Here is a 458,009-nt window from a genome sequence, read left to right as displayed (position 1 = left end):
AGCCATTGCTGTTGGGGAGAATTCCCAAGAAGTCATCTTCCAGAGAGGGGAAGATCAGGGATTTCTTTTTGCTCCTGGCTGTGATAAAGAAAATGTAACATCTCTATTAATGGTCTGCAGTAACTTAGCAGTTCCTTCCCAGCATTATTCTGTGAAGTGGGTTCAGAGAATGCTTTTTGGGAGTTAGGTGTATCCATTTGGATGACATTGGGAAATGCTGATTTTCATGGAGAGGGTAAGGGCCTGGGGCAGCATCCAGAGTCTGTAGCAAATATTTCTGCTCTCTCCATGAATGTCCATGTAGTGCTCAGCTAAAGTTGATGATGATTTCTGATTCTTCCCATTTGGGGGAGGCTGGGAGTGGAGGAATCTGTCAGTTTTGTGGGGAATTTGCACCCAGTGAGAGGCAGCCAGTAAGGAAGGAAAGAGGGAGAGGTTTATGAGGTTTCTCAGGAAAGTGACGTGGTGACATCTGAAAAGAATAGAAACCTTTGAGAGCATTATGGATAACTGTAGAATTCAAATTGGGACTGTTCTGTGCATTTTTCATATCCCTACCAGGAGGAGCATAGCAGTTCTAATGTTTAATGCATGTAGAGTAATAGAAGGCTGAACTGAACTCCACAGGCCTGTTTGTTCCATCACTGTCCAGAAGGAAATAAATTAGATTCTATTAAATTCTAAATTCTATTCTATGCTATTTGGACCCAAATGGTGCAGAGGGAGAGATAAGAAGAAGGAAAGTTGGGTTTTTGAGGGTTGATATTTGGGTGGCATCAACATAACACTCCCAAAGTAGAGCTTAGTTAAAACCAACACCAGTGAGTGCTCTCTCCTTTGGGAGTGTGCACAGCACCCTTAGGCTGAGCTCAGAATCTAAAGGTCCTCAAGAGGAGCCATTTTATTTATAAGAGGATTTTACATTTGGTTGGACTGACGTGCTTGGTGCCCAGCATGCTCCAAGTCCCAGAACTGAAATTATGGGAACATTTTGGAGACAAATGATTGTGCTGCTCAGTCTTTAGAGAGGTTGGTGGAACAAACCTGGGTTTTCTTGTTGGGTGTTGTGACTGAGACTTGAGAAGAGTTTGCAGAGGTGTCTGTGGAGTTCTGATCTCAGAATGGGCATCAACTTGCACAGAAAGACCAGAGGAGATTCTGGACAGCTTGGGGTATTTTAAAGCATCAGCTTCTATGCCAGACTCTGTCCAGACAGAGGATCTTCTCCAAGACAAGGAAATCACCCTTTATACACGCTTGTCTGCCCCATTTTAATCTTTCTTTCCCAGTTATGTAAATAGCACCAGACTAATATTCCCTGTGTACCACTGGTAAGCTGATTCGCTCGCTCCACTTTATCAGACACAAAAGCACTGCAGGGCTGGTTTGTAAATTGAGTTGGATTTTTTTTTTTTTACATCTGTGTTATTCCAAGCTCTTATGTAAATACTTGGAAAGCAATTTCTATATATACTCGGTTTGTTATGCAACTACTCTGTGCAGTGATGCCAAAAGGATTTAATTTTCTTATCGGTGGTTTTTAGAAGAAGTGATCAAGCATTCTTTCTGTGCAAGGCTCAGGGAATCACAAAGTGAAAACCAATAATAAGTGGCAGAAAACAAGGGCAACTACAAAATTAAAAAGAGGGAAAAAAAATAAAATGTTCCTGAGTTACAGAACTCTTTGGGGAGGGCTTTCACTGAAAGCCTGATTATTGCTCCAGTGTGAGTTGCCTTTGTTCTTTATGGAAATTATTGAATGATCCAATCCATACATCTGCGTGCCAGCCCTGTGTGTGTGCTATTGATGAAACATCTTAGAGCAGTTGTTGCTGGGCTGGCCACTGCTGGCCACTGGTCTCCCAAAAACCTCTTGGAAACCCGAAAACTCCTTGGCATGAAAATCAATTTTTAACTGAAATCGATTTGATTTTGCCATCAATTAATGCGCTACGTGCCGAAAAGAGAACACTGAAGGAGAAACAAAGGCTGAAGATCTGAGGCTGCTGTAGCAAAGCTCCTGGTGCCCCAGAGGGCTTTTCTACCCATCTTATCTCACAGCCACCCCTAGAAAGCCACTGGAGAAACCCAGTCCTGATCCCAGCAGGCTCCTGTGACAGCGAGCTCCCTCCCTGCATCCCGAGCCTGCAGGATGCAGCTGGGTTGGGACATCCATGCCAGGTATCCCAGAACCTGGCTGCTGCTGAGCTGGGCTGCTCCTGGAGCAGGCTCCAGGCTCCCCATGAACTTCAGGCTCAGTTTTAGGGCATTACTATTATCCAGGAGACGATGAGGAGATGCTTCCACCAGGAGCCGAGCTTTGGCCACCAGCTGATTTAGTTCAGCATCCTCAGTTGGGTTTGCACAGCTCTTTTGGGGAGCCCAAAGTCCAACACATTGTGACAGATGAGTAATGCAATGATTGATTCTCATAATTAATGGACAAATAGCATGTATATAGGTTTTAAAAAGTTTTATAGGTTTATAGTTATGTTGTACCCCATCGTGTGGTTATCAAGGGACATCTAGGGTTGGGACATCTGGGGTTGGGACATCAGGATTTGAGGAAGAGATCTCCACCCCTGGGACAGTGAAGAAGGGGTTGATGGACAGAACTTTGGGAGGGATTAAAGGGCTTAAAAGAGAAAACCTCCATCGTGAGGAGGTTGAGCACATGGAGGGGAAAATCTTTTGCTCCCAGCACTGTAACCTTTCTTCTTTATTCAGTCTTCTGTTGTATTTTTGATAAGGTTTAATAAAACTTCCTAAACTATGAAAAGTGAGTAGCTATTTCTCGCAACATCATTTGCTTAATCCTTTGGAAGTCAAAGCAAACACATACTAAGTGGATTTTAGAAATAAATGTCCATAGGTTTATATATTTCTCTTTTCAAAGTAACCATGCAAGTTGGAGGTTAAAGTGCAGCAAAACCTGTGTGTCTTTTGCCCCCAGAAGGTGTGAAAAACACCAATCACTTGTTTTTTAAATTTTAAAAGTTTAATAGTAATAAAATGGTTATAAAAATAGTAATACTATTAGAGTAATAATAATTTGGACAATTTGAATTAGGACAATGTGAGACAATAAATACAAAGAGTTACGGATGTCTGGGTACCTTTTTCTGGGCAAAAGAAGCCTGAAAAAGGACCCACGTTAACAGAGGATTAACCCTTAAAAGCAGCAGCCTGTTGCATATTCATACACCTCATCCACGATGCATAAATTCCATTCAAACACAGGATTCTGTCTGGTCAGCATCAATTTCTCCCTCTTAATCCTGACAGCGCCTTCAAGCCAGAGTGAAGCGGGAAGAAGTTCATTTCTTCTGATAATGGAGCAATAAATTCTCTTTCTCTGAAAGATTCAGGTGTCCTGTGGCTGCTGTCTCAGTGTGAGTCCTTCCTTTAGAAAAAAATATCTTACATAGTATAGTTTATATTTTAACATTCTATTATAATCTAAAACTATATTTAACACACTACTTAAGGGAATTAATACAGCATAACTTTCTAACACAACACATATAATATCCATTTTAATAGTTGCAAAAAGACAATAAAATATGCATTTTTCACAAAATGGGATGGGAAGAGGACAGAACTGCATCCCTTGTGCTCTGGAGTGGTCCTGCTGATGTGGCTGCTGTGTCCTGTAGGAGCAGCAGAGCTGGATGCAGGGGCTCTGGGGCATCAGTCAGGGAGATTATCCGGCAGCTGCTCCATCTGCCCGCGTCTCCGCTGGGAATGACGCCGCAACTCCACGTCATCCACCCAGGCTGCTTCCCTCCCTTCATCAGGGATGTGCCTCATCCAAACGCCATCATATAAACCTGGGGGGTGCCCGTGGGGTTGGTTTATGGTTGCCTAGAACCCAACTGGCTTTTTTCCTGGTTTACATAATGTTTAGAGTCCCAGGACAATCTCTGCAAACTCAGATGTGTCTAAGTCGCCACAGGCTGTGGGCAGGAAATAAAATTGCCTGTTCCTTCTTGAGGCTGATGTGAATTTCATTTAAAGGGGAGATAAAATGATATATTTTTAACTTGATTGCTGAGTTAACAATTGGACTCTATGGTCTTAGATGTCTTTTCCAATTTAAGTGGTTTCCTAACTATAATTTTCTGTATTTGAAAAAGGAATACATTGCCCTTTTACGACTTATAAACACTGCTCCTTCTGCATTTTGCTCTGTTTCGGTAATATAAATAATGGCATTAACTTAATTTTGTATTAATTTTCTCATGCATGTAATGAAATCCAGTTCCCTTGTTAATCCAGTAATCTAAGAAACAGAGTATAGGACCATTACAGGAGAACACCTAATCCCCCCTCTTGTTTCTCTCTAATGTGCTTTTGACGTTTTTAAGGGTGAAATGAGAGTGTTTCTGTGCAGACAAGGCTAGGTGTTACCCTTCCACCTTTACTACCCAATTTAAGTTGTTAATGTTGCTGATGCACATCCAGCAGGTGTTGGTGGTTTCTGTCTGTGCAATTTCTGTGTCTGTTGTGTGCAATTGAATTTTGTCAGGTTAAAATTTGGCAGAGGAGCTGTGAGCCCAGTGGCAATCCTGGCCTTTCCCAAGGTGGCTGCTGCTCCGTGTTTAAATAAGAACCAAATACAGAAACCTTGGGGTTGGGCTGAGCTGAAGCAGAATTGAGGCTCTTCATCGAAGTGTCACAATATTTTCTGAAAAATCTTCTTTGCCCAGGATTTTTCTCCTGAGAAGCTGAGAAGCCTCAGAAAAGAAATGTAAACAATAATTATCTGATTGCTTTGGAATGTGGTCTGGAGGTTGATTACCAACAGGTGCATCTTTGATTGGTTCCATGTGAATTGTTTTAAATTAATAACCAATCCCAGCCCAGCTGTGTCGGGACTCTGGAAGCTGTCACGGGTTTTTATTATTCATTATTGTTTAGCCTTCTGATGTATCCTTTCTCTTTCTTTAGTATAGTTTTAGTATACCATTTCTAGAATAGAATAGGATAAAATAGAATAGAATATATAAAATATACCATCATATAATATATATTATATAATATATAATATAATGTAATATTTAATATAATATATAATATATCATATCATATATCATATAGTATATAGAATGGAATAGAATAGAATAGAGTAGAATATAATATTTAATATAATATATATTATAATTATATATATAATTATATATATTATATAATTATATATAATTATATATTATATATTATATATTATATAATATATAATATATATTATATATTACATATTATATATAATATATTATCAGCCTTCTGAGAACATGGAGTCAAATTCTCATCTCTCTCCTCATCCTGGGGATCTCACAACATCACATAGAAGATCTTACCCACTTGATGGTCCCTTCTGTAGCTCTGAAACTCCAAAATCCACAACCTTCATTACCTCTGCAATTTGATTCCATGGGGGTGCCCCCCTGAATATGTCTGCTGGCCCTGAAATGATTAATGGCTGCGCTGGATTTGAGGTGCCTGTGGTGGAAGCAGCTGAGGGATGCAGTAGATCACAGAGTCTGGCCAGGCTGGTGAAGTGTCCCAGCACAGCATCCACAATCACTTTAGGAGCTGTTGATCTGTGGCGTCCCCAAGCCTGTTGCACCCTGCTCCTGTGAGAAATGGGGGAGAGGGGAGAGACAGAACTATCCCCACCTGTCGCAGATACCTTTTATGGAAATCCTTTCCTTAGGATTTTTCCTCCTGAGAAGCTGAGAGGCCTCAGGAACAAAATGTAAACATTGATTATCTGCTGCTGTGGAATGCAACAGGTGCATCTGGGATTAGTCCATCTCAGATGTTTGTAATTAATGGCCAATCACAGCCCAGCTGGCTCAGACTCTGTCCGACACACAAGCCTTTGTAATCATTCTTTCTTATTCTATTCTTAGCTGGCCTTCTGATGAAACCTTTCTTCTATTCTTTTAGTAGAGTTTTAATGTAATATATATAATGGAGTCAGATCCTTGTCTCTTCCCTCAACCTGTACATTCAGCACGTGTCAGGCTGTCTTCTCAGGCTCATAAATAATGAATTGTGTGGATCCGAGGCTTTCTCTTGAATCAGAATACCTAAACCTGCGCACTCAAAATGTAATTTAAACTTCAAATTTGAAGATCATCCATGCTCCCATCTAATTTTAGATGTTAAACTTGTTCTCACCTGCTGTTTAAAAAACAGTGGAGATGCCTGAGTGGGCTTCTCCTCTGCTGACTCCAGAGCAAGCCTCAGGGTGGGCTGCTTCTGACACCCCTGGAAGAAGGTGCCATGATCTTGGGAAGTAAAGGAGAGCTGTGAATTTCAATCTCTTTAAAATTCTGTCAGCTCCCCAAAGTGCATAAAAGCAGACCATCTCCCTTTTTCCTTGTTTTTTGCTGATGATGCCTGTGTATTTTCACTTACTGGTTCCCTCATTTGGCTTCAGTTCTGCCAGATGACTCATGCCAAAAGCTCAGAAAGCCTGCAGTAAACAGCCTACTGTTCATCAGAGCAATTTGGGAGCTCCTTCTGGGAATATTGCTCATGTTCCAGCCCCAGGGGTGCTACAGTACTGCTGCTTTCAAAATCATTGGAAATCCTTGTGTGCTCTATATTTTATTTCCTCAGATGTCCAAGTTTGATGTTTGGAAATTAATAACTACACCCCTTTCCTTTTGGCAGCAGTTCCTGCCCCCTGAGTATGATGTCCTTTGGACTTGAACTGCTCCTCATTATTGGAGGCGTCCATGGAATGGTGACATGGTTTGGGTTGAAAGAGACCCCAAAGTCTACCTGGCTCCAACTCCCTGTGCTTTCAGCACTTATGTCTGGGCAGGTGACTTGTCCAGCTCTCTGTCCAGCTCTCTGTCCTTCCTGAGTGAAAGGAATAGCAGATTTGTCTTTACAAACAAGCTGTGGGTCTGCTGGTAAATAAAAGTAGCACTGGAAGGTGAAAGAAACAATGGGAAGGATTCCACTGATTGATGGAATGGGAAAAGATATTTGCTTTTACAAATAAACTTTAGGTTTGCTGATAAATGAAATTGGACATTGAGAGATGAAAGAAACAATGGGGAAGAAAAACCCCTAAATTCCATAAGAATTAAAAATTAAAAGGGAGGGTTATACATTAGAGGGAAATCTTTGGGATCAGGTGTTCTGGGAAGTCTGTACCTCTCAAGTACCTCAGCCAATGGGGAAAGAGAGAAGGGAAATGTGGCCAGGAAATTGGGATAAAAAGGGAGGCTGTGTCCTCCAAAAATCTGAGAGATCCCAGGGGAATGCCCCGTGGCCTCTCCCTTTATTCAAATAAAGTAAAGGGACTCCTCTGTCTCCTTTTTGGACATAAACCTCTGGTGTTTGTGGATTAATTTTCCTAACATGAGAAACCAAACTGGGAACCCTTGTGAGGGTTGCAGGGGCAGCACTTCCTGCACTGTTCCTGATGCCTCCTGGCTGCTTGTGGATGCTCCTGGACCCTTCCAGCCCCTTGCTCGAACAGCCCTGATTCCAGACTGTCAAACATGCATGGAAATGGTGCCAGGCACTGAGGGATCAGTGCTGCTCTCATCTGGGTAATTAAACCCTCAGCTGGCTGCACAGTTGTATCTGAGCTGCTCATCAAACCCTTCCTTCCTATTCCCACACGTGCAGCTCAGCCTGGGCTGTGATTTACACAGCCCAACATCAAACACTGCTCACAAAGCTGCTGGGAATTTTATTCTTTATTCCTTTTTAAATCCTCCCTGGCAGTCAGAGATGGAGGGAGGGGGATGCCTGTTTTTACACAGGGTCATCTCCTCTGTGTGGCATCAATTTGAATGAATTCACACAAGGTGTTGAGCAGACTTCTGGGAAGGTGAGAACTTGTTCGGGATGGAGCTTCAGAAGGAATCAGGACAACTTCCAAGCCACTGCTCCTGTTTTCCCTGGGCTCAGGGAGCAGCCCTGGCCACATGGGAAGGGCTGTTCACTCCCTGGGCTGGCTGTGACACTGCAGTTGTGTAACACAGCAGCTGCATCAGATGGGCTCCTGCTCCTCTGGGCTTTGTGCTCCGAAGCCAGCAGGCTCATCCGTGCCCCTCTCCAGGCCAGGGCCCTGCTGGGAAGGAGAAAGTAACCTCAGAAAACAAAGGGGAAAAGGCACCACTGATCAGCAGCTGCTGGGGCTTCCCCTGCTGTTCCTGGATGTCTGCTGGGAACAGAGCACTGCCATCAGTCTCTTCTTCTCAGCAGCATTTAAATACACGGGAGCTGGGATGCTTTAGCAATGTTAAGTAACAGTTCAGCACTGGTTTTCATGCCATGGCAATAAGATGCTTTTTTTTTTTTGCAGCTGAAAGAATCCCATTTTCCCCTCTTTCTGTTTGATTCTCTGCAGCTCTTCCTCATGCAAAATCTCCAAAGGACCCTTGAAGGGGTGGCAGGAGTCCTGGCCACTGCTCCCCTCAGGGCACTTTGGAAGGGGATAGAAAATGAGGAAGGAGCAGCAGAACCTGAGGCTTTCTCAGGGTGCTGGAACGTTCCAAACCAAGTGCTGAGCTTGTGATAGATGAGTAATGCAATGATTAACTCTCACAGTTAATGTATAAATATCATGTATATATAGGTTAAGAAAAGTTTATAGATTTATAGTGATGTTGTACCCCCTCATGTGGTTATCAAGGGACAGCTGGGGTTGGGACATCTCGGGGGGCTGGCTTGTCACTGTGGTGACATGTGAGCTCCAATCAGGATTTGAGGAAGAGATCTCCACCCCTGGACAGCGAAGAAGGGGTGGATGGACAGAATTTTGGGAGAGGTTAAAGGGTTAAAAGGAAAAAACCTCCATTGTGTGGGTGAGCACATGGAGGGGAAAATTTTTTTGCTCCCAACAGCGTAACCTTTCTTCTTTATTCAGTCTTCTGTTGTGTTTTAGATAAGGTTTAATAAACCTTCCTAAACTATGAAAAGTGAGCAGCTATTTCTCACAGGCTCGTGGTTGAGAGCAGGAGGAAGATGTCTGTAGGCAGCTGCTACTGGGAGAAGGGCTCCTCCTGCTTCTGACATAAATCCCAGTTTTTCCTTAAACTCCAATCCCAAGCATGTTCCATGCCGAGTCTCACTCTGCAGTGCCATGTCCCGCTCATCCCTGTGGCCACCTCTGGATGCAGAGGGTTATCACTGGGCTGTGCCAATCACATTCTCTGAAAAATTCCCTTCTCCCAGGATTTTTCTCCTGGGAAGCCTCAGAGAAAAGGAAAACAATTCTTATCTCATTTGCTTCTCCTGTGTTGTGCTCACATGTGGAATGTGTTTGGAGATTGTTTACCCACAGGTGATTGTTTCATTGGATTCTGCTGTGAGTTGTTTTCACTCATTGGCCAATCAGGGCCAAGCTGTGTTGAGACTCTGGAAAGAGTAACTAGATGTTATTATTATTTTTATAACCATTTTATTGCTATTAAACTTTTAAAATTTTAAAAACAAGTGATTGGCATTTTTCACATTCTGAAAACTCCAGCCAGGGCCTCTTGGTGGGGTGTCTGTGAGCTCCCGTGGTGCCCACGTGTGCCAGTTTTTCCTGGCAGTTTTCCTGTTGGAAATGCCCACCAGTTACCAACACAATGCCAGTCTGAATACAAACCTTTTTTTAGGACTTCTGTTAAGTGCTGACAAAGCACAGAGTGGCTGCAAATTACTGCTATTGAAATTCACATTCGCATTCCTGCTTGAGCAATTTACTGTAGTTTTCTTTAAAAACTGTTTTTATTTTCTCAATAGAAAGTTCCCCAAGGAAATCTCCATGGTAACCAGAGATTATGTTAGGGGTCCTATGAAAATGTGCTGCAGGTTTTCATGGACTCTTGGAAGAGAAAATAATCTTGCCAGTAAAAAATCCTGATCGGTTGGTATCTCCCAAATGCTTTGATCCAGGTGCTGAATTGAAAGGCCATTTCACTCCAAAAAGCAGGATTTTAAGGATGGAACAGCATGAAGAAATGATGCTGCTCTGACAGGCCAAAAGTACTGGTAAAAAGGATTGGAGGGGTTTAATTTGATGCGTAAATTAATTTGAGGACTAAAAGGGAAATAACTTCTGGCTCTCAGTCAATAAGACCAATCTCCAAGTGCCATGATTAAGGTGGAATGGATGAGTTTGCAGGTTCCAATCCTGAAGACAGTGTGAGCAAGGAAATAAAAAATGGTCTGATTTACACAGGGTGGGAAATAATTAGCATAGACTCCATAGTTCACAGAAAGCTGACCAATCTCTCTTTATAATATTATTGTTATTGTTAAGAAACCCGTTGCTTTTATAAACATTACGATACAGGTAGACCTAATTGGTCCTCCAGTCCAAACACCATCACCACTGGCTAATTAAGAAACCAGCCTTTGGTAAACAAATCTCCATAACACTTTCCACATGTTCACAGCAACAGGTGCAGCAGGTTAAGATAAGAATTGTTTCTCATTCTTTTCTCTGATCTTCTCACAGACTTTCTGAGAGCTGCTGCCACAGGCGTAGCTCATGTTTGATCTCAGTTGGGAGCATCATCTGCCCCTCTCCATCCCACACCAGTGGCTATGTGACAAACAGGTTTCGGTCTCACCTTCATTTGTGGCACTGCCCTAAAATCCATCTCCAGGTGTTCCCCTAAACCAGGGCAGCTGTTAGTCTGTCTGGAAGTGTGTTGTAATTTCCTGCTGAAATGAAGTGTTCCCAGGGTGCAAGGCAGCGCAGAGAGAAACTCTGGCTGCTTTAGGGCAACTGGAATGGGAATGGAAATGGGAAAGAGGAACCGGTGCCCCAGGGCAGGGTTGACACCACCACCTTGTCTCAGGTCTCCATGAGCTCCTTTCTTCTACTCCTTCCTTTAGAACTGTCCTCCTGTTCTCTTTAGAACTGCCCTCCTGCTCTCCTGCTTGTCCAGAGAGGTTCTTGGGGCTCTTTAACCTCTTCTCTGCTGAGAATAGGAATATATTCAAACATGGTCGTGAGAAGGAAGGCTGGCATACTGGTGAGGCAGAGCTCAATGAAAGCAGCCCTGGACAGCAATCCACTGCCCTGGATCCCAGGGATTTCTGCATCAATGGGCAGTGCTGGAGCCGTGACTCACTGGACCACCACTACTGTTGTCTAAAAATACCTCAGGAGAACGTTTCAGTTTCAGATGGATTTTGCAAGTGAGTCACTCTTCCCAAGAAAAGGGCTTCAGGAGAAGTATGTGTGCTGATGAAAATGACTCTCATCTCCAGGGCAGAGGTTTTCAGTGAGCACACACAGGCCTTGGGCATCCCACTGCATCCATCCCAGCTGCTCCAGGCCCTGGAGCCTCTGTCCTAGAAGAATGAGAACCTAATTAACATCAAAGGTGAAGGGATCAATAACCAACAGGAAACCAAACAGTAAGAACTGTGTGACTTGGGACCAATGAACATTGAACCAATTTCTCTGAGTTTAGACTGTGTAAGTATGGGGAAAATCTAGTAAAAATTCTGTGTGATGGAATGATTTTCTCTGCACAACCCAGGCAATGTGTGGATGAAATTATTTGTGTTGCACATCCTGGCCAGTACAACATCCTGGCCAGAATAAAGTAATGTCTTCATTCTTTAACACTAAAAATTGTTGTTGGAGAGTTTTTGGTTTTAGTCACAGTTTCAGTGACATCCTTGGAGCAAGGCCACTGTCTTGGTGTGGAAAGACAGGTGTCTGCTAAGGAAGGCAGGAGCCTCTTCTGAAATGGAAAATGTAAAGCCCCTCCCTCTGAATTGTTATAAATTTGAAATTAAGGGGCTCTCAGGCAAAAATATGGGAGCAGGAATAACAGTTCTTTATTAAAATAAAAAGATAAAATAAACAATGCAGTGAACTAAAACAACACTGACAGAGTCAGAACCCAACCTGACACCCTGTGGGGTGTTGGTAGCAGTCCAATTGAAATGTGGCTGCAGCCCTCCTGGAGTGTCAGGGGTGGTTCTGCCAGAGCAGGGATCCTGTAGAAAAGGTGGATTCTTCCTCTGAAGATCCAGTGGAGAAGCTGTGCTGGTGTTCCAGAATCTCCAGACTATATCCAGGTAGGAATGTTTGGCTCCTCCCTCTGGGCTCACATCTCCCAATGGGATGCTGTAGTTCTTATCAGTCATGCAGTGACATTCAATAGCCTGTTATCAGCAGATGTCTCTTCAGAGGTGGAAGAGGTAAGGACAACTGCCCATTTAACAGTTAAACAGAAGACAACTGCCACACAGATGGTAAATAGAATACAATTTGCTTGGCAATCCAGGACAGCCACCAACAAACCTGGACCAGCAGAGGAATGTTCCTTGCAGTCCCAGCCTCTCCCACGAGCCTTTTTCCTGAGGGGTTTCCAGCACAGCTGATGCCTCTCAGAGTGGGCAGCTTGGAGATCCTGCTGCTCTCCAAGCAGGGAAGCTCCTGGGACAGACAGTCCTGGATTTTGAGCTCTAGGAGCTCATAGTGCTGCCCAGCCTCGTGGCCACTTCCATGGGCAAACAGGGGTTTAAAGTGGAGGCTTAAACCCTGTTTGTACTGATAAAAACCCAGAGTGTGTCCAAGGGAGACTCCTTCACAGTGCCAGAGAGGCTGTGGGTAAGTTATTCAGTTTCCTAAAGACAGAGGAGCAGCTTTGGAGGCAGGCAGGGAAATGCCAGCTGAATTCAGGCAGCCCCATTTCCTCCTCTTGCACTGGTGCCTCCCATCCAGGATCCTGAAAATCTGCACTTGGAGTGCTAAAATCTGATCTTGGAGTGCTAAAATCTGCTCTTGGAATGTCAAAATCTGCTCTTGGAGTGCTAAAATCTGCTCTTGGAATGTTAAAATCCGCTCTTGGAGTGTTAGCCACAGCTTTAAAAAGTTTTCCTGTGCCACTGCTCACAGGGGCTTGCTGGAGCCCAGTGCTCAGCCTGGACAGTTCTGGAGCTCCAAGTGCAATTTATGGTGTTGTTTGGTCACTTTCTGACATTACTGTGCTCCTTGGAGATTACATTCCTCTACAAAATAGCTCCCAAATGAAACACTGCTGTTTTCTATGAGTTTTTATTGTGGGTAGGAAAAGAATGGGATGGGCTGGGATCTCGCCTGAGGCAGTTTGTCAAGCACAAGGAGAAGGCTTATAAACAAAAGGACATTGAGGGGCTGGAATGAGTCTTGGGGCAGATTTAAGAGCAAATTTCGTAATTTTTTCCAAACATTAAGAGATCTTTTCCATCTCTCCAGCTACTTGAAAGGAGGCTGTGAGCACAGGTGGGGCTCAGCCTCTTCTCCTGATTAACAAGTGGCAGGAAAAGAGGAAATGGCCTCAAGTTATGTCCAGCCCTCAGACACTGCCTGGAGAGGGGTAAAATGAGGGGCCAGCACACACAAATATGACATCTGTGCAGAAGCCCCCTTATTTAACTGGCTGGCCACATAAGGGACAGAGCTAGCACATGGATGCCTTTACTTATTTGGGCTGCTCCCTGTGCTCCCAAGCAGTGGAAATGTCCTTTGTTCCTTGTGGCAGGGTACAAACATTCACCCTCTCCTTCCTGACCCCATCACTTTGATCCCTGTGCTTTTCCAGCCATGCCTAGTGGCCATGGAAAAACACATCAGCCTGAGCTGATCTGTTTTTCCTTTACAAATCAAGTGAATTTAGTGCTGGGACGCGGGGCAGGGAAGGGAGATCATGGAGGGGCAAAGCCGCACATCCCTGACGAGGCTTCAGGCATGTTGGTTATTGCAGGCAGCAGAGATTTTGGGTCATGGCACCTCTGCTTCTTAGAAAGATTTGCTGTTTCTTCTTCGGTGCCAAACAGGAAGATGTTTGTTCCTCCTTTTGCCATAAGGAAAACAAACCCTAAGGTGTGTAATGACTCTGCCCTCTCTGAAGGCTCTTTTGCTTCAGCAGAGAAGATAAGGAAAAGAGAAATTTAGGAAATTGTATCAGCATAATTCCTGAGGCCAGCCTGGGAGTGAGCAGGGATCAGGTGCTCCTTTTCTGGATCCATTCTGTTGCTTTTGAGTGCTTATCCCCATCCCTTCCCTCCCTCTAAAGCTTGTGGAACACGAAGAATGAGCCCTGCTTTGTGAATCTCACAGTCCTGAAGGGAGCCCCAGGATTTGGGGGGCTTGACACATAATTTCTGCATAGCTGGGGCTGGCAGCTCAGCATTTAATAGCTGTGTGCCTGGAGGAGTGACTATAAAAAGTCATGTTTAGATTTCTGCAGCATTCATCATTTATTTGAGAAAATACAGCAGCAAGCTTGTAGGCAGCCCCAAATATGGTAATTGCTCTGCCATCTCTGTCCCAGACAAAGGAATAATCTGGGTTCCAACGCCTTCTCCTCATCCCAGCCCACACCTGACACTAGCCATGCATCTCTTAAGGCTGTTCAGCAGCCACCATTAACCACTGAACTCATGGAAAAGCAGGCCCAGCAATTAGCAGTTTAATGCTTAGAGCTTGGAAATATTTTCTTGTTTTGTTTCTGGTTTGTTTTTGTTTTGTTTTTCTTGTCTATGTAAGTGGATTGCTTAAACTGAATTTAACATACACGGGGTCAGTCCTCTCTGATTGAAAGCTGTGTTAATATTATTTAAGTTTGGAAATGACTGGAGGTAAATCAAATTTAGGTCATTTTGCTTCTGAATAAGAACTTGCATTGAGGGATTGAATGCATTTTAACTAATCCACTTAAAGTCAAGCAGTGACTTAATTTAGATTATTTTTCCTGAGCAAGTCTGCCTAGGTAAGACCTTGCACTGCTTTCCAAGCCATCCTGCTTCACTCTGTAGGAGCTGTGTGCCACCAGCAGAATGAAATCCACATACACAAATCAAAAAGTGTGAAATTAAATGCAAAATATATATCTGGGAGCATGAAGTCATGGTCTGGATGAGGTTTTATTTCTCTCCTTTCTAAACAGACAGTAGAAATACAGCACATGCCTATTTGGGGAAAAATACAGTGCATAGGAGAAGAATTTGAAGCAAGTCCAGAGACTGTCTTTGCTGTCCCCGAGGCAGCACACGGGGCAGCAGCTGGGTAAGGGTCTCAAGTGATTTCATGGTCTCACCTGCCTTCAAAACACTTCTTGACCTGTTTTTTACAAAATAAAGTGTCCTGATGAGTGTCAGCTTCTCCTATGTGGTGTTTGCATGGCAGGCTGTTCCAGGTCCCCCAGAACGACTGGGGCTAATTTGTCGCTGAAACAAATGAGAGCACAAGTGGGTGATGTGGCTGCCTTTCTTCTTGGTGGGGTGGGAGATGGTGAAAGTGTTGTCCTTCAGGTGAGCAGAAGTTTTGTTTAGTAGTGCAAACAAATGGGATTCTGAATGCTTAGTTAGGAGCTCATTTCACCACAAATTAACCCTCTTTGAAGCAGGGATGGATTGTACTGCTTTTCCAGCACAGCTTCTTTACACAGAACAACTTAGGTAGAAAAGCCCTCTAAGACCATTGAGTCCAACCATTCCCCCAGCCATGTCCCCAAGTGGCACATCCATATGGCTTTTAAATCCCTCCAGGGATGGGGACTCTGACACTGCCCAGGGCAGCCTGTCCCAAGGCTGGACAGCCCTTTCCATGAAGATATTTTTCCTATTACCCACCCTAAACCTCCCCTGGCAGAACTTGAGGCTGTGTTGTCACATCAGGGTCTCCCTGGGCAGTGCCAGCCCTGGGCAGTTCAGTGCCACAGCTCTGGGAGGAACAGCCCAGCTTGAGAGAGGTGTTACATGAAAAGAGATTTGAGGAATAAGCCCAGGGCTCACAGACTTCCCTGGCTGGCAGCAGAGCTCGTTGTTTGGGCTGGATGTGCTGGCTGGATCCTGCTGGCCCTGATAGCGTGTTGGGAATTGGGAATGGCAGTGTTGGGAGCCAGCCTGGGATTATCAGCTCCTCACAGGGCTGCTGCCCTCTTTCCTGTGGCTAAAAGTGCCAGAGGGACTGCATGTGCTGCATGCTGAAAACGTGCTGGTAACAGGAACTCTTGAAAACAGAGCAGAACTTTTGCACTTGGATATTCATTTCTGAGAGACTTTGGAAATAAAATTTAATTTTACGAAAAAGATTTGAAATAAATTTGGCAAAATTGCAGATACATTTCTGCCTGAGAACTGGTGTCAATCTAGTTAAAAAAACAGTAATGTATGTCAGAGTGTAGCTGTTTTATGTAGGTCAGTTCATGCCACTTGGGAAAGTGACAAAGTGTTGCTCCAAACTGTCACCTCCTGACATCTGAAGCACATTTGTGTCAGAACCTGGGCCAATACTTTGGCTAAATTAGGTGTCATTGAGGAGACAGCAAGGAGCTCTTTTCTTTTCTTTTCTTTTCTTTTCTTTTCTTTTCTTTTCTTTTCTTTTCTTTTCTTTTCTTTTCTTTTCTTTTCTTTTCTTTTCTTTTCTCTTCTCTTCTCTTCTCTTCTCTTCTCTTCTCTTCTCTTCTCTTCTCTTCTCTTCTCTTCTCTTCTCTTCTCTTCTCTTTCTTCCTTTCCCTTTCCATTTCCATTCTTCCTTTCCATTCTTCCTTTCCTTCTTCCTTTCTTTCCTCCATGACAAATGCCAAACAGTGGCTGTGACACCCTGGTATATTTTGTTTCTGGAGTGCTGAAGGGCTCAGTGACCAGAAGTGATGGAGCTGCTCCCCCAGCACTGTCCCAGACCTCTCCCACAGCAGCTCTCCCTTCCCACAGGGACGTTTTTGGGTGCCTGCGCTGGTTTGCATTACGCTGATGCCTCACTAGATGTCTCCAGGAGCAACCTGAGATTCATTGCCTGATAAATCCGGGGCTGGAACTGAGTCCAAGCAGGAGCTGGCCTGTCTGCATGCTGACACTGCCTCTCCTGGAAATGAGAACCCACCTCTGCAGCATGCTTTGTTGCTGAGAACTGTGACAAATTCTGTCATGTAACACATTTATAGGCAGAGAAGTCAGGGTTAGGGTTAGGGTGGGGGGAAACACCCCAATGAACTCTGTCTTGGTCTTCTGTCTACCCAGAGAGGTTTCACTCATAGTTTAGGATGCCAACAAAGCTTCCTACATAAACTACCCCTCCATCTCCTCCTCTGTCTGGAAATGAGGAAAACGAATGGTGAGCAATAAACCATATCTCTGCTCACAGGAAGGATGATCACAGCTTCCTCCCAGTGACTTTAATTAAGCCACTGTGGCTGGGCCAGTAAGTTCAGCTGCCTCAGCCAAGCAGCAGCACTTCTGCTCCTTGTAATTGTGAATTATCTCAGGAGCTGCAGCCCTGCACTCCGATTGCATCAGCTCATGTGTGAAGTGCTGATGAGCTGGTTTCAGATAGGGACCCAGGACAGTCCCAGGGATCTCAGGGAGCTCTGTACAGGAACTTCCAGTGCTAAGGGAACAAACAGCCCCCGAGGCTGGAGGCTCTTGCACCTCTCCTGCAGACCGTGTTCTCCTCTCCTGCTGGCAGTGGCCCTGTACAGCCTTCCCTAAATCCAGGCATGCTGCTGGGAGGGTGGAGGGGAAGGAGGAGAGGAACACTGATCAGCTGTCTGAAGGGAACTCAAATCACCCCAGGGCAGCCACCTCTGCAGAGCAGAGGCCATGGAGACCTGGAGGGGTCACAGGCTCACAGGCTGGAGCTGCTCAGTGCTTATGAGAGACCTGGGGATGGTCAGAGCAAGCCCAAGCTGGGGAAGTGACCAGAGCTCAGCAAGGAGGCAGAGCTGCCATTGAGGGCATGAGGAGAACAGTGGGCTGTCAGGAGCAAAGTGATGGTCTGCTGGATGTGTCCCTTTTGCGGTGGGCAAAGCCTCTCCCTGTGCTTGCCATGGCATCCTTCATGGTGTTTTTTGGAGGGACAGCACCCCTCCCATCCCTCCTCTGGGGAGGAGACCAGCAATAAAGGGAGGCAGAAGTATTGGTGATTATCCAAGATTTATATTAGATTTCTTTTTTGTTTTCTCAGACTTTTACAAGCTGTAAACTGTGAGCTCTGGATATACCACAATGTTAGGATTCATTCTGACACTGCTATTTTCAATATTTACACAGCTACCCATCCTTCTTCTGCATTTCTGGATTTCTTTTTTGGCTTCAGTAACATCTTCCTGTGGCAAAGGGTCCTCCAGGGCAATTTCACTGCGTGTAATAGGGTGTCATTTGCATTTGTTTTGAATTGTCTGCCCTTTAATTTTATTAAGTGTTGCCTTTTTTTTTCCAGTGCCATCAGGCAGGTAGAAGAGCAGAGCTTTCCTCTGGAGCAGTTGTTATTCCCTGGGCTTTCCCAAGGTGGGATGTGCACACACACACCCACCCACACACACACCACCAGCCCACAGAAGGGGAGGACAACCCACAAGGGGACACAGAATCACTCTATTTGTAAACCTGACCATTGATTGGAGAGCAAACAGGCTGCTGCTAAAAGAAAAAAAAAAGAAAAAGTGTCATCCTGAGGCATTCAGCAATGAGCTATGCAAGGCACAGCCTCAAACCACAGGAAGCCCTGACATCCCATGAAGTAATAAATATTTTTCTATAAATACCAGCGTTTTTATTGCCTCTTTCATCCAGAAAGAACCCTAGTTGGCTTTTATGCACTGCATACTCAATTTGGTAATTGCTTCTCGCCACTGAAGCACAAGATATTCCCAAAGATTCAGCAGTAGCAGAGGGATAATTGCTGGGACAAGCAGCTCCAGCAGGGGAGGGCTGTCCTGCTCCATCCTGCCTCTCTGGCCTTGGTAAGAGAAAACAGCACCCAAAAAGAGGGCTGCAGGAGAAAATACCTCCAAGCCTCAAAAAGGGACAAATAAACATACAAATGCAGGGTATACAGTTTTATTTAGTCTGTTTGCTTGTGTGTGTGTTTAGTTGTGAATCAAGAAGAGAGGACGTGGAAAGCTTTAGAAAAATGTGCACCCTAAGGAAAGGGTACAGACCAGAAAAGGAGTGAGGAAACTGGATGCTGCTGCTTTCCTTTGGCTGCCAAAGACCCCAAAACCCTCTGGCAGAAGGAGAGCCAGAAACCAGCTCTGTCACAGCCCGGTTTGTTTTCCTAGAGAGCTGAAACACGGTGAGTGTGTCCCCTCTGCTCCCTCCTGTACCACAGGCCTCCCTGAAACCCTGAGCTCACCACAAAACCTTTAAGTACAAACACTTTTCTTCAAGCTTTTCAGGGAGAGGAGAGAGCTGCCAGCCCTCAGGAGGAGGACACACAGCTTTATCCAAGGCTGTGACCTTAAGCTGTTTTATCTGAGCAGATGCAAACTTATTTAAATAAGTTCCTAAATAAAACGGGAACAGGCGTAACCTAAACTCCTGTAAACTATTTTTACATTAAAATCCCATCAGCTGGGCAGCCTTTTGAACCAGCCTGAACCTGGAGCACGGGTGTGTGTGACTGGCAGGAGGAGGTTTGTCCTCACTGCAATGACATCCTGGTGCTCCCTGGGCTCCCTCAGGGCACGGCTGGCTGGATGTGCTGAAACCAGCTCATTCACACGGGCAGCTCTGTTGTAAAAGAGTTGATAATTGTTAAGCACGTACTGTTAGTTTGGTTATGGTAAAAGGGGTTAAAAGGGTAGTTATAAGAAATAGCTACTCAATGTATCACACACAAGTAAAGCGCATCACTGGAGAGAACTGTGATGGACCAATCAAGTGCCTAAAACCTTCATGCAAATGAAGGATCCAAAAAGAAACCAATCCAAAGGGACAAAAAACAGGATAAAAAGACCCAGGGAAGCAGTGCAGCTCCCCCTGGAACCTCGGGGACATGGCTGCAGAAGAAGCCCCAGCACCGGGGCTGCAGCATCCTTGACAGGAACACTCAGCCTGCAAGCCCCCATACTTTAGACTTTGATTTTTATTATAATAAATGCTGAAATCACTGTAGTTCTGGAGTGTGTTCCCGTTTTCAACAGCTCTACCTGGGAGCAGGGCACTTGGGCAGGGTTTCAGCTCGCTGAGCAGGCAGGATGTAGAGAGCAGGGGCAATCAGCAGTGTGTTTAATTGCATCCTCCCTGTGGCTTGCAGAGGACGCATGTGTGTCTAAGGTTTGTGGCTTGAACAGCTGGCTTAAGCCAGCCCCTCTCACCTCACAGGAGAGGCAACCATGCCAAGCCACCTCTCTGCTGCTTTTAACCTGGAACTGAAGCTCAGTCACAGCCCTGGCACTGAACTGCTCAGGGAGGAGGAACAAGCAAATATCACACCCAGCAGCACACACCTGAGGTGAGGCCACAGCTTTTCATGTAGGCAGACACTGGCAAGGGAGGGAACAGGAGCTGTGATGCAAAGGCAAGGCCTAGGACTGGAATTCAGGACAGGGAACCCTCCTGCTGTCCTCTGAGACCCAGCTGGAGTGCCTCTGCAGCAGTTCCCTTCGTGTGGAATGCAGCAGCAGTGAGACTTGGTGATTCTGCCATGCAGGTGCTCTCAGCCCCAGCCACATGGTCCCCCTGTCCATGTTTGTCCAAGGCTCCAGGGCCACTTCAACCCTTCAAAGTGGCTTGGGGTGCTGCCCGCCAGCTGGGGATCACCCTCACTGGCAGCTGGATTCTGCCCGGCCAATGCACATCGATTGTGCTCTGCTTGAATCCCAAATATTTTTCTCCAGGGTTGAAAGCTCTTTGTGAGCATAATCTGCAAGTCCAAACAGAAGAAAAATCTCTGTTTGGTCTGAAGCTCAGAACTTGGCGTGGCTTGCAGGGGAAGATGCCAAGTACGCGAGGGCTGTTTGCTCTCCTTGCAACAGTCACGGCTGCTCCTCGGCTCTGCTAAGGCACATCTGGCTGTCATCTCTGCACATCTGTATCCTGTGATTTACACAGTTTTCTCCCAGTGCTTTATGTGGTTTTATGTGCACTGTGGAAGGAACAAAAGCACATCTTCCTGCCCCTCTGAGAGCCAGCTCTGTGGGAACCTTCCAGGGGCCTCTCTCCAGAGCATCCGTGGCCCTCCATGGAGAAAGCTCTGCGTGGCACCAAGCGTGGCAGAAGTGCCACAAAGCAAACCCTGTAACCCTCATCAGCATGCTAGGCATGCCTCGTCTTTAGCAGGTTTTTTTTTGTGTGCAGAAGACTCCTGTAGAAGGTAAATATAGAGTGTTTCTTTCAGAAGAGTAACATCCACCACGGTTCCCTTCCTTTGGTTTCTTCCAGCAGACAGAGCTTCTCAAAGCCCGCTCCACCCACACACCAGTGGGAGAGAAGAGGGAATTCTCCTGTCCTCTGCTCCCCAGAAATGCATATGCTTCAGGAGCTAGTACTCACTACACTAGTAAGGCATTCTTGTGATTCTGAGTGGGAGATTTGCTCCTGAGCTTCTCAAGACAGTGAGCTCTCACCTGGTATTTACAAGCAGCCCTGCAATGGGACCAGAGGAGGCTTGTGATGGAGGTATGAGTAATGATTTTGCAGTGACTCTCAGGGTCACATTTTCAAGAAGTTATAGACTTCAAAGGGACATTTAAATTTAAAGGGAGTACTTTGGGAGCACTGTCACGGTGCACTGTGGTGTCAGCAATGGGAACTTTCACTCCCAAGCCTCTCTCACCCATGACTGCTTTCCCATGGCATCAGTTGGTGACAGTCAGGATCTCTTTCCTCATCTGGAGTGACTTGCTGTAGTGTTTGACAGTGCTGCAGGTTTCAGAGCTGTTTACTATGGGATAAAACCTGCCCTGCCAGGGGGAAGGGAGTGTATCCTACCCGGAAAAAACACAAACCAAAACAAAACCCTTCTTCCATAGTTACATCCTAGGCCAGTTCTCAACTCCCTTTATTGTCTGGGTGGGAGCTGGCTCTGCCTACACTGGGCCAACTGAGACACCTGTGTTGTTAAAGTTGTGTGTAGGAGCATAAGCAGTGAATGTGTAAGAGTTGGAAACTGACATCCTGGTCAAGTTCAGAACTGGCAGAAACCCTTCCAGGAGAGGGTGGGTGAATGTAATTTGTTGCTGCCACAGAATGAGACTGTCTTCATTGAGAAAGGTTGGTAACTGACCAGAGCTACTGACAGTGATGTTTACTTTCATTTCACTCTGTGTACAGCATGCCATGGCATTTCTTGGGGAACAGACAGATCTTGGTAACAGATGTATTTGTTCTGTTGTCCTATTCATCTCAGATGAAGGTGGCATTCCAGCCAAAAAGGTCGATTGCTTGCGAAACTCCAGGGCCCTGGATAATGGTGTGTCTCCACAAGTGTGGGCCCTGCAGGGGCAGCTGTTCCCTGGTGTGTGCACAGAGCCCAGGGCTCAGCACAGCCTCTAGGCGTTTGTGTCAATGTTCCAGCAGAATTACGACATTCCAAGAAAGAGGGGAAGAAAGGTTCTGGCCGGCCCAGGTTTCTCGAGCACGGCAGCCCCAGCAGAGGAGGGCTGGGGTGGCTGTGCGTGGGCTGTCCGGACGGCACAGCTCTCCAGAAGTGTGCGAGCCGGGGTGCCAGGGTGCCCAGTAGAATGATGAGAGGCAAGAGGGCTCACACAGGACCGGGATGAAGGGCAGGTGGCTGCTCACCCGGCAGAAAGTTGAGGGCAGAGTGTGAGAAACGGGAAAAAATCCCCAGCCAGCCGCAATGAGAAACCTCTGAAAGGCGCAGGGGTGGCAGCGAGGGCTGCCTCCCGCCGTGCCCGGGATCACAGGTGAGGGGTCAGCGATGCGCTGGGGCTTTTCTCTGTCCCACACAGCACAGGCCGTAGCCCAGGCGGCGATGCCGCGCGGTCCCGAGCGGTGGCGGGAGGTGCGATGGAACGACGCCGAGCGCAGGCGATGCCCAGCCAGCCCCCTCCCAAGCAGGCAGGCAGCCGGCAGCGGGCACCACGCCGCTGTCGTGCCCGCTCCGAGCGCTGCCCGAGGAGGGGCCGAGCGCCGCCGGCCCCGCCGCCGCCGTGCGGCCCCCGCCCCGTCCCGCCCGCGGTGGGCGGGCGGAGGCGGCGCTGCGGCGCCCGGCGGGGCTCGGCGCGGCGCGGGGAGCGGTCGGAGCGCAGCGGAGCGGCCGCGATGGGCGCCCCGGGCACGGTGGCGGAGCGGCGGCGGCGGCGGCTGCTGCGGGGGCAGCGCTGCGCGCTCTGCTCGCTGGCCCTGCTGGCCCTGCTGCCCCTGCTGCTGGCCGGCTGCGCGGCCGGGCGCGGCGGTGAGTGCGGGGCCGCGGCGGGGGGCGGCGGCCGGGCCAGCCCAGCCCGGCTGCGGGGCGGAGGGCGGCGCCGCGGGGGCCGGGGCTCCCTCCCTCACGGGGTCCGCGCTGGCCGGGGCACCCTCATGGGGTCCGCGCTGGCCGGGGCTCCCTCACGGGGTCCGCGCCGGGGCCCTCCCGAGCCGCGGTGTTGCGCGCCGGGGGCGGCCGCGGGAGCAGCGTGAAACTTGGCGGAGCTCGGCGTGTGGAGCGGGGCCCGCCTGCCCCGGGGGTCCCGGCGGGCACCGAGTGCCCGGAGCTCTCCTGCGGAGCCCCGGGGTTCGGGGTTCCAGGGGTGCCCTGCCCGCCGCGCTTGGGCTGCGCGGGGGGCGGTGGGAAGCGGTTCGCGTTGTTGCTCTGCGGAGCCGCGAATGTAAGCAGAAATTAGGCAAGGCTTATTTGCCTTTAAGGAAAGAAGAGCGTACGCCTCCGTGACTCGAATTTGCTTTTTGAATAAACAGACGTGTCTGAAGGGTTTCACGGTGTCCAGCATGGTGTAAGGAATGCTCTGATGTTCAGGGAAGAGCACAAACACCAGCTACGGCTTGAACGCAGTGTTTCTTGTGGAGTGTTACGATGTTGGGATGTGTTTTTAAGATTCGGGACTTTTATGCCTTCAATTTAATCGAATTGTCTTTTTTTTTCCACATGTCTTCTAAAACTTACGCTTTTTCTTACAAACGTGGTGGTTGCTTCCAAGAAGTAAGGCCAGGAAAAACATGAGCGTCGTTGTAAGTAAACAGGAGTTTATGTATGTACTGAGGTGTATTCAGGTCTGCCAGCATGGAAGATGCAGATGTGTGACACAAATATCCATCCTTCCTTTACCTAAACTTCAAAGGCTGCTGGTGAGAATGGCTGTGGTGCTGGGGCCACACCTGTGCTCTCTTCAGCGGGAAGATGGAGATGCACTCCTCTCTCTTAAGTGCAGTGCTTCTTCCCATCCTGTGATTTGGGGTCCCTGCCTGTGCAGAAGGTGCTGATGCCACAGGTGCCTTTGTGCTCTGCCTGAACTGCCAGAGTGTTCCCCAGCTGGTGCAGCAGACTTGTGTCAGGGCTCTGGCTGCTTTGCTTCTGGCTGTTGTGATCAGTTTGCTCAAAGTTAATCTGAGAGGTGAGGAATGGCATTTGTCACGCAGAGCCAGGAGTGACAGGGAGAAGAATCATGTCACCGGGGGAAATTTACCACAGCATCCACTGCATCCGCTGGCGCTGCATGGGACCAAAGTGAGTGGGCTCTTGGGGAGCCTCAGATACAGCCTGATGCTCTCCAGCATTTGTGTTGTGCTCAGGAGGTGGAAAGGTGTGTTTCTGTGTAGTTGTTTCAGTATTTTTCCCACATAAAACCAGCATTTAGAATCCACAGTAGAAACTTTTGACTAGACTGTGGTGCTTTTCTGTCGACTGGCATCTCTTTCTCTGCTGCCCTGGCAGCAGGCTCTGGGGTGGTTTTCACTGTGTGCTGTTCGGAGTGCGTGTGGCATAAGCAGCTCCCAACATCCCTGGTGCCAGAGGGACCGATGGCAGTGTGAGGTTGGGCACAGGCTTGCCCGGGGTGCTGCAGTGACTGCTGCTCCTGGAGAGCCTTGGTGTCGAGGTCTGATCCAGCTCAGAAACCTAGGCTTGAATCACCTCTGTGCATGATGCACGCTCGTTTTTAGTGCTGCAGCTTTTCTTTGTCAGTCCCCTTCCCCTCAGGCACCATTTCAGCCGTGGCCTGGATGTGGAGGAGCCAGGCTTTTGGAATCACTGCAGACCTGTGTGTGTGTGTGCGGAGGGTGTTGGGTGCCAGAGCCTCCTTGTGAGGTGTGTGTGCTGGCACGTCTCCACAGGAAACAGGCAAGAGGCAGGTAACCACAGCAGTCTAGTTTATCAAGCATCTGGAGCAGGCAACTCTAGGGGACAGGGCATGAGCTCTGGGATTCTGCTCTGGTAGCTCCCCCTGCTTTTCTGAGGGTCTTAATCAAAGCTCTCCATGTCTTGTTTGGCTGGGTCTCGAAAATAAGGCTACTTTGTGAAGTGAGTTTGAGATCTCCTGTTGCTAAATGATGTGTAATAACAAAGTGTTAAAACGTTATAGCGTTCTGTGAGGCTCATTCCAATGATCTCTCTATCCCACAAGGGACAAGCTTTTGGAAATAGATCTGGTGCTAAGAAGAAATCCAAGTTCACAGTTTGTCTGGGCAGTGATCATGCAGCTGGGGTGCCCCTTTCTCACTTGCTGGCAGTGTAAGTCTGTGGTTGTGCTCTGGCATTAAGGAGGTCACACTGGTTACTGAGAGGTGTAACTGAGACCAAACACAGCCCTGCAGACCCCAGATCCAGCTGTCAACCTCTGGCTGCCCGACTGCCACCCGTGCAGAAAGGGTTGAACAAAGTGTGAAGTTTGGTTTATATTTTTTCCCTCTTTATCCCCCCCATCAATGTGACTCGAGTTCTCTGTTCTAAAGGGAGGGAGGAGTGGAGACTTCATTATATGAGCCTGCCTTCTAAATTGTAATGATTCAGGTTTTTCAAGGGAGGCTTCTGAGTCAGGCCTCTTACCAGTTTGCAGTCACGGACAGCAGAAATAGCAGGGGCATCAGTCAGTGGGATTTTTCTCCTCTCCTTTGTGTCTGTGTCTTTGGCAGGATGGTGAGGAAAAGCTGGGTCTGATTCTGCAGCCCTTACTCATGGGGATGGGCACGTCCAAGCACTTGGAGTGGCCTGTGTGATTCAAGTGTGGAAGATTCAGGTTTCTTTTAAGTCTTGTTTTAACTTGATGGGAGTGAAGTGTTCAGCATGGTGGAGCAGGGCCCGCCAGATGCGTTTTGACTGGCTCTGAGACTTACCCTAAAAACGAAGCTCAGGCTGTTTATCACAGGGCTGGTATTTGCCCGCTCCTTGTGGGCTGTGGTGTGTTGAAAGCATCCATGTCATGAGAGCACACTCTTAGAAAGCCTCTGAGCAATCCTGGGTGGTGTGATGAGAGATGGGGAGCAAAGATCCCGGGGCACATCCGCCTTCCACCCCTGTGCTGGTTGGAGGAGCTGCAATGAGCCACGTAGTCTGCTTGCTCCTGACCGCTTTGTCACGGGCCCTGCCTCAAAGGGCTTTTCCTTACAGATCTCCTTCCTGCCAAAATAACTCTGAAGAACCTTTGTGGGACAGATCCCGCTCCTCTAGCTGAGAGCTCAAGTGAAAACTCCCAGATCGGAGTGTTTTGGTTTGTGCGAACCGAGAAACCCAAACCGAACTTTGGAGGTCACGCAATGAAAGCACACAAGCAGTTGTTTTCCTCACTTCTTCAGCGGAGCGTAATCCTAGCTTCAGCCTGAGTAATCCTAGCCCAGATGTATTGCTGTAATTGTTGGACCCCTGGATATGGGAATTTACCCTCACAAACTCAGGAGAGGCATCAGGCCAGAGCGTGGTATGTGACCTCTTTGGCAGGGAGCGTGTTTGGCCTTGCAGGAAATGACTTGTTCATTTATTTAGTACTTGTTCAAGGTCCTGCACCCACAGCTGGCTGAGACTGAGCCCTTGTGTCGAGCAGCAGGGATGGGACATGTGGTGCTGCTTGCAGGGTTGAGGGGACCTCACCAGAACCAGCTTGAGGTGTTGGCAGAGCAGGGCTTGCACACCTGGCTGTGGCTGAAGGACTGCCTTCACAACTCCCATATTTCAGAGTCTGTGTGCAGCCCACTTCATTGAAGTGCTGAGGGAGTGCCAGGCTGCATGCCAGGGCTGAGGTGGACCCTGGCACAGCACCTGGAACTGCAGGGTCAGGGTGCTCAGGATGCTCAGGAGCTCTGGCAGCAGGGTGTGAGGGCAGAGGGCTGCTGGCTGCCCCAGCTGCTCAACAGCAAGGAGAACAGCAGGCTGGCAGAGGGTGAGTTGCAGAAGGACTCAGGAGCTGATGTTCCTTTGGCTTGTGCTGCACACCTGCCTGTGCTGATGGAGCTGTGTGGGCTCAGTCCTGCCCTGTCCATGGCTTTTGGCTGCTCCTTGCCCTTATTGGTGCCTGCTGCCTGGACTCTGGCATGGTGGTGGCCCTTAGCTGAGCCTTTCCAGCAGGCTAACCCAGCCGAAAACTAGCCCAGGATAAATAAAGGAGGTTTATTGCCAAACCAGCACGCTGAGATGACTTGGTGTGGGGCATTAACAGAGAGCCCTTGGGTGGTGGCTGTGCTCAGAACAGCAGAGCTCATGAGGAGGGCTGGGCATGGTTGGTTGGTTCTGTCCCAGCCCTTTCCCAGTATTTCCTTCCTGCTGCTAATCTTCAGTAGTCCATAATTAGAAAAGGCAGGCTGGTCACACTGCCCATTTTTGGTCAGAGATGCTCAAAAGACTCAGCTGAACCTGTCATATATTCATGTGGCAGGTGTTTGTGCCTGCATCCTCTTGGGAGGATACAGACATTAAAAAAAGTCTGTGCTGGGACTGGGTCATTTAGGACATCAGCATCCAGCCCTGCAGTTGGAAAACTCCCCTCACCCTGGACCTGACCTGCTTCTAGGTGTTAGCCTGTCTGTTTTGTCTCTGTTCTTTAAATTGATGGCAACTCTCTGGTAGTTACGAAGATCATTGGATTTTTTTCTGGTTTCTGTTCCTTTGGAGTGGTTTAAGTTACCCCTTCTGGACTTCCTGTTGACGAGCATAGAAAATTTAGTAAAGCCTTAATTTCATAAAGCCTTCTCTAATACTAAAAGCTGAAGAAAACAGCCAGGTTTTGTGAAACCTGAGCCTGAAAATGTCAGAATTTTGTGGTTTGGAATGGAAACCACATGAAGTTGACAGGAGTGCAGGGTCTGAGGGGTGCATCTTGGTGATGGGAGCTGTGCTGTGCTCTCTCTCCCAACTCCTTTCACAGCCCCCAGTTGAGCTACAGCAGCTCATTTTTAAAAACAAAAAGTTTAAAGCTTTTACTCTTTTTCTAGCCATGCCTTCCTCGCCCTTCTCTAGAGCAGTCTTTAGGCTTTGGAGAGCACTGGGGATGTTGAAAAGCTTTGTTCTGCTCTGTGTTTTATCAGCAGGAGCCAAGTCAGACCCATGCCAAAAGCCACTGGTAACCTCATCCTAATTTTTTTTCCACTGCTGTGGCTTCCTGGGCAGGAGTGGTCAGGCATGCCCAGGTGTGGGCAGCGTGTTCCAGGCCCTTCCATGCTAATCATCCCTTCCTGCAGACATGCTCTCAGGAGAGCAGGGCTGCATGGTGAGTAAATCCTTGTGGCTGCTCGGCATTACTCACAGCATCAAAGGGAAAGCCTGTGGAAGCAAGGTGGTAAATGAGTGTAATTTGCAGCTCGTGAATGGGTTCTTGGCTGACCCTACAGGGATGCAGGTGTTCTGCCTCTCCTCCCTGTGGGATCCTTGGACTGGCAGACTCCTGCTGCCCTGGGCAGCCTGTCCTTGTTACTTACTGCCAATGGCATCTGGATGGGGAATTTGCAGTGAGCTGATCCCTTGGGGTTGGATCCCTCTGTCTTGTCCCATGGCAAGGTTCACATTCCCTTTCCTTGCATCATCTTCTGCAGGAGGTCAGGTCTCCACAGCAGTCAGCAAAGGAATGTTCAGGTGAGAATGAGCCCTGATTTTGTCACCTTGGGGTCCATAGCAGTGCAGCTGCTGGGACAGCAAGGTGGCCAAGGGATGAGCCTGCTGTGCCCAGGAATTTGGGAGGGTGTTGAGGCCTCCATCACTTTTGGGAGGATGTTGAGGCCTCCATCACTGATTTAGGAGACAGCTGAATGAGAGGACCAGCTGTACCTGTGTGAGACAGGTGAAATCCCTGTGTCCGTACTGTTGCAAGGCTGGATTTCAGCTTCACGCTCAGATTTTAAAATAAAGTGGGCACAATCTCTTGATGCTGAGCTTTTCTTTAGAAGCAGGCTGAGAAGACTTTGGAAATAACAGGATTTCTCTGTGTGCTTGATTGTTGGAGGCAAAAGAAGGGAAGGGAGTGGGACAGGATGTTGCATCCAGCAGAAAGGACTGGACTCCAGGCCAGAATTAAGACTGAAGCTTGAGGTGAACTGGAGATGTTTAAGCTGGGTTTTTCTTGCTGTCTTTCTTTTTTAGTTTGTTTGTTTGTGGGTTTTTGTTTTGTTTTCCTTTTTAGGTTTGATTTTTTTTTTTTTGTGGGGTGGGGTTGGTTTTTTTTTTGTATTCCTGGGACTAGGAGCATTGTGCCAAGGACTCCAGGGAAAGGTCCTGGGCCTTGTTCTTCTGGAAGAAGGGAAGCATTGAAGAGGAGTCCAGATGTGGTGTCCAGGGAGAAAGCTGTGTGAGACAGGACTTGCTGGGACTTTATTTGCCTTTTATGGACTTTTTTGGCTAAGATGGAATGTCATTTGCCTATAAGCTTTGCCTGTGGGAAGCAGATGGTCCCCAGGTCCTGGCTGGAACCTGGGAATGGCCTGGAGGAGAGGAGGGGAGCAGGGTGTGTTTCCAGCTGTGTTTTGTGCCCCACATTCTCCTCTTGCTCAGCTCTACAAGGCCAGGGCACAGGTCCTGTGTTGGTGGATGTGATTGTGTGTTGGGAAGGGGAAATATCTTCTTTTAGTAGGGGAAAAGCCCTCTGGGGCACACAGGAGTGTCAGGTGGGGTTTGGAGGTATGGGTTTGGTTGTTTTGGGACATTCCTGTGCCAAGCTGTGTAAAGTGCTGGGATGCACAGCCTGGCCTGAGCTCGCTGCTCCTCCACTGGTGTGCACAGAGCTCAGCTCAGGGCTGGGTTTGTGTCCACAGGCAGTCAGGATCAGGGCTTGCCTTGCAGTGTGTCCAGTTCAGGTGGTTACCCCAGCCCTTCCTCACTTTGGCCATTCCTCAGCCCCCAGTCCTGCCGGGGGAAATGGGAGCAAGCATGACAACAGACTGTGAGGGAGGGAAACTGAGGCACGAGAGAATTTGTGGGGTTCTCCAGGCTCAGGAGTGACAGGTACCCAGGTGGAGCTCTGGTCCCCAAGTGTTCTGCCCTGTCCCTGTGGATTAGCCCTGGGAAGTGTGCCTGTCCCCGTGGTGGCTGAGGGATTGCAGAGCACAGCAGCAGGCATCACCTATCCAGGGAGAACTGCAAACAGATTTTAATGGTTTGATTGGGAAACAGCTTGCTGAAGTCCAGGAGAAGAATCTTTTTGATATGCAAGCCAAAAACATGCTAACTGAGCTACAAACAACTGAAGGGTCTGCTATTAAAATCATCCTTATTCAGAGATAGACTCAACTGCTTTTTTTCCCCTAAGATGGCCAGGACATCCTGTAACATAAAGCAGGAGGAGAAACGAGCCTTACATGGACATTCCTTTTTCCTCTGACAAGAACCTACCCTCCAATTCTCAGTGCACATACACAGGGTGGTTGATTTGTGTGTTGTTGAGAGGATGGGGCAGAAAGGATCTCTTGTAAATGATTGCAGCAGTTCACTTCAGGGAAACCTGGTCCCAGCCATGCACAGCTTGTTGTCCAGCAGGTTCCATCCATCAGCTGTGCTCACCCCAAGGTGCTGCTGGCCCTGCGCTCCAGCTGGGACAGCAGTGGCATGGCAGGAGAGGCAGGCAGCACTTACAAACACCCTCAAGTTAGTTAACTTTGCTGCTGGCTGTTGACAGAGTAAAACAAATTGAGTTTCGTGTTCTTTGGATTTGTTCTTGCGCTAAATCGGAGGAGGCAGCAAATGAAGCTTGTTCAGAAGTGGAGGAGTTGTCCAAGAAAGTAACTGAGTAATGAGTAATGTAAAAGCCTCTTGAATGAAGAAATGATCCAAAGGGAGATTGCAGGGTGCCTGTCTCCATAGCAGAAGCATCTTTGTGGCGTTGCTCCCACAGGTCCATCCATCCTCCTGGTGTCCGTGGAGCTGAGTTCCAGGTGGGGCCTCACACAGCAATATTTCTAAAGCTTTGATCATAAGGCTATTTTAAAAAATCCCCAAAAACCAAACCAGGCTTTTTGTTTCATTTTATGAAAACCATGTAGTGTCCAAGGGAAGCATGAGTTCTCTTCTTGCCCTCACTTGGTGCCCCTGAGGCGTGGGGGTGGCAGAGCTGCTCAGGAGAGGAAGGCTGAGGACCCAGGGCTCTGGGGCTGGCATCTCAAATTGTTTAAATTGCCTCTGGTGGCACAGTGCCAGCTGACACCAGCTGAGAATCTGGACAGAACAACTTGTCCAAGGTCACCTCACGGGCTAAGAGTAGAGCAGTGAATTAAACCTGGGTCTGCAGTGTCTCACTTCAGGGTAAATAAAGAATAAAGAGCTTCTTGGAGGGTCTGCCTGGCTTAGAGCCTTATAAAGAAAGGACAGCCTCAAACACTTGATTCTGGTATGATGTGGAGCACTATCCTTTTGTTCCAGGACCTCTGGTTAAAAACAATTTTTTTTTTCCCTCTCTGTAGTGTTATTTATTTCCTTAACACACTTTGTAGCATTCCAGGCTGGCTTCATTTCTCAGAGGAGGGCAGGGTGCTGCTGGGGACTGGTACCTGCTGCCTTTGTGCCTGTCTTTTCCAGCAGGCAGGGAACATTCCCAGGTGGAAGAAGTAAGAGTGCAGGTGCCAGTTTGGGTAGGGATTGCATCCGTGTTATCTGCTTTTAGGGACATTTCAGGGATCTGCTAAGGAGCCTCTACAAGCTTCAGCCAAGCCTTAGACAGATCTCCCTTGGAAGCCTTCAGCAGCTTTGTGCTCCTGAGCCACCCTGATAAGGACCAGTGCAAAATCTGCTGGGGCCAGGGATAGTTTTTGATAATTCTCTATATTGATCTGTGGTGATTTATGAGGAGCTTCCTGGATGTGTCCAGAGAGGCTTTCCCTTTTTCCCGGTCCCTTTTCCATGGTCCCTTTTTCCCGGTCCCTTTTTCCCGGTCCCTCTTCCCCGGTCCCTTTTTCCCTGGTCCTTTTTCCCTGGTCCCTTTTTCCCTGGTCCCCTTTTCCCTGGTCCCCTTTTCCCTCGTCCCTTTCCCTCATCCCTTTCCCTCATCCCTTTCCTTTCTTCCCTGACTACCAGATTTATTTCTAGATGTGTTTACTTACTCCTAATAAATATAAGAAAGAGATGTCCTGAGGCTTATAGATATATTTGTCTGTAATTAAGGTAGGATTAATTGCTTAAAATTGTGTAGAAGGGCCTGTTATGAGATCAGCAGATAGGAGCAAGGGATAAAATGCATCATGAATACCATTATGTTATAAATAATGGACACAGCCAGTGTACTGGCATCCCCGAAAGGTAATAGCTCTTTCAATATTTAATGGAGTGGCTACCTGAGGGAAAACACTCTCTGTCACTAAGGTGATTTTCAGCTTGGCTTGGGGACACACAGGTGGCTCTGAAGGAGGGCAGTGCTTTTTTTTTGTGGGGGGCACTGTTTGTGGTGACAGAGGGGTGTGGAGCCAGGCCTTCCATGAGGATGCTTGGTGGGATGAGTGCTCCCTCCTGCTCTGAGAGCCACCAGATCCATTGCTGGCCAGTGGCAGGGAACAGGACCACAGGCAAAACCTGCACCTTGCTCTCCCATGTTAATTCCAGCTGTCAATTCCTGGGAACCAAGCTGCTGCATTGGTGTCAGGAACTCGGTTCTCCTGGGGAGGAAGGCACAGCATCAGTTACAGGCTGCCCTTCAGCATGTTGTCAGCACTGACAAGGATCATCTCAGGGGTTTTCTGAGCAGAGGCAGGAAAAGGGGAATTTCCAGTGCTCCCTCCCTCTGCCGGGCCCTGTTCACACCTCTGTCCCCAGCTGCTCATTTCACAATTCCCAGCTCCTCCACACTCCTGTCCCGCTGTATTTTATCCCTGTCCTTTCACTCTGTCCCTGCAGCCCTGCACTGCCTGGGAGGGCTGGCTGTCAGTGAATTTTCCCCATGTTAGGAGTGCTTTTGGGCAGCAAATCCAGACTTGGTCCCAAACAGTGGGGTTAAATACCAGAGCCAGTGTCTTGTCTGGGGCTGAGGCTTGTCTCTGTTCCCCAAGTGCCTTTCCAGCACCGTGGAAGCAGTAAATAACAGCAATTAAACAAATACCAGTTACAGATTCATGTGGTGGTGGTGCAGGGAAACACAAGGGCAAAGGAGATGTAGGGCAAAAGGACAGGAGAAATAGTCTTTTCATCCCTCATGCTTGTTTACTTTTATGCAAGATCCAGTTTTTTCATCATCTCTTGTGGAGAAAAGCATGAAAAAAAGATAAATCTCTCTTTTGTGATGTTTCCCCTATCATCAGAGATACCAGAGTGGGAGCCAGGGATTATGTCAGCCTTTTTTTTTTCTTTTCCTTTCTTTCCTGGGAGTAGTGGCTTGTTTTTAGTGCCCCTTCCACTAAACCATGTTGCTCCAAGCCTTGTCCACCGACAGAAATTGTTCAGGCAAATCACTTTTCAATTTAACTGGGATAAAGTCATGGTTTCCCCCTTTTTTTTGTTTTGGTTTTTTTTTAGTGTTTTTTTTTTTTTGTGGAAGAGTTGCTATGTTTCTTTTCCCAGCACATTTTTATGGTATTTTCAGACTAAATTTAATTCTGCGGAGTTCTATTTAGCTAGAAGTGTAAAAGAGAGCAAACCAAAATGAAATATTTTATTCCACTAAAACATTTCATCTGACCCAAAACCGTCTTTCCTCCCACTGTGTCAGCTCAAAATTAGGAGAGAAATTCAAAAATGTGGGGGGAAGGAGCAGTGACTGCTCAGCTCCTGAGCACAAACCCCAGGTATTCACCCCTGTCACAGGGGCTTGAAATGCAGTTTGTTTTTTCTCTGCTTTTAAAAGTGAAAAACCGGGTGTTTTTTTTTCACTGCTTTTAAAAAGATAAATGCCTTCTCCAGAGAGTTAGCTCTTTCTGTAACACGTTACCCAATCCTTCCGAGAAGCAAGGGTCTGTCTGGTAACAGTGAGCCTCTCAAGTGCTGCCTTTCCAGCCTTGTAAGGTCATGATTGCCAGGTTCAGGCAGCCACAGGATCTTGGAATGGTACAAAAAGTAGCTCTGTTAGTGATGGAAAGTCAGCTGGAGATTAATTCATTGCTGCTCTTTTTTTTTTTTTTTCTCCTCTCTGTCTACCTTGAAGAAGGGAAATGGTGATGGATGGTTTTGATAGGGATGACCCAGATGTGCAGCCACCTGTAGCACAGCCTTGCTGCTGTGGCTGCTGCCTTCTGTGAGCAGGGTTTTCCAGTGGAATGAGCAGGGTTTGTTAGTGGAATGTGGGAAAGGGACAGAGCAGGGGGTCTGGATGTGCTTTAGGATTCCCTGGCATCCCTCACAGGGAGCAGGGATGAGGGCGAGATGCATGAGAAGGAGTTTGGTCAGGGAGAAGAGCTGCCTCAGGGATGTGTTGGAAAGGGGAATTTGCTCTCCATCTCCCTTTTCTGCCTCTGAAAATTTCCTTTCTGTTTGTTTGGGGCAGGGGGGAAAGCACTGGTGCCTGCAGCAGGGTAATGTGAAGGATGCTGCTTCACCTACTCCTGCAGTTTTCCTTTGTGACAGCCACAGGAGCAGGAGGAGGCAAAAGCAAAAGCACTTTCTGGCTTTCTGGTGTTAGGAGACTGTCCCATGCTTGGGACAGAAGGCAGAAGGAAACAGCAGTAACTCTATCAGGGGAAACATGCTGTATTGTGTTTGTGAGGTCCCCAGGACAAAGTGAGAGATGAGGAATCTGCCTCCGTGTTCTCAGAAGGCTGATTTATTATTTTATTATATTATATTAAAGGATGCTATACTAAAACTATACTAAAGAAAGAGAAGGATACAGACAGAAGGCTTAATAAGAATGAATAATAAAAACTCTTGACTGATTCCTCAGAGTCTGACACTGCTGATGGTGTTTGGTCATTAAGTAAAAATAATTCACATGAACCAATCAAACATGCACCTGTTGGATAAACAATCTCCAGACCACATTCCAAAGCTGCAAACACAGAAGAGAAAAAATGAGACAATATTGGTTTTCCTTTTTCTCTGAAGCTTCTCAGCTTTCCAGGAGAAGAAATCCTGGTGAAGGGATTTTTCAGGAAATGTGACAGTGGCAGTGCTGTGCCAGCGAGCTCTGGAAATCACGGCGGGCAGTGCAGGGCTGTGAAGCACAGAGATGGTGCCAGCAGTGCCCAGACTCTGCACTGTGCCAGGTGAAATGCTAATGGGATCAGAGTGGCAGCAGGGAGTGAGATATCCCTGAGAAACCAGAGCAGGGAATCACAGCAGCCAGTGCTGCTGTACAGACCAGTGGGAAGCTGCTGCCTTGAGAATTATCTGAGTTTGGGCAGGGTCACAGAGGGATGTCCCTGGTAAAACTATGGAATAGTTTTATAGAAATAGAAGCATGAAAACATTGTCAGGAGAAGTAAAACCCTGTTTACTTTAGAGAGGAGTCAAGTCACACGAGGCTGTGATAGGGAGAAGTAAAATGTGGTATTTTTTACCAGATGCAGAACTGTTCCTTTTGCACTTAGATGTAGATCAAGGAGAACAGAATGGTCGATTTCATGGTCAAGCTGATACAAATATTAAAGAAAACATATGTTTCTGCATAAACTGGTAATGAACAATCATGGAAGCTTGGAATAATCACATATCCAGTAATAGTTTTTGGCACAACACAGAAGGTCATGATTGACAGAATTTTATCTTCACTTAACTAAGCTTAATCCAGCGCTCTTTGGGATGCAGGAACCAAGGAGTTCTTGGGGAGCCTGTTCATCTCTTGCAGGGATACTTTTCCATCCCCTGGGCTTTGCTGTGTGAGGTGGTCCAGGCACTTTACCGGGAGTTTGATGAGCCATGGGTGCATTTCTGCTGAGCTCTGCCTGTCCTTGAAGTTGCTTTGCTCTCAGGGTGGAGCAGAGGCAGGCCCCAGCAGCATGCGTGTGGAAATTTCACTTCCAGAGGTTGGGCAGCTTTTCAGAGTTAAAATAAACCAAAAGTCACATTTTGCTGTTGCCATGAGAACTGTGGAGCTGTTGTTGGACCTTCGGAGTGTGCTCTGCCCTCCCGACTCCAGCTGGGCTTTGTTGAGAGCAGTGCTGGGCTGGGAGGGGCAGGAGCTTTGTGGGACCCTCAGCAGGCTCTGTGCTCCTTAGGAGGGAGCTAGGGAGCCTCCCTGGATGTTTTGTGGGGGCTGTGGGGTTTTTTTTCTACTGGTGGTCACATAGAAAATATGTGAGAGGGTGTGTGGTGAGGGGCTGTTGGTGCAGGGACCCTGCCCTGCTTGGGTGCTGCCTGCAGCTTGGCTCTGGTTCTGTGCCTCACTCCTGTGGTACAGATATTATCAGCAGTGTGCTTTCCCTGCCCTTCTGCGCCTTTCCGTGTAGGTCAGGATCCATGGAAATACAGCTTTGAAATCCATGGAAATACAGCTTTGAAATCAGATGTAAGGAGCAGGCTGCTTGTCAAAGCCTGGTGTAGGATTTCTGGGGCTTTTGTTGTTTGGGATTTTTTTTTCCCCTGAGGATGCTACGTTTATGGTCCTAGCTGCTGATGATTTTGGAAGAAAAGCATCTCACAAATCAGCCTAGGCAAAGGGCCGATCCATTTATGAGGTGTTGATGCAATCACAAGCTCAGATCCTGTGGTGGCTGTCTGCAGTGGGTCTGGTGGTGCAGGGGCTCACTGGACATGTCCCTGAAGGTCTGGGGACACAGGGACGGGGCTGTGGGAGGGCAGATGTGGAACAGGGCTGCAGCTCCTTCAGCTGTGTGCTGATCTTTCACCAGGGTTCATCATTTTGTCCTCAGGCCACCACACCACTGCTCTCCACCTCTGTGTTGGCTTATGCAGAAGCTCATGCTTGTTCCAGCTTTTTTTCTTCCCCCGAAACATTTCCCTGTTGTAATAACTGCAGGAACGATTCAGGGAGACAGAGATAATTCAGCTGGTTGTGAAACCAACCCTCCCGAACCCAAAGCTGCCACCATGAGAACAATAGATAAAAGGGACAGACGAGAGAGGAGGAAGGGCAAGCATATTTCGGAAAAGCTGTGCTGTTTTTGGCTCTGGCCAGCAGTTTGCATAGAAAGTAGTTTATTGTCAGTGGGAGCTGTGGATACCTGCCAGCTCTCCTGTGCAGCAGTGCTGTGTGCCAGAGAAAGGCCCTGCCTGTCAGGTCTTCCCTGCTCCAGCCCCCTGCCCATCAGCTCTTCCATGCTCCAGCTGCTCACAAGCACTTTTACATCTTTGTTGCTTTTATTCACCTCAGCATTGTTGAGCCAAGTCCTCCACTGCAGTAGATGAGTTTTTTTCTTCTCTTCCAGCTCTGGGGTTGGGTGTTCTTGTCTTCTTTGGCTGCCTGGAGCTCCATGTCCCTTGGGACCCCCATCTCCACGCCAGTCTGCTTTGTACCCTGTAGGAGCTGGTTATCTGCTCTGAGGTCTTGGTTCCTGTGCCTTGCTTGCTGCTGAAAATAAATGTGCCTGTGAGATCAGAGTGCAATGGGGAACGTGGGGATGTTGTTGAGCATTGTAAGGTGGTGTTCTTCGTGCTGGGAAGTGCAGCCAGGATGAGTTTGGCTGTGTTTCTGCAGCACTGAAAGCTGTAAACCCCAGCCAGAGCCATCTGGAATAGCGTAAGGAGCTCCTGAGTTCCCACGTGGAGATCTGGGTCACACACAGAGCCTTTCCAGGAGTTCTGAGCTGCCTGATCCGTCCTTTTTTCCACTCCACCTCACTTCCATGCTGGAACAGGTGAGCAGTGCTGCTGGAGAGGCTGAGCCTGGCAGGGACAGAACTCCCAACAAGCACACACTCGTGCACTCCCTGCCTTATGGAAAGAGGCTGCTCGAAATGCACCGTCTGCATTGTCTTAGCTCTGTTATGAAATGCAGGGCAGGCACAAAGACAGGGAAAAATGACTCATGTGCTTATTGTCCATGGGAATATCTCGGGGAGGAAGTGCAAGTAAAGCTCTCCAGAACCTGGGTTCTGAGTGTGTAATGTAAAACTGGTGCTGGGGAATTGTGGAGTTGTGGAAAATACCTTGTTGCGGTGTTCAGTGCTTGGAAAAGTAATTCTTTCTCTTTGAAATGTGCTATGGTACAGAACTTTGGAAAAACTCTTCATTGTACCAGGGCTTTAGAGGGTGTCACAGTGCTGCTTTAGTATAAAGCCAGCAGCTTTATACATTACTTTATGTATAGAACATTAATAAGAACAGCATTCCATCTTGCTTGCCCAAAATGGCGCTGCAGGTGAGGCAGTTTAGCAGTCTTTACCTCTGGTGTATGAAGAAAATGAAGACAACTCTTTGTTGTGTTTCCCATTAAAAATAATTCAGTCCTGAATAACTACAGTTGAGAAAGAAAACTGTTAGCTTCCTTTTTTGTAAGTTTTCCTGCTTTTCCTTGGGAGGAAGAGTTTGGCCATGGTGGTGGTGTCCTGGCAGCCCTGCTGTGGAATTCTGTGGCTGAGGTGATGCCCCTGGTGCTTGTGCCTTGTGCCAGCACCTAAAGCAGGGCAGGCCTTGAGCTGCCTCCACCCCAGCACAAGGAGACTGGTGCCAGCACATGGGGAAACCACAGGGACCCTCTTGTGTGTCACTGAGTGTCCTTGTTAGCAAGGTTAAAAATCTCCACGTGTCCCTGTTTTCACAGGGAAATCCTTGGGAGGCCAAAGCTCTGAAAAAGGTTCATCTCTAACTTCTATTTTCTATTGCTCTGTTGAGTGAAATGTGTTTGACAATGGAGATGCCCTAGGCAGGATTTTGGGGATGATGGGCTGCAGATTCTGGTGTGGGACAGACAGCTGGCCCTGCTCCAACCTGGAGGTGCCAGAGGAGAGCTTTTCCTGGTCTCAGTCACTGCATCGAGCTCAGCCGTGGACCAGATCCACTGCTATTTACTCTGATTTTTGTCAGTGCTGGATGTAGCCTTTATAAACACTCCTGTTGCCAAATTAAGCTTTTCCCCTTCCAAAGTCACCTTAAATGACATTGTTCTTCTTTACCCCTCGCTTGGAAGAGTTTCCCACCCAAGAGAGGCAGAGGTTCTGCAGGAGGTTGGGGGCCATCCCTGTGTCCTCCCTCCCTCCCTCATGCCATTGCTCCATGCAGTGACACAGAGAAGCCTCTCTGGCTTGGAAAGGAGTTCCTCTGCTTTGAAAGCAGCTTGTATGTGGAACTGAAACTGCTTTGCTCAGGCTAGCAGAGTGTTTGTTGTTAGGGGAGATCCCTGATGCTGCATTACCACTTGTGCTCCTTCTTGGAAATGCAGCCCGCTTCCATCAGCTTCATCTTACTGGTGCTCACAGGCTAAACTGACAGAAAATTCCATTTTCTAACATTTGTAAAGCATTGAAAGGACAAAGTGCTTGAAGCTTCAAATGATGGCATTTGGTTTACCAAGGTAAATGAGGTTCTGTTGCTTAGAAAACAGGGCTGCTTCAGGCTGCCCATGCTGCTGTGGCTCTTGCCCCAGACATGCCCCCAGATGATTCCTGTGTATCCTGAGAGAATTGGTCCCAGTTACTGCTGGTGGCCTGGGTTGCAGATTCCCAGGCATCCCTCTCCCAAACATTCCCTCCTAGTGTGGCATGGAGGGGCCTGAGCAGAGCATGATCTGGGCACGGCAGACAAGTCTCAGGTTGGGCAGCCCTCTCACCTGGATGTGCCAGGGAACCAAACACAAGGGTTGGTACCTGCAGAGAACCTTTTCCTTTGTCCTTAATCACCCTCTGAGGCCCAAGATCTGAATTTCTATCCCACTGCTTTTTTGCCTGTGATCTGTTTGCAAAGTAATGGACAAAACCGGGAATAATTCAGGAATCCTTGTGAGAGAGCCCATGTTCTGCTTGTTGGGAAGGGGATGAATGGCTGGGAGGAAATCCCTCTCAGATGCTGTTTGTTCCTGGAGGCCTGCAAGGTCTCCACTGCAAGAGGGCTGATTTGGTGTGTGGATATCTTATGGTTTAAAAAAAAAATAGTTGTTTCTTCCTCCCTTGAATCTGAACCAGCATAGGAGGCATGGAACTGACACACGAGCACATTTGTCCAGCTGATTAGGCAGACATGGCATGTCCAGGGCTGACCAGCCTTGTGCCAGAAATATTGTAGAAACCAGCCAGCTGTATTGTTGACATTGCTAAAACAGAGCTTCACTTAGCAGCAGCTCCAAGGAAAAACTGAAGGGGAAGCAGAGCAAGGTTTGAGTCAAAGGTAGTGAGACAAGCACTGCCCCTCGTGTTCATGGATATTTCTTGTTACTGGAGGTGTGGAAACGAGTCAGAGGCATGCTCTGGCTTCAGTCAGATGGTGCTGGGTGGGAAATCAGAGGTGCTCTCCTAGGATGAACTTCAGGAGCTGTGGAGGAATGCACTTGGCTCCCGTGGGATGGGAAGCTGCTGCAGTGTCCCATTCCAGTGGGCTTAGAACCACTGCCCTTTCAAACCCAAGGGGCCGTGGGACTTTCAAAATGAAAATATTCTGGCTGCTTCAGGATGATCAGGAGTTGTCTTTCCTCATGTATCCACTGCTCTTTTCCTTCAGGTTATGATGCCCTGAGCTATTCTGTGGGAGATGGTGACAAGTGGAGCGGGCGGCAGCTCCTGCAGGCGCGTGAGCAGAACGTGAGTGACGCTCCAGAGGATGGGGGACAGCAGCTCTACATCAGAAACTGCACTGAGCCAGGTAGGAATGAAAGCTGCCTCCAGCTCCTCGGTCCTGCTGGGGGCTTCCTCACATCTGTGCTGCCAAGGCTTGCTTATTTTTAAATCCACACATGCATTTCCTCAAGTTTTGGGGAGAGGAGGGGAAGGGTTTTTTTCTCTGTTCTTCAGGACTAATGTAGGTTACGTGCCCCAGGAGAAATTCTAACAAATCCAGTTCTGGCTGCACTTCTCTGCCTATAATTTTTCCTCTGCCATAATCCTTAATAACATTTCTGGACAGATGGATGATTATGGTGTTTTTTAGACAGCAAAAACTTGTACAAAAATTCTTCTTCCTCAATTTTTGCTTGTTTGCATAACTCTGGCACTGTGCAGACCCAGTGTTGCAGCCTCATATCAGCACTGGCAGTAATATTTTCCCCCACTGTGCTCAGCACCTTCTGTCTCACCACTGCAGCAGTTCCTGCTGCCCTCACCAAACAGAGTGGTCTGTAGGAAGCATGGGAGATTTTATTTGTGGTGAGTTTATTTGTGGGAGATGTTATTTCTCCTGGGTTTTCCCCTCCCTTTTTTTTCAGAAAGTAGAACAATAACTACTGAGCACCCTGTGTTTTCTCAGGAGAGAGAAAGCAGAAATACCTAGATATGTGAAATTACTGTTTCCTCTTGAAATTGTCATGGTGTGACATCCAGTAGTAGAAACTGCTGCAAATTACTACAGAAAGGAAGTGAAAGTAACAGAGTTAAGGTCCTGCCTGTGGTTTTGTCGATTTTGTTTGGGTTTGTCACAGTGCAAATGCAAATAACATTAAGTAGTGTTAAGTGCTGTTGGTGTCAGGCCAGGTGGCAGTCAGAAGCATTTGGGAGTGTTCCACTCCCAAAATTCAGTGTCTGTGGGAGTTACCTGTTGAGCTCAGCGGGATGAGGATGACCTGCAGGATGCACCAGTTGTGCTGCTCAGCAAACAAGTGAGTAAGAGCTGGCAGGAGGGCATGGGTACATCAGTGACAGTGGTGTCAGCTGTGCTTTCATGTCTGAAAGTGTGACCAGCAGTAGGGTGGCTCAAATCCTGGCTCAGCCCTGACAGCAGAAGCTGTGCTTGTCAGGCAGAGCTGCTGGGAAGCTCCATCCCAGGGCAGCACAGTCCTTCCCTTTGGATCAGGTCCCAAATGGTGGCACAGCACTTGGGGGTTCAGCAGGCATGGCTGCTTTGCCTTCTCCAAGGGCTGCTCAGGGAAACTGGGGCACTTTGTGGTGCTGCTGAGCATAATGCATCAGTGCTGTGTAACCAAAGCCTGGGGGCCCCTGTGACCTGGGAATCTGCAGAGCTCAAACCTCCCTCCAGTGTTGGCCTGCAGGTGCTTCTCCTTCCCTTGAGCAGGTGTCAGGAGGGAAAGGCTGCCTGAAAAGGGGATTTTTTTCCTGCTTACTTCCCAAGTCAACCTGTATAAACACCTTGCAGCTTGGCAGAAGTGGGTTGTTTAAGAAAGCAGTTTTACCTCACCTGCTGGTGGAGGGGAGTGGAATGCCTCCTGTTAAAATGTGCTGTGTTTTTTTACAGTGCTTGGCTTCTGTTGGCAATAAACACACCTTGACCTGCTAAAGGGAGGATCTGTGTTCTTTAGCTGCTGGGTGATTACAGGCTCATTTGAATGCCTGCCATGACATTTGCCAACTGCTGCTTTCATTTCCTAATGGTTTATCCAGTGACCTATCTAGTATCATTTCATCATCAGAGCTGCTCCAGATAGTGGGGGTTTTGCTCCCTTTGCCTTTGCAACAAAAACTGTAGAAATATTAGAGTGCTGAAATGGGCTGATTCCAGCCTAAAGACCATTTTTAGGATTTTTTTTTTTGACGTTTTTCTGAGAAATGCCCATCATGGGCTCTGGCCTGGTCCTGTGGCTGATTGTGGTTGTTTTGAGTGGAAGCAGAACCACAGAGCAGCCTGCTGTCTTTTCTAAGGAGTCCTCTGAGTGTCCAGCCCTGCAGTCAGAGCTGCTTGTCCCCTCCCTCTTGGATCTTGGTGGCTTCTTATGACATTTTCTGCTGTCTCCTACCCATCCCCTTGTCCTTGTGGTATCCACATGAAGGTGTGTGGAACTAGAGATGGACAAAAACAAATTGGACAGTTTATTCACTGGAGTTAGTGATACTGTTTAAATGAAACACTTGTGATTCTGGGCCATGTTTGACAGCTTCAACTCATGCAAAAGATGACGAGGAAGAGTGAGAATGACTTGTGTCAGTTCAGGCAAAGTATCATTTACTCACCCAGTCCTGTTCAGAAATGTGAGGCCTACTGGAGGCCAAGAAAAAGGATTAAGCTGGTTTAATGTTGGGTCAGTCCCTGTGCTGCCTGATTCAGGACTCAAATTGCACTGGAGGAGCTCCAAAGCTTGCTCTTCTTTCTTTTATTGGCTGCCAGAAGGTGACAGGCTCTGGGGCTGTGTCAGGGTGGCATGTCCCATGTCTGGAGGTTCAGGTGGGACAAGGTGGCCAGGTCCCTGTGCCAGCTCCTCATACACTTCCTCTGATGAGCCGTCATCACCTTCTTTCCTCCCCCTCTTTAGCACTTACACCTCAGAAAGGCTGAAAATAAAGTAACAGCCCTGCTTAAATGTGCTGCTTTAAAGTCATTATCAGTAATGGCAGGAAATACTTGATTGCTGCAGGAACAAAAAGATCTCCCTGTATTCATTTAGACCATCAGGCATAAAAGTGCTTAAATTAAACAGCCTGAGAAGTTTTTTGTGCAATTATTTTTTTTTTACATTTCCTCATGTTCTTTCAAAAGCAACTTTATCAATATTTCTCCAGTGAGTCACAGCTCGTGGTAGTGTAATTTGTAGTGCTTGGCTGTGGAGCAGGTAACCCTTGCTGAATACTTGTGGCTGTGTTTTTGGAGCCCCTTTGGCACTGAACCACACACCCAGACCCCCAAGGGTGGAGCTGAGCATTCTGATCTCTTTCCTCATTTTTGTTTATGCATGTGGTGTGAGTTCTGCTGGGCTGTCATGTCCAGAGAACTGCAGAGTTTAGAAAGGCCTTCTTCCCAAGCAAATACAGCACCCTATTCACTCTTCACATGAGTGATTTAATGTTTTGTTTTCCTTTTTTTTCCTGTTCCTCCTTGAGCCTCAATCCAATTGAAAGTTGCCTTCCTTCAAGCAAAATTAATTTTATCCTAGCAAAAATGAAAAGTAAAAATTTGTTCCTGCCTTGCAAGTTGCCAAACCTTGCTTTCACTTGGGGGAACGTTAGCAAAATAAATTGCTGTAAGTTTAGTAACAAAATATCCTTGAGGAATAGCAAAAACGATGTTCTCCTCTCACTGAGCTATAAGTTTGGTGAATTTGACAGGAATTTGCTCGAACTTCTGCTTCCACGCTTTGCTTCTGTTTGTCAACTTCAGACCTAAAGCGTCAGAAAAACCAGAATGTTGGGGTTGAAACCTCAGGAATAGAAACAAAAACATGCTTGTTTCTTCTGGGTTCTTGTGCTGGCAGGGAGCTGGGTTGTCCCTTGGTGCAGCCAGGAAGGAGAGATGTTCTTGTGGTGGGGACCAGGGGCTGAGCTTTGGTGCTGGGGCTCAGGGAGGTGGGTTCTGTTCCCCAAGTTGTGTCCAAACACTGGATTTGGCTGTGTCCCAAAGCTGCACTTCTGAGTGAGTGAGGGCTTTGGAGCTCTCCTTGCAGAGCTTTCTTTGCTAGAAACCACGGTGGGTGTTTTCATTTTCTGTGCTGTGCTCTGGGCTTGGAGCTTGGGCTTTGCCTTCTGGGCTGGGCTCTTTGTGGGATTGCTGGATTGTAGGGTCTCCTAGCAATGAGAGGTGGTCCCGAGTATTTTCTGTAGGATTTTCCAGCCATCCAAAGTGTGGCTGAGTGCAGGGCAGCAGGTGGCTGAGCACCATTGCTCTGAGGCAGGACCTGGTGTGTTCTACAGCAGGACCTGGACAGTGTGCCAAAGGGGGAGCTCAGAACAACTGCTTTTGGCTGGGTACTTGAAAACTCTGAATTGATCACCACAACCATGCAGTTCCCTGTAAAACAGGCCCCTCTGGGCATACAGGAGGCCAGTGGTGTTCTTTTTGCTAAAATTTTGCCAGTGTTCCCATGTGATTATGTGTGCAACTCTTAGAGCCAGAGCTTCAGAGAGGAAAATAACACAAAGCCGGTGAGATTAAAATCCAGAGGTGGCAGTGCTATTACCCAGTTCATCCTTGGTGTGTTCTGTTGCATCAGTGAAACAAAAGGAGGAGAAAGCAAACTCCAGATTCCAAAGCCAGCTTTGTCCCTGCAGACTGAGGAGAGGTGCTGAGCTCCAGAGTGCCTTCCCCAAAAAGCTGCTGTCCGTTTTTCCAGCTGTATCAAACAGCTTTCGGCCCTGAAACTTGAGTTAATGCTTGAGGCCCCTGCTTACACATTCATGTTTGATCTGGGAAATACTATATTCACACCAACATTTAAAGCATGTGCTGATAACTACTTGCTCTGATTTCCTTCATTATCAAGCTTACTCCCTCTACCCTTCTAGCATCATAGAGAAACTTTCAAACAGCTTAAGAAAGACACTGTCCTTTATGAGATCTGCTCAGGAACCTCATACTCTGTCCCAGCAAAACAACTCACACATTTTACATGGCCTGGGGTCAACAGGCACTGAGGCAAATTCCTTCATTCCCAAATTTCTTGGTGTACTGCAAGTCTAAAATTTTCAACAACCAAAAATTTTACAGCAGCACAGTAATTAAACTGCATGTTCTGAGGAAAAGAACCTTGGCTCAGCCTTCAGTTCAGCCAGGATGTGCACCTGTAGTGTGGGCAGATCTCTCAGGCTGGGACTTGTTTGCTCCATTGGTGATGCTTGTGCTGAGCCTGTTTTAATTGTTTAAGTGTTTTAATTCCTGTTTTAATTGCTGTTCCTGGTGGGAAATGCTGCGTTGTCATGGGCTGGCTGTGCAGGGAGGGCCCACAGAGCTCTGGGGGAAGATCAGTGTGGCGCCCTGCACGGGGAGTGAGGAGCACCAAAGGTTAATTGCCTGTTGCTGCCCAAGAATCATGTTTATAATCTTGAGAAATGATGGCAAGGAGGGAGGAAGAAAGGAATAATCCTTGTAGGTGAAAAAGAACAGAAACTGTACACTTGCTGCTGCCCAAGGCACAGGAGGAGGGGATTTGAGAGTCTGTCAGAAGTGCAGCCCCATCTGCATGGTAGCTCTCCAATGGTGGAGTAGGGAAGCCCTGTGTCCTTTTTTATGATTATGTTTCCCCCTCTGGAATAACTTTAAAACACCCAGAAATTTTCTTGGTTTTTGGATTTATTTTGGCTTTTTTTCCTCCATTACTTTTTTATTTGTTCTTTGTATCTGGAGGAATGAGGCTTGCTTCCTTGACCTTTCAGCAAGCTTGGGTTACTGTGTTGTGGAAAAGGCAGCAGAGAGGCTTGAAATACTGAAAGGGGACCCTTGCTTCCAAATCTTTAAATGCCTTTGCATTTAAAAGGTGTTAAGCAACAAAGCATGACTTCAAATGTGAATAAATATCACATTGTGCCTCCCTGAATTGGGTTTTACTTCTCTGACACTTGAGGATGCCAGGCTGCTGCTGTGCATCACTCTGGTAATCTGAGAAGTCTTCCATGAAGCCTGTGACCTGAATTTCTAAGGAGGCAGTGAAAAAAAAGAAAAAAAATTGTCAAGTCAGACTTGCTCCTTTCTCTGGGAGGAAAATGCAGCACTTGGATTTTCACATGCTGAGCATGGAAAGCAGCACCAGTGGAGGGTTTGGGGCTGGCAACTGGGAAGAGCCAATGTGGTCCCCTTGTTTGGTGGCTCTGGCTGCCTCAGGACATTGCTGAGGTGCAGATGGCTGCTCACAGCTGCAATAACATTGCAGTGATTGTGTACCAGATGTAGATGTTCTAGACTGGCCAGGCCAGATACCAAAATGGTTTATTTTTTTTTTTCCCCCACACCTGAATCATTTGCCTGGCGTGATAAATGCAAATTGTCCACTTAGCATTGAAAAGTACATTGCTGCATTTTTGTAAAATGTCCCAATTCTCCCCAGGAAAATCTGTGCTGCTCCAAATTTTTGGTTGTTAAAAATTTTAGACTTGCAGTACCAAGAAATTGAGGAATGAAGGAATTTGCCTTGGTGCCTGTTGATCCCAGGCCATGTAAAATGTGTGAGTTGCTTTTGTTGGGACAGTGCCTTTCCCAAGCTATTTGAAAGTTTCTCTGTGGTGCTAAAAGGGTAGAGGGAGCAAGCTTGATAATGAAGGAAATCAGAGCAAGTAGTTACCAGCACATGCTTTAAATATTGGTGTGCCTGTAGTATTTCACAGATCAAACATGAATGTGTAAGCAGGGGCCTCAAGAATTAACTTAAGTTTCAGGGCTGAAAGCTGATGTAGCTCTAAGATCCAGGACAAGCCTTTCTTAGAGTTCTGTTTTAAATTTGGTATTTTTGAGCTATTACTGCGAAGGAAGAAAAATAACATCTGGCCCCATGTTGCAAACTGGATTTTTGTTGCTTGTTTTTTTGGTTCTTGCCAGTAGTTAGTAGTTAAAAACCAAAGGTCCAGATTTTCCACCAGTGTAAATTATTATTGGCTTCATTGACTTCATTACATTTACACTAGATTTAAATGACCAAGAATCTAACAAACCATCCCAAGTCAGGTTTTAATACAGTCAGGGTGGAGTTTTTATCATCTGCAATCTGCATTTTAAGCAGTGCTTAATTGTGTAGTTTTTATATACAGACACGTGCGTAAATTCACTTATGCATGCACAGAATAATGGCTTCATGTATTAATGCTGAAGCAGTCTGATTTAATGTGCAGCAGTGGGTAAAATAAAAATATTTAATTAAAATGCCCTTTTTTTGTGGACTGCATTAAAAAGAGCTCCCAGATTAGATACTGGCTGCCCATATGTGCAGGTCCTTTGTCATTTCCCTGCTGCTCCTGTTAGAAAATGGAGAGGTGAGTGGTTTTTCTTTAACAAAGATCCCAAGATGCCAGGTGCTGGCAGAGGGATGAAGAACTCCTGCTTCAGTCCAGGCTCTTCAGGGGCTCTCCTGTTGGGATATAAATCTTCTGTGCTGGGTGTGATGAAACCACACGGAAAGGGAGATCACCCCTGCAATCCAGAACTGTCCATGCCAGCTCCAGGCACATGGGGGGAAGTAACAGAACAAGGTGCCAGCTGCTTGGAGTGTTCAAACCAGGCACACACCAGCATGGAGAGCTGCTCAGCACTCTGTGGATGCTCATCCAGGGATACTGGGTGGTTTTCAGATTTGGTTTCATTTCCATCCTGAATGTCAGGATTTTAGGATATGGTCGGATACCCAAAAATTTCAGGATAGGGTCAAATATCTTTTAAAAGGGTTTTGCTGGAGCTTTGGGGAAAAAAGTGCTGATTGTGGGGCAGCAGCTACCCCAGTGCTTCATGAGCTCTCTGGTAGCTTCTCTCTTGGGGGAATTGCTGCCCCCCAGCTCAATGAGTGCCTTTGCCAGTGACCCAAAGTAGTGTCCAGGCAGTGCCACAGCTTTCTGTCCTCACCATTGGTTTTGGCACTGTCCCTTGTAGGCATGAGCTTGGATGAGGATCTGCCAGAAACTCTCAAGGTTGTTTGCACAGTTGTGGTTGTGCCTCTCTGCCGGAGGGGGAAATGCTCTGGAATAAACCCTTTCCTTGGTTTTATATGTATGTGCATAGAAAAAAGAGAGGTGTGGGATAAAGGGAAGTGAGCAGTCCTGAGCAGAGTGAGTGTAACCAAAGCCAGTCCTGGTGAACACAAACAGCCCAGGCACCTGGTGATGGATGGATGGGCAGCTGCTGACAGCCTGAATGGCCACTTCTAATTAGCACTCATTAAGAAGAAAGCAACTGGAGGATCAGCTCCTGCCCCCATGAGTGTGTGTCCCCTGTGAGCCAGGCACTGTGTGGCCCGGGAGAGCATCCCAGTGATTCCCCAGCACTGCAGCTCCACTCCCAAAGGGCTCTGAGGAACCATGAGCCAGAGGTGTGCTGCCTTCCCATCTCTTAATGGGCAGCAGAAGAGGAGGAAAGGAGAAAGTGATCATTATTTTATGTTAAAACAGAGATAATTACTGCTCTAGAATTTCACCAGAAAACAAAGCGGCGATTAATTATTGATGGTCAGAACTCCAGCACAGCTCAGCAGAGTGGGGGTTCACGTGTCCTGGGGGCTGGGGCACGGGGAGCCCTGTGCCTTGTCGCTCTGCAGGGATGGCTCCCTCAGGGGGAGGCTGCTTTGGAGTCTCTTGGGGCTGCTGCCCACGGGAGCTCAGCCTGTGGCTCCGTAAAACCTGGCTGCAAGCTGGGTGCCTGATGGCATCCCTGCCTGTGCTCGTGGTAGAGATGTCAGTGTACCACAGCATGCCTGGAGAAGGGCCCTGCAGTGGCAGAGGTGGCTGATCAGGCTGGAGGGCTGTGTCTGACACTGCCTTCTGGCTCCCTGTACGCCCAGGGAAAAAGAGCAAGCAGAGTGTGAGATGTGTTTGCCCCTGGGATGCGGCCAGTGGCCTGAGTGACACTTTCCTGGTGCACTCTTGCATCTCCCAGTAAGTCTGGTATCTCTGTATGAAATAGCTCCTTGTGTTTCCTTTTCCCTGGGAATTTGAGTGTTTCCTGTACCCTTTGTGCTCTGCAGTAAGAGTTGCTGAGCTTTGTGCTGCCTCTTGAGAGGAGGCCAGTGTGCTGAGGAAAAGGGAAGGAGGGGGCCTGGATTTCCATGAGAGGACATCAGAGCCACTCTTGAAGCAAGCAGGATCTCAAGGATGTCCTCCAGGGCAATTGGTTGCTGCAAGGACCCTCAGTGAGGCAGGATGCTTCATGCAGGGATGCAGTGACTTTCCTGTAGCCATAGCAACAGCTGGAGATGTGGTGGTGGCTGCCAGCATCCCTGGACTGATGGGCCTGTGAGAGAGGTGTGGCTGCAGGGCCAGGCAGGGGAGGCACCCACAGCCATGCAGGTGAGCAGGGCAGGTGTGCTGAGAGTGTCCAGCTGTGCTGCCAGATCCCTTCTGGTCACTGCACTGTGCCCCCAGCCCAAAAGCTGAGGGGTGGGCAAGGGACCAGACAGGAGAGCTCAAAGAGCAGTGGACAGGGCAGTGCAGGTGGATCCCATCCCATGAACTATGTCCTGGAGTGAGGTTGTTGGATCCCTGTGGAGCCAGGCTCCTGTGGGTAATGCTGAACCTCACCCTCTCCCCCATCCCAGGTACCAGGATTACAGATTTAATCAGGATGCAGGAGCTGACAAATACCTGGACTGGGAGATGGAAAGTTCCACTGAGCCACCACTGCTGTGCTTGGGGGGAAGCTGGCAGTGGGGGAATGGAGCTGTTCATGCTGCCTTGGCTTGAATTAATTTTATATTCTTCTTGCACTTGGGTTCCTCCTTTGGAACCCAAAGGTCTGTCTTTCCAAACTCACTTTTTCTTAGAAAAAACCCATAAATTCCAAGTGAAACTTCTGCTGAAAGCCAGTACATCCTCTGCCCTACCTCCACTGCCTCTGTGCTGAATGGTTTGGATTGAATCTCTGTCTCCTGGGAAGGACTCACGGGGATATTTAACCTGCCTCAGAACAGAATCAAAGAGTAGGTGAGCACACAGGGAGGCAGGAGGACCCAGCAGCCCACAGAGCTATGTGATACATCCTTATGCATAACCTGCCTGGCCAGGCTTCTCTGGAGCTCCTGGTGGTGTTTGGTGGCTGCTGGAGGAGCCCTTGGTGTGCAGGCACCCGTGTTGGGGCACACATGTGAGAGCCTGGGTCTTGTTTGCTCTGTAGAGCACTTGGAGTGCTCTGCCCAGCCAGGGACAGCAGAGCTGAGGACAGGATTGATGTCTAGCCTGGCAGATTGTTCCATGTAGGAAATTCCCTGCTGCTTCAGGCCTATAAATCAGCATCAGATGGCCTTTTAAGGGTGTATGCTGTCAGTCAGTTTCCCATCCTATCTTGATTTTGCAGATCCATGGCTCGTTCCCAGTGGAGGTGCAGACTTGCCTGCAGCCAGTGGAACTAGAGAAAGTCCTGTTGCTCTGATTCCTTCTCCCAGCCCCATGGATTTTTGGTCCCACAGTGATTCTGCTTCTGCAGATGGAGCTGGGGTGTCACTCTGGGGGACAGGGCTGGTGCCATCCCCTTCTCCCACAAATGGGGTGCTGCCAGTCCTGCTGGAGCTTGGGAAGCACAGGGCTGGTGGGGTTAAAGCAGAGCCTGTTGCCCAATTTCACAGGGAGGAGGTTTGCAAGCAGACCAGGTTTAATTTACTGCCTTGTAATTAATTGTTGCATTGTTGTTGTGGGTCCTGGGATGAGGTGAGAGATGAGAATTGACTCCCAAGTTTTTAGAAGGCTGATTTATTATTCTATTCTATTCTATTCTATTCTATTCTATTCTATTCTATTCTATTCTATTCTATTCTATTCTATTCTATTCTATTCTTCTAAGGATATACTAAAACTACACTAAAGAAAGAGAAAGGAGACATCAGAAGGCTAGAAAAGAATGATAATAAAAAACCTGTGACTGACCAGAGTTCCAACACAGCTGGAATGGGATTGGTTATTAATTTAAAACAATTCACATGGAACCAATCAAAGATGCACCTGTTGGTGAGCAACCTCCAAACCACATTCCAAAGCAATCAGATAATTATTGTTTACATTTCTTTTCTGAGGCTTCTCAGCTTCTCAGGAGAAAAATCCTAGCAAAGGGATTTTCATTAAATATAACAGTAACACTGCCTTATTTTTCTACTCCCACAAGACCAGTAGAGGAAACATTTACTTTGTAGTTTGTTTATCTGTGTAACTCAAAGAGCTAAGTGAACTGCTCAAAGGATGCTGCCGTGAGTGTGTGGAGAACTGAAACAACCTGGAGGCTTGTGCTGGGGAGGTGTCAGGCTGTGTGCCATGCCAGGTTTGTGCTGGAAATTGCAGAGGAGGGAGGTTCTGTGCTGTGTGGGAAGCTCAGGAATGGTTTGGGGTGGTGTTGCCCATCTGACAAGTTTCATGGCACAGCAGCAGGGCTGGGGCACTCAGGGCTGTGACAATGAGGTCATCTGATTTTTGGGGTAAACAGAAACTGCTGGGGAGGTTCTGTGTGGAGCCTCAGGTGTGGCTGTCAGGGCAAATCCATCCTTATTTCTTGACATGCTTAGCAGCAGGCACAGTGGGATGGCCTCAGAGTGCTGGCACAGGCAAACACACACTCTGGAGTGGCTGTGCAGTGTTTGTATGGAGGTGAAAATACTTACAGGAAAGTCAGAATAAATACTTCCCTCTGTTGCCTTAATTGTTCTCTTTTTTAAAAACATTTTTTAATTTTTTTTGGATCTTCTGTGTAATACTGTTTTGTTCACTCAAAATTTAAACAGAATAGCTTCATCTGATTTTTAATTTTTGGGTGAAAATACTAGAGACCCTCATCTTCGCATTTCAGCATGATGGTGCCACAGGTGATGCATTCTCTTCCCAGCCCAGGAGGTTGGGAGCAAGCTCCAGGATCCTGTGGAAGGCTGGAACAGCTGAGGAGAAACCTGCGCTGTTCCAGCTCTCCTCAGGCAGTGTGTCCTGAAGTGGGAGATGGAGCTGCAGTTTTTGGATTGAAACTCTTTGTTTCTAACATTGGCTGCAGCAAACAAGTCTGGAGAAGCATTAAATCCTGAAGCAATTAAATGTATCTGCAAAGATTTATTTTTTTTCCCTTTTGTGAGATATTTGCCAGCTGTTGTTTATGGAAAAAAATCTCAATCTTTTTTATGAGAACTGTTTTTAGGTTTCTTTGTGTTTGGGGCTGATTTATACATTATGCATTAGCTCGGGAAGGCAAAACATTTATTTACCAGCCTGAATATTTAGTGGAAGAATAAGTGGGAGTCAGTGAAAAGCCTGTATGGATAGCTTAGCCAGAGATTCAGAAGAGCTTTCCTGGTGTTAGAAATGGCACAATTAGCTTGTAAGGGAAGAGCCAGACAATAAATGGACTTTCCTGTGCCTACGTGGGGGTGACCCCTGTGGTGGTGTTCTCAGGGGTCCCAGGATGAGGGAAGAGATGAGAGAGAATCTTGACTCCATGTTTCATAAGGCTGGTTTATTATTTTATGATATATATTATATTAAAAGTAAATTATAAATTAAAACTAAAAGAATAGAAGAAAGGATTTCATCAGAAGGCTTGAAAGGAATAGAAAGGAATGATAATAAACTCTTGTGACTGATCAGAGAGTCCAGGACAGCTGACTGTGATTGGCCATTAATTAAAAACAACCAGATGAGACCAATCACAGATGCACCTGTTGCATTCCACAGCAGCAGATAATCAATGTTTACATTTAGTTTCTGAGGTCTTTCAGCTTCTCAGGAGAAAAAATCCCAACAAAAGGATTTTTCATAAAATATGTCTGTGACAGACCCCTCTGCCTGCAAGGCCTTGTGCTCCATGGCTGATGCACAGAGATTACAGAGAGAGGGATTTTGGGGACTGCTGGATTTTGGGGACTGATAGCAGCTGGGATTTCTCTGTTGCTGGAGGTGTTGGCTTCATGGAGGCCAGGGAAAGAGGGGACACGTGGAATGGTTCCTGACTGGGCTGGCTGTGTTTGGGAGGAACTGAGGAGGAGTGGGGTTTTCTTTGTTCAGGTTTGCTAGATGGTGTTTTTGAGGGAGTTCATTTCTGAGGCACTGTGCTGAGAAATGCACAGTTCTTTATGCTGTTCCCTTTTCTTTTTGCCTGTGAATGAAAGGATGTTGATTAGAGCTGGGGCCAAGCAGCATGCCCTTGTCTGGGATCAGGCATGCCATAGGGATCCTGCTGCTACAGAACGAGGCTCTGAGGTGATTTTATTGCTTGCTGACTGCAAAAACTTGCCACCAAATGATAGTTTATGAGAGCTGGGCTGTCTTGGGAACAAATGGAGTAAGTGGGTTGGAGCTGTGAAGAAAACAAACAATACGGGGGATAATACATCCTTGTAGTTCAGAACATCAGTTTCAGAACAGGGAAGTGACTTCCCTGGGAGCAGGTCTTTGGCTGCCTCAGGAGCTGGCAGGGAATTGTGACGTGAATTTGAACAAAATGCACCAAACCAACAAGCAAACTGGGCTGTGGGACCTGTGAGCTTTGCTTCAGCATGATGGCATTAAACAGAGGAGCCGCAAACCTTCCTGAGCGTCGCTCTGGGAACGAGGACTGAGCTGTGGCAGTCACGGAGCAACACTGTGAGCTGTTCCCTGGAAATGCTGCAGGAACACACAGCAAGCAACCAGGAATAAGGGCTCAGAGAGGGATTTGGTGTGGTCAGGGAGGGGACCATGTGTGGTCAAGGCAAACTCCCATGGGCCCCCCAAAATCTCCCATTGTGTTTGCCACTGGTGCTTGGCCATTTCATTGCTTTTCCAGGCAGGCTGTGTGAGGCTGCTGTGGCTTCACTCATCCTCTGCTTGCACTGAATAATGATAAAAGTATTATTATTAGGTGCACTGAGCCTGGCAGAGAACATAGGGGAGAAAGCAAAGCAAAACCCCACCCTGGGCTTTGTGTCTGAGGGTGTTGTTCATTTCTTTGAGGGGGATGCAAGTAAACCATGCCTGGTTGGCAAGAAGCACATGGTCCAAAGCAGCCAGCCCCCAATCCAGAAGGGTTCATTTATTTGCCCCACAGCATGTCCTGAAATAGTAATGTTTGGATAATGTTTTGGGGGTAACTAAGCTGGAACATGTGTATAACTGTTCAAGTTGTGAATGCCAAAAAAGGGAATCCATGTTAAGCTCAAAAATCTGGACTCGTCATGTAATTATGAAAAATGTTACAATTGTAGTTGGGTTTTGTTGAATTATGCTATAGGCTTTTTGGCAGGGATTTCATGGGAGATGAGGAAACAACAGCTTGATGCTTCCCTCAAGCTTTTTTGAGGCTATTCTCTTTTTTGCCAAAGTGTACGTGATGCATTCTTAAAAAATCCATCTTGAGTTCCTCAACCTCTGCTGGAAACCACTCTGGAGGGTAAATGTGGGACAAAGCAGGTCTTGGATGCCCCTGCTCCCTGCCAGGGCTTTGTCTTTGAAAACCAGGGTGAGGTAAGGAAGGGTCTGGCCCTTCTGCTCAGCTGAACTGGTGTTGGGGGAGGCAGGAGAGGTTCTGGCCGTCTGTGCTCCATTGGGGAGCGTAATTTGTGTGGTCTGCAGTAAAATCATAGATATGTGGGGTGGTCTTCAGTGTTGGGGCTGAGCTGAGCTCTCCCAGGGGTTTCTGACCCAGGCAGAGGCACTGAATGTCTCTGAGCACATGGAATGGGTTTATGACCCTTACACATGGAATGGGTTTGTAACCCTTACATAAGGGCATGCCCTGCATGGAGAGGATGATTAAACATGCAGAACCCTTCAACAGGGGGAGTTTCTCAATTTCTTTGAGGAAAAATAAAGTCGTAAGGGCCGTCCCTTTGCTTGCATCTTCAATTATCCCAGAGTTTAATTTGTTGCATTTGTTTTAGTTTTGTCAGCTGAGCTCCGGCAGAGATACGTCAGAAATTTGTGCTTTACTCCTTAGAAAAAACCACAAAGCCTTACAGCTGCAGGAATAGCAAGGCTGGTGAAAAGGAGTGAGGGGGGAAAAGCAGATTTTTAAAGCCAGTAGATTTCTTCTTTTAGTTGAGAAACCTGAAAAACCTGAGGTTTTTAAGCTCTTTTCTGCAAACACGGGGATTCAGGAGCGCTTTTTGACGTTCGCTTGATTTTCCTGGTTTTGCTCTTTAACTTGCTTGTGATGAAAGTGGGTTTGACCCTCTGGCAGTGCGAGGTGGCACTGAGTGAGTGCTGCCAGGCTGTCCTGCAGGGCAGCTGGCATGTGGGATGGGAGCTGGGAATGGGGACAGGGATGTGCCTCAGAGGGAGCCAGGACGGAGTGTCCCCTTTTCACAAGCATTGCCTGCTCCTCTAAGGAGTTCTGATGGGGAAATCTCTTGGGCACTGATGGTTTTTATGCTGGCATGGCTGGCTGGGGAGCAGGGCGGGCTGGGGTGCACCTGGCAGGCTGCAGGAATTGCCTCCCAGCTCTCCCCAGCTGTGGTGGTGCTGGCTGGGGGCATTGTGCAGAGGCCGCTGGGCACTGGGAGCCACAGGCATATGGCAGCGGTAGGAGGGGTTTCCATGGAAACCTTTCAGCTGCATGACATCACCAGCGCTGTCACATTTAAGCTTTTCAAGGCTTTTTGGATTTTAGGGATTACATAACATTGGAGGGGTTAGGCTGGGGCTTAGATCTAATCAGTATTCAGGGACTTAGTTGAATTAAATTTTTAGAAAATCCAAACACCCCAATCCAAAAGTGGCCAGCAGCAGCAGCAGTGGTTTTTTAGTTGTCTTGGGCACGTTCTGTGTGAACAATGCCAATCACTTGTTTTTAAAATTTTAAAAGTTTAATCGTAATAAAATGGTTTTAAAAATAGTAATACTATTAGAGTAATAATAATTTGGACAATTTGAATTAGGACAATATGAGACAATAGAGACAAAGAGTTACGGACATCTGGGTATCTTTTTCTGGGCAGCACCAGCCCAAAAAAGGACCCACGTTAACAAAGGATTAACCCTTAAAAGCAGCAGCCTGTTGCATATTCATACACCTCATCCATGATGCATAAATTCCATTCAAACACAGGATTCTGTCTGGTCAGTGTCAGCTTCTTCCTCTGAATCCTGACAGCGCCTTCGAGGTGGGAAGAAGTTTGTTTCTTCTGATAATGGAGCAATAAATTCTTTTTCTCTGAAAGATTGAGGTGTCTTGTGGCTGCTATCTCACTACCAGTCCTTTCTTTAAAAAAAGTATCCTACATAACATAGTTTCTATTTTAACATTTTTTATAACCTAAAATTATATTTAACACATCACTTAAGAGAATTAACACAGCATTACTTTCCAACAAAACACATATAATATTCATTTTAATATTTGTGAAAAGCCAATCATAAAATACATGCATTTTTCACACTTTGCAAACCCTGGAGCCTCAGGGGCTGGGGCAGCAGGAGCTGCTAGGCTGGCCACTCACACTCACACCCACCTTTGTGTAGCTGAGTCAAGGTTTTTTTTGCTTGGAACAAAAGAAGAATCTTCATTTTGCTTCTTGGTGTCTGTAATAATTTCCTAGTAGCTGTTTGTGTTCATCTTTCTGCCCAGTAACTTGTCTGATATGTGAACTTGAGGAAAATACTCTGTGGTTTTCTGTGAAATGTAACTTGGTGTTTTTGTGAGGCATTCAAGACTGAAGAGCCTTGTGGGAAATTTGGAAATAATGCAATAACATCTAGTGAGGCAGCAAAGCCTGCAGATAACACAGGGAAAGTCTTGAAAGATGATGGATTTGTTTTTAACCACAGCACAACTGCTCCAGACTTGGGGATCCTGACTCAGCATTCCTGATGGGAACAATTTCCAGCAGTGAAAGGCAAGTTAGCTCTAGGATTCCCTGGAACAAAAAGATTTACTGGGCTGGAAAGGAATGGCTTCCCTTGCTGAGAGGAGGTGCAGCATGAAATGGAGGGGAAGGACTGAAATCCACAGTGAATGCTATGAAGACCCTTCCTGGTGTCTTTATTCCAGCTGAAGGGCCCAAAGCTCTTCTGCTTTCCAGGTCTCAGGGCCAGATGTGCCCCTGAGCCACAGCAGCAAGTGCCAGGCAGGGTTTAGGACAGAATTCCTGATTGCTTTGGGTGGGAAGGGACCTTGAAACTCATCTCATTGCCCTGCCACAGGCAGGGACTGCTTCCACTGTCCCAGGTTCCCCCAGGCCCCGTCCAGCCTGGCCTTGGACCCTTCCCAGGATCCAGGGGCAGCCACAGCTTCTCTGTGCCAGGGCCTCAGCATCCTCATTGTAAAAGTAATTTTAAAATATCTGATGTAAACTCACCCTCCTTCAGCTTAAAACAATCACTCCTTGGCCCTGATTGAGGAATGCAGGGCTCTGTGGCAGCTTTGGGGGTTTATGGAGTCTTACCTGAGGGAAGGCAGCTTTTAAGCAATATTTCTATTTATTTATTCATTTATTTAGTTATTTATTTTAGCAAAACACATTTGTGTATGTCGAAAGATGTATCATCTGCCATAAGAGTGTCATACCTGGAATATTATTCATGAACCAGATGGCATTTGTCTGCCTCTGGAGAGTTAATCTCCTGATCTGTTTGTCTTTTACCTGCAATTGTGTATTGCAGATGGTTATTTTAAGGGAAAATGATCAAACCCCCTCTTTTTACTTAACTAATACCACTAGAGTGCACATAGAAAATTTTGGTTTGCCAGCAAGATTCCTGGGACTGCCCCCAGTGAGAGAATTATCTGTGCAGGTAGCAGAATCTTTTCTGCAAAAGATTATGGTTAGGAGAGATCAGGCTGCTTTTCTTAAGGAGTCAAAAATGTTGCAATTCAGTAATTGCAGCTAGAAATAATTGCATCTACCTTGTTGAACAAGAGAATAGTTATGTTCAGTAAAACAGGGGTCAGTTGTAACCTTTCCAAGCCAGCCTTTTAGGGGATTTACTTTACTTTTGTTACCATGTGCCTGCTCTCACCTGCTGTCCTCCTGTGTTTGTGTGCTCTGTCCCCTCTCCCTTGCTGCCGTCAGAAGCAGCTCTTCGCTCCTGACAGGAACACAAGGAGTACCTTGGTGAGGAGCCAGGTGGGTTTTATTGCAGCCTGGGCATCCTCAGGAATGTTCTCTCGTCCCTGCTGTTTGGAATGAAACACAGCATGGCGTTGGTCATGTATCAGAGAGGGGACAGCTCTGTGAGGTGTGGCCTGAGCCACTTCTCCACGTCTGAGTCACTTCTTCTGTGGATGGCCGGAAGGAATGCCCCCTCCATGCTGGCCATGGGCCTGTGTTACAAGGTCTTGTAAACCTAAACCATCCAATTAAGAGCTGACACCTGGATTATTTCCCTTTTAACCCAATAACTGATCCCAAGGAGCCCACAATGTGGAGTTTTCTGCCCAATCACAAAATGCCACCCAAGCCCATGAAGAAGCATGAAGAAGAAACCCAGATTGACACCCTGTGCTCTCCATCTTGCTTCCATCCGCCACATACTAAAAATCCCAAAACCTGAATTTCCCACCCAAGTGTCATACCTACACTGCTCTCTATAATCTATTTCACACTTTTGTGGATTCCAGTCTATTCTGGAGTCTAGGAAACTTTCTCCATGAGTGAGGGTCAAAGTCAGTGCTGCCCTGGGGGTCAGGGCCCCCCAGAGCAGACAGGGAAATATTCCCAGTGCCCTGGGCTTCCACATCTTTCCACAGCACAGGGAGAGAGTCACTGTGAAGTGGAACTTGTTGGATAAAATGCACTCTGAGCTCTTATGGACGTGTGAAGTAGGGAGAGGATGCACAGGGTGAGTCCATGCCTTTTCCAAACTTGCTGGGGACCACTGGGGGAGTAAATCAATCCCTCAGGCAGGATCTGCACTGCCCAACTGAAGTTTAAGATATTGCAGAAGCAGGCAGTTTGGAAACAATTTAATAGATGAGTTAATCCAGATTTGGGTCGTGGGATTGGTTGTTTTCCATGTATGTGGTGGTGGTTTGTGTACAGAGGTTGGAAGGCGGCAGCTCTGAGCTGGGATGGAGCAGACCCAGGTTGCCATGAGGATGAGCACAGCAGCCACAGCTGTGAGAGGAGCTCCCAGCACAGCCCCTGCACAGAGGGCAGCCAGTGCCTGAGCTCTGGCACATGACGCATTTCCAGCAGGGATCAGAAAATGTTCACAGCCCACAGCTCTACCGGGAGCTTGTTAGGACTGCTCGCTGCAGCAGTGTCAGCACACTGAGGAAGGAGCTCAGCCTGGAGCAGGTAAATGGAAAATACTGGGATAATCAGGGGACTGTGGAGGCTCGGAACAAGAAAACAACACCTTGGCCTTATTTGGTGCAATAATTAAAAAAAAAAAATCAAGCGCTATCTGTGCATACCCAAGGAGGAGCACTAAACTTGTGGGCAGGATTGGCACAACAGCGAGGGATAGGAATGGGCAATGGATAAACACAGGCTGGAAACAAGAAATTTTAGCCACAAGATAGGCAGTGGGGAAGATCTTCCCTAGAAAGGGTTGAGAGGGAAAACCAGCCCAGCCCCAAAGTGGGACCAGTGAGGTCCCAGGTCAGATCCAGTGTTGTGCAGAAAGGCTTTACAAGAGTACAGGGAGGTGTTCATGGTTCATGGAGGTGCCAGACTGGAGCAGCTTCCTTGGGTGGAGGAATCCCTGCCTTGGGAGCTGAGGGCTCTCAGGGACCCTGTGGATGCTCTGCCCCAGGCATTCCTGGAGCACCAGGAGAGAGCTCTGGCGGCTCAGTATTCAGGTGGGAAGGTGCTTCTCTTCTTTTTAATGAACTGCCATGAGACAAAAAGGGGAGCACAGCTTCAGGTAACTCCATCACTCCGTGGGCTGGTACCTTGGTGTGCTGAGAGTGCTTCATCTCCTAGAAAAAAACCTGCCTTTTGCTTGCAGCCCAGGGTCCCATGTGCTCACCCACGTGTTGAGAAACAGCTTGCAGATCATTATCTGATTGGCACCCAGCCACTAAACTTCCAGTGACCTGCCTGCTGATATTATTTTGTGTGCTGCGTTCTCCTGACATAGCCTTGTTGAGCACGTTGTGTTGTTTTTGGAATAAATATGAGGGTAAACAGTAAAAGCTGCAAACAGCTGCCAAGGATGGAGGTGAAACATAAACTTTGTGGCTGGTGTTGGAAATAGGATCTTTGGTCTGGCTGCCCTCTCTGGAAAGGGGCAGGCTTGCTTGAGCAGTGCCAAAACAAAGCACACTTGACCTTTGCCACTGCTGGATGCCAGCTCAGAAGGCATTGTATGCACAATCTGGCTATTTTTGGATCTTGCCCCACAGGGAAAGTGCTGCAGGTGTGTGGCTTGGTGTATTTAGGAGGTATAGAGAGTTTGTGCAGTGGTCTAGGCCAGAGGTTGGTTTTCTATCCCAGCTCCAGCAGAACTAGTTGCTCTTTACCAGTTGTGTCCAAACTGAGGAGTCTGAGAGGCACTGACAGGACCAGTCTCCCACGAGTTAGTCTAATGTGCTTTTTAAATTAATCTAAACTTTTTGGTTTAAAAAAAATCTAAACCTTTTGGTCTCTGCAGTGCACTGAAATGCAGCACCAACACAATGAGTGTCGGCCATCTCTAAAATCACAGGGAGCTGGGGCAGCCTTTTGTGCCACACAGGGCTCATCAGATGTAGGACTGGCAGCCAAAATAAATCAGCAGAGCAGGAATTTTGAAGCTTTATCATTCCAGATCTGCCACCAGCCGGCTTGGTGACACTGGGAGAACCCTTTTGCACGTGTATTTTGTTGAGTTATAAAAGGTGCAAAGTTGGTCCTTCTCTCCATGCCGGGCCCAGCAGAGCGTGGTTGGTGCTGAGGTGAAGTCTCCTGACTCTTTGCTGAGCAATGAGGATGTTAACCATGGGTTTTTTGTGTCCTCATGTCCTGTTCTGGGTGGGGAAAGGTCTAACCAGGAATATGCAGCGAGCAGGAGTGGCTGATTAGCAAATCCCTGTCGTGTCTGTGATGTGACAGCAAAAGGCAGATTGCTGTTGCTGACTGCACTCCTGTGGCATTGAGGGTGGCCAGGCAATAAAAGTAAAACTGTAAATTGCACAGTAGGCAGCAAAGGACAAGAAAGAGGTGTGATTTGGGAGTGCTTTGTATTCCTGGTGTTTCTCCGGTGTTTATGAGCTGTTGATTTTCTTGTTTTGAGTGATGGGACCCTAGCAAAGAGTCTGGGGATTCCCTCCATGGCCTGGTGCCAGGGAGATCATGGAAGGTCAGCTCAGGTAAAGCCTCGCTGGGGAGCTTGACAAGCACTGAAATACTGCTGAAATGGAAATTTCAGTGTTAGAGAGTTTGGGTGGTTCTTTCTTCTGTTTGAAATATTGCTGTTGTTAGAGACGTTTCAGCCAGACCTGCTTGCCCTTGTCCCTGATATGGGAACAGCTAAAGCTTCACAGATCCCTTGCAAACCTTTCCACTTCCAGTTTAAATGAACTCATTATGTTTCAGCTTGGCAGCAATAAGAGGAACAACAGGGAAGAGGGGAAAAAATCTCAGAGTTAAAAGAGATTTCAAAAACACCTTAGGAAATGTTCCCAGCCAACCACAAACCCTCCCTGGGGATCCTATCCACATACTAGACCTCCAGCTGTGTATATCATACAGCTGAAAAAGGAAAACTTGGCCTCTGCAGTGCTTGGATGGAGAGCAGGCTGCTGTGGTGGAGTGCCAGAGAGCCTTGTCCTGTACAGCAAAACCTTCCCTGCTCAGGGCTAGGAAGCCTTTCAGGAAACTCATCAGAAAATGCACGAGGTGGGGATGGTAATGCCTTCCCCAGGCATCATCCAAGGGCATGCTGCTTTGCAGATTAATTCCTTCCCCGTGGCTGGGGCAAAAATATTCTGCTTTGCTGATCAATGGAGCCTTGCTGTGGGAAGAGCACAAAGTGTGTCCTGTTTTCATGGCAGTGGCACAGTGTCAGCAGTGTGTGCCTTGGGAAGAGTGTGTGCTCTGGCATCCAGGGCTCTGTCCCAGGCACCTGCACAGTGGGCCAGGGAAAAGTCAGGTGTGGGAAGGGAAGAGGGAAAATGTGCTTCCCTGCCTTGCACCAGGGTGTTCCTGCTCTGGTTTGGGCAGGGAACTTCCTTCCATCCAGTCACTCTGTACAAATGGAGATGCCTTTGGGTAGTTCTGGGGGGTCACATGCTGCTCTCAGTCTCAGCACTAAATTATGGCATTGACAGCAAGCTGAAGTGTGCATCCCAGATTTCCACCAGAATAACCCAGCACTGGGGTGGTCAGATCCTCTGTCCCTCAATGCCTGAGCTGTATTCCACATCCATGTCCCCTCCAAGGGGTCCAGACCTCTGAAGCTGTCCTATTCCCAGCTTGCACTGTTGCCCTAAAAATCAGCCAGCCCTATATGTTTAGGGCTTCAGGTGGATTAAAACAGTCAGCAGAAAAACTTCCCTTGGTTTTGGTTTGCTCTGGCTGAGCCAAATTTCGACAGGGAAATTCTCTGCAGAGAGCTGAATAAAATCAGGGCTTTTGGAGGCAGGAGGGAAGCATTTAATGAAAATAATTTAGTTTTCCATAAAAGCTTTGTGGTTTGAGTCTCATAGCATCAAGCTTGAAGGGTTTTTATTGGGGTTTGGAAGGGGTGGGGCTGTTTCTGGTGATGATGCTGAGCCTGGGGGAAAGGAGAGAAAGCATTTCAATCTGTGAGTGTGCAAGGCAGTGCCTTGGTTTCGTGCTGCTTTGCCATCTCATGAGTCACTTCACCCCCCTGCACCTCTGTGCTGCTCAGTGGAGTGACAGGGGTGATGCCTGTGCCTCGAGAGGATTGTCAGCTCTTTGCAGCAGTTTGGGAAATCTCATGGAAAGGAGCCTTAGAAGTGGAACAGATGGGTATCTGTGATCCAAATACTTGGTTGCTTCTTGCTCAGTTCCAAATTTGCAGCTGCCAGCAACTGCTGTGTGCCATCCATCATTTTGGAGCTGGTTTTGTGCAGGAATGCAGGGATGCACTGATCCTGGCCAGCAGCAGGCTGTTACCCTCCTGGTTTGGTGACCCCAACTCCTTGCTGGGCTCTGTGTCACCAGGGAAGTGCTGGGTCACTCTGGTCACTGCTGTCACAGGGCAGGTTTCTGTTGGTTGTGTTAATTATCACAGAATCATGACATTGTTTGGTTGGAGGAGAGCTTCTTGGCTTTTAAAGCCTCTAAAAACTCAGGCTGTTTTGGAGAACAGAGCAGGAGATTGCCAAGCACCGTGGTGTTGTCATCTTGTTTTCTCTGAGACACCCGTGCATCTCACCTGGGTGACAGTGAAGTCTGCTGCTGCCCCCTGTGCTTTAGGAAATCCAGTTTAGCCACAGAGATGCCAGATAGAATAAAAAAAGATAAATGCAGATAAGTGTAGATAAATGTAGATAAGTGTAGATAAAATGTTGTAGAGCTTTTCCTTCCCTCACCAACAAAACCTGAGTCAGGAGCTGTTCACTGCTCTGTTCCTGTGTAGATCTCATGGCTGTGCTCGCTGTGCTTTGCCCTCCACTTCCCTTGGTGGGGCTGAGAGGGGTTTGCAGCCCAAGGAAGAGCCTTGGGTGTGGAACTGGGAGTAGAAAGGTGCTGCTGTGCAGAGTCCCCTGCTGTGTGTGTGTCAGGGCACGAAGATCTGTTTGCTGCTGTGCCTGTGGTGCTTCTCCTCTGAGAGTGCTGGGGCTCTCTGGTGTCATTCCAGCCATGGAGGGCCCTGCCATGCAGCAGGTTGTTAGCATGCACAGCCATGCCCTGCCTGGCTCTCAGCAATCCCCTTTTCCCACTCCACTGCAGCCCCAGGATTCACTGTTTCGTGCCCAAGGTTTGTACACCAGCAAAACCCCGTGCCCCGAAGCTTGGCAGTGCATGGGGGTGTGCTGTGCCCTCAGTCTCTGCAAACAGCCAGAGTTTTCCCTGCTGAAAGGGCTTCCAGCTGCTCTGCACACACATTTCTGCATCTCCACTGCATCCTCACCTTGGATCTGACAGAAACCAGGCAGAGAGAGGTGCTGTGCTTTGGGCTCCTGCATGGCTGGAATGGCACCTGGGAATAACACCCTCAGAAACTGCATTGGGGTGCACAGGGTCTCTTAGCAGGTGTGCCCCTGAAATGGCTCATGCAAGGGAGATGAGAGGCCTTTTTGAGGCTGTTTGCAGATTATTGATGGCAGGGAAGTGTAACAGTTATGCAAAGGTTATGCCACCAAGGGAAACGTGGTATTTAGCTGTGTGATTGCCACTGAAATCCATTGCCCTTCTGGCTAAAGCTCCCCAAAGCTCTTTGAAAGTGTCTGGCATGTGTTCCCCGAGTGTGACACAGCAGTGTATAGGTCAGCAGAGGAAATTAGCCTGGATCATTGTGTGTGGCTGAGGGATGCCTCCTCCTGACAGGATGAATCACTGGGAGCAGCTCACAGCCTGGTTCTGGAGTGTCCCCTCTGTGTCCCTGCTCACATCCCAAGCTGGTTTGTGTCCCTCACTGGGCTGTCTGTGCCTTTAGCACCTCTCTGGCTGTGCATCTTGAGTGGTACAGTTGCTTTTCTGTAGCCTGCTGAAATGCAAGGAGATGCTTGCCATCCTCCCTAGCTTTGCTTTAAGCATCTTCTCTCTCCTTGCAGCCATTAAAACTAAAAGCCACGTGTTGTGCAAGTGGATTTTCTCTATATTAATGCTTTCAGGGACTCTGGGCCACTTCTTAGTGCAGCATGTGTGTGCATTGTTAGGAAGTGGAGTTGGGCTGTGAATTTACAATATGAAATGGCTGAGGTTTAAGCATTTGCATTTTCCCTGTGGCTCAGGAAGGTCCCAGTCCTAGCTGAGGAGCAAGTTTCTATAGCAGATTGTAGGAACCAGCACTGTCCTGCCCAGGTGTTTGTGCAGCAGGCAGAAGGGGTGGTTTTAATGAGCTGCTCTTATGAGCTGTGTGTTGGAATGGGGTGGGATTGATGGATTTTGTGTAAGGCAACAGCACACAGTCAATATTTGGGCCCAGCAGGTCAGTGCCCTGTGTGGGAGCCTGTCCTAGACCCAGTGAGTGCACCGGGGTCCCTCATCCCAGGAGTGCATCCAGAGCTGCCAGAGAAAGAAGGATGTGAGCTCGTGGCCCTGGTCTTTGGGAATCTCTGGAGTTTGCTCAGTGAGAAGCAACATGCAATGAGGGATTCTTGTGCATGATGTGACCCTTTTGCCATTCCAGCCTGTGCAGAGTGTGTGTCATGTCTGGCTTCCTTCACACAAAGGAAGGAATTCCTTTCCTTGAGGATAGGAATGCTGCCTTCTTGTTTTTCCATCTTGGAAGGCAAGGCAAGGTGGCAGGAGGGGGAACAGGGTGATGAGGTGGATGATATTTGGTGTAAAATGGAAGGTATCAGGTAAGGCATTGATGGGAGAGCATCTCTGGGGTGCTCTTTGTCTGTCTCCAGCTGTAGCTGCAGCATCAGCAGTGCCAGCACCACCCTGACAAGCTGGCCTTTCCGTGACACAGGATTTTGCTGTGCAAAACAGACCTAGGAGGCTTTTAAACTATTTCTCCTCCTTGCAAGAGGAGAAATAGCTTAAAAGCCCCCACAGATTGCTGTGTCATGGTTCCCTTCCTGCTGGCCGGTGGCCAGTGGTCCTCTGAAACCAGGACCACACTCTCCCTTCTCCTCCTTCAGCAGGTCTGGAGCTCTGGAGGAGCACCAGAGGGAGGTTCTGGGCTGCTCATCAAAGGAGGAGCTGGAGGCACTTCCCCTGAATGCTTCTCATTTTTTTGCCTGGTAAATGTAGGCTCTTCCAGAATAAATGAAGTTGTAAGTGTATCCTCAGGAACTGATTGAAAGACTGGCTCACCGTTTTAAGGTATTTAAAGACTTTAAAGACTCTCTCATTTGAAAACATAATCTTATTTTAAGACTCTGGATATTAGCAATGCAGTGCTTCCATTTAGGGAGGAAGGGGAGGAAAGGATATAATTGGGATAAAACAGAAAATTAAAAAAGAGCCCAGTAGTACCTTAGTAAAACAGATGGTCCTTTCTTCAGCCACACATAAAAGAGTTCTGCCTGTGTGGGGATTTAGATGTAATTACAGCTGCCCTTGGAGCTCCCTCTGATTGTTTGGAAGAACAAATTCTTGGAGGTCCACTGAAATCAAACCTTTTTTGTGTCCAGCTTTGTCTTGTCATGTGAGGGAGGTGAGGGGGTTCCTCCTTCCTCTCTGCTTCTCCTTTCTTCCAGCAGACAGCAATGAATGCTTTTTCAATGTCAACGCAGAAAGTGTATAAATGTTTGCATGTATAAAAGACATGAGAAACTTAAACCATCACAGAGAAGAACTATTCTTTCCCTTCTTCATTCTGATTGATCCTTTAAGGTCCAATTATTTTGGTGGGAGGGTGTGGAAGGAGCTGCCATTGATGATGGCCCAGTCAGCATTGTCACCTGCCATGGGACACATGTCACTGCAATGAGCAGGGGGTGTTGCCTGTGTCCAGTGGCCACTGCCACCAAGGAGCTGGGATTCTGCTGAGGGCACCCAGGGGCCTGGAGGGAGGAGGGATCACTGTAGGAGTGATCTGGGGTACAGCTCCTGGAGAGGAGTCCCACCTTTGGGACAGAGCTTCCCAGCAGCCTGGTGTGGTCAAGCTCCAGGGAGCTGGCTTCGTGCACATCATCATTTGGGAGCTAACAAGCATGAGGCATCCAGATGGCAGGAGTGTTGTGTGTATTGTAGCAGAGCTAATGCTGAGGCCCAGTGGTATAGCAATGTTCCTTGGGTATCAGTAGCGATGTTCTCTTCTAAAATGGTAATAAAGGGCACATTTGCTTATTAGTAATGAATGTCAAGCCATTCACTATCATGAAAATATCCTATTCCCATGACTTTGATAAATAGCTGCTGAAGCTCATGAATTTTTAACAGTAGTCCTATATTTAGGGGCTTTCAGTTTCTGGGTGAGATGAAAGGCGCTTCGGAGATGGAGTTCTGGAAACTCGTCTTCTGCAACCACTGGTACCTATTTAAAGCCAGTATTGTCTTTCTGATGTATGAACAGTATGTTGACATTGATTGATGTGATTTTTATGCTGGAGATTGGGCTCTAAGCCTGCCTGTCACCATAAAGCAAAATGCATAACTGCAGAGGGACCTGCTATGTACTTTGCTTCATCTGCATGAGCTGCGTGTTCACTTTTCCCCACAGTCACAGAATAAGCTGAACCACTTCTTCTTCCCTGTAGGAACCAGCTAGGAGGAAAAGAGGAAAGCAAAACTGAAATCTGTCAGTGGGACCCCAGAGGAAAGGGCAGGACCCAGCTCTGCCATGTGACACAGAGTAAAGCCTGGGTGTGGGTTTTCCAAAGATCTGGACCCTGATGGTGCTCGCTCTCTGGCTTGGTCCCCTCAGCAGCACTGAGCTCCCCCATCAGGGATGCTCTTCTGGACAAAATGAGAGTAAGAAGGAAGAATGGCACTATATAGATAATTACAAAGGAGACAAAAAATCTCTCGAGCTTCCTGTGCAGTTCAGAGGTGAGGTGTGGGGAACAGAAAGTGTGTGCTCTGTCAGGCTGTGCTGGAGAGCCAGAACCCCCAGTTTCACTGACCTCAGCCCTCTGAGGGCGCTGATTCCAAAGGGTGTTGTGACAGCCTTGCTGTGGGAGTCACATTGGTCCTTAGTCAGTGCTAATTGCTGGAAAGCAATTAGTTTGTTCAGACAAGGCTGTGGTGGTTCCCATCCATTGAAGATCTTGCTTGCTGCGTCCTCTCCTTTCCACAGCCATCCCCAGTTCCCATCTGACTCTGCTCAGCAGAATGGTGTGCAGTTGCCCAGACTCTTTTTAGAAATATTGTATTTCATCCCATTTCTTGGGACAGCACGTGTCTCAGTCTTCTCTGAGATGGTCATTGCCAGGTGCATGATGAATGCATGTAACACTGAGAAAATTGTTGAAATCTCAGCCTGGAGTAAGGGAATCGCTGGTGGCAGGATAATAAGGGGGCTGAGAAACCTCCCAGTTGAACCTGGACATTTTCAGCTACTGTATCAAAGTGCAGTAAAACTGGAAAAATTGGATTAAATAATGGCCAGACCATGAGCAGGTAACTCTGGGGAACCTGTCAGGTGTGAGCTGAGAGTCTGAGCTACGCTTGGAGGAGCAGAGGGGTGTTCAGAAATACCAGTGAACTGCAAAAGGAGCTGGAGATGTGATGAGGGCACAAGTAAGACCCCTGTGCTGTGGGTTTCAGCCAGGCAGAGAGCTGACTGCAGCTCTGTTCCAGAAGAGCTGGGCTTGTGGCTGATCCAAGACAAGCTGAAGCCAGCGATGTTGGATGCTTTGGAAAAGGTTAGCTGTCATCCTGAAAGCTTTGTCACCTAAAAATCCCTCCCATGCTAATGTTTACACCCCCAAGAATTCCCTTCTAATGTACTTTTATTGTTCTATCAAAGTAAAGAATTGCTCTAATTTCCTTTTATAGAAGCTTTAGGTAGGTGTAGCATTTTAACCTTGCAATCTTGGAATGGAAATTTTCCCTGCCAGTTTTACATGCAAAGAGCTAAATGATGGATGTCTGAAGTATGGAACTGTCTCTGATTTGCTAAACATAATTTCCATAAGATTTAAGTGCCTGAGCACTTTAAGCACCTTGTGTTGGAAATGGGAAAGGAAAATTGCTTCTGTTGTGGCTGAGAGGGAAAGGAACCAGATCCTCTGGGTGTCATTTAAGCTTAAATGGAAAATCCTAACACGTTTTGGGTCCTGTCCTGTGCTCCCCAGGGTGTCAGGGGCTCTCTGTCATAGCAGGGCTGCCCTGCCTTTTCAACCAACTCTGGGCCTCTAGAGGAGACAGGCCATGTGTCCTCATTATCCAGAACCAATCTCCAAATAATGGTAAACACTGATTACATCAAAGTAAGAAAATAGTTAATGGGATGCCTAATGTAAAATAGCAGAGATTGTAATAGCTTTAAGCATTTATACATTCAGTAGAGCTTAAAGCATATTAGAGCTGCTCCACAGATGAACCTGGACAGTTCAAATGTTGAAATTCATTTGCAGGCAGTAAATCCCTGCCCTGATGGCTTTGGGGGAGGCCTGGAGCAGAGGCTGCTTTGGCAGGAGGGCAGTGCTGGCTTGGGGGCTGCACTCTGTGACCTGTGAGGGCTTTTCCAGCCCAAAGGGTTCTGTGACTCCAGGGTCTCTGTCCCACTCACATCCTCCTCTGGCCCAAGGTGCTGTCCCTGTGCCACATTCCAGGTGCTCACAGTGGCATTGCCCTGCTGCTTGCCAAAGCCAGCCCGTGTTGAAGCTGCCTCTATTCCTTGACCATGTGTTTAAGCCACAACTTTAAACATGTTTCTGGCAAAATCCAAAAGTTTGGTTCTTTGCAGGAGGTTGTTTTGGGATTTTTTTTTAATATGCTCCAATCCAGGTTCCCACCCACCCCTGTATTCCCAGGGGAATTTGCTCCCCTCCTTTGAGCTCATGGCATCCCTGCATCGAGTACTTGGGATGCTGAGAGGTTAAAAAGTCCCTCCCTTTCCCACCCCCTCAGAAAAGCAGAGAGGTGACAGCAGCATCTCTTCCTTTCCAGGTGGCTTTATAGAAGTGCTTCTGTAAAGTTGCCTTTTTTGGTTAGCCTGCCCATGGATAGGAGCACAATATAAATATTTGTTACCCAAAATAAAGCTAATGAAAGAGGGACTGTATTCCATTCCAAATCAGAAGAAGTCTGGGAACTCCAGAATAGCTGTAATTAAGCCAGTAAATTATTAGGAATTTCTGGCAGTTCGTTTGAGGACAGGAACCAGCCAGGGATTTGTTCTTTTCTTGCTTGGTTTTTGTTCTTCTTGTTTGATTTTGTTAAGAGCCTTCCTTGTACCAGCTATTTCTGCCCAGAGTGCGTGGCTGATAATGGATCGCTTTGCAGGAGCATTGCATTTGTCAAGGGTAACATCTTGATCCAGCACCAGCTGTGGGGCTTTCACTCAGGTCTGTAAAAGTTGTACCACTGGCACTTGTGCTGATAGCTCCCTGTGCTGCCTCTCACAGGGAGCAATTGCTGCTCAGGATGGGGCACAGAGCAGAGCAAAATCTGCTGCAGAATCCCAGAAAGGTTGGAAGGGACATGAAAACCTGTACAAATGGCACGCCCTGATATGGACAGGGACACTATCCCAGGGTGCTCCAAGCTGCATTTAACCCGGCCTTGGGCACTTGCAGGGATCCAGGGGCAGCCCCAGCTTCTCTGGGCAGCCTGGTCTTTTTCTTCTCACAGGGAAGAATTTCTTACCCCTGCCCTCTGTCAGCTTAAGCATACATTATATATATACATATATATATATATTTAAAATATTTTTTGTATCTATAAAAATTATATAAAAAATATAAGCAGCTTATATAGATACATTATATATATTATATAAAATATAGATAATATATATAGTATTACATATATATATTTTATATATTATGGTCTATATAATATATAGAAGATATATTTTATATTAGATATATATTATATATTATATATTATATAATATATATTGTAATAGAGCATATATTTATATATATTCATATATAAATATAAAATATATATATATAAACGTATACTTACATATAAATATAAATTTATATCTAGTATGTATTATATATATAAAATACTATATATACTATATATACTATATATATATATATGTATATATATGTATATGTATAAGCAGCCTAACTATAGCATGGTCAAGTGAAACACGGGAAGATAAAAGCTCAAAGATCCTGGGAAACAATTGCCAGATTCTTGCTGTGACAGAAATTAGTTCCTGTACTGAACAAAGGAAAGTATAACCTTCTCTTTAAAGGTCACTTTCTGCTGTTATTTGACTTAAACTCTCTCTGACCCATATGCTGTAGCATATTATTTATTATTTCTGATTTCTCCCCCATTTTTGCTAAGATATATGTGCTTGTTGTCCTTGGATCTCGATGCACCTCTGACCTTGCAAGCAACTCATTTGCACTGCAGCCAAGGCAGAACCTTTTTGACTTCACAAGGGCTCTGCTTGTGTTTAGGGGTTTGTTCCTTCAAGGCTGTGCTTCCTGCAGTGGAGGAAAGCACCAGGAGAGTGTGTGTGCAGCTGGCATAGGGAAAGAGCCCCATGATGGAGCAGGACTTGATTCTGAGGAGTGAGGAGTGTGCAGGGCTGGGCTTTTCACGTGCTTCTTTCAAAGGAGATGCATTTTGCACTTTCTGCACAGTTCTGAACATGTGAAATTCTGGAAAATTGTCAGCCAGAGGTGTAAGGAATGACAAGCTGCTCAGATTTTGGGGACACCCACAGAACCATGCATGCTGTGGCTGTGTGCATGTTTACACCCAGGTAAAACAGCCCTCCAGCCTGGCCAGAGCCGCCCTCCCTGGAACTGGTGCTGAGAGGCAGCAGTGGGGCTGCTCCGTGGGTGCAGGGCCCTGGGAGCTGCTCTGGCAGCTGCTTTCAGGCTGGGATTTCTCTCCACAGTAGCAGGGAGTAATGTTTGTTCTCACTTCCCATGCAAATGAGCTGCCAGCTCTGAATTCCCCGTGGTGCACAGGGTTCACCATCTCATATTCCTCCATCTCCTCCCTCCTTTCTTCCCCCAGCCCATGCGTAAGTTACTCAGTAGAAACACAGACCTCTCCCATTCTGTTCACACCACACCTGCTCTGTCTGGAACAGGTACCTGGCCAGCCTCAGTGGCTCCAGCAGGGATGCTCCCACCCCTCTGCCTCTTGCTGCCACCTCTGTTGGGTGACTGTCCCCCAGGGGCCAGGCACAGAGCCTGGAAAAGCCCCTGCAAGGTGTGGGATGGTGTCTCTGGGCATGCTGCGTGATTTACTGTGGGCTCTGTGCCCCGTGCTGCTTCAGCTGCTGCTTTGCAGCAAGGTGGAGGCAGGAGTGAAACATTAGCAAAATGTTTTATTATTGATGTATCACCATTGTTTGGCTCTCTTTGCATTTTGGCTTATGCCACTGCAATGTAAGCACCATTTTCACTTAGTAGAGAGTAAAACATTATTTTTATATATATATATATATATGTGTGTGTGTGTGTGTGTGTGTGTATGTATTTATATATTTATATATTTGTATATTTATATATAATTTTATATTTTATATTTTTATATCAAATATATTATATATATTTACATATATATTATATTTTTATATATTACATATAATATATTATATGTAATATATATTTTATTTTAATATATTTATATATATATTATATGTATTATTTATATATTATATATTTAAATTTATTCTATATTTATATATAGAATATATATGTTATATTATATATATTTATATAAGTAATATGTATATTAAATATATATTAAATATATATATTATATATTTAAAGGTACATATATATGTGTGTGTGTGTGTGTATATATATATATATATATATATATATATATATATATATATATGTCATAGGTGACAACAGCAGAATTCATAGAGAAGGAATTGTGAGGACAGCATGAGAAAACGAACCAAGGCTGTAAATTTGTGAGTTTTCTGTGCTGGTAACTCACTGACCAGGCTGAACATCTTTCATTTCTTAAAGCTGTGGGAGATTTCCCAAGGGTTTTCTTGTCCCCAGAGTAGAAACACTGGCTAGCAATATAAAGACTTCCTAAAAAGATAAGTGGATGTCGCAGCATTTGGAACTATTGCTCCAGTACAGTGCTGGATTTTTGGAAAAGTAATCCTTTTGGAGAGGTGGGAACATTAAATGAGAGAGGGAAAGGAGGAGCTTGGAAGAGGGTTGTGAAAAGTGCCACCCCCAAGGAAAGGTACAGCAGCACCTTCCCTGCACACCTGGCCTGGGCAGAGACAGGTTTGTGTTGTGTCAGCCAGTGCAGAACCTTCTGTGAGTCACCTCTGGCCTGGGCTGAACAGGGTTCCAATTTTGCACATTAATTGAGAATAACAGGACAAGAATTAATTCCAGCTCATTGTGTTATGACTAAAATAACTTTCTCTTGGCAGGTGCAGATCCAGACTCTGAATCTGGCTATACCCTTTTGATGGTATCCCCAAAAGGTGTGGGGTCCGTGTGCTGCACAGCAGCCTGTCAGAACACCTGGGGTCAAGTGCAAAACAGCACAGCTTCTCACACCTAATGCTCATCTGTTCCTGCAATATTTAGCTCCTTTTTCAAGGCCAATCCATACCTTGCTAATGGCCATCTAATTCCAGTTATGTGAATAATCCTTATATTCATTCACAGTTCTACAAGTTGCCCCAGTGCAAGGTAGAACTGCTCCCTTGAAAGAGTGTTGTTCAACACTCTTGGTTTCCAGGGAATGTGACCCTCAGGAACTGAAAACTGAGACTGAGTTGTGTATGTCCAAGGGCTGGAACCCCCTGGGAAATGCACCAGGAATTGTGCCTGATGCCCACAATGCAGGAGCGAACTGGGGAGGTGCTAAATAAGCTCTGTGAAGATCCTGCCCTTCCCCTGCTCCAATCTGATACCTGCCAAGTCTGCAGGACCAGAGTGGATTATCAGGCAGAAGTCTTTTATTCTTTGAGTTTAGGTTCGTTGGCAGGGTGGTTGGGGTTTTTTCTGTGCAATCAAAATAAACCTGGCAAAATCTGCACCTATTTTCTGACAAAGGCTGGGGACGCTTTTAGTGAAATAACAAACTGTCTGGGCTTTTATAATCCACTAAATAGGGCAGCTGTTGTTGGAGTGGTGTTCCAGCAGCACCCTTTATTTCTTCTTAGAAAGGAGCTCCTGTGTTTTGCAAAGCTCTCCTCTTATCTGTACTCATCTGCACCTGATGCAGCTAATAAAAATGCAGCAGATTTCAGATTTGCATACATTAGTTTATAATTGCATGTTTCCCAATGTAACCCACTGAATGTGTTTGTGTTGGGGATGATGTTGTGGAGGATGTGCTGATGGACATTTTGGATTTTCTCTGAATAGCAGGTGCATTTCCTGCCTGAGGGAGCACTGGGCATTTCTGCTGTGCGCAGGAAGGAGGGCCAGGATTCCCAGCCACTACCCGAAAGACACCTTATGCTATTTTTGTACTGTTTCTTCCCCATGTGCCTTTACCTTAGGTGCACTTCAGGCTCCTTGAACCTCCCAGAGACTCTTGATAAAGGGATTGTATTTTTATCATCTGTCTGTAATGAATGTAAAGTCTCAGAAGCAGCTGCAGGAGGAAGGGAAGCACACACACGTGTATTGGCAAACAATTCTGCATATTGCTGCAGGCACACCTCCCTTGTGTTTTCTGTGGTCAGGAGTTTTTCTTAAAGCTTTGAGGGAAACACTGGATTTTGACATAATGATGTTTTGCTGAGGAAGGATGAATCCTTTCCACCTCATTTACCTTTGCTGTCTCTCAGCTTCCACAGTGTTTTGTGTTGCTTGTTGGGGTTTTCCTCACTCCTGTCCTTGTGCTGGTACCTCCCTGACTACTTCCTTAGGCTGCACACCTAACACAGGGGTTTCTGGCAACCTTTGGCAGTTCTAACACAGCAAATGTGCTGGGGTGGGAAGGGAAGGCAGCCTGGCAGGACTTGTTCTGCCTTGGAAGGAAGGAGTCACAGCTCCTGGAAGTGGTCACAGCTCCTGGTGGGTGAGTCCTGACTGGTGATGAAAAGTCACAGGCATTGCTGGTTCTCATAAAGGAGAGGGTATTGCTGTGTTCCTCTGTTGTGGATATTTTAAAGATGCTTCTGCTAATTTGTTAGGACTCCTTATAGAATTTTCCAATCCATAGGAATACAATTAACAGTAATAAGCTGAGCCTTTGGGTAAAAGATTGTATGTAAAAAAGAATGGTTTCCTCCTCTGGTGCAGTGCCTGGGTAGAGCTGTTGCTTGCATGAGGAGCAAAATTAAAATGCAGCTGCCTTTTGCTCAGTTATTGCTTCAGAGGCAGCAAAACCAGGAGAGTGAGCTGGATTGTTTTTCCATTTAATCTTCTGTGCAATTGCTAATTAAGTCCCTATTGCTGGAGCTTTATTAATGCTAAAGATGTGAAAGGCAGAAGGAGCCTGCTAAAGATGTGAAAGGCAGTTTGATTTTTTCCAGCTGATGGCTGAATGTGAAGAACTGACCATTAGAAGAAAGCTGTTGTTTCAAAATCTGGAATTACTGAGAAGCGCTTGAATGCTAGACCATCATCTTCACACTGGCTTTTTGATTTATAACCCAAAGCCATTCCTGCAGCCTAATTGCCAGGCTGTTCTTAAGAGCTTTATAATCCAGTTAACATCCAGAGCAGTAATAAGGCATTTGAGCAAATGGAGGGAATTTGTCTTTTGGTGACTTGCAACAGTGCATTTGCAGCAAAGGCTGTGAAATGCTTGCTGTGCTCCTCTCCATGGTTCTCTGGATTGCTGGGCAGTGGGAACAGAGCTGCCAACCCCTGCAGGAGATGTTGCACCTGCTCTGAGTGCTTCCCTCGAGGAAGGAGCCGTGCTGTGCTCCAGGGGGGCATCTGTGGGTCACAGGGTGGTGCTGGCCGCAGCAGGAAATGGCACAGTAAAATTTGGGGAAGGAGGTGCCTGAGTTCAAGGTAAGCTGAGCCCCAGGGAGGTGAGGCAGAGCCTGTGGCAGCGGCTGCAGGGCTGGGTTGGGCGCCTCTTGCTGTGTTACTGAGCAGCTCGTGGGGTGGGTGTGAGGAGCTGATTAAACATCTGAGCTTTCTTTCCCCCCTCCCTGCTTTTTGCAGCTCTCCATGAGTTCCCCAATGACATCTTCACCAACGAGGACAGGAGACACGGAGCTGTTGTCCTGCACGTCCTCTGTGTAAGTGTTGTGACTTTGCCTTTCTTCTCCTGCTGGCATGGACAGGGCCTTGTGTGCTCACGAGCTCTGAAGTTATTTTCTCTTCAGTGCATTTTCATCTCCTGGATGGACTGTGAAGTCAGGGATGTGATGTTTTTTGTTCTTGGGATCTTCTGATATAAAGGAGTCTATAATGGAAGGATGGTTTAAACTTGCTTCCCATTTTTATTTTTTCTGTAGACACCATCAGAATGTCAGGCCACAGTAAAAAGAAAGTTGTTTCTGAAAATGGGACAGTTTAACATCTTTAAGATGAAAACAAAATGCCAGAGAGCTAAAAGATACAGGAGTTCTGCAAGAAGTAACTCTGGGACTCTGAAGTTTATGGGATGGAATAATTGACATAGAAATATCCATGGCATTACATGGATTGGAAAGTTTGCTTTATCAGCTCTTTGAGTTACATCAGAGGCATTCTTAAGCAGCCAAGAAAATACCTGCTCCTAATGCACGTTTAGAAGCTTTCAACAATTTTTAGTCAAATACTTTTAACAATTTTTAGTCAGCTTAAATGAGCAGTCACCATTAGCTGTGAGAAGTGATTCATGATTTCTTTTTGAGCATAAATTAGATTGCATTGTGTATTTTAATGTGAGCCCTCTGTGTAAGGATTTTATTTTGGCTAAATAGCTGCAGAAATTTGTTGAGTAACGTTGCTATTGACCGTGCCTGGCAAGTTCAAGAATCTCAAGTTTCCATGGGAACATGGAGCTTTGAAATGTTTTGGAAACTGAGCACTGGACCCGAGCTGGATTTTATATCACCAACAAGAATACTCCTAAAAATTCATATATAAATTCAGTTGTGAATATGCCCTTAACATGTACCAAAATGGAGTCTGGAGGACTGAACTGTCTAGTTCAGAATAAAGAGAAAAATCTGTTTTTAATGAGAAGTAGAAAAGCATCCACTGTCCCAGCAGAAATGTACTCAGTTTCTTCCCTGCTAGCAAACAGCAAGGCAGCTCCCTCCATCCATTGTTCCATGGGTGCTCCATTGTTCTCTGCAGCAGTTTGGTGGACTTAGGAAAATTTACTGACCACTCTTTGTCTTGTGGTCCTTGAGGTGCAGGACCTGGCTGGATTCAGCCTCTCCAGTACTGAGATAGCTGGAGAAAACCTCTTATCAAAGTAAAAAATTATACTCAGATAAAACAGAAAATGTTAGCATTTAACAGCCTGCCTCTAGTCTGGGTTGGAAGGGGTGCTCTGAACCTCCAGTTCTGTTTTTTACCTCCCAGAAATAGTTACCAAATGTATGATGAAATCAGAGCAGAAGCAGAAATGCACTTTTTAGGGGAAGGAGGATACAGACACAGAGTTTTTTTGCCTCTACTGAGGTTTCTTCGTGGGTTTGAGGAAACTGGACTGTAAAAGGAGCTCTGTAATGGTGGGGAGGACAATGCAGTGGTGATTAGAGGTCATCACCATGCTTCTCATGTTAGTGACCTCCCCTTAAATAGTTTCTGTTCATTGCAGTAAAAATGTTGTTCTCTGCTCCTTTGCCTGTGCTTTCATGTTTAATTCTGAAGGACATCAAGGCAAAGCTGGTTTTCCAGAACCCAGAGGAATGGGACAAAAGCTATCACAGAGACCTTGGGAAGAGCAGGAGGCTTCCCAGGGCATCCTCTCCCTATTGTTTAATAAAAAGGAAAAAAAGACCCCAGCAAATCTTCACAGTGGGGCTGTGTGAATTACTAAACATGATCTGATACTTCACAAAAATGAAAGTTAATCCCTAAGCACTTGAAAAATGTGGGAAAAATGGGCAGGTCAGCAATAGCTTTAGGCCTGAACTGAAAATACTTTGGTTTGAAGAAGAAGTGGGCCACTGAGGCCATAATTCAGGTTAGAGTTATGGTGTTTAATTTCTTCTGGATACTTTTTCAGAGCTCAGCAGCTGACTGCTTCACTGCCATTCATCATTTCCATGAGCTGCTGAGTAACTCCCCACTAAGTCACTGGTTTGGGATGTTCACTTTGGAGGGGCCAGGGTCTAGATTTTAAGTCTGGTGCTGTTCCTACAGCCTGGGAGCTCCCCAGCACCCAGGGGCTTCTTTTTGCAATCTTAACATCACTGTTTGTAGAATCATAGAGTAGGTTGGATTGGAGGGAAGCTTACACATTATCCAGTTCCAGCTCCCCTGCTATGGCTTGGGACAACTTCCACTATCCCAGGTTACTCCAAGCTTTGTGCAGCCTGGCCTTGGACACTTGCAGGGACCCAGGGGCAGCCACAGCTTCTCTGGGCACCCTGTGCCAGAGACTCAGCACCCTCACAGGGAAGAATTCCTTCCCAACACCCAATCCACCCTGCCTCCTGTCAACATGAAGCCATTCCCCCTTGTCCTGTCACTCCAAGCCCATGTCAAAGTTCCTCTCCAGCTCTCCTGCAGTCCCTTTGGGTGCTGGAAGGCTGTGTAGGTGCTCTCTTAGCCTTTTACTGGGTTTCATTTTGTTCCTGATGTCCCCCTGCAGATCCTCAGCCCTGCCATGCTCAGGGGCACTGGCACCAGTTACCCTCTCCAGACAGGAGGGAAATGGCTTTGCTGAGAAATTCCCAAGGGGAATTTGAGAGAGAATGGGGGGGTTTGGGTCTCTGCGTTACCCTGGTGTTTTGACAGCACAGTGTTGCTTCCTCCTCTCCCAGCCTCCTCCAGCAGGTCTGGAGTGCAGAGTCAGGATATTTTGTCTTGCCAGCGTGCGGAGCCTGTGCATGGTCAGAGCTGAGCCTGTTCCTGGGCAGAGCAGGGTGGAGGAGCAGTGTGTGTGCTCAGCCATCCATCCCTCCTGCTCCTGCCTTGCCACTGCCTCCTGTAGCCATGGGAACAGGCTCTGACAGCCCCTGCCTCCCTCCTGCCAGGAGCTGGGGAATGTAGGTCGCCCTGGACGGGTCCTGTCTCTGTTTCTGCATCGGGTCAGTAGCCAGACACATCTCATTCCTGCAGCACAGGGCTGTCTCCTTAGGGGCTTCATTTCTCCAGTGCCCTGGCTGTCTGTGGGAGCACTGCTGGGCACATCGTGGTACACCAACTGCTGGGCACATCGTGGTACACCAACTGCTGGGCACATCGTGGTACACCAACTGCTGGGCACATCATGGTACACAAACTGCTGGGCACATTGTGGTACACAAACCGCTGGGCACATCGTGGTACACAAACTGCTGGGCACATCATGGTACACCCACCGCTGGGCACATCGTGGTACACAAACCGCTGGGCACATCGTGGTACACCCACCGCTGGGCACATCGTGGTACACAAACCGCTGGGCACATCGTGGTACACAAACTGCTGGGCACATCATGGTACACCAACCGCTGGGCACATCGTGGTACACCAACTGCAGGGCACATTGTGGTACACCCACCGCTGGGCACATCGTGGTACACAAACCGCTGGGCACATCGTGGTACACAAACTGCTGGGCACATCGTGGTACACAAACTGCTGGGCACATCGTGGTACACCAACTGCAGGGCACATTGTGGTACACCAACTGCAGGGCACATCATAGTACACAAACTGCTGGGCACATCGTGGTACACCAACCACTGGGCACATCGTGGTACACAAACTGCTGGACAGAGTCAACCCAGGCTCTGTGGCTTCCTGCTTTGGTTGGGGTTTTTAATTTCTCTCCAGCAATGGAGTTTTAGGTGGGTTTGTCTCGGAATCTCTGCTGCTCAGAGTGACCCCAAGATGTCTTAGAAAGTCTATTTTCCCAGCCCAGTGCTTGAAGAAGGAGTCAGAACTCTTCTGTTCTCATTCTCAAGGTTGTTAATAGTTTCTTATCTATAAAATTCTTTCTCCTGGCATGCCAAGGTCAACTCAGCAGGACAGACAGAGACCCTCTGGCCACCCCTGAGGCGGTGTTACCTTTTAATACTAAAAACTACATGTGCATTATTTACAATAACTTCCCAATACCTATCACCTGTGTTAGACAGTGAGCTTCTACTCTAAACCAATCTAAAAATGCCAACATCACCCAGAAGATGGAGGCTAGGAAGAAGAAAAAAGAAGGAAAGGGCACACCCAAATTCCTCCATTTTTGGGACCCTGAGCCCCCATTCTAAAAACCCCAAAAAATTTCTATTTTTCACCTGGTGACAAACTAACTATTATTCTAATTAAACCCTTTTAACTTGTAATTCTTCCTATAAGGGTTGGTAATTGTTTTTTCCAAGGGCTGAATCAAAGGCACAGAGGTCTTGGGCTCTGTGTGAAGGTGTCCGAGCCCCCCAGAGCCGCCAGAGGAATTTCCTGGGTTCCCACAGGTTTATGATGCAGTCAGAGTTGAGAAAAGCCCTGTGCTTGGCTAAGGTGGTTTCAGGGGTGGCCCCTTGCTAGTCCTGCCCCCCCAGGGCAGGGTCTGTGGGGCAGCAGCAGACACCCCACCCCTGCTTTGCTGCCAGCAGCAACCTCAGCCTTTCACAGCCCCCTGGGAAGGAGGCAGGGCTGCAGGGATTGCTGCTTCCACGGCATTCTGCTCTCTTGTGAAAAGCTTCCTTCACTCAGTGAAGCGAGGTTGAGTGTCAAGACTGTCATGGGAAGCTCAAAGGACTGCTGGACAAACATGAAGAATGACCATTTCTGTGCTGTGCAGTGGAACAAGTATTTTGAGTAAGAAACTTAATCACCTTTGATGCAGAGATTGCATCTCTGTTTGTTAGAATCGTCATTTTAACATCAGTCCTAATGTGGTACTTAATCTGGCATTTATAATCCTTTTATGCAGAGCCATTGCATTTTCCTAATTTTTTAATGTCCCTTTTGATGGGGAGGAGGAGTGAGTGTGTTTTTTAAAGTGTATTGCCTGGCTAAAGACTCCCATATCATCACTTAGAACTGAATGAAACTGGGGCTGAGCCTTATTTAGTGTGTTGAGTCCTCCGTGTTGTACTCTGCTGCCATTGCACAGGCCATATTCTGTGTCCCCCAACCAATTCCTTAATTCCCAGTGGCACTTCCAGGTGGAACACCCTTCAGTCTGTGCTGCCCTGCTCCTTTCCAGAGCTGCTGCTCCTGTGGTGCCCATGAAGACAGGGGGCCATGTGCTGAAGGAAAAATCCATGTGATTCCTTGGTGAAATCTCAGGATGACTTACTTGAAATCTCAAGATGTGCTGTTGGCCCTCTCCTCACAGGACATGCCATGCAGACTGGCCTCCTTGATGCTCCTGCCTCTCCTCCCTCTTGCATAGAAAAGCCCCCTCCTGCTTGTGTTCCTGCTGGCCCAAACTCTTAATATTGCTTTGTTGTGTTTGTTTAAGAAGCAAACAAACAAGCCCCACCAAAAAGCCCGAAGAACTTCCAAGGAAGTCACAGTTGCTCTCCTCATGTGTTCACTGACTGTGGGCAGCTTCCAGTGATTTAGGCTGTGAACAAGGCTGGGGTTTAGCCAGATACTCCTTCAATTCTGACACTTTGCACTTTATTGCACCCACTTGAATGAACTTAGGGAAGGCTCAGAGCCAAAGCCAGCAGTGAGGTCATTAAAGGGAATGCTGGAGTGTGCAGGTGCCGTGGGCTCAGCCTGGTCAGTGCACTCTGTCCTAAGGAGTGCAGTGGGTTTGCTTTAGTGCTTCCAGCTCCTGCAGCAGGGATACAGTCCCCACTCCTGGGGGGAATGAGCAAGAGCCTGGAGGGGCAGTTCCTTCACATTTATTTTTCTGTTCCTTACTCATTTCAGTGCCCTTTTTGCCTTTTGTCTTGTACCTGATCCTACTAATGAGAAAGCATGGGCAGACAAAAGCAAATTCCCTTGTCACCCTTGAAGGTGGTTGCTGTGCCCTGTCAAAACCTGGACACCATGAGACTCCACTTTGATGCTGGGATGCTTTGGCAGTCTTGAGTGCCCTGGAAGCGACACAGTCCCTCCCCTGGCATCATTTGAATGTGCATCTAAAATTCCAGAGTAGGAATTGTCTAAACTGAAGAACTGGTGGCCCTGGTGCCTCTGTGAGCCCTGTGGAGCGTGGCATCATCTGTGGACACCTACAGTGCAATGCCGTGCATGTGTGGGGGCATCTGGGGTGAGCTGCCTGGGCTCTGGGGCATGGGATGCTGTGGTGGTTGCCTCCCCTTCGCCCCCATTCCCTTGCCTGCCTCAGGGAGGTGCAGGAAGCCCAGCAGCCATGTGGAGCCCTGTGCTCCGTGGGTGTGGATCGTGTCAAATGGAGAGGACATGCTCACTTTACAGGAATGATGCTGCTGCACAGATTAGCCTTCTTGAGAGGCATTACTGTGTGTTGGGGCAGGGCACTGAGGGCATGACTCACTGCAGATTATTATGATTAGCAGATCAAAAATCTAAGCTGAAGTTAGGCACCCTTTATCTGTTATGTTTCAATGGAATTTGGCCACATCACTCTCTGGAGCCCTTTCTGATCCTTGTTCCTGTCTTCCTTTATCTCTGTTGATACAGTTGGTATTGTGTCAGCAGCTGGTGCTCCCTTTGCAGGATCAGGTTCTTTGCTGCACCCAACAGAGTTGGAGACCTGGAATTTTGCTTACTCTTGTGGTCCCTGGGGCTGTTTTGCAGTGTAAGATTTTCTAAAAGCCTAAGTTACACTTACTCATGTTTATGGCAAGTGACAAAGGAGCACAGAAACTATCCAAGTGACATTCCAGCACCTCTTGTGTCAAGATTGTGTCAAAATCATTTGTTATAATTAAATTCCCATCTCTAATCCTGAAAAAAATACACTTGAATTATTTTTGAGCTTGAAAAGTTTTCATGGCTGAGATGTACAGTAATTATTGATTTTTTTTTGCAGCAAACTTGTAACTCTGGCAAAGTAGAATCTGTGTTTTTGATGGGGCTGGGGGATTTAAACCTGTTCCTGGAAAATCAAAACAAGAACAAAAAAACTGGAGGCCATTTTTATTTCTGCTTTCCCTCCAGAGAAAAGTACTCTGGTCTCCTCACATTGCCTGAGCTTCTGCAGGACTTCATCAACAAGCAAAGCTAGAGGATCTGTGGGTGATGTGCTTGGAACTGTGGTTCCCTAGGATTAATACACTGTTTTTCTACAAATATTGGCCACTTCTCTCAGCTGTAGTCAGTCACTGGAGCTGCACTGCTTGTGGAAGTAACTCTGGAGTGAGCTCCTTCCCTGTGGGCAGGATGGGCCAGGTTGCCCTCCAGGGCTTTGCTGTGTGCATGTGAGCCACACTGTTTGCCTCTTGGGGCAGAGATCAGGCCCCAGCACATTCTGTTTAATAGTACAGAAACCCAGATTAAGTGTTTCTTGCATGAAATTAAAGAACTGATTGGCCCAGTGTCTTTTTGAGTCCTGTGTTCCCCCTTGGTTATATTTTTTCCTATGTGAAGTTCAGCAAGATTTACTGCTGGGACCTAGGTGACATGGCAGGGCACTTCAGTCCAGAAAAAAAAGCTTCTTTTCCAGAACACTAGATTTCAAAAATTACTCCTCCAGGGTTTAGATTTTTACAGAACACAGTGATAGAAAAGCCTTGCACTGCCCAACAGGGAGAAAAAGGAAGGCGAAAGTACTTCAGTGTGGCTTAGTAATGTCCAGAGTAAAAAAGAAGGAAAGCAAAAATATTTCAATGTGGATTAGCAATGTCCAGAGAATTTTAAAAAAGGCAAAAAAAAGAGCAGCCTTTATGGTGAAGATAAAATGTTGGCAGCTTTTGATAGTTTATAAGAACTTTCGGGTAAATACTCCACGATCTTTCAGTTACATCCCGGACAGCTCTATGAATTCTTCTTGCAAGAGCATTTTATTTTCTTGCAAAGTCTGTACCAAATGAAACCTGGGATGGGTTGGGCTGCTGCCATTCAGTTGTGTGTGACAGTCTCCAGACTCAGCCCTCTCTCTCCTCCCTTGCAGGCTGTGTACATGTTCTACGCCTTGGCAATCGTCTGCGATGACTTCTTCGTCCCTTCGCTGGAGAAGATCTGTGAAGTGAGTGTTAGATGTTCCTTCCTCTTGTGCTGCTTTCACAGCACTTCTGGAGAGCCTTGGGCTGTGGTGATGGTGTATTTATTTGCTGTTGTCCTGCAGTGCTGCCTGTGCTGCTTGTCTTGTTGCTCAACATGACGTGTGTGTGCGTTGACTCAGCTCTGTGTTCTTCCTCGCAGGACAGGCTCTCCAGGTGCTCCAGGCATTCCCACTGGGGTGGTTCTGCTGCCTCATGTTTTTGTGTCTTTGCAGATGTCTCTGCAGAAATACCAGGCCCTAGCCTTAGCTGACAGAAATTAAAACCTCTGGTGATTTATCCTGGTAGAAACCGTGGATCTCGTACCCTGCCCTCACAGTCATGATTGTCAGACCTTGTGTTGTGTGGGTGTGAGTTGTAAAGCAGCAGGGACAGCTAGGTCAGCTGTAAAGAAGCTTGTGAATGCTTCCAGCAATTACAAGGGACTCTGTTTCTCTTTGGTAAGGTCAGGATGCCTACATTTTAGAAGACAAGGAGAACATTTTTGCCTAAATCAGCTCGGACAGCCACAGAGCGAGCACAGACCATGTGCCCAAAATTACTGCGAGCCATATCTGCTGTCAGTTCCAGCAGTGAAATCTCTGTGAGGGGAGAATATGGCTGGTTTTGGCAGTGAGAGATCTGTGCCATTTGTAGAAGACACCTGTCCATGTGCCTGGGAACAAGTGTCACCCGTCAGGGCGTGGGCTGTGCTGGCCCTGGGAGAGGTGTGGGAGCTGACAGGGCAAATAATTTGTGCTGACAGCACTGATGGAGGCTGTCTCCAAATTAATCTGATAGTTAAAGTTCAGCACTCTGCTGTGTGGGCCTTTTTTGCATCATCAAAGAAAAAAGCCCCCAGGAAATTCCACTTTTGATGCTTAAGTATAGAGGTAACTGAAAGGTAACAACATAAGGCAGGAGCTTCTGTCCTGCAGAGTTGCTGCACCCTCTGGGCCTGAATCTGGGGAACCCCATTGCAAGGTTCAGGAGAGGGAACACTGGTGTGGGAATGGGGATAGGAGATGCTGGGGGATGTGGACACACTGAGTTCTTTGACTTCCCCTCTCCCAGGCAAGTGAACCTGACTGGTAACTGTGGCTCTAGAAGCTGGCTCAGGTGTCTGTGGGTGAACAAAACCTGAGCTGAGTGAGCACTGTCCAGGAGAGGCTTGTATTTTGGGGTGCTGTCAGTATGCCCAAGGGCAAACCACCCTGCCATGATGTCAGCACAGCTGTCTGGTGGATGTGCCCCCTTGGCTGGTGGCTTTGCTCTCAAGAGGCACCACCATGAGTTCCAGCAGCTATTGTAGGATGGATGTCTCCATAGTTTCACAGAGCATCCTGCAGAAGAACCTGGCCTTTGAGGATCTGCCTCTGGTCCTGTGAACTTCTTTCATGATAGTTTTAATCCTGTTTTAAATCGTTTTCCATAAATCTGTACCTTATCAGGTTCCACAAGCTTTATAGCACTCCAGCAGTGCTGTGGTCTTCTGCTTCAAGGGCGCTCCTGGTGAGGGCACATCCTGTCCTTTTCCCTTGTCCCCATAATTTATGTACAAATGTTACCTCTGTGTGGGCAGTGGACAGAGTTACCCTCCCTTAGGGGTGAGGAATACCCATTGTGGAATCTTCAGAAAAGGCTGCTGTGATGATTTCTGTTCTTGTCTCTGTGCAAAGGTACTCAGGCGAGGAGGAAACAGCAGAGGAGCCCTGCAGTGTGCAGGGGAATGGGGACAGAGGGAGGTTTGCTGTGTCCTGCCAGGCTGGGGGGCAAGCCAGCTCTGCCAGGGACACTTCCCACCACCCTGAGCTGCCTTCCTCATGCTCCTGGCTGCCTTTCCTGTGCTCCCACAGTGGCAGCTGCTGCCTTGGTGTAGTAACAGCTCAGGGTGGTTGTTGCTCCTCTTCAGTGCCTTGTGGCATCTGCTGAGCAGATGCAGATGGGTGTTGGCTCAGTGGGAGCCGGTGCAGATGGAACAGTGGGAGTGCAAACACAGAGGGTGTAATTAACCAAGGAAATCTTTGGAAGCAGCATATGCTGATGAAGTTTTTGTAGAACAGTGGGTCCTTTCCCTTCCAGAAGCCCCAGGTTTTAGACAGTCCCTGAGTACTGCTGAGGAACAGGTACAGGAGGTCAGTGATGTAGTCCAGGAGAAAGGGGGTAAGGAGAGGATAAAGCAAGGCATAACTTGTGCCAGAGAAGGTGGCTGGAGGTGAATGAAGCCTGAGCCCTGTCCCTGCCCTTTACAGGGGAAAGTGGGAAAGATGAGGTGTGTGGTGCTGGAGTTGTGGAGCACACAAACCCATGAGTGGTGAACCTGCCTTCCCTGTTGGCTGCAATGGTGACCTTTCCCTCCTCTCTAAAAGTGTCTCTGGCATAACCTGCCCTCTCTGCCAGGTGATGCTCACTTCAGTAGCCAGTGCCTGTGGTGGCTTTTCCCCTATACTTAACCTTTGTGTACACAAAACTTTACAGGTACCCACTTTCAGCAGGCAGGTTAACGTTGGGACTGGAATTCCTTCAGCTGCTCAGTGTGGGATTCCTCAGCTAATCAGTGACTGTGTTTCTCTGCAGCGCTTGCATCTCAGTGAAGATGTGGCTGGGGCAACTTTCATGGCAGCAGGAAGCTCTGCTCCTGAGCTCTTCACATCTGTCATAGGTAAGGAGCCTGCTGCTGCTTCCCTAAACCTTCCAGTTTCCCTGGCTGTTTTCAGGGCTGAAATGGCATTGCTGTGTGCCTGCAAGGTTTGTTGTAACACTGGGCACACATGGCACTGACTGTGGGGAGTCCTTGCCACAGTCAAGGTGAACTGACTCTGGGGGTACTGTTGTCTTGACCCTGCCAAGCCAGGACAAGTGGGCATTTTACCATAGCTGCCCATTAGCCAGGTTTCACCTACATTATCCTCTCCTGTCCACTTTCCTGCCTTGTCTGCCACCCTGCTCCAGGGCCCTGTGGGAAAGGATTTCCCCCAGATTTCCCTCTCTGGTACCCTGGCACACTGTTCATGTCCTCAGTGGCAGGTTCTCTGCCATCACCTCCCCTCTGGTTAGTCTTCCAACACTGCTTTTCCCTGGAAAAGCCAGAGTGGGGAGGAGAAGAGGATTTGAAATTATTTCTTACAGCAACAGCTTGTCAGAGCATCACATTTCCAAAGCAGCTCTCTGCTTATGGGAAGTGTGATGAAGGGATTCAACCATCCTTAAGTTGCAAAACCTGGGAAACTCTCAGAGAGGGACTGCAGGCAGTGCTACAGAGTGATGTTCTACCCAACCACATCAAGAGGGTGAAGTGTTCCTGCTGTAAAGCTATGTGCTCTGCAGAGGTCTGATTGCACAAGCAAAGCCTTATCATTTGGGAACTTAAATTGCACCAAATTGGGATTGTCCTTTGGTTAAGGGTAGTGCAGCACCAGGGTGAAAATAGTACCAGATTCCTTCAGGTGACTTAGAGAAGCCCTGATGGTCACCAGGATCATTTTCCTGCTGTGGTGTAACCTGCCAGGTGCCCTGTGCCACTTGGCAGGTGAGGGCTTCTGTGTTTCTGAGAAAAGGATGAAGCTGGAGAAAATATGTGAACTGGTGTTGGAACCTTAAAAGCAAGAGGTGAATTTAAACAGACTGACAGCTAGCAGGAGATGGAGTGTTATTTTTAGGCTGTCTTCCTAAGGAAAGGATTTTGTGCAGCACGGTGATGCATGTGTCTGTCAGTTCATCTCCCTCACCATTAACCTCATTGGCCAATTTTAACCAAATTTGACAGAAGAGCTCTGAAAAAAGCTTGTGGTATAGCCCCATAACTCATCCTGAGAGGCATCACTTGGCTTGTGAGTAGCTGTGGCCAGACAGCTCTGAATCATCTCCAGCTTCTACTGAAGCTTCATCCCACTGAAGCCAGTTGGGATGGGGATATGGGAAGGAGCAGAGTACTGCTCAGGGAATATCTTAGGGGAGACAGCTTCCTGTGGATTTGTGTCCCACCAGCTGCTACCATGAGCTTGCAGTGTTTGTGGTGTGTATTGCCATAATGTTGGGTCACAATAGCAGGAAGTTCATAACTTGGATGTACTTGGTTTCCATCACACAATCCATTCAAGTCCCCTCAGAAAGCAACTCTCTGCAGTTTGCCTTTAGAGTCATTAATAGGGTATGAGGTCTGCAATTTTATGTGAAGAAAAGTCAGCTCTTTCCCATTTACACAGCTTCTCTTGCACTTGTTTTTCAGGTGTTTTCATCACAAAAGGAGACGTGGGCGTTGGAACCATCGTGGGCTCGGCTGTGTTCAACATCCTCTGTATTATTGGTGTGTGTGGGCTTTTTGCAGGACAGGTAAGAGCATTTAATGATTCCTTACAGTTCTTGCTTCACCCTGTGCCTTGGCTGTACTGCAAAATCAGATGCCAGGTTCACCACCTTGCCACAAATTTCTCTGGTTTTGCTGTTTTTAATCGCACCCTGTGCTGTTCCTCCTGCATTTTGGAAATGAAAAACAGCGGCAGCAAAGGTCAGCTCAGGCATTTTGAGCTGCCCAAGGTGTGTGGGTGGGCAGAGGAATAAATGTTGGTTGTTTGCTCCTCGTGTAGTTTGTGACTGCTCTCCAGCATGTCAAACCACTGCTGACAACACAAGCTATTCATCTGAAATTAAAGCAATTAAGCTGTGAGATCTGAGCTGCTGTCTGAATTGCAGACATGATTGACTGTATAATTAAATACCTGAATCTGCATTTACCTTCACACTTGCCAACATGCCAAGTGTTTTTGCAATCTCATAAATGTTCTCTGGCGTGTTACTGTGCAGACGTATTTGTAAAGAGGAGAAGCAGAGTCATGTTACCAGCACAGGGCAATGGAAGAAGAAGTGAGAAGACCTTGGTCAGTGTGGGAAAGCATGCAGAGAGATGGGGTTTTCCTTATGATCCAGTTCTGTTTTCCTTATGATTCAGTTCTGTTTTCATTAGCAGGGAAGTTCTGCAGGCTGAAGGTGAACATTTTCAGTGTGAGGAGGCCTCAGGATAAGGTCACAGCAGTACTTTTTAAGCACCCACGTGCCCTGATTTGCATGCAGCATGCAGCTGGCAGCTACAGATGCTCGGTGTGTCAGTGGTTCTGCTGTAACTCTTACTGTGAAAACCCAGTTAATTGAGGTAAATTTTTAATGACCAAAGCCTTCCCAGGGCATGAGGCTCTGCTCCCCAGAGGTTTTCTCCTGTCATCAACAGGACTTCCTTCTCAGGCTGCTTTTTTCATGCAAATGAAGGTGATTAACTGTCTAGCAGTTAATGATGGCAGAGGAGCCAATTCTGATTTTTATTCTCCACAATATTGATTGCATGCCTCAAACCTGCTAAAAATTGGCTACAAATCACAGCTTTGGAAAAGACCTGCTGGAGTTTGGGGCTTGACAGAGAATGTCAGAATGTCAGAGGCCTTTTGCAGATGGGAGATTGTTGTTTCAGAAAGATAAATCACAGCCAAAATGCTGTTGTAAAACATCTTCAGCCGTGGTAGCTTTCAGAAGTTCAAGTCATCCTAAGCATAGTCTGTGAGTTTCTTTCAAGCCAAGCGTTGAGATTTTGACTGCTTTGCCCCATCTTTGTTTTCCTTGGGACTCTGCTGATGATTTGTGTGTGGTTTTGTCAAGTCACATAACCTCCCTTTGCTGCAGTCCAACCCTCAGAGGGTGGGTGAGCACTGGAATGATTGACGTCACCGTGTGGAACTGTGATTTTAGTGAGCAAATAAGAAATGTCAGTGTCAATAATTGCAATGTTTTAGATAAAACTCTGGATCAGTTCATGCTTTTCATTGTTTCCCAGCCTTTCACCAAAAAGTCATTCCCTCTTAGTGGTGTGATTCATGATTTGCTTTGTGTTAGTGTGAGTAGGAGTTTGGTTTTATTGTCAACAAGGTCTGTACAGAGGCACTAACATAGGTGGTAAATGTGGTTGTTGGTGAGATTTCTGTTCTGCTGGGGACCTGGATCTCAGTAGTGAATTGCCAGGTGAGTCTGGGGTTGGTCAAAGCTGCTTGCTGTGCTCCAGGATTTTTTTTTCTTTGAGCTCAGACCTGTGGATTGAGCAGCTGGAGCCCTCGGAATTTCAGATGTATTGCCCCTGGACTGGGAATCCCAGAGGTCAGACCTGCAGGGGCCTTCTGCTGCATTTCTGTTTTTTATTTTATTTTTGACTAGTAAACAGTTGAATTGTAAAATACTGTCCAGCCCTCTCCAGGATATGTTTTATTTTTAAATTAGGTTGCAGTTTGTATGTGCTGTGTTGGATGTATTCTTCTTCGGCCTAAGAAAAGACTGGACTTGGTTATGTGCACCATGTTTAGAAAAAGAAACAAATGCACAGCCCCAAAAAACTGGCATGCATTTGCTTGAGCCCCAGCCCTAATTGTTTATTCTTCCAAGCCTTTACTGGCTGTATGCACACACTTTTCAGGATAAATCAGAATAAGCATCCCACTGCTGGAACGGGAGAAGGGAAGCGTGCCCACGCCTCTGCACACCTAAAAAAGGCATTGAAAGAGCATTGTGAAGGCTGAAAGTCAAACACTGCAAAGTTGGAAAATAGCAGTGTGAGGGTTCCCTGTGCACCCTTAATTTGCCCCCCCAGTGTGTGTGCATTATTATCCAGGCTTTAATTACGGAGTCTCTTGCTGGGATCTCCACGGGCTCCCTGCCTCCCTCTGCACACAGAACGGACTTTGCTCACTTAATGAGCAGATATTCAGGATTTTGTTTTCTCTTATTGTTCACTCTGTGCCCTTCTGCCTTATTTACCAGGCTCTATTCAAGCCCTGTTCCAGAGGCAGAATTATTAATTTCCTCTTGAACTTCTGCCGATCTCGGCGCTATTGTATCTGGGCAGTTGATGAGCAGTTAATTAATCTTCCCCAAACCTCTGTGAGATGAAGGGATGCTTTAAAGATGGGGAAACAAAGCACAGAAAGATTAAATAAAAAAGAATAACTTGTCTTTTTAGGGGCCAATTAGAGCTGGCACAGGCCTGCTCTTTCCCGTGGTGCATAGGATTCTGTGGCATGCTCGTGGGTCCTGGTGCTGCTCCTGCTGCTCCACGGGGCTTTCCTTGCTGGAAAACCATGGTTTGAGTGGCCATGTCAGTCTGCACACAGCCCAGCTCTCCTTGGGAGCACTCAGCTCCTTGAGCCATATGAGCCCCTCTTCTTCTACTCATTCCCACTTCCTTCCACAGAGCACACACAGAATGCCTCTGTCCTGGGCCCTCATCCCCAGGGCTGTTCTTGTCTGGAACTAAGCAATGACTTAACTACATCTCCTAACATTTAGTGGTTGCTTTTGCAAGTGTGATGGTGATGGTGTTCCTTCTCCCTCCAGCTCTTGAGCCTGAGAGTAAAGCTTTCACCAGATTCCTGCCTTGGGTCAGGCATCCCCCTGTAGCAGCTTTCTTCCAGTGGTTTTGATCCCTTCTGCTCTCCCCACTCCTCTGCTCTATGTCTCCTTCTCCTGGCTGATGTTAGCCATGCCAGGCAGGCACCTCTTGAGATGCAGGAGTCTGCTCTGCAGCCAGGGAAATTGTATTTTCCACTGTTTTCATCTCCTCCTGAGATTTTGGATCGGAGGAATTAAAAAAGTGACAGTGGTTGCAGGCTGCCCATGCGTTTGATGGCCAGACAAGCGCCATCCCTAAAGGCTGGGTTTTCTAAACTAGCATCCACACTCTGAAAATCAGAGCTTGCAAATATAGCTTAATCTGGGCCTCTCCAGAAGCAGAACTTCATGTCTGGTGTGTGTTGAGATGTTTGATCAAGGCATGTTTGGAGAGAGAGCTCAAGTTTTCCCTGTGGATAGTGAATGCTGCCCATGTGCCTGTGGCAGTGAGCCTTAGAAGCTCCTCCTGCTTTCTTCTTGCAGCCTGTTGAAATACTCTGCATAGCACTCACACCCAGAGGAGGATTTCTCTTATTTCATCCAGGCAGTAGATGCAACTTCTAAGCTGTAGATGATTTCAGGGTATGGAAATAAGTTAGGAGCTGTTCTCATTCCCCACTTGTGCAGTGCAGGCTGGATGTGTCTGCAGCTGTTTCCTCCTATGTCCCCACACCTTGGACACCAGCACTTCTCCTTGCAGGTAGACAACTGCTAAGGCACATAACCCAGCTGTTGTTTTCTAGCTGCTGTGTGTGCTTTGCTTCCTTCTGGCAAAGGGGGAACGAGGAGGTCAGGGAACACGGAGGGAGAGTGAAATGGCAGCAGATGCAGCCCTTCAGTCAGTAGTCCAGCAGCATTCACGGGGACACAGGCTGGATAGCAGCGAGGAGGCTGCTGTCTGCCTTGTGATGGATTGCATCGGGCTTTTTCCATGCTTGCAAGCCAGCTGTGTATGGGGAGCTTGACCTTAGCCTGGGGTCCCCTCCAGGCCTTGGTTGAGCTGTGCTGTCTTCTCTCACGCTCGTGTTTGTGCTTCCCAAGCCCTCCCCTCCTTCCCCTGCCCTCTCGCCGTCCTTGGCGGCAAGGACGCGGCATTCTCGGAAGCCGTCCTTGCTTCATTCAGCTCTCATTCAGGCCAGCACAAGCAGAGCTTGTTCCCTTTTGGACATTCCCCCATCCAGATTTGTCTTGTTTTCACAGCTCTGCTGCTCTCTCCTCGCCATGCTGTCCTCCCAGCGCTGACCCACAGCGTTTTGCAGTGCTGCAGAGGAGGCTGAGAAGTGCTTGTGTGCTTAACCATGAGTTGCAAGTCACTCCAGCATTACCATGTCATTTTGAATGTGCATGGCTTGATTTGTTAATTAGTGTTTAATTGCTCTGATTTTCAGTTGAGTCAAAGTTTCTCAATTTCACCTTTCCCCAGAAATAGACAGGCTTCTCTAGGTGGAGCAGGGGACCAGGAATGCTGGCTTGTGCCACAGATCCTCTTCCAGTTATTGGTTCTGTCATGGGGCATCATTCCTCAACATACTGGAGCAGAAAAGGATGACAGTGACTGTCTGACCTGCCTCCTTCTTTTCCAGTGGGATTCTTTTACTTCAAGAATTAAACTAATTTCAGCAGGCTCTCCTTTGTCCAGGTCACAGAATGCTTGTGCCAGCCGAGGTGCCTCTAGGAATTATCAGCTGCCATGGGTTATGTCAGTGGAAAATATGCCTGTGTTGACCAGGACACTAAACAGAGTTTAATAACCTGGTGGAATGTTTTTTAACGAAGCAACTGGGACTTCTGTAATCTGTTTTATCCCACTTCTGCCATTCAGCCAGCTTGCATGCCTCTTAATCTTTTAAGCTTTAATTTCACTCACAACTCAGATTGCAGCCATTACTGACTTTGGGCTTTGATTGCATTCATGAGCTTTTTTATTTTCTTCTTCTTGACTGTGGAGAAGTTTTAAAAGGTGAGAGTTGAAATCCTGTTGCTTTTTCTTCATTGGTTTGTGAACGTTGGTAGAAAACATGTAAAACTCTGGGGAAGTAGTTTAAGGAGAGCTTAATGCCAGCTGTTGGGACTGTTCATTGCTCTCGGAGCCCAGGGCACATTGGAGTTTGGTGCTGGCAGTGTTTTATAGTGACCATGAGCCTGGTTTTTCACTGACAGGCTGTGTTGCAGACATGGGACACACTAACAGGTCAGACTGAAGTAGTCCAGAAGCCAAGGCTGTGGTCCTTGGGTACCTAAAGCTGCTGGCATGGCACACACAGAGGTGTGTGAAAGCCCAGGTACAGGGAAAGCAGGGGGGACTGATGGATGATGGCAGGATGCTGTGGAACATCAGGCAGTCTGTAAGGCGCCGAGAGTGCAGCCAGGACAGAGAGGCGGGGATGGAGTTTCTGGATAGAGAGATACCATTAATTCAGAGGTGCTGCCCAAGGCAATCAGAAGAGTGGCAAATGGATTCCTATCAGCATCAAACCAAGGCTACTTCCTAATTGTCACAAAAACCATCACCATTTTCGGTTAAGTTTTCTCTGTCAGAATTGACACACAGATCAATACCATGGATGTACCATTTGTAGGATATTTCCTCAAATCATTTATAGTGTAAATAAGGGAGATAATAAATTCTGTTTTTTACTTCTGGCAAGAACTGGTCAGTCTGAAGAGACTGGGAGATGTTTACTCTGTGCACGCCTCTGTCTGCAGCAATCCTTGAATTCTGCTGTGGATCTTGTGGCCCAGCAGAGGCCTTGGGGTCCTGCTGCCTCAGCACTGTGGGAATCTGAACTAAAGAGACATGCTGGTCCAAATAACTCATGGATGATTATAACCACCAGTTGAGCAGGGAAATATTTCTGGCTTTGTCCTGAGGTTTGGAGAGTGTCCACTGTTTCCATTCTGAGAATGTCACATAGACAGATTGCTGCAGCAGTGATGAAAATATCAAGAGAGGCCTAAAAAAGCAAATATTCTTGGGGAAGTAATGAGAATAGATGGAGTTGGTGCACAGTGTGCAGACTGGGAGCCAGAGTGACAACTGAGCTCTGCAGAGAATGGCAAAGCAGAGGTGAAATTAGGGGGCTGGTAATTGGGAGGAGGCTTTCCTCACAGCAGGTCCCTTAGATCATGGCTGCTTTAACTGCCTGAGAGAGAAGGATTAGGCCTGACCTGTGCTCATATTTGGTGCTTTGCTGAAGCTGGGAGTTGTACTGGTCAAAGCTTCAAGGAAGCCCAAATGCTGCATCATGAGACCCTGAGGCCAAAATTATGATCTGGAGACTGAGCTGGATGCTTGTAGTGTCCTGGGATATTCAGGCACGGCCATGGGGTATAGAGGGAGTGTCACTTAGTGCAGGACATCCTGCTGTGCAGTCTGTCCCAGCACAGGGCCCTCTGGCTGATGCTCACTGCCTGCTGGAAAGCCTGCCTGGCTTTCCTGGGGCTCTGTACAGGAGAGCAATGGCTTTCCATGCAGGACTCTGTCTAAAAAGTCTGCAGTGGCGGAGTGGTTCAGTGTGCCAGGAGGGGATGTGGGGTCAGGACTCCTGCTGCGCTGGGAGATGGCACCTCTGGGATCCTGTTGGACCTGCTTGCCTGATTTATGGACGTGCCAAAAGTGCCATCAGGAACCCACCACCCTCCAAACCATACCAAGTCCTGCTCGTGTCTCCCAGGAAAGGTGCAGAGGCTCCACAATGGCTTGTTGCTGACAGCCCCAGGTGGATCTACAGCCTTATTTAATGTAAAGATGAGTACAAGTAAGGCACTGTCACTCTCTCCCGTTAATCTGTGAGATGCTTCACTGATACCTCGACCAGTGAGAATGAGCAGGCAGGTGGCAAGGTCCTTGGAATTACCTGAGCCGAGCAAAATAGTCTGCTGCAAAGTTTAAAGGCAGAGCTCATACTCTGATACCTGACATAGAGCCCTTTTTATTTTTGTATAATTCTGAATGCATAAGACATGGATTAACTGCAAACTGTGGCCAGCCTGATTCCTTGAAAATCTGTTCCAGACCTCCACCTGAGCTCACTGCTTCCTGTAACAGTGGCCAGCAGTTGGTCATTTCTCTTGCTTTGGCATGAGATCCTGCTGTTTTACCGTGGGGCTGATTTGAAACCACATTGAGGGTTTGCAGAACAGTGGTGTGAGCACCACAGCCCTTTCTGGAGGGGACCCCAACAGGCTGAAGAAGGCTCCTCCTCAGCTCTGAGGGCAGCTCCTGCAAGCCAGGAGCAGCGTGTGAGGAGATTCCACAGCACAGCTGGCTGCAGCTCACCCAGGGGGCTGACACAGCACTTGGGGGCTTGTGAGGGATCACAGCGAGCAGCAGCTCTTCAGGCAGCAGAGAAAGCCAGATCCCTACATCTGCTAGGCTGGTCTAAGAGCTTCCCTAATCACCTCTGTGCAGTCCACATCAAAGAGGGGCAGCATGAGGAATGACCCAGATTCTGTGCTCCTGGATGCCTTTTGATGGTGGTGGATTCACTGCTGGCACATCTCTGCTGACCTCCACAGACTCTCACGGCTAATCGCTTGCAGGGATTGTCTTTAATCTTTTGACACCCTAGTCCAAGCATTCCTGCCTCTCCACATCAGCAAATTAGGTTATTAGCTCTTAATACCTCGAAATCTAGACCTTCTGTGCCAGAGGGTAACAGAGAAACAAGATTAGGGAGATTGTTTCCAAAGCCTGGCATTTCCCAGCAGGGTTAGTAGCTGATCAACGCTTGAGAATGTCAGGCGAAGAACCAGCCATGAGATGAGGAAAACCCTCAAAACAATTCAGAGTGAAGAAGATCCCTGAAGAACATGGATGGGATTGCATGCTTCCCCTGGAATTTTAGCAGCCAGAATACTCAGAAGTGCACATGCCTCTGGACATCCTTGCCAAGGAGGGAGCAGCAGCCCTGTTCTGCCACATCTGCTTTGTCTTGGGCCCATTGTTGCTGTGGGCAGAGCAGGCTGGAAAACAGCCACCAACAGGGTGGCCTCTGGTGATGGATATCTCCTGGGTGGAGATAGAGCTTCCATGCTCCGAAGAGCAGAGAAACAATTTGGATGAGCAGAAGAGAGAAGGGTCATTTTTACAGAGGATAAGAGGTGAAGTCCTAGGATGAGGCGTGGGACATATTGCCACTGAGGTCCTGGTTGCCCTGAGCCAACTTCAGTGCTACAGGAAGCAGACCCCAGTGTCTGATTTTAGGGAAATTTTCCCTCTGGTAGCTGATCTCTACATTGTGCTAAGTGGAGAAGGTGGTGTGTGCTGCACAGGGCCACAGCTTTGGGAGTTACAAACCTCAAAAATCAAGCTAGAACTGAGAAAATCTTGATTTTTCTGCTCCCCGGCCCATCAAAAAGGGAAGTAAGCATTCTGAGTAGTGAATTTTATATGTGGGATTTTGCAGGGTGAAAGTTTACCTGTGAGAGACCAGGTAGCTATTATGGGTATGTTTACCCTTAGGAGTGATGCTGTAGCATGCAGGGGAGCAGGCTCAGTGTGTCTTGTGTGGAGCATCAGGGGACGCTCTCGTTCAAGCCTTGACTTCAGAGCTTTTCTTTTCAGCTCAGGTGAACTGGGTTCAGTCCCCACTAAGTGGTCAAGGGATAACTAAGAGGTATTTGTCTGGTGTTTAGATTTCAGGTACTCACTTCAAAAGGAGGAAACATCACTGCACTGACAATCAGTGGCTCTACAGATGCCTCCTTATGCTCAGCTCCCACAGGACCAGCTCACTGCTGGGTTACAATATGACAGTATTGCTGATTTAAAACTCAAATTTGATCATGTTTTTACCCAAGCTGGTTGCTTCCCTCATTTCTTTTCTGCCTTGCTGATCTGCAATTTCAGTAGTTTCCAGCATGTTAAGGTTTATGTGGAGTCCTCGGTACATGGTTGCCTTATATGCATGGCTTCCCTGTATCACATGGATCAAATGGTTGAGAAACTTCAGATAGGTGACTCGGGCCCCAAAGATGTCTGAGATTTAGCTGCCCCACAGTTATTGCATCAGGGAGACCTACTCTAATGTCTGTGAAATGAGGGCAGCCTGTGCAGGTGCCAGGCATGAGCACGTTCCCCTACAATCCAATCTGGAATCAGCACAAGGCTCCTTGTGATTCCCACAGGATCTTGGTCTGTCAGTTCTGTGCTGTAGGTCCCTGCTAGAAAGCTGCATTTAAGCATCTGGATCTTACTGTGCTCAGGAAAATGCCTTGGGAAAATATTATCCTTCAAGATCATTGTAGAATACCAAAGAACAGGAGGAAGACTACTTTTGACTCCTTATAGCCAGGCACCTTGCTTTCACAGGTGTGCTGTGCTGCCTGGTGACACCTTTAAGGCCAGGGACACAGGTTATGAGACAGAGCCTCTTCCTGTGGGGGCTGTCCTTGGCTTCAGAAAAGTGAAATTTGCAGAGTTGCACTTCTTCTGAAGTTTGAAGTTGCACTTCTGTGTGCAGAGCTGAAGTTACAGTTGTAAAATCCCCACCAGCATGCATCCATGCTGAGGCAAGTGCAGAGGACCTTCAGCAGCATCCTAAAGCTGAGTGGAATAGTTTCCTATAATTCTATAAACTTTCTCTCAAAATTTGCTCAATCAGAATGGATATGCTGATGTAAAATGTGAGATTTAATTGAGGATCTCTGAATAGAATTATGAATCCAGCTCCATGTTCCTACATTTGGAAATTTCCATCAGAAACCATCTCCATTTATCTATGTCTGTGTGCCTTGGAATGTATTGTCAGCTGGTAGAAATCTGGTTTGACCCAAGGGCTTTAAAAGCCTGCATTTTTTGCTTCATGTAGGAGTTTCTCACATGTAAATGGTTGCATAAAGAGACTTTGCACTGGGCATAAATGACATCAATTTTTTAGAAAACGATGCTACTAAGAGACTGTAGAGATTTTTCAGGTATAATGGTCAGTATCTTTTTACAGCATTTGTTTCATTAGCAGTTTTGGAAAGTTCCAATATTGGAGAAATTTGGGAAACTATTTTTGCTGACACTGAAATAGAACTGAAAATGATGTTACTGTTCATGTGACTGAATTGATGCACAAGTATGACTGGAGGGTACAGTCAGAAAATTAATGTATATGTTCAGATCCAAATCAGTGAAAATGAACCATCTCCCATCTTTCTCCTTCAGCTATGCACCTTTGAAGGATTTGATCCAGAGTGTTTGAAATGCACTCCAGGACTGGGAAATACAGATTTGAGGAGAAGCTTATACTGAGGGGACTTCATAGAGCTGCAAAAAATAGAATCATATTGAAGATGTTACCTCCACATGAATGCTTTTAATCTGTCCTTTTGAATACTATTAATGAAATTAAAGATTAACTCACTATTCAGTGGTATTTTCTTCTGAGTTGCAGGCTCGTGCAGCCTGCAGTGAGAATTCTTCCTCATTTCTTTGGCTTTGGAAGGTCACAAGTGACATGAACTGCACAGTGATCCCTTTTTATTCTCTGTTGCATCCAAATTCCTGGGTTTTGTTTGTTACACTTTGCTGGAGTGTTGACTTGAGTGTTTGTCCCAAAACCTGTGTAGGTGCACACAGAGCTGTAGTGATGCTCATCAGTGTGGTTGTGCTGGTAAAACCTGAGCTTTACCTTCCTGTAAAGCAGCAGCCCTCACAGATTTTGTGGGGACACACAGCCTGACATGAGGGACAGCTGAGTCCACAGGTTCTTGCTATGTGGCAGTTCCTGTCTCCCTTGCAGCTGTCCCCCCAGCAGCCACAGAAACTGTTTCCTGTCTTAAGCCTCTTCCACAAGTTCCCAGCATGTGTGGGGACATCTCCCCACAAAGGTGGCACTGGGCACACTCTGCTGGTGTGGCAGTCGTGCTGCAGAGCCTGGCTGACACCTTGTCTTTGCCTCTTTCCCCAGGTTGTTGCGCTGTCATCGTGGAGTCTCTTGAGAGATTCGATCTACTACACGCTGTCTGTTGTTGCACTCATCGTGGTAAGTTTCTGAAGGTTTTGGGTGCCCATGTCTGCTGTTTGTGAAGGTTTTTCATCTGTGGGAGCCCATGTTTGCTGCCACCTCTAAAGGTGGCATAACAGTCATGTAGCTGACATCCCAGCTCGAGCACTCATGGGGATTCCTGCTTGTGGAAAGCTGCTCTTGGTTTCCCTGGTTCTGCTGGGAAGCTTGGCCTGAGAGCAGGAGGTGGAGGAGTGTCATGGTGGCCCTGTGCAGACATGGGGACAGAGCTAAACCCACGTTCTGAGCCCCCAGGCAGGCCTGCAGTGGTGGGTCAGTGCTCTCCTGGCCCTCATGACTTCCTGAAATGCATGTCACTAACCTGTACGGAGGCAGCACTTGTGCCCAGAGGAGAGGGATCCTGAGCAGCTACTAGAAAACCTTCAGGTTAGTTTTCCCACACATAATAGGGGCAGGTTCAGTGCATGCTGACAGCAAGTCCTCAAACAAAATCTACACTTTCAACAGTTCTTAGTGCCTACCACGATTTTCATCAAGCTCAGAAAATGCTCCAAATCTCTTCAGAATTGGGCTATTCTTTGAAAAAAATTTGGCACAAGAGTTAAATAAAGACACTGCTATCATTTTAGCATTACCTTTGCAACCAGTACCAAGCAGTGCCAGGAAATGTAAAAATTGAGTTTTCATGTAGCAGTTGCATGTCTTTTTTTCCTCCCACCCTAACCTAGTACCCTAGATTCCCTAAGGCAGGAAGAGTGATTTTGGGAGGTTAACTTCTATATGTCAGCAAGAAGGAGACTTTAGAATCAGAAGAGGGTTGCTTGAAGTCTGGGTTACTTTGGTTGGTGTGTTTCAACAGGGGGTTTTGGTTTGTTTCCTGCTTCTCAAGCCCCGTGTTTCCAGATATACTCTGTAGCTCCAAAGGTCTCCATTTGCCTTGTCCCAAACAGGGGATCTTTCTCTACCTGTTTGTACTTTTATTCCCCATAGTGCAAGGCCAGCCATTTTTTACCTGGTGAAAAATAACTTTTCTACATAATTGCTAGCAGTGAGGTGCAAAACAAAAAGCTTTTTTTTTTTGGTTTTGTTTTGACCCCTTGACAGGAACCTCTTAGAAGACACTTCAGCGCTTTGCATGCAGGGACAATTTTTCCATATGAGGGCATTGAGACTTCTCTGCAGCTGGAATAGAGTAATCAATCTTAAAGAATTATATTGTTTGTAGGAGTTTGTTCTCATGGTGTTTTAAACAACAGCCTGTGGTGCTGTGTTAAAAGTTGCACTCCACTGGTATCTTTAGTAATCATAAATACACCTGAGGGGCAATAAATATATTCCTTCCAATGCTGAGATACAGCAACTTTAAAAAGCTTGATACTGTGCTGGAAAAATCAATATGACTTTGTCTCTATTTGCACTAGAAAAGGAAGTATTTCTTACAATGCTCTTGTAAGAAATAGAGCAGTATAGACTCACCTGTTTGCTGCTCCAAGCCATTTAGTGAACCCTGAACCACAGAGGTTAGAAGTGGATATAAACCACATTTACTGTACTTAATTCATCTTGATTCAGCCCTATGATTTTTTTTAACTTTATAATAGTATTATTTGTCTTCTAGTAGAGTTTGGCAAAACTTGCTCCTTGTTCTCTTGAAAGGAAAAAGATGCATGTGCATCTTAACTTGAAGGGACATGGTCAGAGTCATTAGAGGCAAAATTGAGATGGGTGTTATTTTTAGTCACAGAAGTCAGTGCACACACTTTCACCTCCCATCACACCAAAACATTGTAACCTAAAACAGGCCCTGTCAGATTAGATCACAGTGACTGGGAACTGTAATTTACAACGCTTTGTGGTCATGTTTTCTTCCAGTAACCAGTGTAACTCTTGCCTCGTGCCGGCTGTCACACAGGAATTGCTATTTATGGCTGTATGGCCAAGGGGAAGTGTTCGCTGTGCTTTCAGGGCCTCGTTCCTTTTCCCTCCTCTTTACCTGGGGCACAGCCATGGATCTGTAATCCCTGGTGTGGTCACACATTTCCCTGCTGGTGCTTTGGAAGGGCCAAATGGACCACAGCCTATCATGGGGCCATGAGGGCTGCATGTGATTCCGGCTTCAGCCTCCTGTGGAGGCACCGGCACCATGGGGCCCTCTGCAGCCATCCCGCTGTGCTGGGAGCAGGACTGGAGGCACGGGGAATGGCAGGGTACGACAAGGGGAAGGGCCTGGACATGGAGCATGGCAGCCACTGTCCCTGTGAGCCTTCAGGCATTGCCAATGTGGGCCTTCAGCCACTGCCAGTGTGGGCCCTTCCCTCACCCCTTGCCATGGTGCTGCTGCTTCCTTCACAACTCTCACCATGGCGTTGGTTCTCCCTTGACACCTCTCACCTAGGTGCTGTTCCTTCCCTCATGCCCCTTCACCATGGCGCGTGTCCTTCCTTCACACCCCTTCCCTCACACCCCTCAGCATGGCGCCTGTCCTTTCCTCGTGCCCCTTCCCTCACCCCCCTCAGCATGGCGCTGGTTCTTCCTTCATGCACCTTCCCTCACACCCCTCAGGATGGCGCTGGTCCATCCCTCACACCCCTCAGCATGGCACTGGTCCTTCCCTCACACCCCTCAGCATGGCACTGGTTCTTCCTTCATGCACCTTCCCTCACACCCCTCAGCATGGCACTGGTCCTTCCCTCACACCCTTCAGCATGGCGCTGGTCCTTTCCTCACACCCTTCAGCATGGCACTTGTCCTCCCCTCACACCCCTTCCCTCACACCCCTCACCATGGCATTTGTTCTTCCCTTACACCCCTTCCCTCATGACCCTTCGCCATGGCTCTGGTCCTTCTCTCACGCCCCTTCCCTCACAACCCTCAGGATGGCGCTGGTCCTTCCCTCACACCCCTTCCTTCATGACCCTTCGCCATTGCTCTGGTCCTTCTTTCACACCCCTCAGCATGGTGCTTGTCCTTCCCTCACCCTTCCCTCACACCCCTCAGCATGGCGCTGGTCTTTCCCTCAGGGAGGAGGTGCATCCCCAGCACTGTTGGGGAAGCCACAGTGCCTGTCCATCGGCAGGTTGCCAAAGGGGCTGTCAGTAGCTGCAGTCAGCTGGGATGATGGTCACCCTGAGCTGATGGGAACAACACCCTGGACCCAGCAGGGCATGGCAGCAGCTGCAGAGCTTGCTGTGGATCTGCTGGTGGGTCACTTGGCATCCAGCTGGGAGCTGGCAGGGAAGAGGCCATGTCCAGTGAGAGAGCCAGGTGGGTAGGTGGGTCAGAGGGGTGCAGCCCTGTCTCTAGCTCACCACTGCTTTCCCTCTAACTGCTGCACAAGGACCCAGTGCCATTTGGGAAAGGGGAACCTGCCAGCCTTGACTAGCTGAGACAAACTATGGGTTAAGAAGTTCAAAGGCTTGGCAGGAGGGCAGTGCCAAAATACACCCGAGCTTGATGCCATTGCCATTGCCACGAGCCCTGGCTTGCTTTACTCTGGTCCCTGCCTCAGGTGATGAGCTGTTTTCAACTGTTGTTTTGTGTATAACATGCTATTTTTAAATCTTTTCTCCACAGTTTATTTATGATGAAAGAGTTTCCTGGTAAGTGAATCTCTTTTCATTTTTTCTGGTTATACCACAAAAGCTGTCATAATTAGTGTTTATGAGGAGGAGAAAGCTAAAAAGTTCTGCAGGGCAACTATTTGCTGCTGTATGAGAAACATCAGCACAAGATGGGCCAGAGTAACTAATTTTTTGAGCTAGAGAAGAAAGCCCAGGAGAATCAGACTGTTCCTGGTACAGTGGCAGGAGTCAGTGCCCTCTGCATGCCCTGCAGCAGTCTGGGGATGACAGTGTGCTCAGCAGAGCTATGGGTGTGCAAGAAGGAGCCACCCAAGCAGTCATAAATAAGTGTATAGTTGGATTTTTCATAATTTAGTGAATGGCCAGTTAAAAGAAGTAATAAAAAAAAATCCCTATTAATGTGTTAAAGAGCAGTGCAGTAGGTATGATAGTCTAGGAGGGCTGCAGATACTTTTCAGTTGCTTTGGTCTCATGGTTTTGTTTCTGACACATCGCAGAGGTGATGTGGTGACATCTGGAGGTGACAGTGGAGGTGACAGCTTTGGCTTTGGTGTCACTCCCAGCTGGTGTCATTTGGATTACAAGCACTAGGGAGCGTCAGGCTGCTTGGGTTGGTGTTTTCCCTCACTGGCTCTTGCCCATTTCAGAGGCAGGTTTCAAACACCCGTTCTTGGCAATGGCCTGGTTTCCTTTGTTGATTTTTTGTGTGTTTCTTTTTAACTGAAATTCTCTCGAAGACCAGTTGTATTTAACTGTGGTCTAAAAAAAACCCAAAACACACAACACAGAAGCTGAGTGTTGAATCTTAAGAAGCAGGGAATGAGACATGGATATAGTTAGTGCAATATCTCAAAATCCTTATGGAGAAAATGCTCCATGAGTTTAGCATACAGTAGTTTGATAATGATGATTTCCACAAAGACTAGCAGTTTGCCATGGGGAACTAAGCAGAATGCAGTATTTTGGACAGTGAAAAAGATCACCTAGAAACAAGCTCTAAAAGCCATATTGTAATTTGTTTTCATACAAATTTCATTATTCCATTAGTCTGACATGGAAACAGCAGAGGGAAAAAGCTTGTCTGTATGCTGTATGTAATCAGCAGTTTGAACTGCTGCCTGCTGCATTCTCAGCACTCATGCAGCAGCAGTAGCAGCAGAGCAGCTGCCCCTTGCTCAGGTTGTCTCAGCACAATTGGTTTTAAAAAGCCCAGCATCCTGCTCAGGTTGTCCCAGCACAATTGGTTTTAAAAAGCCCAGCATCCTGCTCAGGTTGTCCCAGCACAATTGGCTTTCCAAAGCCCAGCATCCTGCTCAGGTTGTCCCAGCACAATTGGCTTTCCAAAGCCCAGCATCCTGCTCTACACGCCTGCAGGCAGAGCAGGGTGGCTGCTCCCCTCCCTGGCCACATCCCATGGTCATTGTCCTTATGGAAGTGTTGGTGGGCCTTGGGTGTGTAGTTTGCTCACTGAACTCCTGGGTTTTGTCACTTGTTCTTAGCTGACAGGTCAGTTTGGCCAAGTAAAGTCACAGAAGTCAAGAAAACAAAGAAGGATGCGTGAGCTGTTTCTTTGTGCATCCCTTTTTTACAGAGGAATGTTAAGACAGCCTAGGAGGCTTGAGCCTTTCTGCACACTTGTGGCATGTCAGAAACATGGGGGAATGGCTGAACTGGGGCTGCTGATGCCATGCCCTGCTCTGATGTGTTTGTGTTGCTCTTGTTTCCAGGTGGGAGTCCTTAGTCTTAGTGCTGATGTATGTCATCTACATCTTTATAATGAAGTAAGTCAAATGTGCCCTCAGTTTATCTAATTTCTAAGGCTCCTTGCTCCCCTTGCCTCACCTAGGCCTAGAAGAAACAGCCTCCAGTTCTATTAGGGAAACTTTCTGGCTATTAGGGAAAAATTTCTGCACCAAAAGGGTTGTCAGGTGCAGGAACAGGCTGCCCAGGCCAGTGGTGGAATCACTATCCCTGAAGGGGTTTAAAAGATGTGCAAATATGGTGCTTAGGGACATGGCTTAGTGGTGAGCTTGGCAGTGCTGAATTAACATTGGACTGGATGATTGTGGAGGTTTTTTCCAACCTAAACTACCCTGTGAATCTGTGCTATATGGATCTCATCCTGTGTGAACTGACCAAGGCTAACAGCAAACCTGTGGCAGAGCAGAGACCTGGATCCATCCTCAAGTCCCACCAAAACAGTCTCTTCTGACTTCACTTGAGCATCCCTACTCAGAAATAAGCAGGAGTGAGATTCCAGTCTGCTTTTCATGGGTGCAAAGCTCTGCAGCAGTTCTTGCTTGCCTGGAGATCTGTGATAAAACTACAGCGCAGTCAGCAGTGATTTTCTGAGCACATTCGCACATCTGGCCTGTGTGACTTCTTCCACACAACTTCTTGCTAGTAAAACTGGTCTGTTCTGCTGTTTTGTTCACCTCCTCCTGTCTTGTTTTCAAAAGACAGTGGAAAGGAAACCCAGATTCAAACTGGAACATTCAACAAAACCTTCCAGCTGCCAAGCACACCAGTGGTCTTGTCTCCACAAGTAAGACTGGAGATTTGTTTTGAAATCATGAATAGAGTAATATTGTGAGAGTAATTCTCAGTGAGAACAGCAAAACACTCAGGCTGGCTGAAGGAACACAAGTCAGAATTCATCTATTAATTAGAAATTTTGACATGGAGGGTAGCTTTTTACTCTTGGAACAATTAACTGACCAGCAAGACAGTTGTAATGTGTACTTTTTTTTTTTTCTAAAAACAACATTGTAATGTGAACAGGCTTTTCAGACCTGTTTGGATATAGCTTGAAAGGTTGTCAGCCTAGTTAGGGACCTCTGCCAGGTGTTTATAGGGGTCTGCCCTTGCCTCTGAGTGTCATGGGGAGAGCCTTGACTCTTATTTGTGTCAGCTCCCAGATGCTCCAAGAAGCAAGGATTATTCCCCACCCATGCCAAAGCTGAAATGAATTTAGCATAAGGTGTTGTGTTTCTGGGTTGAGTCCTCCCAGTAAAATAATGCTGATACTCAGGTGTGATAAAAATATATACTTGGATGATGACAAGCAAAGATTCACACCTAAGACATAAACATGCATGTCATTCAAGATCTATGGCTTCTGTCTTTCATAGTCTTCTGGGTATAGAGAGATTGTTTAATGTGCAATTTAGCTGGAGCTCTGGGATCCTCCTTAAATCCAGAGGAGTTTACTTCCCTCCCTTAGCTGTATTGCACAGGATACAAGGCTAGGAAAAGAAGACTTTCCTAGAATTCCTTTTCAAGAATTAAAGGTACATCCTGAGTTTGTTTCCTTTGTGCAGGTACAACTCAACCATACATCACTTCTTTGAGAGGAAGACAAAAAACACTGCAAATATGGTGAATGGTTTAGCAAGTAACACAGAGATGGATGACAACAGCAACTGTGATGCCACAGTGGTGTTACTAAAGAAAGGTAACTGTTCCAGTAAGTCACCCTGTCACTTGCATCATTCTGGGTGTTCTCTCCCTGCTCACACAGTGGGAACTGCTACTCTCTTGTAAGCCATGAAATAGGGGGTGGCAGGTGGTCCTGTTGGAACCCCTCTCCCATATGTGGGACACAGTGTGGTGATCCCAGCCACCACAGCCTGTACCACTGGAGGTGGCTGAGGCCTCTTGTGGCTGATTCTTGCTGCTGGACAAGGTGCTTTGCTGCAAGGACTCCTTCAAGCCCAGGGGCTGCTTATCTGGCCTGTTACAGCCATTTTAATTCCTCCTGTGGGTGCTGTTACTCTGCACTGAAGTAACATGTCCAGTTAAATTTAACTCCACTCCAAAGGGACATCAACTGAGCAAGAAAAAAGGCCCTACTTAGACCAGTGTACACATATCCCCACTGAAGGAAGGGCAGGGACTCTCTGTGGGTCTGAGTGTTGTGCTTTTACTGCATATGCTGGCTTTACCATGCACAACTTTTCCATGTGAGTGATCTTTAAGGGTATTTCACTTTTGCTGAAATCTGTTCCAGTTTGACTTTAGTCATGATCATGTATAAAAGTGGTTGTATTTCTTCAGCTTAAAAAAAATTCCCCCATCCCATAGCTCAGCAGTTGTTCAGTGTCTGCATTTGCAAGGATGTCCTAAACTGTATTCCCAGTGACTTTATTTTGTCTTTAAAACAGTCAACAAGCATGTGCAGTATCTGCTTGGGATGTATGTGTACCTGTTCTCAGGAATAACACCTCCCATTTTCCTGAGGCCCTGACTTAGCCTGAGAAGAAGCTCTGTCTTGTCCAAATCAGTCCTGGTCTCTGAGCACAGACGGGTTGCCTCTTTTGTTTAGCTAGTCTTTCAAAAAACCCCAAGCAACCACTCAAAAATAGGTCTCTTTTCCTGCAAGTGGAGCTTGAGAGGCTTAGTCTGTATACAGCAAGCAGTTAAGCATGAAATGTAGTGGGGTTCATTTGCAGCAGCCAGCTCTCAGTTTCAGGCCTGTTGCAGAGGGAAGGCTTTCACCAGTGCTGTACACTCTGATTTGGGGAAGCTGCTTTTTTGGGGACAGCTCTCTGTTGCCTGGAGCTCTCCACAGCAGACCTATGCTGGCAATTCTGTACCAGGAAATCTGGATTGGGAAACCTCAGTGAGCACAAACTCAGGCCTTGCACATCCAACTTGACCCAGTAGGATTTGCTTTAAATACTCCCACAATGGGTTTTTTGCCTACTCTGCTGATAACTTTTTGATTTGGACACTTGTGGTTACTCACACTGGCCCAGGAAGGAAGACAAGAAGGTTGCTTCATCTTCTTGCAGATTGTTTCTGTATTTCCTGGGGACTGGGCCACAGGAGGCCTGGAGAGGAAAGTGGTGCTGCTTTGTGTCCCAGCCAGGGGCACAGGGCCACCAACAGCACCTGTTACAATGGCGTGCCTGGGGATTTCAGACTTCTGAAGCCTTTTCTGAAACCTTTTCGGAACAGAGGATCAGAAAGTCTGAAACAGAAAGATTCCTGTGTTTGGCAGTTTTTCCAGGTGCCATTCAACAAGCGCCAGTGTGGAAAAAACTCACAAGGAAAAGCTCTGTGGTTGGTTTTGGTTGTTGGTTTGCATTTTTATTTTTTTAATATGGAGGAGCTCACATATTTACTCCATGTAAGCCTCAGTAGGCAAAAAAAAGCAACATAAAGGCTGAGGAGATAGTCAGACTAACAGTGATGGTTAAAAATGGTGATGCCACAAAACATCTGCCAGTGTTTAACACTGGTTTTAATAAACCTGTGCAGAAGTGTGTTGGGGAAGGCCTCAGGTGTCACTGCTGCCAAGTCCCAGACCTGGCACAGAATTCAGAGCCCAAGGTGTCATCCAGCTGAAGGAAGGATGATCCCCAGAGGCAGCAGTGGGCATTGGTGCTGTGCTCCAGGTGGAGCACGATCCAGGGACTGGGCTCTGTCTCCCTGTCCCTTTGCTCCCACACTGTGGATTGCTCTTGCACATGCAGTTGCTGCTGGATTTGGTGGCTGTTCTTAGCCATGAGCTGCAAGCCCAAGGTGCAGGAATGTTCTTTTCATTTGTATTTGTACCTTGCAGGAACACAGCAGTGGATGAGGACAATATCCTCACAGAAGTGCAGGTTGCAACTGGGAGTAGCTGCCTGGGTGGGATAGCTGCTGTTGAAGCAGTGGTGTGCCTAACACAGGCCTGTGATGAAGTGTGCAGAGCAGATTTAGTTCTCTGTAAGGAGCATGAGTGGTCATACTATGTTGACATTTTATTTAAAACCAGGAATATAAGGTGTGTAGAAGGCAGAAATTAAGGACAGATGAGGCCTGTTTTGAATGGTGTAGCTGAAGGAATGGTTCTTACAGAGAACTTTGGAACTCATGGGTTCATTCTTCTAAGAGCAACATAGAACAGAAGGAGAGACTGCTGAAAGAAGGCCTCAATTTGTTTTTGTTCCTTGGCTGCAGGAAATTTCCACCGAAAAGCCTCAGTGATCATGGTTGATGAGCTGCTCTCTGCCTACCCACACCAGCTTTCATTTTCCGAGGCTGGGCTCCGGATCATGATAACCAGCCATTTCCCTCCCAAAACACGGCTCTCCATGGCCAGCCGCATGCTAATCAATGAGGTGTGTCTCTTATCTCCCCCTCTACCTGCCCTGCTCCTCCTGAATTTGCATTTTCCTGTGGCAGTCTCTATCTTGAAATGAAACTCTGGTGTTTCTTCTGGATCCTTGATAGCGCTCTCCCAGATTTTATCCTTCTGGCACTGACTTCACTGAATGTCCCTTGCTTTCTGTGCTCTTGGAGGTTTTAGCAGAGGTTGTTATATAGCTGTTACGTGTAGCTGTTGCTCACAGGAGGTGCCCTCTGCTTAGATCTGTTTGATGATATGGTACTACCCCAAGACTGCACTTAGTGTGTCACTTAGTGGTCTTGGAGTACTCCTGGAGTCAATTCCGCTGGAATTGACCTTGTAAAAGTTGGCCACTGGACCTTCTCTTGTAAAAGTTGTATATGTAAGATTTTTCTAGTGGTCTGCAAGCAAGTATCATGTTGTACCCGCTGAAAATCATTCTTTTTGCTTTCAAAGATAAATTTGTAAAGACTTCTACACACCTCTTTCTCTGTTCCCCCCTTTTGCTTAAAAAACCCGCAAATTTAAAAAAGTCTTATTTTTCATCAAGTCTGCCTTTATTTATAGAGACAGAGGCTGATCAACAGCAGGACTTACACCAACGGGGAGTCAGAGGTAGCCATCAAAATCCCCATCAAGCACGTGGTGGAGAACGGAACGGGCCCCAGCAACTCTGCCGAGCGCGGCGTGAACGGCACGCGGCGCGACGAGGACGCGGCCGAGGCCAGGAACGAGAACGAGAACGAGGACAACGAGAACAATGAGAACGACGAGGAGGAGGAGGATGATGATGATGATGATGACGACGACCATGAAGGGCCCTACACGCCTTTTGACCTCCCCAGTAAGAAGCTCTCCTGCGTTTGTGCGGTGTTTGTTTGGATATGGTGGAAAGCATTGCGGGTGGATGTAGAGGTGGAAGTGTCTCTGAGGGCTGCCATCAGCTTTCACTTGGCAGTGAGGGTATTACTGCGCCTGAGTGGGTCGCAGCTGGTGAGAGAGAGACAGTGAATCTTGTATCTTGATCAGAAGGCTGATTTATTAAGATATTATATATAATACATTATGACTATACTAAATAGAATATAGAGAGAGGTTTGCAGAGCAGCTAGGCTAGCTAAGAATAGACAGAAAAGAATCTAAAACAAAGTTGTGTTCAAGGACTCAGTCCCCTAGCTTGCACTGGTGATTGGCCCTTAATTATAAACATAGGAAATGAGCCAATCAAGGTGTCCCTGTTGCATTCCACAGCAGCTGATAATAATTGTTTACCTTGTCTTCTGGAGCCTCTGGCCTCCTGAAGACACAGAAATCCGAAAGAAAGGATTTCTGTGGAGAAATGTCTGCGACAGTGAGGGTCCTGGCCACATGTAAAAGAGATGGGGGACTGGGAAGCAGCAGGAACCTCTCAGGATTCCTTTGAGTCACAGTTGCCATAGCTGGAAAGATTTGCTGTGTTGATGTCCAGATGAGCTGGAATACTGTAAGGAGTGGTCCTGCCCTTTGCAGTCTAGATACAATTTTGGAAACTCCTGTTCAGGTCTCACTCAAACAGCATTTCTGGAGTTTGAGTGAGGAAAAGACCTGAGCCTTAAAGAGAGTAGTTTAGATGTCCTGTGGACTTCCATAGTACGTGAAAGGCTGGACTTGTGAAGATCTCTGGTTCCAACCCCTGCTCAGAGCAGATCATCCTCCAAGTCTGTGTCCAGTTGAGTTTTATTATCTATAAGGATGGACATCCCACAGATTTTGGGTACCTGTTCCAATGTTTGACCACCCCAGTAAGAAAAAAAGAGAAAATGCCCAACTTGGTGTACTATCTGTTCTGAATTTCCCTTTTTGGAAGTTGAGTCCATTGGCTTTTGTAATTCCCTTGTGCAAGGAATTTTGTAATTCCCTTGTGAAGGGCCTGCTTCCATCTTTTCTGTACCCTCCCTCAATTAGATGATTGAAGATGAATCAGATCTCTTTCTTGGACTTGCATTTTATGTGGTTTTGTAAGAACTTGACTAGGGAGCACATGTGGTTTGACCTGTTACTTAAACTCTCAGGGAGGCCCTTCATACTCCTGTGCCTGTCTCTGCCCTCCTGTCTGCCATCACATTATTATCCTCTAAACAAGGAATGACATTTTAGCATAACAGACTGAGGTGTCCCTGGCATCTTGTTTGCACATGCTGACAAAATAATAACATTCTGAAATGTGATTGTTTCCCTTTGTTTTGTTGTTTGGCAGCTGGCAAGATAGAAATGTTGAAGTGGGTCTTCACATGGCCCTTGAGTTTTGTCCTGTACTTCACAGTGCCCAACTGCAACAAACCCCACTTGGAAAAATGGTTCATGGTCACCTTTGCTTCTTCTACCCTGTGGATTGCAGCTTTTTCTTACATGATGGTGTGGATGGTACGTACCAGCTAATCCAGAAACCACTGGGAGAAGCAGCAGGAGGGGGTTTGTCAGTCTAGAGAAATGCATAGGAAGTTCTACACACCTGAATTTTCAGGTGAGAGACCCTAGGTTTGCTTCTATTTCTTTTGGACCTGTCCACACTCAGAGAAGAAAATTAGGGACCAGTAGGCATGGCCTTTGAGCTTGATTTAGGGCTGGCATTTCATCCAGATTCTTTATCTTGGGCAACAACTACAGCTGCAGCAGTGGAACATCTCCTAGTCCTGCAGGGCAGTGTGAGGGGTGCTGAGGGACAATCTGGCCCCAACAACTTTTCATTCTCTTGGAGCAGGCAAGCTCAAGAGACATGGAGTTGTGAATGATCACACTTTGAACTTAGCATGAACAATAGCATGACATTCAGTCAAATTCCTGCAGAACTAGAGCCATAGGGTGGATTTGTGTCTGCTTAGCTGGTATTTGTAAATAACAATGTTTACAAACCTCATCCAAGCTATTTAAAGGAAGTGTGAGTTTGCACTGAGAGATACCCTCTGTCTCACAGGATCTTGCAGATTTGGGCCAAGTTGGTGTCAGGTCTTAATTGTTGTAAACAGCTTGAGAGTTTATTCCATGTTCTCTTTAGGTGACAATCATTGGGTACACCCTGGGAATTCCAGATGTGATCATGGGCATCACTTTCCTGGCAGCAGGAACCAGCGTGCCAGACTGCATGGCCAGCCTGATTGTGGCCAGGCAAGGTGGGTCACTGCAGGGATGGCTTCCTGCTGTGGGGCTGTGTCCTGACATTCTGCTCCTCCTCAGGCAGCACAGATGTTCCCTCAGCAGAGCTCTTTCCACAAGCCTGGAATTTAAAACAAGAGCAAAGAAGGAAATACATTGTGCTGCTATTGCAAAGCAGTTAACAGGTTCTCAGCAGAAGTTCTGGCAGTATTGTCAGCTTCAAGCCTTCCTCAATAATCAGAGTAATTTTCTTAATTTGAATATCAGTGGTATAGAACTGTTTAATGGCATAAGAATCTTTCAGGTCACCTTCCAGCTTTTCTTCACAGTCACAAGGACTGGAAGATACTGCTGGTTTTAAGGAAAGCAGCTCCTCAGTATTTGTGGCACTTGAAACAGGTGTGTAAAGAGGAAAACCCAGAAGCCAGTACTGCTTTGGGGAGCAAAGCCAGTGGCTTGTCACTGAAATAAGCAGCTGCTGAAGAGATGATTCAAAGACCTTTTGCAATTAATCCAGTGCAGAAACTCATGTCATGGTCACAGTAAAGGGTCAGAAGTCCTCCTGAGCGTGGCACCAGAGGCCTGGCAGGTCACAGCCAGTACAGCAGGTCCCCTCAGCAGCAGAGGATTAGTGGAGGGGAATTCTCAGATGATCCTGGAAGGTGGATTAAGCCCCTTTAAGCCTGCTGGCCTTCTATGATGGGGGGCAAAGGGAAGGGAGGGAGTGAGGGGCATCCTCCACAAATCTTGGCCTTAATCAGGGGAAACTGCCTGGATGACTGCAGATTAAAGCTGCAGGACTTTTCTGAGACATGTCTGAGTGTTTGTGGTTTCCATTCCTGCAGGTATGGGGGATATGGCCGTGTCCAACTCCATTGGAAGCAATGTTTTTGATATTTTAATTGGCCTAGGCCTTCCATGGGCTTTGCAGACTCTAGCAGTGAATTATGGATCATACGTAAGTCCTGCATTTGTTCACATCATTGTTACTTATTTGTTACTTATTTATTTCTTTTTAATAAGCCAGATCTATCTAGGGAAAAAAAAGTCCAAAATTCTATGGATTTTATTTGAAAAAACAAGTAATTTTCTCTGTTATACGGGAGAAGTAGAAATTAATTGTCACTGGACGTTTCCCATCCTTTTGAGGACAAGTACTTCCATTTCTTCCTTGAAGACAGAAGTCTGTGCTGAAGTAAGCTAGCTTTACTAGAGTGCACTGGATTTTCATACTCTTGAATGTATTCTAAGTAAGAATGACCTTGTTTTTAATAAGGCAGAGGGGATAAACACAGAGGTGAAATATAAAATGTAGATGAGATCTGTAGACCTTTTGCTAAGAAAAATTCTGGCATTACTAAACTGTTAACACACTGCAAAGTGAAGGAAACTGTTAAATATTAGGTGGTTCAGAGCGTGACCATCAGCAGAAAACTCTGCAGAGCTTTCCTGTTTAAGACAAAAGTACCAAACACCAATGAAGTTATCCTGTACTTCCCAAGTGATAGAAGAGCCAGCCTCTGCCCCAGAGCTGCTGCAAGGCTCCCTCTGAGAAGTAAAAGCAGGAGATGCCACAGAATTCTAGAGGGAGGTCTCTGTGGCTGTTGCTGTTACCTGGACCCCAGTCAGACAGCAGGGTAGGGCAGAGAGAAGAGTGTTGATTACAGTCCCTGAGTGAATGCAAAATTAAAAGGCAGGAGAATGACAGAAGTGCTGAGCTTGATCAGTACCTCTGGAGATTGTCCAGTCCCCAACCCTCTGCTCAAAGCTGGGTCAGCTAGAGCAGACTTTGTCCTGTTGGATCTTGAGTACCTCCGAGGAGTCTGTACTGCCACTCTCAGCACTTTGCTTTGGTTTTAACCGCTCTCAACAGTCAAAAGCATTCTTACATTATAATGGGATTTCTGTATTTAAAATTGTGTGGTTCCTCTTGTCCTTTCAATGGATATCACACAGAAGAATCTGGCTGCACCTTCTCTGTGTTCTCCCATCAGGTATTTGTGCACATGGCTCAGATCTCCCCGAAGCTTCTCTTCTGTAGGCTGAACAGTCACAGCTCTTTGAGCCTCTGTATGCCAGATGCTGCCATCCCTTGAATCTTCCCTGTGGTCCTTCACTGGACTTGCTCCAAGAACTCCATATTTTCCTTGTATTGAGGAGCCCAGAACCAGACCAATGTGAGCAGAGCAGGATCATCTTCCTCTCCCTACTGGCAGCACTTCTCCTGATGTAGCCCAGGATGCTGTTGATGCTCCATGTCACAGGAGTGCATTGTTGACTTCAGCTTGGTATCCACCAGGATCAACAGGTCTTTCTTGGCCAGTCTGCTTTCCAGCTGATCTGTGGAGTTATTCCTTCCCAAGTGCAGGGCTTTTCATTTATTTCCCTTTGTGGATATTAATGAGTTTGCTGCCTGCACATTTTTCCAGCCTGTCCAGCTCCCTCTGTATGGCAGCACAGTTCCCCAGAGCACGAGCCACCTTCCTTGGTTTCGTATGGGCTGTGAACTTGCTGAGCCTGCTCTTTCCCCACCATCCAGTTCATTAAATAAGGCACCAAAATCTCTCTCCCCATCATCCAGTTCATTAAAAAAGGCACCAAGCAGTCCTGACCCCTGGGGTGAGGCCCTAGTGACTGCCCCCAGCTGGGCTTGGAGCACAGTGCTTTGGCTGCTTATCAGGCCACTCCACTGGCCACTTTTCCAGGCTGTTCTTCCTCTGTTTGTCTCTGAGGATGTTTGGGAGAATGCCAGAAGCCCTGCTAAAGTCAACATAAACAATGTCTGTTGCTCTCCCCTCACCCAGCAAACCCCCCTCATCCTACAGGGCTGTCAGGCAGGGTCAGAGGGATTTCCCCTCCATAAATTAAAACATGTCTGTCCTTTGTGTATTTAGAAGTGGTTCCCATGATCATGTGCTCTGTCTTCTTCCCAGGGATCAAGGTCAGGCTGACAAGCCTTTAGTTCCTCACATCTTCCCTCTTCTTAGATATAGGAGTGCCACAAGGAAGCAGTGCTGCAGGAATAAAATCCCTTTCTTTAATGAGCAGTTTATCTGTAGCTCATCTATATTTTTGTGAAAAAGGATGAAAAGAAGTGGCTGAACAGAAGCAGCCAGCTTTCAGGGAGGCATAACAGTGTCACTACTGTTTTGCATACCCAAAATGTCCTTTGTACAGTGTGATCACATGGTTAGAAAAGGCAGTCTTGGAAACTGCCCCACAATTAGCAAAAGAGAGTTTCCTCAGTTTTTACTTGCTGTTCCTGGATTTCTCTCCAAATTCTTGGGTAATTGGACTTTAAAACAAAGCAAGCCCCCTTTCCTCACCCCATTATTAGCAATTAATTTTTAAAGTATTACTCCCTTGCTAGCAAAGGCTGGCATTAGCTGGCTCAGGTGTACCTTGGTGACAGTGCCTAGAGCTCCAAGATGCTGGTTGTCATTCCAGGAGCGTGGCATCATCCCTGGCACTCAGGTCAGAGGGGGCAGCACACGTAGAGCTCCAGCTCCTGAGGTCTGTCAGGCAGGAAATTCCCTTTGGGCTGCATGAGCAGACCCTGCTAACTGCCCTGGGGCTCGTGGGCTCAGACCAGCCTGGTTGTCCACTGAATAACTCTGAGAGTCAGAAGTACTGGGTTATTTCTGAGCTTATACAGGATTTAGTACTGCTCTTTTGGTGTTTGACAGGACCCAAATGTGTCTCTCTAGTATCTCCTCTTTGTAAGTGGCTTCATGTGGAATCAGGACTTCTTGTTTATTCAAGCTTACTCCATGGGATGGTGTCTGAGTGGGGAAAAGGCAGCTTTGTGATCTAGCAGAATGAGTCAGGAAAAGAGCAGGAGGGGGACCTGTCAGAGAGACAAATGGGCTTGCTGGAGTCACAGTAGGTGAATGCCAGCACTGGAAATAAGCTGTAATTCCCTGGGGACATGTCCTGTGTCTAAATCTCACTTTGATTGAGTGCCTCTCTTCTGACTGCTGCTTCCCCAGCCCCATTGTCAGTTTATGCTTCAGTTTAGTATTTATTTTATTCTGCCTTCCTTATTACAAGAAGGGAGAGGAAAACCATCTTATGATTCTCAGGCTGCATCTTGGAGGCATCTGTCAGGAGGTTTTCCTTCTGTGTTCCTGCTTTAAATGAAACATCTTCCCCTAGGATGTGGTTACACTGAAAGTGCCTCATCCTTTGCCTTCAGCTCAAGTGTTAGTTCCAGAATTCCTGGCTTGTACCAAGCCACCAACCCTTTTTCCATGAAAAGGCAGATCTATTCAGGATTAAACTTTCCACATCAGATCCCTTCTGTTTTCACAATGCCAAGTCTTTAACCCAACCATATGTTTATTATTTCAAGGGCCCTTGTTTCTGAGCACTCAATAATGTCCAGGTACTAACTCTGCCTTCCTCTGCTTCCCACTGGAGCTTCCACCTCCACTGCTCACTTGGCCACCCTCTTGCAGCAGCTCTCCCCTTCTGTTGTGTACACAGCTAATCTGGCAGGCTTTTGGAGGAAAAGCAGCATCCTCTGGACCTTGAGAGTCCTTTGACATTTTCACTCTCTCCTCTCTTCCAGCACTGAGTCCTGGACACATTGCTGACTCTGTAATCCAGCAAGCATCCTTCTCTAGTGCACCTGGTATATGCAGAGGGGAAGGATTTTTCCTCCTTATTTTCTATCCAGTTGCTTTCCTCTGGAATATTTTTTTTTTGCATGTAAACCAGATATCATCTAGCAGTATTTCAGAGAACAGGAATTTTAGCTTAAGGATAAAGAGCCAGGTTGATTTGATCACATCAGTTTCAGCAAAATTTGACAGTACATTAGAAGTCTGAGAGACCTGATATTCCTTCTACCCAAACAAGCAGCCTGAGACAGCAGAAATAATCCCAGTGCAATCATATTTAGGCATCAGAGGATGCAGAGGGAAGCAAATGCTTGCAAAGCACAGATGGAGATGGGAAGTCTCACTGCTCTGCTCCTCACTGACCAGTTGATTTGCACTGGTTAAATTCCAAGGCACTGTTTGTTAGGACAAAGCTGGCTCCCTGGCTTTGTGGCAGAGAGATTTTTGGGATGATTCTGCTGTAGTGGAGCAAAATTGTCCCTGCCAATCCTCCTATCACTACAGGAGTTCTCTCCAGTTACAGCTCCTGCATCTCCTGCATGATATTCTGAGTGGCCATGTGCAGCACTCCAGGTGTGTACCCTGTGCAAAATGAATTTTGTGATATGGAGCAAAACAGGGACACTTTCTTAAGAGTCTAAAACAGGTTTAAGAAGGAAATTCCATTTAAACATGCAGCAATGCATCAATGTTTGAAGTTCCAGTTTGCTTAGACCACTGTCTCATGGCAAGACCTCAGGAATGCTGGATTTAGACTGAATTTGCACTGCCAGGGAGAGACACTGAAGCAAAAGGATACCCAGACATGCAGAAGACCTGCAGCTTTTTCAGCTGAGGGACTGGAAACAAAGCATAGCCCTTCTGAAATTCCTTACTGGCGTAATTTCTGTCATATTAAGGCCCTGAAGCAAAACCAGTGTGGGTTTTGGCAATGGCTCCTTGTTTTCCCTTAAGCAGCTGCCAGAAAAAAAACTTAAGAATAGAATAACTTTTATATCCATTGTTTTTCCTCTGCTGTTTGGCTTCAGCCTTGGTTACCACAGCAGCATGGGAATGGCTGGAGCTGGTGGCAGCCTCCTTGCATTTGCTGCAGGAGCAGCAGGGAGGTGGCCCCCCTCAATCTCTGACAGAGGAGGCTGTGAATGTGCAAACCTCCTGTGCATGATCAGCCAGTGCAGCATTTTCTGCCTTGCTTCAGCCCCTACACACAAGCCAGTCCTCAGAGGGGAGTTTGGGAATACTGATTTTTCCTCCTTGCAGCATGAGGGAGTGCTTCTTCTGCAGCCCCTTTTCTCTTGAGGAAGAGGCATTTCCTCCTCTTAAATGAACAGGGGACTGGGCTTTTCCTTATGCAATTAAAAGGACTCCAGCTGAGACTCATTTTCCAGTCTTTGCCAAAACCTGAAATTATCTCCTCCCTTACTGTGAGTTTTGAATGTTTTGCTGCCCTTGTTTTCCCTGAACTTGCACATTTTCACATATCCCAAGGAAATGTATTCTGTTGCCTCTTGCAGGAAATGCCACTTGTCTCATGAGAGGGCTGCTTGACTATTTCTACCCTAATTTGACAGATCAAGGACACACTTTTCTTAAGCTTCTGTTTCAAATTTCAGCATCTTCTGGGCTTCTGTGCTCATAATTAAAAGTCATGATAAGAAATGGGGTAGGCTGGTGATCACCACAGGAGTGGAATCAGTTAAATCTGCATTTCCAGAGCTGTAGACTCATGGGAAATCTGTGAAACAGCAGAGGGTAGTCCAGAGTCAAATTCAGGAAAAGAAAGGGTTTGTCAGGAAGCTCATTTGGCTGAACTAGATACACATTACAGCTGGAATTTCTGGAAGAAAAAGTGCAACTGTTTGAGTAAAAAAAAAAAATTCCTGGTGAGTTCAAACTACTGGAGAAGGTGTGAAGGATTCCAGATGCTTCTGCTGAGGCTCAGGAGGTATGCATGGCACCTCCCTGCCATGGAGCAGATAGAAAAGGGATAGAAAAGGACAGAAACCACATGTGAAAAGGGCTATAAAATAATTGAGAAGCAAATAAGAAATAACAGAAGAACAGCTGGAACAAGTGGTGCTCACACTGCCACATTTGCTTGGCCCACATAGGAACAGCATGACGTGTGTGGCTCTTACTGCTGTAAATAATTAGCATACATTTTCTGCTTTTGAATTATCCCTAATGGCATCTTTTATTCCCCTAAATGACCCCCAAGGAAGATCCTTGCAGATAGTCTGAAGAAAGCAGCACCAAACTTCTCTTTTTTGAAGCAGTGTCCTCAGCAAATTAGACACAGAGGCCTTTGGAATGCTCTGCTGGTTTTATGGAGCATGAAGTTGTAACTGAGAAGCAGCATTAAGGTTAAATTTTTGCACTTTAGGTTAACTTCAGACATTTTCCATGGTAAAATAGTTCCATCTCCTTAATTTGCTTCTTTTTCCTGTAGATGCCTTTCCAATTGGTACATTTTATACTGACAGTTTTTAAAAATATTCGCACTAGTCATACAAAATTCCTGACCAAAATCCAGACAGGAATTTATTGTAAAATATTATCCCTTTCCTAGCCAGCTGCTGTTCATTTGAGATATAGCAGGGAAGGCAGCTTTAAGTGTGTATTTCAGTTTCAGTACACAGAGTCAGTGTAGGGCTTTTTTGAGCTTCATAATAATGGAAATGCAGGTTGACTGTTACATGTGGGCCATTTGAACTTTATAATAATGGAAATGCAGGTTGACTGTTACATGTGGGCCATTCTGATGGGTGGAAGCAAGAGAGGAGGAGTGGATGCACAGGAATGACTGAAGCCAAGCAGGCTGGTCCATCTCTGAAGTTTACATTAGCAGTGGGATCATGACATTTTTCATCTTCTGTTAGGCAGACAGTCCCAAAATCAGTGTTCATGCCCTAAAACAATCCAAATCCTCATTTCTTTGAGCAGTCTGATGAGAATATTGTATTTAAGATGTAATGACCATAGGAATGGAATGGTCCTGCTGTCCATCCATACCCTTACAGCACAGTCATCCTAAAGAAATCCTCAAGCACCCTTCAGAAAAAAATTATCATCATGGTTGTAGCCTTTTTTATGGTGTCAGCAATCAGTAGGGAACTCAGGACGTGTAAAGGGAACAGCAATGCTCAGTCAGCATGGATTGGCTTAGAAGAACCCAAATCATTACTCTGGATTTAGGAGCAACAGTGGGGTGAAAATGATTTCTTGGCTGTGGTACAAAATGATACAAGTGTATCTGTATTCCTGCAATCTTAAAATTGTAGTGCTGCTTGACATGTTAGCAATCCCCACTTCACTTGCAATTGGGATTCTTTATAATCTGACTAGAAGGATGGGAGCACTGAGAAGCCAACCTTTCTTAGAAAAATGTCCCTTCCACACAGTAGCTCCTGGAGAAGTGGCTTGAGAGACTCCACTGAGTGCTGCCCTGATGATGCTGCTCTGATGATGCTGTCTGAGGTCATATAACAATGCCTAAAAGGATAATGATTAAGTTCCACAAGAGAGGGATGGGAAACCAAGGAGAAGTGTGATCCTAGCTGAGGAGCAGGATTGGAGAGATGGCTTTACTCCCTGTAGCCTTCCTTTGTAACATTAGGTTTATGTCTCACAAAAATCACATTTTAAGAAGTATTTGGACCTTAAAGATGCAGGTGAGCTCCTTAGGTTAGGCTCAAAGCCTCTAAAAGTGGCAGTTTAATGGCTTCCCAGCTTTGTGGACCTGCATCTCAGTTCTCTTGGGCAGTGACTGTAACTGGGGCTCTGCCTGAAGACAGCTTGCACCAGAGCCTGTGATGTGCCTGTACACAGCCCTGCAGGCAGTAAATTGTTTCCTTGTCTGATCTGCCTCAGTGCTAAATCATGTCCAGCCTATGTTAGTGTGCCATGATGCACTGATAGACAACTTTTCAGCACCTGAGGTTTTGAGATCACTGACTTGTTCCCTTCACCAAGAGGAGTAAGATAAGGGAAGAAATAAGATGAGAGTGGGGAAGAAATCAGGCACTTGTGTGTGTTCTTGTTTATTTCCCCCACTGTGAAGCATTAATTGGTGACTGAATGCAAAATTTCCTTTCCCCTGTTGGTTCTTACAGGGCTCATATAGCAGTTAGAAAATGTCATTATATAATAGTACAAGGGATGGCAAAGCTCACATGGAACACTGTGAAATGTTGTCAGGTCCAAAGGACTTTCCTCTAATAACACTCCTTCTTTGGCAAAATAGGGAGTAGGCAAATTTATCTGCCATGTAATGGCCTGACTTGGCATTTACAGCTTGCAAGCCACTGTTGAGCAGCTCAGCAGTTTAGGATTGTGGAAATATAAGCAGAGAGGAATATTGTGTGAAATTCTGAGATGGTTTGATGAACTTCCTTCTTTTACAGATTCGGTTAAACAGCAGAGGACTTATATATTCTGTTGGTCTCCTGCTGGCATCAGTTTTTGTCACAGTATGTATATAGACTTTTGTTCTTCTTTTCCAAAAGAGGGATTTTTATAGATATTTTCTTCACCTGCTCCTTTCTCACCTCCAGCTGAAATAGTGGTTGCAAAGTCTGTTGTTATGGGATAGGGTTGCTCCCTGCTTGAAAAGCTTCCCAAGGCCTTGATTTGGCTCTTTGCAGGAGCTGTCACTTCCATGGGATGACACTCCTGCCTGTGTTTTCCATGGGAGGAGCCTGGGAGAGCCATCAGGAATTTCTGTGCTAGAGCTGAAGCAGGTCCCTTGATGCCTGATGAGATCCATTCTCCTGTGAGACAATCAGCCAAAATGCTGAGCAGGTTGCTTGGCCCTCTCTAGGATCCTTCTGAAATACAGCACAGGCCACAGAAAAACAGTGCTGACAGTGTTTCTGTTGAAATCAGTACTTGGTGTTCCCTGACCTTACCCAGAAATGATAGAAGAGGAATGATGTGACATCTTCCAAATCTTGAGGTGGGAGGGGCGTCCTGTGCAATGCACACCAACACAATTCCCACATACACAAGATGTTAATCTTTGCTGGGAGCAAACTATGCAAAGTCAAGCAGTCTTAGACTGTGTGGCTCTAGATTGAGATGCAGAGGAGCACATGAAGCATTTTCAGTTTAAAAAAATAAGGGAACCTGGTCTTTAAATCCATTTCTGATTGAATTAAGTGGGATTGTTCTTGCCAAAATGAAATTTCCTGCAGAAACCTAAGGTGAGGTGATGCAAGTCAGGGTGGCTTTTGTGACTGCTGCTCTGATTCACTTGAGCTGTGGTTTTCAGCTCACTTGGTGCAGTTTGTGATTGCTTCCAACTAATCATCATCAGTAAGGGGACAGCCCTCTTTTGGCTCCTGTAGCTGAGGAGGGGATTTACCACTTGATTCAAAATGTTCCTGCTGTGGTGTCTTACTCTGTGTTTATTGTAGGTTTTTGGTGTCCACATGAACAAATGGAAACTGGATAAGAAGCTAGGGTGTGTGTGCCTTTCCCTTTATGGCATCTTCCTGTGTTTCTCCATCATGACAGAATTCAATGTTTTCACTTTTGTGAACTTGCCAATGTGCAGAGATCACTAACCCAGGTGGCAGACTGTCGGGAGGAGCTTCCTTTTTTCCTGTGCAATACAAGCCACGGCTGGATTTCCTGGATGCAGTGCACCTCCAAGTCGTGACCTATATCCTGTTCACTGTTCATAGGACCCGTGGCCCCGTCTAGGTTTGCCCTCTCCCTGGCCCCCACAGCCTGGAACAGTCCTTCATCCATGTGAAGAGCTTTTTTCTCAACATCCATGTGATTTCCTTGCTCAGTTTTTGAACAGTGTGACTGAGACTCAAGATGAACTGGCTGCTAACTGGCGTTAAGCCAGTCAAAACTGGTCTGCTACAATTCCTTCTTTTTTTAAGTTATTTGATGGAAGACTAATTAATTTATGACTTAAGACTATTGCTACAATGCAGGAGAGGGTACGTCGTATGGAGGCTGACTTTCAAGGAGAATAATTGTTTTTTTTTGGTTGTGGGGAGTGTTTTTTGTTTGTTTTTAGCTTTTAGTTTTGGGTTTGCAGGGTTTTTTTGTTTGTTTGGGGGTGGGGGTGTTGCTTTTTTTCTTTTTTTTTTTTTTACTTGCCAGAGATCAACGTCCTCTCTTGCATCTTCTCCTCCTGAGTGCTGGGTCTCCTGTAACAATCCAAAGGCCACAGGGCAGTGTAAAATGGAAATGCAATTCAAGGTACTCAGCATAAGAATGGATAAAAGAAGATTGTCAAGGAACAAAACTGATGACTTTTTACTACAAATAATTAACCTTGTACAGGTTTGTTAAAGAATGCAAGCTAAATGTGGATTCAAAGGGTAAACACTGCTACCATTTTACTATGAATGTTGGAGTTTTATTACTAGGGTGTTTGTTATTTCCAAGCAATAGTTTGATCTCCAGCCCAGAAGGGCTACCAAGGAGGTGGCCTGGTTTTTAATGGTCTGTACATGGAAATGGAAGGTCAGAACTTTCTCTGCTTCATCAGATTTCTTGTTTTGGGGGGGGATTCAATAGTTCATGTCTTACTTGTTCTGAGAAGGACATAAGTACATGTGAAAACTTTTCTAAATGAGTTACAGACACTGGTTTCTTTAAGAGGAAAGAGGCATATTTTGCACAGACATAGTTACTGAAGTCATAATTTGCCATTCTTTAAAGAATACACTGGACCTGGCCAGATATTTTTCGTCTTAAGCAGCTGAACTTATCTGATAACAGATCATGTGGATTCATCACCTCTCCCTTTTGGGAGGGAGGAAGACACAGACAGAGATGGCACATTTTAAAATGTGGAATATCTTCATTGCAGACTCGCTCACAGATCTTAAGTTATTGTGAAAGTTTAGCTATTCATTGTTCCAATATCCCTGCTAGATTTTGTATAATTCTGTATTAATATGCAGGCAGATTCCACCCCTAAGAAACACCATCACTGCTTCATTTGTATGTATTGATACTGTGCGTTCCTGCCACTTGTATTTACTTTGAGCACTGATCACTTCTGATCCTCTTGTATATGTTCTGCTATGAAATGTATTAAGAGACTACCAGCTAGGTGAATGTTTTTGTCTATGGTACAAACAGTGGCAAATAATAGTAAAGGTACAGCAAACCCTACAGAACAGAAAGAAAGGAAAAAACCTGAAACACCAAACCCTAAACTATAGCAGGAAAAGAAAGCGCTCCAGTTTAAAAGAAAAAAGAAGAGAGCCACGTTGTGTTCACAGATGAAAAGCCAATTTTTTTTTTTCATTTGCACTTTTGGAATTGATTTTTTCCGATCTGATTTTCTTTGGGCAAAATGTTGTAAATGAAAATATTTACACCCTGTGGTTTCCCTTCAGCTGAGCAGCTGGTTTTCTTTGTTTGTTACACCAAACACGGGGAGGCACTGGCAGCTCTTGCACTGTGTGTGGCAGCGAAGTCCTGTGGAAAAAACCATGTCCCACTGGGAGCAGCATGTGCTGGTGGATCCCTGGCAAGAAGAAGAAGAAAGGGTCCAGGGACAGACAGCAGAGAGAGTGAATGACATGCCTGCTTTGCCAGTTTCCATCCTGGAAAGCAATTGTGTTGCTGCTTGTTGAGCTCTGCAGCTGAGGTTTGAGCAGCCTTCTCATACCTGTGCCCACGGGACATCCCCTTGTGTTAGCAAGCCCACTGTACCTTCCTGTTGTTGGGTTTTTGTTTCTTTTGTTGTTGTTGTTAATGAGATGAATAATAATAATAGCAACCACTAAAATGCCTAAAATACTTCTGTAAATCAAATGATGTTTGCAACAATGTGGCACACGTGTCACTAAAGCCACCCCACAAACACGCAGCTTCACTTCATAGTGAGTTGCTCCTAAGCAGAGTGTGTCCTTGCTGATAAGGGGAAGGAATAAAAGAAGTTTCATATCAGGGCCTATTATTTCTTCTATTTTGAATATTTGTACTGCTGCTCCAATGGAGCCAGTTGGATCTATTTCTGCGAAATAGCCATTACCTATCCCATGGCACAAAAACTACACGTGTATTTCTTAGGAACTTTTCCTACTGGTGTGCGTTAAATACTGTAGCAATTGTAGTTTTGTGTTGTGTGTAAAACCTGAAATACCTTGCTTTGATACTTGTGTGTGTTGCCAGAATGTTCTGCAAGCAGCTTGTTCTAAGCAGGAGCAAAAGGTACTTTGAACTGCTGTTACCTGTGCCGTAGATGGCTCGATAAGCACGTCCTAAAGCGATGCTTTCTGATAGATGTGCTGATGATTTGCATCAAAGTCATCAGGTCCAGGCCTGCTTTGGAACAGAGCAGACCAACTGAGTGTGCCAGGAGAGAGAACACCTCTCATTCTTGTTAGCTCAGTCACAGCCTGTGACTAGAAGAGCATAAAACTGGCAATTTTTGGCATCCTTCCTGTACGCTGCCTCCAAAAGTGGCATGGACAGTTCTCTTCCAATGCAGGGCATACTCAGAGCTTTACTGGGCCTTGCAGAGGACTGAGTCTCCCAGGAGTTCTCTCCTCCCAGGGGGTTCTCTCTGCCCTCCCGAGGTCAGGCTCTGGAGGACAGCCAGTGCCTGGCTGAGTGTCCCCGTGGGAGGCTCTGCTTTGCCCATGGCCGCGAGCCGTCAGCGCATGCAGGGCTCAGGAGCCAGCCAGGCTGGCACAGCCACTGGGGCTGCAAAGAGGGAGCTGAGGGGCTCTGAGGCTCAGGGTTGGGGGCTGCAGGGAGCCACCAGGGAAGCTGGGTTGTGTTGGGTATTTTGAGCATGACTGTGATTCATTTGCAGTTTTCATCTTCTGAAAGCAAGGGTCACCTTCACGTCCGAGGCTGCTCTGGTTCTTGGACCAGGCAACTGTTTTTGTTTCCATTCCTAGCAATTTCAGATGATCTTCAGTGAGTATTTCAAAGGGAGATTAAAGAGCCTTTTTCTCCGTGGAGAGGCTTCACTGCAGTTCTTACTTTGACTTAAATATGTGACCCTTGGCTGGCTTCAGATCTGCTTGACATGGATGGCCTTCCTTTGACAGTGGTTCAAAGGCAGAATGACAGGAGAGGGTATGATAAGAGATGGTCTTAAGACATGCTGGGAAAACTGCTTTTGTCCCTACCAAAGGTGAACTTTTTACTTGCCTTTTTTCTCCTCCCCTCTTTTTGTTTTTAAATTTTAATTTGCATGTGCTACGCTTTTTAATAGACTTTTTCTGTGATAGGAACACCAATATGAAATGTGTGCATGGGAGATTTTAATTTGCATAATTTTTTGGTTTTGCTGTGATGCCACTTGCATGCTTAGTTTCCAGATTTCTGTCCTCAGCTGTGCCACTGAAATCAGTTGATTAACTTTGGATTTGTGATGGTTGTGCTTGTGGAGAACAAGGTGCAGGACTGGCTTTTTTCCTTGACAAAACAAATCAGGTAGAACGGCAGTCATGCTTAGGAAAAACAACATTCGAGGCAGGTGGAGTAACCTGAAGGTAACTTTTAATACCCCTCTGTCAGAACAGGGATTTTTATGTCTTTTCCAATTGATACTTGTGAGATAAAATGTACATTTAGTATTGTTGAATAACTTTTTAGAAAACCATAGCTTTCTGCTGACTGACAAGTATTTCTTATATTAAGATTTTTGGAAACCCTAATCCTTTCAATTAAAGTTCACAGAGATGCAACAGTGTGAGGTTTGTCACTTTCAAAGTTACACCACTGGAGCTTTAAACTTGTTTAAAAATATATTTTAAAAATCAATCTCAGTGGACCATGCTTACCTGAATTTAATTCTGCCTTGTGCTTTCAAAGTTTTGCTTGATCAGCAGCCACTGCAAGTTAGTCTAAAAGAGACTTAAATCCTGGCAAAAATGTCCCTTTTAGACTGGTACAACTTCAACTGAATCAGTTTAAAGCCATGGTTTTAAGGAAAGTAGTGGAAGTTTGAATATTTGAAAGACCTCAGCCACTTCAGATTTAAGGAGCTGCAGAGTCTGGGTGTGCTGAATGGATGTTCCCAGCAGAATGCAGGGCTTAGGTTCAGGAAGGGATTGTTCAGTATTCAGGGACTTGAGTGAAATCTGACCTTTGTGAAATCAGGGGCAGAACCCCTGTGACTGTTGTAGGGTCAGTGCTGTGTTTGTAGCAGAGTCCTGGAAGGGATGAGGACACTGCATATTTTTGGGTGAGTGGCCTTTTTATTTTCTTACCTGAATAGATAAATGACTATTAATTAATAAGACCAAGCACCTTTAAGGGAATTTACATAAATACTCTGTTACCACTTAGTGGCCTCAAATCTGAAGCACAGTTCCAAAAAGCATCAACTTCTGCCCAAACTGCTTGCACTTGTCTGGCTGAATCTGCAGAATCAAGCTCTGGTGAGGATTTGATCCCTGCCTTTTGGAGAAGTTCACTTTATTCTGGTAAAGAAATAGGGTAAGGAATTGAAGTCTGTTTAGTTGTGCCCTGGGGATGTAAATTGGCAATGAAATGGATTATTTGCTGGCCTGAAACAGTCTGACATCTAGGCCAAGCTGTCCAAGTTTGGGTAGAAGCACCTAATTTCAGGAAGACCTCCAAAAAAAGCAGATTGTTTTAAGCAACACATTTTAAAATGTATTTATGTAGCAGAAATTATTTTATTGTGGTACTTTTTAGATAGGCTTCTGTTTTTCTAATAGACTTGCAGAACAAGTTTGAAACCCCCCACACCAGAAGAACCTGACAGAAATCTTGTCAGTGTAATCTGTCTCTGCCAGGTAGGATTTGAATGGTGCTAAAAGGCAACATGATAATTTTACAGCAGCAATTCAGCACAACATTTTTACTGCCAGCTGAGGAAAACCACACCACTGTATGCCTGCCCCTGCGAGGATGTTTGTAGCTGGTTACAGATCCTCTCCAGTGCTGAGCATTTGTAACTGAGATTTTCCATTGGTGTGCCCAAAATCTCTCCCAGGGGCAGATAAATCCCTGTACACCCAGCAGCCACCCACTTTGCTTCCTTATTTTATCTTGCTCCTTGTGTTGCCAGGATTCAGAATTTTGCTTTGACTTTCTCTGTATCCCTCTGGCCCACGTGCTGCTTTCTGTAACACAGAATTAATGCACTGGGCCAGCACAAATAGTGTGCAGGTTTTGATCCAGTAAGCTGGTGGGAGAAAATGCAAGGAGATCCTTGCTTGGCACACCAGCCTTTGAGCACCTGGCTCCAAACAGCACAAACTGCCTGCCTGGAAAGTGCCTGGAAAGTTCCACTGGGATAATCAGGCACTGCACAGGACATGGGAACACTTCTCACGTGTTTTCAGCGACCCCCTCAGGGGAATTCTGCACCCTGTGCAAAGACATGCGTTATACAATAAATATAATTGATCTAATTAAGGGATTTTAGATCTGACCTGGGCCTTTTACACTTTATGAAACCAGATTATACTATGGGAGTTTTACTGAGGGACTTGGTCACAAGTTTATATAATTCATTGTCAGGTTTTTAGTGGTTTTTTAAAAAATATATGGACATAGATTTGTATTCAAGCAAAATAAAATATTTATACATATATATGTATACACTTTATCTAGTAAAGTATTTGTGTGAACTGTTGTTAAATTGAAGCCCTGTGGTAACCAGCTATTTCTGCATAGGAATAAATTCTTACCATGGTAAGTGCTAAGATACTATAGGTGTATGAGTATTTAAGACAGTCTTACACATGCCTATTTATAAACTCAAGCAAAGTTTTGTATTTGTTTTAGCAAGGTATTGTGAGTGGTGCATGGCAGTTGCCATGCATCTGTGTAATACATCTGTGTACATTGAGTAATATTTCTAATTATTGTTAGTCATTTGAAATTCCAGTTCTATTGCTGAATATAAAGTCAGCTTTGAGGGAGAAAAAGAGCATGTGTGAGACATTGAGGAGGTCAGAAAGTTCTGTGCTGCAGTATTTGTGCATTTTATTTATTTATTTATCAAACACAGAGTGCTGAGCCCCTGGTTCAAGAAAACATTTCCACGTGCTGGCAGAAGATTTAGGAACCTAATTTTGGTCCCTTCCTAAAGCCAATGCCAGGTTTCCCTGGATCAGGGGCCAAGCAGACTGAGCTATTTAAAGCATCATTCTGTCCTTTTAAGTGGCCACAAAAAGGGGTGAGACCTTCTCAAATGGTTCTTGTAACTTTTATTAGTAGAGAAGCTGAGAAATGCTGAGAGATCCAAAGATGCTTCTGCAGGTGATGTAGAAATATGTAAATAGTAAATACTCCTTGCACTTTTAATACTTGTAATATCGCTGTCACGAGGTACCATTTGCAATAACCAAAATCCATATTTCATAATGTCTACCCGCAAGAAGACTTTTTTATTATTATATTTAGAGGTGGGGTTTTTTTGTTCCCCCTTTCTCATTAAGGAATTAATCTTCCTTTGACTTGTTTTCCCCAATTCTTTTCAACAGTAAGTGATTGGCTCTGGTTAAATGTGAAGATCCCCCTAGACCAGGTGTCATGTGCCAGCTAATGCTTGGGGGAAGCTGGCATTTATTGTCCCAGCTTTATGGCAGGGCTGTTCCCATTTACAGCAGGCAAGGACCTCCCACCTTGAAATCCTGCAGTAAAAATTGTCCCACCACCCACAAACACAGCTCTCCCCTGTTTCCACCACACTGGTTTGGTTTCAGGGGGTCAGCAGATCTCCAGTGTAGAGAATCTGTCACATCATCACTATCAGGGGGGATACAGTAGGGTTTCCTGGGGGAACACACATCAGCAACAATGGAATCCTTTTACAGATGTAAAAGGACTTTACAATGTATTCAAGGGGACTTTATTTTGCCATCTTTTAAAGACATGGGGCAATTTTAGATCAGGAAAGAAAAAAAATGGAAGATAAAGCCTGATTGTACAAAGTACAGCCTCAGTCTTTCATGAAGGTTTGTGATAATGTTTTTAATAATGTTTATGCAAGTTTTGCATAGAGTGAGCTCCTATATTCTGTCAAGCACAGAGCTCAGCTGAGTTTTTCATCCTTGGTTCTCAGAAACAACCTTTTCCTCTTGTGTTTCTCACTGCAGTCAGGACCTCTGAGCATAACATGCATTTCTGTATCATGGAACTGCCTTGTAAAATTGCTTATAGGTGAAGTGAGCAAGCACAGAGATTGAACCACAACAGGTTTTTGAAAGAAGCCAAAGCAAGCGTGTTTGTTTAGTAATTTCGTTCTGATTTTGTTTAATGGATGCCAGGAGCAAAGGACACACTGGGAATCTGTAATCATGCAGCACCAGTGGAGAGAAAGTGCAGGCGAAAATAGTATGGCACCACAAAAATTTGTCTGTAATTCAGTTTCACAGGGGTCACATTTACCTGAAGATTTTCCTGGATGCTACTTGATCTTTGTAACCCTTGGTCTTTGGTCAGGAAAGATGAGAAGTACTCTGTCCCTTTTGAGGGAGAAGGTAGAGAGATGCCTTACCCAATATCTCCAACTCTTCCCCTGGCTGCATGGATGGGCCAATCACAGTCTGTGCACCTGAGAGTTCTCTGGTGTGCAGTGAAGATTTAGGGGTGAATTTTAGTTAGCATTCCCTTGAGGAGCAGTGTGATTGACTTCATTGTCCCCCCTGGTAAAGCTGGGAGTTCCCTACTGTGCAGGCAGTGTTGTGTGAGGTTACTGATGGAATGTTGCCTTCATCCTTGCATCCAATCTTTGCTTTCAGGACAGATACGCTACTCAGAAGATGTTTGTAACAGTTTGGGGGATTTGTTTGGGTATTTTTTTAATTCTTTTGCTGTCTGTCAAAGTCCTGTGCAATATGAAGCCTCCTGGCAAGGTCTGGCCATGGCTTGGGTGTTCCTCTTGCTGGTGCATTCATCAGAGCCCCAGCCATTGGGACATGTGGGAGGGTGGGAGTGCCACTTCTGGGTGTGTGACAAGTGGAAGGGGCACTTCTGCCGAGCACTCAGCACAGGCCTGGCACTGGGAGTTGAGACTCAGGTAAATCAGGATTCCAGAGAACACAAAGGTGAGCAGACAGACCTGTTAACCCTCTAGTATGCTGTGCAACTTTTAGCCCCTTCCAGTGTTTTTTCCAAGCCAAACCCAAGCTGATGTGTGTACACGGGTGCCAAGCCAAAGGCAGCCAAGCTCAGCAGCCACAGTGAGCCTGGCATCACCAAGGCATGTGGGGACAGCCCCAGGGCCAGCACTGCATCCTGGGCAGGGGGGAGGATGATGTTTAAATCCTTTCAGGGCCCAGCAGTCATCTGTTCAAGATCTGATAATTTCACAGCGCTATAATTGAAAATTTGGGTTTATTCTGAAGTTTGTTGCTGAAGTCTTAGGCTGCTGAACGTGATCCCTGCTGTGGCTTGTTCTAAACCAGAGGGCTGAGAGTATCTCTGAATTGTGGGCATGGAGAGGTCTCTGCTTTGTGATACAGTCACAGCATCCAAGCTGCAGGGAGCACAGCAATAAAAGTGACTGATAGGAGCACTTTCTGTTTGACTGGGGATCAAATGACACTGTCTGGGTCCCTTACCTCTGGGCAATTCTGTGATGCTTCTAATCATAAGGAAGAAAATGTAGGTGGAACTCAGTGCAAATGTACATATATAATGTATGTTCATTTACAACCAGCAGAAAGCAAAACAAGCAGTGGTTTCTAGTAATATAATTCTACTCAAAATAGCTTTCTATTAAGTCAGCTTGAAAGTGTTAAAATGGTGGAGCCACAGACAAAACATTTGTTACCTTTTGAAATTAGTTGCAATGGTTTTGTCATACTTGTACAAGTGTTATAAGGTCAGCCTTTCTGTATGTTTTACAACTTAATCTAGAGTAGTCTTCTATGCATAGCTGTTCCACTTGCCTGTGTAAGTTACAAATCTAACAGAAATGAAAGCATGCATTTTTCTCTGTTTGCTGGTAACCTATGAAATTAGAAACTTGTATTTCTGTGTTTTTAATGTGTTATACTATAAACAAAATTCACAGCACTATTGTCTATGGAATATCAAAAAGTTTTATCAGAATGAATTACTTTAAATGTTTTGTCAATTGATTTAATAATGTGTCAGACATCTACACTAAGACAATATAACGTTTATCAATAAAAATATCCTCTCTTTGTACTAACTTAACATTTCAGGGTGTGCTTGGACATAGGACTAGAGCACCCCTTTGGGTTCCGATCCCAATGATTTGTTAATTTTTGGCTTAATTTTGAGAGTACTTCATACCCCTTTTTGACCTGAGCACTGGATTAGGGAGTGAAGGAAGAAGAAAAGAGAGTTTTTATTCTTTGGATTACCTGTGGCACTGAATGTGTGTTTGCTGTAAAGGTGTGTGCCCCACAGCAGCTCCTTTAGAAGTCATCCAGTACGTGCTTCAGCTAAATTCAGTTTCATCATTTCCTGAGGAATCCAGAGTAACCTGAAGGAAAGGTTTGAGATCCTGCCATGTAGCTGGGTCTGGCTGCCTCACCTGAACCACCTTTACTTGAGTCTGTGTAACATCTGCTGACAAAAGGATCTGATCCTTCTGAAGTACACTCCATGTCTCCAAGAAGCAGTGCTGTGTCTCAGGCAGGTTATTTGCACATCCACAGCTCATTGCAGGTGCAGAAGAGTCCTGCAGTGCAGGAAAGGCACATGTGCTGATCCTACACTCCACGAGTGCAGGGGTGAGGTGCAGCTTTTGATGTTAATGCAGAAAATGGCTTTGATGAGTGCCAGCCCAGCGGTTGTCTTGAAAATATTTTCCACTGGTGTGATTGTTTGATTTCCATCTCTGTGTGCTTGCAACCCAAAGCATATGTTGGAATCCATACAGATGCTCCATCTCTCTAGGTATTTCCCCATTACTGGTTTTCTGGTTCAAGGATAATCTTGTTTCTTGTCACAATTTGGTGCAGCTCCAGTTGGCTGTTGGTCTCTGAAGATGCTCTCACTCCCTGCCCCATGCCATGGTGATATGACAAATGTGCATCTTGCTGGTTCTGCCTTGCATGCTTCACTTCAGAAAATTTTTATGTAGCTTACAGCCTGGAAAGTTAGAAATTGGTTTTCAGAGATCAGGCAAGTATATGAATTTCTAACCGCTTCCATTAAAATTAGGAAAATTAGAGTGTGAAGGCAAGCCATCATTGCTTTCAATGGAGTAGATATGGATAAACATGTATTCATATTTATGTATTCACTTCTGCTTCTTTAGAAGCTGTTCCTGTGTTGCCTTTACAGTTATTCTTCAACCATCCCAAACCCTGACTAAGCAAAGATGTGAATTCTTAGTGCAGAACAACAAAAAAACAAAAAAAAAGAAGCATCAGAGCAAAAGTACAAACTGGTTAAAAGAAAACTAACACTCCTCTCCCACATGACTACCTTAAATATGCAAAACTAGAGCACAAATCTGGGGGGTTTTCCCCTTTGGAGCTCACTCCTAGCTTGCTTTACAGAGGCTTGACTTGTGTCTTTGCCACCCCAGCAGTTATTTGCTTTGAAATAATACTTGCAGAGGTAAGAGGTCTGTTCTCTGTAAATTGCAGATAAAAATCTCCCTCCAGGCTCTGCCCACTTGATTTTCACCTGTTTATTCCAACAGAAAGAGTGCGTGCCTGCTGGGCAGGTCGTGGGGCTGCTTGGCACCCCAAAGCAATGGGGTTTTACACTGCAGGAGGGCTGGGGCATATCCATGCAGCCCTGTGCACACCTCCCAGCTCCAGGTGAGACTTCCTACCTGCCTGAGGCTTCTCCCCACCTTTGCACAGGCATGCCAGGACATGGACATCCTAGACATGCTAACCACACCCTGGAAAACAAGGGCTTTAGCTGTTAGAGCTTTTAGTGCCAAAATCAGATTGTTCTGCTGCCTAAAGCTGGGCAGCCTGTGGGTTGCTGCTGGCTGCACAGCTCCTGGAAGTGCAGCTGGAAGTGCAGCTCTCAGTCCCTGGTGCTGGAGATGGATGCACAGGGGTGCTCCCAGCACACTGTGCTGGCTGGGAAGCTGAAGCAGAGGAAACATGTGGCCATGCCTTGGGGAGAGCAGTGTGGGGACACTGGGACTTGGAGTGAGCTGCAGGTATGTTGGGTTTGTGTGGTTTCCCTCCCTGCTCATCCCTCTGGGCACAGCTGAGCTCCTGCCCACTTCCCGTCCAGCTGCCTCCAGCAGGCTGCAGCATTCAGAGAGGAGGAGGAGGAGGGTGATCTTCAGCCTCAGACTGTGGGGAACAAACAGCACTCTCTTTACAGTGCCAAGCAAGTCGCTAGAGAAGAGTAGCACAGAATAAACAAAAACAATTGAATGCCACAGCCTGGAGAGAGCAGGTGCAGTGAAACTACTTCAAACTGTGCACACTGGAAGATTTTACAAGTGAGCATTTTAAAAACAACCAGGGAAAAGAAAAAGTGGAATAATTAATATATCAGCTGCAGTGCAAATGTCTCAAACAAGTAACATTTTAAAAAGAGAACTCTGCTTTGTGTGTGAACTCAAATCAACACTTGTACTGCCTGAAATCCTTTTGTGCTGACTGCAGGGAGAGATTGGATTTTAGGAGTGTATTTTCTAATGTTGCAGAGCAATGCCATCTAGGGCATAGAGCCTTGAAGTAGCCAACAGGAATGCTATCCATCCCTAGTGACAGAGCTTCCTGGATTGAATATTTAGAACTGGTTCATCACATCTGCATTTGGCCTGTTGAAATGTGCTCATTTTCAATATCTGTTTCCAGTTTTCTGGACTATGCTCAGTTGTCAGATATTAGTGGATTGTCTTGTCTCAACTGGAACATAATGAATTTCTGGATATACCTTATTTCCTCCTTAAATCCTCTTGTTAGCTTTCATCTGTGCAGCTCAGCAGGGATTACTGATGGTCTCTAATCTTCAGCTACTCGAGGAATCCACCATGGCTGTGATTAGAGCCACAGTACACTTGGGCAGCAGATTAAAATATTAAACCTAACAGGCCAGATCTTGTCAAACTTACTCAAAGCTGTTTACTGTGTTGCTGAGGCTGTACTGTTCAAACCAAGCTGCCTCTAGAGTGCTGAACACAGCCCAAGAACCTGGCCTGTCCTCACTCCTGGCTGATGCAGCTCTCTCCAGGCTGAAGGTGAAGTGCCAAATACCAGGTAACAATCTGCTGGGTTTTGTCAACTAATGATTAATGAACTTGGACTCATGGGTAGTACATTTTAGGTACCATCTCTTCTTCTTGCTTCCTGCCATTTGAATTCATGCTGCTTGGCCTTTCTAGGGAATGGTAGCAATATTTAGTGGCACTTTAGACAAGTACTGTTTGTCTCTGCAATGGGTTTTGTTCTGTATACACAAATTTGCTCCCCATAAGAGACAAGCAAGTGCTTTAGCTCACAAACCAGTCTCAGGACATTCTTCAAACTCCCAAGGCTGCACAGCAGGTTCTAGACCAGCCAGCTCCTGCCTGCATCTGTGGGAGTTACATTTGCAGCTGATGATCCTCAAGTTACTGGTTGGGTATGACTTTGTTGTTTTTACAAGCAGCTCCAAACCAAAGGCAAAATACTTGGCTTCAATTTGAAAGCATACTGGGAAATGTTAGTATTTTCACCAATAAACACAAGAGCTTTCAATGCAGCTGCAGGAATTCTTTCCCCTCCCCTGGAATAGTGGCATTCCTGTTGCCATCTGAGCATAGAGGAGGCCTGATTCTCCTCCAGGTTTGTAGTGGTCTGGTTTGGCTGCCAAGAGATAATAAAGCAAAAGCCTGCTGCTGCCTTGGAGTGCCCACAGACAATGCTGTTCTAAGTCTGGGGAAGGATTAGATATTAACAGTATTAATTAAGAAGCATAAAGTACACTAGTAATTAAATTTTTGTAGGGTCTAGTTAAACAGTGCACTGTCAAAACATGATGCTGAAGGGAGAGATAATTGGTTCATCACAGTTCCCCCTAATGATCTGTTGTCCCATAAATTGTATGGTGTATGGCACTCCTCACTGTAACTGGAGATCTAGAGCACAGATGAGTTTATTTAGAAAACAATTCTAAAGCCAGGCTAAAACCACTGTCTTTTTCCCTCTTCAGTGTAAAGATAAAAGCATGAATCACAACCATTACTTTCCTGCAAGTTAAGACAGCTGTGAGAGAAATACTGGAAGTGTCAGCCTGGTTTTTTTGAAGGTGATGAGAGCATGCTGGTTTTTGCCAGGACTCCATCCACCACACTGAAGGCAGAGGCTGGTTACTCAGTAGCTGGTACTTCCAAATCAGCTCAAGGTGCTGTGCTTCAGTGGTGGGTCAGAGATAGAATCAGGGATGCTGAACTGGGGTGCACTGAGGAAGTCCTGACCCAAACACAGGTCTACCACTGCTTCTCTCCTACCCACACCATAAAAAAAAGATACATGTTCATCAGTGGGATCAAAACATGGCTCAGATCATTCCCAAGTCCCTGAGGATTATTCACAGCTAGTGTCTGGCAGTCATCATCTCCCTTGACAGAGGGCTCATCACTGCTGCCATGTTACTTTGGTTTGGATTATAGAGAAAGGAATGGCTTTTGGCAGATACACAGCTGCAATGAGCTTTCACTGGCAGCTGGAGGCTCATTATTGCACCTCCCTTCTTGCTCCCTGAGCTGGTGAGGTTGCTGGTGAGGACATGGATCAGATGCCATGGCCCTCACCTCTTCCTTTCACAGTGCTCAGAGATGTGTGTGGTGTTTCTGTGCTGCTCTGACTCTGCAGGGGCTTTCTGAGAAACTTGGGCTTCTCCTGCACACCTTCTCTGGGAACTGAGATGTCCAAGTGTTTGCACATCCCTGTATTATAAGTATACATCGTGTTTGAATACTGTTGTCAAAAAAATCTTGAAATTAAAAGGGAGGGAAAGTAAAAAAGTAAGTGCTGCTGAGCTGGAAATACAGTTATGCAGCTTTTCCACTTTTTCATTTCTTGGCTGGTCAGGAAGTGTAGCTGTGGTCATCTCTCTCATCAGAACCCCACCATGGAGATCTGTATTGATGTGAGGGAGTGTTGGAAAGCTGTTGGCCAGATCTACCTTCATGGGACAAGGCTGAGAGAAGGGGAAGAGGTGGAACAAGGAGAGATTCTGCCTCGCTGTACATTGTGGGGCAACAGAACAGAGCACAGAACAACTCAAGGTCCCAATACTAGCCTAGCTACAAAATCTAGGCTTGCAGAAAAACTAGTTGGCTCAGTTCTGTGGGGTTTTGTTCACTTGTTGGTTAGTGGGGTTTTTTGGTGGCTTTTTTTCTTTGTATGTGTGTAATTATGTTCCCTTTGATATGTTCACAGCGTATGACAAAGTAATCAGGAAAACTAAACAGAACATCTCAGTCTGTTTTGCTCCTAAGCAGTTTTTGCTGTGCCTTCTTCATGCAGTTTGATTCCCATCTCCCTCCTCTGTTGCTATAAGAACAGCTGAGAGCAAATCAGAACAAGAAATCCAGCTTGAAGCCGAAAGTATAATACACATAATGCTGCCAAGGGCCAGATTTGGAATGCACTGAAGTAATGACTATCACATGCTGTGAAATGAAACACACATCATGTTTTCAGGTGAGAAAAGGTCACTCTGAAGTCATTGGTGGACATGACCTAGTTGTGGAGGCTGGGGTGGATGCGCCTCCATGGCTGGGGGATGGCACAGCTGTTCCTGTGGTGTTCAGCTCACAGGACAGAGATCCCAGCGACTGCTCTGTCTTTTCCTGGGCTGTGGTTTCTCTTCTCACTCCCACAGAGCTCACAGCAGTGTGACAGGCATCTAGGGCAGGAGCCAGAGCAAGAGGAAAGTGTCTGATGCAGGAATCTTGGCTGCCATGAGAGAAGCTAGCCAAAGGAATTAACAGTTTCTGCTCCTTGTTGCAGCTGCCACTGTGTGACAATAGATAAGCAAGTCTGTGTTCCGTCCCTGTGGCATCTTCTCAGGACACTGGAGATCCATCCTGGTAACACACTTTTCCTTTGAATTTGGGACATGATTTTTACAGCTGAAGTACATACTGCCCTGTCCCAGTCAACCCCAAATTCCATAGGAAAGCTTCCCTCACCTCTCCATGGTTTATGACACAGCAGAGCAGCAGCTTGGGGAAGGCTGGATGCCAGTCTTGTCCGGGCTAGTCAGGTGCTCAGGGCCATCCCACCTTAAATCCTTCTACCTACAAATTGGTCTCTGACCCACTCCTGTATGATGGGAAATACAGCCCAGCTGTTCAGGGCTTGGAAAAAAAAAAAAAAAAAAAAAAAACAACAAAAAAACAAACCCTGCTGTCCTGCAGGCTTTCTGTATGCACAGGAAACCATGCCAAGCCCATCTCACAACTGGATTGAGGGGAAGGGTCTCAGAGATAAATAAGAAACACAAGCCATGAAACTTCACACTAAATCTCAGATTCATCAAAGGCAGAGGCTTTTCCAGTGAATTTTTTTCCAGGCCTTAGAGCTCAGTTCTGCTCCAGTTTGGCGAGGCTGGCTATGTCCTAACCTGCTTCTTGTTTACTGCATTTTCTGCTCTCGTTTTCCTCTGTGGCTGGCAGTTCACCTCAAATGGTTGGTGGGGAGAGGGGAGCAGCAGTGTCTCCCCTTCTCTCTGTAAAAGTGTAGCCAAGGGCTCTGATGGCTCTACCAAACCAGATACTACAAAGCTGGACTTCAGTGTTCTAGGCTCCTGAATAAACACCAGCAGCTCCCTATTGAACTGAAAAGCCAGTCACAATATAGTTAGTAATAAGTGCATTTTAATGTCCCAGTTCTGTGTGGTGTTCATGCAGGTGGAGCCATTGCCAGTGACCTTGCAGAAGTCACCCCTGCTGCCCCAACTGCTCCAGCTCATGCCAGAGTTCACGTCTCTCTCAAAACTCAGCTGTAAATTGCATGGAGGCTGCAGCAACAGGAGCTGCTCAGCGGGGCCAACCACAGCCTGAAGATAAATGGGAGCTTTCATGGAAGTCATGGATTAATATAAAAATCACCCTCTTGGACATGAGACAGCATTCCTTTGTCCTGCCTCCTCAAAACTAGGTAAGCATCTACCTTTCATTTTAATGGTCTCGATTTTGGAATTGTTTATGCCCCCTTTAAGCAGATTTTGCCACTGTGGTGTGTCTATGATTGTGTATGAACATGTTTGTAACCAGGCTTAACACGGCAGCTGCTCCTCACTGTGGTCACTGCATTCTTAATGGGCACTGCTGGCAGCTGCCAGAATGGAAGGGAAATGTTGCTCTCATTGTTTTGTTATTGAGATAACTTGCACTGAAAGGCAGCCTGGAACGAGCTGTGGAAAATACACAGCCTAATAGCATCGAAGCTGCGAATAATCTTAACCAGTTTCTTCGGTCCAAATCAGAGAACTGCGCCCATCGCACGGGTCCTGGTGACTTGGAGACATCTGAGGCCATCCTGCCCCACGAGCTCCGTGCCCAGGCTGTCCCCGGTGCCCTGAGGGGCTGTGCCTGGAGCATCCCAGGTGCCCTGAGGGGGCTCTGCCCTGCCCGGCTTTGTGCCTGGACTGTTCCCGGTGCCCTGAGGGGCTCTGCCCTGCCCGGCTCCGTGCCCGGGCTGTCCCCGGTGCCCTGAGGGGCTCTGCCCTGCCCGGCTCCGTGCCCGGGCTGTCCCCGGTACCCTGAGGGGGCTCTGCCCGGCCCGGCTCCGTGCCCGGGCTGTCCCCGGTGCCCTGAGGGGCTCTGCCCGGCCCGGCTCCGTGCCCGGGCTGTCCCCGGTACGCTGAGGGGGCTCTGCCCGGCCCGGCGGGGCGGAGCGCGTTGCGGGAGCGGCGCATGCGCAGGAGCCGGGCCCGGGGCGGCGGAGCGGCGGCGCAGAGCCGGCCCATCCCCGCGCCTCCGCCCGGCCCGGCCGGCCGGGGCGGCTCCGACTGCGCTGGCCGGCGCTGCCGCCGACGCGCGGGAGGCGAGGTGAGGCGAACCGAGGTAAGGAAAGGGCGCCGGGACGTGCGGGGGTCGCGGCCGTCCGTGCTGTTGGCGGAGCCCGATCGAAACCGCCCCCGCGAAAGCGCCGCGAAAGCGGGAGGGCCGGGCCCAGCCGAGCGCCGGCAGCCGCGGGTGCCGCGGGGCAGCGTTGTCCTCGCCTTGCTCTCACCAGGCTCTGCCCCTTTCCTAGCCAAGGGTGGCCGGGTCGGGCCGGTCCCGGGGCTGGGCACCTTGCTTGTGTCCGTCCCGCCGCCTCCCTGTCCCCGCGGGTGTCCCGGGCTCGGTGCGGTGCGGTCCCGCGATGCGATCCCGCGGTGCGGTCCCGGCCCTGGCAGCGCCCGCCGTGGGCAGGAGTCCGGCCCCTGCTCCACGAGGAGTCCTCAGTGCGGGCATCTGAAACGTGCGCTCCTGAAACGCAGGAATGCGGCGTGTGTCTGGCTGCGTCCTCTTCTGAAGTGTTTCCTTGTAAATATTGCGTCAAAAGTTTGTTTTAGATCGCGCAGGTGTGGTTTGGTAGATGCAGAAAAGCAGACGGTGTGTTATCCTCTGTGAGCTCTTCTCCCCATCTTTTCAGGCTGCTCTCTTCTCATTTGTTTTATTTGCTGATTTCCCGAAGTGTAACTCTTCGTGGTATTTAATGAATGATTCCTATTAAATAAGGAAGGTCTTTATGTGCCTTTGCCAGCCCAGCTGAGTTGATGAGGAGCGAGCAGAGCAGAATTTCCACCAGGTATTTCCATGACGGCAGATGCCCCCGGGGATGAGCAGGACAGTGCTGGCCGGAGCCCTTTCTCTCTCCCTTTCTCAGAGGATAGCTTGGGGTTACAGGTGAGGAACTGGTTGGGTGAGTGGAGTTGTGGTACCTGAAGAGGTGTGTGCTTGCTGGGTGAGGGCTGGAGGGCTCATGGGGCAGTGCTTGGAGAGGCAAGGGTTCCACAGCCATGACTCTGCTGCTCCACAGCAGCTCTGTGTTCAATTCAGCCGTGTCTGCACCGGTTCCATGAGTAATTCTGTGTTTTGTTGTGGTAAAAGTATGCCAGTATAGCCATGCAACCAAGCCCTTGGCTTTCCTCGGGCTAGATCTATATTAAGGTTCATTAGCTTCAGATCTGTTTAGCTCCAAAAATACCAGTTTATTCCTTGGGGCTTGACTAATTGGATCAGCAAGAGGAAGTGGAATGAGGCTGTGCTGGCCAGGGGTCTGTTGGCTGCCCTTGCTGCTGGCACAGCTGGATGCAGTGGCTTGGGGGGGTTCTTGTGAGTGAGCTGTGGTGGATCACTCTGTCACTCCCAGTGTCTCTCACTGCACCTCTAGGAAGGTAGTTCTGGTGTCTGTCTGTGTGAAGCTCTGCTCCAGTGTCCCCTCCTCCTCCCAGCCTTGCTGAGGCATTTGGTGAGTGGGCAGCTGGACAGGACCAGGAGGGGTGGCTCCTGTTGCTCTTGCTGTAGAAGAGGATTGGCTCTTCTACTTAACCATTGGGGCATTTTTGAGGTGTTTTTAAAGTTAGTTCAAGCACTGGCTACTGAGAGACTGAATGATCAGTAGGGTGACTGAATTTTTTTCAGAAGGGAACCTGTTGCCTTGAAAAGAAAAGAACAGCACTGTTACTATAGCAGTTAAAGAGCTGCTGTTATTTATGAGAATAACGTGGGGTAATTCATCTCCCATCAGTAGGGGATTGATGGAGTACTGTATCAAGTAGATATGGACTCAGGTCTTAACATCTCACTAAATCACAGCCACAGATTGTTTCTAGGATCACTAAGAGACTGTATCAGGAGGAGAAAGGAGATAAACAGCAAAATCGTGCTCTTACCTTGCAGACATGGTGACTTCAAACATCGGTGGAGCAGCTCCCAGGAAACTGTTCTGTGGTCAAATGTATTGCAGGCTCTGTGGTTGTGTAGCTCCTGCCTGTGGCTGTAATAAATATTTGGCATACCATACAGATCTCAAGAGTAAGAGGTTTAAGAGTAAGGGAGTAAGAGGCTTTACCTACCTCTAATGTGCAACTGGAGATTTCTCAAGATGTGTATCAAAAAAACCCTCTAACATTCCTCAGTGAGGAGTTGCTGTGGAGACAATGCTAGGAAGGGTCAAGCATGCCAGTTACCTTTTTTTTGTTTGAGTCGCCATCCAGTCAGTAATGCCTGTCAGGAGAGGGGTTGGAAGTGTGGCTGAATATTCAGTACCCTGTGTTACACTGAATCCCTGTGTAGCCAAACACAGAGCTGTTTTAGTATGAATTGGATGGATATGAGGCTCTAGTTTTTTAATACTTCAGAACACTGTAAATAAATTCCTCCTGACACATTAAATGCTACATCAGTGCACTTAATGCAATGCAGTTATCCTGTGTCTTCTCATGGAGCAGCTTCAAAGGAGATCACGGATGCTTCTTGCCATTTATGGTGCTTGTGATGCAGAGAAGGACTACAGTGGACATTACTGGTACTGATACTCTACCACCTGCAGCCAGCCAGTGCTGAGGTGCTCTGGTTCACCTTACCATAAGTTTTCAGGAGTCCTGAGCACTTGCAGGTGGAGCAGGACAAGGAGGAAGAGCTGTCAGGGACATGGAATTTTCTTTGTCCCAGCTGCTGTGAGCCATGACATGGTTTGTTTGTGGAAGGGCAGCTGCTGCTGCTGCTCTGCATTCTTGGCTGTGGAGTCTGAAGTGTGTGCATGGTCTGATCCTGCTTTTGGTCTGAGCCCTGTGTGATCCTTACCTGGCAGGTGCTGTAACCCAGCCTGTGTTAATTTGGCTTCAGGGACCTTTTTGTAGGTATACCAAGGCAAAGACATACAGAAGATTTTCTGCCTCCTTGTTCTAGAAGGCTGCTGCAGAAATGGAAGGTGGTGAAGGACCTGTAGGCACACCACAGCTGTCCATGGCTGCCTCCACACTGGGCATTCTGCCCCAAAAAGCATCCCCTGATGATGTGACTGGTGAGACAGAGGCAGAGGTTTGTGGGGTGCAGCAGCGCAGGTCCTTTTGTCATTTGCGTGTTGTGCTGCTGGGAGAAGTGTGGGTAAAGTGCACTCTGTGCTCTGTGCCCAAGAGTCTCTGCATGGAAGTGTTGGTAGCTGCCTCTTTCAGCTGCCTAAAGTTTTCAGGCAAAACAAAAAGCATGATAGTGTAGCATAGCATTCCCAGGTTCTCTCAGGCTTGTGAAGTCCATTCTTTATGAGGATCATTCTTTAGTTAAAGGAGGGTTCTCCTCTGCTGACTGTGTGTTTTATCCTTTATTGACTTCAGGGGGGTTGCTTCTGAATTTGTGCTGTTGTGAATGCTGAATGAACCCCAAGAGCTTGGCTTTATCCATGTAACTTTTACTTGCCTTATGTAGATTTTATAAGACTCCATACATAGAACACATCGTTTACTTTTTAAAGTAAAATTGAAAAATTTGCTGGATGTCTAAAGCCATGTTTCTGCCTTGAGATGAGCAGAGAGAAGCTACACATAACAGAACAGAAATTGTGGAGCTGCAGTCTTGTTCTGTCATTAGGTTCATTCTGGTTTTTTGGAAGTTTTGATCTAAACAATTAGCTCAGTTGAAAATTGTTGTGTGTTAATGCTGTACTGTTTCCTTTGGAGCTGGTGAGGATTCTGCCATCAGCATAAATATGGGAGAGGAGTGTGAAGATCTCACCATGATAGAGTGAAAATAACAAAAGGAAGTTCCTGGAGTCCTACCAGTCCTCTGGCAGGAATAACAGTATTTTGTGGTATGTAATTGTCATTATACTGTTTGGAATCAGTGCAGCCATTTGTGTTGGGTGTTGTGTGAGAGTACAGGTAATGATGCTGCACCAGGGAGGGTTCTGGTCTGTGAACACTGTGTATAATGTGAGGGTAGGGTGAGAAAATGACATTTTTCCTCCTGATCTTGGAACAGGGTTTTCAATACAGCCTTGTAAATGAATATTCTTGGAAGATGTCTTATCTATAACTTGTCTTTGAAGAGTAAAAGCCCTGCTTTGCACATAAGCAGGTGTTGAGTCTTGAAGAGTCTGAAAGCACTGGATCGTTTTGTATGGTATTCAGAAACAAAAGAGCAAATCTTTTGCTGCAAATTGCTGTTGCTCCTTTACAACTGGCAGAGCACTGCAGACTGACTCTGGTGAGAGATGTTAAGTCACTTCCCCAAGCTCAGGTATACATACTTAGATGCACACACAACTCTTTTCTGAGGGACTTTTCTCAAAAAAACTCCCCCAAAATTATTCTTTTTCCTCACTCCACCAGCTCCAGAATGTGAATGTCATCTGGCCAGATGCCCAGAACTAAATACAGTGCTCTAAACAAGGTCTCACAAGTGGTTTGCACAGGAAAAGAAAGAGACCACAATAGCCAGATACTTTTTTGACTTTTAAATGATTCTTTTGCCCTTTTTTTTTTTAATCAAAAATGATGGTTTTGGCTTCTATTTTGTATTTGCTAAATAGAAATCTGTGCTTTCCAGGAATTAACTCCAGAGCTCCTCAGTGCTGACTTTGTTGAAACATTCATGTTTGCAACATGAAAATAACCCAGAACCTTACTGGTTTTGCTTTCATGCTTGGTGTGTGTTGCGTATGCTGACATTCCCTTCTTAACTTGACTGTGGATGTGTAGCCTTGTCTTCCTCTAAATCTAAATCTTTTGTTTAGTATTTTCTCCTAAAGGATGATGATTTTTGAGCACATACCAAAAATCATGGCATTTGAGTCTTTAGATGCATTTGAGAGTGAATGTGGCAAGGTGCTGTTGTGTACTCCAGCTTTGTGAGCCTTGTTTTAATTTTAACTCAGGAATTTAAAAAGGCCTGGGGATGCCTGCTGCCAGTTTTGGATCTGGCTTATGTGGGAATCTGCTCACTGTCTTTTGGAAAGAAGTTAAGTTTTTTAACTGATTTTTTTTTTTTAAATGCAGCCACAAACCAAAACCATAACCTTCAGAAAGATAAACATGCATCCTCGTGCCAGCTGGGGCCTTGGCAGGCTTTATGCTGCATAACTTGCTGAGACTGTAATTTTTTTTCAAAAAGCAGTTAGATATTGGCAGCTATGAAATGTCAGCCCCCAGTAAATGTTGTAATAAGCTATTTTAGCTACAGCTGGAGATTTAAAAAAAGAATGATTTACTCACAGCATTCTTGGTAGTTAATGCAAGAATAAAAATCAGACTTTGGACACACTGAATAGCTTAGGAGAAGGAAGTAAGGTTTTTGTGGTGTGTTTGCTAAGGGCCACAACTGTCTGGATGCATGACTAGGAACCTTTAGGGTGCTCTAGGTTATTTAACCTGTGCCACAGCATATCCCTAATTTTTTGCTTTGGTTTTACTAGATTTATGTAGATACAGCTGTTAAAATGATGGTTGTTTTGGAAGTTCATGAGAATTCAGTTTTGGGAGGTGGAAGTAGCAAATCTGCTGGGGACTTGAACTTGATTGACAAATAGTAGGTGCAGTAAAACTCATCCTGAAGTGTTTCTCTGAATGTGTGTTAAAGCTGGGAATTTCTGGTGAAGTCTTTGTAAGCTGCTTTTAAGTAACTGGAACTTTAAGAAATTATATTTGAGGAGTTAGGTAGAAAGGCTCAGTTCTAACTTGTGTTGGTGCTTTTCATTTATGTGGTATATCCTCTACAAACTGTAGTGCTTGGAATTTTTAGCAGAGGGAAAAATGAGTTCACCATCAAGCCAGCAGCTGTCTTTCCTTTGGATAGTTCAAAGTTTCTGTTTAGTGGTTCCATAAAAATTCTTGGTTCATGTTTCTTACACTGATGGATGCATAGCTCCTCCACTTTGGCAGGAAGCCCTGCACAGATATTTTCAGCATCTGTTTTGCAGTATGTCTCTTTAAATGTTCACCTTTATTGCAATTTTTTCCCTAGAATATAATAATGATCTGCCAAGGTAAATATTTGGTTTGTTATAGTGCAGGTTCATTTTTTGATGTTTATATGGGAAATATTTTTTCATCCTTAGGTATTTCATGAATGCTTGGGCATATGTTAGCTATCACTTATGGTGATACACTATGAAGGCTGTGGTGTGTTTCCATGTGGTTTACAACAGCTCTGGAAGCCAGAGAAATGTTTTAGCTGGATCCTGTGGGATTTGATCCTTGCTGGAGTGGTGTACTCTCTGGGCAGACACACTGGGCACCTTCCTGGGCTGCTGGTGGCCTTCTGTGTGCCATGTCTCAGAGAGCCATGGCTTCCACCACTCCACAGTGAGCCAGAGGAGGCAGCTGCTTTTTTACGCCTTTTTAGTGTGGCACCCTGAGAGCTAAATTCAACCTTTTCATTAAGGTTTACTCAGGGCAAGGAGTGCCTAATAGTGTGGCAGTTCCACTGATGCTCTGTGTGTTGCTTTTCATTGTTTTATGTTCTAAGAACACACAGAGTTGTTTTTCAGTAGTTACTGTCAATATTCTGATGTGACTAGAAGAATGTTAGCTCATATAATCTCAATAATGTTCCTCCTGCATCACGGGAGTACAGAATGTAAACTCAGAAAGTCTTGGGGTTAGCTGGGTAGTGTGTTTAACTGAGGATTGCTGGATTGAGACCATAACTTGGAAGCAGTGAATTGAAGAAAGTAGTCTCAATATCAAGGTTGTTTCATTCCACCTTTTCCTTCACAAAGGCCTGTGTTCATCAGTTTGGTTAAAACTGCTGCTAGGAGGCAATGCACCAGTCATGACGAGAAGACTCTTGGGGTTTTTGTTTCTGGGCCTTCCAGTTCTCACATTCAGGTTGGTGTTGTGTCCTTGCACAGTTCTGTCCATGGGGATATTTCCTTTGCTGCATGGGATCAGATTGCAATGATACTCACAGGCACTTGCCCTGTATCAAATCAGGGCATGTCCTTGGGCCCTGCAGAATGGCAAGACAGCCTTTATTTTGCTAGTGGAAACCTTCCTTTGGAACATTTTGCTGAAACTTGGTGCATTAGAAGGAAAAGAAATTTAAGGAGGGTAGATTGTAGGTTCAGCTCATTTGCCAGTAAGCTTTCAGCTCATTTGCCAGCAAAGTGTTTACACACTATATATCTAATTTTAGCTATGATGGTCCATCCATTTTTCTCTGTTCATGCTTTTCCTGGTTGATGCATTTTCTTAAAGTAGCACTAATTCAGGCCAACAGACTATGTTTAACTCTGAAAACTAGGGAGAGGTCTAGACAAAGATAAAACATCAGAATTTGTCACTCACAAGTTGGATACATGGTCTCTGACATTTTTATCTCTGACATCATGGTCTCTGACATAGTACACACTTTTTTAGTCTGAGGTTACAAACTCTGAAGAAGAGTAGCTCATCTAAAGTTTTGGCAAAGTTGATTGTGTATGACTCCTGCAGGGTGACTCTTCCAGCATTTTATGGAATCTTTCCCTTCTATTCATCCACTGTCTGGTGGCCAGCACAGACACCTGGTTGTCAGTGGAAAGGCTTTTGTCTCAAGCTGGCCAGCTTTTAACTGAAGGCAACATGGTTGTTTGCTTGGCCATTTAAACCAATTTCCAGTGTTTTCCCTGCCTTTTAAATAGTCATTCACCACAGCAAGGCTTAGGTCTTCCTCTTACAGATCCATTTCAGCAAAGCACCTGCCCCATTGAGTCTCTGAGCTTGTGGTGTGTAAGTGTAGGCTAACTCCAAACTGCACATAGGATGGTCATCACTTAAAGGTCAGATCTTCCAGGGCTGCCTGTAAATGTCTGGGGCAGTTGGCAAAATGATAATTTCTTAGGGACAGTTTCTTACATTACAGCCTTGGTGGTTGGAGAATGGTAAATGGAACTGTTACTTTTCCAGGCCTCAGTGTGATAGTGTAATTTGTGTGTAGGTGTGAAATGTGTTTGTGCAATGTTTCTGTGGGATTCACTGTGTGCTTTAGGACATTGGAGAGAGATGCTTTTGTGTGGCAAGGTGCCAAGAGACAGGACAGTTGTTTGAAGGTGCTGCTAGGCTTGGAATCTATTTCTGATCAAGAGATTGTCAAGCAGAAACTGCCAGAAGTTGATTGAACATGCAAGTTTCAAACAAGTAGCTCCTGCTGCAGAATTCTGCAGTGCTGCTAGCACGGGGCAGCCAGTGTTTGCTGTGCACAGAAACAGTGGTGGGAAGCTTAGGCTGAGGCATCATTGGCAGGATGGACAGAGCAGAGGGGGAAGCTGCTGCCAGCTCCTTGCTGGGCATTGTTCGTGTTCACCTTCTCCTGTAGGCAGGAACAGAACTTTGCAAGCAGGAAGAGATGCAGGGCAGCAGTCCTGGCCACTTGAGGTCATGGTCCACAAACTTGTTTTCTCCTTGATTTGCCCTTTGGTGCTGTGGTTTTGGAACAAAGGCAGACTGACTGGGAATAAAAAGATTAATTTTAGGGCTGCGTTGAGTTCCCCTAGCTCAGTCACAGCAGGTCAAGTGACTCAAGAGATTTGTGACTCCCCAGGGACATGGGTTCGCGTTTGTGCAGGGAATATGTCATAGCTGAGGTATAGAGGACAGAAATGGACTTGTTGGTGTTTATTTTTAGAGTGGTTGATAGACCTGGAAGTTGTTGAATTTATACAAAGAAGCTCCATAAAAATAACTGGCACCAGATGTAGAAGCAATAAAGAAATGGCGTGTTAAGTCTTGAAACTGTGCTATGTAACCCAAGAAGTATTTTCACCTATTGGCAGCTTCCTCTTTATTATCTGCAGAAGGAGAGTGATGGAATTTACTAGCTGTTAAACAATTTAATTCTTCATTTTTAAAAGGGCTCATTAAATGTGTATCTCACTACACTTAGCCTGAGCTGGTTGCCAATGTTTGTTGCTGGCAGTCATGGGAATCTTTTGGTACCAGTGTGTCAGCAAGAATTAAACCCTAGGAAGCAGCCTGTCACCTGACTGCTGCCTTACTTTCTGGGTTTGATTGCATTTGGTTCAGATCTGAAATGAAAAAAGTGACACCAACAGGCTGTCTGATCTATGTGCATAACATAACCCCCCTGTACAGTGAATATGGGAATCACCAATGTGTTTGGAATGCTCTGCTTTTGGCAGTACTTGGACCCAGTTTCATCATTTCAGCAAATGAGGTTTATTGCCTTCTAAAAAGCCTATTTCAAAACACAGTGTCCCAGGAGAGAAAAAACAAATTGTTTACACAAGCAAACTAAGAGAGAAGAGCTAAACACCCACGCTTCTTTCTTCAGGAGTTCCCCTGCTAAGAGTTTCTATGAACTCATTAATCCAGTGGGGAAGGAGAAACTTTTTATTTCTAATCAATTGGGTCTTGATGTGACTGCTGATGCTGCTGAGGAAGGAAAGTTTGGTTTTGATGATATCCACCATTCAAAAAGAAGGGGAATCAAAAAGAGGAGGGAAAAGTGCTCATCCCAAAACCTAGGGAGGACTTTAATTCCTGCTAGTCTGGAAGGGGACAGCCTGGGGGAGGCTTTAGGCTGCTCTTCTCGCTGTTAGAGCCAGCTGGTGCTGTGGCATCAATTCCTCCCTCTCTGTCTGTGGGCTGTATGTGTCCTGGCCTTTCAAGGGACTGGAGGAAAGAAGCAGATGGGGAATTACTAGGGTATGATGATCTTGGTCCACCTTTTAAAAACAAAAGTGATGGAAGAAGGGGAAGGGATGAGAAGGCTCCTCAGACCTGCACAAATGCAGGTGTTGTGGAACTTGCATGGTGTCCACCTTATAGTGGGAGGTGTCCCTGCCCATGGCTTGGGGGTGGAACTCTAGATGTCCTTTAGGACCCCTCCCAACCTAGACTGTTCTGTGATTCTATCAATATGAAATCCTGCCTGTCTGGCATCCTTATGCAAGTGGCTTGGAAGAAACAGGTAGAAAAGGAGATGATCTTTAGTAGGAAGTAGAAAACAGTGAAAACTGAGAAGCAGGAGGATTGGATTGGTGGATGGAGACCTTACAGGTTCAGGGAAGGAAGCTGGCAGAGCCATGAGGCTTCATCCCCAGGGGTTCAGCTGAAGAGTGAAGGCAAGCTGGGTGTAGGGGCTGTGGCAGGAGAGTCTGGGGCTGCTCAGGACCAGCAGAATAAGAGGATGCTGCTGGAGATGGGAAAGGGGAAGAGGGTTGGGAAAGCAGCAGTAACCTTTGCACTGCTGATGAATTTACAAGTCAGCTGTTGACAGAAGGTGATGGGGTTATCAGGGGGAAGAGTTGCAGGGAGAAGTCTGAGGGAACAATGGTCCTTGGGAGGAGGATCAAGAGGAGCCCCACGAGGACAGGAAGGGTGACCTGTGCCTACGTGACTTGGGAGTTACACAGGTTGGGAGCCGAGCCAGGAAGTTTGGTTCAGGCTGACATTGCCATCCCATGGTGCACGCAAAGAAAACAGGAAGAGGAGTGGAATTAACTTGAGACAGATATTTCAACAGCCATCAGTTTCGAATTTCCTGGGTTTCATTGCTGTGTGTCATAACCTTGTTTTTGCTATTTAAGATTTTTTTTTCCATAAAGAAATAGGATGGAAGGAGAAACATTTAAGACTGTTTATCAGAGTCGTATGTTATGATTGACTTTTTTCTTTGGTGAACATACATTTGGAAATGTAGTTCTAAATTCTAAAAATATTTGAATATTTGGAACTCCCTTGTCCCTCAAAAAGAAAACATCTCCAAGGTGAGTCCCTCCACCTCTCCAGTCCTGCAAATAAACAGAAGTTCAATAGTTGTATGAAAAAAAAAAGAAAACTTAGTATTTCAGAGCATAGTTGGTCAAAGTTGTGCATGTATTTTATAGATCAATCACTCTTTATAACCAGTCTTATAGACCTGGTTGTTATGATGAATATAGAAGTGTCTGAAATGATTTTGAGAATTTCAAATGACCTCCTGATTTTTCCAGATAGCACAATGCATGGTATTGCTTCTACCTGACATATCTGCAGACTTGGTTCTGAAGAACTGGTATATTTCCCTATTCATACCCCTCCCCTGACCCAACTAGATCCTCTAACAGGCAAGAAATAGACTGTGCAAATAGAATTTTTCTCTCCAGGATTTGATTTGTGGGTTTGTTTTGGTTTTTAACCTCCTAGTAACACAAAATAAGTGCAGGCATTTTGTGCAGGCATTCCATCTCCTCTGGTGTGTGTATGCACAGCTGACAGGAGAGTGACAACGTGTGCTTTGGGTGTATCCTGCTTGCTGTGTTGGCACACCCGTGCAGCAGTGAGCTGGCACACATTCGTGGCTCAGTCTGCTTTTTCCAGTCTCTTATAGGAACAAATGACACATTCTGAGCCTGGTGGTGGCTTTCCCTCTGTGTAGCACAGGTTAGCAGTGCTGGGCTGTGGTGCTGCAGAAGGTGTCAAGTCACCAGTGGGGCTAACCCAGTTCCCAAGCCTGTATCCATGCAAATTTTCTACAGTGAGCAGTTTATCTGCTCATTGTCAGTGGATCTGAGCTAGGTTAGGACAGTGCAGACTCTGCTGTAGGCAGAAGTGTTGTTACATGGACCATCCTTGTGGGGAGAGCAGATGACCTTGGTTTAACTAATGCAAGATTTTCTTGGAGTCTCTTCCGTGCATAAACCAAAACAAACAAGTCAAGACATAAGCACTGTTCTTTTGAAGTTTTTCTAGTGAAAATATTTTCTTTTGTTCATTGAGAAGTAAATCTTCTCCTTGGTACTCAGGCTCATGGTTTGCTGTGTTTGTGCCCCCTCGAGGGTGTGGAACCACATTAAAAGTGTGCTACAAAAAGTGCTTCTTAAATCTGCAGCATTCTTCAAAAATTAGTAGTGAGTGCTTAGTGAAAAAAGAAGCAAACTGTCCATCATGTCTGATGTCCAGCTGTTTAAAATAAACAGTGCAACCACAAAAACTCACATGTGATCTTCCTCATGCAGTCTGCTGGATTGCATTAACCTCTTGGTCGGAAAGCACTAGTGCAAATATAACTAACGACAAGCAAACAAAATTGTTATTGAACAGAAAGCAAATCCACCCCTGCAGCTGGAGTGCCCTCAGGTTAGTCGCTTGGTGTTGTTCAGGATGTGGGATGCTTTGCATTCCTAAACAGGCAGCTTGAAAATGGATCCTTGCAAGAATTTCACTGCCTTCACACCAGCTGACCTACAACACTTAGTATACTTCCTTTAGGAAGGAAAAAATCAGGATCCATCACTGCAATTTTTCCTCATTTGTTTAAACTTGGATAAATATTTGCATATCTCTTACTAGGTGAGCTGCCCAGGGTATTTTTAAACATTTTCCCAGTGGTAGATAAATAATAGTTGTGGTTTGTTTAGATTGTCCATGTAAAAAAACATACATCCAAATTTTTATCCTTCCTATTGATATGTAGTTCCAACAGTACATTAATTTGTTTGCTCCAAGTTCAGTTGGTTTTTTCCCACAGTTTTTTGTGCTTGGGGCTGTGTCATTTGCTAATAAATACAAAGTTAAAAGTCTGAGTTATTAATTAATTAAGCTGATATTATGCTTTTTGACTTAAAGCTTCCTTTTGGGTTATGCAAATTTAGCAATTCCCTTGTGATGAAATGTAAAAATGGATTTTGGAGCAGTGGAAGTCTCCCCCCCGTGTGAAACGGAGTAAGAATAATTTATGCTTTTCCTCTGATATTTTGGTATTGCAAAAGAAGCAAACAAAACAAACCAAAACCCCACCAAAAATAATACCCACCCTCCCCAGCACACACTTCCCCATTCCTTCCCCTTCCCACTCTGTGACGTCTTTGCAAAAACCAGAGGTCAGAAGGGGCTTGCAGAATTCAGCTGGTCCAGCCCTCCCTGCAGGCTGATCAGGGGATGAGACCTTGTCCCACTCCTCTGGTCCCACCTTTCTTTCCTGTGCACGTGTCCTGGTGGCACTGAGGGGTTCCTGTAAGTCACCCCTGTTTCCAGTGTCTGGAATTGTCACTTCTGCGTGGTTCACTCAATGAGAAAACCCTCTGACGTAGGGCAGTGCTGTTCTCAGTTTTCATGGGGAACAAAAACTAATTACACATCAAAGTTCTCACCAAATGTGAGGAACGTTTCTTAAATCACAAGAGTGCATAAACTCTGGTACTTCTGGTCTGTGCATAGACCAGAGAGGGCACATATGCTTCCTGGAATCCCAAAACATCTTTCTGTTTTAAATACAATGCTACACTGTTTAGGTTTGTCTCCTTGGTGCTTGTGAACTTAGTGTTTGGTATAAAACCTGAGTTTCTGTGGTCCACAAAATTTACTATTTCATGTAATGTGCTGAAAGTGTGAATAAAGAAGAAAGGGTGAAATTATTCCTAACTTATGCTAAGGGCTAAACTGAGGAGTGTCCCAGATGATTACATCTTAACAGTTTTGATTAAGGATTTCAAAAATGAGCCTTTACCATGGACTCAGCTGAAATAAAGCAGTCTGTATTTAACTTAGTGTACTCAGCTCAGAGGAAGAGCAGCCTGTGTACTGGAAATGAGCAGTTTCTGTCACTGGGAGCTATCCAAAAAACAAGGTGCCAAGTGTGGTGCATTTCTGATGATCTGATTCCTTAGTTAATAGCTAAACCATTAGATTAGTGGTTTTGAATGTGTCACACAAAGATGAGCATAAGGTCAACACCAGAATAAAGAGAGGGGTGTTGGTTCCCTGGTTAATCATTGCCCTGTGCTGAACTGAGGTGCACAGCACAAGCTTTTAAATGGAGCTTGGAATTACAGCCTAAGGGGCTCCTGATCTTACAGATTCTTCTTGCACACCATGTAATGCACTGTGCTAACTCATTCCAGTAATTATGGCCATCCATGGAAATATTTCTGTTGATTCTATGAAATGCAGGATGTAGTTTCTTTGGCATTGGCTGCCTCCTGAGCAGCAGTTTACTTTGCAAAACATTTCATAGGGAATAATGAAACCATTGCTTGCTATTATAAGGAGTTATTTTCTTACAAAGAGATACCTGTTAAGCATATTGGTGATGCAACAAACACAACTAGAAAATGCTATTGCATTAGAATTAAAAGAAGATATATTTGTCATTGTTTGTGGTATACAAACTACTTCACATTTTTTTTAGTAATAAAGAGCCTAAAAGATATTTAGGGCTTTAAAAATCACAGGTTTTGCAGTTCCTTTAAGATCACTTTTCTGTCTTGCAGTCCATGTCTCATATTTACTTTTTAGGTCAAACAACTTCTAGATCTGTCTGCCATTGTTTCCCATTTGTGCATTGCTTTGGGTGAACAAATGCAATCCTTTTCAATGAATTATGTGAAGAAGAGTTTATCAAAAGAATTTGTGTTCCCCTAGCCCTGAATAGAGAATTGCTCTTACTGGAAATCAGCTGAAGCTTTTCTGGAAGCGTTGAGCAAAATGAGCACAAGCTTTGATGTACATGAGACTCTGCCACAAGGAAGAAATGTTTTAAGGTGGGACAAGGGGGAGTGACTTCAAAGCGACATGTCCATCTAGATGTAGGTGCTGAACCCCGTGTCCCTTTGCATTAAAGTGTCACTAGGAATTCTGGAGTTCCTCTAGACTGTGGAACAATTCAAGCAATTACTTTTTCTTGCTTCTCCCAGGAAGTGCAGCTCTACGTTAAACTTTTTAAAGATGTTTGAAAACACTTGTGAATGTTATTCTTTTTATTATTCAGTGGTTTTGGCAGGAATAGTAAGTGGATATTACAGAAATACTGCAAGAAACATTAGTTTTTGTGAGGTATGTAGGCCAGGGAATTTGGGAAGAATAAAAACCTTCTGAAAGGTTATCCAAATCAAAGTCAATCTCTTCCTATATTTATTTCCCTGACATTTCCAGAGGCAAAACAAGACATGAATGTATCAACAAACAATCATTCTCTTATGAGAGGCTTGGTAGTATCCTCCATGACTGAATGCTGTGCCAGAGGAAATGACTTGGGGTTTTATTCCCTTTCAGTAATGTGGAAACTATGCCATGGGAGCAAGCAGGAAGAGGTTGTTTAGTGGAGGAGAGGAAGAAGAAACTTGGGAAGGGGTGCAGAGGGACAGCGCTAGCAGCAAACAGAGCTCTCCTGGTGGGGTGCTGTGCTTTTGCAACATGCCCTGCTCCTACAAAGCTCTTGTAGGAGGCTTTTTTTGAGGATTGGCTTTTCTGAGGCAGTCAGTGTTTGCATAACTGTGTGCTTCTGCTGGAAAGAGTGATGCCATGTCTGCTCATGTTGATGGGAGCAGAGCCAGGATGAATCTTGTGCCCTTCAGATGGGATTTTCAGATGCTTTCATTTCTGAATTTATGGCTTTGTAGATAAAAGAGGTGGGTAGACAGCTGGGAGTGAGACAGTGGGTCTGCCCAAAATCTGATGGGACTTAAAGCCTCTCCTGAGAGTGCTGTACTAAAACAAGTTCAAAGTAATAACTCCTCTTTATCCTTTAGTCTCATAAAAGGCTGCCAGCACATAGGATCTGGAACCAAGGGGAAAATATAAGCCTGCTGGCAAAAGATTGGTTGAGGCAGGAGTGATGACAGGCTGAAAGCAGATGTAGAAAGACCAGTGGATAAATCTGGCAGTGATGTTCCCACTTTATGCCATGACTGATGCATAGACTGGATCACAGCCCCTGGAATTCGGTCTGTCCAGGTGGGTTTCTTGTCACAGCCCCTGGAGATCAGTCTGTGCTGGTGACAGCTTCTTAAACACTGGCTGGTACTTCATGGTGATGTGGAGTGTCCTTGGAGAGCTGGCTGTGATTTAGCATCATTGTTATGCTAAGCCAGATGAGCAGCACTGATACAATTTACCTGTGACGCCCCTCACTGCCTTTGGAAAGTTGCAAATTTCTGTTTCCTTTGCAGTTTATGAAGACAGCATTGTTTCCTGAAAAGGATTGCTAAGAGTTGCTCATGGCCCTTCTGCCTACATGTAGGGAATGTCTTTGTAAAATCATCTTTACACCCAGGGCAGAAATACTGACTGAAGTACTCACTGACCTCATACTGGTGGCTTTCTTGGAGGAGCAGCTCACACAAACACATTATTATGTTTAGGTAACAAAAAACAGTATAAAGAGTGCTTGAAGGAAAAGGAGAGTGAGGGAATTTTTGTTATTTGCAAGATTTTAAAACTCTTTAAATAAAATGGCAAAATACAAACATTTTGTAAAACTCTTTGTGTATAAAGAGTGACTTTCCATTTTTGCTGTATGTCTTACTTGTTTTCTACAAGTAATGTGCCCTTGCTTTACTTGAATTAAAAAAAAAAAAAAAAAAGAAAAAAGACTGTAAACCCTTTCTGCAGCCGGAAGAATGATGGAAATTAGGATTTCTTTTTACATAATCCCCTCACATTTTGCTTGTGGATACAGCTGTGTTAACACAATGCAACATTTGAGTTGAGAGATCTGCCAGATCCTGGCACCAGCGATAGTTTGCAGACTGAAGGTCTTATTTGATAGATTTTCAAAGTGATACTGTGCTCAGTTGTATCTGTGTTCCTGGAAGGAGGCTTGCAGTCAGCTTCTCAGAGGAAATACTTTCAAAAGGAAAAGTTTAATTTTGCCAAGATTCAGATAAGGTCAGAGTAATTGGACAAACCAGGGCTTTGTAGGTTAGAGATGAACACAGCCTGCTCCCTGGGACTGGCAAATGCACTGGGAGAACAGGGAAATGAACTGCATGAAGATGATTACATTTGCTGAAAATCTGAAGTACTGTGTATATCTCTTGGCACATTGTCAAGTGTAGAGTTGCATTTGAGCAGGGTGGTTTGTTTTTACTTTTTTTTATTATGTAAAATGTATTTATCCTTCCCATTTCTGGTTTCTACTTTAACCCACCAGAAAATGGGTTCACCAAATTATTTTAGTTATTTTAATACTGTGTATTTATAAATTACTGTAAAAATTGATTGTAATGTGATGCTAGTAGGTTTTACAAGTACATCTGTAGTAGCTTATCTCTGTCTTCCATGCTTTACTGTTATGAGGCAGTAGGGATTTTATTCCAGCTGTATCCCATGCTGGCCAAGGGAATGCTCTGACAGGTAGCAGCCAGCATTAGTTCTGACATCAGTGACCTTTGCCAGCTTGTACTTCAGGTCTGGAGTGATATTTTCTCCTGTGTTTTCTTGGCTGCAGAACAGTAAAACCATTTCTTCATTTGCCTGAGGTAGTTTCTGTGAGTCTGTGCTCAGTGATTGCACAGCCTTTACAGGCAGAGAATGAAAGAGGGCAGACTGAGTTTCTTTAGTGGGGTAAATCACATTTAAAATGCAGGAAAAATAAAAAGGTGATAATTCTGTGAGTCAGCCAGCAAAAGGAAAGCTGCAGAGCTCTTCCTTCAGTGGTGGCATACATGGAGTTTCTTCCTGCTATCTTTTTGTCCTGTTAGGTTGGCCAAAACATCAAAAATACTAGTTAGGAACTAAGGAACAGGAAGCTAGTGCAGTTTGACAGCCTTGATTCCTTAGGAAAGAGAAGAGTTGGGATTGTGGGAGGATTGTGGGCAGGGAGTTTGTACAGATTGCTGTGGCTGAGCTTGGGGGAGGCAGAGACAGACTGTTTTGTCTTTGGGCTAAAGAAAATGAGATGTTTTGCTTTGCAAAAGCAGGATTGGAATGAGAGGATTAAAGGGAAGGATCCTGAAAAGTCCAGTGAGGTGATCTTGTCACAGACATCTTTTTATGAAAAATCCTTTTTTTCGGATTTTTCCTCCTGAGAAGCTGAGAGGCCTCAGGAGCAAAATGTAAACATTGATTATCTGCTGCTGTGGAATGCAACAGGTAAATCTTTGATTGGCCCATCTTGGATGTTTCTAATTAATGGCAAATCACGAGCCACAAACCTTTGTTATCATTCTTTCTTTTTCTATTCTTAGCTGGCCTTCTGATGAAATCTTTTCTTCTATTCTTTTAGTATAGTTTTAATGTAATATATATCATAAAATAATAAATCAAGCCTTCTGAAACATAAAGTCAAATCCTCATCTTGTCCCTCATCCTAAGACCCCTGTGAACACGGTCACAGTGGTCTAATATAGTTAAGTATAAGAGCATACCAAAAAATCCAAATAAAATTGCAGTAGAGGGAGTAAAGCAGGAGCTGTTTTGATGAAGAGTCAGAAATCAGATTGCATACAAGCAAGTGGAAGGTGCTCTGGCATTCCTGTGTGAGTGAAAACCAGCAGGAGAAGGGAATGGAAGACAGATAAAAAGCACCTGTTTTTTGAAATATACAGTTTGCATGAGCATCATGCAGTAGCATTGGACTTGAGGGAGGTTTTCCAAGCAGACAGGTCATGCCTTGTCCCTGCCCTGTCCTGTTGGTCACACACAGGAGCTGCAGGAAGGCAGTGCTGTGGGTAGGGAGTGTCTGGGAGAGCTGGGACAAAGCCCTGGGACACAGAGGAGGCTTTTCCCTCCAGATGGCCAGGCAAAAGGAATGAATTACACAGTGAGCTGGCCCCTGCAGCCTGGTGACATTTCCAGGTGGGTTTCTGGGCAGGCAGCACCTGGGCAGTGTCTGGGTGAATCTGTCTGAGTGAATCTGTCTTGGTGCCTGGAGCACAGGAGGAGGAGAAGAGGCTTCTCTGCAGTAGGTGCAGGAGATGACAAGCTTTGCTGACTTGCTCCACCCAGCTTCTCAGTCAGAGGATGGAGATTTTTTGTTTCTGACAGCCTCATGCCGTCCAAATTCAACAAGGACAGCTTCAAAGCAGTGGTTTCCCAGCCTGCCTTGGATCTGAGTGAGATCAGATGTGCACAGCTATGGAGAGAAATGGAGCCTCCTGACAGCAGTTTTTCTTTTCTGCTGTTTTTTCTGCATGATATGGAAATAACTCTCAGCTCCAAGGTAGGAGCCTGCCCCCAGGTTTTGGGGTGTTGCAACCAGCCTGGCTGTCAATTTTACCAGCAAGCCCTAATATCTTGTGTTATTGAAAAAGAAGTATCTGCACCAAAAGAACCCTTCCCAACAAACACAAAGAAGCCCAGCAGTGTTTCCCATTGTGCTGATTTTAGTCAGGAATACTAAAACCCACTCAGACATTAAATATTATTTAGGTTACCCTAAGTTAGTTTTAAATTACTTATAACCATGAAAAGTGGTGGGGATTGAGGCTGTGTGGAGCTGAGAAGAGCCCAGCTGAGGCTTTGAGTTAAGGTCCTACAGATAGCAGTAATGTTGCATAAATAGTGACAGTAATAGAAGTTTAGAGCTCCAGAACCTCTTACAAGTGAAATAAGCAGTGATTTTGTTTGAGGCTTTCTTCTGACTGGAGTCATACCACTCTTTGAAGTACACAAACTGTGTGTGTGTTTTCCTTCCTCCGTACATTTGAGTGGAGAATGTAAAAATACCAGCATGGTTTTGTTTTGGTAATAGGATTGCATGCAGACATCCTTGTGGTTAAATTGAAAAAAAATAAAAAATTAAAACCCATGAGATTTGTTGTGAAGGAGTTGTTGTTTGCAAATTGAGTGACTAATGACTGAGAATGGAGATGTACAGACAACAGCAGGATCTTGCTCATAACCATCTAATGTAACTCCTTAACACTCTCAGGTGAAAATTTTCTTTCCAGAATTGATCTAAATAAGATTTTTTAAAAATATATAGTTTCTTATGCTCCCCAGAGGGGACCAGCTGTTCTGTCCCCTTGTGTATGTGGCAAATGAGGAGACAGAGCTCAACTCATTTAATAGCACCTGAAAAACCACCCACTGCACATCATCTCTTATGGAATTGGTGCAGTCAAGTTATTTAAGCACACTTCTAGGTAAAGAAACACAGTTCACAATTCTTTAGAGCTTCACCGGGAGTGTATCCTTTAAAGAAACTGATTTATTAAGAAAGTTGGAAATTTTTATTTTTAAATTTTTTTCTCAGCACTATTTTTTTGTCTTCTCTTGCTCATTCCCCAGTGTTTGGTTTTCACAACAGTGCAGAATTCAAGATTTTACTTTCAGCATTCAAAGTCTGCAAACCCTGCCTGGAAAACTGGCATGTTTCTGAGCTTCCTGCCATGGCTGCTTTTGGAAAAATGTAACCAATTCTAGTGCTCTTGTGGTAGGACCTCTGGAAACAAGATGAACTATTTAAAGCCTCTTGCTACATATTAAAACTAAAATGTTTCTTTGCTCCTGCTTGTACCTCTCTGTTTCCTCAAGTACTTTTGTTTGACAGTGCTTTTCCTTTAACCCTTCTGCCTTGGTCTTCCTCACTCCTGTCAATTCTTTCTCATAAGGCATTAGAGGGAAGCAGAAGCATGCATGTATTTGGTGTGGGGTGTCTGTCAAATTTGGGGTTTTACCAGTCAGCATTCTCTGTCCCAGCTGCTTTGTTCTGCTCCATCTCCCTCTGCAGCCACACCACTAAACTTGGTGTTCACTGCTGCTGAAGCCTTTTATTTTTAATTTCTGCTTGTATCAAATCAAAAACTGTGTCTCTGTCTCTGCTCTGTAATGTTTTGCACTTGTATTATTTGCCCCTTTTTGGTTGCTGAAACTTCCAACAAAACTCCCTGATATGTGGTTGGAAAATGTGTGTGCAAGGAGAAGAGTTGGGCTGTTTAAATACGGTCTCAGCTTACCTGTAAAAATCCTAAGATGACTTTTTCGCCATGGAAATGAATCCTGCTTGGTTCAGAAACTGGTTACAAATTACTGGTGTGAATTGGTTGTGGCTTTAGAGGAACTCTGCTGCTCTACTTCAGATGGAGATCCCCCTCTTGATTTTCCTCACTGTATTGTCCTGGGTGTTGAACTGTTCCTTCAGTTTACCTGACAGCAGAAAATGCTGTTTCTTCCTAAATTCATCTTCAGTTCCTGACTTGAATATGACTCAGTTGCATTTTAGAAATCTGAAGCAGCATTTTTGAGGGGTGTTTGGGCTTTTTGTTGTTGTTTGCTGGTTTTTACTTTAATGGTAGACTGTTTTCTCCCTTGTGGGTGATTTTAAACTGCTTTTTTTCTCTCCTGATAAGTCCTGCTAATACTGTAATATTTGAGACTGGATTGTAATGACATCTAACATTTTGTTCTGTTTGTACTGCAGACTGAGGTCAAGTAAACAAAGAAAGCAATCATTATGTTTTAGCATTCTTTTTTAATGAGCACATTAAAATCTAGTCACAGCTACAGGATCAGCTGTGAAAAGAAGGGAGAGATACAGAGCTCTGAGTAACACTGTATTTTTGAAGCAGTTTATGGAAAAATAATGGACTGAAGGGATATGGAAGGACTCTGGTAGGAAATAAATGGCATGATGTTGTTGACAGGAAGGGTTTGGCAGAAGGCTTGTTGTGACTGTTTCTGTGGCTTAGAATTGCAGAGGAATTTCCTACAGACTGGACTAACCATGACAAAAATGTGTCTGCTTTTAGGAGATCAAGGCATACAGTGGAGTCTTCTCAGGGAAGATGTCGTCTTTGACCATGAGAAGCCGTTGTGTGGACAAAAGAGGAAGTTTCTTTAAGGTAAATGGGATACTTAAACAGAACATAAAATACTTGGGTTTATGTGAAATGAGCACAGCAGAATGTGCAGTGCTCTCTGTGATACATAGTGAGCCTTTTCTGTAAAAAGAGAAGTACTTATTGAGCATTTCTTTTTACAGGCAGATTTGTGGCTAAGATCACCCCCCAGTTATTTCACATGTATATTTTTTCTGTACATGGAGTAGAATATTTGGTGTAAAATAGGTCATGGCTTTTTTTGCTGCTAATGCTGAGAACATAAGCTTTATTATGCACAGGCATAAAATTATTGGAGCCTTCATAAACTAGATTTGTGTCACTTAAAGCTGTGGTACAGATTCATGATTTCCATTACTGGATTGAAAATTGGTTTCATTTCCTTGTCTATTTTGAGAACAACTGGCATCCCAAAAAGCCAGGCTGCAGTAGGAGTTACCACTGCAGTTTTCAAAATATGATGTGCCAGGGTCACAGTGGCTGCCTTGCTGGGCAGGGTTTTGCTTTAGGGAGCCATCAAAATTTACAAAATTTACATCCCTTAGACTATTCATCACTTACTGTAGCTTCTTCCAGTGAAAGATACTGATGCTGCCACCTTGGGGTGTTGCTATTTCCATTCCTTCTCTTCCTCTGAGGCAGAAGTTTCCCTTGGGGAAATCTTTAGGAAATGAACAATCGTGTTTTCCTTTTGCCTTGCCCAGCAGTTACCAGGGTCGTCCAGTGACAGGAACCACCTCTCAGTTCTGCAGCACACTTCAGCTACTTTAATAACTTAGGAGTACAAACATCAGCCTTGTTGACAGCCAAACAGGGAGAACAGCCCTATTTTCTAATCACAGCAAGGAACTGTGTCAGTTCCTAAAAATATCTCTAGGTTGTCTCTTGCATGTATGCTGAAGGACTCCTGGTGTCAGATGGGACTGTAGGCAAGCACCCAGTTATTTTCTGCATCAGTTTCTGCAGAACTTTGGGATCTCCTTATGTAATTCTTATGTAGAAAATGGATGCTGGAACAGCTGTTTTGTTCATGATGATGATGGGGTTGCAGTTACTCTAAATGATTAGAAATGCAGTCTGCAGTCTGCCTGGGCAATTTCAAGGAACATTGTCAGCTGGAAAACTGGTCCTGCATTTTCTTAAAGACATCTGGCAGGGAATAAGATGCCTCCAAGCTCCTTTTCCAGCCCTTGGAAGTTGCACTGTTGGACCATGGTTCTGAGCACAGAGTGTGGGATTGGAAGCTGCACCCAGCCTGTGTGCAGTGCACCTGGTAGCTTGTGTGTGTATAGTGAAATTATCTTTTATTTCTTCCCTCTGCCATGTGAGCAGAATTGTGACAACAGCTACATTTGTTTGCTACAGCTGAGCTGGTGAGCAAGCAAAATACTTGGCACATCAGATTTTTTGAGTTTGCATTATTTTAATTTGCTTTGTCTGTCTGTGTTTAGGAGACCTAGTAATCATGATATGGCCTTTTATCCCTGCTGATCTGTTCTTCAGGATGCTCTCCCACAGGGGCAGACTGTCCCCTGTCCTTGCACATGGCTCTCACATTGTGCTTGTTAAGAAACTTTTACCATGTTGGTGTGCAGATTCTCAGGGCACTTAAATCTTCTTGAGGGAGTACCTTACCATTCTCAGCAACATTTGCCAGAAAAATTGCTGACAAATACCAGTGGGGAAATTCCAACTTTATCTTTTCTTTTCTGGTTCTTAAGTAGTTCTCATTGCTACAGCTTCTAACCATGTCTTAGTTTTTTTTCACAGCCATTGTTTTCACTGTTTTATCCCCATTTTAGACAGAGAAGAAGTCTGTAGTTTTAGAGGCTAAATCCTGTGGACTCTACACCTTGTGATTGGTGAATGCTCAGAGCCAGCAAGTAATAAGAGTGAGGCAATGATGGGGTTTGTCTTGGATAATTCTGGGACTGAATAACTTGCCAGTGGTTACAGAGAGAGTCTCTGGGAAGGCAAGGGGCTGAGTATATGTCTCTGACAAATGTCCTCTTTACTGAATTATCCTCCTGCTCATCAAAATGTTCCAGTGTTTACTGAACTGGCATCAGAGGTTTTACACCAGCAAAGCTTTTCTGTTTTACACCAGCAAAGCTTTTCTGTTCCAAAACCAAGCATCAGGTAAAACTTTGTTTCTGATGAATAAGATACTGAGCAAGGTCAGCAGCCCTGAGAATTCACAGCTCACCAGAATCTGCAGACGTGTATCAAAATATTGGATTGCATTCAGAGCCTTGCACAAGTTGAGCAGCAGCATTCTCAGATGGGCTCATCTCTGGCACTCGGCCACCTCCTCACACAGGGCTCTCTGTGAGGGTTGCTGCGTTCTGCTTATCAAAACAGGAAGGAAAAGATGGGATGCCAAAGAGGATGCAGGTCTCCAGAAAGAATGAAAAATGAGATGCTGGCAGGAAGGGGGAGTGGTAAGTGCTGAGGCTCATTTGTCTAGTCTGATTCTAATCTTGCTGTCTTCAACCCATGTCCCCTTGCCTGATTAGAAACACCCATCTTATCTTTTCCTCTTGAGTTCTTGTAAATCTCAATGCTTGGAAACATTCTGCACTGGTCATCTTGGCTCTTTTAGTGTCTTCTCAGAATGATGGCAATTTTGTTAATTCTCTGTACGAGCTTATTTACATTTCAGCACAAAGAGCAGGAATTCAGTTGTCACACAGTTTTTTTTGTAAAAATGTCTGGGAGCAGACATTAAATCAAAGCCACCTGTCTTTGGGAACAAGAAACTCTTCTAGTCCAGTGAGTAATAAGAGCTGTAGTTATGCTGGGTTTCTGGGAGAGGCACTGTCAATATCTGGTCCTGGGCATGTGCTTTCTTTCCCTGATGCATGGCAGTGATGTGAGTGTCAGTAGAGCAGCTTCACAAATGTGACTGGAACCCTTGGGAGTGACTTGCTTCTGGTGAACACACATTTTTGCTGCTTGTAAAACATCCTGGATGCTGCAAAGCAAAAAATGGTGCAAAGCAAAAAATGGTGCAAAGCAAAAAATGTTGTGTTATGGTAAGAGAATGCTGAGGCGCCATGTTTGTGGGCTGTGTGTAGGAGTTTCAGTGTCACCCTTGCCAGCTCCCAAAAGCTGAGCTCAGTCTTGCTGAGCTCTGAATCAATTGACAATAAGCAGAGTGTGGTGCTTTATGAAAGGAAATGCTGTGGTTTAAGATGTTTGCATTTCATCGTTTCGTTCATGGATGTTAGGAATGTAAACAGTTAGTACATGGATGTTTGGCAATCTGATGTTTAGGATAGATTTGGTTAGGCAGTACTGTACTGGGCTGCTGTGTGAATTCATGTTGCCTGAGTCATAATTATTATTTGGGTTTACAGTGGTTATACTGTAGTGTCTTTTGAATTTACAGAACAGTGCTTTATCAGAAATAAATGCCAAAGGAAAAATCATTGCACACAAAAATAGCTGTTTTATAATGTTATAGAAGATCTCATTTTAATTTTGTTTTTTATGAAATACTGATTAATTAACCACCTGAGAAGATGTCATATTTCCAAGTGCATTTTTCAGGTAAACCTCTTCTTTCTATAGTATAACAGGGTAATATCTATTTCACAAACCTAAACAGTCCCCAACAGATTTCTTCTGATTACTATTTAAGTCATTGGTCTCATGTATGCTGTTTTACACTAGCAGGGGCCTCTGACAAATGTATACATCCACTTCTCTTGCATTTTCCTTTGGAAGTTGCCTCTTACTGTGTTGATTTCAAGTCTGTTGAAACAAAGGGATGAGTTTTCCCATTATTTCCAGCCAAAGAAGTATCATACTTGTTGCAAATAGAGCAGTCTCTTTGAAGAATTCTGATATTCTTAGCGTTGCAGTAAAAAGTCAGAGCCTTCTGCTGCTGCTTGTTTGCTTAGGGCTGGAGCTAATAATAGTACATAGGCAGGATCCTTCCTGTGTTTTGTAGAAACAGGTTATTACTAACAGCTCACCTTGTGTGATGCTGGTCACCTGTGCATCACGTGTGCTGTGTAATCACCAGAAGCTTCATTGGCCCTAAATACTGGGAAATACTGTCATAAAATCATGACTACACCTTACATTTTTTGTAGAAAAATGCTGTTGTAACAGGATGGGTCAGATAATTGCAAGGATACACAAATGATGTGACTCCATAAGATTTTCATGAATCAAGGGAAGAGCAACTTTCTTGTCATTAAGGAAAATTAGTTGAAATTGCAGAAATATTTGTGGTTTATTCTAGAAAAAAATGAGGAGTTTCTTCCTAGAGGTCAGTGTTTTAGTTCAAGTGGAGTTACAGGGTGGTAGGTGATTGGTCTTGGTTGGGTTGTGGTGTGTTCCATCCTGGAGAACTTCACAGGTCAGTCTGGGGTTTGATGCCACACTTTGACCTGGTTTCCTTGCCCAGAGTGTATTGACTTTTCAGAAACTCATTTGTCATGGAGGCTGTGTAGCACACCCAAGAAATATAGCCTATAGAATAGAATGTGAGCATAAGGCTGCTTGAAATGTGCCATTTTGTGCAAGTCCTCTTTAGAAAGAGAAATAAAATTGCTAAAGATGGTAGAATTCCTCTCAGGAATAATTTCTGCAGAGTTCTCTTCAAGGCAGGCATACAAATTCAAAAGCATTAAGATTACTTGGCTGTTAGCACAGTTTGGATGAGAGTTCTTTGCTGAAGTTTTGTTTTCAGGGAGGGAGATGGGTTTTGTCACAGCTCAGGTCAAAGCCTGCTAACAGAGTTAACTCAGTTGTATTTGGTTTCCTCTGGGTTATTGGTTTGTCTTTAATGTTGATTAGTTTCTCATTCTTCATTCTCTTATCTATCTCTTCCCAGACCAGGAGTCTTGGACCATGCCAGGGGTGATGTTTGGAGTTGACATTAATTAATGGTTGTTATCTTTTGCATGTCTTCTTTTTTGTGTGCTGCTCCCAGTCTGACGAGATGTTAAGCTCATCAGACCTTGTGGTGGAACAGTCCTTTGAAGAGAAACTTCAATTCCTTTCTCCCTGACTAAAGTTATATTAAAAAATGCTAAACTTCATATAATTTCCAACACTTTGAACTCTGACTTGGACAGAAGAAAACCCTTAGGGTGTGGGTAATGGTAATTCATTCTTACATAAGGTTCAGTTATTTGAGTTGACCAGTTGTAAACTGAGACTAAAACTTCTTTTGAATTGATTAGAATAATGGTGCTCAGCAAAGGAGAGTGTGAATTCCTGAGGTGGAGGAAAAATTCCAGTGTAACAATTTAGGAAAATGATGCCTGCAATTCTTTGAAAATGCTGCTGTACTGAGTTGCCTGCCCTGAGTGGGACTCAGGCTCACACCTTCAGGGCAGCTGTGAAGACTGTTCTGACTTGGACCCAAAGCTGGTTTTGCTTCATATTCCAGGGTTTTTGTTTGTTCTGATGTGCAGGGGTGATGGTAGAGATTGCTACATCGCTGCACACCTTTTATTGGATTCCCTCCTGGCAGGAGAGAGGGAAATCTGCTAGGCTTTATAGGCTCTCATGGTATGGCATGACATGCAAAATTGATGCATTGGCTACAAAGAAGTGTTCAAGAGAGCAGGCTTTGCAAATTTCATGGTTGCTTTCTGCTCAACAAAGTGTTTCCCTAAAGTCTGGCTAGCAAATTCTGCATTTCTCAGAATACAACCTCAGTGCTAATCTTGCCTACCTTAAAATGAGTTTTTGCCCTCATACCCAGAATTAGGTTGGTGTTCTACCTGAGCTGAAGGGTTGCAAGGCAATTCTTTTTTAATTGAATTGTTGTGTTCAAGTGGAGTCCGAAACCTAATGTGAAAAGCAGCCACCCACTCCCTTCTTGCTTCATTGCTTTTCATCCTCCACAATATTGTAATTCTGGATTAGTGTCCCTTTTGAAATAAAACTCTTACATTGGAATTCTTCTATTTTTTTTTTTTTTTTGAGAAGGTAAATGGTACAAACAGCTAAATAATTTAGTTCTTGTAAGATGCTGTATAATGCACAACTGCAAATTCAGTTGTGTAGGCTGCAAATTCAATTCATTTAAATTAAAAGTCTAACCAAACTGGAAGGTTTTGTTCTGGCACAGAACAGGAATTACTCTTCCTCTCTGAGAACCTTTAAACGTGGCCCCAACCCTTACTGGTTCCTTTGCAAGGGGAAGTCCAAATAGGATACGATTTTACAAAAAAAGAAAAAGTTTGTAATCTCTGGTGACTAAACTTGCCCTGGCTTCTTTTCCACGCCTCTTCCACTCACTTGATGTCATACTATTTTTGTCCCTTTCTAGCTCATTGACACAATTGCCTCAGAAATCGGAGAACTGAAACAGGAGATGGTACAGACAGATCCCCCAGTGGAAGATGAATCTACTGATTGGCAAAGGTGATTAAAATGTTTATTTTCATGGTTCTGGAGAGTCTACCACAACAGGAATGTTTTCACTGTGCTTTCTTCTTGGGTGGCTTATGTCCTAGCACTTTTCTCCCTGGCAGCATAGGAGGTGTAGATAATTGTGCTCTTGATCCAAGGAATTTGCCTTTGTGCAGGAGATTCAGTTGTTTGGTGTACTTGCACTAATACCTTCTAATTGCAACTGTGCTTCACTTCCTTGTTAAAAACCTTGGATACTGATGAATGTGTGAAGCAGGAAACTACTGCTATTATTACCATTGCCTGTGGCACAGCTTTGCTTCATGCTGTAAAGACAAAATGTGCATTGCTTCAAGTGGCTTTTTGAAGATTCAAGATACAATAACATGAATTATTTATGCCCTCAGGTTAGGAAGTAAAATATTGACTGCTATGAGCTGATGCATGTGTGGGTTATGTGTTTAAGTTAATTTATATATGAGTAACTTGCACATAAAAAAAATTAAATTTAAGTGGGCAGAATGGGACCCCAGCATTTTGGCTTTTCTTGAACAGTTACACCTGCTAAACATCTGGAGAATTAACAAGAGAACATTTTTGTACTTACCTGAAATATTTGCTGCAAGAGGAAAGCAACCAGTGGTAGGTGTTGTGTTTTATCTGACTGCATGGTCCAGACCAGCCCTGGAGCTCTCGTGGGCTTTGTTCTTCTAGCAGTGAGTTAATGAAGTGGAAAATTGTTTTTAGAATTACATCCAAGATTTTTAGCTCTTTTTCTTCCTGTGAATTCTGTTGAAATCTGCTAGAACTTACAACAAAGCATGTGTAGATTATTTTCAAAAACATTAAGCAGCAGCTTTGTTGGCCAAGTAGTAAAGAATGTCAGACAGTTGAACTAATTAAAGTTCTTGGCTATGGCCCTGGTTGAACATTACTCAAGTTTCAGAGCTTTTGAGAGTTCTTTTAGAGGGACAGAAAGGATACTTTCTTCACTTTTGTCAATTCAGCTAATTAACTTCAGAGATCATCAGCTACTTTTCAGTTAAGAAAAGGCTTCTTGTATCTTTGAATACATCATATGCATGAAAGGCTAAGGTCTACTGATTCTAAAGTCTTGGTGGAAGCACTTAGCTGGAAACAGTCAACTCAACCTCCCCATTTTACAGATCATGAGTTTTCTTTTTATTGATTTTTTAATGGATTTTTAATCTTAATTCGTTAATCTTGACTGCAAAACATATTTTGGTTTAAGATAAAGTAAACCTAATGTAAAAAAAGAATAATGCAATTTCCATGAAAAATAATAATAGCCATCAAAAAAAATATTTTCAAGATGATAATGTGAAATATGAAGGCTGAATAAATGAGCTAAAGTCAAACCTACTGTGATTAAAAAATTCTGAACTGCCTGCTTCTATGTGAGGAAGAAGGTGTGTCAAAGTTGGTAAGTTAAGTAACTTAGTTGTGCACTGACACCTTTTTTTTAATAGTGCTACAGAGCAAGATTTTAGTAATTTCAACAAGAGTTTTCCAGAGTTGTTGTTTAAACATCTGTCTGATGTTAGACATCTCACAAGGCTGTATTTACTGTCATAACTTTATTTCTTTGGGGTTAATTTATAACCTGGCAGTTAATGGAGTTTTCTTATTGCTTTCTGCTGTTCAGCAGTTGGTGTCTAGAAATGACCTTTGGATTTGCATCTAGGGATATTTGAGCTCAGTGGAATGTCCATTTTCCTCACCCTTTTTCCACCTTAGCAGGTACCACAGCCATCCAGAGCAGTTCTGGAAAGGCATTGCAGAGCTCTCAGCTGAATTCAGAAAGATAAGGACATGAAATTATGTGTCTGCAGCCTTAGTAGTGTGGTTTGGGCTTTTTTGTGGTTATGTGGTGACTTTCAGATTTGTACTGCTCATCTTAAATGCTCCTTTATTTTGGGCTCATTTCTCCTTTTCATACAGTATGATTCCATACATACAAGACTGTGACAAGACTAGGACTCCATTTCATACAAGAATAATTCAGGGGCTCACTTTGGCTTCTAAATATGTAAAAGCCAGGCAAAAAAACAGGCTTGCAAAAAAGCATTTTAAGAGGGACTGTTTCAGTATCCCACTGTTTTGATGCCTCACTTTTTTCCTCTGTTGAGACATTTGTCTCAGTAATTCAAATGAGCGGAGTTGTCAGAAAGGGGAATCAGTGGTACAGGTTTCTGTCCTGCCATTCCAGTGACCTTTGAAGGAGTAACAAGATAGCTCCTGTGTGCAGTGGCAGCCCAGGAGCATGTGGGATGGGTCTGGTGGCACCTGGACGATCTTTTAGATCTTTTAGGTGACCCCAAGCCCTCTGCACATCTCTGTGAATCTCCATGAGGGGCCAGATTTTCCTGCTGTCCTGGAGGGAAGGCTGTAAAGCTCCAGAGCACTTCCCAGGGCACTGTGGAATAGATCAGGGATGCTTTGCTGCTGGTGGCAGCTGCAGCAGCTCGTTCCCTTCCTGTTCTGTTCCTGTGGAAGGAGCAGGGCAGAGCTTTGCTCCCTGCCTTGTGTCCTGCCCTGCAGAGCCCTCACACTGCTCTTTTCCACTTCAGCAGAGCCATCTTCTGTCCAGCACAGAGAATAATTTCTGCTATTGCTGACAGGCTGGCAAGCATCCCGAAACCTCCTTCCCAGCTGCCTTGTCTTGTCCTTTTGGCTGCAATGGGATGCAGGAGGAAGTTAGGGGTGGCTCTCTGCCCCTCCCAGCTGATGCTCAGTATCACTGTATAGACTGGGCTGGGTGATAAAGAGCTGTTGGATTTACAGAAATCCAGGAAAATAGTCAAACTGTGAGGTGGTTAACTGTTGTGGGACTGGAGCAAGGTTCACATCATGACCAAGGGATCATCCTGGTTAAAAGCTTGAGCCTGCTCCTTGTAATTTTTACTGTGGGCTGAGTCTAATCAGGATGCAGCACGGTATTGTTTATCTTGGCAGTGACCTCTCTGTACTTCCCACGTGTTTATGGGTTTTGTCAAATCTAAGGAAACTTGCATGAGTCATGTGTTTTCTTTAGTTCATTGTGAGCAGTGTTGAAGCCTACCTTTCCCACTGAAGAGGAACTGTGTAGCAGCCCTGAATTAAAGCACACCATTCATTAAGGCTGATTTGTGTTTTGATTTTGAGTTTGCTGTGACCTGATCAGATTGTCTTTTATCAGGAATCTTTTTTTTCTTTTTCAAACTCCCAAACAAACAACACAAACCAACCAACCAAGCATCCTCCAACCTGAAAGTAAAACCAGGAGAGGAATTTAGTTGTTGCATAATATACATAATTTGTGAGCATATTTTCCTAGCATTTAGGTTACAGGAACTTCTTATTCTTGTTCAGTACATGAGTTAATCTGTTGCTCATAAATTCAAATGGTTATTCTTTCCATGCAATTGTTTCCAGAGTAGTTCCACACACATCCCAGTCCCAAATAATTTTAGTCTAACTATTTAACACGTAACGAGTTTTGAGAACTTCCATGTGTCAGGGTTTGACTGTATGTCTAATGCCCAGATCATTAATTAAAATTATTTTAAGAACAAAAAAGTAAACTGGAAATATGATGCTCAGTAGTGCTAGACCACTGCAAATAGGCTGTCAAAACAGAGCAGTGGGGGTTTTTTACTGCATTTGCCCTCAGGCCTTGGGAAGTGACTTCTTGTAGATTAAATGTCATTTGCCAGATGTGTTTTATCCAAGGTGTGCTTTTACCAGGTTAGATGTTTCTCTCTGCCTCCTTCTTTATCATTTGGGAAAAGAAAATAATTTTTAAAAAGTGTTTCATATTCCTGTTTACCTCACCACAGATTGCAATAACATTCTAGTGCTGATTTATCCGAGTTGCATTGGTGCTGTTTGAACTGTTAGTGTTTAGGAGTGGCAGAAATTCTGATCACAATCAGATACTCATAATCTTGGGTTTATTTCTGGAGGGAGCAGAAGCAGCCGCCCCAAGGAGGTGCCTGTGTATGTAAGTCAGAGACTTTCCTCCTTGGATATCAACATGTGTGAAAGATTGTGCATGTAAGTACCTGGAGGTTCAGAAAACCTGAAAGTTCCTTTTGTATTTGCAGGAAGGAATGATGAATCTTACTCCCTGCTCTCCGAAGGCTAATTTATTATTTTGTGATAATGTATGATATTAAAGAATACTAAACTATAATATATTAAAGAATACAGAAAGGATACTTACAGAATGCTCAAAGATAATAATGAAAACTCGTGACTCTTTCCAGAGTCTCAACACAGCTTGGCCTTGATTGGCCAAAGAGTGAAAACAACTCACACCAGAAATCAATGAAACAATCTCCAAACACATTCCAAAGGAGCACAACACAGGAGAAGCAAATGACACAATTATTGTTTTCCTTTTTCTCTGAGGCTTCTCAGCTTCCCAGGAGAAAGATCCTGGGCGAAGGGGTTTTTCAGAAAACGTGAATGCCACAGCTCCCCATTCAAGTTTATGGTGGTCTAGGGGGTGTGGGACAGCACAAAACCAGTCATAGCAAAGAGGAACATTGTGACCCTAAGACCCCTAAGTGCAAACTCTTGACAGCTTTGGGTTGTTTTGTGGTATCAAGCAATGCCAGCATTCTAGCTCATCCCAGTCACACACCTTTTGAATGTGAGGTAGCTGTCTTTAGCAGGAAAAGCACTTTCCCTCTTGGATATATTCCCCCTTGCAGCATATTTGGTTTTCACCTCCTGACCAAGGGGAGTGGAAATGATTTGTATCTGTCTGAGCTTGCAGCCAGCACTGGTGTATAACCTGTACTTTGCCACAGCTCCCTGTGGTTTGTAATGCAGCTCACTGGCACTGAGGGTGAGTGGGGAATTTCTGAGCAGTAGTTACTGGAGCTACAGCTCAGGAAAACACTTTTGTGGTTCATTATTTGATTTCTTGGAGATTCCTTCATTGCAACACTAGGCTCTGCTGGGACTGGTTGAAAAGGGAAGCCAGTATTCCTACTGAGGCAGTTTCAGACCCACTCATGACTGATGTAAAAAGCACTTCCCTCCTGCACCCAGTGTGTTTCTGTGTGTTTTGTATCTCTTCAAGGCATACTGGCTGTTAGTAAAAGCTTCTGATGTTTGTGGGCAGGGGAGGAAATCATCTGCATTTGAGATGCCTTGGAAATCTGAAAAGTATCACATCATAAATAAGCAAACAGAAAGAGGAAAAAATAAATAGGCAAACACTGCTAGTGGTAATTGATCCAGGTAATGAAATGTCAGATGATTTTGCCTGCTCTTATCAGATCATACAGTGAAAGTTCTCTTCCCCATTTACTTTCCTTGCTTGCCCTCTGCAGAGATTCTGCAAGTTACTGAACAAAGCTAGAAGAAAGCAGTTTGGTGTTTGGGTTTTTTTCTGTTGTTTGGTTGGTGGGTTTTAATTTGGTTCAGCTTATTTTCTTTGGTGTGATGCTTTTTGCAGCGGGGCAGAGAAGCTTTTTGTTTGTTTTGAAAAGTATTCAGTGCTCCTGGGCATGTGAACTCTGTCCCTGCTTGCTGAGGGAACAGGAGCTGGCATAATGAGGGTGGTAAATGCTGTTAGTGATGCTTAGAGCCTGTCCAAAGCAGGGAATTCAGGAGACCTGCACAGTGTGCAGTGGGGAGGTGGAGCTGTGTTGTCCTCTCCTGCTGCAGAAAAGGTCTGCAAGGGGAACACATCCTCTGCAGCGTGCTTCTTGTCTGTTCCTGCATTTTATCATCAGGAAGCTGTTACCAGAATAACTGCTTCATAGTGATTTCTAGCATGGGGAGAACCACAGGATGTACTTCTAGCTCAAAAATGAGGAATTTGAGCCAGCAACACGTGCACTTGTACTGGGTGTTCTGTGCTATATGGGTGGTGGTGAAGCTCTGCATAACAAAATGAGTTCTCCAAGTATTCTGTTTATTTGGATTTTTAATAACAAGAATCTGCAGCCTCCAAGAACTCTACTTCATTACTGAATGTAGCAGTAAGTTTAGATGCCCTGCTCCAAATAAATTTCAACCTTACATTATCTTGCCACATTCACACTTAGCTCAGCCTTTATTTTTATTGACGTAGCAGTCAATCCACAGCCAAAGGAATTTGGAACATAACTATACAATTCCTTACTTGTTTCTGATCCTGGAAAGAGTAGTATTAAAATGTGAGGTAAGGACCTTTCATGGCAAAAATGAAAAAAAAGTAAATATTTACAGAACTTAGCAGGAGTGGGATAAGAAGTGACTGCCACTTATGACATATTTTTTATGCTGTGCCTTAGGGAGGATTATTTGGGGGTTTAACTTTTTTTCTTGTTTCTTTCTCATCTCTTTCTCACCTTCTCCCACTGTGACCTCTTAGCAGAGGGGAGCAAAGATGGATATGCAGCTGTGAAGGCAACAGAGCAGTTGTCTGGGCATAAGGTGAAGTGATGCTGGTTTGTGGACTTGTGTTGTGACAATAATCCCTCCAAACAGACAAAGTTCTTGTGTCTGCAGTGGTCACCAATAGGTAGTTCCATTGTCAGAGTATTGAACAGGTTTTTCTGGCAGGCATCAGATAGCAAGATTTCTGTGGGTTGCAGCATTAGCAAACAATCTTCCAATAAAAGTGTCTGAATTGCATAAATATCCTTGAAGAGAAGTTTTTCCATATATTAGCACAGCAAAGAAGGCAAGTGAAATGTTCTCTCAATCACATCTGCACATACAAGTGTACCTGAAGTGATGGCTGAATTTCTCCAACCTCACAGAAGAATGCTAAGGGTTATCTTCAAGCTGGCTTTGAACTGAGAACCTTTAAATAGAATTTTTGTGTATGATAAATATAAGAATTCTTACTAGGAGAAGTACCAGCCCAGAGTGCCAGCAGCACATGAGCTTTGTGGTAATTCTGTTCACTGACCCAAGTGATTGTTCATAAGAGGTTAACATGTCTAATTGTTTTTTCTAAATTTTCCACAGTCTAATCAAGGATATGGATAATATCTCTCCTGAAAAAAATGATGTCAAAAGCTGCCCCCGGGACTCTGGATACGACAGCCTATCCAACAAGCTGAGCATATTGGACAAGCTCCTCCATACCCACTCTGTGTGGCTGCAGCTTGGTCTGAACGATGCTGAAGCCTTGGAAATTTTGCAGACACAGCCTCCTGGGGTAAGAAGAATCTCAATTTCTTTAAGGACATGCTTTTCCCAAATGTTGTGCTGCCATTTTATGTGACGGTGTTCACAGGGGCTCTTAGGATGAGGGAAGAGACAAAGATCTGACTCCATGTTTCAGAAGGCTTGATTTATTATTTTATGATATATATTACATTAAAACTATACTAAAAGAATAGAAGAAAGGATTTCATCAGAAGGCTAGCTAAGAATAGAAAAAGAAAGAATGATAACAAAGGTTTGTGGCTCAGCTCTCTGTCTGAGCCAGCTGTGATTGGCCATTAATTACAAACATCTAAGATGGACTAATCACAGATCCACCTGTTGCATTCCACAGCAGCAGATAATCAATGTTTACATTTTGTTCCTGAGGCTTCCAGCTTCTCAGGAGGAAAAATCCTAAGGAAAGGATTTTTCATAAAAGATGTCTGTGACAATTTTATACCCAGGTGTTGGACCCAATACAGTAATGACCAAGTAAAATTACAGCATGTTTTAGAGCAGACATCATGGGATTGTTGTGGTTCCTTTTTGTGTATGATCTGTATTTATTCTGCCATCTGTGATGAAGCTAATACCATGTCCTTCTGCCTTCTCCACAACAGATATTTCTGGTTAGGAAGTCTGCAAGGCTGCAGAGGAAAGTCATCTCTCTGCGTGTGTCCAGTGACTGTGGGTCCTGCCTGAAAGAATTTGCCATAAAGGAAAGTACATACAGTAAGTTGTGAGTTAAACACTTTTCAGCTGTTCCTCAGGTACTTTTTCCCTATAGGATGCAGGAGCATTTGCACTGCTGAAACCCACAGTAGAGGATACCCAAAGTCATGCAAATAATGTCATGGGCTGCTCTCTGAGGTGGGCTCTGGGAGTGGGTCAAACTGCTTCAACTGGAATGTTTCCACTGTGTACCTTGATGAATCCAGTATTCATTTATTTTTATGGGTAGTTATCTTCTTAGAAACTTCTAGTCTTTTGTAGAAACATGGTCTGTAATCCTGTCTGCTTTCAATGAAATGTTCTTGAATGCAACTTTGTCATGAGCTCTCTGAACTGAGGTGTGGGATGGGTTGTTGGGTTTGTTTTTGTTGTTGGGTTTTTTTTTGGTTGTTTGATTTTTATGTGTGTGATAGCTAAATGGATTTTAACCTGTTAGAACTGTTTCTGTTGCAATAGATCAATGATTTCTCTCTTTAATTCAAACTATATCTGTTCTTTCTTTTTTTAGTAGAAATGAGCAAATGTTAACACTCCAAATTGTTTTGAACCAATAATGCCCTCATATCTTTAGAAGGGAAAGTGTGAAAAATAAGTTTGAGATTTAGGAATGAAAAAAAGGAAGCTGCAGCTGGTGAGTGTATGTGGTGCTGAAATTGCAAGCGGAGCAAATATTTCATTTTAACAAGAACGAGAAAACTGAAGAAAATTAGCAAAAGTTGCAGTTAATCATTCCTGAAACAGAGAGTCTGTAGTTAACTTTTATTTCTATTTGTAACCTGACATAATTTTAGTTGAGTTTTTCCTTTTTTTATCTCTCCCCACCCTGCACCCAGGAACAAAAAGTTAATTCTATGTGGTTTTAGTTCCAGTTACAAGTAAGGCAAGGCAAAGAGAAAGTTGTCAGTAATAGCTGATGTAAGTGTGGTCTAAGGCTGTGTTTATAGGCTTGAAATTACCATCTAGAAAAGAATTATGTACTGTCTTTTATGAACAAAATTCTTCCACGAGGGGGAGATATTTACTGACGGTTTTAGGCATTTGTCACAGCTGAGGTTTTGCACCAGAGGTAAAAGATCTGGATGGTTTCAGTCTAGGAGCTTCTTCTGCTTGATCTGTGAGCTTAGAGAGAGGCTGAGGTAATCTCATTATTACTGAGAACAAGTATTTGTAACAATAAGAAACAATGCTATCAAGTGGGGAAAAATGAAAGGCACTGCTCCAGTCTTCCTCTTCCCTTTTGCAAGGCAGTGGCATGCAACAGCTGTCAGAGTTTTTAAGCATTTTCAGGTTAAAAGTGAATGAAAATTTATCTCCCTTTATGTTCTACCCTCCTAGGGTGAAGACAAGTGATAGAATAGAATTCAAGAGGAGGAAATAAGGCATTTAAAATTAGGTATATTAGTACACTGGGCAAACAAAGCATCAGTTATTGATTTGTTGTCTGTTAGCAAAACATTGTGGAGGCCTCATCACACTTAATCTGTTTTACAGGAATTAGACTATATCCTTGGAATACAAAAGCAGACCAGCCACCAAGATTATCAGTATATTCTTGAAAATGCCTTCAGCAGGAATATGTACTTCTCCACAGAGTTGTTTTCTCTTAATCAAATAGTAGCTAGTTTTATGGTTAAAACTTATTAACTTCATGCTATAATCTAAGATATATTTTATTAAATTGTTTTGAGAAACAATGTATTAATGTGTGATTGTTTCTTGTAACTTTCTTTGCAGCATTTTCCTTGGAGGGGTCTGCAATAAGTTTTGCTGATTTGTTCAGACTCATTGCTTTCTACTGTATTAGCAGGTAAGATGGTGCTGTGTTCCAAGCCACATCTGCTAGAAAGAAAATAATTAAAAAAAAAAAAAGTTTTGAGAAGTTGTTTCAGCTGTTGATGCTATTTATGTTGCCAATCTGTGAATACTCCTGGATAGCCTTAGAAGGTAGTGGTAGAAATCAGAGATGAGTCTTGGAAGCAAGTGTCTCTGTCTTACTTCATATTGATTATTGGGAGGCTGATGTGATTTTACTCACCCAGCTGTGAGGTGCTGCCAAGCTGAACTTTACTTTAGCTGATATCTTGTGATGCTTTCTTAAGTGCTCTGTAGCTCATTTAAAAGCAATCATAAACTGGCTTGCAAAGTCCATTTCTTGGAATTGCTGGTGAGAAGAATTTTTGGGGCATAATGGAAAAATGCCAGATATATAGAATATGGAGAACTGGGAGATGTCAGTTTAAATGGTGAATGACAAAAACAGCCTTGTCAGCTTTGCAGTTTATGGTTACCAAACTTGTTTTCCAGGTATGCAGAAAAAAAGTAGCTGGTGTTTTTATCCTTTATTTTCAATTTGACTTCAGTTTACTGGTGAAAATTTCCAGACTGATGCTGGAGCCTTTTATATACACAGACAAGACACAACCGAACTGCCCCAGTGCACATTTTCTGAAGGAAAGAGGCAGCTGTGATAGTCTCTGTCCTTTTACTGCATCAAGGCTGGCAGTTCATGCTGACCATGTGATGATTTCTGGTGTGGGATGCTCTTGGGTGCTGTGCTTGCTGGTTTTGTTTGTGGAGGAGAAGCATCTTAGACCTCTTTCCTACAGCCTTTGTTTAGCTGAGCTGTATGTGCATGTAATAAAAGCAGCATTGATACCACATGGGTAATTGGTCAGAACTCAGAAGAGAAATGAGCTGAAAATGTGTTTAAATGTAGTTTAATTAGGAGATATTCTTATCTTGTCACCCTTTCAGTCCTGCCCACTTGAGAGGCTCTGGTAAATCCTCTAAGTATGTACAGGATCATTCAGCAAACAGAGATTTCATGCATTAGTCTATCCATTTTCTTTCACTGAAGGTTCAATATTGCTTTGTATAGACTAAAGGAGGCAGATAGGTAGCTATTGTGAGAAAGAGACAGTACCATTTGGTACATCACAGAAAATCCAGGAGGATTTTCTAAAACCAGATGGAATTTCTTGCAGGAGGTAGCCAAGCAGTTTTTATGAGGGTTTACCTATTTTTGAATTGCAGCCATGGTGATGATCTGGACTCTGGATTTTCTGTGGTACCATGTAAAGTGCCTTTTAAATACTTTTTATCTAGTGTATCACTCTTGTGGCATATGCTTGGCTTGAGTGTGAGTGGAATTCTGAGATCCTGTTTTTTCAAGAAGCTAACCTGCAACATAGAGAATATTTATGTGATAAAGACCCACTATCTATCTGTGCTATAGCAGATGGTTGGCTTGTTCACAACCTTAAAACCAAAATTCATGTTGTGTAGGATTCTCATTTAGTCTTAATTCTATGGGTACTTCTACTACAGATGTTGTTTAGCAGCATTTAGTTAGAATAAAATTCTTATTCTGAAAACTGGAATAACAGTCAACAGTTTACTCAGAAAGTGAGAAGCTTTTTTGAAGTGTTAAGGGCATGTAACAAGTTTGCATCTCACTGATCTGCTTGTAGAAGACCAGGTGTAAAAGCTTCTGTTGGAAAGGCAGAAAATTCTGGATGGCTCTGTGGAAATAATCCTAGGGAAAGTCCTGGGTACTTGGCTGTCATTTGCCCTTCACACCCCTCTGCAATGTAAAGGAGCTTTGGGGTTGGTAATGTAATGTTTAACTGTGCTGTGTGTTTAAGAATCTTGCTACCTGACACAGCTCAAAAATAAGATAATCAGAAATCAGACACTGCCAGTGTTTAAAAAAAAGCTTTTCAAACTATGGATGATGCTGAAAACCATATTTTTTCTCTTTGGAAACAGGGATGTCCTTCCATTCACACTGAAGTTGCCTCATGCAATTTCTGCAGCAAAGACAGAAGCTGAACTTGAAGAGATTGCTCAGCTTGGACTGAGTAAGTAATTCCCTTCACAGATGTCTTTCCCTGTAGCACACCTGTAACATTGAAGAAATAATCTGTATCAGTAAATAGTTCATATTGGTTAGTGATGATACAAATTTTGTTTAGAAAAGCAGTTTCTCTTATTTGGGAAGGCCAGACCTTCTTCTGGCCAAGGAGTGGTGCTCTTCCTTCCTTCTGTGCCTTCTGTGATATTTTGGTTAGTGCTGTTTCTTTCTTCCTTCTTCTCTTCCCTCTCTGGGCAGCCCTTGGGCAAAGCAAGTCACACATTCCCCACACAGAGATTGATGTGGCTTCTGCTCCAAGACCCAACATTGTCGCATGCTCACAAAGCACTGGCTGTGTGAGGCTATGTAAAGCACTGGCTTTATAATTTATTGTGAGGAGAGTGTAGGAACTGAGGTCCCCTGTTGATAAAACTTCTGTTCATATTGACATGAAAACTTAAAATGGTGAATTTGGAGAGCAGAGTCTCAGTGAAGTGGCATATTTAGAAAATGAGGAGTGTATATATGATGGTGTAGAATGTATCCATGGGCAGAGGTTTGGTGAAATTTTTAAAATACCGGAAGACAATGCAAGAGTCTCCTTGCATCACTTGGTTGCTTCAGCCAAACACAGGCTCATTGTAAAGCATACCTTGAGCTCAGGGGAGATGGATGCAAAGGTAAAGCATGCCTTGAGCTCAGAGGAGATGGATGCAGAGCCTCCTGGGATTTGAAACTTGGGCACCACCCAGATGAATCATAAAACAGCTCTGCCTTGAGCAAAGTGCTGAGTGGCTTCATTTCCTTCTCCAGGAAGGGAAGGTTGACTGTCAGCAACCTTTTTTGCAGTAGATTTTTAAATAATCTTTGATTTTGAAAAGGATCCTCTCTAAATCAGTGAGCTGAGGATCTCTTGAAGTGTCTGGTGGGACTTTGCAGTACAGCCATACACAGGGATGTATTGCAGTGCTTTGCATTTTGGTTTGCTGCAGTAGCAATGCAATTAAAGGGTTTGTTTTAGACAGGAGAGAAATTACTTCTGCACTGCTCATCTGTAAGTTTAGGTAATCAGGTGAAACTTTGGGTTATCATGGGAATGGAAGCAAATATGGTACTATTGAGGGTCAATGTTTAGATGGGAAAAAGAAAGTAAAAGGTCTGACTGGGATACAGTGTAATGAAAACAGTCTCCCAGTGACACATGGAAGCCTTAAAGTAGCATGAGGTGAGTCTCTGCAGAGGGGATGATAATGGTAATGTTGATCAAGCTCTCCAGGCTAACCACACTTTGTCACCAGTACCCCAGCGCTCTGTGGCCTGCTTGCTGCAGAATTAGTCTTGCTCTTGAGCAGTCTCTGCATTTTTTCTGTAGCTACTAGATTTGAAAGCTGATGGATCAGTGTCTGTGTGGTTGCTGTATTTGGGATCAATTACCTGATACACACCAGATCAGTTTCCATGAGTTAAAACCAGGCTAGAAAGTGGAGATTTTGATGGAGTTTTAGGTGTCCATGTGCAGAAGAGCACACCAGAAAAGTCAACCTTTTGATGCTGTGGACTCAAGAGAGGCCTAAATACTCCCAACAGCCCTTCCTGCTAAGTGTGAGTTTTCTTTGAGGCGCACCTAAGCACAAAACCCCGTGATGTGTGAACACAGGGCTGTATCCCCTGTCAGAGCTCTCTTGTGCAGTAGGCTCAGAGGGAGAGCTGCACAACACAAGTCAGTAGCCCAGCAAACCACATCAGGAGGAACCTCTGGTAAAGATTTCAAGGCTGTTGCCAACCTGCAAGGTTTCATGTGCTGGACATATGATTCTCTCTCAGTCTCCCTCGTGTTTCACCTGCAGCAGTGCTTACATCACGTGTGTTTGCAGCAGCCACGTGCCAGGCACAGGCACTGAGAGATCCACAGGCAGGATGTGAAGTCATGAAGCTGAGAACACCAGCAACATGGCATAACTATGCAGAGAAGCATGCCTGTGCCTGTAGACATTCTCTGGCTGTGGCCTGTCACCAGGGGCTGTTTTCTGTCCTCTGCCCCACAGGCAGGACATGGCTCTTGGGCATGGACCTGTTCTGGATGCTTGGCATTTGTGCCCTTGGGCTCAGATATTATTGCTCTGTTGCTTCCAGTGAGCCATCTTGACACACTATGGGAAAAGGACAGTGTCAAGATTGGCAAATTTTAGCTAAATCTCCCTCCTCTGGTACTCTGCCCATATTTCAGCATGATTTCTGCCTTCCAGGGCACATCTGGTTTCAATCTTCATACCTTCAGGCAGCGGTGCTCGTTAGCAGTGCCTTGGTTGCACAAACATGCTGACACTTGTCTGGGATAAGTGCAGAGGCTGCAGCTGCAATTTGCTGGTGTAGCATAGGTTTTCCATGCCACTGGTGTGGAACTGCACGTGGGTCTCTTTATGTGTCACTGCAGTCTGTTTTCTCAGGCAAACTGACCCCACAGCAAAGGCAGGGCAGCAGGCCAGGACCTTTATTAGACACTGGAACGCTTGGTCTGCCTTGCTGAAGGTGATGTGTGCATCCACCACAGCAAAATGGGAGCTGCCTTTTCACGTGTAGTTTCTGTGTTCACTGTGAAAAGAAACTGAAGCAAGGTACTTGTAGAGTTTCTGGAAGTGGCCTTTATCTGGTGTAAATCACCTTAATTATTGTCTTTAATGAAGTGAGCTTATTAATACTAGCTGAGAATCTTGCTTTATTTCTCCGGAGTGAGATGCTGGTGAGAAGTTTGTGTTCATTTCAGTCTCAAGCCAGTAAAAAGTATTCTGTTACAGTCTCCATTCCTTTCTTTGATTCTCAGTTTAATTTTAAGCTTAGTGGGCTGTTTGGGAGCTATGCATTGGTCATGGTATTTATAAATGAGTAAGAGCAGCCCCAGTAATGTAGCATACAGTTATGTCTGGTGGTACTTTAAGAAGTTCACTTGAATATTTTTCCCCTTTTAATTAATAAATCTTGCCTAAATTTCTCGATATTTTAAACTGGTGTTGTTGAGTTGAATGTTCTGAAATCCATCTGCATGGTGTTTAGCATTCTTACGTTAATGCAATGATGATTTTCAGACTTTTGGAGCTCCCTGGCTAACAGCAAACCCCCGGATCCTTCACCTCCCTGTAGGCCTGTGCCTTTGGACAGTGCTCGCAAAGACTCGCGCCAGCTCTGCCTTATAAATGGAGTGCATTCTATACGAACCAGAACGCCCTCGGAGCTGGAGTGCAGCCAGACCAACGGAGCGCTGTGTTTCATTAATCCCCTCTTCTTAAAAGTGCACAGCCAGGATGTCAGTGGAAGTCTGAAAAGGCAGAGCCCCAGAACTCCAGACGTGAATGGCACAGCAAGGGCTCGCTCCCCCCCGCCCCGGCCGCCACCTCCTGCTATTAATAGCACCCTGACGAGCCCACAGATTTCCAGGACTATAAAGCAGGCGAGCATGCCAGAAACACTCAGCCACAAGAAGGAGAGGGGCTCGGATTTGCTGCAGAACAAGCCCACCCCGATTCCGCCTCCTCGGCTGAAGAAGCAGGCGCTGTGCTCCGAGGCAGACGGTGCCTCCAGGAGCGCGGCCGCGCTCCGGCCCCGCTCCTCCGCGTGCGTGCCCGAGGCGGCCCCGGCTGCTCCTCCGCGTGAATCCCCGCCAGCCCTGCCCCAGCCGGCTCCAGCGGCTCCCAAAAAGACTCCGGCTGCCATCTCTGAGTCACACATCCCGTGGAATGGAGGCCGGCAGAGACTGAGCGACATGAGCATTTCCACCTCCTCGTCCGACTCGCTGGACTTCGATCGGAGCATGCCGCTCTTCGGCTACGAGGGGGACACCAACAGCAGCCTGGAGGACTTTGAGGGGGAGAGTGACCAGGAGAGCATGGCACCCCCTCTGAAGCCCAAGAAGAAAAGAAGCAGTTCGTTCGTTCTCCCCAAGATTGTGAAATCTCAGCTACGGAAAGTCAGTGGAGTTTTCAGTTCCTTCATGACCCCCGAGAAGAGGATGATTAAGAAAATTGCAGAGTTGTCCCGGGACAAACGTACCTATTTTGGATGCTTAGTGCAGGACTATGTCAGCTTTCTGCAAGAAAACAAGGAGTGCCATGTTTCCAGCACTGACATGCTGCAAACAATTCGTCAGTTCATGACCCAAGTCAAGAACTACTTGTCCCAAAGCTCCGAACTCGATCCCCCAATCGAATCACTGATTCCTGAAGACCAAATAGGTAAGAAACACTGTCCTGTGTTTTGGGGGGAAGGTGAAAATGTGGAATCTGTGTTTATAATAAGTGATAGTCTTTGTCCAGTTCAGAAAGGTGGGGCTAACTTGGCTAGTAGAGCTTGAACCACTGAGTATTTGAGTCTTAAAACAACCTTTCCCTCCATTCCCCACCCCAAATCACTCTGTCGGCTTGGAATGATTGCACTATGAAGTTGTTCATAAGAAGTTATCCTTAAAATAGGTACAATGTGGACTTTTTTATCTGTGATTATTACTTTTTTTACCTGCTTTACTGTTGACAATAGAGAACCCTTTATTTGCTGGCACACATGTGTTTTTCTCTGAATTGGATTGACAGTTCTCAATGTTTGGTCTAAAACTGCCAAATCTGACCATATGGACTGTAGCTGTAGAACTAAAATTTATTCAAAACCAATGACATTTTATGACAACTTAGTTTTGAAATAAATCTGATTCCTCCAGACATTCTTAGTCACTTTTAACAAAGCTGTACTATCCCTGCACTTGAAACTAAATAAAAAGATATGTAAGAGTTTTAGAAAACAAACATGTGAAGGAGACAGAAGGGGCTGTTGTTTTCTGTAGTTTTCTGTACTTCTCTGTTAGATGTGTTTGTGAGTGGTTATGGATGAGCTATATGTTTTGAAAGGAGAGAGAGATTTGTGTATCCAAAAAAGTGAAATGGTTGTTGCTGCATAAATCTCGCTGCCTCTCTTGCAGAGTCTGAGCAGTATTTGTAAAAGAGCCTGTAAGCCACATTTAAGAGGTAAACACGCCTCAGGGCAGAATACTTTCCTTGTGAGCTCACTTCAGTCCTAATTTGTTTGTTTTTCTCCCTACCCCAGTGTCCCAACAGTTGGCTCAGTGCAAAATTGGCAGACACTTCCTTCCCTGGGACTTGAGGGTAATTTTATATTGACATTCTGTCTGTCCTTGACCAAGATGAAGTATTCTCATGTAACCTCAGCTTCATTTACACAAAGTCAAGCAAAAGTCACAAGGGCTGCTAAGGCAAATAGAGAAATGTGAAAAGTACCCCCAGTATTCAGACTCAAAGACATGTAATATTCTCACTGTAATAATATAGACTGTTAGGTGGGTGTTTCATGGAAGAAAAAGCACCAAATTAAGCAGGGGATGGAGGTGCATTTTTGCCTGCATTTCTGTAGAGTGCTGGATGTTTGACAAAGCAATACAGATGGAGTTTGGTTGTAATTTTGTGAAAGCCTAGTTTGTTATGTAGTTTTCAATTCACAAGGGTGTGGTTTAATGGGACTGTGGGTCTCCCAAGACTGGAAAAAATGTTGTCTGCTATTAACTGTTTCAGACTTCCGAGCAGCATAAGGTGTCAGGTATAACAACTAAAACTGCCCTGGTTTTCTTCAGCGACAGAAAGTCTGGTTTTGATCATGTGACTAAACACAATTAATTTATAAAGTGGGCTGGTTTAAACAAAAAAAGAACTTGCTTTTGAATCATCTACTGCCTTTGGCTTGAGCCAGCAAACAACTGCAGTGGATCAGGAGCATCAGATGTTGCTGATCTAAGGAGATAACTATGTGACAGCAAAATTCAGTCATCCCTATGGAGAGCTTTTTATGAAGTAGAGTCCTGCCTGTTGTCCACAGTTTTCCTTGACTATTTCAGTATGTAATTGCAGCCCAAATTGTAACTTTGTGAGTGGTTGTTAATCCTCTCTCATCTGTTCTCACCTCCATGGTGCAGTTTTTTCCTCCAGCATGTCAGCCTGGTGCTGGATGTGTGCTTCTGGGATAATGCTCCTCCTTTCTGACTCATTCAGCCCTTGCTTTAATCCTCTTTTGTCTTCTGAACTTCAGTAGGTGCTGCAACAGCTCCCACAGGTTTGGTGAAACCCTCAGTGTTTGGAACTTCATTCAGTGTCTCCATAATGATCTTTTTGACCACGTGGCTTTTCTTTTAGAACTGCATCATGAACTCTAGCAAGCAAAAGACTTCTGCAGCAGATCTTTTAAGCTTCCCAGATAGGGAAAATTGTTAAGCTTCTGCAAAATCACTGGGAGAATATCCTTCAGGGTTTTTAGTCCTGACAGGTGCCTCCCAACCTTAGCACTGTAGGCTCTTAGCCCTCCCTGAAGCAATGGGACTCCCAGTGTTGGCACAGAATCAAGAGTAAGGCACATGGTTCTTTATTGTTTAAGAATTAATGTAATTAATTTTTTTAAAAGGCATCCACACCTCAGTTTGTATCCACAGAATAAAGACTGGTCTGAGGAGACCCTGACAGTCCAGAGCTGCTTGATCAGCAAATGTTTGAGAGTTTTTGTCTTTTCATCTTTTCCTGGCTTTGAACAGAATGGAGTCAAGTTGAATGCTGTCACTTTGCCAAGTGGGATCTAACATCTGACATCTAAACAACTTCAGTCTCAGTGCCCAAATCTGGCCCTGAACCAAGAAATTACTGGTTTAAACCACTTGTTAGTAAGGTACTAACTGATCACGTGGGAATGTCCCTAAACACATCCTTCTATTACTTGTTTTGGTATTTCTAATATGTAAGGGATATTTAAATGCTGAGTGTTAAAGAAGCTTGGGGAGAATGTGCTGGTCCCTTACTGGCAGTCCATGCCTTATTTAAGGTCCTTGGGTCTGTACAGAGGAGTTTCAGGCAGACTGAGCTGGGCATACAAATTAACTGGAGCCCAGGACAGACTCCCATGGTACCCCTTCTCCAATGTCTGTCTTGTTTGACACTCAGCCATGGATACTTGGGCTCTCAGTGCAGTGTTCTGTGCACCTGTTAGTGCATGCTGCTTATGGTTATTACAGCAAGACAGTATTTCCCTGGTTTGTTTATATGGAAGGTGCACAGAATTAAACCTAAATTAGGTCTTAAAAAGGTTAAGCAGCAGCCCACCCCAGATCCCCTCTTCTTTACTAATCCAGTTACCTCCTAAAGGAGCTGGAATGGTATGTCACTATGTCTGCTTGAGAAACTCATGCCAGCTGTTTTTTTCACTGTGTTACTTTTTTAGGTGCTTGTACATTTGTCCTGGTGTCCTGTCCTTCGTTGTTGCATCTTTTCATGTTGTGCTCAGTCTCACAAACACGTCCCTCAGTGCCCCTCCTTTCACCACAGCAGTGACAGGACAGGGAAAGCAGGAAGCAGTGGTGAAAGCACTGAGCAGAGGCAGGGACCAGGTTCTGTTTCTGACCATCCCTTGGATTTCCTTTGTGACTTTTCCCCTGCTTCTTTTCTTTCCTGCTACTTCAGGAGAAGACATGTGCTTACCACACAGCTACAACATGAGTTTTAAGTAACTCAGAGCTCCTTAAAGCAGAGCACACCTAGCACAGATAACAATGTGATTTTTTGTGTGTTTTTTCTGTAGTTCAGATGAGGGGAGGATTACCTTTCATCCCTAGTTGCTGGGTCTCTGCCACCACTGCCTGTAGATCAGCCACTTCTGTTTTCAGGGTTGTGTGATTATCAAAGAATATAATGTGAGTTGTGTGAGGTCTTGCTGTCAAGTCCTGGTCCTGTGGAGGAGATTGCCATGTCTGCACCCACCAAGAAATGGATGCTTGGCCATCTCTCTGTTGTATTCCAAAGGAACTTTGTGCTTTCAGCTCCCAGGCAGTGTGACCTGTGCAGGACTGTGCCTTTTTGTGGTGGCTCTCAGGCTCACTCAGTCTGCTGCTGACTCTGATTGCCCTGGTCAATGGTTTGGCCATGGTGAACAGGGCTTGAGTGTAAATTGGGGGACTGGAATGTGACAGTCATGTCAGCAATAGTTGGTAGGTAGGAGGAAAACAGAAAAGGTGAGAGCGTGCCTAGAGTTTGAGGAAGTGAGGGCTGTAAGGAGGCTGTGTAAGGACACTGGCAGTGACTAATCTGTTGTCTTGTCTAGATGCAGACTTTGTGTGGTTGGCAGCAAAACAAAAATAGCATGTCAGCACAGGATACAGATGTGTTTCCACAAGTTACAACGAAACTAGCTGGCTGGCCTTTACAATTCATTTATCAAAGCACTTCCAGTTCCCATTTTGAGGCTACAGGCTAATTATAAGCATTTCAGGAACGATACACAGTGTTCAGCTGATATTATATTCAGTTAAAAACAAATTATCTGTTTTGGTTTTGGAGTTGTAAGCATCCTGGGAGGATATTTGAAAACATGCATCTGAAATAAACAAGTTTTTTTGCTGATTTGGATCTTAAAAATATACAGAGATGTTAAGGTAAAAAATAAGTCCTCAATTCACAACTTAGAAAATTATTTGCTTGGGAAACCTTCATATACTTTTTTGTGGCCATTAGAAGTTAAAGAATGAAAATTGTTGCTGGCTGAAAATTGGTTTGTGGGATCTAACCCCAAAACACCTTTCTGTGAAAGCGGCCAGAAGCAACAGTGCTGAAGAAAAGGAATGGATGGTGGCTGGTTGGTCTGGCCCCAAAAGTGCTCAGAGGTGCCATGACACTGAATATTGTTCTAATATTCAAATCACAAGAAGTGCTGTCCTACCAGACTTTAATAATAATATAATTTTTTTGCAAGCTTTGTATTTGTTAGGATACATATGGGTATTATTGTTGACCGTTAAAAAAACAGCCCTTCTCAATCTTGTTGCTGTTAGCCTCACCAGCTTGTTTGATTTTGCCACTTTTTCATTTGAGGGCAGAACTCAGTGGTTCTCACATGTGTGCCAAGAATTTATAAAGGAGAAGAAAAGGTTGGGTGTTGTTTTGAGGGGTTTTTGTGTGTGGTTTGAAGGATTTTTGTTTGTTATGGCTTTTTCTTTGTTTTGTTGTGCCTGTGTGGAGCTTTGAGCACAGCCGTGAGTTACATGATCCCTTCCTCTGTGCTGCTTCAGAATTATTTCAAGTTTCCATGGAAGCTGTGGAAATGTGATGGAGTAAATTTCAAAGCAATTTCCAGGCACTGGAAATTGGATTACAGATTTTGGATCTTGTGACAAAATAGCAAATGTGAAAGAAACCTCCTTGCCATCTTGCACAGCTGTAAAAATCTGCATGGTTCATCTGTGGAAGTGGCACTGCCTTTGGAAGGGTTGAGGGCAGAAACCCTGAGCATCCGAGGAGCACAGCCAAGGACTGCAGCTCTGGGGAGGAATTTTGTCTCCCAGCAGCATCCAGTTCCTGTGGGATCTGGGCAAGCCCTGCTTCTGCCTCCTGTTCCTGTACAGCATCAGTCACATCCAGAAACACACTGAGTTTCCAGAGGCTCCTGTGAACAGATGTTGTGATGACCCCTCTTTATTGAGATGAAGGATGGTTTGTGCTCAATATTCACCACTCTTCCAGTGGAAGAGTTCAGCTTTCATGGGGACAGAGCTCTCTCACTTTGCATGATGTTTAGCAGCACCAAGTGCTTTAATAAACAATCCCAGGTGCTTGGAATGCACAGTGCAGAGGTGTTCCTCTTACAAGCAAAGCAGTTGTTTTTCCTATTTGAAAAAAATCAGGTTGTAGAAATAGAGTAAGCTGAGTTGCCAAAAAAATAGTCATCAGTGAAGATAGCAAGGAATTATTAGTATACCCTAGAATAGAAATTTAGCTAGCCAATGTACCTGTGGGTGAGACTCATGGGTTTTTCTTGGTGGAAAATTGTTTCTGCAATTGTTTGTGCCCCGTGAGCCCTGAGGATTGTTTTGATGGCAGGGAGAGGCAGTTTCTGTCTCTGTGCAGAAGAATGATGCTTCTGTTTACCTGGCTGGTTTGGTGCTGATTGTGTGGCTCTACCAAGTACAATAGGTAAGGATCAGTCATTTGAAGTGTTGCCACTTGCTAAGGTTGCTAATTGATGGCTCTGGTCTGCTGGGAAGCTGGATCCAACCCTGGCTGCTGTGTGAGAAGCCACCAAGAACCTGTCTCAGACTGATCATGCTTTTTCTATTGCTTTTACTGACAAACACAGAAAAAATGCCACATATGAAGTCAGGGCACCATAGGATGAGAAATGTGTGTGTGAAGAGTGTTTATATGGGAAAGAGAGGGATGGAGACCCAAAAGGAAAAAGGGCTGGACAGAAGAATATGATAAATGAAAGAAAAAAGCAAGAAAGCAGAATAATGCTTGTTGGAGAGCGTGTGTGTGTCTGTGTAAACACCAAGCCTTAGAAATAGTGCGTGATTAAAAAAACAACAAAACAAAAGGGAGGGAGAGTAGGGAGAAAAGAAAGAGACTGTAGTCTAAAAAAACCCACAGAAGTACAGGGCAAAGAACCTGGGATGGGCATGAGGTTTAATGAAGCTGTAATGAGTCACTGTTACTCACAAGAATGTGCACTGCTAATTTGTGACCTGGCAGTGACACAGCCTCTCCTCTGTGTGCTCTCTGTCCTTGTGCTCCTCTGGTCCATCTGCCTGCTCCAGGCTCTGGAACTGCCCCACTCTGATGGCACAGGAACATTCCCCACCATGGCACAAATAATGGATGTAACTTAAGAACTAATGTTAGCTGTCTTGCCATAAGGATGCTGAGAAAGAAAATTAGCTTTTAAAGTAGAAGTGTTGAGCAAAGAGCTTTCTCTGTTGGCACAGTCCATACTATGAAAATGGAGAATGAGGGTTACAGAAAAACTGGAGTAGAACAAGAATTAAAAATAAGTCCTGAAGTTAGCAGTTACTGTGCTATGTGCATACAATTGCCAAAGAACTTCAAACTTGATGACAAAGCTGTATATAAGCTTGTGTGATGAAATCTGAAGCTGGAAAAACACAGCTTGGTTTTCATTTATAGTTTAAAGCCTGTAATCTGCCCAGCTTCATAAAGATCCTGACAAAGTTATGCCAAGTTTTAGGAAATCTTTGTTGAGTTATAGTTTCCAATGGAAACTATGCACAAAGAACAGGCTTTAATGCCAAAAGAGACAAAAATTATGATTTTGACTGTGTTTCACGTTAAGTTTGGGAGTTAAAGTCTAAACTTAAAGTAAAATAAAACTTGCAGACTTCCAAGCCACAAAAGAAAAACTTTAATAGACCACAGCTTGTTTTTGTTTTTGACTATCTGTATTCTGTCTGTGTGGGTGTGGGTTTTTTTATTTACCACATTGCCAGAAATGACAATTCAATACAGATTCTGCTCTGCCTCCTGTTTTCATGTTAACAAACATCTGGAAACTCAGCTTGTGTAATAAATGGGCCTTAGAAAGTAAGTTTTGCTCGACAGGGTCTCTTCAGGGAATGGTTGTGTTAATGCTGGCTCTGCTTTAGAGGGGGAAGTCAGCTGGATTTGTGTTTTCCTGTTGCAGATGTTGTGCTGGAGAAGGCCATGCATAAGTGCATTCTGAAGCCTCTGAAGGGTCACATTGAAGCGATGTTGAAAGAGTTTCATACCACAGATGGTTCCTGGAAACAACTGAAGGAAAACCTGCAGCTGGTGAGGCAGAGGAATCCTCAGGAACTGGGTGTGTTTGTCCCAACACCAGACTTTGTGGACGTTGAAAAGATTAAAGTCAAGTTCATGACTATGCAGAAGATGTATTCACCTGAGAAGAAAGTCATGCTGCTGCTGAGAGTTTGCAAATTGATTTACACTGTTATGGAGAATAACTCAGGTATGGTGCTTCTGGTGGCTCAGGTTCACTGATATCTCATACCTGATGTTGTCTTTCAGAGGAATCAGCCCAGCTCATTCTGCAGACAGCTCTGCTGCTGAAGCTCTTGCAGCTTCTCCTTGCCCTTTTGAGAGGAATTCTTGCTCTTTGCTTCTGACCTGCTGTCTCTGGACTATCTTCTGCAGATCTTAAAAACTCAGTCTGAAGCAGAGTTGTTGTCATGGGTGGAGTGTGAGCTTCAGGCAAAGCTGATTAGAGAAGCCCTTCCATGGTGCAGGAGGGACCGTCATGATTTCTGAACTCCTCAGAGAGGAGCCTGGGTGCAGCTGGATTCAGTCCTAGCCCAGACTTTGTCCATGGTTTAAAATCCAAGGAATTACAGAGGTGGGATTGAACCTTTGTACAACTTGGTCCTAACAAGATTAAGGATGACAAACCACATATAGTCATATAAAAATGAATTCTTTGTTATGATAAATTATTAGAACAAAAATATCTTCATCTAAATTATTTACTACACAGTGTAGAAGTAAAAACTACACTGTTTTGATATAGTGCATTATACTATACTAGATTATACTAGAGTAGTATAATCTAGTATAGTATAATGCACTATATCAAAACAATTAGAATAAAGAAATTATATTAAAGCTACCAAAAAGACCCAAAACAATTACTGAGTAGAGATTGATGTTTCTTAACCAGGGGGGCCAAATCTCTTTTGCTCCTCCAGGAGTGGCTGTCAGGGGTGTTCCCACCCAAGGGAGGAGTGTCCACACACACTCCCAGAAGGGAAATATTAGAAGATCCTGCTGTTTGAAAGCAGGACTGGACTTTCAGAGTACAAACTGATTGACTGTCAGCCAGATATCTCCATGGCAGCTGTGTCAGCCTGTGTTTTTAGATGAGGATACCTTACTCTATCTGCCACATCACTGTCAGGCTGTTTAACTTTGGGGTTGATGAGTCAGACTGGGTTTAGCATAATTCAACACCAAAAGCAGCAGGACACCACTTCTTAGTTCACCACTGATAACTTTGCAAAACAGGGCTTTGTTTTACCTCATTCCAGGCAGAGAGCCCTACAGATCCTACACATCCTATAGATGTGAAACAATTGAAAAAGAGCAGCTTTCCTTAAGTGTAGGCTTTTGAAGTTGCCTGGCAGAAAGGCTGTCCTGTGAGCCTTGAATTTAACATTGATTCTAAATGAGTATTTTTCTGCATATTTAGCTATTGTAATTCAATAGCATGTCTGCAATATGACAACTACAATGGTTTTATCTTAATGGGTGGAGAAAAGCAGCCTCTAATCCAGTATTTTTGGCTTGCTGTGCCACTGACTGTTCTCATTTGGACACTTTCTGTCATGCTTTTGGAACAGAAATGACATCTATTTCTGCACTGTAGTAAGAACCCAAAAGCTCCTTTGAAACCTAAATACTGAAATGGCACTACAGTCCAGTCAAGACCTGCTGAGCAGTCAGTGCTCCAAGATGCTGTGCTGGATGGCATGAATTTATGGGTGCAACTGTGACATTCTCTCTTGCACACTGCTATGACAGGTCATGAGCTAAGGTGTAGCAAAGCAGTTTTCTTTCTAAGGAAGCACTGCATGTGCAGCTGGGTCTGGTGCAGATCAAGACACTTACTTTCTTTGGAGATTGGAGATTAATGATGAAAGCTCATGGCTGTTAAAGCCCCCCAGATGCTTTTACAAGATTTAGGACTGAGCTCCGGCCCAGTTTATTACTGCATTTCAAAATTCTGCATTTTAAAATTGGATATAGGGATCTTGGCCTGAAGTTCTGTGAACTCATCTCTCCATACTGTGATGTGATTGCATTGAGTAAAGTATTTCCAACATGCACAAGGAAAATACTGAGAGGCTGCTGCTGGTCAAGTGCTGCACTGGGAGACTTGGGCTGAGGTGTGGCAAGTGCTCATTGGGCTGTCTTATTTTGTCATGTGAAGTTTGTTAAACATGGCATTGAGCCAGCAGCTGTTTGGGTGTCTGTCCTTCCAGCCAGGTAAGTGTGGTAGCTGGAGCATGTGCCTCAGCTGGTGTCACTTGAGTTTCACCAGAGCTGTGAGCTGGCTCCTGCTCTGGGCAGTTCTGAGTGACCCTCACATCCATCCTGCAGTGAGCACCATTCTGCCTGACCCAGAGATTTGGCCACACTGGGATTTCTGAACAGAAAGTCAGAATGCAGGGAAAGTGCCAGGAGCACAGACAGGCTTAGGTACAGCACAGTCTGTGGATTATTGTCATTCCAGGCCCTTCAGTCCCTCCCCATCTTTCCTGTAGGCTCCCTTCAGGTGCAGCACCTGGTGTTTGTAGAACACCTCTCTGGTGTTTTTTACAATGGTCTGTCAAGGAAACAAGTTGAGTTTTCTTGTGAAATCTATAGGCTTTTATATTCAGGCTTCTCTGCTGTAGGATTCATACTCAAAGACTGGTGTTTGTGTCTGGATGCTTCCAGAAAGTGGATGCAATCCCTGGATGTATAAAGAAAATGCCTATTCATCACCTCTTAGGCAATGGTAGTAGGGCAGGTGAAGGTCAGGCCAGACTGGCATGGCAGCCTGTTCAGCACTTCACCAGCTGAGCTGCTGCCAGGGTGAGCCCAGTCTCTAAATCTCCCTTGCATGCCTCAAGGTGTGCATCATGAGCTTTGTGCTTGTTTGAAGGACAGGATTGAGCTTGTCTCCTGTTCAGTGAGTGCCAGGTGATGTTCTCTTTGCTGCACATTGGTGACTTTAGGAGGTTCTGGAGTAATACAGGTATGCTGGGTAGAGAAGGCACAAAAGAGTGTTTTCCTTTCAGACATGGGAACTGGTAAAAAAATGTGGTTTGTCTCTCACTGCCTGTGTTCCCTTCCACCCAGGGAGGCTGTATGGAGCTGATGACTTCTTGCCTGTGTTGACATATGTGCTAGCCCAGTGTGATATGCTGGAGCTGGATACCGAAATCGAGTACATGATGGAGCTGTTGGATCCATCCTTGCTGCATGGAGAAGGTAATTATTTATTTTTACTAGAACTGCCTAAGGACTAGTGAGGGAGTGTTCTGTTTGAGTAGGAATCCTATTAAAGGGAGGCCTAATGATAGTGATGTTGATAGTGTAACCAGAGAATGTCATCATTTCCTCTGCTGGGCAGCTTGCAGAGCACAAGCCCCAGTGGCTGGAAAATCTGCTGCTGTGTGATGCTTTGTGAGCAAATACATTGTTTCCAATCAGTTTTGACTCAGCAGGCAAACACGTGTGCAGGTGCCCAAAGGCCTGAGCCTTTTGTGCCTGAAAATTTCCTGAGGGGATTTATGGGGCAGCAGCACTCAGCAAATTGTGAGGCACATAATAAGACTTGGATTATGTGCTTTGTGATGACCTCTGGGGGACTTCCTTGCACCTTTGCAGAAGTGCTTTTGAGGATATTGCCCCTTTTTAATGAACTTTGCTTCTTCCCAGCATTTGCTTCTCACAAAGTATTTTTATGAGCTCTAGCAGTATGTTTCCTGAGGCATTTCTTGAATGAGGGCTAAAGTCTGCTGGAGGCAAGGAAATCTGCCTCTGCTCCATGGCAGATTTCCTCTCTCCATGGCAGTATTTTTAATAAAGAAGTTTTCTGCAAGACCCTGGTAGGCCCCAGAATCTAAAAGGTTTATGAGGAGGTTTGAAGGCTCTTGCAGCCAATCTTAACTGCGTGTTTGGGTATATATGTGTGTTTTCTGTTCCTGCTGTATCCTGGCTGTCTGAAATTGCTTTTCATGTACCCTCTTGCATGCTGTTATGCCTGGGAGAATTCATGCCATAATTCCTTCAATTTGGCACTAGTCTGTTTCTTGCTTGGTGCACAGAGCATCCTTGAGTGGATTGTTAGGAGTCTTAGCATGGAAAATACTTGAGATGTGAAGCTGGAGATCATTATCATGCTTGAAAAGCAGAAAGGTTTATTGGAATATTAAGTCTTGTTTTGAATGCAGCAAAGGAAGTATCTCTGTTGGTTGGGCCTGTCATTGGCACTAGCTCAGCTCTGCTGTGCAGAGAAAATTGTGTAGGGCTTTGGGGTTGGGCATTTCTACTGTATTGTCCAGTTTGTCTAATGGGTCTTGCATGAATTTTATGTGTTCATCTTGTTGCAAAGCTAAAGGCTGAGAGGGAATGCTGTCAGTAATACAGAAAATACTACTGTGGGCATCCAATGCATCTCTGAATGCCTCTGAATAGACTGAGCACTCCCACCCAAATAGTTGACTTTAGAAAGAAAAGACAGCTTGTCTTTTGTTTCTCCTGGTTGCTGCAGACTGTTGCCTCCTGTTGAGACTCTTTTACTTTGTGATCCACAGCTTCTTTTGTGCATTGGCAACTCCGTTGTGGCTTTAATTTGTTCTCTACTCATGTAATAAATGGGGAGTGTGCAGGACTGTACACACCATCTCCTGAATTAGCTGGACATTCTGGGGAATGCTAGGAAGTTGTTGTTTTAAAAATAAAGGCAACTCTTTGGGATGATTCCAGAGTACAAGTCTCACACTCAGTTGTTGCTTTATTGCCACTCAGAGTGGTTGCTTTGAAGTTGATGAACAGGGTTAGATTGTTTTTTACTTTGTTTCAACAGCCATGTTTATTTCATCCCCCTCTGAAGCCTGGGAAGAAACCAAAACACTGTTAGAAAATTGTTTAGAATAAAGCTGGTGTTCCAAGGTTGGAGGAGTAAATATTCAGGCGTAAAGGAGTTACAAGAGTTGTTGGTTTTCCTGGCTTTTACAGAGATGGGGCAACTGAGAAGAGTTTTAAAAGATTTTATTATCTTATCAGTCATGTAAGGAAATGGTTTTTCAGCAGGAGTGGACCCAAGGTTCCACTGTGCAATATGGAGCACATGCAACCCCTGCATGTCTCTGAGCAGCTGAGAACACACCCTCCCGCGCTGTGCAGGCCAGGGAGGGTTTTCCTTTTGTGTGTAAACATAGTGGCAACTTTCATATCTACGTGTGTGGGTGGGTGCCTCTCTGTGTGTATGAATATATACCTCAAAGAAATATATATATATCTCAAAGAAAACTGCCTGCACTTGTGACTGTGACCACTCTGAGAAGTTCTTCCCTTGCTGTCCTTCACAGGGGGCTATTACTTGACCAGTGCTTATGGAGCACTTTCACTGATCAAGAACTTCCAGGAGGAACAAGCTGCCCAGCTGCTCAGCTCAGAGGCCAGGGACACGCTCCGGCAGTGGCACAAGAGGAGGACAACAAACAGGACAATACCTTCAGTTGATGATTTTCAGGTAGAGCTTCGGGCTGAAATAGAAAATGGGATGATTGTGTTGCTGGAAATACCCATTTGAGAGGTATCATTTGTAGCAAATTTCCTTGGTGCCACAAGTGGAGTGAAACAGTGCTGAGATTACAGATGGCAAATTTGCCTCTTTGAAGTCTTGGCACTCACTTTTTATCAAATTGTTTCATTATGATGGTCTGAAGAAAACACTAAATAATAGAGCTTTCTTACCTTCCTTTTTAAGTCATGTGAAGCAAGGACAAACTGCATTGTATCTTAGATTCAGCTTTTTTGCACACTTTATTGTTCAGAAGATCAAATCCAGATTTCCAGGGGTATAAATCAGCCCAGCTGCCCAGCAGCCAGTGGTGGCTAAAGCAGGTAGCAGAGAGGAGAGGTGGTAGAAATGTTCCCCAGGAGTTTTGAAGTTTAAGCAGGCAGTAGAGTTCTGTGCTATGGATGTCCTCACATTTTTTCTTTTTTGTCTTTTTTTTTTTTTTTTGTCCCCTGTATTTTGTACTGCTCTTCCAGAGCAGGGCAGTACCTTCACCTGGAGAATAACAAAGCAGTGGTTATCACTCCATCCTCTGAGCCCAGGCCTGCATCTCTTCCATCTGCTTTGGACTGACTGTTAAGGTGCAGCAGTTTGTGAGCTGAAGGAGGGGAGGGAGTTGGAATTGGGAAGAGAGGATTTGCTCCTGGGAGTTCAGCTGTCTGCAGTTAGGAAGAGGAGAAGCCATTACAAGCAATTCCAGTGCCCAGAGCCTGTCCATCTCCCTGGGATCCACGTTCTGTTCTCCTCACCTGTACTTAGGTGTCAGATTCCAGCAGCTGGAGTCTTTGTTCTTTCTGCCAAAACTCTGCACTTTCCATAGGAACATCCAGCACCTTTATTTCTGCTTGGTGAGGAAATGACAGAAGATTCTTTCTGCAGGATTTTGTAGGAAGTTCCATCTTCTCTTTCTCTGCAGATGAACTTGGTGCAGGCTCAGTGTTCACTTGGATGCAGGAGGATGCAGTGGGCAGGGAGGAGCTGGCTCTTAGTGTGTCCAGTGCTTCTCCTGCTGTTGTCTCTTTCAAAAGAGAGCCTGGAATTAGAAGAGCCTGGATCCCACCACCCTCAGGGTGTGCTTGGCACAAATGCAAGTGTTTTGCTGTCTGCTCAGAATGGCAATTTTCTCTCTTCTCTCTCTGAGTCTTGCAGTCCTGAAATGGAGCACCTGGCCAACAACCAGCATGGAACATATCTGCAGCTCCAGTCATCTTCCTCCTGGGGAATCAGGGTGTGGTCATGGCATTTCTGTGCTGCAGTCTCACAGCCTTGCTGGCTCTTGGGCTCTGGAGGCTGTTTTTCCACCTTCCCTAAATGGAAAGAAAAGCAAAAATCCCAGTGCTTTGATGATGATGAAATACAGCTTTCTGGGCATCTCTAAAAAAAACTTCAGCCTTTCCTTTTCTTTCCAGCAATCCTGTCCATCTAAAAACTTGTGCTTTTCAAAGCATGTGTGGTAGCTTAATTAAAAATTAAATCTGGTGTGTTTTGCCATATTTAGGGCTGGGTTTTTTCTACAAGTTCTTCAGGTAAAAAAAATGACATAGTTCTGTTCAGTCAGGTTCAGTCCCAGTTTTTAAAATCTATTGCAGAGCTTTAGTGTCCAGTCTTTGTGGCATCAAGAAATACTTGATTAGACAAGAGTGCTCTTTGGAACTTAAGTCATTGGAAGATTCTTTTCAGTTTTACCTTTCAACAGCTTATTTCTGTGAGAGGTAAACCTCTACCAATGGGATTTTGCACACTTAATTTATTCAGCATACAAACCATGGGCGCCAGCCCAGTCAATAAACAACTCTTTCTCCCTTTAATTTTTTCCACCTCCTTCAATCTTACTGCATTTTAGTCTTTAATTCCAGCTAATTTTTTTTTTTTTTCTTTTAAAACTGTCTCTGGTTTAGAGATAATTATAGGAGAAAACACTCTGGAATTAACATTTTCTCTAAAGAAAATGGGTTTCAGCACTCCCTTGCCGTCAATAGGAAAGGAATTTCTTGGATGAAAATGACAAAACCCATTTATTTCACAAACAAAGTTCCCACAGGGCAGGCAGGGAGAAAATTAGTAACTGTCAGGTATTGAAGCTCCTCGCTGGGGGTGGATTTAGAGCTCCTTCTTTAGCTGGCCTGGCCTTCCCCAAGGTCCAGAGTGGGGATGCAGCATCCAGCTCTCACCAGTGGTCTGGTTATCGGACCAAAGCTGAGCCAAGCAGTTCCAGAGGAAGCCACAGAAGTCACTGGAGGATTGCTGTTGCAGTCCCAGGAAAACCTCTTGCCTCAGCTAATAAAACCAAGGTAGCCCAAAGCAGAAATGTGACTCCCTCCACACCACAAAGCCAAGCACATGGGGAGCGAGTGCCTGAACACCCGTGCCAGAGCTCCCCCAGCTCACAGCCCTCCCCTGGCCCCAGCCTGAAGCTCCAGGACTCATTTCTGGGCATAAAGCAGACCATGGGGGAATACAGTATTACCATAAAATCACCCCAAGACGCAAACAAACAGGAAGCAGATGAAACTGCATTTCCCTGTGGGGCCTATTTAGAATGTATCTGTGGGCATGTGTCAGTTTGTACAGGAGGACATCCAGCTTTTGCCTCAAGATCAGGTGCATTTACTTGAATGGTGCAGAGTAAATTTTCTTTCTGAATCCCTGTAAAGCTGTTCTGTGAAGCAGGGTTAGGCCAGGCTTGGACACCAGGCTGCAGCTCACGGGATGGCCATAAGGAATCACCAGAGTGTGTTTCATAGCTGGAGCAGGGAGAGGCTTGCTTTTTGTTGCTGACTTTTCATTTTTCAGAGGCCAAGGACTTTTTTGACTTCTTGATGTCTGCTTTCTTGTTCACAGAACTACCTTCGTGTTGCATTCCAGGAGGTTACCAGCGGCTGTACAGGAAAGACTTTGCTAGTAAGGCCTTACATCACTACCGAAGATGTCTGTCAGCTTTGTGCTGAGAAGTTTAAAGTGGCAAATCCAGAAGAATACAGGCTGTTTCTTTTTATTGATGACACCTGGCAACAACTGACAGAAGATACCTACCCTCAGAAAATCAAGGCAGAGTTGCACAGCCGTCCTCTGCCCCAGGTTTTTCACTTTGTCTACAAGCGCCTTAACAGCGACCCATATGGGGCCATTCTTCAGAACAGCCACGACTCGGCTGCTTAGAACCAGCAACCTGCCATTTTTATATCTGTTCCTTGGTAATTGTTACAAACATCTTTGTTGGCTGCCTTCCTTAGGAGCTAAAACATGCCTTAAACCTAAAGTGCCTGGTGAAACACGTGCTGACAGTTGTGATGTCGCTTACAGGACCCAGGGGCACTGTGCACGTGGCCAGCTATGCAGAATATTCCACCAGCATGTCTTGAGGAGACAGCCCATGAGCCTGCATTTCCTGTACCATGGGCTCTTTTGCAGCATATTCTACTGTGGCCTTTCACAGGTCTTGGCTGTAGTGTGCAAAATATGATTTTCTTCCACTCCTTGTTTCCCCAGCTGTCACTTGCATTTGAATCCGAGTGCGTCCGTGGGCTGGGGTGAGCTCAGTTCTGCCAGCAGGAGTTTGACAAGACTGTCCGATGCAGGGCATCAGTTCACTCAGCATTACCTGGATGGTTGCATCCTTGTCTAATTTTTTTGATTACAGAAAATTTTCATGTTTATATATATATATATATATAAAATAGATATTTTATAGCAGTTGCAGGTAAACTGTCAGGGTTGGTTTTTGAAATATTTTTTTAACTAAAATATTCTATAATTATGCATGTGATTTTTAACATTTAATACACAAGAATAAATCTCTTGCTGGTTTTAGAGTCTTGCATTGATAGTCTGTGTGGTTTCTCTTCTTCACCTGTTCCAGGAGAATTCTTAGGAAACCTCTGTACCCTTGAGGCAGTTTTGCTGTCTGTTCTCAGTTGTCTTCTGAAAATCAGACCATTTTATTCATTGTGCTGTGCAAAACATGTCTGAACCTCTCATCACATTCATTCTGAGCACACTGTGTGTTTGACCCTCTGTCCTTCTCCATGCCTCACTCGTGTTCCTCTTTTATTCTGTGTGGTGCTTTCCATGCCATTCTTTCCACTGGATACTTGTGAGCCATTCCCTGTCCCTGTTCTTTTTTAATCCCTCGCTGTAATGCTGCCCATCCCAGTCTGGTGTTCTTTGGATAGTTGTTTTTTTATTTTGAGGGTTTTTTGGGGGGGTGTTCTTGATTTGGGTTTTGTTTCTTTGGGTTTTTTTTTTTTTTTGGTTGGTTTGTTTTTTTGGTTTTTTGGGTTTTTTTCTTTTGTTTTTGTTTTTGTTTTTTGGTTTTTTTTTTATGCCTTACTTGTATTCCTTTTTTATTCTTGGTGGCTCTGTGGTGCTCCCATGTGCCATTATTTCTCTACTGGATCCTCGTATTCTGTTCCCTGTCCCTGTTCTTTTTTAATCCCTTTCTGTTATGCTGCTCATCCCAGGTTTTGTTGTTGTTATTTTGGTTGTTTTTTTCAATTTCATTCTGCACCTCATTCTTACTTTTCTTCCTGTGTTGTCTCTGCTTCCCCTCCCTCTTTCTGCCTCTCCTGTGACTGCAGGGCTGGGAGGAACTTCTGGGGATTCCCCCCATTCTTGTTGCAGCAGAATCCCTTTGGGGGAGATGTACTCATGGAAAGACCTTGAATAAAGCACCACACTGCTGTTCAGGGCAGTTTGACTCATTCTGTGTCTTCTTTGGGGGTGAGGAAGGAAGGTTGAGGGGGAGGAGGTGGAGACTGGGGGGCTCTGATGTCATTTGGGGCACCCCAATGTCCCTAGGAGGGACAGCCAGGCTGCAGCCGTGATATTTTCTGAAAAATCCTTTCCTTAGGATTTTTTTCTCCTGAGAAGCTGAGAGGCCTCAGGAACAAAATGTAAACAATGGTTATCTGCTGCTGTGGAATGCAACGGGTGCATCTGTGATTGGTCTCATGTGGTTGTTTCTAATTAATGGCCAATCACAGTCAGCTGGCTCAGACTCTGTCCGAGACACAAGCCTTTGTTATTATTCCTTTTCTATTCTTAGTTAGCCTTCTGATGAAATCCTTTCTTCTATTCTTTTAATATAGTTTTAATGTAATATATATGATAAAGTAATAAATCAGCCTTCTGAAACATGGAGTCAGATCCTCATCTCTTCCCTCATCCTCAGACCCCTGTGAACACCGTCACACCAGGCTGTGATGGAGGAGCAGGTGAATGGGGAATGAGGGGGATCATACTGGCCAGAAAATTCACAGGGAGGGCTGGGTGTAGAATACCAAAACCTGTCAAGTTTTTTGTTCTTATAGGCATTGGCAAAGAATTGGAATTTATCTCTAAAACCATTTGGAAAGAATGGTTTGGAAAGAATCTATCCATTCTATTGTATACAGGAATGTAGGAGAACTGACTAGAGACAGGTAGTAATTTTGAAACCAATGTTATAATGTTTTTACCTAGGAACGAACCAATCAAGTGCCCTGTGAAAAACACCAATCATTTGTTTTTAAAATTTTAAAAGTCTTATAGTAATAAAATGTTATAAAAATAGTAATACAATTAGAGTATAAATGTTATAATAATAACTTGGACAATTTGAATTAGGACAATATAAGACAATAGAGACAAAGTTACAGATGTCCGGGTACCTTTTCTGGGCAGCACGAGCCCGAAATAGGACCCACAGAGGATTAACAGAGGATTAACCCTTAAAAGCAACAGCCTATTGTATATTCATACACCTCATACATGATGCATAAATTCCATTCAAACACAGGATTCTGGTCAGTGTCAACTTCTTCCTCTGAATCCTAACAGCGCCTTCGAGGCGGGAAGAAGTTCATTTCTTCTGATAATGGAGCAATAAATTCTTTTTCTCTGAAAGATTTAGGTGTCCTATGGCTGCTATCTCAATGTGAGTCCTTTCTTTAAAAAACTATCCTACTTAGCATAGTTTCTATTTTAACATTTTTTATAACCTAAAACTCTATTTAACAGAGTACTCAAGAGAGTTAATACAGCATTACTTTCTAACACAACACATATAATATTCATTTTAATATTTGCGAAAAGCCAATCATAAAATACATGCATTTTTCACACCCTTAATCCGCAGGAACAGCTGCGGGGGCTGAAGGGAATCGAAAAGGAAACTTCGGCCTCCGTTCCCTGCCTGCCGCAAGGGCGCCCGGCGCGGCCCGGGGGCGGTGCTGCCGCCTTGTGGGCAGAGCGCGGCACTGCGGGCAGAGGGGAGCGGTGAGGCGGAGTCAGGAGTACAAAGGGGCGCGGCCGGGCTTGAGCGGCCGCCCTGCGAGGCGGTGGCCGGGAACAGTGACAGCGGCGGGGCCCGCGGAGGGGACAGAGCTGCCATTTAAAGATGGCGAAGCGCCCGCGTACCAGGACCCTGCATGAGCCGGGTCGGGCTCCAGCCACACTCAAGATGGCGGTCCCGGCAAGACCCCCGGCAAAAGCGTCGCCGCCGCTCCCTGCCGCGGCTTGCGGGGCTCCGGTGGCGCTGACCCCGCCAAACATTTTGTCCCGTTGGGAAAGGCGGCGGAAAATCGCGCTGAGAGCCCGGCATCGGTGTCGAGGCCGGGTTGAGACAAACGACCCGAACTGGACAAACGCCTGTGTGAGGAGTGCGGGATGCTTAAGGCACCACAACAAAGATGGCGGCTCGGCCGGGAGTGACTTCTGCCAGTACCAAAGGGGAAATCCGGCAGAAATGGCTGCTGACTCCTGGCGTCCTGGGCTTGCCAGGCAGGTTTTGTGCTTGATTGCAAGGCAGTTTTTCTGCCTCTGCAGGGGGTGGAAACTGGAAAGGGGAGAGGAAAAAAGTCACTTTTACGCCACACCCAGTTGGTGTGAGCATGCGCAATCGGCGTAGCTCTGCGCAATCGGCGTAGCCCTGCTCAGTCGGTGTGAGTATGCGCAGTCGCCGTAGCCGTGCGCAATCGGCGTATCTCTGCGCATTTGGTGTGAGATACGTGAAATTAGTAAAAAACCGGAAAAACCCTTAAAGAAACGTAAATAAATTTTAAAAGTAAAGTAAATAAATGAAAAAAAATTTAAAGAAAACCAAAACAGCAGCAAGGACATGTGAGCCACCCAGCAACCTCAGCTGTCCCTCCCTCCCCAGGGCCTGAGGGAAGGAGCAGCAAGGAGCCCACACAGCAGGAGTGGGGCAGGGAGAGCAGCACAGCCAAAGCTCGCAGTGCTGATGGGGGCAGCTGAGCCAATTGTCACTTTTTTGGACACTTTATTGTTACTTTGGACACCAATTGTTACTTTTTTGGACACCTTTTCTGCCTACTCTGCCCAGGACATGGCCCAGCAATAGGCAAGCTGGCATCAACCCTGCTTGCTCTGGAGCTGAACCCATCTGAGTCATTCCCTGAGCTGCCCCAGGGAAGCCAAAGCCAAACCTTACCTGTGCTGTCATCTCATTGCAGGGGTTCCACACTGCTGTCTCCTCATCACAAGAGTTTCAAACCTTCCTGGTGCTTCTTGTGGGCAGCTCCTCCAAGCACTGACTTTCTTCTTCACTAAGCAGCCACCCCACTCTTTTAGAAGAAGAGAAGCCCTCTTCTTCTCACTGGTCACAGCTGGGGCCTGGTAAAGTTAGGCCTGTTCCTAATCTTTGATAATTGGCCCAGCTGCAACTCCTTAGGAGTGAGATTACTTTCTACACTATCTTTATTTTCTTATATTCTATCCCCCTACATATCTAGAGTCAGGGTTTAGGGTTTTTTCCTTCCTGAAAATTCTGAGATTTTTCCTGTGGGTGGTCACTGAACCTTGGCCATGCCCAACCCGCCCTTCCCAGCCTGCCCATGGACAGAGGAGCTGGCAGCACACAGCTCCCCTCAGCCCCTGGGGATCTTCAGAAACACCTTTGTGCTGCCCATGCCCAGGGGCTGAGCCCTGCCTGGGGCTCACCCAGGGACCTCTCTCTGCAGAGACTTCCTGCCCTGCAGCAGATCAACACTCGCACACAGCTTGGCATGTCTGTGAACTGCCTGAGGTGCCCTTGATCCTCCCCTGCACATCATTGACAAAGATGGGAATCACAGCTGAGCCCTGGGGAACACCACTTGTGCCCAGGTGCCAGCTGGATTTAATTCCACTGAATTCCACAACTCCCTGGGCCCAGCCATTCTGACAGGTTTTACCCAGAGAAGAGTGCGTTCAGTTCTTCAGTCTTTTCCTCAACCTTTGTTCTGTGTCTGCCCCCATGTCCAGGAGAAGACAGAGGTTCACCTTAGCCCTCCATTTGTTACTGATGTATTTACAGAAATATTTTTACTCTCTTTGCAATTTTCCAGGAAGAAATTCTTTACTGTGAGGCTGGTGAGGCACTGGGAACAGGTTACCCAGGTGAGCCAGATCTGAGTGAGTTTGCAAAGGAGCAAAGCTTTGCCACTTGGGCACACTCCTCTTGGTTTCTTTGCTCAGGCCTTCGCTGAGCACAGAACTCATCTAGGTAGAAAACTTTTGACTAGACAGGATCTTTTGGATCCATTGTACCCCAAACATGTCAATGTGTGGCGCCATTGTAATGATAAACTAAAAACAGCAGCACAAATGACACAAAGAAAACATGGCAAAAGTGGATGAGGAGCAGCCCAGTGAGGAAAGGACGTGGTGAGACACTGGCACATTGAGTGAGCTGCACTCCCAAAATCTTTAGGCTAGCAAGTCCTGCTCTCACATTCTCCTTTTGGTTTATTTAAATTAAATTTATTTATTTAAGTTTATAAAATCATCAAAATAAAATATATACAATTAAAAATATGTTCTCAACCTCTAAAGATACAATCAAAACACACGTATTCAAATTACATCTAAATATCAGAACATACAGAACATATAGAATATCTGTTGACTATGAAACCTAACACATAAATCTTATTTTTTAAATACTCTTTGGACAGGTGGCAGCTTCTTCCTGAGATCAGAGGAAAGAGAGCTCTTGGGGATGGGAGGCAAGTACTTGGGGTAAGATAAGGGTAAGGGAACATAGGAGGTGTCCAGGGAAAACTTCTTGGAAAAAGGGTAGCCAGTCAGGCCTGCAAAGTGAAGACACAAAATGGATCAGAGCCTGCAATGCAAACCTAAAGCATCTGAAGCTCCGTATTTCATGGGACAGATTCCTTGGAAACTTGTAAACAGCTGCACAGGAGGGAAACATGCTCCTGCTCCTTGCAGGGGGCACACGCAGGGCACAAATGATCCCTGGCAATGGGCACAGCCTCTCTGGGCTGCCACAAGAGCCTTCCTCCCACCCCAGCTCCCCCTCACCTCTGTGTGAGGCTGAGCCATGCTCAGCCTGCCCCTCCCTGCCAAGAGCTGGATGGTTTGCCTTGGGGATAGGGGGGATTACAGGCAGTCCCAGCGACCATTTCTTCATAACCCCAGCACTGGGACACACAGGCATCAAGGAAACCTGGAAAGAGCACAGCACTCTGCTCAGCTCAAGCATCCAGCCTCGCCCCATTTGATGCCTCAGGAAATTCAGCCATGCTCTTAGCTGGGGCTTGGGCAGGAAAAGAAGAGTCAGACTGATGAAGCAGCTTGGCCTAGGATACGGAATAGAAAGAGAAATGGTGAGGGATAGACCGAGATACACTTGGCCAGGTTGGACAACTTGAGGTGCTCTGACTCCTTGTTGGTGCTTTCTCAGGCATGAGACAGAGGAGGAACCACCACAGAGCCCAGAAACCATTCAAAGACCTCTCCTGTTATTGTTACCTGCTGAGGACTGCACTACACACCCATTCTGCCCTACACACCCATTGCAAAGACAGCCTGAAGCACAGTGTCCAGCTGAGCTCTTCCTTGGCCCAGCTGCTCCCCTGGGCTCACAGCACAGGAAAACGGCTCAGAGCTCCCTACAGAACATAAACTGAAAATCTACCACACAGGATTTTGCTTTCTTTCCTGACCTTACATCCTTTTCCTGCTGAAATCAGCTCCTTATTCCGACAGCTGTCATCAGAGACTGTGAGATTTTCCCTACATTCCTTCGTCTTCTTCTTCTTCTTCTTGCACATCTTACTGGGCTCAGAAGAAAGAGAACTCTTCTTCTTCTTCTTGCACATCTTACTGGGCTCAGAAGAAAGAGAACTCTTCTGGATGGGAGGCAAGAGCTTGGCCCGTAAGGGCACATAGGGAATGTCCAGGAAAAATTTTTTGGGATCACCACGCTCAGTCAGGTCTGCAGAGTGAAGACACAAAATATAACAGAGGCCACAATGCAAACCTAAAGCATCTGAAGCTCCTTATTTCATGGGACAGATTCCTTGGAAACTTGTAAACAGCTGCATAGGAGGGAAACATGCTCCTGCTCCTTGCAGGGGGCACGCACAGGGCACAAATGATCCCTGGCAATGGGCACAGCCTCTCTGGGCTGCCACAAGAGCCTTCCTCCCACCCCAGCTCCCCCTCACCTCTGTGTGAGGCTGAGCCATGCTCAGCCTTCACCTTGTACTCACTGCCAAGGGCTGGACTGCCTGCCTTGCCTATAGGGGGGATCAAAGGTGGCAGCAGTGACCTCTTCTTCACAACCCCAACACTGGGACATATGGGCGTCAGGAGAACCTGGAAACAGCAGAACAGAGTGCTCAGATAAAGGATCCAGCCTCGCCCCCTTTGGTGCCTCAGGAAGTTTATCCATGCTCTTAACTGGGACCTGACAGGAAAAGTCAAACTGATGCAGCAGCTTGGCTCAGGATGGGAATGGAAAGGGAACTTGTGACAGTGTTCACAGGGGTTTTTGGATGAGGGAAGAGACAGAGGTCTGGCTCCATGTTTCAGAAGGCTGATTTATTATTTTATGATATATATTACATTAAAACTATACTAAAAGAATAGAAGAAAAGGTTTCATCAGAAGGCTAGCTAAGCTAAGAATAGAAAGGAATGATAACAAAGGTTTGTGGCTCAGACAGAGAGCCTGGGCCAGCTGGGCTGTGATTGGCCATTAATTATAAACAACTCTATGAGACCAATCACAGATGCCCCTGTTGCATTCCACAGCAGCAGATAATCAATGTTTACATTTTGTTCCTGAGGCCTCTCAGCTTCTCAGGAGGAAAAATCTGAAAGAAAGGATTTTTCATAAAAGATCTCTGTGACAGGAACTGGTGAGGGAGAGACCACATCCCACATTTCTCAGCTCACTCATGGTGCTCACTAATCTGCAAGTGTGGCTGCATTCCCAGCTGGCATTGGCATCAAGGTGTTCTGGGGTGCCACAGCCTCCACTGGCCTTTAGGATGGCATGGAGTGGGTTTAGATCCCTGTTCTCTCCCTGCCCCTGAGGTGCCTCACAGCCAGTGCTGATCTCCATCTCTGAAGTCCCCACAAAGCCATCCTGCAGGATGTCCCTGGGCTCACAGCACAGGAAAAGGTCTCAGAGCTCTTCCTACTGCACATAAACTGAAAATTTACCACACTGGACTTAGCTTGCTCTCCTTACCTTATGTCCTTTTCTCTCTGAACTCTGCTCCTGGGTTTTCCTACTGTCCTCATAATAACTGGTGACATTTTTGCCAATCTCCAGCTCTCTGCTCAATATCTTGCTTGGCTTGGTTGAAAGGGAGCTCTTCCGGATGGGAGGCAATGGCTTGGAGGGAAGGAGCATGGAGGGACTGGCCAGGAAAAACCTCTTGGCAAGAGGGGAGCCAGTCAGGCCTGCAAAGTGGAGACACAAAATGGATCAGAGCCTGCAATGCAAACCTTAAGCATCTGAAGCCCTGTATTTCATGGGACAGATTCCTTGGAAACCTTTAAACATCTGCACAGGGAAACATCTCCTGCTCCTTGCAGGGCTCAGCTGTTCCCTGGCAATGGGCACAGCCTCTCTGGGCTGGCACAAGACCCTTCCTCCCAACAGAGAATGGCCCAGATCCAACCTCACCTCTGTGTGAGGCTCAGCCACGCTCACAAGGCAAGAATTGAGTAAGGGGAACTCCCACCTTTTCATCAACACATCCAATGGCTGAGACACTGAAGGGTTTTTTAAATTTTTGAGACAATTTCTTTGGTTTTATTTTTCCTGGAACTAGGCTGTGTTTAATTCCTCTGAGCTGTATTGAGTTAGCAAGTCTGAAGGGAAAGATGGAAGGCTCCAATGGTAAGAGAGGAAAAAAGATTCCTTCTTGAGGCTGGCTTTGTGTGAATCTACAGGAAATACCCACACAGCTGTGACTGCTAGCTCTGAAAACCACAGAGACCTCTCAGGCACCAGGCAGGCCTTATTGGTGTTTCTATAGCACCCTAATACCATCCTCAATGTTGGACCCCATCAGCAAGCAGAGGAAGAACAGGAAATTTATCTGTAGTGAGACTCAGCATTGAAGGCAGAGAAAGCAACGGGGTTTGCATCTCATGACCATGTCCAGTTTGGGGTCAGCTGTGGCCACAGTGCCTGTCCTGGCTGACAGAAGGAGTCATTGGCCACTGTCACAAAGGAGAAAGCAGCAAAAACTAATGAGACAGTGTTGTAATGCCATAGGTGTCCTTGCAGGATCATATGTAGCTGCCAGGCACCTGCTCTGACACAGAGCCACCACTGACCAACATGAACCAGTTTTCCCTGAAGTCTGGGGGGAATTTTTTCCATTTGGCTCCAGCATTTCCGCTCCTTTCTATGTTCACCTTTTCCTTCCATGGCCTTTCCTTCTCTGGTGAAATTCATGTTTGAACCCGTGCTCCTGCCAGGCAGAAGTGCCAGGGTGTGGATCTGGGCTGGCTCTCGGGGTTGGCAGCGCTGGGAGCTCGGTCCCAGCCTCAGAACAAGGCCGGGGGACTCCAATCGCCGCGCTCGGCACACAGAGGCAGAGCCAGACACATCTGCTGCCACTGGGGCCGTGTCCAGCACAGCCTGCACCAGCCCAGCCTGGGGCTGCCCCTTTGTGACACGCTCACCATGCTCCTCTCCTTTCCATGGCTGCAAAACCCCACCCCAGCTCCATCCCCTTCCATTCCCTTCCCAAGGGCAGCCAGCCCTAAGCCCAGCCAGGCCAGGCCTGAGGCTTTCACTCTGTCTGGGATGTAGATCCTTTCCAAATCTACTTTACAAGTCCTATGTTTCTGTTATTCCCACTCAGTTCTGGGTTGCAGCTTGTTGTGTGGGATTTTGTTTCATTCTCTTCACATCAAACAAAGTGCTGGGACACAAACAATGGCACCAGGAGTGGAAGTAAAAGCAGCTTTGCACTCCCCAGAATTCAGTTGGCCAAGAGCTGTAGGAAACAAATTCACCATCCAAATGTTCCTCTTTTGCTGTATCTTATTGTTCCAGGGGTTTATTTCCTGCTTTCTTTATTGCAGAGACACCCAAACTCAACATAAGCATGATCAGTGTTCAGTGGGCCGATATGATCAGTGTATCTGTAAGGTGTAAATTTGCCATGCAAGGTTCTCCTTTGTTTTGCAAGGGGTTTGTTCCTGCTTTCTTTCCTGCAGACACACCCAAACCCAACATTACAACACCTGCCTCAAAACAATTCTCATTTTGACTGTCCCTGAGAATTCAAAACTATACACAGAGCATTTCCCTGTCCCCAGGGACAGGCTCCAAGGCTGGGCTCTCACCTGCACAGAATGAAGAAGAGCTGCTGCACTTGCCAGTGGCTCTGGGCGATCAGAATCTCATGATCAGGGCTTGGAATGCAGCTTTTGTACACACTCTGCCTCTCTGAGCCCAGCAGCACTCCTGGGCATCAACTACCAGCACCTCATGCTATGGAAATGGCACCACTCAGCCTGCCAGTGTGGGAGGGCTGGAGGGTGTTGGGTGCTCATTTGCTGTAAAAAATAGTTTCGTTGTTGTCATTATCATCATTGGAGCATTTCTTTCATCCTTTCATCCCTGGGCAGCAGGGGAGGCATGGCAGGGGGACCTTTTCTCTGTGCTCTGCTTGAGTTCAGGCAAAAGGCCCAGCAGCTGTAAATGAAGTTTGCAGCACTGATCCCTTAGGAACATCCACATTCCTGAACATCCACCTTCCAGCTCACCCCAGAATCTTTGGGCCTCTATTCCATGACCCCATCTAACTATGCTGTGAGGCTGTCATTCCTGGGAATGCAGAAGACCAAGGCAGTGAAAAGTAAAATCACATCCCCAAAATTCAATCAGTATAAAAAGAAATATGAGTCTTCTGCATGCCAGGCACAGGACAAACACTAAAAAGCACTGGGTTCTACTCTCCCAACCTCATCATACCGAAAATTCAAAGTAAGCTGTCAGCTCAGACATGAGGAGTCAAGGCAGATACACAAAAGCTACAGAGAAACAGAAGCAAGAGTAAGAATGATCTGCAACAGCAGATTTTATTGCCACTGTTTGTAGGCTGGTAATTTTTGCACAGCCATGATAGTTTCCACTGCAAAAGGTGGTTATGTCCCCAAATCCTTCTATCCCAGACAAAACAGGGCTGGGGTCACTGCCATGACAAACATGCTTCACCTCTAGAGTGAGCCACAAGGCAATTCCCTGTCCAGAACTGTCTGTTTTCAAGGTGGAAAAGGATCATCTGTTCCTGAGTAATTGAAAAACAGAAACCTGTTGCTGAAATCAATTTCTGTGGCCTTAATTGGTCACAGAGGCAGCCCTTGAACATAATTGTGTTAGACCAGAAAACAGTCTCCACTTTTACCAGTAAATTATCAGTAAATAGATCAGAGCAGCTGTAGCATTGAGAGACAAAGTGAGGAGACGGACACCTGCTTTTCTGTGTCCTTCTGTGACTTGCCAGAGGGCCACAAGTGGCACTGGAACCTTTCCAAAAGCAGCTGCTGGAGATGGAAGGCTGATGGTGTTCATCCCCTCATTGCACCTATTGTTTTATCCAGGGGGCAGGCAGAGGGTGCAACTCAGTCTTTCTCACTCCTTAAGGGACAGGACACCCTGCAGAGGATGTGTTTTGTGTCGCTGACAAATGATCCAAGGCACCTGGGAAGAAATCCCTTCTCACCTGCTTGTCTCTGGAACAGCAATACACTTTGTACACAATGCTGTCTCTCACATTGCCCACACACACCCTGCTCTCACTCCTTCTGTTGTGCAAGGTGTGCACAAAGCAAGGAACAGAACTATCCATATCAACTAATGGTAATTAAATATTCCCACTCCTTATTCTCTGTTTGCTTCACACAGGAGAACGTGTAAAGCAGCGGGATCTCAGGATTTATAGCAGACATGCAGCTTATTGACATCCAAACGTTCTTCAACTTTGCTCTTTTTTGCAGTGGCACTTTTCTGACATTAACTCATTTCCTCTGAGCTACTGCTTAGGGAAAAGGAGCAAAGCAAAACAGCAATTTGGATCACAATTCATTCTGATCTCAAACTCCTTTTGCCTTCCTTTGAAAGTTCAGAGAACTGAAAAGTCCCAGACCCTTGACAGGACAGGTCTGACACCTCCAATGGAAAGTCAGCCCATCACACCTATTTCCTTTACTGAAAATATGAAATCAGAGATCAATGAAGACATTGGTTTTGGTAAAGGACAAGAAATGTGTTTAAAGCATGATTACAAGTAAACAAAATCCAATTAAAGGCTTAACATTAGACTGTACAAAACTTACTTCTAGACAGATGGAGCTTTCCCTTTATAGAATTGGAAAAATCATGGTCTGTATCTCCACCTGGGGGCAAAAGCACCATGACCAGGTCTTGGCAAAGTGAGTGGGGAAACAAAAAGCATACTGGCCCTTTGCAAGAAATGGCAACAGGTAAAATTGACTTTGGATCTCTTTTAATGAAGATACAAAGGCAGTCTGACAAAAAAATGTACATCACTCATGAACACAAAAAGGTTTAGAAAAATTCAACAACTCTGCTTTTCTAAATGAAGCAATTGCCCCCAAGTTTGTCCCGTGATCCCACTGATATCTGACCGTGATTGGGGAAGATCAGCTTGTCTTAAGAGCCTTGCAGGCCTGGGGTACTTCAGAAACCTCCTCCTTCCTGGCATTTCAGGCACTGAGGAAACCAGCACCAGTTCTGTGGGCCAATCCCTCCCTGAGGCACAAGCTGCTGCCCATGAAGTGGAAAGCACTGTCACCACACACCAGGGCTGCTGCTGATGGAAATGCAAACTCAGCTCAAGCTTGCAGGGAAGAGGCAACTGCTGCAGCTGGCAGACACAGTGGGTAGAAAGAAGAAATGGGGATTGCTCTGGATGGAAACTTTAAACTCTGGAAGGAAAATGTAAAATTTTGATTTCAATTTAAAGCTTTCTATGAGTAGCCTGCTCAGTAAGGCACAGCATCCTTCTTTCCATAAGAAGTGCCCTTTCCAAGCCCTGCCTGGCTGTGTTTTTAGCAGACTTGGGGTGCCACAGCATGGGCTGGGCACAGCTGTCAGCTCCAAGAGCCAGGGCTGGGACACTGCAGGAGCTGCAGTTTCACCCAGAGACCGAGGCTGCCCAGCACCAGCTGTGTGTGTCCCCTGCAGGACACCATGAGGGCAGCACAGCAGCACCTCCTGCTCTCTTGGAGCACCCCAAGTGTTCTGAGCACCCCAAGCACCTCAGCTCAGTTGTGGAAATGAGCTTTGTATGGAAAGGACCTCAAGGACCATCTAGTTAAACCCCTTCATCTACTTAAACCCCCCTGCCATGGGCAGGGACAAATTCCACTAGACCAGGCTGCTCACAGCCCCATCCAAGCTGGCCTTCAACATTTTCAGGGATGTGGCAGCCACAGCTTTCCATCTGCAGCACAGCTGTGCCAGCTGTGAATTCCTTGTGCTTCTGCAGCTTCCTGACCAGCCTGGACCCTCCCTGGCAGCCATGGTCCCTAAGCCCTTGCAAGCTGAGACAAAAGGGATGCAGGGGAGGGAGTGCACCCATCTCTCATTTTCCCTGAGTGCACCCACCTCTCATTTTCCTGAGCAGAGGAATTGGATGACAAATGTCCCAAGGCACCAAAGCACATTGCTCCTCACACAGACAGTGCTTGTGAAAGTTCAGATGGATTAAACCATGGGTCTGTGACCACTGGGACAACACACAGGGAAATTTCAGGTCAACAAGACAAGGAAATTCTATGTCCATAATATAAGAAATGCTTTCTTGATTAAAGGAAAAGTGTATAATCTTGTTCAAAAGTAATTTTTCTTCCTCCACATTGCTATTTCAGACTGTGTGGAGACAACTTGTTTAAACAAGTGAGAGCACTTTTTCTGTCAAAAACATTAACTCTTGTCTGCTTCCCACTTGAAAATTACTTAAGGAAGCAGGTTGGGTCTTTTCTTTTTTCCATTGCAATGGCAATAAATTACTGTCTATCTCCTAAAATATTAACATCCTGTCAAACCTTCAAACCTTCTGATCTTCAACTTCCCAGCAAGTCCACAGGGTGTCTACTTACCTTATGTAAATGCATGTCAGTCAGAAGGATGGGATATTTAACCAAGCATGGTATTCTTTACTGTATTATTCAGTCCCTAGAGACATTTAAAATAATTTTTTTAAAAAAAGCAAATGCAGCTGGTGGAACTCTGAGATCTAAGGCACCACACCTGTCTTTGAGAACATATCATACCTGCTTCCCCTTGTGGTACCAGAATCTTTGCTGGCCAAAAAACTCCCCACACCTTTCCCAGTCCTACAGATCACCTCCCCATTTCCCTCCTGCCTTCCCTGCCTCCAGCTGGGTGCACAAATTGTCCTTCTGGTACACAATTCCCCTGGAAAAAGCAGTGTTGCTCCAATTAAATTCAGGAATAAATAACCCTACTAGCAAATTCCTCTGTACAGCCCAAATGTAAGGAGCACTTCAACTGGAATGTGGTCATGATAAAATGAGTCCAGAGATAAAACACTGACTACATTAATTGCAATCTTGAAAGCACAGGAATGACAAAGGCTGTTTTTCCCTGCTGTTCTGAGGTTGCTGGTCTGGAATGCTGCTTCACTTTCCAGAAGGCAAGAGGCACTTGTTTTAGAGGACTGTGCAGTTTGTGGCACTTAACTCTTTGGTAAATCAGCATGGCAGCAGTGCACTGAGGATATGGAGGAAATCCAGTCATTGGGGGGGATTTGTGGCTCCTTTTTGCAGCTGCAAGTGCTGGTGCTGGGTTACCAAGGTGGGACCTGAAGGGTCACAGGCTCACCATCTCTGGGAAGTCCCAGGACACGTGGTGGCAGCAACAAATCCATATGAGGAAAGGAGATATTAGAATAATGGGTAAAGTCAAGGAAGAATTATCAGAGTGGCCATGGCCTTCTCATGTCCCTAGTAAATAATGCACATGAAACACCTTCTGGAATAGCCAGAATTGCTGGAAAGGCACCAGAGTTGCAGTGAAATACAGCTGCTTACACTCAGATATCCAAGCTGAAGGGAAAACGTTGAAGAAGTGTTTTCCAGGGCTTCTTTTAAAACAGCAAGAAGCATGGTGTAAAAAACATTTCTCTGTACAGTAACATTAGAAAGAGGAACAATAAAAAGAGCATCTGCATCTTGCTTTAGCTCGTGTTAAATTTCAGCACAGCTCATGGAAACCACCAACAGCTGCTCCACACAGCCCTGAGCACAAGGAAAAGGAGTTCACTGATGGTGGAAAACTGCAAGCTGCTCCTAGCCCTGTGCCACCCCAAAAAATGTTGTGGATTGGAAAATCTTGTTCCCCTAGAAGGAAACAGTTTTTTAAAAAACCACCAAGAGAGAGCTGTGCTGTTTTCCTGGTTATTTGAGACCTTCCGCATTTCCGAAGGAGAGAAATTCCAGAGCCGCCTGTTACGAGGAATTCTTCTCCTTGTACTTCTGGTATGCATCCAGTATCTCCTTGACAACACTTGGATCATCAAGAGTGGTGACATCTCCCATGTTGCTTGATTGCTCAGTCACTACTTTCCTCAGCAGCCTCCTCATGATCTTCCCAGATCGGGTTTTAGGGAGGCGCTTCACCACCTGCAAAGGAGGGAAGGATGCACCTTTAATGGAACTGGGGTCCTGCTGGAAACCACAAGGAAATCTGGCTGGACTATCCTAAGCCTGGCACATCCTATTTCATGGCCACAGCTCCTTTGAGGATCCTGGGAAATGGATCATTGTGAAAAATGCATGTATTTTATTATTGGCTTTTTGCAGATATTAAAATGATTATTATAAGTGTTGTGTTAGAAAGTAATGCTGTATTAATTCTCTTAAGTACTGTGTTAAATATAGTTTTAGGTTATAAAAATTGTTAAAATAGAAACGATGCTATGTAGGATACTTTTCTAAAAGAAAGGACTTGCAGCAAAATAGCAGCCACAGGACACCTCAGTCTTTCAGAGAAAAAGAATTTATTGCCCTCTTGTCAGAAGAAACGAACTTCTTCCTGCCTTGAAGGCGCTGTCAGGATTCAGAGGAAGAAGCTGACACTGACCAGACAGAATCCTGTGTTTGAATGGAATTTATGCATCATGGATGAGGTGTATGAATATACAACAGGCTGCTGCTTTTAAGGGTTAATCCTCTGTTAATGTGGGTCCTTTTTCTGTCTTGTGCTGCCCAGAAAAAGGTACCCAGATGTCCATAACTCTTTGTATTTATTGTCACATATTGTCCTAATTCAATTTGTACAAATTATTATTACTCTAATTGTATTACTATTTTTATAACCATTTTATTACGATTAAACTTTTAAAATTTTAAAAACAAGTGATTGGCGTTTTTCACAATCGTGGAGCACACAAGATTGCGTCCAAGGAAAGGAGTGTCACTAGCCATACATTTTATTCTTCTTTTAAGTGGATTTTGTTCCCCATTTCCATGTCCAGACTGAGTACTGCAGGACGCACAGCTCCTTTAGGAATCAGGTCCTGAATATGCTGTTAACTATTAAAATCTAATTGCACGTGAAAACTTAGGCACAAATGGTGACACAAATCTCAACACATTACCAGAACAGACAGAAAAAAAAAATATATATATATATATATATTCAGCTTTACAGAGCAGGAATATAAAGCAACACAATTCTGCACATCAGCTGCAGGGTCTCCTGCTCCAGGGCTATCTCCTGTCTGCTGATGTTTCTCTCTGCCTGGTTTCTGTCAGCCTACACAACTTCCTTCACATCCAGAACAATCTTAAATGCCTTGGCTATGCCTCCTGGAAGGACTTAGCAGCAAATTCAAAGCTTTAGCATCAATGTGAGCCTGATGAAGAGTTCTCAGACAGTGAGCAGAGACACCAACAGGTCTCACATTTTGCTGCACAATCAGACCAAGCAGGCTACAAAATTCTGTAGCATTTACTGACATGCAAGGAAAGAGTTAGGGGACTTCTCTGTAGGACTACCCCAAACCACAGGGAAATGGAGGCATTCCCTTGCACACCTGCAAGCTCTGGAAGCTTCTCCCATCCACTGAGGATATCTTGGGGTGTTCCAAGTTGAAGGAGCCACTCTTGGCTGCTCCTGTTGTGTTCTGTTGCCTGTGCCTTGGTGTCCACCTTGCATGTGGCTAACCATCACTGCAAGCCAGCTGGGCAGTGCCACTGCCTCTCAGTGCCCCTCTCACATGCAGACAGACCCCTGCACCTGCCCTCCTCCTCCCTGGATCCCTCCTGCCAGTGCTGTTTTCCTGCCTCTTTATCCTGCAGGCAGGACACTGAGGGCTGTGTGATGTGACCATTCCCTGCTGCTGGCACCAGTTTCAGTCTCCCACTTACCAGGATGTGGTCAGGCACTGCATACTTTGCTATCTTGGAAGCCACTATGGCTTTGAGCTCTTCTTTGATGTGGTCTACACGAGCTGTCTGCTCCTTTAGCACGATGAAAGCAAAGGCACCTGGAAGACAAATGAGCAGAAACCACAAACATCACATTAGATACTGTCTGGAAAGGCCAAGGATGCTCATTTGAATGCCAAAGAAGGTTTCAAATCATTCCTGTGCAAAATCTAGGGACTGACAAGAAAACTATTGATCTTTTTTACAAAGGCAAGTCAGACTGCAGCCCTCAAATGATGGCCCAGCCTTTTCCTGGCATCTGTGACTGATGTCAGTGACAAATGACAAGTCAACATAAATGACCAAAGTGTTATTGGGATCAGAGGTTGCCCAATGTAAATCAGCCATTCCCATTCTGTTCAGAGCACACTTCTAAGCACAATCCTATTAAAGGAAGCTCTACCATATACACGAACACTAAGTATGAAAACAGTTTAGGGAGTAACACCCAGGTTAGGAACATGTAGCTATTTTCCTGGCTGTCTTCATCTCTTGGGGCAGCAGTGCCAGTCAGCCTAAGGAAAATTGCCCTCCCATTCCCTCAGCAACTGCTAACAAGCAGGGTTAGAATTTAAGGGAAGTGCGTGCAGATGTCATGTCAGGACACTGCTTTTCACATACCTTCTCCTTTGATCTTGTGTGGATACCCAACCACAGCTGTCTCAGGGACCTCAGGGTGATCAGCCTTCACGAAAAGTCAAGCAAAAATACACAAATCAGAGCTGCTGAAAGCCCTACAGGAAAGCTGGATGCCAATGTCCTGCTGCAGGGTCAGCTGGTGGCCATGGCCACAGCCACGTCTCAGGGAGTAACTCTGCACTGGCCCTGCTTTTATAAACAAAAAATAACCACCCACTGCTAAGCCCACTGCACACCAAGCTGAATTTGCAACAGCTGGAAAGCCTCTTTCTCTTTCTTTGTGCATGGCTGTGGTCCCAGATGGCAACTGGCTACTGCCAAACCACAAGCAAAACCAGCCTTGCAGTGCTCAGTGCTGCAGAGAGCTGTGGCCAGCAGAGGTAAAAAGGGAAGATGCCAACATCACAGCCCACACTGGACTTGTGTTTATAAGTGCCCAGAGCACACCAGAAAGTGGAAAGAATCAGATTTCTTCATTCCCTAACCCAAAATGCATTTTTGTTACTATGCTACACATCAATGATTACTTCTGTTGCACTGCAGAGTTTAATTCAACATTCTTCTGCACAGACCAGAAGAAACCATGCATTTGCATCCCACACCCAAGAATGGATTATGTTATCTTAAATTACCTTAAAATATGAAAGTAAACATCATAGAGCAATCTAGGCACACAAATATATTTTCTTTTACACATGCATACACATACATAGATTGTGAGAGGAGCTGGAGCCTGTAGCTATGGTCAGAAACTTGCACAGAAAAAAGAATTACTTTTATAAAGGATAAAATAGGATCCTGTATTCCATGCAAACACAGCTCAGGTTCATCAGATACTACATTTATAGTGCCATTTGCAAGCAAGGCACATAATATAGAAATAAATATACAGGTCAAGCTTTAAATATAAACCCTCTGAGGACTATTTGTTTTCAATTTCCAGAGATAATATTATTTTCTCTCAAAAGGGCAGGCTAGTTTTGCAGATGACATAAATCAGTGTTGCTTTGTGTTTAACATTGCCTAATTCTCATGCATACCCAGCCAGTTCAGATAAGCAGGAACCACAGGTTTAGGGAGAAGAGGTCAGGTATTGTCACAGACATATTTTATGAAAAATCCTTTTGTTGGGATCTTTTCTCTTGAGAAGCTGAGAAGCCTCAGAAATTAAATGTAAACAATAATTATCTGCTGCTGTGGAATGCAACAGATGCACCTGTGATTGGTCTCATGTGGTTGTTTTTAATTAATGGCCAATCACAGTCCAGCTGTCTTGGACTGTCTGGTCAGTCACAAGATTTTATTATCATTCTTTCCTTTCCTTTGCTAGCTTTCTGATGAAATATCTTCTTCTATTCTTTTAGTATAGTCTTAATATATAATTTTCTTTTAATATATATCATAAAATAATTAATCAGCATTCTGAAACATGGAGTCAAGATTCTCATGTCTTCCCTCATCCTGGGACCCCTGCGAACACCAAATATATTTTCTTTCACACATGCAAGATATTATCAGAGGGGAAGGAAGAAATAGGAGAGACACTTATGAAGTGTCCACCATATAACTGCATCACTGAGAGGTAACACAGCTCTGAGAGCTCAGTTGCAGGCACTGCCCACAGCGTGGCTCCCCTCACTTGCTCATTTGCTGTCTCCTCAATAAGGGAGCTGCTTCGTCTTGCGCCTTTGCTCTTCATTGTGCATCAAGCCGTGCCTATGCAGGGGCAGGGGTTTGAAAGCTGCTTTGAAAGGGTCACCCCACCCCACAGAATATGCCCTGCCAAGGGACCCCCACCTGCTTGGAACTTCTTACCATTGCATCTTCAATTTCTGCCGTGCCCAGCCTGTGCCCACTGATGTTAATGACATCGTCCATGCGCCCTGTGATCTGGTAGTAGCCTTGGTGGCTCCTGTAAGCACCATCCCCTGTGAAGTAGTAACCTGCAGAAAGACACAGGGCAGGTCAGCAAGTGTGCCAGTGTGCTGGAATCCAGGACATCCCCCTGGCTCCAGCCCCTGCCAGGGGGCTCAGAGACCTTGGCACAGAGCCCAAGACACCCCTGTGCCTTTGAGGAAAAAATGACCAACCTTATATGAGGAATTACAGGCCACGGAAGTTTAAGTAGAATGATAGTTTGTTACATGGTGAAAAGTAGAATTTTGGGGTTTTTAGAATGGGGCCTCCCAAAATGGAGGAATCTGGGGGTGCCCTGTCCTTTTTTTCTCCTTCTTCCTAGCCTCCATCTTCTGGGTGATGGTGGCACCTGAATAGCACCAAGATGGTGAAGGTCAGGTGTGGTGATGTTCAGAGGGGTCCCAGGATGAGGGGAGAGATGAGAGTCTTGACTCCATGTTTCAGAAGGCTGATTTATTATTGTATTATATATATTATATATATTAAAACTATACTAAAAGAATAGAAGAAAGGATTTCATCAGAAGGCTGGCAAGCAAAAGAGTGGAATGATAACAAAAGCTCATGACTCTCAGAGAGTCTGAGCCAGCTGGGCTGTGATTGGCCATTAATTAGAAACAACCAACATGGACTAATCAAAGATGTACCTGTTGCATTCCACAGCAGCAGATAATCAATGTTTACATTTCATTTCTGAGGCTTCTCAGCTTCTCAGGAGAAAAGATCCCAACAAAAGGACTTTTCATGAAATATGTCTGTGGCACTCAGGTCTCTGCCAAGATGGACAAATCACTGCAGGCATCAGCAGCAACCAGGGGCTGATGTTCCTGATGTAAAACCAAGCCCAGCCACACAACCCACCATGCTCAGCTGGATTTACAGAACCAAGAGGGCTCTCTGATCTCTCTAAGAGATCATGCCAACATCTGCACAGCCACTGTGTGCTCACACCTCTTGGTGCACACAGTGCTAAGGCAAAACCCCCTCAGATGCCATTTGCCATCATGCCACAGGCAACTGGTCAAGCTCAGAAGTGCTGCTGGCAGCAGCCAGTGGAAAAGTCCAGCTGTTCAGCTGAAAGGGAGCAGCTCTATTACATTTGGTACATGGGAATACTGCCAGGTTTTTTTTAATCACTTACACCAGGATGGATGAAAAGCCATTTTCCCTCCCGGCTAACAAAGATCCAGATCCCAGATAACAGTCACTCTCTAGCAGGTGAATGTGGGAGAAACATTGCTAATCAGATCAGCTAAAAACTCCAAACCAGCCCATGATAAGCATGGAGGGCCTAAACCATTTGATGGAAACTGGAAAAGGCCCAAGGTTTCCTGGAAACTCCAGTGTCACTGAGGAACATCCTGTGACACAGATTGTGTTGGCTCTTCACCAAGCCCATGTTGGATCTGGATTGTTCCAGTGGCACATCTGAGAAGCAGCAGGCAGCTACTGCTGTGAAATCCAAAGGTGGTTCTTGCCAGGACCCATTATTGCCCTGTTCATGGACTTTCAGTCATGTTTTCTGCCCTTCCAGATTAATTAAACTACCAACTAAACACCAACAAGACATAAATGCAAATGCAGAGAGTAATAAGAGACTATGGGGTCATTCAATTTCTTGTGCCAGTTTCCCATTCTTATTATCCAGCCCATTTTGTATAATTTTCAGGATTGCTTGTCTAATTCTTGCCACCCTGTAGCTTTCAAATCCCTTTGAATTTCTTCTCCTGAGTGAAGACAGTTGTCTTGTCCAATGTCCTACAAAAAATATTTCCCTGCCACTTCTAGTTACTTACCAGACAACTTGACCATATTTTAAAAAGGAAGGTTGCATCACAGGGTTAAGATTCAGTGATGCATGAGGTATTTTCCATCCAATATGCCTTTTTCCAAGTGAGATACAAAGCTCCAGAGAAAAGATACTTGGACTTTAAAGCTTGGGCATTAAAGTTTTCTAGAAAATACATCCATTTTGACAGCTAGAAAGGTCAACACCACCTAAAACCATCAGGGCCTGCTTGCAACCTGTGACACACACCCCAAGCCACCATGGCATAGAAATATTCAGTATTCATGCTGAATATTCAATAATTTCATGCTGAAAATATTCAGGGGGCTTATTAGTGCAGTGAAACTGCCTTCCCTTGGCCCTGTCCTTACCTGGGTAGGCTTTGAAATAGGCATCAATGAAGCGCTGGTGATCTCCATGGATTGTTCTGGCCATGCCAGGCCATGGCTGGGCAATGCAGAGGGCACCAGACACATCATTGCCCTCTATCACCTCTCCCTGCAGGTTCAAGCACAGCAAGGATGACACAGGTGAGCAAAAGAGGAATAATAAAGAGCTTCTGTGTGTCATTGATCCAGCTAGAGTCACCCTGTTGCTCACTGCAGACTGCCAGGGGAGGGTCACAATAAATGAGAAAATAAATGCAAACTGCTCTTGTAGACACCTGCAATGCTCTGTTGAGAAATCCGTATGGACAACTGAGATATGCTCTCTCTCTCTCTATCTACATATAAATATTTATAAATAGTTATTAAATATGTAAATATAAATACACATAAAATATAAATATATAACTATAAAATTATGCTATTATGTAAATATATAAAGATAAAATGTATGCATATATAAATATAAAATTATATAAATATAGAAATGTAGAAATATAGAAATATATAAGCATATAGATATATAAAGTTATATAAATACATAAATATAAATTGATCATCTATTCCCCCACTTTTAAGGAGAAACAAGCCTCCTTCTTGATCCTGTTCTTTTGCCATCCAAAAGGTGATTAAAGCATAAAACACACACCAGCTCCTCACTTGGGCACCCAGCACAGCTCCAACTCACATTCTCATCCATGAGCACAGGCACAATCCCAAAGAAAGGTCTCATAGCCATGGCTGGAACGATCTCAGCTTCCTCCTCTGAGGGACGTGGGGCAATGCAGATGCCACCGGTTTCTGGGAGAAAAATTAAAAACAAAATATATGTAGTCCATCCGCTGCTGGGGGAAAGCAAATTCCAGCTCTTCTTAGGTCAAGAAGAAAACAGTGAAGGCACCTTGCAAGAAAGAGCCACTAGGAATGATTTCTGCAGGACCCAGAAGCACAGGCCTGGCATGGGCAGCACTCAGCAGCCCCAACTCCTACCCAGAAGTGATTTTACAGGGAAATCATCAGCATTGTCAGGGGATTTATCTCCCTCTAGTGTTTCCACAGCTGTCTAAGGTTAGCAGGAAAAACACTTCAGGAGTGTGAATTACTGTTATTACAGAGCATGAGATTAACCCACCCCTTACAGGCAGGTTGAGCTTATTTTCTAGTCAAAATTGAACCATTTAATCATCCTTTTTCATTCCTGCTGGGATGAGCATTAAATCAGACTCCAGCCTTAATGAGGTCTTTTCTGTTCTAAATCTAATTCTGAAACACAAGAGAGAAACAAAAACAAAGGAGAGTAAGGATTTTAAAAATACAGCTCTATAAATAAAGGTGAGTTCTGCCACATGGAGAGTGCATTCCTCTACCAGCTTTGCTGAGCTTGCGAAAATTGAAACCAGGGGTTGGAATGGCTGATTTTGACCCTGAATTGGCATCCAGCTCTCAAAGAGGGTCTCTGATGTCCTTAAGCCTTAGATCTGCGGCAAATGTTTTCACATGTGGCTCACACATAGAAATATTCTCATTTCATTGATGGGCATGCATTCACTTCATGTTTTCTGTAACTTTTGAAGAGAGGAGCTTGGATTGTTCCAGGAGGAAGCACCTGCTGACCTCTGTTTGCACCAGAACAGGGTCCCTGAGTGAGCTGAGGCCTGCTCTTGCTCAGCCACTCCTCATCCTCCATGCAGCACTGAGAGCTGTGCTCCAGCATGGTGTTTGCCACATCCCAGCCACACACCAGCCAGCAAAGCCTCACTCCTGAGGGAGCTGCATGGTAGCAAGGCTGCCTTAAAATTTTTTTGCATGGTGAAGACCTGTTATAAATTGGTTTAGAAGTACCAGTTTTAGCCACTGACAGATGACATCAAGCAAAACTCCTAGGCTCTACCCTGCCCTTATGAAGCCTTTCTGTTCAGAGGCAGAGCTGGCAGGGAAAAGCTGTGTTTCCACACTGTCAGCAGGGTACAAACCCACCCAGGCTTTGGGCAAGGACAGCAGAGTGTGAGCAGGGGATGGGTGCTTGGAACAAGGCTCTCCTCTCACATGGAGAGATCCTGGCTGGCAGCAGAGCAGAGCTCTCTGCCACCACAGACAGATTGGAGTCACTGCTCTGGGGAAATCTGCTCCAGAAGCACCAGCCCAGTCTAAATCATTGTGAGACAATGCCAACAACAAAAGCTTCCATGGGGTATCCAGAGATGTCTTTCAAAACCAGCTTCTCTTCTGTCAGGACCCAGGAATTCCTCTGGGTGACTCAAGACCCTGGCAAGGGGCTCAGAGACCCTGGCACGGAGTGAAAAACACCTGTGCCTTCAATTTTAGCCCATGGAAACAATTACCAACTTTGTGTGAAGAGTTATAAGCTGCAAGAGTTTGAGTAGAATGATAGTTAATTTGTCACAGGATGAAAAAGTAGAATTTTGGGGTTTTAGAATGGGGGTTCAAGAAGCAAGATGGAGGAATCTGGGCATGTCCTGTCCTTCTTCTTCTTCTTCTTCTTGCCCTCCATCTTCTGCTGTGATGGTGGCACTTTTGGATTGGTTTAGAGTAGAGAAACTGTCTAACATAGGTGATAGGTATTGGAAAATTATTGTAAATAAAGTGCACTTAGTTCTTAGTATAAAAAGCTAACACCTCCTCAAGGGCAGTCAGTGTGTCACAACCCAACCTGCTGCACAGACCTCAGTGGGTCAGAGAAAGAATGGAATAGATATGAAAAAATAAATAACCTTGAAAAGCAAAACCAACAAAACCAACAATTTTGACTTCTTTTTCGGTCACGGGGCTGGGGAAGAAAAGACTTTCTAAAACCTCAGGAGTCACCTCAACCACAGAAACCTGAGACTCCTCACGGCTGCTTTTTTTTGGTGAAATCCATGGCAAAAGTGGAAATACCTAGTGACTCTTCTGCATCATGAAGAACTACACCTAAAACTCAAACACAGCTTTGGTCCTACTCCTGTCAATCACAACCTGGTATCTGAACAGCAAGATCCATAGGAATTTTTCATCTGCACTCACCCCACTATTAAAATTGCTTGTCATGATTGCTCTCTCACTCATTTGCCTCATCCAAAGGCTTTAAAGTGGATTCTTCAATCACCATTTGCTGATGCCTGCCAGGCTTTATTAGCTGGCAACAGGTTGGTGCTTTGGAGAGCAGTGTCCCGTGGAGGACACAGCAGCACAATTAACCAGCAATTCTGGAGCTGCATGGGAAAGGTGACACTGCAGGACCACAGCCAGCATCCATCACATTGCTCCTTCCCACGCTCCTTTTATGTTTAAATGGCATATATAATCTTTCCAGGATTAAATTGGCTTCCTCTTCATTAAAGCATCAACTGTAGAAAAAGCTTGATTCCACTTTCTAATAAAATCAATGTCATAAATATTTATCATTAGTTATGCTTCCAGGAGCTGGTAACTGTTTACCTACAAAACTGTGCCTGGCTCAAGGCAAGACCAAGTACTCTGCACTAACAGACTGTCCAGTGGGTGTTTTTTAACCCCTCACCTGACAAAATCCCAGAAGAAATACAGTTTAATACAAGATATAACGCTGTACTTTGGAGGAAATAGATAACACAGCATGAACACTGCATGCACCAATTAAACAAACCAAAAAGTGTTAGGGCAAAACTGGATTCTTCTCAATTCCATCAGTGTGCAGTAACCAACTGCTTCTCCATGGTGTTTTCTTTCAGAGCAGTGAGGAAGAAAGCAAATGATGAGAAAAGACCCAAACAGTCATCTTCCCTTCTGCTCAGCATGTAGGTACCCAAAAGATTTAAGAAATCAGTAGGTGAGGTAGATAGCAGTTAACATTGCTGCTCTGAATTCTGAGGTGGTTTTATTTCAAATCTGAAAATTAAAAAAAAAAAAAAAAAAGAGCCTGCAAGTCTGGTCTGGATTAAATGGAACTTGGTTGTGTGCCAGAAGAAAATTTATCACACTGAGATAGAGAGCCTGCTAGCAGGAATAAGGACAAAATCAGGAGCAGCTTGACTGGAAAGGGAATGAATATGCTGCTCAATGGTAGTTCAAGACTATTTCTCAGCAGAGGCAGAATGCCAGCAGCTGTGCTCCTGTCTCCATGGCAAACTGGATCTCATGACTTGAGAAGGACATGTTGCAAGACACCTCTAGCAACTCCTGAGTGCTGGTGCCCAGAAAAGAGAGGACTGGGTGCTGAGAAAGAGCCAGGAAGGAGCTGCAGGATTTCTTCAAGCAGAGGGCCCCACAGGCAGTGCAGCCCCACTCTGGGTACAGCACGTGGCCAGGGGGGCCAGGAGGGAGCTGGACTGGAGACAGCACCCACTGTGTCCAGCAGCTTGCTCACAGCAAAAAACCCTCAACTGCTGCACTCAGCTGGTCCAAGCCTGCTGCCAATACACAGGTGCATCCTTTCTGAGGCATCAGAGCCCCAGGGCCAATGCAGCTACAGAACATCAATTCAATCATGGGACAAGGTGCTCTTCAGCAGCCCTGCTGGGGGATGGCACTGTCCTCCTGGTGGGCAGCCAGCAAGTCTCCACTCACTCCTTTCCAATCTGCACCAGCAGTTGCACCAGGTCCCTTTGACCACACAGCTGTTTTCCATCCTGCCCTGATCATCTCCAGAAAGGAGAAGAAAGCACACCTAAGTATAGATTGTGGCCATGTGGTGCTTTCAGTGCTTTTGCATGATAACACCATAACAAGGTTAGTACAGCTAATAAACTGAACATGAGTTTTGCAATTCAAGTTAACTATTGCCAGCTTTGCCCAGAAATTCAATTTCTGCCTCATCATTCTAGCAGCAATTGGCATTTTCCAACACTCAAAATATCAAAGAACATTTAGAGGAAAACAAAAAACCCAACACTGCTATTGCTTTTGTAAAACACATTCTGCACATAAATTGCTGTTACTCCCCAGTGACTCTCCAAAGCTTACCCAAATGCCAGGAGGGATTTTTTGACAGACTTGTTGGATCAAACTGAAATGTGTTGATCCCTCTCTCCCCACCAGCAGCCTGTCACCGGTCAGGGTGCCCTGTGCTGCCTCTTACCTGTCTGCCACCACGTGTCCACGAGGGTACAGCGCCCTTCTCCCACCACCTGGTAGAACCACTGCCAAGCTTCCTTGTTGATGGGCTCTCCCACTACACCAAAAGAAGAAAGAAAACAGCCTGAGACCCAGGAGACTGCAGGCAGTTCATTCTCCCTCTCGGTGCACCACAAGCTGAACACAAGATCTCCAAGCAGAACGCTCGCCACACTTTTCCTGGGATGCACCAAGGACTGCAATGCACTCCTGTAAATGAGGATTGACTTTTTCCAGAAGGACCAAAAGGCAAGAAATTAACATCACTGAAAGTAACTAATCAATGCAGGTCATGTAATAACCTTCAGAATGGAAAATAATGCAGAAAAATGCTGGTTGGGTCACCTATGCCAGTAAAATTCAAAGTGATGCCCTTTAACTTTAGATAAATATTTTTAGTCAAGAATGTGATCCTGCAAAATAATCCAGGAAACAGGCAATCATACAAAAGTTCAGTGGACCCAAAATGTGATTTTGCTGCTGAGAAAATATTTGAAAAGCAGACACAGAGCCTGCTTTATCATCTTTTTTCTAACCACATTCCACATGATCAGCTGAGCTCCTCTGGCATCTTCATTTCACCAGCTCGAACCATTTGTGTTTTTCAGATGAAGATTTCATGTCCCTTACCTGAACCCAAAACCCTCAGGGAGGATCTGTCATATTTCTTCACCCACTCTTCTCCATAATTCAGCAGCAGGCGTATCGCCGTAGGTGCGCCGTAGAACTGATTAATCTTCAACCTTTGCACCACTTCCCAGTAACGACCTGCAAATCACAAAGTGCCTTTTTCCCTTTCCAGCACTGATATACTGCTGCAAACACTCAGCTGAAAGGTTAACAGCCAAAGCTTGGAGCTCTTGCTACTGTGAGTACACAGCAAAAGCAATGACAGCTTCTTTTCCCTACCCTGGATTCACAGATGTTCCTGAGTGTTGTACACACATGATCCAAAGCAATGGAGCTTACCTCTCCTGAGCAGGCAGGTCACTCTGGACAGGTCTCTAAACCTCTTTTACCACATCCAGCCAAACCTTTTCCCACCACTTCCTCACCTGGGTCTGGGTACACGGGAGTGCTTTCAAACAGGACAGAGGTGGCTCCATTGCAGAGTGGTCCATACACAACATAGCTGTGTCCTGTGATCCAGCCAATGTCGGCCACACAGCCAAAAACATCGCCTTGCTGGTAGTCAAACACATACTGCAAAGATAAATGTAAGGCCAGCTGATTGCCTGGTGCAGGTGCTGGGCTGGGCATCCAGCTGGGAGCAGGAGAGTGCACAGGGCAAGTGGAGCCGTGGCCACACAAAGAGCAGCCTGAGGTGAGGAAGGGAATCAGAGGGACCAGCACCAGGGCTCCCAGGCTCCTGGCACGTTTGCAAACACACAGGAAGCACAGCTGTACCAGCAGCTGCTCAACAAAGCAACCAAAGCTCAGAGCCTTGGATACCTAAGGATGCCTGCTCCTGGTGCTCCACACAGTACAGCTGATTCTGAGTCGCAGGGAAACTGCAGACCACAGAGTCTCAGATCCTTCACCAATATCAACAGATTTCCATCTGGAGAGATCTGGATCACCTACTTGGAGATCGGTGCCCTTAAGACATTTACTGAGAAATATTCTTAACTGCTCAGCTTCTCTATATTACTGCATCACTTTCCAGATGCTACCCTCTCCTTGCTCATCAAACTCAAGATAAAGATCTTGGGGAACTCATTATCTTCTCTTGGATATGGCAAATGCTTCCCACTGTAAATCTAACTCCTCTACCATATGGTGAAGAGGTCCTGACTCATAAGGAGTCAGGTTTATGGATCAGAACTAAAAAAAAACCCACGAGTGTGTGACAAGAGTGTCACATGTGAGTGCAAAGACCACAGAGATCACATAGGTCAGCTGATCTCTCTATCTAGAAAAGACAATTCTCACCTCACTTTTCCATGTGCCTTTCCCTCTCATGCACTCTGCAGGTGGAGAAAATGCACCAGTGTGCAGATCTACCTTCTGGACTAAGGAAGAGATGCTTTGGTGTTTATGCTGTCACTTAGGAAAGCTGATATAAAAAAAATGTCCTTCATGACACTTGAACATTAAAATCTTCTTAAAATTCAGCCATGTCAGCCTAAAGAAGGAAAACCTTCACATGAATTGTGTGTGATTACAAACAGGTGATACCACTAAAACCAGATGGGAATCTTTTACCACAGTCCTCTCCTCATCTCACTGTTACCTTTTAATATGCAGACCTCAGACCAGAAGCTTCAAGAAGCAGTGCCTTGACTCTCTCCATTTTCATGAGAAAGGAGGTTAAAACATTTTCCCTAGATCGCCCAGAAAAGCAGAACAGAAGTGCAACCACAAGAGGAGAAATACAACTTTTGTTCTTCATACAACAAGTACTATGTGAAGAGGCTGGTTTAAGAGTCCAGATCCTCTCTGAAATAAAAAAGTGCAGCTTCCCAATGCAAAATGCTATAATAATATCCACATTACCACTGCCAGTAAGATTCTTTCCAGAATCTCCTCAGCTGCAAATTTTGGCCAGCCAACATTGGCACGTTTTAAATGCAAGAGCAGCACTGCCATTTCCTTGCTTTCATAATTCTTTGTTCAGGTTTGCATAGTATCATATTGCTCAGAACAAATCCTGAAGATTAATTACACAGCTCAGATGCTTTCCAGCTTGTTTACAACCCATAAACCAACAGGGCAGCAAGCAGAGAATGCAGCACTCCTCCCTTGTCAGCACTGATAAAAGGCAAGTGAACCTTTCTCAGAGGGGGCAGCTGAGTTACCTTGTGTGTGAGAGCAGCATAGAGCAGGTACCCAGCCTGGGTGTGAACAATTCCTTTGGGTTTCCCAGTGCTGCCTGAGGTGTACAGCATGAAGAGCACATCTTCACTGTCCATGCTCTCTGGAGGGCAGACGGAATCTGCCTTGCTCATCTCCTGAGAAAGAAAACGTGGTTATGACAGAAAGACTGGTTGTAAGGAGCCAAGCATCACTCCCTCTGTAAGCAAGGCCACAGCATCCAGAGACAAGAGCCACCCCTGCTGCTGCCTCTCACAAATGTCCATGGATGTATCACAGCTCAAATGGGCTCACCTGGTGGAAAGGTTCCTAGCACAGCATCTAATATTTCCACCAGTACCTCTGCTGGGCAGAGAAGTCAAGGAGAACTGGCCAGATAAAATAACATTTCTGGGGAAAAAATGGTAAGTCATAGCTGCTTACATTTCAAGCTTTTGCAAGCTGCTGGTAGAAATCCAAAATGTGACTGCAAACACTTGACAGCAGCAGCAAGGCTGGCTGGGCATTGTTAGTACTTTCCTTTTCCTATAAAATCTGCAGTGCTGCAGTTAAACTGTGTGTTCACCTCCCTTCCCTGGCCCCAGCAGTGGATGACTGTCCTGTCTATCCTCAAATTCTAATTTTTCTTCCCAGCAGAAGAGTGCTTTACTCTCCTGCCTCTGTCACTCTCTTCATCCTCCCCTGTTTGGCCAGCTGGGTGAGATGCTCTCCTCACCCCCACAGGAGGGAAGTATGCAAAGCCCTGCTGGGCCAGAGCCTCTCTTGAGCTCTGTCCTGTCCTGATGAATAATTCCTGCCAGAATTATTAGGTGGCCCCTCGGAGGAATTTCTTGGAGCTGCCTTTTTTTGAGAATACACTGTAAACACACTGTACTTAAAGTGAACATTACCATCAGCAGGTCCAGTTGTTTAAAAGTGTCTGACAAACAAAGCTTAATAAAATAGGAAGAGTTCACAAAATGTAATTCTTAGCCTCTGAGTTACAGCATTGCTGCTCATCTCAGGTATTTCTCATGACATTTCAGCACTGCCAATTCAGGTTGACAGCTTTTGAAACAAAGATGAAATCCTCATATGCTCCATTACAACATGAGCTTAAATTTTGCAGTAAGCCATTGCACAAGAGCTGGAAAGTACAGCTTCTGTAAAGATCAGCAAGGACAGTTAACACCAATAACTGTTTCATTCTTGTTTTGTTTCAGATCCCAAAACTGACAATGGGATGAGCTCAGCTCTTGGATCACTAAAATACCTCAGGCTGTTTGCAGACCAAGGAAAACAATCAGAACGTCCTTTGTGGAATAAGGAGCAAGACAATTTCTGAGTAAAGGTTGTCTTCTCTGTTTAACTTACTCTACTGCTTCTTCCTATCTCATGTGACCAGCACAGAGACTCTTGAGCAATTATCTTGCCAGCAGATTAGCTTTTTCCAGGCATTATTAGTATGAGTAGTTCCTGTTTACTGCTGCCAGCAAACTGATAAAGCTACTTCTGCATTAGGCTGGGATCCCTTGTGTGCCAGCTAAACACATAAAAACAACTGCTGTTCTCTTTCCCAGGAAGCACAGGCTCTAAATATTTCCAAGCCATCACTGTTCTACCACCATGGGACAGCCACAACACTGCTCATGGCTGGATGAAGCCTCTCCAGGAACTTCATTATTTCTGCACTGCCTTTCAGCAGTGTCCACTCTGAGTGCACATGCAATCCATAACAGAGTGTCTGAACGCGGTAAAATAACAACAGCCACGATTCTCCATGGCCTCTGGGTCTCAGGAAACACTCCCTAAATCTCAGCACTGTTTGCAGGACTTGTGAAATGGAGCAGCACAGCCCCTGCCCATGCTGAGATAAACCAGACATAGATTGAGCTGCTTGGACTTACAATCCTAGCAGGCTGTAAATACAGGCAGTCCATTTGAGGATGAAGATGCTGTAAGGAGCAGAACTCAGGTCCCAAAAGCACTTATGGAGAGAAAGATTATCCTGGCCAACACTCAGACCTAAAAAGAGTTATCCAACAAGAACATACCTCCTCAAGGGGAATATCACGGTCACCCATGTGGACTTTGTTATCAGTCCTCTGAGCCACAAACACATGTTTGATGCTTGGACAGTTCTTCACAGCTTCATCCACAGTTGCCTTCAGCTCTATGGTCCGGCCTCCCCTGACTCCTTGGTTGTATGTGATAACTGCTTTGCATCCAGCTACAAAGAGAAAGAGTTAGCAGACATGCCAGCCTGTCCTCCAGGCTAGTACCCAACTTTCAATACTTTGGGGGTGATGTACAGAACAACATGTGTGACAAACACTCAGAACTGCTGTCAGTCAAAAACCAGTCAGTGTCACTGATGAAAGCACTTTAACACCTGAGACACACAGAGATTAAGGGTAGCTGGGACCTCCATAGGTTATCCAGTCAAGGCAGGGTCTGTTTCAGCTGAACCACTCCTGACAGCTATCCCTTCCATCTTTCTAAAACATTCCAGTGGCATCTACCCTACCCTCTCCCCAGCAGTTCACTCCAAAGCCTATCATGTATGTGAGGAAAATGTCCACTCCAAAGCCTATCATGAATGAGAGGAAAATGCCCACTCCAAAGCCTATCATGAATGTGAGGAAGTCTTTCCCAACACCCAGGCTCAGTGTCACTCACTGCAGTTTAAACCATCCATCCCTGCCTGGCAAAGCTGGCATGCAGAGCAGCTTCTTCCCAGCTCCCTGTGTGAGGGGTAACTAAAACATGCACTTGTTCTCTGCAGATCAACTCCACTGGAAAGAAGAAAAGAACATGACAATTTCTGTAAAACTTGTTCCCTCACATTAGCCACAAAGAAACTAGTGTGACTGCTAGGACATGAGCCACTGGCTATTTCCCTCTTCTGTTGCCATTTTTAGCATCACTTTTTACCTAATCACAATGTACAAGTACTTTGGGGCTGAGAACAGCTCATTCTGCTGGTAGAAGGGCTCACAGAGCCGGGGCAGGCTGCCAACACTTCCAGTACTGTACATAAATCACAGGATCCCAGCTGAGAATGCAGAATTAGTTCTGTCCAAGAGCACCAAAGAAACTCTGCAATTATACTGCTAAACAACAAATCAGGCCCTATCCCTAAGCTCTGGTTTTCCTTCCAGTTTCACTGCTGTCAAGCAATAACCCAGTTCACACTGAATGTTAAGCAATTTATTAATATTCCAAGGCCAGAGGACACTGCATGTGTCACTCAGGACAAGGCTCCTCACTGCACTCTGCAGGGGAGGGTGAACTGCCCTGCCAGGCGAGAATGAACCAAGAAAACTCTTCCTGCCAAGAAAACACAGGGCTGGGACATGCCTGGAGCTCTGAAACAGAGGTGTTTGTTCCCCAGGCTGCATCTACTCACAGTCCATGATCCTGCCAGCCAAGGACTCGGCGCTGAATCCAGCGAAGACCACGGTGTGAACAGCACCGATCCTGGCACAGGCCAGCATGGCAGCCACCGACAGCGGGGACACAGACATGTAGATGGCCACCCTGTCCCCTTTCTGGATCCCATACTTCTTCAGGGTGTTGGCAAGGCGGCAAGTCAGATCCTGAAGTTCCCTGCGGCACAGAAGGAACGCTGTCATGTGGCTGCACAACCTGACTGACACGGGGCTGAGCAAAGAAAGGAGGAACTTGGGCAGAGTGAGGCTCCATGGTCACCTCTGCACTTCATCTCAGCAGTACAGGGCATCTTAAAGAAAGGGCAGAGTGGTGCTTGCTGCAGAAGGACAGGAGTGAGAGCTGCAGGCACTGTCCAGAGCTGCCAGGCTGTAATGGGACCACAGCAGGCAGCAAGCCAGGTGCTGTCATGCTGCCTCCATGTGAAAAATGCATGTAAGTTCTGTATTTTATGATTGGCTTTTTGCAAATATTAAAATGAATATTATATGTGTTGTGCTAGAAAGTAATGCTGTATTAATTCTCTTAAGTACTGTGTTAAATAGAGTTTTAGGTAATAAAAAATGTTAAAATAGAAACTATGCTATGTAGGATACTTTTTTTAAAGAAAGGACTGGCACTGAGATAGCAGCCACAGGACACCTGAATCTTTCAGAGAAAGATAATTTATTGCTCCATTATCAGAAGAAATTAACTTCTTCCCGCCTCGAAGGCGCTGTTAGGATTCAGAGGAAGAAGCTGACACTGACCAGACAGAATCCTGTGTTTGAATGGAATTTATGCATCATGGATGAGGTGTATGAATATGCAACAGGCTGATGCTTTTAAGGGTTAATCCTCTGTTAACGTGGGTCCTTTTTCGGGCTCGTGCTGCCCAGAAAAAGGTACCTGGACATCTGTAACTCTTTGTATTTATTATCTCATATTGTCCTAATTCAATTTGTCCAAATCGTTATTACTTTAATTGCATTACTATTTTTTTATAACCATTTTATTACGATTAAACTTTTAAAATTTTAAAAACAAGTGATTGGCATTTTTCACACTCCAGAAATCAGGGCTCATTTCAGTCACTTCTGATGCCTTTTTTACCCAGTCAGAAGCCACTGGGAACACAAGTGGGATAAACACAAGATGAAATGGAAGTGTTGTCCAAAGATTTGCCACACTGTTGAAGTGGGGCAACAGCTGGGAGGGCTCCTGTAGCAGGAGCTGCTCTTTAAATTGCAAGGGTAAGCAACACGTTTGCATGCACGAGGAAAGACAGGAGGACTCTGGAGGGACTTGTATGAGGGGCAGATTGTACAAGATTCTCGTCCAAGCTGGATCACCTGCAGCCCAAGAGCCTTTCAGAACACAGGTACTGCTGCCACCCTTGCACAGAGAAACTCAGGAACACCAAGAACGGGAACGAAGTCTCTTTTCATGGGACTCTGCTATGACATGGTGACAATAGCAAAAATGTTCCTCTGAGGAATGAAAAAGCACTTTGTGGGCAAGGGCTTGCACGTTCCCTTATTCTGATGCCTGCACAGGGGATAAATAAAATAAACCAGGAACCAGGATGCTGCCATGGACTGAACAGCTCTGTATCCCTGCAGTGGAAGGGCTTTGGGAACAAGGGATACTGTGCCAGGTGAGGAGAGGTCTCATGCCAAGGGAGGAGGTGCTGACAAGGGGCAGCAGAGCTCTCCTTCTGGTGCCAGTCATCAGCTCTGAGGAGCAGACTGGCAGGGTCTGCCAGGAATTGTCCTTTGGGCTCAGGAACTCTCTGAGTACCAAGGCCCAGAGAAGAGAAACGTCTTTACCCTGCAGCATGTTCATCAATCTGCCACTTGTGAGCCCTTAGGGGTTCTAAGCTACACCACCAGGGACCTCATAACTTTTAATAAAGAAATTAATTTGGAGGAGGTTACATTCCCTAGTAAGCTGTAAAGCATGAATCCTTATCTTAAGTATCCTCTTCTTCCATAACTGGCAATAGCAGCAAAAAAAACCCAGTTTTCACCTGGTGGCTAAGCTGCAAATAAAATGAGAAGTTGTTTCTGGTCCATCAAAAATATTTTCTTCCTTTTTTTAAACCTTTGCAAGTTGGAAATAAAAGCTGAAGTGCTCTGCTTTGGAAATATCAAAACTATAAGCTGAGAATAGTAATTTTTGGAGTGTCCACCCCTTAACTTATCTTACACCAGAGAGAAGACAAGGAAAATGAGACAAATCCAAGGCACAGCACTTCATATTTTTTATTCTATTTATTCTATATTATTTATATTTATTCTATATTATTTATTCTATTTATTCTAAGACTATTCCTGTATCATCAAGTAAAGAGTCCATTTCTGAACTCAGAGAGGTGCCAGACGTGTTCAGTGCCAGTTCTCTGGTAACAGCTGCCCCTGCAGGGTGATCACGAGCCTGCAGAAAGCAGGGATGGAGCAGCTGCACCCCAGACTGAATTCTCCCCAATCCCTTATAGTGGAAGATCAGCCTAAACTCAAAAGCACAACATTGAACCCCTCTTGCCAAGCCCCTCATGACCATGGAGGTGCACAGTCAGATTTATTATTTTGCTTTTACTGAGCTCATGAACTGAGCAACTCTGCAGTAATGAATTCCCACCCAACCATTGGTTTGTCCTAAAAGGCCACATTTTCTGGTCTGGAATTTATCTGATGCTGCATTAAAGAAAAATTTCAGTGTAGATAAATAGCAAAGAGGCAAAACAAAAGGTGCTCAACTACAAAGCACATGAAGGGAAACCAGCCCCAGAGAGACAGCTGTGAGAAAGTAAAAGGAAAACTTCTTATCTTCAATGGAAAATACTCAAGTGCTTTCTGAGTTGCAGCCTCTTTCTCCTATACAGAAATACCAGAGTATCTCTGGCTAAGGTTTGTTTTCTGACCAACTCCATGATTCCTCATGTTCCTTTTGCTTATTCAGGATTTGGTGACCACAATGGCAGAAGCTCTCATTGTTTTTTATGATTAACCCAAATATGATATTTGCTTAATGAGCCTGTGTAAGTAAGGTGATAGACAACATGGATCAGTCTTTACCCATGAATCTATCTGCCTCTTCTTTGTAATGCTGGGATAGAAAGGCCCTGGAGGTCCCTCAGAGCTGCAGCACATGGAGGAATGGACACAAAGGTGAGGAAAAGGTGAAGCCAAGAACTCCAACAAAGACATCCACAAACCCCTGAGCATCAGGGATGTCTTTTGGCTCCTGTGGCAGCAAGTCAGGCTTGCTCTCCAGTTCAAGCCAAGAGTAACTGGAACCCTCAAACCCACCCCTGACACAGAGGCAGTGCCATGGAATGCTGGCTGGAATGGCGTTGGCAGCATGGCACATCCACCTGCTGCCTGCATTCCCTGGGAGAATTCCCAGTGCAGCCACTGAGAGCAGGGCACTGCACCCAGCAGAGGGAGGCAGGAACAACCAGCAGAGAGGAACAAAGCCCACAGAAGGTGCTGGAGGCTCTGTGCAAGCAGGGCAGACAGCAGGAGGATCTCAGCAGAGCCACTGCAGGAGAAGGAAATGTGCTGCAAGCCAAGGGAAGTGCTCAGCCCCTCCTGACACAGAAACCGCAGGGTCAGTTCATGGCAACAACAATCTGAGGATCCTCTGCAAAAGCAAATTGTAAGAGCTGAGAGCAAATAAGAGAACAAATTGGACAGGAAAACACTGCTCCAGTGGGTCAAGTGTCAGAGCAGAGAGGAGAAAGGGAGAAGCAGCAAGCAGAAGGGGAGATCATTTGCTAAGGAGAAAGAGCAAGAGATCCAGTCTGTGCATTTAGAACAAAGCAAGCCAGGACAGTGGCAGAGGCATTAATGAACACAGACAAAGGACCAGAAAGAGACATGTGGACTGCTGCTGGACCAATGTGGGGATCAGTGGTGACCAACAGGACCTATTTCTTTCTGTATGATTTAGGATTTGAGTGTAAAGGGCTAAAACTAATAATTAACTTTTGTTTCCCTCTCTATAAGGTGTGCTTCCATTTTGCCCATAGATAAGGTTTGAGCCTGTTGTGTTCCAGGCCCATCACTCACACTGCAGGCATCTCCTCAGCTACCACAGCACAAGACCTACAAGGCTGGCCCTCCAACAGAGCCAGCACATCATTGCTCAGCCAGTCCTTCTGTTTAATCCAACAGACAGCACTCCTCTCCCTGTCCTCACATCTCTGTTCAGGAACTGACAGACCACATTTCTCCCAGATCACTCCCCAGGCACAGCTCCCAGAGCCCACTGCTCAGTGCAGTGTCTGGAACAAGTTCTGTAAAAGCCATCAGCACCACGTGGCCCTTCTCTGACGCATTTCAGGGATGCTTTGCACAAACAGCACTCCAGGAAGAAGTCTGATTTTACCTTTTGCCACAGCAAGACAGTATACAGCTTTCTAAACAAAGGAAGTCAGGTCCTTTTACATAAAAACAAAAAATTGCAGCAAGATCTTCTTTGGCAAGCAGCCTCTTGCAAAATGATTCTAGACTTTTTGTTAATGCATTCAATGCCATATACAGGCTTTGACAGTACCTGGTTTAGAGCCTCAGCCCAAGCCATGTTCTCTGCTGTCATGGCACAAAAGCTGGGTTGACAATTTCTTGCAGCAATCAAGTTTATTTCCTGGAACCATAGTTTGGATTAGGCTGAAACTGTTTGAAAATTCAGGCCAAGTGTCCAAAGTGGGCATCAGAGCACAACTGCCCAGCCTTCCTGCAGATATCCTGAACCCAAGGCAGAGGAAACTCCTTGTAACCTTTTTCAGGTGAGAAAGTGAAAAATCCATGATCTGTCTTGGATGGGGAAAGCTGCAAGCCTGGGCAAAATTTACTTGCAACCTCAACTTACAAAGGCAGCTCTGGAAAAGAGTTTTGCTGCCAATGGCAAGCACCACCATGGCTTCCAGCTACAGTCTTCACTGTGATCTCTAATACAATTCCATCTATTTTAGCTCAGGTTGAGGAATCCATATTTAAAGGCATAGCTGTCATGTTGCTCATGAAGATGTCCAACCACTTCCACCTACCTAGGACCCTGATTTCTGCTCCTTTAGCTTTCCTCACTCCCTACTTTGTATTTTGCATTTTGAATTCTCCCTCTGGCAGCAACATTTTCTGCACCAAAGTGATCACCCTTCTTTTGAGAAAGTGGACAAGTAAATATTTCCCAGGTTTGCAGCTTTCCCCATCCAAGACAGATCATGGATTTTTCACTTTCTCACCTGAAAAAGGTTACAAGGGGTTTCCCTTGCCTTGGGTTCAGGATATCTGCAGGAAGGCTGGGCAGTTGTGCTCTGATGCCCACTCTGGACACCTGAATTTTCAAACAGTTTCAGCCTAATCCAAACTATGGTTCTAGGAAATAAACTGATTGCTGCAACCCTTTTGAAAAACAGGTTACCTAATGCATTCTGGTGCCCACTTCCCACAGCTCCCACTGACAACAGCCATGGGATTCTGCAGATCCTCTGGGTCACAGGTGGATAAACTGCAGAGACCATGGTAAACCAGGGAGCACCAGAGAGAATAAATAGCCCCATGTCAGACAGGGGGAGGGCTGGCATAACTTCAGCTGCTGTCTTCAACACATCCTGTCATTGAATTTACAGAGGCCGCAACCCAACAGCTCTGGCCACCAACTCCACCTGCTTCTGGAAGGCACAGAACCTTTAAAAACCCAGCTCAGCAATGCACTGGGGAATTCCTCTGCAAGGTTTCAAAAGCCCTGACTACATCCACAGAGCAGGACAAAACACTCCTGGTCTGGCGGGACCCTTCTGACAATAAATTCAGCTGCCAGCTCGCAGCACCACAGTGCTGCCAAGCCACTGTCCCAGCAATGACCTTTTGGTGGCTCAGCCTCTGGAGAGCCAGAGAGCCTCTCAAAAACTGATTTGCATGATCTGTCCCCACTTTGCTGACTGCAGCCACCAAAGTCCAAGAGTGTTGTATTCCCTGTTGTTACAAAGCAGTAAAAAAATAAGTCTCCTGGCTACTCATTCAAAACCAGAGATGAATTGAAACTCAGCTAAATTTCTACTTGACAGAAATGAAACCCACAGGGAAGAAAAAGCAAAAATGGCCAGTGAACATTTTTTTTTTCCTGAAAGGCTGAGCTGCATCAGCTAGAGAGACAGGACAAAATCACAACTGGACTTGTAAGGGCAGCCACCATCTCCTGGTGCAAAAGTGAAATGTTTCACCCATGGCTTTGGGTATCTTTGCCCACCAGCAGATGTTTGGATTCCTTCCCTAGCACACAGCGCTTGGACTCTGCTGCACAAACACAACCCACCTTGCTGACAGGGATGTGGGCTGACTGACAGCACAGCCCACCAGCTCCTTGCCCACAGTGGAGGCAAACTGAGGCTTTATTTCTGCCAAGGATGAGCCAGCTGGGACAGCACTTTCAGGGCAGCTGTGTTTCCAGCCAGTGCATGGAGGACTGTCGCACACATCTTTTATGAAAAATCCTTTCCTTAGGATTTTTTCCTCCTGAGAAGCTGAGAGGCCTCAGGAACAAAATGTAAACATTGATTATCTGCTGCTGTGGAATGCAACAGGTGGATCTGTGATTGGCCCATCTCAGATGTTTATAATTAATGGCCAATCACAGCCCAGCTGGCTCTGCTCTCTGTCCAAGCCACAAACCTTTATTATTCATTCCTTTCTATTCTTAACTTAGCTGGCCTTCTGAAGAGAACATTTTCTTCTATTCTTTTAGTATAGTTTTAATGTAATATATATAATAAAATAATAAATCAAGCCTTCTAAAATACAGAGTCAGATCCTCGTCTCTTCCCTCAACATAAGAACCCTGTGAACACCGTCACAGAGCACAACCCACTGATGAAGGTTTTTCCCTTCCTCAGGGAGGAGAAAGCCTGTTCCAGCCCTTTTGCTGCACATCCACCTTCTTCCTTTGCAGGCTGTGATGGGAACAAGGCCAGCACTCAGCTGTTTTCTTGTCCCTGACAACTCCCCTGAGGAGAAGGCAGAGAACCAGGCCAGCAGCTGCATCTTTCCTTGTGTTGCCCAGGGCTTATCTCTGAGGAGAAGCAGCTCACAGCAGCAAGCTTTGCAAAGCAGATAATGCAGAAAACTGGTGCCTTGCAGTATGTTGCACATAAGCCCTGGACAGCTCTCTCCCAGCTGAATCCACGACCTTACTCAAAGCTGGTCCATGAGGCAGTGCCCAAATTAAAGTCTTTGTTTTCCTAGAGTGCTAAGCCCTTACTCTTGTGAAAAATGCATGTATTTTATGATTGGCTTTTCACAAATATTAAAGTGAATATTATATGTGTTGTGTTAGAAAGTAATGCTGTATTAATTATTTTAAGTAGTGTGTTAAATATAGTTTTAGGTTATAAAAATGTTAAAATAGAAACTATGCTATGTAGGATAATTTTTTAAAGAAAGGACTTGCAGCAAAATAGCAGCCACAGGACACCTCAGTTTTTCAGAGAAAGAGAAGTTATTGCCCTCTTAGCAGAAGAAATGAACTTCTTCCTGCCTTGAAGGTGCTATCAGGATTCAGAGGAAGAAGCTGACACTGACCAGAATCCTGTGTTTGAATGGAATTTATGCATCATGGATGAGGTGTATGAATATGCAACAGGCTGTTGCTTTTAAGGGTTAATCCTCTGTTAACGTGGGTCCTTTTTTGGGCTTTAGCTGCCCAGAAAAAGGTACCCAGATGTCTGTAACTCTTTGTAGTTATTGTCTCATATTGCCCTAATTCAATTTGTCCAAATTATTATTACTTTAATTGTATTACTATTTTTATAACCATTTTATTACGATTAAACTTTTAAAATTTTAAAAACAAGTGATTGGCATTTTTCACACTCTGAGGCTGCTGTGCCATTAACAGAGCATCCAGATCCTAAGGAAAAGGGCATCTCTCTTCTGCCAAGACATGTCCAGCATCCCTCTCATTCCCCCTTTCCACTGAGGCTGATGTGCTGCAGAAGGCTCACCAAGGACCACCAGCATCCCAGCTCCTGGGCCACCTCCTTCCCTGATGGGCTTTCCCTCACAAAATTTCCAGCTCAAATAAGGCACTACTGCAAAAGGCTTTCAACTGAGCCTTCCTGACCCATTTAAAACCTGTAAAAATGCAGCCCAAAGACCACAGAAAAGGCAAAATACTCATAGGGTATTGCTGTTTTCAACAAAGCTATTCCTGCCTTAATGAGATAAGCAGAGAACTGAGTGACCTGTCTTACCACGAGGTAGGACCAAAGTCTCTTGAGAAACTCAAATGCAGTCACACCTGACCCAGAGTATCAGGCAGAAACAGAAAAATGGCTCTCAAATACAGGCAGAAGTTTGAAAATAGAGATTGCCAATACATCTTTCTCCTTCCTGGTACCAGTTACTGTGTCTGTGTAAGGCTGCACAAAGAAGGGTTCAGTTTTTAGATATGGGTTACTTGTCTTCATGTCACAGCAATCACAATTCCACAGGTTGAAAAAATACTTTATTCCAAATGCCCAGCTTGGGCATGGCCAGGGAAAAAAGCCAGTCCTGTTGCAGTTCAAAAAAGCTGTCCCTTATCTCCAGAGATTGCAGATAAGATGTTTGAGTGTCTGCAGCAGCACAGTACATTTCAAGTATCAGACTGAGGGGAAGGTTAGAGTCGCCTTGGATGAGGCTGTGCTGTCTGTTGGGCTGCTTCTCTTATCAGGTTGATCTGAGCACAATTGTCACCTCTTGCCTACCCCTAGTGTTCATGCCTGAGGCATAAAGAGAGAGGTAAAAGTGCACAAACCTGGGAGAAAAACATACATAAACTCAAGGAAAAACCTCAGGTTCCATCTCCTCATTTACCACCAGAATGGCAAAATGCAAAAGCACTTAGCCAAGCTGCCCAGCTGATTATCACATATTTATGTCATAACAGGCCTAAACACCCTGCCAAACAACAATACCGTGATTAAAACCAATGCACTCCTCTCACAGATTTAGATCAGACAGTGTTTATTTCTGTTGCATGGAGCACTAACCTCTCAAAGTTATTTTCACTCCCACTCCTCCCTGCTGACCACTTTCCTCACTCAAATGAATAATGTTTCCAGGAGCTTTCATAAATTTTGGAGATGAATCAGACCACTAGAACCTATTCAGACCCAAGGAGCTCTAGGAATCCCAACAAGCTCCAGCAAACATTCTGTAAAGGTCTGATGCCAGGGACATTCTTCATCTCCTCTGCTTTCTGATCCAACAGAACAAACATCTGGCTGCCTGAGATTCAAAAACATGCACTGAGGAACGTACAAGTCTGGGAAACACTTAAATCTCACTTGAGACAGAGAGGATGTAAAAAAAGGCAGGACTGTCTCCTAAATGAGGGCACATAGCAAGAAGAAATATGCTTAAACCTGCCATGTTCTAACAAACCCTGCAATCTGTAGCATCAATCACAAGTCAGTGCCACTCAGAGCAGCCCCAAGGTTGCTCCAAACTGCACTGAGGATGGGAAAGAGAAACGTGGAGAGCTTAAAATCCCCTCCAGCCAGGGCTCAGTGTCAAGCTGTTGACCATCAACTCAAGATGTTTGCACCAAGACGTTTTCTACTCTGCTGAAACCAGAAGCTACTCACAGAAATTTTCCCATGTGTATCTCCAGCAAGCAAAAAGGAAACAGGTGAAAAAAATCCCATTTTCTGTGTTCCCCACACTGCCAGGCATAGTGAGAAGGTGCCATACCTGTATGTGACATGCACTGCAGTGCCAGGTTCATCTCTCTCCCAAATCAAAGCCACTCTGTTTGGAGACTTTTCGACGTGCTGATCCAAGCAATTTACTGTAAAAAAACGCAAAGGTTTAAACAAAGCCTGAACAGAGGAAAGGTGCTTTGTAAACCTAGCTTGGTCAAATGCAACAGCAAGAAAATAGAAGATGAAACATCAGGTTTTGGGTTGCTAGACACACACTAATGTGTAACAGAGGAACTGGGAGCATTTGCAGCTCCAGTAAAGCTATACAACAAATTCTACACTTAATTGGCACAGTGGCCTTAGAGATGGATACCCATGAGAGGCCATGGCAAATCCAGACATGGGCTGAATTCATGGCTCAATTCAGCCAGCCCAAATCCTTCCCCTGCTCCCAGCAGCACAAAGGCAAGACACCCTTTTGATGTTTTTGCTCCCCAGAGCAGCATTTCACTACAGAACTCGGACAGTCTTCCCCAGCTGGCATATTTAGCATTGCACCATTTGCATTTTCTAATAAAAGCTCATGTGAAATATTTTTGTTCCAGGGTATAACAAAGAGCTGAACCTCAGCTAACTGAAAATGTCTAAAACTGTGGGATCTGTGGTAAACTCAGAGTTCAGACATCTACAAATTTTCAGACCCATGGGAAAGATTAATGTGTCTCAGGCTGTGTATTCCACCTCCTAAAACTTAAAGGTACAAAATTCCCTTTTAAAGGTGCATCTCTCCCCATCAGCAACTTGAAATGGAGGACTTAGAGAGAGCACCCAACCTGAAGAAATTTATAGAATTCAAAGAAAAGAAACCTGCCTGCATGTCCACTAGCAAATTGCCTGATATTTAGAGAAGATCCTTGTTAAATATTAATTCCAAGCCTATATGACACTTTTTGCATTGCAATATTTCAAAAGCAGTTACTTTATTTCAATATGCAACTAGTCAGGGACACTGCTGTATAACACAGAGAAAACCCCTTTTGAAAATTGCTGGATTTCAGATCATATTTCCTGGAAATATGAATGCTAATGGGAAAGGATTGCATTTTCCCAGATAAATTTTAAAAAGCTGTTTGCTGTAGTAGCTTTGGCTGCTCTGTGATCACGCCATCACACGGGGTGGGAATGAGCCCCTAAAGGTGCACAGAGATAGAAATTCCTCAGAATTTAACACATTTCATCGCAAGACCAAGTGTTGGTCTCAAAAAATTTTAAAACCATTTTTCAGCTGTTTAAAGTCTTTTATTTTTAATGCAAAACCCTGCAGCAGTACTATAAAAATAAGACAAAGCCATTTCTTAAGCCATCCTAATAAGATACAAGAGGACAAGTGTCGCAGACATCTTTTTCACTAAAAATCCTTTCTTTGGGATTTTCCCTTCTTGGAAGTTGAGGCCCCAGAAAAAGAATGTAAACAATGGTTATCTGCTGCTGTGGAATGCAACAGGTGGATTCTTGATTGGGCCATCTTGAATGTTTATAATTAATGGCCAATCAAGGACTGAGCTATCTCGGACAGAGTCAGAGAGAGCTGCCTTTGTTATCATTCTTTCTATTCTATTCTTAGCTTAGCAAGCTTCTGAGGAAACCTTTTCCTTTCTATTTCTTTTTAGTATAGTTATAATGTTTTATATATATATAATAAAAAAATAAATCAAGCCTTCTGAACATGGAGTCAACATTCTCGTCTCTTCCCTCATTCAAGAGCCCCTGTGACCATGGTCACAGACAAGAGCTCTGGTGGGGAATTTTTTAAGCAGTTGTACACTGGTTTCCTCTGCCTGTGTCCATTGCTGTGGGCTGGGTCCACAACAGGCAGCAGCTCCCACCTCCAAGCTCCTCACAGCTTCACCCTACACTGAAGCACAAAATGGATTTCATTGCCCAAACAACTTTTCTTCCTCAGACTGGCCTTCAGAGGGAATTTCTGCTGCAGAAAGCCCTGGCTGAGCCAAGTGGGAGATTTAGCCCTGTGCTCAGTGAGAACGAACAGGTGAACCAGAGCCAAGTGCTATTATTTCCTTCCTGATCTTAGGCTTACATGAGCCTTTTGCTCATTTTACAAAATAGAATTTAGTGACCTTCCCCTTACTACTACACCCTAGTGGTTTCTCCATACATTTTCTTGCTTCCTTGACTGCTCAGAAACAATTAAATCTCAGTAAGACAAGCTCCTGAGAATGTGTCCTGGTGGGAAATGCAGTAGTTTGCCAGGTTATTCTCCTGGCCATGAGTCACAGTGCAAGAAACCCAGAAGCTCTGAAGCTCAGAGTTCCCCAAAATCCTTCTGCAAGGGCCCCCAAGCAAAGAGCATCAGATGACTCAGTTGCTCATGGTTCAGCTGTGCTGGGAGACGTGCACACAGGATGTTCTGGATCAGGGACCTGAATTGCTGCCATGTTTCTGCACAGGCAGTGTTCAAATCAAGAGGTGAAAGGACAAAACCAGAGTCTCCTAACAGAAAAACTTGGCTGTGGCAAAGTACTGAAAAAAACCCACTTCCTGTGCTCCCCACACTGCCTTCATCACGCTTGAAAACAAAACCAGCAACAGCAAACCTGTTTCATTCTGTGCATCTGTTTCAAAGGTCTATGATTTTCTTTTGTGTATGGAAAAAAACCCAAAACCTGAGTGGCATTTTCTGCCTGCTGAGGAACCAGACCCAAGGCCAAGCAATATCTGGATATCAAAGATCTGACACAGGATCCAGAAGAAAGTGTTGATCCCACTCTAGAGAGGAAAGAAACAGATCCCTGATAGGCTGTGCTCAGACAAGATCTTCCTTTCAACAGGAATTAATGCCAACAAAGCTCTGGCTAAAATCCTCTGATTGCTGGGTGCTGGGCACAGGGCTGCACACACATCTCCAAAAGCTTGGGATCCACTGCTGAGCATCATTCCCTGGGAGGAAACACTCTCTTATGCTCTCTGAAAGACCTGAGGAGGGTTTTCTCTTTTGGTTGTAAAAAAAAGTGGCCAGAAGTGTTACAGTTACGCACTACTGAACGAGGAACGGGAAATGAAGGTCAGAAATGTTCATCCCTGTTAAAAGCCATCACCACTGCGTGCTACCCTGGATAGAGACGGAGCTCGCTCCCAGCGGATGAAGCACAGCCAGAGGACACAAGAGCCTTCAGGGCAAGACATGGCATGGATAAAACTCAAAGGCAGGCAGGGAAATTTTACTCTTGTTTCATGTTGAGTGGTGGCATTGGAGGAAAATACCGAGATCCTTGTTTAAAAAAAACCAAAAGCAAACAAACAAAAAACATCCCTGCAGCTTCTGCCATAAAAGCCTGGGACCGCTCCCCACCTGTGGATCATGCTGAGCCACCACGGGGCCGGGCAGAGCCCAGACTGGGCATCCCGCAGGTCAAAGGGCGAGGCAGCCAGCGCCCGGCCAAGAGGCTTAGCCAGGGTTATCCCGGCTTCGGATTTTCTCCCCGCTAACAGCATTTCGCAATTCCTGGCTTGTTTCCCCTCAGCGCCGCCCAACCGAAATCCTCATTTTCACCCCCAAAGACGGGCCATGGCGAAACTTCTCCCCGCAGGGAGGGGACGCCTCCCGTCCAGCGCGGCGGGGGCTGCGCGGCCGGGACCCCTTACCCGAGACGTTGAGGCGGCCGCCGAGGAACCAGCGGGCGGAGCCGGCGGTGTCGCCGGGCTGCCAGGCCGTGTGGAAGGGACTGTCCCAGCGCAGCCAGCCCCGCGCCACGTCCGCCCAGAACCCGGCGGGGTCGCGGGCCGCCCGCTCCCGCCAGGCCCGGTACCCGCCGGGCGGCAGCGCCCCGGGAGCCCCCGCCGGGCTGCAGCGGCTCCGGGACGGCACCGGCACCGGGGGGCGCGGGCGGCTGAGGGCGCGCAGAGTCCGCGCTCGGGCGGCCGCCAGCGCCATGGGGACACAGCGCTGTCCCCGCCGCGCCCGCCCCGACCGGGAGAGCGAGGGGAACGACCGAACGGGCGAGAGAGAGAGAGAGAGAGAGAGAGAGAGAGAGAGAGAGAGAGAGAGAGACCGCCTGCGGGGAGGGGCTGCCCCCGGCGGGGCGGCAACGGGAGCGCCGCACCCCGCACACACCCCCGGGAGCACCCCGCAACCAGGGACACCCGGCACTCAGGGACACCCCTCACACACCCCCGGGAGCACCCCGCAACCAGGGACACCCGGCACTCAGGGACACCCCAGACACACCCCTGGGAGCACCCCGCAACCAGGGACACCCGGCACTCAGGGACACCCCAGACACACCCCTGGGAGCACCCTGCAAACAGGGACACCCAGCACCCTCGGGAGCGCCCTGCACTTGGGGACACTCCGCACCCTCGGGACATCCCGCACCCTCGGGGACACCCCGCGCCCGGGAGCACCCCGAGAGATACACCTACACCCAGAGGGAGAGAGCCAGCCCTTTGCCCTGTGGGGATATCACCTGCACGGATGTGCGGGCAAGGGTTCGCCCCTGTTCACATCCTCGCGGCCACAACAGGGGTGAGGATACAGCCAGGTACAGCCAGGCACTTTAACATAAAAAGCAGCTCTCAGCACACACACGCGCTGTCCTATCAACAGCTAGTGTCCAGCACCACGGGCGCGGACACTGAGCACACACTCCTCATGCACACACAGTACTTGTGCTTCTGGGTAGGTGGCAAACACATTGTGCCCTCCTACACCACCCTACACACAGTGGTCAAAACCCTGTTCCCCTCTGCTCAAAATGAGGTGGTGTCTCTAAGCAGGGCACACATCCCTTTTTTAGCTGGCAGCCCTGCCAGCACCATCCTTAACGTGGAATTCCTGGCTTTGGTATCACAACACTTCTTCTTGCATATTAATCTAAGATTTCACCCCAACTTCATGGTGCCAACCCTCAAAAACGAGTAGCAAGGTTTTACAGCAGGTAGCACAGAGCTTAGTCCTTGTCTATAGCAGAAACACGCTCTTTTCTGGCACAAATTCTTTTAGATAGCTTGGTCCAGCCTCCCAGCACAGAGTCTGAAAGCTCAGAGTGGTCTGGGCATCCTTAAGAAGTGCCAAACTACCTGAACGTCAACTCAACTCACCCCCAGGGTTTGGGCAGGCAAAACATATTTCACGTTCAAGATTTAAAAACTTAACTCTATATGCTATGAAGCTTCTTCTGGCAGTGGTAGAAACAAATGGTGGTTTTCTGTCCTAAAGATATCACCAGGCACTTTTTTGTGATTTTTGTGTGAGACTTTTGGACACTGCTGAACTTTTCTACTGTGTTTTATAGGCAAAAACCAAGAATAAATACAATTTTAATTTCCTTGTAAGGTTGGCATTAGTACACGCCTGCTGTAGTTCGATGTTGCTTGTGTTTTGCCTGTCACTTTCGGTTTGCCCAAGCCCCAAATTGCAAGCAGCAGCACGTGTGCCACCTGGTGCCAGACAGGGGCACGGAGAGCACTTCAGCCTTCGCTTGGTTTGCCCAAGGATTGCTCAAAAGTTTCCTAGCAAAGATGACTCATACGCAAATCCTACCCCTTTCAGGATTTCAGAGGAATGCTATTTCACAAAACAAACAAACGAGTTGCCAAAAAAATAGAAAAACAAACCAAAAAAAAACCCCAAAAAAACCCCAAGCATGAATTTGAATGTTTGGCGTTAAAGCTTACCTGCTTCATTCGCAGCCTTTGAAATCTGGGAACCCTTCTCTGGTTTTCTTCCACCAAGGCTGATTTCCCTCTTCTACCAGCAAGTTCTGTTTTGCTCATGATTCACCAGAACATTTCCTGCTCTCCAATTTCGGCTGCCTTTTTCCTCAGAGAAAACCATGGCCAGCAGCAACACAACCCAAAGCCTGATCACCCCAGGGAGATGGGTTGCTGAACCCAAGCACAAGCCCAAATCTCCTTTCTTGCCTCAAAAAGAGACGAGGAGAGAGGAAAAGAGTCCCTGAGATTTTGCAATGCCTACTTGCTCTACCCACGACTTTCTGAACGAGGGAGTGAAGGCTGGCACATCAAGCTGGTGACTTTTTGAGAACCAAGGGGTGTCACAGCAATTCTCATTTTTAAGTATTTTGAGTATGCCAGGAAAGGCTGGTGCTGAAACTGTAAGGAAAAAAACCCTTAAAAAACCCAAACCCAAAACCCCCCAAATTTCCACATCTCTCTACTCCTATTCCTAATTGCTACCAGCAGTTACTTATTGGCCTTATCTCTGATTCCTGTCAGTGTCACAGTCATATTTTCTGGAAAAATCCCCTTGCCCAGGATTCTTCTCCTGGGAAGCTGAGAAGCCTCAGAGAAAAAGGAAAACAATAATTATCTGATTTGCTTCTCCTGTGTTTTGCTGCTTTGGAATGTGTTTGGACATTGTTTACCAACAGGTTGTTGGTAAATTGTTTCATTGGTTTCATGTGAATTGTTTTGACTCATTGACCAACCAAGGCAAGCTGTGTTGAGACTCTGGAGGGAGTAATGAGTTTTCATTATTATCTTTTAGCCTTCTGTAAGGATCCTTTCTGTATTCTTTAGTATAGTTTAGTTTAGTATCCTTTTATATAATATAGTATCATAAAATAATAAATTAGCTTTCTAAGAACATGGAGTCAGATTCATCATTCCTTCCTGCCACAGGGCACCCTGCAAATTCAATACAATACTGTCAGTATGTAAAAGACTTACTCAATGAGGTGCTATGTTTCTCAATTGCTCATCCCTCTGTTTTTCCTATTTTTAACGACCTAAAAAGAAGAACAGTAAAGTTGTGGAATCCAGGACTGTCACCTGGTTATCACAGATCTGCTCCTCGCTGTCCTTTCCAATGGCCTTCTCACATGGTGTGCACACAGCTGACATCTGGCTCCACAAAGAAAGTCAGGGCCAGGCAAAAACACCACCACAGAGCAAAAGTACACGCTGGTCTGTGTTAGAAATTCTCCCAAGCCACAATTAACCCAGATTTTAATAAAATCTTTTGATCATTTCCAGCTGCATTTCTGCCTACAGATTAAATTGGACATGTTCCCAGGTGGCTGTTCTAGCAGGTTTCTAAGCCCATTCAGCTCCATCTGCAGAAGGGAGGTTTAGACCAAGGATGAAATAAAGCTAAAATGCAGTGGCTCAAGTTCCGCTTTAACAGATGAGCACAGACCTTGTGTCCAAAGCAATGGGAAATGCAGCAGGTTTGAAGGAGCTGAGTACCTGAGCTAATCTGGAATGTGAGTCTTTGTCAGAGCTGGTCACACCCGAAACAAAGGTCAAAACTGTGTGAAAAATGTAGATTTGCTGCACTTCCATTTATGAATGTGTAATAAATGCCCAAATACCCTTTATTACCACCCTGGCCCCAAGGGACTGCTCTGGTGCAAGGAAAAGTCCTGGCTGGGAGGTGTGCCCCACAAGGGATGGGGGAGCACAGCAGCCCTGTGGAAGCTGGTGTGACATCCCACTCACAGGACAGATGGGAACCTCCCTCTGTGGATGAACACCAGGCTGGGTCTGATGGGGACACTGATGGGGACAGGGAGAGGCACCAGAGTGTGGCAGGGAGGGTCTGGCAGCGGTGTTTTGTGAAGGTGAATGAGGCACAGAACAGTGCCCATCCACAGTCTGGGACAGAGGCGTGAATATGGACGGTTTGCAGTGGAAAGGGAACAAGAAGGCACAGCCATGAGCGTTGCACAGCACATCTGTAGGAGCCACGTGCTTATCTGTGCTTCAAGTACAACGTGATCCACAGTGAGCTGGAGCAGGGAGAATGGCACCTCTCTGGAGCTGTGCCCCTCAGGGTAGGGGAACTGCCCAGGGACAGGCACACTGCCCAGCTGCATGCAGGGACAGGCTCACCTGTCTGAGCCTTTTTTGGGTGCTGCACCCAGCTGTGAGCTGCTGGCATTGTTCCCAGCCCTGGCAGGGCAAGATCTGGCCCAGTGTGGATGGGGAATGTTCTGATCCTAGCGGTGCAGTGCCCAGGCCAGTGCCAGCGGTACTGGTCCTGGTCCCAGTGCAGTTCCTGGCCAGACTTACAGCGCAGTGTAGTGCACCAGTCCCTTCTTGGCCCCGGCCCCAGAGGACTGGAGTAAAAAGCTGCAGGTCAGCACTGCTGGGCTGACTGCGCTGCCAGCACAGGGCTCACAGTGGTGTCGCTGCCGGTCCCTGTGCAATGCACAGCCCAGCCTCAGGCAGATGTGCCGGCTCTGGCCTGGGTCCCAGCAGTGCAGTCACCCGGCCCTGCGCAGACCGTGCCAGCGCTGGCCGCGCTCCCAGGGCAGCGCAGTGCCCGGGGCCATGCTGGCCGTGCCAGCGCTGATGCCACCAGCGCAGAGACAGGCACCGCTCCCGTCCTGGCAGGGCCCGCGATCGCGCTGGCACTGCCGCTGCCGGCCCCGTTCCCGGTCCCAGGGCGGGGCAGCGCCGTGCCGTTCCCGTTCCCTGTCCCGGGCCGAGTCCCACGCCGGTGCGCTGCTCCCCGGCGCGCTGCGGTGCTCGGCCGCGTGTGCCGCCCGCCGCTGCCCGGTGCCGCCTGACGGCGGAGGCGGGCCCGGGGCGGGCCCGGCCGGGCGGGGACGGCCCGCGGGTGATGTCAGGCTGATGCTGTCGGTGCGGCGCGCGGTGCATTGTGGGCGAATCCCGCCGCCCGCCGCGGCTCCGAGGGGGAGGATGCGCTCGGGGCCGGCCCGTCCCACAGCCGCAGCCGCAGCGCGCCGGGCCGGCGGCACCGCGCCCGACGAGCCGCACTGAAGGGCGTGGGGCATGCGCTGCCTGCGCCGGCCGCAGCGGGAGGCGCCGGCGGCGGCGGGGCCAGGTGAGGCGGGCCGGGCCGCGCCGCGGCGGGCACGGGAGGGGAAGGGAGGGACGGAGGGAGCGTCCCGCTGGCGGCCTGCGAGATGCGGGACCGGGGACCGCACCGGGCCGGGCCGTGCCGAGGCTGCGCGCGGGGCACTGCGGGAGTTGTAGTTTGCCGCCCCACCCGGCGCCTCCAGCCGAAGGGAGAGAGTCCCGCGCGCGGGACTCGGGTTCCCAGCGTGCCCGCGGGGCTGGGCGGGCCAGCGGCGGAGTGACGGCCCGATGCCGCCAATGGGAAGGTGGGCCGGGTGGGGCGAACCAACTGCCGAGAGGGGCGGCGGGGATGGGGGGGCGGCGTGCCGGCAGCTGCAGTGCAGGGGCGGACGCGGCCACCTCCTCGGCGGGGGGAGGCGGGACGGCCCGAGGTGAGGGCAGGGCAGGGCAGGGCAGGGCGGGGGCCCGGGCGGCGGCCGCCCCTCGGCACCGCTCCTGCCCGGCACGGGGGTCGCGGCGATGCCCGGGGCTGCCGCCGCGGGAGGGGCGGGCAGCGGCCTCGCTGCGCTCTGCACGGCAGGGGCGGGGGCGCCCCGAGCGCTGAGAGGCTCCGCCGGAGGGAGCGGCCCCGCCGGGCGGTACCGGGGACCGGCGGTGCCGGTGCCGGTGTCGGTGTCGGGCGGGGGCCGAGGTGCGAAGGCAGCCCCGGCCTTGCGGCGGGCCGGGCTCCGGGGAAAGCACGGAGGGTGTCGGCCGCCTCGGGAGTCCGGTGCCGCCCGGGGCTGGGCACGGCATCCTGCCCGGGGCCAGCGGTGCCTGTCCGGCCGCACGGGATAAGCCAGCCCGGTCCCTGGAGGGTTCTATGGAGGGAGCGAGGGCTTCCTTCCGCCGCGGTACCCTGGGATAACTCCGTGCTGTGCGGGTTGCAGGTGGGAGACTGAGAGTTTCTCCTTTTGGCGGGGTGCAAATGGTGCTCCCGTGTGCGTGGCCGTGTCTCCTGACGCTTTGGGGCTCACAGTGTCCCGCTATGGGCTCGGTATTGCTGGCGGCGCCCAAGCTGACATTGCTGGATGTGCCCGTGGTCATTGTGCTGCTTTCCCTGCATTCCGAGAGAGGAGGGATCCGCTAACCTGGGTCTGACCCGCTGAGGACTCTCCAGATGAGCACCGTGACCTTGACGTGCATCGGGGATTTTACAGGGAGCCAGAATGCTGCACGGAGCGCTGAAATCACACTGGCACACTGACAGCTCGAATTCAAGCCCCACTGTGTGTTTTGAGGGGTGGGGACATCAATACCTGTTGGTATCAGCAGTTCAAACCAAACCTGTTCTGAATTTTCTTAGGCTTGATTGATAGAAGGAAAGGTCTCCTAATTCTGCCATTTCACATGGATTTCTTGTAGTCTCACTGAAAATGTTGCCTTTTAGCAATAAACTTCTCAGTGAGTCACAACAGAGATTTTCAGCCTGGGGACTTCCTACGAGTGGAATTTAGCTTCGTGTTGTGTTGTGCCACAGGGTGTGCTAATGCTGCCTCAGCTCTTAGGTGCTGTGCCTGTGCAGGTGCTCTGAGTAAAGAGCATCAGCTCTGTCTCACGAGTGTCAGTGTGTCACCACGTTTCAGTGTGCTGCCTTCTTTTGAGAAGATAAAGAGGGGCAGAATAGGAATGATGGGTTAATGTTCTGGCTTTCTTCCTTTTCGTGCCAATGATCATCCAGCTCACAAGAAGCATCCTCCTCCTGGTGATATATAGGTGAAATCAGAAACTTTTGAGATGTGGTGCTCATGAATGGTGTATGTGGTATTTACTGCTGTTAGAAATTTAGAAATAAAACACTGGAATCTCTTGTAGGACACTTTTATCACACCTTGGGGACATCTGCCTAACCTTTTTTTTTTTTTTTTTTTTTTTTTTGAATAGTCCTCAAGGGAGAATCAGATCCCTATCAGTGCTCTTGGTCCTCCAGAAAGGAGTGTCTCTAGTGCAGTGCTAGGAAATCTATTCCTTCAGCTCCCAGTGTTTGTGCTGATCAAGTGGTGCTCATGGCCCAAGTGTGGATTTCCTTCCCTCTCCATCCCCAGTGTTTGTTGGTGAGGGCAGCAGGCAGCCTACAGCTCTCCTTCACTGGAAGCAGTTGGCACTTGTTTTCCAAAGCAGGAATGATCAGCCAGATCCAGGAAGAGCCAAATCCATCTTTCTTCTCTATCTCCAGTGTGGGAATCCCTTCTTGCTGTTTCTTGCTCTCTCTTATTGAGAGATCGACTCATTGACTCATTACTTGATGGTTTGTACTCCTCTCACATGGGTCCTGCTGTGGGCTCATCTCTTCAGTTGTGTCCTTTCAGTTTTTTGCCTTAGTCTTATCTGTGTGTGTATCAATGTGCAGCATCCAGAAAACACCTCAGGAGCGGTTCCTCATCCTGGGAAGCTCCTGGGTTAGATTTGTTTGCCAAACTCCATAGTGACCTTCCAGTAACATTGATTCACTTTGAAAACAGAGCAGAGGACAGAAAATAGGTCCTTATGGAGGAATAGGTGTTTATAAAGCCTTCGAGGACTTCATAAACTTCCTTAATTTTTTAGGATGTGTGGGCTTTGTTGGTATCTTCCACTTTGAGTATTGCAAGGCACACTCTGAATATTTGCTGGAGCCATTGTGGAAGCATTTGCTAAAAAACTCTTTTAGCTCTGCTGGTTTACTGAGCAAGAAGCAAAGTGGACACAACCAGTGCTTCCCTCCCCTTCTTCCATCAAAGATAACAAAAAAAAAATGGGTATTCCTTTGAAACATCATGAAATCCCCTTAAATGCCATTGTGGGACCCAGTCCCTTTGGAATAAAGGTTGAGATTGCTTGGAGAGGGAGGAATAAGGAAGGCCAGCTGTGAGACCTCCCTCCCTAGTCCAGAGGAGGAGTGGGAGAATCTTCTGGGTGTTTGTTGAAACTTTAGGAATGAGAGGTGAGAGAGATGATGTGGCTTTTACATGGTGCATCCGAAAATTGAGACTCCCTTGCATGTGAGAGTTTGCCCAGCTCTGAAGTGGACAGTGGCAATCCTTGTTGGTCAGGCCAGTCCATGGTCTTCTCCACAACAGAGATCCACTGTGGATCACAGTGTTGAGAGCCACAGCAGTTATCCCCAAATAATCCAGCAGCAGTTATTCCCAAAAATATCGAAAATAATCTAGCAATGGCAATGTATCTCGGACATTAATGTATCGAGTAGTTTTTCACATGAAATTTTCTGCTTTTTTGGACACTGGTGGATACATCAATATATTGAAAGACTCAATGGGGAAAATGTAAAACTGCCACAGTAGGTTTCTCATGGGATTCACAATCCCAATTCACAAAAAAATCCCTTGGTCCCTTTTGGTCTTACCCAGTCCCACAGTGTTTTCTGTTGGGCCTTTTCCTCTGCTCAAGAGCTGCACACATGGGAAAGGATATTTTTTTGTACTTGAGAAGGAAGATGTTGACAGTGTGATGGACTGTAGAGCTAATCAAACAAGATGCGTTTGGAAACCCCTTCCTTTTGGTGTCAGGCTGTGTCATCTTTAATTTGGTGAGCAATATGAAAGGAACAAACTGGATCCTCCTGGGCTGGCTCCAGCCAGATAGGTGCCATGGAGAGCAGAGAATGCCTGTGGGCACAGGTTTCCTCTTAGGAGAATTGAGGCATCCCAGCCTGCAGAAAGAGATCTGGTGTCAGCTGTGGCAGATGGAAGTGGATTCCTCTCTGTCTGTGCAGCAGGAGATGCTGTCAGGCCCTCTGTCAGCCCAGGAGCTGCTGGGTACAAAGCTTTGGTGGCCTCCCAGTCAGACAGGAAAGACAAAGGGAGCCATTGATGTTTGGTGAAAAGGTTTTGATTGCAGGATCACTCAGCTGCTCAGGCCAAACCCCTGGATTGCTCCAGGCCTTTCTCTGCCAGTGACCAAGAGATGATGCTCAAGGAAAGGCTGAGAAGATGGGCACACTGTGCTTGCCCTGGTCACACCCCTGATCCCCTTGGGGATGCAGGGTGCAGCTTTTCAGCCTTTTTATTTGGTGGCCTGAGTCATTTTCCATGCACACAAGGTGTCACCTGTGTGCTAAGAGCACTCTGTTGTGAGACCTACTCTGCATTCCTATGTGTTTTCCTCTCTTTTAGCCAGTTATTAGTTTTAGAGAAACTTTAGTTTTATCCTGGAACATCCTCATTTCCCAGGCCTTTGGCCTGATACCACACATGTGCTTGTTGAGTCTTCCTAAAAGCACCTCACCTATCCTAACAGATCTATAAATCAGGGCTTCTCCCTCCTGGCTGCCACTTAGTTTAATTTTTAATCTTCAGTTTTCTAAACATGTCTGTTGTGGAAGACTGATTTTCCGGATCCTCTGCAGAGCTCTTCAAAACAAACAGCAGCCAAAAATCCTAGGTATCTTCTTTCTGATCTTTCCTTAAGTCTTTCTGTTTCTTATCTGTCCATCATTTAACAGACTGGCTGGGTGGCCTCTCACCACATATGGGTAGAAAATATGTAGATTTTATCCAGAAGAATTTACTTAACCTCTTCTAATCATCAGGAAAAAATATCATCACTTGGAATCATTTGTGCTGTTTTCTTCTTTTGCACACATCTTCTATTCTAAAAACCTTCTGTTGGCCCAGTAGGTCAGAATTAAAACAAAGTAGAAGTTGCACTGGCCAAAGATTTTCTTTCTTTTTATATTTTTTAAGGTGATGCATTTCTATTCAACAAAGTGGAATTGTTTGTAAGTTATATTTAAAATTTCATCTTTGTAATATAGTCTGATCTGCACGAGGAAACTGAAGTTCCCCATTGCCTCCTGTTTCCTAAAGGCACAGGCCATCTGTTCTCACATGGCAAATCACTGTTGCTGCTTTATTCTGGTCTGATGGGGCAGCTTTATTATTACATTTTTTCCCTTTAGCCTTGATACAAAATTATTTCTTTATCTCCTGTGAGACTGTCTGTTTATTTTGTAGTGTGTAGTGCTCTTTCTCCCCTGGAATGACCTGGCCTTTTTTCTGTGTACCTTTTCCATGGAGCCCTGGAGAATGTGCCTGGGTAGCAAGAATGAATCCATTCATCCTTGTTCCCTACCACACCTCTGAAACCTGTTGCATCTCTTTGGTTTTTTGGGTTCTATTTAAATACCTTGTAATCCTGAAACTTCTCTTTCTCTGTGTGTGTGTGATGTTTCTTCTAAAATTCAGCCCATTTTTTCCCTGAACTTGTAGCTCTTTGTGAGAATCTTCCTCCCAGACAGAGGGAGAATCTGCCACTCCTATCCCAGACTGATCTGTAGCTTCTTAACATGCAGCTTGAATTCTTGTTACTGTTGGTATTTGTTCTCTTGGTACCTGTTCTGCTCACTGAAACAAGGGCATGGTGTAGCTGTCCAACACTTTCACCTTCACAGAGGCATCAGCACAGTGCTTCTCTTGATTGGACACTCTAATAAATTGTCTGGCTTGTTTCCCTCATTTCATGAAAGTTGCTTGTTTGCTTCCTGTAGCACCTCAGCCAGAGAATAGAAGTCACCTTTGTGGTGACATTGTGTTAGGAAGCTTAGACTTTGTGGTCTGGTTATGTCTTGAATTATTCAAACAGAATCAAGCTGCATCAGACTTCTAAAATTTACTTGTTTAGGAGTTGTGCAAGTAATTTGTTGAAACTGATTTCTTCAAATTTTGTTATCCTTGGGGAAAAAGAAAGGTTAGCCTCAGGCAGAGTTACTCCAGTAACTCCAGAGTTGCTGTTTTTAAGCAGAAGGGACTGAATCTTGTCATTTCACAGAAGGCCAAGAGCTTCCTGCTGTGGAGACAAGCACAGAGCCCAGCTTGACTGGAGCTGAAATGGATCTGAGGTCTGCTCCTCTTGCATTTGACTGACCCTACAGTGAACCAATCCAGGAAGCTCTGAGCCAAGGAAATGCTCTTATTTATTAGGGAGAGGAAGAATTTTTCTGCTAGTACAGGTCACTGAACCCATGGTGGCCCGTGGTGGAATCCTACATACAAGAGTTCAGAGCTGGAAGGAGACAGGGGAACTGTTTCTCTTCATTTCAGGCAGATTTTTAGGTTGGCTAATTGGGAACTTGAAACTGTGAATCCAGCACTAGGGTCTGTAGGATTTATGGGGTAGTGTAGGTAATATGGTGTAATACATGCTCCCATTAATTCTCACCTTTCATTCATTAGCATCTAAGCACCCAAAATTTGATTTTTGGGTGGGTGTTGGGTTTTTTGGTTTTTTGTTTTTGTTTTTTTTTCTGTTTCTGCTTTTAGGAAAATTGCTAGTTAAAGCATGCCTTCTTAGAGGTGCCCAGCCTTGGTCTGAAAAGAGAATCCACCCTCTTTCTTGTTCCAGATCCTGTCCTTAAGGAAAACCCCCATGAAAAACTAATTTGCAGTTGTCGTGTTTCAGCTTCTAGCAGAAGGTGGGCTCGAATGTCAGAGCCCTTCAATTCTTAAATTTTCATAGTAGAGAAGTACTTCTTCACTACATTCCCTTTTTTGGGGGTGGGTTTCTTTGGGCTAAGTTGCATGCATTTTAGAGAGTTTAGTTTTCAGGTGGAAGACACTTTCCAGCCTTTTTTCTGATTCAGGATTTTTAGTGGTCATGAGGCACAGGAGTCTACCAGTCTCTGCTGTCTCTCACCAGTAGGCAAGGGCAGAATTGCCTCCCTTTTTTTTGTGCTTTTCTCTGTAGCAGTGCTCTGCTCTGTGTGCATGACCTCTATGGCTTGTTCATAGATGTCTAAGCATGAGTTTGGTTGTATTAAGAAGCATTTTGTTGAAGATGCCCTTTTTTCTTTCTGCTCTTCCCCATTTCTATGAAGAAATAAGGAGTGGTTGCTTCTCAAGCAGAGACAAAGTTTATGGGGCTTTGTCCATTGAACAGGACAAAAAAGAAAATGTAAAAGGTGGCAATGCAAAGGGCAGGTAGTCAAGTAGTTTGTCACTCTTGTGACAGTTTTCTGGAGGAAATGATAGGAACCATTTGGTTTCCAGGGCTCAAAGCTATCTGGTTGCATAGATCCTGCAGCCTCTTTTCAAGTCTGGTGGCAGCTCAGAAGCTGGTATTTCTGGTATGCTTGTTGCTTCTTTTGCAAAACACATTTTCTTTAACCTTGCTGCCTGTGTTTCTGATTGGGATGAGATTATATACATTTTTTCCCCTTCCAAACATCCCAGGCTGGACTTGAACCAGTAATTGTTCTGTCTGTGGAGTATTTATTATTAGAAGTATTTACCAGGAGCCAGCTTACTCTGGCAAGCTGAACACAGAATGCACAATTACTCATTTCAGGTTGAGATAGGTTTGAAGAATTGCTATGAGTCTTGACCAAGTCACATACAAAATTTACTTTTCCAGTACTTTCCTACAGCTATGAATAGAAAATCATTTTTACATTAAAAGATGGCATAAGGTTTATGATGCTTTTTCATAGAAACAAGTTCTGACCATATTAGTTCTGTAACAGGAAATTCTCAGAATCCATTTACTTGGCATAGCGCTGGAAAATTAAGGATCAAAGAACAAATGTGGTTTGTGTCAATGAATTGGTCCAGAAGAACACATATTAAAGTTTTGTTGGGAGTTTTGCTGGTGTGTTTTTTGTATTGGGATTTTGTTGGTTTTTAGGTTGTTTTTTTTTTCCCTGACACAACAAGCTGGTGTAAAATCTGATAGCAGAAGAAGGCATAGAGCTCAGTGATAGAGCTGCTTAACTGCACAGATAGGAAAACTCCTGGATGGGAAGCAATTGTTTGCATGTTCTGGGAGGGCAGGTACTGACAGCTGAGAACTAGATGGCATTCTCAGCACATGTGGAAATGGCTTTTACAGAGGCAGTCCTGACCAGCTTGTACAGCTCTCCATAATCCTGGTATCCATTGTTCCTTGGAAACTGACTCACACAGCAGTGCAGAAAGGAATGAAACAGACCATGCTTGCATGTGCAAGAATTTTTGTGGTTTTTACTAGGATGTTCTTGCATAGAAATAACAACCAAAACAGACTGTGAGGGTGCAGTATCCCTGGGATTCCTTTGTTGGAGACTCTTCTCAGAGGCACCAGCCTGAGCTGTTACATCGTTGCTGCACTGTCGGGACCCAGAACATTCCTCTGCCTGCCCTGGGTGATTTGGGACCCTGACAGGGAGTCAAAGACACCTGTGCCTTCGATTTTAGCCCATGGAAAAAATTACCAACTTTGTGGGAAGATTTACAAGCCACAAAAGTTTAAGTAGAATGATAGTTAATTTGTCACAAAGTGAAAAAGTAGAATTTAAGGGGTTTAAAATGGGGGTTCAAGAGGCAAAGTAGAAGAATCTAGGCATATCTTGTCCTTCTCCTTCTCCTCCGTTTTCTGCTGGGATGGTGGCACTTTTTGATTGGTTTAGAGTAGAGACAGAGTGCCTAACATAGGTGATAGATATCAGAAAATTATTGTAAATAAAATACACATAATTCATAATATATAAAAATTAACACCACCCCAAAGGCAAACACTGTGCCACAACCCAACCTGCCAGACAAATCTCAGCAAGTCAGAAAAAGAATATAATAAATAAGAAAAAATAAACAACTTTGAAAAGCAGAACCAACAAATCTTGACTTCTTCTTTGGTTGCAGGGCTGGGAAAAAAACCAACTTTCTAATACCTGGGGATCATCTCAACCACAAAAACCCAAAACTGCACCAACTGTTTGCAAAGGAAAATTACATCTGTGTGGAGTCTTGTGTGCTTTTGGGTTGGGTCATGCAGCAAGAGTCTCATGGAAAGAGTGGAGGTTTCCATATCAGCAGGGAAGGGTGTGTAGTGGAGGGGAGATATACAATTTGCTAGAATCAGTACAGTTACCTGCAGAAATTGCTGTGATGCATTCCCACCCCACAGGAGAGGCACTGTGGGAATCTGTAGGAATTACCCAGCCCAGGGCAGCTGTAAAGGCTGTGGCCAGGCAGCCTCTGGGACAAGGTGCTGTTGTGGCACTGACCAGAGGCAAAGGCCAAATCTGATAAACTCCAGGACTATGTATAAGAAGGATTGCTCAAGGGAAGAAGAGAGACAGTGGGAAAAGTGGGAAGCAACCCAAAATGGTGATGGACTAGGGACAATTGAGGTAAAACTGATTCTGCCAAAGAAATATTTAATCACTCTGGCTGGATGGTTTCATGAAAAAGCCTCAGGGGGAACAGAGGCTAACAAGATACAAGAGGCATGGATGGCTCCAGAGAATCACAACTCTCTTTGGAAGGTTTTTAGCTAACAGGAACTTAAATCCCAGTGGTGTCCAGGATGTCCTGGATGCATGTGAACACTTGATCCAGTATGTTTTCTATATGCACAGAGTTCAAAGAGCAAAGTGTGCTCAGTAATATCCATCACTCCCCCTGAAATGCTGGTACATCATATACAGCCTGGAAGTGAAGTGTTAATTAAGGCATTCCTTAGGAAATCCAAATTAGAACCTGTGCAGGAAGGTCCATGTACTGTTTTATTGTGTGCCTAGTTTTCTTTAAATATTTAAGGAAAATTGAATATGCCATTCTCACATCAAACAAGTAGTGATGATCAACCAGTTGATAAATGTTTGGCTTCTGAGAATCTTTCATGATTTTGTATTGGGAATCACTTAAGTATTTGTGCACAGGAATGTATAACCTTGGACTCTACCCTGTGGCAATCCTGTTCGTTTCAATTCTGTTAAGTTTGTTATTTGTAGTAATGTTGTAGGACATTACTACAAATAAGGACACTTATTCAACACCTCAAAGTTGTTTTATGTGTCCTTTTACTACATTAGCAGGTGAGTTTAATTAAGGTAAAGGTAGAACTGTTGAGGAACACACCTGGTGCAGGTAGCTGGGTGTGCAGCTGCAGTGGGAGCTGCAGGTTGTGCCCTATGTGGGCAGGAAATGTCTGTAGGCCCAGGTAAGGAGCCATGGTGCCACTCCTTTGCCAAAGGAAGGGAATAGGGACATGTAGAGCTGGCTGGTTCATCTAGAGACTGTGGAGCTCAAATAAAACAGGAGAAGACCCCAGACCAAATATCCCCATTTACCAAGCAGCGTGTGCAAGGGACACCAAAAGCAAAAGAGGAACACAGCCTGTGAGGGCACAAAAGTCCAGTGGTGCCAGTGTGACTCCCAGAGTGGTTCCTGAATGCTCAAATATTAAAATTCCCTTAGCCAGCTGTCTGCAAACTAAAAAGGGATGAGACAGAAGACCAGAGAATGAAACTGGAGATTTGCAGGCAGCAGAGGAGGGATGAACCTGCTTCCCTGAGCATGCTCCTGCTAGGGGGAAGAGTTCCTTACAAAAATGGGAAAATGGGCTGTAGAAGGATGATTTAAGTGACTAACAGTTGGCATGATTTGTTATGGTTTTGTCAGTCCCAGAAAACCTCTGCTGTGTAATAACAAATAGAATATCTGTCGTGATCAACATTGGGCTAGAAGACTGAAAAAAATTTGTCCCATTTAGTGTCACTAAGTCTGATGTGACATCAGTGCAGCAAGTGGCAGTTGCCCCACTTATGCTAATTTTTATGATGAAACTGCTTGGTAATATGAAGTCTACATGGCAAATCTGTAAATACATTAACTTTCCTAGGAAAATACCCTGTCTCTCAGAATTTGAATCAAATGATGACATCTCTCATCAGGAACTCAGTGTTATGTTCCTAACCTCTAAAGAACTTTTTGGCAAGTTTATTTAATAATTGATGGTTATGGTGACTGCATCTATCATAAAAATTTTTGAATGGGTAAGTAAGATGAGCACAGCTTTTTCTGGAATGGAGGTTTAAAATGTTTGATCTTAGGCAGTGGGCCCTTTAATAACCTGATATAATAGGTTATAATAAGACCATTGAGCAGCAGATGTTATCAGTTTGCTGTGTGCCTGAGTGGTTTTTTCAAGATAAAAATCTGTTCTTCAAGAATAAGGACTCAAGGAAGGTCCACTCTGAAAACTGACTTGGAATGGCCACATTTGATAGAAGGTGAATAAGAGGCTCTGCACAAAAGCAGAGAGAAGGGACAGGACATGCCTGATGGGACATTCTGCATGACCTGAGGGTCTGGTCACACTCTGGTCCAGGATCAGGGGATGACAACATACCCTTGTGGGTCAGGTGTAGGTTGAGTCTGATATCATAAGTACAACCTATGTTTAGTTCTTGCTTTTATTCAGATATATTTGTTTTGGCTGCCAGCAGACTACTCAAGCTTTTCAGTAGTGATTTATATTGATTTTGCAGGTACAGATACTTAAGCTGCAGTTAAATGTTCATTGTAGGCAAACCATAATGCTTGCCTGTTAAATTAGTGGAGGTTGAGCTGGTTATGATATCAGAGGGATTTCCTGGAGCTGGATTTAATATTCTGCTTGTTTCAAATTTGGAGAAACTCTATCAAGGAGATTGGTGGACGATAATAACAGACTTTCCTTTCAAACTGTCCTGCTCCCCATTGTTTTGCTTTTACTGCTGAGATGTATTTGGGGAGGATTAGGATCACATAAACCCCTGGCAGTGTGGGCGTGCTTATCTGCCGTGTGTTCCTAATGATTTGTTGTCATAATTACCTGTGCTGATTCTCCTGCAGATATAGGTGGGTTTGGCACAGAAATTACTGGTGTGTCTGACTGCTCTGTAATGTGTGTGAGTGCAGTCCCTGGCAGTGTGGTGGTGTTTGTTTGGGGGTTTTGTTTGATTTCCTCTGGTCCTGTGCTGTTGCTTTCGCTGTGCAGGCAGTGATAATTCAGTTGGCTGTGCAACTGGGTAGCCATAATAATGCTGCCAAGGTGCATCTGTTACTGTGTTTAATATGTATGTTCTGCTCAGTGCAGCCTCGTGTTAGCAGAGAATCTGGACCTTGATTGATTGCAGTCTGTCTTGATTGCAGCTTTTTTTGTTTGTTTGTTTTTCCCAGTTACTCCTTAATGGCCATAAACCGTTCAAAGATGAAAAACGGCCCCAGCATCTTGCAACCTCACCTTTAGATGTTTTGATTGTTACAGAAGTGAAATGCTGTGAACATCAAGTCCAGAATTTCTCAGGTTAGTGCCATTCCCTGCCTATGAGTAGAATATGTCCCAGAGGAGGCTTTGGGCTGCAGCTGACAGGAGCTGAGCCTGCTCTCTGAGCAGGGTTTGCTGCAGCAGGGGCAGGCAGTGAGGGGAGATCTCTTCAAGGAATAACTCAGAACCTTATGAGCTCCTGCTGTCACACCTACCCTAGCAGTGAATAGCTTGTTTTTCATTGCTGTTTCAAGTTCAGCAGGGAGTATGGTGCATTCCAGGGCTGAGGGGCTGTTAGTCCTGTGCACTGTATTTTTTTAAAATCAACTTATTTTCCTGCACTGTTACACACATTCCTACCCTGATAACAGAATGCTAGTGCATGGTACAAAGGTATAAGGGCTTTTTGTTTGTTTCAATGTGAGTGATTTCATTTTTATGGTTGGTATTGGAAGGAGATGATGTTGGAAAACAGTGAGGGACACTGAGCCCATGCAGCTACTGCTGCCATTAACTGAGCCCTAGTGCTGCTGAGCAGTGGCACTTGGAAACTCCACTGGTTTTTGTTTTCTTACATCCAAGCATTCTCAGTCTTACTTGTTATATTCTCATCTTATTCCCCAGCCCATCTGTTTCATTCGTGTTCATATTGGGAACAGCTAAATTATGTTTAAATTTTACTTACAACTGTTTTTTGGTTGTTCCTCTCATGCAGGTATTGAACAGGGAGGTTGACCTGATTTCTAGACTGCAGTTTATTGGGCTGCTTTTGGTTTTGCAGTTATCCAACTTTGTCTAAAAACCCTGTAGTTTACATCAACTTTCCACAACACCGCTGGGATCCACTCTTAGGAGGGATCATGCTCCTGAGCTGGTTCATGATGGGGAATTTGATCAAGTAAAGAGGGCCATGGGTTACAGCAGTCTAAATTGTTCTAACTTGTAGACTTCCAGAGGTAAGGATGTGTCCTGAAATGAAGTGGGATATTGCAATTCCTCCACAGTGAGATGAAGACCCTTAGTAAGGTGGTGAGAGACAGAATTCCATGGCTTTGTCCTGCTCTTTAATACCCACCTCATGTCTGATGAGTTTTGAGCTTGATGTGAGTGGGTTGTGTTTTGAGCACTCCAACTGTGATATACTGGGACTGAAGCAAGCCAACATAGCAAAGATCTCATATATTCATTAGGAGTTCCTACAGGGTGTGCTTGGTATTTATAGGTTTAATTTTAAGAACGCTATAATCCTGTAAAATTAGGAAATATTTTTATTCCAATAAAGCTGTTTAAAATTTTGCCGGTATAAAAGACAACCTTGTAAAGATGTATAGGTTGTGTATATGAGACTTCTTCCCATTGACTCTTTATTTTTTTTGTTCTCTGGCCAACTTGAAGAGCTAAAGAAGACATATATATTATATATACACTCCTTCTGCTGAAAATACACTCCTCACCAAAACACAAGTCAGGCCATAGTGAGTCCTACCACAGGTCCATCTAGGCCAGTATCCTGATCTGAGTTAGCTAGGAATGGGTATCTAGGATAGAGAATAAAAGCTGGAAAGGCATATAAAATGACTCCTCAGACTGCTCTTGCCACTTTCAGTGTACTGGTGAACATGGGGTTTTTGCATTTCTTTTATTATAAATGCCAAGACTAAATTTATAAAGCAATAAAGTTTGTATGTTTGTAAAGTTTATGTAGTTGGCTGAAGGAGATATCAGTGAGGAAGAGCTGATTTCACACTTCTTCATGCTGAGGTTGGCCAAGAGATGGAATTTGGTCCTGCTGTTGTCCCTGTTTATTTCTCAGCTGCTTTCCTTTGTGCTTCACTTGCTATTTCTAGGAAGGCAGATTTAGAGCTTGCTCAACTCCCTGGCACGACTTCATGGGACAGGGATACAAGAATCTCTTGACATCTTGTATTTGTACTACCTCAGGAATAAAGTTCGAATTTGTGCTGCTACTGTGATCTAAACCAGCTTGGAATTCATTTCAGCCTGTAATTAAATTGGCATTTGCTTTGGCTGCATTACTCTGGTGATACCAGAGCATGTCTGTAAACTTAGTTCTGTAATTCCACATTGCCAAATGTCTGCTATTCATGGCCTTGCCCAGGAGGATTTTATTCTATTTCAAAGCCAGATTCCTTTAAATAACAGACATGATATCTTTGTACACATGTATTAAAATTTTGATAAAGGAAAGTGGAATAGTGCACCAGGGAAGGCGATTGTACCTTGCCTGGCTTTGAGTGCTCGTGGACTTCCATGTTCAGTCTCTCCTCCAAAATTATTCCTTGGGATGACTTTCCACCATAGTGACCAGACTGAAATCTTCACTAAAGTGATGTGAGGAGACCTTCAAGAGTAGGGAGAGGATACCTATTTCTGTGTCTTGTTATTGTTTGTAATGTTAAAAGTTTGGGGCAGTCTATATTTAACTAAATTTTCTCTAAATACCAGAAGAAAAGCCACCATTAAGGGAGGTTTTTGCAGGGTTTCTGTGTCCTGTGCCTCCTGAGGTGATGTGCAGGGAGGTTGTGTGTGTGCTCGGTGCTCACTGGTAGCTTGGGGATGGCTGGTTCAGGTGTTCTGGTGAGCATAAAGGAGCTTGGGAATGGCATTCCACTTGCTCATTAGAAGAAGAAGAAGCACAAATGTTGTGCTGCCAAACACAGCAGGTACTTTTTCTTTCCAGTTTCTTACTTCTGTACCCAATGATTGAAAGCACAGCTACCCCATAGAGATGCAGGACTCTTTCAGTGAGAATTTGGAACATTTTGCAGCACCTTTCTTCTGAATCTCTTTAATACCCAGTTTTTTTTTTCTTATTTCTCTTCTATTATTTTGATTATCCTTTAGCAGATGTTGAATTGAACATTTCTCAGCAGCTCTCTTGCTGAGTTGGTCTGCTGCTCTTTTTTTTTTCATGTAGTTATCTTCTATATCTGGAATGAAATCTTCTTTTGTGAAGATTTTTATAAGATCTCTGAGATCTTTTGTTCATGTTTTATTTGATCATCCTTTGTCTTGCACTTTTGACACACTTCTGTCTGCTTCTTCCTTGTGCACATTACATACTGGCCCCTTCACAGCCTTCCCTCTCAGTCCTTTTATTGCTAGGGAATGAGTTATTTTCTCTACTTGAGCTCATAATTAACTGGTAACTTTTTTTGCCTTTTTTTTGAACTTGAAGAAATGTGACCATTGAGTGACCAGCTCTAGTATTTTTTTAAAAATTTGGTATTTATGTTGTTAATCTAAGTTTGCAACCAGAGTGCTACAGTAACACTCATTTTTAGAAAGGAAGATATTCATATTTTGGGGCAATGACAATAGAATTGCCAAGATCCATGCTTAGTAAAAGATACAGCCTAATTCTAAAGCCACTATCTGAGGAAGATCTTTTATTCGGCCTGTTTCATTCATTTTCTTCTGGGAAAGCCAAGTTAATGTGTTTCTGAAAGTCATTTTTGCTGAAGATTTATAACAAAAACCCCTTAAAATTAATATCAACATAGGCTATCTTGAGCTCCATATAAAAGCAGGAAAAAGAGGCAAGATGAACATCACAGGCACAAGTTATCTCTGTGTGTTTTAATTTGATCAGCTTTACACTGTGTGTAGGGTCTGAGGAGGACTAACTTGCACCTGGCTGGAGCCTTTTCTGACATTCCCCATCTGCTCTGCTTGGCTCTTCATTACAGTGATGTGTCTGTAACCCTGGCCCTGTACAGTCCTTCTGTACCCTACTCACACTTTTTAGGCTTATTGAATGCAATACCTGGCAAACCTTTCTGGTTTGTGTTGGATGCCATCCAACGCAAGCCATGAAAGCTGCTGAGGTAGCAGCTGCTCTGCTAAGGCAAGACTTCTTCACCTGGTAACAATGAGAGCCCTTGCGACGTTTTGGTGTTGGATTCTCCTTGCATTGTCAAGCCCAAGAGCTCTGGACTCCTGCACGGTGTAGCTGCTGGTTGTTGTCACCCTTTAGTTTGTGCTGCTGACTGGGAGCAGGGTTGTGTCTGTCAGGTCATGCATGGAGTGAGCTCAGGTGTTTGCAGGGTGAGTTTGCCTTCTTTCCCAAAAGTCTGGCTCTGATTTAGTCACAAGCAAAACCTGTGAGAATGCAGCATGTACTTGCACTGTGACCTGTAAAAATTCTGTCATTCATTCCCCCTGCTCCTTTTTTTGTTCCCCCCAGATAAATGGCTCATTTAAACTGGGAGCTACTGAAATACTCTCTGGCTGGCAAATGCAGTGCCTAGCAGCAGTCATCAAGGACGAACCAAACATGAGTGGTGGAGGGGAGCAGGTCGACATTCTCCCGACCAACTACGTGGTCAAAGATCGCTGGAAAGTGGTGAGTACCTCTGGATTTAATGGCTCAAACAAACCTCCTCCTCCTCCTCCTGCAGTGGCACAGCAAATTCCCTGCTTAATCCTGGCCTCTGGCAAGCAACACTCGAGTGGTGGGGTTTGACATGTCAGCAAGATGCTGCAGGGAGAAGGGTTTTGGAGTGGTATTTTCAGAAGGCTAAATCTGCCAAGGATTTTTATGTAGGATTGAACTGTTGCAGCAGGCTGAATAGTGTTCTAGTAGAAAATTAGATTTCAAATTACTGTGGCAAAGAATACTACAGACATGACTATAAATAAATTGTATTGCAATAAAGTGATGTAAAACCAAATGTTTTGGGTTGGAATGTCAGCTACTTCAAGAGTCAGAAAGTCCGTGATTAACTAGCTGGTTCAACTTCTGTGTAAATTTATTGAGATACTTCTTTAAATTATATCATCATATATTAAGAGTTTTAGTTCTTATCTCACCTGTTGTGCAAGCTGGACAGGTTTTGCTTTTAAAATGCTGAAAAAACATTTGAATCCCATGTATAGCATTATCTCAATTTTTAACTGGGATTACCAGCATTCTGAATTGTTGAACTCCCAGCAGAAGCCTCAATAGTTTGAACTACAAGTAATTTGCAGTAATAGCACTGAGTTGTTCTTTATGCTGACTGGCTGTGGTACAGTGGTCCTGGGAGTTTTGCACTGGAGTGTGGAGAGCAGAGGACTAAAGAAGCTTGGGACTCTGAATTCACTTCAGTTCCAGGCTGTGGATAGGTTATTTTTCAATAGCCCACTTCAGACAAAATATTATCCTTTAATTAGACCCAGCCCTGCTCTTGTTGCTCCCCATTGCCTCCCTTCACTTTGTTCCAGCATTCTCCTCAGCCTTCACTTTTCTGTCTGGCCAATTGCTGAGCAGCCTATTTCTATTTAAGCAATTCAAACTGTTCTTCATTCTCCTGGCTTCTTGAGAGCAGATGGAGGAGCTCAGTTTTTTGAGCTGTGATTAGACACCAAAATGGAGACAACCCCTTTGCCCCTCCCAAAGCTTTCTGTCACAGCTGAAGGAAAGCTTTGCTGAGCTCCTGCAGCTCTGGACTGGAGCTGTACTTGTTTTGGAGGGATTATCCATGGTTAACTGACATAGGGGACTTGAATCATGCCCTGTGCTTACCAGTGTCTCAGAAAATAATGATTGCAGCTTTTATCTGTCTCTCCCTGCACAAACAGAAATTTCCCTAGAGCCTGAATTTGGTCAGATTGGTGCTTGTTCTTTGCCAAGCTGAATTCCAGCACTCTCCTGATGCCTTTGCTTCAGGTGCACGATTGCTAAAACTCATTCCTCCTAAAGATGAGGAAGAACTTGTTCACACTGCGGGTGGCAGAGGGTTGGAACAGCTGCCCAGGGAGACTGTGGAGTCTCCATCTCTGGAGACATTCCAAACCCACCTGGATGGGTTCTTGTGTCACCAGCTCCAGGTGACCCTGTCGAGGCAGAGGGCTTGGGCTGGCTGATCTGCAGAGGTCTCTTCCAGCCTGAACAGTTCTGTGATCCTGGGATTCTCTGTTCTCCTGTACCTTGGCAATCTTTAGCTTGTACCATTCCCTATTTATCAACCCTGGAGTTGCTCCTTCCTAGAGAGGAGTGCTAAAAACTTCTGTAAATGATGGGAGTATTTTTGTAACAGAGTCTAAACAAAGTAACTTCGTTCTTGGCAACAGCAGAACTCTTACAAGCACCAAAACCTCCAAATAAAGTCTAAAATAAGCTCTGTGATGCTTACAGGGAACATTTCAAACCAATTTTTAAGTTGGTAGAGTCACTAAGTGTGGGATTTGGTGCTTCATTGTTGCATGAATCTGTGACTGGGGCCCACTAGAAGCTCTGCCCACTAACTCTGCCTTAGAAAAGATAGAAATGTGCAGCTGTATTGTCAACAACAACAACCTCTAATTAGAGGAATAACCTTTTATGTTTTATAATGTCTCAGAGTAGCCTTAAATACTGCAGTGAGGTCATTGTCCCACTTGAAGGCTCTGAGAAATGACATGACTTGCTAAAGGCTGTAAATAGCAATGAGAAATCCTTTTTTCCCAGCTCTGAGTAGAGCTGGGAATTTGACCATGTGCTAGCTGACTTATGCATTGTGAGCCTTGATTGAGCAGTCATTCCTCCCACCCCAAAAACAAGAGTGAAGTGCAGACCCTTTCCTTTTAGGCAGCCCTTCTGTGCCTTTCCCTTTCTTTAAGCTGGTGTGGGACCAGTCGGAACCACAAGCTGTGGAGGGCTTGGAATAATCTGGAAAAACTCTGAAAATACTTCTGGTGGCCCAAGGAAATGGACAGCATAGGATCAAGTGACCAAGAAAAAAAAGGACTGTACCTTAAAGTGAGCATACAGCTGTAGTATCAGGAGTAGCATTTTTCCCTTTTGTCACAGATCTTCCTGAATCTAGCCCAGAATGTGCCAGCTGTATGGTCCAATCTTTGCTGTGGGTGATGGATCCTGCTCGAGCAGGTGTGTGGCATATTTATGTGATGCTGGGGTGCAAGTGCCAGAAGGTCTTTTGTGTAATTTGTCCTCCCAGTGTCTCTGGCTGGGCATCTGCTTGAACCTTGTAGCTCTTAGTGCTGGCATACTTCCATTATTGAGCCGATTTCTAATTTTAGATTGGTGTAATGTATTCCTTGAATTCCTTTCCTTCTTTCCTCCTTTCTGCTGGCTGACAAAGCTTTGACAAATGGAGATGCTGGTTCTCTGCAGTGAGCCTGTTGGTCGTTCATTTTCCTGTCGCTTGAAGTCAGTAAAGTTTGGCTGTCTGACAGCAGTAACATTTTTGTTCTCATTTATGAAAAAAAGACATGGACAGGGTGTGCTTATGGTTTTTATCAAAACTTGTAAGTTTAGAAGTATTCTTTATAGTCATCATTCTTTACTTGCAGATACTTTTGATGAAGTTTAGGCAGTACTGGAACCACGTTTTGCTGAGTCCCCAGAGGGTCTTGATCCACGTGTGCTCTGAATGATGTGAACAGTTTTGTTCAGGGGAGGGAACAAAGTGAAATGTAACTTGTACTTGCTTTGAACTAGGTATGGATGTTAAAGCTGAATTTTGATGTATCTCTTTATTTCACATAAATGCCTTTTACTGGGGATTCACAACTGACACTTATTAGCAAGAGAGAGTTGGCAGCTCCAGCACTGAGCTTTGAACACAAGTGATGACTCCTGTACATGTGTATGTTCTTTTCTTAGGTGCAATCCATGTTTTGTTTGCCTTCAGGTTTCTGAGCTTCTTGATCTGAAGCTCTCCAGTTTATTTTGGAAACCTTGCCAGAAACCTCACAAAACTTTAGTGGATTCTTTACCTTGCCTTGTTTAGAAAGGCAATTTATTGTTCCAAGAGGGAACTTGGAACAAGGAAGGTTCTTTGTCAGACTTAGGGCCTGCTTTGGTCTGACTCTGAATTGCTTTAAGTGGGCTTTGACAGGTCTTCAGATGATTTAGAATGTGGCTGGCTGAGTTCTTGATTGGCTTCTCAGTTCATACCTGCTGCACATGAGTTCATTTCCCTCGAGATCAGATCCAGTCCTCTTAAGCAAGTGGAGTGGGCTCTGGAGAGTTTGATGAATAAAGGTCAGCTTTTCCTCAGCTCTTAAGTCAGATGAGACCTTCTGGCCTTTTCTGGATCAGGTAGCCCATTTGGCTGGGCTGCAGGATTTGCAGGCTTGGCTGTACCAGTGCTCCTAGGAGACAGCCACAGTGGTCACTGTTTGACATTGTCAAGTCTTTGAAGGCTGTGGATGACAGCCTAGACCCTGGCTGAGTTCACTGAAGGTTGCTGGCTTTCCATTTGGTCCTTTGCTCTGGATTTAGAGTGCTGCACATTTCTTTACATTGCCACCAATCCTGACACCAAACCATTCCTGCCCTGGTCCTGGAATGTTACCCTGGGAAGGTCTGGTCTTTATATGATATCCTTGGAAGGCAGACTTTGTTCAGAGCAGTGGTGTTGTATATGCTTCTGGAATAAAATATGAAATTTGTATTCAAGCTTATTTTTGGCTGGGGTTGTGTGTTGCCTTGGTTTTTTGAACTGTGTCTGAAAATACTGATTTTTGCTTAGTGAGAAGGCTGCGTGTTGCTGTTGTTGTTTTGGGGTTTTTTTTTTAGTAATCTCTGGAAGACTGTGCTACAAGAGCCTTTTTCAGGATGAATCAAAAATATTTCAGAATATTTAAAGGAGACTTCAAAGGGAGCCATTTGTGTGCTGTGTAACTCCTGATTGTCTGTGTCCAAGTCCAAATACCTACCTGTTTGATCAGATGAGCTATTCACTTGATTCCACAGCCTGGAATAGACACCCAGCTCACACAGGGGCTCGTGCATTAGGTGGGATGAATCCTGCTGGTGTTGGCAGCCTGTATCCCAGTCAGAACAGTGAGTGAGTAGAGGAGAATATCCCCAAGGCAGTGAGGCTTAACATGGGTAATGACTCTTGATTTGATTACTACTTAGGTGATTCTAGTTAGATGCTTCATTCTCTTCCTTGACTTTGTGTTTGCAGTTTCATTCCTGGTTTGGGGTTTTTTGGGTGGCATGTGCCCATCTCTCCTTTGTGTCCAACAGAAGGCTATCCCAAGTTTACCTAAGAAAGTGAACTCCCATGGAGCACCCAGACAATGAGGCAATGGATGTGACATGAGGCCCTGACCTCAGCCAAGACCTTGACTTACAGCAGCTTGCTCTGGACCAAAGCAAAGGAAATGGCTGCTGACAGCCTCATTGTTGCTGAAAAATCAAGAAGTGTGGCAGTGCCAGTGGTGATGTTGAATGGATGGTACCATCTGGTGTGCTGGGAAAAGTATGCCAGAGAATAATTTCCATAAGAGTGTGAGCAAGGATGCAAGGAAACAAAGGCAGCCTTGACAGCCTTTTATTGGCTGGAATGTGTGTATAAAATCAGTTTTCTCATTCAGCAGAAGCTTTGATCTAGATCTCGTGTGATCTCCCCTTTGTTTCTCTGTAGACCTTTATGTATCCTCCAGTTTGGCTGTTTTCCAGGTGTGCAGACTCAATATTGTCCCTCCAGTTCTCAGTTTACCTTTTTGCCTTCTTTAGCTTCTTTCCCTTTCTCATTTATATATCAGATAACAGAAGATCTTGTGTACTGAATCCTGAGGTATTAGTTGACGTGTTGTTGCTATGCTGAATCTAGCACTGTTTTGCAAGAAAGATTTTTAATAGCCAGCTCACTTAGTGTGAATTTCCAAGTGGAAGTAGGGCTGCACTGTAATAATTTATGAATAATCTGTGGTGACCTAGTTATTGGCTGTTTACTGCATAAATGTGCCTGTTTAGCCCCGTGGAAGGTCATGAGGAAAAATGACAAGAAGTTGCTCTGGACAGCAGCTTTCAAAGGGTTATCAAGTTATAGTTCAGAAACAAGGCTGGCTGTCAAGCTAGAAACACTAGTTTCTAGTGGAAAACACTTATTTCTTCAAGTGGAACTGTTTTTCTTTATGTGGGAGCCAGAAAAGCAAATTATTTTGGTCACCTTGGAGAGGAAAGAACCCTGCTCTTGGTAGGCTGGGCCCTTTGTTCAACAAACTGGACAGATGCACAGGACAGGTCTTTGGTGGTACAGAAGACACTAAAATATCATCTAAACATTGTGTAAGATCCATGTTTGACTATCTATCTGACTGAAACTTCTTTTCCTCTCTTAAGTGTTAAGTGTTATTCAGTGTAAACCTGAATTTCCTCCTGGGCAGCACAGTAGGCTTTAAATATAGCTAAGAGAAACAAATATAAAATTATTTTCCTGGCATAGACATTGACTCTTGCAGCACAAGAGGAGTCTTTATTGTACATGATTATATATAACTATGTGCACATATGCTGTCAAGTCTCAGCAGAAGGAGGATCAAGGAATCACCTTCCAGGAAAGGCAGAGGATCCTGACTTGCTCTCTGAATGGGAGGCTACTGTACAACAGGCAGACAATCTGTCTCTAGAAGGTGCATATCAAATATGCTGAATCTTATGATATCTTTAGCTTTGAGTTCATGTCAACTGAAGTAATGGATTCCTATTGTGGAGCAGTCTTTAATTTTGCCCAGAGACACAAAAAGCATAATTTGGTTGGGTTTCGAACTGAAGAGAAAAAGAGGCTGAGAAAGAATGGAGTTGTACTGGTGGCTTGTACACAACTGTTTTGAGGTCATGCTGTTAGCAGTTCTTTGAAATGTGACACTGAGATAATTTCACTACCAAAACAGATAAAGAATCTTGTAAAAGATTCCAGTGGATGTTTTGTTCTGTTTTTAAAGTCTTTGAATGAGATGCAAACTTCATTTAACTTATTTCTTGAAAGATTTGTTCCAACTACCATGGTTATGTTTTACCACAGAGATGTTTTTGTTGATGGGGAATGACAGTGGTTCTGCTGTCTCCCTGAAGGGTCTTTCCTTGAATTTTGGCAAGAACATCATGGAGGCAATAGGCATCATCATTTGCTTTTAAAAAAATATCACCTGTTATTGCTTGCTAGGCTTGTTCTCTGTTGTTAGAGCAAAGAATTTATACATAGCACTGTCAAGTGGGTAGCTGGACTTTTGCCAAGCTGTGCAGGGATTCAGGCACAGCACAGACTGGGAGCTGAGCTTGCTCTCCCTGCACAGCAGAGGAGCAGGCTCTGTGAGAGGCAGCTTGCTGATCCCTCTCGTGTACAGATTGTAGCAAACCCCTTTGTACTTTTGCAGCTGAAGAAGATTGGTGGAGGTGGCTTTGGGGAGATCTACGAGGCAATGGATTTGCTGACCCGTGAGAATGTGGCCTTGAAGGTGGAATCAGCTCAGCAGCCCAAGCAAGTCCTCAAGATGGAAGTGGCTGTCCTGAAAAAGCTGCAAGGTAAGGCAAAAAGCCATTTGGAAGTACTAAAAGTGCATGTTAACTATTAGAATCCAAAGTTGCAAATGGTTTTTATAGTTTTCTCCTCAGTTTCCATCTATATCTGATGTCATGTTAAGTCATCCAGCTCAGAAAGTTGTTACATTCTGCAACTCAAGTGAGATCCAACAACAGGGACTACTTTTTCTGCCAGGATATAAGGACAATGAGGAGACTTGGACTGAACTATTGGTCCAGTGGTCTGTGCAATCTAGTGATGCTGATTAGAAAATAAGGAATAGAGGGAGCAGCACCTGACTAGAAAATGAGGTTGCCTCCCAAAGGACATGGAGCCATGAAGCATGACAGAGTCTCCAAGTAAAATGGTTGACTAGTAGAGAAATGCAAAAAGTGGACAACAGGAGGTATGGGGAAACTGACTATTAACTAATTTTTCATGTACCTCACTGTCCTGAAGGCAAAGAGTGATGTGCCTGTTCTGAATGAGGGTGGAAAGGAGCTGTCTTGATGCAGTTGCTCCTGGCTGAAGGAGGGTGGCTTCTACTAAAAAGATTGCTATGGAGGGATGTAAACAAGGAATTTCTAAATCTGCCTTTGAGGAACTGAGAACTGCTGTTGGCTGAAGGGCATTGTGCATGATTTCCTTTTTAAGGCAAAGCCAGCTATTGCCAGGTACAGTTTATGTGTTTAACTATAAAATAAATTTTTAGGGATGTTCCTTTCTGCAGGATTCCCACTTGGGCTGAAGAAACACCTGCTGAAGCAGTGAGTAGGATCCTTATCACCAGGGCTCATGCTTCAGAGATAATGTTGTGGCCCTATGAGTCTGTACCTTTACCTTTGTACAAAATCTCCAGAGATTTAATTTAATTCGAGGGCAAGGCTGTTGCAGGCCTTGTGAAATGAGTTACTCAATGTTTGTGACAGATTGCCTCTAGGTAAAAGCCAGTGAATTATTTTTGAAGGTCACATAGTTTTCCACATTTCAGCTCTCCCAAGAGGAGGACTGATAAGGCCTCTTTTGAATACTCTGGATTGTAAAAAATGCAGCTGAGCTGTGTAAAGGAGAAATCAGCCCAGGTCATTGCGAGGACTTGTTGATCTGTGAAAGGCCTGGATGCACAAGCTCCCAGAGAGGAGCAGAGTGGGTGTCTGAGGTCTGGACACACTGCCACGAGGGCAAGTAAGGCTGTGATTGAGATTTTTTTTGTTTGGTTGTATACTTGAAACTGCTCTGAATTGAGTGAGGGTAGGACTGTGTGGAATGATGGATTTTAGAGTACCACAAACAGTGCTGTCATGCTGGCCACTGCCAATAGGTGCTGCATCCAGGGCAGGGAATGCTTGAAAAGCATGAGCTGAAATCACTAAAGCAGATCAGAAGATGTGCAAGGTGTTGACTAATACTTGTGTTTATTTCTGGAAGATTGTTGAGAATACCAAATGCTTGAATAAACACCCACATTTGTGTACAGGATGATGCTGGTAACTGGGGAGAGGGAGTGGTGGTGTATGGAACTAGAAAAAGGCCCTTGGCAAAGCAGTTAGTAAATATTCAAGAAAAGGACAGAAAAGACAGAAGAAGCAGAATTGGCTGTGCATCAGCTATCCTGTGTAAGAATGACACATTACTGCAGCCATGTTCTTTACAAATCAAGCTGTTCTGTGAGGAATTTAGCTTTTTTTGGTTGAAGGTTAATCCCCAAATGCTTTACTGAAATAAATGATAAAGTTAAAATAAGAAATTGGGTTGAGAGCATGGGGAATCACGTATTGTGTATGTTTTCACTGTGAGTGTTGCAATGAGGTGAGAAACATTTCAGGAAGGGAGATACTGCCTTTTCCCAACAGTTGGTGGGTAGAGTAAGTTTTTGGTATTGCCATAGGTGATACAGTCAGTTCATGGATTTCCAGATGAAAAGCAAGGGAACAATATTGTCTAAAATTCCTCTGTACTTTTCTGGTAGAATTGAAAATTACAATCCCTCTTAAACAGTGCAACTTTATTGTTTCCTATTTAGGTGTCACACCAACCTTAAGGGACTAATGAATGAGCTGCTGCTCTTTCCAGAACTTGTGATCAGAATCTTACACGTTGCTGGAGTTCAGCAGAGTTTGGGATAGAGAAGGTTGGCCATTGGGCCATACTGCAGACCTGGTTTGGGCACAGCCTGACCCCTGAGAGCAGCAGCTCCTGGTTGGTGTGGACTGCAGGCTGCTGCCAACTGTGAGGATTTCTGGGACAGTTTGTGGAATAGCCACATTTATACCAAATACCCAGATTTAATCACGGAGCTCAGCTCCAGGTATGACCCTCACAATGTCCTTCCTGCACCAGTCAGGTAATGAATCTTCTAGAAGAGTCTCTGAACCTTCTGATAAACACCATGTGTAGTTTTCTGCTCTGAGGGTGGCCATGTGCTGGAGCAGGTTACCCAGAGAGATGGTTGGAGATACTGAAAACCCAGCTGGATGTGAGCATGGACAACCTGCTGTAGCTGTCTCTGCTTGAGCAGGGGCATGGACTGGATGATCTCAACAGGTCCCTTCCACCACAAGTGGCTCTGAGATACTCAAGCTTTGCTGTGTGAGATCACTGCCAATCACTGCCTTGTCAGCATCTCTCACCTGCTCTGTGGAGTCATTTTGTTCTGCTCATACTTGATTTGAATTTTCTGGATGTACAGTGAGTTTTCTGCATCTGTTTAGATATATTAATATGTTTCCCAAAGGCAAAATTCTTTCTAACTTGCATTGTTACTTGCAAGGATCATAAGTTGTCTTCTGACCAAACTTCCAAATCTGTTCACTGTCTTGGGTCTGTGAGACACCATCAATGGTGCCCTTTTGTGCTTTGGGTGAAACACAATTGAGAAGTGAGCTTATGGAGTTTCTTGTTCCAGCAGGTGATAAGCTGAAGCTCTCAGTTTCCTGCTGTTGCACCTTTACCCAAGAAGTTTTTAGCAACATTTGTGTTTTTTTCTTGCCTTCCATAGACTTTAGTAGTCAAAATCAAAACCTGGTCCCGCAAAGTTGCTGTAGAATATTTCCTTGTCCAGGCTGGACTTGCAGCGCTCACGACATTCTGTCTGGTGCTACTCTATCTAATTTCTAATCAATTCCAATTTCTAATCAATTCAGAGCCAATTCTAATCAGAGCACCACAAGATAGCTTTTTATTTTAATCCTTGTGGAGCAGTATTTGCCTTACATTGTCTTGTTGCTCCTAGAGAAGCTAGTAGAGAATTACACTGCTAGGGTTGAAAATCTTACCAATAACAAATTCTGAAACTGTTTCAGGGACAGTTAAGGCACATCTGCACAGTGAATTTGGGCATGAATACAGCTTCTCTGTCAGAATACCATTTGTGTGCCAAGCCCTCATTTTATTCCCTTAACCACTACTGTGAATCTATCTTTAAGTGAGGTGTGTGTGTGATTGTACCATTTGCACACAATTTTAACATAATGGGATTTTCTGCTTTGCAGTCAAGCACTTTGAAACCAAGCCTAAGCTGCAGTGACAAAACTCCTCCTGCAGATTGTCTCCAGCAGAGGAACTTGCTGGTGCAGTTGGACCTGCCAGTGTTTTGCTCTGTAGAGAAGCCTTTGGATCACTTTAATTTAAAAGTAAATGGAAATAAGATCTGTATGGCTAAGTGAAGGAGTAACTTGCATATCCAGAGAGCAAGGACAGCTTTGGCTGGATTTTCTGTGTTCCAGCCTCTGAAGCAATGTCTCCATTAGTGAGCAGTGGGGAGCAGCAGTTGCTCATGCCTCTACATCTCCAGCAGATATGGCTTGGGCTTTACACTATAAACTTCATGGATTTATTGGGGTTTTGCTTTGGGTTAGTTCTAATCTGCCCTCCTGTCTGAGGGTGCATTTGTTGGTTTGGCCTCTCATGTAGGATTTGGGGACTACTTGGTATGCTCCTGAAATAGAAATTCATGGTCTGTTTGCTCAGAGAAAACCTTACATGACCCAAATCCACTCTGGGAGCACTGACAGGTGGTGGCTGGGATGATTTAAGGTAGTATGGGGGCTTTCTTTAAAACCTCATTGCTTCTGTAAACCAGGACTCTGAGGCTCCTGGTTTTTTGAATCATGAGGAGAAAAAAAAAAAGTGATGGTTTCCTATCATTGAACATATGGAAGGGAGAGTACTATCACATCTGGATGAGCAGATGTTTTTCCATCTCCTCAATGATTTTCTAATCCTTTAAAATACAAATGGACAGTGATCTGCCTGCTCTCTCTGTGATTTTTTTTCCCAATGCTGTATTTGCTGTGGAGCAATATTCAGGTGGCAAAGGAGCATCAGTACTACCCAGACTCAGTTTCCTGCTGCACAAGGATCTGTCGCAAGGAGTGCAGTTTGTATATCTTCTGGTCCACAGGCTCTCTAAATATGGCCACAACATTCAGTTCCCTATGCTGAGATTCTCTTTGGAGCAGCCTAGCAGGCTGTAATTTTAAATGGCCAGATTATTTTTGTGCTGAGCAATGTTTTCTGTTCATCTGCAGTGGCAATGTTGCCCTGGTGTGAGGTTACAAGGCCCTGAGTATTTGCTTTTGATCTCTCTTGGCTGCCAGATATTGCTAAGCTCCCTTCAGTGTGTTGTTTTCTTTGTAAATGCCTTCTTTTCAGTGAAACCAGTTCCATTGTGTAGGACTCTGATTAATATTATTCTGCAGTGCAGAGATCTTCTGCATATTGAGTAGTTGTGCAAGATGCAGCCTGGTCACAGGCAGTGTAGTTTTTGAATACCTGAATTTGTTACAGCAGATCCTGTACTGCTTGTTCCTTCTTTATTGCTGGGGTTGGACAGATAAGAGTTTCCTAGCACAATAATGGAAGAAGAGGAACCTTGCTTTTCTTACTTGCTGTTCCTAGGGGTTTTTGTTCTAATTACATGTGAGTTTTTTGTGTTAAAGTGCTGCCTTAATGCTCTGTGATTCAGTTTCTTTTACTTTTGCAGACACAGTTTATATGTTTCTACAATATTTTTCTAGGTGGATGTAAGCAAGCTCTCTGCAAAGACTAGAAAGCAGAGTGAATTGCCCTTGTCAGACTTGCTGTAACTTCAGCCTTTTTTGCCATCACTGCATTTTTCCATGTGGAAATATTTGAATGAACTGGCATTTGTTACACATGATTTTTATGCTATGGTGCCATTGGGTGGGGGAAGGTCATGGCATGGCTGAAAAAGGATTTAAACCACATTTTTTTGAGATGTTGTTGAATTTTTGCCCCAGTAGTATTGTGCCCTGATCTGTGTGGGATCTATTATCAGTACTCCTCTTCAAGTACTGATAATTTGGTTTAGGGAAACAACTGGAGGAAATTAGTTTCCTCTAGTTGGTAATTGTGCAAGGTCAGGTAGTTTTACCTTTAATTCCTCTAGTTGGTAATTTTGCAAGGTCAGGTAGTTTTACCTTTCATTGATTAGGGGACAACGACCAACCTTTTGGGTTTGTGCCCCTTAGTTCATTGACTTCTTGCAGAAGCACTTAATCCAGTTGGTTAAATCCTAGCTGATTACTGTTGAGTAATGTAGTTATTTAAGCCTTACTTCCAGCAGAGAATTTGTCTCCTTTCATGTTCAAAACTCCTTTGTCCAGCTGAGTTGACAAGTCCCTGAAGTCTGGCTGGTTTGTCTGGCCAGAGATGAAATTGGTAACTGCAGAGGAAAGAAGTCAATGTGAGCCAGCTCTGCCAAGCTTAAGGCAGCATTTCCAAGTAAAGTTAGATGATGAAAATAACTCTCATTTCATTTTCTAGTCCTGATGAATCCTTCATTTCTTTACAATATTTGCACAGAAGTGAATTCAATATCCCCACAATACAAAACCTGTGATAAGCTGATAAACCTGACAGTGACAGGCAAATAAAGAAGAGGATGGTTGTAAAATGTGCACTATAATATAGAGAATTGAGAAACAACTGCAGCTTTCCAAATACCAGTGAGAGCAGTTGTACAACTGCATATCCATTGCTGTGCATATCACAGAGACCCCAGCAGGGCCAAGTGCTCAAACAAGTTATGTCATGGTTAGTGACCTAAGCACTTGGGCTTTTCCCAGTATGTGACACAGATCCAGAAGAAAATTTAGGCTCTCAGGCAGAAAAGAAATTTATCTGGTTGCTCTGGCCTTTTGTCATTGAAGTTTTGAATCCCACAGCCTCTCTGGGCCCCTGTTCTAGGGTTTCACCATCCTCATGGAGGAATAAAGAAATAGCATTTAATAGGAACTTCCCACATTGCAGCTCATGCCCAGTAGTGCCTCTCTGTGTGTCTCTCTCATGGATTAACCCTGGCTGGCACTAAGTGCCACCCAGCTGCTGACTCAGTGCCCCCATGGGATGGGGAAGAGGGCAAAAATATCAAACCCATGGGCTGAGATAAGAACAGTTTATTAATTGAAATGAGAACAATAACAGTAGCGATGAAAAGGGAGATAAGAAAATGAAAGGGGGGAATAAAACCCAAGAAGTACAAGTGATGCACCACCCTCTGAGCAATGCCCAGCACATTCCCAAGCAGTGGCTCCTGGTGCATCAGCCCCAGTTTTTATACCCAGGATGACATCCCATAGTAAGCAGGATCCCTTTGGCCCATTCAGGTCAGCTGCTCCAGCTGTGCTCGTGCAAGGCCCCAAAAACTCTCTCAATGAAGCTTTTAACAGGGCTTATGGTTGTTCATTTAGACACACAGGAGAAACACCAACAAGATCTTCTCAAGAGGTCCAAACAACAAAATAGCTTCTCTGGTAGCTTTAGAAAATCAGAGAACTTTGGCAAAAGGCTGGGAGCAGCATTCAATCAACACAAAACACTTCTCAAAGCATTGACTTAGCCCACTCAGCTTCACAAACTTGAAGCCCATTTGATTTTAAGTTACTGAAAAGGAGGGAATTAGAAGAAGGAGAAGGACAGAAATGGTACAGAGAAGGACACATACAGCTGTCAACTCCTGGGTTCCACCAATATTCAGCTAATAGAAACACCAAGAGGAGGTCAGGACATGTTCTTGCCACATATTTGGCCTTAAATAGCTCTTGGCCTTCCTGGGCCCTTCTCCCAGGTGTGACTTCTGGTCACTTGGCCACTCAGGAGCTGGGTCAGGGGCTCCAGGGGTGGGATGTGGCAATTGGCAGCTCTGTCAGGCTGGGGTGCTGGCTCTAGGGGTGCACTGCCAGGCCAGGGCCCAACCTGCCCTGCCTCACACACGTGCACCCTAAAATGTCTTGAGACATCAACCTTTGCAGTGTCTCACAGCTCCCTCCTGGCTTCTTGTGCACCTCCTGACTGGCAGAGCAGGGGAACAATGAAAAGTCCTTGACTTAGGGTAGGAGCTAAGCAACAGCCTAAATTAAACACTCATGTGTTACCAACACTGTTCTCATCCTAAATACAACACACAGCACTGTAACAGCTACCAGGAGTAAAATGAACTCCAGCCCACGCAAAACCAGGACAAGCTCTGAGGAAAGTCAGGCTCCATCTTCTTGGCACTCTTGTGTTGGACCAGCAGAGAGTTTCCCTTCTAGTGCCTTCCTAAAGGCTGAACAAACCCAGTTCTCTGGCACTTTCTGTTAATTTAATCTGCTACATTTTCCTTTCCTTGCCGCCATCCTGGTGGCCCTGCTGAACTCGTGATATTGGCATTGTGCAGGAGAAAATGCAAGAATTGGTGAGGTAACAGTAATAAGAGTAACAATTGCTATGAGATTTATGATAATTCATGCAGCAGAAGTTACTTCAGTGTTTTGGGTGAACTGATAGGAATGAGACAGCTACTCCATGGAGGTGAATCACAGAATTTTAGCATAAAATTAAAAGATTACATTTTTTAACTTCTTTGTGGAGAAGACTGGTTACTGGTTTTCTGGTGAAAACACAGGAAATATGAAGTCTCTTACAAAAAAACCAACTTCAAGTTGCAACAATAATGTCACATATTTCTTTCTTAGTATTTATTTGATTCGTTTCATTGCTGCATTGAAAATACATTAGGGATATTTAAGAACTTAAATGAGTAGAAGATTGGAATGAATATTGGTGCCCACCAGTTTGAAATTGATCCTTGTGAAAAAATAGACTCAAAAAAGGATCATAATTTAGGTTCTTTTAGGGGCTGTGTAATGAAAACTTTTAATGTAATGAAAATTTTAAAGTATTCAAATGGGGACTTTAATCATATCTCTACAAGGTGATGAATATCTCTCCAAGGGTTATACATGAGAACATAATTATTGACTGTCATTTTTAAGTTTCTTCAGAAAAAGGATGGTGAAGACCATTTCAGTGACTGAAATCTTTCTTACCACATATTATATGGGACATTATTATGTTCATTGTAGTTAAAAGACTGCAGTAGAAAGAATATTTTTCTGTGGCTGAACATTAAAATTTTACCTTAACTAAATGCTTGTGAACAAAATAAAACACTCTGAAACTTTTCTCAAGTCAGTGCTTATGAACATTGGGCTGATGTATTCCTCCAATGTTAGTAATTAACTGGCCAAAACTCTTCATAATCTATTGCCCTGTTTTTTGCTTTGTTTTAGTAACAAACAAAAGCAGATACAGAGCATATTTTCTATGGTATAACTTGTGACCCTCTGGAATATCTGGGTGATTGTTGAGCAGAGCAGTCTAGCAGTAAAATGGTTGTGATGCTTCCCATACCAAGTATATCTTGGGGAAAAAAATACATTGCTCCCCTCGCTTCTTTCTTTTCTGGGTTCAAATATGCTTTGCTGCTCTCTTCTATGATCTCCATGCTCGAGGAGGGCATGTGTGAGAAGAGAGGCTATTTCCTGCTGCCTTAAAGGGAATTTATGGATGGAATGACAATTCCAGCATCCTGTCTGCACAGGAGGCAATTACACATGATTGTTCTTGTGTGCTTCACAATTCTGCTCAGCCTCAGGACTGAGCAGCAGGAATCCCAAAATCACACCTGACTGTCAGCCTCCATCTGCTGCTTCAGCATGGCATGAGCTGCTCCAGGAGAGCAAACAGTTGTAATCTGGTGCCTCCTTTAGATGAAAAATGAGTGAAAGGCTCTGGAACCCAGAGGGTTTGGTGCTGCAGGCATTCATCCCACCTGTAGGACTGGCTGGCCGTACATGCAGCGCTTCTAAATGTGGCCTGCCTTTCCTACACTCTGTTATATTCTTTTTGTTTCATGCAGAAATGGGCACAGTTTTCCTTCACCTCCTTTCTTCTGTTTTCCTGGTGTTGCTTGTGTTGCAAGGCAGTGCATGGCAGAGCTGTTCCAGGCAGAGCCTAAATTCCCAAGACCAACTGGCCGTGTTTTAAAGCCTGTTTTAGATTGGAAAGGAGGATTCAGTATAAAATCATGTCAGTTTGGGGATGCAGGTAATCAAGAACTGTCAGTCCATTATTTTCAAAAGTTGTAGTAAGCAGAAACACGTTGTCATCCTAAACAAGCACAAGATTCTCAAAAAGAATAAAAACTAAAATGCTTTTTCTTTCTGTAAAATGTTGTGATCCAGAAAATAGTGGTGTTATGGAGGAAACAGATTTAAAAGAATTTTTAGAAATTAGCAAGGATATGTCTTAAGTCATACCACTGGACACTACCCCTCTGGTTTCACTGAAATTAGTGATTTAGATGGGCAGGTTCTCCCTTGCTTTTTAATGCTTATCTGTAGTTTTGCAGCAACAAAAAGCATGTGGCGTCCGTGCTTTGCAATTATTTAAAAAAATAAAAGCAAGTTTAAAAAAAAATGAGTAATTTACCCTTTTCACTACACAATAGCTCTCATTGTCACTAGAAACAGTCACTGTGTTTTGGCTTTTGCCTCAATATCCATCCCCTGGTGCTCTGAAAGGCGAACAAAGGAAAGTGGGACTCTGTAAATCTGTGAATCATGGCTGGGATGAATGTGGGCTTGCTCCTGTCCATCCTCTCTGCCCCCTGTGTGGGTGGCCAGCTTGCTGAAGCACAGGAGTGTCATGAGATCCTAGAGAAACAGAACTGATGCTTTCTGAGGTTGCCCAGATGTGTTGACTTTGTAGTGACAGCTCTGGCTCTCAGGGTCCCTTCACACTAGCAGAGAGTTGATGTTATTTCTACACTGCCTATTTCCATTAAGATATTTGAAAAAACTCCTTTTCATTGTCCCCTGCAGGATGGGGATGGTCACCTCACAGAGACAGGGACAAGGCAGAGGTGTTTAACACATTCTTTGCCTCTGTCTTCAACATGGCTGATGGACCAAGGTGGTCTCAGTGCCCTGAGCCTGGAGGATCTTGGCTGTGAGAATGATCAATTCCCAGTTGAGCCTGAAATTGTGCAGAGTCTGCTGCTCCAGCTGGGTCCCTACAAATCTGTGAGGCTTAAAGGAATTCAGCCAAGAATCCTCAAAGAGCTGGCTGATGTCATTGAAAAGCCTCTCTCCATGATTTTTGAGTGGTCTTGGTAATCCAGAGAGGTCCTAGCTGACTGGAAGCTGGTGAGTGTTGTCCTGATCTTCAGGAAGGGAAAGAAGGAGGACCCCAGAAACTACAGGTCTGTCAGTGTCACTTCAGTGCCTGGTGAAGTTGCTGGGCAGATGGTTCCAGGAGGCATTGAAAACCAGCTGGGGCAACCCTGGATGTACAGACTGGGGAATGAAAGCTGGAAAGCAGTGCCATGGAAAGGGGCCTGGGGATCCTGGTCCATGGCACGTTGAACATGGGTCAGCAGTGCCCTGGCAGCCAGGAGGGACAACCCTGTCCTGAGGGTATCAGGCACAGCATGGTGTCTTAGTTTGGAAAGACAATTGTCTGCTAAGGAAGGCAGGAGCCTCCCCTGAAATGGAGAATGTAAACCCCCTCCCTCCAAATTGCTATAAATTTGAAATTAAGGGGCTCTCGGGCAAAAATATGGGAGCAGGAATAACTGTTTTTTATTAGGGATGAAAATAAAAAGATAAAATAAACAATGCAGTAAACCAACACTGACAGAGTCAGAATATGACCTGACACCCTGTGGGTCAGGGTGTTGGTAGCAATCCAATTGGAATTGTGCCTGCAGCCCTCGTGGAGTGTCAGATGTGGTTCTGTTGGAGCAGTGATCCTGTAGAAAAGGGTGTATTCTTCCTCTGAAGATCCAGTGGAAGAAGAGGCAGCTGCTGTTCCTCTGGGAAATCCAGTGGAGAAGCTGTGCTGGTGTTCCAGAATCTCCAGAATCCCCAGATTATATCTGGGTAGGAACACTTGGCTCTTTCCTCTGGGCATTTTAAAATGAAATGGCTTTTATGTTTCAGTGGAGTATTTCCATAAACATCTTTGTTTTTCAGTTGTCTCTGACTATAAAAATCAGGGTTTGCTCATGTTGAGGTAGCATTAGATTAACTGTTTCAGGGTAAGCAGTGCTAGTAGGTAAGTGTGGTGGTGGTGTGTACAAGTCAGCTTGAACTGAGTAAAGTTAGTGTAATGAGCTGAGCTCAGTTTTTTATGCATAACTCCTTACCTGATACCATTTTATGGGTACCAGCCCTGAATCAGAAACCATTTCTCTAAACATGATGATCATAGGGTTGTTATGTTGTGTTCATTTCTGTTTCTTTTCAGGGAAGGATCATGTTTGCAGATTTATTGGCTGTGGAAGAAATGAAAAGTTCAATTATGTGGTCATGCAGCTTCAGGTGAGTTCTGTCCTTTGCCTCTCCTGTCTGTCCCATAGAGATGGCATCACTGGGAAGAATTTACACTGAGAGAATAAGGCCAAGCACTGGTGTAAAGACTTAGTTGTACACAGAAAGAGGGTGGAATGAAAAAGAGTGAGAAGGGCTGGTGCTGCTCTTGATATCCCTTGGGATGGCTCCAGTCGTCAAGATGTGCTAAAATATTTCATAGCTCTGCTTTTCTGTTCAAGATGGCTTTCTGTCAATTTTCTGGGGAAAGCACTTCAATTCAGAATGCTCACAGGAGCAGCCCACAGCATTGTGCAGCAGTGGCAGCTCTTTGGAACACCTCCTGCTGATCTGTGATGCAGCATTCAAAATATGCCTTGTGTCAGAGCTCAGAGTGAGCCATGGTGTCACAGCAGCAGCACAGTTTCTCTGTGAAAGGCCATGATCTCTGGCTCCCCTGTCTCTCCCAAGCTCAGCATTCTGCTCTGGAAGTGTTTCCTCCTGTATGAACACTGCTGATATCAAGTCAATAAGGGCAAGTACTTGGGTAGCTACCACATGGTGACTGCACTGCTGGGCAGTAGGTGAAGCAAAACAGGTACCAGCAAATCCCAGTATTTCTTTAAAATAAACTTCTGATTCTTTTGTAGTTCTGCTTTGCAAGACAGTTGTATAAAACCAGTAAACTCCTGGTGCTTGATTTTGCCTTTTATGCACCATTGGCATCCCAACTGCTGTTATGGATAAAAAAAAATCCTTTCCTTTCTAAACAACCCTGGCTACTGCTGCTGCTGCAGTGTGGGCATGAATATGATTCATGAAAGGGCTAGTCTGGAGCTCAGGGAAGAACAAGGCTTCTACCCTCCCAATCCTGTCCTTACCAAGCCTGATCAAAGAGACTTTATCTTGGAAAGAAATTTCTCTGCATGGGTTCTCTTACTTTCTAGTTTGTTCTTGACTATGTAACCGAGCTCGTAGAGTAGGCAGAGCTAAAAATAATTTCATTATTTGCAGATGAAGATGTTGATGCATGAGGCATTAGCTAGTTCTGCACCATCACTGTTCAGGCTAAAATTCTCCTTCAACTTCAAGACATGCTGAGACATGGTTTATCATGTGTCACTCTGAATGTTTTGTACTGCAATTCTCCTTTTCAGTCACCAGGACTGAGGCTTCCACTCTCAAGCTTTGCAACTCATTGCATCTTCACTGTTCCATAATCAGCCTGACAGTGTTTATTTGGAAAATAATGCTCATTTTGTGTCTTTTCCTGGTAGCAATAGCAGCTGAGGAAACTTGTAGCACATTTCAGCGTGCAACCTTAAAAAATGAGCCTTGCTTTCCATATTATCATTGGATAAGAGAGCTGGTGTTCAAGGAGCAGCTTTACAGTGGAAAGCAAGATCTGCTGTCAGTTCAGTAACTTGGATATTTCAGAACAGCAATAACAAAGCTGTGCTGCCTCTAGTAAAGTGTCACAGAAATTCAAGAAGATAAGCACTAGAGAGGTGGTTTAGTTTGATTTTGTTCATGTTAAGGAGCAAACCTGGGTGGACTGCTGTGGCTTGGCTGTATCTATGAGCTGGCCTGTGTCAGGTGTGATTCTTCAAGGGTCCAGAGCCTTAAGTGAATCATGGCTCAAAACAATTTGGGAGACTTGTCATATGCTACATGAGCCAGCTGGCACCTTGATGTCTGTACCTAACTTGAGAACTGGAAACAAGTGGATGAAGAGATGGCATTTGGAGAGCAATCACTGTTTTCTTCTCAGCTGTTTGATTTTTTAATATATTTGCTGTTGGGAATTTTGCTTGAATTCATGTGGACTTGTATTACAAGCATATGTCTTCTCTAGATGCTAGATGTGTTCTGTATATGTTTTACAGAAGCAGAATCAAGAGATTCTAAAGCATAACAATGAGCAGCATGTCCCTTAGCTTTTATTCCTTGTGAATGTTCTCTGAAACAGCAGGTTCTTGTCCCTAGTGTTTTTAATGAGTTGGTAAATGCATTAGTTCTGTGGGTTACAAGAGCACTCTGCCATGGAATACAATCATTTTAGTAGCTTCTCTTTACAAAGCTAAAGAGGTACAGACAAAACTGAGATGACAGACATCAAATAATACTGGGATTTTTTATTGCATTTACTCTGTCATTTTTTCCCTTTTCTTTCCTATATTGTCCTGATTTTCATGCATAGCTGGTAGCCCTTTTGTTTTTCCTCAGAAATTTAATTAACTGGAGGTAAATTAGCAATTTGTTTTGATAGCTATTAAGTCAGTGGGAAAATCCTCCTCTCCTGATTTTGGGTATGATTTTACTGATAGACAGCTTTCCCCATTGTGGTGTTGCCACAACAATGCTGGCTTGAGCTTGAACCAGACCATGTGTGCTAGGAAGTTTCTGATGAAACTGCAGCACCACGACCTGCTGGAATTTGTACTGCTTAAATCTTTAGAAGGCTCAGAGAGCAGTCAGAGGTTGTGCTGAAATCAGCTTCTGTATGGTCTGGGTTTAACAGTGAGGAGATGCTGGTCTTTCCAGTCTGAGGCACTGCTGTCCATGCTGTTTCTATTTACAAATAGTGACCAGCTGACTTCTCAAGATACCATATTTTTATCTTCTTATCAGCAAATGCATCACTTAAAAACTAAAATGAACTACTGGAAGATCTCACAAGAAATAAAGCAGACATGGCATGAGCTCCTCTCTGAGTAGCATGTCTGGTTTTTTGGTGTTGTATGTTAGAGCTCACAGCTGTGAAAGGCTCTGCTTTCCTGTGGTGGTTTAAGTGTTCCATTGACCATTTCAGGGCAGAAACCTTGCAGATCTCAGAAGGAGTCAGCCTCGGGGGACTTTCACACTGAGCACAACGCTGCGACTGGGCAAACAGATTCTGGAGTCAATAGAAGCCATTCACTCTGTGGGGTTCCTGCATCGGGACATCAAGCCTGTATGTTGTTTTGGAAATTTTCCTTTGGTTTTATGTCTGTCTGTTCTGCTTGAGTCAATAAAGACAGTGTGAGTACGGGCAGGTCTCAACAGATACATTTAGGCTTCCTTGCACACTTCCACTGTCTGACATGTTTGATATTTTCTATAGGTACAGAATAGTAATATTGTATTGTCCTTCTTTTAGGTGCATAGAAAACCAGCTTTTATTGGCAGAGGCTGCTCCATGGTGGGTTGGTAGCTGTCAGTCCTACTTGCACCAGTCAGGATCCCATGATGAAGCAGTCTAGTTCTGAATGGCCCTTTGGAGCCCAGCCAATTATCTCTGTAAAAGTTGTTCAGAAAGGAAGTCTTGTTCTGTGACACATCACTCGAATAAATGTTAATTCATGTATTTGACTTAGCTAAACCATGCTCTTAATCCTACATGAGTGATTGCCAGAAGAATTGGAGCACAGTTTCCAGTGTCAGAAACACAGTCACATTGTTGGTCATCTGCCTAGGCAAAGCACAGTAATTCCAGGTCTCATTGTAGAAGCCAGTCTTCTTCCTACAGCTCTTCACTACTTGACCTGAACGCTTGTTGCTGTGCCATACCTGTGACCAACTTCTTTCTAGCAAAGTCATTTGCTCCTTTTAAAATCAGCTGCTTTTGGCTGACTGGATTCAGCTGAAAACCAGTCACTGATGTTAGCTACAAATCCTTTAGCAGCCACCCATTATGGTAAAGGATAGAACTTTAGGATTGAGGTTAAAAAAAGGAAAAGCTCTGTTTGCTTGTTATTGGTTTATTTACTAAGAACCAAGCCTGGTGTTTTCTATATGCCTCAATGTTCAGATAGATCTTGGCAGTGCAGTAAATGGAGATCCTGGGAGTTAGGGCAGAATAATTCATGCTAGCAGCTGAACTATGAACAGAAGCATTTGCCTACAAGAACTCCAGCCTGTTATGCAAATCATGGAGTTCTCACTGCAGAACTAGTGGTGTTAAATGTAGCTCTTTGTCAGAGCAGCAGAAATTTAGCTAACCTAGTGTGAATTTTAGCAATTTTGAGACTCCTCATCTGCAAAGCGAACTTCTTATCAAGGCAGTGATTCTCCAATCATGATGTTTAAGGTGCATCTTAAAATGAATCTCTATGACTCGTTTCCACCATAGGCATGTGGAGCTGCATGATGGAATTTTGCTAACAAATGGCCACTCCTACCCAAGCAGCTGGCTTCAGTTTGACTTTTCTTTCCTTCTTTGTCCAGTCCAACTTTGCCATGGGCCGGTTACCTTCGACATACAGGAAGTGCTACATGTTAGACTTTGGGCTGGCCCGCCAGTACACCAACACTACTGGGGAAGTTCGACCAGTAAGTACATTTCAGGCAGTGTTTTTCCATTTCTGCCACTGATTAGGAATGGAAAGGTTTTGTGGTTCTGTTTGTTTTGTTGCTGTTGTGTGTGGTCGTTGTGTTGCGCTGCATTTTCTGCAAGGTGAGAAGCAGCAATTGACTTCAGTTGAGTTGGGGATCTGAGAAGGGTGATAGATCTTGTCTTAAAGGTTGTGTGGCTTTTTCTTTTTTTTTTTTTCTGTTTTGTTTTATTTCCTTTAGGATAATCCTGTTTTCCACAGGCTTGCAATACTTGCTGAGTACAATATGGACTAACAAAGAGGGTGAGCCCAGTGCTGGCCATGTAACTTTTGTAGCCCCAGGGGACTGGTCTGGTTCAGTTCTCTGTGGTCTGGTGAAACAGGTTGGTGTGTTCTTAAAGCTTTTGATGAAAAAGTGTGCTAGAAGTTAAAAGCTGACCTGATCTCTGGGGCTGAGCTTACTGTGATGCTGTTCTCACCCTTCCTGGCTTTGGTTTTATGTCTACTGCCCCTATCCAGATTTCCTAGCAGGGATATTTCAGTGTGCCTGCCTGGAGGGGAGGTAAGGGCAGGGGGCTTGTGATGTGTAATATGGGTTTTATCTTCAGTTCTTTTACCAGCATGGTGTTATCTGGGGTCACTCATAAGGATGTGTAAAGCTTCAGATATTCTAGGATCTGTGAGAGAATTCCTATATTTATTTCAGAACACAGTGCAAGCAGAGAGTGCTGATACAATATCTCTGTTTATCATCCTAAGCTTGCAGCTTTGGATCTGCACACTTTTTCCACGTGCAAAATAATTGTTGTTCTGGAAAGTGTTGATAATGTGCTAGCTAAACACAGAGACTCTGTAGTGCAGGGTATGTTTGGGGAGTGGGAAGAAAGCAAAGGCCAGTGAGCAAATTTTGTGTCTTTAGCAGATGAATGTAGCTGGGGAGGTTTTTTTCTTTTTTTTTTTTTTTTCCTTCTTTCATAAGTCTTTTCAGTTTTCTTTTTCTCTGTAGTTGGGAGCAGCTCCAAAGGTTGTGCCTGCCTCTTATTCTTAGAAAGACACATGTTATGTACTACTGGGCTTCTTTGTCAGTGCTTTTTAGTTTGAGGATAACCCTTCTCCATATTGCCCTTCAAAAAATATAGTCCCATTCCTTTCCTCTTTCTGCAGTCAGAATTGAAGTCCATTACAGCTTGAAACTGGTATTTGATTTTCTGCAAAATTCCTTCATTTCTTAATGAAATAATTCTTTACATCTGTATTTCAAGTCCCATTATTTAAACACTGTTCTTTCTTTACAATTAAAGAAATTAATTTTTCCACATGTCTCTTCTTTTGAATCCTCTATTTTGTTCCTTTCTCACTGTAATTTAAAATTATTTCACTTTTAGTTTGCTCCTAGGCCCTGTGAAAAGTCTCCATTCATTTGGGATGTAGGAGGATCACACAGGTTGTAGTCTCATATACCTGATGTACCTGTTCTCCCACACCACACTTCAGGGAGTCAGGCTTTTTGACAGAAATGATACAGCAAAAAACCACATAAATATTCACTTCAGTGCCTTTTAACATTATGCAATAGTCACTGGGCTCTTTGGTCCTTTTGCTGCCTGATACCACTTTGAGTCCCACTTACCAGAGCAAGGCATTTGTCTGGAGAAGCACGGAGTGATTGCTGCCCAAGTAATGCACTGAGGATTAGGAAGGAGATGGATGGTATGAAGGCAAGAGAGATGAAACATTTTGTGGTGTTTTTGCATTGGGGTTTTTTTAATAAGAACTTTATCAGTCGTTTCACTGAAGAGATATTATTTCAACCCAGTAAGGTAATTATTTTTTCTCCATTCTCTTTCCGTTCATTTATCCATGGAGAAGACATTTTCTGAAAAATCCTGAGCCTAGTATTTCTTTGGTTTGGTTCTGAGGTACAATACACAAGATAGGTGAGGGAAGGGGCTCACTCCCTTTTTTTGGAAGCATGTCTGGATTTTGTTTTCAGTCATATTCAATTTTTTAACAGAATTTTTCTGCTCACATAGGTTCTCTGCAGTTTCCTACAGTTTCAGAAGCATTGTCATACTTTATGAATAATACCATAAAAGTATCACCTGTTTTCATATCCTCTGAAATTCAGAGCCACAATCTTATTATCACCTTTTCAAAAAAACCCTGAATGACTTTCTAGTAATACAGATAATGAGCCAGGTCTTTAGGATGCTGTGGGTTTGTTAGGTTTTGGGGTTTTTTTTAACTTACCTCTTGCCTCTTACTTTCTAGAGACTGATTAAAGCTTTGAAGTGGGATCATTTCAAGGGCTGTCCCAGCAGTTTTTATAAAGGGAGCTGTTACTCTGCTGAGCCTTTGATGAGTGTTATGGATTTGATCTCTTTATCTCTACAGAGGATGGATACTTGACACTTGAGCTTGATAGATCAGCATTTGTGAAGTTATGGCCCACTTGACGTAACTAAATCCAGATTTATTCTGAATCTGAATTTGTCCTGTGCTTCTAGGAAAACAAAACTGATCTCCCTTGTGTGGCATGCTAATATAATATAATAGCACAAATGCCAGTCCTTGGAGAGGAGCTGTTGTGGCACAGATTTGCTTTCATAGGAATGGTCTCACCCCTCTGCTGCTTGCCCATTGCCACATGTTACAAAGTCTGCTGGGCAACAGTCTGCAGGAACTTGCATTGCTCCACGAAGCAGAAGATGGTCGAGACCAGAAGGTGTGTAAGGAAGCATCCTGGGCTCTCTCACACCCTTGCTTTAAGTGTTGCCACAGCTGCTGCAGCTCTGTTAGTTATCAGTTTACTGTGCTGCTTATAAATGCCATAGAGGGAAAATTAAATCAAAATTTTCATGCCAAAGTTTTTGTTAAACATTAAGAACCAGCCTCACAGTTAAACTTTGATATAAAGGAAATCATGTTCTGAATTTGGCTGATTTCAAAACTCCTTGTTTATTGCCTCTTTAGAGGACAGCTATAGTTGACACCATCAAATGAGAGAGAAACGTGTTTTGCAGTGCAACTTCTTGTAGTGTGGACCTTTTGAGAGGCTGATGTTTTTGAAAAGTCAGCTGTACTGTATGGACGAGCTTGCCCTTGCCTACATGCACAAATGCTGCAGAGAAAACTGTTGGTGATATGCTGATTTCTCTAAGAAAAGCTGTGTAGACTTTTCCTAATTAGAAAGGTAGCTATCCCAGCTAGTTACATTTCTGCTGTTTCTGTTCTTTAGGAGAGTGTCAGATTTTCATTCTGAACCATCATTATGCTTTTTAAAAATTAGTATTTTACATGTCAGATGAAACAGAATACATCTACCCAGCTCCCTGTGACCTTACCTGTAGGATATCCAGAAACATCTCCCTTAGGGCTGGAGACAGGTTACCTGAGTGCTGCAATTGTTGTGGTCCATATGGAATGGGCTGATGAAAACTACAGCACCTTTTTAGTGCCTTTGTACAAATCTGGGTGAGGTAACAGCTGCTGATGCATGGGATACCACCTGTCCCGTTTCAAAGAAGGTGTTGCAGATCTAAGCAGTGTTCAGAAGACAGCAATGACAAACTTGCATGAAGTGAGATTGAAAAGATTGTGATTATAACATGCACAAGAAAATAAATGAAAGGAATTTTATTAAAGTCTGTAAAATACTAGTTAGTAAGTGCTTGCAGTTGCTGAGGATACCCTTCTGAGAAACAAGTCCAGGTTTTCTTCCTGATTTTCTCCCCTTTCTTTATCCCCTCCCACCTAAAAAGTCTATTTTGTAGTGAATCCCAAGACCTTTCATAACAAATTTGATATTGCAGGATGCAGTGATCTAGTTTAAGGATTTAACTGTTATTTCCCCTAGATGCAGCCTTCTGCTGTGGTTCAGATACAGACAGGAGCAGTTTTATTCACCATGGTTGTACAACTCAGCTTTGCCATGCGGCAGTATCAGTAGTCAGTGCTAAGACAACAGAACTGACTGTTGTCTGTCAGCAGCTGGAGAATGAACTGAGAAAATTTTGTGTTCTTTAAATATGAAGAATGTGCACAAGTCAAATTTTTCATCTTACATTAATTTTTATAGCAGAGAGCTGGACTAGCAGAATCTGTTTGATACGGAGAGCTGAGGCAGAGAAGAAAATGTGAACTTGAAGGGGGAAATGAACACAAACATTGTTATGCAGATGATGAACAACATATGCTTATGTAATGGAGGTGTTCTGAGTCATGAAGGTCTTCTGTGCTAATGTAGGTCAGGTTTTGGACAAGAACTCCTTGATCCTTGCTTGGCTCTGCCTGTTTTGTCACGTGCAGCACAGAAGGCATTGTGCCTGTGATACCCTGACTTCAGAAACACATTCCCCGTGCCTCCACAAATATTAATTGCAACCATTAAATGCTTTAGCAGCTTGCCCTTAATTATTTATTTGAAAATAAAGGCTATGTTTTTTTTTCCTGAATCCTCTCTCCCGTTGCGGGATATGACAGGGGACTGTTGTGCTCAGCCAGCATTTCATTTTAGCTTAGTCAGCTGCAGCCCATTGATCAGATCCCCATCTCCTTGTGGCTCAGACTGCACTGCAGCAGTTTGCAGTGCCTTGCTGGAGAGGAGGCTGCACATGCACGAGGCACTCAGTGGGCACAGGGATGGCTGATGGTGTAGGCAGGACAGAGCGCACAGCCTGTGCAGAAGAGCCTGAGCAAGGCTGAAGAAATGTGTCAGCTAATTGAGAAAAAGGTATTTGTTTTCCAAATGTCTGGGCATGGTGTTAAAAATAAACTTTGCTGCAGTGAGTAAGGTATTAGAAGAGGAGATGATGGCATGTTTTTCTACTAAGTAGTTCCCCCCCCCCCCCCCCCCCCCCGCCCCGCTGGAAAATGAGCTATAAAGTAACACAGAGGACAGGAACTTCTACATCCCAATACCCCAGATACTCAGACAGAGAAGCCCAGTAGCTTTATACCTGCTTTGTACTTGAAATACATGTAAATCTGTAGTATTACATAAGAAATGAACATTTTGGAGTAGAATAACATTTGTGGAGCTGTATTACTATATTAACTTGGGTAGGAACATAATTTTTGTCTCAGATTTCGTATTGTAGAAAAGTAATCACACAAGAGGCTGAAAACACAGCACAGTCACATTTGTTCAGAGATGAGGAAAAGGAGAAAGAATGGACCTAAGTCTTAAAAACACTGCACATTTAATATATAGTAGAAATGCAATTTCAATGGGAACAGGTTAGTTATAAAACAAATTATCACAAAAATTATGGTTCTCATTGTTACTTTAATTGCTGGGGTAGCAAGTTTGCACTTGAGAAGTGAGATTATGTTCTGATTTAAAATGCCACAGTTACAGAAATCCAATGCTGTTGAAATTACATGTATGGAAAGCAGACTAGGTGATGGATTTGAAACTCTCTTAGCAAGCAGGGAATCTGGTATTTTGCTACATGTGGCTGTTTCTCTGCTCTCCTCATTGTAAACCCCAGGGTCAGTCAGGGTGACCTCAGATCATCTACATCAGGTTGGTGTTGGTTTTATTTTACACAGCAGCTGCTGAGGGGGTGAGGGAAAAGGAAGGACAACTCAGGCTCAGATTTTATGTGTACCTGCAGGGGACTGAGATCCCATTTTCCATCTCTGAGTGCTTTTACTACCAAGCTGCAGGGGGGTATACATTACATCTGAATGTGTCATTTCCTTCTGGCTGATGCTATTCCACTTGAAGCTCTGATTATTCTTCCCACTGGAAAATGGAGGGAGGAATATAAAACTCTTACTGTGGCCAGTGATGAGGGAGCAGAAGCTTTGCTCCCTAGGCGAGTGAATATTGGATTTGAGTTGGGTTGCAGGTCAGATTTCCCCTCAGTCAGGTAAGTGCTTTTGCTGCCAGGTCATACTCTTCCTCCCTCTTGGTAATAATTATTCATGTATTCCATGCCAAAGGTATCATTTCCAACCTGTGTGTTTTTAAGTTGCATCTCAAGGCACCCTTAGGGATGAGAGTGTACTCTGGAAGGAGGGAGATGGGGTTTACATGTGGGCAGGTTTGAACTTCAGTGTGCTGCATCTCAGTGGTTGCCACAGCTCCCTTTTGTCTTCTTCCTTTTGATAGAAGGGAATCATCATCTCCATCTGGTTCCAGGAAAGCGTTTTGAGCTCTAAATCCCAAAGGAGATGTGACTCCAAAACATTTCCATTTCAGTAGCTCCCTTGGTCTGTTTCAGTGGATGAAAATCTTCTCTTTCTTACTTAGCACTCTGTTCTTTCTGTGGGGATATTCTGTGCTGCTTTTTGCCTTATGGGGCCTTGCATGTAAGAAACAAGTGCAGCTCTGAGGCCAAAGCTCTCTTGTTAAAAATCATGATAACTGAATAATAGGATTACAACTGAAATAAGCTTTTGACTAAAAAAAATACTCGTTTTTTGTTTTTACTGTGAGAAAGGCATTCTCATCTTCAGCACAAGTTCAAGTGCTGTAATCATGTGATGCATGCTATTTAAAAAGACAAAATACCTTGTTCTTTAATGATGTTGAATTCATTGGAAGTTTTGAACTCTCCTAAAGTAAAGTAGGATTGATGGCATTTTAACTCAACTGCTTTGTGTCTTTTGATTTGGAAAGAATAGCAGGAGACTTAAATAGCTTTCTCAAAACTAAATTTCATGCAAAATGTATGGAATTCTTAGGATTTGCACATTTTTAGGAAAAGGGAATAGTAGGACTTGAATAAGAAAGTCCATAGTGTGGATTGCTTTTGATTCCTTGATTTCTATTGGAATAAGTGTCTGTCAGTCAAGGTCTTTCCTCAGGTCACTGAATTGAGTTTTAAGGTTATATAATATATTATAATATTAATTTTTGCCTCTGATGAGGATGTCCCTCAGATTTCTCTGCTGTGCCATTCACAGATGCAATGACTGCTCATGTGACCTAAAAGCAGCCCTCCTGATTTTTCATCCTGCTCTCTCCCAAACCACCATTCTGCATCTCCCCACGGACAGTGGAGCACGGCAGCAGTCACCAGGGAAAGGGAACATGCCTCAAGTTGGCAGCTGAGAAACCTGTAAAGTTGGCAAGCCACTGTTTGTATGGAGATTGATTGTGACACAGCAAGGTAGTGGTTGCAGAAAAAACCCAAATATCTTGGGTGAGAACCCGTAACAATTCAAATAGGAAAGGAGACGTTGCTGTTGATTTTTAGAAACTTGTGTGCTAATGTTAGAACTTGCTGTGGATGAAAAGGGCAAGAGATGAGGGAGCAAATCCCCTTGAGGGCTATTAGATCAGTTTGGTTAGGGGAGGAAGGGAGGAGCACACACCAGATAATTGTAGGAAGGAAAAGCACAGTAGAAGTGTACAAGTGACCTCTGTGGTAAGGCTGTCTGCATGGCTGCTCGCAGCTTTGTTTTTCCAGTTATTAGGTGTGATGTGCAGGCAGGGGAAGGTTTTCCCTAGAGGGCCCCCTCTCACCACTTACAGAGCACTCACAAATCACACAGGCTCACCAAAGGCTTGGTGTGTTTCCTGGCTAAATGAAACTCAGCACAGAATAGGCCAACAGCCCTGGGAAGGGTGATGGGAGATGGCAACAGCTAAACAAGACACAGGTTTCTGTTGGGATACAATATTGAATGTTTTTTAATTTATTTCTGTTTAATTTTTTCTCATTTTGTTGGTTTTTTTTATCATGTTTTTCTTTGGGTTTCTCTCTGTTTTACAGTTCTTTTGGGCTCTTCTTTTGAGGCTGTGTTTGATGCGTTGGCTTCCCATCCGCTGCTCGTAACCATCTCTGCTATGAGTTGTGAGTGAGCCATCACCATGCTTCTGGGTTTTCATTTTGGTTTGTGCTTTTGTTATATATGGAAGTCCAAATTACACCTGGTTTTCTTTTTTCCCTCATGATCTGTTTGTTTTTCAGCAGGATTGTGACAGCTACCTAAATGTGATGCAAAGGCCTAGAGCACTTGGGATTCTCTCTGAGGAGCTGGCAGATATTTGGGTGGTGCCAGACTGATTTTGTCAATTCTCTGGTTTCAGAGACAAAGGGAGGAGAGTTTTCTCATCTTACTTTTCTGTCTCCAGCTTCCACTAGTCATTTCTGACTCCCTGTGGACATAAAATATAATGCAGTCATTAATGATTCCACAAAATGCTGCTGTTTAAGTTAAGAAGTCAAAATGCATATAAGAGGTGTGGATTTTCTCCCCACCAGAAGAGGTGGAGAGGCATCTCCTTCATGAACCTGTCTGAAGAAGCAGAAGGTTCCTAGAGGTCACAGGAATGCTTCCTTTAGTTCAGCTAAGCTTTCTTTCACTTTTCCTTCTTACCACAACCTTTCAACACAAGTCATTTCTACCCAAGATATATCTCCAAATGCTTTCCATGATCTGTGGCATCTCCTCTCCCATTACCACCTTCTCTTCAAACTGTGCTAACTTTTTTTTCCACGTTCTTACTGCTGAAAGTCTTTTTCCTGATTCCAGGAGGAATGGGTTAATATCCTAGAGCACAGCAGGCCTGCCATGGGCAAAGGTTGTGCATCTCATGAGGTTCCAGAAAGCTGGGGAGGAACCAATGGTCATGGTCATGAGAGCACCACAGTCACAAGAAACAGCAGGAGAGGAAAGTACTGGCATCCAAATACAAGCTTTTAGCAAAGCACATTCAAAATATCCAGTTTCCTTTTGCTGGTGAGCCAAAAAAGGAATAATTTTAATCTCTACAAATGAACATGGTGTGAGGGGCAGGGATTCACATTAATGAGAAAATATGGGCACTCCTCACATAAAAGGGGAGTGTGCAGGAAAGACAGACTTCATGTGAATCATGAGGGGGACACTGTTGGCACTTGAAATACGAATGATCCTGAGTGTTTAACCTGGAGAATGATGGGTGTATAACAGCACAGTTTGGAAAACACTTCCACTTCATACAGGATTTTGTTACCTACTTCTGTCTCTGTCTGTGAGGTGGTCTGCATTGCTAATGCAGTGAAAGGAACACACAGGGTGTAGGTTTTGCTCTGTGGTGGTGATCTAACACATTGTCCCAAGCTGAAACTCATTTTAAACCAAGTTTCTTACACAGTGCAGCCCTGTGTAGTAAAGTACTTTAGCTTTGTGGTACACACAATCTCAGTGAGAGAAGAGATTTGCTTTATAACATTTTTATAGTAACACTGATGTGTAAAAAAAGCATCACTTATGGTTTAAAATTGTATTTCAACTTGCTAGCTTATTATATATTCATACTTTTGGGGATTCAAATCACTTGGATTATATATGACTCCATAGTCTGAAGCTCCTGAGTGTTGCAATTTCAATTCTGTCTCAACTGTGGACTGGTCTGGACAAAAAGGATGCTGTATCCAGGCTCTTTCCCACTGCTGACCAGTGCAGTGGTGGGATGAAGTTTATTAACTGGAAGAAATGAAGTGTGTAAAGAAATCATCTGGAAAATCAATGTTTATGAATTCAGAAGAAAAGTCAATAATAGTTGGGTCTGCAGCATGTGCCACAACAAATGCTCAGGGAAGAGTTGTTTGTTTGAATGGAAAACAAGGAATCTCTTCAGCCTGGGAAATGCTGGATTGCAGTGACAATTCCTTGTGACTGGCAGGACAGGCAGACATGGTTAAAAGAGGTGCAGCCTTTATGAGCAAAAGACACTGTTACACAGTTAGCATCTGCCTGCTTTGTTCAAAGGACTCCAAAGGTCCTGTCAAAGCAACTGCAAAGTTTTGCCAATTGCAGTGCTCTCCCTTCCCTGAGGTCCCACGACAGAGAGGAGAGGAGGAAAAACCCTCTGGGTTCAGGTGTGGGACTGCTGGGGAGCAGCAGGGTCATGTTGGGACACATGCAAGGTTAAAGACCTGCACCAAAAGCTGGGATTTGCTTTGCTTTGCTTCTGAGAGGTTTGCTACCAATGCTTGCAAACTGCCTGGCATTGGTTTCAGAACAGATCTAAATAAAGACTGCACAGATAGCCTGTCTGCCAGGAATAGTAAGTATTGATCTAAAACAATTTTTAGTGGCATTGCTGACATACTGAAGCCAGAACACGTGGTACTTGGTTCAGCACTTGCATGGACTGCAAAAATTGAATCATTTTTGTTCTGAAAACATTACAGGTTACATGTTAGAATTGGTCACAATATACCCTTATGGCTCATAAGTACCCAAACACACAATCTTCCATTCATAATGGAAAAGAGGAATATTTTCTTTCTTTTGAAAGTGTAGAGCAAATTTATGGTGATGGCTATATTCCAGTGGCCAATATTCTGCTTTTCAGGAACTCACATCAGTGAATCCTGTGGAATTCTATTTTGCAGTTGTTTGTCCTGAATTGCATAGTTCTGAGAGCAATGAGGTACATGATCACAAATATAATATCTCTACTATTACCTGCTGCTAAATAAGTGTCTTATAGCTCAAGCTGCTGTAGTGCAAGATTAAATGCTGGATTAAGTGCATGGGATATGCAGATGGGGTCTCTTTGGGGAGTATTTGATTAGCACAAAAGTTGTAAGATAGAGCTTTTTTTTTTGCTTACAGTCATTATAACTTAAGAGCTGTACAGGTGTGGGTATGTTACATGGTGTTGGTGAACTTGTTAAAAAAACATTTGAAATTTTATTCTTTCTGAGAATATTGAAATTCAGAGCAACTTCCTGTACCCCGAAGGAAGCAACTGAATTGTACATATTTAAAGTGACAGAAGGGTGCCCTAGAATAAAAGTACAGAGTTTTAGGCCTGGTTTTGGAAGTACAGGCACAGCTGAAAGAACAAACCTGAATCCACTGACCTCTGTGGGACAAGTTACTCAATTAACTTGTTATTAATATGTTCAATTTGGAGTAGGAAATTCATTTTGAATATGTTCACCTCTTTGCTCAAGCCTTATGATGGAGAAGTCTGAACCTGGTTTACTGCAAGAATTTTGAAACCACTGCTGTTAAGTCTCGTTAACTCTGGTGCTTCTAGTTCAACTAAGAGAATTTGGTGGATGTCATTATTTAAATGCAAGTTTTTTCAGAATGACATCTGCATAAGTGAACTCACATGGTCTAATGTTCTTGTGGAGGCAGCAGTAGAAAGAGTTGGAACAGTTGCTCATCCCCCAAAGCAGAGAAAGCCTCCAGATGGGACAAATAAGTCACAGGAGGACTGCCTTTCCACACCCACTGTATCAAGCCTTTAGTTCCCAAGGACATGAAATAGAGAATCAGGGAAAGAGAAAATAAAGATAGGATACACTGGGAAGAATCTGGAAAAAAGCAAGAACTCTGAAAGTCAGAGAATTTGTTGAAGTCTTCCAGAAGATGCTTACAGCAGTGGTCATCTGTCAGAGTAGGTGATTCTCATTTCCATCCTGACCAGGCCATCCTCAGGCTCTGCTTAGCTCATGTTACTCATGACTCAGTTTTGCACTTCTTTACTAGCTTTTCCCTTGACCTGAAGTTTAAAAAGGAAAATCTGACCCTGGTTTATGTTCTTCTCTCTATGCCTGGACTGTTACTGTTCTAACACAGCACTGTAACCACCTTGCCTTCTCTGTAGGGCGAGCTTTCCTCGATACGCAGAATCGGAGAGAGCGCTCTCTGTGTAGCTGCTAGAGCACAAGAAGGCACTAAGAGCCTCCTATTCCTTGGGTGCATCCCAAATAGCAATTTAGACAAGGAGTTCTCAGCAGTTGGCTGCACAGGGGATGCAGTCATCCACTCTGTTCCTGAGACATTTCTCTTGCCTCCCTCCAGCCTCGCAACGTTGCCGGTTTCCGAGGAACCGTCCGCTATGCCTCCGTGAATGCACACAAAAACAGGGTGAGTGTTTTGGAGCTATAAGGAGTTACCAGTAAGATAATTCCTCCTCTGAGACCTGTTTTCAGAAGTAAAAGGAGCAAGAGGGTGAGAGTTCTGGTTTGTTATCTGTGAAAGTTAGTATTTCAGGAGATTTCCATTGGGTAGATAAGGGTGTTGACTGTAAAATCAAAATTATGATTCCTTTAGTGGGTCCTCTATAGTTGGCAGACTTTAAAATTGTAATTATTGCATTACCAGACACTTTTTGAGGGCAAGAGTAAGCCACACTGAAGGGGAAATCTGGTTAAGTTCCAGGCTGCTTGCTGCTAGTTTCTAGCAGAACTTGGCCAGGAATTACCAAGTGCCCGGTCCCCAAATCCATTCTTGATCTGTAATTTTAAATATTCCCATCATACCATCGGGAGAAGAACTACCTGGTGAAGGCTAGTGTTTTTTTTCCTGAAAAGAACCATTGTTTAGATAGTGTCTGTCCTGTTTCATTATAAATGCTTCTAGAGGCTCATCTAACATTCTTCTCAAAATATTCCTCTCTCCTATTTCACTAGGGTTCATTTGCAGACAATAAACAGGAATTTGGACAATACTCTCAGGCACAGGGTGTGATTCTTGGGGTGTCCTGCACAGCCAGGAGTTGGACTGATGGTCCTGATGGATTAATTCCAAGTCAGCATCTTCTGTGGTTCTAAGTTCTGCATTGTAGGCTGATCTGTGACATACAAAGAAATGTCAGGGTTTTTTAGGGAAGGAGCAAGTTATTGTGTACAAAAGGTGGGAACTGAGATGTGGGGAGGGCAGCTGAATGCCATCATGGATTCTTTCTGTTTCTTGAGAGACACTGAGAAACCTGAGATATAATTTTTGCAAGAGCTGAGTAGGCCCAGCTGTAGCTGGCATCAGCTGAATGTATATTTAGACGCAAAAATTGCTGTATAATGCAGGCTATTTTGAGAAATCATATCCTAGACATTGGAAGTTGAGCACCAAAAATGAGTTCATGTGCTTTGACAATTTCAGCCTTTATCCCCATGTTTCCATTTCCCATTCACTAACCCAGGAGGAGAGTTGTATGCGGAAATGTTATAAATCTGTAAATTGTTGTGGTGCATGATGGTGAGTCTTCTGCAAAAAACTCTTGAGAGGATTTGGATTATATTTAGGCTTAAAAATAATAATAAAAATGTGTTGTATGTACAGTTTGGGGTTTTTTCTTAATCTAGGTTATTGCATTAGTAAATATGTATCTTTAGCCTTTAATTTGGCTTTTTTAATCATTGACTGTGAAGTATGACTTCTCTTCCTGCCCTTTAAAATGAGGTGGCTCATCTGGAGAGTACACCTGGAGCCCTCAGCCATGGGGAACTTTGCTCCTCAGTCTTGGTCTCTCTTTTCTGCAGGAGATGGGCAGACATGATGATCTGTGGTCCCTCTTTTACATGTTGGTGGAGTTTGCTGTTGGTCAGCTTCCATGGAGAAAGATTAAAGATAAGGTAGGAAAACTGGTGTCTGTGCTTAAAAAAGGGTGCTACATTTTCATTATTATGACTCTTTATTATTCCTCCTGCAGCTCAGTGCAGCTTTTTTTCTTGAGTCAAGCCAGAATCTCCTTCTCATCAGATCTTGCTGTAAGCTGCTAACCTGCTTTTGTGTGTTCTGATACACAGGGTGGGCTTCTCTTATTTTGAGCAATCAGACTTTTTTTATGAGTATTGTTAATCATATTTGGTCACATGGTTTTTACTTTTTTCTTGCAAAGTAAACAATACAAGTGCAAAGACTGAGCTGTCCTTCTGACAAATAAAAAGAGCCTTTAGAAAGACAGGAGGGAAACGCCTTTTTGTGCCAAACAAGCCAAATGGGATTTGAAATTAGAAAGTTGAACAGAATAAAGCTAAGTGTTCATGTTGTCTTGGAAATACTTTGTGCTAAAGAATAAAATTCCTGGAAAGAAATAGGTCACCTGTGCAGCAAGCTTCTGACTCAGGATTCCCCTTTGACCTCTGCCTGCAGTGCTCAAGCTCCTTGTGCCTTGAACAGCAAACAGGAGGAGTGCGTAGACACTGTGCTGGGTCTAGGAAGAGTCTGTGTTCCAGGAATGATAAATGTGAAGCAATGGAGGAGATTCTTGGCTCTGAAATGTTTTTGTTTGTTTGTTTGTATTGGTTTTTATCCAGGAGCAGGTTGGCATGATAAAAGAAAAGTACGAACACCGAATGCTGCTAAAACACATGCCTTCAGAGTTCCACCTTTTCCTGGATCACATTGCAAGCCTAGACTACTTCACCAAGCCAGACTATCAGGTGGGAGCCTGTCTTTGTTACTTTATGATGCATGGCACTATGGATTGGCATTTAGATTTTTTAACATTTCCATGAATGTGTTTATATCTGTCTGAGTATTGGTGAGTGAGAGAGATGGGCAAGACTGAGTGGTGATCAGAGTCCAAATTTATTGTGGACTACAGATGTTTATATACTGTTCTAGGAAGGCTGGTAATTTTTTACTACAATGATTGGGTTAATCATCACAGAACAAACTTATACATTTTGCAACATCTCTTGCTTGTAGAAGTTGATTCAATCTCCTTTCCTGTCAGCCAGTCTTGATTCAATCTTCAAAGCTCTGTTCTTGACAAGGCATCCTGATTATCAGATCTCTTGTGTTAATCAGGTCTAAAGTACTCTCTGTCCTGTGTGCCCAATACCTTTCCTAGAACCAGGAAAAAGAGGCTGGACTGTACAGTTCTTCAAAACCACAAGAGTTCCTTCATCTCCTTCCACCACCCTGTCTAAAATAATCCTGAACTCCACACCAGATAGTTCCTCCCAAACAACACAGTACCTTTGGCTTTCATTAAGACACAGAAATTTTGAGGTACTCCAAATGTGGCAGAATTTTGGCACAGCATGCCAAGGTCTAAGAGCCTACACTGACAGCTCAATGCTGTGCACCAACCCCTTTGATTTCTTGAAGACTTATATAGGTCTTGGCCATTATTATCTCTTTCTTTAATATTCTAACATAGGGTTTTTTCTCCCATTCAGTGTTTGCTGTCAGCCTATATGTGAGTAACTCAGACTAACACAACACAACTGAAGCAACTTCATTCTGTGTTGCTTTTTTTTTAAATCACAGTGGTTTTCTCTGCACATTAAAGATAGTGATGGAAACAACGTTTTATAAGCAGATCTGTGCAGTCTTATCTGAGTGCCTGGTCCTGTTGATAGTGCATCAAATGAGTGGGAAAGTGGTAGGAGGGTGTTCCAACAAACCCTCTCCAACAGTGCCTTTGTGGTTTAGCCATGTACATGTTGTAACATAGCAACCACACATTTTTTAAAAATTAAAAGGAGAAGGCAAATGCTTTCTACATAGTGCAGTGGGAAAATAACATTTGCCACTAAGAGGGAGAGCTGCAGAGGGATGGAAGTGGATTGATGAGATGCAGAGGGAGCTGGATTTGTTTGTCCTGGAGTAGAGAAGTCAAAGAGGGAGATCTGATTGCTCTTTCACTGCCTCAAGGGACAGTTGTGGGGAGAATAGAGGCAGCAAGGGAAATTGTGACTGAATCCAGCAGGGGAGTGGAAAATGCAGAGTGTGGGTTCTTATATACAAAACAGGTACTTAGAAAAGCTGTGGAATTTCCATCCTTGGGAATTTCCAAAGATTGGCTGAATGACAAATATGATCTGCCTTTTAATTAGCTCTGCTTCGAGCAGATGGTTGGATTAGAGATTTCCAAAGCTGCCTTTGAACCTACATGCTCCTATATTCTATTCCAGCTTAAAATAATTGTGTCCTAATGGTACCAAAAAGCCATCCTTGAGACTGAAATGGAAGGAGATGTTTCCAGACAGAATTCAGTGTGTACTAAACACAAACAGCTCTTTCACAGTAGGGCATTTGACTGAAGCTGTGAATTGCCTTTTTGCCTTCAGTTTCTTGCAGGTGCAGCTTGGGCAAGAAGCCTCCAAAAGGGAACTCCCCACAAAAGTCTGGCATCTAAGCTTGCCACTTCTAGCTTGACTTGGAGACCTATTCCAGACAGCAAATGCTCCAAGCATCTCAGCTTTTGAGATGTCTATGTGTTGATTTATCTGGATGTATCACTCTGAAATATTAAGAACTATACCAAAGGCCATTTGAATTTGTCACCAGTATCAGACCGACAGAGAAATGAAGGAAATTGGGAAAGTGTGTTTACAAATATATAAAGTCATGGCTTATTTAAAAATCTGAATTGAATTTGAAGTTTTAGATTCTCCTAAGCACATGTCATGCTGAGTGGCAATTTAATTACAGCTTTGAGTCTGTGAGATGATGTCTCCAAGAGACACATACCAGGCTGTAACAGGACACTAAGTGTGACCAGAGATCACTACTCTCTGATGGATAGATGACACAAGTTTGCCTAAGCAGGGGAAAGGAAAATGATGGTAGAATAAAACAGACTTGAGCTGTCAGGTGATGGATCTTATAGCCTGTGTTTTTGTACTTCTTGGGCTCATGTCCTCAGGTGTCAGGTCTGTCCCTTTAATGGATCGCTGTCAGCGTTGGTTCATGGTTAGGATCAAACTTTCAGCACTTTCACAGCAGGAGGATGTGGGTGTTAGAGCAGCATTTTGGGGTTTTCTGACTCATTTGACAGCAAGAGGCATGCCTCTTCCCTGGAAAAGTGCAGATAGGATGTAGTAGAAAATATTTTGTACTACACTTGCATAGAGTCCAGCTGGTAGAAGAGCAGTTTCAGGTGTGGCTGGCTTTTCTCTCCAAAGATATTTTTGCAATGAGTATCAGAAAAGTAATAGTGACCTTTTCTCCTGGAAGATTACAGAACTTTAAAGAGCAAAGACAAGTGCCTTTGCCTGGGAATCCATCCTATTCCCTCAGCTAGGGCATTGTGAATTGCATTTCAGTCGAGGAGAAATGGTCACATCAGCTGTTGTTGTCTGAGAGAATGGCCGTCCTGTACACATCCTGAGCAGGTGTGGAAAGGTGAGTTTCCTATATGGACATCTTCCTTTAGATTCAGTCAGTACCAAATATTGTCAGAGCAATTGGGAGAGACTCCCTGTGAACAACCAGTGCTGGTTTGAGTTCTCTCATGCTGACCAAGTGTGGTGGTTCAGCTCCAGCTGGCAGCTGTGTACCCTGCACAGTGGGATGGGGAGGAGAATCAGAAAAAAAAAGAAAAAAAGAAAAAAAAGAAAAAAAACACAGGTTCAGACAAGGACCATGCAATAGTTGAAACAAATAGAATATAATAATCAAAATCGTAATTAAGAAAAAAGAAAAATATAAGAATAATAGAAAATCATGTGATGCAAAATACAATTGCCTGATGCCCAGCCAGTGCCCAGGCAGCAACTGGTCCCTTCCAGCCCACTTCCCCAGTTTATATACTGGGCATGACACTCTGTGGTATGGAATATCCCTTTGGCCAGTTTGGGTCACAGCTGTCCCAGCTGTGCTCCCTCTCAGCTCCTTGTGCAGCTCTCCACCAGCAGAGGATGGGACACTGAAAACTCCTTGAATGAGGGTAGGCACAACTGAGCAACAGCCAAAACATCAGTGTGTTATCAACACTGCTCTCATCCTAAATGCAAAGCACAGCACTGCACCAGCTATTGGGAATAAAATTAACTCCGTTCCAAGTTACTAGATATCTTCCATCATAGTCCTAATGTTTTCCCCCTAGAAATTCTTGTAGGGCTTACAAACACAAATCAGGAGCATTCCTTTATCAAAAGGGGACCTCTGCCACTAAAGCGGTGTGCCTTATATTTATTCTTAAATAGTGTGTTGCAGATCACAGTGCAGATTAGAAACTTGATCAAGAGCAATTTGTTGTGCCCAAAGTTTCTGCTGAAAGATTGCATCTTCTTAGATAAACCCCAAAGAATTCAAGGCTTGAGTGCCTGGACAATCCATAACTGGTTTGGTACATTTTGTATGTGATATTTCAGGATTGATTGTGATTCCTTTCCTGAGCCTTGGCCAGGAGAAGCCATTTAGACAAGATGTATCATGACAGCTTAGTGGGTAATTTGTGCCCCATTGGCTGCTTCCCTCTCATTCTCTGGGCCATCAGCCCAAAACATGGCATGCTGCTACATAATGTGCAATTAAGCTTTATGTCCTCATGGACAGTTGCATCTTTAATAGAGAAACATACTGGACCTCTTCTTTATCAAAAGAAGCCTTTATCAAAACTAGTGGGTTTGATACTCAGAGTTGGAATTGCACATTGTCTTGTCCAGCAGAAGGAAATTCAACATGACTATGGAAACTTTTCTGATTCTTAGTATTCTGTCTGTAGGCAGAGGATCCCTGGACAGGATCCAGTGACTTTTTTGCATGGCTTTCCAGGAGCAGCGGCTGTTGCTGGGACTGTTCTGTGCAGTTTTCCACTCCACTTCTCTCCTTGTAAAGCTTTGACCTTTCATCAGAAGTATAAAGGTTTCAGAGAAAGCTGAGAAGACTCAGTAAGTCCATTAAATACCTTTAGAATAATGGCAGGTGAAAATACCTGTAGCCTTCAGCCGTGGAAAAGAATCCTACAGGGAGTACAGTAAAGGGCTGTAAAATCCCTAATGGCCTGCAAAGTCAAGTGCAAGAGTTACAGAATAAGTTATAGCAGAAAGTAACAAAAGTTGTTTCAACTGAGTGAGTCCTTAAAGGGATGCTAAGAATAAGGCAGCTGAACATATAATTTTATCATGTGGTTTCTTACTTCAGACTGCTTCAGTGTCAAAGGAATGGAAGGTGGCAGAAGCAGTACCAATTTTTAAATAGCTTCACAAGATACCACTCCCTGACACTGACATGTCCATCACAAAGAATCCAAAGCTGTGGTAAGACTGGCATTAGTGGACAGATGGGTGAGGGTGATCTAATGAACAGAAGCCAGTATGGCTTTTATAGAGGCATCTGTCTACAAATGTGGGGAGCTCTTGCAAGGCATCTTTGAGTTTGTGAGGATAATAATTACTAAAAGATACTCGACAGTAATCATTTCCAAAGTAGCAGTCAGAAAACAAATACAATCCTAAGAATTTCCTGTGCCTTGGTCTGATTGACATCCAGCTCTGGAAATTCTGTTAATCAAATGTAGTATTACCACAGGAGTGTGCACCTGATTCTAAGGTTTTGGGTCACAGAAAGGAGGAAAAAGTTGGCTCATCTGAAAGCTGCAAATAGGCATTTTTCTGCAGTTTGGTAAGCAGTGGGAAATGGCAGGCTTTCCTGTCCTTCTGATCATGCTGATAAACAGAACTGGAATATAGTTGCAAATAGGATGTTTGCTCATGCTAAATTTTATTCATAACTTAGTGTTGATTCTACACCATAAGCTGAATGCTTTTGCCATCACATTGTCTCTCCCTGTAGAGGGAAACTGTCAGGCTGAATCCTGTCAGTTCTGCATTATTTAGCTAAATAATTTTATTAGAAATGTAGGACCTCACAGCTCTGTTAGCCGACAGCATCCAGTCTCCTTTTGACAGCACAACATCAGATTTCTCTGCTAATGCATTGGTGCATTGAGAACTACTGACAGTAATTTCATTCTCTCCTAGAGGATACCAGTTCTTAGAAAAGGAACAAGCATGGAGCGCATCAGCCATGAGCATTTATACCTGCCATCTTATAAAGAAAATTGTATCATCCTTTTTAGAGCTTTATTTTCTTAGGCAGCCAAGTGTGTCAGGCCACATTGTGCACATTAAACACAACGTAGGGCTCCTGACTAAGCCATATTTCAGCCAGACACTGCAATGAGTCTGCATCCTAGGGCTGCCTTTTCCTGTTCTCTTTATGTCTTCTGGCAGCCCTTGAACTCTGCATATCAAATGTACTGTTCTGCATAATGTACTGTCTAACCTAGAGGAAAGCTGAATTGAAGTTATGGATTTAGAGTTGGAGTAACAAGCTAACTGCAAGGTTTCATTGAATCAGTGTCAAAATGCTGCATGCTTTTCTTTTGTAGGTTTGAAGAAATCTTACTTATGAAGCCAAAACCAACTGTTGCAATTTCATAAGTTTTCCTTTCATTTTTAGCACTTTTCATAGGCAAACTGGATGCACTTGGTCCTCATGCACATACTTCACATTTTTGGTGAGAGCCACTCTCACACCTACTTACCAGAAATTGTTCTTGCAAATCTGTTGCAGCTAATCATGTCGGTTTTCGAGAACAGCATGAAGGAAAGGGGCATCACTGAGAATGAAGCCTTTGACTGGGAGAAGGCTGGTACAGACATCTTGTTGTCCACTAGCACCTCAACTCCACCACAGCAGAACACCAGGCAAACAGCAGCCATGTTTGGGTGAGTGTTGTAGTTGTACCAGTCAGACAGTGGACAGCAAGCTCAGTTCTTTTTTTAAAGATTTCAAGGCCATTATGATTCTGGGAAGTTGGAACAGCATAGAGGGCACCACTTGATCTATCTGTTTTGATACTAATTTATGTCTGTGGTGGTGGATGGTGAGCTGAGTACTGAGCACAGCTGAGTGCATGCTCTGCTCACCCCTCCAACACAGCTCCTCAGCCTGTTCACAGTGTGTTTCATGTGAACAAAGGTACACAGAGACTGATGCTCAGATGTACAGAGGAGTCCAAATAGAAAAGGCTGGATTAGAACTGGTTCACTGGTCTGTCTCGGTGCTTTTTTGGGGCTGACATTAGGGGATAACAGTAATCCCTAGTAATGTTATGGAAGATAAAATCTATAGGGCCTAGTAAGCATCATTTTTTCATGCAAAAGGAGAGGTTTCTTCACAGCTCAATATGGTGTGATGGGCACTTGTGAAGAAGTTTCCAGTTTTATCAAGGGTCCCAAGATGCTTTCACTGATCCATCCTACTGTCTTTGTAATTTTCATTACACAGAATCCTCCTGTTCTGATTCAGGATGTCACATCTGGGACTGCCTGCTTTACCCCAAAATCTGCTGAGGAATTCCTATGGGATGATGCAATAGCTACCTTCTGTATATACTGATAATTTTACCCTTTTTTTTGGTCTCTTTTACAGGGTGGTTAATGTCACTCCGGTGCCCGGGGACCTGCTCCGTGAGAACACCGAGGATGTCCTGCAGGGGGAACATTTGAGTGACCAAGAGAACGCTCCTCCCATCCTGTCAGGCCGGCCCGTGGAAGGCCTTGGGCAGGCTCCGAACACGGCTTTCAACGAGGGGGAAGTTTGGGAAGAGACAGATGTGAATCGCAACAAACTCAGGATCAGCATCAGCAAAGTAAAGAACTTTTCTTTGTCTCCTGTGACTCTTGGATGTAGGGCAATGGTTTCATACACTGCCAGAGGCCACTCAGATCCACTGATGTAGCATCCTATGTAGTAGGCACAAAAAGCATTGAAGAATTCTCCTGTGGCAAGGGGAATTTTTTCACAGAGTAAAAGCCATTTGGATTAATTTAGGTCTTTATGCAAGTGAGATTTTGGGGGCCAGTAATGCTAAAGTGAATCTTTTTTACCATCATGTCATTATCTAGGATTTTGATACTTCAAGCAAGGAAATTCTAGTCCTTGCATAGCTGATATAATATCAGAAATGTCTTAGGCATGGAAATTAAAAACCAAAATTTTATTTTGTCCCAAGCTCTTGTGTTACTATAGGACACGAAACAACACAATGCACACACGCTGCTTAAGGTTCTTAAGGTGTAAAAAGGAAGTTTATTTTCTGACTCTAACATTTATAGATTTTTAAAAGTGACAGTGGATTGGAGGGTGAAAGTGCTACTTTTCTAATAACACTGGACAAACCAACAGTCTATCAAATTTTGCTTCTTTTATAAAAGAATGCAAAACAGTAAATTATTTACAGAAAGTGTGTGAGAAAGTTTTTCACAAGAATGTAAACACCAGAAGGCTTAAAAAATCAAGGTGACACTGTTGGGTAAATAAATGTAATCAGAGATGTCTTCATAAGCTGTATTTTTCTGTACCTTGAATGATCACTCATTTTTCTCTTCCTTTTTTTAACTTTCTTTTTTAACGGTAGGAAAATCTATAGGGAGCATCTAACAATGGTTTCCCCCCTATGAAGAGTGAGAGGAACCATTACTTAATATTCTTATATTTCTGCATTCCAAGATCATATTAAGCTTTTTTAGCTTACATAAAATGTATACTTCAATTGATTTTCCTCGTAATCTCTAAGGTGTTTCTGCATTCCAAGATCATACTAAACTTTTTAGCTCACATAAAATGTATACTTCAATTAATTTTCCTCATAATCTCTAAGGTGTTTCTCAGTCCTTTCTTGTAAATCTTACCTAATTTCTTGGAGGCATCCCCAGTGAAGGTTGATTCCATGATAAATGTCAAGTATTAGAATCTGACAGTTAGTTTATTAATAAGGTAAATTTACATACTGCAAGTAAATTAGTATTAGTGGCAGGTCATCAGATACATACAGTCTGTTAGCAGAGAAATGTTCATCAGACTTAAAATGTTGTCAGGTCCTATCAGATTCACATCACAAAATTGTCTTTAATGGACATTTGTGGAGTGGCATTTTAAGTGTGTTAGTCTTCTGAGGCTGACCAGAATTCCCTTCAGTCTCTACTAGTACAAAGTTAGTCCTTATTTCAAAAATATGGGTATCTCCACTGTCCTTAGTCTTCTTAGAAATGCATGGACAAGAAATAATCTAATTTACTTAAAATTATCCAGTGCAAATAATGCAGATCAATGTGTTATCTGTATGAAACATTAGCAGGGACGTTCCCCAACACTGAGAAATTATGAATGAAGTTCAAATTACTTCTTCATCTCTCACTGGTAACTCTGCATTCCCAGAAGTTTTCATTTGAAGGTATATGAAATGAGAAAAGCCTGATGGAGAGGGACAGTTCTGTTCACACAAGATATATTAAAAAAAAAAAAAAAAAAAAAAGAGAGAATATTACAGAAAAATCCTAGCAACTTCTGTGTGTTTATCTTTGCATTTCTACCACCAGGTGCTTTGATGCTCTTCAGTCAGACTTTGCACAGGGGAGTCCTTTCTGCATGCTAGCTGTGTGTTCTCTCTTAGGTACCTCATTCACAAGTCCTGTCATAGCAGCAGCTCAAGGCAGGGAGGTTTCTAGAAGCTCCACAGCACAGCCAGGTGACTCTTGTGCCAGGCTATTTGTTGTCAAGCTGCTGCCAGAGGAGCTTTGGGAGTTTCTCAGCATGGCAGGGAGCACTTCAGCTCTGACAGGTTCTGTAGCTACACAGCAGGCTGTGCAGCACAGCCCAGGGCAGCAAGCTCTCCAGAGCTGAAGTCCTTTCTTTGAGGGTTGTTATCTTTAGTTTGACTCTTGCCTGTCCTTTTGCTTTGCTTCAGTCTGACTGTTCTCTGAGAGAGGATTGGTTTTTATTTAAGTAGCAGTCACTATGTGGAGAAAAAAATGATGCTTTGACAGGCTTTGCTTGCCTGTCCTTTTGCTTTGTCTTCAGTCTGACTGTTCTCTTAGAGAGGATTGGTTTTTATTTAAGTAGCAGTCACTATGTGGAGAAAAAAATGATGCTTCCAATTTGATACCTAAGGACACAGCTCTACCTCTGCTTGTAATCTGAGGCACCAGAACCACAAGGGCACTGGTGTGTTTAAACACCCTTCTATTTCACAGCATCCTTCATCTTCCACTCTTGTAGCACTAGAATTAACTGGCTCTCCCTGTCTTGCTCTTTGTATTTAGGACATGAGTGGAGCTTGCCATGTTTTTTCTCCCTAATAACTGTCTAAGGTGATCCTTACTTCTCTGTGCAGACAGTTCAGATCTCCTCCTGTCCCACTTCTCCCATTTCTGTGTTAAGGACAGAACTACTGTCGCTGTTCTCCCACACCATCCCCCAGTTCTCTGCTCGTGAATCTTACCAAGCTGGTGCTACCCAACAGTTACATCAGCACTTTGCTCCCTTCACAAACACATTTGACCTTTGTTTGTTGCTAACCTTCTCCTGGCCATGACTGTATTACAGATTAAATCATTACCATCTATTCTGCTTTTCCTCTAATGCTTGAAAGTTCTCCTCCACTCTCCTTAGCTGCAAAAGCTCTTTAGTTATGCATTCCAACTCCAGCTTGGGTGGTTTAGGTCTGCTAATTTATGGGCACTGGCTGACTTGCCATGTACACATTGCATGCACAAGGCAGCTGTCTGGATCAGCAGCGCTTTCCTGAGATGCTGTTGTGTTCAGACCCTCTGGCATTAATGGGGGACAAGGGGAAGAAGGGCAGGAAAGGGTGAGCATTCTCCATACAGATCCCCACACACGGGTAGTGTGCAGCAGCTGATGCTGCATGACAGCAGTGATGAATGCAAATCCTGTGCTGCTGCTGTGCTTTTTGCCCCTCTTTTCTAAGGAAAATCAGCACTGTGGAAGGCAGAGGGCAGCTGTGTTGGTCACCTACTTTTGCTCCTCTGTTTGCTGCTAAATTTAAAAAAAATAAAATTTAATAAGGCAATATGAAAGAGGAAATATGGAATGATAGAATATCCATGAATGTGTTCAGCTCCCTGCATGACCTTGGTTCTATGGAGAGCTCTTACTGATGTTGTGGTTGAATGGATATCATGGAAGACTTTGTTTAAAGGACCAAGATTAAACAAACAAACAAAAAAACCACAAACAAAAAACCCAAACCACCCTGGTAATTAGGAGATGCCTTAGTCAGACCAGATGTAAAAGTGTGTACATTGCAATGTAATGCATGGCCCCTGATAAAATGAATGTTGACAAACAAGGCTCTTAGGCATCTTGGATAAGCAGTTAGGGTTTGTGTATGCAGTAGGTTTACCCATGAGAACTCCTTTGGATCAACACTCAGAGTAATTGAAATGCACAGACCACCTTGTAAAGATGTTTAAATATTTGAATTGATTTTAAATCCATACCTTATTTTAATAGCAGCTGATTGCCAGGGCAGAGGGACCCTGCCTCTCTTCAGACATTGCTTGTGTAGATTGTGAGATTGTATCCTGGGAGAAAGTCCAGAGCAACAGTGAAGGATGGAAATTAACATCTTTGGCCAGATCTTGAAGTTCTTTGTGTTTCCCCCCTCCAGACTCAGTGCATGGTGGAAGAGGAGCAGAGAAACGGGGTGTGCCCCAGTTCCCCTGTCCGAGTGCCTCCGGAGTCGCCGACCGCACAAGTGCGCTCCCTCCGCTACCGCCGCGTCAACAGCCCCGAGTCAGAGCGGCTCTCCACAGCTGATGGAAAAGCAGATCCACATGAAAGAAGGTTTGTTCACCCTCTGTAGCCTTCAGCAAGTCCTGAGGATTCACTCTTGAGACCAACCTAATCATTAGACCAGCAGCTAATGCTTGCAACTTTATCTACATTGACTTTCGGTTCACCTCCTTCTCTACTTCCCCTTTCTTTGTCAAAAATGTTGATGTCTCACACATGGAAGGCTTTCCCCAGAAGAGTCTGCAAGGCTTCTGGATGATGCTTGTTGAAAACACACTGCAGTTGTCCTAAAATCTGGGCAGCAGATGCTCTGGCTTTGTGCAAAGCAAGCAGCAGATGCAGGCCAAATGAGAAACATTGATCAGAACATGGTTTGAAGGTTTTTTTCACAAGCCAGTCGAATTTAACAAGGGGGAAAGGTGTTGTTGGGTGGAAATGGTTATCATCCTGTCTACAGGGCAAAGAGATGCTGAATTGGCTGTCATACTGAAGCACTTCTTCACACCATTGTAGGTTCTAAAGAAATATTTTTGTTTAAGCCTGTCTTCCTGAAGTGTACCAAGAACTGAGTGAGAAGGGCCTATACAGGCTTTCTCTTATGGTCACTGTCGTTGCCTGTAGCCATGATATTTTCTGAAAAATCCTTTCCTTAGGATTTTTTCTCCTGAGAAGTCGAGAGGCCTCAGGAACAAAATGTAAGCAATGATTATCTGCTGCGTGGAATGCAACAGGTTCATCTGTGATTGGTCTCATGTGGTTGTTTCTAATTAATGGCCAGTCACAGCCCAGCTGGCTCGGACTCTCTGTCTCAGACACAAGCTTTTGTTATTCATTCTATTGTTTTTCTATTCTTAGCTAGCATTCTGATGAAATCCTTTCTTCTATTCTTTTAGTATAGTTTTAATATAATATATATCATAAAATAATAAATCAAGCCTTCTGAAACATAGAGTCAACATTCTCATCCCTCCCCTCATGCTGGGACCCCTGCGAACACCGTCACAGTTGCCCACAACCCCGATGTGTTTTGAATGGCTTCTTGTTGTGTCCCCAGGTCTCGAATGGACATCCCTGGCTCTCCGTCCCGGCTCGTGTGCTCCTCGCAGCCGGCCCAGATGCTGTCCATCGACACGGGCCAGGCTGACCGGCAGGCCAGCGGCAGGATGGACGTGTCGGCCTCCGTGGAGCACGAGGCCCTCAGCAACGCCTTCCGCTCGGTGCCGCTGGCTGAGGAGGAGGACTTTGACAGCAAGGAGTGGGTTATCATTGATAAGGAGACAGAGCTGAAGGACTTCCACCCCGGTGCTGAGCCGAGCACCTCTGGAACCACGGATGAGGAGCCCGAGGAACTGAGGCCTATTGAAGATGGGGAAGAGAGAAGGCGCCTGGGGGCAGATGCTGCAGTGAGGCCGAAGACTCACGATGGGCGAAGTCGGGGTATGCTGCCTGTGACTGAGGAGGACAGTTCCCATAGACATGAAGGACCTTCTCAAACAGTGTCTGACAGTAGACATGAACAGCAGACAGGAAGTCCAGCCCACTCCCCCTTACATTCAGCACCAGCCCTCCGACAAAGGAGACGAGAATCTGAACCTACTGGTCCTCAGAGACAGGTAAGATCCCTGGGTCTGTACCTTGTTGCCTATCATAGCATCATCTTAGGAAACCTCAACTGTGCTGGAGAAGTCTTTGATTCCAAACATGGATGCTCTTGTAAAACTCTTCTGACAGTGCTGGCAAATGTTGTGAACACCTTAGAAGTGCTCCCAAAAGCCAGTGATGTCCTTCTGAGGACACACTGTTATAAAGATCTTTCAGCCATTTCGGTTCAGGGACAAGAGGAGAGCACAGTTGTGATTTGGGTATCTCTACTCTCTCCTTTTATGCTCTCCCACAGACGTTTTTTAGTAACTGCTTAGTTGTATGGAGGTATTGCTAGCAAATCTTCTCCACATAGTTTCTCAGCAACAATAGGAGTGTATTGCAAGAGAATTACCTCTAATCTAATAACACATCAGCACTGCACACTCCCATAACAATGCAAATCATAAAATAACTCCCTAAAATTAATCTTTCTTCTAAATACTTAACAAAAAGCTCAGAGTAGCCAGCACATACATCTCATCAACCTTACTTCAGTGAGGAGCATTGCTGTTACCATGTATTTACTCACAGAAATGTTCTTTACCTATTGTGTTTTTTCCATATAGTTGTAGAGGGCTTTTTTCCTTTCAGTTTTGCTTTTTTCCTGTGGTCTTCTGATGCTATAAAGTAGTTCAGTTTTTAGTAGGATGTTATTTATTAGATTAGCTGAAAAAAATATGATACACTAGGCACAGAGTTCCTGTCATACCTAATCTTGTTTAAGAAGAAGGCTGTCCCAGAGTGTTCAGTGCAAGAGGCAATCAAATTGTTCCCCTAAGAGCTTTTTGCTTTTTGTATTTATATGTTGATGAAGATCTCTCATGCACATGGGATCCATAAGCAAAGCAAAGAGCAGGCAAGTTTTGAGTCATGTACACAGGGATACCCTCCCATGACAGTGCAGTCTGCCTGTTCCTGTCTGGAAGATGATAATTTCATTTCTGCTTCCCTCTTGAGCTTATTCTCCAAGGAAGTGTTCACTGGACTGGAGCATGTTAAAAGAACATCCTTCTATTCAGGTCTTGCCCAGAATCTTCTCTTCTCTGGATCCCCAAGAGATGCAAGAAGAAAACCGTGAACGAGACAAGAATTTATGTAAAAGGAATCAAAGCAAATCTTTGCAAATCACCAGGCAAGGTGTTCCCTGTTAAGGTGTATGAGCATGTACAGGAAGGATAGAAATGCTGACAGTAGGCACAAGGGCTGTCCTGCTGAGCGTGGAACAGAAGCAGCACATGCTTCTCATAGAGACTGCATTCCAGTTGCAGGGCTCCTAGGTGGAGGTGTTTGCTGTAGAAAGCCAATATGTGGAATGCCCCTGGTATCTAGAAATTGCATAAGGCAAGCTTGGCAGAGTTGGAAGGGTCTGTGTCTGAATTTTCTGTGGTCTGTACACTTTGGGGGTTGGTCAGTGCAAGATCTGCAAGGTGCAATGAACATGGTAAGAGCCAGCTGATAAGAACCAGCTGTAAACAACAGCAGGGACATTTCACTGACATATTTAGTGTGGCTAAAGGAGCCTGGAGAGGCCTTCTTGGCCACAGCACATGCACCTCTATGTGAAATGACTGGGGGAGTTGGATATGATGCAGCACAGACTTCTTATCACTGCACAGGGATATTTAAAGAGCAGGCAAAAAAGGTAAAATAATGGGATTGGGGGTGATTACTGCTAATATATCAGGCAGCCTTTGTTCTCCAGCAAACTGCATTTTTTTTGTTCCTATGTCCTCAAATACCCTCTATTAACTCTGTGGCCTAGCTTTGTACACACAGACTAACACTGAACTTCTTTAGCTGACTGGGAATTAGTGGTTCTTCCTTTGATGTCTGAATCCTTCAGTTACCACTGCAGCTGTGCAGTGTTACTCATATTTTCCCACTTGCTATCACAAAACCAGCTATTAACTCTCAAAGGGACTTGGTGCCTAAAGGGAAGTAGAAACCTCTTTTCCTTGGGTGCAGCAAATATGAAGGGATGGGTGGCTGGGACACTGATAAGAAGTTGACCAAGGACTTAACTAGTGAAAATACTGAAGGCTTCATTAGCAGTGACAGATGTTTCCTGTAGCTCATGCTTTTGCTTCTCTGGGTTTGATTAGAACTGTGGTTGTGTGTGTGTGTGTGTGTGTGTGTAGGTGAGTAAATCTTCCTTATCTTTAAATATGTATTGAGCCTGTAAGATAGGTAAAAATGTCACTAAATGCTGAAATACCACGACTGAAGTCATAGGCTTTGTTGTACCCATCTGTGACCTCATTCTGGTGTCCCAAAAGCTGGTGATCATCCCTTGGTGTCAGCATGCTCACTGAAAGCAAATGGGGAATCCCTGCTCTAAGTGCTTCCTTCTGTTTCTCCATTCTCTGGCTCCATTCTGTGAGCCATCACTTGTAACTGGCAGAAAGACAGTGACTTCTGGATTGTCACAGAATCACAGCATGCCTGAGCTTGGAAGGGACCTCTAGAGATCATCTAGGTCTACCCTCTGCTCCAAGATGGATCATCTAGAGCAGGTTGCTAAGGACAGTGTCCAGTCAAAGTAGCTCTGAGGAATGAGGCTCCACAACCTCTTTGGGCAGCCTGTTCCAGTGTACAATCACTGTTATGGTAAAAAAACTTATAAAAATGTTTAAATGGAATTTCCTGTATTTCAGTTTCTGTTCCTTTCTTCTTTTACTTTCACTGGACATCACTAAGAAGAGTCTGGATCCATCTTCCCATCAGGTATTTATGATTATTGTTAAGGATCCCTCTGAGCCTTCTCTTCTCCAGTCTAAGCAGTCCCAGCTCTCTCAGCCTCTCCTCAAATGAAAAGTCTTCCAGTCCCTTCATCATTTTTGTGACCCTTCTCTGGACTACCTCCAGCATGTCCACGTGTCTCTTGTACTGGAGCACAGAACTGGAGCACAGCCCTGCAGGTGTGACTCACAGTGCTGAGCAGAGGGCAAGGAGCATTTCCCTCAGCCTGCTGGCTGCACTCCTGACACATCCTGAGGGGCTCTTGGCCCTTTTTGCCACAAAGGCACCTTACTGGCTTGTGTTCAGCTTAGAGTCCACCAGGACCTCCAGGTGCTTTTGTGTCAAACTGCTTCCAAAACAGGTGGCCCACAGTGCGTTCTGTTCCTCCACACTTCCCTTTGCTGAACTTTGTGAAATTCTTTTTGCCATTTCACCAGCCTATCCAGGCATCTCTGAATGTGAGCAAAACCTTCTGGTGTGTCAGCTGCTCCTCCCAGTATTATGTCATCTGTGACTCTGCAGAAGGTACACTCTGTCCCATCATCCAGGTCAGTGATTAAGTTGTTAAATAGTAGTGGCTGCATTATCAGCCCCTGGTTGTACCATTAATGACTGGACATTTTTTCTCCAAACATGGTATTTTATGACCAGGAGCCCACAGTTTTCAGTCTAATTCACTATCTATTTATCTAGCCCGTATTTAATTGTTTTGTCTATGAAGATTTTATGGAGACAGTGTCAGAAACCTTACTAAAGTCAAGATCAACAACCTCCCACCCTCTCAGCACAGAAAGCTCTTGGGTTCATCAGACATGACTTCCCCTTCATATATCCCTGTTGACTGCACCTTCTTATGTTTGGAAATGCCTTCTTCCAGGAGGATTTGCTCCATGTCCTTTCAAGCCTGACCAGCCTTCAATTCCCTGAGTTATCCTCATTTAGAACTCAGATGTTTCTTCAAATATGTCAGTCTTTTGGAAGACAGATGCTGTAGCTCAAATGTGAGAGATGATGGTGCTGTCCTCGTTAAAACTCTGTGGGTGTGAGAGGGAGCACAGAATGATCAGATGCTGCTGTGAGCAAAGTCGAGTACAGAGGAAGCTCTGAACAGCCTGGGGGAGTTTTTGACCCAAATATTCTCACATATTAGGAATCTCCCAGTTTCAGATGACAAGAAAATGGCTGCAGTGGAGCACAGATCTCATGGGAAGACCTGATATAAACGGGGAACAGAAGCTGTGTCATGTTCAAGCCCTTCTCTCTGTGCACCACTCAATACATCTGTTTAACAGAGCTCTAAGGGTTTACTTTAATGTATGCATTTCAGGGATGACCTAATAAGACTCAGGGGTTTTTTTAGGCACTAGTGTGCAGATAAAGCTGTAGAAATAGATAAAGAATGACTGGAAGAAAAGATTGAAGCTGCACTTCTGTTTACCTATTAATCCTGACACAGGGTTGCTGTTACTGGTGGAAATAATTTAAACCCGTACCTCGCAATGTAATTTAAAAATCTGTCAAGCTCTTAAGTATGCTGAATAAATTCACTGATATTTGACAGGCATGGCAACTTACTGCTGCCTTCTGCAGTGAAAAGACTTACAAGCGTTCATGCATGCATGAATTTTAGAAACTATTTCTGACTATGCTCAGGTCTGTGCTCATAGGTATATCTTGACTCAGTCTCCCCTGTTGCTAGTGCAATTGGCATTTTACAAAATGTTTGGGGATTCACCTGCCTAAAACATGCCTGTCCAAATGATGTCACATCTAAAAAACCACAAGAGAAGTGAAAAATTAAAGTGGGAGATGATACTTACTCTGCTTTACCTATCCTTGAATTTATTCTGCAGGGTTCAGAGAGCATTTTGCTTAGGCTGATTCTTACAGGCCTAGAGTTCATCTGTTAGAAAAGGTCCCAGTGTGAAGAGGCACTACTGTGGTTTTCCTTACCAACTCAGCTGTGTAGTTAAAATCACTCTTTGAAATCATCTTGATGCTGTCTTCAGCCTCTTTTCTCACACAGCCAGGAGAGTGCTACAAGTGGACTTGCTTAAAATTGTTTGTGTCTCGAGCAAGGGCAGCAGGGGAAAAGGAGCTGTGTCTCTTGGTTTCCTTTGCCTTCTACAGCGTCCTCTGTGGGCTGCTCTGAGGCAACCTGAGGGACCATTTCTAGTGGTGAGAGACGGGCGTTGGCAGAGGGGAACACTCATTGCTCCTCCCCCAGTGTAGTTCCCACTGGTCTGTGTTTGATGCCTGTTGTAGATGATGGGATTCTTTGGCACTCAGCTCCTCTGTCTTCCCTCCCCATGAGGAGAGAAGCTTGTCAGCTGATGGAGAAGGATGAGCGTAGAGTTGGCCTCTTACACTCTTTAGATTCAGGGTCCCTGTCCATCCATGTGTTAGAAATAAAGGATCAGAAAAAGGGTGGTAGTGGAAGTAATATTCACATATGTTCTTTAAATATAAATGTATATATCTATCAGGTAATAGCAATCAAAACCTTAAGCTCAGTAGACGTTCCTAATTACATTTTATATCTGTAACATATATTGAGTTCTATCAACATCACATTCTCCTGGGACTTCACACACAAAGTGTCCCACTGACCCTGTCCAAACAGAGCAGGATAGGCCTGATGGAAGGTGGTCCAGCCTGATTGCTGCAAAGGGATAAAGGGGGGCAGCACCTTCAGCATTGACTGAGTAATTTAAGCATTAGAGCATCAGTGAGAAAAGGTGGCATGTCTGTAAGCTCTCAGCTTCATCCTGCAGGCAGCAATACCAAAATGCACTTGCTGATGGGGTGTTGTAATTGCTTCTTCATGGCCTGGGCAAGTTCCTTGCTCCTGTGCTGTAGGGGAGGTCTCTCTGGGTAGCTGGAATGATCCTTTGAGATCTGAGAAGTCTTTACCATATTGAGATGATATATACCTTGGAAGTCATATATGCTGAACCCAAACATGGAACAAAAATTAGGAATAAAAATTCCAGTAATGCTTAGTTGTGCAGCTTGCAAATAGCACACCCAGGGCTGAATTTCTACCCTGTCTATGCAAAGAGAAGATGGTTGTCTTTTTGAGAAATTAGAGCTGCTGTCTAGATTTTATTTGTCTCTCTTGAGTACTCTGTATGACAGCATTACATTATTATTATCTGAGACTCTGATCTATGCAGTGACATGCAGTACATTTAGGACTGTGAATAATTGCTTTTCACATTCAATGCCAACCACGAACTGAGTAGCTCTGAGGCTCTTCTGAAGATAAGATATCTGCCTCAAAGCACTGCAGAGATATTGAAGGTGACAGGAAAGAGATGACACTGGATGACATTGAGCTCTTTTTCTAGTGCAAGGGCAACATCTCCAGTAAGGTAAGGAGAGCAGTTTAAAGAAAATCCAATATTGCCTTTCTGCATTTCACCTGCAGAGACTTCCTGAGAAGAAATGCAGAGTAAGGAAGGGAATGCATTTCCCATTTTCCCTTCCTTCCCTTGAAGGGAAAAAAGTGATTCCAGGAAAAAAGGTCTGGTTCTGGAGATTGAGGCTGCTGACCCTTGTGAAAGTGCTAGTTTCATAAAAGAGGTAGAAAGGGGAGGAAGGGCTTAGCACTTCCAGGGTGAAGGATCTGAAGTCATCCCCTTAATGCCTCTCTCTTCCACGCAGAGCATAAAGGGAAGGTAGGGACTGCAATCTCATCCTGGCACAAACTGTCCTCAGTGGGTGCACTTCCTCCCTCTCCTGGCTCTCCCAGGATCACAGAAGCAGAAGAGGAACCTAAGAGTGCATCTTCTCCTCATGTCCTCCTATGGTTCTGTGTTTTGAATTTCTCACTGAAGGGAGAATTATACTCTGCCTGCCTGTCCAACTGCTGTCTATCCACTGCTTACCAGAACTGGAAGCATTAACACTCCCCCTGCAGGTACTCAATATAAAAATGTATCAGGAGGCCAGCAATGTAAGTGTGAGAAAAGAAAAGTCTACTAACAGCCCTCAAACTTGCTTTTTCAAATCCTTGGAGTGAGTTTTAATAAGATTCATTGAAAGAACCCCTGAGAATCCTTCACTTTCAAATACACATAATCATTTTAGCACTGTTTCACCTTCTGTCATCCATGTGGTTCCCAAATGTGTTCAGAGTTGGACTCTTACCCATATGCAAGATGTATGAATAGCTTAGTGGCATGCCAAGATGAGCACTGCCAGTGAACAGAGAGGTGTGAGGCGTGTATCCTGAAGAGCCAGAGGAGGGGACAGAGCAGCAGAGCCTGGCACCGCTGGTGTCACTCTGCTCTGTCTATGGCTGGGGAGAGCGTGGCAGGCCTCCATGGTGCCCATAGCATCCCTGGGAGCTGATAGCCATAGAGAGCAGTAGGTAAGGCCCTGTGTAGAGCAAAAGCATTTTTCATCCGCCAGCGAAGATGTCCGCAGCATGCGCATCACAAACCAGGGGCGAGTCAACTCTTTTGCCTGACACCTTTTCCTCCACTCTTCTTGGTCTTTTTCAGTTGGAGGAGGACAGGCCTTCTCAGCACTCCCTCCCGAGGTACAGCCCCCTGAGAAGACTGGCGTCCTCCGTTTTCTCCTCCTCAACCCTGGAGACAGAACACTACCCTCACGTTGGTGGCACTTTCATACAGCGCAGCCGTTCGGCGGAGAGCAGCCCCGTGCGCATGCCCCACCGCAGGCACATGCCCCTCACGGCAGGAAACCACAGACTCATGCCTTCCGTCCTCCGCATTTCCAGGTCCCAGCTCCAGCAGGTGTGGGCCCGCTTCACACACAAAACATAGCCTGTTCAGGGAAGCAGCAGCCTCCATAATGCAATAATAGATTCCCACCCACCCACAATGTGTCACCACTTATAATGCAATATTGAATCCCAGACAACACTGGCCTAAGGTACTGTAACTTCCAAAGCCCCCCGCGAGCAGACCCCACAGAGACTGGAATCTAAACCTGCCGGCAGCCCGAGCGAGGGGCGGCGGCGAGGCCGAAGATGAGAACGCAGATGGTGAAGGTGGTGCTGTGTGAAAGAGGCCAGGGCTCCTCTGGAAATCCCGCTCGGGCCTCGGGGTAGGAAGTGCAGGGCTGCCTCACTCAACAGGAGCAATCGAGCGACAAAACGTTGTCAAGTTCTGACTGGGATGGAGAAACTGTGGAGGTATCAGCAAGCGTTGCCTTCCTCAGCACATGGGTTTGAGCATCTCTGCTGGTGTCTTACACTGGGCCCAGTCTGTAGGCGGTTTTACTCCATCTAGATCTAGGCAGACTCCCACTCAAAGCTCACCTGAGGCAGGACCTCAGGTTTGTCCCTCTTGTGGAGTTACAATCATGTATCTCTTTGTTGCTTTGGCTTTGGAAATCCCCTTGCTTTTGTTGCAGTTTGGTTTCCATACGGTGACCACACTTTTCTGTCTCTCTGGCTGTGCCTCTGTTACATGACAGTGGGACTGTTTGTCTGCTCTCCACTCCTAAGCTGCTCCAAATTTTCCTACCTGCCCCCAGAGGCACTGACTGTCAAGTTGGATAGCAAAAATTTTCTTACTGATCCAGCTGTAAATTATGCTGGTTTTAAATTCCTGAAATTTTAGGCAACTGCAGCTTTTCAATGGCAGAGCAGTCCTGCTTCTTGGCCTTGCTTGGAAATGCCTGTGATAACAGATCTCATTTGAGAAATAAAGTGGCCTCAGCTCCTGGTATACAGAGCCCATGAAACCCTTTGCTAAAACTGTGAATCTCAAAAGAAAAGGGAGATCAAAGTTAATTTAAATTGTCATAAGTATCCTTATTTCCTGTGTTTGCACAAATATATTGCCCTTCTCAGCAGAGTTGCACTGTAAAACACCAGACTGTATGAAGACTTTCTGTAGTCAAGTGAATGTGGTAACTGTCTTCTATTGCCATGAGCCTTTGGTCTCATCTTCTGGGAGAACAGGCAGTGTGGATGTTAAGGTGAAGGAAGAAGGGGTCATTGCTGGTGCTCAGGGCTTTAGGGAAGTGCAAGTCCAAAGTAAAATACTGTGCAGAAAATATACAAGCCTAGGATACAGGCAAGAAAACGTGCAGAAAGCTCAGACAGATGTGAAGAAGGGTTGGAGCAAGTGTGGATGTTGGAAGGAGGTTGTGGCATGGAGGTATCACTGCATGGGTAGGGTGTTTCCAGTGGGCTTTCAAGGAACAATTCCTACCAGGCAGTGTTTTCTGTAGGTACATCTGCCCCACCTGAAGCTCCCTTAATATTAGATTCACCCTCCCATAAGCAGGAGCAGACAGTGCAGCCCCAGACAGGGTGGGTGATGCTTTCTGAAGTTCCTAGCACCTGGCCCAGTGTGTCTGCATGCTGCAGGACATGGTCTGACAGGCTGACATGCTGACAGAGCATCCTGGGGGTGCAGGGATGGAGATGGGGGGGGCAACACACCCTCCTTGAGAAGATTCAGCACAGGTATAAGCAGCCTCTTCCCACAGTCATTCTTGAATCAGTGGCATCAATTTCTTTTGATTTGCCCCAAGAACATGTGTGAACAGGACAGTTTACTGATCAGAAAAAATTTTTATCTGCAATTTTTTCATGAGCTTTATTTTTTAAAAAGGTACTGGCATTGCCAAAAATACTTGGATTGAATTAACCACTAGCCTAATCCTATTTGGCAATTCCTTTGTCAAGGACAGATACCAGAAAGAGCAAGGATTTGCTCTTCTCAAAGTGACATGAGAAGGGATGATTTCCTTAAGTAGACTCTGCTCTGATGTTATTTTTTTTCCATCTTCACTAGAGACTTTGAAGAACAGATTCCAGAAAAAATAGAATTTGTGAAAGCACTAGACTTAAATCAGTAACTCTTAATAATTTTTGTTCATAGCGTCCAAAACACTGATGTTTGCTTTTCAAGGTCAATTTTAGGAATTGAAGTTACTCTTGTTCTATTTTTGAAGAAAAATCAAACAGTTTTTAGTTTTGCCAGTCAGGAAAGGGAACAAACTGGATAACTGGGTATTTATAAACTCTAAGTCTTTTGTTCAGACAAAAACAATGACAAGCCAATAAGTGGCTCCATACATAAATTTCAAAGATCAGTAATCTGTCTAATGCTGCTTATCATAATGATACTCACATAAACTTGATGCTGCTTTTCGAAGTTCAAAAATCTGATTTATAAAGTGATTGATTTATACAGACTTCAGTAAGACTTTCTTCCAGTTAAAATTATTAATAAATTGAAAGCCAACTAGACAAACAAAATATGTTTATATGTTGCTATCTCTTACAAGAGGGGCTGTTTCTCATTAGGACTCCTGACCTCCTACCCTTAACTCAGCACTATTCCATGCCTTTAGTGGCTGTCAAGAAGAACAAAGAAATCACTGAGGAGAAGGTTTGCAGTGACAGAAGGTGGGTGGTTTGATAAAACACTACTGACAGATCAGCTCTGCAGAAAGATCTGAATTGCCTGATAAATTGCTTGTGTTCAAAGTGATGATTGCATCCACACAGGGACAAGGTCATGTTTGGAGTGTGAAAGATGTAAGTCACATGTACAGAATGAGAGAAACTGTGCCCTGGGAGGTGCTGTCTCCCAAAATGAGGTGGCAGTTAGGTGAAGTAATTAGCTGCATCTAAGTTCTCACTATGCTGCTGCAGCAAAAAAAAAAAAAAAAACAAAAAAACCAAAAAACCAAAAAAACAAAAAAAACCCAAAAAGAATAAATAAATTCTTCTTCGGTGTATCAGCAGGAAAATAGAAAAAAAATAGAAGAACAGAGGGAGATCTTTTGTGGTGGTGAGATCACTACCAGACATATCCAAGTCTTGTATGGAAATTTCTGTAAAAGATTTTCAAAACCTAAAAGAGAAGAAGTCATACAAGAATGCTTCTGTAAAAGCTGCCTTGTAGAATAAGCTGGAAGAAATGCAGTCTGTCATTAAATACAAAACTAAAAAGTGACATGATTGCTGTTAGGTGTCTCTGCCTGAACAGAGCAAGAGGGGTTTTAACCTGCCAGGCAAAGATATGAGTCTAAGTGCTGGAAGATAAAATAGCAAAGGTAAACCTAGAAGCAAGATGCTCATTTTAAAGACATAGGTATGTGGTAAACCACTGAAATACATTATTTAAAGACACTGAATTCTTTGCTGTTCAGTCTCTGTAATTGGTTTCTAAATATTGGTTTCCAAACCAGTTCTGTTAAACCAACAAATTTGGGCTCTATACCAGAATAATTGAACATGTTGCTGTCACCTGGGCTTTATGGGAAGTCTTCTTTCATGATCAATATGTCTTTTACAATTTAATTCTGAACAAATTAATTGGTGCTAATGGCTGGAATCCTGATGTTAAAGTATTATGCAAAAAGTATTAAAAATAGTCAATTTAAAGGGGTTTTTTAACATCTTCATCTAATGCTGTATTAATTACTATGGAATCTGCATATTGTTGAGGAACAGTTGGCAAATTAAAGAAATGTGAAAAGAGGTCTTTTTTATATATATGGAAATGTAATAAATTAATATTGAAACTAGTTGCAGTGCAATTCTAAAAAAAAAACTTATGTAGATTACATTTATATTGCATTTATTTATTGTGTTTAATTTATAATGACTGCAATTATAAATGTAAATATATCCAAAATCAGTTGCCAAAAAACCCAGCTGATGGAAGGCTTTTGACATGAAAATTGATCGTGGGGCTGTGGGCTGAAAAGTTAGTTGCCCTACTTATTTGTCCTTTTATGTTTGGTAGGGTTTTTTTAGTTCTTCAGATGGAAAAAGCCAGTGGGAATCAACACTAGTGAAATAAAATTCCCTTTCAGCATCAGACTCTTAGGCAAATTGGGTTCATCAGAAGGGTCCAAGAATGGGGTTTGCATCCTGAGGGAGATACTCTTCTTTTCCTTCCCATTGTACATAGCACTTGTTCTGCTCAGAATCCAAATTGGAAATGAGCATTTGCCACTCCCTCACAGAGATCATTGGCATCAGGACAGGAAGCTGTCGCTGGGATCTCATGATCTACTTCAAGTGAGCAAATGTTCATCACTTGTATATACATATAAAAGCCATCTTTTTATATCTTGGCCTCTTGGCTCCTTTCACTTTCTTTCTATGCAGAACGGGAGATGTTTCTAATTTATCGCTCTCTCCTCAGCCTCCTTCCCTCAGGAAGGAGCTAATGAGATATGATTTCTGTGAAAATGTTACTGTAAAAGCTTGGGTGAAGCTAGCACTGGGTAAATGTGGTTATGCCAGCACGCATTCACTTTCAGGGGAGGCAGTTCTGGTGGGAGGGGGTTCGCTGAAAATAAATTGCACTGGCACAGGTGCAGTTCTGCAGGTGCCAGTTTTCATTAGGAGTATCCTCTTGATACCCCCCTGATGATGAAATCCCTGGTGTGAGCCTGACCTTGGCTACCATTCCCATTATTTTTTACTACTGTTGGGGCGCAGGCATGTGAAAGAGTTACAGTGCATCACCTCTCTCACTGTTTAAAGTCTTCTGTTGTAGTAATGACAGAAAGTAAGATAGAAATGCCCTGTAAAACAGCCATATGGGTGGTATAACCCCATCCTTACACTACCTCTTCATGATGTGGTCACTCCTGTCCTACCACTCCTTCTCTTTGTAGTGTGTCTGGACCTGGGCATTGTGGTGGTCAAGGCTGCTGCAGGACTGTTGTTCTTGAAAGGACAAGTTTGTTCAGAAGTTGTGTTTGTTGGGCTGAATGGCAGCTGACACCCCCTCTACCCAGGATGGAGAAGCTGTCCTTGGACAGCGGCCTCCAGGCTGGATTGGGATAAGGCAGCTGATGTTCTCCTCTGGGATCTTCTCCTTGCTCTGTAAGCAGAGACATTGCTCAGCAGCTGCCACCCAGCTTCTGCTCAATCTGAATCTGGATGCAAGGACAGCAGCAGTTGGCTATAGCCCCAAGCTGCTGGTAGGCTTCACATGCAGATCCACCTCACTGAGAAGTTCTCTGAGATGTGCTTGCCTCTTTGTTCCAGTTTGCCTCTCCCATCTCTTCCCCATATGACAGAGTCTTTTTGCTCTGCCTTGGTTTCCTGCGTGTCCCACTCCATGCATTGGTAAACCCCTGTTTTACCTCCATTCCATTCATGGAACCTCATCCTTATTGCATCCCTGGATACCTGCACTCCCTTCTGCCTTTGCCATTCCCAAGAACCCGCAGAGCATGTCTCCTGCACCCATTTCTTATGCATTGCATAGCTCATGGTGCCCCACACAATCCCTGTAGCACTTTGAGCAGCCAAGAGACCTTCCCTCCCTCTGACTTCCTTGGAGGAAACTGCAAAAAATGGCACATTTTGGCAACTGGAGCAGTCTCAGCTCTACATGGAATCTATGTGAAGATCAAACTGTTTAAAGGCAGCTTGATTTCAAAAATGAGTATGGAGGATAGAGGATACCTTCCATTTTCAGGACAGTTGCATGAGTTTCAAGCCCTGGAATCCTTAGGACTTAGCAGGCTCCCCCCAGTTACTGTCTGCCTCAGCAGCTAAATTTAGACAGCTGGCAATGGTCTTTCCCTTAAGACATGGGTACCATCTGCATTTTCAAACCATGTAAATAGCTGGCTGAACACCCCTTCTGGTGTTGTGAGCATGTCTCCAAGTTCCACTTAAATCAGTGCCTGGTGTCTGTGAGTGAGAAAATGTCACAGCTCCAGTTGCAAACTCTTCAGGTTCTTCCAAATGGACGCTTTTCTGGGCTGGCAAATTGACTGTCCCCATTCTCCAACCTAGGAGCTGGGAGTGTCAGGAGGTTTTAAATCAAATTGGGTGTTTCAAGCAGCCAGGAGAGGGCAATTATAAGTGCAACAGAGCTGACACTCTTCATTAAATGTAAACTTTAACACACCAGTGTTTCCTCCTGCTCCTATCTTAAACTGGAGATATCACAGACTGGTGGATTCTTTCTTGGGGATTGGTGTTCTTTACTTTGCCACATATAATGACTGTTCTTCCCTTATGAAGCCTGTGCCACTGCCATTAGGCCACCAAAGTATCTTGTTGTTTGAAACAAGCTCTTTGTTTCTTCTGCCATTCTATTTGATGCCCAGCTCTCCCCAGATGTGTAACACCAGATCCAGGTGTTACACAAGAAGGCAGCATGCCTTTGAGAACCAGTCAACAATATTTTTTCTTTTTTGCTATATTTTTTAGATACAGAACCTCTGGAAAGGGGCCTGTTGCTTGAAGTGATCAGCCATAATAAGCAAATGTGTTTTCAGCACCTTCCCCAGGCACAGAGGTTGAGGGGCTCTTCGGGAGCTGGGCTGTTTCTTTTCCAAAAGTGGCTCTAAAGCCAGTGAACACACACACTGTTCTTCTAATTGGCCTAGGCTGTGAGCACTCGAGACTGGAAACAAAACAAGTGTCATTTGGGGCACTTCTCTGCTCTGTGCTTCAAACATTTCTTCCAAAGATTTCACTTTGGAGTGGTTATCTACCTCATTTGTCTTTTATTTCAGTAGCATTGCCAGGCTTTGATACCATCTTTGCCTCTGACCACTTTGTCCCAACGTGTGCAGCCTCTTTTGAGAGTCTTGGTGATTTGATTGGTAGTAGAAGCCTTCTGCAGTCAGAAAGAGCCTTCTGCAGTCTGGGATACCAGAGCAAACACCTCAGTTTAGCCTTTCCCGAGTTTATTCCGAAACAACACTTGTGGTATTCATACCTTCCTATGGGCTCTTAAACTCTAAAGATCTCCAAGTGCTTTATTTTTCAAAAAGCCTTTTCAGAACATAAAGCCAGATGTTTGGTTGCACAAAGGGAATTTCAGGAGGCTGAATATTTTTTCATAATCTGCAAATTGTCAGCACAGTGGGTGGGACGGACCTATATACCAAATACAATAAATATCACTGAGGCATTTCTTTGACTGCAAATCACCAGGAACTTCCCTTGCTCTCTCGTGGAAAAAAAAATGCACTATTTGAATCTGGTGCTGTGATCCTTTGTAAATAAATCAAGGCAAGAAAATACAACCATTGCTAGTTCACTCCTCTCTTGTAAAATAGCTCAACAATAGGATGCACTGTGAGACTGAAGGTCAGAAAGCATGGAAAGATGTGTTCAGTCCTTTTCCTGTTTTCTAGCATCCTTCCCTCTCACACCACCATCAATCTTTCATGATATGTATATGTGGAGCTTTTAAGAGCTTGACAGCAGCACAAGATTATTCTTGAAAAGAGAAGATTTTCTACTGCTTATCTGGGGGGATTGGTGGCAGATACCAACCATGTTTGTCCAGTGGGTCTGGCATCTCTTCCTTAGGCTTCATGGAGTCTCTGTGGTATCCAGTTACATTTGTATTACAGGCACACAGTAACTGACGCAGTTCTGCGTCAATAGCTGAATTTATTTCTATTGTCAACTGCTGGGTTGTATGAATGACACATTTTATTAATGGTTGTCATTAAAGATTTATTCTTGACACTTTCAGAACTTTACCTGAAGCTGAGACCATTTTGCTACTTTCACATTGCATAAGAAAGGGCTCTTTTATCCCAATCTATTCAAAAGAGAAGCTTTTATTTTTATTTTTGCCTTTCTTGTTTCCCTTTGGTAAAAATGGGAAAGAACAATTCGGAGATAGCTATCGTATATTTGTCTAGCTCTGCTTGGCAGTAACAGATGGGCTGCAAGAGGCTGGCTGAAAAAAAACAAAATTGCATTTCCTAGCACACAAGGTCTGAAGCCTTTAAAATCATGGATAATTTGCAAACCCCTAAAATCCTGTTAGTGTTTATTGTGAAAAAATTGCCTCAGCTATTTCTCAGCTGGAGAACATGGAGTACCTTTTTCTTGACCTGCTTCCCTGTTGAGACTTGTCAGCTCTCCCCAGAGTGACCGGAAGAGAACAAATAATTTCTGGAGAGGCTGACCAAAGCAAGCCAGATGTGCTTCCTGATGTCAGTGTTGTCCCCAAGATGGTGTTGGGATGCTTTGTGCTGGAGCTTCCATTTCTGCTTGTCTGTGTGTTTGTGTGTGTGTGCGTGACCCACGCGTGGCGTGCAAACTGTCACACGTGCTCCTGCCTTACAGAAGAGTTTCTGTGCCAGCAGTGGGCCACTTTGCACACCCCCAAATGCTGAAAAGGATGTTGCAAAGAACAAATCTCAGCCACTTACAGAAAGTACCTTTATGGCATCTGGCTCAGGAGGTACACCCGGCCTCCTCTGCGTGCTGCAGGTCTGATTTCAGCAACCTGGCCCAGCCCAGGTCTCTTCATTCAGTGTGTTGTGCATAAATACACAACACAAAAATCTCTCCTTTTGCTGTCAGCCAGTGGCAGAGTGTTCTGGTGATGGGAACAGTGCTGGCACTTGGGACATAATTTATAGTATGCAAACACCTACTTTGGGTAATGTTAAAAGATGAAATAAAACACACAAAGGCTGATCATTGTGGCACTACCTTGCTTTTTGTTGCATTTTTATGCCACGTGTTTTGTGTTTGGGTCACTATAACACAAACCTGCATTGGCAGTTCCAGGGGACAGCGCAAAGATTAATTTCTGGGAAATGTTTCTAAGTGTTATTTGCTGTATTGCAACTTCTTTATATCACACCTGCCATTGAAAAAAAATGATGTTACGATGAATGTACATTTTGAACAAGCTGCTAACCATGTAACCTGGGGGTTGGAAGCAATCCCCATTTTACATTCACTTGCATGTCTTCTAGGGTTCAAAAAGAAAATTGCTTTATGTTTGGAGGTTTTATTTTTCATATGCAAAGTGGTTCAATGAGTTACCTCATCTAGTGCACTTGCCTCGTAAAAATCCCCAGGGTGTCCTCCAACAACTCCAACAAGTTTCTCAGTTTAATTATGAGTGCAATTAATTATCTGGCAACATGAAACACAGTAATGGCAAATTTCCTCTGAACAATTCAGATAAGGAGGATTTCCGTGGGACTCTTGCCCCTTCAGCTTGGTCCTTCCTAGAAAACCCCTACCAGATCAGGTTCTTACTCAGCACTGCTGACTTCTGGTTATTTTTATGACGTAGGAAGATGTTTAGCTTTCAGAATATTCTTCTTTCTTGCTGCTATTAAGTTGCCTTTACAGTTAGGGACTAGAGGAATTTTTGGATTATCATTTCCTTCCACTTTGCTCACTATTTCCCGAGTCTCCAGTGAGTGATACAAACGAAGTGTTCCCCGTGTCTGCTCAGACAGGGAGCTCTGCTTTGGCTCTCCCTGGAGACACTGGTGGGTACAGAGTTGGGAAGCTGAGTGGCAGGCATCCCACCCTTACAGAGCTTTTGCTTCCATCCAAGACGCTAGGAAAACTGGCACAAACCCAACCCGTGAAAGCACAAACAGGGAGGAGCAGAGCACTTATCCAGCACAGGACTGGATTGTCCTATTCACCTTGGTAAAAAGAATGAAGAAAAAGGCTGTGGAGCGTTGATGGTATGGTGCTGGATAGAAGAACATCTCTAACATTTATGGTGCTGATTCTTGGAACATGGAGATCCTGCAAGTAAGCATGGCAGCTCTAAGACCCCTGCTACTTTTACCTCATCTGATGCTGGTTTGAAGAAAGAGCTGCTGCTTCAGAAACTCAGATTCTAGGTTTTTTCCACACACTGTTGTCAATCCTGCCAGATCTCCCAGTCCCGATCAAGCTTAGTCTATGTTGGCAGAGGATAATGTCACTTCCAGGATATGCTAGGGTCCTGATAGTATCCAAATAAAAGCTGTTACAGGGAAGACTGGACTACAGCTCTTGCTGTCTGTGTGCCATCTGCATCTCTCAGGACTAAGGCCTCTTCCCATTCCGAGTGGAACAATTAACGTCGTGTTGAGAACTTGATTTCTGCTTCTCAGACCTTTCAGCTCCCATAAAGAATCTCAGGGACCAGCATATCCTTTCTTTGCATTACCTTGTGTCACCTGTTAGACTTCTGTTGCTGCTAAGCAGGAGAGTTTATTTATGGTTAAATAAACCATATTTAACCAACTGCTATTTGAGTAGGAGGTGAATGTGGGTTTCTGTGGTCGTTGCTACTGAGAGGAGACAAAAGCTGTAGAGGGAACCTGTTGTGCTTCCTGGCTTGCTTGAGAAGCTCCATCTGCTGGGACTTGAGTTTGCTTGAAGCAGTGGATCTCGGTGCAGTCCCCTTCAGGCAGGTCTCCAGGATTGAGAGGTCCCGCAGGAGGGATTCCTCAGGCTGCCAGGAGTCCTCATGGACTGCTGGGGACAGAAGGTTTGCAGAAGCTGTGGAAGTTTGTCTCAGGGGGAAGGCAGCAGGGAGAGGGAGGGGACGCAGCCTGCTGTAGCTTTAAAGGCAGTACTGTGTAGGGATCCATTTGGAAGGACGTAGTTGACTAAAGGGATCCAAAGCTTGTTTTCCTCGAGTCTTTTTATTCTTCCTTATCTAATCCCTTTAGAGCCTAAGGTCAACCCCTTTTTGTACTGCAATAACACTGTAATATATGCTTGCACTAATTCTTCTGGTATACCAAGCATGCAAGACCAATTTAAAGCTTTTTTTTTCAGAAGAAAAACACTGTATTATTGTGTATATAGAAATACTGAGAGAGAATTTGAATTCTGTCTCCTGTATAAAAGCATGCATTGATTACCTGTATGTAGATCATGCTGTAAATGCTGCAGAGTACTGTAAAATCCTACACTTGAAACCACAATGAACAGGCAATGTCATCAAAAACAAATGAAACAGAAGCTGTGCAATGGATTTTGTGCCTTTTTTAAATCCATGTATGTTAATCCAGACAATCGGGAAAAAAAAAGAAAAAAAAAAGAAAAAATTAACAAACAAAAAAAAAGCTTGTATACTACCAAAACCTTATTAAAGAATCAAAGGCAGCATCTTGTTGATGGCTGGGTTTTTTATTTGCTTTCTTTCTTCGTTTTTCTTCTTCATTTGCTCTGGGAAGGTGTCTCCTGCTCATCCTTGGGTAGGTGGGAGCCCTGCACAGGGAGTTGAAGGAGATCTGGTAGAACAGTGAGAGTTCCATTATTGCTTACATGTGTGATCACTAAAAACTTGCAGTTAAGACACATCTGGGAACAGAAACAAAGTTATGTGACTGTTAGAGATGTGGTATATGTGCTTGGGGAAGGCCACAATGTGGTTTCAATTCAAGGCACGTGAAGGCTCTGGTACCTGTGGAAAGTGTGGTGGAAATTTCCCTCATGCAGAAGAATCCCAAGACTCCAGCTGCTCAAAGGCAGAGAGCAGTTTGTGCAGGCAGGTGATGGTCTGGAAGAAAGAGCCTGGGTAAGGCTGTGGTCTCAGAGGGTTGTACAGTGTGTGAGTCCCCTTTCCTCCTGGGAATTCTGTGGAGGGTCAGGCAGGATTCAGAAATTAGTCTGCCTTTGGCAAGGTCCAAAGTTTATCTTCTCCATGCTTCACAGTCTGTTTTAGTATGCCCCTGAGAGGCTGCTGGTGTGTGGCAGATGTGTGTGTCTGTCAGGCTCTGCAGAAGGATCCAGTGGTGCCATGGTTTATAGCATGGTCTGAAATAGAACAGTGGGTAGAAGAAGTGCATAATTTCCTGAATTTATGTGAGATAAACATTGTGAGGGGTTTTGGGTTTTTTTCCTGTTCCTGGTTGATTTTTGCTTACAAGAGATGGGAGAGAAAAAAATCCCAAATTTTAAAGTAAAAGGGAACATTTATTAGGCTTATATGGGAAACTGTTCCCTTTGCCTGCATCAGTGCAGAGCTGCTTGGGAGAGCAGGCTTTTCTGGAGGACTGAGCCCACTCTGTACCATGTGCTGCATTAAGGGTGTAGAAATTCTGACAGAAAATAAACCCACTTGTTCTTGTCACAGACGTGTTTTATGAAAAATCCTTTCCTTTAGGAATTTTTCTCCTGAGAAGCTGAGAGGCCTCAAGAACAAAATGTAAACATTGATTATCTGCTGCTGTGGAATGCAACAGGTGCATCTGTGATTGGTCTCATGTGGTTGTTTCCAATTAATGGCCAATCACAGTCAGCTGGTTCGGACAGAGAATCTGAGCCACAAGCCTTTGTTACCATTTCTTCTTTTTCTATTCTTAGCCACCTTCCGATGAAATCCTTTCTTATATTCTTTTAGTATAGCTTTAATATAATATATATCATAAAATAATAAATCAAGCCTTCTGAAACATGGAGTCAGATCCTCGTCTCTTCCCTCATCCTAAGACCCCTGTGAACACGGTCACAACTCTCTAGGGTGATTCCTTTTCCTCCTCTTCCACCTCTTTCATTTCCATCCATACAGATCTTATGCATATTTGACAGATCATTACCTGGCTTATCATTCGTAATAATCCACAAAATCTAATAATTACAATAAAAACTAATACCAAAGATTGTGATAACCAGCAAGTGAAAAACCTAACCTATGCAGGAGCTTGTTTAATGTCCATTTTCCATACTATATCCAAGATCTCTATTTGCTCTTGCTGTATACTTCATATGATCCAGTTGTTCATAAAGATCCTTAGTTACATTTGATATGTGAATGGAGCAGGTATCATCAGACAGGCTCACACATCCACACATTGCATTTTCAGGCCACAATAAAAGTCTAATTTTAGTCTGTTTTGCAAAGCCATTTTTGATGTTGCCTGCAATTGTACCTTTCCTTCCTCCAGTGCCACGTGAGCTGCATTAGTCAATGCTTTGATTTGTTCAGCAAGGTTATATAAGATCATTTAATCTGGAATGCCATCAGCTGGGGTGTGAAAATAGCTTCCAGAGCCCATCCCACCACAAGTCCACTTGTCACAAATGTCTTGTTGGTAAAGACAAGCTGGTGGAGAAGCCCCTTGTGCTGCTCACATGGCCAAGAGAGAGGACAAAGAAAAGCAAAAACACAACACAACAACTGAGCCTTCGCGATTACAGACCTCCCTCTCCCCCTAAAAAGCAACCAGTGGGGAACAGGGACAAAACCAAAAAACAGGAAAGTACCATTTCTGATTGTCCAAAACCAAAAGTCAATGCTGCTGGGTTGTCTGCTCTACACCACCCAACAGAGGCTCTCCATCAGCAGTGGTGGCTGGAACTAGGGCAGTGGCTGGAGCTTGTGGAGAGAGAAGGGGCTCTGGATTTCTGGGCAGCAGCAGTGAAAAGATCCAAGGAAAACGTCCTCCCCAGCTCCAGAAATAGGGATTGCTTCCAGCAAGAGCAGCCAGAATGGTGTCAGGAAATTCTCTAAAGCCCAGAGAAAAGAGACAGTGATAATCTTGGGAAGGTTGGCATAGGAAAGATACAGAATGCTAAGCACTTTTTTTTGATTACCCAGGACTCACATATTGCCATTGGTCTTTTGACTCCCTTTTGATTCATCCACACACACAGCTGTTGTAAGAGGCTGCTTCCTCCAAAGGTGAGAAAGTGTCAATAATCCTAGTGTGTGTTGGCATCACCATCCCTCTGCAGACCATATTCCATCACTGCTGAGCCACTTGGTGTGCCCCAGAAGTGTGTGCGAGCTCTGAACAAATAATGTCAGGCCTGGTGTCACTGTTAGTCAAAAAAGACAATGCAAGACTGCATTATGACACTCCCCACACCCTTGGAATATGCATTCCTCATGGTATATTGGTACACATGTCCTGTGGATGATGATGAATCATAGAAATCATTTCCCTATTAGTCACAAATATTAACAGTGGCTCAGGGATGTTGCAGTTCCATGTGGTTGTATTGTTCTTGTGCCACCTCAAACCACATTTTCCTTAGTCAAATTTGTGTGGTTTTTTCACATGATCTCCCAAGTTTTGGTCAAATCCATAGTTAATATTTCCCTAGAACTGGTGAGGTGGGAGACTGAGGGAGATGAACACACAGGGCTTTGAGGAATATTGTGTGTCCATCCAAAAAGCTTGGATTAACTGCAGCGTAAGATTTGAAGCGAGAGCTGAACTTCCATCTAGTAACTCAGCCTCTTGAAGCAATTGACAGGACCATTAGCTCGGGGATATTATGGAATGTGAAATATCCGTCAGATTTCTTCCTCTTTGGACCAGTCTTGAACCATCATGGCTGTGAAACATGAGCCATTGCCACTCTCAGTTTCCAATGGGAAGGGGAATGTGCTGAACCATTCTTTCATAATTCCACTGATACCTCCCAGATGGACTCACCACTATAGGTTCCTGAGCAGTGCCTGCAGGTGACACTGTGCCCTCATGAACTACATCTGGGAGGTGGGAAGGTCCCCTCATGATCACACTCTGTCCTCTCTTTATCTGTTCTGCCTGTTTCACGGGGAGACCAGCCCTTTTCAAGATCAGAGCACCTCATTTTGGTGGCACTGAAAGAATGGGAGCCCAACTCCAGTGGTGTCTCCACCCCTCCTGGCCCCTTTTGCCATAGATTACAATGAGGCCCATGCCCACTGAGTCCCTATTGCATGTGAATAAGGTCAGTTGGGTGTATGGAGGTGTTGGAACAATCTCAGTTCACTTCCTAACAATTCTAATACATTCACGTGCACTTACATCATTCCCATGATTTTCCTTTCCTCGGTAGTTCATAAAGAGATCAAGCACTAATGAAAAGAAAACATGGTCAAGGAGGGGAGTTATGAAAAGCATGTCCTTCACATCTAAGGCAGTCAGCCAGGTATGAGCAGACCCCGTGGCAGTGTCACCATCTCAACAATGTTTGGAACTGCAGCAGTGGAAGTTGCAGTGTTAGCAAAAAACTGTTGACAATCCATGATGAAATACCACTGTTGGTTTGTTTACTGGCCATAAGGCAAGTGGTGCCTCTTTTTTCCAAATCTGTCACCACCCAGTCCTCATTGAGTGCTACTGTTGGTAGGGGGCATTCCTTTACATGCATGAACTTGGGAGAGGGCAGTGGTATTGATGTTTTTAATAGGTTGGTAAGTTTTGCAGACCCTGAACTCTCCCACATTCTTTCAGATTTTATTTCTATCTCTGGCAACCCAGTTGCCTTCTGTTAAGAAACTCTGCAGGGTTCTACCTGGCAGTTTCTAGGTTTGACCAGAAAGTAGGTAGAGTCCTAAAATATTTGTTTGGGCAACACTCACAAGCACTTCAACCTTAGTGAATAATCTAAGACAAGTTTTATTTAGGGACAGAGTGTTAAAGAGGTGAAACGTGCAGACTTTGTGGTAAACACATGCTCAGACCCATGTAATGCCACAGGCATTCCTGGACAAGTGACCAACAAGTCATGAGGAGTCAGGAGTGGAAATCTGAGGTCATACAGGCAGGAAAATGTGGCTGCCTTAGCTCATGGCATAGTTCCTGCTCACAGGAGACTGAACCTGACAGAGGGCTGCCAGGATGACCAGGAACTAGAAACATCTGACATGAGGAGAGGCTGAGAGATCTGGGTCTGTTCTTCCTTAAAACCAGGATTGGTTGTGGCATCCTTTTTCTTCTTTGAATTGCCTGATGGAGGGAGATTCCATACTCTTCTCAGAGGTGCACAATGGAAGGATGAGATGTCATGGACGAAAGTTTCATGAAATGAAGGCTAGATATAGGAATTAGATCCTAAACCTCCCACCTTTTTCACCATGAAGAGCCTCAAACTCGAGGAGAGGGTCCCAAAGAGGTTGTGAGATTTCCATCATTGAAGTACTAAAAACTCAGCTGGATAAGGCCCAGCAAAGGGCAGTAAGTGCCTCTTACCAATCCAAGTTCCACGTCTGCCGTCCTGATACAAAAGGTAGAGTGGGTCAGTGAAGGCCAAAACCAGGCTAATACAGAGCCATCTTCAGGGCCAGGCTTCAGCTTCAATGAAAGAAGAGGAGCAGCTTTGGATTCCAGGGGTATTGCCAAAACCAGCCTGTGTTTTAAATTATAAGATATAAAAATAAATATTAACTGAATAACAACTTACCACCACTCAGAACAGCTTGGTGCTGCCCACCAACCTATTTGAAATGTCTCTGTTGTACAGGAGCATAAAAATAGTACACTTTTCAGCACCATTTTTAATTGTGCCATTGGACTGAAAAGCCAAGGGCTTTTTCTGAGGGCTTTTTCTCCCCAGCAGAGACAAAAGGATCCATTCCCATGGCCATGTGAATGTGGTAGCTGTGAGCAGCTCTGGAGCTCACATGGTTAAGTGGGTGCATGTTTAGTTGTGTAGCCTAAATATCCTCTGGCAGTGTCAAATGCCACTGGAAAACGCAGATGTTTGGAGCCCTGCTGTTCATGGCCAGGACTTTTCAAGGGTAACATGTGATGCATTATTGACCAGTTGATTTTATGGAGAGGTCACAGTTTGCAAGCCCTAACAGAATTGTGCTGTAGATGATTTGGTTTAAAATCCACTCTGCAGAGCTGTGCTGATGGGATTTTCATTTGCAACTGATTGTTAATTAGGCCATACTTGACAGGCATTTCCTATTTATTTTGGCCTTGTTTGGTCAAGTGTGTGTATGTGTGTGTGAGCTCCTGTTTTTCTGTAGGATCATTTGCAATCCTCTCACAGCCTGCTACTGCCACAGGCTGGAGGAACAGTGCCCCCACCACCACCTGTCCTGTGTGCCCTTCACTTCTCCTGCTTGGACACCCCAGGGCCTGATGATGACACTTTGTGTGCCAGCTTTCATGACTGGCTGATGATTTCAGTGGAAGCAGAATCCTGCAGGAGACAGAATGAGGAGTTGCTACAGGGATGTGGGAGCAGAAGGGGGAGTGGATGGTTCACCAGGGGAACACAGTAGCACTACAAGTGTTACTGCCCCAGGGGCAATGGTGGATGCTAATGGAAAGTGATCAGGAAATTTATCTAGCCCAGAGGTGCCCCTTCAGTTCACTGGGCATAAAAGCGAGTTGCTAAGTGGTTCCAGTAAGGAAGGAGTGACTATGTAAATATATAAATACTGAAATAAATACATAAACTCTGAAGGAGATTGGGAAATGTGAAAAAATCCTGAGGAATTGCTTGAAAATGGCTCTTTTAGGTCTGGGATAAAGACTGCTGACAAAGGAACTTCTTAGGCATGTTTTGTTTCCTTCATTGATAAGTACCTGTGAATCTAAGGTTTGTATGAATCAAATGATGGAGTGATGACTGCTCAGGCATGTATTTTGGAACCATGAGATGGATTAGATGCTTTCCATGGATTCTTCCTGCTGCTGTTGGTCCTGATGTGTTCTGTGTCAATGCTGCTGTTTGAATGCTAACTCACCCTCTCCTTTTGTCACACTTGTCTTCCTGCAGGCATACATGCTGAAGTCATTTGAAATAAATGGCCTGCCCAAGGCGGTCCCTTTAAGTTTGCCTTACCAAGACTTCAGAAAAGATATGTGCAACTACTGGGAAAAGCCTAAGTTATCCCAGCGGATAAAGAAAGTTGATTTTTCAAATATTGTCTTGACTGCTCCTTGCAAACCTCTGGAACCTTATCTGGAAATTAATGGAAAAGAGGAGGAGGAGGAGGAGGAAGAAGAGGAGGAAGACTATGAGGAGGAGGAAGATGAGCAGGATGAGGGGGAGGAGGAGGAGGAGGGCAATGAGATTGACATGCACAGTGATTCCAGCAGCGACCTGAGTCAGAAGAGCACGGAGCGCAGCCAGGAGTGCGCACCATCCACGCTCCTGGCTGATGACCAGAAGGGCTCCAAGGGTCGAGCATCCACCGCTGATGGGGACCTGGAGCTGGAGGAAGGCTCAAAAACATTAGTGCTGTTTTCACCAGGTGATCTGAAGAAGTCTCCAGTGGCTGCAGAGTTACCTCCAGAAGTCGATCTGGGCACTCTTGCTGCACTGACACCTCAGAGCGAGCGGCCACAGCCCATGGGGAGCCAGCTGGATGTGTCTGAGCCAGGCACCCTGTCCTCAGTCCTCAAATCAGAACCAAAGCCCCCTGTGGCAGTGGCTACAGCCTCCTCCCCGTTCACCAAAGTGGAGCGCACGTTTGTTCACATCGCTGAGAAGACCCACCTGAACGTGATGTCCTCCAGCGGGCAGCTGATGCGGCACGAGGAGCACGGCCCCCCGGGGCAGTTCGAGGAGGTCATCGTCGAGGAGGAGCTGGAGGACAACCTGGTGCTGGTGGAGAATGGCAGCATTCACTCCGGGCTGGAAGGGGCAGAGACGGAGAGCTACGCGCTGTCGGCCAACCATGTGGAAACCACCTCAGAGACCGTGGGGGAGCAGCCGGCCCTTCCCAACGGCGTGCCAAAGCTTCCCGAGGAAAAGCCAGAGCCCTCTGGCAAAGCAGTGCTCTCGCTGGACTTGGAAGAGCCTGCCAAGGTGGCTACAAGGGAGCCTGGCCTGGAAAAGGCAGCACCAGTGACAGAGCACCTGAAGCAAGCAGAGACCGTCCTGGAGACGCCGCAGCCAGGCCCCAGGAGGCCGCTGGGCTCGCGGTACAGGAGCCGGATACCCATTTTGTTCTCTGAGGAGGACACTGGCTCAGACCTTTCAACTTCACTTTCAGCCAAAGAAAGGCTTTATAAGAGGGCAAAGCAACCTGACCTGGCTCGCCTGGTGATGGAGAAGAGGCAGAGCCGCCTCCTGCGGCTGGCCTCAGGGGCCTCCTCCTCGGCCTCCTCCAGCGACGAGAGGCGCCGGGCCTCCGAAACCCTGTCAGCCACCGGCTCCGAGGAGGACACCCACGACTCCGATGACTCCATCCCATGGAAGGGAGAGAGGAAGGCTGCGCTGCTGGGGAGGGAAGAGAGAGCCATAAGCACAAGGAGCAGAATTCCTCGTCCCATCGTGCCGGTGAAAACACCGCTGGAGGTGGCGAGGCCGGAGAGCTCCGTGGCTGCTACAGTGGCAGGGCTGGGCAGCTCCCCACAGGATGCAGCCGCTGCCTGCAGGTAAGGCCAAAATGGTGAGAAATGCAAAGAGCTGGGCTTGTTGAGGAGACACAGCCAGGGCTTTGCTCACCTCCCATGACTTCATCCTTTACTCAGCTTGAATGCATAGTCCATCCTTGTTTCCTACAGTCATTTCAGCCCACATTTCAGCCCTCATCTATGTGAAATACTCACCTCTCTGTCTTCTTTTTTTGAAGCCTCTCTTTGCTTGCCCTGGCTTTGAGACCTTTCCTTTTACAAGCCCTTTCACTTGGTCTGGTAATAGCAGATGCCCCTGGTGTTGAGCTCTCCATTTGGCAGCACGGCCATGACTCTGCAGGGAGACCTGGCCTCCTGGCCTGACTATTGTGATTAGAGCTGCACGGGCAGCGAGGCTGCCAGCTGGGATTGCCTCAGTTGGTTTATCTTCCATCACAGTTACCATCAGAGGCCAACTGGTGCAATCTAACTCATGCCCACATTCCCAAATTGTATGTCCTGCCTTGGAAGAGGTTGCTGCATCCATTCTGCATGTTAAGAGAAGTCCCACATACCATGCCTGCATGTTGACTCAGAGAATGCTGGAGCATCAAGGCAAACACTTAGCAGTTAACTACACTGAGTTACAGGATGGTGTTCAAACTGGTGCCCCATCTTGTTCACAGCATAGGTTCTCCCATCCTTGTGCTGGAGACTCCTTGTAATTGCCTGGCAACATTCATGCCAATCTTGCCAGGAGCCCAAGAGTCCCTTGCAAAATTCCCCTTCATCCTCCCTCTTCTCGCTCTTTTCTTCTCTGCAGGCTTCAGACACAGAGACCAGCTGGAAGTGTCCCATCCGAGGGCCGAACAACCCAGGTACAAAGTCGGCTTCCTTCGTCACCGAGCTCCAGTTCCCTTCCTGCACGGAGCAGCTCGCAGAGGCCCAGTGGTGCATCCCCCCGGAGCCCCATCCTTCCTTCCAGGAACCCCAGTACATCCCCCAGAAGCCAGCTGCTGCCTCGGAGGGAAAGTCCTTCTCCCTGCCGGCAGCACAAACCAGGGACTGCTCCTCAGCGCGTTCCTCCTTCCCCCCGACCTCAGCCCTCAGCTCAGGCCCCGGGGCCTACAGGAGATTCCCTGCCATCTCCTGGCATGGCCAAAAAACGACAAAGAGGAAAAACCCAGACTCAAAGTCCAGCAACCAAAGGAAAGCAGGTGTCCCTGGAAAGTAAGGCAGCTGCCAGATAATGACCTTCCTCTGCGAGCCCAGCAGACTGGGTAACTTCTGCATATAGTATACACTTGAGATGCTGCAGCACAGCCTTCCATGCTGGACCCACGAGTGTATAGCAGTAGCTCTACTTGAATGCTTCACTCACTCTCACCCCACACTGCAATCAGCTCCCAGGGGCCTGGCAGCCTCTGAGCCATGGAGCCTTTCCAAGGGAGACCCCCCAGCCCGCAGCTCACGCTTGCTAACGCACAGCACCCAGCCTGCCCAGTGCCTGACCTGCCTCCCTGCCCAGGGATCCTCCCCCCAGTTAGCAATACCAGTCCTCAACAACGACTCCAGCTGTGGAAGGAGGAGCAGAGGTGACAAGAGCAAGGCCTGCTAAAGAGGAAGGCTCCTGACCTTCAGGCAGCTCCTTCCTTTCTCCTTGCTGGGGAAACACCAGCCTTGGTCTCTGCCATCTCCCTGAGTGCTGGCTTGCCTCCCACCACCTGTGTTAGCAAGGGATTGCCACTAGCTTATTCAAGAAGGATGGATGCATCCTTGTGTGCTGAGATAAGAGGAGGGGTAAGGAGGGGAGGGCTCTACTCTCCTTTCCAGAGGTGTCTCTACAGTTGGGAATTGGGAGACAGGCAGGTCTTGCTGGATGCTCCCGCCTGCTCCAGTGTGTCCCACAGAGGAGGCTGTCTGGCGTTGCTTCTCAGACACTGCTGCTGTTTCAGCACATGCCTGTGTGGTGGGTGCTTAGGTGGAAGTAGGGATGTGTTGGCACCTTGCTGGGAAATCAGGAGCTCTTGCTAATTAATGTAGAAGGGAGCACACTGCATCCACATCTGTCACAAATACGAAACTGTGATCTGTGGACATCACATCCCCCAGCAAGGATGGTTCCTCTCAGCCTGGGTGTGCTTGGTGCCACAGACCTGCAGTGCACCAAACACAGCTCCATTGTGAGGATGTGGATAGTCACTGGATGCCTTTAGCCTGGGTGCCCCCTGCACCTGAATTCCTTGTGTTTTATTGTCACGCTCTTGGTGTTTGTGAATTTTGGCACTGTGGTTGAAAGTTCCCCTACACGGCAGGGTGGGAAATTATTATCCTGTAGTGTACCCAAAGCTGCTGCTTTGCAATGAGAGGTTTGCTGGCATGCCATGGCCATGTGCATTTCCATCTGAGGGGACAGTGGGTTGAGGGGCAGAGGTGGGGTTTGTATCTTTTCCATGGTGCTCACCTCTGCCATGCATTGAGGATGAACAATGTAAAAGCAAGGGCTGTGCTCTTCAAGTAATATTATCTGAGCATAAGCTAACACTCAGCTAGAGCTAAATCAAGCAACTGTTTAGCCCCCAGACTAATTAGGAAGGCTTGAAAGTGAAAGCAAGGAGGACTGGTACCTGTCTGATCTTGATGAGATCTTGAAGTAGACAAAATTCTCCCCACACCTCACAGAAGAAAACACTCCAGACCCAAATACTTTGTGCTTCACACCATTGTCATGCCTAAAAGAGGCACTGCATGACACAGAACAAAAATACAGCTGCTCTGTACACCTATTCCTGCAGTTGCAACTACCTGCAAATTTACTGTTTGCAGACAACAAAGCTTGACAGAGGAATCTGAACAGTAATGACCTTGATTCATTTGAACATGAATGCAAACAGTCACACACTGATGGCCATCAAGTTACGGAATCCTGAAGCTGCTCATATCTCCTGGAAAGGAGTATGAGAGCTGTGACAGGGTGTCAGGGAGAAACTCCTTGCACACCTGAACAGGGAAATGTGTAGAAGCAGGAGACAGGAACTACCCCTTCATTTAACAGTCTCAGTGTTGCCAGCACTAAGAATTCATTTCACCCTGTTCAAAGTGTTTTCCATTGATTTCCAAACATGCCCTCATCTTTGCACAGCAGCACTGGAAGCTCAGAGGAGCTCAGGCTCTGGTCTGATGGACTGAGCTGATGTTGCCATCAAAAGCAACATCCCTCCAAGTTCCAGCTGTTTTGTTGCACAGTTCCACCACATTTACAGTGCAGCAGCTGTTTGATAAATGGCTGGAAATGCTGGTCCAGCATAACACAAACTGCTCTGATTCATCACCTTATTTTTCATCTGGTTCATTTCATCACTCTGGTTCACCATTTGGTCCCACAACAGAAGGACACACAGAGATTGTGACCACTTCTTCTGGTGGCACTAAAACTTTCTCTGAGTTTGAAGTGTGGGTCAGACTAGAACCTAAGTATGCACTGCAGGTTTAGAAACTAGAAAACAGAATAAACTCAAAGACTGATTCTTTCCAGAAATATAAATCATAATAGGACTCCTATTAATTTATTGAAGGTCTATTAATTTTAGAGTGCTCAGATGGTAAGACTTGGTTGTGAAGCTTTTACCAGTTGATCCATCCATGTCTTAATGCACATGCCAAAAATGACATTGAAAGAGCTTTGAAAGAGGACTACAGGATTATTAACAGGGGTAGCAAACCTGCCTCATCATGGGAAGCCAATAAAGCACAATCAGTGTATCTGTTCAGGAGAAAGTTTAAGGGACAATTTTTGTGGCCCAGTGTCAGAAAGGAAGCTCCAGGGCAGACACCAAGGCTGGGTTGGACAGGGCATCCTGGTCTAGTGGAAGGTGTCCGTTCTCATAGCAGGGGGCTGAAACTGGATGATCTTTAAGGTCCCTTCAAACCCAAACCATTCTATGGTTCTGTGGTTCTGTGGTCTTCCTCTGGCACATGAAAGCAGGGAAGTCAGAACAGCCAAGAACAGCAGATTAAGAAATTGGGCAGGCTTTTAATTGTGAAGCAACCATCCAGTGAAGTCTTTCACAGGACTATGGGGACTTTCTTATTAAAAGTTTCTGTGAAACTGAGCTGTCTTCTAAGAGGGTCTATCTACCATGACCCCACCACAAGAAGCAGGCAGGATTCTGGTGGCACCAAGGTATCATCATCTCCCTCTGTGGTGCAGCAGATTCCTGGTCCCACCAGGATACATGCCAAAGCTGGGATATACTGGAGAGCCACCTGGCAGGTCCCACAGGTTTCAGAAAGCACAGCTGGACATCAGGCACAGGTCTATGCTGAACTGAGCAGGAGTAATAGATCTGAATAGCTCCAAACCCACTGATTTATTATGCTTTTTTGCCCCTGAAATTTTTGCCTCAGACAATTTTTTTTATAATATTTTTTCTTTGGTTCTAATCTGGTTGCAAGGAAATTAAAAATATAAGTAAATAGAGAAACCATGTTACAGAAATTAAAGAAAAGTTTACATTGAAAGGAACCCTTGGAAATCACCTTGTCCAATTTTGTATTGAAAATGAGACCCTGGATTAGATTATGTAGGGCTGTGTCAAGATGAGCCTTCAGTGTCTCCAGCAAGGAAGATTCCACCACTTCCATGATTTAGTGAATCAAAGAATGGCTGAGGCAAGATGGGACTTCTGGAGGTCATCCACAAAGTTGTTCACCGAGTTGTCTGACAGGGCTGGGCTGAAGGTGCAGCTGGGTCTGTAGAGATCTGAGACCAGCGTGGGCCATCTCTCGTCGTGGTTGTGCTGCCAGACTCCTGCACAGCCCTGCTTCCCAGCTGTCCCTGGCATGAAGGGCAGCAGGAAAGTGCATGGTGTGCCCCAGGCCATGTCCTCCTGGATGGGGGTGCTCCCATCTGGGGGAGCAGCACACACAGAATTTCCTCTGGGTCCTCTCTTCTCCTGCTGCCCTGTGGGAAAGTTGGAAGGGCACCCACCAAAGCTGGAGCAAACAGAGGAGAACATGTCTGGGGACAAGAAGGGATGAGGCCTGTGATGTTAGGGAGAGGTCAGGTGGCTGAGGAATGCCAGAGGATCTATTGTGGCCTCACAGGCCATGGTGGGCTGTCCCATCCCGGACAGGTGGGAGAGGCAAGGCCCTGTTGCTCTCTGCTGTGAGTCTGGTGCAGGCTCTGCCAAGCTCGAGGGCACAGGGGGCTGCTCCAGCACTGCTGGGCTGTGTGGCTGTGTCCTTGCAGGTGATTTTGCCCAAGTGTGTGTTTTGGGGGAGCTCCTGGGACAGGCCAACACTGTTCCTTCATCGGTGTGAGTAGGGAGAGACACGTCTTGCTTATCTGTGTTGGGACCACAAGAGCCTTTGGGGCTGCCCTGAGTCCTCACTTGCAGGCCTTGCCCACAGCTGAGATCCTCCCTGGCTGCTGAGAAGGAGCCAGTGGCTGCTGCCTGGCCAGGAGCTGCCTGCAAGGAAGCATGGATACAGGGGGATGTGCCAGTGGGGAGTCTGAAAGGCAGCTCTCAGCACTAACCAGTGTGGCAATGGATTGTATGAGCAGAGGGAGGAAAGGACAGATGGCACCAGACAGACTGATACTGTGGAGAGGCTCAAACACACGGATGGATGGAGCTGCTTATCTGATTTGTCTGGTTGGCAGCACAGGCACTTCTGTTTGCCTTGGTGCAAAAGGTGTTTTGGTAGCAAATATCTCTGGGTCAGTTGTGCTTGGAAGCAGTGAGAGGCAGGAGACTTTGCTTGCCCTTTTTTAAGTAAAGAATATTATAATATATATATATATATATATTATTACAACAATAAGTAGTGATCATTATATATAGTGACTAAAGGTTTAAAAGGGTCCTGCTGCCTTCAGAGAAGTCTCACCTGTGACTTCAGATGTGTGCAGGGCTGACTGCTGTGTGCAGTGAGTGTGCATGGGGGAACAGGATACCACTGTACCAAAGTGATGTCAGCTGTGAGGCTGCACCTGCCTGAGCACAAACCAAGGCTGAACCACGCCAGCCTGGGTGCCTGACAGCTGTCCTGCCTGCCACCAGACCTGCAACAGCTGCTGGACAGACACACAGCTCTGTGGGGCTTGGAGCAGGGTCTGGAGCATCACTGTTCATGTGGCTGCTCCTGGCTAACACGAGCACTGAGAGTTTGGTGGTGAAACGTGTTGATCCAAAGCAGGTTGTGTTGGGGCAAGAAAATCTGTCACATTTCTCCTTTCCCACACAGAGGTGTTTTCTCACTGTAGATCCTCTGTAAGAAGATGATCACTGATAGCCTGGGCAGCTCCAGTAGCATCCCAGTGGTCCCTCAGCACACTGCTTTTTTCTCTGTACAGTTTATTGACCCACAGCTGTTCCACGTGCACTGACACCAATGCCCACCTAAGGCCGTGCCCCACACATCAGCCACCTGCAGTTAAATTAATCCTGTGAACACAGTAAGAGTCCCACTGTGGACATCATGAGTTTGGTATCAAATGAGTTTCTTCTGGCTGAACTGGAACATGGCCATGCTCCAGCAGTGCTGGGCTGGTTTGACAAAGTCCAGGGGGACCACCTGAGGGTTTGCAAGTTTGGTTCCATCTGTTTGCCAGCTACTCCTGCACCTCCCCACGAGGAGGAGAGCTCGGGCTGCTGTTCAGGGCCTTTCCTGTGGCATGTGCCTGTGACTGGGCTGCTGGGTGGGCTCAGTGTGTGCAGAACCCCCAGTGGCTGTGCAGGAGCTGCTTCCCAAGGGGCTGGGACTGTGCTGGCAGTGGCAGCTGAGCCAGTTGATGTTTAGACCTCCATGAGCACTGGGGTTGGGAGTTTTGCAAGGCCAGGGAATAGCTCTGCCTGCAGGCTGGGGTGAGCTGTGATCCACAGTGCAGCCAGAATCCCAGGAGATGACAGTGATCTATCCACCATCACTCTCCTGTCACTTCATTCCTACTGTAGCTCCTCCAGCAAATCTCGCCTTCAAAGTAACAACTATATGTTCCCTCCAGGTCAGTCCTTTTTTGCCTGGGGGGTTGAAGCCCTCCTGGATTCTGCAGAGCCTGAGGCAGACTTGGCCATCAACCTGTGCAACCCATACAGGCCATGTGCTGGGTCACAAGGAGGAACATAATCACTTTTATTTCTGGAGCTGCAAATGGCTGGAAAGCAGGTTCAAAGGGAACACTGATGCCCTCTGTGCTGAAAGGAGGAAGGGAGCTACCAAAGCAAATCCAGAGCTGGGTTCCTTGTAGGGACCAAGATAATAATTTCTCCTGCTCTTAGCTCCTGAAGCAGAGGGGGCTCAGGGGTGAGAGCTGGGCTTTGGTGAAGACCCTGCAGGACTGGTGCCAGCTCAGTGCTCCTCAGGGGCTGCTCTGCCTCTGCCTGGGCCCGTCTTGCCCTGCCTGGAGCTCAGGGAGCTCTGCACGGGTTCCTGGAGGAGGCTGGGGCTGATGTTCCCTCGGGAGCGCGCGGCACAGGCTCGGGACCGTCCCTGCGGAGCGTGGGATGAGCTCTGCAGGACGTGGGGGTACCCCTGGCTGTGAAACCAGGACTGCTGTGCTATGGGACCTGCTGCTTCTTCTCCAGACAGGAATTGGAGCTGGGAACACAGATGATTTTATAGATCTCCTTTTAACACGATAGCATGTGACTCTACACTCAGACGTTGTACCTGGCGCACCGACGTTTTCCTTCGCCTCTGGCACATTCTGGAGACAGGACTTCTGCTCCTTCTGCCTGGAAATGTGACTGAATCCCAAGGCTGAATCTCTCTCTACATATCTTCTTTGCATTCTTTAGGAAAGCAGCTGGAGAATGTTTACACACTGCAAACAGAATGTAGGACTCCGACTGAGGAACCACAATCTGGTTCAACTGCATGGCGAATTTCTTGGCCATAAAATCTGGCATGCATCACAGAAGCCCTGTCTGTGTACAGACCCACCTGGCATTTGTCTTAATTTCAGATCACATCTTAAAAAAAAAATAAACAATTATGCCATTTCTTGTTCATATCAGACACAGTTGTCATTAGATTTGTTATTAAAAGGGGATTCTGGATCATGCCATTAAAAGCCTGTCTACCTTTTCATTGGTGTCCTCTCCCATTTATTGGTGTTGCAAGACATGTTCCTTCACCACGAACCTTCTTTACATCCACACTGCAGGCAGCAGGCTCAGCCATCCACTCCTAAAACAGCACTTGTCAGAGAGAAAAGCCTGCTTTTTTAACAACAATAAAATAAAATAATATGTGCTTTGCACAGTCAAGATGCCACAGTTAAGATGCCACATTTGGAGACATGTTGGACCTGCACATTAATATGTGGGAAGTGGAGCAAAAGCAAACCAGTAACTTGGCATGGTTTGACTTTCAATACTCTCTGACCATCTGATGTTGAAGCTGAGGACAATTTTTACAACATTCCTTTTACCATGCTCAAGTTACCTCATGCCTATGGTGTGCAGACCACATCCAGGGGTGTGTGGTAAGAGTTTAGTATCCAGCTTTAGGAGAGGGTTCTGGAAGAGGGAGCAGCAAAGAATAAAAAACCTACTCCCTTGGAAAGTTATTCCTGTGATGACAGATTTTATTCTTTCTCCTATAGCCAAAAGAAAACACATTTGACTCCAGTGTAGAATCCAAAATGATAAAAATAAACACTGGGACATAAAAGCTCCTAAAAGTCTATGTCAGGAAGAGGCAGTCCTGTAGTCTTCCCAGCTCCTGGGTCATCATTTCCTGCTCATGTTGCTCCCTCAACCAGTGGGTTTGTTTCGAGTTCCCTGGCAATGCTTTACTTCACACAGGATTATCCTGTCTAAGTGAGAGGATATCAGATGGAATCTCACCCCTGAAAATATGTGATCCTGTCTGGACTTCCTGTTCCTGCTGTGTCTTTCTTTCCCTGACTGAAGGAGGAGTTTGGATTTGCCTTTTCCTCTGTAAAATGCAGCCAAATAATTTGGGCTGAATCTCTGTCTTGCTACAGTTTTCCAACAGCACCAGTTAGAGGAAAATGACACTAAATTAGTTCCATAAGATATGGAAAGGTGAAGAAAGGCCATGAAACAGGTCTGGAGGATCTTTTGGGGAAGCAGGGAGCATACAAGTGCTGACTGTGGATCCATGATCCCACACAGTAGAAGACATGGAGGTGGCTCATGTCCTTTCACACTAAGGAAAAATCAATGTTGTATTTTTGACAGGTCAGGAAAAAACCTTTGGCCAGACTGTGAAAAATGGCAATCTCTTGTTTTTAAAATTTTTAAAGTTTAATAGTAAGAAAATGGTTATATAAAAATAATAATACAATTAGAGTAATAATAATTTGGACAAATTGAATTAGGACAATATGGGACAATAAATACAAAGAGTTACGGATGTCCGGGTACCTTTTTCTGGGCAACACGAGCCCGAAAAAGGACACAGTTAACAAAGGATTAACCCTTAACAGCAACAGCCTGTTGCATATTCATACACCTCATACATGATGCATAAATTCCATTCAAACACAGGATTCTGTCTGATCAGTGTCAGCTTCTTCCTCTGAATCCTGACAGCGCCTTCGAGGCAGGAAGAAGTTTGTTTCTTCTAAAAAGGGAGCAATAAATTATTTTTCTCTGAAAGATTTAGGTGTCCTGTGGCTGCTATCTCACTGCGAGTCCTTTCTTTAAAAAAAGTATCCTACACAGCATGGTTTCTATTTTAACATTCTTTATAACCTAAAACTATGTTTAACCCACTACTTAAGAGAATTAATACAACATTACTTTCTAACACAACACATATAATATTCATTTTAATATTTGTGAAAAGCCAATCATAAAATACATGCATTTTTTCACAAGACCCCATGTACTTGCAAAGCAGTTGTCATTTGTGCAGATGAGTAAAACAACTGCACACAAGACAGCTGCAAGCAATGGAAAGCAGAGTCTTGCTAACGTGGCACCAAGTCAGAATGGCATTAACTCCCTTTATTCTATGACCAAACAAAGACCCCCAAAGAGGAACCCCAGGACCTCTTTGTTGGCTGCACCTTCTCTTTCTCCAGCTGAGCTACACAATCTGGTGTGCACACGTGGTGCCAGGAGTGTTTGGACACGCTGCTGCAGTACAGTGCAGCCCAGACTGATGCTGCAGGGATCCTCAGCTCTGTGCATCTGCCTGCCTAAACTGCCTTTACAAATTAGAGGAAAAAAAATTAGAGCCTCCCTCTGTGTGTCACATCTCCCTCCTGCAGGCTGCACTGAGCTGCAGTGAGAAGGAGACTCTTCTGCCCTCCAACAGCAGGTCCAGCTCTGATGGACACAGATTTTCATGGCACTGAGGTGTAATTTGGAGAGAACATAGAAAATTATCATTGAAGCACCATCCTGCAAGCACTGATCAGATCTCTGTTGAGACACCTGAGGGGTGGCTCCAGTTGCTAAAGGCTCCTTCACTCCTTGCAACATCCAAGCTATTGCAGCTCCATAGAAGGTGTTAGGAAATTACTGCTGGAAACAGAAAAGCTAACACCTTAGTGACCAAGTAATTTAATAATCCACCCCTCTCAACAAGTAGCTGGCATCCTGAAAAGGATCAGAAAGATTGCAACAGGAAGTGTTAGATGTGTGAAGTAAAAAGTAAACTCTTCCTTTCAGCAGTGTGTGACAGCAGCACAGGAGTCTGGTTGCTCTCACAGGCGTTTCCAAGCTGTTTGAGCCAGCTCTAATTAACCAAGTTGTTAATTCAGTCAAGTCAGTCACAGACCTTGCACATGTGTTGGCCATTAACTGAAGCTGGTGACTGGTTAAAGGAGCACATTTGGGTTCAAGAAACAGAGCAATGTACATTTCAAGGAATGCAGCAGGAGCAGCAGAGCCCCAGGAGCTGCAGAACAGTGATCCATAATCTCAGTTCTGACTGCAGAGGCTGGATCTCTTTGCAGTTTAAATATTCAGCAGCACATCTATTAGAGTTTCTCTCCCTTGCTCTCAGAAGACTGGTGATGAAAAAATAATTTGTCCTTTAGTTCAGCTTCAGCTTAAACTGTAACCCTGGAGGCACAGCATTGTCTGGTGTCCCTGCTTCACTCCTATGTGCCTGTCCTGGGATGAGCACTGAGATGGCTCACTCCATGGCACTGGAGCAGCACATTAGTGAAACATGGGTGGCCAGGTATGCTGCTGAAAGGGGGAAATGTCTCCTAAGGTCACAGATCGTGGTGTTATTCTGCTCTGTGCCCTCACAGCACTTCTTGTCTGGGCAACTCATGGTCTGGGCCATCAGCCACAGCAGGAGCCCTTTTGGAAAAGCTCTTTTGGATCTCCTCATCCCCACCTGCTGCTCTGCAGCCCCTTGTCCCCAGCCCTTGGCTGCAGGGCAGGGCAGTGCAGACAGGCAGCTCCTGGCACTCAGCTCCACTTCCAGCATTCCCTGAGCCCAGACCCTGCTGTGCCTGCATCCCAACACCAACCAACCCTGCTTTCATGTGAATGGAGCTGCTTTAAAGCAGAGCATGTCTGGGGCCACAGCTTGGAGAAAGGCTGGAGATGATGCATCAGCACCTACCAACACTCAGGAGTGCAGGGCTGGTGGAGGAGGGAGGGCAGAGACAGCAAGGAGAGAGGTACAGAGGGTGAAAATGCACTGGGTACAGAGGGTGAAAATGGGATATAAGTTAGAGTAAGCTCTCAGCAGCTCCACTGCTCTGCTTCTTCAGTTGTGGCCTTTGCAGGGTGCTGCTCCTGCTTGCTGTGTGATTCTCAGCCCCCTGAGCTGAGGACACAACCTTCTCATGGGCCCAGTCTGCCTGGAGCACCTGCTGCAGGGGAAGCAGGCTCATGTCGTGTCCCCAGGTGTGAGGGCACTTGCAGGAGAAGGTCCCCAGGCAGAGTCAGCCCTTTCTCCCCCTGCTTTGAATTTACTGCCCCAATCTCATCCCCAGTCTGTGCAGCAGGGGCAGCAGCACCTGTGGCCCTGTTGCACATTCACTCCTTTGGCTGTCACCTCTGTCCCCAGGGCTGGACCCTGCAGAGTGTGTCGTGGCCCCCAGCATGAGAGGTGCAGCCTCTCTGCCTGCCAGCACTGCAGCTCTCACCAACTCCTTGCCTTTGTCCTAGCAAAACACCTTTCCAGGCATCCAGGAGAAAAGGACTTTTCACTTTTTCCATTTTTTGCAGGGCACAGGTGAGCAGGTAGGTGGCCCTTACCCACCCAAAGGGCACACACACCTCTCTGATACACATCTCCCTTCCAGGCAGCCTCTCTGCACTCCCTGCTCCAAGGGCATGGTGTGACACAAAACACACCAAAACACACTTGGCTGGTGCTCAGCGGCCAGGCTGGGTGTCCTTGGATGCCCTGACCCAGTGGGACACCCCTGCTCCTCCTCTGTCACAGTCCAGCAGGTCTGGCTGGTGACCAGCTCACAGCAGGCAGAGTTTGCTGCAGGACCTGCACATGACAAATGAGAGTGTCCCCACAGCCTCCCTTCCTAAAGCAGATGTCCCTCTCCAAAACCACAGCAGCAGGAAAGGACTCCAGAAGATCAGGTGCCCTGTGCTGGGTCCTTTCCAAGGGATGTGGGCTCACAGGATCATTCCTTTGGCTATGCCCTAAATGAAGAGCTCCACTGTGACTTTTGACACCTTCCAGCAAGGTCTCAAAGTCCAAAGAGGTGGCTGTATGAAAAGCCATGGGAAGTTGAGCTCCAGGAGCAGAGGCTGCTTTTCAACTTCATGTTGCTGCTCCTTGGTACCTATCTGCTCTGAATGAGCAAACACCACAAGAAAAAAAGATGAAATTTGAGGATCTCTTGCTGGAAATTGGGGGCTTTGGCAGATTCCAGATTTTGATTTTGGCTATCCTCTGCCTCGCAAGGATCAACCTTCCCATGCATTTCCTGCTGCACAATTTTCTCGCTGCCACCCCCTTTCATCACTGTGCAATTCCACATCGAGAGGCATTTGTGAACCTCACCAGGGAGGAAGTTCTGCTCATCAGCATCCCTCAGAAGCCTGATGGCACTTTCAGCTCCTGTGAGATGTTCTCACAGCCTCAGTTCCACCTGCTGCTCAACTCCTCTCTGCAGCCAGAGAACAAATCCATCATCCAGCCCTGCCAGCACGGATGGGTCTATGACCACTCTCAGTTCACCTCCACCATCTCCACCCAGGTAACTCCTGGCCTGGGATCCAGCCAAAACTGAAATTAGCTCTGTGTTTTTAGAGAAGGAGATGGAGAGGAGTTTGCTGAGTGCACAGAATGAGAGGGGAATCTGTGCATTGTGGACATGACCTGCTCAGAGAAGATGTCCTGGGAGGGGGAAGCTCTCTGAAGCTCACTATAGGAGCTAACATTTATTAATATTATTTTTGTGAGCATCTCCTCTTGCTTAGGTTGATACCAACATTTCTCATTATAATCATCCTAATTTCTCCAGATGATTGAGAGATTTGGGAGGGGGTCAGATGGCAGTGGAAAGAAACAGATATAAGATTTTCTCTGTGTGGCATTTGCACATGATTGCATCCTGTCAGGCTTTCACATGAGCTCTTGATTTCCTTTCTTGGTTTTCTAAACACTTTATAACTTCTATTCCCTTGGCCACCCTTCCTCACAGATCTTCACCTTCTTCTCTTCTCTTCTCTTCTCTTCTCTTCTCTTCTCTTCTCTTCTCTTCTCTTCTCTTCTCTTCTCTTCTCTTCTCTTCTCTTCTCTTCTCTTCTCTTCTCTTCTCTTCTCTTCTCTTCTCTTCTCTTCTCTTCTCTTCTCTTCTCTTCTCTTTTTTCTCCCCAGGGTTGTGCTGCCTCTCTTCCCTTACCACCAATATCTCTCTCCCAAATCCAATGTTCTCTCCACTGAGGGTCTTCCACTGAGCTCGTAGCCAGCCATAACCTTGAGCCTGCAGAAGGTTCCCTGCCCATCAAACATTAACCACCCACCTCCTGAAACACTTTTCCAGGGCTAGCAGTGATACCTCTGGGTGTTAATGCTTTACTTTCCTTGGGAAACAGCCCAAACCACACAAGGTCTCAGGGAAGGGGAAGTTTGGTCAGGCAAAAGGGGCACAGCTGGGGTAGAAGGATGGTGCTGTTGTCTCAGTGGGAGCAGGGACAAGGAGCTGCTGCTTCCTCCCCACCACCCAACCCCTCCAGCTCCTCACAGGGGTGAGGGTGGGGTCTGCACCTCATTTCTGCACTGGAGATGGGAAGCAGTACTGAGGGAGAGGCTAGAAGGAGAAACTCTGCACATGGAGCCTTGTGATGCTGCTCCCATGGCCAGAGGCCCTGCAAGGGACCAGGACTCTCTTTGGAATTCTGCTCTTGTAGCAAGAAAGGTTGCTCAAGGTCTAGCTGGCTGCAGGTGTGGGTTGATGGTTAAATTTTGCCACACTTGCACACAGACAAAATTAACTCTGCATTCTGTGATGTTTGCACTTCCGAGAAAGTAAAATTATGTTCATTAACTTAATTAGGATGGATGTCCAAACCAACCTCTCAGTAAGAAATCAATGGGTTGGTATTAAGAGCAAGTATTTGACCTTACCTCCCCTCTGCCCTCCTCTTCCCTGCACAGACATCTTCCAAGGAAACTGGTCAGGACAAGAGGAACTGGTTATCATCACAGCTGTCCCCAGTTCTCACTGAGGGCTGGCTATGACAGCTCACTGCAGCAACAATGCCATGAGACTGCCCTGCCAATGCCCAGCTCACCAGGGCACCCTCAGGGCACAACAGAGGAGCTGGGGGAGAGACTTGCACCTGGGCAGGTCTGGCAGAGGTCAGGAGAGGAAAATGGGGAACTCTCTGTGTGTGGCACCCAGGAAAGTTTTCTGATGCCCAGCTCTGTCCTAGGGGCATCAGGCACAGCATCACCAAGCAGTCAAAGGAGGGGATTGTCCTGATCTGCTCTGCTCTGTGCTGGGGCAGCCTCACCTCGAGTCCTGGGGGCAGCTTTGGGCACCACAATATAAAAGAGACACTCAGCTATTGGAGAGCATTCAAAGGAGAGCCATGAGGATGGTGAAGGGCCTGCAGAGGAAGCCACATGAGGAGTGGCTGAGGACACTTGGTCTGTCCAGCCTGGAGGAGACTGAGGGGAGACTTCATTGGGGTCTTCAACATCCCCACAAGAGCAAGTGGAGGGGCAGACACTGCTCTTTTCTCAGTGGTGAGCAGTGACAGAACCCATGGGAATGGGCTGAAGTTGAGTCAGGGGAGGTTTAGTTTGGATATCAGAGAAAAGTTCTACACCCAGAGGGTGGCTGGGCACTGGAACAGGCTCCCCAGGGCAGTGGTCACAGCACCAGAGTGACAGAGCTCCAGAAGCATTTGGACAAAAATCTCAGGCACTTGGGGTGACTTTTGGAGTGTCCTGTGCAGGGCCAGGAGTTGGACTCGATGCCCTGATGGGTCCCTTCCAACTCAGCATCCTCTACGGTTCTGTGATTCCATGAAGCGTTCACAGAGAGGCTGTCACAGTGGGGATGGATAACTGGGACTTTTGTAAGATTCAGCTTTCCATTTTCCAGGACTGTGACCGTGTTCACAGGGGTCTCAGGTTGAGGGAAGAGATGAGGATTTGACTCCATGTTTCAGAAGGCTGATTTATTATTTTATGATATATATTACATTAAAACTATACTAAAAGAATGGAAGAAAAGGTTCTCCTCAGAAGGCTAGCTAAGCTAAGAATAGAAAGGAATGAATAACAAAGGCAGCTGTCCCAGACTCTCTGTTGGAGCCAGCTGTGCCATGATTAGCCATTAATTACAAACAACCACATGAGACCAATCACAGATCCACCTGTTGCATTCCACAGCAGCAGATAACCATTGTTTACATTTTGTTCCTGAGGCTTCTCAGGAGGAAAAAATCCAAGGAAAGCATTTTCATGAGAAGATGTCTGCGACACCGGATCCTGGCACTGTCTGATGTGCAGTTTAGTGCAGGATCCCACCGGTCCATCAGACTCAGCAGACACAAACTGCACGATGCAGTGGAATGAAGGAGTGTGAGAAGGCAGCAGGGGCTGGGCTGGGCACTAAAGTGTCATTTTGGCCTTGTGTTTCAGTGGGACCTCGTGTGTGAGCAGCGTGGGCTGAACCAGGCGACAGCAACCTTCTTCTTCATCGGCGTCACCGTGGGGGCCATGGTGTTCGGGGACCTCTCCGACAGGTTTGAGCCCTCCCAGGCTGCTCCTCAGGGCCTTGGCTTCACAGAAAGAATTCCACACACATGCCACCTCCAGCAATCAGCCAGAGGGGCGGGGGAAGGACAAAAGGCAACTGCAAAGGGAGATCCAGCCTCTCACTGGGAAATTGGATCCAAGGGAGTAAACTCTTCCTGGATCAGTGAGCCACAAAATGCATCCTGGATCACAGAAGCAGCTCTGGCCTTGGGCAGGAGGCAGATGCACTGGTGACTGTGGGCAGAAGTGCTGCAGGAGCAATAAAAAAACAAAAACCAAAAAAAATTCAGTCTGCCAGACCAGTTTCAGTCTAAAAATGGAGTGAGCTGATTGATAGAAAGCTGGACAAAAAGGCTAAAAGAGTGAACTCCTTGCAAATTAATCACAAATTAACTCCTTGAAAATTATACTCAAACTGGCTAATAACACCCAAGTGAGGGGCTCAGAGGAATTTCTTGCCATAGCTCAAAAGAGTTTCTGTGACGGTGTTCACAGGGGTCTTGGCATGAGGGAAGAGATGAGGATCTGACTCCATGTTTCAGAAGGCTTGATTTATTATTTTATTATATATATTACATTAAAACTATACTAAAAGAATAGAAGAAAATGTTTCATCAGAAGGCCAGCTAAGAATAGAATAGGAAAGAAGGATTACAAAGGCTTGTATCTCGGACTCTGTCCAGCTCACTGTGATTAGCTATTAATTATAAACAACCAACATAGGCTAATCACAGATGCACCTGTTGCATTCTACAGCAGCAGATAATCATTGTTTACATTTTGTTCCTGAGGCCTCTCAGCTTCTCAGGAGGAAAAATCCTAAGGAAAAGATTTTACATAAAAGATGTCTGTGACAAGTTTCCAGCAAGCAAAATCTGACTCTGTCATTCCTAGAGAATCAGGGTAAAGGATATTTTTTTCAAGCAGGGAGGTATTTATTCCTTAAGGAAGAGATAAAGCAATGAAGGAAATAGAAACAAAGCTGCTCTCTCTGGTTAAATGTTAGGATATGACAACATAAACCTGAAAAATAAATCCAAGTAATAACCTAGAAAGGGCATCAGATAAGAAACCAAATATTTTTGGAAGCAGCAAAAACCAGGAAACCCATCAGAGGACACAGAGTCCAGGCACGCAATTGGGATGTGCTGTTCTCTGTACATTATTCATTATTGGGAAATTGCTTCCTGATTTCCTTCCTCTGGGAGGAATTAGAGTACAGCAAGCTGCAGAATCACTGCAGAGGGGAACCTGAAGTGTGAAGGACCCAGAGACTTTAGTGCTTGTTAAAAACGCCAATCACTCATTTTTAAAATTTTAAAAGTTTAATAGTAATAAAATGGTTATATAAAAATAATAATACAATTAGAGTAATAATTTGGACAAATTGAATTAGGACAATATGTGACAATAAATACAAAGAGTTAGGGACATTCCGGGTACCTTTTTCTGGGCAGCACAAGCCTGAAAAAGGACCCACGTTAACAGAGGATTAACCCTTAAAAGCAACAGCCTGTTGCATATTCATACACCTCATACATGATGCATAAATTCCATTCAAACACAGGATTCTGTCTGGGCAGTGTCAGCTTCCTCCTCTCAATCCTGACAGTGCCTTCGAGGCAGGAAGAAGTTCATTTCTTCTGATAAGGGAGCAATAAATTCTTTTCCTCTGAAAGACTGAAGTTTCCTCTGGGTCCTATCTCACTGTGAGTCCTTTCTTAAACAAAAGTATCCTACATAGCATAGTTTCTATTTTAACATTTTTTATAACCTAAAACTCTATTGAACACAGTGCTTAAGAGAATGAATACAGCATTACTTTCTAACACAACACATATAATATTCATTTTAATATTTGTGAAAAGCCAATCATAAAATACATGCATTTTTCACAGCGCTGCAGATGGGAATTTTTACATCCATATCTTTACCTGTGGGTACCTGGCTGTGCTTGTACAAGGACCCAAGGCACCTGCATGATTTTCAAACTGTGTGCCTTGGCTTTGTAACCACAGTAGTTTTATAGCACAGCTAGAGGGGGAGAGAATCAGAACTGAGAAAAGGAGCAGGACAAAATATGGCAGAAAATAAGATAACACAAGGTAGCACAAAATGAAAAGTAATTTGTTTCACAAATGGATTGTGAGGGGGAAGAGCCAGCAGAGGATCAAGGCATAAAAGGAGCATCTGGAAATAAATAGGCTGTAGTGTGAGACATAAATAAGTCTGTGCTCACAGTGGGAGAATGTGTAGAGGCAGGTGCTGGAGCTGGAGCTTTGAATGAGCTGACAGAAGAAGGCAGAGAGGAAAACACCAGAGGGATTCCAGTTAAATGCCAGGAGTAAGGAGACATTGTCCTGGAGCCCTGCAGCATCCTGGGGATAGAAAAGCTTTTAACTGGTGTCCAAATAAGCTCTCAGGAGTGCCAGGCAGCCTGACCTCTGTCTGCACCAGGCAAATTGGCAGAAACTCCTCTGAAAGATGGACCCAGGGCCTCAGGGGGAGGTGGGAAGCACCAGCGAAGAATCAGCTGGGTTTTCCAAAAGATCCAAGCCTTAAAAATGTGCAGGATTTCTTTGCATGGATCAACAGGTGTGTGAGCAGAGGAGACACCATCTCAGCCTCCTCATCAAACACTCCTGCAGAAACTGAGCTGCCCCAGGGTGAGAAGGAAGGTCTCAGCATGACTGAATTAGTAAAAGAGAGGAAATGCAAGTGCTCCATGATGACAGGGGAGCAGCCTGTGCTTGGAATTTTGTGCTTTTCAGTGCATTCATAAATAATCTGGGAAGGGAGCAAGTGGGGAGGGGATGCTGAGCCTGGCAGAGATGAGGTCAGAGGCTGGAGGCTTTGCAGAAGGAGTTAGAGGACTGTGACTGGATGAGACAATCAGGGCACATCAATCTAAAACAGAGAAACAATTCAAACCTCTCACTTCAAATTGAGGCTCTGAGCTGACCACAGCTACTCAGCAGGAAGATTTTGGCATTATACAGCAAAACACAATTTTGCTCTGGGCAAGCATCCACACAGCAGTGATCAGTGGTTAGGGAAGCAAGGGGAAAATTAAGGATCATTAGGTTAAACCTCAGATATCACCCCCCCACATCTCCCCTATCATCTCTTTAAAGCTGACCTCCCATTAGCAACCCTCCTTTTCTCTGACAGAGATGAGATCCCACTTCTTTGTGCTAACAGTGAGGCAGAGGTTTCATCTCTGGTGCTCCAGGGGGAAAACCATCTGGCATTTTGCTGCTGTTCAGGTTCAGGTTTTTTGTAAGCCATCACAGATATTTGGATTTGAGATCTACTCCAGTGACAAATTTGACCCAGGTAAAGCATCCAAAAACCTTCACTGTGAACAAATGTATGCAAAAATACATATATATATATATATATATAGTGTATATATAGTGTATATATATATAGTATATATATAGTATATATATATATACACAATATGTATAACAGAAATAATAACAGAAACAATATATATATAACATATTTATTGTTTCTGTTATTGTCTGCTCTTCTCCAAACACTCCTTTTCTACCTTGTCCTTGTACTGAATTGGTTCAATAATGCTTTGGCAGACTTCCAGATTGGGGGTTATTGATGAAAATGGCTTTTTTATTAATTTTTATGCTTCTGCAGTCTGCTCCTTTTATTGTATTTTCTACAGTCTTTCAGAAGTTGTGCTTTCCTACCACTCTCTTTGAAGACAATTTTAATGGCATTATTTCTAGCAGCCTCCCTATATCTTGGTTTTCCTTTTGCTAAGAGTTTAGTAATGGTTCCTTAAATAGCTGCCTTGACTCTTGTAGGGAATAATATGGGTTTTATACCCTCCTTACTGTATTTTCAAGGAAAAATCTTCATTTACAAAATGTATTTTCTTTCTTGGGCAGTTCCCCATTGGAAACTGGATCCAGCTCTGGGGGGTTTCTGGTGCTTCCTGTTCTGACCCAGGTGCATCAAAGTGTCTTTTACAAACTGTCCCAGCTTAAATTTCAAAGCAGATCCAGCAAACTCCGCGTACCCAAGCCACAAATTGGGGGGGTTTGCCTGTAGGTTCATTTATCACCTGCTGAATGAAGTAATTTTTGATTATTTTTGGGAATGTTACTGTGGCATTATGTCCTGGCAATGCCACTTTTTCCCCTGGAGCAATTGTTCCTGCACCATCCTTCTCAGGGGGGCACTGGGAGAGCCCTAATGCCAGGATCAGAGCAAGATTTCAGTCCTTGTGGGCTGCACATCACCTGCAGGCAGGCTGAATCTACTGCTGCTGCTTGAGCCTCAGCTTTCCTAGCATGCTGTGCTGATGTTCATCAGGAGACCGACACCTTGTGCTCCATTTGGATTATTACATTTTCATAGGTTGTGCAGAAACACATGCAGACATATTTCTCTGTCTGTGAGAGTGTGTGTCTGTGTGTTTATATACATTTATATTGCATTTGTGTGCATTTGATGTTCTGTATTTCTCCACACTCTCCACACAGGACTCCGGATAACAGGGAAAGGGAACCCCAGGGGAACAACAACCTGGCAGATTCCTCAGAAACCCCTTAGGATTTCAGGGCCATTTGCACATGTGGGCAGACAATGGGATTCCTTCCTTTTCCTTCCAAGGAGCAGGGTGAAGGTGTCAGAGCTCTGTCACCTCCTTGAGAGTGGTGGCAGTGGCCAGTGCTGAGTAAGCCATGGGAGAGGACACTGACACTGGAAGGAGCAGGGTGTGACAGCAACACGGGATTTCGAGCTGGCATCACTGCTTTTGGTGGTGCTGTGGGCCAGGAGAGCCAGATTTGTTGTTCTGAGCAGCACTGGTCTTTCCACTGGAGATTCCCAAAGATTATGGGGTGGGATCTGCATGGGATTGCCCCACTGTGGCACCAGCTTGGTCCAGAGCAATTTTTTTCCTCTCCAGCATGCTGCATCCTTTAATTTTCCTCTACAATCTCTGCTTTGCCCATTTCAAACCCTGCTCCCACGCCAGGTTTCCAACCAGTGTAACCCAGCCTGTGCTCGTGGCAGGTTTGGAAGGAAGGCCATGCTGCAGCTGTCCCTGCTGTGCTCCCTGGTGTTTGGGATGCTGAGCGCCGCCTCCGTGTCCTACACAATGCTGGCCGTCACACGGACCCTCACCGGGGTGGCCCTGAGTGGCCTGTCCCTGATTGTCCTGCCTCTGGGTGAGTGTGGGGGTCCTGGCAGGCCGTGGGTGGGGAGGCAATTCTCTGCCAGGCAGGAACAGGGGTCTGGGAATCGCCACGCGCGTGGTTTCCCGCTTGCAAGGATCCCAGAATTGCAATTTGCTGTTGGTCTAATTAATATTTAACAGTCTGCTCAAAATACAGCAGCCACTCGTCAGTACTTCTGTGGATGGTTCCTGTCAAGTACCATCAGCAACACAATCAAAGCCACGCTACAAAGTCTCTTCCCCTTTCCACTCATACAAAGTTCTCACCTTTCAAGCACTGTTAGGACAATCCAGCATTGCCCTGTCCTCAGCACAAGAGATGCTGTGTCATTTACAGGGTGTTTCTACTTCCCCAGTTTCAAGTTTTCTTAAGCTGCCAATTTGTATTTTACAGTGAGAAGAGCTACCAAAAAAATTTTTACAAATCACACAGAGCTACGCAAAACTGAAGCTGAAGAATTTAGGTAACTACATAATAAAAAACAAGCTCCAGATTTCAGGATATCCAGTAAATATTTTGTAGATATCCAGTAAATCAGGATATCTACAAAATGGATAGTTTTGTAGATACAGTTGGGCCATACTGGGCAAAAAGTGTTGCACCCAAGAACAATTAACAGTTGCAGCAGAAATTTCCAGGATTTTTGCAGATCTAGTCAAAATCAGGTTATGATGGCTCCAGCATTGGAAAAGCCCACACAAGACCTGACAAATCCCAAGGGCTGCTGTGTTTGTTTATTGCTATAAAGATTGATTCCTGCAAGTCATAGTAGAGCTTGGAAGGGGCATTTCTGATTGTTAGAGGTCCAAACCTTCAGAGGAAAACTGGCTTTTGGTTCACACACACAAACAAGGAGACCCCCAGCTGGTTTTACACTTCTGCTGCTGTCTGCTCTGGGTGGGCTCCATGTGAACAACAATTCTTCCCAATCTATTTCTTTAATCTGAAGTAATGAGTGGAAATGGGAATAATGAGAGAGAAATGGGAAACTGTGCAAGCAAGATGGCTAGGGGGAAAAAAAAATCGGGTTGATGAAGAAGACCAAGTGAATGCTATTGAATGGGATAAAAAAAATATCACCAAGAGTGGTTTTAGCACTGTTCCTTAACACATGCCCAGTATTTCTTTCCCTGAAGTTTTATTTTAGTGGCTGACAGCTTTGCAACAGCCTAAGTGCTGCGGCTGAATATTTCAGTATTCCAAATATCAGCCAAACAGTGGAACTTTGTGAAGGAGCAGAGCAGGGATATTCCCTTGTTCTGCCCTTGTTAAAAACTCCTTCATGCCTTCCCTGCCTGGAGAAGTCCTGCATGTCCCAGCTGGATGGTGCCCCTCTCTTGCAGGGATGGAGTGGGTGGATGTCCAGCACCGCACCTTCACCGGGATCCTGAGCAGCATCTTCTGGAGCGTGGGGAACATGCTGCTGGCCCTGGCAGCCTACCTGGTGAGGGAGTGGCACTGGCTGCTGGTGGCTGTGACAGCTCCCTGCCTCCTGAGCATCGTCTGCCTGTGGTGAGTGCAGCCACCAGAAGGAAGCACACTGGGATTTGCCTCCTCTGTGGGTCCTAGGAGGCGTTCAGGAGCCCCTCAGGATGAGCAGGATTCATCTGGGTCCTGTACCTGGATTGCCCAAGTGTGGCAGTTCTGGAAAACTCGAGGGGCGTGAGAGCTTAAATGAGGGATGTGGGACTCCAGGGCCTCTCCAAAATGCAGTTTATTCCATCCAAGAGTTACAGCAGTCCAAGGTTGTGGGTGACAGAGCTGTGCCTACAACTGTCAGCTCCAGCTGCAGGCAGCCCTGGAGACCCTGAGTTTAGGTTACATTGCATTATATACTTTCCTTTGCTGAGCATCTTAATACAGTAGAACCAATCTATACCTTCACTTTTATCTATAGCCTATCATCACTGCTGTAATTACCATATTCATGTTACTGTTCTCTAATCACTAAAAGTTAGTACATTACAGTTTAAGCTAGAAGTTGTTTTTCAATTTTCTTGCAGTACAAAATTCTGAGACCTTTTTTCTACTTGCAACATTTGCTGACTTGTTTGCCTGTGCTATCTTTCTGCTTGGTAAAAACATCTTCTTGTTTGAAGTTTATCCTTTCCTCTAAATCATAAAAAACCCTTCTAACTAACACACCCTTTGCCTCCTTGGTTATCCAGTAAGACTGGCTCAGCAATTCTTTTCTTCTGTATCAAAACTTGCTTCCATCTCCATTCCTTCATCAGACTCTACATTCAAAAATCTTTCTGCCAAGCATACATATCTGTGGGACTTTCTTGTCAAACCTTCATCCTTCCCAACAGAGTGGCCTGGGTTTTGTCTCTCCCAAGGTTACATCCCAGTTTTGGGGACAAGGAGGAGGCAGGAATGAGGCTGAGGCATTAGGATGACAGGTGGAAGCAGGATTTGGTGCTGCCAGCTCTGTCAGACATGGCTCAGAGTAAAGAAAAGACATTCCAATAAAGGAACACTCAACCAGATCCAGGCTTTAATCCTTAGTACACTCAAGATAAAACATTTATCCGTTCTCTGTCCCCACCCCACTGGGAAGGATACCAAATTTTCCATGAAAGCCACTGACACCTTCAGGCTAGGTAAAGTTCATTTATCTCTGCACTTCCCAAGGCTTTCCTCAGGTGTGCAACCATCCTGATGGGCCAAATGCACCTGCTTTCTATGGGCAAATTCCCCCCTGTAGCCTTATTTAAGAATACCTGACATCTCCTAAGCCTTAAAATGGGATATGGTTCAATTAATCAAAGAAACTTTAATTTTTTCATCTTCTTTGGGTTTTTTTTTTTATTATTTCCCTGTGTAGTAATACAAATTAGAATACAGAGTTGATTCATTGACAGTCTAAAGAGTAACTTCTGGTATTTCACTGATCAAGTCCAGCACAACTAAAATACGTGTCCTGCTGACTTTTTTAGTTCAAGTTGTTTTGCTCTTTTTCTAGGACAGCCAGCCATTAAAAAAATGAGTTCTTGGAAGTGCTGAAATTCACAGATGCATTTGGACCCCCCACCCTTTTCATCATAACCATTTGATTTTTCTTCTTATGTTACTATCTTTTATGGACATTAGTTCTCCAAATTATACTCTAGTCTTCAAGCACCCATAAGGTCAGTGATTGCAGAAAATTGAAAGTCTCTGAAGTATGGAATTAAAATCTAATTTAGCACTCTGTAGATATTATTGACACAATGTCAGAACTCAGTGGAAACAGCAGACAGCCAAAAGACATGGTATTACTCTCTAGAGGCAGTGGCAATGAGTGCAAAATGCCATCTTTCCTTCTTTACATTTCCCAAGGTTGTAAGCCTGTGGGAAGGAGATGAAAACTTTCAACACGACCAATTCTCCAAACATTTTTTGCTCAACACAGCATTTTCAATTCCTGCTTGAATAGTGACAACAGTTGCTCATTAGTTTTTCTGTGATCTGATTTAGGGCACATGAATCACAAACACTGGATTGTAGGGATCTGGTCTGGGACCATTCTAGTGGGAGGCTCCAGTGTGCAGAAGGCTTTGATTATTGTGAAAACCAAATCATTTTAGCTAATAACAAAGCATGTACAGAGCTCACTGAATCCTTTCTATATTGTGGTTTTTAATAGCTGACAATTTCAAAGCTTAAAGAGTCCCAGGAAGCACAAATATGTAAATAAAAATTCCCTGGGGCCAGTTTTAATTGGTAAGAGTTTGAAACTTCAGCCAGTTCAGCCTCTAGGGGTAGAAGAGCCTGTATCTGTCAAAAGTGTGCCCCCTTACTCCTCCCATGCACCAGAGTTGTTATGTTTAGGTGGAATTCTCATGGAGAAGATGCCAGAGCCATGGATGTGGGGTGGAGAACAGGCAGCTCCAAGAGGAACAGTCTCCTCTCCTTGCCCCTGCAGGTGGGTCCCAGAGTCTGCCAGGTGGCTCATAGCCAAGGGCAAAGTGAAGCAAGCCCACAGGCACCTGCTCAGATGTGCAAGAATGAATGGAAGGAAAGACTTTGCTGTCTCACCAGAGGTAAGGAACTGGAGATCCAGACACACGTTCTTGTTCTCCCACTTCGTCTCTCTGTGTTTTACTTCTGTTTGATACCTGGAGCAATGCTCAGCCTGCAGTGTGGTCTGTGGGGCACTGTGGGCATTTTCCTCTAGAAAGCAGAAATTCACTCCTAAAGATAAAGCTCCAGCTCAGCTCCCATAAGGCCAGGAATCCCATGCATTAGGCGGAGTGTCTTTCCACTTGTTTTTGCCATGGCAAGAGGCCTCAGTGGACTGTACAGTGGAGTAAATACACAGTGAGTAGAACTTATTAACTCTGTGGGTCCTTACTCCTCAATCAATTGCCAAAAAGCCTTTTGGACAAGCAGTCTCTTCTTCTTCACAGGCAGTGAAGAAGAACTTCTTCTCAGTGCTTGACTTTTAAGGTTTTCTGTACTTATATAAGTAGATGGATAAATAATTACCCTTTAAATGAATGCACTCCTAAGAACAAAGCATGAAGCTCGCTGCTAGCTTTTCATACAACAGCAGGCAGCCACATGGGGAAGAGGATGGAACTGGCCAACGCTGACTTTTCCATCTGCCATTTCTCTACAGACCTCTCTGCTACATGGGGCATGTAGGTGAGAGGGAAGAAGAAACCTTGGGAAGAAAGAGAGGTCTAAAATAGCAGGCAACCTTTAAAGTTGTAGGAAAACATGACTCTGAAAATGTACGCTCAGAGAATGGCTCTACAAAGGGAATGTATGGAAAATCCAAGGTGGATCTGAAGCTGGGAAGGGCAAAGTCCCCAGCCTGTCTGGGGTTTCATGTCTGCATCCTAACAGAACAGCAGCTGAGCTATTTCCTTCTTTCCATCTCTGCCAGGCCCTCACAAGGATGGCAACAGACAAAAACATGGGAGGGAGTTACTCCTACATCAGCTTGTTCAGGACCCCAGTCCTGAGGAAGATCTCTGTGTGTTCTGGTGTGGTGTGGTAAGCAGTGTCACTGCCCAGGGGGAATTCATCCTGCAGCTCCCAGAGGGATTTCCCTCAGTCCCATCTCCATCCACTCCTTGCAGGTTTGGTGTTGCCTTCTCTTACTACGGCTTGAGCATGAACCTAACTGGCTTTGGGCTCAGCATCTATCTCTCCCAGTTTGTCTTTGGTGTCATTGAGATTCCTGCCAAGATGGCCATGTACGTGCTGGTGAACCGAATCGGCCGGCGGCAGAGCCAGGCGTGGACGCTCATCCTGGCCGGGGTCTGCATAGGAGCCAACATCCTCATTCCCAAGTGTGAGAGGCTCTTCTACTCTACACAGGACTTGCTAAAGGGGGAGGGGGTCCATTTGGGGCAGTGCTGAAGAAGGAGAGCCGGGGATTTGGCCACAGGCAATTCTTTGTAGACAAGTCCTCCACCTGAAGGGTGTCCACGAGACAAGGTCACTGATGTGGGCTAACCCCAAAATCTGTCACAGCAGATGGTTTTGTGACTGCTGAAGGGTCCAGCTATGACAAGGCACAGTGCCTATCTTAATTAGAGACTTTGTCCAATGGGAACTGGACAAAGGACCTATCCTGTCATCAGGACCTATCCTGTCATCAGTTCAGCTCCCACTTGGGCCAATATTTACTCGTGACCATGTTCACAGGGGTTTTCGGATTGGGGAACAGGCGAGGATCTGATTCCATGTTTCAGAAGTCTTCATTTATTATTTTATTATATAAATTACATTAAAATGATACTAAAAGAATAGAAGAAAAGGTTTCATCAGAAGGCCAGCTAAGAATAGAAAAGGAAAGAATGATAACAAAGGCAGCTGTCTCAGACTCTCTGTCTGAGCCAGCTGGGCTTTGATTGGCCATTAATTACAAACATCCAGCATGGGCCAATCACAGATCCACCTGTTGCATTCCACAGCAGCCGATAATCATTGTTTACATTTTGTTCCTGTGGCCTCTCAGCTTCTCAGGAGGAAAAATCCTAAGGAAAGGATTTTTCATAAAAGATGTCTGAGACACTTACTAAACCTGCAGACCTTTGGAGACAGCAGCTCCAGGGCTATGAACCTCCCTGTTTTGTGAGTGGGAGCACTGAACCTTCTCCCTTCTTAGACCTGGAAGTTCCTTCCCAGAGGCAGCTCACTGCCATAAATGCCTTTCCTTCCCGCCAGCCTTCAGCTCCCTGCGTTCAGTAGTGGCTGTTTTGGGCAAGGGTTGCTCAGAAGCTGCCTTCACCACCGTCTTCCTGTACACCTCAGAGCTCTACCCCACCATTCTGAGGTAAGAGATGCCACCCAGCTGAGCACACCCCCAGGGCCTGGCTGGGCTGCTCAGGCCATCAGCACAGCAGGATGTGCTGGTGACCACCACGCAGCACTTGCCGCTTTCCTCTGGAACTATTAGGTTCTAGGGATTTAATATACTCACAAGAGGGAGACAGAAAGCCACCCTTTCTTTCACCTGGGTTGTGGGTGGTTAGGTTGTGCTGACAGGAAGATGAATGGAAAGGTGAGTAGTATTTTGTGTGGGAATATCTTTGCACTCCATAAAGCACCTGTGCTTAGTAATGTCTTTGTTCCCTGTTATAATCTGTCAGGGACTGTTAAAAGAACCTGAAATAATAACTTGAAATACAAAATTTTACATGGGACACATACTACCACATGTTTGAGAGTCTTTTGGACATTGGATGATATTAAAGCAGCCATTAGCCAGCCTTTCAGGAGGAAAAACAGAACTTATTTGACATACCTGGAAAATGGTAACATAACACCAGATTGCATAGGTGGGGATATAGCTAAGTCTGGTGGAGGGCATCACCTCACTGATTTCTTTGTGGAAGTCTGAAAAAAAGCTCATGAATGACAGCAGGCCTTGTGGGCTACTTCACTTCTGTCCCTTCCTGCCCAGAGTACCCTCCTCTGCTATTTAGTCCTTTAGCTTTCAAAGGTCTGTTGTATATGGGGAAAGATTCACATTTAAACAAAACAGTCACACTGGTCTGCCATTTCTTATCCCAGATCAGTTTATATCTTTCATGCTCAAAGACATTGGCAAAGACAAAATTGTTGGTTCCTTACAAAATTGTTGGTTCCTTCTGCAGTACTTGTTCTGTATATGTGCAAGCAGGTCCTGGGATCCTTGTCATGAGTGTGAAATGCCACCCATCCCCTCAAAATTAGGTCTTAATTTCTGGTCTCCTCTCCAAGGGCTCCTTCCTTGGACCAAAAATGCTCACAGGTATCTCTAGTCTATGCCACCTGCCTAGAAATACCTGGGAGAAGGAGGAACTTGGATTTCCTTTAAGCAGGTTGGAAGACTCACTAGTCTTACTATTAGAAAGTGCTCTCAGGGTGTTAGACATTTAAAGTGGAAACAGCTTTAGAGCAGGTATTCTTAGTGTGGAATTGCAGCTTCTTTCTCACAGTTGATCTCTGGGATAGATGATGATGATTTTAGGAAGATATGAAGAAAGAAAAAAAATGGCAGAGGGAAAATGGCAGAGGGGAAAAGGGCGGAGGCCTGCCATGACACAAATAGGCCTCTGTTTCCCCCTGTGGTGGTGTGCCCCTTTCCAGGCAGAACGGGATGGGGTACACGTCGTTCCTGGCGCGCCTGGGAGGGGCACTGGCCCCGCTGGTGATCCTGCTGGATGAGGTGTGGCGGTCCCTGCCCGAGGTGACATACTGCGCCGTGGCCGTGTGCAGCGGCGCCACGGCCTTCCTGCTCCCGGAGACGCTCAACGCGCGCCTGCCCGAGGGCATCGAGGACGTGGAGAAGCCACAGTGAGTGACCCCCGTCCTGCCCTGCACATGGATTCTGATGAGGAATGGGGACATCCCTCTCTGCTGCCTGCAATTTCCCTGTCTGTGGGCGGCAGCGGAAGAAGGGACAGCCCAGCTGGGTTGTTGGCCTGTGGGCCTGTTGGCCTTCCCGCTTTTCTGGCCATCCACACGTTTGTGCTGAGGGGGTCAGAGGGAAGCCACCAAGGCAAAGTCCAGTTCTGCTCCCAACCCTTGTCAAGTCCCTGAAGAGCCAAGGAGGAAGCACAGCTGTGGGTCAGGGTTTTTAATGTGGTTTATGGCACTGAAATGCAGCATTTATAGAAGTGAGAGGCACGTAAACTATAGAGTATGAAAGCAATCTACAGTGCACAGCAAGTCTGTGACCCTCCCACAGCACAGCTCCACTTGTTCTCTGTGTAGTCCATCACCAAACACTCAAGTAGAATTCTATTTGGCACTCTCACAGTGTCTTTTTCATTATTTTCTCAGCTCACATTTTCTATTGTGAGACCTCATAATGAACAGCAGTAAGTTGAAACAGAAAATGCAGTTTACTGGTGATTTCTCTCTTCTGCCTGGAGCTTGATGATTTGCATTGCTCTTACCTTTTAGAGGACTTGCATTATTTGCTTTATAGTAGAAGCAAGTTCCATCTTTGCATTTACTGATTAATAGCCATAAAGGCGAAGGAGTGCACATCAGGTGTTTGCATGAAGGTGTGGGTTTTATTTTTAAAAGTGATTTTTTTTTTTTGCAGAGTAAAGGTGCCACCAGAAGCCAGCACTGCCGAGGGCGTGCCACTGCAGGCTCTCCCGAAGTGAGGAATCCTGTGGGACAGCCAGCATGGAGGACTGCACAAACTGAGCCATGCTGTGATCTGCCAGGGAAAGAGCCTTTGCTGCCCACTGATCCCAATCCCAAGGGAAGTGGAACTGAGGACACGGGAGGAAGGAGGCAGATCAGGACACCAGCTGGCAGGAGCTAACCCATTGTGGTGTGGCCAGCAGCAAGGATGCTCAGGGCCAACAGGGTGTGGAAATAAAGGTACCTTGTGCTAAGCTCTTCCAGTCTTTGGCCTTGTTGGACTTGGACCTCTCAGATCCGTGCACAGCCCTCCAGAAACTCCATTGGTTCCTACACCTGGAGAAACAATGCAGCCAGAAAAATACTGAGTGAGAATCACACAAACCCAAATCAGCTCCAATAAATCCAGCTGGGCGGTAATTTATGGTTCATTTCAAACCATAAACTGTAGCTACAAATATTTCTTGCATTTAGAAGAGGTCTGGACGGTTTTCACAATGAGGCTCAAAGCCAGGAAAAAGCACATGCAGGAGTCCCACTGGGAATGGGTTAACTGCAAGCATTTTTCCTATATACACAAAGAAGAAAAAAGGTCTTGCATTTAAATTTAGTGTGTATGAAAGAATTATACTTTAAGCTATAGGAAAAAAAAAAAAAAAACAAACCCAAAAAACCCAAACCAAACAAAAAAAAAAAAAAAAAAAACAAAAAAAAACAAAAAAAACCAAAAACCAAACAAAAAACCACCCAAAAAAACCAAACCCCCAAAAACCCCCAAAAAACCACACCACAAATCCCAAACCCAAAATCCACCTTGCTACAGGAAATTTTGCATGGAATATTGAGTAGTCCATTATTGGACTTCATTCTGCTTACTGGTCTAACACATCGATCTTAACTCTGTGGAGTATCTTTGCCTCTTGTGCTTCATTATGCAACCAACAGAGATGAGCCATCAAATTATCTATCAGTTGGAATTACCTATAATTTTAGAATCCTGATAAACAGTACATACCCAAACTGGGAAGAGGAATGGCTTCAGGATCTGAGTCCCAGGTGCTCTGCGATTCCCTGGGCTGTGAGGTGTTTTAACTCACAACACTGTGAAGAGAACACACACTGAGGATGCATCTGAAAACAGATCCAGAGGCCCATCCTATCCCAGGTTCAAGAGCACCTCCTAGTAGAAATAAGCTGCCTAGAGAATTTTTTTTAGCTTCTATGACAGCAGCTGTTCTCTAAATTAATTTTTTCCATCCATGAATCACTTAACACCTTACCTTGTGCTGTCAAAAAAAGAAAAGGCACTGTGCAGGTCATGACCTCTCTGTGTTTCCTTCAGCAAAATGTTCCTTATTTCTTGGAAATATATCATGATTTATAGAGTATGCCAGCTGATGTATGCAATGCTGATGTCATTACTCATACAGTGTCTGAAGGAAAAACAGGACATTAACCAACTCAAAACCTCATAATTTTCATTATTGATAGGTTTGTTAAGACAGACTTGATCTGTTCTGGGGAGGAAATCTAACTTCCAGGTTTTAATTTGTGAGATATCTTTGCTCTGCTGCAGGTTTGTGAGGAAGACAGAAGTGATGGTTACAAACAAGACCTTTCCATAAGCAGAAGGATCAAATTAGGTAGCAATGTAGGAGAAGATAAGGAGTGATTGGAAGAGCCAAATGGATTAGGAAGGAGGAGATCTCCTGGCTCAGGGGTGAGCATCCCCCAGGGGCCCTGAGCACCGGAGGGCAGCAGAGCCTGCAGGCATCAAGCCTGGGTGACAGGGGACACACGGGGCTGAGTCACACCGGGGAGCGGCGGGGCCGGTGACAGAACCGGGCCGGTGTCAGATCCCGGGCAGTGTCAGATCCCGGCCGGTGACAGATCCCGGGCAGTGACAGATCCCGGGCAGTGACAGAGCCCGGGCAGTGTCAGATCCCGGGCGGTGTCAGATCCCGGGCAGTGTCAGATCAGGGCAGTGTCAGATCAGGGCAGTGACAGAGCCCGGGCAGTGTCAGATCCCGGCCGGTGACAGATCCCGGGCGGTGTCAGATCCCGGGTGGTGTCAGATCCCGCGCAGTGACAGATCCCGGCCGGTGACAGATGCCGGCCGGTGTCACCCCGCGGAGACGCTGGCCCGGCCCCCAGCGGGCGCACGCCCCGCCCCGGCGGCTGCACGGCGTAACGGGGCGGGGAGAAGCAGGAGCCGGAGCCGGCTCGGGCTCAGGATCGGGCTCGGGAGGGCGGTTCTGGTTCCGGGTCAGTCCCCGCCTGGGCAGGCTGTCGGGCGTTGCGCGGGGGCGGCGGCCCCGGCCATGCGGAGCCGGGCCGGGCGGCGGCGGCCGCGCAGGGCCCTGCCTGGGCTGCGGCGGGGCCCCATGAGCCGCCGGGGGTAGGGCGGGGAGCCCCTTCCCCCCCGCCCCGCCGCCATGTACACCTTCGTGGTGCGGGACGAGGGCAGCAGCGTGTACACCGAGGTGAGCCGGCTGCTGCTGGCCAGCGGGCAGTGGCGGCGCCTCCGCAGGGACAACCCCCGCTTCAACCTCATGCTGGGCGAGAGGAACCGGCTCCCCTTCGGCCGACTGGGTAAGGCTCCTCCCCGCGCCCGCCCCGCCGCCGGCAGCGGCGCCCGGCGTTCCCCGCTCCCCCTCGGTCCGTGGCTGCGGCTGTGCCCGCCCGTCCCCGGTGTCCCCCGCCGCAGGGCAGCGTCCCCGCGGGTCGCCGCAGCCTCTCGGAGCCCCCGCGGCTGGGGATGCAGTGCTCCCGGCCCCGCTCCCGCCCCGTCCCTGTCGCTGTCCCCGCGGCTCGGCGGCCGCCCCGGCGCCCAAACAAAGCTCAGGCCTCGCGGGGTCTCCGCGCAGCCGGCTCTCTGCGGGCCCTGCCGCCGCCAACCGAGGCACGAAGGATCCTTTCCCAAGCTCCCGGAGATTGATTTCACCGCGCTCCCCCCAAACACCCGCCCGGCTTGAGGCCTGTGGGGTGGTCAAGCCGTGAGAAGGGCGGGGGGATGACACGAGTGTCACCCGGAGATTCCCCCGGCAGAGCTGGGGATCCCGGCCCCCTCTGGTGCAGCCCAGGAGCGCCTTCCTTGCCCTGCCGCGGTGCCCTTGGGGCCGCTCGCACCGCTGCGGGGGGATCCGGACAAGCGGCGGTGCCTTTGTGGGGCCGCGGTGGCTCCGGTGTCATCGCCTGCCTGCTGCTGGGCACGGACGCTGCGGTGCTGAGCTTATGTGGTATCGGGCTTAGAGCTGTTCTGCCTCCTGTCTCAGGCAGCAGGAACACGGCTAAGCCAGGCACGTTCAAACCTTCACTCCAGAGCCGAGCTGGTGGGGATGTGCCTCTGCAGGGCTCGGTGCGGGTGACAGCACCGTCCCTGTCTGGAGCAGGGTGTGGGTAATTCCAGAGGCTCTGTGTGTGTAGGGCCCTGTACAAGCCCTGCCCCACCACCTTTTCCCCTGCTGCCTGACCCCCAGTGTCACCCTGCCACCACGCAGGGCTCTGTGTAGGTTTGTGCCCTGCCTGCCATGCCGGTGCTGCCCCATGGCACAGCCACCCTGGCCCTGTGCCCTGCTGGATGGTGCAGAGCCCGGCAGCAGGGAGGGAGAGTGCCCAGGAACAGGAGAGCCAAGGCAGGCACTGGCAGTGTTGCAGGGCGTGGCAGGGAGCGGGGCTGCACTGTCATCTTGGCCCTGGTTTGTGTCTTTCTGGGGTGGTTTTGCAGCACTGCTTCTGGCTGCATGAACATCAGAAGAGGCAGAGCCCCCTCACTCCAGCAGCTCTGGTGCAAGATGGCTTTGCAGCCCCTTTCTTGCAGCCCCTTTCTTGCAGCAGAGACCCATCTCTGGCTGCTCTTAACAATTTGCAAGTCACCAGTTCCAGCACCTCTCCCTTGTCTCCTGCACACTGGTGAGTGGAAAGTCCCCATCACATGGCGGTGCCATCTGGTCACTGCCAGTGTCTGCAGCGGGCAGGGAGACACCAGGAGAGGCTCAGGCAGCGAGGATGCTCACATGTGCTTGCAGCAGGCACAGCAGGCAGACCCGTGCTTTAACTTGCTCAGCATGGAGGACCTGTGAGCATCAGGCCTCATTGCAGAACAAATGCAGTTCCTTGAGAGTGGGCATGCACAGCACATCCAGCTGTGGTGGGCTTGTGGCCATCTCTGACTAACCCCTTCCATCCTCTAAAAGTGTCCTGGAGTGATGAAAGGGCTTCCCTGAGCCCTTCAGCATGTGTTGCCATGGGATGCACAAAAACTCAAACCATTTCTCACAGCAAAGCCATGTCTATAACCCATGGAGAGGGGCCATGCTTTGGCACTGGCATCTTTAAACCGTCCTCCTATAGCAGGAAACTGGTTGCCTGAAATCAGTAGAGTCAGACCAAAAATAACGTGGTTATTTTGGTGCATTTTCCAAAAAGCTCTATCTTCTTCCTGAGCAACTGTTGCATCAAAGCTGGCTTGGTTTTCCTAAGGGCTCTACTCAGTGGAAGCAGACATTAATTCAGGGAACTGTAGGGATTTGCATTACTCAGGGCCTAAGCTGGATCATGGAGAGAAGTGGGGACTCAGCATGCACCACTGCTTCTGCCCAGCTGCAGGGACCTCTGCAGCTCTCACTGATAACCTAATTCCTGGGGGATTGTGCCCTTAAGCTGTGTCCTCATCTAGGAGAAAAGCAGAGTTTGTGCTGAGGGCATGGAAAGGAGGAAGAGGCTCATGTAGCAGGGGATGCTGGGCTCCATGCTGTGCTGGCCAGGAGAGGATTGCCACTTTGGTCAGTGCCTTGGCAGCTTTTTAATCCCACTAAATGCATGCTGCAGAGCTCACAACATGCTCCAGAAGTTTCCCTTCCTGCCTTGTGGTCCCTCTTTGCGGGCCACCCAGGTCTATGTTGCAGCCCACTGCTCCATGGCAATGCTCATGAGCCCATCTCCTCAGGATAAACTGGAAACAGAAGAAAATTTGAGGGGTTTTATTATTTTCTTTTCAGTAAAAAAAAAACAAAAAACTGCCTGTGCTGGATGCACCTTGAAGTGCCTGAAGCTACAGATCTTTTCTTTTCTGCAGGATGGTTTTCAGCTATCTTGTATTTAAAGATTTGTGAATAAAAGTGACCCAGGTCAGGGAAGTGACTTTCAGGCTGAAGATAGATATTTCCTCTCTGTGATTTTGCAGCTGCCTGGTGTTTAAGGTAATGTTTGCTCCAGGCCTTTTTTCCCAGGCAGGTACCAAGGAGGATAAGTAAAACCCTAAATCCTTTTTCTGGATTCTGGTCCCTCTCAGGGAGCTTCCAGCTGAGCAGGAGTGTTTCTGTCCTGTGAAAAGGTGAAGACTTAAACATCTGGAGTTACTATAGGAAGGGCCACCAGTATAGTCAAGGGGACACAGCTTGACAGCCAAGCCCTGGGACAAGGACCTAAAGTCAGTATCTGTCTTTGGAGATACTCAGGCTTTGGACAAGAGGTTGGAGCAGAGACTCCCAGAGGTTCCTTCTCACCTCAGGTATCCAACAGGTATTGTTGCAAACTGCTAGAAAGAAGCAAGACTCCAAGTTTTCCCCAGTGTTTTATGGTCTCAGGCCCAAGAGGGAGTTGTGCTGTACATGACAAAGATAAAAGGCCCTTTGCTGAGCTGTGATCTTTGTGTCAGGGTGTGTTTCCCTACATCCTCCACCTGTATTTAAGAGTGACTGAAATCTTGGTTCTTACAAGCTTACACCAGCAGATGGAGAGCACCTGCCAGTTCCCAGTGTGAATTAGGAAAAAATTATTTTCCTTTGCAAGATGGATGTGTCAGATTAAAAACAAGTGGGTAACTGCATCGTTTTTTATAACTAAATGAAAGAAACCACAGGGAGCAGTTTACAACCTGTTTCTGTAATGCAGGGCAAGGAAACAGCCTCCTTTTCCTTCCCCTACTGCACAGGTCCTTTGCACCAAGCAGCTGCTTTGCCTTTGTTCATTTTGGAGTTTGTCTGACCTCTGTTTCCCCTTCTCAGGCCACGAACCTGGACTTGTGCAGCTGGTGAATTACTACAGGGGAGCAGACAAGCTGTGCCGCAAAGCATCTCTGGTGAAGTAAGAAATTCACTGAAATGTCAGATGGGCTTGGCAGAAACTTCCCTTCTAACCCTTGTTGAGTGTTGAACCTGTTTGGAGGGTATTTCACACAGCAGCTGCCCTGTGCATGTGCTGTCTTCAGGCTCCTGGGCTGCTCTCTGGAGCTGTTTGTGTGCACAAAGGCCTCTCTGTAACCTCAGGGGAAATGCCATTTCCACTGAGTTGCATCTACTTGAAACCATGGACTGTATTGAATCAGATTAGAGCCAAATCAAAAGGGAAGAAGAAACCCAAACGAATCTGCTCTTTTTCCTTGTAGACATTTAATTAAAACCTTCTCCTTTTATTCTCTGTTCCATACAGAGAAGAGACACTAATGTGCCTTTAGCTAATCAGATTTGTTGGTCAAACAAATGCTTGGAGACATCTCCAGGAAGAGCTCTGGGAGTTATTTCTGCATGACCTGCCATGCCAGGCTCTCCTGGGGAAATGTGGATGAACTTTCATGGTAAATAACCCTGTCCCTGTGCAAACTCTGTATCTCTATGTCAGAGCTCTTGGTCTCCTTTGATTGCCCATTACAGTCTGTGCTGCCTCTCACTAATGCAGCCCTGCAGGCTGGGTGTGCTGATCCAAGGCCTCTCCTTCCTCTGCAAAGAGCCTCTTCCCAGTTCCTTTCCTGGCAGTGGTGATGGTGTTTGCCAGAAAGTGGCAGAGTATTTTTAAACAAGCACTTGGAGCACTCCTCAGATGAATTCCTCTTTAGCCTGTTACCTGGAGTGCTGAAAACACTTGCACACCTGGTTTTATATCCTGCAGCTCGGCTGACCTTTTTAACTGTAGGGTCAAGCATGCATCAAGCTACCTAGGAACCCACAGGACAACAAATGACATTTCTCAGGGCTCCCAAAGTGCCACTGACTCACTGCCATCCCAGCAGAGAGGCACAAATGCACAGAGTCAGCACCTCATGAACTCCACTTTTGGCTTGAAGCAAAGCACAGGCATTTGGAGAGGCAGGCAGCTCCCTTGACTTGGAAAGAAAACAGGCCTGAGCTCTGCTAACAGGAATTTGCTGCTGTCTCCAGAGAGATGTGCCTGAGGGATTCCAGCCACCTTGGGATGTGAAACATGTGAAAGCTGTGCCCTTGCTTTCTGTGGCTTCCCAGAGATCTTCATGCACAGCTGGGACACCTGGTCCTATCTCAGTGGGAATGGGATCAAGAGTTAAACACCAGCACAGACAGCATTACTGCTCTGGCTTTCCTTTTTCCAGCTGTGATCCTTCCTGCCCTGAGCCATGTCAGTGAAAATCCCTCCTCCATTCCCTTGTGCAGGGAATGCAGCACCAGCTTTAGTTATGGGGAAACTAACAGCTGTTAGTTTCATTATATCAGTAAAGTGTTCAATGAAAGCATGCAGGTTCTGCTTCAAAGAGTAGTGCTTTGCTGTGGGCTGGGGTTGCCATGATATCTTTAAGAAAACCCTAATTTGAAGGGTTTAAGGAAAACAGGATAATTTAGCACAGGCTATCCATAAGCTGCCATTCATCATCAAGCAAAAGAGCCCAGTTAATGATGATTTTTCTTTATTAGAAAGGCCCCATGCAGGTGGGCACACTCTGGACATTAACAGCCTGTCTGTGTTCACCCAGGCTCATCAAGACAAGCCCTGAGCTGTCGGAGTCCTGCACGTGGTTCCCTGAGTCCTATGTGATTTACCCAACAAACCTGAAGACCCCGGTGGCTCCAGCCCAGAATGGAATTCGCCATCTCATCAACAACTCGAGGACAGACGAGCGGGAAGTGTTCCTGGCCGCCTACAACCGGCGCCGCGAGGGCAACGAGGGCAACGTGTGGATAGCCAAGTCCTCTGCTGGTGCCAAAGGTTCGTTCTCCAGCACCAGGAGCTGTTCCTCATCATTCCTCACTCTTTTTGCATGATCTGTAGGGTCACAGGGTTTGGCTGAGCTGATGTGTCTGAAGGGCTCCACTGGCCATGCCAGGCAGGCAGGGTGGTGTGCATGTGCTGCCTAGGACATGAACATGCACCTCAAAATGCGGGAATGTGCTGTGGGGAGAAGGCAGCAGTGTGGCCGTGTTCACAGGGGTTCTTAGATGAGGGAAGAGATGAGGATCTGACTCCATGTTTCAGAAGGCTTGATTTATTATTTTATTATATATATAACATTAAAACTGTACTAAAAAAATAGAAGAAAAGGTTTCATGAGAAGGCCAGCTACGAATAGAATAGCAAAGAATGATAACAAAGGTTTGTGGCTCAGCTCTCTGTCTGAGCCAGCTGGGCTGTGATTGGCCATTAATTACAAACATCTGAGATGGGCCTATCAAAGATCCACCTGTTGCATTCCACAGCAGCAGATAACCATTGTTTACATTTTGTTCCTGAGGCCTCTCAGCTTCTCAGGAGGAAATATCTTAAGGAAAGGATTTTCCATAAAAGATGTCTGCAGCACAGCAGGGACCAGCAAGTGGGGGGAATGTGGAGAGCAGTTTAGAGGGAGCAGAACAGGATACAGGGAGGCAGTCAGCAGGCAGGACAGTAGCCTTCAAGGGCAGGGAGCCCAGCTTCCCATGCTGCAGCTTAACTTGCCTTCTCCTGGGTGCAAATCTTGCTTGTCTTTCAGCCAGACTCACATGCCTGGTGCCAGTGGCCTGCCTGTGGTCACAATGAGCAGCCACGAGCTCAGTGCGTCACAGTTGTACCCAGGCCTCAGGGGAAGGTACCAGAGTACAGACAATCAATGCAGTGTCTGTCTGTCCATTTAATCTGAGTAGGACAAACAGATACCCCAGTGATAATGTGTCCTTCCTTGTTCCAGGGTCATTCCATCACTCACTCTGCAGAAATAAGGAGCTGTGAGGTGGCTGGACACAGCTCTAAATGCAGGGCTTTGGTGACTGTGTGCTCTCTGTCAGTTATGGTCTTATCGTGGGCACTTTTTTTTGTTAGAATGGCTATGTTTAAAAACTTACCTTGCTGTGTGTGCAGCAGAGCCCAGCCTGAGGAGGGACCTGGTCTTTTCAGAGAGAACAAGCCCATTACTCATCTTTGCAGAGTCACTTTGCATGCAGCCTTGCAGAAAAGAGAATGTGAAAGCCAGAGCTGGCTGCACCATAAAACTGTCCTTTACACCAGCTTCCCTCTCTGTCCTGCTCTCTTGGCTGTGTCACCAAGAAGAATTGGAAGAGTATCCTTGTTTTCATCAGGAATGAAAGATGAGTCCTTTTGTTATGCCAGTGCAAGAATGTGTTTCTGTGGGGTAAACTGGCAGAAAAATCCATCTGGGCATTTGGAAAGGCAGTTGCTGTGGTCTGCTGCAAGCTGAGCAGGTTCAGGCTCTTCAGATACTTCATGCACATGTGATCCCATCTTTTCTGCACTAAAGCAGAGTAGCCTTTTGTATTCATCACTGTGCTGCTGCAAATTAAAGTGGAAAGCAGAGTCTCATGGTAATCTTCTAGAGGGAAGTTTTATATGTCTGGGGATTACTTCTGATGAAGAAGAAAGCTTGTTCATGCTAATAACCAAGAAAGATACAGCTCAGGCACAGCCCTTGTCTTGGGACAGGTCTAACAACAGTTTAGTCATCCATCAGTAACAGGAAAATTCAAGTTTTAGGATTCCCTGAGTCAAACATTTGAAGGGTTGGCAGCTGTGGCTGGAGGTTTGGTGTTTTCTTTGCCAGCTGCCCCACATAAGCTGCTTTGCTGCCTCACTGGGTGGCTGCCCTGACCCTCCCCTGGGTTTGCCATCTGTCCATGTGGAGCAGGTGCCTGCTGATCTCCCCACTGCAGCAGCTTTGCTGGCTCTGGGATGTTGTTCCCCTCCTTTCCCCAATGCACAGCCTGAAGTTGTGCCAGTGCAAGGTTCTGCCTTGCTCTGCTGTGATCAGGAGACTAAAAAATCTTGCCCTCTGCATAAATCATGAGAAAGATACTTTAATTTCAGGCTTCCTTTCAGTGGAGGGTGCTGGGATGAATGAGAGGACAGTAGAGCTGGAAAGCTGAGCAGAGGATGCAGCAGTGGGAGTACCTGCAGGGCTGTGCTGACAGCAATCACAGAAATCACAGCTAGGAGCATTTTTTGTTGGATGATCCTGTCAAACCCTGCCTGTGCTTCAAACCTCTGTTACCCCTCTGATGCCCCCTTGAAGAGTGGGGTTTTTTTTTGCACAGTATTTCCTCAAAAACACTCAGCACAAAATTAAAACTAAGTAATCAGGTTTAGTCCTGAAAACTTAATACCTCAAGAATGGGCATAGTGCCAGAGGAGGGTTTGATAACTTTACCTGAGCTGGCTTATCCCTCCTGGCACCATGCTCTTTCTTTATGAAATCCCAGAAGGAAAATGGGCTCTCTTCAGTGCTCTGCAACAGAAGTTTGCTATTTGGACTCTTGCAAGAGATGAACAGTGACAGCTTCAGCCAAAATGTAGGAGTGTTTAAATGGCACAGTTCATTTTTTTAATGAAGAGCTTCCACAGCTGGAACACTGAGTACATGGATGAGCAATTTAAAATGGTGCTTTTCCTTATTCAGCAATGATTTTAATAATAACTTAAGTGAATTCAGTGAGCAGGGCAGCGCTGCACAAGTGTGCATGTCTGACTGCCTCTGGCATCCAGAGAAGCCAGACAGGGAAAGAAAGTCTTGAGTCTGGGATAAAAAACCCCACAAGTCTCCCTCCCCAAATAAAAAAGAAGGGCAAAAATCTTTATAGATAATGTGCCAAACTCCCTGTTCTCTCTAAACTGCTGAAAACCAGGGAAAAACAAAACCAAATTTGCCAAGTGCCAAATACAACCACCACCACATCGTCCTCCCCCTGCCAAGCCTAGATAGGAAGAAAAAAAAGACATAAAAGAAACCAGAATGCCCCCAAGCCAAGCAGCTGCCTCACTGCCTGCCCAGGTCCCTGTTAGCTGTGCATCTCCTCACACCTCAGCAGCCACCCCCCTGCAGATATGCCCTGGGCAGGCTGTGCCCTGTCAGATGCCCTTGGTTCCCATTTGCAGCAGGGCTGGTTTCTGGGGGTGGCAAGGGAGAGATCCCTCCACAGATTCATTCCCATGGAGTGGCTGTGCCATTGCTGACCCTGGGGCCACGGGTTCCTGCGTGTTGCTTTTTGGGCTAATGAGCCACTGGGGGCCTGAAAAAGCTCCAACAAAGGTAGAAGGATCCTCTGCCTAATTTTGTCTTCAACTTTCTGTGCCAGGGGAAGGGATCCTGATTTCTTCAGAGGCTTCAGAGCTCCTGGACTTCATCGATGAGCAGGGACAAGTGCACGTGATTCAGAAGTACCTGGAGAATCCTCTACTTTTAGAGCCAGGGCATCGCAAGTTTGACATCAGGTAACCTCTCCTGCCTTTGTAACAGCAGTTTTCTTGTTCATGCTGTTTCTTTGGGAGCCACTGAGAGTAGAATTTGTCCTCCTGTTTGTTCCCCCAGGAGCTGGGTTCTTGTGGATCATCAATATAATATCTACCTCTACAGAGAGGGTGTCCTGCGGACCTCTTCAGAACCATATAACAGTGCTAACTTCCAGGACAAAACCTGCCACTTGACCAATCACTGCATCCAGAAGGAATATTCCAAAAACTACGGGCGCTATGAGGAAGGGAACGAAATGTTCTTCGAGGAGTTCAACCAGTATCTGATGGATGCCCTGAACACAACGCTTGAGAACAGCATCTTACTGCAAATCAAACACATCATAAGGTAGCCAGCTGCCTGCTGCTGAAGAGGGCAAAACCCTTCAGGGACAGGGAGTATGGACATAGAGCAAGAAGGAAAGAGTTTCAATTGCAGAAATTTAGGATAAGGCCATAAATAGCCCCATGTCACTGCTCAGTGAGAAGGTACCACCACAAGTGCTGTTGCCTCAGTGGTGTGTGTCCACATCTCTGTGATTTGCCAGCTGTGGCTGGAGAAGGATAGAGTGAAAAGGGAAGAGAGCCAGGGCTGGAGAGGCTGAGATTAAGAAAGGCATAAAGGTGATAGAGGGAAGATGAAGGTGAACTCAAGTGTGCAGACTCTGGATGCTTCCCCCACCATGAGCCAGCACATGGCTGTTGCCTGGGTCATCTTTCTCAGTCCACAAGAGCCACTTCCTTCCTGGGCAGAGAAAGTGCCTGGAGAGAGATCTTGGTGCTGCACAGAATCCAGGTTTGACAAAGCAGTCCTTCATGAAGGGATTTGCTTTGCCAGTACCCCACTGCTGTTAATTGCACTAAAAAAGATGTGGTGTAATCTTTGAGGGACTTGAAGGCAAATGAGCATCCAGTGGCAGTTCCTGGGGACCTGCTGCAGCCCTTGGTGGCATTGCACTTCATGTTTTCCAGCTTGCCTGACCCAGTGGTGAGGGAGGATGCTCTCCAGCTCTTTGTGAGTTAACTCAGGGGTGTCCCCTTGGATTTTCACTTGCGTGGACCTGGTTACTATGGCATGTGTAGGACATAACTTGTAATTTGGGAGAGTTCCAGGACAACCCCTCCTACTTAACCTGTCCACAGCAGCCTTAACCCTGAGTTCCTGTTTCTCCCTTCACAGAAGCTGCCTTATGTGTATAGAGCCTGCAATCAGCACGAAGCATCTTCACTACCAGAGCTTCCAGCTCTTTGGCTTTGACTTCATGGTGGATGAGGAGCTGAAGGTCTGGCTGATAGAAGTCAATGGGGCCCCAGCATGTGCCCAGTGAGTAAATCAGTTTCTGGAACACCCTTGTGATGCCACCATTCACATGCCTCACCCAAAACATGGCTGTGTCCCAGCTCCAAGTGAAAAAGGTGAAAGAAAATGAATGGTGAGGGAGTTTTCCAGGCTAACGCTGGACTCCCAAGTGCCAGTCAGTTTGGGTTCATTACTCTTCTCTCTGTGTTTGGTATCCCCCAGCTTCTTTCCCACGTGGGATGAGGCATTAACCTGGGTTTTTGAACAAATGGGTTTGAATATCACTTGGGTCATTTTTATTGCACTTGGGTTGAAGTTATGTTTGCAGATTTAATGTTTTGGGAGTCAGATTGTTTCTCAGTCTCTGTTGTGGCACCACTGGTGGCTGCTCTTTATGTGAGCACATGTTAAATGAGGAGCATTAAGGGCAGCAGCTGGAAGTGAGTGACTCAATTTGCAGGCAGCAGGACCACAGAGCACACTGTGGATGCCACAGATGTTACCAAATCCCTGAAAACCTAAGGAATAAAGACTCAACACCAATTTAGTGTTAAGAAGAGCATCATTAATTCAAATCACACGGGGGATAACTCCTGACTTTATGTGTCCATGTGATTTTACAAGTGTCTTGCTTATATTCATGCATGTTACAATTTGCCCATTACCAAAAACCCTCCCCAGGTTCCCAGATTAAGTCCTTGTTTTGGCTGTGCCTGCATTCCTGAGCCACATGTCTTCTTACCTTCCAGCCATCCTTGCTGGGAAAGCAGATTTTGCATGCCTTGTTTCTCTGCTAAGAGTTCACGGGCACAGTAAAAATTGAATTAACCCTTTTGGTATCTCAGAAATCAGGTTATAGCTTCTTCCAGCAGCCACAGGGAGGCTGGAACAACCCAACAGCCCTGGCCATGAACATTTCTGTGTAGGCACAGCAGAAAGTGCTGTATTACATGACTGAGACAGCTGCAGGAGACCAGAAATTTTTGCTAAGTGAGCATCTGTATCATATTAAAAAAAAACCCAGCAAAACAGAACAGGCTGTACATCGCTGCATTAGAACTTTATGAGATTAGGTGTTGATTAAATTAGGTTAGATCATCACTAACAGTAGACAAAAAATGCAGGTCAAACCTTACCAGACAGCCTGTTGAGGAACTTTTTCAGGGCTAGAGCTTGGGGAGCTTTCTGTGTCCAGGATTGCCCATGTGCATCATGGTGCAATTATTGCCTTGCACCTCCTTGTCTTGCTATAAGGGTAGAATTTGGCTGTTGCTGGGTGGATTCGGATTGCAGCAGTGCCCTGTTTGTTTTGTGCCTCTTGGAAGAGCAGAGCAAGGGCTTTGTTGGGCACTTGGAAGATTGAAAGCAGCTGAGGTAGGTTTTGGCTATTTGTGACTTCTGTTCAGGGTTATTTTTATTTGTAGCACTTGTATCACACAGCTCCCATTTAAAGAGGAAAAAAATGGCTGCTGTAAGTCATAACATTCCCAGGAGCTGAAAAAAAACATCTCACTGTCACACAGCCCCAGTGACATGGAGTAAAGACATTGCTAATCCTGGGAAAAGCAGGTTTGGGACTAAATATGTGCCAGATGCCAGCACATTCAGGGAGGTTACACGTGCATTTCCTCCAGCAGAAAATGAAGCTGTTGTTAGCTCAAACACCTTGTCTCTCTTCTCCCTAATCCTGCTGTGCCATGGTGAAACACATCCCACATGTCTGAGGGTCTTGTGGAGCCCCTGAGATGCACCCCAGCACAACATTTCATCAAACCAGGAATGCATCAGAGCAGCCCTTCTGGGGGCATCAGAGCAGCCCTTCTGGGGCACATTCCAGTGTGAACAGAGTCTGGTGCGGTAAATCCCAGCTCTCTGAGCTGGAAGTTTGGTACAAGGGGCCCTGAGATGTTTTCTGCCCCTTTGCATCTTGTGGAGACTCAAGTCTGGGGCCTGAGGGTCCAGAGCCTCTGACTGTAAACATAGGTAATGGGTTTTGTGGTTCTTTGTGAAAGGGAGCAATACTGGGAATTACCACCATGGAAAAAGAAGATATTTGTGGGTGTAAACAGGGAGGAGGTGGAAGAGATACTGCTCTCCCCCTGTTTGCCCTGAAACTCCTTGTGATGGGAGTAGGATCTTGTAGATTTTGCTGGGAAAATGCATTTCTACATAAAAACATCAAAATTGGCCAGGCATCTGCTGGTTTGTCCTGCTTGGGTGTCTGATTCTCTCTCTCTCTCTCTCATCTCTTAGGAAGCTGTATGCAGAGCTCTGCCAAGGAATTGTGGATGTAGCCATCTCCAGCGTTTTCCCCCTCAGTGACACTGGGCAGAAGATGAGCCAGTCCTCCTCGATCTTCATCAAGCTGTGACGATGACACAGCTGCCACCTCTGTGAACAGGGAGAGACTGCACCCCTCGGGTCAGCACACTCTGGTGGCTTATCTCAGTAACATGCCAAAAAGTGATAGAGACAGGCTTCATATTTTCTGGGAGACCACAGGGAAAAACAACAAAACAGGCATCCTCACAGAGCTGTGATGAGCCAGAGCTGCTCAGATAACTCTGCCTGCATTCACCAAAATCCACTTTAGAAACAGCTCCTGTGACTTTGATACCTGAAACAAATCTCTCTGGGAGTACAACAGAACAACCTTAAAATGAAACCCCAGCAGGGATACTGTAATGCTGTATTAGCTCCTCCTTTTCTATAGAGATAACATTGGGTTTTTTAAGGGAATTGAGTGGAGAGAACGATGGAGTTGTCCTCCTCCTGCTGTGTTTATCCTTTCCTCACCTACTGCATCATTAGTGCCTTAGCTCAGCTCCAAATAGGTGACTCCTTTCCTTTGTTCCTGCTCTGTTACATAGAAAGGAGCCAGCTCTCCTGGTGCCTAAAACCAGGAACACCAAGAAATCAGTTTCCTTAGGTCATTTTCCAAGCTGGTTGGCTGAACACCCAGGCAATGGCTGGTAAACGGTGCTGAACTGCAGGTGGTGAATTAACCCAAGCAAGGAAGGTGATTTTCTTTATTTATATCTATCCCTTTTCCTATTGAGATTTGGATCAGTGATTGTCCCAGTCTGAGGCAGTTGGATTCTGCTTAAAAGAGGTAGAGAGACCCCCTCAGAGCTCAGCAGCAGGCTGTAGGATTTTGAGCATCACTTTTGTGCTGAGTGTTTCAAGTAGCAGAAACCTGATCTCAGTTTCTTCTGAGGCACTGCAATGAATTTAGGCTCTTCTCTCAGATTTCCCCTTCATCATTTACTTGAGGCTTGAACCTGAAATCTTTCTACCCAAATCCCATTTGTTCCAGCCAGTTTTATTCTCATCTGTTTGACAAATACTGTAATCTTCTGCCCTGAACACAGTCCACAACTTGATCTTAGCTGGGGGCAAGGTGGGTGAGGTTTTGTAGACCAGGAGAGACATTCCTGTTTGCCACACATCTGGGAAATCAGGTGCTTTGGGGGGAAGGAGAGGTTAGATTCCTTGAGGTCTCTGCATTTCAGAGCAAACATCTGCTTCAAGTATGACCTAAACCTGTCATGTGTCCCACCTTGTGAAGTGTGTCTGAATTGGCAGTGTGAGCCCAGCACATCCCTCTGGCAGGGAGAGATGGTCATGGACAGAAAGCAGTTCCTGTTCCCCATAGCAAACAAACAAACAAACAAACAAACAGGAGGGCACTGTGGAGATTACAAGCTGCCTGTGTGTAATGGGAAGTGAAGCAGCAATGGAATTTCTGCCCTCCTCAGAAGATCCCAGCATTTTGGTGTACTCACCTCTGCTTGTGATGGAGATTTCCGAGTTCTTCATGCAGCAGGCAATTCTGATAGAAGGGGCTTGAGTGATAAGGAGGGAGAAGGATGTTGGGGGAAGGATTGGTTGGGTTTTCTAACCTTCTGATAGCACAGAGGTGTCAGAATTTCACTGCAGTCCAGGTGAAGTGTGGTGGTAACTCACCAAGGTAAAATGTAGGCTGTTAAGGGTTGTTACTCAGATTGCAAAGTTCACCACATCTCCGTTGATATTTTCATGTTGGCTTAGCTGAGCTTTAAAACTGCATGGTTTTTGTCCAGCAGTGGGAAGATCTCAAAGCAACTGCTCTCATCAGGGATGTGTCTGAGCTCTCATAAACGCTAGGGCAGATGAGAACAGAAAATTTTCCCCATCACAATGAACCAAGAAATGCTCAGATTCTGGGGGGGCTAGACCCATCCTTCTCCTCAGAAGGGAAGTTTAGATAATGCTTGGTGGTAGAGCCACAACTACAGATGAGGCAGCTATTCATACCCTGCCTTTTCAGCTGGGCTTTGGGGAGGTAGTGTTTCAGGGACACTTGAATCCTCTGTTTGCTGAATTTTTCAGGAATAAGCAACATCCTCTGGAGTAAAATGTGTATTTTCCACCTTCTCTCAGAGTGTCCCCCAAAGTAAAGCACAGAAGGTAAATGATAAAGGACAGAGAGCACAGTGCCTAAAGTTTTGCCCAAAATCCTATAGCTACAAGGTGGAGTAGAGGATGTGTGTGTGGCCGAGGCCTGGGCATTGCAGCCTTGGGTGCACCTTGCAAGTGATGCTCACAAGCCCCTGTGAGACTTCTGTTTGTTTCTTTTTTTAGGAATATACAACAATAAATGTTTTCTAGTTTATTTCAGCTAAAAGGTCAATAGAAAAGGTCTTACTCTCTTTCCTGAGCTTTCACCCAGGATACTGCTGGGTTTCCAGAAGACACCTACCATACCACAGAATGTCTCTAGTCTTAGTTGTATCCCTTCATGTCATCCATGAAGAATCTCTGGCCCAGGTGTTCCAGCTGCGTTGTCCAGCAGGGTCTGGTCCCACTGGACTCTGGGTTTCAGATAACTCCCATGTGGCTTGTTCCATACGAGTTAGTCATGTTGTGCTTCTGCTGAAATCCCACAGTCCATGGAGAACGCCGGAGAAGTCTAAGAAAGGCTCAATCGCCGATTTCATCCAGGTGACTGTGACCAGTGCCCTTCAGGACTGCTTGCATGTCCCTGCTCCCAGCATTTCTCGTTCTCCACAAGCAGCTCTCTCCAGGGAGAGCAACGCTGTGCCGTTCATAATCGTGCTCCATGACCGTGTCTGCTGTGGCAGCCCTTGGGAAACCCTGGTGCTGAGAGGATTTGGGGTACACGGGGCACTGCCGAGGATCAGCCCCGGGACCGTGTGCCCGGCTGCTCTCACGCCAGCCTGTGCATGTGGGGCTGGGAATGCCTGAGCTCCCGGCTCTGCGGTGAGCTCACATCTATCCGCATCTCTAAACCATCATTAAAACATGCAAACCCCACGGCCTGCGGTGTTTCCTTGGCGCAGCGGGTCCCTGGGCTGCCAAGTGCCCAGGAGCCCGGGCACTGGGCTGTCCCGGCAGCGCTGGGAGCTGGGAACAGCGGGGCTCTTCGGGATTCCCGGCGTGCGGAAGTGGCGGAGAGCGACGGGCATGGGTGGATGTCCCGGCTCCTGTTCCGAGAGCGCACGTGGCTGGGCCGGGAGAGGGACACGGGTGACACGGATGTACAAGGGGGACCCAGGGGAGCTGGGAATGCGTGTCGGGAGGAGCGCAGCCCGGAGGGACAGAGCTGCGGGGCGGGCTCTGGAGACAGGAACGGTGCAGGGATGGACGCGCTCCTGGGGCGCCCGCAGGGATGGATGCGCCCCGTGCCCCTGGAGCGGCCGCAGGGATGGAGGAGCCCCGTGCCCCTGGAACTGCCGCAGGGAGGGACGCGCCCCGTGCCCCTGGAGCGGCCGCAGGGAGGGACGCGCCCCGAGCCCCTGGAACTGCCGCAGGGAGGGACGCGCCCCGTGTCCCTGGAACTGCCGCAGGGAGGGACGGGCCCCGTGTCTCTGGAGCGGCCGCAGGGAGGGACGGGCCCCGTGTCTCTGGAGCGGCCGCAGGGAGGGACGCGCCCCGTGTCCCTGGAGCGGCCGCAGGGAGGGACGGGCCCCGTGTCCCTGGAGCGGCCGCAGGGAGGGACGGGCCCCGTGTCTCTGGAGCGGCCGCAGGGAGGGACGCGCCCCGTGTCTCTGGAGCGGCCGCAGGGAGGGACGCGCTCCTGGAGCAGCCGGGAAGCGGCGCGCGCGGAGGGGGCGGAGCCGGGTGCGGAGCGCACGCGCGGGGCCGGGCCGGGAGGCGGTACGAGCCCGGCACGCGGCGGTCGCGGCGCGCGGCGCTTCCCGTGAGGAGGAGCGCGCGGCATGGCGGGCACCGGGACGGGGCCGCGCCCGGACCCGCACCGGCTGCGGCCGCCGCGGCGCGGCACCACCCAGCGCGACCTCACCAGCGCCCACATCGAGTCCTTCAACTACGCCGTCAGCGAGGGCGTCTATCGCGCTGTGCAGGTGCGGGGGGCGCGGGGCGGGGGGCGCGGCGCCCGGCCCTCCCCCGGCCCCGCCGCGCTGACCCGGTGCTGTTGCAGGATGTGCCCTCGGTGGAATTCGCGCTGAAGGAGACCCGGCTGGCGCTGACGCTGGTCGGCGTGTCCATCGCCCCTCCCGCCGTGCCGGCCGGGACGGTGTGCCAGGAGAGGAGGGTGTTCCCGGCTGAGTGCCGCGGGCTCCGCAGCACCTACCGCGGCAGGATCACCGTAAGTGCCCGCCCGCCCCGCACACGCGTGTCCCTGTCCCGGCCCTGTGCTGTATTTTTAAAGGTCCCTTCCCGGCTCAGCGATCTCCGGGGGGTTCAGGGAGCGCTGTCCCCCGCGGGCTCTGGGGTGTTGTTGATGATGTGTGGCCTCGCTGTTTTTCCCTGCACATCAAACTTGTCGTGGTCCGGCCCCGCTGCCCTTCTTTCCCGTTTCTCCGGCTTGGAAGAGCTTGGATGGAGACCCGTGTCATCCCCGAGAGCAGCATAATCCAGATCTTGTTTCTGCAGGAATCCAGGTTTCAAAAGCAGCGTTGCTCCCGTGCACAAGTCCAGAGCTATAAATCTCTCCTGTTCACAGGTTCATGGGTTTTGTGAAGTGCTTTGAAATTTACCTGGAGAGGAAGCATCCCCAGCAAATATTTTCCTTTGCAGTGTGAAGGGATTGCACATTGCTGTTTTCTATTGAAATGATGTATTTGTGTCTGAGCTGATTGTTTATGTGGGGCACCTGGTGCAAGGGAGTGCTTGCTTGGATTTTCAGGTTTTTTGCTTTTCTTTTTTGTTGTTTTTTTTTATTATTATTATTATTATTTGTTTGAAGCTGTACACCTTGCCATGATAAAAGCCACTCTAAGTGCAGTACTTTATCTGAAAATGAAAGTGGGGCAGTGCAGATTGTTCACAGCTGTATTCCCAGTGGATCTTAGATTTTCCTGAGATATTTCCCATCTCTTTTTTTTTTCCCCCATTGTCTGTTTAATTATTTTTTGAATGCTTGGAGCAGTCAGAATAGTTTGCTGTGCCTTGTGTGAAAAGGCATTGCCTTGTGTTGCCTTTCCCTGCCCATGCACAGCAGAAAACAGTCAGTAATCACTCCCTATTTCCACCGTGCTGCTTTAGCTCCATGTTCCTCCCTCAGTTCCCACTGCCCCAGGATGGGATGTGAGCCCCAGCCTGCTGAGCAGCTGTAGACCCTTAGTCATCACTTCAGGTGTAGACAAGGCTGCCTCATGGATTTAAAGGGGCACAGTAGCATTCCCTTCCCTTTTCCAATAATTTCTGAGACTCAGTTTGCTCATTTTTGCTGCTGCCAGATGTTGAACCCATGTTCCTGTGTTGCAGTGCCAGTGTTTCTCTCCTGCAGGACAGCAGCTCTTCCAACGCCCATCATTCTGCATGTAAAGTTAAGATTCTTTGCTCCCACAGTTTCCCTTCACACACACTGCCAGAACTTGTTAATAAATTTTCTTTCCTGCATGCTTTTCTTTCTTGGTTTTCAGATCACTCATGAACGTGCTGAGTGAAGAAAGGAAAGATTTTGTCAGGCCTGTAGTGTGGATGTCTTTTCAGTGGACACTTGCTGTCTTCTTCTGCTTTTAAGTGTTATCTTCTGAAGTTTCCTTTCCAGTCCTGTGGCTGCCTTTTTTTATTCATGCTGCTCTGTTGAAGGGTCTGGAAGGCAAAGGATGCCAGACCAACCTTGTTCACTCAGCCAGCAGCTTCTTTACCTGACTCCAGCCTTGTATGATTTTCTTCTGTAACCCCACATTGACTATTCCCCAGAGTGTAATCTTTATGCATTTATCTACTGGGTTTTTTTTCATTATTGCTACCATTTTACAGTGCTACAAGTCTGTCCAACTGCTTGTGGTTGTGTGAAAGGTACAGTTTCTATAGCAGGAAACATTGAAAGGGCACCTTAACTTGCTCACTGTTGGTGTTGTGTTGTTTTAGGCCGACATCAGCTGGTCAGTGAATGACATGCCCCAAGGGACTATCAGACAGCCCTTGGGGTACATTCCAATCATGGTCAAGTCCAAATTGTGCAACCTCTGTGGTTTTTCTCCACAAGACCTTCTGCAGCACCATGAGGAGGAAGAGGTAACGGGGATTTTGAGGGTCAGGAAAGTCTGTGTTTTACCTGGGCCATTTGTCAGGTCACCTTCTCTTTGCAGGGCTTGAACATTGATTTTTTGTTTCAAGTTTGGCTTCCCATTTTCTCTTGAAAGCAGATTGCTTATGGGGGCTCGATGAAGCGGCTTGAGAAGTTTGCGGCTGTGGCTGTTCTCGAGCACAGGGATCTGTTTGGTGTCAATCCCTACAGTTTTGGTATAGAAACTCTCAGCTGCTGCACAGCAAATGAGAGTGCTATGAAGGGGACTCTGTGGAAGGAAAGATTTGGAGAACAGGCATTGAAAGACACAATTCCATTCCCATTTGTCTTCTGCAGCTTTTTCCTGTCTCCCCAGTAGCGTGTTAGCTGTCTATAACTGAATACAGATTTATTTAGCACTGCATTTTGAACTCATAAAAAAAGAGAAAACTACAAAAGAAAAAAAAGTAAGCTTGTTTGTGATCCGACAGAGATATTTTGCTCTGAAAACCCTTCTGGTTTATAAACTCAGTGTGAGAACTTCAGAGCTTTTTTAATTACTTTAAACAGTTAATGTCTGCTATTCAGATATGTTGCATTGATCACAAAGATTTTTTCTTCCTCTAAATTGTGGAACATGCATCCTTTTCCTTGCGCTCTGCTACATTTAGACTTCATAAGTGTGAGTGCAGCCTTTCCAAAAGCAGTGCTGAATCATGTCTTGCTATTTCCCATTAAATGTTTGGTTTTCATTTATAGTACAGGCATTTTTTTCTTTTACTCACAATGCCAATTCTGAGTTTCTGAGTGTATTAAAATGATTTCTCTTCTCCTTCCAGGAAATGGGAGGCTACTTTATCATCAATGGCTTAGAAAAAGTAATCAGGATGCTGATTATGCCCAGGCGAAACTTCCCTCTTGCAATGGCAAGACACAAGTGGAAAAACAGAGGCCCTGGTTTCACAGAGTATGGTAAGCTCGGCAGTTCCCTGCAGCATCCTACTAACAACTGCTTGAGGACAAACAGGAGTGACCATCTGTAGCTGAATTTTGGTAGTTTTGTTACAATTCTTGTGTAATGTTAATATTTTTTGCTGCACGTAAGAATAGAGGGTAAACACCCCACGAGCAAGAACAGGGACTTGCCTTGTGGGAGCTGTCTGACTTTCCCTTTGTCATGTATACTCAGTAAAACCAGTTTAAAATTGAATTAAGCCAGCAAACGTTAAATAGCATTTTAAACTCAGGTGTTGCCAGTTGCTGATTTGACTGGACCATGGTGCTTGAGCACACACTGTAGTTCCACTGTAGCTGGTTTATTTCAAGGCAGTACCAGATTAGATGGTCCTTTTCTGTTTTATTTTTCTTTGTCCTGCAGATGATAGTGTAGAGCAGGACCAGGAAACACTGCTGCTGCACTGCCACCCAAACACAGAGATAAGAGTGCCATTAGGAGCAGTAATTGTTTGTTACTCTGTCCTACAACCAAAGGTTACAAACAGGGTAGTTGAGGCCTGGGTCTTTCTTTAAAAACTTCTTGCATCTTCCATGAAGTTTTTAAAGACCACTGTTTATTTGAAGTGGCACACTGACAGTGAAGTGTAATCATGTTCTCAGCCATCAAGTACCAAAGTTTCCCTCATGAATTGTCTCACACCTCCTTGGACATGACACATTGATGCAGCCGCTTGGTTTTGTGCAGCTCGTGGTGATGTTGTGATTTTTGCAGGGGTGGTGATGCACTGTGTCAAGGATGAGCATACTGCAATAAATATGAACCTTCACTACTTGGAAAATGGCTGTGTCATGTTGAATTTCATTTTTCGCAAAGAGTTGTTCTTCCTCCCCTTGGGATTTGCTCTGAAGGTGAGCAATGAATGCTTGTCATTTTTGTATTGAATAAACACAGAAGTTTTGCAAAGCATTTTTGTTTTAAGCAAGGAGAAGAAGCTAATTCCACTTGGAGTGTTTTCAGCGATTTAGGAAAGGTCATCCAAACTGTGCAACACTAATCAAACACTCAGTCTGCAGCAGAGGAAGTGTCTGTAGGGATAAGAGATGAGGGGAGAGTCACACACTCATGGTTTTGTGGGGTTTTTCTAATGAATGGTCTGGGTGGAGATCATTATCAGTGTATGAATATCCCCTGCATTACTCTCTAAGCATCTCAACCCCACAGCATTTTGCAGTTTTCATTGTGGAAGGGCATTTCTAGAGCACTGGGTTAGTATACAGCCTTAGTTCTTTAGCTGTATTTTGTAGACAGATGTTTTCTTATTTTTCTGATCTGATAAACTTCTGTCTCTCAGGCATTGGTTAATTTCCCAGACTACCAGATTTTTGAAGAGCTGGTGAAAGGAAGGGAAGATGACACCTTTTTTGCAAACTGTGTCACCGAGATGTTGAGAGCAGTGGTGGATGCTGGCTGTTTGACACAGCAAAACGTCCTGGACTACCTGGGAAAGAGCTTCAGAGTGAAACTCAACCTGCCTGAGTGGTACAGCAATGAACAGGCTGCAGATTTCATTCTGAGGTCTGTATGTGGCTGGATCCAGTGTCACTGTGTTGAATTTACAGGCATGTGTGAGAGTATTATAATGATATGTGTTTTAATGGATTGACACAAGTATTCCCAAAACAGTTTCACAAGAGGGTGACAGTTTTTATTTAGATGGCATTTTTGTGATGTCATTGATAAAAGACACAAAGGTTGAGGAAGAGAAGGTTAAAGCTTGCTCTGATCCATTTGGTGAACAGAAATTCTGCAGTTTATTATCAGTTTCACCAAATCTCTGTCAATTCTGAATAATTTTTATCTTTTAAAATGGCAGAAAAGAAATGCTTTAAAATCTTCTTATGTGAGATAATTTAGAAAGCAGTGGAAGAATTTGCTTTGAGACTGTCAGTGTGGCAGGCATTCAAAAAATTCATTTTTCTGTTAAAGTAGGTGTTTACTCTTCCTCCAGCTTTAGGAATTAGATGTGGTTTTCCTTTTTTGTTTGTGCTAGACTGTTGCTCAGCCCACAGTTTTCCATACATGGCTTGATAGCAGTGGAGATTTGGAGTTTCTGTGACAGGACACTGATAGTGCTAACAGAAATACTTTGTAGTTTACGTCTACTTGTCTTGTTAGGCTTTTATTTTAAAAATATTGGTTTACAATTATTTTGGAGAGACCTGAAGAACATGAAGCTAGCATGAAGAGATCATGGTAGTTGTCCTTCTTCTTTCTCTTCCTTCAGCAATTGTATCTGTATTCACCTGACCAATAGAACTGAAAAGTTCTACCTGCTCTGTATGATGACCCAGAAGCTCTATGCTTTTGCCAAAGGGGAATGCATGGAAGATAATCCAGACAGTCTTATGAATCACGAGGTGCTTACCCCAGGACAGCTTTTCCTTATGTTCTTAAAGGTAAGGGCATGGCTCCCACATCTTTACATTTCTTTACACATCAGAAAGTTGGTAACATGCTTCTGACTTAAACAGGTAACTTACTACTAATCTACTCTAATTCAATTTATAGGGATTCCTCATTTTAGGGTGCTGGGAGTAGAGAAGCTTAACTGTCCCATGAAGTTCACTGTGCAATAGTAGTTCTCATCCCCAAATAAGATACTTCCCTGTGTTATTACATATTTCTATAATCTTTCTTTTCCCCTTTAGCCAGAATTTTCTTTAGCGTTGTTTTGTTGAAAGCCTGTAAAAAAATCTCTACTACTTGATTGGTTTGAAAGTGAACTTGGGGAAGCATTTTAGTGCTATGAAAAACAGCTACTGGGAACCAGAAAAAGTTGTTTTCCTGCCTAGCTCTTGCTGTCAGATCAGCAGGAGAGTGAGTTAACAGCCCCTTTTGTTTTAATCCTAAGATCCTAAATAGTCTAAAGCATACAGTAGGCACAGTGTGCACTGTATACAGAGTTATCCTTGTGGTCAGATGATAGGTACAGTTTCTGCTTTATGAAATTCTCTTATTGTGCTTAATTTGCCAGACTCATCACCATTCTGGGTGGAAGTGATTGCCAAGCTGTTGTGTGGGTGTTTTCCTTTTAGTTCTGTGTTGACATATACCATCAGCATCTTGATAGAATGAAGTCAGTGTTGGAAATAAGTCTGGAAAACTGTCAGTTCCTTAAAAGTTGTCCATCTTGCTAATTTCAGAGGTGTTCTGTGGTATGTACAACTGATGTTCTAATTCAAGCCTTTCCTGTCTTGTTTTAATTTTAAATCTCTCACTTTTAAACCGTAGGAGAGGCTTGAAACCTGGCTGCAATCTGTTAGGTTTGTTTTGGAGAAAAGAGCAGAAAAGACAGATATCAGCCTAAATACAGACAGCCTGGTGAAGGCATTCGGCCTGGCACCAGACTTCACCAAGCCATTTGAGTATCTCCTTGCAACTGGTAACCTGAGGTCTAAAACAGGTAAATCTGCAGGCTTAAGGTGACCTTTTATTTTCCTTTTTTCCTGTAAAACAAAATGAGGAACAATGTAAAATTGAGCTCTTAACTGGAAACAACTGCTTGTAGGCAGACATTGTACACTGTGACTGAATTGCTAAAAGGGGCTTGAAGAAGGGGATAGTTGAGGAAAAAAGGCAAGATTTATGCACAAGCATAGGCATTGTGCACGATACAGAACAGGTTAATTATGAAAGCAAAGCCTCTACCCAGATGAATAGTTGAAATTAAATTTAACATTGTCCAAAATGGTGACCATAATTCGATTTGCTTTCCCAAATATTATTTTTTCTTAGAAGGTGCAATGCAGAGAAGGGGCATTTTTAAATCACAACTGCCCCATGAGTCATGTGAGCTTAAATGGAGAGAAACTGGTTTATCTGATGTAAATTCAGAAATCTGATGTAGATTCAGATTTATCTGATGCTTCCCTGAAGTATCCCATATGACAGTGTTGTAATGGAGTGCCCACTAGAAAATGAAATTAGATTATAAACCTGGAGAATTTTGGTAATACATACCAGCTGCAAATTCCTATTCGCTTCACTGGCAATTACTTCCTCATGTTTGTGAAAGGAACTAGATTTTAAGGAATAGCTTGGAATTTAAAGTCTCTAGGTCTCTTACAGGTCACTGAGTTGCCTATGCAAGTGCACCTGCCTTGTTGAGATCCAGTGTGAGCATCTTTAGGGGTTGTCAGTGAAAAATAAGAAACTGCCTTGTAACATCCTGTGTTTGTTGAAGCTGGATGAGCTCCTGCCATAACCTCCCCTTTGTTCCCTAGGGCTGGGCATGCTGCAGGCCAGTGGTCTCTGTGTGGTGGGGGACAAGCTGAATTTCATCCGCTACCTCTCCCACTTCCGCTGCATCCACAGAGGGGCGGCGTTCTCCCAGATGAGAACCACGACCGTGCGCAAGCTGCTGCCCGAGTCCTGGGGCTTCCTGTGCCCCGTGGACACCCCAGATGGAGAGCCCTGTGGGCTCATGAACCACATGACAGCTCTGTGTGAAATTGTCACTGAGATGGTGCCCGTGACAGACATCCCGCCTTTGTTATGTTCCCTGGGTACGTTTCACTGGCCTGATGGTTTAGTGAGGTGCCTGGGAAGGGTTCTTCACACAGCATCACAGCACACTGCTCAGTTGGGAAGTAAAATCAAGTTTGACTTACTGGGCTTCTGCTTAATGGTAAACAACACATTGCTTTGTACAGGCACATCAGCCTGTAAAATTCAATGTTAGTGCTGTAGTGTGAGGATGTTCACTGAAGCACAAAGAATTGCACAGGGAATTTCTCACAGCTCTGAGAAACTGGACTAAAACAAAATAGTAACTTTGTAATGACTTGAATTGAACTGCAGTTCACTTGTGATTACCTTCAATAATGACATTCTATGTTGTAAGTGTTTTTCATTTTCCATTGAACCTGCCTATGGCTTTGCTGAGAATTTTTTGATGTCTCAGAAAATTTCTAGGTGTGAAGTGCAGAAATAACTCCTGTCTCTTGTTTGCTTTTTTTTTTTTTTTTTTTTTTTTTTTTTTGCTGTTCTGTCCATCAACCCTGTGTTGCCACAGGTGTCACCCCCATTGATGCAGCTCCAAGCCAGCCTTACTCAGAGTGCTACAGGGTTGTGCTGGATGGCTCCATGGTGGGCTGGGTGGAGCAGGAGCTGGCTCCCGAGATTGCACAAACTCTCCGCCGTTTCAAGGTTTGTTGTCCTGTTTGGAATGTTTCTTAGTTAAACATCTTCAACATGCAGTGGTAGAAAATAGCAATGTTTGGAACTTCTTAGGCTTCTTTTTTTTTTTTAAATCTGACCCAGTAATTTATCTTTGGCTGTGTATTGGTATTTGAGTGTGCTTTTGTGTTACCTTTTTTATGTATCATCTGTTGGTTTATGAAGTTACAGTTTTTGAAAGAACATTTTCTTGGAAAAGGCAAGATAAGACATATTCTGGCTTTTTTGGTGGAGATTTTTCTAAAAGTATTTCTAAGAACTCTTCTCTGTAGATTTTAATTAGTGGCTACAACAGTGGTTGACATTATCATTGTGTGACCAGGTGGATGCAATTTAGTTAAACTTGGTTTGTGTTTCTAGCTTGTTATTTCTTTGCACCAACAGATCACACAAGAGAAGAGGTTTCCTGCACGGGCAGAAGTGGTCCTTATCCCAATGACAGGAAAACCCAGCCTGTATCCTGGGCTCTTCATTTTCACCAACCCTTGCCGGATGGTGCGGCCTGTCAGGAACCTGGCCTATGGAAAGAATGAATGGATTGGGACTCTGGAACAGGTGGGGTTTGCATGTTCCCATGTTACAGAGGTACCTGGCATCAAAAATGGGTTTGGTGAATATTTGTGAAAGGAGCTGAGGATGAGGCTTGTGTTGAAGAGCTGGAATGGGTGACAGAAAGGGGTTTTTCACTCCTGCAAATTGATTTCTGGTAAATGTCATAGCTGGACTGTAGAGATCTTTTTGAGATCTTCAGATCTGCACTTGGTATTAACTCTGTGAAGATTTGAAGTGCAGGATTGCTGTGCTGTGTGTACCATGTCATCTTGTGTTACATCTTGTTTGCCAAATGGCTCCTGGGCAGCCAAGCAGTGGATTGCAGGGAAGCTCATCCACTTGGAACTATTAAAGTGGGAGGCAGAAAGGAGGACACATTACTGCAGTTCTGTGTTTCAGGATTCCTTCCATGCAGCTAATCTGTGATAGGTTGTTTACCAGCTGTCTGATTTGTCTTGCTAATACACTACAGTGCAGGCAACACCCACAGCTAAAACTGAAATGGACAGAAAGCCATCGGAGACAGCTTTGTTTTGTTTCCTTCCCTTTAAAAGAAGGAAATGTACAAGCATTTTCCAATTTGATGTTTGCAGATCTTCATGAACGTGGCCACACTGCAGTCAGAGGTGGTGCCTGGAGTGACCACTCACCAGGAGCTCTTCCCTCACAGCATTTTGAGTGTGGTGGCCAATCTCATTCCCTTCTCTGACCACAACCAAAGTCCACGGAACATGTACCAGTGCCAGATGGGTAAGTGCTGAAGTACCCAGGGCTGCAAGACCTTGGGCAGAGGGATTAACACCTCATAATCATATATATATATATATATATATATATATAATATATAATATATAATATATTAAAAATATATGTATTAAAAATTTATATATAGGATTTATACCTCTAGTATATTGAATTTCTGACAGTATTTTCAGAAAGATGTCCTTAAAACACTACTTCTTTCTCATGTTTTTCTGTACGTAGCAATATGATCATTCAAAACTCCATTCCCTTGCCTGGATATTTATGCTGCAGAAGCAAATGCTTTTTGGCCTGGAAATACATAACATGGGCCTTACTCTGGGGAACACTGGGAGGAAGACACACATACATTCCCCCCAAAAATGACAAAACAAAACAAGTAAACACACAAAAAAAAAAATCTCTAAGTAAGCAAAACCAGAAGCACCACACCAGCCTTAGTGGGGATTTTGAAATTGCAGAAAAGAAAACAAAATTAGATGTAGTCCTTATGAAATGCTGTGAAAGACATTGAGTATTGTGGTTCATAGAAAAATTAGAGCTGGGCTTAGGACAATTATTAAATTCCAAGGGAGTTAAGATTGATAATCCCTCTAAATTTCTAAGTATCTCCAGCTTTTTTCTTAATAAGATACACAGAGGAATAAATCCAAGTTTCCCTCCTTCCCTCCAGGAAAGCAGACCATGGGGTTTCCTGTTTACAACTACAAGGATCGCTCAGATAACAAGCTGTACCACCTGCACACCCCCCAGAGCCCTCTGGTGAGGCCCAGCATGTATGACTATTATGGGATGGACAGCTATCCCGTTGGCACCAATTCCATCGTGGCTGTCATCTCCTACAGTGGCTATGACATGGAAGATGCAATGGTAAGCCACCAGAAGGAAAAAAATCCTAATTCATTCACACCTGTGAATGAATTAGATGTGGAGCACTGGGAGTAGGGGTGATACTCAGCTGAGTGGACCCTGCTTTCTGTCTGTGCTGGTGCTCACACCTTTTGGGCAGATTCAGCAGCACAGTGGTTGTGTTGTTACAGCAGGCAATGCTGGAAGTGCTGGGAGTAGAGCAGAGCTTTGTTTGTCCAAGGCTGTGGCCTTCCAGCTTTGAAAAATACTGGTGTTATGTGAGGCTTGAGCTTTTTGGAGTGGTGACTTACTGGGAGGCTTTAAAAAGGCAGTGTTTGTATTTTGGTCTGATGCTTACCTTTGTAAATCTTTTCTTTGAAGTTATCAGCAAGTCTTTAACAGCCTTTTGTTTCTCCTTTTTAGATCGTAAATAAATCTTCCTGGCAGAGAGGATTTGCTTATGGAAGTGTTATCAAGGCAGAGAGCATTGACCTTTCCCTTAAAGCCAGCAGGGCAGGAGATAATTTAGTATTTGGCATCAGGCCTGGCGATCCAAACATTGGGGAGAAGCTGGATGCTGATGGACTGCCTTTTGTAGGGTCTATCCTGCAGCCTGGGGACCCCTTCTACAGCTTCATGAATCTCAACACAGGGGAGACCTTCACTGTGTACTATAAGTAAGTACAGCTTGTCACTCCTGGCTCTGCTCACATTTCCCTGCAGATGTTCCCTTTTCTCCTCACATAATAGCGTCCATGGTGTGACAGAGAGCATGAAGCTCATGCTGTAGGTGACTCCCAGGCACGTGTCACATCTTTTCTCTAAGCCAGTTTGTGCTGCAGAGATGGCTTATCCCAGGAGGATGTTTTTGTGGTGATTTGCCTGTGCTGGTTGTACGTGAACATGATAACAATTAAGTTTTAAGCAGACCTCTGGCACATGGAATATCAGGCTGAGGGCTCATCTATAGAAGGAGCACAGCCCTGAACAAGGCACTTGTCAAACCTCACGCTTGGCCTTCCCTTTCTGCTCTGAACTTCCCTTTCTACTGAAGAACTGAATTGAGTTCTTCATTTTGGGATCCCATCAGTATGGTGTGAATTTATTGGTGGTAGGGAGAGGGGCTGCTGCCTTAACACAATGAAAATGGCAGTGGGATGCAGTTTACCAGATACAAAGTGTGATCCAGATTAACCAGGTTGAAATGATCCTCATTTTAAATCATAGGTGGCACATTACCCTATCACCCAAAAGTGGTACTTGAATGGCTTATGGAAGATGCCTTTGTATTGCTTCCTTGCCCTAATTCTTACATAGTCTGAGTTCCCTCACTGCTGAGTAATACTTTGAAAAATTGTGGTGTTTCTCAGCTGTCCAAAGGCATTTTATAAGTGGTTTAAGTTTTTTTGCTTCATTTTCCTTTTGAAACCAAAAATTATTATCAAACCTGACACTTTTGCTATGATTGTTCCTCCACCTCCACAGGAGTAAGGAAGTGGGCATTGTGGACAACGTCAGGTTGTGCAGCAACGACCGTGGCACTGGGAAGTTCAAGAAGGCCTGCATCACTGTGAGGGTTCCCCGAAATCCCACCATTGGGGACAAATTTGCCAGCCGCCACGGACAGAAGGGCATCCTGAGCCAGCTGTGGCCCGTGGAGGACATGCCCTTCACAGAGAACGGCATGGTTCCAGACATCCTCTTCAACCCTCACGGCTTCCCCTCCCGCATGACCATTGGCATGTTAATTGAGAGCATGGCAGGGAAGTCAGCAGCCCTGCACGGCGTGTCCTACGATGCCACTCCCTTCACCTTCACCGAGAAGAAATCTGCTCTGAAATACTTCGGTGAGACTCTGGCCAGCGCGGGTTACAACTACTTTGGCACGGAGAAGATGTACAGCGGCATCAGCGGGGTGGAGCTGGAGGCAGACATCTTCGTGGGTGTGGTGTACTACCAGCGCCTGCGCCACATGGTCTCCGACAAGTTCCAGGTGAGGACCACGGGGCCCCGAGACGCCGTCACCAACCAGCCCGTCAAGGGCAGGAACGTGGAAGGGGGCATCCGCTTCGGCGAGATGGAGCGTGATGCTCTGCTGGCCCACGGCACGTCCTTCCTGCTGCAGGACCGCCTCTTCAACTGCTCCGACGGCTCCGTGGCCTACGTGTGCACCAGCTGTGGCAGCATGACGTCCCCTGTGCTGGAGAAACTGTCCCAGGCCTCCGTCACCAGCAGCAGGAGGTACTCCTGCTCCGTCTGCGGCGAGGTGGATGCCATCGAGGTCGTCCCTGTGCCCCACGTCTTCCGCTACTTCGTGGCTGAGCTGGCGGCCATGAACATCAAAACAAAGCTCAGTGTGGAGTAGCTTGGTCCTTGGCGTGGTGATGGTTGGAGGGAGGAGGCACAGGTCAAATCTTGTCGCTGAGTTTCAGGTATTAAGTCAGTTCTCAGGTTCTTCAAAAGAATTCCAGATTAATTTGATGTTTGTATTGTGACAGGGTGCTTGCCAAGCTGTAGGTAGGGCAAGGAAAGATGGCTCTGTTGGTTTGTTTGGACTTCCTAAATGATCACCAGCTATTGAGATGTGTATGAAAATCAGGCAATATTGCTGCTCCGCCCAAGCTCCTGGGTTGAGAGTGATGGGGTTCTTTGAATTCAGGCTGAAACTGTAGGTATGAAGAGGTCATAAAACAGCATGAGGTGAATGCTGGAAATTACAAAAAAATATTTTTTTTGTTGTTTTTTTTCAAGAAAAATCTTTGAAAAATTTATGCCTTAATGATGGGGTTGTGTTGAAGTTATTGTACATGTTTTGTTTTCTTTTTATTTCAATACATGTGCCTTGAGTCATAAAGAAGGTGGCACAAAGTTCTGCATGAAGCCACAGCCTTGACTGCAAGTAACCAAGGCTGCCCTGCCAGGTGCGTCCTGGAAGCGTTTGGTGTCACCAAGCCGAGCAGTGCTGGGCTTTGGGGTTTGTTTTGGTGCATTTGGCTGAAGAAGAATAAAACAGATGCATTTCCAGCCTGGCTCGCGCATGGATCTTGTAGGAGCTCGTCTTCCTTAAGTCCCCAGCAGCTGCCACCCACCCCACCCTGTCCCAGGGTGCCACCTGCCCTGGTCACCGCGGGGCCGAGCGTGTGTCCCGGGCACAACCGTACCCTGCGGTGCAGCCCAGAGTCCTTTTGTAGTTTATTCGTCACCTGCCGGCAGCGCTGTGCTGGGCCGGGAGTGCTCCCGGGGCTCGGCGGGCGGGAGGCGGTGGGGGTGTCCCGGGGGGCGAGGTCCCGATGTGCAGCACCCCCGGGGCCGGGACTCGCTCCGTGGCGCTCCGTGGGAAGCAGCAGCGGCGCCGGCGGGGCGGAGCGGGGCCGTACCCCCGGCGGGAGGGCCCCGCAGCCCCGGTGGGCGGCGCAGCTGGAGCTGCGGCGGGGGCTGAGCCCCGGCGGCCCCAAGCGCTGCAGCTGCCATGGAGCTGCTCCGGGTGCTGCTGGCTGCCGCTCTGCTCCCGCTCCTGCCCCGTGAGTACCCCCGGGACAAAGCCAGGAGGCGGAAAGGCGGGGTGCCACCCAGCCTGGATGCAAAGGCTGAGCCGTGCTGGGTGGGATGTGTGAGGGAGGGAAGCAGTGCCCCTAAACCTTGTCTCCCTCAGCGGGCAGGGCAGCCGTGCCACTGCCTACTCTGACCCCGCCACTGAGCATGGTGCTGGCCGGGCAGCGCCGGCAGCTGGTGGTGTGCGTGGTGAGCGACCTGGCCCCCAGCTCTGGCCACGCCGTGTGGATCTCCGGTGGGAACGGCAGCGTCCTGCAGTCCTTTGCCTATGGCGCCTCCCAGGAGGATGGTGGATCCGTCTGCTCCGTCTCCCTCCTCTCCAGTGATCCCCCGCGCGAGAGGGAACTCGCCTGCCATGTGGGGGCCAACAGGAGCTCCCCGTCCCACAGCTCCCGCCCCATCCGCATCTCGGGTATGGCCCTGCTGCCACCCCTCTGCCTGCCTTGGCCGCTGCTGCCCAGCCCTGTGGGTGCCCTGCCGGCCCCCGAGGAGGGAGGGCAGGGCAGGGCCTCTGGGGCCGGCAAGGAGCAGGTGTGAGGCTCTAGGGGCAAACTGTCCCGATCACAGGAAGGGGTTTGTGGCTGGCCCTGCCATGCACCTGGTGCTGGGCTGCCACTGCCTCCCCAGCTGCTCTTTCATCCCACAGGCAACGAGGAGGCAGCAGAGCTCTGTAGCACAGCTGGTGAGTCTCTGGTCCCTGCCTGCTGGGAATGGCAGCTGCCAGGGAGAAAGCCCTGGCAGTGGCTTGGCTGGGGATATGTCGTGGTTGGGATGGGCTTTCCCAGTGTTGTGGGACTGGGGAAGAGGGAGGGAAGCTTCACCTTGGTGGGAAGAATGGGGAAACTGGGTCAGAGCCAGCTTGCCCTCAGGAACAGCATGAGGGTGACATGAGGTGTCTCTGGAATGTGTAAAGATCCCAAACATGGCCCCGTGGCAGGCCTGGGGAGGACGTGGGCGCAGGGGGGTGTCTGTGGCAGGCATCACCTCACCGTTCCATTGCAGTGTCACCGGCCCCTGCCTTGGCAGCGCTGCTCATGGCTGTCCGTGTGGTGCTGCTGAAGGTCTTGCTCTCTGATGCCGTCCTCACCTCCATCCTCCTCGCCCAGAGCTGAGGGCATGAAGGGTAAGTCCCCCTGGTTTGGTGTAGGGCTGTGGCAGTCACTGGAAATATTCTGGAGACTAGAGAGGGGACCCGCCCAGTGGAGGAGGGAGAAGACCCAATGTTGGCTGGGGGAGGTACAGGATGGGAATCTTGGCTTGAGGAGACAAGAGAGAGGAGCTGATAAATTTCTGTGGGTGGCAGGACCGTGGAATTTCCTGGAGGATGGGAAGGGGCCCCAGGGTACCTCGGAGGGAAGGTTTCCCTTATTCCAGAGGCAGGGAAGGCCCCGGGGGTTGTGTGGGTACCCCGCGGCTCCCCCGCGGCCACGTGCGCGCCCCTTCCCACGTGGGCGCCCGGCGGGACCGCCCGGGGGCGGTGCCACGCGGGCCGCGCGCCGCCGGGATTGGCTGGCGGCGGCCGGCGGGGATTGGTCACGCGGGGCACGCGCGGCTCCGCCATTGGCGGGCGCGGCGGGGTCGCCATGGTAACGGGCGTGGCGGGGCGGCAGCGCGCCCCGGAAGCGGAGTCATGGCGGCGGCGGCGGGGGCAGCGTTGCTGATGCTGCTGATGGCGGCGGCGCTGGCGGGGGGCGACGACTCGGACTGGGTGCGACTGCCCAGCAAGTGCGAGGGTAAGCGGGGCCTCGGGGGACCGGGCTGATCGGCGGCCGCCCGCTGCCTGCTCGGGCCAGGGGTTGCTGGTGCGAGGCTGCGCCCCCGCGGGCTGCTCCTTTGCCCGCCTCCTGCCCGCGGGCATCGCCGTTACCGGCAGCCGCTTGATCGCCTGCCGGTTCGTAGCTGGGACTGGTCGTGTGTGCTGCTTACAGTTTGGTCTCCGTGATGCTTCCTGTCTGAGTATCCCTTTGGTTCGCAGGCAGTCTGGGGTAGGTCATGACGGGCATTTGCTGCCTGGTGCGGTTTCCTCTGCCTTTGTTGTGCAGGCACATGTGGAGCTGGACAGCAAAGAGAAAATTTAAAAAAAATAGGGAGTTCTTTACAAAACTTTCCCTGCCGAGGAAGCAGCTCTGGAGATGCTGATGTCCGAGTTCTGCTATGGCACCAGCGTAACCTCAGAGAAGCATCAGAGCAGGCACTGACCACACTCTGCTCCTCTTCCTGCCCAGGCTTCCAACCTGTGTCAGTGCTCAGCCAAAGCCGCAGGGAGCATCTGGATAGCTGGACTCAGCACTGAGCACTCCTGGCATGTGTGGGGACACTGCAGCAGGTGTGGTGTGGAGGGGGACATCCTTGAGACCCAAGGGCCTGCAGGAAGGAGAGATCATCCCACAGTTGCCTCCAGCCCCCTGTGCCAGCAGAGAGAGGATTGTGCAGGAGGTGCACACAGGGCTTCTCAACACTTCATGGGAGCTCTGGAGAAGCCACCTCGCTCTCTTCCTGCCTGGGGCATCTCTCAGCTCACATAATTGCCTGGCAGAAGACACTGGCTCATTGCTGTCAGACCATTCCTGCTGAAGCTCGGCACTTCTCCTAAAGTGGAGCTTAAAGGAGAGGTGGCTCATGACAAACAGGACCCCACAGAACTGAACAAAGCTTTCTCCAGCCTCCTGAGAAATTCCCCTGTTTTGGGGGGAGGAATAGCCACACCATGCCTGGCTTCCATTCCTCCCCATTCCCACTTGTAAACCCCTGAGATATTTCTCCTGCTGTCTGTTTCTATAGCTCTATTGGGCTCTTTTTACAGAAGAAATAAAGCCTTCTTTTTTAGCTTTATAAAAATAACCCTGCATTGTGTTCTAAATCTGTTGAAGATGTGGTCTCTGCTGCAGGCAGAGCCCCAGGTTGTGTTGGTAGAGGTCACAGCCAGCACTTTGTGCTGTCACCCAGCCCAGCGAGCCCTGCCAGCTGCTCAGTGTCCCCAGCACAGCCGCAGTGTCCCCAGGGCACTGAGAGCACAGAACCAGCACCAGGTGGGACCAGGTGCTGCCATCACAAGGAGAAGCTCTGAGCCACGCTGGGACTTGCACTGTGAAAGGACCCCGTGCTCTTCCAAAAGGAGGAGAGCAGCTTGTGGCAGGGAGGCGGAGGCTTTTGGGGCAAAGCTGAGCCTGTGTGACTTCCAGCTGTGCCACAGCAGCTGGTTTACACTGAAACGTTGGTTTGGGTGCTCCTGCTTCAAGTGATCTCCAGTGGAAGCAGCTGAGCCATTCCTGGTTATCTCTCTGGATGGCCAAAATGTGTTTTGTGCTCGCAGCAGCTTTGGCCTGCCCAGTTCCTGGGCTGGCTCTTGCTGCTGTTTGTCACAACAGTGACAGCCCCTAAAGCCTTTGTGCTCTCTCCTTCCCATAGTGTGCAAGTACGTGGCAGTGGAGCTGAAATCCGCCTTCGAGGAGACTGGCAAGACCAAGGAGGTGATTGACACCAAGTATGGCTTCCTGGACGGGAAGGGCTCTGCTGTCAAGTACACACAGTCGTAAGTGACAGTGGGACAGGAGGCTCCTCTGCTGTCACTGCCTCTGGAGCTGGGGCTTTGGGAGGCTGACCCTGTGCCCTGGCTGGGGGCCCACACCAAGCCTGAGCCTTTCTCTGCATGCAGGGACATCCGGTTAATTGAGGTGACAGAGAACATCTGCAAGCGGCTGTTGGATTACAACCTGCACAAGGAGAGGAGCGGCAGTAACAGATTTGCAAAGGTGAGGGACGTTCCTCCAGTTCCTGCTCCCAAATGTGCCTCACCCATCCATCCCTTCACTGCCAGAGTGACAATCCAGGGTCATTCTTCCCATCCTCTGGATCCCCTGATAGTGCCTGGCAGGCCAGGCCACGCTGCCCCCCAAGTCAGATGTGGGGTGCTGTCTTTGGTGGTGGTGGGCAGGCATGGAGGGAGCTTGGGGCTGTCTTCCTCTGGGGTCTGGGACCAGGTTTGCAGAGGGGAACTCACTGCCACCTGAACACCCCCCCTGGTAACGCTGATGCCCCCAGGGATCTGGTTTGCATGTTCTGCATGGCTGGGCAGGGTTGTGTGGAGAGAGTGGGAGCCCCACCTCACCAGGCCGTGCTGCTCCCTCCCTCACAGGGCATGTCAGAGACGTTCGAGACCCTGCACAATCTGGTGCACAAGGGTGTCAAGGTGGTGATGGACATCCCCTACGAGCTGTGGAATGAGACCTCCGCTGAGGTGGCTGACCTCAAAAAGCAGGTACCCCAGCCTGTGGGATTGGCCCTACAGTGACCTTGTAGGCTGGAGTGGAAGAGGGGAGAGAGCATCCTGGGAGCAGGATGTTGGCAGGACCTGTGGCAGGAGCCTGGCCCTGGTCCTGCCACACCAGCACGTGTCTGGAGCTGGGCTCTCCTCTCTGCCCTAGTGCGATGTGCTGGTAGAGGAGTATGAAGACGTGATCGAAGATTGGTACAGGCACCACCAGACGGAGGATCTCTCCCAGTTTCTCTGTGCCAACCACGTGCTAAAAGGAAAGGACACAAGTAAGTCCTGGCTGCTTCTAGGGGCTGAAACAATGCAGGAATGCTCGGGAGGGCAGGGGAGCCTTGCTAAAGCATGGGAGTCCTGCCTCTCTCAGAGCCCCCTCTGCCCCTCTCTTCTCCTCTTTTCCCTAGGCTGCCTGGCAGAGAAGTGGACTGGCAAGAAGGGTGATTTGGCAAGCGTGGGGGAGAAGCAGAGCAAAAAAAAGAGCGGGAAGAAGAAGAAAAAGGGCCAGAAGGATGAGCGCGAGGGAGCTGCCAGCCTTCCAGACACAGGGGAGGCCCTGGAGGGGGTCCAGGAGCAGGCTCCGCTCACCCACAGCCCAGCCGATGAGCTGTAGGCACGCAGCCCCTGCCCCCGGGGCCGCCCGCTCCGGGGTTTCACCCCGCTGTGCCTATGGGTACCAAAGGAAAAGGGACTTGTGACCCGGGGGAGACCGGAGCGCCTGGCCCCGCCTGGCCAGCCTGGGTGCTATCCCGTGATTCGGTGTCACGGAGCCGCCGCGGACCCAGCCCTGCCGCATCCCTGCCGGGGGCTCCAGCTCCGGGAGGCCGCGAGCGCTGCCCCGCCGCCGGCTCCTCTCACGCCGCCGGGACTGTAAATAAAGACGTTTTCCCCAGAGTCGCCGCCGCCACTGCCGGCCTGCTTCTGCTGCTGCTGCTGGGTGCGGGATCGGCGCTGCTGCTGCGGCGCGGGGAGAGGCCGGCGAGGGGCGGGCGGGTCCCGCGGCCCGGGGAGAGGCCGGTGAGGGGCGGGCGGGTCCCGCGGCCCGGGGAGAGGCCGGTGAGGGGCGGGCGGGTCCCGCGGCCCGGGCCCTGGCCCGGCCGAGGCAAAGGTCGGGGCTTGTGAGGGGGCGCGGCGCGAGCGCTGCCGGGCGGCGCTCATTGGTGGGGGCGCGGCCAAGGGGCCGTGGCCTGGCCGGGGGGCGGGAGGGGCGCGGCGCGAGCGGTGATTGGCCGGCGCGCAGGGGCGGACGCGGCGGGGATTGGCGGGCGCGCGGGGGCGGGGCGCGGCCAGGGGGGCGCGGCGCAGCCGGGCTGAGGGGCCGCGGCCGCGTCGGTGTCGGGGTGCGGGTCCCTGACGGCGGCGGGATGGTGGACAGCGTGTACCGGACCCGCTCGCTGGGAGTGGCGGCGGAGGGGCTGCCGGACCAGTACGCGGACGGGCGGGCGGCCCGCGTGTGGCAGCTGTACATCGGGGACACGCGGGACCGCACGGCCGAGTACCGCAGCTGGCTCCTGGCGCTGCTCCGCCAGCACCGCTGCCGCTCCGTCCTGGACGTGGCCTGCGGCACCGGGTGAGGCCCCGCTCCCGCCCAGCTCCCAGGTGTCCCTTCCCTCTGCTTCCCGGGGCCTCGCTGCCCGCGGCCATGCCCAGAGCCCCCCTCCCCGGCCCCTGTGCTGCCCCCGGCCCCGCTGACAGCCGTGTCCCCAGGGTGGACTCCATCATGCTGCTCGAGGAGGGCTTCCAGGTGACCAGCGTCGATGCCAGCGACAAGATGCTCAAGTACGCGCTGAAGGAGCGCTGGGAGCGGCGCAAGGAGGAGCCTTTCGACCGATGGGGTGCGGGGGCTGTGGGGGCCGGGAGGGGCTGCAGACACTGACACTGCCCCAGTGCACTGCCCATGACCCCTAGCAGTGCTCAGGCCACTCGTGTGGCACTGCCGCCGGCCCGGTGGCCTTGCTGCGGGGACCTGACAGTGCCAGCTGCTCGGCAAAGACAAGCCATGGTCCTTGCCTGGCTGGCTGCTCGCCAGAGGCCAGAGCAAGCAGCCACAGGGGCCTGGGGAGGGCTGGGTGATGCTGGGATAGGGTCTCGCGGGCAGGGGAGGCTGTTGGGTGTCCCTGGCCTCATCCATTTCCCTATGCTGCAGTCATCGAGGAGGCCAACTGGCTCACACTGGAGAAGGACCTGGAGAAGCCAGGGGATGGGTTTGATGCAGTCATCTGCCTGGGGAACTCCTTTGCACACCTGCCTGATTTCAAAGGTGAGTTGGGGCAGGGGAGAGGAGGGGGAGCACCTGTGCGTGCATGGTGTCTTACAGCAAGCTGAGAATGTGTCCCAAGTCATGGCATTGTTGGGATGGGATTACACACAGTGGAGGTGCTCTTTCATGGTGCATCTCTAGGGAGGGTGGAGCTGAGGCCCCACTGCCCCAGTCTGTGACATGAGTGGGCCCACTGGGTTTCATGGTCATGGTGGAGGTTTGTGCATCAATGTACTGCTGTGACAAGGCTGGAGGCACACCCAGACTTGTGCCACAAAGGCGGGGGGTGGGTTTCCCACGTGGCACGCTCTGCTCCAGTGAGGCTGAGAACGTGCCTGAGCTCATGCCACGGGTGGGGCTGTGGGTTCTCCAAGCTGAGATTTGGGGGAAGATGGTAGGGGCAGGTATTTGTGTGTGCATGTCTACGTGTGTACGGGTAAGATGAGGGCATGTCCAGTTCAGCCAGTGGGGTACAGCCAGTGCTTGGAGACGCCATAGTTTCCTCTCCAGGGGACCAGAGTGACCACAAGCTGGCCCTGAGGAACATTGCCAGCATGGTGAGGCCTGGGGGTGTCCTGATCATCGACCACCGCAACTACGATCACATCCTGGCCACGGGCTGCGCACCGCCCGGCAAGAACATCTACTACAAGGTCGGTGGCTGGCACGCCCTGCCCCATCCCAATCCCCTTTGCCCCAGCCCCATGGCCTCAAGGGGGCCAGGCAGCAGGACTGTGCCCAGGCTGGGGGCCACCGAGTCCCCACAGGACACAGACATCCTCCTGTGCTCTCCCAGAGCGACCTGACCAAGGACATCACCACCTCGGTGCTGCTGGTGAACAACAAGGCACACATGGTGACCCTGGACTACACGGTGCAGGTCCCCCCCACTGAGGCAGGGGCAGACCCAGAGCTGAGGTGAGAAGAGCTGCAGAGGTGGTGGCTCCTGCCATGGGGGGGTGGCTGGCACTGTCCCCTGCTGTCCCCTGCCTCACCAGCACTGCCTCCTTGCAGCAAGTTCCGCCTCTCGTACTACCCACACCGGCTGGAGGCCTTCACAGCCCTGCTGAAAGGAGCCTTCCAGGGAAAGTGCCAGCACACTGTCCTGGGTGACTTCCAGCCCTACACGCCAGGCCAGGCCCACGTGCCCTGCTACTTCATCCACGTCGTGAAGAAGACAGGCTGAGGGGGCTACGGAGATGGGACTGTGGTGGCTGAGAGCTCCAAGCAGCTGTGGGTCCAAGCAGGGGGTGGGGACATGGCTGAGAGCCATCTGGGAGACCCCTCCCCTTAATTAAGAACACTTGTGAGAGCTACCTTGGATCATGGTCAGTGTGTCCCTGTCTGGGCAGGGTATGGGACAAGGGGGACAGCCACTGCCTCCTCAGGACTCTGTGGAAGGAGGTGCTCAGCCTGGGGGGCACAGGATGGGTGCAGGCACAGCTGCCCCACCAAGGCCCCAGCTGCAGGTGGGGCTTGGGGCTCCCCTTGAAGCGGGAAGGAGGGGTGAGCTGGCTCCCAGGTGCTTGCACACCCCAGCTGAGTCCCTGCAGCACTGCTCACAGCAGTGTGCTGGAACCTGTTATCTCACCTGCACCTCCCAAACAGGTGCTGACTCCTGTTCTTCACACTCCTCAGCCCCACACAGGGCTACCCACTCCCCCACTGGAGCCTCCAGCAGTGCTTCTGCTGTGGCTGCAGCTCCCTCCCTCCCTCCCTGGGCAAGATGAGGTGCCCAGATCCAGCAGCACGGAGCAGTGCGGTCAGGGAGAGCCCTGCCTGAACACGCAAAGGCACCAGAGCCAGAGCCACAGGGCTCCAGGCAAGCACCAGCTGCAAACTCACCCATGGAATGCCAGGAGCTGCTGTGGAAGCTGCCCTTAGCAGAGGAGCTCCAGGGGGAGCAGGCCCTCACAGCCACGCCTGGCCCAGGGATCCAGCTGTCAGCAGGCTCAGTGCCTACAGCAGCTGGGGCAAAACCTGGCACCAACAACTCCCTGGGCTGCAGAAAGCTGAGGGCAGCTGCAGGCACCTGGCACAGCAGCTGCCAAACCAGCTCCAGTGCCATTTGTTGGGAAGCAGGGGATGTGCAGTGCCACCAGCAGCTGCTGTGAGGCTGCAGGGGGAGGTGAGGCAGGACCTCAGGGGGTCTGGGCCAAGTGGTGCTCAGCACAAATTAGTGCAGACTGGGCAGCTCCAGGCTGTTCCAGACAAGGTTTGAGTATTTCAAAGGCTGAAGCTCCCCCTTCTCCCTGTGACGAGTTTTTCCTCTCATCCAATGGGAATTTCTTTTCTGCCACTTGCTCCCATTGCCTCATGTCCTGTCACCCAGTGTCTCCAGCAAGAACTGGGCTCCTTCTGCAGAGGGAGCTCAGCTCCCAGCCAAGCAAGTGCCTCTCCCTCAGGCATTCCTCATCCAACAAGAGCTCCAGCCATTCTGGCAGGGTGAGAGTGGCCCCACTCTAGTTCACAGGTGTGCTCCCCTCTCTACCTGCAGGACAATGATTTCTCTGTACCACCCAGCCCACCCAAAAATTTGCAGGGACCTTCCTGAGCCTACAGACACCAACAGAAGCAACAACTTGAGGTCAGGCAGTGAGCACCTAGTGCTAAAAACACCTGTATTTATTCAGAGACTATGTCAAGTCCAGGGCAGCTGGAGCAGCAGTGCCCTGTGTCCTGCTGCCCCTCTGGCCAGCACCTCTCATTGGGGGCTGACAGTCAAACAGCAGCTGCCTCCAGCCCTGAACTTGCTGCCAAACCAGGTGCAGTTTGAGCCTTGCTCTCCCACCAAAGAATGGCCTGTCAGCCATGGAGACCCCCCTACAACGCCCACAGCTCTGTCCTTGCAAGGAAATCACCCTGCCATGTTGCCAGCAGCCACAATGCACTGCTGACACCTGAGGGACCCTCACAGAGCCCACCACCCAGCAGGCCTTGGCTTGGGAAACTGCACAGACACCATTTCCACCCAAGCTCAAAAGAAGGGAGCCTGGGAGGCATCAGAGGAGAGCAGGCAGTGCCTGTTTGTGCCTGTTCTGCAGTCCCAGCTCTGCTGAGCTTTAGGAGGCTGCAAACTTCTGCTGGATGAGTCTGTACCTGAGCAGCTCCTGCTCAGAGACTGATGGCTGCAACCTGGCAGCAGCCTGCAGAAAATCTTCCATGGTCAGGATCAGAGCAGACTTCTCAGTATCCAGCCCTGCATGAGAGAAACAACATGGAAGGGCTGAGAACAGGAGCAGCTGGTAAGATCCAAAAGCCATCAAAGGAAAAGCTGTGTCTCTCTCCTTCCCCCTGGGGCCAAGATGACCACATCTGCAGAACCTGCCTGCCTGGCAGTAACCCAGAGCCCAGCACTGTGGTCCCAAAGCTGCTGAGGATCTTCTCACACAGCCCAGCAGTGCTAACTCTCCTCTCTGCCCCTGTGCTGGGCTGCTCCAACAGCTGGCACAGGTAAGGGCAGGGCTCCTACCTTCCTCAATCCACTCCACCTTGCGTTTGACAGCACACATCATGGCATCTGAACACAGGGCATAGATGTCTGCTCCTGTCAGCTGAGCTGGGCATTTTTCTAGGATGGTGGTGAGATTCACAGAAGGATCCAGTTTAAACCTGCCAAGAGAGAAAAACAGAGGTGTAAAGGCCAAGAAAAACCAGACCAGTGTGACTGGGCAGGAACAAGCAGAGTACCCATGCTTAGCTGCCTCCAGAATGTGCTCTGCATGCTCAACAAAAAAAAAAAAAAAAAAAAAAGTTTGCTTTACTGTTTTTTTCAACAGTCACTTTTCTTTGAAACATCCCTGCAGCAGGGTCCTCTCTCCTGCTAAGCAGGATCAAAGGAAACTTTGAATCACAGCACCACAGCACAGCATGGCCTGAGTTGGAAGGGATCTTAAAGATCATCCAGTTCCAACTCCCCTGCCATAGGCAGGAACACCTTCCACTGGACAAGGATGCTCCAAGCCCCATCCAGCCTGGGCTTGAACATGTCCATGGATGGGGCATCCACAGCTTCTCTGGGCCTCTCTGGTTCCAGGCTCGGAAGCACAAAGGATGTAGGAATCAGGCTTGGAACTATGGTGCAGGATGAACTCTCTAGAACACCATCTGTTTATGCCACCGGTGTTTGACTTCTCACCTAGATAAATTAAGTATTCCACATGCCTGGGAACAACCTGCAGTCATGGCTGGATGAGAACATGTTTAATGAGAGAGTACAAACCACTGTAACCCCAAACCACCCCATGAGAGCCACCCTGCAGACAGTGAGCCTCCTTCAGCAGGAGCAGCAGCTGCTGGAGGGCATGGTGGCCAAGACACAGGGTGTGACAAGCTGCTGGCAGCCAGCCCACACTCTCACCTCTCCTGCTAACTCACAGTGACAGGCAGAGGTGATCACAGCTACCCAGGACAGAGTCCCTGCAGAGGCAGTCCCAGCCACTCACCCAGCTGTGGTGGGGGGCACCTCTGCACTCCAATTGCAGGCCTTGCTTCTCTCCCTCCAGAGATGCTCTCAGGAGCTCAGAGCAGCTGGAAAAGCAGCCAAACCCTGCTGCTCAGCAATCCCACACAACCAGTGATTGGGAAGACACACAAATCACAGTCTGAACACCCCTGTGTCGCAGACATCTTTTAATGAAAAATCCTTTCCTTAGGATTTTTTCCTCCTGAGAAGCTGAGAGGCCTCAGGAACAAAATGTAAACAATGGTTATCTGCTGCTGTGGAATGCAATAGGTGCATCTGTGATTGGCCCATGCTGGATGTTTGTAATTAATTAATCACAATCAGCTGGCTCAGACTCTGTCTGAGACAGAAGCTTTGTTATCATTCTTTCTGGTTCTGTTCATAGCTTAGCTAGCCTTCTGATGAAACCTTTTCTTCTATTTTTAGTATAGTTTTAATGTAATATATATCATAAAATAATAAATCAAGCCTTCTGAAACATGGAGTCAACATTCTCATCTCTTCCCTCATCCAAGAACCCCTGTGAACACCGTCACACCCTGAGCACCACAGGAGGAGAGGCAATGAGCTGAATGGAGCTGCCTTCACACTTGGATTGGCAAACAGCAGAGGAATTTCTCTTGCAGGAATCAAATGGGAGCTTCCTGTCCTGCAGCTGCACGGCAGTCTTACTACACCATCAGGACCTGGCTGAGCTCCATAAGAAGAGCACATGGCTGGAAAACTCTACCAACCCCTCCACTAGGACAGGCAGGCTGAGCTCCACCCATCCTGTAGAAAAACCAGTCCCAGCTGGAAATCGCTCTGTCCTCCTGCCCTACCCACTGGCTGTGGCTCAGCGACCTCAGGTGCTCCCCAGGGCTCAGACATGAAGCCAAGACGGAGCACACGCTGTGCATCAGCCCCAGGAGGGCTGTGACCCCCTGGAAGGTGGTGTGAGGAGGCTGCAGGAGCACAGGGTCACTCACCTCCTGGTGACAGCACTCAGCACCTGCAGCTGCGACTCCCGGTCCTCGCTGATGCCCACGTAGACCAGCTTGTCAAACCTGTCAGCACAGAGAGGGCAGCTGGGCACAGGCCAAAGCAAACCTGCCACAAGGGCTCAGCCCTGTGCACCAGGAGCTGCAGGACAGCTCATTTTGCTGTCCAGTTTGTGGGTGATACAGAGCCTGAAGCAGCCCACGTGCTGGAGAGACAGCAGCAGGCTGGGGAAATGGACACACAGGACCCACCCAGGGTCCAACAACAGCAGATACAAAGTGCTGCCCCAGGACAAGCAAGTCACAGGCTGGGGGGCAGCTGTGCAGAAAGGGCCCTGGGGCACCAATTCCTGCCATTGTTTGGTGCAACAGCTGCTCCCTCATGGTCCCTCCAGCAACCAGAGCAGTGGGGGCAACAAGCTGTGGTATCTTACACTGCTGCTGCTACAGCCACAGGCACCAGCCCCCTCCTGGCTTCCTGTGAGCCAGGGGCCTTCACAAACAATCTCTGCAGAGGGAACGTGGTGAGGACACAGTCCTGCTCACCACAGTCTCCTGAGGAGCTCTGGGGAACCCCCTGAGTGAGGCAGGGCAGGGTGGGACATACCTGCCTGGCAGGATGGGACATACCTGCCCGGCCGTAGCAGAGCTGGGTCCAGGAGGTCAGGCCTGTTGGTGGCTCCAATGACAAACACCTCTCTGCTGGAATGAAGGCCATCAAGCTCTGCAAGGAGCTGTGAGACAACTCTGCAGGGAGCAAGACAGGACACTTAGAACTTGGCAAGTCACCCAGTGTCTCCCCTCAGCCACCAATGAAAAAGGAAGAATTGAAGACAGTGGCGGGTCCATTTCTCAGACTTCAGCTCCTATTTCTCTTCCCTGAAGAGCCCTTACACAGCCATCCAGACTTCTCCATCAGCACAGCCAGCAAGCACATGGGCTCACTGCAAAGTAGTCCAAATCCCAGACAGTCCTTCAGAACAGGAAGACTGGATGGGGACTACCAGCTTAGCAGCAGAGCAGAGGAGGCCTAGGGAAAATAACCCTGTTTCTGGGTATCTCTAAGCTGTACACACTTTACTTCTACCAGGAGCACCTGAAAGGTTTCCCACCACAGGGAAACAGCAGCTAATAGGAGGGCAGAACAGCAGGAGTGTGAAGGATGACCTTGGAGAGGCCAAAGGGAGCACTTGGCAGCCACAGAAGCAGATGGAGGAGACTGTCTTAACCAAATGTTTGCACAACTAGCTTGGGCAATCGGGAACCTGAGGCAATGCAAACAGCAGTACTAATGCTCAGAGAGAAGAGACAGGTCATGCTGAGAGCTGAAGAGAGCAGAGAGAGGGAAAAACAGAGAAAGAGGTGGAATGGACTATGCCTTTCAGGGCAATTTCATGCACTGCCTGCAGCTGAGGCAGGAATCCTGCTCTCCCAAGGACACCTGATGCTCACTCACCTGTCCATGACACCCCCTGAATCTCCACTTCGCCCACGACTGGGGGCCAGGGAATCCAGCTCATCAAAGAAGATAATGCAGGGAGCAGCTGCCCTGGCTCTGGCAAACACTGTGAGGAGACAGCACAAAAGGTGAAAAAGACATGGAGGAGCAGTCAACAGCAACAGGACCTGCTACATTCCCAGCAGGGAAGAGGTGTGGATGGAAACTAGATGTCCACTGTACCCCCAACTGCTCCTGCCTGAGTGTCTCAATAGAATGGGGACAAGCAGCACTGAGCAGGATGGGCCCTGAGGCTCAGCTGTGACTCTGAGGAGCTGCTGTCCAAGCAGGATGGGCCCTGAGGCTCAGCTGTGTCTCTGAGGAGCTGCTGTCCCATCAGAACACCAGGGACAGGAGCAACAGGAGCAGAGAGAGCAGGAGGGGAAGCTGCAGGCAGCAGGGAACGGACTGTAGGAGACAGCTGGGTCCAAGCCCTTGCTGAGAGCTGTGGGTGGGAGTTGGGAAGGGGGGTTTAAGCCCTGCCTCCTTCCCTGAAGCTCTACAGAGAAGCCCCATGTCCCCACATGCAGGAGCAGGATGCACGCCCTCACCATTGCGCACGTTCTCCTCGCTTTGCCCGACGTACATGTTGATGAGCTCTGGTCCTTTCACACTGTGGGGCAGGGAGAGGAGGAAGCCAGTTAGAGACCCCCATGCCCTGCCAGCAGGAAGTCAGATCCATTGTGAGAACCCCCCTCACATTTCTCCTCACCTAAGGAATGTCATGGTGCATGTTGTTGCCACAGCTTTTGCCAGCAAGGTCTTCCCTGTCCCTGGAGGCCCATACAGCAGCAGCCCAGAGCGGCACAGACCCAGGGACAGCAGCTCTGGGTGCTCCAAGGGCAGCTGGATAGTGTCCAGGATCTCCTTCTTCACCTCCTGCAGCCCACCAACATCCTGCCAGGACACTGAGGGGATCTGCCAAGAGAGGGAGAACCTTGTCAGCACTCACTCCTGAGCCCCGAGCGTGCCTGGGCAGCTCCAGCATCCAAAATCCACATTTCCCCTATTCTGAGCTTTGCAAGGGAGAACCAAACTGTACAAACACATCCTCAGGCAGGCTGCACTCACAGAGTGTGCTTCATCTCCAGTCCTCCACTGGGAGGAGGATCCCAGGGGAAGGAGGACTCCACTCCTGCCCCTGGGATCCTAAGTCAGCAAAAAGTATCTGCAGCTTTGAGGGGAGAGAGTCTTGCTGCAGACAGCCTTTGGGATGTGTGAAGGAAGGCAAAAATAAGAATAAAAATTAAAAATTAACTGTGCAAGGGCTTCACACCTTGCAGAGGGACAGAATCTGGGCTGCCCTGAGTTCTGTGATGGCAAGGGGGATGTGACAGAGAGAAATCCTGCAGGACAGTGTATGGAACACTCACTGCTCTTGGAAGGAGGATGCAAGAACAAACTCCATGTATGCTCACGAGGGGGTCAGCTGCAGACATGTGAGGGGTCAGGAAGAACATAGAGAAGACACCAAACCTGAGATGGGTGAGCCAAGGCCTCTTGGGTTATTTTGTGCTGAGCAAAACTATCCCAGAGCATGCTGCTGCTCTGCACTTTAGGAATAGCTGGAATGCCACAGCATGCATGACATCCTCCTGAGAGTCAGAGCAGCTCTCCTGGGAAAACCCCACACTTCCTCCCCCACCTGCTGGTGCCAGCACAAGTGGGGAGTTCAAAAATAGCTTAGGGCAAAATTCTTCCCCCACCTCAGCTAATTTGCATCTCCTTCCTTCACTACTGGAAATGATGTTATCTCATTTTACTTCTTTAGCTGTCCATCAGGAAAATTAGGCCAAACAAAACAAGGATTTTCAGAAAAGAAACCCAACTTTTAAAGCAAAAGGTCACTGGCCCTTCTTCTGCAGTGACAATGGATGGAAGAACTGCCCTCTCCTCTGCACTTTTGCTCATCCTGCCTTGCTAGAGAGAGCTCTACAGACATGAGCACAGGAAAACTGCAGCAAGGTTGTTTTCAGGGGAGCACATTGTAAGTCTAAGACAGGGTGCAGACACTGCTAACAAGAGGAGGTTTGGAATCAGCTCTCTCCAGAAGGCTCAGGCTGTAAGTGCAGACAAATGTGTGACTCACCAGAAAGTGCAAGCAGGGAACTGAAAGCAATGTTGAGAGTATCCAGGTCTGCTAATGGGCTTCCTGACCACAACCAATTACTAAGAAATCAATAAAGGAATGTAAAATACAAACAAAATTAACTCCCATTCACACAGCTCACTGCTGAGCATGCTCTGTGGTTATCTGTCTTACAGCAAACTTGGTAAACACCATTAAACAGAGCTCACTGCATGAATTAAGTGGGCAGCTGGGGAAGGTGCCAGAGGAACTGCTCCAAGGCCAAGGCTTCCTGTCCTGTGCCGAACTCAGCTGCTGGCACTCATGGGCATGGAAAAGAGCTTCTGATCACTTTGCTTGGTCCTAACACCACATGGCCCAGCCAAACCAGTCACCCCAAATGCTGCTTCCCTGGGGGCCAAGCTGCTAGGGAAGATCACACCCCTTCTGAGCAGCTGACTGCTCGTTTTCTCAGACTCTCCAGGTCACTTTCTCTGAAGAAACCCCAAGTTCTTCAAACTGCCTGTCTGTCAGAAAAGTCATCCCAGCTCAAGCAGCATCCAAGGCCAGAGATGAAGTCTAAGACTTATCACACAAGGGGAGAAACTGCCCCACCAGCCTGTGTCACAGCCTCTCTGTCCCCTCAGGCCAGGTGGCTGGGGAGATCTCAGGGAGGCAGCTCTGCTCCCCAAGCTGCACAGCTGGCACCCCTCCAGCACCACTGGTCTGCATTTAGCACTGCACGAGCTTCCCTGACAAATTCCAAGCCAAGAGGGTAGAAACTGATGGGGGAAAGTCCAGAGGACTCTTTCCCACTTAAAGGTGAGGGAATACAGGGAAGGACAGAGCAGGAAATAACATGTCAGAACACAGCCCTGCAAGATCTGTGAGGGCATCTTGAGCCAAGAGCTCTGCAGAACCCAGCCCCTCCTTGTGCCCCAATATCTCACCTTTGGGGCCCCCACTGCCTGAGAGTGGGCATCATGCAGCTGCTCCAGTGCAGCACTAAAATCCTCCTCGAGCACCGGGAACCCTGCAGTGCAAAAATCCCTCTCCACTTCTTCACTCAGCCCGCCTGGAAAACTGGTGAGGAAAGAAAGGGAAAGGAGTCAGACTGTGTCCCACTAGTGGCTGCAGCCCCTGCCCTCCCCTCCCTGCTGCCTGTGCTACCTCAAGGCCTGGATGCGGGTGCAAGCAGCCCGGCTGCTGTGGGACAACAAGGCACAGAAATCTCCCAGCACAAATCCCTGTGGATGCAGAAAAAAAGAGCATCAGTTCAGTCCCTCACCACAGCTACACCTAGGCCATAAAAAGCATAGGGAAAAATTCCTTGCAGAGCTGTTCCTTGATCAAGCTGTTCCTGCTTCAAGGCTCTAGCTTCATTTTTTTTTTATTAGCAGAGCTGAACATCAGCCAACACCTCTGCAAAAGGCGTGGACTAGAAATCTACTAGTTAGATTTTAATTTAATTTTAATTTAAAAGCTGATGTCTGAACACCAGGATTAGCCACTGAAGAAGTTGATTGGGCTGTGGGAATTACCCCTTTCTCCAAGGCCAGCTGGGGAGATTGGCCCAGCACTGCCAGCCTGGCCATGCCCACGTGCTGCTGTGCTTTTACTCACTGCAGTCCTGCGGGCCAGCTTGGACAGGCTCACTTCTTTACCCAGAGGCAGGCCGGCAGTCAGCATGCTGAGCATCAACCTCCTCTGCTCCTCTGAAGGGGCCTCAATCTTCACCTCATGGAGGAAAGCAGTCTGCACATCTGTGGGAACATCCTGGGGCTTGCAGGTTGTGCCAATCACCAGCACGGGGTGGCTGTGGGGAGAAAGGGGACAGTGCATGGTCTCAGCTCTGTCTCTGCTTCTCCCTTGGCAGAAGCAAGCAATTACCTTGAATACCCACAATATGGTGCCGGGTCCATACCTCAGTGCTGGCTCTGTGTCCAGGAGCAGCTGCCTGAGGGTAGCAATGACCCTGGCGTCCTCCCCGAGCCCGTCTCGCTCTCTGCCAAGCACCTCGATGTCTTTGAGCAGGAGCACACAGGGCTGGTACTGCTGGGCCTGGCTGAAGGCCACCTGCACTTTCTCCTCTGTGGCTGCACTGGTGTCACTGCACAAACTGACACAATCGACCTGCCAGACACACAGACAAGGCAGCTGCAACATGCATGGCTGGGGGGACATAGGACAACATTGCACAAAGCTTTGCACGGGCAATTCATGGCTCAGAGGACATCAAACTTGGTGTTTCCCAATATTTTCTGAATATGACATTCAGGTCATATTCAAAATAGGCACGTTCTGGATGCCTTAGCATGGATAAATGGCTGTCTCTTGCTTCTCTGCAAGAGGTGAGGTAGGCAGGAGGGTCTTATCTGACAAAGGTGAGGCAAAGGGACCAGAGAAATCAACACAGTGGATATCACAGCTCAGCAACCTCAGCTGGAAGAGATGGGAGCTGGAAGGGAGATGAGAGCTGTGGAAGACAGGGAGGACAAAGTATCTTGCACAACAGTGCACTAAGTAGAGGAGGAGGCCCAGGAAACTGCTCAACCAGTGCCAGACCGGCTCAAAGTGCAGGAGGAAGGTAAAGGTGATGGGTGTTTGGGGGGAAGTTAGAGATGGCAAGAGGCCCAGACACTGTTTACAAAGCAAACACTTGCTGAAGTCATCCACGGGAAGAGGTGACTGGTGAGCCTTGAACAGCAGCCTGGGAACAGGCAGTGCTGCCTCCTAGTGCTGTGAGGTTGTCCAGGGAGACTCAACCATCCCCAGGACTCCCTGAGCTTCATCCTCAGCCTGAAGCAGGGAGAACAGCTCCCTAAAGGGCAAGGACAGGGACACAGTGCAGAGGAACTCCTGTGCTCCATGTACTACAGAAAAAACCCAGGAGTTGTAGGGTTGTAATGGCAGCAGTATCTGTATGCAAGCACTGAAAGGCAGAGAGAAAGGACAAAAAGTTGTTTATCAAGTGGTGGACATTAGATTTTCTTCCACAAAAAGAGGAATCTTCAAGCCCTATTCTTTCCATTTTTCTTCTTCTTCTTCCATGTCCTTGCAGAATTTCAGAAAGTCTCCTAGCACATGACTTCCTCTCATTTTTGCAAACATATCGCTACAGATCCAAGGAAATTAAAACATTTGTGGGATAATCCTGGGCTGTCAGAGTGAACAAAAGAGGTATGCTGGAAGAAAATAGCAATTTTAACAAGTCACTGAAGACTCTGCTGGTTCCCAGAACCTTTTGTGCTGGACAGAGACGGGTGCTAAACCTCATTTTGGCCATCCAGGCACACAACATTGCCATCAAAAGGACTTTTCCCATCAAAAGGACTTTTCCCAGTCAGGTGTGGTTTTGTAACAGTAGATTTCTCATCCAAATACTCTCACCTATACAGAGAAACATCTCCTTTAGCTTGCCTGCTCCCACCAGCTTCATCTGACAGTCACAGGCCTCATGCTGGCACAGGGAAAAGTAAACACCTTCCATGCTCTGCTGACCTCTCAAGCTCTTGTCAAAAATCTCTTTCAAAAAGATCTTGTAAAAATTTGTATCAGACTCTCCCTTCATTATTTATTTTTCAAGCTGAAGAATTTATTCAGCTTTTCCCCACACAGAAACTGGTCTACACCCCTGATCTTACCCAGTGTACTTCTCTGATTTTTTCCAGTTCAGTTTTACGCTTTTGTGATGGGGAGACCAGAACTGTGCATGATGTTCAAATTGTGTCAAGAAATGGATTTGCACAGGAACAGCACCCACTCTCAAGTTTGTTTCATAAAATGTGATCTGATTTTTTACACATACAGAGAGCAGAGAACGAGTTTTCAGGGGGCCATTGACATAAAACCAAATCCTTAATACTGACAGTCAGCTGGAACTGTATCATATTCCACATTAAACCAACTCCAGTGAATTTCATCTGCCACTTCACTGCTCTGGCAGGGGGTGCTGGTGAATGTGAACATCGTCACAGGGCAGCTGTTTTACATGCCAAGAGATTTTTGAGCCACGTGCTAGCATGAAACCAAGGGCTGCTTTTCTTTTCCTTCAGCTAAAGAAGATCTCAGCATTATTTGTCTGCATCTGCACGTGCAAGCAGCTCCTGGATAGGCTCGTGTCACGGCTGCAGCAGGGCCGACTTAAAACACATTTCCATAATCCTCTGTCTGCTGTAAATCCACCAATCCACTGTGCCCAGGAGGAATTACCTTGAGGAGGTGGAGGTTGAGGCAGCTGCACACAGCTCTGACAGCCATCAGCTTCCCGCTGCCGCCGGGCCCCGAGAGGAGCACGCTGCCCACGCCGCTCAGCGCGCTGGCCCTGCAACACACACCGAGGGGAGCTCTGCCTGCGGCCCCACCGCTCCCAGGGCTCCCTCCAAGGAATTCCCACTCACCGACGGCGCAGGTGGGGCTGGAGAGCATCGCAGAGCTGCTTCACCACGTCAGAAAGCCCCGCAGGGGACAAACTGCTCCAGAACTCACTGCTGTTATGGGCTGGGGCAGATGGCACAGTGCTGTTTGTTGAACCCACCTGTGAGGAAGCAAAAACGCCACCCAATAAAGACCGGTGCCAAGTGACAACATCTGCCCTGAAATGCCATTTTGCAATGGCAGGAGGCACAAGCCTCCACAGGTACACTTGTCATCCACAGTGCAAGCTCAGCCTCAGATCTCCCCGCTCTGCTCTCCACCAACATCTCACCAGATAGAGAGACGTGTTCTGGGTGTCCACCAGGTAACCCTCGGACTGCTCGCCTTCCACCATGCCGACGATCTTCTTCACCTTGAAATAAAGCTCTGGCCACCTAAGGGAAAACAAAAAAAGCATTCTGAAGTGCTTAGCCAAGATCTTGAAAGAAGGAACAATATAAATGTCAACAAGAAGACAGCTGATAAGCACAGGTAAGCAGAAAAACTCTTGTCCTCCTGCAGTATGCACAAGGATCAGCCAATGGGAATGTTGGGAATGCCACTGGGAGCACCCTTATCCTGATACAAAGGGGATGTTCTCCCATTTAGCACAACTGTCCCAAAGCCACACGAGCAAAACCAAGAAAGGCAGAACTGGTGGCCAAACACAAAGTTAATCTAACATGAACTCCTCGGGCTTATATGCACATTTTGTTGTTTGTCACAAGTTGAGAAGCCCAGCTCCCACTCTGTTTTGTTTATGTGGCTCTGACTGCCCTCAAGCCACCCTTTCCTCTTCACTCTTTATCCCCATCAGTTGCTCTACCTCTCTTTCTCCTTTTTTCCCTTCCCAACTATTCAAATGAGCTGACAGAGGCCTCCCTCTTAGCTTCAGCCCTCCATAATCCAGCAAAAACATTTCCCTCTTCCCAGTATATTAACAGACAGATAAAAACACTAAAATCCAGGGATAGATCAGAACGGAATAAACTGATTTCAAGAGAGTCAATAATGGAAAAGTATCTTTGCTCTTCTGATACCAACAGAGCCACAGTGAGTTGACCTACCTTAGGAACTTGTCTGCATTTAGTTCTATAAACTCAGCATTTCCAAATGTTGGAACACACAGGATGTCTCCCTCTTGGACCAGCCTACAAAAAACCCAGAGAGTTTCACCAGCGAAAGAGAGTAAATCCTTCTGGTTGTGTGGCTTCCCTGCCCTGCATCACTTGTGTTTTTACAGAAATGACAGAGACTTGAGGATGACTTTTGAAGGACAGGACAAGAAGTGTTGGGTCCAAGCAGAGCATACTCCTGACAGGACAATGCAAGGGGATATTCTAAAGCTACCAGCACCCGCACTGGGGGCGTGGATGTGCACATCCCCAGCGTGCGGCACAGCCGGACAGCGCCTCTGCCCCGAGCGCGCACCGCGCACAGCTCACCGCGGCGTTTCGAAGTGCCTGTAGAGCACGCAGCCGTAGCTCCCCCGGGTGTTGTACGCCGGCGAGCACACGATCTCCAGGTGCAGCTCCTTGGCGAACGGCGGCACAGACAGCACGGACCGGCTGCCCTTCCCATCCGAGGCTCCGCTCCTTTCGTACCTCTGCGGAGGGCACGGGGCGCACCGTGAGCTGCGGCTGCCGCCGCCCCGCTCCCCGTCTGTCCGGCCGTGGCTCACCTGCAGCCGGAGCTGGGCGGCGGCGGCGGGGTCGCAGCCCAGGTTGAAGGCCAGGGCCGGGGCCAGCAGCGCGGTGCCGTCGGGCGGCCCGCGGCGGGCGGCCCGCGGGTACTCCCATGGCGGCGGCCGCGCCAGCAGCGCCGCCAGGTGCTCCCGGGCCGCGCCCTCGGCGCCCACCCGCACCCACTCGCCCTGGAACAGCCCCAGCGCCAGCAGCCCGCGCCGGCTCACCCACAGCTCCGCCCCGCCGCCGCCGCCGCCCGCCCCGCCGGGCACCGCCCGCAGCCGCGGCCCGGAGGCGGCGGCGGCGAAGCGGGAGACGAGGGGCGGCGCGGCGGCGGACGAGGGGCGGCCGCGGGCGGTGCCCGGCGGGGCGGGCGGCGGGGCGGGCGGCGGGGGGGCGAGGGCGGTGCGCGTCCCGCTGCCCAGCAACCCCTGCAGCGCCGGGCGCGCCTCCAGCACCAGCGGGCCCGGCCCGGGGCCCGGCCCCGGCAGCGCCTCGCCCCGCCGCGCCAGCACCGCGCCGCCCGCCAGCCTCCCGGCCCGGCCCGCCGCCCCCAGCAGCACCCAGGCCAGCGCCGGCGGGCGCCGCACGGGCCACACGGCAACCCTGCGGCCGGCCGCCAGCCCCAGGCGCCGCAGCAGCGCCCCGCGCAGCCACAGCTCCGCGCCGCGCCGCCCGCCCGCCTCCAGCGCCACGGCGCTCAGCAGCACCGGCTGCGCCCCGCCGCGCCCCGCCGGCCGCACCGCCAGCACCAGCGCGCCGCCCCGCCCGCGCAGCGCCGCGCACAGCCCCGCCGGCGCCAGCAGCAGCGCCGTGGCCGGCCACAGCTCCGCCGGCGGCGCGTCCAGCGGCCGCAGCACGGCCACCGCCATCGCGCCGGCAGCGGGGGCGGAGCGGGGCGGAGCGGGGCACAGGCAGCGGGGGCGGGCCGGGGCGGAGCGCGGTGCCCGCCACACCCCGGGCAGGCCGCAGAGCGGCGGCGCGGGGCGGTCCCGGGCCGGGTTGGGACTCTGCGCTCCGACGCTTGTTTCGAGCCGTGCGGGCGGCAGCGACACCCGGTGACGGTGACACTCGGGCCCGTCCTCCCCGGCTCCGGGAGCCTGCAGCCAGAACCTGCGGGTTCCCCTTCCCAGAGGGGGAAGGTGGCCAAAGAGGCGGGCGGGGATTTTGCTGTTCCGCGCCCCCCCCGCGAGCCTCGCGGCCGCACAGTGCGAGAATGAGAGAAAGGGCACTCGGTGCCCTCGCCTGTGGCAGCCTGTGGAGATTTTGCGGGCTGGACACGTGCACCTGGTTTAAAAGAATGGGTTTGTATTGGTGTTAGTGCTGAATTAACCTAGGAAGTCATAGAATAGTCTGAGTTGGAAGGGACACAGAATTATTAAAGCCCAACTTCTGTCCCTGCACAGGACAAGCCCAGTAATCACAGAGAATGCCCGAGAGTATTGTCCAAACACCCACTGAACTCTGTCGGGCTTGGTGCTGTCACCGCTTCCCTGGGGAGCCTGTTCCAGTGCCCAACCACCCTCTGGGTGAAGAAGCTTTTCCTAATATCCAGCCTAAACTTCCCCTGATAGAGCTTTAGAGCCATTCTCTCGGGTCCTGTCGCTGGTCACCACAGACAAAAGATGAGCGTCTGCCCCACTGCTTTAATCGTGCAGACTGCGGTGGCGTCTCTCCTCAGCCTCCTCCAGGCTGAACAGACCAAGTCACCTCAGCTGCTCCTCACAAGGATGGCTCTTCACCATCTTCGTAGCCCTCCTTTGGAAGCTCTCTAACCATTTTAATGTCTTTTTTACATGGCAGCGCCCCAAACTGCCCCCAGAACTCGAGGTGAGGCCGCCCCAGGGCAGAGCAGAGAGGAACAATCCCCTCCCTCACTCATCCAGCAGGCGATGCTGTGCCCGATGCGCCCCAGGACAGGGTTGGCCTGTGTGAAAAACGCCAATCACTTGCCTTTAAAATTTTAAAAGTTTAATAGTAATAAAATGGTTCTTAAAATAGTCATACAATTAGAGTAATAATAATTTGGACAAATTGAATTAGGACAATATGACACAAGGAATACAACGAGTTATGGACGCCCGGGTACCTTTTTCAGGGCAGCATGAGCCTGAAAAGGGACCCACGTTAATAGAGGATTAACCCTTAAAAACAACAGCCTGTTGCATATTCATACACCTCATACATGATGCATAAATTCTATTCAAATACAGGATTCTGTCTGGTAATCATCAGCTTCTTCCTTCTAATCCTATCAGCCTCTTCGAGTCAGGAGGAAGTTCTTTTCTTCTGCTAAGAGGGCACTAAATTCTTTTTCTCTGAAAGATTTAGGTGTCCTGTGGCTGCTCTCTGGTGCGAGTGCCTCATTCCTTTCTAAAAAAATCCCACTAACATCGTTCTTATTTTAATTACAAAAGTTACCTTTTAATTACAAGACTACATTTATTAATTAAAATGTTAATACATCCTCCCCTCCGCTCCTCTCTCCTCTCGTGTCCCATCGCCCTGCTCCACACGAGGGAGCGCTTACAAAGCGTTCGGGCTCGCTCGCTGAGCTCCCAGTCTGAAAATCCAACCTGCGGCTTGGCAGCATTGGCCAAAACAAAGTGACACAGATATGAACATTGCTGAAGCTGTACGGAAATGGCACCGTGAAGATGCTTCTGCAAATGCAGCCCTGCAGCCTTCTCTGCTCTGGGCCCATCACTGGGATGTAAGAAAACTCCATCTACCAGTGGTTGGGCCATTTTATCTCTGCTTTAAAATATATATTATATTAAACCTATACTAAAAGAACAGAAGAAAGGATTTCATCAGAAGGGTAGCAAGGAATAGAAAAGGAATGATAATAAAATCTTGTGACTGCTCACAGCCTCAACACAGGTGGCTGTCATTGGTCATCAAGTAAAAACAATTTTCACATGCTGGGGAAACAATTCTCTAGATCACATTCCAAAGCAGCAAAACATGGAGAAGCTGAAGCTTCTCAGGAGAAAGATCCTTGCAAAAGGATTTTTCTTAAAATATGTCTGTGACAATGTTCTGCTGGGCTCTGCTAGAGCAAGCCCAGCACTCGTGGCTGAGGGATGCCCGGGGCTCCTTACAAAGGGAATTTCATGGCACCAGGCCCTGGTGTGGTCACCAGGACGGCTGTGAGGTCTCACATGGAGCAGTGGAGATGTGTGCAAGTGGCAGCCATTGGCTGGCATCAGGGTCACACTCTTGTCACTGAACCAGCGCTGGCTGAGCCATGGCTGGGTCTGGCTGCCACGGATCTCAAGATGGATCAAACCTGAAGCAACAACCAGAATGTGCTGCCCTGCTGCTATTGCTGCTCCAAGCAGTGACCTTGGAGGACGGTGGACACTTCCCTGCCAGTCGCCCTCCTCTTGGCTCCTCCTTGCCAGCCTGTGGTGAGCGCTGGGATCCCACCAGGCACTGCCAGGAGCCTCCCTGTGCATGCTGGACTCACAGAGTCTCCCCTTGTAGCACTGGTGGTGGTGACGTGCCTGCTCTCACAGCCCTGCAGCCAGCACAAGGCAAGGAGCCAGGCCATCTGCACGCAGGCAGACCAAAGGGGGAAAAAAAAATTAAATAAATAAAAAGGATTGCAAGCATCCAGTGCCAGCGTGGCACAGCCCAAATAAAAGGTTTGCAGATGCTGCTCAGGCAGGATTAGGCCTCCAATGTGCTAAGTCTCGGCTCTCAGTGAGCCTAATTGCTGCTGCAATAAGCCCTGGCTGGTCCTTTCCTGAACCGTGCTCCCCACAGCCCCCCCAGCAAACTTTTTTTTTTTTTTTTTTTTTTTTTTTTTTTTCCCTGCAAAGCTTGTATTTGCCATGCATGTGTTACCCCTCCCCACAGCAGCCTGGAGGGGTCTGGCCAAGCCAAGGAGGGGAAAAGCAGGAAATCTGCATGTGCCACTTACTGCTCTGCTCTTCCCAGGAAATGTCCCCGCTCTGTCCCCCTGCCCAGCACAGCCTGCAGCTGCAGCTGTGAGCAGCCAGGCCCAGCAGCAGGGACAGCATCACTACCTGCCCCACACACCCCCTGAGCTGTGTCACGACACTTTCCAAATTGGAATTACTCAGATTTTGATAATTTTCTGTTATGTTTTGGCTGGTGGATGAAACTGGAGGTGTTCCAGGAGAGCTGTCGAGGCGTGTGCATGGGCCAGTTCAGCAGCTGCCATGAGATGTGTCAAAGGAAGGTATAAATTGCAATAGAGAGCATGAAAACTAAAGATACACCACAATTTTATTTATGGATGTGTAATAAATAAATGGTGGACAATACAGGAAGAGCCACATTCAAAAATCCAGATTACTAAAGTGCTTTTAGACATAAATATAGGGTGACCAAGAAACAGCTCTGACATTAACACTTTTTACAGACAATTACAAAATATCTTCTTATGTCACTTCACAAAATTGTTTAATTGCTCCAGGGTACTATGGCTTGCTTTTCAAAAAGGTCTGTTCTATCATGCATAGTGTGGCAAGTGACATTCAAGAGTGTACAAAATCATTGCATAAACAAAAACCTCCTTACCCCCTTCTCCCAGATACGAGTTAAGGAAGATACACAGTGTAAATCCAGTGATAAGGCTGCATTGGCAGGCTAGATCCTCAGGGAATATAAACCTGCCTGGCTGTCAGGTTACACCAGCTTGAGGATGAACCCTACCATGTTTAAAAACCCTGCTGAGGTGGAAGATTTGTGTGCTGGGCATGGAAGGACTCGCACACGGGTGGGGTGGAAGCGCTTGGAGAAGGCGTCTGTAAACTCCTGCACCATCCTTGCCCCTGCATGCTGGAGGAGGGAGCAACTCCCAGTGGGCTGCTCCTCTTTGTGCTTCTGGCTAGCTGGGGGAGTGGTCCCAGCACGGAGGGGAAGGGAAGGAAGGAAGGAAGGGGGCTCCTCCCCAGCAGCAGTGGGTGCTGACCGCAGTGCACGCCTGTCCTCGCACTGCCCCCGTCCCCTCTGCCACCCTCCACCCTGGCTCTGCTGAGAAGTGAACAGCTTCAAAGTGAGGGGACCAGGGGATTTGTGTGCCCAGTTTTTAAAATGCCCTGAATTCGGATAAAAGTTCAGTTATTTAAGAAAAAAATATATATATATCAATAAATCAATAAATATTATGGTGTCGCCAGGACGCTGTGAGGTCTGGCCTCCTCCAGGCAGCCCAGGCTCAGTGGTCCCTGTCCTTCTGCTCTGAGGGGGGGTCCCCGTTGATGTACTGCCTCAGAACACCCCTCTTCTCGTGCTTGGCTGTCCTGGAGAGGTCGATGGCTGTGTCCTCCGAGTCTTTTGCAGGTCCAACCTTGTCAGAGCCCTTCTGGGAGCTGGCCTGCGTCCCTTTGAGTTCCTCCTCCTCCTCCTGCTCCACTCGCCAGCCATCTGCCAGCTTCTCTTGGCTCTCTGCCTTCCTGCTTACCTCCATGGACTTTTTGTGCATACCTTGCAGAGGGGAGAGAGAAAAGCCAAGGGTACCGGTTGCTTATTTCTGCTTGGAAAGGCTCAGAATCACCTCCTGAATTACTGCTGCTTCCCCCAGTTCTTGCCTACGTCCCAAGGAAAGCTCTCTCTAACTACCAGCCTTTCCCAACTCAGAGCCCTGCCACCTGCTCTCTGCAGCCCAAGGGGATGGCTTGTGGCAAAATTAGTCTGTGCCTTCCCTGTAACAGGGAAGGCTTACAGGGAATGTATGCTGTGATGACCCATTCCAACCTGGAATGAGCAGAGGGTAGCTCTGAGGTAGCGCTGAGGTAGCTCTGAGGTATCTCCAGTTTAGAGGCAGGTGGTGGTGAATTCTTAGATGCCTTGCAACTCCTTGATACCCACCCACGTGCAGGCACCTGTCTGACACAGCAGCAAAAGGTTTTCCTTTCCCTAGCTGTTCTTTGCAAGGAGGAAGCGGAAAACCGAGGGCACTTGGCGGCCTATATACAGCTCTGGGCCAGGGAGGCCCCATTCCTTTCTGCAAAAGGGTGAGGGCAGCCAGATGAAAGAAGAATCTGAGCCCTGAATGCCCCAGGTTCCCACTCACCCAGCAGCCATGGGGCGCAGGATCCCACCAGGCCGCTCTTGGCGGAGTTGAGGATGGACTCGGGCAGGGGGATGGAGTGCCGCACCATAGCGCCGTACAGGCCGTACTCCGCCATCACGCTGCTGCGGCCCCAGCACTTCTCCCGCTTCCGCCACTTGGCTCTTCGGTTCTGAAACCAAACCTTCAGGGGTAACAGCCAGGAGAGCATGGAGGGGTGGGTTGGGGAGGAGACAGCCCCCACAGGCCGGTGTGTGTCCCGTGGGGAAGGAGGGAATGTGCATCCAGGGCAAGGCCAGCCATGGGGGTGCGTGCAGGGGTGGGTGTGCAGACGCCGTGTGGGGAGGGGTGTGAGGGAGGGCACACACGTGGGTGTCAGAGAGGGGAGGAAGGGGGGGAGAGGGAGCACATGTTAACATCAGGCTGGTGGTGACACAGGAGGGTGATCCCAGCCAAAGTCACCCGATGCTGCTCGGCCTGCCCGTGGGGCCTCCCTGCCTGATCCACAAAGCACCAACCTCTCCAGAAAAAGGGCTCCATAATGCAGTGACCAATGATGACAGAAGTTGCTCAGGTTCCTCTTCCCACCCCACTCCTCTATTTGAAGGTTCAAGGCAGCAGATATAACCATGCTGCTGCCCAGACCACCACCTCATTGTTAAGCCCCTGAGCTGTGCCTGAGGGGAGCAAGATCAGGCCCTAAAATGCCATGTGTCCCTCAAAGGGACAAGCCAGTGAGCAAGCTCCTGTGTCACAGCTTGGCCCAACAGCTCCAAATTGCTCCCAGCTCCTGCCTGAGCGGGAGGACAGAGCCAAGTTGCCAGCAAAGAGCGACTGCTGGGGCCAGCTCGGTGCCCTGGTTCTGCATGTCCATCGGGAGGCTGTTTGATGCCAGCAGGCACAAGCTGAGCCTCCCCCCAGGCATTTCGGTGCCACCACGCTCCCACCACCTGCACCCACTGCCACAGAGCAGGGGACACGGCCGGGTGATGGCAGCCTGCAGATTCCTCGGGAGAGAGAGGAGCGCTGCAGCCACCTACCTGTATCCTGTCCTCCGGCAGCTCCGTCTTCACAGCCAGCATCTCCCGGGCATACACGTCGGGGTAGTGCGCTTCATTGAAAGCCTTCTCCAGCTCCTCCAGCTGGTGGGCTGTGAATACGGTCCTGCCGAGAGGAGAGAGCATCCTGTCACATCGTCCGGACCCTTGGGCAAGCAGCGAGGCTGGCAGCCCCCACACGCTGAGGTTTTCTTCTGGAGAATCCTCCCCACACCCCAGCTGCAGCCCTCCTCTTTCCTCCTTTTCCTCCCTTTACCCCCTTGGGGGTACCGACCGCCCCAGCCCGGGGAGAAGAGGAACAGCGAGAGGATGGTGGCAGCAGGAGGAGGTGAGAACGGGGACAGAGCCTGGTTCCCAGCGCTACCTGTGCCGGCGTTTCTTCCTCTTGATCTGGGAGCTGGACATCTTCAGCTCGCTGGCGTCCCCGGACAGGCTGTCCTCATCTGGCAGCAGCATGCGGGAGGGCAAGAGTCACGTTCCCGTCGGGAGCGGGGCACCCGAACGCGGCTCCCCGAGCACGGTTCCAGCCGCCCGGGGGCACGGAGGGGTTCCCTCCCCGAGCTGAGCCCGCACCGGTGATGCCATCCCGGGGCAGGGGTAGGAGCCCGCATTGACGGAGGGCGAAAGGCTCGGCAACCCGGCGGGACGATGATGCGGGGCAGCCCCGGCAGCGGCTCGGGACGGGGGTCCCCGTGCGCGGCCACCCCGGACCCCGACCCCGCTCACCGGAGATGTTCTCCTTGTGGCGGCGGGCGGCGGGCGGCGGCCCGGGCGGCGGGCGGGGGCCGCGGGCGGGCAGCAGCGGCAGCGGGGCGGGCAGCAGGCACGGGGCGCCCGGCGCGCCCAGGCTGCACAGCAGCCCCAGCCCCAGCCCCAGCGCCCCGCCGCCCTCGTAGCCGCCAGTGGCGGTGGCGGTGGCGGCCGGGGGGGGCCCGGGGGGCGGCTGCAGCTCGGCTTCCAGCCCCAGCAGGTCGGTGATGGCGAAGCCCTTGGCCCGCAGCCCCGCGCCTCCCGGCCGCGCCGCTGCGCCCGGTGTCACCGGCACGGGCACCGCCACCGGCCCCGCCGCCGCGCGTCCCCCCGACGGCTCCGCCCGGCCCGGCATCGCCGCCGCCGCCGCCTGGCCCAGCCACCGCCGCCCGCCGCCCTTTTTATCGTCCCGCCGCCGGTGCCGGCTCCAATCACACTCCAGACCGGCGGGGGGGCGCTCCCAATCCCGGGATTATCAGCCTCGGTGCCCCCTCCCGCCCGCACGGGTCCCGCGCCCCTCCCCCGGCGCTCCCGGGCCGCCGCCCGGCCCCCGCTGCCCCTCTCGCTGTCCCTCCCTCCGTTCCCCTCGGCCCCCGCCCCTCGGTGCTCACCGCCCCCCGCCGGGCCCCTGCGGTTGCGCTCGGACCCTCTCCAGGACTCCCTCTCAGTGCCCGGCCCGCTCACCCTGTTGCCCTCCGTGCCCCATAAATCCGTCTCGCGTCCCCTTGGGTTCCCTCTCCGGGTTTCCTCCCAGGAACTCCCTGCTGTGTCCCTCTGTCCCCACATCCCCTCTTCCACTCCCCAGCACCCCCATTCCAGCCCAGGACTCTTCAGCCCCACAACCCAGATGGGACATCCCACTGGGCTCAGCACCCTAGAGACGGGGATGGGAACAGGCGCAGTCTCCCCTGACCCCAGGTGTCTTGTCACCAGGGCCAGGGCCACCCCGAGGTGCCTGGCCTCGGTGCTCCCTTTTGCTCCCAGATTCTTGCACCTGGGCTGCAATTTTTTTCCCTCTTCCCTTCATCTGTTGATGGAAATGATTTACAACCGGCTTACACGGGCCGCCTGATCCAGGCCTTCTTTGGACAGTCAGATTAACCGAGGGTCCTTCTGATAAAGATAATTACAAGGGGACTCCGCATTAACTTTGCATTATTAAAGAAAGACCCAAATCTCCCATCGCAAGCTGTTCCCAGGATTAGCAGAACAATAACTTTCATTTAGGATAATTGCCGTGGCCGGCACTGGGGGCTGGCTGGCGGGGGGGAACCCTCTGGACCATCGTGCTTCTCACCAAGAAAGGCAAACGGGTGTGAGGGGAGTGGGGGGTGGGCAAGTGTGGCCACCAATTCGGGGTGCTCATGTTCTCGGGATGAAGGGATGCTCAGGGCATCCCCACCCAGAGCTGCCCCCTGTCCAGACACAGAGCACCCCGGGATCCCATTGGGCATCTTCACTTCCCCAGAGTGGTTTTGCTGCAGTTTTGCTGGAATAGGAGACTTTCACTGCTAGGCAGGGAGGATCTGCCACAGTAATTAGAAGTCATAATCCGGCCACCACCCACAACAAATTTCCTGTTCGAGCAGATATTAGTGGTTAAAACCCTAATTTTTGATGTTGTCCCAGAATCAGCTTGATTTCAGCAGTTTACATTGAGGCTGAGCTGTTGGGAGAGATGATGAAGCCTTAAATATGCATATGGCCTAGGCATTTGGAAAGTTTGGGGATAAAGCACGTATAATTGCTCCTAATCAGTTTATGAAACATAAAAGCTCAAACCCAAGAGAAAGCCGATAGACGCAGAAATGGAAATAGCGATTAAATCTCCCCATGCTGGCAAGGTGGCCTGGATATGGCGCTGCCTCCCAGGGCCAGGGTGAGCGAGGCCGTGCCCTGGGGGACAGGGACACACCTGCTCCTGGGACAGGACACTGGGACAGGCTGTGGGGACACTCCTGCTGCACCCCCAGCTCCCCCAGGCACGGTGAAGATGGGCACCTCCACCAGTCCTTTGGACAATAAATCAGTTAAAGGATATCTTGATATATGCTCATCAGATAGGATTAGCTGGGATTAGACTAATCAGTAAATGTTTCTCTGCTCATTATTTTCTAAGGAAGATTTTCAGCTGATTCTCCGACGCCGAAAGATTATTAATCGCTTAAAGAGCAGAACATCAAACATCGCCCCTTGCTCTAATTTCCCTGGGGTTTGCCCCGCCTCTCCATGGGCAGGGTGCCTGTGCCAGCCGGCCCAGCAGCCTCAGGGTGCCCCAGCAGCCAGAACCTCCATGGGGCTCTACCAGAGCAGCCCAAAGCCACAGGACCCCAGGCTTGGTGCAGTCCCATGTCCCAGCGGGTGAACACTGCCTGCAGCTGATGCTGGAGCATCCCCATCCCTGCTGCTCTTTGCAGGACTAGGGACACAGCCAGCTGGGACAGTCCCCAGATTGTCCCCTGCTCCACCACTGTGTCAGACACCTGCCATGACCTGCAGGATGGAGGGCACACATGATGGGATGGATACCTGGAGCTGTCCCACTCAGAGCCCAGAAACAAGCCTTAGGGGATTACAGACACATGCAGGATTTTGGCAGACCCTCCTCCGCGGATGATAACCCCAGAGCCAGCATTTGGTGGGATTTTGGAGTCTCTGTCTTCACCGTGGGCTCAGGGAAAGCCCCCAAGGATGTGCACTCATCCTGCAACCACCTGCTGTAGCAATGAGGAGGGGGCAGCAAGGAGAAGGTATTGAAGGGCCTGGTTTAGGGGATTAGTAATGGGATAAGACAGCTTTCACCTCCCTGGTTTAGATATGAATCAGGTCAATAATAAAGGACCATCTGACAGTTTCAGGCAGCTCGGGGTGGAAGAGGCAAGGGTGGGAACCTCAACAAGCATGGACAGAAGAAGAAGGGCTTTTCTTCTGCCTCCTGCACATCCTGCTGGGAACACGGGGAAGCGGTGGCTGCTGTGAAAGCGTTGTCTCTGATACTGAGTGAAAAGGAACTGAGAAACAGGCCGCAGCTAGGGGAGAAGGCAGCAAAGAGGGGGTGTTGCAGCCAGTCCCATTTGTCTTTTGCAAGGCTAAATCCCCACCTCTAAGTTACAGGTGAGCCTCCTCCTTGAAATGCAGGCAATGAGACCTTCCTCAGGGGTGGATTGTGTGCACACCCCTGGCCAGTTAGGAATGGGTATATGCAGTGGCCAAGTACCAATCATTTTGGGGTGATGGATTTGCAGAGGCAGGCAGTGTGAACAGGTTAAACGAATCAGGGAACCTGTGCTCCCTGCACTGTCAGGCTGTGGGAAGTGCTTCCTTTGCAGCTCCAATGGATGTGGGTGACGCAGAGGGTTTGCAGGCTGAGCACAGCCACAGCTGGCCACGCACCACCTGCTCAGTGCTGCAGCATCACCAGCCCAGCTGACTGCAAGTGTTGTCAGCCCTAATTTGGCACAGGGGGTCCCTTTCCTTGTCCACACACCCCAGAGACATCCCTACTAATTCCTCTGCACAGATTTCTGTCTTAAGGCATTTGCCTTTGATTAAAACCAGAAGAGCAGTCACGGTTTAAGTGGAGTTTAAGAGCAAAGCATGTGCCCCCACACAGGGCGCTCACATCTGGAGTGTCACGGATTTAATCAAACTGCTGGGAAGTGCCACATGCAGACAGCTGTCACAGCAGCCTGGAGCCCATCTCCTAATTAATTCCTAGCCAGCACAGGGCAAACAAATGGCCAGCAAGGTGCTGCACCTACAGCATCAACTGTGAGCATGGCTGGCAGCTGGTGAGCGAGCAGAGCTCACCCTGCGTATCTCCAAGGAGCTGTTGGTGATGGGGCCCATGGCAAGTGCTGTCCCTACTCCTGGGGCTTGTTCCAGAGGTGTATGTATGGGAACAGGAGGGACAGAGTGCTCAGGAAGGAACCCAGATGGAACAGGCACAACAGTGGTAGCTCCGATTTCTGGCTGCTCCTTCAGCTGCTGCTTTTTGTTTCTCCTCCCTCTTGCTTCTGCCAAACTTGTTGCTTTCTAGTACAATTTATCTGCCCATCTCACATTCCAATGGGAAAGCCCCTCTTGTCCTGTACAGGATGTGTGAGCTGGAACACATAACCCTCCCCAGAGATGCTCTGCCTGCTGCTACCCAGGGCCTGGCACCTGATGCCACAGCCTTAAGCAAAATCTGGGCAATGGCAAAACAGGTCAGACCCAGACTCGGTTCTCCTTGGTGCTCATTCACAGCTCATTAAAGCTAATTGAAATGACTACCAAAGCTGGGTCTATGTGGGTGTTTGGAAGCTCTGAGCACAAGGCACAACCAGGCTGGGAATATCCAACTGTGAGGAGCCCCAAACTAGCCGATGGACTGTCCACTCCAATTAGCCCCACAAAGGAGCTATTATTCCTTTGCACTATGCTTGTCTGATTACTTTATCTTATTATTTTTTGATCATTCCTCCAAAATATGCTAATTAAACAGAAATCATCAAGTCAATTAGAGAAACTCTCATTAAAGCCGAAAAGAAAAGAAAGTATCGGCAGAAGAGAAACGGCTGTGAGGGTCCCAAACACACACAATAGCTGCCATATTCATTAAATCAGCAACTCCCAAAAGAGGGGTAGACACTGTCCCACTCTGGTCTGTGCCCTGGAAATGAAACTTCCCAAGAGATGGAGTCAGAAACTTCCCAAGCAATGGAGTCAGAAACTTTCTGAGCAATGGAGTCCTCTCCCTCTCCCTCTCCCTCTCCCTCTCCCTCTCCCTCTCCCTCTCCCTCTCCCTCTCCCTCTCCCTCTCCCTCTCCCTCTCCCTCTCCCTCTCCCTCTCCCTCTCCCCCTTCCCATGGCTTTCCCAACTCCCAGCTCAGGAGCAAAGTGAGCCCCCAGGCAGCACCATCTCCATGTTCATACCCAGCACCTCACCAAGCATTTCCAGAAAAATGCTTCCCTTTGCACCTCCCTCCCCTGGCCTGGAAGCAAGACACAGGAAAATGCAGGAGAACATGTTAACCAGTGATTTCAGCAAGTAAAGAAAGGGACATCACAGTTTGTTCTGACCCCAGAGTGGCAGAGCATCCAGCTCAGCCCTGGTGCTGCCCAGCCTTTGCATTTCCAAACCAGTTCAGCCATGCCTAATCACAGGCACTGTGCTCTGAGACCTAACAGAAGCACTTCTCCTTTAATTAATCTCCAAGTTTGCTATCTGAGTGCTGTGCCATATGGTATTGATTTTTCAGCTTGGTATGACAGCACTTGCCATGAAAGAAACTAACCTAATTAAAGCAGGGAACACCAGCCCACAGGCAGCTACTCTCACTCTTACCCACAACACGGCTTTCCAGATCAGCTCTCCTGAAGTGGGGCACCTCTCCTTGCAGGTGAATTCAGAGCTTTTGGCTCTGCAAAGAAGGCCAGGTCCCTTTCTCAGCACTGGCCTGGGCTTGCTGTGACAAGTGGCACCTGGGTTTTCCCAGCCATCTCCACTCTGCAGCTGAGCAGGGAGGTTTTCAAGCATTGCTTCCCATTTCTTTTCAGACAGACCAGGTAAGGCATTAATGAGTTTCAGTGTCCTTCCTCTCCCCCATTAACAATTGGGCTCCTAAGAGACCTAAGCTGGGGTCTTTTAGCTGAAGACTGATGTGGCAGTCTCACAAACCCCATCACACAAGCAAATGACCCTTTACCCAAGCTATGCTGTCCCAAATAGACCATCTAAAGGACCTAGAGAAATAAGAGAAAAATAACATAAATATATTAATGTGCATGAATGCTCCTTCCCAGAAGAGTGAAGGCACACCTGCTTGCCTGTCTCATCTTTGTAAGCAACCACATTATTTGGTGTGGGAAATACAGATAGTGTTCCTGTAGCTCACTTCACCCATTTTAATTGACCTGCAGGAAAGCTGCTCCTGCCCAGGGATGTGTACCCAGGGATGTGTTTGCTGTGCTCTGACACTGCATTCTGCATTTTTCTTTTTGGATGCAGAAAGAGCATCTTTTAACACATGGGGACCTCCTCTTCCTGGTTCTCCTTTAATAGCTCAGCCTTGCTCTCACCAGTGTCACTCCTACACCATCTTCTTTATTCTCTTACACCGGCAGCACTGGGTTGTTAATCTTGTAAAATTTTCTTGTGGGACTAACTTTTTTCTACAATAAAGGATAGATTTTATTACAGAGGACTTTCCAGCTTTTCTACCAGCTCCTGGGTTTTGCTTTGACAGGACTCCTCTAACATAATCAAGGTGGGCCTTGATGCCAAAAGGGAGCATACTGTACAAAATTAATAGATTGAATGTTGCTGACAATGAATAATTATTTATTCATCTCAAACAGGACTTATATTATTGGTATTGTCACACTCTGCGAAAAAGAGGAGGAAGAAAAGTAATAAGAGAAAGAAAACTTCTTTGTGGGATTATTGTCTGCAGTCTTGCCTTTTGGCTTCAGGTTATGATGGATTTTGAAAGTAGAACAAATGTATTTTCTTCCTACTTGGAAATTGCAGTGAATAGCAGTAAAATTGCTCTTAGTTCCTGTTGTTTGATGCCTAGAAAGTTTCCAGTTTCTACAAGGAAAAGATGCCTGGTCACCAGTTTCCTTCAGCATCTCCCAGCTCAGCCTCCTTTGCAGCTCCTGCAGAGCTCTCCCAGCCAAAGAGGTGAACACACAGCAGAGACAGCAGAAGCCCTGAAGGGCAATTCCCTTCCCTCTGCTCCTGTCTGCCCAGGGCAGGAAATCTGCACCTCATTCCCATTTTGGGGGCCATCCCAGCAGGATGCTCAGACCAGCAGGTTACCTGCATCTCCCCTCCTGGCTGGGAGCCCTCCATCCATCCTTCCCTCTCTTTTTAAGTGACTCCCCTTCGTTTCTTTAGCTCGCAGGAGGAGATGTAACAAAGAGCCCCGTGGTCCTGCACGGTTCTGAGTGTTCATTTGTTTGGCAAAGCAGCCCCTTTGGCTGGGGGAAGCCCTGAGAGTGCAGCTAAGATGTGTGGCAGGCTGCGGGACAGCCATCCCCAGGGGCAACCTGAGAAAAGAGGCAATTAGCCAGCCCCTCACCAGCACAGCAGGGGCAGTTCAGGGGGAAAGAAAAGCCGAGCCCTGGTGGTAATGACATTTTTCCACATGGGTAAATGCATTGATCTGTGACAAACAATACCAGGCTGTGGTGCAGAGGAGGAAAGGATGGGAGAGCTTCCCCATGCCAGATGTTCAGGACAGAAGTTTCCTGGATTCCCTGCATGAAGCTGAACATCTGTGGAACCACAGCAGCCCAGGTCTTGCCCAGGGCCACACTTCCCAGCAGGTGCCAGGAGCTTCTTCTTAAAAGCAAGCAGGTGATGCAGGTGAGCCTCATCCCACATCCTCAGAAAGTCCTGCAGGGTACAGAGCACCCAAGTAAAGCTTCATAACAGAGCTACCCTGGGTAAACTACCTGTAAATGGAGGCTAAGACAGTGACAAATCTGCTCCTGTCCCTGACACCCTAACTCACCACACGAATTCCCTTTTACCCACTCCCTGCAGGGCAGTGACAGCAGGCTGATCCCGTGCTTGTAGAGCACCTGAGGTAACACAGCATTTCTGTAATGCCCCAAACCATGCCTGGATTGGGGCATCTCTCCCAGGGTGATTCCTCTAGGAAAAACCAAATCCATAAAGGATGAACCCCGGCAGACGTGGACCTCTGCTTTGCTTGGAGCAGTTCCTTCTGCTTTCCTGCTTCCAAAATGTCCAGGTGAACACATATAAATACCACTGCCCAGACAGAAGTGGTGGGATGTCCCAGGCACACCATACACACTCTGGAATGGGCATCATGAGTGTCTGAGAAGAAATGTATAGCAGTGTGTTATTAGTGTCTTGTCATGGAATGGACAAAGTGGTTTAGGAGAGCACAGGGCAAGGCACACATCCTGTCCGAAGAGCTTAACTTCTAAGCTTTAATCAGAAGAATTAGGGCTTTGCTTTGGCTCCAATTTAATCAGAATGCATAGCAGAGATGGTGGTGCCATTTCGTAGGCAGGGTGCTATCTGCTCAGGACATTCCCTCCTGCCTCACATCAGCCAGGCTGCACCCCTGGGTGAGCAGGGGTGACAGGCGCTGTCCCAATGGCCACAGCTAACCTTGGATAACATGAGAGCCCTGTTGGCTCTGGGGGTGCTGCCCAGGCTGCCTTTGGAGGTTTGACTCCAGGTGAGCCTCCATGGGGCTGTCTGTCTCAGCCACCTGCATACGCCTGCACATATCCAGTGGCAGCTCCAGCAATTCCCCTCCATCTCTGCTCACTCAGCACTCTCCTCTGGGCCAGAGCCATCAGGGCACAGCCCTGGATGGTGGCTGGGTTGCCAGCTGGCCTGGAGCCTGGGACCTGCTTTAGCCCAGCTCCCAGCGCACGTGCTGGGCCGTGGCTGGAGCAGGGCTGGAGCAGATCTCCGGGCAGCAAGAGCCAGCATAAAGGAGGGAGATTTGTTCTGTTCCTGGCAGGCCTCTCCACTCATCACACACAGCCTGCAGATGCTTTGGCAGGCCAGGACATGGGCACGGGGAGAGGACCTGGGGCTAAACACAGGGTGGGCATTGCTCTTTGCCCCGGCTCAGCACCTGCCTCACCCACCACATCACCGTGGCACCACCCGTCCCTCATTTTTAGCTGCAAAATAGCACTTCTGACTGGCATTTCACCTGGCAAGCTTAAAGAGCACCAAACTGCAGCTAATTAAAGCAAACCACACCATCCTCTGCTGAGAGCTGCCATGGTCAGAGGACTTTTGCTACTTACCTTTTTCCACCCTGATTTTTTTGACACTCTCTTCTTTTCTCTTTTGCAAGCACATCCCTCATTGCAAAGCCAAATCTCAGCTGCCCTGGGCATGGTGCCACCCCTCCACTCTCTTCCCTGGATGAAGCAAATTCCTGACCATAGTGGTGGGAAAATATCAGGCACACACACTGGATGTAACCCTCATCCTAGATCCTCTCACTCCTTGCTGCATTTCCAGCTCACAGAAGTGGCTTGGATCTTCCTGAGCAAAATCTAATCAGGTCTGTGTAAAAAAGGAAAAAAAAAATAGAGTGGGAAAGAAAAGCCCTGACCATATTTTTAAATAATACCAAAAAGCTGTAAGTATGTGGTCGGCCTGTTTGTTCTTACTGCATGGGATCAGCCTGATTATTCAGGGATTCATTTTTATTTCTGAGTTTTATTTTTTTCTCATTCAACAGCTGCACATTAATAAAAACTCCATTTATTGGAGGATTTGGCTGGGATTGCTATAATAAAATAGAAGGATTTGTGCTGGGCACTAAAAGAACTCTCTGCAAAAAAGTAGTGTTTTTCCTGTGATTAGGAGCACCAGAACATATTGTTTTGCTGTGTAGCACCATCACTGCCAAGGGTGGTGACAGATGTCTTGTGTTAATGTTGAATGATTAAATGCCATTTCTGAAGCCACTCCCTATCTGTGCAGCACGGTGCTGCTTCACCCTCACAATCTGCCTTCAATCTGTTCCCTTTGCTGAGAGCATCCCTCCCTGCTGGCTGCCATGGAGCCCCCATCACCTCCCTGCTGCACACCGAGCCCCAGAGCCAGCTGTGCCCAGCCTGGACATCAGCCCTGCAGTGCCCTGCCCCTCCAGGGCAGCTCAGAAACAGAGGGTGCAGCCAGGGGAAACACAGAGATAAGCACAGCTCTTGGGCTTCTCATCCTGCCATGGTGGTCCTCACCCACAGCAACAGCGAGGGCGAGTTTGGTGGGAAATATGAGACCAGCCTAAGGAGTCGCTGTTTCCAGCTCTAACTCTGCTAAAAGAGGTGATATATTCCTGCATTCTTGCCTCTTCTCTATACAAAGACCACTGTCTGTCATCTGTGACCATCTTTGAGCAAGGCAAAGAGCATCCCAGCTGTGGGTGGCTGCAGAGGCCTCCACAGGCCCCCTGGCACTGGCTCTCTTGCTTTCCACTGTCCTCAACCCACCTCCTTTTACACTCTTTCTCTCATAAACCACTACAGCCCCCAGACTGCATCCCACTTGCCAAAGGCAGGTAGGTAACTCAGCTCTGGCAAGAAAGAGCCTCTGCCCAGAAGAAGAAGAAGATGGACAGCGAGGTGGAAGTGTTGGCTCGCTGCTGACCACCTGAAATTTAGTGATGTTCCTCTCCTAAAAGCCTGCTGTGGCCTCAGCAAACACACACAGAGACACCCTGAGAGAATCATGCACACGTGCACACACACAGATCCTTGATCAGGACATCTGCATCCTCTGGAAGAATGCTATCTTCACAAAACCATCATCTGCTTGGCGTCTGTTGCAATGACAAGTTGTGCACACCACTTCCAACACACACACACACACACACACACACATCTGAGTCCCAGCATCACACAGACCACAAATAAGGTTTGTTTCTCCAAACAGAGCTGATGTGGTGAGGGGAAGGGAGGAGCTGGCAGGGGAAAATCTGGCTGCTCACATGCATTCCCACATATTGCTGTCAGTGATGGTAGGGGGCACTTTGGCAATCTGGGAGCTGCATGAAGATGTTGAAGAGGAGGATGCCCCTGCAGGGAGCCCAGCCAAGATGATGCTGCTGCATATGCTCACATCACCTACAAACAGCACCTTCCCCCTCCTCTGTTCACCTCTCTCCTTGCATCCCATGGATCTGGGGATGATGTTCCCTCGCTTTGTCCCTGCACCAAGTGCCTCTGAAGATGCCATCACTCTGCCTGCAGAAGGAAGCTCTTCTGCAAAGCTTGAGGAGGCAGGAGGGCAAGGTGGTGCCAAACAGCAAGAAGCCCAAATTGACTTATTTCTACCACCTCTCCTCTAAAAAAATATGAAGCCCTGCTGTCACTTGTTAATCCATCAGCCTGACAGGTCAAGTAAAAGCAGGTTGCCCACTCGCTTTCACTTCTCCCCCAACTTAATCTCTGTGCTAAATTACAAGTTGATAATGGGTTACCATTAATTATTGATTTTCCAGATAATACTTGTTAAAGTAGAATTAACGCTATTGTTTCTGAACAAATACTGCCCAAATACTGTGTTTAGTGGGCTTGTAATCAGCTTTACCCACTTCTCCTCTAATCTGATTGAAACAGATTTCCTACCAAATCTTTTTTATCATTTCGTTGATATTAAAAGGTCACATATTTATGCCTGCCCAAAAGTTTAATTTAAGTTACTGCAATTGATTATCATGACATATTCATGCTCGAACAGCAGAGTGCTGATGGAGGTTCTTTAATTTAGAGTGAGAATGAAGAAGGAGAGAGAAACTGCGAGGAGGAACACTTTCTGTGGCATTCAGTGAGTGATGTTAGGCATTGTACATTTTAGCTTATTTTCCCAAGCCCTATATTATGATTCTGTTCATCATAATGCCTTTTGACCTGCTGCATTTACTCCATCATAATTATCCTTTAATACTCTTATAAATGAACTTTTAGCTTATCTTCTGTTAATTCTCAGAACAAGCAAAGCACACACGTAACAAACAAAGCCATCTAAATAAAGTGTTTAACCCTTGTGGTGGCTTTCCCTGATTATTCAAAGGTGAGCAGTGTGTTTACCAGGTAGGAGGCACTTCCTGTCATAAGGTACAGAATGTGTGATGGCATTTCAGCCCCTCTTCAAGCCAAGCCTCACTGAACAAGTCTCTGTAAAGAAAAAGCAATTAATTTAAAGCAAAACAAAACTAGCTGGCAGGAGTAACATAGATCAATCTGGGACTTCTCCAGTGTTGGACAGCTCCCTAAGCTGGATGGCACGCAGGACCTGAGATGAGTTAGTTAGAAAGAGAAGGTGGAGGTGACTGGTCTCAAGCACTTGAGAGGTTTCAATTTAATTTCCAGCTTATCCATGAGTTCTCAGTGGTCTCTTGGACAACTGGGTCTCTGGGACATGGAGGACATGGAGACAGGTCTGTGCTGTGTTCCTGTGCATTGGAACAGAGAGGTTTTATTCACAATACAGCCACAGCACTAAGCACTGTAACATCTCCCACCTGGCTTCTCCTCCATGCTCAAGCCACGGTGGGAAATGGGAATGCACCAGCTTGTTCCATTTCTGTGTTGTAGAATTTGGCACATGATCACATCTCAGCAATGGTCTCCACAAAAGTTTCTGTACACACAAACATTTCAGCAATACAAAATACGATCAACACTGGTTTGCAGCTGTAGCTGGGTGCAGGAGAGACCTGACTGGAGAGATCATCTGGCAGCAAAGTTCTCCTTGCCTTTCATAACCCACAGGGACCAGACTCCCCAATATTCCCAGTGCCTTGGACACCTGCCTCTCACCCAGCATGTCAAACTCCCACAAACTCTTCTGCAGATGGCAAAACTGCAACCCCTCTCTGCGGTGACCTGATTTCCCTGCTCCACCTTGTGAGGAGTGTGAGAGCTGGCTCTGGGCAGCTCCTGCCTCCCAAGGCAGAGGGCAGGCACCTGGACACTCACCCTGGTGCTGCCTGTGCATTCCCAGACATCCCAGATGAGGACAAGATCAGTGAAGCATCTGTGGCACAAGGAGGGGTGACACAGCGATGCAACCACAGCTCCTCTTGCAGTGCTCGCTCCAGGCTCTGTGCTGTGGTTGTTCATTATTAACATGACAAGCAAAGTAAGAGAAGGTCCCTTTTTTGGAGAGTTTGTAAACCTGGGCAGGGAAATGAAGCATTGCTTTCCCCACAGGAGCTGAGATCCAATACAGGCTGTGTCTACATGCAACCCTGGAAACCTTGAACACCTTCTGAGCAGCTGGTCAGTGGTGAGCCCAAGGAGCTGCACATTTTCCCAGGACACAAGGCAGCGAGGTCCTGCAGGCAAAGGGAGGAACAGAAATGGATGGATGCTTCACCACCAGGCTGTTGTCCTGAAATGACTCCACGTACAGCAGGGACTCATCTGCTTGCAGCGTTTCCTTCCCCACGCACATCCTGCATCTGCCTGTCCCAAAAACAAACTGCTTTCACTTTCCAGCAGTCCACCAGAGAGTATCTCATCTGACTAATGCAGAGGTAGGTAAAGGATAGATCGGTAGAAAATTCTGAATATCCTTTTTTATAGACTAGGTAAACTGCAACTTGCCAGAGTAACTCGATTTTCATGGAAATTGAGTGATATTCAGCGAAAAGCTACTGGCACGCATGATGAGAAAATACCTAATTCTCCCAAAGAAGGTTTTATGCCCATAAGTGCATGGACAATAACCTGGAAGGGTTAGATTACAGCTAGTAATGTCACGCAGACCTCTAGAGGGGATTAACTCAGGAGTTTTGTTATTAAAGGTGCACCATTCATGAGCCTAACCCCACTACAGTGCTAGACACTAAACTGTACTAAAAGAGGTTAACAGCCCTCAGCAGCTCCATGAGACAACTTGTACTTGTTGGTGCATATTCCAATTTAAAAAAAAAAAAAATCTTGAGAAATGACAAATGAAACCATCATCCTGTTTGGTCCCCAGCCCATCTTATTTGCTCTGTAATATTATTTGTCCTCACAAAATCCTGTTACAGTCTTTTCCCTTGTTTTGCCAGCAAGATGAGGATTCTTTCAGTCACGGGGCTGGATCCTCAGCTGCTGTGGACTGACCCAGCTTTCCCAGCAAATGGGACTATGTTGACTTATATCAGCTGGGAATCTGTTTGCTCCCCTGTTTCACATGGAATGGACTCACAAAGATTATCAGTTAGCTTTAAGACTATCATGTTTTTATTGTAAAGAAATCACTCTAAAAGCATTTTTCTTTATCCAGTTTTTAAGAATCCAATCCTCTGCCATAGCTTAAGGACAAACAATTTCATGATTACCACCAGCAGAGCCAAGGCCAACTTGACAAAATTTTATTTATTTCCTGATAACATAATCCATATCCCACTGAATTGCCATGTGAAATATACTCCTGTGTAATACCAAAGTGTTAATGGCACAGAGTAAAACCACAAGCTGGTTTGAAATGCAGAGATTTTGAAGGAAAAGATATGAAATCACATAATGCAGCTCCATAATCGTTTGACAATAAGTGATCCTTTTATCCGATTATTATTTCAGTTGCATGCCTTTAATAAAATGCAGCAGTCACCCACTCCCCCAAGCATTTGGACCACAGTTATGACCAAAGAGCAGTGGCCTGTAGCAGGAACTGCACCCCAATCCTTTTTTACCCCGTGCACTGCCCAAGCTCCTCAAATCTCATCAGGGGGTGAGACTGAGGATCACAAGCACAATTTCTTTATGCTGCAGCAGCTCCAGGGAAATCATCACACCAATGGGTACCAGCTAGGAGGCAGGAATTGGCAAAGGCAGACACTGAAATAAAAAGACAGCACTGAAATAGACTGTGACTAATAGAACCAAAGAAAGTAAGAAGGAAGTTCCTGCTTTTACCAAGAGCAAACTTATCTCCTGTTTGTTAGCTGGCCTTTCTACGAGATGCTGGTTGTTGAGCTGCCATTCACAGGTCAGAACAATTTTTTTTAAGTCAATAAACTTCTGTAGATTCAAACAAGGAAAGAAGCAGTGGTCACATCTTTTGGAGAAAGCTGCAGGTGACTACCTGCTCCTCTCCTTTACGAGGAGGAAAAGTGGGTAACCCAATGTGTAAAGAATTTGGGAGAGCTAACACAGCATCAGGAAGTCCTGCTTTTTATGGTTTCAGAGCAGACAAATGACCCTTTTCCATGAGATCATAAGGTGGCTTGAAGATTGCAAAAATGCTGTTAAAATACTACTACAGCTTCTCAAAGGAATTTTATTTCATTCTGGTTTAAATAGAAATGAGTGTAATACAAAATTGGCTGTGCCCATATTGGCAAGTTTTCAATCTATTTGACTGCTAAATCCTCAAATCAACATCAGCCTTTTCTCAGCCCAGAGGAGTTTGGTCAACCACTGAGCTGCAAAGAAACATTAAATGTTACTGATTTTCCATCACATTTGCAAAGGTGATAAATCAACACTAAATAGCACAGGTCAGATGTGCAAGCAAATTGAACCACTTGCAGAAATAGATTTTTACTTTCAAAAACCACATCTACCTCTCCATGGAAAAGATCGTGACTGGAGACAGTCCTTTGGAATGGCACCTAAAATAGCTAAGAAAATGTTGAATAAAATGCCTTCATTGGAAAACATTGTGTCCCAGAAGCAAGATGAATTTGGGTAAAAAAAGAAGGGGCATATCTTTTTCACCATGGATCCCCCAATTTTATTTACAGCAGCCAAAAAAATGTGCTGTTCTTAACTGTGCCAACTATGAACTTGACTGTCCATACACAGTGTGATGTGCACATGGGGCAGAGTGGCACCATTCACCCTCAGAAAAGACATTGTCAGAACCTACAGCATAAAGATATGAGGCAGAGATGGATTTCCTTTTATTATTTTTATTTTTGTGGGGTGCTGTTGTTATGTGGCCTCTGGTGACTTGAAGTTAAAAACTTTAATGCCACAGAGTATCTACCACATCAACTTCTGAGATTTCCCAGAAGAAAAGCAGATGGGAAACCTGTCCATGCAGGACATTCACATCACCTGACCACAACTTGCTTCTCTATAGCTTTTCTCAGCCCTGGCAGTAGCCACTGGACCACCAAGGCTCTGGATATCTGGCAGGAATGCAGGGGTCCAAAAGATGATCACATAGCAGCCCCTGAATACTTGCATTGGAACCTGTAAGCTGAGCTAAAACCCAGCTCAGGACAGTGAGAGGATGGTGGAGAAACATCAGCATGCTCAAAGCTGGGCAGCAGAACCCTTAGGCACCTGAAGAAATGAACAAAGCTGGTGAGAGCAGGCACAGATTAATTGGAGCATCTGACCAAAATGCCCATGTATGACAGACACAGTCACCCCTCACCATTACTGTCCTTCTTCTGCTGATTAGGCTGCAGTGATCTGCAGTTTGGGTTTTGAATTGGAGAGCTAAATGTGGTGTGAACGCTGAGAAGGACTGTCCATTCAGTCGGATTCCTTTCCTTCCAATGTCACTCTCCTCCAGCTCCAGCAAATTCAGACCAGAATAAAAGTAATGCCATTAAATCAGCCAGGATATATTGGTTGCTCTGGTGTTTCTTTGGCTGCTAAAATCTAACCGTGGGATTTATCCAGGAAAGAAGGAGCAGCTCAGTTACAGGACTGGGGCCACCTCTCCAAGCACAGAGAATGTGCACCAGGAATGGCAGTACAAGCTGACAGCTGTCATGTGTTATCTTTAACCAAAAAAAAAAAAAAAAAAAAAAAAAAAAAAAAAAAAAAGCTATGAAATGAGCAAGAAACTTTGCCCAACCTGTTACACCAGCTTTGTGAAAAACGCCAATCACTTGTTTTTAAAATTTTAAAAGTTTAATAGTAATAAAATGGTTATAAAAAGAGTAATACAATTAGAGTAATAACAATTTGGACAATTTGAATTAGGACAATATGAGACAATAAATACAAAAGTTATGGACAGTCCGGGCACCTCTTTCTGGGCAGCACAAAAACGTTAACAGAGGATTAACCCTTAAAAACAACAGCCTGTTGCATATTCGTACACCTCATACATGATGCATAAATTCCATTCAAACACAGGATTCTGTCTGGTCATCGTCAGCTTCTTCCTCTGAATCCTAACAGCACCTTCGAGGCGGGAAGAAGTTCATTTCTTCTGATAAGAGGGCACTAAATTCTTTTTCTCTGAAAGATTTAGGTGTCCTGTGGCTGCTATCTCGTTGCGAGTCCTTTCTTTAAAAAAAGTATCCTACACAGCATGGTTTCTATTTTAACATTTTTTATAACCTAAAACTCTATTTAACACAGTACTTAAGAGAATTAATACAGCGTTACTTTCTAACACAACACATATATTATTCATTTGAATATTTGCGAAAAGCCAATCATAAAATACATGTATTTTTCACAAGCATCAACCCAGAGGATTGGAAACACGAAGAGGCAGAATCACTAATTTCCTGCTGAGGGACTCCATCCTCTGCCCGTCCTGGCCGAGGAACTTCGCGCTGGCGGGGAGAAAGTCGTTCATCCAAATTACCTTTTTTTTTTTTTATTCATGGGCCTTCCTTAACAGCAATGCTAAGAATAACAAATCCTGTGGGAGCAATGTAACTAATTCACGCGCGGATGTGCAAACGGGCAATTTGCAAACTAATTGCTCCTGCACAATGCTCCGCGCAGACAGGTTGTCCAAACACAGGCTCTGCGCACTCTTTGCCTGGTAAGAGGCGGTTGAAATACTTTCTGCGCAGACAATGGGCTTGCTCAAGTGTGCAACTATTTCGGAGGGAAGCTATCCCGCCCACCCTGGGTGGCGAAGGCTTGTTCTGCCTCCGTCCAGCTGCCGCCTTGTGCCAGCAAAATGCAGGGGCCATGTGCGGGACAAAACAGTTTTTGCCTTATTGCCTCTGCCAGCTTGGGAGGACGCAGGGAGTATCAGCAGCATATGGACCCCGGGGGATTTCGGCCATTTAACAAACATTATATGCTCCATAACAAAACAACAATATTTTGGTACTTAGATCGACCAAATAACTAAATTAGATTCTCTAGACGGTGAGGACTGGTATGCTAATTGGCTCGCCTTGTGGATTTTCTCTATGTGGCTCCGCAAGAAACAGATTGGCCCATTTTTCAAGCAACTGATTGTTAATTGGAGTAATGAATAGCAGGCTGGAGGGTCCATCACTTGGCTTGGTAAATTCAAACCCCTGTTATTCATGGGTTTTCATGGGTGGTGGGCAAACGGCTGGCCCCAGGTCAGCTCCAATGCGTTTCCCTTTACTCCAGGAGCACAAGGGAAAATTCAGCACTTGATTCCACCATCCCTCGGGGATGCTGTGCTCCCTTCAAACAGCTGAATTATCCCCAAGAAGGGCTGGCCTCTCTGGCTGCAGAAGGCCAGCCGGTGCATTTACTGAGCAGGTTTCTGCTGATCTCCTCTGGCAGTGCTCCCTAACACAAGCAAGCTCTGCTGCTTCTAGGAAAGCCCATGGTTTTGGTGTCCTCTGCTTCCCTGGTAGCTCTGATGTGACCCAGCCCTCAAGCCCACACTGGCAGAGATGAAGGCCTTGTTTCCCACCCCACTCACCTCTCCAGTGTCTGCCTTTGATTACAAACAAAGTGTGGAAATGGTGAGCTCTCTCTGTTCTCACAAACTTTGTTGTAAGCCAGCCTCACCCATCTCCCTGGGGCTGAGCAGCGCTCTCCAGACCAGCTCTGTGGCTGCACACAGGACACCTGCCTGCTCTGCTGGGCCACCTTCCCTGAAACTGCTTCCTGCACCACAACTCAACACACAGACTGCCTGAAAACCAACCATTCACCAAAGACAATGCTATGAACATTTCAGAAATGGTTCATTTCAACTACTATTCCACAACTGATCAGATTTACAATTTGTCAGCTGAACCAAAAAATAGCTTTTTTCAAATTTACAGAGATATGCAACTAAAATATTTTAACTTGTTAAAACGCCACCTTTCCAGACAGCTATTGTTACACACTCTACTAAAAAGTAGAGATTGTTTCAGTTATTAATTTTTTCAAAATTGCTCAGTTTCTCTTTCATGTTGAGCATGAAGGTGGCTGAAACCAGCATATAGGTGACTGACATCAAAGTCTTTTCCTTCAGGAAAGAAATGGAAATCTTGCAACATAATTTTTCTGCATCACAGTGTCAAAGTAACTGACCTCATCAGAGAGACTGAGATAACATTTTGCAAGAAAATACTTATTTTGATAAGTTATGATAGAAGACAGATGGGTTGCTACTCTAGGACACAAAATAATACAATGTGGACACACTGCTCTTTTTAAGGTAAAAGGGACTTTTTAATTTTTGAATCTAACATTTATAGATTTCCAAAAGTGACAGTGGATTGGAGGGTGAAAGTGTCACCTCTCCAATGACACTGGACAAACCAACAGTTCATTAAATTTATTTTCTTTCATAAAAGAATGCAAAACAATAAGTTATTTACATAAAGTGTGTGAGAAAATTTATTATAAGAATGTAAACATCAGAAGGCTTAGAAAATCTTTAAAAAAACAGGGCGACAATGGGTGACACTATTTACTGAGAAAACAAATGTAGCACAATTGACTGCACTTTATATTCAAAAGCAATTAATGGATTTTGGTGTCTGCATTTCTGAGTGGATAGGGTGAGTGCTCCTAAAAGTGCAGTAAACATTTCCAATGTTTACTTCTCTGAGCATCATCACTGTTGCTTTATAAGCAACAAAGAAAATGGATTATATACATAGGAGAGAATTGGCAGCCAGCTCTACTTCCCTATTTCCATTTCTACACGTATCTAGCAATGGAATATTATGAATATTAAGGAAAGACAGACACTTTCAGTTTTCTGTTTTTCATAATGACTTTAAATTGGTTCTGACATGCTTTACATAATAGTCATTGAAAATATCACAAGACTCACACAGAAAATTCACCATGAAACTAAACAGTGTGAAAACAAGTAATCATCTGAAGACACAAATCATTTCCAAAATCCCAGGACTACTGTCTGTAGTCATAATTTTGTGACAGCTGAATAATAAGAGAGGCTTTTCCCAGAGATCTTCAGTGGCAGCATGAGAAGTGAAGGTCACAAATTAGAACATGGCAAGTTCCTGTTAGGATCACACAACATATTTCACATTATGGGTGGTTCAGTCCTGGGACAGGGCCCCAGGAGTCTCCATTCTTAGAGGTACTAAACAGCTGACAAGACTTTGAGCAATCCAATCAAACATGAAATTTGGCCCCCCTTGAAACATGGGAACCTTAAGAAGTCAACTCGAAGCTAAGTTATTTTGGGTGTCAAATATCATGTTCAAAAAGTTTGTTTGGGTTTTTTTTATCAGAGCATTTTTATCAAAAGCTGAACCTTAACATCATACATAAGCCAGTAATAGCTTTTAAAATCTCTGTAGAAGAGGTCACAATCAATCTTCTGCAGAGGAAGCAGAATGATAAGGCGAGAAATTACTTCCTTCTCCCTCAGAATATTCACAGTTGACTCCAAGATTATGACAAGGTCATAAAAATCTTCCTTTACAAAAGCTTGTTCAAGCCATGTCTATTCCAACAGACAGACCTGTGCCACTCAACAACCACTCTACCAAATTAATAATATTTCAACAAACACTTCGCTCACCAACCCACTGGTAAAACATATATTTTTGACTGCCTGGAAATTCATCCCCAACATGAAACACAAGTTTCTGAAATTGCAAACAGTTAAAAATGGCAGCAATTCATTTTCACTTTTTTCATCCTCCCCACCCAATTTTTTCCTCCAAAACCATCTACTTGCAGTCAACGCTATGTGCCAGCCCACAGATGGGTGCATTTATGACGAATTTGGAGAAGTTAAAACCACAGTGATAGCAGACACAAAACAAAAATCTGGGGAATTCTCCTTAATTAGATTACACTCAGCGCTCCCTGTCTGTCTGAATGGGGACAGGGCAGTGGAAACGGCCTGGCAGCGTCGCTAACACAACCGAGGGGGTCTGTGGCAGCAGACATCTGCTTTAAACCCTGATCCAAATCTGCCCCTAGAGGCAAATCAGCCAGGCTTCGGATGTCAGTCTGAAACGTTAAAAGCAAAAATTCATCCTTGCTGGGAGCAGGTGCAGCTCCACTAAACTCACCACATTTCAACAGCACCCTGGGTTTCAGTCAGCTCCAGCAGTCTGCAAGAGAGGCACAAGCACAAGGAGAAATAGAAATAGAAATTTATTCATTATCAAACGCTCAGCTGTCAGCAAGGTGTGGCAATGCTGCTTCCCAGCCTAGAAAGGTCTCCAAAAAGTGACCAAAGTGCAAAGCACACTCAGCCCCTACCCACTGCCCTACAAATCAAGGGCTTGAAATTTTTGCTGTGTTGTGTTTTCTCCCTGATGCTTAATTTTCTTGCTTACAGACCTGTTGGAGGATCTTGCATACATCCCCTTTACTTAGAAAAGCAATAAAAACAATTTTCCTTTTTTATTTTTCCCCCTCTATTCATGGCTTATTACAACAGTCTGTGGTGCATGTTAAATATGGAGAGGCCAAGGAGGGAAA

At 46.3% G+C, this 458,009-nt stretch overlaps 11 protein-coding genes across 22 annotated transcripts; 8 read left to right on the top strand and 3 right to left on the bottom strand.

Moving 5' to 3' along the window:
- The first annotated feature begins 23,034 nt into the window (after positions 1-23,034).
- On the top strand, positions 23,035-132,106 carry SLC24A3 (solute carrier family 24 member 3). 2 transcript variants are annotated; one of them, XM_063152673.1, is made up of 17 exons: positions 23,035-23,110; positions 40,583-40,723; positions 76,076-76,152; positions 84,054-84,128; positions 86,719-86,803; positions 88,370-88,473; positions 99,465-99,539; positions 103,095-103,120; positions 104,830-104,883; positions 106,423-106,556; positions 109,049-109,209; positions 109,785-110,061; positions 111,454-111,620; positions 112,252-112,366; positions 113,195-113,307; positions 121,375-121,440; positions 122,386-132,106. In XM_063152673.1, the coding sequence occupies exons 4-17, from the start codon at positions 84,063-84,065 to the stop codon at positions 122,533-122,535; spliced, it is 1,593 nt and encodes a 530-aa protein (XP_063008743.1). In that variant the 5' UTR covers positions 23,035-23,110; positions 40,583-40,723; positions 76,076-76,152; positions 84,054-84,062; the 3' UTR covers positions 122,536-132,106. The 2 variants fall into 2 exon arrangements, with proteins under 2 accessions (XP_063008743.1, XP_063008742.1); XM_063152672.1 differs by having other exon boundaries at positions 106,423-106,568.
- A 6,634-nt stretch (positions 132,107-138,740) lies between these two features.
- On the top strand, positions 138,741-200,384 carry RIN2 (Ras and Rab interactor 2). 6 transcript variants are annotated; one of them, XM_063152665.1, is made up of 13 exons: positions 138,741-138,990; positions 140,584-140,726; positions 161,212-161,304; positions 167,597-167,691; positions 174,655-174,847; positions 175,458-175,569; positions 177,304-177,376; positions 179,338-179,429; positions 182,506-183,648; positions 190,922-191,227; positions 194,116-194,247; positions 196,353-196,516; positions 199,406-200,384. In XM_063152665.1, the coding sequence occupies exons 2-13, from the start codon at positions 140,637-140,639 to the stop codon at positions 199,721-199,723; spliced, it is 2,811 nt and encodes a 936-aa protein (XP_063008735.1). In that variant the 5' UTR covers positions 138,741-138,990; positions 140,584-140,636; the 3' UTR covers positions 199,724-200,384. The 6 variants fall into 6 exon arrangements, with proteins under 6 accessions (XP_063008735.1, XP_063008738.1, XP_063008736.1 ...); XM_063152666.1 differs by lacking the exon at positions 138,741-138,990 and adding an exon at positions 139,823-139,898; XM_063152669.1 differs by lacking the exon at positions 138,741-138,990 and adding an exon at positions 143,501-143,631 and having other exon boundaries at positions 140,604-140,726.
- A 4,994-nt stretch (positions 200,385-205,378) lies between these two features.
- Positions 205,379-246,982, bottom strand: ACSS1 (acyl-CoA synthetase short chain family member 1). Of its 2 annotated transcripts, XR_010027205.1 has the most exons (17): positions 246,694-246,982; positions 243,080-243,176; positions 233,323-233,522; positions 231,968-232,143; positions 229,919-230,071; positions 228,176-228,323; positions 227,751-227,888; positions 227,086-227,178; positions 222,718-222,830; positions 222,015-222,141; positions 219,754-219,881; positions 217,921-217,984; positions 217,240-217,358; positions 213,452-215,490; positions 208,043-208,257; positions 207,058-207,163; positions 205,379-206,780 (listed from the first exon to the last, which is right to left on the bottom strand). XR_010027205.1 is itself a non-coding variant. In XM_063152664.1 (14 exons), exons 1-14 carry the CDS (start codon positions 246,980-246,982, stop codon positions 215,317-215,319), a joined length of 2,019 nt encoding a protein of 672 aa, XP_063008734.1. In that variant the 3' UTR covers positions 212,311-215,316. The 2 variants fall into 2 exon arrangements, 1 of the variants encoding a protein (XP_063008734.1); XM_063152664.1 differs by lacking the exons at positions 205,379-206,780; positions 207,058-207,163; positions 208,043-208,257 and having other exon boundaries at positions 212,311-215,490.
- Positions 246,983-251,779: 4,797 nt separating this feature from the next.
- On the top strand, positions 251,780-352,392 carry TTBK1 (tau tubulin kinase 1). 4 transcript variants are annotated; one of them, XM_063152659.1, is made up of 16 exons: positions 252,200-252,266; positions 263,793-263,919; positions 268,088-268,246; positions 274,999-275,146; positions 286,740-286,813; positions 289,614-289,754; positions 291,008-291,112; positions 302,881-302,946; positions 304,341-304,433; positions 305,118-305,243; positions 311,116-311,270; positions 311,977-312,196; positions 316,019-316,194; positions 317,198-317,756; positions 342,734-344,340; positions 345,122-352,392. In XM_063152659.1, exons 3-16 carry the CDS (start codon positions 268,139-268,141, stop codon positions 345,546-345,548), a joined length of 4,005 nt encoding a protein of 1,334 aa, XP_063008729.1. In that variant the 5' UTR covers positions 252,200-252,266; positions 263,793-263,919; positions 268,088-268,138; the 3' UTR covers positions 345,549-352,392. The 4 variants fall into 4 exon arrangements, with proteins under 4 accessions (XP_063008730.1, XP_063008729.1, XP_063008731.1 ...); XM_063152660.1 differs by lacking the exons at positions 252,200-252,266; positions 263,793-263,919 and adding an exon at positions 251,780-251,860; XM_063152661.1 differs by lacking the exon at positions 263,793-263,919 and having other exon boundaries at positions 252,209-252,266.
- Positions 352,393-356,950: 4,558 nt separating this feature from the next.
- On the top strand, positions 356,951-374,528 carry SLC22A7 (solute carrier family 22 member 7). Its single transcript, XM_063152658.1, has 10 exons — positions 356,951-357,466; positions 360,367-360,470; positions 365,527-365,681; positions 367,034-367,202; positions 369,598-369,715; positions 370,564-370,673; positions 370,760-370,974; positions 371,853-371,961; positions 373,260-373,466; positions 374,224-374,528. Exons 1-10 carry the CDS (start codon positions 357,089-357,091, stop codon positions 374,285-374,287), a joined length of 1,629 nt encoding a protein of 542 aa, XP_063008728.1. The 5' UTR covers positions 356,951-357,088; the 3' UTR covers positions 374,288-374,528.
- A 2,162-nt stretch (positions 374,529-376,690) lies between these two features.
- On the top strand, positions 376,691-392,346 carry TTL (tubulin tyrosine ligase). Its single transcript, XM_063152657.1, has 7 exons — positions 376,691-376,862; positions 380,279-380,357; positions 381,994-382,226; positions 385,577-385,712; positions 385,810-386,079; positions 386,911-387,054; positions 389,284-392,346. The coding sequence occupies exons 1-7, from the start codon at positions 376,706-376,708 to the stop codon at positions 389,399-389,401; spliced, it is 1,137 nt and encodes a 378-aa protein (XP_063008727.1). The 5' UTR covers positions 376,691-376,705; the 3' UTR covers positions 389,402-392,346.
- Positions 392,347-393,284: 938 nt separating this feature from the next.
- POLR1B (RNA polymerase I subunit B) lies at positions 393,285-406,895 on the top strand. The gene is made up of 15 exons (XM_063152656.1): positions 393,285-393,395; positions 393,473-393,640; positions 395,374-395,520; positions 396,352-396,484; positions 397,242-397,378; positions 397,822-398,045; positions 398,755-398,926; positions 399,762-399,933; positions 400,754-401,035; positions 401,545-401,678; positions 402,093-402,263; positions 402,854-403,010; positions 403,696-403,892; positions 404,295-404,548; positions 405,357-406,895. The coding sequence occupies exons 3-15, from the start codon at positions 395,401-395,403 to the stop codon at positions 406,234-406,236; spliced, it is 3,033 nt and encodes a 1,010-aa protein (XP_063008726.1). The 5' UTR covers positions 393,285-393,395; positions 393,473-393,640; positions 395,374-395,400; the 3' UTR covers positions 406,237-406,895.
- Positions 406,896-407,340: 445 nt separating this feature from the next.
- On the top strand, positions 407,341-412,584 carry CNPY3 (canopy FGF signaling regulator 3). 2 transcript variants are annotated; one of them, XM_063152651.1, is made up of 8 exons: positions 407,341-407,392; positions 407,524-407,835; positions 408,070-408,105; positions 410,832-410,955; positions 411,079-411,175; positions 411,559-411,681; positions 411,848-411,965; positions 412,098-412,584. In XM_063152651.1, exons 1-8 carry the CDS (start codon positions 407,341-407,343, stop codon positions 412,301-412,303), a joined length of 1,068 nt encoding a protein of 355 aa, XP_063008721.1. In that variant the 3' UTR covers positions 412,304-412,584. The 2 variants fall into 2 exon arrangements, with proteins under 2 accessions (XP_063008721.1, XP_063008722.1); XM_063152652.1 differs by lacking the exons at positions 407,341-407,392; positions 407,524-407,835; positions 408,070-408,105 and adding an exon at positions 409,021-409,156.
- A 455-nt stretch (positions 412,585-413,039) lies between these two features.
- On the top strand, positions 413,040-415,271 carry GNMT (glycine N-methyltransferase). Its single transcript, XM_063152655.1, has 6 exons — positions 413,040-413,260; positions 413,398-413,525; positions 413,837-413,950; positions 414,461-414,603; positions 414,747-414,868; positions 414,965-415,271. The coding sequence occupies exons 1-6, from the start codon at positions 413,055-413,057 to the stop codon at positions 415,134-415,136; spliced, it is 885 nt and encodes a 294-aa protein (XP_063008725.1). The 5' UTR covers positions 413,040-413,054; the 3' UTR covers positions 415,137-415,271.
- Positions 415,272-416,538: 1,267 nt separating this feature from the next.
- On the bottom strand, positions 416,539-429,934 carry PEX6 (peroxisomal biogenesis factor 6). The gene is made up of 17 exons (XM_063152650.1): positions 429,059-429,934; positions 428,823-428,983; positions 428,445-428,528; positions 427,670-427,772; positions 427,362-427,498; positions 427,174-427,285; positions 424,886-425,094; positions 424,585-424,777; positions 424,132-424,208; positions 423,912-424,044; positions 421,606-421,811; positions 421,445-421,506; positions 420,852-420,960; positions 420,026-420,142; positions 419,384-419,461; positions 417,423-417,562; positions 416,539-417,149 (listed from the first exon to the last, which is right to left on the bottom strand). Exons 1-17 carry the CDS (start codon positions 429,932-429,934, stop codon positions 417,013-417,015), a joined length of 2,934 nt encoding a protein of 977 aa, XP_063008720.1. The 3' UTR covers positions 416,539-417,012.
- Positions 429,935-434,157: 4,223 nt separating this feature from the next.
- VSX1 (visual system homeobox 1) lies at positions 434,158-437,271 on the bottom strand. Its single transcript, XM_063152653.1, has 5 exons — positions 436,893-437,271; positions 436,531-436,609; positions 436,149-436,272; positions 435,112-435,292; positions 434,158-434,522 (listed from the first exon to the last, which is right to left on the bottom strand). The coding sequence occupies exons 1-5, from the start codon at positions 437,269-437,271 to the stop codon at positions 434,254-434,256; spliced, it is 1,032 nt and encodes a 343-aa protein (XP_063008723.1). The 3' UTR covers positions 434,158-434,253.
- Positions 437,272-458,009: the final 20,738 nt, after the last annotated feature.

This window comes from Melospiza melodia, chromosome 3, assembly GCF_035770615.1.
Source record: "Melospiza melodia melodia isolate bMelMel2 chromosome 3, bMelMel2.pri, whole genome shotgun sequence".
NCBI classification, from domain to species: Eukaryota; Metazoa; Chordata; class Aves; order Passeriformes; family Passerellidae; genus Melospiza; species Melospiza melodia.
Note: the sequence above shows the minus strand (reverse complement) of the source record. Positions and strands in the feature narration are given on the sequence as shown.

What these genes read in the sequence shown, in the direction of transcription:
- SLC24A3 (XM_063152672.1), top strand. Translation starts at nt 84,063, where the DNA reads ATGTTCTACGCCTTGGCAATCGTCTGCGATGACTTCTTCGTCCCTTCG. An exon ending in AAAGAAAGGTAACTGTTCCA is followed by an intron (nt 106,569 to 109,048) that starts GTAAGTCACCCT and finishes CCTTGGCTGCAG; the next exon opens with GAAATTTCCACCGAAAAGCC. An exon ending in GCCGCATGCTAATCAATGAG is followed by an intron (nt 109,210 to 109,784) that starts GTGTGTCTCTTA and finishes CTTTATTTATAG; the next exon opens with AGACAGAGGCTGATCAACAG.
- RIN2 (XM_063152665.1), top strand. Translation starts at nt 140,637, where the DNA reads ATGACGGCAGATGCCCCCGGGGATGAGCAGGACAGTGCTGGCCGGAGC. An exon ending in TGCAGACACAGCCTCCTGGG is followed by an intron (nt 174,848 to 175,457) that starts GTAAGAAGAATC and finishes TCTCCACAACAG; the next exon opens with ATATTTCTGGTTAGGAAGTC. An exon ending in ATCCTTGCTGCATGGAGAAG is followed by an intron (nt 194,248 to 196,352) that starts GTAATTATTTAT and finishes TGTCCTTCACAG; the next exon opens with GGGGCTATTACTTGACCAGT.
- ACSS1 (XM_063152664.1), bottom strand. Translation starts at nt 246,982, where the DNA reads ATGGCGCTGGCGGCCGCCCGAGCGCGGACTCTGCGCGCCCTCAGCCGC. An exon ending in TCCCGTGTACCCAGACCCAG is followed by an intron (nt 227,889 to 228,175) that starts GTGAGGAAGTGG and finishes TGTGATTTGCAG; the next exon opens with GTCGTTACTGGGAAGTGGTG. An exon ending in CAGAAATTGAAGATGCAATG is followed by an intron (nt 217,985 to 219,753) that starts GTAAGAAGTTCC and finishes CTTTTCGTGAAG; the next exon opens with GCTGATCACCCTGAGGTCCC.
- TTBK1 (XM_063152660.1), top strand. Translation starts at nt 268,139, where the DNA reads ATGCAGTGCCTAGCAGCAGTCATCAAGGACGAACCAAACATGAGTGGT. An exon ending in CTACTGGTCCTCAGAGACAG is followed by an intron (nt 317,757 to 342,733) that starts GTAAGATCCCTG and finishes GTCTTCCTGCAG; the next exon opens with GCATACATGCTGAAGTCATT. An exon ending in GATGCAGCCGCTGCCTGCAG is followed by an intron (nt 344,341 to 345,121) that starts GTAAGGCCAAAA and finishes TCTTCTCTGCAG; the next exon opens with GCTTCAGACACAGAGACCAG.
- SLC22A7 (XM_063152658.1), top strand. Translation starts at nt 357,089, where the DNA reads ATGAAATTTGAGGATCTCTTGCTGGAAATTGGGGGCTTTGGCAGATTC. An exon ending in CTGAGCATCGTCTGCCTGTG is followed by an intron (nt 367,203 to 369,597) that starts GTGAGTGCAGCC and finishes TTGCCCCTGCAG; the next exon opens with GTGGGTCCCAGAGTCTGCCA. An exon ending in GTGTGTTCTGGTGTGGTGTG is followed by an intron (nt 370,674 to 370,759) that starts GTAAGCAGTGTC and finishes CACTCCTTGCAG; the next exon opens with GTTTGGTGTTGCCTTCTCTT.
- TTL (XM_063152657.1), top strand. Translation starts at nt 376,706, where the DNA reads ATGTACACCTTCGTGGTGCGGGACGAGGGCAGCAGCGTGTACACCGAG. An exon ending in GCTCCCCTTCGGCCGACTGG is followed by an intron (nt 376,863 to 380,278) that starts GTAAGGCTCCTC and finishes TCCCCTTCTCAG; the next exon opens with GCCACGAACCTGGACTTGTG. An exon ending in GTCCTCTGCTGGTGCCAAAG is followed by an intron (nt 382,227 to 385,576) that starts GTTCGTTCTCCA and finishes TTTCTGTGCCAG; the next exon opens with GGGAAGGGATCCTGATTTCT.
- POLR1B (XM_063152656.1), top strand. Translation starts at nt 395,401, where the DNA reads ATGCCCCAAGGGACTATCAGACAGCCCTTGGGGTACATTCCAATCATG. An exon ending in CCTTGGGATTTGCTCTGAAG is followed by an intron (nt 397,379 to 397,821) that starts GTGAGCAATGAA and finishes TCTGTCTCTCAG; the next exon opens with GCATTGGTTAATTTCCCAGA. An exon ending in TTTTCCTTATGTTCTTAAAG is followed by an intron (nt 398,927 to 399,761) that starts GTAAGGGCATGG and finishes TTTAAACCGTAG; the next exon opens with GAGAGGCTTGAAACCTGGCT.
- CNPY3 (XM_063152651.1), top strand. Translation starts at nt 407,341, where the DNA reads ATGGAGCTGCTCCGGGTGCTGCTGGCTGCCGCTCTGCTCCCGCTCCTG. An exon ending in CCGCCCCATCCGCATCTCGG is followed by an intron (nt 407,836 to 408,069) that starts GTATGGCCCTGC and finishes TTCATCCCACAG; the next exon opens with GCAACGAGGAGGCAGCAGAG. An exon ending in TGGCTGACCTCAAAAAGCAG is followed by an intron (nt 411,682 to 411,847) that starts GTACCCCAGCCT and finishes TCTCTGCCCTAG; the next exon opens with TGCGATGTGCTGGTAGAGGA.
- GNMT (XM_063152655.1), top strand. Translation starts at nt 413,055, where the DNA reads ATGGTGGACAGCGTGTACCGGACCCGCTCGCTGGGAGTGGCGGCGGAG. An exon ending in GCAAGAACATCTACTACAAG is followed by an intron (nt 414,604 to 414,746) that starts GTCGGTGGCTGG and finishes GTGCTCTCCCAG; the next exon opens with AGCGACCTGACCAAGGACAT. An exon ending in GGGGCAGACCCAGAGCTGAG is followed by an intron (nt 414,869 to 414,964) that starts GTGAGAAGAGCT and finishes GCCTCCTTGCAG; the next exon opens with CAAGTTCCGCCTCTCGTACT.
- PEX6 (XM_063152650.1), bottom strand. Translation starts at nt 429,934, where the DNA reads ATGGCGGTGGCCGTGCTGCGGCCGCTGGACGCGCCGCCGGCGGAGCTG. An exon ending in AGGCACTTCGAAACGCCGCG is followed by an intron (nt 428,529 to 428,822) that starts GTGAGCTGTGCG and finishes GGTTTTTTGTAG; the next exon opens with GCTGGTCCAAGAGGGAGACA. An exon ending in AGCTGGCCCGCAGGACTGCA is followed by an intron (nt 424,209 to 424,584) that starts GTGAGTAAAAGC and finishes CTGCATCCACAG; the next exon opens with GGATTTGTGCTGGGAGATTT.
- VSX1 (XM_063152653.1), bottom strand. Translation starts at nt 437,271, where the DNA reads ATGCCGGGCCGGGCGGAGCCGTCGGGGGGACGCGCGGCGGCGGGGCCG. An exon ending in TGCCGGAGGACAGGATACAG is followed by an intron (nt 435,293 to 436,148) that starts GTAGGTGGCTGC and finishes TTACCCCTGAAG; the next exon opens with GTTTGGTTTCAGAACCGAAG. An exon ending in CTGCGCCCCATGGCTGCTGG is followed by an intron (nt 434,523 to 435,111) that starts GTGAGTGGGAAC and finishes CCCCTCTGCAAG; the next exon opens with GTATGCACAAAAAGTCCATG.